Source organism: Balaenoptera borealis (assembly GCF_965194805.1).
Source record: "Balaenoptera borealis genome assembly, chromosome: 20".
NCBI lineage: Eukaryota > Metazoa > Chordata > Mammalia > Artiodactyla > Balaenopteridae > Balaenoptera > Balaenoptera borealis.
Window position 1 is genome coordinate 12,885,466 of NC_138879.1, and position 541,942 is coordinate 13,427,407.

The window sequence follows — 541,942 nt, forward strand, 5'->3', positions numbered from 1 at the left end:
AGGGTCACCTTGTTGAAGTTAAACTGAGTCAAATAAGAGCTATCCTACAGGATAACCTACCTTTACCCAAGAAAAAGATGTTGAAGGCAGGAGGCCTTCAGGTATAGGAAACAATTCAGTAACTCTGATAAGAGGTCTTTCATGTAGCAAAAGCCATGTTAGTTATTGCGGGGAGGCCCACATTTAGGCCACATTTCGTCTGTAAGGAAGACATAGGGGGGAATTCCCTGGTGGTCCAGTGGCTGGGACTCCAAGCTTCCACTGCAGGGGGTACAGGTTTGATCCCTGATCAGGGAACTAAGATCCCGCATGCCATGCGGCACAGCCCAAAAAAGAAGGAAGACATTGGGGCATGTCATGAAGCTATGTGCAGTTGCCATATGGTAAGTTCAGGCCTAAATATGGGAGGTGAAAGAACCCACAGTATGTAGTGATTTCAACTATAGCCTGTTGGCCAGCACTCACTGTAGGTCTCTGTGGAATACTGCCTCTTGTTGTTACCCCTCCATGTTTACATCCATAGCAATACAAAATTAAATTTTAACATGGGTCTCTCAGGTGATCTCTGATGAGATGACTAAACCTGTGGGCACAGAATTTCTGATTTTAGAAATGTCTTTCTGAGGTCTCTGCCCTGTGTCTCACCCATTGGCTGAATAAATAAAGCAACTGTCACAGTCCTCTGAAAAAGAAATAGTAGCAAGGGGGTTAAAACTGGAAGAACAACCAACGTGGTGATTATTTTCCTGAATTTTTCTCCCCTCTTGTATCTCCTGATGTAGACTCCAGGACAGCCTGAATATCAGAACTGCATGTTAGCAATGAACATCAGAATACCCAAGAGAAGCCTTTCCCTCACAGGGGAAGGGGGCCCCTGTGGGACACGTGGAGGGGAATCACAAAACTGTATACCTGTATGCAGGAGCCCTGGAGACACTGAGGACTCAGAGAAGAGGAATTGGGAAAGGGGACATTTCTAGTCCAAAGAAGTTGGGGGCAGGAGGGAGAAATACTTTTCTTTGGCCCCAAGGAGTGCAACGTCACAGGGAGGCTAAAGCCTGAGACTTAGCCAAGGGCCAGGAAAGCGGGTACCTAGGAGACAGGAAGTTAGAGAAAGATTCTCTAGGGCTGTGTATGGCATCCTGGGCTCACCCTCAGCTGCACATGCCTGGAACTGACTGAGGAAGCAGAGCAAAGGCTTTATTAATTGACCTCCCATGAAGAATGGCCCCAAATAGCACTGCAGAGCTTGGGAAACAATTGACCCCCAACAACTTATCCCAAACCACAACCCACAGTGGGCAGGTCAGCACATTTATTCTGAACCTAGCCAGGTTATTTGCCTGCTTAAAAAAAAAAAAAAAAAAAAAAAAGAGATTCTACATTCTCTACAGGATTTAAATAGGACTCAGAGATTCATAAAATGAACAATGTCCAGAATACAGTTCAAAATTACTCAGTGTACAAAGAGCCAGGAAAATCTCTTAAGGGGAAAGAAAAGAGATGTCAACTTAAGCATGTTGGAATAATCAGAAAAGGACATTAGCTTTCTATGGCTTTAATTATTGTACCCAAACTCCATGAAGTAAGGGCAAATGCTCTTGAACCGAAAGCTATAGAACTTAAAATTAACAAATGAAAAATTCGGTGGATCAACAGAAAAATGCTCGGAAACAAACCTTAGCCTCAGGGACCTGTGGGACAATATAAAAAGATCTTATACACCCTCGGTTAATGAATTCACAGCAAGAGGAGAAAGACATTGGTGTTTTAAAAATAATAATAACAATGCCTAAAAATGTCCCAGATATAATTGTAAAGATTCACAAAGCTCCAAATAGGATAAACTCAAAGACCATGTCAAGACACACCACTGGCTACTGAAACTGAAAACATTTTATCTTGAAAGCATCCAAAGAAAAGTGACTTATTGCATACAGAGTAACAATCTGAATACAAATTTCTCATCAGAAACCATGGAGGCCCTATGACTAGAAAATTTTTAAAGGGCTTAAGGTAACTGTCAATCTAGAATACTATATCCATAGAAAATATCAGGAGTGCAGATTAAAAGATATTCTTAGATGAAGGAAAACTAAGAATTCTTAACCAGTAGAACTGCTCAAAAAGAAATGCTAAAGGACATTCTTCAGGCAAAAAGTAAATAAAAGCAGAGAAACTTTGGAACTTCAGGAATGAAGGAAGAGATCAACAGAAATGGTAAATATCTGGGCAACTATAATAACTAGTTTTTCCTCTTAAATTCTTTAAAATATTCTTAACTTTCCAATGTAAAAGTTTTAACATTGTCTATCAGGGTTTTCAGTGTATGTAAACTTAACACATATTGACAAAAGTACCAGTATAAAGGAGGAAGGCAAAGGTTTGTAGGTCTCTACGTTTCTACATTGAAGTGGTAAAACATTCTGAAGTAGACTGAAAAGCTAGCTTTGTCTGTTGTAGTCACTAGTGCAATCACTAATACCAAACAAAGATAAAGGAAAAATCCAAAAGGTAAATTAAAATGGAATGCTAAAATTTTTTTGAAATAACACGAAGGCAGAGAACAGTAAACCAAACGGGAGGGGACAAGCAAAAAAAACAGTAATGTGGTAGGATCTTATCAACAATTACATTAAATATAAATAGTCTAAATAGACCAATTAAGAGTGTGTCAGTTGGATCAAAAAATAAGACCCAACTTACTTTAAATAATATGGATAGGTTAAAAGTAAAAGGATAGAAAAAGTATATCCTGCGAACACTCAAAAGAAAGTTGGAGTGACTATATTAATGTCAAAGTAGACCTCAGAATAAAGAAAATTATCAGACATAAAGACATTACATAATGATACAGGGTCAACTCGCCAAGATGCACAACGGCCTTAGGGTTCCAAGCACCCAACAACAGTGCCTCAAAATAAATGAAGCAGGGACTTCGGTTTCAGGTTCCACGTGTAAGGAGCTGGGAAGTTGCCACTTCCTCCTAACAAATAGTGCAACAGCCCAAAAATCAACAACTCATCTTGGAGCTAAGAGAGGTGAGGGTGCAGGGCAAACCACTATCCCCAAGATTGGAGAGACAGATGGGCGAACACAGGAGTGGAGATTACCATGGGGACCGGTGCCGGGCTACAAAAACCTACACTGTGAGCAGTCAACTGCTGGACAACTCAGAGTTAATGCCCCAGGGGAACCCAGTCTTAGGGGTTCCCCACACTTTTGTACATCTTACTTCCAGAAGCTCAACCAGGTTCTCAGAAAATATTGGAAAAAACCAGGGGAGGGGAAAGGAACCATGTTTGAAATAGACCAGAGCACTGTTCTTTTTTTTTTTTTTTAAGGTTCTTTTTTGATGTGGACCATTTTTAAAGTCTTTATTGAATTTGTTACAATATTGCTTCTGCTTTATGTTTTTTGTTTTGGCCACGAGGCATGTGGGATCCTAGCACTCCGACCAGGTATCAAACCTACACCCCCTGCATTGAAAGGTGAAGTCTTAACCACTGGACCGCCAGGGAAGTCCCTAGAGTACTGCGTTCTTAACAAGGCCTGCCTTCAGGAGAAAAGAGTTAACCAGGGTCTACCTGATCTAGAAGGGAAATTCCCAACCAGCCCACTCTAGCCACCCTGTCCCACCTAAGAGGGAAGAAAACCTGGGAAACTCTTATGCAGTTCATAGCCCAGAAGCACAGGCTCACTAAGACTGAGTGAGACCTGCCCATAGGACTGTGTACACCACTGCCCTGCCCCACCCCCATCCCGCACCTTACCACGTCACTGAAGACCTGTGTACAGCAGCTCCTTTTATCCAGTACATCATGTCCAGTTGTCAAGAAAAAATTACAAGGATTAACTAAAAGGAAAACAATTTGTAGAGACAGAGCAACATCGGAACCAGACGTGGCAGGGGTGTTGGTGTCATCAGACGGGATCTAAAACAACTAGGACTAATATGTTAAGGACTCTAATGGATAAAGTAGACAGCATGCAAGAACAAATAGGCGATGTAAGCGTAGAGATGGAAATCCTTAAAAAGAACTATAAAGAGCATTGTAACAAATGTCTATGATGGGCTTGCTAGTCGACTGGACACAAATGAGGAGAGAATCTCTGCACTTCAGGATGCATCAATAGAAACTTTCAAAAGTAAAAAGCTAAGAGAAGAAAGACTGGGAAGGGCTTCCCTGGTGGCTCAGTGGTTAAGAATCCACCTGCCAATGCAGGGGACGTGGGTTCAAGCCCTGGTCCAGGAAGATCCCACATGCCGCGGAGCAACTAAGCCCGTGTGCCACAACTACTGAGCCTGCGCTCTAGAGCCTGCGAGCCACAGCTGCTGAGCCTGCATGCCACAACTACTGAAGCCTGCACGCCTAGAGCCCGTGCTCCACAACAAGAGAAGCCACCGCAATGTGAAGCCCCCACTCGCCGCAACTAGAGAAAGCCCCGCGTGCAGCAACGGAGACCCAACGAAGCCAGAAACAATAAATAAATAAAATAAAATAATAAAATAAATAAGTAAAAAAAAAAGAAAGACTGGGGAAAAAAAAAAAGAACATCCAAGGACCGTGGGGCAGCTATATAAGGTATAACCTATGTGTTACAGGAGTACCAGAGAAAATGGAAGTACCAGAAAGAAAGGAGCAGAAGAAATGTTTGAAACAAGAATGAATGAGAATTTCCCCCCAGATCCAGGAAGCTCAGAGAATACCAGTCAGGATAAATGCAAAAAACAAACAAAAAAACAACTACCTAGGCATAACATTTTCAAAAAATAAGGACAACAATACAAAACAGTAACAGATGTGGTAGATATTAATCCAACTATATCAATAATCACTTTGAACATCACTAGTCTAAATATACCAATAAAAGACATAGATTGTCAGAGTGGATCAAAAAACAAGACAACTATATATTGTCTACAAGAAACTTTAAATATAAAGACACTTAATATAGATTAAAAGTAAATTAATGGAGAAAAAGATACCATGCTAACACTAATCAAAAGAAAGTAGGAGGGGCTTCCCTGGTGGCACAGTGGTTGAGAATCTGCCTGCCAATGCAGGGGACACGGGATCGAGCCCTGGTCCAGTAAGATCCCACATGCTGTGGAGCAACTAAGCCCGTGCGCCACAACTACTGAGCCTGCACTCTAGAGCCCGCGAGCCACAACTACTGAGCCTGTGTGCCACAACTACTGAGCCTGCGTGCCACAACTACTGAAGCCTGTGCACCTGGAGCCCGTGCTCCACAACGAGAAGCCACCACAATGAGAAGCCCACGCATCGCAATGAAGACCCCAACACAGCCAAAAATAAAAACAAATAAATTGATAAAAAGAAAAAAAAAAGAAAGCAGGAGTAGTTTTTTGTTTTTTGTTTTGACGGTGCTGCACGGCTTGAGGGGTCTTAGTTCCCTGACCAGGACTGAACCCGCGCCTCAGCAGTGAAAACACAGAGTCCTAACCACTGGGCCGCCAGGGAATTCCCAGGAGTAGTTATTTTATTTTCAGACAGAGCAGACTTCAAACCAAGGAAAGTTATCACTGATAAAGAGGAGCATTTCATCATGATAAAAGGAGCAATTCTGCAAGACAATGTAACAAAATAAATGAAGCAAAAGCTGAAAGAACTAAAATAATAGATAAATCCACATTACATTTTGATACTTCAACACTCCTCTCTAGGTAATTGATAAAATAAGTAGAAAGTCAGCAAGGCTATAAAAGCTCTGAGCAACACCAGTCAATGTAATTATCATTGATAGAGCATTCTACTCAACAGAATACACATTCTTTTCAAATGCACATGGAACATTCACCAATATAGACCAAATCTTGGGTCATAAAACAAAACTTAACAAGCTTTAAAGAATTAAAATCATACATAGTATGCTCTTTGACAATTAGGGAATTAAACTAGAAATCAATAATAAAGATATTTTTTAAATCCTCAAATGTTTGGAAATTAGACATATTTTGAAATAATCCATGATTCAAAGAGGAAGTCTTAAAGGGAATTAGAAAATAATTGTAACAGAATGAACATGAAAATATATCTAATTTGTGAAATGCAGCTAAAAGTGTTTATAGGGAATTTTATAGCACAAAGAAAACCTAAAATTCACTCATCTACAATTGTACCTTAAACTAGAAAAGAATGCATATAACCCATAGCAAATAATCAGCAAAAATTGAAAAAATAAAATTAAGGAGAAAAAAAAAATCAATGAAATCAAAGCTGATTCTTTGAAAAAAAAAAAAAAAAATCAACAAATTAACTCTGGCTGGAATGACCGAGGAAAAAGAGAGGATACAAATGACCACTATCAGGAATGAGAGATGGGCTCTCTGTGATGAGCTCCGTTGCTCTACCTACCACCTGTTCGCCCTGTTATGGAGGCAGTATTCCCACCCCGTGTACATGGGGGTGGCTGGACACGACACTATGACACTGGCCAGATGAGATGAACGGTAGTTTATCAGTCACACATACTCACACCCGAGGACACTGCAAGCCAAGTAGGACCACATGGGCATCACTTGGGAACACAGTGAACAACCTAGGGCTACAGGAGGCAGGCTTTGTAGTATCAAGAGTGGGGGACCCCGTTCCCATGGGAGGATGTGATTGTTTGAATAACCCCACGAGCTGGAAGGGAACTGAAAATGCTTACTCAGGGATAAGCAGGAACCGCACCTGTTCTGTTTGATAAGGAGAGTTGTTTGGCTGGGGGGCTTTATCCATGGAAGTAGAGTGGGTAGCGGAACTTGTAGTTAGGCCATTCCAGGCCTTCCCAGCTGAACCAAATGTTAAGGTAGCACGTAATACTGAACCTTAATTTCAGGCTTCATACCACATCCGTATCTGTAAAAAGGATAATAAAGGAATCCTATGAAAAACTGTGCTCATAAATTTGACATCTTAGATGGAACAGACTAATTCCTTGAAATACACAAACTACCAAATTTACTAAAGAAATAGGTAGACTGAATAGACTTGTCAACAAATTGAATTTGTAATTCAAAACCTTCCAACACAGGGCTTCCCTGGTGGCTCAGTGGTTGAGAATCCGCCTGCCAATGCAGGGGACACGGGTTCGAGCCCTGGCTCAGGAAGATCCCACATGCCGCGGAGCAACTAAGCCCGTGCGCCACAACTACTGAAGCCTGCGCGCCTAGAGCCTGTGCTCCACAACAAGAGAAGCCACCACAATGAGAAGCCCGCGCACCGCAACGAAGAATAGCCCCTGCTCGCCACAACTAGAGAAAAGCCCACATGCAGCAACAAAGACCCAACACAGCCAAAACTTAATTTAAAAAAAAATTAAAAAAAAAAAACCTCCCAACATAGATAAGCTCCAGGAATTGTCCCCCCACCAAATCAACTACTGAGCTTGTAAGAACTGTCTGAATTAACTATTTTGGAACTATGGAGTCTACGCAAACACTTGCAATATCCAGGGGAGTGCTCCATAAAGAAAGGCTGGTAAATTTCAGTGAATTTTGGCATTTCACGTAGCAACTACCATCCCCCATCATCCAGCCTTGTGGCAGGCAGCCATGGGGACAGCACCCCACGTTCCTGGTACAGCTTGCTGAAGCCAGGGTGGACAACAGGGACTTTTTCCTCCAAAAATTCGAGTTGTGTATTTTAATCTGCCTGGCGGTTTGCTGAGGGGCTGGTTCAGAATCTGGTCATTATTTCAACACCCACAACCTGAAGTAGCTTCCCTGGCAGCATGGGTCAGGTGATTTAAAAGGGCAGAATAGCTTCTTTTTTTTTTTCATCTTATTGGATCCAGGAATATAAGGAAATCTGTGACAAAACATTAGCTGAACACAAGCTAAAGTAACAGACTTCAGTGATCACGAATGACAAGAAATATAGCCTTAGGACTTCCCTGGTGGTGTAGTGGTTAAGAATCCACCTGCCAATGCAGGGGACACGGGTTCGAGCCCTGGTCCGGGAAGATCCTGCCTGCCACGGAACAGCTAAGCCCGTGCTCCACAACTGCTGAGCCTACACTCTAGAGTCCTCGCATCACAACTACTGAAGCCCGCACACCTAGAGCCCGTGCTCCACAGCAAGAGAAGCCACTGCATGAGAAGCCAGCACACCACAACGAAGAGTAGCCCCTGCTCGCCACAACTAGAGAAAGCCCGTGCAGCAATGATGACCCAATGCAGCCAAAAATAAATACAAATTAATTTTTAAAAAAAGAAATCAATGGAATTCACCACATTAACAGAGTAAGAGACCATCTGACAAAACAACACAACCATTCCCAGTGGCATGAAGCTGAGAGCATGCGCCTCCTTAAACTTGGTGCTCTCAGCACCTCGTCTGCCTCACTCTTGTCTTGACTGTTCAGGTGGGTCCAGAGTGCTTAAATGCTTAAAGCAAAAAACCTCCATTTTCCAGAGAAACATAACAGAATCCATAACAACATACATACCATTTGCAATGTCCAAGGTACAACCCCAAAGTACTAGACACACAGGTTAATGTGACTCGTACACAGAATAAAAGAAAATCAATGGAGACTTGCTCTGAGAAAATCCAAATGTGAGAATTACCAAAGATTTTTACTTGTCTTATAAATATGCACAAGTACGTAAAGATTGTTCATGTGAATGAGCAAATGAAAAAGCTTAGTTAAGAATTAGAAACTAATTTTAGAACTGACAAATTCATCTAAAGTTTAAAGTACATGGTACAGTCGTGAAAGCAGAGTGGGCAGTAATAGGTCATTTAGTGGTATTCAATGATAGTTTAAATTATGCTAATTTTTTTTTAATTTTTAAAATTTTTTGGCTGCGTTGGGTCTTCGTTGCCACGCGCGGGCTTTCTCTAATTGTGGCAAGCGGGGGCTACTCTTTGTTGCGGTGCACGGGGTTCTCATTGCAGTGGCTTCTCTTGTGGAGCACGGGCTCTAGGCGCGTGGGCTTCAGTAGTTGCAGCACGTGAGCTCAGTAGTTGCAGCGTGCAGGCTCAGTAGTTGCAGCGTGCAGGCTCAGTAGTTGCAGTGCGCAGGCTCTAGGGTGCACAGGTTTCAGTAACTGTGGCACGTGGGCTCAGTAGTTGTGGTGCATGGGCTTAGTTGCTCCACAGCATGTGGGATCTTCCTGGACCAGGGATCGAACCCATGTCCTCTGCATCAGCAGGTGGATTCTTAACCACTGCGCCACCAGGGAAGTACCAATGCTATTTTTAAAAACAGGAAAGAATACTGTAAAAACTATATGAACAGCCTCAATGATCAGAGTGGGACAATATAAGGTGTTATACATGTGTACTTGAATCCCAACAGGAAAGAGACAATAGCAGAAGAATTATTTGAGGAAATGGCTGAAATTTCACAAATTTGATGAAAGCCATAAATCTAGTTTCAAGAAGCTCAGTAAGCCCCATGCATGATAAACACAAAGAAAACCAAATATAGACATACCATAGTTTCCAAATTGTAAATTCATAAAATAATTTTTATCATATTGAAACAGGACACAGGAAGAACAAAAGGAAGACTCACAGCTTCTTTCCACACAAGTTGAATAGCTTTGTCATTAAAAACAAACAAATAGGGGCTTCCCTGGTGGCGCAGTGGTTGAGAATCTGCCTGCCAATGCAGGGGACATGGGTTCGAGCCCTGGTCTGGGAAGATGCCGCAGAGCAACTGGGCCCGTGAGCCACAACTACTGAGCCTGCGCGTCTGGAGCCTGTGCTCCGCAACAAGAGAGGCCGCGATAGTGAGACGTCCGCGCACCGCGATGAAGAGTGGCCCCCGCTCGCTGCAACTAAAGAAAGCCCTCGCACAGAAACGAAGACCCAACACAGCCAAAAATAAAAATAAATTAAAAAAAAAAAAGAATACAAAAAATAAGAAAGTAGAGTTAATATATAAAAAACAAACGAACAAACAAATATGAATGACAGTGCACTTACGGTGTCCTCAGTGATGTTACCACGTTACTGTTGGGGAGAAAATATTTATTAAATCCTGATACATTCTGTCCCTCAGCACTTCAGAAACAATCATTTTTGAGTTTTTGGAATTCCAATAAAATTTTATTTTTAGCTATTATTCCATTTAAAGTTCATCTGGGAAAAAAATGCTTAAGGATGCTTAAGATCAGCAGAGCCATGTAACCAGAACATAGTTCTTTGTGAAGTAGTACAGTAAGTCCGTGGGTAACAAATGAATCAGTTGATAGATGGCATTGTAGTAGGGCAACTGCATAATTTTCATCCAAACCAGAAAAGAGCACTAAGGTGGATGAGATACCACAACCCAGGGCGGCAGGAAGAGGACCTGGGGTTGAGTCACCCTTGGCTTGGCTTGGCTTGAGCAATGCCTCACCCACCGGTGCAGGAAGATGAGGCCCTTTCCCCATTACGTGTTTGGAAATCACGGTCAGACTGAATTATGAAAATAAGACCTGTACATCGAACCCAGTGAAAAATGTTTTGTTTTAATCACAAGCCAATACTAGAAACCATAAAGGAAAAAGGCTGATAGATCAGACTATGTAAAAATTTAAGATACATACACAGCAAAGTAAAACCCCTCAAACTGAAATAAACACAAAGTGAAAAAAACGACAAGGGGAGATTATTTTAAAAGTTCTCATAAACAAAAAAGACAAAATACACCAACAGAAATACAGTCGACGGCATGAGTAAGCGATTTACAAAATAATTACGGATGCCCAGCAAAGGTATTCCAAAATGTTCAACCTGGCTAGAAATCAGAGATCTTTTTTCTCCATCAAAGATTAAAAAGCTCGTGCTCAGAGCCTAGTCCTGGTGAGGATGTGAGGTGTTGGCTGTTGAAGCTGACAGAATCATGGCAGGCAAGGTGGCAAACATACTAAATCTTATACGTGCAGATCCTCTGGCTTGGCAATTCCAGTTCTATTCAAAGAAATAGGTGGACAAGTGTGTAAACATGTATGCACAAGGATTTCCATTTCCAAAACGTTTATAAAAGCAAAAAATACAAATAGGCATCTTCGGGCAATTACAGTATGTTTTGACACGTTCACGAGTTGTGAAAAGTTAAAGAATGGTCCCTATAATGCTGCTGAGAATTACAGACTTCACCCCAGAAGGCGTGGGCTTTCCGAGAGTAGTCTTCTCTGGATATGGCAACTCAGGGCGATTTTCATTCCAACTTTACATTCTTCTATATGTTCTTTTCTTACAATGAACATTTTGTATTTTGATAAGTACTTTCTGATCCATTTTGAAGAGGAAAATTTCAGCACAAGTTCCAAAAGTATTGTAATTGCTCAAATGCCTCTTACAGAAAGAAAGGAAAGAGGCCAGGGACAAAGTTGTGTGAAATCATCTAGAAGTTTGGTTTGGTTGCAGAAAAAGAAATGCAAACATGAGAAGCTTTGGTCTCACAAGCAGAGTAAGGAGGGGAGCGGGCCTCGCCCTCCAGGCCGCAGTGAGCAGGGGCACTGCCACTGAGGACTCAAGGGACAGAGGAGCCAGGGGCAGGGGGGAGGGGGTGGAGGCTGCAGGGCGCAGAGAGCTCTGTCCCCACCTGAGACACCAAAGCCCTCCCCGTCCACGGCCTGGAGAGCAGGCAGGAGAGCCCAGTGAGCAGGGCCCCGTGAGGTGGTTCCTGGATGTTCATTCACGTGGACACTTGGGGGAGAAACAAACCAGGCCTGTCCAGCCCAGCCACCAAGTGGGGCTTGTGGAAGCCCTGGACGCAGGACTTTTACATCTGTGTCCCTCTGTACCCACATTCAGGGGCCGGCAGGACTCAGCTGAGGGAGGAATTGTAGGCGGTGCTGGCTTAGAGCAACCCCCTTTCTCTAAATAAGGCGACAAACAGTGGTTATCAATTTGAAAAACCAAGTCTGCTGCTGTCCTAAATAAACCGAGGAAGGTTCACCCGACAGCCTGCTCGCCAGGGATGGCTCTTCCCGCCACGTCCCTGAGGGTAAAGCGAGGCCACGCACACAGGCCTGGGGAGGGCGGATGGTGCCTGGCCGCCTCAGCCTTCCAGACCTCACCCTGCTCTCTGGAAACCTCGTCCAGGGCATTTCCCAGGTGAGACGTGGTGTCTTTACCATCGCGAAGGGAAACCCCGAGAAGACAACCAGAGCCCCTTGGTGGTGGTCATCCACACCACCCAGGATGTCCCTGTTCTGTCATTTTATAAAGCAGGCAAGGTTGTGCCCGGCGTGGCAAGCCAGGACCTGCTCGCACACTGTGGACTCTTAATGGAGGTGCCAGAACATTCCGGGTCGTCCTGGGTACAGCCTCTCCCTGGCTCCTCACTCAGCCCAGCTCTCCTCACCAGCCTGCAGCACCTCCACACACCGTGAGGAGGAACTTTTTTCCTGGTTTAATGTACATTTGGATACACTAAAGGGAGTATATTCGGGGAAAATATAAACTACTAATGATATAAATGTGAAGGACCCCTCCTACTCCTGGGCCCAAAGTTAGGGCTAGTGTTAGACGGACACTGACGGGTGGCCCGACACCACGCTGGTGTCTCCCCCAAAGGGAGTGTCCCCCAAAGGGATTTCAGGCAGAGCTTCCCCACCAGAGACGACGGAAACCGCTAGCGAACATCACTCTCTTCCCCTCTGCTCCCCGAGCCAGGCCACCACCCACACGGGCAGCGGGGCGTCCACCCGGCCCCCACGCAGTCCTGGACAGTTTAGGCACCAAGTGCACTGGGCCACTCCTACAGCCTGCAGTCCAACGAGGTTCTAAAGCTGGGGCTTTGGTTTTGTAACATACAATTCTTTTCCCTTGATGGGTACAGAGTACAACAAAATTAGTCATTTTTATTTAAAAGAAACAATACAAATAAGTGTGCAAAATTAAATTTCATGATTAAACACACATAAAAGTAACATGCATACTTCACATTGAAATCCACAGACAAAGTTAGTTGATTACATGACAGTAAAAGAACTGGCAAAACTGAGAATTTGCTGCTGCAGATTTTAATGTTTGCCACCTGAAATCAAAACATAAAATTAAGTTTTAAGGGAATTTAAGAAAATTAAATATATACCTCAAGTACTACTAATAATATAGAGCCCATAACCTATTTTAGTTACCAAACGTTAAAAAAAGTATGTGCCTCTCATTCTCAGAATGTTAGTGTGCAGCTAGTCTTAAAAATGGGGAGAGAAGATGGTGAGAAAGGGAGGTGGAATCGGCTGGCCGAGACATCCTCTCCAGGCCCACAGAAACCGGGCACTGCTTCGTTGAGACGCCCGTTTCCCTTCGTATCCTCCAAATTAAGTGACGCTTTCTTCTATGACTAAGTTTTAAAGTCTATGCTGTTACTCTGTTACCTACACGTAACAGGGAAACTCCCTTTGACCCAGAGTTTCACCAGGAGGCCACAGGCACTGCTCACAGGGTGGGCGTGGTGCTGCCTCAGTTCCAATAGCTCCAAAAAGACAGGGACGCACGACACGCAGCTCTTGAGGGAGACGCCAGACCTATGCCCTCTTTCTTCAGTTTAGATGGGAGAAGGGCTTCCTTCCTCCTTTCCTAAGGCTGCCGGTATGATTGTTCCACTTAAATCTGGTGAGAACCAACACTTACACGTGTGTTCACCTCCCCGTTAAAGACTCAGTAAAAATGATGAAATCTGTTGCCACAACCAAATTTCACTTTGTCCCTCCTTTTTTCAACGTGACCCCAGTTTGTCCGGAGCCCCAACAGCAGGTGGCGGATGCGGCAGAACCAATGAAGCAAGCGTCACGGCTGAACGAAAGGTGAAGCCAGCAGTTGGGCGTGAGTGTCCATGTGCCCTGAAGATTCTTCCTTTAACACTGGACTCGGGAGGTCTGGCTTCGGAAAACAGACGACACGTATGGCTTCGCAACAAGGTCCCAGGCCATCCCCCCAGCCCATCACCACCAGTCCCAGGAGCTCGAGGGGCCGCTGGGCACCCAGGGCCCGTGGTGCTCGCACTCCTGGTGGAGGGTCACAGCTTGTCGTCGGTCATCTCCAGGAACTGCGCATACACGTCCCGGACGCACTCCCCCTTGGGGTTGAACAGGAACTTGTAGTAGCTGCCGTCCGCACAGATCGCTGGGCAGAGGAGACCATGTCACTCAGGGTGAAAAGCAAGCAGCCCGCACTGAGCTCACTGCACAGGTTGAGCGGAGGCTGAGCAGCCCCGAGGGATCTGTGGGTGGTGGGGGCACTCGACCGAGAACCCCACTGTTCTGGGGGGTCTGCATCTACTCAGCTAGTGTGGCGATGGGGGAACCCTCTTTGGTCGCCGGTTCCAAGACCAAATTATCTGCCCCACTGACTGCCCGGGAAACCCCGGAGGGCAGGTGGCTGCGTGGACCCTGAGAGGGATGCACAGGACCCCCAGGAGAGAGGAAGGGCCACCAGTGGAGCTGGTGGGGCGCTGACCACACCTGGGGGCCACTCTCCTCTGGAAGGACCACTTACCAATGACAGCATTTGGCTCTGTTCCAAAGGCACAAATGCATGGAGAGCCTGAGGGAACCTGAAACTTGGAAAAACTCCACTTGGAACTGAAGTATTTTGGAAGGAAACTGGCTGATGCCAAACTGTGAGGACAGGAAGCAAAGAAAGAAAGTCACGGTCACATAACAAAGTTAGAGACACAGCTCTCTTTAATGTCGGCTTAGCCTTAATGATTTAAATTATATTTTTGCTTTTAATTTTTATTTTTCACATGAAAAAACTAAGTTGTTACAAATGGGTTTATTATAAATCCAGAAACCATCAGCACCAGAAGGGGCACAGGGTTCTACTGCCACCAAATTAATTTTCTGAACAGCTAATACAAGGATGACGGTTGGAGTTCAGGACCAAGTTCTACCTCACTGGAAGGTGCCTGGATCCTCATCAGACGTTTTCTAAGGAGCTAGTGGAAGGGGAAGTCGTGATGCCACTGTCTTAGCATCAAGTAATCTGCACTGGTTTTCAGAGAATCAAATGAACGACCAAAGAAAAGCATCCCGACTGTGACTCAGACTGAGTGGGGCAACACTCAGGCAATGTTCTGTCCTTCTAACTGGAAAACCTACCTTGATTGTTTATTCCTTTTTGGATCTTCAGCTGCAAAAATGTGCACCGTGCCGTGGTCACTGGACACACAGATGAGAGAAGCGTCCTGATTGAAGTTAATGCTGCAGAGAAACCAGACGAAGCTGGGGTCTCATGTGGACGCAGAAGCGAGCCCTGACCTCAGCCCCCCGTGGTCAGGACAGTCATTTTAAGAACCACCCCTCCTGACCAGCTGACGGGGCTCAGCACAGAACCAGATGGTCAAAGCCAGGGCAAGCCCCTCCTCAGGTGCCAGGGAGAGGGAAGGGGCTCCCTGCAGACCACCCTGCCACCCCAGGGGCCCTGAGGCCACCCAAACATGCCACTTGGAGGAGAAAAACTCCCCTCCAACGACCCAGGCCCTGTAGAGGTGGGCGTCACTCAGGCTGGCTGGAGGGGCCCGAGAGCAGACAGATGGGAGAGCGGGCTGCACCAGAGGCCCCAAGGACACTACATCCAGATACTAGCTATGTTTTTATCACTTAGGCCCCAGTGTAGCTCCACACCTGCAAAGGCCACAGACACCAAGAACAAAGTTCCGCCCAAGCAGGGGTGCAGCCCTGTCAGAGCTACAGACACTGTGGACATGGTAACAACCACCACAGAGAGAGCAGGTCAGCCTCGCAGGAGGCTGAAGTGACTACAGACAGGCTAGCTAGGCCTCCAGTGTTTGCCTGAAGATGCTACTGAAAAATAAGTTGGAGGGACAGTGAAGAGATGAAATAAAACAAGCAAATTCTGACAAATGCAGGACAATGGGTTCATGGTAATCATAATATTCTCTCTACTTTTGTGTATATTCCCATAATAAATAAACAGTTAAATTAGTAATAATAAAACAAGCTAATAAAACAGCCCCTACCAGCAGAACAGCCCCCGCCCGCCTCGTGGGGGTAGTCCTGACTCTCTTCCGGATCACATAGGGCCCCTTCTCTAGGGTAAAACAACGTGCTTTCTTACCAATAAATATTAGCTGCTTGAGATCCTCTTCGTAGTTCCTGGATTAAATGCCCTGATGAAGTATCAAATATTCGTATAAGGGTCCCCTTTGAAAAACAGTGAAGTGTTTCATTATCAAAGATTCACAACTTTTTAGTTTTCTTGAAATGATTTATATTCACAAACCCATTAACCCATCCGACCCTTTCCCAAACTCACCCACATCACCTAAAACTCAACTTTCCCTCTGTTGTCACCGAGAACAGACTGGAGTCTCTAGTCCGACGGCAGCGGGCAGGGGCCGAGAGAGGGTCAGGGAGACCCAGGGCCCAGGCCCACAGGCGTGGCCCTCTCGGAGCCCCGTGCACACGCTCCCCTGGCAGAGGCCCCGGGCTGTCTCGCGCCCTGAGAGCCATCAGTTCACTCACTGTCCAGAGAAATGGCATCTTAATTATAATGCCCACAGCCAGTTAGAAAAACACTAATTCTACTGCCAAACAGATGGGGCACAACCAAATAAAATGACTTTTGGACCCTCTATGTCAACTATGACTTGCTTCCTGAGAGAAGGTGGCTAAGAGCCTCTCAGGGGTCGGGATCTTCAGGGAAGGGCTGGTGTCCCGGGAGCCTGCACACTACGGTGGGAGAGGCCACTCTGGGGGCACCTCCGTGGGGCAGGGACACCCACTTACTTTCTCAGACGCGGTCGCAATTCTTGTTCCCTGCAGGTTGAGAGCAATGCAGCTCAAGACGCCCTCATGGGCAGGAATGTCCACTGGCGGCTTCTCGGTGCTGGCCAGGTCCACGAGCTGCACATGGCCCGTGTGCGTGCCCGGGAAGGCCAGGAGTGAGTTGTTACTATTGGGGCACAGGACACAGAGGCCTAAACAGAGACAAGGAAACACGTCAAGGACTCAGGACCGTCTCAAAGCTTCTGCTTTTCCACAACCATACCTGCTCCCTGCCCTCCAGGTCCCATGAAAAAGTAAGAATCATTCACAAAATCTTCCCTGTGAAGGGCAGCAGAGGGCCAAGCAAAGATCCCTCCCATGAGACGGCTTCATAATTGGAAACATTTGCTGAACTTATTATTGAATAAACTTTATCAAATGTCTGTCTTTTGGGGTGTCAGTCACGAGAATGCAAAATTGTAAAATCTAAAAATGAATTCTTAAAAAATAACTAAATAAAATAAAATAAAATAAAAATGAATCCACTAACAGTAACATAAAAAAACCAAAACTGAAGAATAAATTTAACGATAGATGTAAAAGACACTATAACACACTGCAAAGGAAAACCAAAGACCTGGTGGGTGGAGAGCTGTCCTGTGACCACGGCTTGGAACCTACCTTCACCCACCTACAGAGTAAGTGCAATCACAGTTAAAATCTCTGCAGGCTTTTCTGAAGAAACAGACAACCTGTCACTAAGTTATAAGGAAAGTAAAAGGTCCCAGAATAGCCCCCCAATTTCTTATAAAATAGGAACAACATTAGAGGACTTGTACTACCTAATTTTAAGAATTATCTTGAAGTTCCAGGGACTTCCCTGGTGGTGCAGTAGTTAAGAATCCGTCTGCCAATGCAGGGGACACGGGTTCGATCCCTGGTCCGGGAAGATCCCACATGCCACAGAGCAAAACTAAGCCCGTGCACCACAACTACTGAGCCTGCATGCCACAACTACTGAAGCCCACATGCCTAGAGCCTGTGCTCCGCAATGAGAAGCCCGCACACCGCAATAAAGGGTAGCCCCGCTCACCGCAACTAGAGAAAGCCCATGCACAGCAGCGAAGACCCAATGCAGCCAAAAAAAAAAACATCACAAGGGAAGAGAACAAAAGAAGAAGAAAGGAACGAAAAAAGACCTACAAAAGCAACCCAAAACAATTTGTGGCAATAAGTACATAACTATCAATAATTACTTTAAATGTAAATAGACTAAATGCTCCAATCAAAACACAGAGAGTGGATATATACACAATGAAATACTACTCAGCCATAAAAAAGGAATGACATCTTGCCATCTGCAGCAACATGGATGACCTAGAGGGTATTTTGCTAAGTGAAATAAGTCAGACAGAGAAAGACAGATACTGTACGTTACCACTTATACATGGAATCTAAAAAATAATTACAATATGACCCAGCAATTGTACTCCAAGAAATGAAAAAATACATCCACAAAAAAACCTGCATGTGAACATGTACAGCAGCTTCTATTTACAACAGCCAAGAATCTGGTATGGATCAACAGCTGTGGCATATCCATATGATGGTATATTACTCAGCAATAAAAAGGAACAAAATAACAGCACACACACAAAAACATGGAGGAATCTAAAAAATATTAAGCTAAGAGAAAGACACCAAACACATCTGAAAAGGCAAAACCTGAAGGTCAGGTGGGGAAGGGCACAGCCTGGGGAAACTCCTGCATGATGGGACTGTTCTGCCCTGACTGTGGTGGCAGCTACACAACTGTTTACAATGACTAAAGTTTATCAAATGATACACTTAAAATGAGTTTTATGTAAATTATACCTCAATAAAGCTAGAAGAAAAAAAACCAAAAATTTTAAAAGCAAAGCTAAGATGATAAAATGAATAACAAAGTCAGCCACACGTAATCCACCAGCCAGAAGAAAAAGGGAAGGAAATGTCTCAGAACTTTAATAAAAACATGGATTCCAGGGCTCACCATGGAGCTCCTGAATGGCTGACAGTGAAAATCCCAAGAGGGACTCCGATGATTCTGGTAAGATGCAGGGTCTTAGAACCACAGCGAGGAAGCTGGGCTGTGACCGCGGGAAGGTTCAGGGGAGAAGGTAGGGACCGAGGTGGGGGAGCTTGCATCTCCCAGACCCTTCCCCAGAGCCCCAGGACCCACCACTAGGGCGACACCACTCCAAGACCACCTGGAGGAGAGGCGCCCAGCATGGGTCTGCGTCCCACCTGGATTGGACCCAGGAAGCCAGTTTCCATCATCCATCCTCCTCTGGATTCTTACCTTTCGGGTTATAGCAGGTTTCAAAGACGTGCAACTGATGAGGATTGTGTGTGAATGTAAACACCTTAATCATAGAGTCCAAAACAACCACAATTCTGGAAAGAAAACAACACCATCAGAATTTCTCTCCCCCAAAGTGAAATTCAAACATTTTGTGACTTTTGTTCGTATCATCTGGAAACAGAAACACCGCAAAGAGCAAATACAAGAGGGTCATTCCTGGGATTTCCCTGGTGGTCCAGTGGCTAAGACTCCACGCTCCCAATGCAGGGGGCCCGGGTTCAATCCCTGGTCAGGGAACTAGATCCCACATGATGCAACTAGAAGTTCACATGCTGCAAGTAAAGATCCTGCATGCCGCAACTAAGACCCGGCGTGGCCAAATTATTTAATTAATTAATTAATTATTTATTTAAAAAAGAGGGTCATTCCTGAACCCAGGCACTGGGCAGCAAGGTCTGTGGAGCAGGTTGGCAGGGAGCCCCTGGGCGCGAGGCTGGCACTAGAAATGAACGCCTCTCACCCGGCTGGAGGAAGGTACAGCCCAAGGGTTGGGAGGGCATTGTCATCAAATATTCTGTCTAGAGTAAGAACCAAGTAGGACACAAAGGCAGAAATTCTATCTTAACACACTTTTAGACACGTCTTGACAATCCAGAAATTTAAGAAAGTGGAAGATCCTTGATTTGGCTCCAGGATTTGCATTATTACGAGCCCCTAAATGCTGACATTCCTGGAAGAAACAAGCCTACCTACGACTGCAGGGATGACAGACCCCTATTCACACTTGTCTGGTTCAGCATCTGTCCTCCCACAGCCGATCATAACATGTAAATCACACCACAGCCGAGCATAACATGTACATCATCACACCAAAATCCAAAGCGATGAAGCTTTGCTCTACCTCCATCAACATACTAGGAAAAACTTCTGTGTTCTCCTAAACCCCAGGAAGGCAACAGCTGAGAGAGACCTGCTACCTTCAACAGGTGAGATTCAATGACACCTTCTCTGTGAGGAGTTCCTGAATTTTCCTTTACTTTCAGATTGAAACGTTTATGAGGCAGCATTTGGACAAGTGTGGGCTAAGAGGGAGGCAATTCAAGGTTCAAAACTCGAGTCCTCAGTCTGTGCCTGTCGGGTGGGACGGCTCCCCTGAAGGACTGAGAGCTGGGGGGCCGGGCTGGCCGCGGGCTGGGTCCACGGAGGTGCACTTCACCCACGCCCACCAACCACTCACCTGTAAGTGATCCTGGGAGGCAAATAAAACTCACTGCCTTCCTTATGTCCTTGGGTCATAAACTACAGTCTCATGTTTTTATACATCGTTTTCCTGAACACTTCTCTTCCTTCAATATAAAATGATTTCAGCCATCTTCAGAGAAAGTGACTGTTCCACCTCTAAAAATGAGACACCAAACCCACCTATCTCGTCGTAATTTGGCAGCCTTGACTTCGGTAGAAAATTCTATTTCAATCACAGTCTTCTTCTTCAGGTCATCCCAGATCATCACTGAAACAGGAAAGAACGTATGAACATGGTAATGAACAGGCCAGGGGCTGGCTTGCTAAGGCCACTCCTGAAGGGGTCCTCACATCACAAACACCTGACTGGGAGCTGGTGGGGGGCAGGGGGACACGAGGCTCTCCCACTGGCAGGACGGTCCCGCCCCCAGGTCTCAGACCCGCCCCCCCGCCCGCTCACCCCCACCCTTCCGCCCTCCTATTCAGCAACCCCACACCTGCTCACACCTCAGGCAGCCAGTCTCTCTCTACACACACAGGCATTCAAGCGCACTTGAACCTCCTCCCTGCCAACCCTCGCCTAGTTTTTAGGCAAACTTCTCTCCACCTCTCTTTCCCTGGTTCTACTAGACTGAGCCAAAAAGCAAGCCCAACCACAGGTACCGAGTGCTGGAGATAAACCTGGATTAAGCAAAGAACGGGTCTGGCTGCGCTAGGAGGTCGCGCAGGCTGGAGGCCTCGCTCGGAGGGGGGGGCGGCAGCATCCAGGGGACAACGTGCCAACTGCCAGGCCACTAGCCGGCACCGGCTACAAGACCTCCTCCACCTCCACGGTGCTCCTCACTGTTTACGGGGGCTACTCTGCAGTGCCCGAGCCTTCCACTATTTCCAGCGGCGCAGCTCCCAGCGCCAGGCTGCAGAAGAAACGAAGACCTCGGGAGTCCCGTACAACTGGGGGGCTTCTTTCCTTGAGCAGAGAGACCTGAGGCATGCTGCGGGAAGACCTCACCTGCAATCATTTCTGAATCAAGAGGATCAGGGCCCTAATGGTTTTCGAACTCTGCTGGGAAAAAGTGCCCACGTTTTCTCCGGTACAGTCAGTTTGGAGAGGCTACTGAATTGTAACAGGAATGGGAGGGTGAGGCACACCTACAGACATTAAATATTTTACCACGTCAAAAAAAAAAAAGAAAAGAAAGGGTTGTTTCATGGGGAAATCAGACACATAAAAACCAGGGCCAGTGTTCTTCAGCCCTGACTGTTCTCACTCTGCTTCAAGCTCTGGAATATCTTCTGCTCACACTACAATCTTCCATCAGGATGGATTAGCAGTTTATGTCCCAAGGGCTGAGACAATTTACAGACAACCCTGGAGGATGAGGAGCGTGTGTCCAGACCTCTTTTCCACTTGAAAAGCTGGGTACAAAGCGTGTGGGGTGAGGGAAATAAGCTCCCTAAACAGTCAGGTTACGGCTGACTGAGAATGGAAGGAAAGAATGTTTCCCCTAAAGGTCCCAACACCATGACCAACAACAGTCCGGCGGAATTCAGGGGTAAGTTTTGCCAGAATGGGTAAGTATCCTAAGTTTCAAATCAAGAGAGAACTGAATATCAGCCTACCAGAACTGCCAAAATTATTATCAAGTAACGTAAGATGTATTTACTATCGAAGAGTTTAGTTATACTTTATAACCACTCAAAAATGAAGCAAAGAATTGTGTTCTTCTTGCTCCTTTAAACACCATCTTTGATAAACTTCTCCCATCGGCTCTTCCTTAAAGGGCACCAACATGTCAGTGAGTAGACAGTTACCTTATTGAAAATAGTATCTTCCCAAAACCAGATGTTCACGACCTTCTGGGCAAAGGACACTCTACTCTTGAACACGAAAGCAATTCAGTGAACTTCCTCTGGCCCTGCAACCTAACACCAGAAAGCCTACAACTCAACACAAACGCAAACTGGCCCAAACCAGACAGAAGCCCACAGATAAGGATGTCAAGGGTGTCACAAATATGGATGAACTCCATTTTCAGAAATGTCTGGAAACAGTGTGATGAAGCCCCAAAGGCAGCAGCACGAATTCTCATTCACAAAAGAAAAGTGACCAGACACGATGCCTTGGGTAGTGAGAAAAATCCATGGCCTCTGAGGGCTGCGAGCTGCCTTACTGCAGGAAACTGAAAATTTTAAATGTACTGCGCGGGATTCTGTATGTCTGTCTCTTGATACAGTTCCTAATAGCAAAAAATGTATTTCAAAATTCTGGACTTCCTCCTAAATGGAAAGGGCCTCTCTGCTCCCTGAACAGCACTGTCAGGACCCAGTGGGTCACCATGACAAACCAGTTTCCTCCAGTCCTGTTTTATTCTGTTTTCACAAACCAAAGACACTAGATTCTTTACACTGTAACACCATGCATCTTAATTGATAATTATTAAAATATTAAGTAGTAATTTTGACATTGAAAAAATGTATTTTTAATCTTACAAAAGTTTAAACAGACCAAGTTCTTTTTTAAAAATTGCCCTTAGCACACTACAAAAAGCTTAAATTTTACTCAAAATGTTCAGTTAGAAAATTGCTTTCTTCTAAAAAATTTTTTTCTTCTGCAAAATTTCTGAGGCTCTTTCACTTCTCGGAATTTTTTTACTGAGAATAAGATGTTACAGGTGAGAGAGACCCCAGAGATTATCCGGTCCACTGCTCCCTTGGGAGCGGGGAGCAGTGACACCCCCAACAGGGCCACAGGTGGAGCTAGGCTCCTGACTCCTCACCAGTGATCAATGATCAATGAAATTCTTCATATGACAAAGACTGATCCAGCGGCAGAATCTCTGCCCATCCCCAAGGAGCCCAAGCAATTCTTCTTTTTTTTAAAAATTAATTAATTTATTTATTTTTGGCTGCGTTGGGTCTTCATTGCTGTGCGCGGGCTTTCTCTAGTTGCGGCGAGCGGGGGCTACTCTCAGTTGTGGTGCGCAGGCTTCACATTGTTGTGGCTTCTCGTTGCAGAGCACAGACTCTAGGTGCACTGGTTTCAGTAGCTGTGGAGCACGGGCTCTAGAGCACAGGCTCAGTAGTTGTGGCACACGGGCTTAGTTGCTCCGCAGCATGTGGGATCTTCCCAGACCAGGGCTCGAACCTGTGTCCCATGCAATGGCAGGTGGATTCTTAACCACTGTGCCACCAGGGCAGCCCCCAGGTCAAGTAATTCTTGTTCCACTGCAAGACCCACCCCTGCCCCCAGCACAGTTGCTTCCGTGTCACTTCTGGGTGGCCTCTTCCAGGACTCACAGACACAGGCCCTGCCCATCCAGGCCATAGTGGCAATGACCTGGACAGCTGCCAGGCTTCCTGCCCTTCAGCCTCTGTGGTTATCAGGGTGAACCCTCACCTGAAAGTGGATTCCATTCCCTGTATCATGCAACCCCGTCCACACAACCCACCAGGCTCTTCTGAGAACTGCCAGTCAGGCCCCAAGCCTGCCCAGGGCCAAGCAGAACTCTGTGTGTTTCCGTGCGCCCCCTTTCTTTGTTTCATGGTCACAGGCAGACCTCAAGCTCACCCCCATCTTTACTCTTCGTAGGGAAACATCGCTTACTACACTCCTTCCCTTCCCCACCAAGCCTTGAAAGACGGTGGTCCCCACAGCCCCCGGCACAGTGAAGCCTGTCACCAGTGGGCTCCAACTCAACAGTCCCGCAGGGCTGCAGCGGTCACCCAGGCCTCCTCCCATCTGTAGCATCTGCCTCTGATGCCCACACTCACTTCCCTCTCCTGCCTCTTCCTGTGAACATGTCTCCCCTTTCTGCCTCCAACCTCTGAGTCTCCTCAGCCTTACACTTACTTGCTTCTAGACTAGAACGTTCCTGAGACCTGCTGGTACTGCTTTCCAACCACACCCTCACCTGGCATGCAAGACCCCCACATCTTTCCCCACCCCCGCCGCCCCCATCCACCTGCCCCTCTTCCCCTGCTCTACCCTCCTTTCCTGGATTTCTTCCTCGTGCCCCAAATGATACCTAGTTACAGGCACGCGATATTCAGCTGTGGTTGTAAAGTTTCTGTTTCTCCCTTACTTTCTTCTTTTTAAAAAAATTATTTGTTTATTTATTTAGCTGTGTTGGGTCTTTATTGCTGCGCACGGGCTTTCTCTAGTTGCGGCGAGCGGGGGCTACTCTTTGTTGTGGTGCGTGGACTTCTCATTGCGGGGGCTACTCTTTGTTGTGGTGCGTGGACTTCTCATTGCAGTGGCTTCTCTTGTTGTGGAGCATGGGCTCTAGGCGTGCGGGCTTCAGTAGTTGTGGCTCGCGGGCTCTAGAGCGCAGGCTCAGTAGTTGCGGTGCCCGGGCTTAGCTGCTCCGCAGCATGTGGGATCTTCCCAGACCAAGGCTCGAACCCATGTCCCCTGTATTGGCAGGCAGATTCTTAACCACTGCACCACCAGGGAAGTCCCTCTCCTTTACTTTCAAAGAGCCACACTCTTTACAATGCCATCTCTTTGAACACAGACACACACACACACCAGGAACAACACTCCTCAACCCAGAGCCCAGCTGTTCTCTGTTCTATGTGTTTCTGTGAGTCAGTGGCTCTCTGCAGGAGAAGCAGCCTCCCCACATCTGGCTTTAAAAGGAACTCACAGCACAGGACACCAACCGCAGAAGAACATCCAGAACAAAACAGGGCAAAGGCCCCCATCCAGCCAACACAACTGAAAAGCACGTGCTCTATGTCCATGGGGACAAGTGACCCTGGTCACACGTTTCTTCTCCCAGGAGCAGCAGAGAAAAGACACTCTCTTTCTGGATGCTTCTTTCCCAGGGACTAGTCCTTCATGTGTCACAGGGCCACCAGGGAAGATCCAATGTAGCCAGAGACACAAAGATACTCTAAAAAGTTCAAGAGAGGACTACACATGAGGTGCATTATTAAATGCAAGATTACTTTACCTTTGTTCGGAGGGTATTTCGGCTTTTTTCCACCACCAACTAAAGCTAAATAGTTGCAGCGAAATAACATTTCAATATGGCCAACTCCTCCTTCTAGAAATTCTGAAATGATAAAAATAAGTCAGTATGTATATTTTACAATTAAAAAAAAGAAAAAAAGTAAAAACGTAACAGTCAGAATTTGATTTTTAATCAGCAATTTGCATCTGCCATCAGAAATGAGAATAGTGACCGGCTAAGAAAATAATTAGCTTCAGACCTCTCAGCATCCTGTCATCATGAACTGTATTTTCATGTGTAAACACTAAGAGCCTAAGAAGCCAATGTAGCAAAATGTATGAAATACCTGAGTTCGTATTTTAAGGTGCAGCAAAATTTGTAAGCTCTGAGAAAGTTATGCTGTGATGCAAAAGCTGGAATTCCTTTTCACCACTTTAAACACCTCTTCCACTGGAAGTCCGAAATGCTCAAAAATGTTCACAAATTATGTGAAGACGAACATGTCAGCAGATCTTCAGCTGTGCTCCACGACAGAAGGAAGCCCAACACGCTCTCTCAGGGGAGCAACAGGAACCCCCAGGAGGAGTGTGGGGCTCAGGAAAGCACACTGCACTCTGAATGGTTCCTGTCGCAGCAGGGCTGCCCCACCCCATCTCCCCAGCTTCCACTCTGGTCTGTTGTGACCATGAGCTCCTGGGACAGTGAGGGGCAAGCCAAGAAACAAAACCTCTAAAAATCAGAAGTTGGGCTTCCCTGGTGGCGCAGTGGTTGAGAATCTGCCTGCCAATGCAGGGGACACGGGTTCGAGCCCTGGTCTGGGAAGATCCCACATGCCGCGGAGCAGCTGGGCCCGTGAGCCACAACTACTGAGCCTGCGCGTCTGGAGCCTGTGCTCCGCAACAAGAGAGGCCGCGATAGTGAGAGGCCCACGCACCGCGATGAAGAGTGGCCCCCGCTTGCCACAACTAGAGAAAGCCCTCGCACAGAAACGAAGACCCAACACAGCCATAAATAAATAAATTAAAAAAAAAAAATCAGAAGTTAACTTAAGAATTGACTCCTACCTGTCTAGTCAGAGCCACCCAAGATGGACTCAAAGTCCATCAGCTTGCTCAAGGAGAAGTTTCAAATTTGAGGCCTAGTAGAAACCTTAGAAAGGACTCTGTGCTTAACATTATCCACAAGGAACACAGCTCTCCTTATAAACAATTTAATGGTCCTGTGACACACAAGCCACCTCAAGTAATTCTGGCTGTAACAGGATGTGGCCACAGCCCAAACTCAAAGGACTACAATGCTTCAGTCCTTAAACCGCTCTCGGCTCAGTGTGCGGCCTCAGACCCATGACCGCGCAGGAATCCTTCACCCCACAGTGCGGGACATGCCTCCATCACCACAGGCACCACCTGGTTCCCTGGATGCACTCACTAGGCACAGGGAGATTAGCTGCTGGTTAACCTTCAGCCTCGGCCTTTACACTCTTGAAGAGATTAATGGACTCCAACAGACCAAAGCTGAGCAAAACTTGTAATAACCGGCTATTAAACAAATGCTGAGCACCAGTGGGGGAGAAGACGGTCTCTTCAGCAAACGCTGTTGGGAAAACTGACAAAGAAGAATGAAGTTGACCCTTAACTTGTATCATGTACAAAAGCTAACTCAGTGGACTTCCCTGGTGGTGCTGTGGTTAAGAATGCCTGCCAAAAAAAAAAAAAAAAAAAAAAGAATGCCTGCCAATGGAGGGGACGGATCCCTGGTCCGTCGATGGGTTCGATCCCTGGTCCAGGAAGATCCCACATGCTGTGCAGCAGCTAAGCCCGTGTGCCACAACTACTGAACCTGCGCTCTAGAGCCCGCAAGCCACAACTACTGAAGCCCACGTGCCTAGAGCCTGTGCTCCGCAACAAGAGAAGCCACCGCAATGAGAAGCCCGTGCACTGCAATGAAGAGCAGCCCCCGCTCGCCGCGCAACTAGAGAAAGCCCACACACAGCAATGAAGACCCAACACAGCCAAAAATAAATTAATTAATTAAATTACTTAATTAATGTTTTTAAAAAAGCTAACTCAAAATGGGTTAAAGACCTAAATGTAAGATGATCCAAAACTACAAAACTCCTGGAAGAAATCGAAGGCAAAAAGCTTCATGGCACTGGACTTGGCAATGACTTCTTGGACATGACATCAAAAGCACAGACAACAAAAGCAAAAACAGACTGGGACTTCCCTGGTGGTCCAGTGGTTAAGACTCCACGCTCCCAGTGCAGGGGGACCAGGTTCAATCCCTGGTCAGGGAACTAGATCCTGCATGCCGCAACTAAGAGCCCGCATGCTGCAACTAAAAAAAAGATCCTGCATGACACAACTAAAGATCCTGCATGCCGCAACTAAGACCCAGTGCAGGCAAATAATAATTTTTTTTTTAAAAAAAGCAAAAACAGACCAATGGGACTACATGAAACTTTAAAACCTTTTGTGCGTTAAAGAACTTATACTGAAAAGGAAACCTACAAAATGGGAGAAAATGTCTGCAAATCATATACCTGATAAGAGGTTAATATCAAAAATATATAAAGAACTCCTAGAACCCTACAATAATAAAATAAAACAAAAAACAGTCAAATAACTGGATTATAAAAAATGGGTAAAGGACTTGAATAGACATTTCTCCAAAGATGATATATATGTTCAACAATCATGAAAAGATGGACAACATCATTAAATACAGAAATGCAAGTCAAAACCACAATGAGAACACGGTACATCTTTCCATCTGTTTGTGTCATCTTCAATTTCTTTCATCAGCAACTTAGTTTTTGGAGTACAGGTCTTTTTCCTCCTTAGGTAGGTTTATTCCTAAGTATTTTATTATTTTTGATGCAATGGTAAATGGAACTGTTTCCTTAATTTCTCTGATATTCTGTTGTCAGTGTGTTGAAGATGACACAAACATATGGAAAGATATACCGTGTTCTTGGACTGGAAGAATTAATATTGCTAAAATGACCATACTACCCAAGGCAATCTACAGATTCAATGCAATCCCTATAAAATTACCAATGGCATTTTTCACAGAAATAGAACAAAAAAATTTTTTAATTTGTATGGAAACACAAAAGACCCCGAACAGTCAAAACAATCCTGAGAAAGAAGAACAGAGCTGGAAGAATCACACTTCCTGACTTCAGACTATACTACAAAGCTACAGTAATCAAAACACTGTGGTACTGGCCCAAAAACAGACACACAGATCAATGGAACAAGACAGAAAGTCCAGAGATAAACCCACAAACTATGATCAGTTAATCTATGACAAAGGAGACAAGAATATACAAAGGAAAAAAGACAGTCTCTTCAATAAACGGTGCTGGGAAAACTGGACCGCTACACGTAAAAGAATGAAATTAGAACATTCTCTAACACCATATACAAAAATAAACTCAAAATTGATTAAAAACCTAAATGTAGAACTTCCCTGGTGGTCCAATGGTTAAGACTCCACACTTCCATTGCAGGGCACATGGGTTCGATCCCTGGTCGGGGAACTAAGATCCCCCATGCCACATGGCGCTGCCAAAAAAACCCAAAACAACAACAACAACAACAAAAAACCAAACCAAAAGAAAAAAAAAACACCTAAATGTTAGACCAGATACTATAAAACTCCTAGAGGAAAACATAGGCAGAACACTTTTTGAAATAAATCACAGCAATATTGTTTTGGATCCATCTCCTAGAGTAATAGAAATAAAAACAAAAACAAACAAATGGGACCTAATTAAACTTAAAAGCTTTTGCACAGCAAAGGAAACCATGAACAAAACAAAAAGACGACCTACGGACTGGGAGAAAATATTTGCAAATGATGCTACCGAGAAGGCCTTAATTTCCAAAATATACAAACAGCTCATACAACTCAATAACAAAAAAACACAAACAACCCAATCAAAAGATGGGCAGAAGACCTAAACAGACATTTCTCCAAAGACATACAGATGGCTAACAGGCACATGAAAAGATGCTCAATATCGCTAATTATTAGAGAAATGCAGATCAAAACTACAATGAGGTATCACCTCACACCAGTCAGAATGGCCATCATCAAAAAGTCTACAAATAATAAATGCTGGAGAGGTTGTGGAGAAAAGGGACCCTCCCACACTGCGGGTGGGAATGCAAATTGGTGCAGCCATTATGGAGAACAATATGGAGGTTCCTTTAAAAACTAAAAATAGAGTTCACCATATTATACTGCAATCCCACTCCTGGGCATATACCCAGAGAAAACTCTAATTCAAAAAGATACAATGCACCCCAATGTTCACAGCAGCACTATTTACAATAACCAAGACATGGAAGCAACCTAAATGTCCATCGACAGATGAAAGGATAAAGAAGATATGAGAGATATATATATACACATAATGGAATATTACTCAGACTTAAAAAAGAATGAAATAATGCCATTTGCAGCAACATGGATGGACCCAGAGATTATCATACTAAGTGAAGTAAGTCAGAAAGAGAAAGACAAATATCATATATCACTTATATGTGGAATCTAAAAAAATGATACAAATGGGACTTCCCTGGTGGTCCAGTGGTTAAGAATCTGTCTTGCAATGCAGGGAACACCGGTTCGATCCCTGGCTGGGGAACTAAGATCCCACATGTCGCGGGGCAACTAAGCCCACACACCACAATGAAAGACCCCGCGTGCTGCAACTAAGACCCAACACAGCCAAAATAAATAAATAAATATTGTAAAAATAAAAAAATAATTAAAAGCTGATACAAATGAACTCACTTACAAAACAGAAATAGACTCACAGACATAGAGAAAACAAATTTACAGTTACCAAAGGGGATCGGGGGGAGGGGGGGATAAATTAGGAGTTTGGGATTAACATATACACCCTACTATATATAAAATAGGTAGGACTTCCCTGGTGACGCCGTGGTTGGGAATCCACCTGCCAATGCAGGGGACACAGGTTCGAGCTCTGGCCTGGGAAGATCCCACATGCTGTGGAGCAACTAAGCCCATGCGCCACAACCACTGAGCCCACGCTCTAGAGCCTGCAAGCCACAACTATTGAGCCCATGTGCCACAACTACTGAAGCCCGTGTGCCTAGAGCCCACGCTCTGCAACAAGAGAAGCCACCGCAATGAGAAGCCCATGCACTACAACGAAGAGTAGCCCCCGCTCGCCGCGCAACTAGAGAAAGCCCACACACAGCAATGAAGACCCAACACAGCCAAAAATAAATTAATTAATTAAATTACTCGCCGCCGCAACTAGAGAAAGCCTGCGTGCAGCAACGAAGACCCGACACAGCCAAAAATAAATAAATAATTTAATTTTAAAAAATAAAATAAAATAGGTAAACAAGGATCTGCTGTATAGCACAAGGAACTATATATACTCAGTTATCTTGTAATAACCTATGATGGAAAAGAATCTGAAAAAGAAGATATATGTATGGATAATTGAATCACTTTGCCATACACCAGAAACCAACACAACATTGTAAATCAATTATACTTCAATTAAAACAACAACACAATGAGATATCCTGCCACACCATTAAGATGACCACTATCAAAAAAACAAAAAACAAAACACAGAAAATAACAAGTGTTGGCAGGATGTGGAGAAATAGGAATCCCTGTGTACTGCAGCTGCTACTGGAGACTGTATGGTGGTTCCTCAAAAAATTAAAAACAGGGCTTCCCTGGTGGCGCAGTGGTTGAGAATCTGCCTGCCAATGCAGGGGACACGGGTTTGAGCCCTGGTCTGGGAAGATCCCACATGCCGCAGAGCAACTGGGCCCGTGAGCCACAACTACTGAGCCTGCGCCTGTGCTCCGCAACGGGAGAGGCCGCGACAGTGAGAGGCCCGCGCACCGCGATGAAGAGTGGCCCCCGCTTGCCGCAACTAGAGAAAGCCCTCACACAGAAACGAAGACCCAACACAGCCATAAATAAATAAATAAAATTAAAAAAAAATTAAAAACAGACTACCACATGATCCAGCAATCCCACTTGTTGGTATACATTCAAAAGAACTGAAATCAAGGCTGTGAAGAGATATTTTCACACCCATGTTTACAGCAGCATTATTCACAACAGCCAAGAGGTAGAAGTAACCCAAATGTCTATTAAGGGTTATCTTAAAACATGGTCCATCCACATAATACTACTCAGCTTAAAAAGGAAAGAAATTCTGGAACATGGTACAACACTGGTACAACACAGATGAACCTTGAGGATATTACGTTAAATGAAATAAGTCAGTCACAAAAGGACAAATACTGTATGAGTCTACTTATATAAAGTCCCTGGAGTAGACAAATTCATAGAGTCAGAAAGTAGGATGGTGGGGGCTGGGGGAGGAGGAAGGGGAGTCAGTGTCTAATAGGGACAGAGTTTCAGTTTTGCAAGATGAAGAGTGCTGGGGGTCTGTTAGGAGTGTAATTATTTCCTCAGTGCAGGTTCACTAAGTTCTAGAATCAAATTTATTAAGAGAAACCTGTGAATTATGCCAAGAGGTAACCAACATATTTTTTAAATACTATCCAACCAAGGGAGAATATTTAATACTAACACAAACAACACTATGCGAGCACTGAGACTTCAAACTTATTAATGTTGGATTTGTCAGAGTCATGAGTTTTCTCTAGTTCTAAAAGCAGCGAGTCACTCCCTTAGCAAGATGTAACCAAGCTAATGGGAGAATGAAGAAATGCCAGGAGGCGCAGCAGCCTCTGAAATGTGACCCGGACACAGAGAACCAATCAGGTGGGATGGGGAAAAAAACAAAAACTGAAGTACTTCACGTGAAGAAATCACCAAAAATTTGTTAAAAGGATATTACATTCTGTTTCAAAGTTTTTAAAAAGTTTTAATTTAAATGATACAGGCTATGATTTTTCTCTAAGCCTCTTTCTAACAACAACAACAAAAAAACAGTATTATACGAAATCAGAATTATTTTGTTTTACCTTGATGCCTATTTATGGCTGACTCTGATGCAATTAAGAAAAACATCAATGTCAAGATTACAAAGATGTTAAAAGTTAAGGATTAAGACAGCAGTTTTGACCACTGTAAACTGCTATGGCCTCTGGCCTTTGGAAAGGAAAAGAGAAAAGCAGATTTTTCAGCATCAACTGGTGAGGCAGAGAAAGTGGAACGTGAGGCTTTCCTCGGAAGAGCGGAAGCAATCAAAAGCGAGACTCCAAACTCCAGGAGAGTCAGAGGACTTTTAGCGACCCCCACCCAGGGCCACAGCTGCCACCCCAGTGAGTACCTGCCACAGCCCCCAAGGGTGTCTCACCCCCACCTCCTGCAGCTGGAGAGGAGGCAGTCTTCCGAAAGGAAGCCCAAGGTTGCCATCAGAGCCCCCAAGTCCCAGGCCTCAAGGGCTGGTCCTGAAAGATCAACAGGCGTCACTCACTGACAGAACAGCAGAGACACGCACCCAAGGATGCTCATCAATGTCCACATCTCTAAAAGTCCCCAGGCCTAGCGGCTGGCTATGCAGCAGACTAAACTACAGAGAGAGATGGAGGACACAAGACAGGCTCCAAGGACACTTTGACTGATGAAAGCTTCAGGCACAAATCAATACCTGACAGGTCCCACTCTTCCTACAGAACCTGCCTCAAAAAAATGAGAAACTGTACTTGTCAGAGTCTTTTCCATGAAAGACTGGTTTCTGGTACAGGTTTCTGGTAACTGACTGTACTGCTAAACTGAATGAATAAGCATTTTCAGAACTCTAATGAAAAACTGATGAACTCATAAAAGTGCTAACAAAAGATCACGATGAAAAAAAACATTAATTACATGGGACTGAGTGAACTGATGAGGATGAGTATAATTTTTGTGACTTTCTGTTTGAATTAAAAAAAAAAAATCCCCCAAGGACTCAGAGGCAAAGAATATACAAATCAATTTTCACTGCAAAGTAAAGGAGCTGTTACAGTGGAGGATTACTGGACTGAATGTCAATATTATGACATAGTATGAGTGTGTTTCATGTTTGGTAATTGCAATCATTGTTGCTTTTGTTGTGGTCATCCCTTTACAATGCTTGGTGTCAGTCTATTTATCTCTTGTAAAAATAAAATACAGGGTGTGTGTGTGAAAAAAAAAAGAAAAAAAAAAAGAATGTAAAATATCTTAAAAAAAAAAAAAAGAGAGAAACTGGGGGAATTCCCTGGCAGTCCAGTGGTTAGGACCCCACGCTCTCACTGCCGAGAGCTCAGGTTCGATCCCTGGTCAGGGAAATAAGATACCACAAGCAACTTGGCCAAAAAAAAAAAAAAAAAAAGAAACTGAAATAAAATGGGGAAGAAGGACGTCTGAGTGTTGGCTTAACCTCCATTCCGCTGAGAGGCTCTTATACAAAAGGGGAGAACTCAGCCGTCCTGGCACGACAGCAGCCCCCTGCCTTTTCATCTTGCCTCTGCCCTGCAACCCCCAGCTCTTTCTATTTCCGAGGAGTTTTCTTTTAATGTAAATATCTTGTTTCTCGTTATACAAATTATATATATTATCACTATAAAAATAAAACAACACAAAAAAGCATAAAGTAGAAACAGCTGTAAACGAGATCACGCATGTACTTATACTGAACTCAAACCAATGGCACCATCTGGCACCATCACACTATTTTCCAACTTTTCCCTCTAACAGTGTGTCACGACTGTACCTCTGTGTCAGGATGTACCACAGCATCTAGCGTCTTTTTCCCAATTTTTTCCTTCAGATAAAATGCTTTAAGGCCAATACCGGAGAGGAGGAACCAAGATGGCAGAGTAGAAGGACGTGTTCTCACTCCCTCTTGCGAGAACACCAGAATCACAACTAGCTGCTGGACAGTCATCGACAGGAAGACACTGGAACTCACCAAAAAAGATACCCCACATCCAAAGACAAAGGAGAAGCCACAGTGAGACGGTAGGAGGGGCGCAATCACAGTAAAATCAAATCCCATAACTGGTGAGTGGGTGACTCACAGACTGGAGAACACTTGTACCACAGAAGCCCACCCACTGGAGGGAAGGTTCTGACCCCCACATCAGGCTTCCCAACCTGGGGGTCCGGCAACGGGAGGAGGAATTACTAGAGAATCAGACATTTTTTTTTTCTTTTTTTAAAAATTAATTAATTTATTTATGGCTATGTTGGGTCTTCACCTCTGTGCAAGGGCTTTCTCTAGTTGCGGCGAGTGGGGGCCACTCTTCATCGCGGTGCGCGGGCCTCTCACTGTCGCGGCCTCTCTTGTTGCGGAGCACAAGCTCCACACGCACAGGCTCAGTAGTTGTGGCTCACGGGCCTAGCTGCTCCGCGGCATGTGGGATCTTCCCAGACCAGGGCTCGAACCCGTGTCCCCTGCACTGGCAGGCAGATTCTCAACCACTGTGCCATCAGGGAAGCCCGAAAATCAGACTTCGAAGCCTAGTGGGAATTGATTGCAGGACTTCGACAGGACTGGGGGAAACAGAGACTCCACTCTTGGAGGGCACACACAAAGTAGTGTGCGCATCGGGACCGAGGGGAAAGAGCAGTGACCCCAGGGGAGACTGAACCAGACCTATTTGGTAGTGTTGGAGGGTCTCCTGCAGAGGTGGGGGAGGGGGGGCTGTGGCTCACTGTGGGGACAAGGACACTGGCAGAAGTTCTGGGAAGTACTCCTTGGTGTGAGCCCTCCCAGAGTCTGTCATTAGCCCCACCAAAGAGCCCAGGTAGGCTCCAGTGTTGGGTTGCCTCAGGCCAAACAACCAACAGGGAGGGAACCCAGCCCCACCCATCAACAGTCAAGTGGATTAAAGTTTTACTGAGCTCTGCCCACCAGAGCAACAGTCAGCTCTACCCACCACCAGTCCCTCCCATCAAGCCTCTTACACAGCCTCATCCACCAGAGGGCAGACAGCAGAAGCAAGAAGAACTACAATCCTGCAGCCTGTGGAACAAAAACCACATTCACAGAAAGATAGACAAGATGAAAAGGCAGAGGGCTATGTACCAGATGAAGGAACAAGATAAAACCCCAGAAAAACAACTAAATGAAATGGAGATAGGCAACCTTCCAGAAAAAGAATTCAGAATGATAGTGAAGATGATCCAGGACCTTGGAAAGAGAATGGAGGCAAAGATTGAGAAGATGCAAGAAATGTTTAACAAAGACCTAGAAGAATTAAAGAACAAACAAACAGAGATGAACAATACAATAACTGAAATAAAAACTACACTAGGAGGAATCAATAGCAGAATAACTGAGGCAGAAGAACGGATAAGTGACCGGGAAGACAGAATAGTGGAATTCACTGCTGCGGAACAGAATAAAGAAAAAAGAATGAAAAAAAATGAAGACACCCTAAGAGACCTCTGGGACAACATTAAATGCAACAACATTCGCATTATAGGGGTCCCAGAAGGAGAAGAGAGAGAGAAAGGACCAGAGAAAATATTTGAAGAGATTATAGTGGAAAACTTGCCTAACATGGGAAAGGAAATAACCACCCAAGTCCAGGAAGTGCAGCGAGTCCCATACAGGATAAACCCAAGGAGAAACACGCTGAGACACATAGTAATCAAAGTGGCAAAAATTGAAGACAAAGAAAAATCACTGAAAGCAGCAAGGGAAAAATGAAAAATAACATACAAGGGGAACTCCCATAAGGTTAACAGCTGATTTCTCAGCAGAAACTCTACAAGCCAGAAGGGAGTGGCATGATATACTTAAAGTGATGAAAGGGAAGAAACTACAACCAAGATTACTCTACCCGGCAAGGATCTCATTCAGATTCGATGGAGAAATCAAAAGCTTTAGAGACAAGCAAAAGCTAAGAGAATTCAGCACCACCAAACCAGCTCTACAACAAATGCTAAAGGAACTTCTCTAAGTGCGAAACACAAGAGAAGAAAAGGACCTACAAAAACAAACCCAAAACAATTAAGAAAATGGTCATAGGAACATACATATAGATAATTACCTTAAACGTGAATGGATTAAATGCTCCAACCAAAAGACACAGGCTTGCTGAATGGATACAAAAACAAGACCCATATATATGCTGTCTACAAGAGACCCACTTCAGACCTAGGGACACATACAGACTGAAAGTGAGGGGATAGAAAAAGATATTCCATGTAAATGGAAATCAAAAGAAAGCTGGAGTAGCTATACTCATATCAGATAAAATAGACTTTAAAATAAAGGACGTTACAAGAGACAAGGAAGGACACTACATAATAATCAAGGGATCAATCCAAGAAGAAGATATAACAATTATAAATATACATGCACCCAACATAGGAGAACCTCAATACATAAGGCAACTGCTAACAGCTATAAAAAAGGAAATCGACAGTAACACAATAATAGTGGGGGACTTTAACACCTCACTTACACTAATGGACAGATCATCCAAAATGAAAATAAATAAGGAAACAGAAGCTTTAAATGACACAATAGACCAGATAGATTTAATTGATATATATAGGACATTCCATCCAAAAACAGCAGATTACACGTTCTTCTCAAGTGCGCACGGAACATTCTCCAGGATAGATCACATCTTGGGTCACAAATCAAGCCTCAGTAAATTTAAGAAAATTGAAATCATATCAAGCATCTTTTCTGACCACAACGCTATGAGATTAGAAATGAATTACAGGGAAAAAAACGTAAAAAACACAAACACATGGAGGCTAAACAATACGTTACTAAATAACCAAGAGATCACTGAAGAAATCAAAGAGGAAATCAAAAAATACCTAGAGACAAATGACAATGAAAACACGACGACCCAAAACCTATGGGATGCAGCAAAAGCAGTTCTAAGAGGGAAGTTTATAGCTATACAAGCCTATCTCAAGAAACAAGAAAAATCTCAAGTAAACCATCTAACCTTACACCTAAAGAAACTAGAGAAAGAAGAACAAACAAAACCCAAAGTTAGCAGAAGGAAAGAAATCATAAAGATCAGAGCGGAAATAAATGAAATAGAAACAAAGACAACAATAGCAAAGATCAATAAAACTAAAAGCTGGTTCTTTGAGAAGATAAACAAAATTGATAAGCCATTAGCCAGACTCATCAAGAAAAAGAGGGAGAGGACTCAAATCAATAAAATCAGAAATGAAAAAGAAGTTACAACAGACACCGCAGAAATACAAAGCATCCTAAGAGACTACTACAAGCAACTCTATGCCAATAAAATGGACAACCTGGAAGAAATGGACAATTTCTTAGAAAGGTATAACCTTCCAAGACTGAACCAGGAAGAAATAGAAAATATGAACAGACCAATCACAAATAATGAAATTGAAACTGTGATTAAAAATCTTCCAACAAACAAAAGTCCAGGACCAGATGGCTTCACAGGTGAATTCTATCAAACATTTAGAGAAGAGCTAACACCCATCCTTCTCAAACTCTTCCAAAAAATTGCAGAGGAAGGAACACTCCCAAACTCATTCTATGAGGCCACCATCACCCTGATACCAAAACTAGACAAAGACACTACAAAAAAAGAAAATTACAGACCAATATCACTGATGAATATAGATGCAAAAATCCTCAACAAAATACTAGCAAACAGAATCCAACAGCACATTAAAAGGATCATACACCACGATCAAGTGGGATTTATCCCAGGGATACAAGGATTCTTCAGTATATGCAAATCAATCAATGTGATACACCATATTAACAAATTGAAGAATAAAAACCATATGATCATCTCAATAGATGCAGAAAAAGCTTTTGACAAAATTCAACACCCATTTATGATAAAAACTCTCCAGAAAGTGGGCACAGAGGGAACCTACCTCAACATAATAAAGGCCATATATGACAAACCCACAGCAAACATCATTCTCAATGGTGAAAAACTGAAAGCATTTCCTCTAAGATCAGGAACGAGACAAGGATGTCCACTCTCACCACTATTATTCAACATAGTTCTGGAAGTCCTAGCCACGGCAATCAGAGAAGAAAAAGAAATAAAAGGAATACAAATTGGAAAAGAAGAAGTAAAACTGTCACTGTTTGCCGATGACATGATACTATACATAGAGAATCCTAAAACTGCCACCAGAAAACTGCTAGAGCTAATCAATGAATTTGGTAAAGTTGCAGGATACAAAATTAATGCACAGAAATCTCTTGCATTCCTATACACTAATGATGAAAAATCTGAAAGAGAAATTATGGAAACACTCCCATTTACCATTGCAACAAAAAGAATAAAATACCTAGGAATAAACCTGCCTAGGGAGACAAAAGACCTGTATGCAGAAAACTATAAGACACTGATGAAAGAAATTAAAGATGATACCAACAGGTGAAGAGAGATACCATGTTCTTGGATTGGAAGAATCAACATTGTGAATATGACTATACTACCCAAAGCAATCTACAGATTCAATGCAATCCCTATCAAATTACCAATGGCATTTTTTACGGAGCTAGAACAAATCATCTTAAAATTTGTATGGAGACACAAAAGACCCCGAATAGCCAAAGCAGTCTTGAGGGAAAAAAACGGAGCTAGAGGAATCAGACTCCCTGACTTCAGACTATACTACAAAGCTACAGTAATCAAGACAATATGGTACTAGCACAAAAACAGAAACACAGATCAATGGAACAAGATAGAAAGCCCAGAGATTAATCCACGCACCTATGGTCAACTAATCTATGACAATGGAGGCAAGGATATACAATGGAGAAAAGACAGTCTCTTCAATAAGTGGTGCTGGGAAAACTGGACAGCTACATGTAAAAGAATGAAATTAGAATACTCCCTAACACCATACACAAAAATAAACTCAAAATGGATTAGAGACCTAAATGTAAGACTGGACACTATAAAACTCTTAGAGGAAAACATAGGAAGAACACTCTTTGACATAAATCACAGCAAGATCTTTTTTGATCCACCTCCTAGAGTAATGGAAATAAAAACAAAAATAAACAAATGGGACCTAATGAAACTTCAAAGCTTTTGCACAGCAAAGGAAACCATAAACAAGACGAAAAGACAACCCTCAGAATGGGAGAAAATATTTGCAAACGAATCAACAGACAAAGGATTAATCTCCAAAATATATAAACAGCTCATTCAGCTCAATATTAAAGAAACAAACACCCCAATCCAAAAATGGGCAGAAGGCCTAAATAGACATTTCTCCAAAGAAGACATACAGACGGTCACGAAGCACATGAAAAGATACTCAACATCACTAATTATTAGAGAAATGCAAATCAAAACTACCATGAGGTATCACCTCACACCAGTCAGAATGGGCATCATCAGAAAATCTACAAACAACAAATGCTGGAGAGGGTGTGGAGAAAAGGGAACCCTCTTGCACTGTTGGTGGGAGTGTAAATTGATACAGCCACTACAGAGAACAATATGGAGGTTCCTTAAAAAACTAAAAATAGAATTCCCATATGACCCAGCAATCCCACTACTGGGCATATACCCAGAGAAAACCGTAATTCAAAAAGACACATGCACCCGAATGTTCATTGCAGCACTATTTACAATAGCCAGGTCATGGAAGCAACCTAAATGCCCATCGACAGACGAATGGATAAAGAAGTTGTGGTACATATATACAATGTGCTGGGCTGACCAAGCAGGGCGTGGAGCCCACAGGACCTGCTCTTAAACTGGAGGATGTTGGGCCATGGGTAAGGCCCCGACAGACTGTCAGGTCAGGCAGGTGCTGAACCGGGCAATGTCAGGGACTGTGTGTAAACAGGTCACCTCTTATTTCCAGACACTGGGTAGTCTCACCGAGGACCCTGCCCATATTATTCATTACTGCATCCTCAGCCCCCAGGGCAGCACTCAGTGGGCTCAGGAACAAGCAGACTCACCTGCTGCTCCACCTGTCACTCGGCATCCCCTCTAGGCCTCTGTGTCCCCTCTGCTTCCCCACACATGGCTGCCAATGTTACATGTGTGAGCACTGGTCACATGGAGGAAAAGGTGGGCGGCGCTAAAGACAAGGGGACTCCTCTGGACCCTGCTGCCCGCCTTGAGGACCTTGCACGTTCATCCAGTGTAGGCTACAAAAGTTCTAGTCAGCTTTGGAATGTGGGAGGGTTGTGTTTCTAAATGAAGAGTGGAGTGGACTTTTTAGTACTCCTTTTACTTCTATAACCACTTAGATATAATTTTATCCAAAGGCATCACTCTTGACACATCTTTGTTCAAATTATGATTTGAACCTTCCTTCCAGGATATGCTTGGATGTGTACGTGATACACATGAATCGGAGTTCTACACTCTGACCCCACAGCATCCCTGTGAGAACACCACATGGGCTGTGCTCCCAGGGCTCCCACGCCTCCCCTGAGCTGAGCCACGCTGCTCTGTGCACGGGACGCAGGACCTACAACACCTCGGAGAAGAAAGCTGCCTCCACTGGGGTCCCAGGATGCCCACAGCATCCCAGCACTGCCAGCTCCACCCAGTGGTGGGTGTGCCTGCAAGACGCATTCGACTCACGGCCAGTCGTGCAGTCCCCTTACTCAGAGCCACGGTCACAGCAGAGACAAGGCTGAGAGCCCAGATCTGGGAATGACCCTACAATGCAGGCACACTTCGTTCCTCGTTTAGGAAAGTAAATCTCAAAGATAAAAAAGGAATAAGGTCAAGTCTTCTGCCTATTTTCTACTGTTGAGTTAGCTGCCAGAAATGTAGCAGCAGACTAGCCTGCAAGTGCATGTAGAAGTCCTTAAACACATCATTAGTAAGCACCACACAGCCCTACTGGATCCCTCGCAAATTCAAAATTCGCTACAAGCTAAGCTCAGGGACGGCCTGCCCCAGACACAGTGCAGCTGAGCAGGGACAGGGAACAAACACGGCACTGTGACATGACAGCAGCAAATCTTCCTGGCACTTAGGAGGTTTAGACGCTTCTTGTTTAACTTATTTTTATAAGAAATCCTAGATTTACTGGAAACATTTCATTAATTAGGAAGCAGTTTTTAATATGCCTCTAATGATTCAACTTTGAAACTAAAGTTTGTAACTCCAAAGTTTGTAGGTCAACTTAAGTAAAAAGTATCTTGAAATTTTCAAGTTAAGCTGTTTCAAAATATTTTGTAACTATTTTTCTGTATAAAACAGAGTTGTCAGGGCTTCCCTGGTGGCGCAGTGGTTAAGAATCCGCCTGCCAATGCAGCGGACACGGGTTCGAGCCCTGGTCCAGGAAGATCCCACATACCGCAGAGTAACTAAGCCCGTGCGCCACAACTACTGAGCCTGCGCTCTAGAGCCCGCGAGGCACAACTACTGAGCCCACGTGCCACAACTACTGAAGCCCGTATGCCTAGAGCCCGTGCTCCGCAACAAGAGAAGCCACCGCAATGAGAAGCCCGCGCACCGCGATGAAGAGTGGCCCCCACTTGCCGCAACTAGAGAAAGCCCATGTGCAGCAAAGAAGACCCAACGCAGCCAAAAATAAATAAAATAAATTTATTTTTAAAAAAAAAAGAGTTGTCTTAATTCACTACCTAACCAAAACAAAACAAATAGAAGTCAGCAGCATAGAAGACTGATAGAAGACTTCCACTGTCGCCTGTAACACTCATTAATCCCAAAGACCCACTCTTTAAGGGTAACACTGTTGCCACCAATGACAAGGGCACAAGCTTACAAAGCACTTTCTGTGTGTACCGCCACTCAACTGTGTGTCTCACGCGTCCTAATTCACCCATCTTTACGATAACCTTAGGAGGTAGGCACTTATCATCTTCATTTTTCACACATCAAGAAACTGAGGCCAACAGAAGGTGAGGAACTTGCCCAAGGTTACACAGCAACGTGACAAGGGGCAGAGCAGGACTGGGATCTAAATAGTGTGGGCCCGGAGTCTGAGCCCTTTACTAATCAGCTACATGGTCTTTCTCTAATAAATAGAAGTTATAGACCTCAGCTTACAAAATAAACTCCTGAATATAAAGCACCACTTACTGTTTTACATACCAGGGTTGTATGGAAGATTGTACTTGACAAAGAGGTTCCACCACCAAAAAAAAAGATTCTGAAAATCCCTGATGTAGGATATTAGTTGTCAAAATGGAAGGGGGTTGATAAGGAAGCTTAAGAATGCAGTGACTTCCTCTTACAGATGAGAAACAGTTCTTGCATCAGAAAATATAACTTGCACGTTGAATAAAAACCAAAACCACAACTGCAGGAAGAAAAAGGATGTTTCTCATTGTTTACAATTTATCTGAGATTTGTTCACCTGTTGGCAGATAAGGACCAGGAGACACTAAAAGCTTAAGAAAAATACATAGGAGAAGAAGAAAATGGGATGATTCTACCTGTAAATTACACATTTTTCCCGTCAAATGGGAAAAGGACCACCATTATTTTATTTTACCAACAGAATTCCTAATTCCAGTTTTTGAAAACTTGTATTCCATGAAAACATAATTTAAGACACTGAAGTAAGTAAACAGAAGCAACTATATTGCTACACTAGTATTTTCTAAGTGGGTCATTTTAAGAGTGAAAAGTCCCACGTGCTGTAACTAAACCCCTCACTTGAGCTCCCTACAGCTTCACCTTCAACAGGAAGAGTGAAGTGGCCAGCACAACCGCACCTGGTTCTCTCAGCAGGGCTAGCAGGTACTGGATTCACCAGAGTACCCAGAGTCCCCAACACCCGCTGAATCACCACTGCACCCGGCCCACAGAGCCCAGCACTCACAGAAGCTCAACGGAAGAAAGAGGACAGCTGCCTCCAGGCTGACAGGGCCACGAACCCTGTTCACTTCTCAAAACCAGCTCCCCTCTAACCTGCAAGATAAAATCTAGACTCTACGGGCTGGAAAAGGGCAAAACCAAGAAATGTCAGTTACTCTTACCTTGTTTCTCTTTTTCCTTTAGTGGATCGGTGTTATAGACTCGGAATCCATTTTCCATCCCACACGCAAAGCACCCTAAAGTGTGAGACAGACAAATTAATCACCTCACTGGGGTCTCAGCTGAGGACCCCAGGCCTGGACCGGCACAAGCAAGGGGTCCAGAGACAGTGACCTCTCCCAGGAACTCTTGTGGATGCTCAGACCACACGAACGTGGTCTGCAAGTGTCACTACGACTCTCCTCATGAACTGTTATCAGAAGATTTGCACGTCACTCCACTGCCCCCCGCAGGGCCCTTCGGGCATCCCGTGGACCAGGCTCACTTAACTCCAGCACGAGGGGTTCACCGGCTACTGCACCAGCCACTCTGCCACTGCGCACTTCCCTCAACTCCCGCCTCTAATGCTCACCACTGGCCTCCCCATTCCCAACACACCTCTCAAGGACTATATCAGCCAAGAAGTCCTAGAGAGGCAATGACAAACAAGAAAGTCCATGAGGACAGCCACAAAGCGGGCAACCCCAGCAGGTATGGACATGCCCAGTTGGGGAAGGGGGGGAAGGGCTGGTGTGGATGGTCTTCTAAAAGGCAGCTTGAGGTCTCCACGACCTCACTCCCACTTGGAACTAATCCTAACTCCCTAAACCCCTGTCATGGTCACCATCCCCAAGTCACACACCAGATTGTTAATGGTCCAATTAAAGGCACTGTTATGAACTGAATGAAGCACTCAAGTTTCAAGACAATCCTGTGACCTGGACTTCACTTGCCTAAGTGTGATCAAGACCACATTAATCTCCTTCAACACCACCTATGAAGCTTGTGGCCAGAAGGAGAAACGCCAAACCCTCCACTTCTTTTTCCAAGACAAGCTGCAGAGCCTGGACCCTCACTGCGACCGCACTACTGGCCTGAATGCGAAAGCCACCCTCAGGGTCTCTTCCCCTGGTTTTGATCTGCGTTCCAGCGTTGGGAAGACATTATTCTATCCTATCAGCCACCCCTGCCCCCAACATGGAAAGCATGCTTCTATTTTTTGTCCAAGTTATTTATACAACTGCAAGGACCATGACAGCCTCCTCAGGAGTTGGAGGCTGTTCTGCAGTCAAGTCTCAGGCACTTTATCTGGGCCCGGAGCCTGACACTCACTCTAAAGTGCAGTGTTACTTATTATCTCTAACTTATTCTGCGTTGTAACTCCCTCTTTGTGTTATTGGAATCATGTAATCTGGACAGGGGAACCAGAGCTTGGCTTTCTGGAAAATATGAAAATAATACAGAAGTCGAAACTTTTCCCTTTCTTTCTCAACTATTACACCTTCCACAAGTTTTAAGCCTGCACCTATCTTATTTGCCTTCACCAGAACACATATATTTCTGACAAGACTTGTATAAAATAAACAATCCCTACAAATCCACAAGAAAAAGGCAGACAACCCAACAGAAAAATGAGCAAAAGATTTGGACATTTCACAAAAGAGAATATCCAAATGGTCAATAAACACACAGAATCAGGGAAATGCAAATACAATCTCACACATACCACAATGACATCTACTAAACATCCACCAAAAGGGCCAAAATAATGGAAAATACACCAAATGTAAGGAGTGTGTAGAACTCTCACAGGAACTCTCAAAACTGCTGTTGGAGGGCAAACCAGGACAACCACTGCAGAAAACTGTTTGCACGACTACCGCTGTCAATTCTACTCCTAGGTATACAAGCCTCGCAGAAATGACAACATACGTTCACCAAAAGACAGGTATTAGAATGCGCACAGCAGCATCATTATGCTCATAATGGCTCCAAACTGGGAATCTACCCAAAGACCTACGAATGGTTCAATGGATAAATGAACTGTGATATATTCACACAAAGAAACACCGCACCAGTGAGAATGATCTACAATTATACTCAACGGTATGGAAAAAAAAAATCTCACAAACATGATACTGAATAAAAAAGCCAGAAACAAAACACAATACGGCGAGGCAAAATTAACCTATGTCATCGGAAGTCAGAATGGGGGAGTGGCTGGAAGGAGCACAGGGTGGCCAGGTGTTTGGTTTCTTAACCTGGGTGCTGTGGAAGGTGTTTTCAGTTTGGAAAATTCACCAAGCAGAATACTTAGGATACGTGCACTTTTCTGTAAGAATAGTGTGCTTCAATTAAAAGCTAGAAGAAAAGGTACTACAAACACCGCAAGACTGGAAACCACTCACTAAGGAGGCTAGGCATTATCCTTGCTATTTTTGGGGTAGGGGAAATAATTAACGGATTTTACTTGGTTATCATACAAAACTTGGCATTAATCTTCTCATTCTTGCTAACTTAACAAAACTTTTCCCCCCAGAGAAGTGTTCAGGCCAACAGCTGGTGACCAAGCACAGTGCAGACGAAGCCGACTGGCAACAGGGCATCAGAATCACTGAAGGGCATTCTTCTATGCATGAGCCATATGCCGTCCACATGCAGGTGCTCTTCGCCCACACTCCAGAACCACAGCAGAGGGAGCCAGCGAAGTCAGCCTGTGGCCTCAGTCTCGGTCGAGGCAGGACAAGCTAGTCTACAGAGAAGGTGTGTGTACTCAAACCCTGTGTTTCCCACGGGAGGAGAAAGAAAAACGGCAGCCAGATTATAGAAATGTACATATTCACACCTCAGAATCTTGAAAACTGTAATGCAAGTTATCTTTGGGAGAAGACAAGTCAAAAGTTTAAACAATTTAAAATTATAAGCAAATGTTTCTAAAGTTGCAATGGGAGTGCTAAAAAAGCTGAGTAAAAATTAAAAATCAGTAGAAAAACAAAATGTAATGAACTCAACAATCTGGCATAAATTTACACTATAGGGAATTAGGTTAAGGGTAAGCAGAAGCTTAAGTATAAAAGTATTTATTTTTTCCAGCAACACTGTAAGCTTTACTTGTAATTTATTACAATGAAATGACGTGGTTTTACAAAAGTGAGAGTGTATTTTTCAGACAACTGAAATATATCCATCTAAAAGCCAGTGCTGTATTTTCTAAATAATCTTTGATGAAACCTTTATAAAAAAACATTACAAACTTCACTAGTTTCTAAAATAATCAGCATCATCGTGAGCCTCAATTATTATACTGAAACTTAGTACAAGGATGCCTCACCTGGCACTAAGGCAGGTGTAGAAGATCTCGCATTTAAAGGGCCTCAGAGTCAGAAAGCTTTTTGCTTCTGTGTTTGCTTTTCAGGGCTGCCTCTCCCCTCCCCTACTATCAGCCACTCACGTCTTTCCATTGAAAACACATTTGTTAAGGAGTTGTTGTAACCCGGTTAACTCCTTAAAGAGTTCTCAATTATTATCAGAACCTATTTAAAAACCTACTGGCCCTCCTGTGGAAATCAAAACCCCAAGTGTTCTGCCACATACTGCTGGATGCCCAACATGTGGCCCCAAAAGGGCACCCCAACGTGGGGCCACACCACCTGCGGTCCCCAGCCCAGCCGCCCCCATCCCACGTTCTTCCCCACGTCCAGCTCCACCCCTCCAAGAACCCTTCCTGCCCTCAAGGGCTCCTCCTCGAAGGAAAACCCCTGCCTCGCCTCGGTTCCCAGACACACTTAACTCTCCCGGGGCCCCACAATCAGGACCCTGGAGCCATAACCCCACAAGCCCAAGTGCCCACGCGCTGACACAGCGGGGCCACCTCCGCCCGGCCTATTTAACTCTACACTAAACAAGCTCCACAGACACGGGTCCTGCAGTTCCTGCTTCTGGATTCTCTTCAAGCCGGCTTCCAAAGCGAACACTCGGAACCGACGCGGGTCCCCCTCCCCGGGTGAGAGTGGGGCGCAGCCCCGCAGCCCGCCGGACTCGGAAACGCGAAAAATGCCATTTCCCCAAAGCCGTGCTGGACGGTCCGGTTTCTACCCAACAAAAGAAGAAAGTGTGAGTCCGGCGCTTTTTTTCCTATGAAAATCAACAAAAAACACGAGGACCTTCGCGGACGAAGTCCTGAGCCTGGGGGGCCGTCCTCATCTCGGCGCGACCCCGTCCCGGCCGCTGGGGACCCTAAAGCGACAGGAAAGAACCGACGCCGCCCGGAAAATCCCGTCACCGTCCGACCGGGGTGGGGGGTGGGAGTCGGGGCGGTGGGCGAGCGGCTGGGAGGTGGGGCGGCCGGGGGGGAAGGGAGGGACGCCGGGGGAAGGAGAGGGAACGCCGGGGGGAAGGGAAGAGGCGCCGGGGGAGGAAGGGACGAGCGGCCTGGACGCGGTACGGACGCTGCCGCAGGGCGCCGAGGGCCGAGGGCGGGACCCCGCTCGGAGGGGCAGCGGCGGCGGGAGGGCCGGGGCAGCCGACGGGCTTCCCTCACCGTGGTCCTGGTTGAAGCCGGCGTAGAGCAGCCCGTTGCCGTGCGGGTTGCAGGGCAGGAGGTTCATGGCGCAGCGGGGTCCACCGCGCCTCAGCGCCGCATGCCGCTCGGGGAGGCAGGCCGCCGGGGTCCCTCTGGCCAGCTCCGAGGCCGCCGCGGCCGGAAGCGAAAGGCCCACCGCCTGCGCGCGCAGCCAGGGAGCCGCGGAGCGCCGAGCACATCCACCCGGGGCCTGCCGGGCGGGGAGGGAGCTCCGAGAGCGTCACGTCTATGGGGGGCGGGGCCATGCCCGAAGAGGGCTGTTCGGGTCGGTTTGGGAGCTGGGCCTGGTCTGAGGGGCGGGGCCGCGTCTGTGGAGGGCGCATCTGGGGGCGGGAACCACCTGTTCCAGTCGGGAGGAGACCCCCCAGTGCCGCCGAGCCCTCCAGGGGGGCGGCGATTCAAAGGGACAGCCCAGGGACTTCCCTGGTGGCGCAGTGGTTGGGAATCCGCCTGCCAATGCAGGGAACACGGGTTCGAGCCCTGGTCCGGGAAGATCCCACATGCCGCGGAGCAACTAAGCCCGTGTGCCACAACTACTGAGCCTGCGCTCTAGAGCCCGTGAGCCACAATTAGGGAAGCCCGCGCGCCTAGAGTCCGCCCTTAGCAACAAGAGAAGCCGCCGCAATGAAAAGCCTGCGCATGGCAATGAAGAGTAGCCCCCGCTCGCTGCAACTGGAGAAAGCCCAAGCGCAGCAACGAGGACCCAACGCAGTCAAAAATAAATGAATAAATAAATAAATTAAAAAACAAAACAGGGCTTCCCTGGTGGCGCAGTGGTTAAGAATCTGCCTGCCAATGCAAGGGACACAGGTTCGAGCCCTGGCCTGGGAAGATCCCACATGCCGCAGAGCAACTAAGCCCGTGCGCCACAACTACTGAGCCTGAGCTCTAGAGCCCGCGAGCCACAACTACTGAGCCCACGTGCCACAACTACTGAAGCCTGCGCGCCTAGAGCCCGTGCTCCGCAACAAGAGAAGCCACAAAAATGAGAAGCCCGCGCACCACAATGAAGAGTAGCCCCCACTCACCGCAACTAGAGAAAGCCCGTGCACAGCAACGAAGACCCAACGCAGCCAAAAATAAATAAATTTATTTTAAAACAAAACAAAACAAAACAAAGTGACAGCCTTGCCCCGTGACCCTCAGGAGCACTCAGGACCCAGTCCCCCAGAGTAACTCGAGTCTCCCGGAAATCATGTAGATTAAGGTAAGCATAAGAGACTTTTTAATTTTTAATTGATAGAAAGATAAGTATTTCAGTAAAAATAACAATGCATTATGGAGTTTTTAACAAGTATGCTAGTAAAATGTACGCGAAAATAGCAAAATGAATGGAAGTGAGGAAATGGAAGTACAGGTGACCCTTGAGCAACTCAGGGCCACTTACACGAGGATTTTTTTCGATAGTAAATGCCTCAGGGCTACACGACCCTGGTTGGTTAGATCCACAGATGCAGAACCGCAGATACAGAGGATAGGAGGGCCGACTATAAATTACACGTGTATTTTTGACTGCGTGGAGGGCAGGTGCCCTTAATCCCCACGTTGTTTAAGGGTCGACTGTATATGAATGTATAGACCCTCCCACCCCCTACACTCCACCTCCTCATAGAAACCCCCCCCCCCACAGGGACACAGACCCCCCCAAGACCCAGAGCTACCCACGGACACACAGCTGCCCCAGGACACAGAGCCCCCCCCCAGGACACACAGAACCGTCTTCAGGGACACAGAGCTCCCCCCACACAGAGTCCTCCAGATCACAGAGCCCCCCCCTACCACCACCTCCGCCCAGGACACACAGCCCCTGGGACACAGCACATCATCAAGTAAGGCTCTGGGCTTCCCAGCACCACGGAGCCAGCCCATGGTCCTATTCCAACACAGTGGCCATGGAGGCAGGAGCGGCTGGCCCTAGGGTCCCCGCCCAGAGGGCCCTCTGGTCTCGCCTTTCATCTGCAAGAGGTAAGGTTGTTTCGTATGATACAGTGTTTCACTAGTAAAACAATCAGAGAACCTTCAGAAAGCTACCATCCATTACCCCCATTTCTAAAGTGGCCCACAGAGCAATGATAAAATTTTGCAGCAAGGAATCAAGAAACCAACAGACAATGCTGGCCAGCTTTGAGCCACACAAGGAACTGTCCTCCAGCAGAAGTAGAAAGTTAGCCTCTAACGCGGCAGACAGGCATTTTCTAGACCCGAGTGCCAAGTCCACTCCTGGACTAGACAGCCGTCTTCCTGTCATCTCATCAGGCACAGAAAGAGCACTGGAGATTCTGGCACACGCAGCCTGGCCACAGCGAGCTGGGTCGGATATGAAAGCTCCCTGGACGAGGCCCCTCAGGCTGATAGGGGCAGCATAAAGGCAAGACCCTGCATGAACACAGTCCAGAATGGGGCAGCGTCCAAGCCAGCAAAGGCCAGACCGCATGCTGGTGCCTGAGCGGCTGCTGCTTTTACCAGCAACAGCTTTAACCTTGCTCAGTCTTCACCCCTTCTAGATAGGAGTTACTAAGACAGCGATCCTGGAATCACCGCTGCTCCCTGAGAGCATCGAACACAGCAAAGTGCTCTCCTACCACAAGCGCCAGTCTGAATCCTTTCCAACACCCTCGTACAGAAATGTCCCCGTTTCTTGACCGTAGGAGGTCTCCCTCATTGCAGTGAGTCAACTGAGTTCCTGGTGGTCTTTGGCTGACGACAGTGAAAGCACTTCTGGGCTGCCTCACCTAGGAGGGGTAAAGGCTGGAGCAACAGCAACTATGTTGGGGCAAGGTAGACTTTGGAACTCTTCCTTGTTGCCTCTGTCTTCCTCTCCACAGTGACTCAGAGGCCTCTGTACCTGGGCTGGTTCCACTGTTATCATGGGAAAGTAGAGTGAAAGAAGCAGTATTCCACAGTTGAGTTCTAGACTGAGGCAGGGAAGAGAAGGTAGGATTAAAAGCCAAAACTTGATTGGCAGGAGCCAGCCTTTTTTGAGAAGAAAGGTATGTGAGACTCCAGAGATCTGAAGAAGGAGGGCACAGATCCAAGTATTCCACTGAAGCCAGAACAGATGGAGCCAGACCCTGACCCCGAGTTCAGGCTGGTTGGGGAATGAGGGTCGGGGATCAAGGGTCAGAGGTGAGGAGTAGCAGGGCCAGTCTGACCCTTGCCAGGGTAGGGAACCATGTTGGACACCCACTGCCTGTATGGAGAAGTGGCTCCCATTACCTACCATTGATCCATCTGCCCACTGCCAGGCAGAAGCATCTATATCAACAGCTGCCCTGTTCTGAGGCTTTGTCATCCTCATTCACTAGGTCACCATACTGATGACACACCCAGTGGAGGTCGGTGCCACAAGGGAAGCGAGGCCCAAGAGCATGTAGGGAGCGGGGAGTGAACACAGTGAACACAGGGTCCTGCCCTCCTGGCGGGTCGGGGTGCGTCCCCTGCCCCCATGACAGCTCAGCCACCTCCCCCCAGTTCCCCAATACATGCAGCTTCAGGCTTGCTTTTCAAATCCACATTTACTTTGATGACGCAATTCTCCCGCAAAGGGAAGCATCTCCATCTCCATCTCTTTGGCAAAACAAATATTATCAAGCTCATAATTGACATTTTTTCCAGATTCAATATTTGCCCGGATCATTCCTCATCAAAGTTGTAAGCTCTCTGTCTAGGAAATTATTCTGCATTGCAGTAATTTTCACAGGGCAATTGAAGACATAATTGTGCATAATATATTTTGAATCTAGATGCTTGAAAAGAGAATTACAAGCAGCTGGGACACAATTTGGTCTTCTTGTTTATACTTGGGGTGGATTTTGCCAGCAGTGAGGCCATGGAAGAAAATGGCGAAGTTTGAGAGCAGTTTCTCCAAGGTTCAGTTTACATTTCAGTTTTGATTTCGCTATGCTCACCACCAAAACATGCATACTTGTACTTAATATGTTCTGTATTAGGGTTTGTTTTTATTTCACAGAAATGTCACTTTGATAGTACTTTCTACTGTGAAGCATAACTTATTTCCTTGTTGTGTGAGCCCTGGGGTGGCCATAACAAATTGCCACAAACTGGAGGGCTTGAAACAACAGAAATGTGCCTCTCACAGTTCTGGAGGCCAGAGTCTGAATCCAGGTGTGGGCAGGGCTCTTGGGGGCCCCCCTCCTGCCTCTTCCAGCTTCTGGTGGCCCCAGCTGTCCTTCAATTAAACAACGAAAAGGGACCAAATTTAGGCTTGTGACCAGGAGTCTGTCCCCAGCCTCCCCACCTCCACCGGCCTTGGAAACCTGCACCTTCTACTTCCGTGCGCCCTTCAAGGGGCAGGGGAGAGGGGCTCGCATTCAGGGTGGACCCCCCCTCGTTTCTGCTTGTGGCAGTCGAGGAAGTGACACCCCACCGCAGCCATCAGGCTTTGTGGTCAGCAGGTCAGCCCTTCACTCTCCTCTCTCATCCACTGCCTAGCAGAGAGAAGGGTGTGATGGCCCGGCAGCAAGTCCTCCCAGGCCCGCAGCCCCTTGCAGAGGGACCGTCCCCTCAAGGCTTACCTGCTGTGCCCTCTCCTGCTCCCCTGTGCACATCTGTCCCTGTTGTGCCCAGGGGGCTGGGTGACCAGCGGTGGCCGAGCACATTCCTCCTCTCGGGGCCTCGGCTCCACCGTCTCCGAATAAAAGTGTCGCTCCCAATTCTAGGGTCCTTTAAATTTCTAAAAATCTGTAAATAATTAACAGAAACCAAGGACATCTGTGTGTTTTCAAGTTATTTTTTTTTTAATCCATTGTTGCAACCTCCGGCTGCCACAGAGAACCTAGTGGTAGAACCGGGAAGGAGACCCTGCCCAGAGTCTTGGCTGAGTCAGCTCTGATCTTTATGCTGCTGCCGGGAGGTGACAACCCGTCCACTGGGGCCAGAGTACCGCCCACTATTTCCGCAGACAGGCACCTGCTGGACGGCCGGTCCGTCATTCCCCACTGTCTGCCTCTGTGTTCTTTTCAGGAAAAGGCGTCCTTTCAATCAATGGCACAGGGACACAGCCTTGTTGCCAACACCAGGCACTAGCACTGATTGTGGTGCCTGAAACAGGTGATAAAGCAAATGGAATAAAGGGCAATGGAAATACACTTCTCCACTGAATGGAAATACAATTTTCCATTCTTTCGAATGGAAAATTCGAAAGAAGCAGCCAACAATTCTACCAAGAAGCAAGTATACTTTTTATTGTTGAGAAACATTTTCTTAAACAACAGTGTTCACTTCACTCTTAGCTGAAACTTCAGGCTTTGAGTGACATTTTCTTGCCGATCTGGACCTGGTGTAACCGTGCTGTGCTATGTTCGCTGTAACTAGAGATATCTTTGGCATTTTCTTCCCTTAGCTTCATAATTCATGGAACATCTTGTACAAAAAAATGTAGATTTACAGAAAAATATGCATATAAATCACTTATTAATCCCAAAACGTAGTAAATAACATAGCAAAAACTTGATCAAATCCGTTTCATACACAAGCTGGACAGATCTGTTGTGCCTAAACTCTAACTTATCTGTGGCGTTTTATAAATTAGTGCTTTGACATTAAAAAGGAGGTTTACAAAAAGGCCCTGCGTAATGTCAAAGACTCTAATTTCTCTCTCTATCCTTGCTTTTCATTCTCTAGAATTTATACTCATCACACGCATGTCACCATTCTTATAAAAAGCAGTTATTTTAAGAAAAAAATTGCACTGCAATCATGATATAAGTAGCATTCAAAATTCCATGTTACCGAGAGAAGGGCATCCCTTTATAAACACATGTCTGAAACAAGAGCCCCACGCCTGTCCACGCAGACATGTCAGGTAAGCGGGGTACCGGCCGCAGTTTCATTGCTCAGGGCCGCGTGGTCACCGTGACATTGGCGGGTGTCTGCATCCAGAGCGGCCTCCTGCCTCCCACCCGTGCCACTCCTCTGCCTCGCGCCCTCCTCAGGAGACTTTGCAGCTGTTTCTGGTGCAGTGTCTTGGGGGGCTCTGGGGAAGGTGGGCGGCCTTCGCTTTTCGGAGGCTGGTCCTCTTGTGGCCGGAGCTGGTGGTGAGGGAACAGGGGCGGCCGTGCATCACCCTGGCATTCAGGCCGCTGGCCATCGAGAAGGACTTGAGGTGGCTCCTGAGGGCCGTGGGCAGCGGCAGCCTGTCCACCAGGTGCACGGGCGTGCAGGACACCACTGCCCGGCAGCACAGCTCCTGCAAGCTCAGTACTTGGGAAAGAAAAGAAAACCTGTTTCACTTGTGTTGTCCTGGGCACGGGGCCAACGCAGGGGCAGCCACACACCTGTCCGCCCTCCTCTCTGGGACTCTGGGGCAAGATGTCCCACCGTGTGCCCACGTGCAGTGATTGGAGATGGATGGTCCTGCTTTCATCACCTGAAATACAGTTTGTCCCCAAACTTGAGACCCCCACCATCTCTCCCTCTAGGTCTGAGAGGTGAGTGGACTACCCAGCGATGGCCAGTGAGGTCTCCTCAGGACTAATGTGACCAACTTTTGGGGTCGGAGACCAAGGGCTTCAGGAGACGTGCTTCCCCAACTGAGTAGCTGACACCAAAAACGTGTGTTATCAGCTTTATAAACACGTATTGGAGAACACACCAGAAAAGCAAATGCTGTCATTTATGTTTCACCTACATCGTTCGTTCTGTGAGTCAGGGTCCCTGCTCAGATAGAGAGGGGCTCCCAGGGGCCTGCTGGGAGGAGGAACGGCATCTCACCCCTGATGCAGTCGGGACACCCCTCAACCCCTGGAGGATCAGACAGAAGAAACACGACCCAGGGCTTTGGCTCCTTTTGGAATCAAGGTCCTAACAAATAACGTTCAGAACAGTGCTTCTCAACTGGGGGCGATTTTGACTCCCCAGGGCTTTGTCTCCTTTTGGAATCAAGGTCCTAACAAATAACGTTCAGAACAGTGCTTCTCAACTGGGGGCGATGTTGACTCCCCAGGACATTCGGCAAAGTCTGGAGGTATTTGTGGTTTTCACAAATGGGGGCAGGGAGACCAGGGATGCAGCTCACGCACAGCACACACAATGCCCCCACCAGAGGACACTCCACCCAAAATGGCACGAGTGCTGAGGGGCAGAAGCCCTGATTTAGGAGAATGGAGACAGTGGCCCGGGGAATGGGTCCTGGGAGGCTGAGCGCTGGCGGGGCTGCAGGGTGGGCTGGACGGACACCTACCCTTGCTTGGCCTCCAGAGCCGGTCCATCCCATGCCGCAGCAGCACGATCCTGGCCAGCTCCATAAAGGACTCAGTGATGTTGAAATTGCACAGCGGGCTGACCTCGAAGAATGTCACACCCAGGCGCTCCGCATAGGCCTGGGCCTGTTCCGTGGGGACCTGCCGCTTGAAGGCCAGGTGCAGGCGGTTCCCCACCAGGATTTTAGGGACCCCCGGGGCGTGCTAAAGGGTGACAGAAGGGCAAGGAAAGTGGGTCCCGTGCAGGCTTTGTTGTTGGTACCATGGGTGTCCCGGGGTGAATGGTGTCCACCCAGAACCTCAGAATGTGTCCTTTTTTGGAAATAGGGTCTGTGCAGATGTAATTAATTAAGATGAGATCTTGGGGTGGGCCCTAAATCCAGTCACTGTGTCCTTATAAGGAGCGGAGAGGACATAGGACACACAGGGAGGAAGCCACGTGATGGTAGAGCAGAGACAGAGTGACACGTCCACAGGCCAAGGACCAGGGACTGTCGGCAACACCGGAAGAAGGAGGCAGGAAGGATCCTCCTCTCGAGTGTTTGGAGGGATCGCGGCCCTGCCAACACCTCGCTTTTGGACTCTGACCTCCAAAACTGAGAGAATACGTTTCTGTTGTTTTCAGCCACACAGTTTGTGGTGAGTTGTTACGGCCGCGCCAGGACACTCACACAGTGGGTGGGACTGACCGCTTCACGTCTCCACTGGCAGCTGGGCCGGTCAGGGTGCCAGCAGGCAGCAGCCTGGTCACCAGCCGTCAACCTACCTGACTGCATGCAGGGCCCGATCCTGTGCTGGGAGGTGATGCGTCCTCCTCCCTGTGGCTGGAGCCTTGTGCCCTGGCCGCCCCAGCCCGCCCCCCCTCACAGGGCCATGTGGACAGAGCCCTGGCCATGCCATACCTCATTGATCTCCTTAATCCACCGGTCGATGCCATCAAAGGACCAGCGGTTTGCGATGTCGTAGACCAGGATCACCCCCTGGGGGAGGCACAGTCACTTGTGGACAGTCTGGCTGGCATGCAAGCCACTCAGGCACACACTCACAACCAGCTAAATAGCCAGTTTACTTATGTTAACACAAAACATATTATTTTGATTTGTCTGCCAAATGTAGCAGTTGTATGATCACTTCCAGTGATATTTCATAAGCTCATTGATAAACCCTCAAATGTGAATGTGAGTTGGGGACTGGAATTCAATTCCCCACATTCATGAGCTGGTCCAGGGACATGGAATGCGGGGGTACTGCAGAGCCCACCCACCTGGACGGAGGGCTCTCACATACGTACAGACACACACGCACATGAACACGGCGCACACACAGCCCACATGCCTGCATATTTATGTACACACACGTGTAGATACACGTGCCTACACACTGCTCATGCACACGTACATACAAATGTAACACATGCACACACACATCCCTGATGCTGAGGGCTTGGGAGCCACCAAACAGTCCATGGCACACTTTTAGACTCTGGCATCAACTTGTATGTGAGCTAATTGCCTTGTCCTCCAAGTATCCATTAAAGAACATTCCAAAAGTCATTATTCAAAGTCAGTTTGAGGGACTTCCCTGATGGCGCAGTGGATAAGACTCTGCGCTCCCAATGCAGCACCCCGGGTTCGATCCCTGGTCAGGGAACTAGATCCCACATGCATGCCGCAACTAAGAGCCCTCATGCTGCAACTAAGAAGCCTGCATGCCACATCTAAGAAGCCCGCGTGCTGCAACTAAGAGCCAGAGCAGCCAAAATAAATAAATTAATTAAAAAGAAAAAAGAAAAACAAAGTCAGTTTGACCTCCTGGTTCAGGGGTCTTACCTGTGCGCCCCGAGAGTAGGAGCGGAATATGGTACAAAATCTTCCCTGACCCGACGTATCCCTGGAAAAGATGTTGGAGGTCTGTAAGAAGAAATCACTGCTTCCCGACAACAAGGTTTTTGAACTTGGGAGCCAGAGCAAATGCATTTTACAGTTGTCAGTTGGTGGCCATCCCACAGAAAGTCCGAGCCCCCAACAAGACATTGGGCACTTTATCCCTGGAGAGATCTGGACATTGGGATGTCCTTTTGGGCTCATTCTCTTTTCTAATTATTTAAAAAGTCAACTAGAGAAAATAGTGATGGGTTTCAACATAATAATTCTGACATTTCAATAAGTCTAAGTTTTTAAAAAGTTGTTTAATTTGGAGATAAAGCTGTGTAGTAAGGAATGTGTGTCTACACTGGGGGAGAAATAGGCCAAAGGATTTGGTGGGGTCACTCCACTTCCAATTAACTCTAAAAGATCATGGGAATCCCCTGGCCAGTCCAGTGGTTAGGACTACTGGCTTTCACTGCCAAGGGCGTGGCTTCAGTCCCTGGTCAGGGAACTAAGATCCCGCAAGCCATGTGGCACAGCCAAAAAAATAAATAAATAAAAATAGAAGGTCACGTGAAGTCAGCCCTGTGGATGCATCCCTATGTTCATCAATACAAGGAAGTGACCCGGGGGTGCATTAACTAGGATAAAGAAGAATAGCACTTCTGGGATCGACTCTGCCCTGTGTGGGGGAATTTACTAAGATGGACCACCAGGATCAGGCAAGGGGGCCTCGTTTTAGACGCCGAGGAGAAAGGAGCAGCTGTTACAACAGTTTTCTGAGTCCCGTACAAGTTTGGGTTGAGAGGGGAGCCCTCAGGAGGTCTCCCGGGAGGGAGGAAGGGAAAAGAGACTTGAGAGTCAGCAGTGGGAAGGGACAGGGTCATTGAGGGGACATCGTGGAGAGAGGCTTCCTGGCCCAGACTTGGGGGCTGACTGCTCCTGATTAGGGGCAGATGGGGGTGGGAGAAGGGGCTCCCGGCCACTGCAGACACTTGTGGCTTGGGGAGAGGTCTGGCATGGGCAGGCGGGAGAAGGGAACCATGCAAGTGACCATGCAGGTGGTCCAGGAGAGGGGATGACACAGGGGCTAGTGACAGTGGTCAGGAAAGCCACATGGGTTGGGGGCAACTCAGGGATTAGTCACAGCAGGAAAACCCTAGTCCCCCACCCCCAGAACTGGAGGGGCAGCGGTGTGACCAGAGTCTCAGAGCCAGGGCTGCCTGGAGTGGGGACCAAGAAAGAGACCCAGTCCAGAGCTAGGCGACACCCTGACCTCTTGCCCTCCCACCCTCCACCCTCCGTCCTGTTGATCTTGGTCACGACACACAGCCCCTCTGGGCACTAGAGAGGCAGAAGCAGAAGCACGTCCACATGCTCTGGACAGACTCCAAGGCCCACACAGATCTCATCCCCTCGGGGGGCACTGGGTCAGGCTGGGGCTGAAGCAGTGGATATTCCCACAGGTGGTACCAGAGCCCCCGAGGGCCTGGACAGACCCGCCCTGTGCTCAGGGGCCGGGCAGGACCCCTGACTCACCAGAGCTGCAGCTTCACCCGCCGGCCGTCCAGCAGGATGGTGGTGGTCTTGTAGTCGATGCCTGTGAAAGAGGGTCAGGGTGGCTTAATGCAAAGCACTTCCGCAGTTAGGCTCAGGTAAAAGGTGCAGATAAACTCTCTCACGCTGGGGGAGAAAGGACTTCCCGCCGGTGCAGATCCAGGGCTCACAGAGACGGCTGGGCTGGGCCCTGCTCAGACCCTCCCCTCGCCCACCGGCCTTGCCCACTTGCTCTGTGGAGCGGGGCCTCCAACCTCCCTCCACTCCTCCCTCACCACCACTGCCTCCAGCTCAGCGCCCAGGCCCCCGCCGCTGCCCAAAGGGTGGGCAAGCAGGAGCCCCCTGAACCGTTCAGCAGCTGGCCCCACGCATGGCCTGCTGGCCCCGGGTTTGCCGAGTGGCTGTGGGCAGCCCACTCACACACCCTTGTCTCCACTGGACTCAGGGCTAAAACACGGAGATAGTTTCCCTCAAGTTATCACACTAAGAATGTAAAGTAAAAACGTGTAGAATATGAAATTAGGTATGAAGTATTATCTCAGCTATGCAAAGACAAAACGTGTGAACGTGTGTGCACAGGGGTGATGAAATAAAATTCATGTTTTATGGCAAGACAAGAAAAACTTAAACATAATAAGTTTTTCTGCCCTTACGGGCCTCCTCGCTCCCTTTTAATGTGTATTGTGTGTGCATCTGCATTGACCAGACCTCCTTAGGAGACAACATTCCTTCTTAATTTTGTAAACCGTCAGGATGACCTGCTCAGCACTTGATAACTCCTCAGGAGATAACCTTCCTTCCTAATGTTGTAAGGGGTCACGATGACCCAGTTTTGCTTTGGAGGAGCAGACCTGGATGGTATAAACTATCAATATGTCATTTGATCTATATCCTTTTGTCTCAAAAACGTCTATAACTGTACTTTGACCTCTGACAGTTTTCAGAGCTTTCTGAAAGACTGTCTGCCAGGTTATAATCCTCAGGTTGGTGCAAATAAAATTTTCCATTCCTTTCTTAGACCAACTATTGATTAATTTTTTCATCAATATGCATGGCGTAGTCGGCAGGATATCAGAGACGCCCACCAAAGGATACCTGGGGTCTACTCTAAACTGGTGCTCAGTACTAGCCCTTTGAGCCCCACCTGCTTCTTGGAACTCCTCAGGTGTTCCGGTGAGTTCTCCTGATAGCCAGATCTCATTATTTAAGTGATGATCCTACAAATTTTATTCAAGCTTTTTTGTACTTAAGACTTGGAGTCTTAAGGGGCACCAATGCATTTCCTTGGCAGGGTCCTAGGGGGATCTAGGCAGGAGGCCCCGGGAAACATAGGTGGCTGGAGTTTTGTTAAATTTGGCTTAAATTAAAAACAAACAAAACAAAAAAAAACAACAAGTTGATATATGGTCTGAGCAAATGGTTTGCCAGTGAAACAAGAGAGCTTGCTCAGCCTCAAGAACAAGGAACACCTGCTCCTTCCGGCCACAAGGTGTCCTCAGGTGACTGAGAACCTAGTGGAAGTATCTGGGGATCAATCTTCCAGATGTGTAGCAGTACTACAGCAGATCCCACTACAACAATTAAGTAAATGCTGCTCTTCCAGGGACGCAGGAGATAAAGGCTGATCATCTAGTGCTCCAAGCACCCACAGCAGTTTTAGACTGTCAGAGGGAGAAACCAAGACATGTGAAAGAGCCGAACCGACCCTAGCGTAATTCCTTGGAGAGCTTGACTCAGAAGCAGCACCCACAACCATACTGTCCTCAGAAAGTTGTTCAGATCATATCTTTTCTCTGAATTAGGCAACCAAGTTGATAATGGGAAATTGTGCTTCAAAGGTCAAACAGCTCCTGAATGGACAGCCACCTATGGTGATACCAGCTGGGTTTATATAGACCTGATGCTTGCAAGTGCTTACCTAACTGGGAATCAAAGGAAACCACCCCCCCCACCCCAAAAAAGGAAATCCCGCCCTGAAATGACCAAGCTGGATTCTTTTTTGGTATTCCAAACTGATTTTTCCGTGAACAGTCAGAAGAAGCCAGCAGAGGGTAATTTCTTACCATGTCAGTCAATCTCCTGGACCCCTGCCCACAGGGTCTACTGGAAACAAGAGTGGTAAGAGCTTTTCTTTTTTCTAAAATTGGATTAGCAGCAGAAATTATTTGTAGGGCTATCTTCTTGGATCCTTTGAATTGGAAAGACTCCTAAATATTTGTAGGGCTAGCTTCTTGGATCCTTTGAATTGGAAAGACTCCTAAATTGGAAAGCTCTCATCTTAAACTATTGTACCTATTTTAATTGGTATGCAAAAGCCCCAAAAGGCTTCAAAATTCCAAAATAGCCTCATTTAAGGATTTGTTGTTGAAGGCTAATGAAAGATTGATCATATAAAAAGTACCTACAATAAAAGACTATAAAACTGCCATAACTACCATTCCATCCTCCTTTTTTTTCTTTTTTAAATTTTTATTCATTTATGTATTTTTTGGCTGCATTGGGTCTTTGTTGCTGGGCGCGGGCTTTCTCTAGTTGTGGCGAGCTGGGGCTACTCTTTGTTGCGGTGCGTGGGCTTCTCATTGCAGTGGCTTCTCTTGCTGCGGAGCACGGGCTCTAGGCACGCAGGCTTCAGTAGTTGTGGCACACGAGCTTAGTTGCTCCATGGCATGTGGGATCTTCCCGGACCAGGGCTCAAACCCATGTCCCCTGCATTGGCAGGCAGATTCTTAACCACTGTGCCACCAGGGAAGTCCCTAAATGGTTATCTTTAGAAATGGGACCACCTGAGGTTATAGGTGAGCCTCTTGGGGTCAAAGGTTGAACTGAGGGCCATAGTGAAAGAATTTCTTAAACCCAGGGAAGATCCTCAAAAGGTTTTGTAAATGGATTACTAAGATGGGAGGCCACAGGTCTGTCTACACCTGTGACCATAGCTGATATTCAGAGCCTGATAGGAAAAAAAATTTTTTTTTGGCCTTCTCCTCTAAGCTAAATGAAGGAAAGAAAAACATTCCCACATAGGTGGATGAGTATGTCGGTACTTTGATATCCTTTAGGTGGCCACCCAATTATCTGAGGAATTAAAAACAGCTGTCCTTGTTTTAGAACTCTAGTGTTTACAGGACCAAAGGTGTGGCTTCAGAAACAGCCCAAGGCCCACCAATCCTTTTACCACTCCCATAATCTACCCTATTTATCTTAAGAGGCCGTAAGTAAAAAAAAAAAATCTGGCTTTAAGGGAAGAAAGAAAATCCTCCTAGGAGAACTTGCGTTTTTCCTCCTCTGCCTTTGAGATACAAATGTTCTATCCAGTCTTCTCCTGGAGCTCTTATCCAGGCCATCTTCTTTAATGCAGATTTCAGGAAAGTAACTCTTTTGTTTTTTTTTTTAATATTAATTTAATTTAATTTGTTTTTGGCTGCATTGGGTCTTAGTTGCGGCACGTGGGATCTTCACTGGGGCAGGTGGGATCTCGCTGCGGTGCACAGGCTCGTCGTTGTGGCGTGGGCTTCTCTCTAGTTGTGGTGTGTGGGCTTAGTTGCCCCACATCATGTGAGATCTTAGTTCGCCGACCAGGGATTGAACCTGTTTCCCCTGCATTGGAAGGCAGATTTTTTTACCACTGGACCACCAGGTAAGTCCCTCAGGAAGGTAACTCTTATCCAAAGGAAAAAACAAAAGAGGGATAGGTAATTTGGAACTTGATTTGTCAAGGGCAATACACATCTTAAATGTCTTTTCCATAAATATTAGTAAAAAGGATTTAGCCATCTAAACAGGTGACCTTGATTTGTTCCATCTGCAAGAAACCCAATTTGAATCCAACATCTTTTGTAACTTACGTGTTTTACATTATTGTACCTGATTCATGGTTGAAACTCTGGAATGGGAACTGGGGTCTCTGTTTGTGTCTGTGTGTTTGTATGTATCTGTAAATGTGTGTGTTGTAGACGTGTGGCATTGCCAAAATTAATTTATAAAAGAGCTCTATTTAATTGGCTTAAAGGATAATAAGCACTTATACAAATACTCAGAAATATAAAAGAAATGAACCCAAATGAACTTCAGGATCACATGATCTAGGGTTAATTTTTAATGAATGAAAACAAGTTTGAGTTTATTGGTTTAATTATAAAGACATATCTTTTTTTTTTTTTTTGGCCACGCCACGCGACATGCGGGATCTTAGGTCCCCGACAAGGGACTGAACTCGCCCCACTGCAGTGGAAGTGCAAAATCTTAGCCACTGGACCACCAGGGAAGTCCCAATATACACATACCTTTAAAGTCATCAACATTAAGTATATACTACTTTGTATGTAGGTTTACCAGAAATCAAATAAGATCGTATAATTCCTGTCACAAAATTTGTCAACAAGAAAAATAACCTGATGTGATGAAACTTTCAAGCAAATTAAATGTAAACGAGATAAGAGCTTTTAGGTGAACTCTTTAGGAATGATTATGTTTTAGGACTGTCTACTTAAAAATAGTTTCTCCATTTTTTGGCAGTTTTGATTACACTTTATGTAACTTATAAAGTGATAGTTTCTTGCCTTTCACACTGTGTATCACCTACTCCTACTAAGATAATGATATCTAAACAAATTGAAACTATTGATCACATCTACAGTTCTCCATAAATTAATGAACATCCACGATGCACATGCTTCCTCCCCAGGTGGAAATTAACCTTCACACAGAAGAATCAGGGATGGGGCGTACGTGGGGAGCAGCTCTGGGGAGAAGGAACAGTGGAGAGAGTCCAGAATGGCTCATCCTCAGGATCTAGCCTGAAACCAGGCCCACCCCTCAACCTGTCAGTTACATAAGGCCACAAACTCCTTTTTGCTTAAGCTTCTTTGAGTTGACTTTTTTGTTTGCACCAAAAAATGCCCTGACAGAAAACCCATGTAGCACAGTGACTGGAGAGAGGGACAGAGGAAACCTGACACACAAATCCTGGAAAAGCTGCGGAAGATATATTTTAACATCTTCCCAAAGCAGAGCACAATGCCTCCCACACCCCAGAATTTCACTAATAGTGAACATGTATTTAAAAGAAAATCTACAGGAATTCCCTGGTGGTCCAGTGGTTAGGGCTCTGCCCTTTCACTGCCGAGGGCGTGGGTTCAATCCCTGGTCAGGGAACTAAGATTGTGCAAGCCGCGTAGTACGGCCAAAAAATAAAAATAAAAGAAAATCTAACTCAATGATAATGATCTAACTATTAACATTCAGGACCCAAACTGAACTGACTCTGGTGGTTGTTCCCACCAGGACAGCCCTGCCGGGTCACCTGCCCTCGGCACACTGACCCTGACGCCCGGGACCCTGAGGCATCCTCCCAGAGCCGCGTGTGCTTTGGAGACCCAGGCCCACTCCGTCTCCATCAGTGTTAGTATCCTTTAGAGCTGCAACCCGGCCTACTTCCCTCCATCTGTTCAGCTGTGCACTCCCATGGAAGGCACCTCCTTTGAATTGGGGACAGGGCAGAGCAGGGGAGGTCCGGGGGTGGGAGATAAAGCTTGAAAAAACACTGCCCACCCCCACCCCCCATTTGATCTGTAGGGTGGAAAATGGGAACGGAGATGGGCTAGCCCCCTGGGGACCCCACAGGTCCCCCACGTAGCACTGTGAAGACCCTGCAGGGAGAAGCTCTGTGGTGCGTGGGATCAAATCCCAGTCCTGACGACCAGCGGCTTCCTCCCTCTCCCCGTGCCTCAGTTTCCCTGACAGCTCATGTCTGGTACCTGCCGCCAGCAGTGGCCTCAACTCAGCACAAGCTCCATTCTTCCCCAGGCCTTTGGGTCCCAGGACATAAACCCTCTGTCTCACCTGTACCTGCCACAGAGAAGCCCCCAAATTCCACCCATTCACGCCAGGTTCGAAGTCCCATTGGGAGAAGAGTCTCTTTTTTCATACACTTATTTATTGAACTGTTTTCTTTTATGTTCCTCCTGTTATGTGTTTGCTCTGTTCCTATTTACTGTATTTCCTCTTCTCTGTTACTTCATGTTTTTGACAGTACTGGTGTCAGTGTTAGGGTCAAAAGGTGTAACGCACATTCGCTGCACTGAGCTAATTCACCAAGAAGTCTGTCCATCAAAATAAAATAAAAATACACAAAAGCTCCTAGAACAAAGCCTGTCGGAATGTTCACTGAGTGAGTCAGGACAACAGAGACAAGAAGAGAGATAATTTTAGCCTGAAAAACAGCAAATGTCAAATGCCAAGACACTCCCTACACTTTGAGGCTGTGTGATGTGTAAATAATCTATTTCAGCTCATCCAGCACCTGCCGAATTCTATCTCCTCGAGCAAGAGGACGCAAACATGTAAATACTGGTTAAGTATCATTGACAAACATATTCATCATGAGGACCTGACTTTTGAGAATGTGTCTTATGTTGAATTAAAGTATCAGAAAGCAGGGTGCTGGCTGCCAGGGGCGGGGGAGGGTCCAGGTTTCCATTTGGCGGGTGAGAAAAATGTTCTGAAATGAGAAAGTTACAGGGTCGTGAATGTACCAAATACCACTGAATTGTTCACTTTAACGTGATTAATTTTATACTATGTGAATTTCACCTCAAAAGAATGTATATACATATGTCCTATCCAGAGACTGACTCTGGCCTGGCTTCCCCAATCAGAAGGGCACTTTGCTGGGAGATGTTGGGGTGCCTCGCAGGACCGAGGGGGCAGGAGGGCTGCATAATGGGGCTCAGGATGGGAGAAGCAGGGAGACCCCAGGGCTGAGGTACAGGCCCAAGCTTCACCCATGGCCAAGGCCCAGAGCCTGCCCCTTCGGGGCTGCCTCCCGTTTCTAAATGGTTCTAAAAGTGAGTCATGCATTTTTTTTTTTTTTTTTTTTTGTCTGCGTGGCATGTGGAATCTTAGTTCCCTGACCAGGGATGGAAGCGGTGCGAAGCGCAGAATCTTAACGACTGGACCCCCAGGCAAGTCCTGCAAGTCATGTTTTAAATGGGCATTTGAAGTGTGTTCATCATATGAGAATCCCACACAGAGAGCAGTTACTGAAATCAGCACCAGTCCCCCTCCTCTTCAGAATCTACCCCACTCCTTTTTGAAAAGGAAAGTATGTTCCCTGCATGTTTCTCCTTCCTGGTTTTTCTCTGTGAATTAGCAAAGCGGTGTGACCCAGGTGCTTCCAGGCTCCTCGTGGCCTGGCTGCCCCAGGTCACCCACACAGCTCCCAGCTCTTAGCTGCCTGAGCCGCTCACTCCCCACTCTGGGGGCTAAACCCTCCCACACCCTCCCTGGCAGGGACAGGACCACTGTCATGCCTGCCTTGTTCCCTAACGGCCTGTGTCTGTGCTGAGCTGCTGCGTCCAGGTACCCTGTGAAATCCCACAGCAAGGACAAGCCCCACCAACCAGATACCGGCGGGACCCGGCACATCATCCCCCATGAGTGAAACTGGGGAGTAACCCAGAGCCTTCCCTAACCATCGCTCGGGTGTGGCCAGATGATAGTCCCCTCTTTCCAGAGCCCCGACACCTCAGAGGGTCCCAGTCCCTTCAAATTGCAGGGCTGCCCCTGCCAGGTCTCGAGGTCACCCTGAACCTGGACTCAGGCTGAGGCAGGAGATAGATGGGCCCCAGGCTGAACAGTTTCTCCCCTGTGGACAGAAACTCCATAAAAGCAGGATGATGGAGGAGGCTGGGCCCTGCCCAGATAAGAGATAAAAGACCACATATTCCTCATTCTTGAAATCAAGGAGACCTCCCCGACTACACATGCACAGAAAGGCTCCTTGGGGTCAAAAAGGGAGGGGGCGCCACCCCATAGTAAGTGATGTCAACTACCCATAGACCTCTTCACTAGAATCCATGTTGGCTAAGAGATGCGCACACACACGTGCGAGGACCCTGAGATAAACCAAATATAGATTCAGAACCAGGCAAAGCAAGATGATTGCCAAAGGAAACCTGGAAGAAATGCCCCATAAAAGTGATTCAAACTACCACAACGGCGCAACTCTCTCTCTGAGTCCGCCCGTGTGTCTATCCACATGTACCGTACTATTTTTCCTCCTAATGAACACTTTACTTGCCTCACTACTTTCCGTCTCTATGTGGAAACTCATTTCTACACAGCGACGGGTCAGGGCCTTGTCACTGTCCATTGGTCCCTGGTGGTCTGGTCGCCAGGATTCAGGGCTCTCACTGCCACCGCCCGACCTCAATCTCTGGCCGGGAACCGAAATCCTGCTTCAAGCCGTTGCAGGCTGAGGCCACCCGAGATCAAGGCCAGCAATAGGGTTCAGCGGTCAGGCCAGGAGGGGCCTCCCCCCGCCCTACTTTGGACAGCCCAACAGTCTGGGTGACACTGCCAGGGAAAGCATTGCCACCCTCCATGAAAAAAAAAAGGGCGGCGGGACTTCCCTGGTGGCACAGTGGTTAAGACTCTGTGCTCCCAATGCAGGGGGCCCAGGTTCAATCACTGGTCAGGGAAGTAGATCCCACATGCTACAACTAAGAGTTCGCATGCCACAACAAAGGAGCTGGCGAGCCGCAACTAAGGAGCCCACAAGCCACAACTAAGACCCAGCGCAACCAAATTTAAAAAAAAAGTGGGGGTGCATCTTTGATTTTAAAGTGCAGTTTTCTGATATCAGCACCCCTTTTTCCTGCCTGTCCCACAGTGGGGGCCCTGCAGGCTCTGCCATCTACCACCTCCAGTCCAGGCAGCTCTGCTCACTTGGGTGGTCAGCCCCCAGGTGAGCTGTGTCAGGGAAGCAGAGCTTTATTTTCAGTAGCACCCCTGTGCGAATACATCCAACCAAGGAGGTGCCACATGTCTTCAGAAGGAGCCCAAGCCCCTGCTGATTCAATCTCCTACTTTCATCCCTTGGGAGCAGCAGAGGCTGAGACCACCTGCTGTGTGTCAGGGGAAGGAAAGGACCTCACTGGAACCACACACGGAGGCTCTCGTCACTGGTTGTGATCACGACCAGCCGAGCAACTGTCCCAAAGCTGGACGGCAAACCAGGCCACCTGTCCATGCTCTGGAGGACAGTTTCGGATGAGCTGCCCTGAGCTTGGAGAGCCCATGCCACCTTCTCTATTAGCCCGAAAGATGCAGGGACCTCATTTTATATTCAGTAACTGTGGTCTCAGGACACTAAATGTCAGAGAGGGTGAGAGGCTAGACAGACACCTATGCAAGATCTGTATGCTAAAAGCTATAAACCACTAGTAAAATAAATCGAAGAAGATCTAAATAAGTGGAGAGAAATACTGTGTTCATGGATTGATAGACCCAGTATAGTTAAGATGGCAGTTCTCCCCAAATGGATCCACGGATTCAGTCTCAAAGACCCTAGCAGGATTTTTCGGGGCGGGGGGGCTAGAAATGGACAAAGCTAAATTTTATTATTTATTTATTAAAAAAAAATTTTGGGCCCACCTTGCGGCTTGCGGGATCTTAGTTGCTCAACCAGGGATTGAACCCGCACCCTCTGCAGTGAAAGCACAGATTCCTAACCACTGGACTGCCAGGGAATTCCCAAAGCTAAATTTTGCATGGAAAGTTAAAGGAATTAGAATAGTCAAAACAATTTTGAGGGCTTCCCTGGTGGCGCAGTGGTTAAGAATCCGCCTGCCAGTGCAGGGGACACGGGTTCGAGCCCTGGTCCTGAAAGATCCCACATGCCGCAGAGCAACTAAGCCCGCGAGCCACAACTACTGAAGCCCATGCGCCTAGAGCCCATGCTCCGCAACAAGAGAAGCCACCGCAATGAGAAGCCCACGCACCATGACGAAGAGTAGCCCCCGCTCACTGCAACTAGAGAAAGCCTGTGCGCAGCAACGAAGCCAAAAATAAATAAATAAATTAAATAAATTAAAAAAAAAATTTTTGAACAAAAGGAACAAAGTTGGAGGACTCACACTACCCAATTTCAAGACTTACTACATATTTAAAGTAGTCAAGACAGTGTGATTATGGCATAAAAATACACAACAGAAAAATGGAACAGAACTGAGATGAGAAATAAAGCCACACAAATATGGCCAATTGATTTTTGTTGTTGTTTTTTTAAAGATTTATTATTTATTATTTATTTACTTATTTATTTTTGGCTGTGTCGGATCTTAGTTGCGGCACATGGGGTCTTCATTGCGGCATGCAGGATCTTTAGTTGTGGTATGTGGGCTCTTTGTTGCAGCGTGAGGGCTTCTCCCTAGTTGTGGCATGTGGTTTTTCTCTTCTCTAGTTGTGGTGCGCAGGCTCAAGGGCGGGTGGGCTCTGTAGTTGTGGCGCGGGTCCTAGAGAGCGTGGGCTCTGCAGTTTGTGGCACACAGCCTCTCTAGTTGAGGCGCGCGAGCTCAGTAGCTGTGGTGTGCGGGCCTAGTTGCCCTGTGGCATGTGGGATCCTAGTTCCCTGACCAGGGATTGAACCTGCGTCCCCTGCATTGGAAGGCGGATTCTTTACCACTGGACCACCAGGGAAGTCCCTGGCCAAGTGATTTTTGACAAAGGTTACAAATCAGTGCAATAGAGAAAGCATACACTTGTAACAAATGGTGCTGTAACAGCTGGGCATCCCTACGCAAAAGTAGTGAACCTCAGTCCATACCTCATGTTATATAAGAAATTAACTCAGGGACTTCCCTGGTGGTCCAGTGGGTAAAACTCCGTGCTCCCAATGCAGGGGACCCAGGTTCGATCCCTGGTTGGGGAACTAGATCCCTCATGCGTGCCACAACTAAGAGCTCGCATGCTGCAATTAAGAGCCCACATGCCGCAGCAAAGATCCCGCAAGCCGCAACTAAGACCCAGAGCAGCCTAAATAAATAAATAACTAAATAATAAAAAAGAAATTAACTCAAAATGGGTCACAGTCATAAATGTAAAACTAAAACTTCTTTAAGAAAACACAAAAGAAAATCTTTGTAACCTTAGGCAAAGTGTTCGGCAATGATTTCTTATATACAACACCAAAAACATGGTCTATAAAAGAATAAATTGATAAATTGGACTTCTTCAAAATTAAAAACATCTGCTCTTTGAAAGATACTTAATGGAAAGAAAACCCACAGACTGGGAGAAAATATTTGCAAAACACATTTCTAATAAAGGACTTGGATCTAGAGTATATTTAAACATCCTCAAGACTAGATAATAAGAAAACAAACAACTTAAAAAAATTTTAATGGGCAAAAGAGTTGAAAGACACTCACCAAAGAGAATACCACGTAGATGGCAAATGAGCAGGAAAAGATGTTCAACCTCGTTAGTTGTTAGGAAATGCAAATTAAAATTACAATGAGAGATCACTGCACACCTATTAAAACGGCTAATATTGAGAAACACAAAATAAAAAAATACTGACAATACCAAGTGCTGGTGAGGACACAGAACAACTGTACCCCTCATAGGCTGCTGGTGGGAATGAAAAATGGTCGGGTCAATTTGGAAACAGTTTGGCAGCTTCTTTTTTCTTTTTTTTAATATTTATTTATTTATTAATTTAGGCTGCGACAGCTCTTAGCTGCGGCATGCAGGATCTTTAGTTGTGGGATGCGGACATCTTTAGTTGCAGCATGCATGCAGGATCTAGTTCTTGACCAGGTATTGAACCTGGGCCCCCTGCATTGGGAACACAGAGTCTTACCCACTGGACCACCAGGGAAGTCCCCAGTTTGGCAGCTTCTAATAAAGTTAAACATACACGTCATATGACCCAGCAATTCCACTCCTAGATATTTACCAAGTTCACACAAAACGCGTATGCAACTGTTTATATCAGCTTTACTCACAGATTGCCGAAGACTGGGAAGCACCCAGACATCCCTCCAGGGGTGGTTGGACAGCCCGCTGTGGTCTGTCCACGCGCTCAGCAGGAAGAAAAGGTGATATTGTGCACAACACAGAGGGATCTTAGAGGCTCGTGCTGAGTGCAGAAGCCAGCCCACACGCTGTGGGAGCCACTCCACGACCTTCTCAAGGGCAGACCACAGAGTCGAGGACAGATGGGTGGTCTGCAAGGCAGGGGTGCCATTCCTGCCCCAGGGCCCAGCCAATGGGGCGAGGAGCCGACAGGCGCGAGGGGTTCCAGGACTGAGGCTGTGAGAAGAGGGGCTCCCACTGGGGCCTGGGTCCCAGCTCTTCCTCAGGAGAAGGAAACTGCCCATATTGGGAGTGTCACTACCTGTATTGGGTTGAATAGTGTCCCCCGAAATCCATGTCCACCTGGAACCTATGAATGGAAACTTTTGTGGAAATAGAGTCTTTGCAGATGTCATCAAGCTGAGGTCACACTGAATGAGGGTGGCCCCCCATCCAGGACCATCTTGATAAGGATTTGGAGGCAAACAGGGAGAAGCAGAGATTGAGGTGATGCTGCCACAAGCCAAGGGACAGCAAGGGTGCCAGCAACACCTGAGCTGGAAGGCTCAAGGACAGACCTTCCCCGGGAGTCTTGGCGGGGGTGGGGGGAGTGCAGCCCTGCTGACACCTTGATTTCGGACCTCTGACCTCCAGGATGGGGAGAGTGTGCATTTCTGTTGTCTTAGGCCATCCCCCACTGCCGCCCCAGTTTGTGATAGTTGTGAGAGCAGCCCTAGGAAATGATGCACCATCAACAGCAACATACCTCCTCCCCCCACTGCCCCCTCCCACTGCCCTGTGCTCCAGATGGTGCTCCAGACAGAAGCTCAGGGCCCCCGCAGGTCTGACAACGTGGGCTTTTGCCTCTCAGACACCAGGCCAACAGGACACTATTTAAGCCCATGGCCACTCAGCAGTGGTCTACCTTCTAGATTTTACTTCCAGATGGAGTTTCTCCACCTGAGAGAGAATTTAATATTCTTCACACTTATCAATTTATTTTTCCTGTTAAGATAATAACTTTTAACCTTACATATCAGGGTCAACTAGACTTTAATATGTGTAGTTACGATTCTACCTCTGTAAACTTTTCTTGCTTTTATTTTTAATCAAACAAAATGCCAGTCCTGTCACGAGTCACCATAAGATTCAAATTCATGAGTAAACTCAGCTGAGTCACATTTAGGGGAAGGTAATTCATTAATTATTAGCTTCAAGAGGTTGGAATACACAACTCATATAAACAGAAAAACAGCCTGAGTGTCACTTTGGCTGAGGAAACCCCAGGATCAGTTAAATGGCCTGTGTGGTTCTCCACCAACAGCTTTGTCATAAGCTATTTGGCACAGCTATGGCACAATCTCCCAAGAGATGGCCAGCAGCAGGTGGTTTCGGGTGGGAAAGGCCGGCATCCAGAGAAAGATTAAGAAGCCAGGCACAGAGTCCCAGGGCCAGAACTGCTGTGATCGGCTGCCGGGCACAGCACAGATGCCAGGACAGGTATCTTCAAAAACTGGGGGCCCTGATGTTTTCCATCTCTTGATTCTAGAAGCATGCCGATCTCTCTCTCTACCCGCCAAGTCTTAGAAAACAAGTCACGCTGTAAGGCCCCATTAATCAAAATCCCAGGTCTGTCGCACTCAAGTCAGAAGTCCCCACAGCAACCTGAAGGTGACAGGGGCCTGGGTACCAGATTCTAGACTTTGCAACATGTTAAAAAGAGGTTAAGACCTGGAATGCCAAAACCACTTGAGAAAATACAAACCATGGGGCCAAATTCTCAGAAATGTAATTGATTACCATTATAAAGTCCCCAAAAGGCAAAGCATGCTGTGACAAAAATAAGACCACCTAAAAAGACAAGTTGTTCATATTAGCAGACTGATGAAATGCTGGAGGCATCTTAAGCCAGAGTGGTTCAGTCAGACCAGCTTCAGGAGCCCCTGGAGGCCCCGCAAACGGGTGGGTGGACAGGGAATCTTTCTCCTGGAGAGAAGGAGGGGGAAGGCAACCCAGATCAAGTGGGGAATTTGGTTGAGGCCTCCAAGGAGGCAAGCCCACTTCTGAAGAAGGTAAACCCTGAAGATGTCACTGAAGCTATTATCTTATATCAGGACCCCTTTAAATTGTCTTGTTTGTGGATCTGACAAAATCTACATAATGGATATTTTTAGGTCCAAACCCCTCTGGTGCTGCAGCTCTTCTGCTTCTGCTTATACACAATTCACTCTTTGTAGCCAATTAAGCTAAAGAAGCCTGGAAAGTTTGAAACAAAGGTTCAAAACAATCTCTTAATGTGAAGTGAACCCACAGCCTGCAAATGCTTGGTGACACACCAGCCACTTCCCCATGCCTTGCTGCTTCTCTTCACCCCACACAACCGGCCACATCGAACCTGAGCTCCTGGGCCAGCAAGGAGTGAGCAGGTGCGGCTGGCAGGACCCAGGCAGGACCTCGAGGCTGTGTCTGCCCGGCTGTGCTCACCCTGCAGCCACTCAGGTGTCCTGTGCCAGTGACAGAGGACACAAGGGGTGGTGTGTGGGCCTCTGGCCCCAGCAGCTGAGTCTCTGTCTGGGAGGAACCTGGGCTGGCCGGTTCTGAGTCCCTCCCTGCCTGTCACCTGAAATCAGGTTCTCCTTGGGCTGGGGGCTGCGGGGGTTAGAGGTGAGACTAAAGGGGCTGTCATCACCGCAGAAAGGAGACCCCACAGGACACAGGGGAAGTAGGGCTGATTCAAGGGCTTTTAAAGAGAAAATCTGATATAAATGCAATTTTATCATTTTCAAATACATGGAAGTATTTATGACATAATTTTAAAAACCCAATGCATTAAATTTATTGAGTGCTCACAAGTGGTACCGAGGGAGGTGAAGGAGTTACACCAAGAAGAAGTAGGATAAAACACGACTCGACTCTCAGTTCAAACTTGAAAGTGATGACTTTATAAATCGTGTTTTGAATCTTAAAGTGGTTGCCCAGGGAAACTGGCAGAGTAGCTTTAAGCTGCCTACAGCATCTAGAAGGCAGTGGGAGAGTGCGTGAATCTCCTGGTGGAAAGACTGTCAAAGGCAAAGAGAAAGGACAAATAACCTATCTCATGAGATGATTCTTCTATACTCTCAATAAGTGGGAGTTATTATTTTTATCTCTTGGCAAAAATGAAACTGAGAAAGAAAGATGGGATCTTCCTGCTGGGAAAAGGAAGCTGGAGAAATAGCCAAAAGAGAGTAGTCGGAGAAACAGTGAGTCTCCTGCTGGGAAAAAAACTAGGAGGCGAGAGATTGCAGCCTTTGGTGTCAGTTTGATCCACTTCCCTCTCCCATCACTAATGAAATGAGCAAAATGTAGAAACAGCAATCAGGGAAGGAAAGGGTATGGACCTGGTGCCGGGAACACCCCAGCTGGAGCCCAGGGGAGACCCAGGATTAACAGAAGGCAGAGCCCAGCTGCTGAGGCCTTCTTTCCTTCCTTTTTTTTTTTTTCTTTTTTACATCGTAAAGTACCGAGCTGATCTCCCTGTGCTATGCTGCTGCTTCCCACTAGCTAACTATTTTACATTCAGTAGTGTATATACGTCGATGCTACTCTCACTTCACCCTAGCTTCCCCCTCCCACCCCATGTCCTCAAGTCCATTCTCTATGTCTACATCTTTATTCCTGCCCTGCAACTAGGTTCACCAGTACCTTTTTTTTTAGATTCCATATATATATATGCGTTAGCATACGGTATTTGTTTTTCTCTTTCTGACTTACTTCACTCTGTATGACAGACTCTAGGTCCATCCATGACGCCTTCTTTCCACTTCTGCCTGGAGCAGGACTTCCGAGGGGAGAGGAGGCGGGACTGGGCACCAACCCACCGGACAGAAGTGAGGCTCCAGGGCCAGCAGGGGCCCGGCAGGACCAGGAGTGTGCACGTCACCCATGGGAGGGGAGGACAGCTCCCTGGGCAATGGGCCACCCGGCAAGGGGTCTGCGCAGCCCACACTCCCCCTCCTGCTCCTCCCGGAGCTCAGGTTACAGGACAGGGTCAGGAACCCAAGGGCCCCTCCCTCCAACAGTAGGCCGAGAGGAAAACAGAAAGTCCAGCTTGGAGAAGCCAGGCCTCACCAGACTCTGTCAGAGCACAGAATACGTGCAGGCGGATCTGCCTGGGGGTGAGCAAGACACAGGGAAATGCAGCAGCGCCACCTGCAAGCACTGGGCAGACCCACCTGCAAAGGAGAAAGCATGCAGGTGGGAGGCTGTGCGGTCCCTGGGCCGCGACAAGGGTGACAGAGCAATGCCGGGAAAGGGGGTCTCCCACTGCATATCTACTTGGAAAAGAATGTGTCTTGACCCCTCCCCCATCCCTCATCCCAGCGGGATGGCAGCCACCAACGTCAGAGGTAAGACGGTGGAGCCTCAGGGGACAGCCCCACCCTGGGACAGGCAGAGACTTGCTCAACACACCCCGAGTCCCTGCCAGGAACACCCATCATTTATTTTGACTGTGTTAAAATGAAGGGCTTCTGTTCTTAGAAGTACTATTAATGGAGTGAAAGGCAACACAGACGAGCGTAGATACTCACAATACGTATTTCTGACAAGGGATTCACAGCCAGTATACATTTTTCAAACACTCCTACTGACCAGTAAAATAAATTCAACCTAATGAAAAATGGACAAAGGTGTTCAATCTCATTAGTCATCAGAAAAATGCAAATTCAACTACACTATACTTTCCAGAATGGTTAGAATGCAAAACAGCAAGAACCAAATGTTGGTGTGGATGTGGGCAAACAGGACTCCCGATCTTTGCAGTGAGAGTGTAAACTGAAAACAATTTTGGAGTATCTTCTTAAGTTAAACATATGCATACCATAATACTCAGTAACCCCAGGTTTAGGTCTATTCTGACAGAAACGCATATTTTGTACTCTAAAGACGCACAGTGGGAATGTTCACTCCAGGACTAATCACAACAGCCAGAAACTGGAAACCACAGAAATGCCAACCCCAGCATGATGGGTAAATAAACAGATCGCAGTACGTTCACACCAGGGATATCATAAACCTTCCACAGCCATACACAACCCAGAAGAGTCTCACACAACAGGAGCAAGAGAAGCAGTCACATTACAGCTCTCACTTCTACACAGAATGAATGAGACAAAAGTGGCCCATGTTGTCAGAAGCCAGGCCAGCGGTGAAGCTGCGGGGTGTCATGGCTGGGGGAGGGCTGGGGGCCCAGGGGCCTGTTGGTGTTGTGCTTCCTGGGTGCTGGTTGCATGGGCGTGTTAGCTTTGTGAAAATTCACTGAGCTATGCAATTACAATAGGTACACTTACCTATATGTAAATCATACTTCCATAAAAAGTTTAAAAAGGAAGGGAAAAGAAATAGAACCTAACTTAAAAGGAAATATGACCCCAGGAGCAGAAGGAAATTCATCCCAGTTACTTCATGCAATGGAACAACCTAATAAAAACATGCTGTTGGTAAAATAAGAGTTCAAAGGAGAGTTTTTAATCAAATGAATTTTTAAAGAATTCTTTAAAAATTGAAAAAAAGGAAAATTGTAAAAGTAAGGAAAAATTAGACACCAAAAGGACATCAATACTGAATTAACAAATAAGTTAGAACAGCTAGAAAGTTTGCTAAAATAAAAATTACCAATAAATAGGAAAGCCTTGAGAGTACCACAGAAATGCAGAGAGAAAGACAAAAAGAACAAGGCACTTAGAAGACATGAATGGAGGACAGATAAAGGGCTTCCCTGGTGGCACAGTGGCAGAGAATCTGCCTGCCAATGCAGGGGACACGGGTTCGAGCCCTGGTCTGGGAAGATCCCACATGCTGCGGAGCAACTAGGCCCGTGTGCCACAACTACTGAGCCTGCGCGTCTGGAGCCTGTGCTCCACAATAGGAGAGGCCGCGATAGTGAGAGGCCCGAGCACCGCGATGAAGAAACGAAGACCCAACACAGCCAAAATAAATAAATAAATAAATAAATAAAAGTGAAATTCTTTAAAAAAAAAAACAAAAAACAAAACACTAGGAGTCTTTAAAAAAAAAAAAAAAAAAAAAAAAGGAGGACAGATAAAAACAGCCCAACATAAGAATAATCAGTGTAGTAGGCAGAATAATGGCCCACCAAAGAGATCTGTGTCCTAATCCCCAGAATTTGTGGATATGTTAGGTTACATGGCAAAGGGGAATTAAGTTTGCTAGTCAGGGATGAATTGGGAGATTGGGATTGACATATATACACTAATATGTATAAAATAGATAAGTAGTAAGAACCTGCTGTATAAAAAAATAAATAAAATAAAATTCAAAAATTCAAAAAAAACAAAGTTTGCTAGTCAGGTGACCTTAAATGACAGAGATTATCCTGGATCATCCAGCGGCCCCAGTGTGATCGCAAGGGTTCTTAAAAGTGGAGCAGGAGGCAGAGAGTCTACATCAGAATGATGAGATGCGAGAAAGGCCCCCCACCCCCACTGCTGGCTCTGAAGGTGGGGGAGGACCCACAAGCCAAGAGACACAGGCGGATTCTAGAAGCTGGAAAAGGCAGGAAAACAGACTCACTCCTAGCACGTCCAGAAAGGAACGCAGGCCTGCCGACCTTGATTTTAGCCTATGAGACTGTGTTGACAACCGACCCCCAGAACTGGAAGAGAATAAATTTGTGTTGTTTCAAGACATTAAGTTTGTGGCAATTTGTCCAGCAGCCACAGGAAACTAATATAACTGGTGTCCCTGAAATAGAAACACCAATAAATGGAACAGAAGATGTTTTAAGGACATAAAATAAATTTCCCTAAAATTAAAAAAGAAATCTGCAAATAGAAAGAGTACTCAGTGTACCAGGAGTTCAAAATGAAGCATTCAGCTCTGAGACATGGTCTGGTTAAGCTCATGAAATGAAGCAAAAAGAAGGAATCCGTCAGAAATTCATGAAGAAAATGCAAATCACCTACATGGGAAAAAAAATCAGCTGACTTCAGGCTTCCCCACATCCAATGGCAGAGGGTTGTGGAGCAATGCTTACAAAGGGTTGAGGGAAAGAAAACAGAAGCTAAGAATATTACACCCAACCAAGATACTGTTCAAAGATAGAGTCAGTGGACAGACACCGTCAGACATGAAAATGCTCAGGTGATACTCACGAGCCCTTCCTGAAAAATGACTGAAAATGAAATTAGCTAATTAGACAGACAGCAAAATAAAAGGACTACTGGTGAGCACAGAGTTCTCTAAAATGTTGAATTAACACTGAGCAATTGTGGGCACTGTAGCTATGATACAGAATTGGGTGTTAGGAACCTGGGCAACGTGAACATAACAGCACAGGCCGAAAACTCAGGTGGCGGGTAGAGGGGGATGGGTTGTGAGACTGAAATGCCCTCACCTTTCCTGCCAGAAGCACCCACATTGTTTCAAAGTGAAACGTATCTTTAAAAGAATAATGATGATTATTCCAATTTCTTACAATTTTTCATAATCTCTTTTCTTAATCCAAGAAGAATCTTTCCATAAACCAAAAACCCACATAGGGCACATCTATCATATCGGGTCTTTTCTGCAGTGTCTCAAGCCAAGCTGACAACAAAACCTTTCGTGGAAAGTGTCTTTTTAGCCTAAATCCTCCCTCTGTGTCAAGGAAAAACCTTGAGAAGAAAGTGCTAACTAGTTGTTAGCAGTCTTGGTTCAGCACATAGAATGAAAGTAATGAAGCAGAAGCACCAAGCCTCTGTTCCCACCAGCCAGAAGGACCTCCTTTTATAAATATTTGTCCACATTCCTCCTATTTGCCCCCGCACTGTTCACCTACTACAGAACAGAAAACATTCCACAGCCTGTTCCCCCAAACATACACAGGGCTTTATTTGCTGAATGTTTTGTTACTCCACCTCTGGCCCATCCATTCACTGAGTCCCAGGCGCAGAGGACACAGCCGTGAAGGAAACAGACACAGCCCCCACCTCCCACCCCCAGTTGAAACCCAGTACTGCGCTGTCCAGCAGAACTCTGCCGTCTCACAAGTGGCTGTCCAGCACTTAAAATGTGGCTAATGCACACTTTTAGTTGTATTTCATTTTAACTACGTGTGCTTTAAATGTAAAAAGCCACACATGTGGTTAATGGCATCATCTTGGACAACATGGTTCTAGAATCAGAATCTGCATTTTCATAGGACTGGGGATGAATCTTACTGTGCACTGCAGCGTGAGGATGGATCCAGGTTTTCACCATCAGCTCATGCCCCCCATCTCAAACCTTCCCCAACTCAGTTTGCCACCCACTGTCTTCTCAATCCTACCCTGCCTGATCAGGACAGGAAGCACCCCCAGGCTGGCTTGAACATTAAGACTCCAGTCCCTGGGCTGCCCTTTTCGGCTCCCCAGGAACCAGACTGCAAGCCCAGGAGCAGCAGCGTCTGTGTTGGAAATGTGGCTCCCGCCCCTGAGATGACAGCTCAAAGGTCTCCTTACACAGCCACTCATTCTGCACCATCCAAGCAGCCTGTGGTGGGTAAAGACCTGTGGGACCGCAGGACACCTGGCTGTCCTCCCACCTCCTGGCCCAAGTTCCTGCCCACGCACTTTCCTATCCACCCCTCTTCTTTTCCTCCTAATGTCCACCCCCTCTCAGGGGCTGCCGCTTTCAAACCACAAACTTCGGGGACCCCCTGCCAGCTGCCCTCTGGGGGCTCTGGCCTCCCCTCACCCTGGGACCCACTCTCCTGCACTCTCTGTCGGTGCTTCCCTTCCTGCGCCCCAGGTCACGCTCCCTAGGGTCACTTGGGTTCCTTGCCCTCCCAGGCTTGTCTATCAGCGCAAGGAGCCCCTCTACACGTCACCCTGGAGAAGCCTCGAGACTTGTCCTCTGCGCCTTCTCTCCCTCCCCTTCCATCCGACCCACGAGCAGAGCCACCACCTGGGAGCCTGCACCCGCTGCGCTCCGATCCCACGCTCCTGTCCCCTCGCGCCAGCGCCGCACCCTCCACGCGTGCTTTCCAAACTAGTCGCGCACAAGTGCGGCCTCCCTGCGGGGCACCCCGGAGCAGCCCTGCAAACCCTTCTCCCCAAACCCGGGCTGCATGGCGGCACGCTCGCCTCCGCCTAGCCGTCACCCCCAGATCGGGAGGACCCCAGCGCCCTATCCAGCCGCTCGCTCCCGCCGCACGCTCTGCGTGCACCGGTCCCAGCCCCACCCCCATGAGCTGCCTGGGTCCCCCACGTCCGGGGTTGGGGAGGGGGTGCAGCCGGGGCTGCCCGCATAGTGCGGGCGGGATCCAGGCAGAGCCTGGACGTCCCTGAGCCCAGCGCTCCTTTCCCCGGGTCCGCGTCCCCTCTCTTCCCCGGTCCCCGCGCGCTCCACCGCCTCTCCTCCCCGCGCCTCCGCGACCTCGTTTTCCCTCCCAGGCCCCGCGCCCCCCGCTCCCCTGGCCAGCCGAGCGCTCCCCTGGCCCGCCGAGCGCTCCCCTCCGGAACCCCGCGCCTCCCCGGCCTCCCTGGCCTCTCTTGCTCCCCTCTTCGGCTCCGCTCCCCGGGCCCGCGTCCCCTCTCCTCCTCAGCCCCCGCGCGTTCCCCCCCTCTCCTCCACTATCCTCCCCGGCCTCGCTCCCGGACCTGCGCCCCTCTCCTGCCAGGTCCCCGAGCGCTCCACCCCCACTCCTTCCCGGCCCGGTGCTCACCCGCGGGGTGGCCGTACGGGGACTCGGCCGCACCGTCCTGCAGGCTCGCCAGGATCTCGCCCTTGCCCACGTCGCTGTCGCCCACCAGCAGGAACTTGAGCAGGAAATCATAGGCGCGGACCGGGCTGCCCCCGGTGCTCATCGTGCCGCACCGGCGCCTGCGCCCATGCCCAGCCTGCGGGACAGCTCAGATGCGGCGGCAGAGAAGCCCAGCGCCGCGCTGGCCCCGCAGTCCTTGGAGGGCTGCTGGCCCCGCGGCCCCTGATGCCTGACAGCTCTCAGCCCCGCTCCGCCCAGCCATTGGCTGGCCACAGTTGCTAGGGTGGCTGAGCGCGCTCACTGGCTGGCTGCCCGTCCATCTCGCTTTCGTCTCCGCCTCCAGGCCTTTCCCCACCCGCCCCTCCCGGGAATTTACGGCCTCTGCCGCCAATGGTAGACGGAAGGCGGGGCCGGGGCGGGGCAGAGGACGGTGATGCTACTGCCACAGCCAATGGAGGTCCGGAGGCGGGGTGGGGCGGGGCTATCAGGGGCGGGGCCGGTGTTTGCGCTCCCGCGTGGGTCGGCTGACTGGGTGCCGGGGCTCGAGGCCCACCCACCCGGAGACTACGTTGGTCCGGGTGGGGGCGTCGCAAGGGCCGGTTCCGGTCGCAGACGCGTGGCAGGAGACCCGGGCCAGGTCGCCTGGTGTCAAGGACCCGTGTCCCAGGCGAGCCCGGGCTCACGGTCTCTCCCACGGGTACTCCCACGGCACCACGCAGAGTGCTGGGTGCGCGTGCTTGTGTGCGCGCGTGCACGTGTTCGTGTGTGTCTATGTGCGCATCCGTGTGTCTGTGTGCGTGTGTGCATGCGTCTGCGCACCTGTGCCTGTGTACGTTTGCAGGTGCTTGTGTGTGCGTCCGTGCAAGTGTCTGTGCAGGTGCTGGGGGAGAGGACCAGGTGGGGACCCTCCAGCTCCCAGGCTTCTCTCCGGGTCTAGGGAGCAGTGGGCGCCAGGCAGGGGCCTGTCTTCTGCTCTGGGTGTCTGACTAGGTGCGCGTTCGTTTACGCGCGGAATCCAGGCAGCGGCACGCGGCGCGCGCCGGCGTGGTGGCGCTCACTCTCCGGAGACGCCACCCTGGGGGCTTCATCGTGAGGCTCGCTGAAGAACTGGCGTCCAGCGGCTGGGAGGCCCGCGGCCCTAGCCTCTCCCGTGCCATCCCTCCACCCAACGGTGGAGACAAAGCTCTGCTCGTGGGCAGGGAACTGCTTTAGGCCCCACTTGGGGAGTGGGGGCAGAGGAGAGATAAAGGAAGAAGAATTACAAAAGCAATTGTTTAAGATTTTTATCGTTGTCATTTGCACTTCTTTGGACCTAAAAACGGGTTTACTTTGGAATGCTAGTTTAGTTTACAACACCTATTGCTTATTGATTGATTAGTTGGTTTATGTACTGCTGAAGCCACTATTAAAAAAAAAAAAAGAGTAAGATGAAAGGATGGAAAGTGGACACTGGAAAAATATGCAGGAGGTGGAATTTTGTCCCCAATCCTACCCTTGCAAAAACGAAACCAAAAAACTCAGAGGAATTTCTTCCCATCTCCAACTCTTGGCTCCATGGTCCAAATCAGCTGCGAGCCACTTGACCATTACCTAGTTAAGCAGGATACATCCTTCTGCTGCACCTCCCAAATAAAAGTAACCACCTAAGAAGAGGATTATATCCACATATGGATTTCCATATTCCTGCCTTAGGATAAAATAAGGCCCACCCAACAGTGCCTGGAGTGTCTCCACCAGAGGTGTTTATTTCACAAGCCAAAAGGAGAAGGGTTCCCACCACTGGAGCTCCCAGCCTCCTGAGGATGGTTCCATGGTGGGACACTGACCTCTGCCCCCAAAATTTCAATAAAAGTTCAGGCAGAAAGTGGAGGAATCTGGATGCCACTTGCCCATCTGCCAATTCAAGGCCAGGCTTCCAGTCCCATCTACCTCTGACCATTGGAAAATTCCTACCTGTGGCCAGGCTGAAATCTGCTCCCTGAACATCTCCCCATGTCCTGGGGCTGCTCCAGATGTCAGGCCAAAGTAAATGCCCCCAGACCCTGCTAGCACAGGCACTGACTGGGAACAATTCAAGCAAAACAGAAGAGCCGACAGAATCATTTAAAGATGCTTCTCCATGGGCTTCCCTCTTGGTGCAGTGGTTAAGAATCCGCCTGCTAATGAAAGGGACATGGGTTTGAGCTCTGGTCTGGGAAGATCCCACATGCCGCAGAGCAACTAGGCCCGTGAGCCACAACTACTGAGCCTGCGCTCTAGAGCCCATGCTCCACAACAAGAGAAGCTGCTGCAACGAGAAGCCCGCGCACCGCAAAGAAGAGTAGCCCCCACTCGCTGCAACTAAAGCCCGTGTGCAGCAACAAAGATGCAATGCAGCCAAAAAAAAAAAGAGAGATGCTTCTCCATGGATAAGATGTAATCAGAAGGTGAAGAAGTATAGACACACTTTGGAGGACAGGGGAGAGGCCATTGTGCTGTTGTTCAAGGAGGCTGGAGGGGCAGCTGGCCCTTTACTGGATCCTTGACTGTCGTTTGTGCTTTTCTACAACACACCACCCTGGTCAAGGCTCCGGAAATCCTAAAGAATTCATTGAAATCAAACTCCTTACAGTTGGATATTGGCACAACATTGTAAATCAACCATACTTCAATAAAAAATAAAACTAAATTAAAAAATCCCCACAAAACTCCTACAGTTGGTTTTTGTTAAGATAGCACCAGGCCTCCAGCGGCTCTTAAGAAAAACAGTTTTTTGAGGCCATAGTCTTCCTTCTTCAAAAATCAGGAAAAGCCCCCTTCATCAAACACTTGATCTCTTTCAAGTGGAGACAGAATGAACCCTGTAACCACAAGATGTCAAAGATCCACCGGTGGCATAGAGTGGCCAGAATGGCATCAAGCCATGCCATCCCAATTTCATTAACTGCTTCAAGCTTCTTTCTGTATTTCTAAATAACATGCATTATTTATCCTGATGCTAAAAGCTATCCTGCTCAGCCTTGAATGTAATACTGTAGTGGAAAACTGGAGACATATGTTCACCACATACTACATGATGGGGGTTATCCCAAAAAGATGTATTGAAGTCCTGTCCCTGGTACCTGTGAATTTGACCTTATTTGGAAATAGGGTCTTTGCAGATATAATCAAGTTAAGATGACGTCGTTAAGGTGGGCCCTAACCCCATATGACCATGAGGGAGTCCATGGACCACACTTGAACATCGCTGATCTGAGCCTGCCTGTCTCCTGGCTCTAACCAGTGTAGGTGTGGCCTATCATGTGACTTTAGCAAAGGGACATGAGGGGTGTCTGCTGGGGCCTTCAAAAAAGGGGCACCGGGCTTCCCTGGTGGCACAGTGGTTGAGAATCTGCCTGGCAGGGGACACGGGTTTGAGCCCTGGGCTGGGAGGATCCCACATGCCGCGGAGCAACTAGGCCCGTGAGCCACAACTACTGAGCCTGTGCGTCTGGAGCCTGTGCTCCGCAACAAGAGAGGCCACAATAGTGAGAGGCCCATGCACTGCGATGAAGAATGGCCCCCGCTTGCCGCAACTAGAGAAAGCCCTGGCACAGAAAACGAAGACCCAACACAGCCAAAAATAAATAAATAAATAAATAAATAAATAAATAAATGTTAAAACAAAACAAAAAAACCCACGTCGGCTTCCTCTTTAAAAAAAAAAAAAAAAACAGGGGCACCAGGGAGCAAGTCCCTTCTCAACTTCTGGATGTTTTTGTCAGGGGTGTGACAGCCGCAGCTTGTGACCACGAGGGCATCGTGAAGTCTCACCTGTGGCCCACCTGCTATGGACCTCTTGTCATGTGACTGGAGCAGTTTCATGGCCGTAGCCACCTCCAGATGGATGCTCTGTTGCTGGAAGTTAAAATAAGCCTCAGTAATACGCGCAGTATCTAGTTGTAGCGTTTTCCTTTGGGGCAGGGCATCATTTTTCTTTTTCTTCTTCCGGGGTGAGTGGGTGTCCTCCCCGCCCATCCATGCGACCCCCTCACACTCTGACTCCTTGCATCACCTCACCCTCACCCGACCATTATCTGCCCCTGACCCTCATCTAATCCTCCCCTGAACTTCACCCAACCCTGACCTGACCTTGACCTGGCCCTCACCTGACCCCCTCACACCTCCACCCCCACTGCAGTTCCACTGAGCGGGTGCGGTACCACCCACACACCTGACCTCGTCCCTCCTTGAAGAGCTGCGCTCCCTGGCCTGCCCCGCCACCGTGCTCAGGTGGCTGCCTGCAGGCTCAGCTCCGTGTTCTGCTCATCTCTGACGCTTTGCTGGGGGCACCAAATAAAGCATTTCCGGAATACGTGATGCCACTTCAACCCTCTGCTTCACGCGTACTTGTGCCTTCCCACTAGCTCAGCGCCCACGGTGACACCGCCCCCCAGGAAGCCCTCCTGACCTGCACTGGGGCTGCTCCTGCACATCCTGTTTAACTAAAACGATCCATTTGCACACCCGTCATCTCCTCAAGCAGCGCCAACTATCCACAGGACGGGGAAAAGGCCAAGCTTTTTCCAGAGAACTACTCGAGAGTCACCGGTTCTCCTGGAAATGAACTTTGACTCCCTATCCACATTGCCTTGGCACAACACAGAAAGGTGAGAGGTTAACTTGCAGTCTTGTTTTCCTGCCTGGCAGCTAAGTTTTCACCGTCTTATAGGGCATTAACCAGCTTGGTATCTGAGCGGTCCTGTTTTGGCATTCCTTCTCCCACTGACTGCATAAGGCGGGGTTTTAAATGCTTTTGTGGAATTAACTGTGGAAACCTCAGCCACAGCTGGAGTCTGGGCAGGCCTGCCGGGGACCTCTCACGCCTGCCATGCGTGCCCAGGACTCCAAACAGGAAGCACAGCTGCTTCTACTTACTGTCCAGCAGGAGGAAGAAATCTCTCCGCCCAGACAGTCCAGCCAATCAGAGGCCTTTGCACCCCAACCAATGGGAAGCCTTCATACTTTGGACTCCCAGCTCCTCCAATGGACTCTGGTTATCACAGCCTCCTCCCCTCTCCACTCCCCTTCCCCTATAAAAGCGAGTTCCCTTCGTTGTGGTCTGCATTTGCCTCTGGTCCACGGTAGCATCCCATATCTGACTCGGAATTCCTCTGCCTATTCCCAAATAAACTGGCTTTTGCTGGTAAAATAACTGACTATTATTAAAGTTGACACTTTTCAAGCCAGCTTTTGTCTTTCCAGGTCCCTCGTTAATGAGCTAAATGAAACCTTGACGCGTGTTCACCTCCCATTTATGTGAGAATAATGTTTCTAAGGATTTGAAAATGTGATTATACCTAGGGGAGAAGGCAGGTTCCTGACACAGAGTGAGGCCCAAAGTGCTCAGTAAATGAGTTGGAAACAGCATCTTCCATGTCTCCCCAGCCGTTGGGAGCGTGACAGTGGGACCTTCTGGAAGCCAGTTGCCCCAAGCCTGGGTCCTTGGCTGCTCTCACCCTGTCCCAGAGTCCCACCCGTGGTGCTTGTCACCCTGTCCTGGACTGCATGTCGGGGCAGAGCCTTGTGTCCCCCTCCATGCAGAGGGGGCTGCTCTGCATCTCACAAACACTGGGGCTGCATGAGGACTTGGACGTAAGGCAGGTGGTGGGCTCTCTCAGAAGAGGACCCACACCCCTTTGCCCAGCTCTTGGTTGCACGCAGTCTCTCAGTGAGAAGCCTCCCCAGCCAGGCCGGGCTGGTGAGGACGGGAGTATGTGCGTTGGCTGCAGAAAGGGTGTAGTTGGTCTCATGTCCGTTAGACACCTGAAAGAAGTGGTCCCTTCATCCTGACCGCCCTGGGTCATCAGAATCCTGAGATCCAGAGCAGAGGCCGGAGAGGCCGACCTGGGATCCGAGGCAGTGAATGCAGGAGGGACCTGCAGCCGGCCCCCCGCCCCCCACCCATCTCCCCTGTTTTACTCTGAGCACAGAGTCCAAATGAACAGGAGCTGGGGATTACCATGCACCCTTGGCTGCGGTGAGAAGGCCCAGCCTCCCACTGGGCACCAGGGAGCACCGGGGAGCAACCTGGGACGCGCTGTAGCCCAGCTCCTGCAAGAGGCGGGCCAGCCAGGTGCTCTGCAGAAGGAAAGAAAAGTATGCTGTTTATTGAAAAAGAGCATTCTCATCCTGTGCCAAACCCACCACTTCTTCCCCTCTTGAGTTACAGAAAATAACCCTACTCAACCCAAAAGCCTGAAAAACATTTCTTTTCAGAGAAAATCTATTTGTCCAGAATGCCAGAGGAAGAAAACAAACAGCTTCTTTTGTGTGAAACTTCACCCTCAACCTTGGGCTTTTAAGTGAATGCTCACACACATTTGTGCTTCCTGACGTTTCAACGAGTCATCTCCAATTTTTGCGTTAAAATCTCCACATGACACACAAAGGGATTTAGGAAAATATATTTAGAGGTATCAGAGCCAGAGAGATTGTTTCAAAAACTCAGCAGACCCTAAACTTTAGGAGTATTCAATAGGGGACTTCCCTGGTGGTGCAGTGGTTAAGACTCCGCACTCTCAATGCAGGGGGCCAGGGTTCAATCCCTGGTCAGGGAACTAGATCCCGCATGCCGCAACAAAGATCCCACACACAGCAACAAACATCCTGCGTGCCGCAACTAAGACTGGCACAGCCAAATAAATAAAAATAAATAGTAAAAAAAAACCCCAAAACAAATTATCAAAAAATTTAAGCAAAACAAAACAAAAAGAAGTATTTGATAGGATACATCTAGTTTTACAAGTAAACTTGCCTTTTTACGGTACTCAAGACTGAAATATTTGCAAGAAAAGTTAAACATTTTTAAAGATCTTGGGAATTCCCTGGCAGTCCAGTGGTTAGGACTCCCCGCAATCACTGCAGACGGCGCGGGATCCATCCCTGGTCCGGGAACTAAGATCCCGCAAGCCGAATGGCGTGGCCAAAAAAAAAAAGAAAAAATCTTCCCTCTCTATAAACTCCTTTGTGCAAATGCCTGCTTTCTCTTCCATATCATCCCATTTTCCTTCCCAACTGGATAAAAAGTACCAATATAGGGACTTCCCTGGTGGCACAGTGGTTAAGAATCTGCCTGCCAATGCAGGGGACACTGGTTCGAGCCCTGGTCTGGGAAGATCCCACATGCCGCAGAGCAACTAAGCCCGTGCACCACAACTACTGAGCCTGTGCTCTAGAGCCCGTGAGCCACAACTACTGAGCCCACGTGGCACAACTACTGAAGCCTGAGCCCCTAGAACTCGTGCTCCGCAACAAGAGAAGCCACCGCAATGAGGAGCCCGCACACTGCAAGGAAGAGTAGCCCCTGCTTGCCGCAACTAGAGAAAGCCCGTGCGCAGAAATGAAGACCTAATGCAGGCAAAAATAAAATAAATAAATAAATTAATTTTTTTAAAAAAGTACCAACATACAGCAGTATTCATTTGGTTTGAGGAGAACTGTGATGTATATGGGCTGTTTTTATTTTATCAGCCACTCTGTGATCAGCCCCCATTAGAGGATGATGGGGTGGGGCAGAGTTCAAGCCTACAGGGACAGGGGACTTGGGTGAGGTCAGAACACTGACAGCAGCCATGTCCTTTGGGGTTCACACCCACCTCTGTGCTGTACATTGGCGACATCTGCAGCTACTTGCATTTCATGACTATTGAGACACTTGGGCTCAGTTCCACTGGGGACCTGGGGGGGTATGGAGGACATTGGGTTTGCCCACCCCAGTACTCCCCACTGCCGTCCCCAGGCAGAGGGTCCTGGATGCTGCCACCCACATGCACAGGGCAACAACTGTGTCTGCCTAGTTTATTTTAACTTTTTGTCTGCATAACCTGCAATTGTCTCTTTGTGTGAGGGTCTCATGATGTTTTCTCCAGGAAGAAGAAAGATTTTTGTCATGCCATTTTTTTTCTGAAACCACCAGACTCTGTCCAAACATAGGCTGTCAGGTCCCCAGAGGAGACCCAATGGGTTGGGATGTGTGAACACTTGTCTGTAGGACTGCTACAGATGCGCCCCATACACCCAGGCATTCTGATGAGGTCCAAGAGGTACATGGTTCCCATGAGAGACACGCGGTGTTGGTAACCAGATGCTGGTCAGCAAGTGTTCCTTACTGAAGAGGGCTTCCCATTCTCCAGGAGTCTAAGAAAGCCAAGTTATCCCAAGCTGCACCCCCTCAGTGACAGCCCTCACAGACCTGTTTCCCCTTCACACTTCCAGAGTCAAGCCCCCAGCATGTCCTATCAGGGGCCAGCCTGGCCCTGCATCCTCACTTTACCCTGGCAGGTTTAACATGGGGTGGGCATGTTTCCAAGCCAGTCCAGGGCTGGTGGTGACTCCCTCAACCCAGAAGTGACTGAGATCCGCATAAACATCTTCCAGGAAACCCAACTCCCGCCCAAGGGCAGATCCCCCAAACACCCCATGGACACTTCCCCGGCACAAGGAGCAGGTGACAAGACAGTTATTAGAGTAGAAAGCCGTGGTGCTCTCAGCCAGTTGTGGGTAAACGTATATGACTTTTGCAAGTGCACAAACCCATAGGACTACGAGACCCCCAACAGGACCACTTGTGTGCAGAAGGGTATGTATTCACCAGCCGGAGCTGCCATGACAAAACACCACAGGCTGGGGGGCTTAAACGACAGAAATTTATTTCTTGCCATTAAGGAACTAGAAGTCCATAATAAAGGTGCCGGCTGATTTGGTTCCTGGTGAGAATCCTCTTCCTGGCTTGTAGACAGCTGCCTTCTGGCTGTGTCCTCATACAATGGAGAGAGTAGCAAACTCTCAGGTGTCTGTCTTGGAAGGGCACTAATCCCATCAAGAGGCCCCAAACTCATGACCTTATCTAACCCTAATTACCTCCCAAAGACCCCAAATACCTCCAAATACCTTATCTAACCTCCAAATACCTTCACACTGGGGGGTTAGGGCTTCAACATATGGATTTGGGGGAACACAAACATTCCGTCCACAACAGGGCCCATGGTGGTGAGGGTCCCTGGGCCCACCCAGAGCAGGAACGAGTTTCAGAGTGGGGAGCTCTGCCTACCAGACAGCCTGGACTGGGAGGTGTGTGCCTGCCGTCCCTCAGCTGGCCTTTCCCAGGGCCCTCAAATGGTCTTGGGGTCTAGAGCAGGGTGTCTGAACCTAGGCACTCTTGACCCTTGGGTTCGGATTGTCTTTGTGGTGGGACTGTGCTGTGCATTCCCTGATGCTGAGCAGTGACTCCGGGAGGGAGAGGAGGAAGGTCTGCCCATGGCTCTGCATGGGGCAGAGAGGAGGCGCCACAGGTTGGGAGGTCATCAGGACTTGGGAGCGAGGATCCAGAGTGTCCAGGCCTGTGGCCGGTGGACAGTGAGGGAGTCTCAGGGTGTCTGTGATTGGCCCACTTTAACCTCACAGCAACCCTGAGAAGTGGGGGTGTCATTCCTGCTGACACCAAGGAAACAAGGGCTCAGAGAGACCTCCATGGCCAGAGGTCCTGCCTGTGGTTTCCATTGCTGGAGCTGGTCAGTGTGGCAGCATAGACCTGGTTTTGTTTTGTTTTCCTTTTTAAAGTGTGCTAAAATATACAAAACATGCAATTTACCATTTTATCCATTTTTAAGTGTACAGTTCAGTGGCATTAAGCACATTCACATTGTTATGCAGCCATCATCACCATCCATCTCCAGAATTTTGTCATCTTGTAAAACAGAAACTCTCGGACTTCCCTGGTGGCACAGTGGTTAAGAATCTGCCTGCCAATGCAGGGGACACAGGTTCGAGCCCTGGTCCGGGAAGATCCCACATGCCGTGGAGCAACTAAGCCCATGCGCCACAACTACTGAGCTTGCGCTCTAGAGCCCACGAGCCACAACTACTGAAGCCCGTGGGCCTAGGAGCCCATGCTCCGCAACAAGAGAAGCCACCACAGAGAAGCCCGTGCACCACAACGAAAAGTAGCCCCCGCTCGCCACAACTAGAGAAAGCCCGCACGCAGCAACGAAGACCCAACGCGGCCAAAAAGTAAATATGTAAATTAATTAATTAAAAAAAGAAATACAACACATACTTGTAAGATATAAAATATTAAAAAAACAAAACAAAACAGAAACTCTGTCCTCATTAAGCAACATCTTCCCATTCTGCTCCCCCCAGCCCCTGGCACCCACCAATCTACTTTCTGCCTCTATGAATTTGACTACTGTAGGGATCGCATATGGAATCATACAGTATTTGTCCTTTTGTGACTAAATTATTTCACCTAGGGCGTCTTCAATGTTCATCCATGTTGTAGCATGTGTCAGAATTTCCTGCCTCTTTAAAACTGGATAGTATTCCATTGTACCGACGGACCACATATTGTTCATCCATTCCTCAGCTGATGGACATTTGGGTTTTTCCACCTTCTGGCTGTTGTAAATAATGCTGCTGTGAACATTTCTGTACAAGTTTCTGTGTGGACGTGTGTTTTCATTTCTTTTGGGTACACAGGTAGTAGTGGAATTGCTGGGTCATATAGTAACTATCGTGAGTGCTTGAGGAACTGCCAGACACTGGTATCATTTCTGAAGCACAGAGCTCATTATGAAGTTTGTGCTGCATCCGTGTGGCATTGTGCAGTGGCCTCTGGCCCAGAAGACCATTGTGGGGTGTCCCCTACTATGGAAGATGGAGGAGAGAAGGAATGTATGCTGTCGCCGGGTGATATGCAAGGAATCTTTTTAAGCCATTTTATGCCATTGACTATGGAAAAGCATATCTCAAGTTTCTTTCTCTGATGCTGAAATAAAAATAGACTGAGGAACTAAAAAGGGACTGACCATATTTCCCCCAAAGCCAGGCATTTGCACACACCAGTTAACTCTTACTTCTCTCCCCTGCTGTCAGGAAGTAAATAGAAACTAACAGCTGAGCACAAATTCACACTGGGTATATATTTGATGATGACTCACCAAGAATTCACAGCCAAGGTGCCAGTTGTTCTTACGCCGTAGAAAGAAACCCTATTTTAGGTAAAACTGTAACCTCACGGATGCCCCCAGAAAGTTCCAGAGCCACAGAGACAAAATCCATTTAATGTAGGTTTTGAGTCAGAGCTTCGCTCCGCCCACGCACATGTTCGAAGCCCCACCCACTGACCTGCCCCGCCCACTCCCTGATCATACCCCGTGCACCCACTGTTTTGCCCAGGCTTCCGCCCCACCCTGTCCCAGAGCGGACCCGCCCCTCCGCCCGTTGCCATACCTCCAGGCCCAGGTGTGCTTGGGCCTCCAGAGGCTTGCGTCCCTCTCCGGCCGCCTCCGGGCCAGGCTCCTGCTTCTGCACTGCCCCTCTCGGCTCCTACAAGACAATAGCCCGTCGTCATCGTTCTCAGGACTGTTCACATCAGGCCCACCCGGTGGAGGCATGGAGGGGACACTTGGGGCTCCCCTCTGCCCCCTCCCAGTCCTGGCTCTCTGGCCCAGAGCTGCCCCAAGCTCCTACACTCAAACTTGGTGTTTGGAGGACCTGGAACCCTCCTCTGTTGTCAAGGAGAGAGGCTTCGGATAAGAAATATATTGGGGGCCAAGGTGGAAGCTCTTGAAATGTAAGCCAGGTTCTCCTTTACAATAATTACGGAGTTACACCAACCGGAGCAATGCTGGTTCTCCCATGGCAAGTAAGCCCGGCCTTGGGAGGAGGGGACGCTCCCATCTGTCCGCACTCCCTGGAAAAGAGCCTCCACCCTTACCCGGGGAGGTCCGCAGCTGAGCCCCAGAGTAAGGGTCTCTGCGGATACCTGATGGAGGCCTCTGTCTGGAGACAGACAAGGGAACCCGGGGGCTGAAGGAAGGGAGCTGGACACCAGAGTGGGGGAGTGAAGGAGGGGCTGCGTGGGTGGGAGAGCAGGGACGCTCATTCCCCGGCTGGGAAGGAGTCAGTCGTGGGCGCTCTCACCCACTCTGCTCTTGCAGTTAGGACTGCGCTGAGAGCGGCAAAGCAGGAGGCCCTCGGAGGAGAGGGCCCCGCCGTGGGCAGAGGCCTCAAGGGCCTTGAGGTGGGTGGCAGGACCCCTCAGGACAGGTACAACCTGGAGGACAGGGAGGGCTCCTGCTAATGCAGACCCCTGAGGCCCCCCTGAAAACTGACCACCCTCTTGGGAAGTGGGTGGGGCAGAAGGGTTACTGGTGTCTGGCCCCCAGTAGTGTCTCTGATTCGGAGACCCACCTGGGGAGTGGTTTTGCAGACTTTGAGGTGGGAGGGTGTTGAAGACTCCTGAGGTAGAATCCTGACTCATTTCCCAGCTGTGTGACCTTGGGCCAGCAATCACCCTCCTGGGCTTTAGTTTCCCTGCTTCTTCTTCTTCTTCCTTTTTTTTTGGCCGTGGCCCATGGCTTGCAGGATCTTAGTTCCCCCACCAGGGATTGAACCCAGGCCGTTGGCAGTGAAAGCGCTTAGTCCTAACCACTGGACCACCAGGGAAGCCCCATTCCCTGCTTGTGAGACTTCCTCGAGCCTCGCACTTCACAAGTGTTTGGGGAGGTGGCTGGTACACAGCAAACGCCCAGTTATGTCATCGGCTGAGTCCCTGTGGAGTGCTGATGGAGCCTCCACTGGGCACCCTTCACGCTCCCACACACTATGGTCCAACACGGTTTTAACTTTTGATGTTGCAGCAGCTCACCGAACTCATTCTGTGTCAGTAGTGCATCACGTGCATCGCAGGGAGAGGTGAGGTGGAAATATGCTGTCAGTAGTCACCCCTGCCACGCCAGCTACTTCTGCCACCCCAAACCCGGTGCCCCAGGCTCCACGGCAGTGGCCTGCGCTGTGAGGAGTGAGCCTGGGGCTTGCCATAGAGAGACGACAATTGAGTTGGGGTACACATGTGCCCATGTACACAAGCACAAGGCGGGCCACAGACAGAGGAGCAGACAGGGTCTGAGAGAGGGGGGTTGGAGCCCTCCTCAGGAGGATGACCTCAGGACACAGGGAGGAGAAAGCCATTTGCAGAAGAGGAAGAAGCCGGAGGAAACGAACAGCAAGAGATTGCAAGGGCAGGATGTTTGACTCAAAGGTGAGAGTATCTGGAAATGTATGGAAGGGTTGAGTTAGCAAGGCCATGATCCCATCTTCCACCACAGAGCAATGTGGGACATTTTCTCATGGATGAACAAACACATACAAATGATTAGCCTTTTATCTAATAAGTAATATTTCTGTTTCAAATATCAACACAGATTTTTAAAATAACATTGGCTTAAAAAGTACATGATGAAAGTTAGATCTTTATATTTGATTCAGGATAATTAGACTTGGTAGAAATAATGGCTCCAGGACAGCATTCATAACAGTAGGTGCATAGTCAGCAAAATCTTATGTGGACAAAAAAAATGGACTGCAGAGTTAAATTGATGTGATGAAAATAATTTCATTCAAATGAAAATTGAAAAAATAATCTATACACCATCTCAGTGAGGTCAGAAATTAAATTGGCTTGATAAAATTCACTCTTGAAAGTAATTTCTCAGTAAAACCTTAACTAGTGGTGGCATAGTTTTTTTTTTTTTAAATTAATTATTTATTTATTTTTGGCTGTGTTGGGTCTTCATTTCTGCACGAGGGCTTTCTCGTTGTGGTGAGCAGGGGCCACTCTTCATCGCGGTGTGCGGGCCTCTCACTGTCGTGGCCTCTCTTGTTGCGGAGCACAGGCTCCAGACGCGCAGACTCAGTAGTTGTGGCTCACGGGCCTAGTTGCTCCGCGGCACATGGGATCTTCCCAGACCAGGGCTCGAACCCGTGTCCCCTGCATTGGCAGGCAGATTCTCAGCCACTGCGCCACCAGGGAAGCCTGGTGGCATAGTTTTGATGAAAACTTTCCTGTTCATGGCATGAAGTTAAAGTGGCTGAGACCACAGATAAAGATAGGGTATAACAGGCCTTCACCCTGCATGTTACCATGCCAGCTTAGACAGATGTTGTGATTCAGGTGTCCCATGACCTTTAGAAAATTAAAAAATCCTCCTCACTGTCCTCTGAAGTGTTAATTAGTTCATCTGCTACCATTTGTAGATTTTCATCTGCTCATTTTTGCTTTTTAAAATTGTGAAATACAATATACATATGGAAAATTGCAAGAAAACACACACATGTGTACCACTTAATAAATAATTATAAAGTGAACACTTTTGTTGTAAATCACCCCCCAGGTCAAGAAATACAGCATGGCCGGTGCGCCAGAAACCGTGCACTTTCCTTCCTGATACAACACCCTCCCTCCTGTGTGACAGCAACCGCTGTCTCGGGGCTGGGCTCCCTCAGAAGCAGACAAGGTACAAGCGCAAGCAGCTTACATGAGGGTGACACCGGGAAGCTTTTGTGGGGGTGGGGAAATGAGGCAGGAGGTCAGAAAAGGGTGTTTGGGTGACTGGAGTGCATCCCTCTGGGGAACTCCAGCAGCTGGGCAGCCTCAGAGATAGCTGCTCCTGGGGTTCCTGCACTGGGCCAGCATCAGGGGCAGAGGAAACTCTCCCAGAGTCCAGAGAGCTGGGACTCTGGAATCCCTGGGCTGGCCGGCTGGGGATCAGTGAATGCTGAAGGCACATGGGTGGGGTACCAACAACATCTGTTCCAACCATCATCCTGACTTTTGTGAAAGACCTTGGTGGTATGGATTGAATTGTGTGCCCTCCACTACTCCCCCATCTATATGTTGAAGCCCTAATCAAAAATGTGACTGTATTTGGAGATAGGGCCTTTAGCTAGTCAGTTAAGGTTAAATGAGGTCATAGGATGGGGCCCTGATCCAATAGGACTGGAGTCCTTATACAAAGGAGAAGAGACACCAGCGCTCTATGGAATTAGTTGATTTTTTTCTTCTACTAATAGGAAAGTTAAGAACTCTCTTTTTTTAGTGAATACCCTAGAAATTACAATATGCATGTTCAATTTATCAAAGACTGAAAATAATCATTACTTTTACCCTTCTCTGGAGCAACAAAAAGACATTAGAACAATTTACCCCTTTAAAGTACAAAGATAATTTTTTTTGAAGTATAGTTGATTTACAATGTTGTGTTAGTTTCTGGTGTACAGCAAAGTTATTCAGTGATATATATATATATATTCTTTTTCAGATTATTTTCCATTATAGGTTATTATAAGATATTGAATATAGCTCCCATTATTTTTATTTTTTTTTAAATTTATTTATTTATTTTTGGCTGCATTGGGTCTTCATTGCTGTGCATGGGCTTTCTCTAGTTGCGGCGAGCAGGGGATACTCTTTGTTGCGGTGCGCGGGCTTCTCATTGCAGTGGCTTGTCTTTGTTGCGGAGCACAGGCTCTAGGCGTGCGGGCTTCAGTAGTTGTAGCACGTGGGCTCAGTAGTTGTGGCTCGAGGGCTCCAGAGTGCAGGCTCAGTAGTTGTGGCGCACGGGCTTAGTTGCTCTACAGCATGTGGGATCTTCCTGGACCAGGGCTCGAACTCGTGTCCCCTGCATTGGCAGGCGGATTCTTAACCACTGCACCATCAGGGAAGCCCCCAGATATCAATCTTTTCAAAGTAATCTGACTTTTTAAGAAATTTCCTGTTTCTTTGGTATTCTGCAATTTCATTGTTATTAGTCCAGATGTGAACTTCTTTTAATTTATCCAGCTTGGGATGCTGGGGGGACCTTGGATCTGAGGGTTGGTGTATTTCATCAGTGCTAGAAAATTCTCAGTCATTTTCTCTTTAATTGTGGCCTCTGCCCTTCCCCTTTTCGGGAACTCCAGTGAAATGTCTACTAGAACTACTATTTTCCATGTTTCTTAGTCTCACCTGTAATTTCCCTTTAGTCTGTTTGTACCACATTTTGCATCAATTCTCTGACATCCTCCAGTTAACTAATTCTTTCCTGTGTCTAATCTGTTGAACCTGTTCATTAGGCTTTAAAATTTTATTTTATTATTTTTAAAATATTTATTTATTTATTTGGCTGCACCGCATCTTAGCTGCTGCATGAGGGAGCTTTGTTGCTGCATGTGGGATCTTCAGTTGTGGCATTCAGGGTCTTTAGTTGCAGCATGTGAACTCTTAGTTGCAGCATGCAGGTTCTAGCTCCTCGACCAGGGATCAAACCCGGGCCCCCTGCATTGGGAGCGTGGAGTCTTAGCCACTGGACCACCAGGGAAGTCCCTAGGCTTTAAAATTTTAAATATTATATTTTTAATTTCTAAAAGCTCTTTTTGGTTTGTCAACAAAAAAATTAATCAATAGCCAATTTAAAGAGGAAATAGAGAATTCTAATCGAGCCAACCTGAGGATTATAATCCGGGAGACAGTCTTTCAGAAATCTCTGAGGACTGTTCCACCTGTTAGAAGTTGAAGGCACAGTCAGATACATTTTTTTTTTTTCCAGTGTTTTTTTTTTTTTTTTTAGTTTATTTATTTATTTATTTTTGGCTGTGTTGGGTCTTCCTTTCTGTGCGAGGGCTTTCTCTAGTTGCGGCAAGCGGGGGCCACTCTTCATCGTGGTGCGCGGGCCTCTCACTATCGCGGCCTCTTTTGTTGCGGAGCACAGGCTCCAGACACGCAGGCTCAGTAGCTGTGGCTCACGGGCCCAGTTGCGCCGCGGCATGTGGGACCTTCCCAGACCAGGGCTCGAACCCGTGTCCCCTGCATTGGCAGGCGGATTCTCAACCACTGCGCCACCAGGGAAGCCCCCCAGATACATTTTTGAGACAAAGGATCGTACATCAAAATGGCACACTGAAATTTTACATAAACATTACCAAAGATATATAGTCCAGATCTGCATGTACAGGCAAGCAGTAGGTCACTATGATCCCTTACAGAATTAGGAAGGAAAAATTAATCTTCTAAGGAGTTACATTGCTGGCGTCAGAAGTAGAAAAAAATTGATATTTATGGTCAAGCAGGCATTCCCACCTTTGAGAAGGTCTGGTTAATGTGTAATGCAGATGCACATGACGGAAGGCCCAGTATGGGCAGGAAGTATGTTATGCTTAAATTTTCTTGTCCTGGGACTTCCCTGGCCGTCCAGTGGTTAAGACTTCACCTTCCAATGCAGAGGGTGTGGGTTCGCTCTCTTGTAAGGGAGCTAAGATCCCACATGCTCCGTGGCCAAAAAACCAAAACATAGAAGACAGAAGCAGGGACTTCCCCGGTCATCCATCCGCCTTCCAATGCAGGGGATGCGGGTTCCATCCTTCGTCGGAGAACTAAGATCCCACATGCCACAGGGCAACTAAGCCCACGCGCAGCAACTACTGAGCCCACGCGCTCTGGAGCCTGCGTGCCACAACTAGAGAGAGGCTGGCGCCTCAAGGAAAGATCCCACATGCCTCAACTAAGACCTGACACAGCCAAAAATAAATAAATTTTTTAAAAAAGTAAAAAAATAAGAAAAAAAAAAAGAAGCAATATTGTAACAAATTCAATAAAGAATTTAAAAATAGTCCACATCAAAAAAAAATTTTTTTTTCTTGTCCTGTCTTAAAACATAAATGTTATTCCCTCAGGTTCTTTATAGAATCTGCTTAGTCACTTTTTTTAGTTTCTTCTTCCCTGTAGATATTTTCAAGCTTGGCTCTTATTTCCTTGGTCATAGTAGGCACAGTTATATGCCATTAAGTGGGCCTGAAAATGCCAGCACCTGAGTTTATCCACTGTCTGTTGTGTTGACCTCATGGCACCTTGCTCTCTAGTATGCCTGGTGTGTTGGTCCACTTGGGCTGCCAAAACAAAATTCCACAGACTGGGTGCTTAAACAACAGAAATGTATTTTCTCATAGATCTAGAGGCTGGAGGTCAGGGTGCCAGCAGCATTGGTTCAGAGTAGAGCTCTCCTGAGGGTTTGCAGGCAGCCACCTTTCCCCGGTGTGTGCGTGAGGAGAGATTTGGGGCTAATGTTCCTTGCTATGTTGTCAGCTCTCCAATGCTTTTTACATGTACTTAAACTGTTTTAATCAGCATTTCTAGTTATTTTCAGCAGGAAGTTTGGTCCAAACTATCTGCAAACGATCTGCTCTTATTCCTTAAATCTTCAACCTTCAAAGCCTCAATTATTCATTCTTTCATTGTTTTAGCACATTCTTAGTGAATGTCCATGACATGACTGGCATTGTGCATCATGCTAAGTAAGCATTGAGAAACAATGGGGAATGTGATGGTCAGTTTTACGTGTCAGTTTGGCTGGGGCATGGTGCCCAGATATACGGTGTCAAACATTATTCTGGATGTTTCTGTGAGGGTGTTTTCTAGATGAGATTAACATTTAAATCAGTAGACTGGTGGGTGGACCTCATCCACTCAGCTGAAGGCCTGCAGAGAACAAACACTTACCTCCCCTGAGGGAGAGGGAATTCTGCCAACACAACTCTGCCCTGGGCTTCCTGCTGCTGGCCTACCCTGCAGATTTTGGTCTTGCCCCTCCACGACTGTGTGAGCCCTGTTAACCTGAAAAATAAAACACCCTGTAGTTTTACCAGCAAAATGGGTTTATTCAGGAACAGCAAAGAATTGCAATTCAGGACAAGCTGGCTACCACAAAAGCCACAGACAAATCCAACAAAGAAAGGAAAAGAACCTTAGAAGGAAGAAGCTGGAGGAGTTGTTTTGTGTTTTCTTTTTTTAAAAAATTTATTTTGGCTGTGCTGGGTCTTTGTTGCCGCGCACTGGCTTCTCTAGCTGCAGTGTGCGGGCTCTCAGTTCCCACACCAGTGATCAATCCCTGGCCCCCTGCATTGCAGGAGCTGGAGTCTTAACCACTGGACCACCAGGGAAATCCCTGGAGGGGTTGTTTTGAACTAAAGTCCATTGGAGGAAAGCGAGAGTTGAAAGTGATGACTAGTTTTCATTGGCTGAGTAGCTTGGGTAATTGATTTCTTGTGGGAGGTACAAAGAACACCTTTCTTGGTGAGGCCTGTAATTGAGGATTCTTTCCTGTTGATGATTCTTCCTGTTGGGATCTGTAATCAACAGTTTTCCTGTTATTGACCATGAGTGGCCACAGGGCAGAGGCACTTGGTGACACGTCTTTACCTTCAGGCTGTGTCTGGGTGGACAGGGTGAGAGCTCTCCCTTTTGGCTTTCCCACTCCATTTAAAACAGGTTTCCCTTTATTAGTTTCCACAGCCATTTCCCTAAAATAAATCTCACTCTATATACACACACCCTGTTGGTTCGATTTCTCTGGAGAATGCTGACTAACGCGGGGAGCCGTGGACAAAGAATGCTGCCTGCCATATTAGTAAACAAAAGACGTTGAGGCTATCAAGCCCTCAGCCACTGCAGCTATCCCCGACTGTGCACCCTGAGGAATTCAGAATGGAGAACACAGGACACGCCCTAGATAGTTAGGGTGCGTATCAAAGGAATGATTTCACTAAGCCCAGACTGTCGCATTTTCTCATACACAGAAAAGCACTAAATTCATTTACTTGAGATGTCTGTTTTTTTTTAATTAGCAGTAATCTTTTGATGTTTGACTACCTGGTTTTTTTGTTTGTTTGTTTTTGAAAAAAACTCCTGTACATTCTTGCTCTTCCCTTTCCTCTTCTGAACAGTCCCTCAGAGCCATCTGAGAGGCTATCTCACCAGCTTAAGTCCTCAGTAATGCCCCCAATAAAACATAACTCTCAACTTTTAGGTTGGACATTTTTTTTCAGTATACAGAGCAAAGCAGACTTTATTCTACCCTCAAAGCACTAAAGTCTAGTTGGGGAGATTGATGCTAATTGCATAAACAAGTGCAAACAAACAAACAAACAGAAAAGATAGCACCCCGGAGGGTGTTGCAGGAGCCTCCAGGTCGGGAAAGCCCCTGTGAGGGGTGACGCTCTGGAGCCGTGGACGAGGGGCTGGAGCAGGCGGTGTGCCCCAGACCAGGACGGGCCATACAAGGTTAACGGCAGGTCACAGGAAAGGTCGGGGGAAAGGCCAGAGCGACCCCGTGGCGAGGAGAGCCACCAGGGTCTCGAGGCCGTTGGGAGCACAACTCAGACCCAACCCCACCTCCCGTCGACCCTCCCCTCCCCCATCCCCGCGCGCTCCCGCAGCCAGGTCCCGCCCCTTCTTTTCCCTCCCCCAATCCCTCCCGCGCTCCCACGGCCCGGTCCCGCCCTCCCGCCCCTCACCCAATCCCCACGCGCCCCCGCGGCGTCGCGGCGTCTGCGTACGGTCTGAGGCGGGTATGCGGCCCGGGCGCGGGCGACATGGAGGAGCTGCTGAAGCGGGAGTTGGGCTGCGGCTCCGTCAAGGCCACGGGTCACTCGGGGGGTGGGTGCATTAGCCAGGGCCGGAGCTACGACACGGACAGAGGACGAGTGTTTGTGAAAGTGAACCCCAAGGCGGAGGTCAGGGCTGCCGCGGGCGGGGGAAGGGGGCGGGGGCGGGGGACTGTGGTCCCGGGTCCGTGTCCGGGCTCGGCGTCGGGAGCCGGTCCGGGTCCGCGGGCGGGGCCGTCCGAGCCCGGGTCTGCGGGCCGCGGAGGCGCTCGGTCACCCGTCTTTTTGTCAGGCTGGCCTGGCGTTTTGGGGGGGTCCGCGGTTCAGCCCTGCGGCCTCTCGAACCTCAGGGAGGTCGGCGCGGGTCCAGGCCCGTCGGGCGCGTGCCCCACCGCCGCGTGGACGCTGTGGGTGGTTTTCACGCGGCCCAGGTGGCCGCTGCCGTGAGAAAATTCATTGTTTGGCGAGTTTTGAGCAAGGACAGGTAGTAGAAGTCCCTTGTCCCGGGGTTTATTTGAGCTTGCAGAGATCAAAACCCTTTCTGAGTACTGAAAATAATGTAGCCTTGGTCCGCCGGGCTGCTGTAAACACTGGGCGGCTTTAAACACTAACATGTATATTTCTGGGTCTGGAGGTCGGACGTCCAAGATGGTGGTGAGGCTTCCTTCCCTGGTGTGGAGGCCACTTCTGACTGTGTCCTTACGTGGCAGAAGGGGCAGGAGAGCTCTCTGGGGTCTCTTATAGGGGCTCTAATCCCCTCATGAGGGTTCCACTCCTTTGGCCTGGTCACTTCCCAAGGCCCCGCCTCCTAACACCGTCGCCTTGGGGGTTAGGTTTCAACCTCTGAATTTTCGGGGGACACAAACATTCAGTCCCTTGCGGCCGTTTCTCCATTCTGTTTGTATCTGAACGTTTTCTGAAGGGTTCCCATATAAAATAGGTGAGCCTCCCGGCTGAAGTTGACTTATCCCGGTGTGTTGATGTCACTTCTTTGCGCACTTTGGGTGGGTCATGCTTGTAGTGTTAGCTGGGAGGCCCTGGATGGCTCCAGTAGGCAAGGAGCAGGTCTGGACAATGCCTTGTTTCAAATAGGGCTGAAGGTGCTGACCCCAGTACCAAGTCCTACGTGTTACACACCCTCAGCACTTTTATCCTCTCTTTGGAAATCATACTGCAGAATATCCCATCTTCAGTGGTGTGGGATGATCTCTTTCTGAAACGATGCTGTTCTCTCAAGACCAACCTTCAACTCTGTTCTACAGAGGTTGGCTGTGTGTCATCCTGAACATCCCTTCTATAGGAATTTGACAACTAATGGTCCTTGAAGTTGCTCTTTTACATTGGTTTCCCCCAGTCAGTACTAATGTAGTGGAGGTGTCCTTCCTTACTTTCCACCACAGGCCTTCTCTGGGTTCTTTTTCTCTTATGTGGCTCCATCCTTTTCACAGCTGTATTTCCACTTTCATTAGTGTTTGTAATAATTCAGAACTTGGTGTAGATTACAGGGAAGCAAATACTTTCTGATGATTAAAATGGAATCTCTCAGTAGTGCTTTTTAAACATTGTTCTGCTACTGGTATTCTGGTTCTTGCTCTTTATTGTCATCAGAGTCCATTTTCTTTTCGCTAATCTTCACGTAAGTTCCTTCTAATCCTTTGGTAGATAGTTTCAAACATGTCTCTTTCTAGTTTGCTTGGGAATATACTGTGTGAGTTATGCAGATATACTGCCCATAGCGGAAACTTTTGCTGACTGATTGGAAAATAGGACTGTTTTTATGCTTTGCCTTTTAGGAGGTGAAAATGTCTTCTTCCACACTTCTAAGAGAAGACTACATAGCTGCTCTTTTGTTTTCCTTCTCACTCTCTGCTGGAATGACATGGTCGAAGTTTTTCCTCTTGATTATGCTTATCTGTCCTTTGCATGCTTGAGTAATTGGCTTTCTCTCATGCTCCTCCCTTAAGTTCTGGATCTTTTGTAGCCCTGCACCCCAGCTAATGCTTACTTTGCCCTTGTCCCATTCTGGAGGAGCAGTGTTCTTAGGGTTCGACACTGAGGACCACATGGTAGTGGACATTTCTGTGAGGGAGCCTTGCCTCTAGCTGGGTTCACAGATCCTTCTTCACCTCTCCCTACATTTTTTTTTTTTTAATTAAAAAAATTTGGACCTCCCTGGTGGTCCATTAGTTAAGACTCCGCACTTCCAATGCAGGGGGCATGGGTTCAGTCTCTGGGTAGGGAAGTTCCACATGCAGTGTGGCGTGGCCAAAAAAAAAAAAAAAAAAAAAAAAAATTTATCCTTTACTTTACGCTGCACAACCAGTGCTGTAGTACAAAGTATAGCCAGGGCCCAGCTGTGTTCCTTCGTCTTCAGAGAATGCTCTGAAAATTCTCCTTAAGACACAGTTCTTATTTTCCTCCTCAGGAACTTTAGCTCTCCAAAGTAGTATAATAATAATGTTTGTAAAGTGTTTAGAATGGACCGTGAAACTGTTAGCTGCTAACTCAGTTAATTATGGCAGCAAGCCTATGAAATTGGTACTGTTACTAACCCCATTTTACAGATGAGGAAACCAAGGTCACAGAGTTAGTAACTATGCAAAGTAGAGATAGAAGAATGTCCATGGCAGCACTGTTCGTAGTGACCCCAAACTGGAAGCCCAGTGTCCTTCATCATAGACTGGACAAACACGTTTTAGAACATTCGCACAGCAAGCTCTACACAGCAGAGAGAATAAACTCTGACTGTTGATGCACCAGCGTAACAAATGCAGTGTGGAATGAAGAGGCCTGACCATCTGCCTCTGTAGAGATGACAAAGCAGACAGACAGATGTGGGGGTGGGGTGGCAGCGGCTGGGAGGAGAGGAATGCCGGTTGGCCGTCACGTGGATGTGCTGACTTTGGGAAAGTTAGAGGTGGATGCTTCTGAGTTGTGCAGTTTTCTTCATATGCGTCTGTAGAAATTTTACTTTAAAAAAAAAGATACTTTAAAGGGGAGGAATTACTTAGCCTGGTAAGTTAGGGAAGATTTCTCTGAGAAATCAGAACTGGTATTAAGTTGAAATCTGAAGGGGAGGGGGCTGACTTGGCAAAAGAAGGGGGAGGGGTGTTCCAAGCAGAGGTGACATGGCGTGTGGAAGTCTCCAGGCTGAAGGAGGCCAGGGGAACTGTGGGGCTGTCATGTTCCCCACATGTCTGTGGGGAACTTAGAGAAGACTGTAATCCAGGAGCGCAAGGGGTATGTGTGCCCGCCTGTAAGTGTGGAGGTGGAGCCCAGGTCGGGGCCCAGATGAGGGGGGGATGTGGGCAGGGCCAGGCCCTGTGGGGCTGTCATGAGGGAAGTGGGGTGGGTGACAGCTTGGGGTGTGTTCCAGGGTGGGCTTTGCCTTCCAAAAGCAGGAACAAGGACTTTTGGACTGGAAATGGGAAAGGTGGTGGAGATGAGGTGGTTTCCAGTGCCGGGTAGGAGATGCCATAGGACTTGGTGGTCCATTCAGGTGAGAAGTTACGCCAGCTTCCTGGCACACGCAGATGGGGGCCGCCTGTGCCTGAGGGCCCCCTGGGACAGGACTGTGGTTGAGGTACTGTGTACACAGTCCAGCTCTGCACCAGGCATACGTTTCTCTCTTCGGAGAGACTGGGATCAATGACAATAAAAATATACAAAACTAGAAAGTACAATCCCTCTAATTCCTGTGCAGCTTCAGAACGTGTAATCTGCTCTACTGAAAAGTGGAAAAGCTGTCCGTTCTATTGAGTCTGCAGTCAGCCTTGGTTGTGGTGCTCGAGAAAACATGTCTACACAGAGCCTTGCTCTTCCTCCTTCTCCCCTCCCTGGTTATTTCTCTGACAGGCCAAAAGGATGTTTGAAGGTGAGATGGCAAGTTTAACTGCCATCCTAAAGACAGGCACAGTGAAGGTGCCCAAACCCATCAAGGTCCTCGATGCCCCTGGAGGTGGCAGCATGCTGGTGATGGAGCATTTGGACATGCGGTATCTGAGCAGGTTCGTTTGCTTCACCTTCACCTCTGGGTGCCTTTGTTCTTTCTCTGAGTGGGAAGCTTGCATTTGGGGTGTAAGTTTGCGGGATGTGATAGAAGGAACCCATGACCCCGCACATCCTGAGTTCTGCAGAATGAGCAGCATGTACTATGTGGGCCAAAAGCAAACAGGAGAGGAATTTAAGGGTGAGATGCTGACAAAGGACCTGGCTGCAGACTCAGATGAGGCCCTCCATCTCCCGCTTGCTTCACCAGAACAGACTCTTAGCCTCACTGTCTCACCTACTTTGTGTGGCCTGAGACCTTTCAAATGGAGGTGGGTCCCCATTTGTACCATGAGTTTAGTGGCTCTCTTTTGTTTTTACAGTCATGCTGCAAAGCTTGGAACCCAGCTGGCAGATCTACACCTAGACAACAAGAGGCTTGGAGAGACTCTCCAGAAGGAGGCTGGCACAGTGGGTATGGCTGTGGGCCCGAGGGACCCCCCCCCCCCCCCAGAGGAAGACACCTGGCCGGTATGGGTGCGTGGGTGGAGTTGTGCTGCCACTGTGTACAGTCAGACCTGTGTTGCTGCCACAGGAAAGGAATGTAAACCCCAAGGCTGCATGTTTGGGGTGCAGTGAACACAGTGAATACAATTAGTGTATTGTCTCGAAAATGCATTTGAAAGACAGGAAATATTTCCTGAACTCAAAATCCTATCATATTATGGTTCCTTTGACCTGTCACTCCCCAGAAGAAAGCCTATCAAAGTTTCTCTGGCTTACCTTACGGTGCCTTTTCTTCTAGGAACAATCACACATGAGACTCAGAATGATAGCCCTCACGTCTGACCTTTTTAGGGCTTACTGTGGTGGTAGCACTGAGGGTGTCTTCCAGGATTTTCATCCTTTGACGTTTGATAATCCATGTGTAGCCCATATGGTTACTCTGCTAGGCAGAGTAGCAGACACACCAGGGACAGATGACCAAGAAGCTACTGTGTTAGACAGACAGACGGCCTCGTCCCTTCCACCTACATGTAGTTCAGTCCTTCCGGATTTACTTTGAGTGTAGGGAGCTGCAGAGGATGAGATCATTTACAAGTACAGCAGTTTATCTTCCATAAGTGGCAAATGCTAAACTGGCCACTGAAGGCTGTCCTTTCCTGATGGGTTATGGGGTGGATTTTCCCTCCTCTTTTGGAGACAGTGTGGTCGCTCCTCTGAGCATCCTCTGGTGCCCCTCCTGGGAAGGAGTGGGTGTCCTGGCTTGTTGACTCTGATGAGACAGGCTCTGTTCCTGGGTCCCGGAGCCCAGGGCCCTTGTTTGGATGAGGACACGAGGTGGAGAAGGGCACGCTGAGGTCAGGCCTCAGAGCTGCTCTGAGCTCCCAGAGCTGGCCCCGAGGGAGCGAGGGGACTGTCATCTCTCTCGTTTCATTTTGCTTGCAAGGGAAAGGAGGTGGGCAAGTGGAGCGGCCCTTTGTGGACCACTTTGGCTTTGACGTGGTGACGTGCTGCGGGTACCTCCCCCAGGTGAGTGACACCACCATTTTGCCTTCATTTCCCAGTCAGGCCAGCTGTTCAGAAACAGCTGCGGAAAGCACACCCTCTCTCTTTTTTGGCGAAATTTGGTAAAAGGTCTTTGCTCCTTTTTTTTCTTTGCTAATTTTAAGCAGTCGATATGAGGACTATCCACCTCACATGCTAGGTAAGCTCAGAGGAGCAGAGAAGGACCAGCAAGTTAGGATGCTGGATTTCAAGGTGGGTGAAAATTAGAAAGTTAAACTGCGTTTTATTTTAAGTAGGAAACTCTCAAAGGTAGCTTAATGAAAAGGGATTGTAACTTTGAGTTTTATGATTTTGTGGTTGGCTGCCCTGGGGATTTCAGCCTGGGGGGCCATACTTGGGCTGAGTGGGTAAGACGGCGGCCTCGCCCTCTGAGGAAAGGCAGGTAGCTGCTTGGGAGGGGAGCACTGAGTATCCCACGGGGCACAGTCCACACTGTTCAGATCTTGAGATGTTGTGGGAGGTTGTCTGGGAACCTGCCGGTCCCAGCATGTCCTCCAGACCCCAGGCTGCCTGGTCAGCTCCACCCCTTTACACTGGTCCCTGCAGTGGCGCCTCTGGGGACCAGCCTGCTCCACCTTTGCTCTGGCGCTTTCCTCTGAGCTCTGCTGTCAACCACACAGGTGAACGACTGGCAGAGGGACTGGGTCACATTCTATGCCCGGCAGCGCATTCAGCCTCAGATGGACCTGCTGGAACAGGGGTCTGGGGACAGGGAGGCCCGTGAGCTCTGGGCTGCTCTGCAGGTGAGTGTCGCCCCTCCCAGCCTGTGCCCGTCATGCCCTGCAGGCCTGATGGGAAGGCGCTGCAGCTGGTGCGGCCACCTGGGCCTGGGCCTGGACGGGAGGTGGGCATGTCTGTGCACCTGTACACTGACCAGGCCGTGCTTGGGCACTGGGAGCCACACTCAGAAAAGCCTCTGTGTCCCTCCTGTGTGCATCGGTCACTTTGCTAAGGCTGCATTTCCCCCACAGTTAAAAATCCCTGACCTGTTCCATGATCTGGACATCGTCCCAGCCCTGCTCCACGGAGACCTCTGGGGAGGAAACGTGGCGGAGGATTCCTCTGGGCCCATCATTTTTGACCCAGCTTCCTTCTATGGCCACTCGGAGTATGAGCTGGCGATAGCCGGCATGTTCGGGGGCTTTAGTGGCTCCTTTTACTCCGCCTACCACAGCAAAGTCCCCAAGGCCCCAGGCTTCGAGAAGCGCCTTAAGCTGTATCAGCTCTTCCACTACTTGAACCACTGGAATCACTTTGGATCAGGGTACAGAGGGTCCTCCCTCAGCATCATGAGGAATCTCATCAAATGAGCTCTGGAGGGAGGCCTGAGTTCGGGTTACCAGATCCTAACCTGACGCCTGTGGCCAGCCTCTGGTTCCTCCTCAGCCTCTTCTTCAGGGATTCTTCCCATTTCTTCACACCCTGGAGTAGCTTCAGACCAACTTTCCAAGCCTCATAAAGTATGTGACATCTCAGAATAAAGGTTTTATCACCCTAAAGTTAGACTTCACAGCTGGATAAAACTGCACTAGAAATTGGATGTGAACCAAGGGACCAATGGAGGGCGGGCTGTGTCCAACCCGCAGCTGCCCCAAAGGTAAAGAAGGGAGGTAGCCAGAGTGCCAGGTGCTGCCACCGAGGGCACCTTCCCACCGGCTCCCCGTCTCCTCTCCAGGAATGACTGCTGTCCGGGGTAATGCTTCTTGGTGGGTCAGACTTGGGTCTCGACGTGAAGGCATCGTCCTAGGAGCACCTCCTGATGATCAGTCCCAAACCCAGCACATTCCCTTTCCTTTCTGTACCGCCACTGGACCTGCCGCAGGTGGAGTAGGTCTGGACGCATTCTGGGAGTGACCAAACTGCTCGCCTCAGTGTCCCTGGTCGATTTAGGAGCCAGGGACTGCTTCTGTTAGCAGCCCGTCAACTGCCGATTTCATTTGCATCGTAGAAACCAGCGCTAAACCAGTGGTTTCCCTCCTTCAGTCTTGCAGTGGTGAGAAATGTTCATGAATGGCATTGATGCTAACAAATCCCTTTATGTAAAAATTTGAATAAACTTTCAGTGGTTTCAGTGATACGTGAGAGTGTTGATTTCCCTTGTTTAAATCATAATTCAATATTTATTGGAGCTGTTTGCCAGGAAACCTTTGTAATATATTCTGAAAATAAATAGGTACAACTGTTGTTTCTTAAAAGAACACATTTTTTCTTGGCTTTGATCAGTAAGAGGATAGCTCAGAGCTTCCAGATAAGGACAGGTGCAGGTGTGGCCTGAGGACTTGTTGCTAAACGACTCAGGTCCAGTTTAACTGCTGTTCTTCTCACCCTGTGAGATTTGGTTAACAGTAAAGGAAGGTTGAAGATAGCTATCAAATTGCATTTCACGGAGGAAGCCAGTTGGTGGCCCCTACTAGCTCTGGCTCAGGGCTTGGAGGATGTGGGTGTTAGAGAGGACAGTGTCTCATGAGGTGGGTCCGATAGGATGTGTACATGTTTGCCTCTCGTCTTCTTTTTGTTTCTCTTTACAGGTCAGGGCCCCTCCGTGGAATTCAGAAGCAGAACTGATGCCTTCAGAGTTTATTTTTTGTGGGACGGGAGAGAGGACTGTGACTTTTTTTTTATCACTTTAATTATTACCCTTTTTTAACTCTCAGTTATTGATGTTTCTTCATTGCAGTGGCAGCAGTGGCATAAAAAATAAATAAAATTTCTCCATGCACAAAGTGCGTCTGATGGACGGAAGATGACACAGGAAGGACGTATTTCAGTTGGAGGAAATTTCTCACTGTGCTTGGGGGCTGAGGTTGCCCCAGCAGGACACCTGCCGTGAAACTTCCAAGCGAAATCCGGTGCCTGGATCAGGCCCAGCCTGGGCCAGGAGGCATGTTGGGGAGAAACCTGTCCCCCACAAACCTCTCAGCAGGCATCCCTGGTCCCCCCTTCCCCTCCTGGGGCCCCGGCCCTGGGCTGAGGAATCCCACCAGGTGGATGGGGGAGCCTATGCCTGGGGGCTGTGCCAGGTGCAGGGAGCGGCTGCTTCTGCCCCATGGTGGCCCCCCGCCATGTCAGCCCAGCATTACCAGGGACTAGAGCCAAGGCTGGAGCTTTCCTGGAGTGCCGCATCTTAGGCTGCCAGCGAGTGCAGTCAAGGCAGAGATATCGGGGAGTACCTCAGAGGTATGGCAGGCACGCAAGCGACAATTTTATGATGTTTCCCTGCTTTTGTGATGGCACAGTATCTGTCAGCTTTTTTTTTTTTTGGCTGTGCCGCGCAGCATGCAGGATCTTAGTTCCCTGACCAGGGATCAAACCCAAGCCCCCTGCAGTGGAAGCGCAGAGTCTTAACCACTGGACGCCAGGGAAGTCCCCTCTGTCAGCTTTTTAAACTGCAGTTTGCTGCGATTGCTTATTCTAAAATATCTACTTTTGTATATAATTTTGTATTCGTAAGTATATATATTCCTATATAAAGGGTTGCCAAAATTGTATAAACCTCAGGCCCAAAGGCCACTGGACCCCCAAGAGTTGCTGCTTGTGGAGTGTTCTGTTCCCTGAAGGCCCCTCTGTGCATCTGAGGATAAGCTGGCACAAATGGATTGGGGAATATTGTCCCCATGTCCTCTCACATTCCCCTCCTTCAGATCTAACTTGCTGCTTCCGAAACACCAGGAAATCGTATAATTGGTGGCGTCCAGAACAGACTGAGGCAAGGCCTGGAAGGCTATCTTGGGAGTGAAGTGTGTATCTTCAGGGCTTGGGTTTTGAGATCGCTCTCAGGCTCATTGTAGGTTTGTGGCTCACAACACCAGCTGAGACGACAAAGAGGGAACTCTTGTGGAAGAGGGTCTGACCGAGGTGGGTGCCCTGACTGTAAAAAAAAAAAAAAAAGCCGGGGTTCTGACAGGGTTCCGTCTTGCTGTGCAAAGTCCCACTCGAGTGGTTCAGCAGCCGTGGAGACCACAGGCCACCACTGTGCTGTCTTGAGCTTCACGTCTGCAGGGCAGTGTCAGAAAGACACTTGTAAACTGTTGGGACTCTGTTATGGGATGATGTTATGGGCTGGATTCTGTTTGGGATTCAGAGGGAATCTGGGAAATTACAGCCAAAATCAGGGAGGAAAATGCACATTTTGGAAAGTTCAGTTTGCTTCAGAGAGCAGTGCACCCAACCCCTGGAAGAAGGTGCCAGTTTGCTCCAAACAGACATGAATCTAGCAAACCTTTACCCTGCATCACACAGGACTGTGTGTCTATGACATCCTAGTGGAGGGGTCAGGAACCCATCCTAGTGGATGGTCTTAGAAGCCTGGAGACCTTCCACCTCTGGTATAATGGAAACCATGCTGTACTAGGGGCTGGGGGACCAGTACAAGAGGCGAGTCTTAAGTGAGTTACGTGAGTTTTGAATCCATTCCTAAAGTGGGCCCAGCAGAAGACCTAAATACACATTTTTCCAAAGAAGACACACAGATGGACAACATGAAAAGATGCTCACCATGGCTAATTATTAGAGAAATGCCAATCAAAACTACAGTGAAGTACGACCTCACACCAGTCAGAATGGCCATCATTAAAAGTCTACAAATAAATTCCAGAGAGGGTGTGGAGAAAAAGGAACCCTCCTACACCGTTGGTGGGAATGCAAATTGGTGCAGCCAGTATGGAGAACACTATGGAGGTTCCTTAAAAAACTAAAAATAAGACTTCCCTGGTGGTCCAGTGGTTAAGAATCCACCTTCCAATGCAGGGGACGCGGGTTCAATCCCTGGTTGGGGAACTAAGATCCCACATACCACGGGGCAACTAAACCTGAGCCCCGCAACTAGAGAGAAGCCCACAACGAAGAGCCTGTGTGCCGCAACGAAGACCCAGAACAGTCAAAAAAAAAAAGGAAAAAACCCACTGATTTTCAACCAGGAGCAATTTAAAAACAAACTAAAAAACTAAAAATAGAGTTAGCATATGATCTGGCAATCCCATTCCTATCATATATCTGGAAAAGGTGAAAATTCTAATTCGAAAAGATACATGCGGGGCTTCCCTGGTGGTGCAGTGGTTAAGAATCCACCTGCCAAGGCAGGGGACACAGGTTCGTGCCCTGGTCCGGGAAGATCCCACATGCCATGGAGCAACTAAGCCCGTGCGCCACAACTACTGAGCCTGCGCTCTAGAGCCCACGAGCCACAACTACTGAGCCCACGTGCTACAACTACTGAAGCCCACATGCCTAGAGCCTGCGCTCTGCTGCAAGAGAAGCCACTGCAATGAGAAACCCGCACACCGCAATTAAGAGTAGCCCCAGCTCGATGCAACTAGAGAAAGCCCGTGCCACAGCAACGAAGACCCAATGCAGCCATAAATAAATAAATAAATAAAATAAATTTATTAAAAAAAAAAAAGATACATGCACCCCAGTATTCACAGCAGCACTATTTACAATAGCCAAGACATGGAAGCAACCTAAATGTCCATTGACAGATGAATGGATAAAGAAAGATGTCATATATATATACAATGAAATACTACTCTGCCATAAAAAATAATGAAATAATGCCCTTTGCAGCAATATGGATGGACCTAGAGATTATCATACTTAAGTAAATCAGAGAAAGACAAATAACCATATGATATCACTTACATGTGGAATCTAAAATATGACATAAATGAACTTATTTATGAAACAGAAACAGACATAAAAAACAAACTTACGGTTACCAAAGGGGAAAGCGGGTAGGGGAAGTATAAATTAGAAATTTGGGATTACAGATACAAACAACTATATATAAAACAGATAAACAAGGACCTACTGTATAGCACAGGGAACTATATTCAATATCTTGTAATAAACCATAATGGAAAAGAATATGAAAAAATATAAATGTATAACTGAATCACCTTGCTATACAGAAATTAACACAACACTGTAAATCAACTATACTTCAATAAAATAAATTTAAAAAAGTAAAAAATAAAGTGGGCCCAGGTAACAACACCCATGGGGTTGTTGGAGATGAACTAACTCCCTGGCGAGAGCCCTGCCAGTAAACACTGCTCAGCATGTCTAGAGCCTGTCTCTCAGGGCGAGGGGTGGGGGGCAGCTTCCTCTGTGTTCCTCATCTTCTCCCAGTGAAATTGCTTCCAAAAGCTCCTTGTGTGAGAACTTGCCTCCCGGCTGGGGTTTCCTCTTGGGCAGATGTGTGCGGATATCCTGGAAATTGTTCAGAAACAGCGATCAGAGATCAGAGTGGTGGGGGACTGTGGTGGGCATGGAACAGCCGCCCCATCACAGCCGACTCTGAATTCCTAAGAGGCGGCAGAATACCCCTCCCTTTCCCAGAATCTGTGTGAGGGGCATGAACCCAGTATGCTTACGGTGAAGGCCAGGATGGTGGGCTAGCCTTGACACCTGGAACACGTCCACCGGCCCTGCTGGAAGCCAGGCCTTAGGATCCTAACCCCTGCCCCAGCTGCCTGATTTCAGAACGGGCTGTTGTGATGGCCCTGGGGCTGTGCCCACAGCTGCCTTCCTGGTGCCCCTTTTCTGAGCAGCGTTACACCCTCCCCACCCTCCTGAGACTCCCCCCAACACGGAGCAATGGGACACTTTTGGCCATGGGCTGTGTTTCCCTTCTCGGTGCCACCGGACTCGGTATTCACCGTAAGGATCTGAGTGAGCAGGAGAGTCGCTCCTCTGCACAGTGACCCCAGTACCTTGGCTGGTACTACCACCCCAATCCACACCCCCAGATATATTTCCTGAGAACTCCTGCAATAGCTGCCTGAGTTTTAGCTACAGTTGGGGCTGAGAGGTGCCTTCTGCACCTTTGCAGCCATCATTCTGGTTCTTGGGGAACCAGGAGACTGGCCGTAGTGGGGAAGGGGCTGCTTGGATGTGTCTGAGTCACAGCTCCCAGTTGAGCTTCCTACCACAAACCAAAACTCAAATGCAGGCTTGGGAGGAGGGCGGGCTGGTTTGCAAAGTCAGAGTGCTCTCCTAGGCATGTGTCTTCATGCTGAGGATTCTGTCCTTGGACCCAGGGCTACTCAGATGGGAGCTGGGAGGCCTGGGGAGCAGCCCCAAGTGCCTGGGTTCGGGACCAGTAAGATGGTGTGCCCCTGCCTGGCTGCCACCCAGCATGTTCACCCTACTTGGACAAACCGTGGCCACAGCCCAGAATGGGGCTCAGTCAAGACCAGCGTCTCCTGCAAGAAAGGGCAGGAGGGGGCAGAAGGGTGGAGCTCATGGGCACCTGACCCTGGCAGCTTTGGGACTGGGTTTAGACCAAAGATTTGGAATTCTGAGAGAACAGAGAAAACAGGATGGAAATCATAAGGAAAGAGCTGAAGAAGCTGAAGGCAACTTCCCAGGGTTGGGGGACCCAAGTTTCCATCCTGAAATGGCCCACCTGTCCTGCCCAGAGGAGACTCATCTTGGGCACTTCCCTGGGGAATTGTCACATACTGGCAACAAAGAGAGGATCCAAAAGCCTCCAGAGAGAGAATAGTTTCCACACAGAGAATAAGACTCCACAACTGGCTTCCAGCTTCTCAACAGCACAGGAGCTGGAAGGTGAGGCCACAGAGCCATCTCAGTGGTGCAAGAACAGCCTGCATTCCATACCCAGCAGGACTGCTCATCGAGAATAAAGACGTCTGCAGAAGTGCGAGAGCTCATCTTTACTGTCACAGATCCCTTTTCAGGATGCAATAGGAGCTTGGGCTTCGCCAGACTGAGAGGGAGAGCTGGGAGGAGGGAGACTTGCGGGGGTCAGACCCTTCGTACAGATGCCAAACAGTCTCCTGCCCACCTGCTCTCAGCCATGCATGTGTGAGGGCATGTGTACATGCCTTTGTGCACATGGCACGTGTGTGTGTGTGTGTGTGTTTTCTTAATATTTATTTATTTATTTGGCTGCACCGGGTCTTAGTTGCAGCATGCGGGATCTTCATTACGGCATGTGGGATCTTTAGTTGTGGCATGCGGGATCTAGTTCCCTGACCAGGTATGGAACCTGGGCCCCCTGCATTGGGAGAGCAGAGTCTTAACCACTGGACCACCAGGGAAGTCCTGGCACATCTGTGCCAGGAAGCTCCCTTCCTGGGACAGCCAGCCTCTGTAATCAGGAGTCCCACTCCGGGTGTGGTCAGCTGCCTGGTATCAGAACCCCAAGAGCAGACTCTATCTCTGATGGGCACCAGGCGCCCTGACGAGCAAGCCCAGTGCCAGCAACCGGTGTCACCAGGCAGTGCCTGGGGCCTGGCAGGACGTGGTCAAGACCGCCAGCCTTCTGTGGACTGTGTGAGACCTAGCAAGGCCTGTGACCCGCATCCCAGGGACGGCAATCTCCCCTGGACTGTCCTGGGTATTGCTGGGTGGGAGAGCTCTGGGCCGAGGCCCAGAGAGGGTTCAGGGAGCCTCCGTACAAGGAGGTCAGGCCCTACAGGGCCCTGGGCAAGTCCCAGGCGGGTCCAGGCTCACTGACTGTGGACACACGGAAGGGCACCGCCCCCACGTCTGTCCCGCTATCAGAGAGCTCCGCCCTCCTCCCATAGCGCTGGGTCCGCCCGGCTTGGCCTGCGGGGTGGGGGCGGCGAGCGCTTGCCCGGCCTGACTGAACCCCCGCCCTCACCCTCCTGCGAGAGGAAGACCGGGAGGCCGGACACCCGGGCGCTGGGAGCCCTTAGGCCGCACAGACCGGGCGCCTCCACCACGGACAGCTGCCTCGGCAGCGGCGAGCTCGCGTCCGGGTCCGCTGTCTGCGCGGTCCCAGGTCCCCCGTGTCCCCGTGTCTCCCGTCCCCCATCCCTCCCCCGGCCCCATGGAGCAACTGCTGCGCGCGGAGCTGCGCACCGCGACCCTGCGCGCCTTCGGGAGCCCCGGGGCCGGCTGCATCAGCGAGGGACGCGCCTACGACACGGATGCCGGTCCCGTGTTCATCAAGGTCAACCGCAGGACGCTGGTGCGTGCCCCCCACCCCATCCCATCCCACCCCACCCCACCCCACCCCTCCCTGCGGCCTGAGCCTGCCCCGGGAGCTGGAGGGGAGAAGGGGTTGAGGGTGGGGGAGGGCTGGAAGGAAGGGGGGGAGGAGAGGAGGGTGGCGAGGGGGCTCAGACGCTTAGGGGCTCAGGGAGAGGCAGCGCCGTGGTCTGGTCCTGGGCCAGGCCTGGCAGTCACAGCCCCGGGGTCAGCTTGCGGCCTTGCAGAGGCTCAAGCGATTTCTGTGGGATTCCGAGGTTTTGTCTGCTGCGGGATTAATTTACTTCCTTTTGCCTGGATGCACAGGAGTTTTTGGTGTCTGTTTTAATTTCTCAACCATTCAAGCATGGGGGGTGGTGAAGCTTGGGGTCCTGGGCTGCTTCTGCCACTCCCCTGGGGCTCAGCTCTGGGCTCCGCTCCCCACAGCCCCTGGGTCCTCCCCGGCAGATGGAGGGAGGAAGGAAGAACCCTTGCCCGACACAGAGGGCCAGGCTTCTGCTCCTCCTACTCACAGGCCATGCTTGTGTTTGGACCTGGTTTCCATCGCCTGCTTAAAATATTGCTGTTAAATATACATGGAAAATAGTAACACTTTACAGATGGAGAAAACTGACCACAGTGTGTGCACCTCAGATGCTGAGGATGGCGCTCCCTTGGCCCTGGTGGGCAGCTCCAAGGAGGCCCCTGGTGCTCTGTGGGCCAGGCCCCTTTGAGATGCGGCAGTGGGGAGGGGGTGTTGGCTGTGGGCTGGAGAAAATCCCAGAGTGACCCCTCCAGTCCCCCTGCAGCACTGCCATCGTTTAGGATGGACAATGGGTCAGCACTGGTCTGGCATCCCTGCTCTGTTGGCACCAGGAACTGTTAAAGAATCTGGTTTCAGTACCCAAATCCCTCAAAACAATAAGGCCTGCCCACTGGGAAGCAGTATTGGGTTCAGGGTTCACGGTGGCCCTGGAAACTTCGCAGCTGGTTCCTGAAAGCTCTTCCAGGCTGGGATCCCATTTTTCAGCCTTGAAACCTTCAGTGCTGGCACACAGTAGGTGATCAATCAATACACGAGAACAGGTGATAGGTGAGGCCCTCAGGATGTAAGCAATCTGGAGCCCAGGTGTCCTCTTCCCCTGTACGTTTGGGATCTCACCCTGGGAGCATGGCTGGGGGTCACTGGACACCCCGCTCCATGATTCTAGGTGTGTATTGGCAGTTAGGAGGACACCTTGCACGTTCTCCCCTCAGGTCCTTTAATTAAAGGATGGAATTCTTTTCCTGTGTGGAAATATATGCTTTGATCTTGTTCACAAAGGTTAGTTCTATAGCCAGAGGTATTCGCAAACCATATTAACAAACACATTTTTAACCCAGATATCGTGTACCTAAGGTGAGAGTTCACCTAATTTAAAATTGGGATATTTGTACAAAATGTTTTAGAAGTAGGAAGACCCCTGGGTCCCAGTGGAGGCTGTTCCGCTGCCCTGGGGAGTGGCTGTCTTCTTTTTGGGTGGGGTGCATGGCTCCTTCCCAGCCTCCAGGCCCTGGTGGGTGCTTACCTCTGGGGACCGGCCCTGGACCCCCCAGCCCCTGCCTTCCCCCACCCCAAGTGTGTGCCCCAGTCACTTTGGCATGCCCCCCATGCTGCCCCTCATTTGCTGTAAGTGCTCAAGGCATCGTGGGGGCAGGTAACCTGGAAGGGGACCCAGGCGCAGCCCCATACCCTCCACTAACCTGCACTTCAAGGCACCCCACCAGCACCCCCATGGCACCCTGTGGCACCCCACAGCACCCCACTATACCCCCAGCACTCTCATGGTCTACTACAACACCCCATAGCACTCCCACCACCCCACAGTACCTTCATGGCACTCCCAGCACCCCCATGGCACTCCTAGCACCCGAAGGTTTCCCCAGCACCCCCAGAACCCCACCCCACCATGGCTTGTGCTTCCTTACCTCTCAGAGCAAGCGCTTGGTGCAGGCCTCAGTATCCTGTCCACCCTAAGCTCTCGGTGCAGCCCCTTCCTATCCAAAGGGGGCCACATTGCGTCCCACCCTCTGGGGGCGGATGCCTTGCTCCCCAGCCAGTTTTCAGCAACTGGAGGTCCTGGGTACTTGCGATCCTACATGGTGGCTTCTGTCCAGGGCTGTGAGCCTCAGCCTGGCTGCGTAGCCCCTGCTGGCGTCGGAGTTCACGGCCGTGTTCTGGACGCAGGCCCGGCAGATGTTTGAGGGGGAGATGGCGAGCCTGGAGGCTCTTCGGAGCACCGGCCTGGTGCGGGCGCCTCAGCCTATCAAGGTGATTGACCTGCCTGGAGGTGGGGCTGCCTTTGTGATGGAGCATCTGAAGATGAGGGGCCTGAGCAGGTGAGAGAGAGAGAGAGAGAGAGAGAGAGAGAGAGAGAGAATGTGTGTGTGTGTGTGTGTGTGTGTGTGTGTGTGTGTATGTGTGTGTGTGAGAGAGAGAGAGAGAGAGAGAGAGAGAGAGAGAGACAGGGAGACAGAGAGGAAGACAGAGACAGAGAGAGGGAGACGAGAGAGAGGAGAAGCAGCCTCTTGCTGAGCTGCCCATATAACTCCGTGCAGGGAGCAGAGGCAGGGCCAAGAACCACACCTGCCATCCCTGATGGAGACAGGAGCTCTTGCTTTCCATGCAGGGTCAGTTTGAGGTTAGTTTGCCTCCACAAAGCTGTGCCAGATAAGCGTGTTTGAACCATCCATTGCTTTGTGCTCAGAGGGCACCCGTGCCAGCTCAGTTTGGGCAGTGAGGTCTGATCTAGAAATTATCTGAAGTTCCTTAATTTTTTTTCTAATTATTAAAGTTATGTATATTCATTGTTTAAAAAATGGTGGAAGACACAAACTCATGTAAAGAAAACTAAAGGCACCCGTCATCCCAGAAGCAGGGAGCAGTCACTGCTACATTTTGGTGTGTGATTATCACCCCAGTCTTTTTCTTATATGTGATTTACATTTGCTTTTACAAAAATTGGGAGCCTTTTTTTTTTTTTCTACTTAACATTACTTTTTCCCTTGATTTGTCCCTTAATTCCCAGTACCTCCGTGGGCTTCAACAGAAGCCTACCCCTCTTGGTGATTTTATACTATTTTGTTTTTTGGAGGTCATTGCCTACAGTTCATTTTTTTCAGTTTTTAAAGAACAGAGAGTAGTTTTTAAGGTATTTAAAACATTTCTCAAAATGGAACATGCTAGCTGGTTGTTGTTTCTTATTTTAATTGGCTGCATTTCTTCTTTCCTCAGTCAGGCATCAAAACTAGGAGACCAGATGGCAGATTTGCACCTTTACAACCAGAAGCTCAGGGAGAAGTTGAGGGAGGAGGAGAACAGAGTGGGTATGTTCAGACTGCTGTTGTGCACCCTTGACCTGGGTGCATCTACCCTGGGTTGGTGCTCAGGCGGGACATTTCAGTAATGGGTTGGGTTGCACACCACCTGCCTGTAGACCGCAGTGTGAAACAAGAGATTGTTAAATAAGAATTTTGATCATAAGCTGGTAGAATCAGCTCATGGCCCCTTTTATATCCAGCTCTGCTGTCCAGTGTGCTTGAGATAGGCGTGTCCTTGCTGGTCCATGTGTGGACCAATTGCTACCACGTGTAGTACATCCTCAGCCACCCATGTTCCAGCAGTGCAGCCCAGGCCCATCCTGATGCTCTGCTGAGGTCTGACGTTTAAGAGAATGACAAGCGGCACTTTCTGTTGACAGGCCAGAGGGCTGAGGGCGCCGGGCCCCAGTATGTGACCAAGTTCGGCTTCCACACGGTGACGTGCTGCGGCTTCATCCCACAGGTGAGTGCCTGGGGGAGGATGCTTCTGCTTAGTTCCTGACGCCCCAATGCTGGTCACCCCACCCCTTGTGTGTGACAGAGTGCCAGTCTGCTGGGCACCAGCAAGTCTGACTATCTGATTTCTGAAAGCAGAGTGTGAGCTGTGATAAGTGGGCTGGGGAGAGTAGATGTCGAGGTTCACTGAGCAGAGCTCAGAGGAGGTGGGGAGCTGTGGGGCAGGTAGAAGAGCATTCTGAGCAGAGGAAACAGCAGGTGCAAGGGCCATATCACAGGAGGGCATGTGCTAAGTGTGGAGGACGGAAGTGGGTGGGGGTAAGGCAGCATTAGAGGTCAGGGACTAAGTCCTGGTCACTCAGCCCCTCTCCTGGGGCCTTTAAAAATTATTAGTACTATTGAAAAAAAACTATTAGTACTATTGAAATGTAATTCAGTGACATAAATGTCACTTTTAAAGTGTACAGTTTAGTGATTTTTAGTATATTCACAGTGTTATGCAGACATCACCACTGTCTGACTCCAAAACATTTTCATCACCCCAAAGAGAAACCACATACCCATTAGTAGTCACTCCCTATTACCCCGCCCTCAGTCACCGGCAACCATGAATCTCTGTCTTTAGGATTTGCCTATTCTGGACATTTCGTATAAATGGAATCATATTGTACAATAGATATACTTTTATGTCTCCCTGGTGTGGGCAGAGGGCCTGTTCTTCCAGGCGGAGGTCACTAGGGGCAAGATCCTTATGAAGCTGGAGGCAGATTTAGGGATCTTAGTCAAGGGGTAGCCCTCACATCTGGGGTCCCTAGAACTGTACCTGGTGGTTTACCAGGCTTGTTAAGACCCCATGAATCTCTGCTGAAGCCAGCTACCCTGGGGGTTACACACCTATCTGGAGCTAGTGACCAGCACGATAGTGTGGTCCCAGGCCAGTATGGCCAAATGTGGCTTGTTATCCTGCTTCAGATGTTGAGTTTAAGAGCTACGAGTCTACAGAGATTTGGTTGACCTCACACAGTGGCTTTTCAAGAACTGAGGAATGAACTTGTACACAGAACCCTGATGTGTGAAGCAGGTGAGGATGGGGCTGGTCTGTTAGGGACACAGGCAGCCCCCGAGTGTCCCTTCAGAGTCCAGGATCAGTGAACCAACCTAGTTTAGCTGCAGCCCGGCCAGGAAGGGGCAGGAAACCTGGGAGGACACCTGGTCCCCCTCCTTGTGCTGTGACAAGATGGTACTGGATGTAGTGTCCAACGGACATAGCCTGGATGGACCAGCCTGAAGTTTCAGGAGGCTCCCTGCTCCTTGGGAGGACTGAGTGGGCCCTTAGGGGCTGCAGCCGTTCATGGGGCAACCCTGAATGGTGGCACCTAGTGAGCTGAGCCCCGTTGGGGCCATTGGCTCGGTCAGAGGACTGACACAGTTTGTTTGCTGCCGTGTCTGACTCAACTCCCCATTTGCCATCGCAACACCAGGAGGCGGGTTGCCATTGACCCATTTTATAGATGAGGAAAATGATGTGCAGAGAAGCCAGGTGGTGCCTGAGTCATGCAGCTGGTAAGCGCAGGGGCCAGGGTTTGGCCCTGTCTGGCTTCAGAGCATAGGCCCTGACCGCCACACATCCTGACCCACCTGGTCCAGGTGAAAGCTGGGTCCTCCCACCAGCTATGCACCCAGGCGGCCCCGCCTTTGGTAGCTCAGGGGAAGGTCATGTCTTTTCGTGGGTGAGGGGATCACGGCCCATTGGTTCAGGTGGAGGGCTAGCCAGTGCTGGTCTCCAGCTCCAAACACAAAGGCTATGTCTTCATGACCTGGTCATCTAGGAGGTAGACCGAGGCTGGGACACTAGGGGCCTGGGCAGGCGGATGGGGCACGAGGGCATGCCATCCCATACGCCTCAGGCTGTTTGGGGAGGGGGCCTGCCGCCTTCTCTTGAGGTGCACCTAGCACCAAGGGGGTGAACCCAGGGCCTCAGCCACCACAGCCCTCTGCACAGGGAGTCTCCATACTGAGGATGCTGACCAGAGATGCATGCTCTCCAGAAAGTTCCTCCCTTAAGGAATTTCACAAAGTAACCCTTGTATAAAATAAGCTTTGCATCTTTTTTTTTTTTTTAAACAACTCTATTAAGGTATAATTGACATAAAATAAACTGCACCTATTTAAAAAGTACAGTTTGGTAAGTTTTGACATATGTATGCGCCTGTGAACCGCTAACCGCAGTCAGGTCAATGAGTATATCCATCACCAAAAAAAGTGTCCTCCTGTCCTTTTGTAATGTTTTCCTCCTGCCCTTCTCTGCCGCTGGCAACTGCTGATCTGTTTTCTATCACCATAGATAGGTTTGCATTTTGTGTAATTTAATATAAATGGAATCATATGGTGTGTACTCCTTTTTGTCTGGCTTCTTTCACTTAGCACAAACATTTTGATATTCATCCATGTTGTTGCCTGTGTCAAAAGTCCATTCCATTGTATGATAAACCATAGTGTGTTTATCCATTCACCTGTTGATGGACATCTGAGTTGTTTCCGGGTTTTGCTTTCACAAATAAAGCTGCTATGAACCTTCATGTGCAAGAGTTTGTGTGGACAAATGCTTCCATTTATTTTGGGTAAGTACCTAGGAGCCAATGACTAGGTCAAATGTAGGCTTATATTTAACTTTTTAAGAAACTACCAAAATATTTTCCGAAGTGGTTATACCATTTTACATTCACACCATCAGTGTACGAGCGTTCCAGGTCCTCGGCATCCTCGCATACTTGGTATTTTCCTTTTTCTAAAATTGTAGCCATCCTAGTGATTGTGAGGTATCTCAGTGAGGTTCTATTTTCCCTGATGACTAAGGATGTGGAGCATCTATCTATTCATGTGCTTATTTGCCATATATTAGGGACATAATTGTTTAGGATTATTACATCTTCCTCATCAGTTGACTTCCTTTCCATAGTGAGATGACTTTCTTTATACTTGGTGAGATTCTTTGCTCTGAAATTTACTTCCATATTAATATAGCTGCTCCAGCTTTCTTTTGACTAGTGTTAGCATGATTTATCTTTTTTATCCTTTTAACCTGTTTCTGTTTTTATATATAAAGTGCATTTCTTGTACACAGCTTATAATTTGGTTAAAAAATATAATTGGGTTAAAAATAATTGCTTTATTTTTCTAACCTGTTGATCTCTGTCATTTAACTGGGGTGTTTAGACACATTTAATGTACTTATTGATATGGTTAGGTTTGGAACTGTTATTTCTTTTTTATTTGTCTTATCTGTTCTCTGCTCCCCTTTTACTCTTTTTTCTTTATTGTTGTTGTTTTTATAAATTTATTTATTTTTTTGTGCATTGGGTCTTCGTTGTTGGGTCTTCATTGCTAAGCGTGGGCTTTCTCTAGTTGCCGCGAGCGGGGGCTACTCTTCGTTGCGATACGCGGGCTTCTCATTGCGGTGGCTTCTCTTGTTGCAGAGCTTGGGCTCTAGGCACGTGGGCTTCAGTAGTTGTGGCACATGGGCTCAGTAGTTGTGGCTCGTGGGCTCTAGAGCACAGGCTCAGTAGTTGTGGCACATGGGCTTAGTTGCTCCGTGGCATGTGGGATCTTCCCGGACCAGGGCTTGGACCCGTGTTCCCTGCACTGGCAGGCGGATTCTTAACCACTACACCACCAGGGAAGTCCCACCTTTTATTCTATATGCTCTCTTTCGAATTAACTTTTAATGTACTTATTGATATGGTTAGGTTTGGAACTGTTGTCATTTCTTTTTTATTTGTCTTCTCTGTTCTTTGCTCCCCTTTTATTCTTTATCTCTCTTTTGAATTAACTAAGTATTTTTAAAAAATTTATTTACTTATTTATTTTTGGCTGCGTTGGGTCCTCGTTGCTGTGTGCGCAGGTCTTCTCCAGCTGTGGAGAGCGGGGGCCTCTCTTCGTTGCGGCACACAGGCCTCCCACTGCGGCGGCTTCTCCTGTTGGGAAGCACGGGCTCCAGGTGTGTGGGCTTCAGTAGTTGTGGCTCGCGGGCTCTAGAGCGCAGGCTCAGCAGCTGTGGCGCATGGGCCCAGCTGTACCGCGGCACGCGGGATCCTCCCGGACCAGGGCCCGAACCCGTGTCCCCTACATTGGCGGGCAGATTTCTAACCACTGCGCCACCAGGGAAGTCCCTAAGTAAGTATTTTTAATGATTCCATCTTATCTCCCTTGTTGGACACCGATAACATTTGCTGTGCTCTTTTAGTGGTCGCTTTAGGGTTTAGGCGGATGCCATGCATAACTCTGTCCTGTGACCACCAGCTGCAGCACCAGCCCCTCCTTTCCCTTGTTGCTCAGGTGAACGACTGGCAGGATGACTGGCCAACCTTCTTCACCCAGCACCGGCTTCAAGCACAGCTGGACCTCATTGAGAAGGACTATGCTGACCGAGAGGCACGAGAACTGTGGTCACAGCTACAGGTGGGCATAGCAATTATCCTCTGGGAGAGGGGCTGTTCTCTTATGAGCCTCCCACATTTGTGTGGGACCCCCTGCTAGAACAGAGCCAGAGTGGGGACTGCTGAGCCTGGAGCAGAGCTGGCCTAGTCGTGGACCCATAAGTGTCCTGACTATTGGCTTGATGGGGAAACTGAGATGGGGATGGGACCTGAGGGCATACTTGACCCCTGAGTGCACCTCTCACCTGCTTGGTCACCAGGTACTTAACCTCAAACTTTGCTCATGTGAAATGTAGGTGTTTGGCTTGTAAATGGTGGCATTTATTATTACTTTCTTGTCCATTCTTATGCTGTTTTTTTCACCAAGGCACAAAAACGTCTTACCTCTTAGAGCAGGTGTGGGTAGCAGGTATGGGTAGCACTTTGAAACCAGAGTGATTGGTTTCAAAACGTAACTCTCAAAATGTTAAAAACAGAACTTGCATATCAGTCTATCAGCATGCATCAAAGAAATTTTATTTAACTCATTGCTGAAGTAATCAGGCTACAAAAGAGGTGCAGATATATATGTGCTGTGAAATAAAAGAATAGCGCAGAAAGTTTGCTAAGTTACATACAAAAAGACTCCACTCAGGTTATACAGTTCATATTCTACATGACAATAAAACCATAACCTCTGAGGTTCTCTACTCTATTGTATGGAAATCATTAATATTGTAGCGCTTCTGGACCTAAATTAGTAGTAAATACTAAGACAAAATTACATTTCCCTGGAGTCAAGAGGATCCTTATCCCTGGGCTTGGTACAAAGTGGTGGTTGGACCCTGAGCAAACACAAGGTCATTTTTGCCTTATTTCCAAGTACTGGATGAGGAGACGGTGGCTCCCAGGCCTGTGATAACCCTGTGTACAATAATTATTTTCTTAGGTGAAGATCCCAGATTTGTTTTGTGGCCTAGAAATTGTCCCCGCCCTTCTTCATGGGGATCTCTGGTCAGGAAATGTGGCAGAGGACGACACCGGCCCCATTATTTACGACCCGGCCTCCTTCTACGGTCATTCTGAGTTTGAACTGGCGATTGCTTTGATGTTCGGGGGGTTTCCCAGGCCCTTCTTCACCGCCTACCACCGGAAGGTCCCCAAGGCTCCAGGGTTTGACAGGCGGCTGCTGCTCTATCAGCTCTTTAACTACCTGAACCACTGGAACCACTTCGGGAAGCAGTACAGGAGCCCATCCCTGGGCACCATGAGGAAGCTTCTCAAGTAGCAGCCCGCCTGTGTCCCCTGCCCAGCTGCTTGCCAAAGGACCAGGGCGGCAGCACCAGAGGCGGCTTCAGAGATGAATAAAGCCCATGGTGGTTTCAGGGATGGAACTGTGTGTGTCTTAGTTTCACCTGCGTCTCCGTCCTCCATGCAGCTGGGTTAATTTATGGGGGCCCAGACCACCTGAAAGGTCTACGGCAGGCTCATTACCTATTCCAATCTGGGGGGAACTTGGAGTTTGGATACTTCCATGACATTTGTACAGAAATTCACACAGATCTGGGGTTTGCTTAGGTGGAATTTGATGTCATGGCCCCCTGTGGATTCGGGTCTCCTGTTTCTGGCTTAGGCAGAGTTGGGGACCATGAGATGGGCCCACCTCTTGAGCAGTATCTCTGGGGCTGAGCAGGGCTCCAGGTCCACCTTACTGAGGTGGACAGGTGGAAAGAAGACACCCCCCCCCCCATGTGCGGCAGCCACTGCCCAGCCGCTCTCCCGCGCTCCGTTTTGCAGCTGGTGTTTTTTGCTCGATAAGAAGGGTGTGTGTGTGTGTGTGTGTGTGTGTGTGTGTGGCGGTAGCCTTGGGTAGGGGGTGTGCCCTGGAGGGTGCCTGGAGTGGTCAGGGTGTCGGGGTGTCCAGGGGGTCGGCGTGTCGGGCTGCCACCGTGGAAGGGCGGGGATGCCGGGCACCTCGGCCACCCGTGTGTGCATCTCGGAAGACCTGAGCCGCGCTGTTATCACTCCTCCCGAATCACCAATTATTTCGGGGCTTTACGAGCGCCCACTCATCTGTTGTCTGGAAAGTGCCTGTCTAGCGGGCTGGAGCCACTCCCACTGCAGCCCTGGGCGCCTGCAGACGGCTTTGCAGAAAGACGCCCGGGACCTGAACTCAGCGCGCGTGCTCGGGGAAGGCTGCGCAGCCGGCTTGTGGGATCTTGTCGCCCCACCCAGTCCTCTGGCCCCGCCCCCCTCGGGCTCGGCACCACCTCCGCGCGCAGTATTTTGGCGGCCGGCGCGCTCTGTAGCGGGGCCGGCGCGCAAGGTCGGAGGTCGTGGGGCGGGGCCGGCGTCATTGCCGCCTTCTCTGTCTCAGCAGTCTTGAGCGTTCGGTGCCTCGTGTCCCACGCCCCACGCCCCGCGCCCCGCGCGCGTGTGGAGCCGGCTGCGAGTCTGCGGGCACCGTCTGGCCGCCGAGGATGGCCTTGAGCGAGGAGCCGGCCGTGGGTGCCGTGGAGGATCCGGTGGAGGACCGGGCGGAGGATGCGGCGGAGGACGCGGCGCTGGCCTGCGGCGCCTCTCTCGAGTCGTTCGGCGAGAGCGCGGAGACGAAGGAGCTGCTCGGCCGCCTACCGGCGGTGCTCGGAGACCGCGCGGCCCGGGAGGGCGCCCTGGAGCGGTTCCGGGGTGCGCGCGGGCCGGAGGAGGGGAGGGGGGCAGCGCAGGCTGTGCAGGTCTCCTTTCTTGCGGTCCCAGACACGGGCGCGCGTGAGAGGTGGAGGGCAGTGGGCCTCCTGGCCGACCTCCGTCAGGAGGGGGCGGGTGGACCTCCCCTGGGCGGCTCATCTCCCAGTCCTGTCCCCACCCTGCCCTGGGACCACAGCAAAGAGCATTTCGTCCGAGACAGCTGTGTGGACGGGGCAGTGGGAGCAGGAGAGGCGAGAACAGGTTGGAGCGGGCGGGGGCCGGGCTGGCTGTGCGGTTGTGGGGCCCCCACCCAGAGCCTTAGCTGTAGGCAGCGCCCATGGCTCTGCCAAGACTATGCAGGGCGGCGCAGGATATCGGATAGGCGCACCGTAGGGTGCTTAGTTATTAGTCTAGGTTCTCCAAGTTTAGACGGACCCTTGCCGTTGTCTATAACGGGTAACTTCCAAATGACTCCTTAGGATCCCGTGGTTAGATAACTACGTAGGGTTTTGTGATTCAGTAAAACCGTCCTCGTGGACCCTTTTAGCTAAAGAAATTTCTATATAATTTTGTCTTCATGGGTTTGTAATGGCAACGGTGAACTTCAGGAGGGGGCAGTGTGGCCGGCTGAGTGGAAAGAGCACACACTTCGGCAACTCGTCCCTGGGCTTGAATACCCTTCTGCCACTTGGGCTGGTTGCTTGATTGTGCTGTTTCTCTGGCTGTCGGCTGCGGTTAGCACTGAAAATACCTCTGGCGTAGAACTGTACTGAGGGTGAGGTGTATATCCAGGGACCAGTGAAAGCCCACTTTCCCATTCCTAGGGAGTGGTCAGATGTGGAGGTGTGTGGCGCATAAGAACTGCCGTAGCCCAAGTGGTCGTGGGATCTGATAGGAGCAGTTCTAGCTGCTGGTAGGAGTGGAAACCAGGCTGCCTGGGATTAAGGAGGCCGTGGTGTGAGGGCTGGGAGGGCACATGGCTTGGTGTGTGTGGCAGAGGAGAGTGAAGGGTGTGGAAGGTGTGTGTCTAATGAAGGGGAGAACTCAGCTTGGCTGTCAGCAGGCCATGAAGGAAGGAAGAAGCGAGGACCTGAGAGGAAGGTGTGCTGAGCAAGCAGAGAGCAGAGGCCAGGGCACAGTGGCCCTGAGGAAGTGGGTGGGTGGGGCCTCACTCCAGCTGGCCTGTGCTCTTGGGAGCTGCCCTGCAAGTCATTGTGGGAAAACTCGAGTGTTTCCGAGGCTCATGTGCATCTTAATTCTCACATTGTTTTTCTTTTTAGTAATAATGGACAGATATCAGGAGCAGCCTCACCTGTTGGACCCACACCTAGGTAAGAACAGAGGCTGAGGATTTTGATTTTTGATCATTCAGTTACAGATGATCACAGAGGCCTTGGTGCATGGAGTGTGTCTGTGTTTGCGCGCCTGCGCACAAGCAGAGGGTATCAGGATGAAGTGCCCAGGTCTTACTGGTTAGTGGGGCCTACAATAGTAACACCTGCTCCTGGCAGTGAACTTGAGAAGGAGGAAAGTAGCGATAGTAACTTCAGTTGAAGGGCAGCATGGGATGGGGGTTAAGGTCACGAACCCTGGGGCTAGACCGCCTAGATTTACACCCCAGCTCTGCCACTTAGCTGCTCTGTGCCTGAGTTTTCTTGCCTGTGATATGGGGTCATCATCGCTACTTGCCCCCAGGGCTGTGGAGATCTTAGACACATCACCAGGGAGGCACCAAGGGTTAGCCTCAGCGTGCACACAGGTGCCTTTTAAAAAGTGGGCTGGTGCTGTGCATGCTAGTTTTTCTTTTTTAACAGGTTTTGTAGAAGGTAAGTTTTCTGAACTCTCAGCTGTCTCAGGCAGAATAAATACATTTCATGTGTGGTTGGCAGCTTGGCTGGGTGGGGATGGAAGGCATGGGTCCATCATCTTCCTTCATCCAGTTATGCCATGTCCAAGTCTGAGTTTCTTTTTCAGGAGGCTTTTCTAGAACCTGATATTTTAGGAGGGTATGACTCGCTCTAGGCTTTTTTTTTATGCTGGGCATTAGCTGGACAATTTTAGGCTGAAGACTTGCATCCTTTGGTACAGGGAACTTTACTTCTGGTGTGTTTTTGATCGTTTCTCTGCTCTGCCTTCTTCTGGTGTGCCTGTGAATTTCCAAGAGTGATCCTCTGGGTCCCTAAGCTTTTCCCTTATAGTTCTGCTTTTGGATCTTTGTTTTGCATGTAGAAGATGTTCTTGAATTTATTTTGACAGTTGTTTTTACTTTATAAGATTGCTTGTCCTTGGTTTGGTATATTTCAAAGTTGTCTTACAGGTCCGGTTTTCCTCCCTGGGGAGCACACACCCAGCTGCTGGGCCCTGTGGCCCTGTGGGGAGGGTCCTGCTGTGGGCCTCCTAGCCCAGAATTCCCTTTTGAGTCGGGCACCAAGCCTGGCTTCCAGCTCTAAGCCCTTCAGCCTCCCCTCTTCAGGACATCTCTGTCCAGGATAGCTCTGTGCAATGATGGAATGTTCTAGATCTGTGCTGTCTGGTAAGGTCACCACTAGCCACTTGTGACTGTTGAGCACTTGAAATATGGCTCGTATGACTGAGGAACTGAATTTTATTTTATTTTTTGTTTTTTTCTTTGAATCTTAAATTTTATTTGATTTAAATTAAAAAAACCCAAATATGGCCAGTTACTGTGGTATTCTCCACTCTCAAGAGTAAACCTTTAGGGCTTCCCTGGTGGCGCAGTGCTTAAGAATCCGCCTGCCAGTGCAGGGGACACGGGTTTGAGCCTGGGTCCGGGAAGATCCCACATGTTGCGGAGCAGCTAAGCCCGAGTGCCACAACTACTGAGCCTGTGCTCTAGAGCCCAAGAGCCACAACTACTGAAGCCCGCGCACCTAGAGCCCATGCTCCGCAACGAGAGAAGCCACCGCAATGAGAAGCCCGCGCATCGCAACGAAGGGTAGCCCCTGCTTGCTGCAACTAGAGAAAGCCTGTGTGCAGCAAGGAAGACCCAACACAGCCAAAAATAAAATAAATAAATTTATTAAAAAAAAAAAGTAAACCTTTAGTCTTCTGCCTGTATGGGCACGGTGCTGTGGCCTGGAGCCTTGGACCACTCCTGTTTTCAGCCCCACCTTCGTCCTACCCTGGGCTGTCCCCGGCACCTCAGGCCTCTGGCTTCCTGACTGTGACCCATCGCTGGGCTCTGCTTCTGTGCTTCCCCTGTGCGGCTCAGTTACAACTTGGAAGTCACTGCTGAAGTCTCTTAGCTACTGTTTCTTCTGTTCTCTTTTCCTTGTGGATTTGTTTCTCTTTGTTGATTTACTGGGGTTTAGAGGTTGGGGGTTGCTGAGGGAAGCACTGGAATCACCTGCTTTCCTGGTCTCTGTTCTTCCGTGAGGGCTGTGCTGTCTTTCCGAGTCTCTCTGAGCTGAGTTCTGGCTGTTCTCTACTGTTCCTGAGGTTCTCCTCTTTCCCCTGGGGTCAGCTTTTCTTTGTAATTTGGTCTTTTCATCTTGCTGGTTCTGTCCGTGTTTCAGACCAAATGGATGCAGACAAGGGCTCCTCTGCTTCTGTTTTGTAAGTTGGAGCATTTTCTTTTTCTTTTTTTTGGGGGGGGTGTTTTTTTTGTTAATTTAATTTTATTTATTTTTTTATACAGCAGGTTCTTATTAGTTATCTGTTTTATACATATTAGTGTATATATGTCAATCCCAATCTCCCAATTCATCACCCACAACCACCCCCCCCGCCAGTTTCCCCCCTTGGAGTCCATACGTTTGTTCTCTACATCTGTGTCTCTATTTCTGCCCTGCAAACTGGTTCATCTGTACCATTTTTCTAGGTTCCACATGTATGCGTTACTATACGGTATTTGTTTTTCTCTTTCTGACTTACTTCACTCTGTATGACAGTCTCTAGATCCATCCACGTCTCTACAAACGACCCAGTTTTGTTCCTTTCTATGGCTGAGTAATATTGCATTGTATATATGTACCACATCTTCTTTATCCATTTGTCTGTTGATGGGCATTTAGGTTGCTTCCATGACCTGGCTATTGTAAATAGTGCTGCAATGAACATTGGGGTGCATGTGTCTTCTTTTTAAAAATATTTTATTTATTTATTTATTTATTTATGGCTGTGTTGAGTCTTCGTCTCTGCGCGAGGGCCTTCTCCAGTTGCGGCAAGTGGGGGCCACTCTTCATCGCAGTGCGCGGGCCTCTCACCATCGCGGCCTCTCCTGTTGCGGAGCACAGGCTCCAGACGCGCAGGCTCAGCAATTGTGGCTCACGGGCCCAGCCGCTCCGCGGCATGTGGGATCCTCCCAGACCAGTGCCCGAACCCGTGTCCCCCGCATCGGCAGGCAGACTCTCAACCACTGCGCCACCAGGGAAGCCCGCATGTGTCTTTGAATTGTCGTTTTCTCTGGGTATATGCCCAGTAGTGGGATTGCTGGATCATATGGTAATTCTATTTATAGTTTTTTAAGGAACCTCCATACTGTTCTCCATAGTGGCTGTATCAATTTACATTCCCACCAGTAGTGCAAGAGGGTTCCCTTTTCTCCACACCCTCTCCAGCATTTGTTGTTTGTAGATTTTCTGATGATGCCCTTTCTAACTGGTGTGAGGTGATACCTCATTGTAGTTTTGATTTGCATTTCTCTAATAATTAGTGATGTTGAGCAGCTTTTCAAGTGCTTCTTGCCCATCTGTATGTCTTCTTTGGAGAAATGTCTGTTTAGGTCTTCTGCCTATTTTTTGATTGGGTTGATTTTTTAATATTGAGCTGCATGAGCTGTTTATATATTTTGGGGAGTAATCCTTTGTCCTTTGATTCGTTTACAAATATTTTCTCCCATTCTGAGGGTTGTCTTTTCATCTTGTTTGTAGTTTCCTTTGCTTTGCAAAAGCTTTTAAGTTTCATTAAGTTCCATTTGTTTATTTTTTTATTTTTAAAAATTTATTTATTTTATTTATTTATTTTTGGCTGCACTGGGTCTTCATTGCTGCTCGCGGGCCTTCTCTAGTTGCAACAAGCAGGGACCACTCCTCGTTGCGGTGCGCGGGCCTCCCACTGCGGTGGCCTCTCCCGTTGCGGAGCACGGGCTCTAGGCACGCGGGCTTCCGTAGTTGTGGCTTGCAGGCTCCAGAGCGCAGGCTCAACAGCTGTGGCGCACGGGCCCAGCTGCTCTGCGGCATGTGGGATCTTCCCGGACCAGGGCTCGAACCCACATCCCCTGCATTGGCAGGCGGGCTCTTAATCACTGTGCCACCAGGGAAGCCCCATTTGTTTATTTTTGTTTTTATTTCCATTACTTTAGGAGGTGGATCAAAAAAGATCTTGCTGTGATTGATGTCAAAGAGTGTTCTTCCTATGTTTTCCTCTAAGAGTTTTACAGTGTCTGGTCTTATATTTAGGTCTCTAATCCATTTTGAGTTTATTTTTGTGTTTGGTGTTAGGGAGTGTTCTAATTTCATTCTTTTGCATGTAGCTGTCCAGTTTTCCCAGCACCACTTATTGAAGAGACTGTCTTTTCCCCATTGTATATCCTTGCCTCCTTTGTCATAGATTAGTTGACCATAGGTGCGTGGGTTTATCTCTGGGCTTTCTATCTTGTTCCATTGATCTGTATTTCTGTTTTTGTGCTAGTACCATATTGTCTTGATTACTGTAGCTTTGTAGTATAGTCTGAAGTCAGGGAGTCTGATTCCTCTAGCTCCGTTTTTTTCCCTCAAGACTGCTTTGGCTATTCGGGGTCTTTTGTGTCTCCATACCAATTTTAAGATTTTTTCTTCTAGCTCTGTAAAAAACGCCACTGGTAATTTGATAGGGATTGCATTGAATCTGTAGGTTGCTTTGGGTAGTATAGACATTTTCAGAATATTGATTCTTCTAATCCGGGAACATGGTATATCTCTCCATCTGTTTGTGTCATCTTTGATTTCTTTCATCAGTATCTTATAGTTTTCCGAGTACAGGTCTTTTACCTCCTTAGGTAGGTTTATTCCTAGGTATTTTATTCTTTTTGTTGCAGTGGTGAATGGGATTGTTTCCTTAATTTCTCTTTCTGATCTTTTGTTGTCAGTGTATAGTAATGCAAGAGATTTCTGTGCATTAATTTTGTATCCTGCAACTTTACCAAATTCATTGATTAGCTCTAATAGTTTTCTGGTGGCATCTTTAAGATTCTGTATGTATAGTATCATGTCATCTGCAAACAGTGACAGTTTTACTTCTTCTTTTCCAATTTGTATTCCTTTTATTTATTTTTCGCTCTGACTGCCGTGGCTAGGACTTCCAAAACTATGTTGAATAATAGTGGCAAGAGTGGGCATCCTTGTCTCGTTCCTGATCTTAGAGAAAATGCTTTCAGTTTTTCACCATTGAGAATGATGTTTGCTGTGGGTTTGTCATATATGGCTTTTATTATGTTGAGTTAGGTTCCCTCTGTGCCCACTTTCTGGAGAGTTTTTATCATAAATGGGTGTTGAATTTTGTCAAAAGCTTTTTCTGCATCTATTGAGATGATCATATGGTTTTTATTCTTCAATTTGTTAATATCGTGTATCACATTGATTGACTTGCGTATACTGAAGAATCTTTGCATCCCTGGGATAAATCCCACTTGATCGTGGTGTATGATCCTTTTAATGTGTTGTTGTATTCTGTTTGCTAGTATTTTGTTGAGGATTTTTGCATCTATATTCATCAGTGATAATTGGTCTGTAGTTTTCTTTTTTTGTAGTATCTTTGTCTGGTTTTGGTATCAGGGTGATGGTGGCCTCTTAGAATGAGTTTGAGAGTGTTCCTTCCTCTGCAGTTTTTTGGAAGAGTTTGAGAAGGTTGGGTGTTAGCTCTTCTCTAAATGTTTGATAGAATTCACCTGTGAAGCCATCTGGTCCTGGACTTTCGTTTGTTGGAAGATTTTTAATCCCAGTTTCAATTTCATTACTTGTGATTGGTTTGTTCATATTTTCTGTTTCTTCCTGGTTCAGTCTTGGAAGGTTATAACTTTCCAAGAACTTGTCCATTTCTTCCAGGTTGTCCATTTTATTGGCATAGAGTTGCTTGTAGTAGTCTCTTAGGATGCTTTGTATTTCTGTGGTGTCCATTGTAACTTCTCCTTTTTCATTTCTAATTTTATTGATTTGAGTCCTCTCCCTTTTTTTCTTGATGAGTCTGGCTAAGGCTTTATCAATTTTGTTTATCTTCTCAAAGAACCAGCTTTTAGTTTTATTGATCTTTGCTATTGTTTTCTTTGTTTCTATTTCATTTATTTCTGCTCTGATTGTTATGATTTCTTTCCTTCTACTAACTTTGGGTTTTGTTCTTTCTCTTGTTCCTTCAAGTGTAAGGTTAGATTGTTTATATGAGATTTTTCTTGTTTCTTGAGGTAGGCTTGTGTTGCTATAAACTTCCCTCTTAGAACTGCTTTTGCTGCATCCCATATGTTTTGGATTGTTGTGTTTTCATTGTAATTTGTCTCTAGGTATTTTTTGATTTCCTCTTTGATTTCTTCAGTGATCTCCTGGTTATTTAATAATGTATTGTTTAGCCTCCATGTGATTGTGTTTTTTACGTTTTTTTCCCTGTAATTGATTTCTAATCTCATAGCATCTTGGTTGGAAAAGATGCTTGATATAATTTCAATTTTCTTAAATTTACCGAGGCTTGATTTGTGACCCAAGATGTGATCTATCCTGGAGAATGTTCCATGTGCACTTGAGAAGAAAGTGTAATTTGCTGTTTTTGGATGGAATGTCCTATAAATATCAATTAAATGTATCTGGTCTATTGTGTCATTTAAAGCTTCTGTTTCCTTATTTATTTTCATTTTGGATGATCTGTCCATTAGTGTAAGTGAGGTGTTAAAGTCCCCCACTATTATTGTGTTACTGTCGATTTCCTTTTTTATAGCTGTTAGCAGTTGCCTTATGTATTGAGGTTCTCCTATGTTGGGTGCATGTATATTTATAATTGTTATATCTTCTTCTTGGATTGATCCCTTGATTATTATGTAGTGTCCTTCCTTGTCTCTTGTAACGTCCTTTATTTTAAAGTCTATTTTATCTGATATGAGTATAGCTACTCCAGCTTTCTTTTGATTTCCATTTACATGGAATATCTTTTTCTATCCCCTCACTTTCAGTCTGTATGTGTCCCTAGGTCTGAAGTGGGTCTCTTGTAGACAGCATATATATGGGTCTTGTTTTTGTATCCATTCAGCAAGCCTGTGTCTTTTGGTTGGAGCATTTAATCCATTCACGTTTAAGGTAATTATCTATATGTATGTTCCTATGACCATTTTCTTAATTGTTTTGGGTTTGTTTTTGTAGGTCCTTTTCTTCTCTTGTGTTTCGCACTTAGAGAAGTTCCTTTAGCATTTGTTGTAGAGCTGGTTTGGTGGTGCTGAATTCTCTTAGCTTTTGCTTGTCTGTAAAGCTTTTGATTTCTCTGTAGAATCTGAATGAGATCCTTGCCGGGTAGAGTAATCTTGGTTGTAGTTTCTTCCCTTTCATCACTTTAAGTATATCATGCCACTCCCTTCTGGCTTGTAGAGTTTCTGCTGAGAAATCAGCTCTTAACCTTATGGGAGTTCCCTTGTATGTTATTTGTCGTTTTTCCCTTGTTGCTTTCAATAATTTTTCTTTGTCTTTAATTTTTGTCAATTTGATTACTCTGTGTCTTGGCGTGTTTTTCCTTGGTTTTATCCTGACTGCGACTCTCTGCACTTCCTGGACCTGGGTGGCTATTTCCTTTCCCATATTAGGGAAGTTTTTGACTGTAATCTCTAAAGATGTTTTCTCTGGTCCTTTCTCTCTCTCTTCTCCTTCTGGGACCCCTATAATGCGAATATTGTTGCGTTTAATGTTGTCCCAGAGATCTCTCAGGTTGTCTTCATTTCTTTTCATTCTTTTTTCTTTATTCTGTTCCACGGCAGTGAATTCCACCTTTCTGTCTTCCAGGTCACTTATCTGTTCTTCTGTCTCAGTTATTCTGCTATTGATTCCTTCTAGCGTATTTTTCCTTTCAGTTGTTGTATTGTTCATCTCTGTTTGTTTGTTCTTTAATTCTTCTTGGTGTTTGTTCTTTAATTCTTCTAGGCCTTTGTTAAACATTTCTTGCATCTTCTCGATCTTTGCCTCCATTCTTTTTCCGAGGTCCTGGATCATCTTCACTATCATTATTCTGAATTCTTTTTCTGGAAGGTTGCCTATCTCCACTTCATTTGGTTGTCTTTCTGGGGTTTTATCTTGTTCCTTCATCTGGTGCAAAGTCCTCTGCCTTTTCATTTTGTTTTTCTGTGAATGTGGTTTTCCTTCCACAGGCTGCAGAATTGTAGCTCTTCTTCCTTCTGCCTTGGAGCATTTTCATCTAGACTTTTCCTGAACGGGATTCTGATGGGCAGCTCCTTGTGGGGCAGTATGGCGAGTTGATGGACAGATTTTCTCTTAGAACAAGTGAGTTGGTCGAGATTTCTGTCTAACATCAAGGATGTTCCAGATGCCAGAATGAAGGCCTTTACCTGGGGTACTCCTGTCTCCTCCGGAGAATCCTTCATTTACTTAAGTATTTGTTCAGAGTTTGGTCCCCGGTGAGTGATTCTGGGGCTACAGCGATCGCAGACCCCTCCCTGCTTTGGGCCCCACTGCACTTGCTGACTCTGAGCTCTCCTTGGCTGTGCAGGTGGGCATGTATGACGTGGCCTTCTCTGCCTGCTTAATTTGGAGCTGCCTTTCTCCCAGAAGTCTTTTTTTTGATGTGGACCATTTTTAGAGTCTTTATTGAATTTGTTACAATATTGCTTCTGTTTTATGTTTTGGTTTTATTGGCCATGAGGCATGTGGGATCTTAGCTCCCTGACCAGGGATCAAACCCACACCCCCTGCAATGGAAGGCGAAGTCTTAAACACTGGACTGCCAGGGAAGTCCCTCTCCCAGAAGTCTTTATAACCGCTTTCTCCCTATTCTTGCAGCTGGTCAGGACTTTCCATTTTGTGCAGCTGTACTTTTATTTTACTGGGTCTTAGGAGCAGTGAGAGGCAGATGTGTGTGGACTCCTGTTTTGTCCAGTTTTGTACTCTTGCAAGTAGCCCAACAAACATCCTTAACACACCTCTTTGCGCAATTTCCAGATATTTTGTTAGAGTAATTTTCAGGAAGTGGGAGTGGTGGGCTTTTGATACTTCAAATTCACCTTAAGTTTCCATCCACAGTATATGAAAGTGTCCTTTTCTTTTACATTGTTGCCAAGACTGGATTTGAATATTTGAAATCTTTACCAACATAAAGTTATCTATTAAAGGATGAAAAGGGATCATGTGCTTTTATTTTGCATTTTGTTGTTTCCTAGTGAAGGTGAATTTTTTTTTTTATCATTTATTGTTACATTTGCACAGTATTTCTCCCTTTGTGAATTGTCCATTCATATCCATTCACTTGATGTTTTTACCTTGTTCTAAACAATTTTTAAATGAATCAGTTAATTTAATCATCACAGTAATCTCGTAATACCTGTGGAAGATCATCATTATTATTATTTATTTAGTTTTTTGCACACAGTTTATTTATTTAAAAAAATTTTAAAAATTATTATTTTTCAAATTTTCGGCTGTGTTGGGTCTTCGTTGCTGGGCGCAGGCTTTTCTCTGGTTGCTGCGCGCGGGGGCTACTCTTCGTTGTGGTGCGCGGGCGTCTCATTGCGGTGGCTTCTCCTGTTGTGGAGCATGGGCTGTAGGTGCATGGGCTTTAGTATTTGTGGCACGCGGGCTCAGTAATTGTGGCTCGCGGGCTCAGTACTTGTGGCTTGCAGGCTCTAGAACACAGGCTCAGTAGTTGTGGCCCACAGACTTAGTTGCTCCGCAGCATGTGGGATCTTTCCGAAGCAGGGCTTGAACCTGTGTCCCCTGCATTGGCAGGCGGATTCTTAACCGCTGTGCCACCAGGGAAGTCCCAGAAGGTCATTATTATTTATGCTCTATTTTTTTATTATTATTATTATTTTTAAATTGGTGAGTGACTATTTATTTATTTATTTATTTATTTTATTATTTTTTTTTGGCTGTGTTGGGTCTTCGTTTCTGTGCGAGGGCTTTCTCTAGTTGTGGCAAGTGGGGGCCACTCTTCATCGCGGTGCGCGGGCCTCTCACTGTCGCGGCCTCTCTTGTTGCAGAGCACAGGCTCCAGACGCACAGGCTCAGTAGTTGTGGCTCACAGGCTCGGTTGCTCCGTGGCCTGTGGGATCTTCCCAGACCAGGGCCCGAACCCATGTCCCCTGCATTGGCAGGCAGATTCTCAACCACTGCGCCACCAGGGAAGCCCCAGAAGGTCATTATTATTAACCACAGTTTACAGATAAGAAAATGCAGCAGAGTTCTGAGAGGTTAACTTACCCAAGGACACACAGCTAGTTAGTGTTCCAGCCAAGATTTAAATGCAGACAGTCCACTCAGACCCTCAGACTAAAGATGATGAGAAATCTACAAGTCCTCAAGGCTGTTTTAAACAAATGCTTTACAAATCCTCTAAATTCTGGATTCTAGGATTCTTTGGGATCAGCCCTGTCTTCTTTCTTCCTGGGAAAGCTTGCAGGCCTCATGAGTGGTAACTGAAGATTGGTGGGTACTAGGTGAGGGCCAGGTACAGGGAAGATGCTTCTGATGTCTGAGACGTGAGCTTGCCTGAGGCTGGCAGTGCTGCAGGGGAAGGGCAGGGCGGTGGGCTCCCCAGGCCACCTTTTATGGTCGATCTTGGGTTCATGGCAGTTCCCATTAGGAATGCCCATTGCTCAGGAGGTGAAAGGTGGTGTGACACTCGTCTCTCTAAGTCACAACCTTGGACCTGTGGCACTGCCTTTATTCTTGCCCGAAACCTGTCTCCATAGTGGATCACAAAATAGTAACACTTACTGTGAGTTGTTCAGAGTGATCTGAATGAGTTTTGAGAGTTTAGTGTAAAGTGAACTGGAAAAGGTTCCTTTTAGAAAAAGGAAACAATAGTCGTGGATGCTGGTCCTGGACCTACTTCATGATGTTTGCTTTTTCCTTTTAATGTTACATAGTATATTTTGTGTACTCAATTTTAAAATATATGTATATTGTCAAAACTATCAGGCTCTTCTTTTGTGTTTGGCCTTTGATAGTTTGCTTTAGAAGTTTATTTTTCCTATCTCTATTGTGAGCCTCATTTGTTGAATAGTCCAGCAGGCTGCCCCCAACCCTAGTGTGAAATGCCATTGTAAATGTGTATTAAATACTCACATATATTGGCCTTTGTTTCTAGCCTTTCTGTTCTGTTCCCTTAATCTAGCTCTATGCTCTTTTATCCTTGTCGTTTTGGTTTGCATTAATTGCATTGTAATTTGTCAGGATCCGACCTTCTTACTTTTCTCACTGTTGTCTTGCCCTTTCATTAATGCAGGTGCACTTCAGAATTATTTTATCACCCCCGGAAAATTCTTTTGAAATTCTGTTAAATCCACAAATTCATGTAGGGAGATTTGACATCTTTACAAGATTGAGTTTCCCTCTCTAAGAACATAATATTGTGTCTCTAAATTATTCACATCTTTTGTGTCTCTCAGTAAAGTGTGGTAATTTTATTTAGGTGATTCCTGGAAACATGTTTTTAAGTTTATTTCTAAGTATGTTTTTTATCTTTTATTGCGCTTGTGAAACTGTTACGTTTTCTAACTGATTTTTGCTGGTGTACAGCGAAAATATACTTCGTATACTTATTTTGTAAATGGCAACACTGTCATGGAATATATGTATACACACATATTTTAAAAAATAACAGCTTTATTGTGATATAATTTATATACCATAGGGAATTCCCTGGCGGTCCAGTGGTTAGGACTTGATGCTTTCACTGCGGTGGGCCTGGGTTCGATCCCTGGTCAGGGAACTAAAATCCTGCAAGCTGCATGGCACAGCAAAAAAAAAAAAAAAAAAAATTTTTTTTTTACATACCTTAGAGTTTACCCTTTTAAATGTATACTTCATTGTTTTTTAGTATATCACAGAGTTATGCAACCATCACCACTAATTCCTGACCATTTTCATCACTCCAAAAAGAAACTCATACTCATCATCAGCGGTCACTTTCGATTCCCTCTCCATCCAGTCCCTGGTGACCACCATCTGTCTGTGGATTTGTGTATTTTGTGCATTTCATGTAGTGGAATCAGGCAATATACGATCTTCTGTGATTAGTATCTTTAACTCAGCATAATGTTTTCAAGGTTTAGTGTATAATGAAATACTTCACTACTTTTTCAGTTTCTTTTGAGTTTTCTAAAAAGGTAAATAATTATATGGTTTTTAAATAATGTTAACTTGATCTCTTTATCCATGGTATACCTTTTCATTCTTCCTTTAAAAATTTTTTTAAGAGTTAACTTTATTGAGATATAATTTACATACGATAAAACACACCCATTTTAAGTATACAGTTTGAGCTTTGACAGATGTATGCACCTTCCCCACTATTAAGGTGTAAAAAATTTCCAGCACCCCAAGAAGTCACTTCATGTCCCTTTGCAGTCAAGACCCCCACCCTGGCCCTGGGCAACCAGTGTTCTACTTACTCTCTGGTTTCTTCTGTTGAAATAGTATTTCTGAGACTCATCCGTGTTGTTGCATGTGTACCAGCAGTTTGTTCCTTTTCTGTTGAACCATACTTTATTCTTTCACCTGTTGATGGACTTTTGGGTTGTTTCCAGCTTTGGGCTGTTACTAGTGCTACTATGAACATTCACAGACAATTCTTTGGGTGGATGTATGTTTTCATTTCTATGTAAGAGTGGAATTGCTGGGTGTATAGTAAAGGTAGGTTTTATGATAAACTGCCAACATGCCATGTTTTTGTAAAGGTTGTACCATTTTACATTGCCAGCAACAATCTATGAGAATTCCAGTTACCCTACATCCTCATCAGCACTTAGTATTGTCAGTCTTCCTGATTTTAGTCATTTTAGTGGGTGTGTAGTGGTATCTCATTGTAGTTTTACCCTGCATTTCCTAGGTGCAAATTGCAACCTTTTACAGTTATTAAGACTTGCAGCCCAGCATATGGGTCTGTTTTGTTCAGAGTTCCATGTGTACTTGAGAAGAATGTCTTTCTGCTTTTGGTTGGAGTGCCATTTAAGTGTCATTTAAATAAGGTGGTCAATAGTGTTGTTTGGGTCTTTTATGTCCTTACTGATTTTCTTTTCAGTAGTTCTATCAATTCTTGGGAGAGGAGTATTGAAATCTTCAACTCTATAGATTCGTCTCTTCCTCCTTTCAGTTTTCTCAGTTTTTGCTTTATCTTGAAGTTCTTTAATTTCATGTATGCTCTTGTAGGATGGTTAAGTCTTCATGATGAATTGATCCTTATATCATTATAAAATGTCTTCTTTGGGAATTCCCTGGCTGTCCAGTGGTTAGGATTCTGCGCTTACACTGCAGGGCGCCCGGGTTCAATCCCTGGTCTGGGAACTAAGATCCTGAAAACTGAGTGGCCAAAAAAAAAAAAAAGTTCTCTTTTTCTCTGTAATAGTCCTTGTTCTGAGGTCCATTTTGTCTGATATTGATGTGGCCTCTCAAGCTTCCTTATAGTTAGTGATTGCTTGGTGTATCTTTCTTCTCCCTTTTACTTTTTTTTAAAAAAATAAATTTATTTATTTTATTTATTTATTTTTGGCTGCGTGTGGTCTTCGTTGCTATGCGTGGGCTTTCTCTAGTTGTGGCGAGCGGGGTCTACTCTTTGTTACGGTGCGTGGGCTTCTCATTGCAGTGGCTTCTCGTTGTGGAGCATGGGCTCTAGGCGTGGAGGCTTCAGTAGCTGTGACACGTGGGCTCAGTAGTTGTGGCTCGTGGGCTCTAGAGCGCAGGCTCAGTAGTTGTGGCACATGGGCTTAGTTGCTCCACGGCATGTGGATCTTCCTGGACCAGGGCTTGAACCTGTGTCCCCTGCATTGGCAGGTGGATTCTTAACCACTGCGCCACCAGGGAAGTCCATCCCTTTTACATTTAACTAGCTACATTTTTATTTTTAAAGCGCATTTCACGTAGGGAGAATGTAGTCGGGTCTTCCTATTTTTAAAATTCAGTTTGGTAATCCTTACCTTTTAATTGTAGTGTTTAGGTCATTTAATGTAGCTCTCAGTTCTTGCTCTTTGCTTAGTATTTGCCCCATTTATGTTTTTTCTTCTTTACCCTTTCCTACCTTCTTTTGTATTAATTTAGCATTTTTTGGTATTTGATTTTGTTTCCACTGTTGTCTCATTAGCTGTTCCTTTGTTTTATATTTTTAGTGATCACTCTAGGATTTACAATATGTGTCCTCAATATGTATCACAGTCTACCTTCACATGATGTCACACTGTTTCGTGTATAACGTGAGAGCCTCATAGGAGGACTCCCATCTCCCGCCAATTTGTCATACATCTTGCCTCTGTGTATGTTGTAATCTTACAGTGTATTGTTTTCACTTTAAACACAGTTATTTTTCCAAGGAAATTTAAAAATGAGAAAAAAATCTTTAATATTTATCCATGTATTTACTATTTCCACTTTTATTCTTTGCTTTCTGTAAATTGTAGTTTTCTGTCTGGTAGTTATTTTCTGTTTGAGGAATTTACTTTAACATTTCTTCTAGTGTAAATCTACTGGTGTTGAATTCTTTCAGCTTTTGTTTGATAGTTTGCTTCACTTGCATTTTTTAAAAAAAATTATTTATGCTGCGCCAGTTCTTAGTTGTGGCACGTGGACTTCTTAGTTGCGGCATGCGGGGTCTTTAGTTGAGGCATGCAAACTCTTAGTTGCAGCATGTAGGATCTTGTTCCCTGACCAGGGATCAAACCTGGACCCCCTGCTATGGGAGCACGGAGTCTTACCCACTGGACCACCAGGGAAGTCCCTTCACTTGCATTTTTGAAAGATATATTGCTGGTTATAGAATTCTAGGTTGACAGTTTTTTCTTTCTGCATTTTAAAAGATATGGCTTGATTGGTTCTGATGGGAGGTCTGTCTTTTTTTTTCAATATTTATTTATTTGGCTGTGTCAGGTCTTAGTTGTGGCACGTGGGATCTTCGTTGCGGCATGTGGGATCTTTTGTTGCGGCACATGGGCCTCTCTCTAGTTGTGGTGCATGGGCTCAGTAGTTGTGGTGCGTGGGATCTCTAGTTGTGGCATGCAGGCTTAGTTGCCCTGCGGCATGTGGAATCTTAGTTCCCCAGCCAGGGATCGAACCCGCATCCCCTGCATTGGAAGGTAGATTCTTAACCACTGGACCACCAGGGAAGTCCCAGGAAGTCTGTCTTTACTCATCTCTATTTCTCTGTGTAGTGTGTGCTTTTTTCTCTGGCTGCTTTTAGAATTTTCTTTTTACTGCTGGTTTTCAACAATTTGATTATGACAGGCCATGGTGTGGTTTTTTTCCTTTTTATCCTGCTTTGAGTTTGCTGAACCTTTTGGATTGATAGGTTTATAGTTTTTATCAGATTTGAAAATTTTGTGCCTCTTATTTCTTGAGGTATTTCTTTTGCCCTTGCCTCCATCCTCTCCCCTTGGACTCCAGTCACACATCTGCAGATACACTTGATACTGTGGCAGTGTTGCTGAAGCTGTTTAGTTGTTTACTTCCTTTTTCCCCTTAGGGTAGAAGTTTTTATTACTGTGTCTTCAAGTTCTCTGATCTTTTCTTCTGCAGTGTCTAATCTGCTATTAATCCCATTTAATTTTTCATTTTGGATCTTATTTTCCAGCTCTTGAAGTTGTTTGTTTTTTAAATATCTTCTGTTTTTTTAAATATCTATCTTAGTTGCATGCTGCAACTAAGAAGTCTGCGTGCTGTATATTGTTCATGTTTTCTTTTACATCCTTGAGGATATTTTGTAGTATTTAAAGTTTACATCTAGTAATTATATCATCTTTGTCATTTCTGGTCATTTCTTTTTTTTTTATTTTTATAAATTTATTTTTTTACTTATTGTTTTGGCTGCGTTGGGTCTTCTTTGTTGCACGTGGGCTTTCTTTAGTTGCGGCGAGCGGGGGCTACTCTTCGTTGTGGTGCGCAGGCTTCTCATTGTGGTGGCTTCTCTTGTTGCGGAGCATGGGCTCTAGGCACGCGGGCTTCAGTAGTTGTGGCATGGGGGCTCAGTAGTTGTGGCTCACGGGCTATAGAGCACAGGCTCAGTAGTTGTGCACAGGCTTTGTTGCTTCATGGCACGTGGGATCTTCCTGGGCCAGGGATTGAACCCATGTCCCCTGCATTGGCAGGCGGATTCTCAACTGCTGCGCCACCAGGGAAGTCCCTGGTCATTTCTGTTGACTGATTTTCCTTCTGTTAGGGGTCACAGCAGTTTTAGTTATATGTCTAGTAAATTTTTAGTGGATCATGGACATTGTGATGGTTATGTTGTTGGGTTTAAGTTTTTTGTCTTTAAAGTGTTGAAGTTTGGCAAGACAGTTTAGTTAATTGTATATCATGTATATCCTTTAAGGTTTGTTAGGGCAGGTATAGCTTTTTCTCTTGTTTTTCTCTAATTTAGCGTTACTACTAAGGAGAGACATTTCTGGAATGTCTGCTGGTTGCTCTGGGTGCTCAACAAGGACTCTGCACTCTGGCCTTGTGGAATTTGAATGCCAGCCCTATATGAGCTATGGGAACTCTGCCTTAGTGCTTCCTGGCAGTTCTTACCCAGCCTAGTGGACTAACCACCGTGCCTGTGAAGATTCACCCAAAGATTCGAGGGGACCTCTGCAGACTTCCAGAGCTCATTCTCTGCTTAGCTTCCTCTGGCATGCTGCCCTGCAAATTTCAGCTGACTCAGTCTCCTTGAACTCCAGTCTTTGCTATGCTTGAGTCCCCCCCTCTCTGCACTGGGTTCTAAAAATTACCTTCTGGTGGACGGCCTGGGTGGCTGTAGATTGCAGTTGGTTTACCATGTGCTGCCTGTTGTTCCAGTGTCTGACAATATAATTGTCCTGTTCTCTGATTGTTGTTGGTGGTAAGGCAGTTCCATATCAATTATTCCTGTATAATTGGAAGTGGAAATCCTTTTTCTTCTGTCTTATTACATTGGTTAGAACCAGATTGTTATTAGGTCATAGTAGTTGTAGAGGTATTTTCTGTAAAGCATGGTATTAGATATTGATTTGATATAGAATAATAATAAAAAATAAGAATATTTTCCTTACATTTTAAAAGCAGGAATAAATGTTGTATTAACGCTAGTGCCCTTTTAGAAACTGTGAAGATGAAAGTGTTTTTTTTTTTCTTTTGCTCTTTTGATAATTGGATTATATAGATTTACTAATATTAAACCATTCTTATATTTCTAAATAGCCCTTTTTTCTTTTGGCATTTTGTTTTAATGTCATGTTGATGTTTAACAGGAAATATTTTATATATGTTTTTCCCTAGAATGGATGATGAACTTGTTGTTGGAATTTGTGCGAGATAAGAAATCTCCGGCTGACCTCGTACATCTGGCTTTTAAATTTCTTTACATCATCACCAAGGTAATATTTACATAGCACTTTGTAGTTGACAGAACACTTTCTTAATATACTCGGTTCAGAAGTACCTTCCAAAATGGTATCTCTCAGGAAAGATTGTTCTCATACAAAAGTTGTGGGTTTCATGCTTTCTCTTTTTACCACATGCTGGAGATCAGATGTTAGTGATCCAGGGGACCCTTTGGCTGAAACAGTGCTTTTCAGCATTGTTTTCTGCGTCTTGTATTTGAATGGATCAAGCACCAGCTAGCCAGAAAGGGACGGAGAGGATATATATATACATATATACGTATATATATGTGAGTAACTGAGAAAAGTTTCTTACAAGGAAAAAGGAAATAAACTTGGAAGTGGAAGTGCTTCTCAGATATGGATGTGCAGATGGCTTTTCAGGGATCTTGTTATGATGCAGATTCTGAGTAAGTGGGTCTGGTGTGAGGCCTGATATTCTGCATTCTTACAGGCTCCCCGGTGATGTATGTGCTGGTCCATACGTACCATGGGAGAGACTTGGCCATCTCGGCTGGGGTTTTGCTTCTGTGGGGCCTGCTGTGTGGTGGAGGGAGGCCTGTGTGCACACTCCTTGCCCTCGGTTGAATGCAGGGTCTCTCCTGAAGGTGTAGTGCCACCGCGTTTCATGGAAGCCTTAATGAATTTGGGACCTTTTGGGTTCCCGAGGACTTATTCCTCATAATCAAGGTAGAAGCAAAACTTGTTCGTTTGTAACATAGCTATATTTCTGATGAACCAAGATTGGTTGGTCAAATTGGGACAACATATTTATGAAATGATTTAAGAAGTAAAGGTAGCTTTCTTATTGTTTAGTCTTACTAAGTTGTATCACTGTAATGTGATGTAATTCTCTTTGATCATTGGGTGGCATAGGTGGTGATTTTTGGTAATAGAGAAAAAAATAATTTTGCTACTTTATTTTCTAATTATATAATAATTCAATGTCTTTATTTGATAGGTTCGAGGATATAAAACATTTCTTCGTTTATTTCCACATGAAGTAGCTGATGTGAAGCCTGTTTTAGATATGTTTACAGATCAGAATCCTAAAGACCATGAAGTGAGTGTCCCTTTCCTCCTCCTCTTCATTTCCTGTCCCCCCGACTTATTCCCTGGTTTTCCCTGCTCCTGCACTGGCAGCTTCCTTTCCTGTTTCCTTCAGTTTTATCTTGTACTATTTTGTGTCATTCCCTCTCTTTTCATTTATTCCTTTGGCTTTCTCTTTTTATGTATGTTACTTTGAATTATTTTATTTAAAAAAATGCCCTTTATAAAGAAAACAATAAACCTCCATACAGTGTGATGATAACTATATCATCATCCAAATTTTTTTAACTTAAAATAGAACTATGTTGGGGGTCCCCAAGACCACCCCAAGTCCAGTGATTTCCTAGGATCACTACAAGAATTGGCATGTAGTCATCCTTATGGCTATGATTTACTACAGCAAAATCAGCAGAGGGAGAAGGCACATGGGGCGAAGTCCAAAGGAAACCAGGAGTGAGCTTCCGGAATCGTCTCCCTGTTGGGTCACGCAAGGCACTTGTGATTCCGCAGCACCAAGTTGTGAGAACACGTATGAGGTGTTGTCCACCAGGAAGGTCGTAGGGGCCGGCACCCACGATTTCTGTGCGGGCTGGTAATCTGGGTACTCTGCCAGGCACATACTAAAACCCAGAAGGAAAGCAGGTGTTCAGCATAAGCCACATGGTTTGTACAAACGGCCTGGGCACAGAGTGACCCTCATCAGTTAGGGAATGGTGGGAACGTTCCCCGAAAACCAGGTTCCCAGATGCCCGCCAGTGGCCAACCTTGCAGTCCAGCGTGATGGGGAGTGCTCTTGGGCACAGGACGCATTCAGAAGGGCACGCGGGTTGTAACTGCAAACTCAGGGAATTGTCTTGCTCTGCATGTGCCCTGCTCTCCTCTGCTTCTCATGCCTCTGATGGGGAGTCTGGGACCAAAGCAGAATCTTGTTTTATTGACTCCTCTGTGACTGGAAGTTGAGAATTTTTTCTTTATTCTTAAGTCTTATTTTTTTTAATCTTTTTCTCTGTTTTCCATTTTCTTGAAAAGCTGATTACACGCTGAAGGGTGCCAGTGATGAGAAGCCATTAGACTGACATGTTATGATTTTTCTTCGTTCCTTTTGCAGTTTCTCTTGGCTGCACCCCCAGGGCATGTGGTGGGGTGCGGTGCTCTGCAGCCTGGCTCCGAGGCCCTGGCGTTTGGAGGCCTGGGTGGGCGCTGAGCGGGAGGGGGTGGCAGGACTGCGTGGCTGCCCTTGCGCAGGAGTCACGTTGCTTTGACTTGGCCCTGTAGACCTGGGAGACCCGCTACGTGCTCCTCCTGTGGCTCTCCGTGACCTGCCTGATCCCGTTTGATTTTTCACGCCTTGACGGCAACCTCCACAATCAGCCTGGGCAAGAGCGAGTGTCCACCATGGACCGTATCCTCCAGATAGCAGAGGTGAGTATGGCTGTGAAGTAATGAGCCGCTGACCAGTGTCCTTTCTCATGCCATTAGGGCTTAATTAGGTACACTTGTGACATTTGTTTATTTCTTCAGCCATTGTTACTCTTTTTCAGTGAAGTGAAATTCCATTTCATAACTTACCATGAAACTGATAATTCCTAAAGGGGTCAGGATGAATTACTTTAGCAAAACTCATTTCTCTGTAGATAGTGCAGATACTCTGATGATAGCTTAGGATAGGTTTCGGGGGGTAATGGTAAGACAAATTAAAGGTCCATTTAAAATCTAATTTTTAATTTAATTTTTAACATTACATAAATAATACATGATCATTGTAGGAAAATCAGAAAATAAAAAGTAGGAAAAATATTAAGGTGAAATCTCTCAAATACCAAGAGATAACACTTGTGTATTTTTTCAAACTTCTCCTGATACAGATGTTATATGTGTAGACATAGATTATTGTATTATCTTTTGCTGTGGAAAATATTACCCTGAACTTGAATGGTTTAACACAGCACACATTCATCATCTCACAGTTTCTGTGGGTCAGGAATCTGGCTGTGGCTTCGCTGGGCCCTGTCCTTCGAGCTCTCCCCAGGCTGCAGGCAGAGCTCGCCTGGGGGCAGGTCGCTTCCAAGCTCTCATGGTCATCGACAGGAGTCAGATCTCGAGGGTGTTGGCCGAGGGCTTCAGTGCTTTGCTGGCTGTTTGCCACTCGGAACCCACCCTGCGCCCCCCCAACGATGGCAGCTTATTCTGTGAAAGCCAGCAAGGGGCAGGGGCTGTAGCAAGATGCATGTCACACTCACGTGTGACCCAATCATGGAAATGACTTCCTACCCCCGCCGAGTTCTCTTGGTTAGAAGCAAGTCAGCGTGTCCTCCAACTGCGTGGGAGGGATTACACGGGACATGGGCACTGGTGGGCAGGACCAGGGCCCATCTTAGAGCCTGCCCCCGACACTTACTTATACTAAGCTTCTTTGAGCCCCTACTGGGCGCCAGACACTGTTCTAAAGGCTTTTCATACATTAACTCCTTTCATCCTACTTAATGAGGCAGTTCACTGTTTTCATCCTCATTTTACTGAGGAGGCAACAGGTGTAAAAATAAGTGACTTAGCCAGCTCACTTTCTCACGTGTGGCGGATCTAAATTTGAACTTAGGGATTTGGCTCCCTGCCTGTTCTTCACAGTGCTCCTCGCGGCCCCTGTGTACTAGGGCCCCTGGTGTCCTGCTGTTCTGGGACCTGCTTTTCCCCTGAGCAGGACTGTCTGAATGTCTTGTGTCAGTAAGTAGACGTCTCCCTCAGAGTCTTTAAGGGAAAAGGTGCTCCACTGTATCTTCATTTCTAAAATAGTCTTTTCTAGATAGGTGGTTTGTTTCTAGCTGTGTTCCATTAACCCTTTGAGTGCTTGTCTCCTAAGTGGGATTGCCTGGGGAGAGGACCTAATTTCTAACAATTTGTCCTCCAGAAAAAAGATCTTTTAAGTGTATCATTTGGAAAACAGTTGAGATGAGAAGTGGAAACCTCTTAAGGTGTTGTAATTATTGCGTTAAACTTCGGCCCTCCTGCGTCTGAGCGGGGCCTCCTAGCTGTTGTGAATGCCAGAGTGCTGGTGGGTTCCAGGAGTGTTCTGTGCACACTCTTGGTAACAACATACACTCTTCATTTTTCTGCTGCTTTTGCAAATGTGGGTTTCAAGGGGTGTAACCACACACTATATGAGGATTGGGCACTTGCTGAGGGTGAGCACACACGTGGCAGCGGTAGCCCTGAGCTCACGTTATGAGTGGTTTGTGCAGCTTTGGAATCTGGCCTCTGTCCGTGAGCCTGGGCTCTTGTGGAGCTGCTGAGTGTGGGACCAGGTGGCTGAGCGGGTCCCTGAGGTCTACATCGTGTGTTTAACGGTGCCTGTCCTTTACGCTTCCTTGTAGTCCTACCTGGTCGTCAGCGACAAGGCCCAAGACGCAGCTGCTGTCCTCGTGTCCAAGTAAGTGCTTTCTGAGAAGGTTTACTGTCTGTGTCACCTGTGTGTGTCTGTTGTCATCAGAGAGGATGCTGGGATCATAGGCTTGGGGAAGTCTTTGCTGTCCTGAGGACTCTGCTGCTTTCCTTGAGGGAACCCAACGCTGTTTGGGTGCAGGAAACCTCTGAACCTGATGTGACCACTGACAGTGCTGGTTAGGGGCTCAGGGTCACCTGACGCTGGGTTAGGAGTTAGTGTGCCCGTCAAGGGAGCGCAGATTTAGAATAGGTGTAGCAGTTTCGTCGGGGCCAGGCCTCCCCTCTTGGTGGGGGGGGGTGGCAGTTAGAAGAGCCTTTGAAAGTCACTTAGAAAGCAGTCCACACCATGGTTTGTGGGGATCATGGGCTGTGATTGTGTCATTGTGGCTTGGGATAAAAATCCCCAAACATCCTGTGTTAACTAAAAACAACAGGCTGTGCCTGAAACAGGCAAAGATGGGTTTATCTGATGAGCTGGGTAAGATGACCCAGGCAGCAGGGCCTGGAGTCTCCAAAAAAGTGGCAAAGACACATGTGAAAGCTGAGTAGACCTGTTTCATGAAATGTGAGAATGGAAGAAAGCAGTTTTTCTAAATTAATCTTCTTCATGACATGTGATTTAAAGTATGTATATAGCATAAACGAGTTAGAAAATTTGGCTTTTTTTCCCCTCTACATTTGTGAAAGTTAAAAATTGGCTCTAAAAGCTTTTGGATGTTTTGATCGGGAAAACAGGGCAACACCTCCTTCAGGGTCACCTTGTCTTAGGTGTGTAGCCGTGACCTTGCACAAGGCGGGAAGAGACATGCTTGATTTATGGGGCAGTTGGGGGCATTGGTGAGGTATTTGTGAAAGTACTGGCTAAACCAGAGGGCAGAGCCTAAATGCAAGAAGCTGATTTTAGGAGTGAGGGAGGAAACACCTGAGCTCGCCTGCGATGCTTACCCTGGGGGAGGAGAAACTCACTGACAGAGGCTTCTCATGGTTTTGACAAGGAATGAAAAAGCGTGGCTTTCTTTCTAACTGTGAAAGTAATCGTGTGTTCAGGAAAATAAAAGTAAAAAATTACAAAATAAAACTCACATGTACTATCATCCCCAGAGATGTAACTGCTCTGTCCTTTGTCCCCCATTGCCCATGGGCATGTTGGTCTGTGGCCCGTGGGTACACTTGCAGGGTTGTTCCACGTGCCGGCAGGTAGGCCTGGAGCTTTGGTCAGTCTTCCAGATGCGATTATGGTGTGATCTATTCTTCCTCCAACCTCACTGTACGTGGGGACTTTTTGTTAGTAAAATTAGCACCGCCTGGGACACTCTACATGAAACTTTGTACTGTCCTGATCGGCTGTATTTTCCCCTTCCAGTTTTTTTTTTTAAATGTATTTATTTATTTTTGGCTGCGTTGAGTCTTTGTTGCTGCGTGCGGGCTTTTCTCTAGTTTTGCGGCGAGCGGGGGCTACTCTTTGTTGCGGTGCGCGGGCTTCTCATTGTGGTGGCTTCTCTTGCTGCAGAGCACGGGCTCTAGGCCTGTGGGCTTCAGTAGTTGTGGCACACGGGTTTAGTTGCTCCGCGGCATGTGGGATCTTCCCAGACCAGGGCTCGAACCCATGTCCCCTGCATTGGCAGGTGGATTCTTAACCACTGCGCCACCAGGGAAGTCCCCCTTCCAGTTTTATTGAGATATAATTGACATACAGCACTGTACAAGTTTAAGGTGTACAGCATGATGATTTGACTTACATACATCATAAGATGATTATCACAGTAGGCTTAGTGAACATCCATCATCTCTCATATAGATACAGAATTAAAGATACAGAAAAATATTTTTTTCCTTGGGATGACAACCCTTAGGATTTACTCTCCTTTTTTTTAATTGAATGAAAGATTCTTTAAATTCTATACTGCTTTACAATTTTCAGAAGTTTCACACACATGATTTCATATAATCTCATAATAATCCCTTTTCCCCGTACCCCTTTATTGCCTCTCCCCCCAGGATTTACTCTCAACAGCTTTCATGGGTAACATACAGCAGTGTTCATTATATTTATCATGGTGTACGTTACAGACCTAGTACTTATTTATCTTACAGCTGGAAATTGGTACCTTTTTGGCTGCCTTCCTCCAGTTCCCCCTTCCCCACCCCTGCCTCTGGTGACCACAAGTCTGATCTCCTTTTGTATGAGTTGGATTTCTGATTGGTTCTTAGGGATGAATTCCTAGAAGTGGAATGAACATTCTAGGGGTTTTAAATGCAGCTACTGGAAAGGTTGAGCCAGTCGGAAGTCTCCTTTTCCCCGTATTTAGCAACACTGCATGTGATCTTACAAATGTTTAGTAAATTTGTTAAATGAAACATATCTTTATTGTTTATTATCTTTTATTACCAGCAGTACTGAGGGTTTGGTAGAGTTCTGCTGAGCTTGACCTGGTGGAGTATTGCACCTGTGGGGTGGGGGAGGTGAAACCCTAAACGCTTCTTCCCTCCCTGGTGTCTTCCAGAAAGGTGGCAGCTGGGGACCCTGGCTGCCTGTCCACTGCTGGCGGGACGCTCCCCCGCCATCTAGTGGTCGGACGAGCAAGTGTTCTTGAGGTTGAGGCCCGTTTTCCACCCAGCTCCTGCCGGTGTGCCAGGTTGTAGGTGCAGCCAGTTTTCCTCAGTTCTAGAAAGGGCGGATGCCCTCAGGTCCTAGAGCTGTTCTGAGTAACCCACCTCACGGGCAGGTTCTGACTCGCATATTTCTGTCTTTTTTGGTGGATTGTTAACAGTGAGGCCCTGGGTGTGAAGGGTGGTTACATGTGCCCTTTGTCCCCACTGGCATCTGTTTTCTGATATTTCACGAGGGAGCTGCCTGTCTTACTCTCTCTGCCATCAGCTTTGATTGCTTCCTCTTACCATGTGCAGTTCTGGAGCCGCACCTATTTCCTTTCATTAACTGGAACCTTTAAACATCAGCTGCATTTTCTGTAACTTTGATGTTACATTTACGCCAAGACGTGTGGCTATGAGTGTTATTTTACAGAAACTCTTCAATGGAAAGATATGCCTTTATTCTTATCGATTACATTAATTTTAAAAAGCAGATATTTTTAATCTAACTATAAAATCAAGGTATGCTCCAAGTAGAAAAGTTGGAAATTTTGGAACATAGAAAATTAGGAAAACCCCACACATTTATAATAATAATACACAATACATGTGTTGTATTTTTTTGGTGTTTTTCTGTGCTGTTATTGTATGGAGTTTGCATAGCACAATCTCTTTGAGTTAGCACCTGCTTTTTCACTTAATTTCACGTTACCATTGATTAAATGGCTCCTTTAGATTCCACTGTTTTTAGTTACTCTGACCAGCTTTCTCACGTCCTTCCTCTTATAAGCAATGATGTAATAACTAGCTTTGGGTGTAAACCTGTTTTGGTATTTGGGATTATTTTCTTAGGCTAGGCCCTTAGAGGTGGACTTCTGAGTCACAGGACACAAGGACATTGTTGAGTCTGTACACCTGTTGCTGGGTGACTCTTGGGAGTGGGTTTTCAGGACTTCTGCAATCATGGGCAGCCTCAAGAACAACTCTCTTCCCCCAGTTGGATTGTGCATTGTTTTGCTCATTACTGACATTTAGTTTGTATTTCACTGCTCGCTGGTGAGCTTTAACACATGAGTCTTATTTCAGACATTGTATGTCCCATGTAGTGACCTGATTTCTAATATCTGTGGGCTTCTTGGTGCTTTTTCTCCAGTCGTATGAGCTTTCTCGTTGAAGGATGTTAGCTAGAGGAGGGTGTGATACTTCCTCCAGTGGGTTGGTAGCCTTTTACTTTCTTCTTTGGACTAAAGTTTTAATTCTAATGTCAAAATAGTAACTTTTTTCCTTTTATTTATTTAGTTATTTTTACTTTTATGTTTGAAGGCTTACCCTATTAAGAGATTTTACAAAGAATCATTTATATTTTTCTACCTTTTTATTGTTTAATATAGAATTATTAATTCATTTGGAATTTCTTTTGGTATAGGACATATGATAGATTTTTTTCCTTCTTACAGGTAGCTAAATTCTATCACCATTTTGTGAATATTTAACTTTTCCATTAATTAATTTAAAAACACACACAAAGTAAGTTCTTACATAAAATAGGGTTTGTCACTTCACCCGTACTGTTTCACTCTCAGACCAGATGCTCTGTGGTAACAGTACTGACAAGGGTCCAGGGCAGCAGTGTGTCCCACTGGTGTTTTGCCCTTTGTCCCTCTGGTAGGTCTAGTCCTGTAGTTAAGGTTTTGCTGATCACTCTTGTGGAGATCACCTTCCTGAGAGAAAGACAGTGGGGTCTCTAAACACCTGCACATGTTAGCTGAGTTCCACATTGAAAGTAGATGTAGTCTGTGATGTAACTTTTCCTAAAAGGGAAGGAAGTGTAGGATTCAGAGATCTTTCAGTTTGTGTAGAAGGGTCTCGTTCTGTGTGTTACATCTGTGGGATAGGTATTTTCTATTTTTGCTTATCTGTACTTCTGGACCTCTGCTGCGAACATAACATTTTCTTTTTTAGAGAGAAAAATAAAAAAATATAAAATAACCTATTTGCTTAAATCTTTCAAAGGAGCCTTAGGTTTTTACTGTAATTTGGAAACTCACCTTGTGTGATTTTGCCCAGGAATGGAAGTTGGCCGCCACAGGCTGCACACAGAACATCAGCCTCCTGCCTGCTCAGCAGATGAGTGGGTGGAGGAAGCAGGGTGCGTGGCCCCTGAGTGGCTGGCGCGGTGACTCACGTCTCCAAGTTGGACTTTGGGTCCCAGCAGGGCCGCTTACCAGCCCTGTGGGCCGTTCTGTGCCTGTGACCTTGCCTGTCCTGAGGGCCACCCCACTGCAGGCGCTGTGCCTGCCCACGTGCAGGGTGAGAGCCGGCCGGCTGTTGTCTTCAGGCTGAGGATCAGGTCACTGTGGGTGTGACCCTCATCCTGTGGCCCCCTCCAGAATCAAGGGGCTTTAAACAGGGCCAAGGACATTGAGATAGGGTATATATTACCAGTTATCCATTTTAGATGATCACTCTGAGGTGCAGATTTTATGAAATTCCTGGGCCCTCTTCTCAGACCCGCCGTAACACAACTTCTTGGCCGGCGGGGGTGGCACGTGAGTTCGCCTTTGTAACCAGCATCCTAAAGTTTGGTAAGTCCTCGGTGACCGAGTCTCTGGGTGTGTACCCTGAAGGGGGTGGGCGAAGACAGTCGTGGCAGCTTTGTTTTACCGACACGGAGACCTTCTACGTGGCCGCAGTGTAATCCCTGCGCTGGCTGAGCATCTTCTTGCGCGGGGCGGCAGTGGCGGTTTTGAGGGAAGAGGGGCCTGTGGGGGCTTCTGGTCAGGACAGGAGACTCCTGCAGGGGTGCAGAGGACAGAGCCAGGCATGTTGAGTGCTGCTCCCGGGGCGAGTGCCACCTGGCGTGTTTCTGTGGTATTGGTGCTGAGCCCTCTCTGGGTGTGGTTTGTGGGGGCAGCTAGGGGAGCGAGAGGTCCTCACAGGTCACCTCCCGCGACGCTGTCCCTGCGCCTGCCGTCCTCCTCTCACTCAACTGTTTCCTTCTCATTGTTTGCGTGCTTCCTGTGTTTCTGCCCCAAGACTGCAAGTTCCCCCAGGAGGGCAGGGGCTCAGCCTTAGAGAGCTGGGGGATGGGTGTGTGCACTGGTTGGAGAGGAGTGAAGGGGGCCTGGGCTTCGGTGTGGGAGCCCGAGGGTGGCTGCCGGCCCAGACCAGTGTACAGGAGGGTGGGCGAGAGCCAGCACCCCGGGAGTGCAGCACTGAGCAGACGCCTGCGGTGGGGACGATTGGGCCGTGGACACAGCTGGAGCTCTGCATGGCGTGTGCAGCAGGCAGAGAGGACGGGGAAGGAGTCCCATGGCAGATGCAGAGAGGGAGGTCGCAGATGGCAGCATGGGGTCCCAAGGTGAAGGGATACAGAGTTGGGCCGAGGAGTGGGCGTGGGTGGGCTCAGGTGAAGGTGGTCCCATGCTACACAGGGTCTCGGGATGAGGGGGCTCAGGAGGCGGGAAGTGGGGGGCGTGGGGACTGTGTGAGACCCCAGAGAGGTGGTGGTGGGAATTGCCACCTGAGAGCCAGGGTCTTAGGTTGGAGAGTGGCAGTGGGCCAGGAAAGGGTGAGCTCTTGGCAGCTGGGGACTCGGTCGAGCTGTCACCTACCTGTCTGTTCCCTTTTGGCAGGTTTGTCACGCGGCCCGACGTTAAGCAGAAGAAGATGGCGAGTTTCCTGGACTGGAGCCTATGCACTTTGGCTTCCTCCTCCTTCCAGACCATCGAGGGGGTCATCGCCATGGACGGGATGCTGCAGGCCCTGGTAAACACTGTCCCGGTGGTGCGGGGCGGTCAGCGGTCAGCTTGTGGGGCTGTCAGAACCCTGGGGACAAGCCCTGTTTACCTTGGTTTCGTGGGGAAGTGGTTGGAACACAGGAGGAGATGTTGAACCCCGACAGGACAGTGAACACGGTTTCTTTTCTCTGCTGCTTTGCACCGGGCCCTGTGACTGAGGGCTGGCCCTGCATTGTTAGCGATGGGCTTTCTGCTCTGGGGAAGGGGGTGGACTGGTGGCCCTGCGCATCGCCGCCAGGGGGCACCGATGCCTGCAGAGCTGGAGCCAGCAGGCAGGCAGGGGCGTGTCCTCCTCGAGCTTCCTGCTGCTCGGCTGTGTTACAGAGAAAAATGATTGGAGCCAGCTTGAAGGAAATAAGGTGATTTGAAATTTGGTCTTGTTCAGATACTCAGGGTATTTGTAACCACTGTACTGAGCGCAGACCTGGCCCCTGGCCTGAGAGCTCCCACCGTTTCCTGGCTGCCTGCTTTGCTTGTCTGGTGGTGCCTTTTCTAGGAGGAAAGATCAATTGAGTTTAAATTCTGCGGGGGAGGGGAGGCTGCCACACTTGATGCTCTGGGATCAGGGCTCCCCTCCCTGGACCTTGTGGTCCTTGCTTTTTCATTGCAGTGGGTGTGATTTCGTCCTTGCCCTTGTCTCTGAAGCTGGAGAGCCCAGGGCCCACTTTGAGGAGAGCAGGGCATTTGGACTATGTTTAAATGGTGGCGTTTGGGCCGTGACTCAGCGTGATGTCGTATTCTTGGGTGTCATCCCATCTCCTTTCCTTGGCTGTTGCAGGTTCTGACGGGGTGTAGGAGGCGTGAGGGCCTGGGGGAAGTGGGGCTGTTGGTGTGATGTCCTGGGGCGGAGGGACAGGAGGTGGGAGAATCGGAGAGGAGAGTCCTCCGCCCTGCCTGCCCTGCACCTAGAATGTTCTCTCATCTGTGTCTTTTCATTTATGATGCCATTGTCTTCAGGAAGGATTGTCATTTACATGATGAGGGTATCTCAAGATGTTTTAAAAAGAAACCTGGAAAAATAAAACATGTTCCTGTAGTCTGATGAGGTGATCTGTTTACTCATGTGTCCTTTCATTCTGTAAATAAATGATATGTTATACTTACATTGGCTTTTAAAAAGTTGAGATGTAATTCACATAATTCACCTTTTTAAAGTATATAAGTTCAGTGATTATTTTGTATATGCACAGGGTACAACCATCACCACTTGTCTAATTCCAGAATACTCTCATCACCCCTAAAGGAAACCCCACACGCATTAGCAGTCCCTCCCTGTTCCTCCCCTGCCATCCCCCAGCCCCTGGCAACCAGTGATTTACTTTCTGTCTCTCTGGGTTTGCTTATTCTGGACATTTCATACATGTGGAATTGTGTGCAATGTGACCTTTTGAGTCTGGCTTCTTTCCTTTAGCATCATGTGTTCATGGTTCCTCCACATTGCAGCCTGTGTCAGTGCTTTGTTCCTTCTAACGGTCAATACTCCACTGTATGGGAATTCTTCGTTACTCTGAATAATGCTGATCTGAAATTTTGTGTATAAGTTTTTGTTTGAGCATATATTTTCAATTTCCTTGCTACAATAGTAGCAACAGGTTTTTGGTTTTTTTTTTAAGTTTAACAATAATTTATTTAAAATTTATTTATTTATTTTCGGCTGCTTTGGGTCTTCATTGCTGCACGCGGGCTTTCTCTAGTTGCAGCTAGCAGGGGCTACTCCTCGCTGCGGTACGCGGGCTTCTCATTGCGGTGGCTTCTCTTGTTGCGGAGCACGGGCTCTAGGCGCACGGGCCTCAGCAGCTGCAGCACGCGGGCTCAGCAGTTGTGGCTCACGGGCTCTAGAGCGCAGGCTCAGAAGCTGTGGCGCACGGGCTTAGTTGCTCCATGGCATGTGAGATCCTCCTGGTCCAGGGCTCGAACCCGTGTCCCCTGCATTGGCAGGCAGATTCTCAACCACTGCGCCACCAGGGAAGCCCCAGTTTAACAATAATTTAAATATTTTTTTCTGTGTTTCTGAGGTTTTTAAAAAATTTGTCATGGCTTGCACACCTGTAATATTGATGGAACACAGGTATCAGCCTGTGCCTGCAGGTGGCTCTCGTTCCAGCTGCATGTGTGGGGAGGTGCTTAAGGAGAACTCTATTGCTGTGATGGGGGTCAGTGCTGGAGGTGGCTGGCCGGGAATGGTGCTGAGTGTTGACAAGAGGGGAGGGGGTGGTCCTGGTCACCAGGACATCGCCGCAGGGGTCCTGGGTGGGCGGGGGAGGGAGGTGGTGCAGGGCATCCAGCCCTGGTGGATGCAGCTGAGATGGTTTATTTGAAAGTTTGAGTGTAAGTGGATTCTTAGTTTTTTGCATGAGTCACATTGAGAAGTCTTAGGTCACAGAGAAACAAGGGTCTGACGAACACGGCCAAGCCTGTCAGTCCACTTGGTCTTGCAGGGTAGACCCGCCCAGACGCTGGTGCTGCTTCCTGACTCACTTTTGTCCTGCTTTAGACCTCCTTCCCCCAGTCTGGAATCTGTGTCCTTGACAGGCTCCTGGGTTCTCCTGCCAGGCCCCCCTGGCCTGGAAGCTGCCTCTCCAGAGGCCATTGCTGCGTTCAGGTCAGGGTAGCCGAGCCGCACGTGCCTCCACCATGGGGCTGGGGCCGGCAGTGACCACCCCTGGGGCCTGCAGCTGGCGAGGCCTGTGTAACCCCTGCCTGGGCTGGCAGCGGCGGGCCTGTGCGTCAGGCCACCAGCGAGAGTCCTGGGGGGCGCCAGTGCTTTTTTGGCTTGAGAAGGTTGTGGGGCCACTTTTCTGCCCAGTTCTGCCGTGGTTGGGCCCACGGGTCCTTATTTTTTCTTTTTTAACGTTTTTGATCCTTTTACTGCTTGTCACTAGGTTGTTCCCAAGTTCTTTTTTTTTTTTTAATTAATTTATTTTATTTTTGGCTATGTTGGGTTTTGATTGCTGTGTGTGGGCTTTGGTTGCGGCGAGCGGGGTCTACTTTTCATTGCGGTGTGAGGACTTCTCACTGCGGTGGCTTCTCTTGTTGCAGACCACGGACTCTAGGCGCCCGGGCTTCAGTAGTTGTGGCTCACGGGCTCTAGAGTGCAGGCTCAGTAGTTGTGGTGCACAGGCTTAGTTGCTCTGCGGCATGTGGGATCTTCCCGGACCAGGGCTTGAACCTGTGTCCCCTGCATTGGCAGGAGGATTCTTAACCACTGCGCCACCAGGGAAACCCTGTTCCCAAGTTCTGTTCCTTCTTCCCCGAGTGGGGCACAGGCATTGGCAAGCCCGCTGCTGCCCTCCTGCTGGCCCCTTCACTGGCCATGAGTGGGGAAGTGCTTTTTATTGGGATGTCTCCCCGTTTGACACTCAGGAGGAGAGAAGGCCTCCGTTTTCTCTTCCTCCTGAGGAATAAAATGATTTTCCCAAAGGCTTAGCAAAGTCGAACCCTGTGTCCCTGCCCGCTTGTCGGCCCAGAGGAGGAAGCCCTGCGGGGCCGAGGCCCTTTGGCAGCTGCACCCCGGAGCTGTCGGGGAGATGCGCCCTCAGTGAGGGTATCACCTGGTGTAAGAGTCCTGCCAGGGTAGGGGAGGCCTGGCCCTCCCTCAGCTCCCAGTGCAGGCACATCCTTCTGGAGCCTTCAGAAGCCCAGTGCTTCCTCTGGAAAACCCAGGGTCTTTCTGGAATCATGCACGTTCTTTCCTTTCCTTTTTTTGAAGGAGAAATTTGGTTTAATTGCTGCTACTGCCGCCCGGGCAGGAGGAAACAGTGTTGGTGCTGAACTCTCCCGGGCGGGAGCGGTTTCACCATGAGCTTGTCAGACCTGAATGGGGAGGCTGGGTGTCCGCTGTGCATGATGAAACCTGCAGGTGTGCTGCGCTTCAGGATTGCATCTGCCTCCTTCGGTGCACTTGGCTTCATTCTATCCACCTGCTCATTAGTGTGGGTTAGGCGAAACAGGTGGACTCGTAACAAGTACCATCGAAACTGGCGCTTGATTTTTATTTCCCTTGAAGCCTCTTCCTCTTGCAGGGATGATTTTTAACCCTCTGGCAGGGAAATAAGTGTTTGGCAACTTCATTTCATTGGAAGGCCTCTTTACTGTAGATCTTTGAAACACCCTTTGGTTTAGTCCCTCTTTAAGCATTAGGATTAATGGAAATCTAGGAAATTCAAGGAAGGGAAACAATATTAAAAATTGAGGCTGGTGGTCCTTTGAACTTGCTGTGCTCTGCTCACACAGGCAGGCATGCCATCTCCGCTCTGGCTCCTCAGATTGGAGACTGACAGGTGGCTCTGTGTGCTTCCCAAGGGCGGGCAGCGGACGGGGGCGCGCCATTCTGTTTGCCAGCTGCTGGGATTGTCCCCCCTTCACAGTGAGGGTTCTTCTATCCGTTCTGTCACTGTCACAAGTACACCTTGTTAAAGAGTAAAGCAGTCACAAACAAGATTAAAGACCCGGGAAGTGAAGACGGCAGATGCCCACAGTCCCACAGCCTGAGCCCCTTGTGGGGAGGGCGGGGGCCCTGGTTTGGCATGTGGTTTAAGGACGTGGAGGAGCCTCGTGTCCAGGTCAGGGTGGCTGTCGAGCAGGTGGCCCGCACCCTCGGACGGGCAGGTCGCACCCCAGATGCACGCCCCAGACTCCAGACGTGGTTGGCTCTGCCCCCCAGGGAGAAGCGGGTCCTACAGCAGCACCTGAGATCCCAGCGGGAGCAGCCCCTCTCCATGCCCCCGTCTGTGGAAGGGAAGCAGCAGGCCTCTGGCCTCAGAGCGTGGCGTGAGCTCATCTTTGAACCTGAAGAGAAGGCACTTGCTTACCCAGAACATTTCTCATGTGGCTTTGATTCCTGTTCTTTCAGGAGTCTTTGGAAACGGCACCCTGTGGTTTCATTAAAGTTGTTTGGCCAGAGGACAAATTAACCAAACTGGGCTTCTTAGTCATAGCACTTGCCTGGGGCAGGGTGTCCGGTGGAGGAAAACGTGGTAGAACCATTTGAATGTGACCATTTTCAGGGTGTGCATGTTTATGTAATGTTCATGTGCTCCTGTAGGATTCAGGTGAAATAAGGCATCTTCAGTTTCCTTGTGGGTCTAAGATGTGGAGCAGCCAACTCTGAGGCTGCTTTAATCTCACGTGACTGTGTTTTATGCGTGGCGGGCTCCCCAGTGCACGGGTCTTGTTAGAACACGCACGGTGTGAGGCTTGTCTCCGTTCACCGGCGGCCTGGTTTGTACACCTGCTGTGTGAGGGGGTGACGTGTCCTGCTGGACAGGTGTGTGCTTGCAGGCAGCCAGCCTGGGCCCACGCTTGCACGGGAAGGGGCTTGGCCATCGCAGTGCTTTTGCCTCTTGGATGAGAGACGAACACAGAGCGCTGTGCTCTGTGTGACAAATGCAGACTGCTTGGCCACTGTCCCTCCACCGTGGTGCCCCACCTCGTAGCCCCCACTTACCTGGCTGCCTGGCCACCCTCACCTTCCCTCCAGCGCAGGGGTCCCTCAGGCTCTGTCTGTGCCCGATTCTCCACTGACCTTAGTCCTTGGTTTCTGTCCTTGGTCCCAGAGCCCTGGTTCTGTGCACCTGTTGTGCTTCAGGCTCCGCAGGTCAAGGTAGCGTCTTGTGCTGTGACTTTTCCCTCCTCCCGCCTGAGTTCCGAGTGAGACCCAGCCGCAGAGGAGGATGCCGGCCGGCGCTGTCTGCGCTCTCAGAGGCTGAGTCCAGGGCCGAGCCCCAAGGTGGGGAGGTGGCCTGAGGCGTCTCCATGGCCCTGCCCTCCTTTACTGGTCCGGTGCTCGCCGGGCTGTGCTGGCCGCTTCCCTGGCCCATCCTCCACCCTGTCCAGGGTCCTCTCGGCCATCTGCCTGCTGCTGCCCTCCCTCCATTCAGGGGCTGGCCCAGTCTGGAGGGTCCCTCTGGGCAGTGACACCGCCTCTGGGTGTTCTGGGTCCCATGCTCCTTTCTACTGCCCAGGTCGCCTGCCCTGTCAAAGCCCCTCAGTGGGCTCAGCTCTGCCCATCTGGTCCCAGGCGAGGCTCTTCCTCCCTTTCCTCCTTGTGTCTCCTCTTGTCTCACTTCCACACAGAGCCCCCTCCTCCCCCAGGTCTTGGCACCAGAGCACGACCCCTGCCACTTCCTGCGCCCGAGCCAGCTCTTCTCGGGACGTTCCCCTGTGTGTCACAGCCGCCTCCTCAGACCTCTGCTCTGGGAACTGCAAGCTTTATGTTGATTGTTTCTAAGTTTCTGTGGCAGGAATTGTGCCCTTTGCATCCTTTACACGTCACTTTGTTAGGCAAATAGGAGATGTATGATCAGTGTTTCTGGTACTTGTGAATTGACTGAGAATCGATTTTTATCTGAAGAATCATTAGCACTGAGTAAGTGGTCCTAACAAGGCATGTTCGGGAGGGACTGGCGTCGGTTGGTCTGGCTCTCCCTCCAAGATTGTTCCTGCGGGTCTTTGCCATCCTCAGGCTTGCTCTTCCCATAGTGGAGGTCGAGGTGTGGCAGCATCTTTACTGCTCTTCAGACTGATTCTGACCCTTTTAAGGGAAGAGCTTTTAGCTTTTTCTGCTTCATGGTGTTTGAAATTCCTGTATTAGGGGCGGTAGAAAGCCTGCTTGTGCCTGTACCTTTGTGTGGTTGCTCATGGTTTGTAGAGTCTGACCACGCTCTCTTGGGGTGGGTGGGCTGGACGAGGGCCACCCCGAGTGGCTTCCCAGTCATCCGCCCCCTGCCCTGGAAAGCTGGGCCCCTCCGAGTAGTAGGACCACAGGCAGCCCAAACGCTAGGGTCTAGGAGGGGTCATTTAAACGGGAACATCTTAATGCAGCTTGTTATTAGGATCCTGACTTCACGGGGGCTGTTGAGAACATTTGAGGAAGCTGGGTAGATAATGAGGTGGTGGAATACGTCGTTATGAGCAGATTGACATCTGAAAACAGGAGGTCACAGTCGTCAAGTGTCCTCTGGGCTCTTGGGTGTCGTGCAGCCTCATCTTCCAGACAGGACGCAGGAAGCTGCAGTCAGGGACTGGGGTGGGCCGGGCTGTCTCCCCTCCTGTGAAGGTGTGTGTTTATGATTGGGATTTCACTGTTAGGTTAGGAAGAGATTTAACACATAATGGGAAGATAAAACTAATGTGATTATTTTGATCATTTAAACATTTCTCTTTGAAGTTAATTTTTATTTACATATTTGTGTACTTAAAATCCTTTATAGTTTACTTGATATAAATGTATTTTATCAGAATTGTATTTTTTCATTCTGGGTCCTAGCTGATAATAATCAGCTGTTTATCCTAGCCATTGAAAACTCAATTTCAACAACTAAAATTTTTCCACATTTGGAAGCTTTTTGTTTTCCCCTTAATGTATGCAGTCCTGAGGAAGTAAACCAGGCACCTCTCGAGAGAACAGATGTCTTGCTTCTTCTTGAGGTGGCAGGTGCCTCTGGTTGGGCTGGCTTGCCCCCTCCCCTCCCTCAGGCCTGGTCCTGAGCGCAGTCTGGTGGGCACGGCCTTCAGGCCAGTTGTCCTTCTGTATTTCTTAGTGCTCACCTGTACAGTTTCAGGTTACTGTCATTTCTTGGGGTGGTGGTGGCCCTCCCCCTCCCTTTTATTTTTGCAAGCCAGTAGTCGTGTGTGTGTGTGTGTGTGTGTGTGTGTGTGTGTGTCAGGGTGGGCGGGGTGGAGGGTGGTGCAGGTGGTGGGGTTCTTCTCGTCTGACCTGCAGGGAAGGGGGGCCTGGAGTGTGAGTTAAGAGAATTCGTCATAGCGCCCTTGGGTGTTACTCAGAGGGCGCCAAGCTGTTGGGCTTTGTTGCCTTCCATGGAAGGTTTGGTCCTGGCTCGGCTCTGTGGCTCCAGCAAGGACCATCAGTCAAGCTCTGGAGTGGCGTCCAGCCTGAAACTGTGTTTCAGTGCTGATGGTCCTTTCTGTTTATGTTTTGTCCCCTTTGTGTGTGCACATCCAGGAACAGCTGTGATACTGGGGCGTGGTCCCCTCTGTTGCCCTGGGACAGGACTCAGGAGCACAGAATGGGGGAGCTTGCCCTGCCTGAGCCCCATCCTGTCTGCTGGTCGGTGTGTTTGGGATGTCACGTCTTTCTGAGGGACTGGGAGTGGGGCCGTCATGCAGCGAGGTGCCCCGCAGTGCCAGTGCTCATCAGCTCGCAGGGTAGTTCTTGGGTGCTAGTAAGTGGCACCCCTGAGCCGTGTGGTGTGGGCCCCTTTCTCCCAGGGCCTAGGGTGGAGCTGCTTTTCTTGCCCTTGACTCAGTGGTGCCTTCAGGGGCCTCAGACCAGCATCTCCTGCTTGGCAGCCGGGCGGACTTGCTTGCAACAACCTATAGCCTGTGATTTACTGCTGGAGAACATGCCCTGGGGAGGGAAGCTGGTTGCACGGTGCAGAAGAGCTGGCTTGGGTGGGTAGTGATTGGAAGGTGTGGTGGTTTAGAGTGATTACTGAGAAATGCATTTGTTTGCACTTTGTGCTGTGCTAGTATTTAGAACAACAGGAACAGACCTGGCGGTCATCTCTCCTCAGATGGGCGTGCTGTATGGTCTCGTCTCTCTGTGGTGTGATGGCTTGTATGGAGTGTGTGCTTCCAGCTGGTGGTTTTCAGTTGGCTCATGTTTTATGCTTCCATGAAAAATGGGGTACACTCCCCATTTAGTGGCTTGGCTGATGGATCCTCCTGACCATCTGAAGATCAGAGCATTTCTGTCGGCCGCTTCCTCCCGTTGCTGAGGGTCACTGTTCTCTGCACATGCTGGGTTGGACCGTGTGCTCTCAGGAGGGAAGGGCAGTGAAGACGGCCCTACTTTACGTGGAAAAATAGACCAAGAAACAAAATCAAAGCCCTGGCCCTCTGTGATTTTTGTTCCTTTTCATCCCCTTAGCCCTTCTGAGTCTGTTCACGGGAGAGTCCGTAACTCCTGTGACCTTTGCCTTTGTGTGTACAGAGCACCCCCGCCCCTGGGAAATCCTGTGGGCTTCAAGGTCAGGAAAAGTGTAGGGATAAAAAGAACTCACCTTGAACCCATAAAAGATGGGGTATTGGGTCCCCTTTGGTCCAGACAGTGGCCTGCAGCCTGGCCTCGGGGCTGGTCCCCTCTGTGGGGGTGGGGACCATGGGGGCCTGTCACCATCTACCCATGCCCAGTGGCGGGCTGTGTCAGTGACAGTTGTCCTGGGAAGTCTTCACTACTTGTTCTTTTCTCTTACTTAGACTTTGTAAGGAATTTGGCAAATGAAGGATGTTCATGTGTGAGAGCATTTGGGGCCTTTCCTCGTATTTTAAATTCTTATTATTTATTAGTGAATGAGACCAAAGAGCGTTTAAGTGGTCACCAGGTGCTGTCAGTTCTGTTTCCTGCCGTTGCCTGTCTAGCCTCCCTCCCCCTGCAGACCGTCTGCCCTGGTCTAGGTGCCCCCCTCAGCTTCCCGGACGTTGAGAGTGGCCTCCCCGTGTGTCCTGCACACTGCTGCCAGGGTGGTGCCTGCAGGGTGAGATTTCAGTCCCTCACACGGATCCTGAGGAGGGAGTTGTGTCTGTCATGGACAAGCCACCCCCTAAGCCTGTGGCTTCGCACAGCAGCTGTTGTGTGTGGATTCTGTGGGTCCTGACAGGCCAGGGCATGGGCCGGTGCGGGGGCGGGGGGTGCTTGTCTCTGCCCCTTGCTGCCAAGGGCCTTGCCTGAGAAGCCCGCACCGTGTGGGTGACTAGAAGGGTTAGGCTCAGCTGGGCCTGTGGACTGTGGCTGCTGCGTGGCGCCTCTGCACGTGGCTGCTGGGTTTCCAGGGGCAGCGTCCCAGGCAGAGGGTCCTGGGCTTGGCAGTCGCAGTGTTGCTTCCTCCTGGCTCCATTGGTTGAAGCAGCTGGAAGACCCCTGGCCCCAGGGAGGGAGGCATTGACCCCAGAGACCCTGGCTGTGGAGGGGAGGAGGTCAGAGAACTTACCACATAGGGTGACCGTATGATTTTTATCCACACTGTGTATTTGAGAGTAAAAGGAGGCTCTGCTCTATTCATAACAAAGCTGCCAGGAGTGAGGGGGGTGAACAGGCCAAGGTGCCTGTCTGACCCGATGCTCCAGTAGAACAGTGTACCCGTGGCCCGCCTGCATGGGGTGCCCATCGGTAGACCTTGTCCCTGTGCTGAGAGCTGCTGAAGGGAAGCTTCTCGGTGAGGTTTGTTTTTGAGCCGCCACCCCCCCCCCCCCCCCCCCCGCCCCCGGCACTGTTAGGCATCTCATCGCACGTTGTGTGGACCCCATCACTCCACTGGTCTGCAGACTGTAAGTGGGTATTTTGGTGCTTTTGGCTCCCTCCTGGATTCCAAGTCCTCGCATGGAAGGAACCAGGTGTTTCTGCTCAGGAGTAATTGTTCTGAAAATGGATGACTTATGTCTAAAGTATATTAAATTGGATGCATTTGAATTTACATGGAGTAAGTTAACTTTAAATTTTGTAAATGAAACCTAGGGAAGAGTTCTTAAAATAGTTTTCGGACGAACGAAAGGAATATGTCTGTATTTACCAGGTAGGAGACAATTCTGATCTCATTGGTTAATATAATGCGTTTTATGTTCATTTGCATTTTATTCTCTGAGTGGCTCAGCGAACTGGTACCGTCACTGCCGCATGTCGTTTACTGAGGAAACTGAGATTCAGAGAGGGCGCCTTCCTGCCCCGTCACACAGGTGGTCAGGGGTCTGGATGCTTCTCTGTGTGACATTCGTGGAGAATCCTCAGCACATTCAACGGGTAGAGTAGGAGGAGCTCCTTCTTCTTTGAAAAATCATTTTTATTCTACACTTGAAGAGATTAAGCAGTCCAGAGGCTTGGTGATGAAAACACATCAGCCCTTGTCCGCTCTTGTCCGCACAACCCCTTCTCCCGGAGACAGCCCGCTTTGTGCTGAGGGTGATTGCTGCCCCTTCCTCCTGCACGATGTGCTCCAGCCCATCTGCTGGCTTGCTGACGCCCCTCCTGCCATCTCCCAGCTTTGTTGACAATGTCACTGTTTTTAGGTGCTCTGGACCTGTTTCCTCTGCCATCCCCTCTCCACAGGGTCTCCTGATCTCACCCCTCTTTGTAAGAGGATGTCATGGTGCTTTTCCTCCCCTGCCGCCTGCCTCGCTCGTTGCTTCTTCTCAGCCGGTGCCTGCCGCCTGCCTCGCTCGTTGCTTCTTCTCAGCCGGTGCCTGTGTGCGTTCACTTGTACGTGATACCAGTTGGCAGCATTTCCCTTCCGTTCTGTATCCTTCTCTAAGTCTTGGGCTTAGAATTATTGGTTTGTAACTTTTACAGTCAATAACGTTCATGACAGGGGTTCGTTTTCTGCTCTGCAGTCCCAGGGTCCTTATGAAGGAGCGTTGTGCCTGGTGTTAATGTCAGATGGAGTCTACTTTCTAACATTCCCATTGATCAGAATCCTGTCTTATTTTTGTTTCTTTCATATGTGGACCACAACTTGTACCGTTTTGACTTTCTTGTAGTTTGCTTATCTTTTTCTTTTCTTCACTAGCCCTTAATATAGTCTACTTCTAATTTATTTTGTTGATGGCTTAGACCTCCTTCCACCCTTCTGGAAGATTCTGCTCTGTGTTTTTGCTGACTCTGTGGAGCCCCTCTGGGTCATCTGGGACAAGCTGGATCCTCCTCTTGTAGCCCCACTTCTAGTGTGGCGCACCTTCTCACCACTCCATTGAAAATTTGTTGCGATTTCTTGCTATTTATTTAGGGGAAAGTGTTCAGTCTTTTACCATTAAGTATGATACCAGCTGTGGGTTTTCATAGATGCTCTTTATCATATTGAGGAAGTTCCCTTCTATTTGTAGTTGATGGGGAGCTTTTATCATGAATGGGTGTTGGATTTTGTCAGGTGCTTTTTTTGCTTTTACTGAGCTGATTGTATGTTTTTGTTCTCTATTCTGCTAATACGATGTATTATATAAATCAATTTTGAATGTTAAACCAGCCTTGCATTCCTTGCAAATGGGGAATAAATCCCATTTGGTCATGGAGTAAAATCCATTTAATATGTTCCTGGATTCATTTTGCTAGTATTTTGTTAAGGATTTAAAAAAAATTATTTTATTTAATTAATTAATTAATTTTATTTGGTTGCTTCAGGTCTTAGTTGCGGCTCGCCGGCTCCTTAGTTGTGGCATGCAAACTCTTAGTTGCAGCATGCATGTGGGATCTAGTTCCCTGACCAGGGATTGAACCCAGGCCCCCTGCATTGGGAGTGTGGAGTCTTAACCATTGCGCCACCAGGGAAGTCCTAAGGATTTTTATATGTTTGTTCATGAGGGATGTTGATCTGCGGTTTTCTTGTGATGTCTGTGGCTTTTGTATCAGGCGAGGACCGGGAACTGTTCCTCCTCTGTTTTCTTGAAGTTTATGCAGGATGTATTTTTTCCTTAAATGTTTGCTAGAATTCATTAGTGAAGCCATGTGGGCCTGGGGTTTTCTTTATGGAAAGATTCTAAAGTACTAATTTAAATTTCTTTACATGATCCAAGTCTATTCAGATTTTCTATTTCTTAAGTCATTTTTGCTTATTTGGAATTTGTCTTGGAATTTGTCCACTTTGGGTTGTCTAATTTGTTTTTTTTTAAAAAATAATAAATATATATTTATTTATTTTTGGCTGCGTTGGGTCTCGTTGCTGTGTACGAGCTTTCTCTAGTTGCGGCGAGCAGGGACTACTCTTCGTTGCGGTGTGCGGGCTTCTCATTGCGGTGGCTTCTCTTGTTGTGGAGCATGGGCTCTAGGGCGCGTGGGCTTCAGTAGTTGTGGCATGAGGGCTCAGTAGTTGTGGCTTGCGGGCTCTAGAGGGCAGGCTCAGTAGTTGTGGCACACGGGCTTAGTTGCTCTGCGGCATGTGGGATCTTCCTGGACCAGGGCTCAAACCCGTGTCCCCTGCGTTAGCAGGCAGATTCTTAACCACTGCACCACTAGGGAAGTCCTGTCTAATTTGTTGTTGTAAAGTTGTTTATAAAATTCCTTTGTTATCCTTTTAGCTTCTGTAGGCTCTTTTGTGAAGTCCTTGAATCCCTGACTTTATTTTTATGTATACATGTGTGTGTGTGCACATGTGCACACATGTGTGTATATTAAAATAAAATATACAACCACACACTTGTGCTGTTGAACTGTTTTAAATTAAATCACTCCACTGCCTGTAAATACTTCAGTGTGTACTCTACATAATCAGCATACCATTTTGAGGACTTCTTTTTTAAAACAAAAGAAAGTTTTGTTGTTTCCCACATGATAGTAATTCTGATTGTAGTGTCCACTGGAAGAGAACACAGAGTGGGTACTTCGAGTTCAGTGATGCTTAACTGTGCATTCATGTCTGTTAATCTGGCTGTGTCTGCCCGCCATGCAGCTGGGTGTGGCAAGGCCTCCCCTCTTGCCGCCCGGACTCAGCACGGAGCTTGGGGTGGGCAGGGTTCAGAAAGGACAGCAGTGATTCTGGTGTTTCAGCAGCTGAGACGATAAGTCTTCCTGGTGGTATTTTCTACCATAGAGCTGTTGGCGTACTAGAGTGAGCTTCACAGTTTTAGAAAATTTGGCAAAATTTATGTTAGTTATTTTTATACCAAGACATTTATTTGCGTTTTTAAGCGTATAATTACTATAACTTTGAAAGTTGATTGAGACCTGAGTGGTTTTTATAACTTGTGTGCTTGTCGTGTTGTCAGCTGTTTCCTTGTGGCACGGGTTGTCTTTGTGTGCAGTGGCACTGGCCGTGTGGATGGCTTTGTGCCCCAAGAACAGAGGGGAGGTGGTATGTGTCTGCAGGGCACGCTGGCGCTGTGACCTGGGCTGGGCCAGCCCTGAGACGCCCCCTCAGCCCTGCAGGCTGGGCCTCCTGCTTGGAGGAGGAGCTGGACCCTCGGTGAAGCCCCATCCTCGGCCAGGTTCTCTGTCCTGGTTTGTATGTGAGGCAGTTTGGAGCTGAGACCGTTGCATCCAGGTTGTTTATGTGAACCCCCTGACATTTAGTTTTGTTAAAGTTAGAGATATCTAACCACAGTGGTCTGTTCTGTAAGCTTTACTGCTGGGGTCTTGACTGTCTGAGTCCTGTATGAAGGCCTGGCCTGGCTCCTGGGGGAGGCCGCGGTGGAGCTGGAGGGATGCGAGGCAGGTGAGGGACGGCAGTGGCCTGCATGGTGCGGCCCGCCCTTTCCTTACTCCTGGTCCCAGACCAGCTCCATGGCCACCAGCTTGGGTGTCTGTCCTTCTGAGCCAGTCCACTGGTCCTGTTGTGGCAGTCGGGGCAGGAGGCTGATGGCCAGCGTAGATGGGGTTGCTCTCGTGGCCTCTGCTGCAGGAGGAGAGTGGCGGGCGTTGTGCCCAGGGCTGTGGGTGGCTCACCTGGGGTTCGCACGTCCTGCTCAGACTCATCCGGCTGCAGGATGGTTTCCTCCTTCCTATCCACCGAGCCACCTCCCTGACTCCTTTAAAAGTTCACCAGGGGGCTTCCCTGGTGGCGCAGTGGTTAAGAATCCGCCTGCCGATGCGGGGGACATGGATTCGATCTCTGGTCTGGGAAGATCCCACATGCCGCGGAGCAGCTAAGCCCATGCGCCACAACTACTGAGCCTGCGCTCTAGAGCCCATGAGCCACAACTACTGAGCCCACGTGCCACAACAACAGAGCCTGCATGCCTAGAGCCCGTGCTCCGCAACGAGAAGCCACCGCCGTGAGAAGCCCGCGCATCTCAATAAAGAGTAGCCCCCACTCGCCGCAACCAGAGAAAGCCCGTGCGCAGCAACAAAGACCCAGTGCAGCCAAAAATAAAATTAAAAAAAAAAAAAAAAAGTTCACCAGGAAGAAGCTAGGGGATGCAGGTGACTTTTCCCCTCATCATAAACCCAGATTGTAAAGACAAAGATTTCAAGTGTTTTGGGAGTGGTTTACCAGTCATGAAATGGGGATATTTCAGATGTGGCCCGTGGATGTCTGGGGGTCCTTCTCCATTTGTAGTGTGGGTCACAGGAAGGTGTGGGGGAATGAAATGCCCTGAACTTCCTAATCTGATGGCTGGCTCATGGTTTTGGGGTTGAGTTGTTGGGGGGAGAAGAAGGGCAGAAAGCATGAAGGAAAGCATGACTTCTGCCGAGGGGCTTTTGCAGCAGAGGGCCAGAGCAGGGCTGGCGAGGTGAGGCCTTTGTCACGTGTGCTGGGAGAGGCGGTGGAACCATGGGCCACTGGCTGGGAGGTTCCACGGTGCTTTGAGTGTTGGGATGTCCTGGGCCTGTGGGTCTGAGCCCTGTGGACTGTTCTCCTGTGAGCCTGCCTCAGAGTGTCCAGGGCCCCCGGGTGGTTGATCTCCATGTGAAACACCATTGACTAAGTGTCTGGGATGGTGTTCACCCTCTTTACCTCGACTGAGAAGCTCCTTCACCAGCAGGACCTGGTGTCGGGGGACGGGGTCCAGTGCAGTCGGGCCCACGTACCTTCAGACGGTCTAAGACAGAAGCGATCTCACCTTGGCCAGTTAAATAGTATTCTTGAAGGAGAAGAAGTTCCTTAGCTGTTTTCTTAGAGTTGCTTGGCTTTAGGGTTCTTTGTTTAAGGGCTTGGATACCCAAGTCTTGCAGAGTTGAAAGTGGAGGGTAAAATTTCAGGTTGAGGAATCCAGGTTTTTGAGGTTTTGACAGGCTGCCAGCCCCACGTGTGTGAGAAGCAGGAGGGGCCCTTTCTCCTTTGTCGGCTCAGAACGAAGATGAGTATGTGGGTGCCTTACCTTTGTGTGGGATAATTCGACCTGTAACTCTTATCCTTTGGTACCTTCAGTTACACGCTGGTCATGGAAACCCGGTACGATTCTTTACTCTCCTTACGATTCCTTTCTTTGTCGTGTACAGAAACTGTTCTCTTGTTATTTCCTGGCGAGTGTCTAGAATTAAAAATCCTGGAAGATGCAATGAATTGTTTTGATAATTTATGATTTAAATTTGTAAATGTATTTGCAAATTCTAATAGAATTTTTTTTTTCTTTTTTTTAAGGCACAAATATTTAAGCATGGAAAACGTGAAGACTGTTTACCCTACGGTAAGGTTTATTTGTAAGTGAAGGTGTGTTTGTGACATGAGTTTGCCTGAATTATGATCAAATGTGTCTCCTTAACAGTTTATTCACAGGCACAAAAATCTGTGACTTGCTGTATTTGGATACTATCATAGTTCTTTTTTTTTTTTTTTTTTCGGTCTTCTTTGTGTGTGTGTGTGTGTGTGTGTGTGAATAATCTGACTGTTAGGCCTCAGGCCTCTTAGGGAGGAGTTCTGGGTTCCTGATGCCCTGACTGCCTGGTCCTGATCCTGCGGGCCTTGGGATGTAGATGAAGCCCTGAGGTTTCTGGCTCACTTCCTGGGGGCCCAGCTGCATTCTTCCCAGCACCATGGCTACATCGTTTGCCCTTTTTGCCTCATTCTCTTAATTTTAGATTGAACCTCAACTTATGAAAATCAATATAGTGATTTTCGCTGCAGGAAGGCTTACTCCCTGGAACAAAAGAAATTTCTTAGTCTATGTTTTAGAAGATTTATGAATCAGATTTAGGTAGTAGAGTCTATTTCTTGAAGTTTTCATCATGGAACATTTCATACACATACAGGAAGACTGACTGGTATAGTGATCTCTCATATTTCTATCACAAGCTTCAGGTTTTTAATTCATGGGCACTCCTGTTTCATCCATGCTCCCCCTCACCCACCACCTAGACACCCTATCATTCCACTGGCATCTGTTGCCTGTTTTTGGAAACATAACCTTGATGTCATTGTCACACCTGAGAGCATGAGCAGTCGCCATTCAGCATCGTCACACGTTGTCCTCGACGGACTCGCACACACAGACCCCAGGTCCATCTTGATTTACTATCAGTTATACCCACGCTGGTCACTGTGCGCCGTTTGGGTCTTTTGGGAAGTTACCCAGATGCCATTTCAACTTGTCTTGAACGCCCCCTCCTTGTCTCACACGAAACATGGTCCTGTGTGCTCTCCTGGCCTCCGCTTCCCCCGACGCCCTCCTCATTGCCCCAAATAGCCTTGACAGCAGGGGAGCCCGATCACATGGTTTCCCTGCTTGTAGAGACCCCCCCCCCGTTCTTGCAGCCTCATGCTCAAGCCTGTCTGCATGGTCCTCGTGGCCTGCAGCGTGTGCTCCACCCGCCAGGCACGTGCCCGCTCTCCCTGCCCAGGACGCTCTTCCCTCCCTGGGTTCCTCTACGTTCCATCTCCAGATCCGTGGTTCACAGTGAGAGGGTTGGGCAGGTCCGACTCCAGCTGCACTTAGTAAATGACATGGGGTGAAGGGGTCTTGATGAAGCAGAGCTCAAGGGGTCCAGCGTAGATGTAGGCCTTCACACTGACTGGGGTCGGGGGGCCTGTGGAAGTGTCTGGTTTTGGTGTCGTAAGTGTCAGGTGGGGTTGGTGGGTTTGGGAGATGACACAAACCCTTCCCACCAAACTGAGCGGGATGTTCTGTGTTCACAGCTGCCACCGTTCTCCAGTGCCTGGACGACTGCAGGCTCCCCGACAGCAACCAGACCCTGCTCCGGAAGCTTGGGGTGAAGCTCGTGCAGCGGCTGGGCCTGACCTTCCTGAAGCCCCAGGTGGCCAAGTGGAGGTGGGTGGACTGAATGGTGACCGTGCGGCCAGGGTGTGTCAGGAGGCTGGCGCGGGGCCAGGTGTTTCAGGTGGCTGGACACAGCGGGCTGATTGACGTGTCCTCCTGCTTTCATTTTTTTCCCAGTCTCAGGAGTGTTTCTGATTTTGAAAGGAACAGCTTTTCTTTTGGTTATTTTCTGACCCCACATCTTCCACGTAGAATCTTGAAGTGGAACTGACGACAAGGAAGGCTTGTTTCGCACTCACTGAGAGTGCCTGTCATTCAAGTGTAGGGCAGTCTCACCGGCAGGTCGCACCGTAGGGAAAGCTCCATTCTGGTCAACTCAGTCTGGGTCTTGGGCTCCTTCCTCGAGGTTTACTCAGAAAGGAGAGCTGTCTCTGCCTGTGGATGGAAACGATGTCTTAAGGGTTCTTTTGAAGTAGTGGCTCGCACGGAAACAGACTATTTACTGTGCTGGGGGTGGTACTGCATTTTAGCAGTCTTCAGTTTTATTTCAGGTATTCATATGTGTGGTTTGGGAGGAATTATTTGATTAAGTTTGTCTCCAGTTATAGGAAATTCCAGAGAAGTGTGTTATGTTTTAGTGATGTTTTACTGAAATACCTTTTGGGTGTTCTGTATACAGCTTGTTCTGTAAGTTGTTTATGAGACTCAATGTTAGTGGTTACTTTGCAGATGCTGTGGAAAATTAACATTCTGTGCTGTATTAGAGTTCCCCTGAGAAACAGAACCAATTGGTGTGTGTGTGTGTGTATAAAGAGACTTATCATAAGGAATTGGCTTATGCTTGTGGAGCTGGCAAGTCCCCAAATCTGGCAGGCTTGGAGGCCGGGAGGAGCTGATGTTTCAGCTTGAGTCTGAAGGCAGGAAGTACCCCTCTCACTGGGGGAGAGTGAGCCTGTCTGTGACCCTCAGGCCTTCAATGGATTGGGCAAGGCCCACCACACTGGGGAGAGCAACCTGCTTTACTAAGCCCACAGCTTAAATGTTAATCTCACCCAAAATCACTGTCACAGACACAACCAGAATAATGTTTGAGCAAATATCTCGGCACTGTGACCCGGTCAACTGGACACATTAAAATGAACTATCACAGGTACTCCAAGCGTTTACGTGGGAAGTAGAGTAGTTTAGCAGCCCAGTTACTTTGTTCAGTCTGTATCTCTCTGTACACTGAGTGTGACCATTAACGTGGGGGCTTCAAGTCTCCCATCTTGCTCTTTGTTTTCTCTCTCTTCCGTCTTTTTTTCATTTTATCCCCTCTGATACATTTTCTTTTTATCTTTTAGATTCATTCCCTTTTTGATTACCTTCCCCTTAGGGACAGGCAGGTAACTGGCCGCACTGCCCCTCCTGCTGTCTGGGACGCAGGCCTTCTCAGTTCCCCCTACCGGGGTGTGGCCCTTGCTCCTGCAGCAGCTGCTCACGTGTCACACGTGGCCTTTCAGTCCTTCCTGCTGGACCCACACTTCAGTGACTGCCCAGCGTTACTTGCCCTCTGGACTCTGTTTGTCTCTTGGCCTCCCAGCTGCTCTCTGATGGCGCGTCTGGGTCTCACACGCCTCACAGCTGCCTGAGGATCCAGGGAGAATTTGGGATGCCGTCTCAGCTCCCCTTCCTTCAGCGTCTATCCCCACTTAGTAGCCATCTCACTAGTCATGACTTGTTTTTTCTGCCCAGCAGGACGGCGGCTATGCTCGGGCTGTACTTTCCTGTGCTGTGGTTTAGAAAGTGCCTTTGGGAGGAAGCAGAGGGGAAGTTGGGTGCACCTGGGGCTTCCCTGCTCTGAGGGATTGTAGCCCTGCCTTGGTTGTCATCTTGTGCCTGCCAGCGGTTGGTATATACACTTTGTCTAGATTTGTGGTTAAGTCAGGAGGGAAAGTCCAGTGGCAGCCTGTCTGGTCCCTGGTTGCTGGACAATATCGAGAACTTTTCCTGTGTGGTAAAGTCCTTGTGTGTCTTCATTGGAGGAGAACAGTAACCGGGTCGACAGTCGTTGCCAAGTGCCTGCTGCTTTCTGGGAGCTTTATGATCTTGACAACAATCCTGTGGTGCCTGGTGACGTTCTCCCTGGTTCAGTTACCCCTTGCTGCTCTGATTCTGACAACAACTCTGATGTGTGTTTTTTTCCAGACCAGGCAGTTATCGGACACCAGCTGGGTGTCCTACTGTGTAACTCAGTTTTGACTCTGTCTTTGTGGAGACAGCACCAGATCCTACAGGTTAAGGGCTCAGCCCACTAGACTGTCTCCCCCTGCCTCAACACCTCTCCTGCCTCTGTCAACCCCAATTGCAAGTTGAGGTTGTCACCTGTGTTTCTGACAGTCTGGCTACAGGTTGGAGGGTTTGATAATTTGCTAGAGTGGCTCATAGAACTCAGAGAAATATTTTATTTGAGATTACTGGTTTATTATAAAAGACTATAACTCAGGAACGGCTAGGTGGAAGACATGCAGAGGGCAAGGCCTGGGGAGAGGGCACAAGGCTTCCATGCCCTCTGAGTTCACCACCCTTCCTGCTCCTCCCTGTGTTCACCAACCTGGAAGCTCTCCTAACCCACTCCTTTTTTTTTTTTTTGGCCTGGCCATGTGGCATGCGGGATCTTAGTTCCCAGACCAAGGATCAAACCTGCGCCCCCTGCAGTGGAAGCTCGGAGTCTTAACCACTGGACCTCCAGGGAAGTCTTCCTGTTGGGTTTTATTGGAGGCCTCATTGCATAGTCAGGGTTGATTAAGTCACTGGCCATTGGCAGTTGATTGAACCTCCATCTTGGGAACTGCCCACACCGTCCTTGTTTCACGGAATCTGAGGCCTCAAGGCCACAGCTAAACAGTGTCTGAGTTGGCTCTGTCTCCGAAGCCCCAGTTATCTGGAACTGGACTTGGCCTTAGGCTGCGGCCCCCAATAATCATGCTGTAACTCGACCTGTCACCTTTTATGCCCCAGGCCCTGTCCTGAGATGGGGCTGCCCCAGAGTCAGGCCCAAGCGTGCCTGTCCCGCTTCTAGGAGGGGAGGCGTTCCTGGGCCTTTCTCTGCACAGGGCTTGGTCTGAGTGCTTTGTGCACATCCTCCCACCTGGCCTCGTTGCAGCCCTCTGGGTGGGGCCTCATTTTACAGATGGGAAACTGAGGCAAGCAGAGGTTCAGGGGCTGTGCAGTCAGACAGCTGAGCTGGCCTGTGCTGCTGGCCCCTTCGTGGTGCTGTGGGAGATGATGCTGGTGGCCTCAGCAGGTGGGGCGGGGGGTGTGGGCGGCAGGAAGTGGTGAGAGCCTTTCAGGAGGCAGGATCTGTGGGAGCTGGCATGGACCAGCTGTGGCCCCTGGTGTGGAAGGCGGTGTCTGGCCCGGAGGCAGGGGGTGGGGCTCTGCTCAGGTGGGACCTGGAGGCAGAGCCTGTGGAAATAAGGCCAAGGCCATTGGGTTCAAACGCGCCCTCCCTGCCATTTCTGTTGGGTGCATTCTTTTTTTTAAAAAATAATTTTTAAAAAAAAAATTTATTTATTTTTATTTATTTATTTTTGGCTGCGTTGGGTCTTCGTTGCTGCGCGCGGGCTTTCTCTAGTTGCGGCGAGCGGGGGCTGCTCTTTGTTGAGGTGCGCGGGCTTCTCATTGCAGTGGCTTCTCTTGTTGTGGAGCACGGGCCCTAAGCACACAGGCTTTAGTGGTTGTGGCTCACGGGCTCTAGAGCGCAGGCTCCAGTAGTTGTGGCTTACAGGCTCTAGAGCACAGGCTCAGTAGTTGTGGCTCATGGGCTTAGTTGCTCCACGGCATGTGGGATCTTCCCGGACCAGGGCTCGAACCCGTGTCCCCTGCATTGGCAGGCAGATTCTTAACCACTGTGCTACCAGGGAAGCCCTGTTGGGTGCATTCTTGTTGTCACGCTTTGCCACCTGCCTTTCTGCTAAGAAAGCTTTCCGACACGTGAGGGTTTCTGAGTCATCCAGAAGGTGAATCTATGTTCTGTGGCTAAGATGAGGTTGTTGTCTTCCTTGACAATCCATGCTGGTTACAGTTACTGCTCAGTTTCCTTCCTGTCCATCCTGTACCTGTAAAGCACATGGAATTTTCACAGTGACACTAAATTGTTGAATTCAGTCATCAGGATCTTCTAGCTCCAAGTTGTCGCAGCAGGTCTGAGGTGTGTTTGTTTGCTCCTTGCAGGTACCAGCGTGGCTGCCGCTCCTTGATTGCGAGCCTGCAGCTCGGCGTCCAGAGTCCTAGAGATCCAGGGATACAGGCCGAGACCCCTGACAGCGACGGAGAGGACGACGTCCCCGAGGAGGTGGAGAGCGTGATAGGTGAGTGGGGGCCACCTCATCTCGGCCTGCAGGGGACCTGGCCCCACCTCTGGTCTTTGCAGGGTGGGAGGTGAGGCTGGGGCTGTGTGCATCTGCTGTCTCCCCCGCCCCCCGTTGCGGCCCTAGACTGCCCTGGTCGCAGTGCGCCGTGCAGCTCCGCAGGCTCCGTCCTGCCTCCGCCATCAGGCTTCCTGTGCTGCCATGTGCCCTCCACCAGGGCTTCCACTGACCGGCTTGCAAGGCCTGTACTGCTTGGGAGCCCTCTGTGCGGCCTTTCCTAGCGGCTGACCATTTCTAAGACCCTGTCCCTAGGAGGGCTGCTCTCTGCAGCCTCTGGCAGAGGCTGTTTTCTCTGGGAAGCCTCCCTCATCGGCCTCTGGCCTTCCTCGCTGGTGCTCTCTGCCCAGTGACTGTTAGGAGCTAGGACAGAAATTGCCCTTCAGTGATGATTTAAAGACACACAGAAGGAAATGTTCTTTTATTGTGATTAGAATTGAGATTCTTCATTTAATTGCCTTTATGGCACTGTTTTGAGTGATGTGCAGGGTGGATTACCTTAAAGCTGGGAACTGAGAGCTCATCTAGAACTCTGGGTGGTTCCGTGGGGCTCACAGACCGGCCTTCCTGTGCTCTTCCAGAGCAGCTGCTGATTGGGCTGAAGGACAAGGACACGATCGTGCGGTGGTCTGCGGCCAAAGGGTAGGTGACTGCACTTGATTGGGGGGCTGGGCTGGGGGCTCACAGCTTAGGCCCAAGATGCCTGCAGGTCTCCTGAGTCTTCTTAATCATTCCGTACTTCCTGTGGAATTGGAGGGCTGCGAACAGCTCCGAGAGTTTTAAAAGGTAGAATGATTTTTTTCCTAATTTACATTTACTGCTTTTTGTTCTGATTTTCAAGAAAATCACTGAGGTTGGTCAGTGGCTTCTTCATTTTCTTGCCCTTCTGGCTGGAATGAGCACATTTGCCTTTTTTACCTTCAGGTGTTCCTTTCCTTGCTCCTCACGTCCTCGCTGCCACGACCCCCACCTCCTGCCTCCGCAGCCAGGGGCGGCCCCCCATGTAGGCAGCGGATGCTGCACGGCCTCACTGGATTCCAGAGCCCCCAGGAGGGGCTGGCATCCCCCTCTGCTACGCCTGAGGGAACAGCCAACACAGGCGCCCGGGCGCACCCGGTGGGGCCAGGGCGGGTTAGGGGGCAGAGTACAAAGGAGATGTTGTGGAGAAAAGGAAAATGGGTGAAGGTGCCCGTGGGCCCTCCCCACAGAGGTTCCGGGTGTCTGTGCCAATCCACTCACATAGCGAATGCCGGGGTGAGGAGACTCACACGGGGGCTTTGGCCAGCCTCGGAGCCCAAAGTCTTGTCTGCTTGGAGTACGATGGGCTGGGAGGGTGGGCCTTTCTGGGGCGCCGCTGGCCGGGACCCAGCCTGGGCAGTGACCTGATGGGAGCCGGCCCGGTTGGCATGCAGCATGGGATGGACCTTGGTGGCCTGAGCTGGGAGCCGTTGACTGTCTGAGAAGTGCACCTGCCCTGTGGGCTCCCTTTGCCTTGGTCCCCCAGATGCCTGTCCTGCCTCTGTATGTCAGTGTGATGGGCTCCCTGATGGGGCAGGTGGCCTTTATGGAGCAGAATCAGCCTCTTTGCCATCCTCTGGAGAGAAGGACAATCACTCGGGACGTTCCTAGCGTAGCGTGTGCCCTCGACGGGCTGGTGATGCTGACAGCTGCTGACGTTGCTTCTCCTTTTCAGAATCGGTAGGTTGGCTGGAAGACTTCCCAAAGAGCTGGCGGATGATGTGGCCGGGTCTGTGCTGGACTGTTTCAGGTATGTGGGGAGATTAGAGGGGTAGATGTGTTTCTGGGTAAGAGCAGTGGCTTTTCTTTCCTTACTTCCTCCTACGTTTTCTTTCAGTTGAGCTAGTTATCAGATTCTCTGAAGTCATTTCTTTTCCTTTTGAAGTTACATTTGAGGACTCTAGTTATTTCTGATATATTTCTTGTGTGTGTGTGTGTGTGTGTGTGTGTGTGTGTGTGTGTGTGTGTTCCCCTAATACGTCTTTTTTTTTTTTAAATTGGGATATAGTTGTTTCACAATGTTGTGTTAGTTTCTACTGTACAGTGAAGTGGAGCTCCCTGTGCTATACATTAGTTGTCTGTTTTATACATATTAGTATATATGTTAATCCTAATCTCCCAATTCATCCCACCCTGCTATATTTCTTTTGTCAGCTTAGACTCCATTACATTTAAAAACCTTAAGGAGAAAGAAGTCAGTTTTACGCGTGTCCACACACAGAAACGTATCCTTCAAGGAAACTTGTTTTCATTGGAATGAAACCAGGGCTGCCCTGTGCGAGAGAGTTTTCTGTGATGACGGCCTGTTCTGGATCTGGGGCTGTTGAGATCTTAAAAGAGGCTAGTGTGACTGAGGTCTGAATTCCAAATTTTATTTAATTTCATCAGATTTAAATCTAATATCCACATGTGCCAATGGTTGTGCTGCATCTGTCCTCACCTCTCAGGGGATCCTGGGGACCCTCGGCCTGCCCGAGGTGCAGGTGTGGGCCAGGAGGTGCAGGTGGCAGGTGTGGGAGTTTGAGCCTGGGGCCTGCAGGCCAGGGGCAAAGGGCAGAGCCCCGAGCAGTGCAGGTGGGCTGGGGGAGGCCCCGTTAGTGCAGCTGCTCCCCAGGACTCTTGCCCTGCTTGCCCCTTGGTTTCAGAAGCAGGTGATTTGAGAATGGGTGTTGTGTTCGGCCCCCAGTTGTGGTCCCACCCTTGTCAGCCAGTTGCTTCTCTTCTCGGGGCCCCCATGCATGTGAGAGCTGTGCTGTTGGAGTTCATGGGCACTCAGGCCTCGGTCACCAAGCCGGCCCACGGGGTCCCAGGGGCGCGGCTCCTCCTGCCCTGGGCCCTGAGCCTGCTTGGTGAGGTTTAAGGACTGCAGGAGACAGTCTCACACTACTGTTTCAGAGTAATGTTGCGTGTGTGGCCACTATGTCTTCCTGTGGCAGAAGACATGTGCTCCTTCGCGGGACCCTGTAGAACCGTGGGTCTGCATGATGACTCTGCTGGCTTGTTGTAGGGTGTCTTCCTGGAGTTCTTTTTTGGGGGCTTGCTGATGGGCATGAGATGACGCGGGCACCCCACTGGTCCCGGGCGAAGAGGTGTGGGTTCAGGGCAACCAGGGGCGTGGGGGGTTTGGGAGGATGGAGGAGCCAGGGCCTCCAGCCTTTCCTCCCAACCTGTTCCCCTGGGGAGGCTGTCTGCCTCAGGCGCTTCTCTTTCCTCTTTCCTTCCTTGGAGTGTTTCCGCACAGCACTCTAGCTGTTTGAAGCCGTCTTTGTCCAGCCTTCCTTCTTCTGCTCTTTCTGCAGTCTCCCCTCCCACGCGCTCCTCGGTCCTCTCCGTCCAGCTCTCAAACCCCGTCACTTCTCTAGCCGCTGTGCCTCTGCCTCAAGGGCTGTGAGCCCTTCACCCCAACGTGTCTCCCGTGAACGCTAACATCTTTTCTCCCAAAACATGCTTCTCTGGTCAGATGTATGTTCCTTTCTCTCGGCCTGCAACCTTAGTCCAGTTTCACTCGTCCTAGTTAATCTCCAGACGCTGCTTTGCCTTTATTTTGTCGTTTTAATGAATTCCTCTGATCTTTGTGTCTGGGTTGTGGAGAGTAGAAATGGTCTCACTGCTCCAGATTCCCAAGGCCAGAAGACCAACGCAACATTGAGGGAAGGGGCCTGAGTGGGCCCTCGGGGAGGCAGTCTTTCCCTGGACAGGACCGCACACAATGGGCGTGAAACTCCTGATTGCAGAACAGGCCGTAGAAAGGAGTCAGCGCAGATGGGGAGAAGCAGGGACCAACTGGGCTGGGATGTGAGTTTGGCAGGGTGGCCGGGCTGGCTGGCGACGCAGCACAGAGGCCGCTCTGGTCTCCTCCCTCCTTTTGTCTCCTCCTGGGGTATGTGGTGAGCCGCCAGCCATTTCTGCAGTGGGTCAGAAATAGGACATTAATTCCCTCACATGTAAGAACACCCGACTCCTGGGACTGTTACCTCGCTCCCTGCCCTGTTTCTGGGCCAGATTATGTGGCTGGGGCCTCCCACTGAGCCCCACAGGACCTCCTCTGGCCCTCTGCTCCCCTCCCAGGTCCCGCCCCAGAATGTGCAGGTGCCCTTCAGTACCTGCACTCCCCCACCCCTCCCACCACTTAGAAAACCACGCGTTAGCCCCTTGATGGCCTCAGGACAGGATCCCAGAGATGGTGCCCAGACCCACCACCAGTCCAGGGTGGGTGCAAGCAGCCTGCCCCGGGAGGCCTTGCCGGGTCCTCTGTGTCTGCCATCTGCACTAAGCCTGCGGGGGTCCCTAGTCAGCAGACGGGCCTCAGCCCTGCGGCCTGGGTCCTGGGTGTGCCATGGTGGTGCTGCTGTGGCCGCAGGAGCAGCCCTGTCTCAGCAGGAAGTGCTCTTCACGGCTCCTTCCCAGGCTTTTCCTTGAGTTCTAGTGCTGTTTTGCAGTTAAAAGTTCAGAAGGAGATGAAGGTGATGGGGTGTCCCCCTCTGCTCTGCACCCTGCACGCACTGTCCCCCTTTTTCCGTGTCCTTCTAGGGACAGTGGGTATGAGGTGGCTGGAAGGATAAGAACTTCTTCTCCGCTCATCCCACACCCTCCACGCTGCCCCACTCTGCTCTTCCAGGTGGTCCTCATTGGGTGCCCTTGCCGATGTGAGGCCAGTGGCCCCGAGCCCGTCTTGGCTTCTCTCTCTCCCGAACCTGCTGTCTCGGCCCTTCTGTTTGCTGTTGTCTCCACTCCTCTGAGACCCTGGGCCTTCCCATGGTTGTCTGGGGCTTGGCTCTGGGGCAGGAGCTCGCCCTCAGGCACTGGGCGGTCTGGCGGTACTCGGTACTCTGCGTCCATCCCCGCTGTGCAGGTTGGGCCTTGGAGAGGGTCCACGTCCTCCTGGAGCGGGCAGAGCAGAGGCAGCAGTGCGGGCAGGACGCCATGGTCCTCCTCGGTCTCCCTTGGGCCACAGGCATTTTACAGCCTGACACAAGGTCCTGCACTGTCCACAGCTATTGACAAGCGACAGCACACACAACGTTTAGTTGAGAAACAAAGGCGTGACTGGCGATTGTTTTAGTGATAATTGAGTCATCATACTGCTGACCTTTTATCAGGTTCTTCCAAATGTTATTAAATCTTTTATGGAAAGCATAAAGCACTTCTCTCCAACTAAAATCCTGAAGTACACAAAGTACAATATTAAATTGTGGAAACGGTCATATAGTCTTTGGGACAGACATTTAATAAACATCTGGAACTTAAGAAAGTTATAGTTGGAATTGAGTCACTGGTTGCTGGCGAGGTCCAGGGCAGCTTTTGTGTCTGTCTTGGTCAGCGTGTCTCCGCAGAGCCCAGAGCAGGGCCTGGCACGTGGGAGACACTGCTAAGTGTATTTTGAGTGAAAAGATAAGCCTAGTTTCTATCCTATCTGAGTATTCTTGTGTTTGTTGCCAGCCAGTGATGCAATTTATTTGGTTTTCCTAAACATTTCTTTGCCATCAAATTAATTTATTCAGAATTGGAGAGAGTCCTATAATTTCTCTGGTGTTTTGGGTGAAGTATATTTCCATGTTTATTTTGGCAGCCAAGCGTGGAAACTCTCAGAACAGTTATTGATGTAAGAAACAGTTATTGATGTAAGAAAGAGTTATTCTCGCTAGTTATAATGCCAGAGCTGCACCTTTAAACATGAGAGCTTCCAAACCACTTCAGGAAAGTTTTATTAAATACGAAATTTTGCTTATGAGTTGACTGGCTTTTCAATTGTTTATTGAAAGTCTTTTTCAAACAGTACAAAAAAAGTTCTGTATATGCCGTTTTATTCTAATTTACTAATCTCAATATTCATCATTGAAGCCAGCAGGGGATCCATGAAAAGGGGGTCTCCTTGCCCTTCCTGCTAACATTTTCCTAACCTTCATTTGGTGCAGTCACTGTGTTGGGAGCCCAGCATTTCTTGAGCGGCGCAACTGCTTAAACGGCTGAGAGAGCTAGCTGATCTGGCCCAAAGGTGCAGTGGGCACGTGTGTGGGCTGCTCTCCCTGGGGCGTGTGAGGCTGACCCAGGATTTTTACTCATTCTCCAGAGATCTGAACATGGCTGTTATCTTCAGTTGATTTGGAGTACTTTATGTCGTTACCGACCGATATTTTATAAACTCACTCAGGGTTTTAGTGAGGCTTTTGGCCCAGGGGGTGGACTTTCACTCTGGGCTCTGGGGGGCATCGTGCTGGGTCTCAGGTTCTTTGTGCTTTCAGTTTCCAGGAGACAGACAATGCCTGGCATGGCGGGTGTCTGGCGCTGGCGGAACTGAGCAGACGAGGCCTGTTGCTCCCTTCCCGACTCCCGGACGGTGAGTATGAAGCTCAGTTTTGTGTGGTCAAGACCATTTGTGCATGTCGAGGTGCTTCATCCGGCCCCCTCCCCGGTGTGGCCAGCTGTCAGCACACACCACGCCTCTGCCCTCCCTGACCATCATGAGTGTTGCAGGAGAGAGCCCTCCAGACCTGTGCTCTCAGCCTTCTTTCTTATGTTGGCCTTTCTGATTCCCGATGCCTCTTCCCCGCTGTGAAATTTTAATAGCACATGTACACTGTAGGTCTGGATTTGGAGGGCCGCGAGCTGTTGCGATGTCTGAGATTGTCTTGTCCCCCAGAACCAGTTTCACCCTCATGAGGGTGCTATCGCCTGTTAAGAATGTGTGCACTGCCGCCGCGTTTAGCCCCTGGAGTGACATCATGGTTCTTGGGAACAAGGCTCACGCGAGTGAGGGGCTGGGGAGGAAGCTCGGCAGTGGGCCTGAGCAGGGGCACAGTGCGGCTGGTGCAGATGGGCCACCGAACTCCAGGCCTGCGCATGCCAGCTCTCGGGCCCGGCCGCATGGGGGCGCTTGTCTGTGGTGGATGGGGACTGTCCCTGGGAGCGGCCCGCTGTGCCTCTGTGGACAGAAGGGAGGGATGCCTGTGAAGGATGGAGAGGGCCCTGTGCGGGAGTGTGTCACCACAGACACCGTGTACCCCGAGGGCGACTTCTGTCCGGAACAAGGACATCTGTGCAAAGAAGGGTGCAGCTCAGCAGCTGAGCTGTGGGGGTGTTTCAGGTGCTGGCTGTGTGCTTGGCGTTGTGAAGCACAAGCAGGGCAGAGGACCCTCGGTTTCTATGGGCTCTTTCTGCTTATTCTTGTAGCAGCTTTACTGAGATACGATTTTTTAAAAAATGTTTATTTGGTTGTGCTAGGTCTTAGTTGTGGCCCGTGGGCTCCTTAGTTGTGGCTCCAGGGCTCGTTAGTTGTGGCATGTGGGCTCCCCAGTTGTGGCATGCGAACTCTTAGCTGCAGCATGCATGTGGGATCTAGTTCCCTGACCAGGGATTGAACCCGGGCCCCCTGCATTGGGAGCGCGGGGTCTTACCCACTGCGCCGCCAGGGAAGTCCCTGAGATATGATTTATATACCATAAAGTTCACCCATTTAAAGTGTTCAGTTCAGTGGTTTATAGTATATTTACAGAGTTGTGCAACCACCATCTTAATCTAATCTCATTTTCCCTCAAAGAAACCCTATACTCAGGAAAAGTCATTCCCCATTTTCCCTCAACACCACCAGCCCCAGACAACCACTGATCTTTTTCTGTCTCTATAACTTTGCCTTTTCTGGGCACTTTATATAAATGGAATCTCCGGTAGTGGTCTTTCGTGTCTGACCTCTTTCACTTAGTGTAATGTTTTTAACATTCATCCCTACTGCACCACGTAGCAGTAGTACTTCATTCCTTTTTATGGCTGAGTAATATTCCATTGTATGGACACACATTTGTTTTATCCCGTCATCGTTGATGGACATTTGGGTTTTCACCTTTGGTGATTATGAATAATGCTGCCCTGGACATTTGTATACAAGTTTTTGTGTGGACATGTGATTTGAGTTCTCTTGGGTATAGACCTACGAGTGGAATTGCTGGATCACATGCTAAATCTGTCTTGAACTTTTTGAGGAACTGCAAACCCTTTTCCAAAATGGTTGTACCACTTTACATTCCTCCAGCTGCATATGAGGGTTCCAATTTCCGCCCATCCTCTCCAACACTTGTTTTTCTGTTTTTTTTTTTTTTTTTTTGAAAATAACCATCCTAGTGGGTGTAAAGTGGTATCTTACTGTGGTTTTGATTTGCATCTCCCTACCGACTAATGGTGTTGAGCATCTTTTCATGTGCTTCTTGGCCATTTGGATATGTTCATTGGTGAGATGTCTATTCACGTCCTTTGCTAATTTAAAAAATTGGGTTATTTGTCTTTTTATTGTTATGAGTTCTTTACAGATACGTCTGTTATCAGATGTATGATTTGTGGATATTTTCTCTCCTCTGTGGTTGTCTTGTCACTTTCTCAGTGGTATTGTTTGATGCACCGAAGTTGTAAGTTTTAAGTCTGGTTATCAGTCTTCTCTTTTGTTGCTTGTGCCCCTGGTGTCATATCTAAGTCATTGCCTACCCCAAGGCCACGGAGATGTACTACTGTGCTTTTATTTACTCTTGTTCCATCCTAAGTGACTTACACATTTATTTGTGAAAATAGATGTGTGTGGGTGTGTGGGTATGTGAGGGTGTGGTGGGTCAAGATGAAGTCTCCGCCTGTGTGGTGCCGACTCCAGTTTAACTTGAAGGAGACCAAAGCCCTCTCTCTGCTTTTCATGCCTGAGACCCGCTGGCATGTGTGTGTCTGTCGTATCTCATGATGTCAGCAGTGTCCACCGACCACAAGCAGCCAGAATGAGAGTGTTGTTGTAGATGAAAAGTGTCAAGCTGTGGCCAAAAAACTGAGATGTCACATATGATGAGTTGGCCCATGATCTTCACTTGAGTGGCTGGCCGCCTCTTGCCTGTGGTGCCCTCCACATGGGTTGAGCCTCTCTGCAGACCTTTTGCGTGGCCGGTGGGTTGTGGAGCTGCGCTGTCTCCTGCCTGGGAGGGGTCGTGCAGGCGACAGTGGTCTTGTCCTGGAGTAGGCGCCAGAGGTGATGGGTCTAACACTTACCGTTCATTTTTCTTTACTCTCTTTTCTCCTGCTCCTCAGACTGGATAGTTTGGATTGCCCTGTCTTCAGGTTCTCTGGTCCTTCCTTCTGCCTGCTCAGATCTGCTGTTGTTCTCCTTCCTCAGCTGAATTTTTCATTTCAGTTACTCTATTTTCAGTTCTGGAATTTCTTTGTGGTCTCTATTATAGTCTGTCTCTTTATTGACATTCTCTGTTTGTTCAGACATTGTTCTCTTGTTTCCTTTAGCTCTTGGAGCTTATTTGAGATAATTGATTTAGGGTATTTGTCTTGTAAGACACTGTCTAGCCTTCCTCAGGGGTGGTTTCTGTCAATTTCTTTTTCTTCCTGTGAATGGACCATAGTTTTCTGTTTCTTTGTGTGCCTTGTTATTTTTTGGTTGAAAACTGGACATTCTGACATATTATTATGTGATAACTCCAGGAAACCAGGTTCTCCTCCCTTGCCAGCAGTTTGCTGCTGTTGCTGTTGAAGACTGTTAGTCACCTGTTTATTTAGTGACTTTTTCCAGACTTTTTTTTTTTGCAACGACTGTATTCCCTGTTATGTTTGGTCACTGAAGTCTCTGTTCTGTTATCTTAGCATTTAGCCAGTGACCTAACAGAGGTTTCTTTTTCTTTTTTTCCTTTGGCTGCATTGGGTCTTTGTTGCTGTGCGTGGGCTTTCTCTAGTTGCGGCGGGCGGGGGCTACTGTTTATTGTGGTGTGCAGGCTTCTCATTGTGGTGGCTTCTTTCATTGTGGAGCATGGGCTCTAGGTGCGTGGGCTTTGGTAGTTGCGGCACACAGGCTCAGTAGTTGCAGCATGAGGGCCCTAGAGTGCGCAGGCTTCCATAGATGTGGTATGTGGGCTCAGTAGTTGGGGCATGCGGGCTTCAGTCGTTGTGGCACGTGGGCTCAGTAGTTGTGGCTCGTGGGCTTAGTTGCTCTGCGGCATGTGGGATCTTCCCGGACCAGGGATCAAACCTGTGTCACCTGCATTGGCAGGAGGATTCTTAACCACTGTGCCACCAGGGAAGTCCCCAGAGGTTTCTTAAATGCTGAAATTTAGTAGCCTCCTTCTTCACTAAGCACTCCCGGGGTTGCGGCAGGTTTTTGATTAGATTCCGGAGTGCTGAAAAACTTGATTCTCTCTGTTTTTGCCAGCTTACTGGTTGGTTTGGTGGAGGGACCAATTCGTGGCGCTCCCTACTTGGCTGTATTCTGCGACATCATCCAAAAACTAGCATCTGAATAGCATTCTAGTGTTAGTCTGGGTACTGTGAGAAGACACCAAGACAGGATGAACTGTGCAGTTATTAGGGAAATGCTGGTAAGGGTGGCAGAGCCACTGTCTGATCCCGAGAGCTGTGGGGCTGGGGTAGGGGTGGCAGTGTCCTGGTGGGCTGTGTGGTCTAAGGAAGGGCTTCTGGGGGGGTGGTCCTCAAGCCAAAGTCAGCCTCAGAGGCATTCCTGTCTTTCTGGAAGGGGCCGCAAGTTGTGGCTGTCGCACCGCCTCCCTGGTGGAGTGGCCGTGGGGCCTGGGGTCAGCCTGCGCCGGTGGGTGAGTCCTGGCTGTGGCCACAGCCTTCATTTGCAGAGTGCTGACCTCTCTTGTCTCCTGACCAGTCCCTCCCCATGGTCCTTTGTGCCTGGGTTCCCACTCTTCACTGCTCCTGACCCCTCCTGGCACTTTCCCATTCTCCTGATGATTGTGTGCTTTCCTGATTTTTAACCTTTGTGCAGTTTTGAGCTGTTTGGACATTCCAGCCTGTAAGAAAAGTGACAGCCATAATGAGACGTCTGTGGCTTAGTGTGTGGAGTAGGAGTTGTGTTTTTCTATATTAAAATGCTTTTCTCCTTGAGTGAAAGTGTGTGTGTGCTTCATTTCATACTCAGCCCTCTCCCGCCCTTGGGAGCGGAGTATTTTGGTCGAAGATTAAACCACGGGTAGGGGTAGATGGCTGTGGGCTGCTGGTGAGACTGTTGCAAAGGGGCTTGTTAGTACTTTTGTTTTCTTCAATGTGAATTCAAGGATCCGTTTAGAAGTTATTTTCAGCTTTATTGGGATATATAGTTCACCTAACATACAGTTTACCTATTTTAAGTATCTAAGTCAATGGCTTTAGTCTATTACACTGTTAATTTTTAAAAAACATTTTAGAATATATATGACATAGAAATCTGCCATATTAATGATTTTTTAGTGTACGATTCAGTGGCATTAGCTACATTTACGATGTTGTACAACCATTACTGTCACCATCTATTTCCAAAACTTTTCATGTTCCCAAACAGAAACTCTGTCCCCCTTAAACACTAATTCCCCCTTCCCCCTCCCCTCAGCCCCGACACCCATGAATCTATCTGCCTCTGTGAGTTTGCCTGCTCTGGGGAACCTCATATAAGTGGAGTCATGCAAGATTTGTCCTTTGTGCCTGACTTATTTCATTTAGAATTTCTTTTTTTTGAAACTTTTGTATTTATTTTTATTTATTTGTTTATTTACTTATTTGGTTGCACTGGGTCTTAGTTGCGGCAGGTGGGCTCCTTAGTTGCGGCTCGTGGGCTCCTTAGTTGTGGTGTGCGAACTCTTAGTTGCAGCATGCATGTGGGATCTAGTTCCCTGACCGGGGATTGAACCCGGGCCCCCTGCATTGGGAGCGCAGAGTCTTATCCACTGCGCCACCAGGGAAGTCCCTTACTCAGAATTTCAAGATTAAATTCATGTTATAGCTTGTGCCACGACCTCATTCCTTTTTATGGGTGAATAATATTCCTTTGTGTGGATGGACCACCTGTTAGTTATCTGTTCATCTGTCAGTGGACACTTGGGTTATTTCCATTCTTTCACTATTGTGAATAATGCTGCTAATGAACATTGGGTGCACGTATCTGTTTGAATCCCTGTTTTCACTTCTTTTAGGTGTATGCCTAGGAGTGGAATTGCTGGGTTACATGGTAATTCTGTATTTAACTTTTTGAGGGTTTATCGCTTTTTGTATGTAAAGGTTAGAAACTTCCAGCTCTGAAGTTGGGTTATATGTGAATGAAGAAACGTACTGTCATTGAAAAACCACCAAGACTGGTTTTTTTTCTTTTTTTTGTTACAAAGATCTAAGACCCCATGGTGCTTGTAAGGATAGATACAGAGAGCCTGCATGGTTTCTGCGGCTGTGTGTGCGCAGGTGACCTTTTGGAGGAACTGCATTGGGCGGGAGGAGTCCACAGGGCTGAAGGCACACATGGCTCCACCGTGAACATCTGGAGGCAGCGCTGGGCGCCCGGCCTGTGTGGTTGCAGGAGACCGGACAGTCGTTAACCGTCTCTGGTTCCTCTGCTTGTCACTTAAGATGGTGGCGGACAGTTCTGGGTGAGCTATACAACAGTGTCCTCAGAATCTTTGGGCCCCGGAAGGTTTATGTTCTTGTGTGTAAGGCACGAGGCGAGAGCTTGTCTCTAGGGCGTGAGGCTTTGGGCCCCAATCCTGGAGGCTTCTGAGGCCTGGCTCTGCTTCCCACAGGGTATGGACTTGTTGGAAGGCAGGGGTACCCTGTTTTTGGTCTTTGTCAAAGCATATCGGTATATAAAAAAAAGGAGAGCCCAGGCATGCCAGTGAAGACTGCACAGGCGTGCATCGGTTTCTGGTCGTGACAGCGCACGCACTGGGTTAGTGGTTGTGTGGCTGTCTGCAGGCACACCTCGGACGGGCGGCAGGGGCTCGTGGGCCATCCTGGATGGTTTAGGGGCAGTTTGTAACAGCGGCCTCCTATTTGCCTTAAAAGAATATGACAAGCTCTGCATCCCTCTTGTGAGTTGGTATCAGTGGTTTTGTATAGATTTAACTTGCTGCAAGGCAGGTTATTTGCCATCCTGAATAGTGTCATTTTAAAACAAAGCTTCTGCATCACTGTTTTAAATATGTCTGGTGGAATCCAGTCATCATGGTACCTTGGAATCCACCATCCTCCATCTGAAATGCAGGGATTTTATTCTTTGTCTCCTTGAACCTGTATTTCCATTTACTTTTCCTAGAGAATTTTTCCTTAATGTAACATGTTTCTGTGCTTGAGAATCTTTTGCTGATCTCCCTGTCAAGTATCTTCAGCAAGAGGATGTCTGTGAATGCAAACTTTAACTCTTACATTTTGTTCTGCCAAAAGGTAGTAAGTATTTAAGTTTTCTAGATTGAGTTTTTACAGGATTAGTTATTAGTACAAACTCGATCAAAACAACCGAAAATAACATTTTATTGGAATGCAACTATTAACAAGATGGGTTTTTAGTTCAGGCTATCTTTCGGTGAGTAGTGCTTATATCTAGAACAAGGCAAGGTTCCAGATCAACTTTTTATTTAAAAAATTCTAATTTTTAGCTCTGAGCACTGAGAGACCTTGTTGTACGTGCACGTCACTGGGAACGGCAGGTGTTAGCTTTAGCAGTGCTTTTTCTTTGAACGCTCATTGGATGGCTCTATTGGGACCACCTCTGTTTTGGTCAGAGTGTGAGTTGAAACTGCCCATCTTGTGGAGGGAGGGTTCACCCAGTCAGCTCAGCTCGGTGCCACTGTTTCCAGGCCCTTTCTTGACCCCCCGCCCCGCCCCCAGGCAGTGCATTGCTGAGAAACACCCTCTGAACAGTGGGGAAGGGCCCTTGTGAAGCCAGCCAGGCCCTGTACGCTTGGTCTCCAAAGGTGCCCCCGGATGCCTGCGCTCCCCCGGGCTGGATGACTACCGGTGGACAGCAGACACGTGCACACATGCACACGCCCTCACATGCACACACAGATGTACCCTCGTCCTCAGTTTTAATTGCTGCCTCAGCTCTTTTCTCTTTTTCATTGAGTTTATTTATTGTGGCAAAATATTGTATAACACAGAGTTTATGCTTGTCTTCTTTTTATGTATCCTTAAAGTTCACCTATGAGTTTATTGGAAAAGTAGCAACATATACATCATTTTAGGAAGTGGAAAACGAGTCTGAATGAGTTGTGAAGACAGAGCATGTTGAGAATAGCTTCCCCAGCAATGCATTCTCCCCAGTGGAAATAAATTACTTGTATAAATAGCCTCTTGCTGTCTGTGTATTATTCAGTCATAACAAATCACAGTGTTTTTACACACAGAACTTTAATGCTAGTACTGGAAATGTCTTTTCCTGACATTTTTCCCCAGTAATTGTTATTTACTTCAAAACACACAGTAGATTTAATAGAAAAACAGTTAAAAGTTTGTTCTAGTGCTGAGATATTTATAAGAAAAGTGTTTTAAAGAGATTTTCTCTAAGATGCTAACACCTAAAAGTTACCTTTTAGTTCTATGCATTTTTCATCAGGTCCTACAGTGTGAGTCATTCAAATATTTTACAACCAAAAGTAGAAGCGCCTTTTAGTGTTCATGCTTAGTATTTACAAAACTGAATTGAGTTGCAGGTTTAGTTTAATTTTTTTTTGAGAAGAAGAAAACTGCGTTGTAAAAATTTACCAGATGAAAAAGCAAGGGCCAGATGGAGGTTTGCTGCTGTCTCGCCTACACCGGAAGGCGTGCTTGTGGCCGCAGCCTGTGGCTGGCCAGAGGTGGCTCTAAGACACCCGCGCTCTTTTCCGGAGTGTGAACACCCTGGCTGTGTCGCTGGGCTTTGCCTTCTTGGTTCCCTGCTGGGCCTTCCCTGCCTCCCTGGGGCTCGTCCTCTTTTGCCCTTTGGGTCTGAGGTCGCACTGAGCCTCCTGGCTCTCAGGGGCTCTGGGGGTGGGTGCGTCTGGCTGGCAGGCAGGCTCCTGGGCAGCGGGCTCGACGTTCCCTGGGCTGTAGGCCGCCAGCTGGCAGAGGGCCACGGCCGCAGTCTGCTTCTGCTCGTCACTGTCAGCCGAGCGTGCGTCCTGGGCCTTCCCGGCGGGGCTGGGCACAGGGGCCTCCGCAGAGCTGGGGTCGGACCTGCCCCCGGAACTTGCTGTCTCCGACTGCGGAGCAGGAGTTGGGGTGGGGGCAGCCGCGGGTTCGGCCCCTCTCGGGCGGCTGCGGACGGAGGGCCTCGAGGTCAGGGCGTTGCAGGGGTCCTTCACCGAGAGGTTGAGGGGCGCGTCCTGTGGCTCCACAAATTCTCCATAGGCAGTGGTGTGTGTAGTGGCCGGCTCCGCTTCTGGTTTCGTGGAGAGGTTCAGAGGGGCTGCCCTGGAGCCGTCCTCTGGGCTGGAGGGTGCAGCTTCCAGGCTCCCCATCTGAGCCAGAGCGTCTTCGTTCATGGCCTCGAGGCTGGAAGAGACACAGAGAGGGAGTCACAGGGACCTTGCTGAGGGCCATTGCCCGTGGGGGGTTTGGGCAAGTACCAGCTCCTCTGATTAAGCACAACCAGAGACATTACTTCGGAGGTTTTGAAAATGGACTCTCTTACCTTTCTGGAGATGCAGCTCTGTTTTCTGGGGCTTGGGAATGTGGGCGCTCCGTGTTCTTCTTGACAGGCTTGAAGGCTGTGAGGCTCTGTTCTGGTGGATGGAGACTTCCTGGGGCGCCGGAGGCCGACATGTCCAAGAGGCTGTACAGCCCGGCACAGGGCTGGCTTGTCTGCGTGAAATTGGTGGGGCTCGGCCTTCCCGGGGAGCCTGTGGCCGCGCTGCCTGCACGTGGGCTCATTTTGGTCCCTTCCGTGTCCCTCTGCCCATCTTTGGAAAGGTCTTTAGCCTCGGGAGTCGGACTCTCTTTCTCAAACTCTGTGTGTTTTTTGTGGGAGTTGGAAGAGGTTAACTTGGATGGACTCCAGGCCGGGTAGGCCAGGGCAGCTTCTTCCAGTAGGTGTGAGCTTTGATCTTGTGAAATACCAGCAACGGGTGGGGGTCTGAGGCCGTAGGAGGAAAATGCAGACTCTGGTCTATAAAATCCATAAGGAATCGGCAGATTGGAGTGATACTGCTGGAAGAATCTGTAATGGTCGTACGTGGATGGAGCCGGGTTCAGGTGCTTAGGGATCGGCCCTGGGTGAGGCAGGAAATGTCTTTGGTCTTGGGCCCCGTAGACAGACAGCAGGGGGCTGTCACACTCGGGTGAGTTCCCTGCGAGTAGGTACGGTGAGTAGATGGTGGCCATTCCGTGCTCTGTGTAAAAGTGAGGTGGGTACTCTGCGATGGTGGGGTGCACGTACGGGGAAGTGGCACCAAACCCCTTTGTGGATGGGATTTTATGTGGAAACTCAGGTGTGAGGAAAGGTGAGCCAGCTTTCCACGGGTAGCCAGGGGCATGAAAGGCAGACTTGGTGTGGAAGGAGGCAGCTTTGGCAGGGGGCTGGGTCAGGGTCAGCACTTCAGGAGCCTCGGTGAGTTCCTGCCCTTTGAGTCTGTGCTCGCCGACTGGAATGAATGCTGAAGGCCGGGTAGCGCCTTCCAGCACAGGCTGGGTGCCCGCGGTGGCTTCTGGAGCTGGACTCAGGGGTGCTGCTTCCTTGTGGAGAGTGGGCTTCTGTCCGGGGCACCTGTGGGGCCCGCACGCATGCAGGTCCACATTTTCCTTGATGTCATCCTTCGCGAGGCCATGTTGGAGCTTGGCGTCCAGGTGTGAGAGCCCACTTGGGACGGTCTTGGAGGAGGTGGGCTTTGCCATGGGGTCGGACTGATTGGTTGGCTTAGGGTCTGAAGAGTTCGGTTTGGAACACTTGGGAATGCGATCTTGCTCGGACACTAAAGTGATGGAGTTTTTACAGAGACCGTATTTCATGTGATTAAAAAGATGTGACTTTTCGTTGCAAGTAAAGGGACACTGGAAACACTTGTACTTGAAGGGCTTTCCTGGGGGCCTGGGGATGTAATGCGGCTTTTTTGGTTTTCGCTCTTTGAGAAGGCTCATTTTCCCTCTGTGGTTAGGCGTCTGAGCCCTGCCGGCTCCTGCGTAGTTCAGCTTTGGTGATTTTTAAGGAAGCAGGTCAGTGCTTCTCCTTCGCTTTCCTTTCTGAGTGCTTTTACTTGAAGCCGGCTCCACGGGCTGTGGGTGTGACCAGGGAAGTCTCGCTCATTTGGGGACCGGGAGCTGCAATGGAGGAGCAGAGCCTTAGTGTTGGGACGATGGCTAACAGGCTAACGAAGAACCAGCCTGTGCTCCCCGGGGTCACGGAGGGGGTGAAGCAGAGGCCTCTGCAGGTGCAGAGGGCGTAAGTGCTCTTGCGCGGCAGGTACGGGACGGGCATCAGCCACCCCTCCTCACTACCCCGGGCGCCACCCCTACGGCGTTCTCTGTTTTCTCAAGTCTGGTCCCAGGCGAGTGTGGTTGCAGGAGTGTTTAGTGTCATTTCAGAGAAAACCTGTAATTCTTTGAGTTTGGGTAAACTTTAGCCTGTGATCTGAGGCCTCAGGTGCCAGGAAGTTTGTGGACCCACCAGGCTGAGTGACCATTGAGATCCCACCCCCATCCATGTGCCTGGAGTTTCTGGACTGAGTCCCATCACTGTGCTGGCCTGACTGCTCTAACGTGAACCTGAGGAGGTCTGGGCCCATGCGTGTGTGTGACATTCACATTTGTGCTCACTGAGAACAAGGCACGTGTGATTGTAACCTTCAGTCCATCTGCCCTGTTTAATCAGTGTTCTCTTCTATGAGGGAGTATTTAAAAGTGAAGAACATTTAAAAATGCCCACCCCCGCCCCACCCTGTTTCTAAATTCGCAAATGAAAAGTCAGCTTTCTGGGTCGGTAGCATTTGTGTTGGCCCAAATACAAACATAAGTGCTGTGTTTATGTTGATTTGAATGATATTAAGATGCTGTGAGTCAGTGAGTGAGCAGATGTCCTCGTGCACTGCTGCCTTCCACTTGCCCACCTCACAGATGGCGTGGAGTGAGTTCATGCGCTAGCCCATCCCTGCCTGTTCTGGCCTTAACCGAAGGCAGAAAAGCTTAGCAACCCTCCTGGTAAGAGGAAACCAGAGTGGGACTTCCCTGGTGGCGCAGTGGTTAAGATTCTGCGCTCCCAATGCAGGGGGTCTGGGTTCCATCCCTGGTCAGGGAACTAGATCCCACATGCATACTGCAACTAAGAATTTGCACGCCACAACTAAGGAGCCCGCCTGCCGCAACTAAGACCCGGCACAACCAAATAAATAAATAAATAATTTTTTTTAAAAAAAAGAGGAAACCAGAGTGAGCGGTGCCTAATTTTACAGATGGTTGGATCTTGGGAGGAACCCATCCCCAGCCTTTAACCTGTACGAAGGGGCTTCTGGATATCTTCCCCAGGGTCCTCCTGTCCTTGCCTATCCCCCAAGCTTAACCCCCCCCCCCTCCCGGGTTTCCTTCAGAGGCTGCTCTGCACACCCCTGGGCTCTCTCTCTGCCTCATAACCCGAAGCTGAGAACAAAGACGTGAGGTCTGGGAGGATCTCAGCAGGGCCGGGCGCGGCTGCGTGTCCAGGACCAGCCCATGGGGTGACTGTGTCTTAGAGAAAGCCTGTGGGTGGGGAGGGCTGGGGGAGTGGGTGTGAGGAATCAAGGCCTGCACTTTAATTTGCATAAAAAATGTAAAAAAGATTTAGCTTCTGGATATTTTTAAACACTTAAAAAAATAAAGTTAAAAGGAAATAACTTTTCAATTGCAGTTTTGCTTCAAGGAATAAGTAAATATGGACAGTTCTGAGTCTCGTGAAATTGCTTGTGTAAAGCATCGCCTTCTAGACATCAGGTTGGTTAAAACATTGAGCTGGAAAGCAGCCCTTTAAAAATAGAGAAATACACATGGGAAATCTAAGAGACTTGTTTTCACAAAATAAAACATAGCTACTCTCCTTGCCATCTCACGCATCAGATGAGGTAATGGGTAGCTTGTAGGAGGAGGGTATAAGGGGGGAGGGAGTGCGGTTTTAATTTCACTTGGATATCTTAAATTCTAAAAAAGCTATCTGATCTTATTCTCAGCAAACTGGTTCCTCTACTCATTTTTTCATATTTCTTAAAAACACAAGGAACCACTCTCCCCCCAAGAAGCTGCTTCTATTAACCTGTTTCATTGTCCCGTTCCCTCAAAGGCATGTTTCTTTACTAAGAGGTGCTTTGGGTGGCTTGCAGCCTTCTGTTGCGGGGAGAGTTTCTGCAGAGCAGGGGTGCTCAGGCACGTACTTCGGAGGAGAAATGAGATTTTTGGCTGCCCCCTAATTGGAGAGGGCGTCCCCAGGGCCTCTTTGGGGGTGCTCATTGGCAGGGTGTCGGGTGGACAGAAGCCAGGCTGGCGGCACCTGGTGCCTGGCTCTGCGGCTTTGCAGCTTGCTTGCCCTCCTCCTCTCCCACCGTGAGCAGTTGTGAGAGCTGCACGGCAATGTGAAAGCCCAGCACAGGTAAACACGTGGTCACAACTTTGCATCTTCCTAATTTCCCCTCTTAGTAAGGGAGAATACGAAATAATTCTGTATGAGTTCAGTTCATACCTTGTGGGGCAGGTATGCCCTGGGCTATAAAAGCACGATTTCCTGCCTCCCGTCAGGAAGCGATTCCAGCCAGCTCGGGGCCAGCCTGATAAGTCAGGGCGGCCTGTGCTGGCACGTCCCATTATGCTCCCTGGTTCTGAAGGCGTGAGAACCTCTGCAAGTCAGGTTCCCATGATTGTATAGGATATGTTATGGCAAAGATCTGAAAACTGATGATTTCATCACTAGCTGGAAGCATCGTGATCAAAATGATGACAGTTGCAAAAATGTTTATCAAGTGTGAGCCCAGAGTCCTGGTGGTACCAGGAGTGGACGCAGACACACATCTGCTGCACCCAGGACACGCAAGCCCAAACCAGCCGAAAACCCCCTTGGATTTAAGATAATGATGGTGTTAGCTTCAGAAGCAGTATTATTTAATATTGCTCATACTTTTAGGCAAAAGTAGAAATAAACCCACTTTGGTTAAGTTTTCTCAAAGGTTTATAGGAGGCAAGTTGTATGTAAGTTATCATAGCATTACCCCAAATAATAGTTTGGGAAATAATTGCTCTTATGTTAATATATACCTTTTTTCCGTCAAATGATGTTGTGCCCACAGGTTTGGTCTGAACTTCTTGTTCTGTGGTCAGTTAGCTTACAGGGACAGTAAAGAGGTTTTCAGGGGATGGTTTCCTTGGTACTGGTGTTCTGGGAGGTGAGAGTATTCTAGGGTATAATTGTTGCAAGGGAAGCCTGGATGGAGTCACAGGAGCAGTAGTTTTAGTAACTTTGAGTAAACTGACCTGTCAGGGTTACACAATTCGCGAGTTAAAACAAGGGAGCGCAGCTGCTTTGGATGCTGAAGGAGACAGGCTAGTTCACTCGGTTATAAAAATGCAATAATGTCAGAGAAGTAAGCGGGATAAGATTGAGGCTTCTGTAAGCTTCCAAGGGGGACAGCCTCTAGGAAGGTGATGTCAGTCTGTGAGTTCTGTCCTGCCCAGGTGAGGTTCACAAGGATGAGGAGCTAAAGCTGAGTGCCCGGGACTTTGTCGGTCTGGCCATCTGCAGAGATGGGGTTTGCCCGTCTCTGGTCAGTTTATATCTGCCAGGCCTGGTGCAGGCTGGCAGCGGAAAAAGGGTGTTGTTGTCTAAACAATATAATCCAGAATTTAACTGTTTGTAGTAAGTTCGGATTAGCAATCAGAGGTGAAGTTTTTTCTAAAGGTGATAAGATTCGTGTCTCACTGTCCTTGCCCTGGGAAGGCTGGTACAGTCTGGGGGGTTGCACAGGGAGAGGTTAAAAAAGCACAGCCCTGGGTTTGGCTTTCCTCGGAGAACTGCACTGTTAGCATGTTAGCTAAAAATGCAGATGTTAGCCTAGTCCTAGAAGGATGTGTGTGGGACAGTGTTTTTCACCCTTCTTTCACTTCCCGCTGGGTCAGCAGGAGGTGCTGGGAGCCCTGCATGTCAGGTCAGGGTCAGGGTGCTGTCCTCGAATGCAGGAGGGCGTCCCTGCCTGCCTGCCTGCCTTGCGAGCAGCTGTTGGCACGAGCCCTGCCCTCAGAGCTGTGCCCTCAGCAGAGTCGGGTCCCAATGCTGAGGGGAGAGGGTGGGGAGCAGCGCCACAGAGACACCATGGCGTCTGGCCTGAGCCTGCTCCATTTCAGAACACCCTCCTGTGACTCCTCATGCGCTGTCACCCCTGCCTGTGTCCCAGGAGCCTGTCACCCCTGCAGAGGCCCAGGAGCCGGCTCTGGCCTCCCCTCCCACAGGCTTGGGAGGCTGGACGGTGGTGCCCACACGGCGCTCTGAGCAGCCCGTGGTTTTGTGTCCACGGGGCTTTATCTACTTGTTTCTGAATCACTGAGGTGCCAGTGCATGTATCTCAATAGCCTCCTAAGTGTGGACTATGAATGTAGTTGCCAGCTGTTAGGGTGATGGTGAGTGGCTGGCATATTTAATAATTTTCTAAGGGGTTTGAACTCAGAAGTATAGGCAAGAGAAAGATTTTTTTTTGAACTTTGATAGGACACAATAGAGGTAATTATAGCTTAACTTTATAGGGCATTGCTGTGATGTGCCGGCTAGCTATGCATGTCATGTGCACTAACTTCTGCACTGGAATAATCTTCAGCCCTCCCCGGTGGTGTCCAGCTGCCTGGCAGGGAGCCTCACCAGGTAGCGCGTTCTGAAGGGCATGCTATAATTACGATACTGTGATGTGGCATTATTGCATAACTCAGGGACACGCCATTGTCACCTACCCACTGGGGTGTCGCAAGAACGAGATTTGTGAGTTTTACTCCAATTGAGCTTTTCCAGTGATTAACCACCACTCCCTCCCAGACTTTCGGTTCTTTAAAATGAAGGATAAACTTCAGGGCAACCATGACCTAGGGAAAAAGACAGTTTTCTGGCATATAGTTTGGAAGAATGGATCCAGGAAGACCACCAGGGGCTCTTTCTGGTTTCAGCCAGAGATCCTGGGATACAGACAGAGCGCTTAGCAGTGAATGCACAGCTTTAATGTTTGGGGCACCTCCCTAGGGCCAGAACCCCCAACCACCAGCCTGCCTCCTCACCTTAAAGCACCACGTTAAAGCATTGCAAGGACTTGGCTAATACAAAATACAGATCATGATAACAAACGTAGACAGGTTTTGATTGCATTAAGTCTGATGTTGGTTAAATTTGACCAATAATTTGGTCAATAATGGTTTTCATGCAGATTTATGAGAAACTTTATATAGAGTAAGAAAACACCTTTTGTATATACAGGGATCCTCTTTAGTTAAGGTGTTTTTTTTTTTTTTTTTTGGGTAAGCTTATGTCAAAACAGCACTTATTTTAAACCCTAATAAAAGGTTTTAAAATTTAAGAAATTATAAATTAAGATCAGCAATTATATATATGCATATACATGATCCTTTTATGTTTAAATTTGTAGTTTATTTTTAAGGTGAGGAACAGATAAGCAATAACATCAATTTGAGTTTTGGTTTAAAGTTTATGAATTTTGGGACTTCCCTGGTGGTCCAGTGGTTAAGACTTTGCCTTCCAATGCAGAGGGTACAGGTTTGATCCGTGGTCGGGGAGCTAAGATCCCACATGCCTCGCGGCCAAAAAACCAGAACATGAAACAGAAGCAATATTGTAAGAAATTCAATAAGGACTTTAAAAATGGTCCACATCAAAAAAAATAAAGTTTATGAATTTTACGGTAGAAATGAGAACTTCATATATCCACATAAACTTGTTTACACTCTTAGAATAAAGTGTAAGCCTTATTAAAAGTTTTGTAACAATGGTCTCCTTTCCAGCAGTGCACCTGCTGGGTCCTGAGTAATCCGCAGAGAAAAGAGCAGGGCAGAGAAACTCTGGGCAGGTGATTCACTGAGCAGATAGTTTAAGATACATCTGAGAGGAGTACTGAAAGAAAACTCGCATTTGAGAAGAAATAGTAGGTACTTACCAGAGGCGGGGAGGTGGAAGCCGTGGCTGTGGCTGCCTGGCCGGAGCAGGACCTGTTCTCACGCTCGCTCTCGCTGAAACTGGAGCCGGCTGTTCCAGTGGGAGGGATTTAATGTAGGAGTCGAGCCCTCGGGGCGTAGAGATGCACCTGATATTCCTCCCGCCCGCAGCTACGATTCATGTGTTTGCACCCACCCAGCCAGCTGGCCAGTGCCACCTCCGTGCCTCACGGCAGCTCCCTGCCCAGGTTTTGTGAGTGCCATGTTAGTGCCGCCTGGCTCTCCTTGGACGCGGGGGTTGCACGTGTTCGGGTTTAGGATAGAGACCTCCCAGGGGAGCTATAGCCCGTACAGGAGGCAGCAGCAGATGCTGATGTTTAGCCTGAAATGCATCTCCTCTGACAGATGCCGACAGCCCCTGTGTCCTCCCCGTGAGGGTCTGGCGGAGCCTTTGTCACCCTTCACCCCGGGGCCTGGGAGGCCTGCCCGGGTCCTCCTGGAAAGCAGGAGGGGGGCCGCCTCAGCCACCTCCGGGACCTGCCGGTGCACGCCCGGGACAAGCCCTGAGCGCTGCTGCCCCGCCGCGTGGCCGTGTGCTGCCGCGGGAACGGCCCGCATGCCCTCGCTCGGCCCTTTTCTTCTCTTTTCGAATAAGTAAGGCACTTAATTTGTGATCCAGGGCATCCCCCTCCCCTTCAGCTGCTTGCTATTGAGTCTGTGGCTGCCTCCCTGCTCTCGGAGGGGCTGCGTGTGGTGCGGGTGTGTGAGTAGGGAGAGGGGTGTGCGCTGCGTGGGCGCGGGTGCCAGGGTGGGCCTGCCAGGCCAGTTGCTGTTTTAGTTTTTTTTTCTTTTAAGGCTTAAGATTTTACTTGGCTTTTTACCTTCATATTGAATTGAAAAAAAAAGTTTTAATTACTTTTGTCCAAATTAGACATCCACATAATTTAGAGAGTGAAAAAATAGTTCTGAATCTTGTCAGAAAAAACAGCAGTTCCTGCTGCTCCCCTCGCCTCTTGCTGGTAACGAGCCACCCAAAGCAGATGGCTTAAAAAAACTACCATTTTATGATCTCGAGGTTTTGTGGGTCAAGAGTCTGGTTTGTGCTGGGCGAGCCTTGCGTCCTGTGGCGTTAGTGGGCACTCACCTGCCTTGTATCCTGGGGGAGCGACGGGGCCCTCCTCTTCCCTTTAGTTTCACTCCAGAGGCCTCTCCAGGATGGTGATCAGTCTTAACTCCGTGTGGGACTCAGAGCGCAAGGCAGAAACTTCCAGTCTTCCGAGAGGCTAGGCAGAGAACCGTCCCAGCACCGCGGTGTCACACTTGGCTCCCCAGGTTTGAGGGAGGGGATGGGCCCCACCTCTCAGTGGGAGGGTGTCAGCTGGCTGCTCCCCTCCCATCCTTCCTGCCAGGAGCCCCACTTGAACCTTTTCTTAGCTGGGGATTTTGGTATTTACCTCGTTGATTCCAAATAATATTACTCTATTGCCAGTTTTGTTCCCTCCACCCACCTCAGTGCTCCCAGTTTCGGGTGTTGTCTGTTGACTTGCCTTTATGGGAAATGGAATGTAGCTCTTTGGCCCCTCTACCTCCAAGCCTGCCTTCCCCGTCATCCGAGATTTCCTCTACTTCTTTCCTGAATCGGAAGCCAGGCTTCCTGGATCCCATGTTGTCCTCTCTCTTGGGTTGATCTTTTGTTTGGGTATGAGGCACAGCCCTTTTGTAGGCTCCTGGGAAAGAATGCAAGAGAGAGGAATCTTTGGAGACCCTGAATGATTGAAAGGGTCTTTCTTCTACCCTTCTTCCTAGTTGATAGTCTGGCTGGGTATAGAAGCCTAGGCCAGAAAGCATTTACTGTCAGTGTTTTGAAAGTGATCTAGCTTTCAGTGCTGCTGAAAAGTTTGATGTGATTCGGATCCCTGACTCTTTCCCCCCAGCATTTTAATGTGAAAAATTTCAAACATACAGATAAATTGTAAGAATTTGACAGTAAATGCTCAGACACCCAGCACTGGGTCTGCAGTGAACATTTTCCTCTGCCCTACCACTCATGGCTCTCCACGTTCCCTCCCCTTATCCACACATCGGTCCATCTCAAGTATTTGCTGCATTTCAGAGTCAGTGACAGACATCACTCACTTTACCCCTGAACACCTCAGGCTTGTTATTAACTGTTCACACTTCTTCTTTTAAAGGTAGAGTTCACATGTGATGAGGGCACAGATCCCAAGAGTACCATTCCCTGAATCTTGAGCATACCCCCTGCTGGGAAGTGGAGCATTACAGTCACCCCACTCGGAAGCAGCCGCTGGCTGGATTTTCTTCCTTCATAGATTAGTTTTACCTATTGTAGAAATTTTGTATAAATGGTGATTCCCTGATTCTCCACATGCCACTGCTTCTCTCCTGCAGGCCCTTTTCTCTGTCCTCAGTGTTCTCACTTTCCTTAGCTTTCTCTTCGACCCTTCTTTTAAGTATTTCTATTCTGCTATTATTATTTCTGGTTTCCAAGAGTTCGTGCTTGTTCTCTGAGCGTTCCTTTCTTAGTATCTTATTCTTAGGTAGTAGTTGCAGTAGCTTCTCTTATTTCTCTGAGGATTTTAATGATGGTTTTTTGGGCAGGTGGTGTGGTTCTCCCTGTAGTCTCCATTTCTTTCACAAAGGTTTTCTGTTTTCATTGTGACCCCTCCTTCACCTGCTTGCCATCGCCAGAAAGAGTTCACTCTCTTGCGGGGGTGGGCGGGGGGGTGGTTAGGCACTTACTGAGTGTTTACTAGGTATAAGGCCTTGTGCTAAATAAGCATTCTATCTGCGTTAATCCGTTTAATCACTGCCACAACTCTTCAAAATGGGAACTGTCAGGAGCCTGATTTGCAGAGTCAAGCAGCACAGAGAGGTTAAGTAACTTGGCCGAGGTCACCCAGCCTGAAGGACGACAGAGCAGAGTCCTAGAGGCGGTGGAAAGGTTGCACTGGGAGAGGGATGCTTGTGTCTGTGAGTTGGATCGGGGACTTGTGCTCTGTGGCTGCTGCCAAGACACTCGAGTCTTGGCTCTGTTCTTTCGTCCTCCTGTGACTTGGAGCAGTTATCTGACCTGGGCGTCAGCCTTCCCCTCTGTAGAAGGTACCTTGGAGGCCTCTACTCGTGGGTTTTCTTCGGAACCTGATGGGTTAATTACAACATCCCACCGAATTGCATTTGTATGCTGGGAATGGTATGCGTCACAGAACAAAACATCTTTGATGAAGGTAGCAGATTGCTTATACTTTTGACCTTACAAGTAAATACAAGTTAGTTTTAATTTTAATTGTTAGCACTCCTTTTGGGGTGCAGCATCCAGAGGAAAGGAAAAGGAAATGAAAACTTTACAGAAAATTCAAGGCATAATTTCAATTTCTCTAATTTTGGTTGTCGTTAGAGACAGTAAGTCCTAAGCAGCTGCCGAGAGGGCATTTGTTAAGTTCTTGAGATAAACACATGTTCTGAAAGGTTCTGTCCTCATGGCCCCGGGGAGGTCCCCTGAGAAGGGGAGTGGGGGATGGTTCCTGAGGCTGAGGGGCACCTAGCTGCCCAGACCGTCTCTCGGGGTCTCCCCTGAGACGTGAGCTCCACCTTCGTGGGTCACGTGAGATGTGGTGGGGCTCAGGCCAGCAGGCAGGATGCTGCTCCCCTGGGGGGACGTGGGTGGTTGGACTGCTTTAGGGCAGGGCACCTGTGTCTTTCATGGCAGCTTACACTCATGCACGTGCACACGAGTACACACACTTGCTCACTAGGCCTTTGTTCATTGGTTGGAGAACGAGTATGAGGGACGAGGACATACACTGTCCCCTGCTGCCCCCGCCCTGTGCTGACCACCCTGCCCCGCACCCCCTCCTGCTTCGTGCCTCAGGCCCGTGTGCTCATCAGGGTCCCTCGACTATAATTCGTTTCCAGTTGGGGCCCCACAGGGAGCAGCCTGTCCAGGGGGACTGGTCCTGAGGTGGCCCCACTTTGGGCCCCTCCTGCTTGGTTCCTCTCCCTGGGACTTGCGTTGTTTCCACGTCCTCCTTTCTGCCTGCGTCTTGGTGCCGAGCTCTGCTGCTGGCCTTTGGCCTCTGTGTCTTGGTCAAGGCAGGATCTTTCTGAAGGTGGAGGGGAGGCCCTGCCCCGGAGGGTCCTGCCGCTTTCCTGGGCTCTCTTCTGGCCCTGCAGCCTGTCTGCTCGTAGGCTCCTGGCCCCACCCTCGTGCTGCTCAGAGGTGCCGGCCGGGGGTTGGGGGGCAGGTTGCTGCCGTTTGCACACGTGCTCTGGGGCTGTTGTCCTGATATAGCCCACGTGTGCTGGGAGGCTGCCCCCACGGGCCCCGCAGGAGACTGGCGCCTGGGACCTCGCTCGAGCTGAGTTTGGTCTGTGCCGGGGCTGGGCTTGAGCCCACCAGGCCCTCAGGGTCCTCCCCTGTTGCACATGTGAGAGCTGGGCCCATGAGACCAAGTGTGGGGAGCATGGGGCACACGCCAGCTGAGCCGGGAGCTGGAACCATGGTCGTCTTTCTCAGGTGATGTACTTGGTTTCTCATTTTAAAAAAAACCCTGAGGGTATCAGTCGATTTTTGCTTATCAAACAGTTGAAAAATAGAAATGAAAGTAGAGTTTATTTAGCCGTCTGGTGAGGCAGGCCAAGGGGTGTGAGAGTGTTCGGGGAAAGTTTTATTGTTGGACGTTTACCTTCCTTTGATGATGAGGCAGAGGAATTCATTTGTAACTTGAAGTCTGAGATGTGTAATGCATTACTTAAATTTTAATTTGCTTATTATTCTAGTAATGCCACTATTTGAATATTTATGGAACTGGAGCTACTTTATGTTTCGGAGGGGAGCACACCGGCCCCTTTCCCGCCAGGCTGTCCTGTGTCTGGTGCTCAGGGATGGTGGCAGCGGAGCTGCCGGTTTCGGTGTGTGTGGCCTGTGGGCAGCTTTAGTGCCTGCAGCTCCCGCGACTCCTCCCCGATGACGCCTTGCCCCAGGGAGGTGTGGAACCTAGCAGAGCTGAGCTGGACCCGGGGCTCCTCCTGGCTCGGGAAGCCCGCGTGGGGGCCAGGGCGGGGGAGGGGTTCTGCTTTGGACAGGGTCTTGGAGCCCAGTGTGATCTGGGCTGTGGCTTCTGTGTCTGAAGTGAAACTTGAAACCGTGAGCTCTGGCTTGTTTTGTCTTTGGCTGGGAGACTGATTCAGGTTTGTGACCTTGGGCCAAGATTCGAGGGTTCCCACAGCTTTCCTCACCTCTTCCCCTCTGTCTGCCTGACAGTATCATGCCTGTGTTTCAGGGTCCTCACTGGTCCCTCCTTGGGCTGGTTACGGTTTTCCAGGGGCAGGTCATGTGGCACTTTACCTCCTTTTGTTGAATTTGTATGTATGTATGTATTTATTTATTCATTAAATTAAAAACATTTGTTTTTTGGCCATGCCACGTGGCTTGTGGGATCTTAGTTTCCTGACCAGGGATTGAACACGTGCTCTCTGCTTGTAGAAGTGCGGAGTCCTAACCACTGACCGCCATGGAATTCCCTGAATTTGTATTTAAAAGGTGCTTTTTACCTGTCGTCTCGGGATATGTTTACAACCACGTGTAGAAGTTACTTGGTTAAAGTAAACAAGAACAAGGAGAAAAATTAGCACACAGACTTTTTTTTTTTGTCTCATGCTACAAATAACATCAGTGAAAACATAGCAATAAAAGAGCCGTGAACAGACTAAAGACAGTGAGGGCAGGCCCCCTTTCGTTCCCTTGTTCTGCTTGACTCCGGGTGCCGGCCCTCATGTGTGTGGTGTTGCAATGCTCTGCTGGCTGGGCTCGCTTCCCGAGCTTGGCCTCCAAGGTCACCGTCGAAATCCATCCACGGCATGAATCTTTTTCCCTTTTGTTTCCAGACATTGTTTCAGTTCTTTTTCAGATCTTCCTCTTTTCTTCACTATGGTTTCCATTCCTCTTTTTATGTGTTTAATATTCTAGGCCTGTATTTCCGATAGTGTCTTTTAGGTTCTGTTTTTTGTCCAAAGTGCTTGGGCTTCTGATCCTTTTGTGGTGTCTGCAGACTCTCCCTCATGTGTGTGCTTTTCTTGTGTAATTTTACAACGCCTGCCTTTTACTCCACCTGTTTTGTGGCAGCTGGTTACCATGCTTGTCCAGGACCCAGGGGACAGGCTGGAGCAGGCTTCCTGTGAGTCCCTCAGCAGGGGCTCATCCCCCTCAAGGTGGTGTGCACGGCCCAGGGGCTTTGACTCCTCGTGAAACTTGAGGCTGTGAGAAGCAGAAATCAGTAGGGTTGCAGGGATAAATGGACGAATCTGGTGTCCTCCTGAGAGCTCAGAACACCTCTCTTGATTGCTGACAGTTCATTTCTGAAATAGAATAGTGGGATGAAATAGAATAGCAGGGAGCCTTGTATCTAAGACTTAGACAACAGAAAAACAGGCCTGATTCAGTGGGTTTGTGTAGGGCTCTGCAGCTGTGGTTGAGGGGATGCAATCTTAAGACACAGAGGAACATTTACAAATGCTGCACGTTTACTAGTAAGGCCATAAAACAAGTCTCAAGAAATTTCAGAGAACCACTGGTGTACAGACTACATTTTTTTAAAAAAATTAATTAATTAATTAATTAATTAATTTTTGGCTGTGTTGGGTCTTCGTTTCTGTGCGAGGGCTTTCTCCAGTTGTGGCAAGCGGGGGCCACTCTTCATCGCGATGCGCGGGCCTCTCACTATCGCGACCTCTCTTGTTGAGGAGCACAGGCTCCAGAAGTGCAGGCTCAGTAGTTGTGGCTCACAGGCCTAGTTGCTCCGCGGCATGTGGGATCTTCCCAGACCAGGGCTCGAACCCGTGTCCCCTGCATTGGCAGGCAGATTCTCAACCACTGCGCCACCAGGGAAGCCCCAGACTACATTTTTTTGACCACAAAGCAATGAAATTAAAAGTCAGATACAGAAGGATAAAGGTATGACATGAATTTAGTTTGAAAATATATGGATTTCTAAATAACACATGAATCAAAGAAGAAATCCCAATAGAAATTTTATAATAAAAATTTAAAGATAGAAATGAACAGTAACAAAATTATTATGTATCAGAACTCTCAAGATACAGCTAGTAGTGTACTTACAGGGAAATTTAAAACCTTAAGCAGGAGTTGTGAAACTATGGCCTGCGGGCCCAAGCTGGCCTTGGCCTGTTTTTGTACGGCCTTGGAGCCAAGAATGGTTTCTCCTTTTTTCAACATTGTTTTCAAAAAAAGAAAAGGGAAGCAGCCAGTGGTCTGCAAAGCCTGACTTCTTGGGCTCTGGCCCTTTGTAGAAACTGCTGCTGACCCTTCCTCCCCCGCTGCCCCAGAATATTGTAAGAGAAGAAAGACTCAAACTGCCAGGGAAGGAGCGAGGGGAGGGGTGGGGAGACAGTGAGGGGAGCATGAGAAATGAGTGAGGGAGAAGACACAGGTCTACAAGGATCAACAGCCAAAAGGCCTACCAAAGAGAGAGACTGAGAGACTTCCGGCTTATTGACAGAGCAGGACGGGAAGCGTATAAATAATAGTAAGACACCCGGATGGGGGCTGTGAGACAGGTCCTGTGAAGAATAAAAGCCACATGTCCAGAATATCTTTTGCTGATAACTTTGATAGCTCAGACAAAATAGACAGTCCTAGAGAAATATAACTTACCAAAATTGACCCCTATAGAGATAGAAAGGTAACTTACCTGTGCTTTGGTATCCTTATTGATGAATTGGGATAATAACTACCTATCTATGAGGTTTTAAAAATAGGTCTGTTGAGATATAATTTATATTCTGTATGGTTCACCCATTTAAAGCGTACAAATCAATGGCTTTTATTTTATTCACAGAGTTGTGCAACCATCACCACAATCAATTTTAGAACATTTCATTGCCCCAAAAGGAACCCCATGCCCCTTAGCTGTCACCTGAAACCTCCATCCTCCTCAGTGCTGCACAACCACTAATCTACCTTCTATCACTATGGATTTGCCTATTCTAGTTGTTTCTGATAAATAGAATCATATAGCATGTGGTCCTTTGTGACTGGCTTCTCTCACTTGGCATGATGTTTTCAAGGTTCATCCATGTTGTAAGCGCGTGTCAGTATTTCATTTTTTTGCTGAAGAATACTCCACAGTATGGTTTGCTAGGGCTGCCATAACAAAGTACCCAGACTGGGTGGCTTAAACAACAGAAATTTATCCTCACAGTTTTGGAGGCTGGATGTCCTGAGATCAAGGTGCTGGCAGGATTGTTTCTTTCAAGGCCTTTCTCCTTGGCTTGCAGATGGCCACCTTCCTGCTGTGTCTTCGCATGGTCCGCCCTTTGGTCTGTGTCTGTGTCCTGAGCGCCTCTTCTTATAAGGACAGCAGCCCTGTTGGATTTGGGCTCACCCGGGTAGTCTTATTTTACCTTAATTACCTCTTTAAAAGCCCCATCTCCAGATACAGTCCCATTATGAGGTATTAGGACTTGGGACTAAAACATGTGAATTTGGGGTACACAATTCAGCTCATAAGGACGGACCACATTTTGTTTATCCATGTGTCAACTAATGGAGATTTGGCCGCTGTGAGTACGCTGCTGCTTTACGTCCGGCTGGCAGGGCATGGGTTCCAGTTTCCCCACACCCTTACCAGCACCTGTCATTTTCCATTTTTTAAAAAATTATAACCAACCTAGTGGGTATCTGATTATGGCTTTGATTTGCATTTCCATAAGGACTAATAATGTTGAGCATCTTTTCATGTACTTGTTGGCCATTTGTGTATCTCTGGAGAAATGTCTATTCAAGTTCTTTGCCCATTTTTAAATTGGGTTGTTTGTCTTTTTGTTGTTGAGCTGTATGAGCTCTTTGTATATTCTGGATTCTAGACCCTTATCAGGTAGACAATTTGCAAATATTTTCACCAATTCTGTGGCTGTGTATTTTTCTTGATCCTATATGTGTATTGTGTCATTTTTGATGTAAAAATTTCAATTTTTTTTTTTTTTTTTTTTTTTTGCCGCACTGCAAGGTTTGCAGGATCTTAGCTCCCCGACCAGGGATTAAAACCCTGCCCTTGGCAGTGAAAGTGCGGAAGTTCAACTACTGGACATCCAGGGAATTCCCTCACCATTGTTTTTTTTTTGGCTGCACCACAAGGCATGTGGGATCTTAGTTCCCCGATCAGGGATCAAACCTGCGCCCGCTACATTGGAAGCATGGCGTCTTAACCACTGGACTGCCAACGAAGTCCCCCATACCGTTGTTTTAATTCTTTCATTTGAGTTCTTTTTATGTGTGCAGTTTTGGGGTGTGAATGTGTATTTGTATATGTACATATACACACATGAACGTGTATGGGTTTTTAAAGGGTATCTTTAATTTTTTTGTTTTTAAATATTTGGTACTTCTTTAATTAGAATTGAGATTGTTTATGAAAGAATTTATAGTTTGATGAAAGAAGTATTTTGCATTTCTAAGTGGTATGTGTTTAGAATTTATACTTAACACATGTATAGAAGCCACGCAAATTACAAAACATCTTGTATAATGTGGCTTTATCTATGTTATATTTAAGAGTTGAAATTCATAGTTTGGGTCAAAACTAAGATTGTGACATTTATGAATATAAAGTGATTTGGTTGTGTATGTGTTATATACAGTGTGCTCAGAAAGTAATGTCTGTCTACATAGTTCATTATTTTAGACATGTTGATAATATTTATGCTATTATGCTGCCTGGTGCACAGTGGCTCTCGCTCCTAAAGGAACCCCATGGGCGCTTCCCTGCCCGGCCCCCACCGTGAAAGCCGTGGGGCTGCTGCTCTGCCTTCCACGCCGGTGGGGCCCTGGTCCCAGGCTTCAGGATGTGAGCCTGCAGGAGCGCCCTGGGGAGTAGCCCAGCGGTCACTCCAGGAGAAGACGTACCGACCTGATTTCTTGCGTGGCAGGCCAGGCCCTGCTGCAGGGTTCTCTGCTTGCCCTGTGCTTGGGTGCTGTGGGAGTCGAAGTGTAGCCCTGAGGTGGGTCCAGATCTTTGCGGGGGTGCAGCGGGCAGCAGGGAGGCGCTTGGGGGCTGAAGAAGTGAGGACGGAGCTCTGCCTGGGCTCTGTCATCAGGAGGGGCCCGTGGTGGGGGGGACCTGCCATTTTCTGGACAAAGGGAGGATGAGGCCACACTCTGCCCCTACCTGGTGGGACCTCTCCCTGCCGTGCAGGCATAGCCATGCCTGCGGGTCTGCATCACCCTGGGAGGTCAATGTGGGAGGTCACTGGGGCAGGTCCGGCAGCGTGGCTGTGAAAGATCCTCGGCCTGTGGTTAGAAGTCTGCCATCCACACTCCCCTGTCCCAGCTGTCCAGGGCGGTGACCCGGGTGGTGAGATTAGAGAAGAAAACTCTTCAGAGAACTTGGCCCCAGCCAGGCGCGGGCGTGTCATCAATCAAACGCGAGTGGCCTGTTGTCTAACATTCACCCTCCTTCCTCGTCCTGGCCGTCTGACCTTGGGCCGCACGTCTGGTCCAGTGACCCTCAGCTCGGTGAGGTGGGTTCTCCTGCAACATGGTTCTCCAGGCCTGCCAGTCCTGACATTTGTGCCATGGACACTCTTGGGGCCAGTGGAGGTCTGGGCACTGCGGCCAGGAATCCAAGGCTGTGAGTCAGTGGCAGAACTGGTCCCTGACTTCCTGGTTAAGCCTTTAATTCTCCGGAGCGCTTGTTTTTGCTTCTTTCAAGTTGTTGTACTTGGGCCACTCTGTCATCAGCTGTGGGCGTTTCCTGCGCCAGCGGCACAGCCGAGCTCCCCTCCCCCGTCCCGCCCCCTCCCGTGGCCTTGGGCAAAGAGACTGGTCGGACAGGCACTGGTCCCCTGGTGCTGTGTCCTAGGCGGAGGGCAGAGGGAAAGAGCCTTTGTTATCTCTCCCTGAGGAGGGTCGTTCAGAGATCACAAGAGTTTAATTTGACAAGAACCATTACCTAGGTGGCTTGACAAGAAAGTTCTGACGGAGAACGTAGACTAAGGCTGGGCAGGCCCCTTGGGGAGCCAGCACCCAGTGTGACAACTGAGAGCCAGTAGATGCTCCGGCTTTGCCGGGACTGAGAAAGTGGGAAACATTTGTGTCAGCCGAGGGCGGGGCCTCCTCCTGGGGGTTCAGGCTGCCCCCATGAGAGTTCACATCTCACCTCAGCTCTGGGGTGGTGGGAGAGCTTTGTCCCCTCGTCCTGGCCCCTGGGACACAAGGTGGGCACCTGGACCAGGTATGGGCGACATCAGTGGGATGGGTTCGTGCCTGTGTTTTCCCAGTGACAGCTTCCCCTGGGCTCACTTGGCGTCCTCTAGTTCGAATGTAATAAACCACAGCCGGGTGAGGAGAGAGCCCCTGTTCGATGGCGTCGCTCCAGGCGCTGTGGTGCTGCTCGTCACCGCTGCTGACGAGGTGACAGCTGCTCATGCATAGCCCTGACTCAGCGGGAGGTGTGTGCTGTGGCCGCAGGCTCTGCAGGGCGGGTGGCCCCGGGTTGGGTCCAGCGGGGATGAGGCGCGGGGCCGCCCGCTCCCTCCTCCTGGGAGGCTCTTCCTCCTCGCAGATCGGGGGAGGCCTGTTGGGGACTTAGAAGGAGTAGAATGTTTTGATCTTAGAGAAACTGAAAATTTGGGTTTTCAGGGTTGAAAAAATTAAAAGGGAGTCTGTCAGTAGAAGGTTGTATTTTTCTGAGGATTATTTCTAAGCAGTTTTATTTGACTTTTAGCGCAGTGGGGTGATGTTCAGCTTAGGAACTGTTTTCCAGCCGAGAGCTAGATTAAGGCAGTTGGTTCCCACCGTGGCCAAGGAATCAGTTACCTGCGGAGGTTTCTAAACATCCAGGAGGCCACCTGGATGGAGGCCTGGGCGCCCTCCTTAGTAGATCTTCTCAGCAGGCAGCCTCGCCTTGTGCTGCGTCTCTTCTGCTCCTTCTCAGCGTGGCTGGGACGTGGGGGCAGGTCACCCGGATGGAAAGTAGCTGCTTGCTTTCACATGCTCCCTCTTTGGGAGGCTTGTTAATGTGGTTGGAGATGTGAGGATTGGACCTTAGTCTCTTCTGTGACTTCCCAGTAGCCCAGGGGCTGGTGGTGAGAGAACCAGACCGCGGTCCCGCCTGTCCCTGTCCTTGTATCGTCCACACAGTGTCCAGGCACTCACCTTACTCCCAGACCAAATGCGTGGTCACACTTACTTTAGGCTAGGTGACAGGTGGGTGAGGGAGGGAGGAAAGAGGTTTTCCTCCAAAAGCTTTAGACTCTGTTGTTCGTATACATAAAATTTGGAGAAGCTGAAAGATTGCTGATGGTAAGTATATTTCAAAGGCGGTAGAGAGGTATCTATTATCCTTCAGTTATAAAGAAGATTATGCTTGTGTGAAACATTAGGGAAATGTTTCCAGGAGGGATGGCTTAAGCAGTTTAAAAAATTGCAAGGGATGTGTGTCATTGGAGAAAGAAGGAGAGACACTCTGATTCACTCAGAACATTTTTACCTGCTGTGTGCAAGGCAACGTGCTAGATGGTGTGGCTGGGAGGCCGCTCTGGGGGCTGTGCTCCGACTCCTCTCCACATGCTGGCGCTCTGATGCCTGCCTGGACCACCTTGACGGGAGTCGGGGCGTGGTTCGGGGTGGGGGACCCGCACTCAAGGGGAGGTGTGGTCCTCAAGCCTTTCAAATGCCGGTTCACATTCAGGGGCAGGTCAGTGAGCTAACATAGCACCATCAGGATTAAACAGAGAAATGTCTCTGTCATGTACACATCACAGTTCTCAATGCTGGAAATGGTCCATGAGTCTGTTCTTAGGAGCATCTTAAATGAAGTGAATGCTGCACGGTGTCCTTCCTCTTCCCGTGGAGTCTTCTTCGTGGGCTCATTTCTTGGAGAGAAAGACGAGGAACCTTCCATGTGCCTTTTAACTTCACTTGCTCTTCCAGGTCTCTGTGAAGGGGTCCAGCATCTTGATTTCATGGAAAGTGCAGTTTGTCCTCAGAATATAAAACCTGCTATGTCCTCTGCCGACGTCTACCCGGGACATTGTCCTCACTGCTGTTGTCCTCCCGTCTTTGCTCACCTTCTGCGGTGGGTACACTTCCTGCCCTTCTTCAGTAGTTCTTTGAGCCTCTGACTGAGCTGATGGGGCAGATGGCCCTGTGAGTGCTCCCTGACGGAGGTCCAGCTATTGGTTCCTGTTCCGGCCTGCTTGGAACCAGCTGGCCCCGGGAGGGTGGCTGTGGGGAAGGCCTGTCAGTTTGTCCTGTTGTTTGTTTATTACTCAGTTGGGTGGTGGTGGCAGAGGGTGCAGGCTGTCCTGTTTCTGGGCCTGGGGGTAGGGAATTCGGGGACCCCATGATTTCCGTTTCCTCCTTGGAGGCCTCTCGTCCCTCCTGAAGGCTCAGTTGCTCAGTCTCTCATATTTGCCTCATGTTCAGTGTCATCTTCATAGCATGTGGAGGTCGTTTCATTTGACGGGACCGGAAGCTCATTTCCCCTGCGCCAGAGAACTAGTACTGTAGAGGTCATCTCCTTACTCACAGCCTGCCTCACCACGGTCAGAAGTGCCAGCCAGCACTGAGTTGTCTCATGGTGTACAGACCCATCATGCCACTCCTTGGGATGACCACACGTCAGCCGTCCAGGGGGCGAGGCATGGTGGGGACGTGGGCACAGACCTGGACCAGGAGGAGGTCAACTGCCAGGCCACACTGGTTGGCTGGAAAGTCAGCCCCTGACCTCAGCCATGACGAGTTAAAGATCTTAACCCCCTGAAGTCTGTCCTGGGGTGGGGCCTCCGCGGCAGCACACTGGGGGGACCGGGCTCTGGAGGGAGCCACCGCTGTCCGCTTGGACGGTTATTGTACCCAAGAGAGGAGGTGCTTTTGCTTATGTTCTATCTTAACATGTTGGTGTATTTTAATTGACTTTTTTTAAAAAAAGATGTGAGATTGTCTCTTAAAATAGGAAAGATACTTGTTCTGGTTATTTTACAGTACAGTCCAAAAAGTGACATTTAAAAATTAATTATTTAAAGAAAAGCACTCTGCTGACTGAGATCTTTATTTAAAGTTTTGGACACCTGGGATCATGTGAAGTCTGTGTTTTTGGCATTGTGTCCCACGGCAGAAGGTCGAGTAAACTGGCTGAGCACGTTGAGCCCAAGGTTACTCGAAGGGTTACTTGGAACCAGCTGGTTTAGAACGGTTTGTTTCTGTACCATTCAGACACCAGATATTTATTATAAACAGTCTAACCAGGAGTTCCCGTGGAAAGTGTACCTGCTTGTCCAGCCTCGTGGAAACTCACCACAGCAGTCACAGTGACATTTCCTGTACTGGGCACTTGCTTTGACTTTCAGTGCCTTCCTTAAACCTCTTGGGAGCCCAGGGAGCTGAAGGGGAGGAAAGAGAGGTGCCTGATCTCACCTGGGTGGATGCTGTGGTCGCAGTGACAAGGACTCCATGGCCTCAAAGGCTGTCAGCCATCCGGCTTTATTGGCATTCTGTCACGGCCACCCCCAAGGGTGAGGGGGGGACCACTGTGGGCTGGGTGGGGCACCTGCTTGGGGTGGGGTGGGCTGCTGTGGGCTGGAGGAGGACCCCTGTGTGTGTGGTGGGGTACTGCTGTGGGGGGCTTACCTTCTGTCTTTCTGTCACCTCAACTGGTGTCAGATCTTTTTTTTTTTCAATTTTTTTCTTTTTTTTTAAAAATTTATTTTTTGGCTGCATTGGGTCTTTGTTGCTGCACGTGGGCATTCTCTAGTTGCGGCGAGCGGGGGCTACTCTTGGTTGCGGTGCACAGGCTTCTTGTTGTGGTGGCTTCTCTTGTTGCAGAACGCGGGCCCTAGAGCGCGCGGGCTTCGGTAGTTGTGGCTCGCGGGCTCTAGAGCACAGGCTCGGTAGTTGTGGCGCATGGGCTTAGTTGCTCTGTGGCATGTGGGATCTTCCCAGACCAGGGCTTGAACCCGTGTCCCCTGCATTGGCAGGCAGGTTCTTAACCACTGTGCCGCCAGGGAAGTCCTTTTTTTTTTTTTTTTTTGTAGTTCATATTTATTTTTTTATTGAAGTATAGTTGATTTACAATGTTGTGTTAATTTCTGCTGTGCAGCAAAGTGATTTGGTTATACATGTACATACATTCTTTTTTTTTTTAACATTCTTTTCCATTATGGTTTATCATAGGATATTGACTACAGTTCCCTGTGCCATACAGTAGGACCTTGTTTATCCATTCTGTGTATAATAGCTTACATCTGCTAACTGCAACCTCCTACTCCATCCCTCCCCCAACCCCCTCTCCCTTGGTAACCCCAAGTCTGCTCTCTGTGTTTGTGAATCTGTTTCTGTTTTGTAGATAGGTTCATTTGTGTCATATTTTAGATTCCACATATAAGTGATGTCATGCTAATTTTCTCTATCATTCCAGTTTTAGTATATGTACTGCTGAAGTGAGCACACAGGTCATTTTAATGTTTACTCTTCTTTGATTTGTCCTCCTCTCTTCTCTGATCCATGTTCCACGTAGGAATGGTCTCTAAATGGAGTAAATGTGTTTGACTGTGAGAAGGATCCCCACTGCGATCCTGTCTCAGGTGTCAGACTCCTGGGACCCACACTGGCCGGTGGACCCCGAGGAGCAGTTGTCCTGTGTCCCAGGCAGTCCTTCACCTGCTCTTGGCCTTGCGGCCAAGCAGTGCCCCCTGAATAGTGGAAAAGTGCGGAACCACATTTTAAAGTGTTGTGTTGTCTTTTTTTAATGATCATGAGGATCATGTGTGTTCGTCATGGACATTTGGGACAGTGACATAAAGAAGAAGCTAAGGAAACCTGGAATCTTGCTGCCTGGAGATCAGCCCTGTTGATGTTGTGGCAGATGGGGGTCGTGAGCACGAGTGATCTGGGGCTCTGTCATTGTGATGCATGGGCTGGCTATGCAGTCCAAGTCCTGGGCTGTCCCTCTGTGCCTCAGTTCCCGCCTCTCAAGGTCAGTTGGACAAGGGCCTGGCCCAGAGTGAGTACTGATTGTCACTGGTTTCAGCACATGAGCCATTGACTAAGTACAGTGTACTTGGGGGTTCTGAGTGTCCTCCTGTCATTTAATATTATTTTGGGTGGCAGTGTGAGTTGCATTGAATGGTTCTGTTGTATTTAATTACCTCCCATTCCCCCTCCCCGTTATAGCAGGGCTTTATTTCTGCTGTTACAAACCATGGTCGCAGCAGTGTGGCTCTCGTGACAACTTGGGGACACTCCCCGGGAGGCCCAGGCACACAGGATCAGGTCTGTCTGACTGCAGAGCTGCCCTCACCACTTTGTTACCCGCTCCTCCTGAGTCCCATGGTGAGTGGCTTGAGCATAGACCAGCGCCTGCCTGCACCGTCTCCTCAGGACAAGTGCCTGGCAGTGGACTTGCTAGTTCAGGGTCAGCTTGTAGGCGTTCTGCCCACAGCTCTGTGGATGGGTCAAGGTGGGTCATGGCCACATGGCCTGCTGCATCAACATGCACGTCTGGGGATTTCGTTGAAAGTCAGGTTCTGTCCATGTGATCTTCAGAAATGGCTCTCTTGTCCTTATTTTCAACATTCACATTTTTTCAACTTTCTTCATCTGCTGTTTCTCCTCTTTTTAGGTTGGGATGTTCGTATGATATATGTGAACTCCTTACGTGTATTTGCCATCCCATCTTTATCCATTATACCACATTTACGTCGTTTGTTATTTGCTTTAAAAGTTTCTTAAGTGTATTGATCTACTGAGGTTTGAGATGCTTTATGCAGGAATATTTGCTAATCACTTCTTTTGAGCAGGTGATGTGGCAGGAACTGCCCTGTACACCGAGGGGATAGGGCACAATCAGATGGAAGAATAGGTGCTTCTTGTTTGCCTCAGTCTTGCTTTGTGACTGTATCAAGCATTTCAGAAGGTCCTGCCCTCAGGCAAGACTTTGCCGGCTAATACAGTAACTTCATTCTGTCTTGCCGTTGTGTTTCTCTTGTGAGGAGAGTGCTTATCTTGGCTAAATATGCATCACAGTAATGGCTGTACCCACTTAGCCTGGACTGTGGGCTTCACATGTGCTGGGAACTTGTGTTTTCAGAGCATCTGGTGAGAGAGCGTCTGTTCCTGGCTTCTCGACAGCTGAGCCTTGGCTCTCAGCCACAGCACCGTGGGCAGTGGTGGCGGGGATCTTGTTCACAGGGAGGATGCGTGGGAGGGCTCTTGGACCAGCACAGCCATGTGACTTTCTGTGGAAAGGGAGAGGGCTTCATGGGTGCTCCCACTGTGGCAGGTGAGTGTGCTTCAGGCACCTGGGGGAGAGTGTAACCAGGGGCCCATCCCAAACCGCACAGGGTGCTGCTAAGATCCCGTTCCGTTATGCGCTGTGGAGACGAGCCCTGGCTGGGGTCTCCCAGTGTCTGTGGGGCGGGGGTCCCTCACCCTCCAAGGAAGGCCAGCACGCAAGTCTGAGTGGTTGGTGCTGTGGCTGGCAGTGCTGCCCACAGGTCAGCTAAGGGCCTTTGGGACAGTTTTTCAGATGTCCTGTGGGAACCGACAACTACGTGTCTGTGGAACCAGATTTTCTGTCCGTCATTGCCTCTCCCCCAGCAAATTCAACATATTTTTTTCTGAGCAAGTTGGACTGCATTCTTTAGGAAGGTATGATGGCTGTTTGTACTGGTGGATGAAGTAGAAGTTCTGTGGTGATGGCCACACCTGCTCCCGGGAAACTGGTACTTTCCTGGGCTCAGACTCTGGGCAGGCAGGTTCGTGGTCTGAGTGTTGGCTCCCCAGACAGCGCCATCATGTGCCGAGGCTCAGAGGCATCTCGGGAGACTCAGCCAAGTGTATCCCGGGAGATGTTATTCTAGTGCGTGTTGGGAGATTTGGCCCAGTGCATCCTGGGAGATATCATTCTAGTGCATCTCAGGAGACATGGCCCAGTGATCCTGGGAGACTTGGCCCCATGCAGTGATATTCCTTATGTGATGAGTTTGTTTTTAAATTAGTATAATTCATTACTTATCAAAACACATAACTTCTGTGCTGGCTGTGTGATGATTTTTTTGTGGATGCTGAAAAGTACACTGGGTTCCTCCTGACCTCTGGAGATGTGCATCTGTAAGCCTTGCAGTGGGGACTTGGTGCTCTGAGGGTTAAGTCGTTTCTCTCACCTGGAGGCTGCTTTGTCCTTAGGCGATTGTTGGCCTTAGACAAATGACATGCTGTCTAGAGAGAAGGGTATTTAAATTACATTGCTGGGCTCTGGGTTGCCAAAAGGAAGCCCTCTGGGGAATCTTATATATTTGACATGTATTTGCAGTGTGTAATTGGAACCGTGAGAAAGGTCTTTGTTCAGTGCTATTGAAGAGTTTTCCGTATTTTAAACCTGTTGGATCTGGAAAGAGTTGTTAGTTTTTGAATTTTTTTCTCTGATAATGACTTCTTATAAAAGTTTAGGGCAAAGACTATTTCTACTTCATATACCACCTCCTCCCGCAAAGCTCTGTGATTGCTCAGTACCCTGCATGGACTGGAGCTGGTCTGTCTCTTGTCTTCCTGTCCCTGGGTATCAGAGCTGGAACCCCAGAGCATCCTTTCGCGCAGGAGAGGCTGGTGAAGGCCTGAGAGGTCGGGGGCAGCCGTGGGCCTTGCCCAGGAGCAGCAGAAGCAGGCCCGACCCCGTCCTTCTACCCCCGGGGCACGGTACTTACTACCACCTTGGGATGAATTGGAGCCGAGGGCCCCACTTTCCAGTTTTCTTGTTGAAGAAATCCATCATCTTGCTTTCTCTCCTTCCGAGCTATTTTCCTTCATGAAAATCAAATTCCTTTCCAGTGACTGTGAGGCAGGTGTCCCACCGTTGCTGTCAGTGGCTGCGTAGTCCCCTCTCTCAGACCCCAGTCCAGCAGCGAGGCCTGTGTTTGTTGCTGGCAGCACTTCTTCACCTGCACTTGGATGTCAGCCACTGATGTTTGTGGCAGGTGTTATAAATGGGTCACTGGAGCTTTCGAGAGAAAGATTTTGAAACTGCCCGTGCCAAGGACTGGGGTGGGACTTGCCAGGGAGGCTTTGCCAGGCAGCTGCAGCAGCATGGCCACGTGGGTGGGCAGGGCTGGCAGTGAGACCCTGAGGCCCAGGCGGGCTTGGGTCTCTACTTCTCTGACCTAGCTCTGCGGGAGGATGCAGGAGGACACAGGGAAGTCCAGCGCCTTCATGTCGTTGGAGGGCCAGGCAGCTACCCAAGGACATCACATGCATATGTATGGGTGCCAGGGACCAAAGTTGGGGTTTGTGGGGGCCACCTTGCCACACAGAACTCAGAGCCCATGTTTCCCACCGGTCTTTTCTCTCTCAAGTAGGGTTGAGCCCGAGTGCAGCATACGGCTCCCACTGCCCTCTCACAAACTGACCTTCTTCCATTCCTTGAAACAGAGAAGCGGATGGGCCGGGGAGCAGAGCCAAGGAGTCTGCGGAGCGAGTGAAGACTGGCGCCTGGAGCCACACACGGGTGGTGGGTGCGCAGGTCCCGACCCTTGAGACAGAGAAGTGGGCCAGATGAGCCTATGGTTGGACCTCCTAGTCTGCCGATTTTCCCACCAATAAGTGCCAGTCAGCCATGAGGGGGTCTCTTGTGCTGAGGCAGATGTCTGTTAGTGGGTACAGATGACAGTGCGTGTCCTTTTCCTCATGACTGGTCGACCTCACGAGCCATCTCACAATTACCTGGGGTCAGGCTCCCCCAGCCACTCAGGGGCCTCGGAGGCAAGCAGGTCGAGGGCGGGGCCATGTCCCTGTGGAGGTGGACTTCTCCCTGGGGGCCCTGAGCATTTCTCAGTGTAGTAGTTGAGTGCGACGTCCACCTGAAGTAGAAGTGAACAGTACTGACCGCTGTCATTCATAGTTGTCTATTTTGAAATTGATTTTGTCCAATGGACGGATAAATTGGGACTCAGCAGTTAGCATCCAGATTTCCTTCAGGCTATGGAGTTGCTGAACGGTCTTCCCCAGAAGTGTCTGGGCAGCTGGGTAAAGTGGCGGTTTTAGAGAATCTGGGGCGGCAGTGACAGCGAGTTTATGCGATGCTTCCCCTCAAGGTGCCACAGCCTGTTAGTTTTGACATGCATTGGGCCATGAATGGGCTACCCTCTTAACACAGAGAGTGAATATGAACAACACTAGAAAACTAGGAGTAATTCCAGGTAAACTAGAACTTTTCCAGGTAAGACAAATGAAGACCAATTTGAAGCATTACAGATTTGGTTTAGTTCAAGTTTGGATAATAATTTTAAAATCGCTAATTAGATTTAACTACTTTATCTGAAACAGTTGTGGTAGTGTCCTCTGGTTTGGTTTGGCATTTATACATGCTCCGTGAGTCTTTTTATTTTTTATTTTATTTTATTGAAGTATAGTTGATTTACAATGTCATGTTAGTTTCAGGTGTACAGCCCAGTGATTCAGATATATATATATAATATATATATATTCTTTTTCAGATTCTTTTCCCCTAGAGGTTATTACAAAATATTGGGTATAGTTCCCTGTGCTATACGGTAGGACCTTGTTGGTTATCTATTTTATATATAGTAGTGTGTATGTGTTAATCCCAAACTCCTAATTTATCCCTCCCCCCTTTCCCCTTTGGTAACCATAAGTTTGTTTTCTATGTCCGTGGGTCTATTTCTGTTTTGTAAATAAGTTCATTTGTACTGTTTTTCAGATTCCACATATAAGTGATATCATATGATATTTGTCTTTCTATGTCTGACTTACTTCACTTAATATGATAATCTCTAGGTCCATCCATGTTGCTGCCAGTGGCATTATTGCATTATTTTTTATGACTGAGTAATATTCCATTGTGTATATGTACACTACATCTTCTTTATTCATTCATCTGTTGTCAGACATTAAGATGGCTTCTGTGTCCTGGCTGTTACAAATAGTGCTTCAGTGAACATTGGGTATACATGCTCCGTGAGCCTTAACTGTATGCTTCAGTTTTAGGCGGTAGACAAAGAGGGACAGGTACTCTTTCAGAAAGCTGAGCTTAGTTCCTGGTGTGCTGACTGGTGGAGGCAGACCCTTGTTAGCTTCAGTGGCTCCTGCTCAGGGAGGTTTGCCTGGTGCTCCCAGGGTATGATGCCAGGCAGAGAGGGCTCTGGGGGCTTTGCAGGTGGGAGGGGTGGCATGCATCTGGTTGTGGCCAAGAGAGATGCGAGGCCAGTGGGGAGTTGGTGTAGTGGCCCTGGGGCACTCACGAGAGGGAGCCATGGGTAGCTTGGGCTCTGCTCTGCTGAGGTGAGTCACTAGGCTGACCAGAGGCTGAGGCTGGTAGTGGTCCAACAGTGATGGAGGGGCTGGGCAGGGAGATGCTGGACCAGAGTGAAGGGGTCCTCTGCAGAGGTGTGGCTGCTAGGGGCGGGGCAGGCCTTGACTGGACACAGGGAAGCAAGGAGGGGCAGCCCTGGGATGACCACTGTGCCCTGAACTGTGCCCCAGAGGGGCATGGGCCACTGGCTGACATAGGATGTGTGGGCGAGATGGACTTTGTTTCAGACGTTGTGGAATTTGAGGGGCCTTTGCATATCCCATGTGGGGTGTTGTACTTCCATTGGGTTGAAGACATGAGAACTTGGCAAGAGAGTGGCTCTATGTTTGGAATCCTCAGCATGCACAGAGGAGGAATAAGGCCAGCTCCAGGCGTGAGTGACCTTGGTGTCCACAGTGTGGGTGCCCCGCCAGAACTTTGAGTGCAGGTGCCCTTGCGGCGCTGTTAATATTGAGGAAACATGTTCTTGAGTTCCTCAGTCCTGGTTGAGATGCATATAACTGATAACACAATGTCTTTGAGATTTTTATTTTGGAGTACATTTATCTTGTGTAATTTTAAGTAAATTTATGTGAACATTTACAAATCTTATTAAAAGTAATCATCATATGTATACAAAATAAATGGTACAGAATCAAATCTATTTTTTGTTGCTCTCTATGGAGAATCAAAAGTCCTTAGATGCAAAAGGCAGAGGGGACATTTGTATATAATATTCATAGTTCTGCCATTGTTTCTTTTGATTTTTTGCCTAAGACTGTTTCTAGGTACATTTCTTTGGAAGATAATTTCTGTGATGATAGTTGCATGTGCAAATAATTGGTGCTTCATTTTTCTTAAATCCGTACCTTGAGTGTCTTTTCTCAGACTGCAGATTACAGTAGAGAGAGAAGATAGAGAAGAGAGAAGTGAGGTGCCCAGACCCAGGGGAGATCCCAGTCCAGATGTGCCTGAGAGGGTGGGGCTGCCGCAGGGAGGGCTGTCCCCTCTGGCTGTGCCTTTGGTCACTTGGTGCATTTTATGACCCTATCTGTTTCACTGCTGGCTCTCCGGCTTTTCTTTGTTCGCTTTGTTCAGTGGTTGATCTCCTGTGCTGTCTCCTGTGCTGTCTTGTGCGTCGACCTTCACGCTCACACCAGTTCATGCACGTGAGAATCGTGCACGAGTTGTCTGGGCACCACCTGCCCCACATGGGACGCTACCATGTTCCAGTTCTACTCTGGACATCTCTCGCCATGTCTGCAACGTGTGGCCTGAGGGGTGGTGCTGCTGGGACAGGGAGACTCTGGCCGTGTGCACAGATAGAAGAATGTGCTCCCACGCTGGCCTCCCCGGGGGCGTGGGCTCTGTACCTGCCCGTCCACTGTTGTGCTCGGCGGCCCAGTGTTGGATGGTGATCCACGGAAGCGGTTCTGCCCTGGTGCCCGGGAGCTGGGATGTGCGGCCACGCCATCTTCTCAGAACAGATACTCATTTTCACTTTTAATACTTCTCTAAACACTGTGGGAGCTGTTTAGTGTGCTTTATGGCAGCATCGTTGTCTGTTTTGGATCAGTAGATTGAACTGATGTTCAATCTTCAGCATGTTCTTTCAGAGAATTTCATTGAGTGTGATTTAAAAAAATTAATACTCTACCTTTGAATTGTTAGTTAAAATTTTTCTGAAGGTTATTTCTATTACATTTTACTATTATAATCATTTTAAGAGACTTTAAAAAATTGTTCATTTATAAAATTAATTCAGTACCTTTATACTTTCAAAACCCTATGCATGAGTGTTATATATTTTCTTTTTAAGTACATGTCTCTAATAAGCAAACCTTTCCCAAGTACTTGAAATACATGAATCTGAGAAATTTAATAGGTAAATACAGTACAATTTCAGCTCCCTTAAACATTACAGTGCTTTTACCATGTGTCTTAAATTCTCTCCTCTCTTTATATCAAAAATTACATGTGCACTATTAAAAACTCAGTGAGAGGGCTTCCCTGGTGGCGCAGTGGTTGAGAATCTGCCTGCCAATGCAGGGGACACGGGTTCGAGCCCTGGTCTGGGAAGATCCCACATGCCGCGGAGCAACGAGGCCCGTGAGCCACAATTACTGAGCCTGCGTGTCTGGAGCCTGTGCTCCGCGACAAGAGAGGCCGCGACAGTGAGAGGCCCGCGCACTGCGATGAAGAGTGGCCCCCGCTTGCCGCAACTAGAGAAAGCCCTCGCACGGAAACGAAGACCCAACACAGCCATAAATAAATAAATAAATAAATAATAATTAAAAAAACAAAAACAAAACAAAACTCAGTAAGACATTTTAAAATGGAACCAGAAGGACAATCTGTATGTACTTCAAATTACTTTAAATATCACAGGTGTTTTAGATAATTAAATGTATCTGGGTTATTCCTGAAGTTAGCACAGAATGACCATGGGCTTGCTTTACTTTGTCATCCTAGTTCTCAGCCCCAAAGCTCGGTGAGGTCACAGATGCCCTCTGAGCAGAGTTAGGACACCTGTGTAACGGGGTCTCCTCCCTCCGAGCGGGGTCTCCTCCCTCCGAGCTTGCTCACCAGTGACTGCTTTTGGGCAGAACTAGAAGCCCATCTATCGCTCGTGGCCCCCTTGACAGCAAGACTCCGAGGCAGGTGTCCTCTGGGTCAGATGCTCTTTCCTCATCAGGAGGTGTCCCGGGTGATGCTGCTCAGCCTCCTCCTGCTCCCGTGAAATGCCAGCCCCTCCCCTTGCTGCTGGTGGCCTCTGTGTCCCTTTGTGTCTCCTTGGGCCCGGCAGCGTCCCTTTGGTGGGCCCCACAGGCATGTCTGTGCCGTTCTCTAGGAGTTTTGGGGCAACTTTTAAGAAACGTTTTCACCTGAGTTGAGCTGGTAGACTTGTGTTTTCCTTGCAAATGCCCTTTCTGAGCAGGTCGTGAGTTTCAGGGTGACTTTGGGTGGGGGACCATGTGTGTTGCTCACACCTGCCTCTCTGGGGCTGAGGTGCCAGCAGGGTTGTGGTACAGTAGGTGCAGCGTCTGTGGAGCTGAGTGCTGCTGTGGGCCGCCTCACGGTCTCTGTCTCCCACGTGCAGTTGTCACCGTGATCCTGAAGGCGCTGACATACGAGGAGAAGCGGGGCGCCTGCAGCGTGGGCTCCAGCGTCAGGGACGCCGCCTGCTATGTGTGCTGGGCCTTCGCACGGGCCTACGAGCCTCAGGAGTTGAAGCCCTTCGTGGCCGCAATCTCAAGGTAAAGCCCGTTAAATGATTTTCCAATCACTATGGAGGAGTGACAGCATTGGCTCGCCTGCTTCACTGTCTGCACCTGTACAGTGAAAACCAGCTCAGCCTCACAAGGTTGGAAAAATACATTTTCCCTGGTTTCCTGGACAGAGCAGTGAGGGCAGCAGGCTGTGCCACCCGTGTGGGCGTGAGCCCTACTTTTAGGATCCTATGTTTGTGCCCGGGAAAATTCAAAACAGTTGTGTCCTCAGTATAGTGATGTTGTAAGTTAATTTTTTCCCTGTCTCCTGTTGGACGGAGTCCCTTTGACTTGAAAAAGGAGGTCAGGTCTGTACTTCTGGTTGTTGACTAAGGAGCTGGAGGAGGCGGCCAAGCATGGCGGCAGCCTCTGGGTTAGTCATGGTTGTAACACTGACCTGATGGCTTTTACTAGGAGATGGATTGCAACATTATTCTCAGGTCCTGGAGGCCACCTGCCACAAAGGAGGTGCCGTGAAAAGAGCGGGAGACCCCCCAGGTCTCAAAGCATCCACACGGCAACTCTGTCCTGACATCCTCCTCCTCTGGTCCGAGCGTCGGGTCCCTCCCACCTTCTGAGCACCAGCAGGGCCTGGGGGAAAGCCGTGGAGGGCGTGGGCCACTCTAGGGTCAGGAGAGGGTCCTCAGGCCTGTTTACTGCTCCGGACACGTGGCCAGGTTGTATCTCTCAATCTTTACCCTCACGTGAAGGAGGAGCCTGCAGAGCAGCCTGAGGATTCTGATCCCTGCTTAGGGAGATACACTGCTTCCCAGGAAGTTGTAAAGGTGTCTGACTCCTCCTGGTCCTGTCCATCCTTGGGAGGGGAAGGGTGGGGTGGGAGGGCAGTAGGCCTGTGGAGAGACCGTGGCCTGAGGCCTGGCTGCGGAGACCAGGCTGCCTGTGCCTTTGTCCCTTGTTCCTGCCCTCGGGCGTGCGTTCCCCACTCTCCCATTGCTCTGCAAACATGAGATTGTTTGCTGTTTAATGCAGCTTCAGGGAAGGCGCTGCCTACTGCTTTCTTGTTCTGCTCCTCAGCTTTTTGGAGGTTGCTTCTGTAGCTAGAGAATGAAAGCAAAAAAAGTGTGTTTTGCTCATTGTTTACATCAGCAGTCACAGGATGATGAACCCTTAGATGCTGTCTCATTCAGTGTCGCGGCTTCCCACTCCTCCAAGGACGCTTGCCTGGAGCTGAGCCAGGCCTGGCTCTGCAAATGCCACGCTGCCTCTGCCAGAAGCAGATGTGTGACCGCTTTGGGGGAATCTGGCTCCCAATGGTCATTCCCATTTCAGAGTTAAATCATCCCGACAAGGCTTCTTTTTTCAGTTTAACCTTTGCGGCTGAGAGCTTGGAAGGTTGCAGGAACCTGGGCCCCTGCTTTCTCCAGGGACTCTCTTTGGTTCAGCCCAATGGGAGAAGCATTGCCAAGGGCTGAAGGGTCATTAGAGGCATTGGGCACAGAGGTGGGCGGCCACCACTCACCACGTCCTCTGCTTCGGGGAGAAGCTTCTCATTGCCCCGTAGGTGAGAACATCAGAGTCACAAGTCACCAACTTGGAGAGAAATAGTGTGAAGGGTCCTGAGTCCTGCTGTCCCTGCTGGCATACGTGGGCCAGAGAGCAGGGTTCTGTGCAGGCCCTGGGCTTGGGAAGGGAGCCTCTTTCACCCAAAAGCAGATACCATTGCAATGCTAATCTCAGCAGTGGTTTTATAATGCAAAGTACCAGCCGGTGAGCAGAAGTGCTGGTAAGTGTTAAGCCTGGCCCTTGCTCACGTGGTGTGACTGTCAATGTGGATTCCCGGCGGCGTAGGCGGCCCTTCACAGACTCCTGTCCAATTTTCCTGGAAGCTGAAGGGGCACCGGCACATCTTACTTCAGGGTGACGCCCTGTTACTCAGAAAAGGAAAGACCCCCTTTGGTGAGAGGGTTACTTCCTGGACTGGCGCCTGTTGGGAGAGGGCTTTGAAGAGACCAGCGACGCCACTGGCTGGAGGCCTGTGCGGCCCACCTGCTGGATGAGGGTGATGCAGGTCTGCTTGCAGCTGAGGGGTGGGCCGAGCCCTACTGTGGGGCCCCTGGGGGAACTGGAATGTGGGGGGGGATGGAGTGCAGGTGGGTGGTCAGGACACCGAGCTTTCTGAGCTGGGACTCATTTTCAATAATGGTACTCAGCACGAGGGACAGATCACAGCTGCATGTACTGGTGGCAGCGTCCGTCCACAGAAACTCATGTGGTTCTTGGGGCCTTTGATCTCCGTGGAGGCTGAATTTCCCTGACGTCTTGGGTACGCCCAAGCAATCACTGATGAGTTTACATACACTGAAACCACAAGCTTGCAGGGGAGCCCAGAGACTCCTGCTTCACAGCCCTACTAATTTCTCCTAATTGACCCTGGAGTTAGTGCCTCATGGAGTTTCTGCTCAGAAAGGCCCCTCTTGTCCCCTTCCCCTGTGCCCATCCCAGGACTGGATCAGCAAGTGCCTGTTGGAGCCATGCCTGGCAGCTTTCTCAGTCCAGTTTGGCAGGTTCCGAGGGAGCCTGTGCTCCAGCCCTTCCTGGTCCATCTAGGCGGCAGGCCCGGGGGGTGGAGCGGGCAGGCGGGCGGGCGGGGGGGTGAGTCACAGTGCCAGGTGAGTCTGCAGGACGCTGCTGGTGCTCGCTTCCCTGCCCCAGAGTATCGGTTGGGGTGTGTCCTTTGAGATCAGCCTCCCTTGGTTTGTAATAAGTGACCACATTTTAATTGTCAGCTTTTAAGCCCATTCATCGTGGCACATGATAAAATCTTGATATCTTTATACTTCCACAAACTCTTCAGTAGATCCTGCAAAAGTAGACAGTTGAGATCAAACTGTAATTCCGTAAATGAACTAGAAATGTCTGATGAAAAGAATCAGGTGGTGGTGATAATGAGGCCGGACTGGGCTCAGCCCATACAGAGGAAGAGGTCAGAGTGTGGCCGGCCACCGGCTCAGAGAGCCGTGCAGGGAAGGAACGCTCCCCTTCCGAAAGGAACTGCTCCGGCCTGCTCCCCTTCCTAAAGGAACCTGAGGAACTGTTTTTCCACCTCACCTGTGAATATGTGCTTACCCTCTCTGTTTTGTAAATACCAAAAAGGAAGTTTTTAGGTTATTTTAATCATGGTTTGAATTAGTGTTGGTCGATTTTGAAAACCTGTATTTCCTAAGCGTTATATGCAGACACATTAAGAGATGGAATAATTATTTTGTGGATAAGTACATAGAGCTTCCTGAAAAGCCAAGTGTAATTTAGGGAGAAAGAAACACAGAAAGTTAAAATGGTAGAGGATGGTTGTGCATTATCTAGAAAGTACCATCTCACCAGTAATCAAAAGCTAATTTGCAAGAAAAGGAAAAAAGATCCCTGTTGCCAGCATGTGTGTTGGTTGTCACCTTCTAGCGATTTCCTCACCTGAAACTCTTTTGTAAGCCGAGCTCCTGTTGACATCAACCCTGCAGGGCCCCTCCCGCACCAGGGGCAGTGCCCGACTCAGCCTCACGGAGCGAGCTGGGCGAGCAGGGCAGCGTGGGCAGTGCCTGGGGATTGGCTCCCAGATCTCTTCCTCGAGGGCAAGATTGTCCTGAAAAATCAGGAAATGGCAAGCATTGCTCAAAGCTACGTCTTGTTCCCACTCAGCGTTTCTTGATGGCAGACTTCCAGGGGGAAGATAACCTTTCTGTTTTTCGAGAAAAGTTGTGGCAGTTATTGACCAGAGTGTTCCCCCCATCCACCTGTTAGGTCTCCCCTCAGACTCCATTTTAGCTCCGCTGTGAATGAAAAGCACTTTAAAGATGTCTTGTGTTTCACTGTTGTGTCAGCTGGTATGAGCTTTGATTCTTCTGATTTAGGGAAAGAAATTCAGCCACAGGCGCGTCTTGTAATTTATTCCAAAACCAATGTGACTTACAACTTTCAGACAACACGGATGGGTAAGAAATTATTAGTCTGATATTTTAAAAAGTTTTTGACTTTGAAATGACAAGATTACTGTTACTTAAGGTAAAAAGTATATTTTGTATTTTATTGCTACAAAATATTACACAAACTAACAACAGTTGAGTTCCGGGTGAGATCTGCTCTTTGCTGTACCTGCTAAAACCAGGTGCCTGGAGCTCGGAGCAGGTCCAGGCACGCAGCTCCCCTGACTCGGACAAGAAAGCAAGTCCCTTTCTGTTTGACACAGACCATCTTTCTGTGTTGGGAAATCCTGGTGAAGTATTACCTGAACTCTCCCAGTGAAAGCAAACAGCTGAAGATACCTGAGAGTGTTCCAGCCCCAGTGGCTGTGGTCGGTGTGGTCCTTGCTGGCTACAGTCTGGCCCCTGCACCTCTCTCTGAAATTCTGAGTGAAAGCACATGACTCACGCTCAGCCCCATCCTGCTGAGGAAAACTTCACAGCACATGGGACATGGGGGCCCTGGGGGAGCTCTCATGTTTATATTTAACCAATATTGTCATACCTACTTTTATTTGAAACATGCTAGTATTTCTAGATAAGCCAGTTTTGTTCTGAAAGTGTGAAATTGGAGTAATTTTCAAAATTTAGTCCAAATCAGAACAGTATTTAAAACCTGTTGCATTCATAGGTATATACACAGTGGATTTGTTGAATTAACTTGAGTCTATATTTGACTAAGAGCTGTGCTTTTTAAGTGGTTTTGTTATATTTGTCCTACTGTGTTCTGTGAAGTTTGGTAAAATATGGATAAAGCAGCCAATATTTGAAGCCATTTACTTGTGAATGCAGAAGCAACCTGATGGAGGCGGTTGGGCCTGTCTCTAGTGCCCCAGGGTCAGGTTCTCAGGCTGTAGCCAACGCAAGCCCTTCGGAAGCTGGCCTTTGGACGAGCCTCACCCTGTGTGTCTGAGTCGGTGGCCTGGCCCTGTGGCCCTTGTGAGCTCGGGGTCTGTTCCTGTGACCACAGGCAGTGTGTGTTCACCGTGATGGAACAGGAGGCTTGCGCCCAGAGGCAGACCACTGCGTGCCATTCAGGGAGGTTTCTGCCGGGCTCCCACGACACACTGTCTCTCCAGAAACCATTGCTGTGTGGCAGGTGACCACAGGGACCGAGCCAAGTGGGCTGGGCCTTGCCACGGGGGCGCGGGAGGCCCACAGACCCACCTCAGGCCGAACACAGAGAAGGGTCTGCAGGAGAATGTAAGCGGTGTCACCTGTGGTGGGGATGCCCGAGCTTGGCCTGGGCCCCGTCACTGCCAGGTAACTATGGGGAGCGTGTGCCGAAAGAGTGAAGTAGATAGAGCCCCTTCCCTGTGGCTGCCGACTGTGGTTCAGGGGAGGGGCTGGAAGGAGGTAACACACATGACAAAGCTGGCAAGGACCCTTCGGCACAGGAGTTCATTAATGTTTTGGCTCAGTCACAGCGTAAACGGACAGACTTGAAGCCATGCTGTCTCCATTTGGCACCACAGAGCAGGCCCCGCAGGCTGACCTGCACGGCGCGGCGGTGGCACAGAGTGGAACTTGGACTTGGCTCAGTGGTCTCGGCTGCACCAAGGAGCTAGGTTGAAGTTGGCCTCAGCCTGCCCCGGGCAGGGCCAGAGTGTCCACAGCTGGGAGGGCTGGTGGTCAGAGCGGTTCGATGCATAACTTAGTAGTGACCTTACAGGGGTTATGGTGGCCTGTAGGGTTAGGATGGCAGGTGATTTGAAGTTTCTTCTCTATGTTTTTTCTATTCTCTCATTAATCAGTGTTCCATAATTTAAAAATTGTAATTTAGGATAAATAGATTGACAGGAAATTTCAAGAATTCAGTGTAAAATGTGAACTTTTGGTACAGAGGCAGTATAGATACGTCAACATTTTTCTGGTGTCAGATGTTAAAGGAAAGCAGAAATTCTTGGTTAGTATCTTTTCCTAGAATACATATGATGTTATGGAGTTTTTAAAAAGGCTCTTATTGGGACTTCCCTGGTGGCGCAGTGGTTAATAAGACTCTGCGTTCCCAATGCAGGGGGCCTGGGTTCGATCCCTGATTGGGGAGCTAGATTCCACATGCATGCTGCAACTAAGAGTTCGCATGCCACGCAACCTGACAACTAAGGAGCCCGCCTGCCACAGGTAAGACCCAGCACAACCAAATAAATAAATAAATAAATATTAATAAAAAATAAAAAGGCTGTTACTAATATGCAAATATAATACTTAAATTTCCATCAGTGCTGAGAATACATTTAGAATAAAACACCAAACATGTTTTTGTTAAGAACAGTAGTGTGTATATGTTAATCCCAAACTCCTGATTTATCCCTCCCCACCTTTCCCCTTTGGTAACCATAAGTTTGTTTTATATGTCTGTGGGTCTATTTCTCTTGTATGTAAGTTCACTAGTATCATTTTTTTTTAGATTGCACATATAAGCAATATCATATATTTGTTTTTAGCTTACTTTGTATGGTAATCTCTAGGTCCATCCATGTTGCTGCAAATGGCATTATACACACTACTATATATAAAATAAACAGCAAGAACCTACTGTATAGCACAGAGAACTATACTCAATATTTTTTAATAACCTGTAAAGGAAAAGAATCTGGAAAAGAATAGAGACACACACACACACACACATATGTATAACTGAATCACTTCGCTGTACACCTGAAAGTAACACAACATTGTAAATCAACTATATACTTCAATTAAAAAAAAAAAGAACAGTAGTTGTGTAATTTTGGTTATTGAAAGATCACAGTAGTAAATGTCTTGATCAGTTTAATGATTTCTAAGATTTTATTAACAAAAGCAATTATGATGTTGAAATGGAATCAATTAATCTTTAACTGGTCCTGCTAAAGTTGATGAATTTCCTTTAGTGTTAAGCCCAGTATTTTTTAAAAATCTCATTTTGGCTGTAGTTTATAATATAATAAAGAGTTGAGAGAGGAAAAGGGAATAACGTTCTGTTAATAGAGTTTTGCTGAAATTAATTTCAGCTTCAACTAGTAAAAGGACCCCAAATACTGATACTAGATCTTTAAAAATCTTCAGATATTTAGTGGCTTTTCAAAAAAACTTTAAATTTTGAACTAACTTTAGGCTTAACGAACAATTGCAAAAATAATAGACTTTCCCATAAAAGCCCTTCACCAGCTTCCCTGAATGTCGACCTCTTACAAAGGGGACCGAGGAATGAGCGTCGTGTGGGGCCAGTGGTTAAACCGCAGCTGCTCTTTGGTGATGTGCCTGCCCTCTTGGTGTCGCATTTGGGGTGCGTCCCAAACTCACTGTGCCAGTTGAGGTCTTTAAAGTGACTGGTTTTTTTTAATAAATAATAAACATTTTGGGGGTACTTTGAGACTATATAACTATCCAGTTTTCACACCCAGCGCCCATCAGGTACTGCGCTAGGCTAGCCATGGTGGTTCTTTCATAGGAAAACATGTCTGCTCTGCTTTTTGCTCCTTTGTTTACTTATGTCAGTGTGGATCATGGGTTATCCTCTAGCACTGTTTGTTATTTTGTTGCTCAGATTGCTCTGCCTTTGGCTGTTGGGAGCAATTTCAGGTTGGTTTCTGTGCGGTGTGTTCCCTGCCCCCACGCGCCTTTGTTTTTAATGGTTTCTCAATTTCTAGCATGACTGGATGCCCCAGGCTTTTCTTTTTCCCTCACCCCAGCCCTGGAGTCGACCACCTCCAGGAGTCTGTGTTCCTCATAGTGGAGAGTAGTATTTAGAATCCAATACCTGGATTCCACTCCCATTCCCACAGTGTATCCTTTGCATCTCCGGCCTGGCCGACTGCGTGGACACCTGCGATTCCAGCCCAGCGCCGGGTCCCCTGGCCTCTTGTGAGCAGTGCTTCTTCATCCTGGCTCCCTCCTCTGCGGCATCCACATGCAGTTGTTTCAGAACTGCTAACCCTCCCCCGTGAGAAACACACCCGCCCCAGAGGAGAGAGTTCCTGTGTGTCCTCCCCGTCCATCGAGTGTAGTGTCTCTGTGTAACGCAGGCACATTTCCTCTGCTGTTGCAGGACCCCACTTCCTATAGTTTCTTTTTAATTTGCATTCAGGAAAGCTCACTCTTTGTCATGAACAGTTCTGTGGGTTTTGACAGATTTGTAGGGTTGCGTTCCACAACTTCAGTACCAAACAGAATGGCTGTCGGGTGGGAGGGCAGCACCCCTTTCAGGTGATCTCTGTGTGTCTGAATAACCCTTTTTCAAACATTTCCTCTGTGGGCTGATAGGAGATGCAAATTTACAAGTCACACTTAGAAATAGCACTTTGTTCCCACTTTGTTTTCTGTTGTTGCCAAAGCCGACTGGGCACTTGAGTACCTTCTGGTTTGTCCCTGATGGTTGAGGGCGATCACGTAGTGAAGGGAGGTTTCAGTGAAGCTGGGGGACAGTATGAGCCTGGGGGCTTCCTTCTTGCGGAGCTCAGTCGTGGTTTGGCTTAGGGGGGGTAGGACCGTTAGAGCTGCTTTCTGTGCTTGCCCACAGTTTCTGGGGAGATGCAGGGCTCATCGCTCCTGCTGGCCTCCTGGGCCCCGCTGGCTGCCCATGCGTTTCTCTGTTTGTACCTGTCATCCTGCCCCGACCCTGCCGTCCTCGTCCTGCCCCGTGAGGCCCGTACACAAGGCCACCCTCCCTGTGACTTCTGCTGGCTTTCATGAAGTCGGGGTTGGCCACCCTCGCTGTCCTATGAGCGTCTCTTTAGCCAAGGCCCCTGAGCCACAGACGTGCTTGTGGGCATGCGGAGGAGGGAGACTATGGGGTCAGCGTCCCAGGTGTCTGTGCGGATTCCCTTTCATTAATCGCCTTCCCTCTTTCTCACAGCGCACTGGTGATTGCTGCCGTGTTTGACCGAGATGTAAACTGCAGGAGAGCAGCCTCTGTAAGTTTTCCTGTCCTGTTCCTTTTCTTGAGGGTGTGGGTGGTTCTGACCTGTGACCGGCTCCCCCGAGAGGCTGTGGTCACCGGCTTGTGAAGCAGGAGGGACGCCCAGGGGATGGGGGCCCATGGAGGGTGGCTTCCACTCCCTCTGAGTCCCAGCCGAGGAGTGGACTATAGCTCGTGGAGGGTGGGTCAGGACGGGTTGCCCCCGTCCAGGTGGGGATGGAGAGGGGGCCTGGAGGGTCCACAGCTCAGGAGTGGGCAAGTGTGCACAGTGGGTGCTGCTGTCTGTTTGACGAGTGAGTGTCTGGCCAGGGATCAGCATTGCAGCCTCGCCTTCTGGTTGGTGGGGTGACACGGAAGCGCAGCCTCCGTCCTCAGATGCAGGGGCTCCATCAGGTCACAGAGCCCCGTGCTCCCTTGCAGCTCCCGATGGCCTGCCTGCTCTCTGTTCCCTGAAGTACATGGGGTCCTTGAAACTTTCAAGAAAAAGTTTCCCAGGAAAGCTCAGGACCTCATCTGTGTCCTGCAGTTTCTCTTCTTTTGTCTTGAGCATCAGTAGGAAAGCTGGAGATTCTTTGAGAAGTCTTCACGTTTGTGCCCTGATATTTACCCGCAGGCAGTAATTGTAAGACTCATTGAAATACAGTAAGAATCTTTTGTTAAATCTGTACTTAAAAATTACCTTTTGGGGAGTTCCCTGGCAGTCCAGTGGTTAGGACTCCGTGCTTCCACTGTAGGGGGCCCGGGGTTCCGTCCCTGGTCAGGGAACTAAGATCCCGCAAGCAGCGCAGTGTGGCCTAAAAAAAAAATTGCCTTTTATATTTTCTTTTCTGTTTATTGGAACCTAAGAGCTAATTTTGGGAAGCAGTAATAAAATCGAAGCACCGATACTTTTTACCCTGGGGAAGAGGTGGAATAAAACAACAGAAATAATTTTTTTTTCAAGTTAAAATTAAAATCCTTTAAAATCAGCAGAAATTCTTTGCATTAAACACCACCTAAGTGACCCCTGCTTACCTAGTGGTGCAAGGCTAAGGCAGTGAAAGGTGCTTTTGTTTGAAGCTCATTTGAAAATGTCAGGACAAGTCCCTAATTATTGGGGATGAAATTTCTCTCACCGCAAAGCTGCTTCCTCGTGAGGACGTATTTCGTCCTTTTTGGCTCCTGTTTGTGCTCACGTTTTGTGCTCTCCTTGGGAGCCCGCCCAGCAACCTCAGGCCTCTTTGCCCAGCACCCGGAGGTGGGGGCTCAGTGAGGGTGGTGAGCTGTCCTCTCTCTCCATCCTGTGCCCTGGGGGCACCACCTCTCCGGGTTGTCAGGTGCCGGGAGGCTCTCACCACCACCAGCAGCCCTGGGAGGATGGCCTTCCCGTCATACTTGGGTGTCGCGGAGGGTGACAGACTGGAGGCCCACCCGGTTAATCACGGTGAATATATTTATGAATTTGTGAAAAGATGTCTCATTAAGTGGTTGTTCAATGCTAGTTGTTTTACATGTTAGAAAGTGCCCAGCAGGCCCCCAAATGTGTCTCCCCAGCGGCCACCGGTTTCTGGCGGCAGGTTCGGGAGGACGGAATGGGGCCAGGGAGCCACACTTCTCTTGACATCAGATGTCCTTGAAGCCTGGGTGTAGCTACGAGTCCCAGTCTTTCTCATTGGACGTCGAATTGGATGTTTAGTACTAAACCCCGTATTATTTATTGATGTGACATACGTGGACTCACACGGTGTGACCTTCGGGACTGCCTTTCCTGCAGCACGATTCCCGGGGTCCATCCAGGCTGTGGCAGTACTGTCAACCCCTCCTTCCTGCCCTTCCCTGGCCGAGTCACGTCCCCTGGCCAGCTGTGCCACAGCTGCCTGAATTGTTCATGTATTGTAGGGCCTCTCGGTTGTTTCTGGTTTGGGACTATTAAGAATTAGGCTGCTGTAAACATTCATGGACAGGTTTTTGTGTGAACACAATTTCTGTTTCTCTGGGATAAATGCCAAGGGTACAATTTTGGGGTCATATGGTAGTTGCATGGTTAGTTCTGTAAGAAGGGGCCCTGCTGTCTTCCAGAGGGGCTGCACCATTGTACCTTCCCTCCATCATTCTGTCAGTGATCAGTTTTTCTATGGCCTCACCAGCATTTGGTGTTGTCATTATTTTTGCGCTAGTTACTCTGATTAGGTGTGTGGTGATACCTCACTGTGGCTTTAACTTGCATTTCTCTGATGGCGATGCTAGCGATGTTGCGCAAGTTTTCATGTGGTGTTTCCCACCTGTATCCTCTTTGGTGACGTGTCTGCTTAAGTTGTTGGGGAGGGGGAAATTCCTCCCCCCACACCAGTCCTTCTTGGTGGGTTTTGGCTGGTCTAGTAATTAAATTGACACCAGACAGATTAACAGGAGAAAAAGAAACAAGGTAATTCGTATACACGGAGGTCTCATAAAAATAGGACCCACAAAGTGACCAAAGCAGGCTGTTTCTATATCATTTTCAGACAAAGAAACAGTTATTTGTGAAGATTTAACAAAGGGGCTCATGAAGAAGTGACAAGGTTTATTTCCCTAACTGGTGATGAGGACGCTTTCTCTCCTCCTGGAATGGGGAGGGTACCTTCACATGGGAGATTTATTCCTGCTTTTACAGTCAGAGTGTTTTTAATATCATTTTTCTCCTACTGGCCATTTCTCAAGTAACTTTAATTCAAAATATCAATATGGGGCTTGGGTGGCCTGCCCTGAGCCCCAGCAAAGTCTTCTGCCCCTTTTTTCACGGGGTTGTTTGTTTTTATTGTTGAGTTTAGGAGTCTTTTCTTTCTTGGGCGAGTGGTTTGTAGGTTCTTCCTTCCAGTCTGTGGGTTGTCTGTTCATCCTCTTTACAAGGTCTTTCACAAGAACAAGAGTTTTTTAATTCTGATGCGATCCAACCTACCAGGTTTTTCTTTTATGGATCATGTTTCTGGTGTCAGGCCTGAGAATCTGAGAATTCGTTGCTTAGCTCTCGATCCTAAAGATTTTCTCTGTTCTGTCCCATCGATCTGTGTCTGTCCTTTTGTCTGGGTTACCATGGCTCTCTAGTAACCCTAATACTGGGTAGAGCCATTCCTCCCATTTCTTTTTTTTCAACATTGTGTCACCATTTTAGGACTTGTGCTTTTTCATGTAAATCTCGTATTATTTTTTACCTTTTAAATGATGTCACCAGAATAGTAAATGTGTTCCTAAATATTGCATGTTATGTAAATTGGCATTGTATCTTTTTTCCATTGCCTTTTGGTTGGTTTCATTTTTGCTTTTAAATTTTCTTTAATGAATTTATTGCAAAAGGTGCAAAATGGTACATAGCAAAAGTCGAGTCTCCTTGCTCCCAGTGTGAAAGCTGCACGAGGGCCCCTGGGGAAATGCCAGTCCCGCTGTGCCTCCCCAGGGCCACCAAGTGCGAGGTCTTGGAGACGACCAAGTTTCTGGTTTTCTCTGTAACCTGCCAGAGGTGTCGGGTGCACATTTAAACATCACGTGGGGGTCTTTGTGTTCCGTTGTCTTGATTCCTTGTGCACAACTGCATGTGCTCCTCCCAGCGCCCCACAGGGGATGATGAAGTTGTAGCTGAAATGAAAGTCCTAGAGGTTACGACCTCACTTCCAGGAAGCTCCCGCCCCAGGCATTGGGGCTGCGTCTGCAGGCAGGGTCACCCCTCCCAGGTGCTCCCTGAAGCCACCAGCCACCTGACCTCTGCCCTCTGACCTGTCTCTCTGGTGGGTGGCGTGTGGCGATGAGGTTGCATTGTGCGCAGCTGCACGCCTTGGGCATTTGCTAGCTGGTGGCAAGAAGGTCCACCTAAGGATGCCTCATTCTGAGGTAATGTTTTGACCTTCTGAACAGCCCAGATCTGGGCCTGTGAGCAGGACGTGGAGCGTGTCCGTGGCAGGTGCTGGGGGGGAGACCGGCACTCAGCGTCACCATCCTGTGAGCTGTCATCACACATCCCCAGGAAAATGATTTGTGTTTTGGGCTTTTAGTTAACCAAATAGATATGACTCTATTCTTATTTTTGTATCTAAGGCCTTGAATTAGGCTTTGGTGTGAAGCTCAGCATTGGCCGCTAAGCTGATTTTATAAACTTGAATTCTTAAATCATAGTTTTAAAGCACACCAAGATGTAAAAACAGAGAGATAAACCACCCTTGAGGCTCTGAGTGGCCAGCAGTGAGGACCTTTATTTAGAAAACAGTCATGGCTCATTTGTCTTGCACTGGGTTTGCTGTGCGTCCATCACTCACGTCCAGCGAGGACACACCTAACTCACCGCTGTGTTTGTGCTTCTCTTCCTAGGCTGCTTTCCAGGAGAACGTGGGAAGACAGGTATGGCTATTTTCAAAAATCTTCATTCCTAAAACTTCCTGTAGATGTAGAAGTAGAAATAGTAAAGCTACAAATGTGGGTAAAGAACTTACCTAGAATAAGCTAGTACTTCACACTGTGACTTCCGGTCGCAGATTCACTCATAACGTGACTCAGGTGAGTATTGACACAAGTTTTAAACAATTAGTTGTTGTTTTACAGGAAACTTGAATGTGTAAGTAATTTTCACACACGTCAGAAATCAGTGCCTTGTGCATTGCCGGGAGCCTTCTGATGTCAGCAGTTGCCCGTGGGCGCTGGAGGGGTGTGGGCAGAGGAGCCTGGCAGGGCAGGGGCAGAGGTGTGACCCCTGCCTGTCCCACGTGTGGAAGGAGCCAGCTTCCGCCTGCCAGCCGCCCCACGGCCCCTCCTGACTTGACGTCGTGCCCCCGGCCCTGAACCTCTTATTGCGGTCAGCCTGGGCTGGGAGGTGTGACCTTTATCCCCAAGTCATTCATACTGTGTGTGACGATGACCACCCTGGGACACGTGGCCAGTCTGGCAGCAAATGGGCCGTCTCAAGGGTCAGTTTCCCATGGCCAGGGGAGCCCAAGAGAGAGGTCTGAGTTGTGCTCAGAAGGGCGCCAGGAGAGAGATCTGGGCGGTGATCCCCTCCTCCAGCCCAGAGAGGTGAGTGCGTTGTGGGCCTGGGGATCAGCAGGTGATACTGGGGACAAGCGGAGACGGGCCTTGAGGGGCAGAGGTCAAGCTGCAGGACCGAGGGGAGCCCACGCACAGCAGCTGCTCAGCAGGTGGGAGGACGGGAGAGGTGGGCGTGCACAAGAAGGAAGGCTTGGACAAACACGGGATTCCAAGACTCCTGCCTGGACATCTGCGAGAAAGCGTGCGTGCAGGGACTGTCCCCTTGGATGCCCTCGAGTCTGTCAGGGTTCCCACAGCGGGGCCGGCCTTGCTGTTGAACCGGGGCCTGCGTTCCCAGCGCTGGGTCCACTTGCCCTTCCTGGGCCGCCAAAGGCCAGGGAGAGGGGGTGATGCTGCATCTGTGGCTTCCACAGGGGTCACGTTTGGGGCACGGTGGGAAGTTCTCCCGGAAGTGTGGGCTGCTGGGCGAGGCGCCTCCGTCCACGTGGCCTGGGTGTTGGTGAGGGGTCCCCCAGCACTCAGGGTGGAGCAGAGAGAGGAGCCAGCGGGGCTTCAGGCTGGACCAGGTCTGTGGAGGGCGGCCTACCTGCTGACCTTCCATTGAAGGCGATAGAGCAGCCAAGGGGTGGAGAGGAGGGCGGCTTCGCTGGAGGTTCTGCAGCCTGTGCTGTGAGCTGTGAGCATGTGTGTGGAGGGGCCAGGGCCTTGAGGTGAGGTGTCCAGTTCTGAATGCAGCGTTAAGGCTAAACTGATGCCAAGATGGGTCCAAACGAAGTCTTGGATTCCACAGTCATCGCCAAAGACAGAGGGAACCAAATCACTCATCTTGAACTTGAATTCGTGCTACCTTGAAATTGTTGGGATGCTGCCTCATTCTGTGGGTGTGCTTGTCTGTGGAAGGAGCCCAGTAAGGTCACAGCCTTTCTTCCGTGGCTGGGAGGTGACTGAGACCCAGTATCCTTGGGTGTCCCTTAGTCCTGTCTGCCTGGAGCCCTGAAAACTTAGAAGAAAGCTGGTCACTAGACAGAGATGCCAACCTCTAGCGGCGACAGGCTTCGCTGTGTCAGGGCAGCAAGTGCCGCCTGCAGAACGAGGGAGGCTGACAGGGAGAAATGTGGGGTTGTCGAGGGGCCCGCAGGCCAAGATCCGGGCCTGGAGAGGAGGGCGGGGGCCATGATCAAGAAGGGAACTGCTGGAGGCTGAGCCAGGGGAGCCTGGGCACCCTGAAAGTCAGAGCCCAGGAGAAGAGGCTTCTCCCGCCCACCTCCAGCCCCCACGGCACCCCTGTCGGCAGAGCCCCAGGTTCCAGAAGACACCAGGGCGGTCAGGAGCTGGGCAGTACTGCTCCCTGCGCAGTCGGAGCGTGGGGGCCACTCAGGTTGGGGGGTCCGTCAGAGAAGGAAGGTGAGCAGCTAGGGTCCTTGTGCCCTTACCCTCCCTGTCTGCCCGTGCACTGGTGTTTACAGTAAAACCGGCCTGCGCGGTCCAGGGGAAGCCATGCTGATGTTTGAGAGGTGCGTACTGTGGACCTGCACTCGGTGACGTCCTTCTGCAGCTTGGCAGGAACGAGGAGGAGAAGGATGTGAACCTGCCAAAGGAAATGGGGGCGCGGGAGGGGAGCGTGGAGAGGGCACATGCGTTCCCAGACGTGGGGCGAGGCTCTTAGCGGCCGTGTGTGGTGGACTTGCTGAGGGCATGGAGCGCAAGTGAGGGGCAGCAGGGGGCGCGTTTGTCCACGGCCCTGGGGTGGGATGTCCTCCGGGCTCCTGGGTGCGAGCACAGACCCTGTCTTTGGCCACCTTCAGCGACGGGGGAATCTGCAGGAGGATTTGGTGGGGGGCCCACCTCTCCGTCCAGACTCGCCCCTGCCCACTGGGGACTCAGGCCTGAGCGAGGGGTCCTGAGCCTCCACTCCCGGCTCCCAGAGAAACCTCAGGAGGGATTTGCTGGAACACAGCCCCCTCTGTCCGTTCTGTCCCTCCTTGCAGGGATGAGCTGTCTGGACAGAGCTGTGATGCTTGGGTATGCAGTGGCCGGACCAAGAAGATCTTGGGGTGTCAGGAGGCATCTGAACGTTGCCCAGGGGCCGGCAGGCTTGGGTGGTGGAGCAGAGGGCACCACCTCCTCCTGCAGCCACAGTGGCCTTTATCTGACGCGGCCTCAGGCTGGTCTGGGGTGGACTGGAGTCCAGCAGGAGTCAGCCTGGCGCGCGGTGGCCCCTTGGGTGGTGGGGGGCCGTCCCCTGCCCTGAGCTGTGCCTGGAGACTGATTGGCTTTTAGGTTCGCTTGGGAACCAAACCTCTGATCCTGACATTGTGTCCGTGACGAACACGCTGGGGTCCGTTGACAGTTTGGAGTCAGATCCCAAGTTCTTCATGTGCGGGGCTCCCTCGAGACGGTGTGGGAGGTTAGCAGTCTGTGGGTCCCTAGTCTACGGCTTGCTCAGAGTGGGGAAGGGCTCTGGGGACCCAGGCCTCAACATACCCTCCTATGGTTGGTGACAGCAAGGCATTCACTCCTTGGTCGAAAGTTTGTCATTTATGTCCTTTTAGAAAACTATTTGGGGACTTCCCTGGTGGCGCAGAGGTTAAGAATCCACCTGCCAATGCAGGGAACAAGGGTTCGAGTCCTGGTCTGGGAAGACCCCACATGCCGCAGAGCAGCTAAGCCCGTGCGCCACAACTACTGAGCCTGTGCTCTAGAGCCCGCGAGCCACAACTACTGAAGCCCATGAGGCCTATAGCCCACACGCCACAACTGTTGAGCCCACGCACTCTAGGGACCATGCTCTGCAACAAGAGAAGCCACCGCAATGAGAAACCCGTGCACCACAATGAAGAGTAGCCCCTGCTCGCTGCAGCTAGAGAAAGCCCACACGCAGCAACGAAGACCCAACGCAGCCAAAAAAAAAAAACTATTTGTCTTGTTTTCAGATTTTCAAGTATTGTTACCAGAGAGTGGTATCAATAATAACTTGCAGACTTTGGGGCGGGGCCTGGACCTAGGCCGGGAGTGTGTCCCTGGGTGTGTTAAGGGGGGCTGTCCCCAACTCCCCAACTCCCTGTTTCAGAGTCTGGTCCTGGGTGTCGGCTGTCAGGCCCCCAATGGGACCTCCCAGTCGTTGTCTTGTTCATTCTCCTGCCAGCTGTGGGGGGTGGGCTCTTGTCCAGGATTCATAGCCCAGGCAGGTGCCGGCCCTTCAGAGGGGACTCTGGGGTCCTTCTGGCCGCCGGGGCACGGGTTGAATGAAATTGGAAGCTTTAATTCTGCGGAAACCTGATGTGTTTTTATGGTGTGTCGTTTAAAGAAAGGGTTCTTACAACATTTTAAAGTTGAAATGCTTTAATTGTTAGGAAAAAAAATTTTAAGTGGTTCAAATAATTTTAGAACAGTGTCCAGCCTTGGAGAGGCAGTTAGTAAAGTGACCTGACTTGAAAGTCCTTGGTTGAGTTCGGTTAAGTGGCGTGTAGTTTTAGCTTTCAGTTTATATCATGCTTCTTTGTTCATAAAAGTAACATATGTGCATATGATTATCAAACTTTGAAAATGCCTTTACTCAATAAAATTATTTTTGTCTCTTTTTTTTCCATTTTATTTTTTCATTAGGGCACTTTCCCTCATGGGATTGATATTTTGACCACAGCTGACTACTTTACTGTTGGTAACAGATCTAACTGTTTCCTGGTTATAAGGTAAGTTTTAATATTCATCATAAAATATAATGTTTTCGTTGAGTCACAGATCAGTTTCCACCATTTGGTTTCTTCAGCCTGGAAGGTCCACTAAGAGTAAATTTTAATTCATGTTTGAAAAGTTAAAAAAGGAATTGAAAACTGTTTTGAAACTTTTGTTTCAGATTGATTGGACAGAGTGCATAGTGTATGATTCTGTTTACATAAAACTTTGCAAAATGCAAATGAATCCAAAGGGACAGTAGCAGGGCAGGGGTGGCCTGGAGAAGGGGGTGCAGGATCTGGTCCTGAGAAGGGTGCTCATTTTTTAAAGAAGTATGAAGAGTTTCAAGAACAGTGCTGTGGTGATTATTTTTCTCTTAAACTGGCCTGTTTCACTAGCTGTTTCGTTGAGAGCTTGGTCTTCTCCAGAGAACAGCCACAAGCCAAAACTGTGCATTGCTTTCTGTGTGGCCGCTGCTCCACTGGGGAGTTTCTCAGAATGAATTCTTAGATTGGTAGTGACTGTCCTTCTTTTTCTGTTTCAATAAGGTAGTGTTTCCCAAGTTGAAGTTATCTCTAGCTTGTTTATGAGATGAGCAAGAAAGAGGTATTTGAGAAATCAAGTCAAGGAATAAATATTTAACATCCCTAACTGTGGTTTGCAGAAATCACATCAAAACTTAATATAAGTATGTAAGTAGTGGGGCAGTGAGTCCGCGTGTCTTAGTTAACTCATTGCGACACTAATACAAGATGGGCATGATTTTATGAAGTGACTTATTTGCCTTAAATTGGGAGAGGAAACACGCCAGTGCTTTTTAAAATTGTTAACCATTATGGGTCTCAAGGGTAGATTCCCTAATACCCCTGCTGTGCAGACCATACAGAAACTACATTTCTCCGTAACCAGCATGGACAGATTTTTTTTTTTTTTTTTTTTTTTAATGTAGCATTTGGCCTCCTTCCCAGAAACAATCTTTGACCAAACACACTGTATTTTTAGCGTCCTTTCCACCTTTCCTCAACATTTAATGGTCTTCTGTGCCTTATCAGTTCTTTCCTATTTTAATTCTGTTTCCTTTGATTGTTAATATCTGAACATACATTTTACATGGAGAATCTCTTACCTTTGCCCGAGTTTCATGGGTAAAAGAACTCGTAGTTTTTGGCCCTGGCGTCCTTGTCCTGTGGCTGAGGTCTCTGAGCTGGTCTGCGTTTCATAGATGGGCTGGCTCAGGGTCTGTCTGCCACAGAGGGTTCTGCACACTTCCGTGGATGAGAGGCGGTCTGTGAGGAGGGGTCCAGCAGTCATGGGGACCAGGGTCTGTGGCTGTACCCCATCACCACAGGGCGCTTGGGGGAGCTCTTCCCTTGCCCCAAGGCAGGGCCGACACCCAGGGTCCTGCTGTCAGCCTGGACGGCAGGGCAGAGGGAACTGTGCCCAGGGAGCCTGGTGTGGGGTAGGGGACAGTCCTGCAGGGAAGGGTCCAGAGTCAGCCTGGGGTGGTGGGGCTTCTGAGCCAAAGTGGGGCCTTGGGTTGTCCTGAGGTCAGGGAACCAGGTTTGACGGTCACATCTGCATTTTGAATATACCACTATGACTGCGTTTTGGTAACTGGAAGCAAGGAGACAGTCAGGGCCCCCTTACAAGGTGGGGGATGATCGGAGGGTGGTCAGGGCCCCTCACAAGGTGTGAGACATGGTCAGGGGACAGCAAGGGCACAGGGTTGGGTCCTCTGGCGAGAGTGGGTGTGGTCAGGAGAGTGGAGGTGTTGGGGTGCACCAGTGAGGGAGAACACGCCTGTGGGTTTTGGGGAAGGTCCGGAGCTCAGAGTCACTGAACACGCGGGGCTCACGGCACATCTGAGTGGACGTGTGGGCCGATGTGCGGATGATTCTCCTGGAGACGGGAGTGTGTGACACACGGATGGGAATTGAAACACGTGGACGAAGACCATCAGGTGGGGGGGACCAGCATCGTCTTACCTCTACTTTTGACTCAGAGCTTTGTCACGGTGCTGGTGACACACAGGAAATTGCACGTATTTAACGTGTAGGTTCTGATCAGTGTTGACGGGCTCAGATCTTTGTCACCACAATGCAGATAGAGACCCGTCTCCACAGGATTTCTGGGCGCCCCTTCTCCAGGCACCGGTCTGTTCCTGTCACTCTGGGTCGTTGGGTGAATGGAGTCGTGTGGTGTGGGCTCTGGGTGCTGTTCTGGCCGCCTGTGCTCTGCCTGCTCTCTCGGATGTGTCCTCCCTGCGTGAGTGCCCACGCGTTCCTAGTTCCCTCGTGTGATGAACCACGTTTTCCCCTGTGAGGGACGTCTAGGGGTTTCCAGGTTAGGGCTTCGATCACCTTCGTGTGCACGTCTGTCTGTGGGCAGGTGCTTTCCTTTATCTGGTTAAACACCTGGGAGTGAAGTGGCTGGATCCTGATTGTTTTAAGAAACTGCTGGATGGTTTTCCAGAGTGGCTGCATCATTTTACCCTGTCCTTGCTAGCCCTTGGTGTGGTCAGTGTTTTTAATCTTAGCCATTCTAATGGATGTGCAGGAGGAGCTCATTAATTTGTGTTTTCCTAATGACTAATGACATTGAGCATCTTTTCATGGGCTTATTTGACAGATCTTTTGCCTGTTTATCTATTGGGTTGGTTGTTTTCTTCTTACTGAGACTTTGAGAATTCTTCCTATGTTCTGGATACAAATCCTTTCTTAGGTCTATGATCTGCAGATGTTTTCTCCTGGTCCGTGGCTTGTTCTTTCAGCGTCCTGTGTATTCCTAAGACAAAACCCTTTGTTAAAAATCAGCTTTATTTTTGTTCTCCTATTTCATTACATATGATTTACATACAGTAAAATCCACTAATTTAAAATGTGGGTTTTGGCAGATGTGTAACCACTGCTGCAGTCAACACAGGGAATGTTTCTGTCGCTCCAGAAAGTTCCCTCATGCCCTGGCCCTGACAGCCTCTGAGCTGCCTTCTGTCACTGGAGTTGACCTTTTCTAGAACTTGTAGGACAGTCACGTGGTGTGCGGGCTCCTGTCACTGTATGTCATCGTTCATCCATGCTGCCCAGTAGCGGTCCACCGCGTGGGCTGCAGCTTGTCTCCCACTCACCAGCTGGTGGTCGTCCGAGCCCCTTGGCTTTGGATGTGTGCATATGGGTGGTGCTTCCATTTGCCCAGCTGTTTTCTGCTGTGACATAACGAGCAGTCGTGAGCAATTTTTATTGGTTGGTCTTCTTGCAGCTGTAAATTTCCTTAACAGATTGCTGGCACCACAACACTGTGCATCCTTCTAGAGAAGGATTTTGTCACATTTTGCTTTCTAGTAGTTTGCTTTCCAGTCATTTTGCACGTTCCTGTCCCATGAGTTCTTCAAACTAAGGAAACCTCAGAGTGAACTTTCTCTCTTATTTCCTAACTCGATGAACAGCATGCCATCCACATCATCAACTCAGTTTTGCTTCTCCTTCTCTCATTCCCCACGTCCGGTTGGTGACCTAGTTCTGTCACTCTTGCATCCCTAAGAGCCCTCAAACGTTCACTCTGCTTGTCCGGTCAGCTGTCACCGTAGCCCAGCTCTCACTGTCCTGTACACTTGCAGAGCCTCCACGACCCCACCCCCGTCACTTGTCTGAGTGCAGAACGGAGCGCTTTCTCTTTGTCACACCACCACCCTGCCTCCCGGCCCCCAGCAGGCCATGCATCCCCTTGGCTCGCCTCCCACAGTCCTCCGCCCTGTGGTGGACGCCCCTCTTGGTTTGCACTTGGCCGCCGTGCAGCCTGAGTGCTCAGTAAGTGCCGAGCGCTGTCTGGGCCGGCAGTGCCAGCAGTGCGCCTTCTCCAAGGTCAGCCGCTAGTTGGTGTCAAAGCTTGGACTAGAACTTAGGTGGCCGACCTCTGTCTGGTTTTTTCTGAGAGGCCACTGTTGCCTCTGCCTGCGTCTCTGGAAGCTTTGCAGGCTCAGGATGCTGGCCTGGGGTGGGTCTATCTGTTGGGTGGGCCAGGGGCCTGTAGGTTATGTGGGACCAGGAATTGTGTCTTGCCTCCATTTCTGACAGCTTCAGCAGCTTGTCTGCTGTCCTCACTTTTCTGTTTTCTTCTTCTGACTCTCTCCCAAGCGGTTTCATCATCTTTAGGGGGGCTCTCAATCCACCTCGCTGCTGGTGAAGCCTCTGCTTTTCTCCCTGTCACGCCCAGAGCAAAGATTTTCCCTGATTCGACTCTCCCAGACCTCACACCCTGTAGCACACGCATGCCCGCCCAGCGCCCCTGTTCGTGCTGTGCACATGCAGTGTGCCCTCACAGGATTTGGGTGAAATCCTGTTTCTCCCTTCTTGGCCTTCTGTGCCATCCGCTCTGTCTCTCAGCCTCCTTGTAACACGTGGGTGGTGGTGAGGTCCGTGGTGGGGTTATGTGGATGGTGTGGCAGGTTCAGACAATATTTGTAAGCAATTGGGTGTTTTAGAGGCATGAAGTATAAAAGTGCATATTTTGGAATAAGTGATACATGTTCACGGTATAAAATTCAGAAGGTGCAGGGGGTGTTTAGGGAAAAGCAGTGCATCTCACCTCTCCTTCCAGGCACCTGGTTCTACCCTGGGGGTCCCTGTTTTCCCCAGTTCCTTGTGTCTTCTAGAGAGATTGGGTTCATATCATGCCTGTGGGTGTGTCGACTTCCTTCTGTCCACGCTGAGCGGTGGCACACAGTACACAAGGTTGGAACCCCTGAAGTGCTCATCTTCAGAGGCTTGGTCAAGTACAGGCACACCTTGGGGATATTGTGGGTTCGGGGCCAGACCACCGTAATAAAGTGAGTATCACATTAAAGTGAGTTGCACGAATTTTTTGGTTTCCCAGTGCGTATGAGAGTTATCTTAACACTGTACTGTAGTCTGTTAGGTGTGCAATAGCATTATGTCTAAAAAAACAATGTACATGCCTTAATTTAAAAATGCTTTATTGCTCAGCAGTGCTAACCATCATCTGAGCCTTCAGCGAGTCACAGTAGTAACATGAGAGATCACTGTTCACAGATCACCATAACACATACAATAATAATATTGAAAAAGTTTGAAATGTTGCAAAAATTACCAGAATGTGACACAGACACAAAGCGAGCAAATGGTGCTGGAAAATGGTGCCGACGTGCTCGATGCAGTGTTGCCACAAACCTTCAATTTGTAAAATATGCAGCATCTGTGAAGCGCAGTAAAACGAGGTCTGCCTGCAGTAATAATGATGAGCTCTTAGCAGTAAGGAGGCAGCTCTGTGTGTACTGTTACATACAGCAGAACATATACACCGTAGGCTGCCTGTGACGTCCTGCGTCTTGGAGAGCCTTCCATATCTGGACATGGAGTGTGACCTGTAGATCTCCCTTCCTGGCCCTTGGCTTCTGTCCAGTGTTTCACTGTCATAAACGATGTGAAGTGAATATTCTTGTATATATCACTTCTCACCTGTGTGGTTATATCTGAGTGAATTAACAGAAGTGGAATTGCTAGACCAAAGGGCATTACATTTTCAATTTCCTGGGCAGTGCCACTTGCTCTCTCTAGAGGCTGTGCCAAGACGCTGTCCGCAGCAGTGTCTCTGTACGCTTCTAGAGCCTTCCAGCAGCAGCTGTCAGCCCCTCTGACTTTGGCAGTTTGACGGATGGACAGAAGTTTCCTTTCCATTTCCCACTGAATGAGGCTGAATGTTTGAGCTGCATCTTCTTTCTTTTCTATAAACTTTAATGATTTTCTACTAGGTGATGACATTTTCTTATTGATTTGGAAGAACTCCATTATACAGAAGGCTCTTGTTTGTGATAGCAGTTGCAGATACTTTTGATTTTGTTTATGGTGTGTTTTTCCTGATAGTATTTTTCTCTTTTGGTTGAGTGTTTGAATGTACCAGTCTCTTCTTTTTTGGCTTCTGGGTTTCGAGTCATAATTAGAAAGGCCTGTCCCACTTGGAGATTATTTTGTTTTAATTCTCCTATGGTATTTTCAGGAGATGTAACTCTTACTTTTAAGGCATAATCATGCTCCACCAGCTGCCCTCGTATGAAGCGTACAGCTCAGCGAGTGCTGGCAGCACACACACCTGGGTGACCAGCGCCGTCGCTGAGATATGGAGGGCTCAGCACCTCGGCTCCAGGCGCCACCCGTAGCTCGCTGATGCATTTTGTAGAATGTCACACGAGTGGAGTCAGAAAGGATGGCCCCCTGTGCCTGGCTCCTTTCTCAGCACAGTGGTTTCTGAGAGTCATGCTTGCTGTGTGTGTTGGTAGCTTGTTCCTCTTTGTTGCTGAGCTGTTTTGAGTCTGTGGCTGTTCTGCAGTTTATCTGTTAGTCCATCTGTTATAGACATTTAGGTTGTTTTGCGTTTTGGGCTCCGATGAATGAAGCTGCTTAAACATTTGTTTAGAAGTCTTTTTGTGGATGTATATATCTTCATTTCTTTTGGATACATACTTATAAGGGGATTTCTGTATATTTATAAGAAACTGCCGAACTTTTTTGGAAAGTGGTTGTACCATTTTACGTTCTCATAAGCAGTGTGTGAGTTCCTGTTCCTCATTCTCACCATCTCTGAATATTGTTTTTTCCAGCATGTCTATTGCCGGCTTTCCTGAATACACACAACCAATGATAGACCACCTGGTTACCATGAAGATAAACCATTGGGATGGGTAGGTTTTGTGTTTTTGTGTTTGCCTAATTAGCTTATCTGTCAAATAAGAATTCTTATTTTTTCCCAAAGGAGAGATTAAATCGAGCTCGTAAGCCTTGAGTATATTGTCTGATTGTAGATTTCTTTTTTTTTTTCAGTTTATATACATATATATTATATATATGTATATATATATTTTACCATTTAAACTTTTTATTTTATATTGGAGTATAGCTGATGAACAATGTGATAGTGTCAGGTGCACAGCAAAGCGACTCAGCCATGCATAAACATGTATGCATTCTCCTCAGACTCCCCTCCCATCTAGGTAGATTTCATATTTTAAAGTAACTCCTGAGAAGTAACGTAAGTTCCAGTCTTCATGCCTGATGTGTTGGTTAATGGTCTATCTCCCGTTTTACTTCTGGAGACCTCAGTGAAGTCTGCTGGGTGTGGAAACTTTCCCGTGTCATGGAGGGCGGGTGGCCTCCTGAGGGTGAGGACCTTAGGCTGTGGGATCTGCCTCATCTGCTCTGCGGCCAGGGGATCCCAGCTCGAGTCCGATCCACGTGGCCGCTTAGCCGTCTTCTCCATCCTTCCTGGAGCCAGGCAGGCCTGTAGCTTTTTCGTGATTACGAAGCAGCTTCAAGGTGTCTTAGCATTTCCAGCAGTTGAACGTGTCCCTTCAAAGGGGAGGGCCAGTGCATAACCCAGAGCGGGTATCAGTGCTTCTGGCAGCACCTCTGAGAAGACAGCTTATTTTCTCGTGGGAGGCTCGGCGTGGCTGCCGGTGCTCAGGCCGTGGTCTGAGGGACACGAACGCCAAGTAGCTTCTTCAGATTCTACGTCCGGAACCCCAGCTTACAGTGGGTGTTAGTTGCAGTCAATGGGACATTTAAAACCAAAATTGCAACTGTGTCATCCATGGTGTTAGACTAAACTTTTGAGCTATTGAAATCTCCAGCTGTTGTTGAAATGTTTATTTCTTCTTTCAGTTCTGTCAGGTTTCCTTCACATATTTAGGGTGGGACTCTCTGGTTAGGTGCAATTACATTTCCAACTTTTGTATCTTCCAGATGTATTGACCCTTTATTTTTATGAAATGCCCCTTTTTGTTTCACGTTAGATTTCTTGTCCTAAAGTGTAATTTGATATTATTACGGCTGAAGGGTCGGCAAGCTTTTTATTTAAAGGGCCAGAGAGTAAACATTTTAGGTCACTGTCCCATGTATTTTATTGTTTTTTTCTTTTCTAAGATTTATTATTTATTTATTTATTTTTGTCTGTGTCGGGTCTTAGTTGCGGCACGCAGGATCTTCGCTGAGGCATGCGGGATCTTTGCTGAGGCATGCGGGATCTTCCGTTGTGGGGCGCGGGCTCTTCGTTCTGGTGCGCAGGCTTCTCTCTAGTTGTGGTGTGCAGGTTTTCTCTTCTCTAGCTGTGGTGTATGGGCTCCAGGGCGCACGGCCTCTGTAGTTGTGGCATGCGGGTTCCAGGGCGAGTGCTCTGTAGTTTGCGGCATGTGGGCTCTCTAGTTGAGGTGCGCGAGCTCAGTAGTTGTGGCGCATGGGCTTAGTTGCCCCGCTGGCATGTGGGATCTTAGTTCCCTGACCAGGGATCGAACCCGCGTCCCCTGCATGGCAAGGTGGATTCTTTACCACTGGACCACCAGGGAAGTCCCCTTTTCTTTTTAAACCCTTTAAAAATGTGAAAACCATTAGAAGCTGGGGCCTTACAAAAAGAGGCCTCTCACAGCCACTATTGTCCTGCACCCTTGTCTGTGTGTCAGGGGGATGGCAGATGGTCCTGCCTTTACGTCCAGCCTGACAGCGTCTGCCTTTTGTTTGAGGGCTTCAGTCCTTTCACATCTGAAGTGGTTATCAATTTATACCTGTCATTTTGCTATTTGGTTTCTATTTCTTTCTTTTTTTTGTTGTTAATTTTATTTAAAACATTATTTGTGGAAATACTATGTTTAGTATAAGCTCTAAAAACCTGAAGTTTCCAGGATGCATGAATCACAGAATGGAGGGGAAATTGCAGTCAGATTTGAAGGTCCTCACGATAACGCCTGCTCACATTTTCTCAAATGTTGGGATTCACAGAGCATGATTATGACCTAATTTTCTTATGATTCTTCAGAGATGGAGATATTTCTGCCTTTCTCTGTTTTTGGCCTGGATTACATCCATGAGGAGATATCAGCTAAAAGTTCATAAATAGGGTCTATTCAATTTCCTGTGAATACATGGCTTGTGGAAAATGGGGAGCCTTAGAGAATTCTTTACAGACATTCTTTAGTGGTGTATTTATACCTTCACTAGTATAGGTATTCTATTATACTTTTAATAGTATACACTTTTGAGAAGTATTATCCATTGTTTTGGGTTTCTTTTTAAACATTTTCTGATAAACAACAAACTCCTACAGTATAGCACAGGGAACTATATTTAATATCCTGTGATAAACCATAATGGGAAAGAATGTGGAAAAGAATATATATGTATAACTGAATCACTCTGCTGTACAGAAATTAACACAACATTGTAAATCAACTATAATTAAATAAAATTTAAAAAAAAATTTCTGATACTTAGACGTACTCACCCCAAATAATTTATGTATCAAAATAAACATAATTAAAAATTTTTTGACTGTGGTAAAATACATGTAATATTTATCTTAATCATTTTTAGTGTAGAGTTCAGTTAAGTACATTCCCCTTGCTGTACAGCCAACTTTTTCATCTTGCAAAACTGAAACTCTGTCCCGGTTAATCATCGACTCTTCCTCCCCGTGGCAGCCCCCATTCTCCTGTCTGTCTCTATGAATGTAACTCCTCTAGGAATCTCATATGGAATCCTACAGGATTTGTCCTTCTGTGACTGGCTGATTCCACTCAACATACTGTCCTCCAAGGTTCATCCGTGTTGTAGCATGTGTCAGAATTTCCTTCCTTTTTAAGGCTGAACAATATTCGATTGTATATACATGCCACATCTTCTTTATCCATTCATCCGTCCATGGATACTTGGATTGCTTCCACATTTTAGCTATTGTGAGTAATGCTGCTATGAATATGGGTGTATAAATATCTCTTTGAGACCCTGCTTTCAGTTTTTTGGGTATATACCCAGAAGTGGGATTGTGAGCTTAAATAGTAATTCTGTTTTTAATCTTAAAAGCCATACTGTTTTTCATAATGGCTGTACCATTTAACATTCCCACCAGCAATGCACAAGGATTCCAATTTCTGCAAATCCTCACCAGTACTTGTTATTTTCTTTCTTTCTTTCTTTTTTTTTTTTTTTTTAAATAGTGTCGATCTTAATGGGTGTGGGGTGTGAGATGGTATTTCATTGTGGTTTTGATTTGCATTTCCCTAATGATTAGTGACGTTGAGCATCTTTTCATATGCTTGTTGGCTATTTGTATATCATCTTTGGAGAAATAGTTCAAGTCCTTTGCCCATTTTAAAATGCAGTTTCTTAGTTTTCGTTGTTGTTGTTGGGTTGTAAGAGTTCTTTATATATTCTGGATGTTAGTCCCTTATCAGATACATGATTTGCAAATATTTCCTCCCATTCTGTAGGTTGCCTTCTCACTCTGTTGATTGTATCCTTTGATATGCGGAAGTTTAAAATTTTAATGTAGTCCAATTTACCTATTATCAATGTATATAGTTTTACTTTTGCCTGAGCTTTCGGTGTCACATCCAAGAAAACATTACCAAATCTAATGTCATGAAACTTTTCCCCTTTGTTTTCTTCTAAGAGTTTTATAGTTTGAGGTCTGACATTTAGATGGTAAATATAATATTTTTAAATACAGAAGGCTTATCCTCGAAGTGCACTAATTTGAGGGTAAGTGTAACTAAGCCTGTTAGAATAGCTACCTCCTTGGCAACTGTGGGGCTTTCTCTGCTCTGAGACCTGATCATTCAGCCTTCAGAAATGGCTTCCTGAATGGGCTTTTAGCACATGAGACCTCCCTGCCTTGAAGAGCTGGCTGTTTTCTGTTGGAAGCAGACCCCTAAGCTGGTCTGGGGGCGTCGAGAGGCCCGGGCATACACAAGAGGGGAAGGATCTCCTGCCCCAGCATCCACTTTCATCCTCCAAGTGCTTCTCTCTGGTGCTTGTGTACTTGGAACGTATAATGATCAAACTGCAGATGCCCCCTTTTGCGTGTTTCTTCTTTAATGTCGTTATCATGTTCTGTCTTGTTCTGTAGTCCTCCTAATTACTATTTTAAGGAAATGACTACTTCCTGTTCTGTCTGGAGCTCTTGGCAGTGCCCTCCTGACTTTTAGTGCCGGGATGGGGCTAGGGGGGCGTGGGGGAGGGTGTCAGCTTCACAAGTCACCCTCAAGGTTTGATCAGACCTGTCTGGCCCCTGGCAGGTTCAGGAGGGAACTCGGCTTCATTAACCCGTCCTGGGGTCATCCTTCTGTTCTGTGTGTTGAGAATATAACAAATGTGCGTTGATTGGAAATGTTTGCACTGATGTGATGTATGCCTCCTGTTTATTAGCTTGAGCCTCACGAGCTTCCCTCATTTAGCCCTCGATCTTCCCAGTGGTGGTTTCACAGGCTCCCCAGTACTCGCGTACTCTGCATCCCTTGGGGTGCAGGAGGTTGGAGACATACTTTGCCATCCAGCGCCGTGCAGATGGCAGCTGTATCCTGACGGACTTGCATGTAGTGCCTCTTCTTGGTGAAGTCTCTCTCCCTCATTTGTTATGAGCAGAGGTTCTTATTTGCTTGTTAGTTTGTGTTTGTTTTCATAGTGTTTGACTAAGTGGCCAGTTGACAGCTCACGTGCACTGTCCTCTCTGTAATTGAATAAAGCCAGAATCCTAGAAATGAAGGACTAACAGTGTTCTCTGCCCCATCCTCCAGGGCCATCAGGGAGCTGTCAGCCAAGGCACTGCGGAACCTGGCTCAGCGAGCACCGGAGCACAGCGCCCGTCATGGTAGGTGCTCCTCTTCACACTTGCACATGCAAGTGCATGTGCACTCACACTTGCACATGCGTGTGCACCACGGACACATGCACAAACACGCAGCAGGAAGCCCCGGAGGCCCCCTCACTGATTTCAAGGCCTGGGGGTTTCTCTCTTGCTGAGAAGGGCTTGAAGAACTGGTCTCTGCTTCGTCAGGGACAGATCACAAACCAGGTGCCATGGCCTCTGGGAGCGCGGGTGCTGTGAGCACGGAGGTGTGTGTGTCCCCAGGAGCCGCAGGATTCCTGCGCCATCCCAGCAGGAATCGATGGATCTGCTGTACACTGTGTGTTTCAGAACTAGCCTTAAAACAACAAGTGAAGTAACTCATAATATAACATATTAAACAGTGAGCTGCTTCCCTGGGGCTGCAGTGGATTTGCTGACTTCCTGGGCCAGGCCTGAGCGCACTTTACTCAAGAACAGAACAGCCAGTCTGAATTGATGACATGCCCTTATCATTAAGGAAAGAACCCGTATATGTTCCATCATGTTTTTTCTACTTGGAATAAGTGGGCATCTGATTTTAATTTAGGGAACAATACACAAATTTCTCCACATTATACTTATTCCCACTGACATTTATTAGAGAAGTAACTGTTGGTTGGATCATGTTTCTTCATTTGGAGTTACTGGTTTTAATCACACACTCTGGGATTTTAAATGAAGATTTGGGGCCTGTTAGCTCCGAAGGGCCCTTTCAGCTTCGTGGTCTGTTAATTAAGCTTAATGTCAGGAATCTCACCTGGTGTTTACTTTCCTTTTATGATAATCCTGCTGCTTGAATGAAGGGGACACTTTCTTCCCAGTTCAAGAGTGCTGACCACCCCAGGATAAGGGATTTCCCTGATTCTTAAACACTGACCGCTACCAGCTGCCACGTCTGAGCGCCTGTGTGGGCCCTCTCCTGGCAAGGACGCTGTCGGCTTTCATGGCCTCTGCCCGGCTGTGACTGTGGTTCCCCCTGGCTGGTGGGGCTGGTGGGGCAGAGCCGCTGTGGGTGCGGCTCCTTGTCTGCGCTCCCTGCCAGGCTTCAAGGACTCTCTGACTTTGCTTTCTGTCCCCAGAGCACAGGCTTGGGGGCTTCCTCTGCTCTGAGCAGGAGAGGGTGAGCTCCAGGCTGAGGCACCGTGTGTTGGCTGTAGGGTCCTGCAGCCCGGCCTCTGTCCTCCCTGCCCCCCAGGCAGAGCCCTGGCAGCCCCTGAACAGCAGGAAAGACCTGGAAAACAGTCTGTTTTCCTTCTTCCCTGCTGTCTGTTCTCACCCTGGGTCACCACCCTGTGTCCGGAGCCCTGAAGAGCATGTGCTGTTTGGGGGCAAGTGTCATCCTCGTTCACATTCCTGCTCGCTGCCCTTGTGTCTGCTGACGAAGTTTGGCATGTCAGAGACTTTAGTTTAGCCTTGGTTGTGAGGTAATGATCCTGACAGAGATAACTGAGTGGGTTTGTTTCTCCCCTGGATCCTGAATCCTCGCGTCTGTCACCCTGTGTGCATCTCCCATGTGTCCTTTGCAGTTTTCCCACGTCTGCTGTTGATGACACAGAGTCCAGACCTACACACTCGGCACGGGGCTGTGCTCGCCTGCGCAGAGGTCAGCCACAGCCTGTACACACTGGCCGTGCAGCAGGGCAGGTAGGAGCTGGGTCACAGCTGGGGCCCTGTCCACGCGCCCCTTCCTTTGTACCGGCGGCATGGTCTCCAGGGGCCCTGTGCTCCTGATGACGTCTGTCAGTGGTCCCCTGTCCTCTCTGGGGGACCCCACCTCTCTGGGCTTCTCCTGTCACCTCGCTCTTTCTGAGGTAAACAGATTGTAAAAGCAAAGACACGTTTTCAGAGCTTGTGTTGAGTAGCTCGTATATTCAGTATTCTTTGTTCATTTATCACTTTCGATAATTTAAAATACCAGAGAATACAAATTTAAAAGTGTCTACCAGGAGCCTTTTCTGCTGGCTCAGTTGGTATAAATAACAATAGACACGCAGTGTGGGGTTGCTGAGAAGGTCCGAATGTTGAGAATGTTTTGTGAAGCAGCTGCTTCGTCTTCCTACTTGACTTTCCAACTGATTTTTCCTCAAAGGCAAAAGCTCACAGCACACTGTGATGTCTGTGCTGTGGTTCTTGGACTCCAGCTTGGGGAAAACTGTATTTTAAGTCGCTTCCTGTCCTTCGAGGTGATTTCCTGGGGACACAATGATAGCAGGTCCGAGTTGACCCTGCTCCTCTCCCCACAGTCCGTTTGAAGGACATCTGCGAGGGGGTGAAATGGCACCTGTGGGCTTGGCCGAGGACCTGGCGTTTATGGAATCCTCTCCTGGTGCAGCTGTGCAGGACTCACCTAATCCCCTGGCAGTGCGTGTGACAACACGTGTCCCCCCAGGGAAGGCCAGAGAGACCGGCCCCCGGGGGTTTTTTGGGGGCTGGTCGTGTGGGTTCTCTACCTGCCATGAACCCAAATCCCAGACTCCCAGAAGAAATCAGGTTTCAGCATAAGCCACGTGGTTTGTGCAAACAGTCTGGGCAGTTAGGGAATGGGGAGAGCCCTCCCGAAATCCAGGTTTCTGGGTGCCGAGCAGGCCTGTCCAGAGCGGCAGTGAGGCCGCTGGCTGCAGGGCCCTGACCGCAGCCTCAGCCGCTGTAATCTTTTCCAAAGCAAGTCACGGGGCACCTGGGAGCTGGGCTGCTCCCCGTCCCGGGGCCTCAGATGCTTCCCGAGCCTGGGGTCCCCGCTCTCAAGCAGGCGCCTCATCACAGCCCTGTCTCTATTGTCTGCTAACCGCTGACTGAGAAGGTCTTCCGTCTGCCCCCTTGAGTTGGTGGATGTACCTTCAGGGATGCCCCTGCAGGTGCTTGCGGGCTGGGAGCTGGCGGGGCACCAGGCCTGCATGCGTGTCTCCCTGATGCTCTCCCAGGACCTCACACGTTGTGTTTGAACTCCCGCAGGCCCGTCTCAGACTTCCTAGACGAGAAGGCCGTGCAGGGCCTGAAGCAGATCCACCAGCAGGTCAGTGTGCAGCCTCTGGGGCCGCCCCTCTTCTAGGTCTCCTGGTACCTGGCGCCTGCCTGCCCCCAAGCCCTCCCTGCTCCTGAGCCCCAAGTGAAGCCCCGAGGGTCAGTCCTGGGGCTATGGTGCACACCCTTGGGGTGAGCTCGGGCTCTTCTGTGTGGCCAAGCGTCCCCCGCGGGACGTCGCAGAGCGCCCGCCTTTCATCTAGTCCTGCCGCCCGGCCTGGCCACCCTCCTCGCTCGGGCCGCGTCCTCACGCAAGGGCGGGTGGGCAGTGGCACACAGAACAAGCACGAAGGCCTTGCACCCCCAGTTGTGCCTCCACGGTGGGGGAACCCCGAGTCTGAAGTCACACCCAGGGTTTGTGTATGCACTTCTCTGGGTGGGGAGGAGGTGTGTGCATTTTTCTGGGTTTTTGAGATTCTCAAAGGCTTCTGTGAGTCAAAATTGGTGAAGTATGAACTGTAGGTCTTAATGTTATAGGATAACCTGGAAGTCACTCTTGAGATGTTAAATGGCTTTACTGTTTGTTGTTCTGAGTAGAGTTTTGTTTTCTTTAAGATTTAGCTCTTTATGTAATTAATTCACCATTTTGACGTCTTTCCTTCCTCATCCTGTTGGTGCCGTTAACTTTCTTTTCCATTTTGGCAAAACCGTACCATCTGTTTAGGTGCATTTCTCACCTTTAGAGTGGAGTCTGGTGCTCACCTGACACTGTCAAGCCGGGCTGACGCCGTGTGACGCAGGAGGCGGTTCAGTGCGGGGACCGTCCCCCGTCCTCGGCTTCCTTTTTCTGTAGAGCCTGGGTAATAGTGGAACCTACTTGCTTGAGTTTCTATGAGAATTAAAGAATGCGTTCGGAGAGTTGAGTGGAGTTTCTGGCACAGCATGAACATTCAGTGAGTGGTGGCTGGGATGGTAGTTAGTGGTGATGCTGTGAATTGCTTCTCTGAGTTCCTTGCAAGGAGAAGGACCATTAGGATTAGTTTACTGCCTGAGGGGCTGTCAGGGGGGCAGGTCCGGGTATCCAGGTCCCCCTCACTGGCTGGCAACCCTCTTCCTCCCCTCTCTGACCCTTGGTTTCTCTTCCAGGTGAGGGAAGGAGGGATCTGGGCTGTTGTGAGGATTAAATGTGGTAATGCACGGTGGGTCTTAGTGAGGGAGGGGCTTGTTAGTGAGGTGCTCTTGGAGAGTGGAGTGGGCTCCGTCAGCCCCTCCTGGGAAACGCCCACCTGTGTGTTTCTTTTTGTTATCCTTTTGATGCTTGTTATATACCTGCTGTGTTATTTTTTAAATCCTAGTAATTTAAATAACTAAGTAACTTTCAATTCTTTATTTTTAGCTTTACGATCGTCAGTTATACAGGTAAGCTTTACACACCTGAAGTTTTATGTTTTGTGAAGAAAATACTGGGCCCCTAGTCATGGGTGTCTCCCGAGTGGTCCTGGCCAAGTTGTCTGTGCTTATCCTGTTTGAGGGGGTGAAGAGCCGTGAAAGGCCTGGTTGGATTCTGAGCTTCACTGATGACGTGGTGAGAAGCTTGCTCGTTTGACTGTGGAGTCTGACGGGGCTGGTGGCTGTGGACCGTCCACTTGCAGCAGCGGCACCGCCTGGATCTGCCTTCTGCCCTTTGCAGTGGGTCCCCTCCGCCCTGGTGGCTAGGGTCTGCCCTCTGAATGTCATGCGGATAGAACCATTCTGTGGAGCCTTGGGGTCTGGTCTTTGTCACCAAGCGTGCTGTTTCTGAGATTCACCGTGTGGTTGGTGTACAGTGGTGTGTTCTTTTGTAGTGCTGTGTGGTGGTCGGTGGTGTGTGTGCTTGGTGTGGTTATCTGCTCGCCAGGTGATGGGCATCTGGTTGTTCCAGCTTTGGCTCCTTCGGGATAAAGGTTTTGTGAGCATTGGCGTACGAGTCTTGGTGTGGATGTGTTGCTGGGTCATGCGGTGCAGTGTGTCTAAGGTGTCCTCATCAGTGCTGGGCGTGGGCAGCCTTAAGCTGGGGCTGATCCTTGGGTGTGGGGTAGCTCACCACCACTTTAGTTTGCATACCTGGGGCCTGGTGACCTTGACACCTCCTGTGTGGACTGGCTGTCCTCCCTCTTCTGTGAAGTGACTGTTCACATCTTTTGCTCATAAAAAAAAATCTCATGCTCTGCTCTGTCGTCTTCTTACCAAGCTGTCAGCACTCTCGTCATGTTCTGGACATGAGCTCTTTGTAGACAGGTGATTTGCCAGAATTTTCTCCCAGTCTGTGGCTTGCATCTCGTTTTTCTTGTGTTTTAATGTAAAACGGTGCAGGGCAGTGGACGTCAGCCTGTTCTTGTTTGAGCTGTTCTCATTTTGGCCGCTCTCCCTGCCTCCAGCTTTCCTGGCAGCCCAGGGCCTGCTGTGACCTCCCCATCCAGGGTGACTGGGGCCACACGGGGGCTTCTCTCAGAGGTCGCTTAGGTGACCTCACAGTTAGCTGGCGTCACCCTCTGCTGATTTGGAGGCCAGTGAGGCCAGTGTAGGAAGATAATGCACGTGGCCTCTGGTGCAGCAGAGGCCCTCTGGGTGGGACGGGCCTGGGTGCCTCAGCAGTGTTTGTTCATGAAGTGTGACTCCCACACAGGTCTTGGCCAGAGGCCCTGGCAGTGACCACAGAAGGGGGGGTCACATGGCCCTGCAGGACCAGGCCAGAAGGCTCTTGCTGGGGCTTGAATGTGAGGTGTCCAGTCCTTCTGACCTTGTAGATCCAGCTTAGCCCCATTATTTCCTTGGACTGTTTTCTTATTGAGAGTTTGGGGGTCACCAAGACCACCTTCAGGCTCAGTGACTTGCTGGTAGAAGGACTCAGAACTCAGCAGAGCCATTATGCTTGTGGTTATGGCTTATTGCAGCAAAAGGATACAGATTAAAATCAGCAACATAAAAGGCCCACAGGACAGAGTCCAGGATAGACCAGGCACCAGCTTCCTGGGTCCCTTCCCTGTGGAGTCACGCTGAATCCTCCCTGTGGCCACTCGTGACACATGCACAGCTATTGCCACCCAGGGAGGGTTTCCACCACCCCCACCTCCCCCCGCCTCCGGGCCTTGGCGTCCAGGGTTTCCATTGGGTTGAGCTGATTCCCTGTGACCTGAGGCCGCACCATAGATGGCACCAGTGTAGACCTTTCAACAGGACCCCCGGCCCAGGTAAACAGAGGATCCTGTCAGGCAGAACCTTCTAGGGACTGGGAGGTGACCTCCCACATCTGGGACAAAGCGCCAGACCCATCCTTCCTTGGCCCTCACCTCCAGGAAGCGGCCTTGGCTGTGGAAATAAATCCTCTGTCCTTGAAGGGACCCCTTAGGTCTGCCTAGTGCTAGAGCCATGTGTCCCATGTGCCCTGCATATCCCCCCGCACTGGCAAAAGGATCAGAGCATCCCGTAGGTTCTGACAAGCTGACGGGGCTGCGCCGTGACACCCTGGGGTGGTCAGTGCTGGCTGGCTGTGTGGGATTGTGCTGGGAGGACCTCTGCGTGCACTGGGAGCTCTGAGCACTCGCTGTGTCCAGCAGGTTGGAAGGAAAATTCCCTGTTGGGGAGGGGCAGGGGGGTGAGGACTCCTGGCCAGGCCGCCTGGTGCTCCTATCTCACTGGGAATGCCTGAACTCTCAAACCCATCAAGTGCTTCCCGTCAGCAGGCCTGGAGTGCTCTGGGGAGCCCTCGGTGAATATCCTGTGACACTTGAGTTCATGGCAGCCTCATTGCTTGTGATGGCCACCTCCCAGTCCCTGCATGTCACCTGGCAGTGTCAGGCCCTCCTGCAGGAGTGGTGACAGGCCTTCATTTGCAGAACAGAAGCGTGAAAGTCTTAATCTTAAAGAAATGTGAACTGTGGGTAAATGGAAATGGCAGCTCACGTAGTTGAGGGAGATGGATCTTGATCTTGGAGGGATATGTGAGACGCATGTGGGATTTGCACCAGCCCCATGCTCTGGTCCCCTGGAGGGTGTGCTCCTGCCCCTCTGTGAGTGAAGCAGTCAGCCCTTGGGAGGCCACCCGGTGTCCTCGGAGCCGTGGCCGTGCGGCCCCAGGGGTGCCTGGTCCCCTTGGTCTCGTTGGGGCCTCCCGTTGCTTTCTCAGCGATCTGAATGACCTTGGGAACTGTGTTCTCTTTGGCAGACTGTGCTCAGAAGTCTTCCTGGGAGAGGGCATAGCAAGGACTGATTTTCTCTAACCCCCAACAGTTTATCTTGAGGGATTATGGGTCTAAATAAAATTAGTGCAGTGAATACCTGTTCACCTTTCCCCCATTATTAATAACATTTTGACTGTTTGTTTTATCTCAGCTAGTGTGTGTGTCTCTCTCTCTTTATATGTGTATCGTTTCTCTTTATGGAAAGTAAGTTGCGGGCATGTTGCTTCCTCTTTAAAACCTGAGAAAGCATCAGGGAAGAGCAGAGACTGTGTCCTGTGTAACCATGTACAACCAGTGTCCCCACCACACCCAGGAGAGTCGGTGTGACCTCAGTGACCTGTGAGCGCAGGTTCCTTCAGGTCATCTTCAAATGCTCTCCGTAGTCTTTCCCCTTTGAGCTGGGACCTGCTCAAATTCATGTACTGTGTTTGGTGTTATTCAGTCCCCTCCGTTTTTGTTTTTCATGATACAGTGTCTTTTTAAGAGTTCAGGCCTGTTGTGTACCATTCCACATTGTGGGTTTGCTGGGTTGTTCCCTGATGGTTGGACCTGGCTTACCCATGGCATGGCTGGCGTGGCTGGTATGGCTGGTGTGGACACTGGTGTTGCCTGTGAAGGGGCTGTGCCAGTGCACTTGTCCCCTAGTAGAGACGCTGAGTTGATCCCTGGGTTCAGGGATGACCTCCAGAAGGTCAGACGTGCCCGTGAGCGAGGTGTGTCCCCTTGCAGCTAGCGACTGACCTGAGGGGCTGGCTTCGAGATGTGTGGATCCCCGGTGTCCAGTGCCTGCCTGCCTGGCCTGAATCAGTCGTCGCTCTGCGGCCTGCCAGAGGGTGCCTGGCTGATTCCCTCATTCGTTTTCCAGTTTGTCTGGCGAGAGCAATGTTCCTCCCCGCTCCCACCCTGGGCTCTCTCTTTGTAATGTATCACTATAGACTCATGGGTCCTCCCCGCCCCCCAGTGTGTTGTAATCCAGGAACATCATTGTTATTCTTTCTGTTGCTCAAGTTGTTGCTATTTGACCCACAGGAGCCTGTTTAAATGAACTCCTCTGTCATTTTCACATGATTCACTTAGTCTTTGAGCAATATCTTTTTAAACCTCTTTGTTTCTATTATTTTGCTTTCTGTTCCTGTCTTCATTGATTGCATTCAGTGCAGTTTTTATTTTCAGATCTGTGTTCTTTGTTTCTTGAGGTTCCATTCGTGTCTTCCTTATGCCTCAGTCTCTCTCCTCCCCTCCTTGGACATGTGCAGAAACTAAGAGCTATTCTGACCCCGCAAGTTCATTCCATCGTCTTGGGTGCTTCTGGGTCTGGTTGTGTGGATTGGTTTTCTTGGAGCTGTGGGCCGTGTTTTCCTGGTAATTCTGTTGGGTGCCAGGCTTTGTGGTATTTTTGTCGCTGGGCACCGGCTGCTGCTTTCTGGTGGTGTTTGGTTGGTGGGATCGGTTGAATCCTTTCAAGCCCTGTTCTGAAGGCCTGATGGGGCCAGAACAATCTGACCGGCTGCCGAGGTGGCCCTTCTGAGGATTCTGCTGATGCCTCGTGCATGACCAGGCCTGTGCTCTGGCTGATGGGGGCTTCTTCCCGCCCGTATGGGTTCCTGCAAGTGCCCTGCCTTCTCTTCAGGAGCATTTCTCTCCTCTCAGGCTCAGGTAGTTTCTTTTCTCGCATGTGCAGCTCAAGGTCAGTGCTGTCCGTGCTGCTCCCCAGCCCCTCAGATTTCGGCCGCCTCGGCCTCCCCACCTTCCATCTCAACCTCGTGACTCCGCAGGACAGGCAGCTCCGCTGGGCTTCACTACTGTGCCTTGGGCCCTGGGACTTGGCTGCTCCCTCCCTCCTCTCAAGACCTCTGTTTTTCGGCATCTGAACCTTTGTTTATTTCATCCAGTTTTCTGTTTATTTAAGGCAGGGGGGCAAACTCGAATCCTGTTCCTCTACCTGGGCCAGGAGGCAGTCTCATAAATTTCCTACCGTCTCCCTGGAGTGTTTCTTGGATTCACGTCCACCACTTTCCCGTTGTCAGCGTCCGAGGTCAGTCAGGGTCCAGACGGCCAGCGTTTCCTCTCCCCAGTCCTGCTGGATGATGACATCTTTCTAGTGCCTTAAGTTCCTTTAGTTTTTACAAAGTAAGAGTTGAACAGTATTTGGGATTTGTTATGTGTGATTGTGTGATGTGATTAGTACCAGTGATTAGAGTCTCCAGTAAAAACTGAAAATCATCTAGAAGGTGGTCACAGCACATATTTTCATAAAAAGTAGTTCATCCTTCCAACAACAAATGCAACTATTTAACATCATAATACTTTTTGGAGCCTGAAGTTACATTTGTTTCTTGGTGAGGATATTTTATGTTGTTTTGTGTAACAAGAGGTTTAACCTTGAATGTTTTCATTAATTTTCAGGGGTCTGGGAGGAGAACTCATGAGACAAGCAGGTAGGTCTGAGCCACGGAGGCTGCAGATTTTGGGTTGTGGTCCTTTTTTCCCACCATTGAGGGAAGACAAAAAGTCCTAAGGGCATTTACTTCATTGCTTTCAACACTGTGAAGTTCCCTGATGGGTCCCTTTGCAGTGACAAGTGGCGGGGTGGTTTTCTGGTCGGAATTAGCGTGGCGGTGCACCTGGCCTGCACACGGTAACTCCGGGGCTGCCTGCCCAGCCCACTGCTTCTCCTGTGTGTGTTCACTCGAGGCTCTAATTTTCAGCTTCTGTGGGTTTTGATATATTTTAGTAGCCACGGGGCTGCTGGCGGCTGGGGTGGGATGGGTGAGAAGGGGATGATAAAGTTAGGGATGTCGAATGTTGCCATCTTTCCCTCCTCAATACAATATTTAAATGTAACTGTAGAGCAAAGAACAGTTTTTAAGATTATATTTAAATGTTTGCAGGGAACTCAAGAGATGCCAACATGTAAATATCTAGATTTCTTGAAGCCTTTTCAGCGAAACCTACTAGAAAACCCAGGACTCTGTGCTGAATCAGGCGCCGGGTCAGTCCTGGCCCCATGCTGGGCCGGGGTCCAGGAGAGCCCCTCACCCAGGGAGGGGGAGGGCGGGTGGGGTCCGTTGGTGTCGATGTGACAGACGTGCCTTCAGCATTCTGGGGTTGCAGGGGGCGACCGCAGAATACGTCTGCTTGGCCAGGGCCGCGGGCCGCTCGGCACCCCAGAGGGCGGGCGGGGCAGCATCTGCAGCCCTCCCTGCGCCTCGCTGTCCCCCTCCCGCCAGGCTGAAGTCACGTGTTGGGACCAGCCTGAGCTCTTGGGTGCTCGGTGTAGTCCCCTGGCCTTATCTTCTGGACCCTTTGGTGCATGTGGTTGTTTGTTTCCGTCCTGGGACTCTTGTCCCCTTCTGGAGCATTCCACCCTGCCAGTTCCCACTGTTCCTTTTGGATCTTCTTGCCGTGCGCCCCTGCCTGTCCCCCCTGCCCCTCCAAGAGTTCATGTCTGCTAGTAGCCACTTGTCCCTGGGAAGGGGGTTACAGGGTCCCTTACTGCTCTCAGCTGTCCCAAATCCTCTTCCTCACAAAGAACTGCTGGCTTTCTTCTTCTGCCTCAGTCCTTGCTTGACTGGGATTCTCAGTTTTGTTAGGAGGAGAGGTAGTGTGCAGATCCTTGGAGGGGCTGCAGAGACAGCCTTGCTGAGCTTCCAGACACCCCCTGTACTCAGACCTCAGCTGGTCTGCAGGCCAGGAAGGCGATGCCTGGCCAGGCTCTGCTGCAACCCAGCTGCAAGGCCCTCCCCACGGCCCCCCACCACCCGGAGCTCCTGCTCTGATCTTTGTGCCCAGCCTGTGCATATTCAGGGCCCAGTGGCCACGGTGACTTCATGCAGGTCTGGCACGTCACACCTCCGTCCATGGAGGAGCGGCGTGGCGAGTGGAGTCCCGGGGGAAGGGATGGCCCTGGCCGGTGGGAGGGTGTTGGGGTTCAGAGTGGCCACCAAGCTGGAGAGTGCTGGGCCTCTGGGTGGCCAGGTAGTTCCTTTGGCAGGGGGCAGGGCGTGTGTGGGGTGAGGCCTGGGTAGGACTGAGCACGGACGCCAAGGGTGCAGTGAGGGCGTGTGGGCAGGGTCTCCCCCAGCCACAGCTGTCACAGAGCTCCTGACTGTACCGTGGCCTGGCAGCACACTGTCTGCCCAGGACTGCTCCACATGTCTGAGTCAGACCACCTAGGAGACGCATTCCGACCTGAATGTGGGAAGAAGTCCTGGGCTCCTAGGAGCAGCGTGAGAAGCAGTGTCATTAACAGGCCAGTCCACCGTGCACAGGCTCCTTGCCTCTGCCACTGGGGACCGACCGGCATTTGCCACCTGACGGCAGACAGGAGTGGTGCTGCTGGGTCCAGAGCACAAGAGGCCCGACCGGGGCCACGTGTGTGGGTCTGTGTGGAGGTGCACACACCTTCGAGGGGCAAGCCAGGGATGCGGGGTGACCCCAGCGGCGCAGACGACGCGGCCCCTCAGCGAGAAGGGGAAATGAAGCCGGAACGACTTCACGGGAAGCCAGACATCTCAGGAGAGCAGGGTTGACTGAGTCAAGGAGCTTGAGGACTCACTGTGCACTGCCCAGGTTGTGAGCAGAGATACCTGGGGCTGCCCTCCTGGACCCACAGATGTCAGAGCCAAGGCCACCTCGGGTGCGGAGGGAGGAACTGGGACGGGAGGCAGTGGGAGGGGAGCTGAACAGAGGTCCCTTCTAAAAGCGGTCCAGATCTCGATTCTGGATGAGGCCTGCGGGGCCTCGTGTCCTGGTTCATTACTGTCGAGTAAGGCACAGGCTTCCCTAAGGCGTCTTCAAGGGATGTAGTTTGCTTTTGGTGATTCTGTTTATGAATGTGAGGAGGGAAGCACAGACATGTTGTAGACAGTCCACAAAACGGCACTAGGAAAGCCTGATTTCAGTTCCCGAGATGATTCCTAGTGGAACTGGCCGGTCTCAAGGATCTGAGGGGCCTCACATTGTTTACGGATGGACTGCTGGTGACTCTGTGCAGGAACCCCCGTGTGAGCCCCCGACCACATGCACGCCTTGCTGAGGTCTGGGGTGCGAGTGGACGGGAAGGCCCGAGCCTGGTGCACGGGGCCAGCTGACCTCCTGGTGTTCTGGCCACTACACCCACCTGACCCGGAGGGACCTGCCTGAGGCCCGCGTCTCTCGCCTCCTGCCTGCCCTCGGGGACTTCTCTGCTGGGAGGTTCGTTTCCTCCGCATCAGCTCAGTGTTCTCATGGGTTTGACGGGTGTCGCTGGAGCATGGACTCTGGAAGCATGAGCTGGCTTCTGCCGGCTGACACTCAGACTCTGAGTCGCTCCCCTGTGTGTCATCGACAGCTTGTGATATGCAAACCGTTTCTGGGTTTAGGGGCTTGGCTTGGCCTGGGGTGGGGTGCAGGGCGTCTGTTTTTGTGTTGAAGCAGTGACTTTGCACAGAAACCATCGCTCACAGTGAAGAGGAAATTAAAAAATCACCCGTCATCCCAGCAGCTGGGGACAGCCAGTGTTTCAGGGATTCCTTCAAGGTGGTTGTTCCTTCCTTATCGGTTCACGTCTCAGGAAGTTGGGGTCATGTTGCATGCAGCCTCCCACTCCAGCTGGGTGAGCTGCTCATGGCTGCAGAGTGACTGCTGCGGCTGCGTCGCCCCGCCACCCGTCACACACACCGTCAGAGCTCAGGAGAGCTGCCTTCTTAGGAGAGGGAGCGAGTGCCGGAAAGGATGTGCACTCCTGAGCGTTCCTGGGCCGCTGCCGCGTGCTTCCCAGAGTGTGCCGCCAGGCCGGCAGACACATGGAAGGGGAGGAGCAGGGACTGGCCACCTCTCGTTACTTCTTGGGGACGGCACTGGGAAGGTTTGAGGCTGAGTGGCCACTCCCCCCACATCCTCAGCTGTGTCTTATTGGCTGTTGAACCCATCTGTTGAATTCTTAATTCTTGTGTGTCTGTCTTTCATAATTTCTGTTTATCTTTCGTAGTTTCTGTATCCGTGTCATGGCTTTCAGTCATTTCTTTCACCTCTTTGAACACGATAAGCACAGTTTATAATCTGTCTCTAAAAAATACCATCATCTAGTCCTTCTGTGGTTCTGTTTGTAAAGGCCTGGATGTTGGGTATGAAAAATTACAGCAGTACTTTGAGGCCTAGAAACGTCTCCTCTCCCAGAGAACCTTTACCTTTGCTTCTGGCCAGACGTGGGGGATTCAGTGCTGGGCTTCAGCGAGCTGACCCAAACTTTACACTCACTTCTAGGGTGTGGTTCTTTGGATTCAAACCCCCCTAGAAGCCCTGGACTCCCAGATTTGTACCACCACCACCCCTTTGAGGCTCCTAGACGCCGTGGTCGTCTTCCTGGATTTTAGTGCCTCCTCCGGGGTCTCCGATACAGGTCAAGGAGAAGCTGCTCTCCTCGCTGGGCCTTCCCTCCCTTGCTGGCTCAGCAGTGACTCCGAGCACTTACTGTTTGATTTTAATTTTGTCCAGTGTTTTAAAAACGTCTTAGCTGTGGGGTGGTCTGTATTACCTAGTGTGTTAGTTTTTTTAACCTTTTATTTTGAAATAATTGTCAACTCACAGGAAGTTATCAAGTCGGTACATAGAGCTCTTTGCTGCTTTCACCAGCCAACCCCCCGCTCCCCACCCCGGTGACAGCATCTTAGGGTATCATGTCAAAGCCGTGAAGTCAACGTTGGCATCCTCCCCGCTAAACAGACAAAAGACCCCGCTCGACTTTCAGCAGTTTTCACGTGCGTCCGGGTTTCTGCAGCTGCGCTCACAGGAGTCCAGCCAGCACCGGTGGGGGTGCAGGACTGCCCCCTGCGTGGCCTCCCGCTGCCCCTGCTTCGTGCCCTCCCTGTCCCCCGGGCAGCCACTGATCTCTGCTTGCCCCTGTACTTGGCCATTTTGAGCACGTTGTGTAGATGGAGTCTCATGGTGTCCCCTTCTGGAGGCTGACTTCGTCCATAAGCATAATGGCCCTGAGACCCATGCAGACAGTTCATGTGCTCATAGGTTGTCTTTCTTGTCTCCTTGTCTGGTTGCATCAGAGTTTGTTTTAACCCTTTGCCCATGAAAGGACATTTGGGCTGATTCCAGCATTTACTACTGTGAATAAGGCTGCCAAGAACATTTGCATACAGGTTTTTGTGTGAACATAACTTTTCATTTCTTGGGGATAAATGCCCAAGAGTTTCACTGCTGAGTCATATGGTTAAGTATATGTTTCCTTTTGTGAGAGACTGCCAGACTCTTTCCAGAGTGTCTGCACCATTTTACGTTCCCACCAGCGATGTGTGAGAGAGTTCCAGTTTCTCCACATGTCACCAGCACTCGGTGTTGTCACTGTTTTTAACCTTGGCGGTCCTAGTAGGCTTGCGGTGATATTTCATTGTGGGTTTAATTTCATTTTCTTAACGGGTGGTGATGCTGAACATCTTCCCATGTGCTGTTTTTTTTTCTTTTTTTTTAACTTGATAAAATACATTTAAAGTTCATATGCAGGGAGAATATCCAAGAAAATTATTTTTAATAATAATGAGGCTTGGATTCTCCAGTCCTTAAGATGTCCTGTGAACTGCTCTGTTCAAAGCAGAATGGCATTTCTTAGGAGCAGGCGAATAGATTGGCAAAATAGAAGAGAGAATCGGAAGTAAAAACATATGTGGGATTTGACGTGTGACAAAGAAGACGTGTTTCCAGCCTCGGTGAAGAGGGCAGTTTATTGAGTGGATGATGATGTCACAAGGGGCCATGTGGAAGGAAACAAAACTGTGTCCCTACTGCACACGTATACAAAACTAAACTTATAATTAACAGAAACTTAACTGATTAGCTAAAAACTTCAGTATAAAAAAATATAATTTAAAAAACTTCAAAGAAATTTTAGGAGACATTAGAGGATCACGTTGGTCCCTAAAAAAACTTCTTAATGTGGAAGTTTTCAAATTACACAAAGCAAAGAGAAATAGAGTAATGGGTTCCATGTATCGGGCCCCCAGCTTCAGTGAGCATCAGTATTTGCTCCTCTTGTTTTATCTGTTCCCTCAGCATATTCCTACCAGTCCCAACCCCAGAATTATAAAGCAGATGCAGACACTGTGTTGTAGTAACACTGTACTGGTTAGTTCTAACTGGTAAACACTTTCTTTTGTTTTTTAAATTTGTTTCGTTTTGGTTTTGGCTCTTGGCACATAACCACCTAACAGAATTAACAGTAGTTCTGCAGCTAGTAAAGAACAACAGAAAATAGTTTGTTTAAATGAATATTAAAAGCTTTCGTATGGCGGAATAGACCATGTATAAAATTAGTAGACAAAACATAGATTTAGAGGTAATACTTGTACAGCAGTTGAAAGGTGAAGTTGTTATTTATAGGCTGCAAAGACTTTTAAAATTGCCAATAGAAGATAAGCAGTCCATCTGAGAATTGGGCCATGCAGGTAAGTGGACACTTCACCTGAGCGTAGACCCAGGTGGGCTCTGAGTTGGTGATGGGTACCCAGCCTCGTCTGGTCGCTGGGGAGATGCTGATTAGCTCCACGAGGAGGAAGCGTCTCCTCGATCACATTGGCTACGTCAGAGCTTGGTGGCCCTGCTGCCGACGGGGTTCTCGCTCTGGAGTGTGCCTTGTTACAGTCTTGTCTTTTCAGGCTGCTGTGGGCGGTGTCTCTTACGATTAGAAATGTGCAGTCTTCTGCCCTGCAGGGCCACTCCTGGGACTCTGCACCAAAAAACGTGTGTAAGGGTGATGGGCAACCTGATGGGCAGACAGGCAGTCCGTGTGCCGACAGGGATGTGTGTTACCACCTTGTTTGAAGTGACGAAAACTGGAAGGAGAGCTTAGCCTGTCAGGAAATACTGAATAAATTGTTTCACAGCCACAGTGTGGGATGTTACCTGTCTACTAAAGAGCGTGGGCTCTCCAGCGGTTGGTTATGTTGTTAGAGAAGAAGAGCAGTTTGGCGGCAGGAGCCGTGTGCGAGGGTCTGTGTCCGTCCTGATTCTGCTGCAACATCCCGCCTCTGGCCCCCGGGCCCCCTTGTGCTCGGCAGGGCCACGTTTGTGGTCACAGATAGTGTGAGTCAGGAGCTGTGAGGAGGAGGGATGGTGTCACTTTGTCGGGAGCCTTCCATGCTCACGCAGACTCTGCAGAGCTGGCTTCCTTACTAGCCTAGCAGCATTTCAGATGACGGCCGCCACCTGTCACTGGGGTCCCTGGGTGACAGTGACGGGCACCCCTGTTGATGCGTGACAGATGTACAGCGTGAACAGGGGGAGCCTTTGTTGCCGTGGACGCTGAGCTTGAGGCTTTGTTGCTGCGGTGTCACCCAGCCCAGCCTGGCCGTGTGGGGTGTCGGTGGTCTGTGACCCTCTGAGCATGGAGGGGGGTGCAGGAGCCATGCTCCAGCTCAGCTTAGTCTCAGGGTCAAGGTGGGAGCTCAGTGACAAAGAAGGAGTGGGGGCACAGAGCCGACGGGGAGGTGTGCCTGTGCCCTCTCAGCCTGTGAGGGTCCATGGGGGGGATCCCCGAAATGCATGGCCCCCACAATGTCAATGGTAGTTTTCTATTTTATTTTTCTGCAGTGTTAGATGTTTTTCAGCAAATGCAAATTACTTACTCAGTAGGAAGAAACCACTATGCTGTTTCTGTTTTAGTGACAAAGGTGGGAGTGCAGAGGCCGCCCTCTTATTGTGTCGTGAGTGGGCAGCATGAGGAGTTGTGCGGTCACGATGGGCCGGGGCACATGGCCTGTTGGCAGGTGTCGGCGGGTGCCGGGCGATGCGTTGGGCAGGTCAAGTCACTGCAGTGGTCCCCATGGTGGAGCCCCCTTGGTGGCGGGACCATCACGGTGAGGCCGCCAGACGGAAGCTCAGGCATCCTTGCATTCGTGGCCAGTCAGTAGCTATACTGGCCATGTTCCCACCCACGGAAGTGGTAGTTCAGTTATAAACACGGACACTACGTTATTCACAGAGGTGGGGAATTTACCAGAGCTTTGAGTACCGCAGCTCACCTGGGGACCACCCTATGGGGATGATAAATGTTACCTCCTCTGACCCTGTCCTGACCCTGGTGCTGACCTGAGACCGGGGCATCTCCTTTGTCTTTGGAGCCCCCGTGCCCCAGGAGAACCTGCTTCTCTGTGGTCCTCACTGGGCAGGTGCCTGCTGTTCAGCCACAGCTCCTGGTAACCTGTGGGTGTCGATGGCCCAGCAGCCAAGTCCTCTGCATTGAGTCATCCTTGGGGATTCGTATGGGGGTCAAACCTGCAGCCTCCATGTGGCACTCCCTTGACTGGGTGGGGCTCCCCGCGGGCACCCGCTTGATGCTGCTCCTCGTGGGTCCTGGCGCTGCCCCTGAGCCTGGGCCAGGTCTGGTGCTGAGGCCATTCTGGGGGCTTGCTTCCCGACACCAGCACCAAGGCATGGGGAGGGGGTGGGGGGAGGGGAGTTGGTGTTGCAGCTCTGGGCTCAGGTGTAGCAAGGTAGGTGCTGTGATGGGCACTTATAGGGAAGTGACATTGTGTTCATCCTTTTTCTTCCTAGTGTGCATTTTAATAGAAAACTTGTCCCTTTCCAAAATGCCCTTCAGAGGTGACGCCGTGATCGGTAAGTGCCTCTCTTCTCCAGTGATTCACATTGTGGCCTTTTCTTCCAGAACTACTTCAGCTTAAAAAGTGAAGACCAACCTGTTAGGGTGGACGGGAAAGTTCCACCCTGTTAGTATCCTTGTTTTGAAGTTGCTGGAAGAACCCATTGTAAACAGTGAGCGTCCACCAGACTCTCCCCACAAAAACAGAGACTCTCCCTTCTCTTCCAAGGGGTCAAGCTCCTTCCTCAGAGCTGCTGACTGGGGCTCTGCCCGTCACGGCCGTTCCCAGCACCCGGCATTCTCGGCTGTTCCTCCCCCAGATGGGTGGTGCAAGCCTGAGGGGCACTCTCTCGCGGGATGAGGGGAGGGCCAGCAGTTGCCACGGCTCTCCCTGGGGGTGGCGGCCAGGCCCTGTGCGGGTCTGGGAGCCTCTCCACATTCCGTGGCACCTGGCCACAGAGAAGCAGTAAGAAAAGCCTCGGGGTCACCTCCACCACTGGGCTGTCCTGGCTCTTTGGTCTGCAGCCTCAGAAGTTCTGTAACTTGAAAAAAAATTGAATAGATTTAGTGTTTGTTTCCAAGTATTGGATCTAATTGAATTGAATGGGTTTTTATTGGTGGGGGTCTGGGGGGATTGTTCGGGGGAGAGGTACAGGAAAAGACCACCTGAAGCTTGAAGGTGTAATAAAAGAACAAAAACTTCCCCACATGACAGTTTTCAGATTTCAACAGCGGAAAGAAGACTTTCCACCTTTAGGTGGAGAGGGTGAGGGCCTTTAGAATTTTGTTCAATCTGGAGAATGTGTACCTTAGGTTTCCTCCAGGTTCCTCTCAAAGATCACCATCTACTTTGACTTGAGAGGTAGAAGAAGATCTGTGTGTTGTTGTTTTTAATTTCATACAAATGTTCTTTACTGACTGAATGAATTTGTCTCTTTGACAGATGGTTGGCAGTGGCTGATAAACGACACCTTGAGAAACCTTCACCTCATTTCAAGTCACTCTCGACAACAGATAAAGGTGTGGGGAGCGAGGGCTTTCTGGCTGTTGCACTGTGTAGAAATAATTACTTATTTTAGTGTTTATTTCAAAGGGCTGTGTGCATTATGAGTCCCTTTTATAGACCAACATGATTGATAAATGTCATAATTACATTTGGAATTCTGGATGATACTGTCTTTGTAATTTATGATCAAGAACACTAATGCAGCCATTATTTACCAGAATATTTAAATTTTTTATTACTGTTTCTGGCTTTATTAATTATATTTACCTTATAAACATTTCCCCTATACACTCTCTGTCCTATTGAGCAGTAGAATTTTAGGATTGGAAGCTCTGTTCGTGATGCTCATGTACCGATGAGCAAACTGCATCCAGAATCATGTCAGCACGTCAGCGTTAGTCATTTCGAGCGAGCAAGAGTGTGTGTGTGTGTGTGTGTGTGTGTGTGTGTGTGTCCCCGTCCCAGTGGCCACTACTGTCCTGCCCCAGGACAGGTGAACTTTGGACTAGCAGCATTGCAACCCCTAACCCCTTGCAGAGATAACAGTCTTGGGTGTTGTTAATGACCAGGCTTTGATATTGAGGATGAAGGAGTGAAAGTACATATTGGTCTCCTTTACAGTTCTCCAGCCTCCTGTGTGTCTCAGCATTTCTGCTGGGTTAATAGAACAAATCTTCAGTCCCCCTCCCTTTTTTAAAGTAACTTTATCATTCTGTAGAATCCAGGTACAGTTTTACTAGTTGAATTTGAGTTCTTCACAATCAGTGCCTTAGAATTTCCTTTTAAAAACATATTCATAGTTGATTCATACCAGCCGTGACCATGGTTTGGTCTGCTCCTCTGATTTGTACGAGGACATCCCTCCCCCAGCACCTCTGCCAGGGCTCCCTGGTTTGGGGGAGCAGCAGGAAGAGCACATGAACCCCGCATTTGCCCCTGACTGTCTGTACGATCGAGAAAGGCTTAGGTGAGTGACCGTGGAGGCGACAGGAGGGGCCGAGGGTCCTGCGTGCGGTGTGAGCCCCGCAACTGCGCTTTGTCCCTCTCACTGCCCCACCCTCAGATTGGCCCTTCCTCCTCGTCCAGCCCCTCCTGTTCCCAGCACCCATGGATCCCAACTCCTCTCCAAACGAGGTCTGTACATGGCTCGCCTGGGGGCCTTGCCACGTTGCTTCTGGGTGTTTACCACACTTTTCCTTCATTACTTCTGCTGGGAAAGAATAAAATGCCACGTTTTATTGTTACCTGTTCACATTGGAAGACATGGAATTTGCATTGTATGGAGGAAATAATCGTTTTCTCTTCAGTGTATTAGTTGCAGAGAATATTAAAGTTATGACTGTATGTGACCGATGACCAGCAGATGCACCGGAAAGGATGACGTCATTCAGCCTCTGGGTCTTTCAAACCGAGTCACTGGCCTGATCGCAGGGCTGCCCGGCTGCTCCTGGGCCGGGAGCCTGCCGCCCACTCTCATCTGCTTCGTTTCAGGAGGCGGCTGTGTCGGCCCTGGCGGCCCTCTGCAGCGAGTACCTCTCTGGGGAGGCGGACTCCACCGCGCAGGGTGAGTGGGCGCCTGCACTCGGGCGCATCCTCCGCGGCTGGGGTGGTGGGCGGTGCCCTGGGTGCCCCTCCCGCTGCCCCTCCCGCTGTGGTGTGAATGGGGGCGGGGGGGGGGGGGAGAGTGGGCTCCAGGCTGTGGAGACACCGCCTCCTCCTCAGCCCGTCCCACCCTCACCTGGCGCCCCGAGGGGCTCTGCAGGCCACGCGGGCTCCACTTGCCTGGATTTTACCACTTTACGTGTAGAATCAGCTCTTACTTACTCCAGCAGCGTTTGCTTAAATTCTGTCTTTAAGTCAGCTTTCCCCCATTTTGTGCTTTGGAGGCTCCCGTTACCGTGGTGGCGCTCCCTGTCTCTGTGGAGGCCGCTCTTCCATCCCGTCGCTTGGTGCCCGTCCTTCATCATCGGGTGACTGTTTTCCACACTCGTTTCCCAGGCTCTGTCAGCTCAGAGTCGTCTGCTTCTGCTGTCCTGCCACATCCTCCTGATTTCATGCTTTCTCCTTGGAGTCTGTTCATTTAGTGATTACTTCATTGACTTTTCTATTTCACTGTAGTGTGTTTTAGAATTTTTGTATGACCCATGGCAGCGCTTTTCTGGCAAGTGTCCTTCACGTGTTAACACTTTTGCTCTTTTCCTCTTCACTGGAGCAGTGTCGGTGTAGCTGCCTCACTACACGTCATTGCATCAGTTGGGTTTTCCAGAACCACCTCTAAGCTGGAGTTTATCTCACACATCACATGGTCCTGTTTGTAGGGTCTAGTTCAAGAGTGTTAGTTTTGTATGAAGAAGCTTCATATTCACATGTTATGTGGCCCCGTAGCTTTCCTTTATACCATTGTATAGAACATGCACTACAGTTACTTCAAAAGTAAAACACTTTAAAAATTATTGTAAGTGTAGAAGAATCATGAGTGCAGTAGTCTAAATCTACTTTCTGTGAATTTTTTCAAAAATAAGAAAATATTCTGTAATTTGATCTTCTGACAGACTTTCCAAATTAATGATGTTACACTGTGTTCCTTTACCGTAGGCAATTTTACATAAAGAGACAGAAAGGACAGTTGGTCTTCTGTATCTGCAGGTTCCACATCCAGAAAGTTCCAAAAAGTAAAATTTGAATTTTCTGTGCAGGCACCTATTTGCATAACATTGACATTATATTTACAGCGATTGACACAGCACTGGCATTGTGGTCAGTATCACACATCACCAAAGATGATTTAAAGCGTATGGGAAGTGTGCGTGGCTTATATGCAAACACTGTGCCATTTTATAAAAGAGACTTGAGCGTCTGTGGATTTTGGTTTCCTCGGGGGATTCTGGAACCAGTCCCCGTTGGATATTGAGGGACTACTGTAATGTTACTTTATATTAAATTGGGATGATCAAGTCATATTTTACTTTTTGCTTAAGAAAAGGGTAACATGTCATGTCACTCTGACTATAAAAACAAACGACATTCTGAAATTAACATGTTATGTTAAAACTCAAGTGAGTTGTAGAGAAGGATTTTCATGCTGTTGCTGAAGTGTGTTGTTTTAAGTTCCACCAAAGATAACACCTTAGTGTACATACGAGTGGAGTTCCAGCTTTTTTTTCCTATCCTAATATATGAGGATGTAAGGTTTTCACATTCACGTCATAGAAGTCATGCTTCGTTGAAATGTAGGCAGTGATAACAAGAATCTCTTCGGTTGTGGTAGGTAACAGAGTAAGGGTGTCTGGCCTTTCTTGACTTTCTGAGCTGCGTTTTCAGAACAGATCTGGTTTTTCCACTTCACTTCCTAGAATTCTTGAATCACGCCCTGGACTTTCAGGGCCCTCTTTCCCATTTCTCCTTCTCACAACCTCAGTTCCAGGTACTCTTGCAGTTCCCATGACGGGCTTTTTCCCGTGTGGGAAGGTCTGTTTTCCCAGCCCTGTGCTCTCACTCAGCCTGGCTGACGGCTCTGCCTGTTTCTGCCCAACCAGCCATGGGTGTCTTGTGAGGAGCAGTCCCTGCACCCCTGCTGTGTCCGAGCGCTCAGCCCTGGGGACTATGTTTGCTCTCCGTCTTTGAGGAAGTATCCTCATTTCTGAGGAAGGCATTTGTGTTCTCAGTGAATAAAAAATGAAAATTTGACTGTGTTGACTACTGTTAAAACTGTCTTGGCTTTATTTTCCCGGGAGTGAAATCATGTATTAAAATGCTTACGAAAACCTTAAAACCACTCAATAAGTACTCTTTTCTTCAATCTGTTTTGATTTACACCACTTTGAAAATACATCTACTTTAGGAGCCTAAGTAACCCCTCTCTTCTTCCTTCAGCACTGTTTGCTTGTGTTCTGGAACGTATGTGAAGAGTGTGTCTTGTGGATAATGGACAACAGTGGTCACCTTCTGGTTCCATCTTTTCAGAGGAGCTGGTAAAGCAGTATCTCGCCGAACTTCAGAGCCCCGAGGAGATGGCTCGCTGTGGCTTCGCCCTGGCCTTGGGCGCCCTGCCGGCCTTTGTCCTGAAGGGCCGGCTCCGGCAGGTGAGGCTGGCCTGAGCATGGCGGGGTGTCGTGTGAGACGCAAGTGGGGTTTGTGGGCGGAAGGAATTCCTGAAAGCCAGCACGTGTGTGCACAAGAAAGGGTATGGGAGCACCGGGGGCAGCAAGTGGTCTTTGAGAGGCCGGTTAATGTTCTCGCCTGAAGGCGACTCGGGATTGCTGACTCCCAGGCTGGGTAGGGAGCTGCGGCCTCCGTGGAAACACACCTGGCCTTTACTTGTCTGTGGTGCATCACCCAGTGTTTTCTGCGTAAACGAATGTCTCCAGCCTTGTCTGGAAATGCTGGCCTCCCCTGTGGCCGTGGTGAAGGGCGCTGGGTCTCCCACCCCAGGACTCCTCCTTGGGGAGCTGCCCTTTCTCCCCAGCACTGGGCCCTGTGTTTCTGGCATGGCCGGGGGCAGGGGGGTTCTCCCTTGAGCTCCACCGTCCTTGGCCTGTCTCCTTTCAGGGGTGATCTATCAGCTCTCCTGACACCCCGACTTGGGTCCTGAGCTCCCGGGAGAGTGGGTGCCAGAGTCAGACCCTGGAGACCCAGCTGGCCTCAGCCCACCAAACTCTTATGCTTACGCGCCCCTCTCCCTTAACTCAGAGATCAGTCATGGTCCTGCCAGCCCACCTCCCAGATGTCGCTGCTGCCAAGTGCCTGGCGCACACATGCCCCTCACCTGTATCACCTGCCCCTGCCCAGGACACTTTGGGATCTGACGCACTAGACCAACTTACGTACCGAGAGTGGGGACAGACCATCCAAAGCCTGCTCTGGGGCTTATCTATTTGAAACACCTGGCTTTTAGAACTGAACTGTTCCTTGGAGAAGTAACTGGTGGAGATGTGAGAAGCCAGGTGCTTTGTGTGCCCTGTGCTTCAGCTCCAAGCCGGGGGCAGAAGGGGATGCTGGCCGTGAGTGCAGGGTCTTGCCCCGGAGGAGGAGGCAGATCTGCAGAGGCCGCCTGGGCGCCAGGGGGTGGGGTGGGGGTGGGAGCCCAGCAGTGGGAAGGGTTGGGGGCAACCCCCTGTGCCCACACCGTGTGTTCTTTGGGGCGCATGGCCCACCCGGGTGGCCACCAGCCACGCTGTGCTGCATTCTGGGAGCAGCGGGGCACCAGGCCAGGTCTCCACTTGCATGGAAAGTACATTCATCTTGAGGCTGACGGTTCTGTTGATGACTTGTCATTGCTTTTCAGGTTCTAGCAGGCTTGAGGGCTGTTACCCACATTTCTCCCAAGGACGTGAGCTTTGCCGAGTCCAGGCGGGATGCTTTGAAGGCAATCGCTAGGTGAGCCCTGCAGGTTTTCCTCCCCAAAGTCGCTGTTCTCTCGGAAGCCAGCGACCGAGCACGAAGGGATGTTCACGGCAGTTTGTGTGAGAAGCCCAGTCTTGGGGGCTGAATCTACTTTGAGGCAAATGTTATTTTTTATTTTCTAGTTTCTTCTCTCTTCAGAGGATTGTCCAAGAACATTTCAGCTCATAGAGGATCGTTACAGTTTTGTCATAATTATAATGAATATTAAACCCATAGCGCACTTATCTCTGTGCTTTGGGGACACTGGACCTGCTCAGGGACTGGGGCTGAGCTTTCCACTCGAGACCGCGGCCCCCAGGACGGGGAGTGGCACGTGTGGAGGGAACGCTGACGCTAGTCACACACGCACACGTCGGGAGGGGCTGCCCTTTCTCTCCCCACGAGCCTGGGTGGAGCCCCTTCTGCGGGGGGCGGTGGGGTAGGAGGGACCAGCCACAGACCCCCCCCACCCATCCACCCCGTGCACCCTGAAACGGTAGACACTAGAAATGTGGTTTGGAGAAGAGCGTCACTCAGCATTACGTCAGTGGGGATTCTGAGTCTGCCTCTGAGTTATGGGTCTGTTCAGAGGTCATCCTGTCAGGAAAGACACATCAGGCCAAAATGATGAGAGAGACAGGAGAGCTTGCGTGGGATTCGCAGACATTAGCTATGTTTCCCATGTTTTTAATTTCAGGATTTGCCAGACTGTCGGTGTGCAAGCAGAAGGGACTCCAGACGAGGTTGTGTGCAGAGAGGACGTTGCCCAGGTTTACTGCACGTTGCTGGGCTGTCTGAGCGATTACACCACCGACAGCCGCGGGGACGTGGGAGCATGGTGAGACGGACGTGTCACCCTCATTCCCTGCTCCTCTCAGGAATGTCCCGCCGAGGCCAGAGACGGGGCGTTCATGCTGCTGCCCTGGCCCCAGCCCGGACCCTTTATTCCCAGGGCAGCCGGGGTTTCCGTCCCAGCCTCTTGTGTGTGCATCCTCCTCTTTTTTTTTTTTAATATTTATTTATTTATTTAATTTTTTGGCTGCGTTGGGTCTTAGTTGCAGCATGCGGGATCTTTTGTTGCAGCGTGGGCTTCTCTCTAGTTGTGGCTCTCGTGCTCAGTACTTGCGGCGTGCAGGCTTAGTTGCCCCGCGGCAGGTGGGATCTTAGTTCCTTGCCCAGGGATTGAACCCGCGTCCCCTGCGTTGGAAGGTGGGTTCTTAACCACTGGACCACCCGGGAAGTCCCTGTCCTACTCTTCACTGAAAAAAAAAAAAATTAACTTCATAAAATACAAACATTGTTGTGTCTCCCTCATCTAAGCCCCAGTTGTCTGCTCTCCAGTTTTACCTAATAAAGTTCACGCAAATCCCCCACGCAACTGTTTAAAGCAGGGAGGATCTGAAACCATTTTGGGGAAGGGGAGTAGGGAGCACCTGGGTAGTTCTCCAGGGATCCCGTTGTATATCATCATCTTGGCTCCTGCCTGATTGGGGATAAGACTTGAGGTGCACAGATTTCAGTCTTGGGAGGAGCCCTTCAGTTGCTTGTTGACCTGAAGGAGGTCTGTGTCATTGTCAGCCGAGCACGGGGAAGACGCTTACGCCGCTGTGCTCGGATCCCTGCCTGGATTCGCTTGTATTTCCTTTCCAAGGTTGCAAAAGTACTTTTCTGTGTACTAGAAATAAGAGACTAAGTTGCCATTTTGGAGAAGCTGAGAGGTTCTCCTACAGCTTATGTTGGAACCTCTTCTAAGTGTTTTTATTCACATTCTCTCCTTCAAGACCCCCTGTAAACGCGCCTTGTGAGGAGGGGCTCACTGTGGGCTGAGCACCGGGTGAGGTGTCGCTGACACTGAGAGGAAGTGGTTTACTTGTTTATTACAACGATGTGAAAAGAAGTTAGCTTTAATTTCGTCTTGTATTTTCATTAATAACATATCTGGTTGGGTTTTTCCCCCTTCTCTCTGTTTGCTGGCCTTTCCTGCCTCTTCATCCACCAGGAGTGTTCCCTTATCTCACCCGCTGCTTTCCTTTCCTTCTTCTCGTCCTGAGATGGCATTTGGGGCACGGCTCCCGTGGGGGCCTGAGAACTGCGCACGTGTCTGCACAGCATATCTAGAACCCCGGGGTCCTCCCAGACAGTGGGAGCATGGGGGCTCTCAAGGGGGCCACAGCACCTCCCCGGGCCCATGTCCTCTGGGAGGCCCCAGCCCAGCACGGCCACCTGAGCCCTTTGTTTCCCTGTCCTCCGTGGGACGAGGCCGTGGCAGCCGTGCCTTTTAGGGTCTGTGTGGGTGAAGATGCTGTGACCACAGCCGGGGCTCACGTGTCTGCCCTGGACACTGAGCCCCTCTTCCTGGTTCTTTGCGTGGCCTCTGGCTCTAGAGTGGATCCTGGACACTGGTAGGGTTCTGTTGAGGACGCTTTGGTTCTGCTTCATCCTCCCAGAGGGTGCTGAGGGCTTCGCAGCAGGCAGTGGGCCCGCTTTGAGTACAGTGCCGTGGTCTCTGCCTCACCCGATACGGGCGGCCGCTCAGGTTCTGCTGTGTTGGCTGCGTGGTGGAGTTGTGGGCGGTGGTCCTCTGTGAACGTGGGGGCCCCTTCTCAGGCCCCTTTAAGGGGAGCCCTTTACTCTCTGACCCTGGTTGCACAGTTCAAGCCAGAAGGGCAGTGGGTTTTCATTGGTGTTGCAGTTGCCACCGTGGCTGCCCCCAGAGCACGCGGAACATCAGGTGAACAGAGGAGGGCCAGCCAGTGCTGTGCACATGCAGAAGTCCCCTCTGTGAATCTTTAATTCCAGAGGTTTATCTGAGTTCTGCAGTGTTGGGTCCTTTTCCAGAGATCCTAATTCTCTGTAGAAAGTCTTCATCTTTTTCATTTGTTTTCCATCTTTCTTTTTTTTTTTTTCTTCAGCGTGTTCCTCATGGTTACTTTAAAGATTGGCCATTTACTCCAATTATCCGTGTCATCCATGGGTCTATTTCTGTCGTCTTCTCTCTCTCATTATTGTAACACTTGGTCTTTTTTTTTTTTTTTTTTTTTTAACATTCCTTGTAACTTTTAACTAAATCCAGAAGTTGTGAGTTCAAAATTGCAGAGATTTTGGGTTGTGTAATTTCCTTGCAGCAAGATTTAAGTTTCCTTTTGTCAGGCCCCCTATTGTGTGGGTGGGTCACCTGCTGTCCTCAGGGCTGGGGTTGGCTGGCCCTTCTGCCCACACCCGCAGCTCTGACTGAGGGGCTTCCCAGGGCCCTCCTCCTGCACATGTGCACCCCCAGCTGCCGGCTTCTGGGGTTTTGGACCCACACCCTGTGCTTGTCCAGTTAGGAGCTGCTGAGGGCCCCAGGGGCGTGTGCTGCAGGCTTTAGCCGCTCCTGTTTCCTCTCGCCGGCCTTTCCCTGTAGTGCTGTGCCTGTGGGCGCTGGGGGTCCAGGGGGGGTGCTCTTTCCTCCCTCTCTCTACGCCCTGACCCACCCTGGCACCTCCAGAGGGTCGTGCGTGTTGTGTCCCGAGCAGCAGCTGGCTGGCGGCTGTGCCTTGGTGTCTGAGCCTGTCCAGCTCCCTCGGCCCCGGCCTGTGTCCGTCTCATGCCTCTGAGCACCACCACACCTGCACTCAGTGCTTTGGCTGCTGGGCCTCTCCGGGGCCGGGGCCTCTGTCCGTGCAGGTCCGAACAGCACAGGCTATCTCCCGTGTGGTGCGCACTCCTTGGCGGGAGGGTGGGTGCCCCAGGCATATAGGACCTGCCGGCTCTGGCGACGTGGGGCAGTGTCTGTGGTCCCTGTTGACCTGCCGGCTCTGGCGACGTGGGGCAGTGTCTGTGGTCCCTGTTGCCCAGCTGTGTCCGACCTGGGTTGAGTGTTCTTTGTCCCAAGTTTAAAATGATGCTTTCACTCTGGAGTTAGGCCAGCAAACATGAGCTGCTCTACATACGTCTATCCCTCGAAAAGCCAAAAAGCCCTTAAGAGTTTTTCTGCTGGGAAAAAAACTTTGTAGAGTGGGTATATTTTGTGTTTAAAGGTTCGTGAGAAAATCAGCGCTGTTTCTGTGTGTGCGCTTGTGAGAGAGTTTGCTGGGACCTGGCCATTAGTCTTCAGGTGTCAAACAGGTGTCTTTGCTCAAGGTAATGTGTGAGAGAAATATTTCTCGAGGAAAGGCTGCTGGCGGCCTTTGTCGAGCCTCCTGCATGTTTCTTGCCCTGGGTTGAGGGTGTCTGAACCCGACCCCGCAGAGTGGCTGATGGTCACATAGCTCCTGGGGCAGGAAGCCGGCGCCTCACCCCCTCCATGTCTCTGCAGGGTCCGCGAGGCCGCCATGACGAGTCTTATGGACCTGACTCTTCTGCTGGCAAGGGACCAGCCAGAGCTGATCGAGGCCCCAGTGTGAGTGTGTTCTCCCGCTGCGTGGAGAGGGTCTGCCGGGTCCTCCCTCCTGACTCCACAGCCCCTGCTCCTGGCTAGGCCTCCCTCAGGGTCCAGGCCTGTTGCAGGACAGCCAGCTTCCTGGCTCAGGACCCCTGCGCCGAGCGCCTGCTGCTGCTGGGGACTGGCCATCCTGTCCCCCGCTGGTTCCCTGGACACCGGGCTGCCTCCGGGTACCTTGCTGGCCTGGGATCACCGCGCCCCTTCTGTTGCTGAGGCCCCCGAGGAGACCTGGGCGTTGCTTCCTCAGCACCACCACCCCGACTTCCTCCTCTGGCTGCAGGCACCCCGTCCTCCCATTTCTTCCGTCTCTTCTCACACACCACCCATCCGGTAGCCGTATCAGTCTTCACTGCTTCCACTCTAGACCTCCCACTTAGGCTTCTGGGCTGTCAGATCCCGTTCCCACCCGCAGCCACGGTGGCGCGTGTGCCCGCTCTCATGTTCCAGCCGAGCTAACCCTGCGCTCTCGGTTTGCAGCTGCCAGCGGATCATGTGCTGCTTAGCCCAGCAGGCGAGTGAGAAGATCGACCGGTTCCGGGCGCATGCAGCCCGTGTGTTCCTGGCGCTGCTTCACTGGGACGGCCCCGCCATCCCCCACGTGCCCCACCGGGAGGAGCTGGAGAGGCTTTTCCCCAGGTACTGGCGCTGAGTTCCCGGTGGGGCAGCTCTGTTCCCAGCGGGGCGGCCCCTCCAGCTCATGCTTCTGTCTTGCAGGTCCGCTGTGGCCTCTGTGAACTGGGGCGCGCCGTCGCAGGCCTTCCCTCGCGTGGCCCAGCTCCTGGGGCTGCCTGCCTACCGCTACCACGTGCTGCTGGGGCTGGCCGTGTCCGTGGGCGGCCTGACCGAGTCCACGGTGAGCAGGCGCCTCAGTGGGCCTTCCCGAGAGGGAGCGCTGCCTCCTTCCTTCCTTCCATCCTTCCTTCAGGAGCCTCTGCTGGGGCTCAGTGTGCCTGCGGGGCAGGTGGGGGGCGGGCGTTACCCCTGATCCACTGGACAGTGTGTGGGGCATGAGCTCAGCGGCAGGGAGACTGCAGATGCAGATGCATGCAGCTCCTGCGCTCCCTGGCTTTTTTGCCGGTCTCGATTCACCCTCCCTGCACATCAAGCGCCCTATGGTTCCCCAACCTGTCTCTCCAGGTTCCTCTTTCCTGTTTGTGCATTTTCTTGGTGGTTCGTTGTGTTGTCTCCATTCTGTTGTGTTGTCGCCCCTGCGTGGGCCCCTCCCTCTCCCTCTTGCCCCTCATCGCTCCCTGGGCCCTGATTCGGTGTTTCCTGAACCAGTGGATTCCTGGTTGTCGTCACTTCTGGAAAGTCCTCCACCGTCCTCACTCCCGCCCACAGTCAGTCCTCTCCGCCTTCGCGCTTCTTTTCAGATTACTGCAGTTTCTGCAGTTCTGTGTAGCCTGCTCGTTCCCTCCCACTGTTGCATTTCTTGGTGTTTCAGTAATTGTATCTTCATTACCATTCAGTTTGTTTTGAAATCTGTTTCTCGTGCTTTTCCATCGCATGCTTATCTTTGTGACTGCATTTCTCTGTAATAATTAACACACAATATCCTCCTACATTCTGTGTCACGTGATCCAGTGTCTGCTGTCAGAGGGAGGCCTGCATCTGCTTTCTTGCTCTGCAGACTCCTTCGTGAGAACTCACCAGTTGGGTGTTGGTTGTGCGATGGTGTTAGCTGTTGACCTGAGGGGAGGTGCCTTTGCTTTTGCTCCCCAGCAGCGGTGGTCGCCCAGATACCGTGCATCTAAGGGGTCCAAATTTAGCAACAGCATGTGAGGGCTTGGGTTGTGTTGCTGCATCCAGAGCTGCGTTTCCGATTCGGGTGTCTGCACTGTGGCCGTGCTCACGCCCGGCCCGGACAGGCTCTGAGGGATCCTCACTCTCCGTAGCAGATGTTGTGAGTCTGTCACCGCGGCCATCCCTGGGGCAGAGGGTGCCAGGAGTGGCGTGGTCTTGTCCCTCTTACAAGAATGCCGTATTACAGGTCAGGTACTCAACACAGGGCCTCTTTGAGTACATGAAGGGGATTCAGAACGACCCGCAAGCCCTGGAGGACTTCACTGGGACCCTTTTGCAGGTCTTTGAGGACAGCCTTCTGAACGACAGGTGAGTGGTGGTGCTGTTCGCAGTGGTTTCTCAGATCCCCAGGGTCTCATTTCCCAGCAGGGTTTTGAGGGGAGGTAGGGTGGGCCCAGGTGAGGAACGTGGGCACAGCCAGGCAAGGGCGTGACCAGAGTCACCTCCCGGGCCCCTCGCAGCCTGCACTCTGGGCCGGTTGTATATGTTGGAAGTAAGGTGACAGAGGCTGTGAGCCAGGAGAGTTCGTGTGGCTCTGGCCTGTGGTGCTCCCTGGTCACGCACACCAACATGTCAGTGCCACTGCTCAGACACGTGGTTCACACACAACCACGACCATCGAGAAGATGAGATCTCAGCCTGCCAGGATTGGAACGTGACCTGTTTTCTAAATGTTTTTGCTGTAGCATTTTGTTAACTGCTTTTCCAAGAAGATGGAGTGTAGACCCAAAAGCCCTACCTCAGAATTGGGGATGTTTCCTGCACCTTCTGAGAGGGCTGTTCCTGGACTCCGTTCTCAACTGTCCCAGAGCATCTGGGCCCCCGGTTACCACTGCATGGCTGCAGGTCCCCTCGTGCAGGCCCTTGTCCTGTCCCTGGGATGCACAGATAGCTCTCATCAAACAGGAACTCAGGCCATTGCTCTTTGCTGTTTCCGCAAGCAGCTGTCGGGAGGTGTAGAAGACATCTAACAAAACACACGTAAAGTGTACAGTCTGAGAGGTTTTGACTCATGTCAACAACCATAAAAACAATCAAGACACTGAGCACATCTGTCACCCACAGTTGCCTCCTGCCCCTTCTAACCCCACCTCCCCAGGGTCCCCCAGCCCCAAGGCAACCACTGATCTGCTTTCTGTCACTGTAGCTTAGTTGGCATTTTCTAGAACATTACTTAAGTGGGATCATGCAGTGTGTGCCCTTTTAGTGTCTGGCTTCTCGGATGCAGCATGTTTCTTTTAGAGTCACCCTTTTTAGTGCTGAGTTATGTTCTGTTGTGTGGTTACATCACAATTTGTCTGTTTAGCTGTGGACCGGCACTGGGGTTGTTTCCAGGTTGAGGCAGTTGCAGGTGAAGCTGTGATGAACGTTCACGCACAAGCCTTCATGTGGAGCTGTCTTCCCTTTGCTCTTGGGTGAACGCTAAGGAGCGGACTGGCTGGGGTCACAGGGCGGGGGAATATTTAAAGCTGACAGACCGTTTCCTGCTCCTGCTCATGGCCTCTGAGAGTTCTGGGCGCCCACGTCCTCACCACAGCTGGTGTGCTCGGTCCTTTCCTTTTAGCCGATCCAAGGGGGTGTGGTTTCTCGTCGTGGCTGTAATTCGAGTTTCCCTCCTGACTGAGGGTGGCGGGCATCTTCTCGGGTGCTTGCTGGCTGTCTGCATAGCCTCTTTGGTCAGGTATCTGTTAAGATCTTTTGCTCATTTTTAAACTGGGTGCTGCTTTTTTACCTTGCTGCCGGGTTTTGAGATTTTCTTATACATACTGGACAGGTCCTTTGTGAGACGTGATTTGCAGATGTTTCATCCCAGCCTCTAGCTTGTCTTCCACACTCTTAACAGTCTCTCTGTTAAGAACAAATATTTTACATTTTGATAAACTTGTTTGTACTCTTGTTGTTCTATGGATTGTGTTTTCTGTGTCATATCTAAGAAATTTCTGCCTAACTCAAGGCTACAAAGACTTTCTCTTACATTTTCTCCTAGAAGTTTCATAGTTTGAGTGTTCCATTCAGACTTCAGGTCCGTTTGGGGTTGGTTTCTGTGTGATGCAAGCTACAGGTCCAGGTCTGTGTCCTGGTTTTGCCTGTGGACGCCCAGTTGCTCCACGTGTGGGAGAGACTGACCTTCCCGCTGCGTTGCTTTTGCATCATTGTCAGAAATTGTGGATGTGCAGCCCAGTTTGGGACTTTTCTCTTCGTTGATGCTTGTCTTCACACCAGGATCACACGGTTTTGATCACTTGAGCTTTGCCACAATAATTACTATTTTTTAAAAATATTTATTTATTTAGGCTGTGCCGGGTCTTTAGTTGTGGCCCCGTGGGATCTGTGTTGCCGCGTGCGGACTTCTCAGTTGCGGCATGCAAACTCTTAGTTGTGGCATGCATGCGGGATCTAGTTCCCCGACCAGGGACCGAACCCACGTTCCTGTACTGGGAACACGGAATCTTACCCACTGGACCACCAGGGAAGTCCCCGCCACAATTATTTAAATTGAGCAGTGTTGGCCCTCCAGCTTCGTCCTTTCTTCCCGTAGCTGTTTGGGCTCTCCTTCATCCTTTGTGTTTCCATATAAACTTTAGAATTGGCTTGTCATTTTCCGCACACGTCCTGCCAGGATTTTGGTTGGGGTTGAGTTGACGGCCGTCCAGGGAGAGCCCTCATCTCAGCAGCACTGAGTTTCCCCCGTGCCCAGGTCTTCCCTTCTGCTGGGTTCTGGTACCTGGCGTCTCACACATGTCTTCTCTCCCAGGGTGTCTGTGCCGCTGCTAAAGATGCTGGATCAGATGCTAGCCAACGGCTGCTTCGCCATCTTCACCGCCGAGGAGAAGTAAGTGTTCAGAGAACGGCTGGTGAGATCCAGAAATCCGGCTTCTAGGAGATAGCTTTCTAGTACGTTCAGGGTCAGTTTTTATACACCGTGTAAGTGCCACCAAGAAGCATTGGCTGCTCCCACATGGGGGTGGGGGCCCCTGCTGCAGCCCTGCTGTCCAGGCAGGAAACAGCAGGTGAGGTGTCCCCTCTGACGGGGGCCTGCAGTCAGGGCAGTTACGGACGGCAGACAGGACGGTGAATGGGGATCGCAGAGGGCCGTGATGGTCGCGGTGCTGGGATCTGGTCCAGGTGGAGAGCCCACCTCAGACAGGCCGGGTGGGTGTGGGCGCAGGGAGCGGGTCTGAGAGGCCGCTCCCCTCCTCTGCTGTGCTCGGGGCTCCTCAGCTGCCGAGCACAGGTACGCTGCAGACGCTTCATCGGCCTCCCTGTCTGAGGCTCTGGTGCCTTGGGGTTAATTTTCTCCCACTTCTGAGGTCTCTGCTGCTTGATCGGCTGCTTGATCTCAGAGCTTCCTGCTCGGCTGGTGGTGACAGTCGTTGTGTGTCATCTTTCTGGGGGTCCTTCCCCAGTCTGGGGCAGTGTCCTTGCACTGATCAGGGCTTGGGTGAATCCTTGGGGGCCCTGTGCCCTGCACACCGAAAACTCAGGGTGGCACCAGGTTCTGCCCAGGTCCCCTCCGTGTCCCCTCCGCAGGCAGGAAGCTGGGCAGTTGCAGGCTCACCTCCTTTGCCTCCCAGGCCTCAGTGGTCACCGTCCTTTGCAGCCTGCTGTCTAGTGAGTTTTGTTCACTTTTAGTTCTTCCAGGTGGGAGTGGATCTGGTCCCTGTTGTTACGTCTTTGCTGAGACGCTCAAGTGCTCTTTTAACTGAATAACATCAAAGGGTTTCCCCTTTAATTTGCTGATGGTACATCACAAATTACATTTGTGATGTACATGGTACATTTCTTATACCTACTGTCAGAGCAACTTGTGCATTCACGGGATACGCCCCGTGGTTGTGGGATGTGATCCTTTTATACATTGTATGACTGCTTACTAAATATTCTGTTTCAGATCTTAACCTATTTTCCTGGTTTGAAAATTTCAAAATGAAATGGTAGGAGAAAATAGTACCCCAAGTGTCAGGCTCACCTCCCGCAGCGGGGGGTCATGGGCACTCCAGCTGCTGCTGCTGGAGGGGAGTCTCGGGGTCCAGGGAAGGGGCTGCTGCCGTGCAGGAGACGTGGGAGCCGGGGAGCTGGAGAGAGCAGTGGCCCGTGCGTCTTGCCAGAAGCCACCGGTTGCAGATCAGTGTGGGTATGAGGGGACGAGGCAGCCAAGGGTGACTGTGGGCTTCCTGGACTGGCCACTGGAAGGGGGCAGTGGTTCTCAGACAGGAAGGCTGGATGGAGTCGGTGTGGACCAGAGAGGCCTGGAGGTCCAGTTGGAAGGCTGTCCTAGCAGGTCAGGCTGCTGTAACAGAAGTACCACAGCCCGGGCAGTTAAACACCAGAAACTCATTCCTCCCGGTGCTGGAGGCTGAATATCCGAGATCAGCAGAGGGACGCAGTCTCGCTGTGTCTTCCCATGGCAGAAAGACCACCTCTTGTGTCTCCTCTTTGCAGGGCACTGATCCCACCGTGGGCTCCGTGTCATGTTCTAATCGCCTCCCAAGGCCCCACCTCCTAACACTCTCATGTTCCAGATTAGAGCGTCAACGTAGGAATCTCGGGGACACAAACATTCAGTTCATAGCAGAGATGTTTGGCTTAAGATGCTTGTTAGATCTCGTCCAGAGGAGATGGATCTTCCGGGCTGGAACTCGGTGGAATGTCCTCAGAAAATGGGTGGTATGTGGTCCCATGAGGCCACCAGGGGGGCAGGTGTAGACAGGTGGCCAGGGGAGGTGTGTAGACAGAAGCGCCGTGACAGAGCTGTAGGGGTGCCCCATTGTTAGGGAGACGGGGAGCAGAGGGGAAGCAGATCTACCAGGAAGAAGGTGAGGCGGAGGGGCAGTCACAGGGGGCGTCAATGATGTGTGCTGAGTGGTCACGTAGGCTGAGGACAGGAGTGACCGCGGCCCTCAGCGACCTGGTGGTCACTTGGTCCCTGACAGGCATTTCAGCGAGCTGTGGGGAGAAGCCGGAGGGATCAGGGAGGGGTGGGGCTGGAGGGCGGGCCGGCCGAGAGGATAGTGGTGCCACGTGGATGGCAGGTGGCGGCGGTGCCCGTGGGGGGCTGAGGTCTCCTTTAGCCTGAGAAGACGGGAGAGTCTCCCTGGGACCACTTCTGGTCAGGGGAGCTGCTGTCACAGGCTGACCCTGAAGTGGCCACCACGGGCGGCTGCTTGCTGCCTGCCTAGGGCGGGAGGTCTGTCCTGCGCCCTCGCCCGGGAGTCTGGTGACATAAGGCTCTGCCCCCAGCCATATCCCAGGTTATCTGGCCAGTGGACGGGAAGAGGGAGTGTGGGGCCACTCAGACCACTGTGCCTCAGCCCTCGTCGTATGGCCAGAATTGGCCTGGGGCTGCGGCTCCGCAGGAGAGGAGCATTCATCTCATGGGGACTCACGCTGGTCGTGGCCACCGTGGCCCCATGTTCTCCTCGGCCAAGCAGAGCCGGGGAGGGTGCCTCCAGTCCCTCCCTGACCCTCCAAGGACCTGGACCTGGAAGTGAGTGAGTGGGGCCTGGTCACGATTCGGTCGTCCTGCTTTGATCCTGGGTTGAGCCTGGCGCTGACACGGCACACGTTGGCTGGGCTTGCAGCGGGGCCGAGTTCTAGGTGTTCCTGTTACGTCGAGGCCCCACCAGGGGTCAGCCTGCCCTCCTGTTGAGGGTCTGTGAGGCCGGGGAGGTGCTGCGGGGAAGGTGGTTTGTTGAGTGCACGAGACAGCAGGTGTCTGTCCCCTGCTGCACTTGCAAAGGAGCCAGTTACATGCCCTGGTGTTGACGTGCCCTGGTGCATGTCCCCAGGGGCGAGGCTTCTCCTCTTCGGGGGCGGCCACCATCATCAGATGTTCCCTGGAAGCCCCCCTCTGGGTCCTGTGCTTTCCTTCCAGCCACCCCTTCTGTGTGAAGCTGCTCGCGCTTTGTAAGGAAGAGATCAAGAAGTCCAAAGACGTCCAGAAACTGAGGGCCAGCATCGCGGTGTGAGTTCCAAGTAACTCACTGAGGCGGTAAAGGGAGGGGCCGGCCCAGCAGCTGAGAGCCCGGGGTCGGGGGCGTTCTGATGTCAGAGTGAGAGGCGGGTGGCCCTGGTCACGCCGGCCGGTGTTCCTGGTGGAGCAGGTGGGCCCGGCCACAGCCTGCCCACCCTTGGACCAGCCTCCCAGACAGGTGGGCGTTGGGTCAGGGAGTGTTGTCATAGAAAAAGCCCCGATTCCCCGACACTCTGGAGATCTGGGTACCCCCACCTGCGGGGAGAGAGTGTACGTGAACCCAGGGCTGCCTCCCTAGCGGAACAGCCGAGGCCTGGGGGTCACCACGGGCAGCACCTGGGGGGCCTCCCGTCCCACGCAGACTGGCAGGCCCCCCAGTGAAGTGAAGGCGTGGGGTATCCAGGCAGCAGGCTTGGGCGGGGGTCAGCTCACCAGAGTGCGGGGTCCCTGCAGGTTCTGTGGGCTGGTGCAGTTCCCCGGCGACGTGAGGAGGAAGGTCCTCCTGCAGCTGTTCCTCCTGCTCTGCCACCCTTTCCCCGTGGTGAGTGTCTGCGGCTCCAGGCCCCACTCGGGGCCAGCGTCCCGGCCTGCACATTGGTGCCGGGGTCTGATGCTTCCTGGTGTTGGTGCAAGCGGACCTTGATGGAGGGTGGGCCCTCATCAGGGTGGGCGGGGCATGCTGTGCCTGTGGATGCAGCAGCTGCAGTGTGCTGGTTGAGCCTGGCCCCTGGGGGCGAAGGGCCTGGGGCCAGATGTGCCCCTGGAGCCCCAGGGAGTGAGCCCAGGAGCCAGGGAAACACCCGACGCTGGCTGGGACCCCTGCCCCCTGGGATCCTGGCCGCAGGTGCACCCAGGTGCCCTGCCATGGGGTCGGGGGGTGGGGAGTTTCAGCCCATCGGGGTCCTGCAGGCTCTGGTTCAGGGGCTCCTGGAAGGCGCCTACCTCACAGCCCCCACCCTGGGGTCAGGTTTCTCAGGAAGTCTCTTCTTTCCCTTTGGCAGAAGAAATGCTCTTCAGATAACTCAAATGTGACACCTTCCTTAACAGCTAAAGTAACTTTAACTCTCATCTGGCACAGCTGTTTTCAAAGTGGGGTCACTGGACGCCCCTTCCCCCATTATCAGAAATGCAGATTCTCAGGCCTTGACCTGCCAAACCAGGAGCTCTGGGGGAGGCCTTGGGATTCCGAGAGCACCTGTTCCATTAAATAAGTCCCCCCCAGGGACAGCTAGAAAAGAAAGCAGGTGAGAAGACTTCTCTGATAAGGTGCAGGTTTTTAATGAAGCATTTCAATAAGAATGACGTTCCTCCTGATAAGGGCCTCTGGGGGACCACAGGGGAACGGGGCGGCCCTGGCGGAGCGCGCCTCGTGGTCACTCATCAGCTGTGGCCCCAGTCTCCTGAGCGGCGGTCCAAGGTCATCTCCTCTTAACCGTCTGCCTGGCGAGCCTTTCCTGTTTTACTTGGACTCTGGGCCCCCGGGAGGTGCCTGGGCCCTCGTCCCTGCTTCCGGGCAGGGTCCCGTCAGCTCTGCTCTCTGTCACGGGCCTTCCCTTCCCACCAACTCGCTCTGTCCCTCCAGATCCGGAAGAGCACGGCCAGCCAGGTGTACGAGATGGTGCTGACCTACGATGTGGTGGCCGCGGACGTCCTAGATGAGGTCATGGCTGTGCTCAACGGCACGGCCTGGTGAGCGTGGGCCCTTGCCCTCCCCGAGAGTGTGGCGGGTGCAGCGCCAAAGTGAGCGGGACGCCCAGAGCCTGTTCGTGGTCTCTCCCCAAACCCTCCAGAGCAAAGAGGGAAGACGGGCTCCAGCCCTCCGCCTCAGCTCTGGGTTTACGAGGCGGCAGTGGTGTCTGTAACCAATCTCTCCTCACCCACGTGTCCGTGTTTCTGTAGCACAGGCTCACTCCTTACACCCAAGAGGGGCTGGGCGGCCAGACGAGGGAGGAGGGGGATCTTCCTGGGGTGTTCAGGCTGGAAGATTTTCAAAGTGAAATTATTTTTCCCCGAATACAATTTTTGTAAGTGAAAAGGTGGGTTGTTCTGAGCACTGATTGGTTAGAGGCTGACTTCCTATTCTCTGTGGTCGCTTTTCTATTGATCACATCATGGCTCTGGGTGCCGGTGGGCGCTGGTGCACCTGTTTCTGCAGTTTATTGGGGTTGAAATCACTCGAGAATGGCAGCTCCTGCCCCCTGAACTGTGGCGTCAGAAATGCAGGGGAGTGTGTGGCGTGGCAGGCAGTTTCTCCCTCCTCGGGGACGTGCCACGTGTGTCAGTTGTGGCCCCCAAGGAGCGGAAGGGTGTTGAGTGGCTGCAGCAGGAGCCCCCAGGCCCAGACTCGCCGCAGAGGAGAGCCGTCCACTGGCCTTTGCTCACTCTTGGTGGAAAAGGCCACGTGTGGACACGTTCAAAAATCAAACAGACGGAGGGAATCAGGAAGCATAAGTTTTCCTCCCTCCCACCCCAGACACCCACTTCCCTCCCAGCCAGCCAGGGTCACCCCTTGTTCGAGATCGGGTCTCCAGGTTCGTTTTAGGCACAATTTCCTGCCATCTCTGTTGGCTCCTCAACTCTCAGTGAGTTTGGACGGCAGGTTTGAAAGAGGGGTGTTGAATGGGGGTGGAGAGGGCTGATGGGGAAGCAGGGAAAGGGGTAGCCCGTGAGCATGGGTCCAGCGGGCAACACCGAATGATGACAAACACGGGAGTGATGCTTGTCCCATTCCAGGCACTGCACACACTCACGCGCACACACACACGTGCATGTGCACATTCAGGCGCTTGCACACGCCCCTACAGGGTGACCACTCTCCTCAGCCCTGTTTTGGACACAGGACCAAAGTTCAGAGGTTATTTAGGCAGCGGCCTGCTCAGGCACCAGTGATGAGGGTCCCCCAGGACTGGGTTCTGCCGTTGGGGTCAGTGCACTCTGCTTACGCGGGAAAGGATGTGCATAACCTACTCACATGCACTACCCTCAAAACAGTGACGTTCCTACAAGGGCTGAGCTCCGCACAGACCTCACATTGATGCAGCTTCCGTTCCTGGCCTGATGGCCCAGCTCCCCTGTTCGGATGTGAGCCACTGTGGCCTGAAGGACAGAAAAGGGCCTCTGGTTTTAGGGCTGCGTTAAGGTTTTCTAGGGAGATACTTGGCCTCAAGCAGGAGGGCATTCTGGTGAACATCTTGCGGGCGCCTCGGTGAAAATTCCAGAGCAGAAAACGTGGCCTCAGGAGACGTGGATGCCTCCGCTCTGTGAGCAGCTGGGACGGGACACATTTTTCTGTTACGTTGTCAGCTTTAAAAGCACGGAGGCACGTTCTACATCACACTCAGAACTCTTCAGCTTGAAAAGGACAGTGAAGGGAGCATGACATGAAAGCACCAACACCCAGTGGATCCCAGAGTTCCCCTGAGTTCCCCACGCCTGCCTTTCTCCTCTCACAGTTCAGGGCGGGGTTAACCTTCCAGGGGATTTAAAGATAGCTCATTTTTTCTTATTATAAAAGAAAAACATGCCCAGTTTTCTTTATGGTATTGCTAAATTTAATTTTTGTTTTTAATGAAAGTTGTAAGTAAACAGCTTTCCAAGTCAAATAACACTTAAAACCCATGGGCTAAAATCTGTGCCGCTGTCTTAGCATTTCCTGTCGCCGGCCCCTGGGTTGGGCTGTTTGGGGGCCGAGTGCCCCTCACGGGGCTCCCTGTTTGGTGGGGCTCGTCCTCTGCAGTTTCCCAAGAAGGGGCTCAGGAGCAAAGCCTTGTGCAGGTGTCCTGCCCGAGCTAGGCTCGCCGGGGTGTAGGTTCTGGAGTGAGGCGTCCTTTTTCCCTGATTCCTACCTAATCTAAGGTGCCTTGGGTTTTCTGCACACCCGACAGGAAGTGTAGTGAGAGCTGAAAGATCTTGGCAGGTTTGGCTGCACAGACTGTTCCTGTGGCTGATGCTGCCCCCCTCTCCTCCTCCCCAGGGATGCAGAGCTCCCGGTCGTGAGAGCCCAGCGGAACCGCCTGTGTGACCTCCTGGGCGTGCCCAGACCTCAGCTCGTCCCCAAGGTAACCACCTGTCCCCTCAGGCCACATGGGGGACCTGGGGCCCCTTCTTTTTCTTTTTTTTATAATTTAAAATAGATGTTATTTTAAAATATTTTTCTAGCTTTTTCAATATTTATTAATCAATAGAATTTTTACTATAACATCTGAAGTGTTTACTAATCATTATCCAAACAGTAGACCAAACTGAGTATTTAAGTTCTCCCACATCCTAGCTGCTGTAAGTTGGTTTTTTAAATTTTTTTAATTTAATTTTTAAATTGAAGTATAGTTGATTTACAATGTTGTGCCAATCTCTGCTGTACAGCAAAGTGACTCAATTACACACATACAGACATTCTTTTCATATTCTTTTCCATTATGGTTTATCACAGGATATTGATTATAGTTCCCTGTGCTATACAGTAGGACCTTGTTGTTTATCCATCCTATATATAATAGTTTGCATCTCTAATCCCAACGTCCCTTCCCACCCCACAACCACAAGACTGTTCTCTATGTCTGTGAGTCTGTTTCTGTTTTGTAGATAGGTTCATTTGTGCCATATTTTAGATTCCACATATAAGTGATATCATATGGTATTTGTTTTCCTCTTTCTTACTTCACTTAGTATGATAATCTCTAGTTGCATCCATGTTGCTGCAGATAGCATTATTTCATTCTTTTTTATGGCTGAGTAGTATTCCATTGTATATACGTACCACATCTTCTTTATCCATTCATGTCACTGGACATTTTGGTTGTTTCCATGACTTGGCTATTGTGAACAGTGCTACTCTGAACATAGGGGTGCATGTATCTTTTTGAATTATAGTTTTGTCTGGGTACATGCCCAGGAGTGGGATTGCTGGATCATACGGTAATTCTGTTTTTAGTTTTCTGAGGGACCTCCACACTGTTTTCTATAGTGGCTGCACCAACTTACATTCCCACCAACAGTGTAAAAGGGTTCCCTTTTCTCCACACCCTCTCCAGCATTTGTTATTTGTAGACTTTTTAATAATGGCCATTCTGACTGGTGTGAGGTGGTACCTCATTGTAGGTTTGATTTGCAGTTCTCTAACAATTAGTGATGTTGAGCATTTTTTCATGTGCCTACTGGCCATCTGTATGTCTTCTTTGGAGAAATGTCTGTTAAGATTTTCTGCCCATTTTTGATTGGGTTGTTTTTTTGTTGTTGAGTTGTATGAGCTGTTTGTATTTTGGAGATTAAGCCCTTGTCTGTTGCATCATTTACAAATATTTTCTCCCATTCCATAGGTTGTCTTTTCAGTTTTTTTTTATGGTTTCCTTTGCTGTCCAAAAGCTTGTAAGTTTGATTAGGTACCATTTGTTTTTTTTTTTTTATAAATTTATTTATTTATTTTTGGCTGTGTTGGGTCTTTGTTTCTGTGCGAGGGCTTTCTCTAGTTGCGGCGAGCGGGGGCCACTCTTCATCGTGGTGTGCGGGCCTCTCACCATCGCGGCCTCTCTCGTTGCGGAGCACAGGCTCCAGATGCGCAGGCTCAGTAGTTGTGGCTCACGGGCCCAGTTGCTCTGTGGCATGTGGGATCTTCCCAGACCAGGGCTCGAACCCGTGCCTCCTGCATTGGCAGGCAGATTCTCAACCACTGTGCCACCAGGGAAGCCCCATTTGTTTATTTTTGTTTTTATTTCTATTGCCTTGGGAGACTGACCTAAGAAAACATTGGTACAATTTATGTCAGAATGTTTTACCTGTCCTCTCTTCTAGCAGTTTTACAGTGTCGTGTCTTATGTTTAAGTCTTTAAACCATTTTGAGTTTATTTTTGTGTATGGTGTGAGGGTGTGTTCCAACTTCATTGATTTACCCGGGGCCCCTTCTTTGTGAGGCCTCCAAATGCAGCTCCAACAAGCTCCTTTCCTGAATTCCAGGGTCTAGAACGTTCCAGGCCATGCTGCCTGCCTCGCTTTCCATGTCGCGGTCCCCATAGGGCTTTCAGGACCCCAGGGAGGCGGCCCTGGCAGGGCCGTGGGTTGGGAGCAGAGCTGAGGCCCCCACTCTCCTCTCCCACCTGCCCCCAGCCTCACCCTGCAAGCCAGAGCCTGTGCCCGTTGCCAGCTCCTCCCCGTGGGCTGAGCCGGGGGCCCCCCAAGCGATGGGGCAGCGTTTCCGCTGCCGCTCCCACTCGCCCCGTCCCCTGGCCCAACCCCGCCAGCACGCTCTCTCCAGCCAGGCGCGTCTCACGTGTGTCCTGGGGAGCACGGCACCCAGGACCAGCCCTCTGCCGAGCGCCCTGGCCTCTCTCGCCCTCAGAGCAGCATAGCAGCCTTCCGCCGTGTCGGTTGCCCCCGGGACACCCATCCCACTTGGGACTTTGTCACCTCCAGGGCCTCCCAGGGCCTGCTGGTGTCTGCTGAAGTTGCCATCCTCCACGGCAAGTGTGGTGTGTGCGTTGTAGCTGAGGTTTTCTGAGATCGAGGGCCACAGGCTGTTCTTCCAGGTTGTGTCATTGGGAGACTTGAGACTGTTTTATGTGTCCTTGGCAGAGAATCAGAATTCGGTTTCTCTTCAGTCTGTGGGTCCTGCAGGAGCGGGAGTGGGTCGCAGCAGCACGGACTGTGGTCCTGGGGAGGGGGCGTGCCCTCCTCCTGTTCCCATCGGCTGTGTCCCTCTGGCCTTGGGTTTGAACCCTGGCTCTGGAGAGGCTGCTCCTGAGCTTCCTGTTGAGGAAGGACGTCCGTGCAGAAGTGCGTGGCGGTTGTAGTGCGTGGTCCCAGGTCTCCACGCACCCGGGTGTCTGCCCTGAACACCCCCCGACGTGAGCCTCAGGCTGCAGGGGTCACCGGTTCCCATTTCCGGTGGACTCGCCTGGCCGAGGACTCACGGTGGGAAATGCTGACCAGCAGATTCCAAAGCGACCGGGGCTCCCTGGCAGCGTGTGTGCTCAGGGCCACCGTGGCAGCTCCAGGATGTGGGCCCGCTGGTTTCCCTGGTGACGGGAGTGTGACCACCTTTTCTGAGATCTGAGCCATTCGGACATCGTCTTTCATCATGTGTCAGATCTCTCATGTTCTCTCCAGGTTGTCTGTCTTTTTATACTGTCTTCAGGGACCTTGTTCTGGATGCACGTCCTGCAAATGTCCCCTCCTCCAGGGATGGCCTTCTTGTCCTTAGACCTAATGTGGTCCTGTTTGGGGTATCTTGATCTCCTCCAGGGTTGACATTCTCTGTTTTTTTCTAAAAGCTTTACTGTTTTACCTTTTACGTTTGGACTCACGATCTAGCTGACCCAGCTCCCTTCTCGCTACGTCATGTCGTCAGGCCACACATGTGGCTCTACTCTTGGACTGTCTGTCCTCTGGGTCTCTTTGTCCATCCGTGAGCCAGCGCAGCCTGTCCTACAGATACAGATGTAGGTCTCAGTCCTAGAGATGCAGGGATGGGTTTAGGTCTCACAGTGGGTCACAGTGCCCAGTCGTCTCAATCCTGTGGTCCTTTTTTCTTCCTGATTGTCTTCTCTTCCTGGCTGTTGGGTTCCCACCCCACCTGTAGAATCAACTTGTCAGTTTGTGCTTCAGGAGTTTGGCCAAGGTTGCCTGCAGCCTGAAGGTCGATTTGGTGAGAAGTGACGTCTCTGCTCTGAGTCTTCTGACCATGAACATGGTGTGTCCATGCATGGACCCCCTCAGTGTTTTATGGTTTTTGGAGCAGAGATGTTGCACATCTTTCTGTAATTGTCCCACAGTTCTTCGATATTCTTTTTTTTTTCATTTTTGTTTCTCTTTGCCTTTCATTTTGGGAAGTTTCTGTTGACCTGTCTTCAAGTTCACTGATTGCTTCCTTGGCCACGTCTGGTCTTAGGACAAGCCCGTCGGAGGCATCCGTTTCAGTTACCGTGTTTGTGGTCTCCAGCCCTTCCACCGCTGCTTACATTGTCTGTCCCTGCGTGGTGCCACTTTGTCCACTAGGGTCCTCGGCGTATTAATCACAGCTGTTTCAAATTCCTGGTCTGATAGTTCCAACGTCTCTGCCATTTCTGAGTCTGGTTCTTACATTTGCACTGTCTCTTCAGACTGCTTTTTCTTGCCTTTTGTTGTATTTTGTACTTTTTTGTTGGAGGCCAGCCTTGTTGGGGGAACAGGAGCTAATAAGTAACCAGAGCACAAGGTGTTTGTTGCAGCAGCAGGTCCAGGGCAGAGTTCCTCCTGGTTCGTGTTCTCGTCCTCAGGGAAACCACAGGAGGGGTTGAAGTCTCCTTTGTCTGGTGTTAATAGAGCCACAGCGGAGTTTTTGATTAGTGTTTATGTAGTTTATCTTTTTTAATTATTTCACTTTCAATTTCTGTGTTCCTACATTTAAATGTGTTTCTTATGAACAGTAGATAGGTCTCATCTCTTTTTAATCCAGTTTAACCGTTTTTGGTAATTGGAGTGTTTCCACTTACATTTAATGTGTGATTTTGGATTTACTGGGTTAGTTTGCCATCTTTCCATTTTCTATTCAACCCTGTTTCTTTGCTCCTTTCTTGTCTTTGTTTGGATTGGTTAATGACATTTTTACCATTTCACTTCCCCTTCTGCTAACTTCCTGCAGTTTTCCTGCTGTTTGTTAGTGACCGCCCATCAGGACAGCATTCCTTCCTGACGTACAGCAGTCAGGACGGGCGGCACCGGGCAGGGGGCTCTGGCTGGGGCGCCCCTCGCTTCCCAGGGCCCAGGTGATTGTGGCCTGCCTTCCGTTCAGCTGCCTCTCTCTTCATTGTCCTTCAGTTCTTCACTGGGCTCTTAACTCTGTTCTCCTTGTGGCTAAGTTATTTCTGAGGTGACGTCTTTTTCCCCCTTTCCTCCCCCCGACCGTGCTGTTCTAGTGTCCACCTTGCCTGGCCCTTCTCTGGGGCCCCTACAGGACCCCCTCAGATGCAGGGTGAGGGCAGCTCTGGTTGGCCCCCAGGTGACACTGTGGGTGACGGGGATGGCAGGCTGAGTGTCAACTCTCCCCTCTCCTCGTGTGACGGCCAAACACAACACTGGCTTCCTGAGGAAACGTGCTTTCTGCATTTTTATTAGGAAAATGTCGCACAGGTGGATGAAGCTGGGGGACAGTATAGTCACCCTCCCCCCCTGCTTGCTGCCCAGAGGCTGTGTTGGCCACGGGGCTCCTGGCACGTTCGGGGAAACGGCACAGATGCAGTTTCCTGCAGGAAGCGCGACCCAGGGAGGGCTGGGGAGACAGCGCTGACCGGCCTGACCCTGCCATGTGTCCTCCGCAGCCCAGTGTCCGCTGAGGCCGGTCCGGGAAGCTGAGTCCTTGCCTCTGCCTGCCTGGCTGGGAGGAGGAGCCCGGGCATGGCCGGCATGGAGGACCTGGATGGACGGCGGCGGTCTGGCTGGTGCGTGTGAGGGACCCGGAGTTCGTCCCCTGGAGGTGGCATTTCCTTCCGTGCATCCTGTGCCACAGTGACCTGGGCTGTTGGTGCATTTGTCCTAATCTCTAACCTGTGTCTTACTTATAAAATCATCACATGCTGAGCAGTTCTGTATCTGCCTGTGCCTGACACTGGTGCCGGTGGGGGAGCTGGAACCAGAGGGGGTTGTAGGCTCTCCCGGCTCCTGCACCGAGACCCGCTGGGAGAGGTGGCCCCAGGGGGGACAGGCCCGGGACAGGCCGGTTGCAGCCTCCCGTGGGCTGTCCTGTCGCCACGTCCACCATGGCCTTGTTGGGCTTGCTCGTAGCCGCTGACAAGCTCTGAGCGACTCACGTTACATGTCAGATGCTGCGGGGGCAGAGAAGGCGCCATGCCTCGGGGTGGGGGTGGGTGCCGTCAAGCACTGCCTCTGGGTTGCTTTTGCAGCGTGGGTGGGGGCCGTCTTCCCTCCTCACCCCATTCTAGTGCCCAGCGTGCGTGGCCGTCACATGCACGTCACCCGCCCTCGTGCGGTTTCATTCAGTCAGAAAGAGCTGACCCGTGTTCTCAGAATCCCACCAGGACCAGTTCCAGCCACACAGGGGACTTGTGACGGCAGCTTAAACCCTCGACGGAAGCAGGGCACGGTCAGTGGCTTCACAGATCTGCCGACGTGTGGCCTCCAGGAAGCGGTTTTCTGGTGACGGGAGAAGAACCACATTGTCTGAACCTTTTTTTCATTTGTCCAGAATGGGGTACACACTCAGGGTTTCTGAAGCAAAGACAGGCTGCTTTTGTCCACATGGGCCTGTCCAGGGGCCAGTGAGGCCGATGTGTGTAAAGGTCCCCCACTTGAGCACCTGCGTGGCCAGTCTCAGTGCTGAGGGGTCAGGCCGCCTACTGCGGGAGCCTTTGTGTGGCAGGTTCCTGGGCCATCCCCACCCTTCCACCTGCTGCTTCACGGGCTGAGGTCTGGCTGCAGGACAGATGTGGACGGGCAGGTAGAACATCTGAGGTGAAGTCGTCCGGCCATGGGCCCAGGACAGTGCTCCTGCACCTGGGCCACGGGGCAGACTGCCCCTCCTGGGACGTGTGCGCCCACGGGTCCATGGCTGGAGGCCATGGTGGGTGTTGTTGTTGGTGCAATCCTGAGACGTGTTTTCCTGCTGCCTTTGCCAAGTGAGTTTCTCCTGCTCCAGTTGAGCCACTGGACATGCCAGCATCGCTGACCTTCCCTGAGAGTGGAAGCCCATGTTAGTCTTGCGTGAGGTTTTAACTTTAATTTCATTTAAGCCTTAAAACATGTCTCCTCTTGAAAATAAGTAGAGAGTTTTCCATTTTCAATGGAAGAATAGCCAGAGGCCCCATAGCTGGTGGACGTTGTCATGTGGTGAGGGGTCCTGGATGGCCGGGTGGCCTCAGGCCACGTGAGGCCACGCTGGTTGGAAGGCTCTCCTGCAGGGCGGCCACAGGAGGCCCCACTTGTATCCTTGCAGCAGACGGGGTCCACAGAGCAGCACCTAGACCTTGGCTGAGAAAACCAAGCAAGGAGCTTTTGAGAAGGAATAAAAAGAACTGTTTTTAGCATAATTTTAAAAACCACCAAGATTCCAGAGATAGGGTCTCTGAGACATGGAGACAGGCCAGTTTACCACGTTGATTGATGATACTGTATCATGAAGCAATTCTTCTTTCATTGCTGGTCTAACTTTGCAACCCGAGGAAAACCAACAAAGCCGGCAGTGTCCAGCCGCCCCTGCGCACCTTCAGCCGTGTCAGATCCTGCTGGTCACCACCTGCTCTCATCAGGCGCCTGGTGGCTGGGAACCTCCTCCTTCATTTGGAGCCCACCTGGGTCCAGGTGACGGATTTGTGGGGAGTCCCCCCTCAGGACTGACGACGTGGCCAGAAGCAGACAACAGCAGAGGTGGACATCGTGGAAAGCAGTGGTCTGAAGCAAGTCGGGCTGGGCTGCGACCTGGTAGAGGGAGTGGTCAGGAGTCCCCCCCGAAAGGGGCAGAGAAGGGCACCTGTGGCCCCAGTGGGAGTGAGGTGGGTGGGTCTGAAGAGCAGCAAGAAGCCTCGTGCCTGGAACAGGATATGTGAGGGGAGCGGTGCGGCCGTGAGCATACGGCCATGTCCCGGACACAGAGTGAACCATCCCAGTGAGCAGGTCCCTGGTGTCCCCAGGATCCATGTCTGCTAAGCCCTGGAGGCTGGTTGGGAAGGGTGGATGTGACAGCGTAAGGCCCAGGGCCACATCTAGTTGGAAGACCCCACACACAGCTGGGGCCCTAAATAGCTGTACCCTCAGCAGCAAGGAGAGTGAGAAGTAGGTACCCACAGGAGCACACCTGTCTCGGTCTCTGCCTGGTGCTGGTGGAGGGAAATGCAGTCACACTGGCCCCCGACCAGCGGTGCTGACAGACACTGGGCAGAGGAGGCAAACAAAACCCTCTCTGGAAGGATGCAGGCTGAGCCCCACAGAGAGAAGAACATAAGCTCACATCCCCAAATTGCACAAAATGCACAAAGAAACAAGGCACCATTAGCAAGACCTTAATAAAATCAGACCCCAGAAGACACAAAATATAAAATGAATTCAGTTTTGAAAAGGGTTAGAAATTATCAAGAGGAAATCAGGGGAAAAAAGGCTCAATGGATGAATTAAACAACCACCTAGACATGGCTGAAGAGAGAACTGGGGAACTGGAAGATCTGAAGGAATTTTATCCAGAAAAACAACTGGAAAATATGAAAACAAAGTCAAGAGACACCAGAGAACCTGCCCTGTGTGCACCTGGGGTCTCGGGAGACGGTGCCACATACTTGGTGATAGAAGCAAGATCCCAAACAGGACAAGCTCACGTCTGGACATGTTGCAGCGGAACTGCTGGGAGACTGGGTGCTCCGGGCAGCTGCCCCTCTTGAACGGCAACAGTGGACTTAACACTGGAATGAGATCCTCATCGAGCTGAGAGAAAACAATTCGCCTCGGCTGGACTGAAGCTAGTACAGCTGTCATTCAGGGAAGAACAAAATAGGTCATTACAGATAAAACAAATCTCATTAATGCCACTGCTGGTTTCCAATCTTGACACTGTTGACATTTGAGGTCGAACATTTCTTAGTTGTGGGGACCGTCCTGTGTGTTGCAGAATGTTTAGCAACAACCTAGATGCCAGTAGCAAACCCCCTTCCCAGCTGTGATGACAGAAATATCTTCAGGCAGATTCTGGGGGCAGATTCTAGTGGATAAAGCTTAAGAGATCATTTTCCTGCTGCCAGGTGAATGCAGGTGCAAGAGAGAATGTTGGGCAGAGAAAACGATAAACAACGACCATGTAACAAAAAGAATAATGGCTAATGTGTAGATTTTTAAAAGCACGTAGAATTTTTTTTTAATGGACAATAGTAGCATACAGTATAAAAATAAACATGCATTTTTAGAAGGTCCTGGAGTCCTGTGGCCAGAACACTGATCCTCTTGCCTCTGACCAACACCTCGTGTGCTTTGGGAAGGGTCTTCCGAGACTCTACATGCAGAGACCCCGATGCTTTTAAATCACCAAGACGGGGAATTCTGACTCAGACGTGACTCCACAATGAGGCCACTCCTGATTGTTCAAGGGCCCCGACCCTCCTCGGACCCAGGAGTTACTGCCTTGTTCACATGAACTGTTAGGGCAGGGCTCCCATCAGTGGGAATCATCACTCAACTCCAGCATTGATGGCACTAATGATTCAACACATCGATGATTTGTTCTTGGATCAAGGAGACAGGCCCCCGGGGGTAGCAGCTGTGTGTCACCTTTAGGGAAAAGCCATTGGCCTCCTGGGACCGAGAGACCAAACGCACAAAGGGACGATTCCAGACCATGTCTCAACATAGAACTCTGTAGCCACTGGTCCCCAATGGCCAGGGCGTGGTCACAATTGCCAGCTTCCCCAGTTCTAGCCATACATCCAACTTAGGACCAGTCGGAGAAGGAGACTCGCTCCCCTGACAGCTCACGCCCACGGGCCCCCGCCAGGCACAGCGGGGCCTCCCCCTCCACCCGCCGCAGGTCTCTGCTGCGCTCGGTGAGGGGTCAGCTCCCCGCCCGACAAGCCGTGAGCACGCAGCCCCCGTCCGCGGGCTGGGCCTTGTCTAGGTCCGTGTCTCTCACACGTGCGGCCCCCACACGGGTGGAGCCAGCCACCGGCCCAGACACGGACCAGACTTCCCACAGTGGCCGGAGCTGGGAACGAGGCAGGCGCTGGGGAGCCGAGCAGTGACCAGAACGTCTGCCACAGACGCCAGGGAGGCTCTCGGGGGAGGGTGCACTGTGCGGCCACGCGCTTCCCGAGGGCAGAGGAGCTGCTCACGGCTTGTGCTCACGACTGTGTGCTTTACCACACGTAAACCACACCTGATAAGAACACTAAGACGCGCCCTCCTGGTGAAGGGGATTTGAGGGGCATCTGGGTGCCACCCTCCACCGGGCACGTCCCCCACTGGGGGCCACGGGGCCATCCTTCCCTACTTGCTCTCGACCCTGGGCTGCGGCTGCTGGGGGCCTCGTACGTACCTGGGAGCAGCTGCCATGGGTCCGTCAGCTGAAGTGAAGGAAATCCCGGCCCTCCTGCAGGTGCAGCGACCTCAGATTGTCTTCAAATGCGCCCCCTGTGAGGTCCTGGGGGAGGAGCGACAGGTCTAGCTCTATCCAGGCCTCCCCTGGCCTGCACTGGGGACCCCAGGAGCCTCCGTTGGGGGCCTGGGGTTTGGGGTTGCCTGTGGCCGCCAGTCAGGTGGTCCACTATGAACTTCTGCTCCACTGCTAGAAGGAGAAAAGTGCCAGAAGGGAACCTGTTGGCAGTTGGCCACAATGTCCCATAGGTCACCAGGGAGGCTGGGGGCAGGGGGTCCTCTGAGGTGCCTCCACCCAGCCTGGCCTCGGCCCCTCCCCACAGGAGGCAGCTGGCCCCCGACAGGGACTCGGGGGAGGAGGTGAGGCTCTCATGGGCAGTCCCTTCCGCTCATCTCTTGGTCCAGGGCAGAGCCAGCTTGCCCTGTCCTGACTGATCCTGGGGTCTCCGTAGTGGCCCCCCCGCCCCACCCCCATGGTCTCTCCAAGGCCACAGGTGGGAGGCGGCCCTGGGGACAGAAACTGCGACCCAACAGCCAGCTGCTGGCGGAGCCCCTCCTGCCTCCTGCTCCAATACCCACCCCCACGGCCGAGACAGGAGGCAGGCCCCGCCCACGTCTTCCCTGTACCCTTGTCGGTGCGAGACTTGGGGGCGGGTCCTCAAACTCTTCAGATGGGCCCGTGCACTGGTGCTTTGGCCGCCCTCCCGTGCGGGGCCACAGCGGGGTTTTGGGAAACATCTGCAGGCTCCTGTCCCTCGTCCCAGCGCCACCTGCCAGGTCCCCTCCTGCCTCCATAACCAGCAAAGCGGGGGCCTCTCTGCCAGGACGTGGGAGGGGCTGCCTGACCACCATACTCCTTCCTGTTGGGTGTTATCCGTCTGTCCTTGGACCCAACACGGGGAATCACCCTTGTCCTGGGCTGTTTCTGCTCCTCTTACTGCTGTTACCTGGGCTTTGCCTGAAGTATTTAAATGAAAACCATTCTACCTGGAAAACACCTGAAATTTCCACATTCTGTCCTCTACCTGCTGTCCGTTCTCAGCCCCCCTTTTCTCCTCCCATTATCTCTCTGCTTCTAAGTTTTCAAAGGAAATACACGTGGGTTCAGGGCCAGGCCAGCCACAGACCTGGGCTTGTAGAAGGGCCACTGGGAAGGTACTCACGTGTCCATGAGTGGACACACCCCCTTAAGAGAATTAAAAAGGTCAGACATGAAACCAACAAGGACTAGAACCCAGAGGGCACAGAGGACTCCTCAGGTCAGGAGAAGACACACGGTCCCATGGACGAGAAGCTGATGAGAAACACCAGGAGACAGGAAGTCCACACGCCCGACAGAGGCCGGAAAGGTCTTGGCCTCAGCAGGGATCAGACGGAAATGAACCCCGCCGTCCAGTCACGAGGCCTAGAGGTACCCCTCCCTCCCTGCCTCTGGGCGTGTCCCCTGGCCTGGCCTCCTGGGCGCTGTCCAGCGAAGCAGAAGACATGGCCACCCCACGACCCGTGAAGAGCGTCAGGACCCTCCATGAGAAGCTCTGGTGTGATGCCCAGAGCTGGGTCCCGAAGCGCCAACGGGAAGAGGAGAGCAGGCCTCAAGCATGACGTGGAGGAGACCAGACCCCCAGAAACACAGCCGACTCTGTCACATGGACCACAGACATGCACTCTGCGCCAAACGGATTAGCGGAGAAAGTACAGAATCGGGCGGCGCTGGGGGAGGGCATGTCGCCCGTTAAATTGTGCGGCAGGTTCTGGAACAGAGGCCGCAGAGTTTTCTTACAGGGCAGATGGTTAGCATTTACGGCTTTGTGGCCATACGTCCTCTGTGTTCTGGTAAAACTTTATTTACAGAAGCAGCTGGTGGGCCACACTTAGGCCATTTTCCGAAGGTGTTAAGAATTCACAATAAAGTTTATTCAAAGAAGAAAAACGTGAGAAAAGTTCTAAAAAGAATAATGAAGGAAGACTAGCCTTACTCAGTGGTGAACATCATAAAGCTATAGTCAGTAATGGTGCATGACAGCTGAGTAGAAAAAGGCCAGGACTCCAGAAACAGCTCCAAATCCACATGCATACCCAACACACAAAGATGCCATTTCCTGACTGGAAAAGATGTGGGTTTCTCACCTAATGATGTTGGGACCACTGAGGATCCAAATGGAAAGAAAAAAGTCTGGATCCCTACTATAATCTTTATAACAAAATAAATTCCAGTTGTACCAAAAATATAAGGAAAAAACACGAGTCTGAGGACCAGACTTGGATCATGTTTTTTTAAATATCACAGTGAGAAATCATGGTCTTAGAAGGAATAAAACCCCCAAAAGCCATAAAAGGAAAAATTAATTTGATTATATCCAAATAACAAACTTCTAAATGGCAAAAGATATAAATTCAGTTAAATGACACAGAAAAATTTGCAACACATCACAGACAGTAGTTTGTGTCTGTTACTGTATAAAGAAAAATACTGAGAGACCAACAGAGAAATGGGCCAATGAAAATGATAAGGTACCAAAAGGGAAATAAAGATGAATACAAATATGTGAAAAGATGCCCTCCTTACTCACAATATGACAATGCCAACTGGAACCATAAACTTACTGTTTTTCACCTGTGGTTTGCAAAGGTGGAAGGTTTGGTCACACCGCTGGAGAAGGGTCATGGTGGGGGCAGGGTGTGTGAACTGGCTCAGCCTCCAGGGACAGAATGGCTGGTCTCACGACCGATAGCGGGCACACTTGACCAGCACCTTTCAGACATTTATCCCATATGTGTAGCCACTTGAGCAAAATTATGCACATATAAAGATATCCACGGCAGCATTATTCTTAATGGTGAACACTAAAACTGGCCTAAAGGTACATCGATAAGTAACTGGTTAATAAATGTATGACACATCCATGTAATCGAGTGGGATGCAGATATTTTTAAAGTGAGGTACATGAATCCCTCAGAAGCTCCTGCAGCCAGCGATGAAGGTGTTCCTGCCAGCAGAACAGACCCTGGACCTGAGCCTTGGGAAACACGTTAAATAAACCACAAGCCGGTTTCGTCAACAAACATTGTAAGAAAGTGAGGGAGACAAAGGTCACACTGGGTCTGCATTCCAACAGGCAAGTGTGAAAAGATAGAACACATCTACAAGGCAGTTAGATTTCAACACTGATGGGATATCTGGAAATTTGGGGTGACATAGTGGTATTATGGTAGTTTTTTTTAGCTTTTAATCTTTTCAGGAAACAAGAAATGAGGCTAGAATTTGCCTCGCTCCCAGGTTGGGGGAGTTGGGGCTTGGGGCTGGCTGCTTTGGCTGAAACGTGCTGGAAAGTTTCCTTCATAAAAAGATAACAACACAGTTGGGTGGCACGAGCAGATTTATATGGAATTAACTCCAAGATATACTATTATGTGAAAAAAGCGAAATAAAGAAGTATGTATAACATCCTGCTGTTTGTTAAAAAAAAAAATCACATACACCTTTGTGTTTCTACCTCTAGACCCTCCAAGGAAACAAAGTGGGTGACAGGGATGGGTTCCTTCCCACCCAAAGTCTGCTCTCTGGGAAGGGTTTGCATGGGTGGGGGTGTTCCCTTCGTGGCAACTTCAGGTCCCTGAGAAGTAGACCCTTAAGAGAGCCTATCTCTGAAAAGCTAGGTATCACTTGTGTAGAATTAAAACTTTCATTTTACAACTGCTCCTTGCAGCCCCGTAATCATTCATCCAATTCTCCTGGCAACTTGGAACATTGTTTGTCTTGGCCTCTCAGGAAACTGCTTTCAAACCAAGAAACCCAAAGCCAGGTGGGTCTGTCCCTGTGGCAGGCAGGCCCCAGATGGCCATGAGCCTGCCTCATAGCACCCACATCCCGTGGAACCCCCTTCCCTGGTATGTCACTTCTCTGATTAGGTCACACGTTAGTGTGACGTGTGTCTTGCTACTGACCCTGCCCCTTGCTGGCTTTCACAGAATAAGCTGCCATGGTTGGGGGGCCTGCATAGCAAACAGCTGGCAAACCACTGAGGCCCTCGGCCAACATCCTGGAGATCTGACTTCTGCCAACGCCCATGAGAGCTTGGAAGCAGATCTGCCCCAGGCGGGCCTCCTGATGAGACATCATCAGTGGCAGACTCCACCACGCTCACCTGAAGCTGAAACCCACCTGTGGTGCCTGGACTTCTGACCCACAGAAATGTGAGGTAGTAAACGTGCTGTTTGAGGCTAAGTTTGTAGTCTGTTAGGTAGTGATAGTTAAATAATGCAGGTTCAAGCTGGCAAACAGTCAAACAGAAGAAAACCTCAAGGTGACACACTGGGACTGGAGCCACCCGGCTGCCTGGCCCTGGGACACTCAGCGTACAGCCACCTGCAAAAGCACAAAGCTGGCCCCTACCTGACCCCACACACAAACATCAACTCAAAATGGGTCCAAGACCTACATGAAGGAGCTGAAACCATAAAACTCTTAAGAAAAAAGCACAGGGGTAAATCTTCATGACCCTAGATTGGGTGGTGGTTTCTTAGCCATGACACCCAATACAGGAGAAATCAAATTAAAAATAGATAAAATGGACTTTGTCGAAGTTAAGCACTTTCTGTGCATCAAAGGACACCATCAAGAGAATGAAAAGACAGCCCACAGGATGGGAGAAAACATTTGCCAATGCATCCAATTGGGGACTTGAGTCTAGAAATATAGAGAACTCTCAGGACTCAACAAAAAGACAAACAACCCGATTAGAAAATGGGTGAAGGACTTGAACAGACACTTCTCCAAAGGAGGCAGACAAATGGCTAACAAGCCCATGAAAAGATGCTCCACGTCCTCAGTTGTCAGGGAGACGCAAATGGAAACCGCCGTGAGAGCCACTCATCCACCAGGATGGCCGTGACGAACAAACACACGTCACGAGGTGGGCGAGGATACGAGAAACTGGAACCTTTGGGCGGCAGGGGGGGGGGCCATAAGTCGCCCTAAGACCAGTGGTTCCACCCCAGCTCCGCGTCCGAGAGAACTGAAAACACTTCCACGTGGAAATCTGACCTGAATTTTCACACGGCCTCATTCTTCAAACTGACAAAGCCTGTTGTGCCCATGAGATTGTGTTCTGGTCCAAGTGTTCAGCTCACCCGTGGCCGTGCAAAGTCTCCACCAACTGAGCAGAGGAAACCACACCTTTACTGCCTCAGCTTCTGTGAGGCTGGAGCTCAGGGCTGGGCCTGGCCACGCAGGGACCAGCTGGGACCCTGAGGCCACTCCTGGCGCCAGGCTCCTGGGGTCAGCCTGTTCTCACGCCCGCTTTCCCGACAGTTGGGTGACTTCTCCAAAGTGGCACCTCGAGGGGCAGAATCGGGACATCCAGCCTGTGCTCCGGTCCTGCATGGGACCCCACCTGACCAACACGCTACAACGCCCGCTGTCCCCTGTGTCTGAGCTCGGGCCCCATGGGAGCACAGCCTCAGGGAAGTGACGTTCCCCATCAGGATGCGCCGGCCTGGTGGGGCCCCTGTGGAGGCGCCTGGACCACACGGTAAACCGCAATTGGAAGCTGTGAGTAACGTCAGTCAGTGCAGAAGGGGGTCTGGGATCTTAAAACGAGCCACCAGCGAAGGGCTCTCCCCTTCTCTGGCGCCCTCCACATACACGTGGAGCAGGCCACCTACGCTATGAAAGTGTGTAGGGGCCGCAGGCTCCTTGAGCCCAAGGCTTGGTGAGAGTCTGCACTTGATGTGGGGTGAGAGGCACGTCCTGCTTGGTTCCCCACTGCTATTGGTGAACGCTGGCAAATGAACATGCACCTGCTTCCCTTCTGCTAAAGCCACCACCTCCAGGAAGGCCTCTGGCCGGGCACCCTGGTTACCAAGGTTTCAACCTCAGAGGCTGGAAACTGCTGGAAGCAGTGGCCTGTGTCCCCAACTGTGCGTCATCCCACGTCCCCAGTGACACAGCACAGGTACCTGCTCACCCATCCACTACTGTTGCCTCTTGAGGACCCTTTGGGGCAGCCCCGCCCCACATGAGCTGACCTGGGCCCTGTAGTCCTGGTGGATTAAGGACACTTTATATTTGCATTTGTGACAATCTATCTTTCTGACCACGGGGAGGAGTTTCCAAAACAGGAGGACACTAAAAGTGTTCATCACAAGAGAAAAGTTGATAAATGTACTGTGTTAAAAATAAGTTTTTCACGGGACTTCCCTGGTGGTCCAGCGGATAAGACTCCACTCTCCCAATGCAGGGGGCCTGGTCGGGGAACTAGATCCCACAGGCATGCCGCAACTAAGAGTTCGCATGCCACACCTAAAAGATCCCACATGCCGCACCTAAAAGATCCCACATGCCGCACCTAAAAGATCCCACATGCCGCACCTAAAAGATCCCACATGCCGCAACCAAGATTCGGCGCTGCAGGCATGCATGCATAAATAAATAAAATTAAGTTTTTCTGGGAAGAACCTGTGAAAAGACAAGTCACAACTGGGAGAAAACATCTGCTAAACACTAGTCGACCAAGGGCCAGCACCACTCAATGCAGAGCTCCCAGAAACCAAGGAGAAGAGATGGACAGGCCAGCAGGGCGGGGGTGAGGGCTCCAAAATCAGGAGGACGTCCCCATCACCAGAGCCCACCAGCAGGCTTCGTGGTGGGAACTTGCACGCCAGGAAATGGGACCCACTCAGGGAAGGAGGGAGTTCAAGCACACAGGCCTTGCTGCAGGACCCCAGCGTCGGGCCTAGAGCCGAGAAACGAGCACCTGTCGTGCGCGGCTGCGAAGAGGCAGAAAAGGCAAGGGGGTGACGGAGAAAACCGTTGGGACGGCAGTCACTTGGCGGGGGTCGGGGGATGCAGGGCCGGCGCAGGTGCTTCTGGGCGGCCTTGTCCCCTGCAGCTCTCATGGGAAATGCAACCTGCCTCATGGGGCACCATCGCCGCCACCTCCCCCGACACCCCAGGCCTGGCTGGAGGTGGCCCTGTTGTCTCCTGTCCCCGCCCCCATGCGGATCACTCTCCTGGCCCCCCAGAGCGGCGGTCATCACTTCCCGTCCTAGCCCGCAGCCTCCTGGTGGACACGACATACCACCTCCTGACCCTGGGACTGTCCCAGCCACACATGCCCCAGCCTGACACTCACCAGCTTCACGCAGATGACAAAGGGTGGCTGTGCGGCTCGGAAGTGCAGGACCGGGACCCGGGGCTTGGGCCTTTCCTGAGAGGAGAGAAGGGCCACAGGCTGCTCCACCTTGCTCCCCAGTCCCCCACCTCTGCCCCGCTCACAGCTCGATGCCCTCAGACAGGCGCCCAGGCCACGGCCAGACCCAGGGCCGGACCTGGTCTCCAGCACCTCCACCCACCACCTATGGCTGCCGCAGGACTTACCTGAGGTGGGCAGTGGACAGACCCAAGCCTGCAAGGAGCACCTTCCAGCAGGGACAGGGGCAGGTGGGGGCAGGCACAGGTGCCCTTTGGGGTCCTGGAGACCCCAGGAGCCTGAGGGCTGCATCTGCCAGGCCTGGCAGCTGTCTGGGCCCAGCTGGCCTTTCCCAAGGAGGAAGGTTCTGGGCAGCGTCTACTCAAAAGGCCCAGGACGGCGCCCCAGAGTGCGGTGTGGGTGGCCCCTGTGCATGACCGTGGGGCTCGGTGGGGAGGGGGCGCACCTGAGAGTCCTCGTAGCAGTAGAAGCCCTTCTTGATCTTGTTCTCGTCCACGTCACAGAAAGCGACCACCTGGGGAGGACCCAGGACGCCAGCCTCAGGGGCAGTGGGGGCAGTGCTGCTGGATGGGGGAGGGGTGGGACAAGGGGTGGGCCCCACCTTGCACCGTGACCCTGCCGTCAGGCTGCGGTAGAGTCGGCGGCCCTGCCGGCCCGCGTTCCAGATGGTGAAGGTTGCCCAGTGGGGCAGGGCCCACTCTTCCAGGAAGCGGACGCGGTGGGTCCAGATGGTGGTCCTGTGGGGGATGGGGGGTGGGAGGTCGTGACCCTGGAGGGCAGGGCCTTCAAGCGCCCAAGGCCTTCCTCCCGCCACCCCTGAGCCTGCCCACAAGTCCCCCTGGTCTGGGGCCCCTGGGGCAGTGCTGCAGCTGTTGGCTGAGTGACTGAACCAAGGAGTCCAGGACCAGAAGGTCGCACCCCTCGCCCGCCCTCACGGCACTCAAGAAGCGTGCGGGACACCAGGCACAGAGCTTGGGGAGCCCAAGAGAAACCCAGCCACGCTGATGTCCGGCACCTGCAACCATGGTAAACATGACCAGAGAGGCCTGGACGTGACTGCCCACCTCGAGCGGCCACATGGAAGGGGCCACAGTGTCCTGTGGAAGCTGTGCAGATGGCGGGGTCACCTTCCCCAGGTGGGACCCCCTCCCTTGGCCCCTTGCCACATGCAGACCTGAGGTCCAGGCCGGCCCTTGGGGTCTGCAGCTGCCCGAGCCCCAGTGCCCGGGGAGAACAGCATGTCAGCTGTCTCCAGGTTAAAGTGGTTGGACACAGGGACAGGACCCAAGGTGCAGGTGTGAAACCATCACTTAGAATCGGGGAGGTTAAGGGGGAGCTTCTGCAGGTACACAGTGGACCAAACTTGACCCGAGTCTTCCTTCCCAGAGAAACCTCTGATGTAAGGAAGGGTGGCACACCCTTGTATAAAATCATAGTTTACACCTGGAAGTGCCCTCCGTGGACCCTCTCACGGAGCCCCAAGACCTACTGTTCTAGGCCAGGCGCAGACCTGCTGCAGCTCCCCCGCATTCTACAGTGTGGGTTCAGCTCCTCCCTGGTGCCTGGCCCGGGGCTCTGTGTGGCAAGTGTTGAACCCGTGGTTCAGCAGCCACAGCCCCGCCGCCTTCTCCGTGGCGACCTGCTTTGAGGGTCCCACAAGGTACCTCAGGGGAGCAGCTCCTCCAGGTGAGAGCGTGGGGTCCACGGACACAACACAGTGATGCCCACTCTAATGCAACTGGGCACCGGTGTCCGCCTGCCCAGGGGTGGGCTCTGACTGCTGGGCTCCTCCGTGGTTGGTCCACCCACGTCCCACTCTAATGCAACTGGGCACCGGTGTCCGCCTGCCCAGGGGTGGGCTCTGACTGCTGGGCTCCTCCGTGGTTGGTCCACCCACGTCCCACTTGAAATGTCTCAGTTAGGGTTGTGCTGAGCAGCCATAATTTCAGTGGTCGGGGGGTACTGGGGCTTGTGAAGGTGAATAAGGTGAGTAACTCCCCAGTCTGGGCCGTTTAGCACAAGCTAGACACACTCCAGCCCAAATAAGACACCAATAGGTACAGCACTCAACATGCAGCTTTGGCAGCATCCAAGGAACGAAGGACGATTCTGAGAACAAAACAACTGAACTTTCTGCAAATGAGCTCTGACAAACCCATGAGACCCTGACAGCAAGGAAGAGATGGGGTGGGCCCCGGGTCCCCACCAGCAGCAGGACCTGCGCCACGCTCCAGGCCGTGCCTGGGACCCCAGGGGGCGTGCCTACCACCACAGGGGCAGCAGGAGATAAGGGACCACAGACATCTGGGCAGGTCTCGCCCTCTGCTCCACGGTTTCCTCTCTGGCTCCTACTTTTTAAATTACTTTTGTTGGCAAAAGGTCTGGCTGCTTCTGTGACTTAATTGCTTCTCTTCTTATCCAGTCAACTCTCTTCAATTTGATAAATAATTCAATGAAAACTGCCAAAAAAATGCCCAAAGGTTTTAGGGACACAAGGAAATGAAATGGCCCAACCAGGACTCCACTTAATGCTCAGGGACCAGGACAGTGTGGGGCCCGCACCAGCGTGACCACCAGACGCAGGGGTGACGGGCCGGGTCTGAGCAGCGCAGGGTGCCTCACCTGGAAACGGCGCCTGTGGGAGGGACAGCTGACCCCCACCTCCCACCGCCCGCGGAGTGGATTCGGAGGGACTGTGGGTCCTGAGGGTACAGCCCCTGCCTTGCGCCCTCCCTGTGCCTCCGGAGTCTGGTCTCTGGTCTGAGGACACACCACACAACTCAGAAACTGCCACCAATACCTCCGCATTGTGGACAGTGAGACCCTTCCTGCTGCCGCTGTCCTGCAGGCCCCCTTCTCCACCGTGCTGCTCAGTTCTTATTTATTCGGGAGAACAGCCCAGGTGTGTCCTTCCTGCCACTCTTAGCCCTGCGAGGAGGCTCCACCGTGTGTGGGCTGGGTGTGTGGGAGCTGCTCACAGGTTTCCTCAGACCCACAGGTCGGCATTTCCAGAACCTTCTGGAAAGCAGGGCAGTGTCAGGGATGCGCACCGCACCAGGAGGCAGCGGGCTGGAGGTGGGGGCGGGGAGCAGCGGCGTGTGTGGACCCTCAGCAGCAGGACGGCAGGAAGGTCCACGCGGTGACGAAGACGGAGGAGCGACGTCACCACACAGAGCTCAGCCCTGAGGGTGAGCAGCATGGTGACTTTGGAAGAATGAGGCAGAGCGTTGCCACCGACATCACACTTTTAAAGAGGGAAAGCACACTGTTTAGAGGACATCACATGTGGTAAAAGTATAGAGAAATGGATCTCATGGCAAATAAACATCCCACTCAAGACACCACGAAATGGAACCTGGGAGATGCAGGAGGTTTGGGGAAATGGGTAACTTTTTGTTTTAAAGATGATTCCTTATGCCTTTTGGCTGTCAGAAGTGTTTCATAGTGAAGATTGTTAAATGATATAAATGCTGATCATTCTCAATTTAAAATGCAAAGGCCACGATTCAGGGAGCCTCTCAAACAGAGGGCTTTTTGAGGGAGAGTTTGAAGGAATTCAATTATTGACAAGCCTGAGGGTGTAATTAGCGCTAGTTGCTCTGTGAGGTTTTGCTGCTCAAAGACTTTAATCCAACACAGAAACTAACATGAGATCACCTCGTTTATGTTGTGGGTGGCAAAGCCTCACGCTGCAAAAAGAGGGAAAAAAAGTCTCAACGTAAAAGAATTATCGCATGAAAACAGAATGAGGGTGTGTGTGGCGCAAGCCGTCTGGCTGGCTGCCTGGCCCCCCAGATACATGAGCACCCGCCACACCACGGGTGGGGAGCAGGAGGTCAGCACCAGGGTCATCGCAGACATGCCTTCCCGTTACCTTGCTTCACAGGAGCTCAAGGTGACGACACATGTACGTGAACCTTCAGGAACAATGGAAGAGATCCTAGATGTCCAGGCACTTCTCAGCTCTGCAGAGGATCCCAGGTGTCCCAGCGCTTCTCAGCTCTGCAGAGGATCCCAGGTGTCCAGGCATTTCTCAGCTCTGCACAGGATCCCAGGTGTCCAGGCATTTCTCAGCTCTGCAGAGGATCCCAGGTGTCCAGGCATTTCTCAGCTCTGCACAGGATCCCAGGTGTCCAGGCATTTCTCAGCTCTGCAGAGGATCCCAGGTGTCCAGGCATTTCTCAGCTTTGCAGAGGATCCCAGGTGTCCCGGCACTTCTCGGCTCTGCAGAGGATCCCAGATGTCCTGGCACTTCTTGGCTCTGCAGAGGATCCCAGGTGTCCAGGCATTTCTCAGCTCTGCAGAGGATCCCAGGTGTCCCGGCACTTCTCGGCTCTGCAGAGGATCCCAGATGTCCTGGCACTTCTTGGCTCTGCAGAGGATCCCAGGTGTCCTGGCACTTCTCAGCTCTGCAGAAGTTACCAGATGTCCTGGCACTTCTCAGCTCTGCACAGGATCCCAGGTGTCCCGGCGCTTCTCAGCTCTGCAGAAGCTACCAGATGTCTTGGCACTTCTCAGCTCTGCAGAGGATCCCAGGTGTCCCGGCGCTTCTCAGCTCTGCAGAAGTTACCAGATGTCCTGGCATTTCTCAGCTCTGCAGAGGATCCCAGGTGTCCAGGCATTTCTCAGCTCTGCACAGGATCCCAGGTGTCCAGGCATTTCTCAGCTCTGCAGAGGATCCCAGGTGTCCAGGCATTTCTCAGCTCTGCAGAGGATCCCAGGTGTCCAGGAGCTTCTCAGCTCTGCAGAGGATCCCAGGTGTCCAGGCATTTCTCAGCTCTGCACAGGATCCCAGGTGTCCCAGCACTTCTCAGCTCTGCAGAAGTTACCAGGTGTCCAGGCACTTCTCAGCTCTGCACAGGATCCCAGGTGTCCCGGCACTTCTCAGCTCTGCAGAGGATCCCAGATGTCCCGGCATTTCTGAGCTCTACAGAAGATTCGTACCCAGAAAACCATCTTTGTACTTTATTCACCCAGAGTTTCCAACTCCGTTTATGGATTGTGGGAAAGTGGTTACTTCCTTGAAGAAACACTTGCCAGATATTTTAAAAATTTTAATGAAATTCACATACAGTAAGAGCAAGGATCTTAAGTGTGCATACAAGTCAGACGGTTATGACAAACATGCACATCCGTGTAACCCACACACCTATCAAGAGGTGGGACACTTCCACCACCCCAGAAAGCTCCCTTGTACCTCCTTTCCCCTGAGAATACCACAGTCTCGTTTCTATCACTGTGGACTAGTTCTGCCTGTTGGAGAACTCTGTACAAGTGGAAGCCACAGTATGCATGCTTTTGTATCTGATTTCTTTTACTAACCATATTTTTTTTTGACATTAATCCCCGTTCTTGCAGGTATCAGTCATTTGTTTTCTTCTAGTGCTGAGGAGGGCTCCGTTACAGCAGTGTTTATCCATCACCTGCTGATGGGCATCTGGGTTGTTCCCATTCTTGGCTACTAATAGAGAAATGTTGAGCAATGTATTCATTTCTCTTGGAGAAACACCTAGACATGGAATTGCTGGGGCATAGGGCAGGTAGCAATTAAATTAATAAAATAAGGCCCAACAGTTTTCCAAAGAGAATGTACTGTGTTTACACTCCTGAGAACAATGTATACGTGTCCTCAGCATGATTTGGAATTGCAGACATTAATTTTAACCCTTCTAGTGGGTGTGCAGAGTTTAATTTGCATTCTCTGATAATGATGAAACCGTTTTCATGAACTAATTGACCTTATATATTATTTCTTTGTGAAGTGTCGTGTCTGTTCAACTATTTTGCCTACTTTTATTAGATTTTCTTTTTATTTGGGGGTAATAGGGGTTCTTAATATCTCCCCCATACTAGCCCTCTGTGAGATATATAGATTATCAATATTTTCTCCCAGTCTGTGGTTTGTCTACTCATTTTCCTAATGGTGTCTTTTTATGAGCAAAAGTTTTTAATTTTGATGAAGTCCAATCTATCAATTTTAAAGCACTAAAGAGGGACCTCCCTGGTGGTCCAGTGGTTAAGAATCTGCCTTCCAATGCAGGGGATGCAGGTTCGATCCCTGGTCGGGGAACTAAGATTCCACATGCCGGGGCAACTAAGCCCCCGGGCCTCAACTACTGAGTTTGCGCACCTCAACTAGCGAGAAGCCCGCATGCCGCAACGAAGAGCCTATGTGCTGCAACTAAGACCCTACACAGCCAAAAAAAAAAAAGGGGGGCTAAAGATTCTGGTGTCCTCTCTAATAAATTTTTTCCTATCCCCAGGTTGTGAAGATATTCCCTGATGTTTTCTTCTAGAAGCTTTATATTTTAGCTGCTTCTATGTTTATATCTAAGCCATCTAGAATGAATTTTTCTATAGGACATGAGATTTTTTTTCCATATGGATATCCATTTGCTCCATTTGTTAAAAATATTTTTCTTTTTCCATTGAATGCCTTTGGAGACTGTTGAAAATCAATTGTGAGTCTATTTCTGGACTCTCTGCTGTTTCATTGATGTGTATGTCTGTCTTCATTCTATTAATACATTTTCTTGATTGCTGTAGCTTCAGAGTGAGTCTTAAAATCAGGCACAATAAATCCTCAAATTTTGTTCTTTTCAAGATTGTTTAGGACACTCTGGGCCCTTTGATTTTCATGCGAATTTTAAGATCAGATTATCAATTTCTACAAAGAAGCCACCTGGGACTTTTACTGGGATTGCATTGAATTTACAGATCAATTTGGAGAGAACTGACGTTAACAATACTGAGTCTTCCAATCCATGAATGTGGTATATCTCTCCATCTATTTTATAGGTTTTCTTTAATTTCCCTCAGCCTTTTTTGGAGTAGGTTTTAGCGGACATAGACATACCTTACTAAACTTACTCAAAAGTATTTTATTATTGATGCCGTTGTACATTTTTTCAACTGCATTTTTTCAGTTGTTCATTGCAATTCTATAAACTTGTATTCTGGAAAATTAGCTAAGTTATTGGTTTTGATTTCCTATGAAACACAATCATGCCATCTACAAATGATGCTAGTTTTACTTCCACTTTCTAATACTTATATATTTTCTTTTTCCTGTCTCATTGCACTGACCTCCATTACAATGTGGAATAGAAGTAGTGAGAGGAGCGATCAGATCGCTTCCTCCTGATCTTAGAAGGGAAACCTTTCAGTCTTTAATGATTAAGTATGAGGTTAGTTATAGGTTTGAGTAGATGCTATCAGACTGAGAAAGTTTCCTTCTATTTCTAGTTTGCTGAGTTTTTAAAAAAATCATGAATGGGTATTCAATTTTGCCCAGTGCTTTTTCTGCATCTATTGCGCTTGATTGTGTGATTCTTATCCTTTATTCTGTTACTGTATTAAATCATACTAATTGATTTCTGAATGTTAAACCAGACTTGTATTCATGATGTATTATCCTTTCATATATATTTCTGAATTTGACTTGGTAATATTTTGTGAATGATTTTTGCATCTATTTTCATAAGGGATATTTGTCTGTAATTTTATTTTCTTGCAATATTCTTGTAGCATTTTTTACTTCAGAGTCATGCTGGTCTCACAGAGTGAGTGTGAAGCTCCTCCCTCCCAACACCCAATAGATCTTTCTCCTCTTCTATTTCCTGAAAGAATTTATGTTAGACTGGTATTATTTCTTCCTTACATTTTTGATAGAATATATCAGTAAAGCCATCTGGCTTGGCTTTTCTTTATGAAAAGTTTTTAAATTACTAATCTAATTTTTAATTATTATTTATACCTTTCTTTTTTTTTTTTGGCCGTGTGCAGGGCATGCAGGATATATTAGTTCCCCAGCCAGGGATTGAACCTAAACCCCCTGCAGTGGAAGCACGGAGTCCCAACCACTATACTGCCAGGGAATTCTCTATTATTTATACTTTAAATATCTATTGGATCTGTAATGATGTCCCCTCTTTAATTGCCAGTATATTGGTAACCTGTGTTTTCTTTTAAAAATAAATCTTGTTAGAGGTTTGTCAATTGATTTTATTTCAAGCCAGTTCTTGGTTTTGCTGATTTTTTTTCTACTGACTGTCCATTTTCAATTTTACCTTCTTCATACCTTTCCTTCTATTTACTTTGAGTTTACTTTGCTATTACTTTTGAAACCTTTAAAGGTGGAGACTTAGATAATTCTTTAGTTTCTTCTTTTATAATATAAGCTTTTAAAGCTATAAAAACTTACTATAAACTCTGCTTTAGCTAAATTCCACAAATTTTGACATACTGTTTTGTCATCAAGTTAAATTTTTTCCCTAATATCCTCTGTGATTTTTTCCCTTGGTTGCTTAATTTCCAAATATTTTGTATATTCAAGATGTCTTAGGACTTCCCTGGTGGTGCAGTGATTAAGAATCTGCCTGCCAATGCAGGGGACGCAGGTTTGAGCCCTGGTCTGGGAAGATCCCCCATGCCATGAAGCAACTAAGCCCATGTGCCACAACTACTGAGCCTGCGCTCTAGAGCCCGCAAGCCGCAACTACTAAAGCCTATGCACCTAGAGCCCGTGCTCCACAACAAGAGAAGCCACCGCAACGAGAAGCCTGTGCACCGCAACAAAGAGTAGCTCACGCTTGCCGCAAAACTAGAGAAAGCCGGCACACAGCCACAAAGACCCAATGCAGCCAAAAAAAAGAAAAAAAGATGCCTTAATGATTTCTAATTTATAAAACATAACCAGTATGATTTCAATCATTTGAAATTTATTCAGATTTGTTTATTGGTCCAAAGTAATGTCTATCTTGTACTTTAAAAGAATGCGTATTCTGCAGTTGACTATAGTGTTCCTTAAATGTCTCCTGTCATGTTGGTTAATAGTGTTGCTCAAATCTTCTGATCCTCACAGACTTCCCCACCCACAGCTTCTATCAATTACTGAGGTAGGAGTATTAAAATCTCCAACTCCAATCTCAGTTTTTGCCTCATGTATTTTGAAACTCTGTGATTAGGGATATACACATTTAGGATTGTTATGTCCCCCTAGAAAATGACCTTTACCCCATGTGTGCAAATCACACTTGCATTGAGTCAAATTCATGGCAACAAACTCCCAATGATGCTCCACTAAATCTACTGTATGAGAATTCAGACTTAACAAAAGAGAAATCAAGCTCTTTTGCTTAAAGCTGGAAAACAAAGAAGCTAAGTTTTAGTGTTGGATAGCACGTGCGCAAAAGTTCAAGGATCTCCCAAGTCAGTATGGACGCTGGGGGCTTCCCTGGTGGCGCAGTGGTTGAGAATCCGCCTGCCAGTGCAGGGGACACGGGTTCGAGCCCTGGTCTGGGAAGATCCCACATGCCACGGAGCAACTAAGTCCGTGCACTACAACTACTGAGCCTGCGCTGTACAGCCTGCGAGCCACAACTACTGAGCCCGTGTGCCACAACTACTGAAGCCTGCATGCCTAGAGCCCGTGCTCTGCAACAAGAGAAGCCACCGCAATGAGAAGCCCGCACCCCGCAATGAAGAGTAGCCCCCGCTCACCGCAACTAGAGAAAGCCCGCGCACAGCAACGAAGATGCAAGGCAGCCAAAAATAAATAAATAAATAAATAAACTATATGGATGCTGCAATCTGGGACACCCCCCCACCACTGACGACACATGCCCAAATCAGCATCACACCCACTGTGACAGTGCACATCACACCCACTGTGACAGTGGACAGGAGACCTCCCAGGACAGAAACTGAGAAGCCACACCTTCCAACGAGTCTCACACCCTCCAGGGGAAGAACAGAGTCTCTTCTATTTCCAGAAACACAAATGCATGTCCCTGCATCACGCTCTTTACAATCAAAAGATCCCCTGATCGTAGACCTGTTTCAGAGCCCCATTCCTCCCTGTCCCCAAGAGAGCAGCATTACGGTAGCACCAAGGGGGATACGTACTTGTAGTTGTTTGAAATGTAACACCCACACACGTGCACAAACGTGCACACACAGGCACACATGCGCACACACACACAGTTCAAACTAAAGAAAGAAAAACACACCCTCCCTTGCCTTCACCCTGCCTGTACTTTCGGCACCATCCCTGCCCTGTCCCTGGTAGTGGGCCTCTAGCCTTGGGGCCTGGGGGACGTGTGGGCCATGAGAGGGAGGGGGCTAGTGCCCTTGTGATGCCCCACAGAGGGAGCGGCCCAACCTCGGTCCCAGCAGCCCTCCCCTGGTGGGCGGAGAAGGAAGAGGGTGCCCCCAGCCCGCCTGTAATCCCGTTAGCGGGGGGCTGGGCTCACTCTGAGAATCCCGTCAACTCAAAGCAAGTGAGAACAAAACCCCAAGAGGACAACTACACGTGAATCCTACCTCACTTCAAAAAAGTGAGAACAGACATTTGCCCTCGATCCCAGGGAAATGCTGGTCCGTGGACCTAGGACAACGTCCCTCCCGGGAGGCCGCATGCCCCGTGCCGGCCACGCTCCCAGGTTTCCTGCCTTGCGACCTGACTGGGTCACCTGTGTCTGCCCCACTGACCCCGCCCGGTCTGGACCCGGGACCTGCGTACTCGAGGACGGAGTGTGTGGCCGCGCCGGGGTGGTAGCGGTAGAGGAGGAGGCTCTGGTCCACGCGGACGAGCCCGCCGCCCTTCCTCAGGTGTTCGTGGAAGAACAGCAGGTCCTCGGGGACACCCTGCGGGACGAAAGAAACGTGTATCCGCTCACGACAGAGCCTCATTCAGGCGACGGGAGACGCGGATCCGCCCGGCGCCCCAGCCACTTGAGCCTGGCCTGACCCGTGAGGCCTCAGCGGGAGAACAACATATCCAGCTCCCCGACCTTGTGGCCGGCACTGGGCAAGCGTGACCACAAGAGGCGTCTTCAGGACAAGAAGGTGCCCGAGGGGTGGACCCAAGCCCCAGTGTCACCCCCACTCACAGCCTCAAACTTGACCCCTGGCCCGCACTGCTGGCCCGCTGACCCGCCCCCTCCCTGTTGATGGCATGCTGCTCCGAGGGTCTGCAGTGTCCCACTGGGTGTTCCCGTCCTGTGAGAACCCAGGCCTCCTGCCCCCTCCTGGAGAAGCGCAGACCAGGGCTGGCCGTTGGGGTCACAGCCACGCTGCTGGCCAGTCTGGGGGATCTCAGTCCTGGTGGGGACACCAAGTTGGCTCCCCTCACTTTCTTAAATTCAAGGTGAAAACCAAGTGAGCAGGGGGTCAGGACAGGAGATCACCCAGGGTGTGTCTGGTGAGCAGAGCCCGGCAACGGCTGGGGACACTGCCAGGACCCCTGCTCCGGGCAGAGGCTGGTTTCCTGACAGCCCAGAGGCTGCTGCTCTCCAGCCCCAGCCTGTCCTCCTCCGCCGGCTCTCCAGCCCGAGCTCGGTTTCACCGAGGCAATGCCAGCGCCACGGCCGGGCCCACTGCTTCCAGTAAAGCCACGGCTGCCCCCCAGCTCATCCACCCCGAGAGGAAGGCGGCACAGCTGGCCTCTGAGGTCTCGACGTCCTGATGGAGCCTGGTGGCCATCATCCTCGGGGGAGATGGGACCCCTGGCCCCTCTTGGCCAGCCTCTTGGCCCGAGCGTACCCCCTGACTGGGCCCTATGCACCTGGCCTCTGGGGTCTGTGATGAACTGACGCTCTTTGTCTGTGGCCGCCCCGGCGCGAGTTCCGCTGCCTCCTGGCTCGGGCCTGAGCGCCATCCCCGGAAGCAGCCCACTCAGCTCTCACTCCTGAGCTGCCACACTGGGCGCCAGCCTGCCCGCCTCTGTCCCTGAACAAAGCCACCACTGCCCAGGGAATCGCCGCCCGGGGTCCCTGACACACCGCAAGGCCGTCAGGGCATCGCGATGGAAGCCAGCCGAATAGGAAATCGGCGCATTCTCGTTAGTGACGCGGAAACATGCGAACCACTTCACTTGCAGCGTCGGGCGGTTGAGTCAATCAGTGACTCGATGGACCACTGTGTGTTGACTGTAGTGTTTTCACAAAGGCCACAAGGACATGAAAAGATTTATAACAAAATGTTAAGTTAAAAATCAAGTTTCAAAATTGTGTTTGCAGCTTGGCTAAAAGCTGTCCACAGTAAAAGGAAGACAAAAGGACCCCACACAAAAGTTCAGAGCAGATGTGTGGTGATGGGGTCACGGGTCATTTGCGTAGTTTTTCCTTTTTCTAATTTTCTGCATTTTCAGAGGCACCTTTCAAGAGCACGTTGTGACTCTGCGCTTTATAGATTTAGGAAGGAGAGAAAATGTCCTCTCTTCTCATGACCAAGAGGACCTCAACCGCAGAGACAAGTGAGAATTTAGCCAGAGGCGGGTGGCTGGGGCGTGGAGGGCACCCCCACCCCCGATTCACAGAGCCTGGGCACCGCCAACCGGCTGCAAACAGCGACAGAGGCCGCGATGGGGTGCAGAGGTGACGTCGAGGAAGACGGGGTGCTGAGCCCCAGTCCCCCGTGGAGATGGGGGCCTGGGCAGACCGGGGGGGTCACCCCAAGCCCTGGGGCCTCTGGGGTGTGAGAACGCGGTTGGATGGGTAGGCGCCCTCAGAGATGTGGTGAAAGGGGATTAGGACCCTGTGGGACAAAAGGAAACAAAGAAGGAGAGACACACCCTCCTCCCCTCCCTGCCCTCAACACCCGCTGCACTTCCCTGGGGTGACAGAGGGGGCGACCCTGAGGTAGGAATCCCATGAACCGCGGCTATACAAAGCCCGTGTGAGAAGAAACAGAAAACAAACACTTCCGTGGACAGAAATTCACCCCAAATAACAACAACAACAAAAACCATGAAGGAGAAAAAAACCCTGTGAATAACCCTCCAAGTGAAATCACACGTCCTCCACAAGGCTTGAGAATGAGGAGACCCGTCTTGAATCAGAAATTCAATAACTAACAAAGCTGGACCCCTGCAAAAAGGAGGACAGACATGAGAAGGGGAGGAGGAGGAGGATTAGCCTGGGCTGGGGAGGCCAGGGCGGCGTGACTGCACGTGGGCTTCCCTGGGGGGTGAAACTGTTGTGTAACATCAGATGGTGGTGATGGTTGTGCATCCCTGTGAATTTGCTAAAATTCACTGAACTGCACATTTTAGTAGTTGAATCGTATGTATGTGAATTATACCCCAATAAACCTTTTAAATAGAAGAGGGTTGACTGAACTCAAAAAAGAAATAGAAGAAAAAGACAAAAATTATATGAGAAACGAAGACTAAATTAAAAAGTCCTCCAGGGAAAACAGATCTGAATAAAAATTTAATAAGGGACACTGAAGAAATGTAGGAAAATAAACAAGAAAATGAAAATTAAATAACAAAATAAGTAACGAGGGTTAAGAGAAAGTTGTTGAAATGGAAGACAGTCAAAGAAAATCTAGCCAATGTATAATGAGTCTTTGAAACAGAAAATCACAACAATGGCAGACAGCTGAAACTTAAAACTATAACCCAAACAAGAGATAAAAGCAGACCTGGTTCCACACATCGGAACCAGGTCCCCATTAAGACCAATCCCAGTGAAACCATGAGTCTTTTAACAAGGGAGGAATTCTCAGAGCCTCCAGGAAAAGGTCAAGCACCTTACAAAGCCGAGCGAATCGAAGGAGCGTCGGGCAAAGCAAGGCAACAGGGAGCTGTGTTGTCAAGACATGCAAGGGAAGGTGTGACTCAGGGTTTTATGTCCAGCCCATACCTCCTTCACATGTCCAGAACCACAGTCTGAATGTGCAGGAACTCAAGGAACGCGGAGGCCCGGACAGCCTGACGTGTGAGGCTGAGTCCAGGGACACAGACGGGCGGCTGGGGACTCAGCACGCGGGGCTGCCTTCTGACAAGAGCGGAAATCACGCAACAAAATAGGAGGAGAAAGGAATGAGGGAACAGGGTGATCTCCTGGCTGCTGTTCAGGCAACAGGTGGGAGTCAGAATACTTCCAAAAACCGAAAAAAAAAAGCCAACCAGGAAAGGTTTAAGCAGAGCACTTGGGACCAAGGGCATTTAAAGAGAGATAAATACAGAGATGACAAAATACAAACCTTCTTTGATACCAAGAGAGGTTTTTAATGCACAAGAGAAGGTGCCGATTTCTGGCTCTGGGTGGCTGAGTGGCCAACCTCTACGGCATCTGTGAGCCCCATGCCCAGAGTGGGAAGCCCCGGGGCGGGGAGATAAAACGCACAAAACAGGGGTGGAAGCCCCAGCCTCGCTGCTCTAACGTCCTCAGGATAGAATCTGGGACGAACACAAGTGGGAGCGAGAGGAAATCCCAGAACGCTGAGACCCAGGGTGGGAGAAAATGCCCACAAGCAAGTATCTGACCAAGCGCACCAACGACTCAACAGTAAGAAGACACCCCACTGAAAACTGGGCAAAAGATTTGGACGCTTCATAAAATAACATACAAGTAGCCAATCGGCGCATGAAAAATTGCTCAACGTCATAAGTCATCTCAGAAATGCAAATTAAAATACAACAAGAAACTACAGAACTGCAATCAGAATGGCTAAAATGCAAAGGAGCCTGGGGTACACCCTCTGGAGAGGGGGGGACAGCTCATAACTCCCACAGCGACTCCGAGCCTGGGGATCCTTCCAACAGATGCAAAAGCACTTCTGCCAAGTGTCTGCTGTGCTGGGTGGCAGCTCTTCTGAGCAACCACGACCCCCCTCCAGGCCGTTCCCCCCTCCAGGACTTTCTCACCCAGGCCAGACCGGCCCTCAGAAGAGCCCTGTTCTGAACCAACAAACACCATTTTTGTCAAGTTCCTTTTTGTTTAAGGGCCTGAAACGGTTGCCTCCTGGGGACATCCAGACCCCTCAGCTGGATGCTGAGGGCGCCAGATGGCGCCTTCCTCCAAATCTCCGACTCCCCTCCCCCACCTTGCCTCTGCGAGTGCATTTTCCCAATTTAAAGCCTGTGCACCTTGCAGGTTCCAGCTCATGGCCGCCGTGTCCACGACCGCTCAGCCACCCTCACCCCCGAGTCTCGCCACCCTCCTGCTCTGCGTCCTTTAGCACCTCGACTGTCCCGGCTGCTTCGGTTCCCTGCCCTTCTCTCCATGGGCAACAACTGCAGCCTCTTGGACATGGAGAATCAGCTGAGGACCAGTCCCCAAACCTCAGTCCAGCCCTCAGGGCACTATGCTCCCCTCGAGCCCCTGGTCTGTAAATGTGAGACCAGCACTGCTCCTGGAGGGCACGTCTGGGCGGCCATGAGGGACCGTCCGGCCAGGGTCCAGGGCAGGGGGCAGTGGGGGAGCCAGCCTCTCCCTCCAAAATGAGACTGTGTGCGTGACGGGCAGGGGGGCGGGCAAGGAATGCCGGGTAGGGTCAGGGAGGGGGTTGGCTCCAAGCCAAGGCTCCACGTGGCCCCTGTGCAGTCAGTGAAGGTCCCCCCCGAAGCGGAGAGGAGAGTCAGAGCAGGCAGGACCGTGGCCAAGGTCCTGGGGCAGACGGTGAGCCTGGGCCTGAGTTATCCCCACCTTCCGGCCTGATGGGCCTTAACATGCCTGGCCCACCCCTTCCACCACGAGTACCAAAACTCGCGATCTCAAAGCCAATTTAAGGGGAGGGGGGGGTAAGGGAAAATAAACTAACCCTAAGATTTACCTTCTGGTCGGTGTCGGAGCGCTTACTCTTAAGACTGTCGGGGTGGGAGGGGAGCAGGTCAGCGTCGCGTCCCCATTTCTGGGCCGGAGCCCAGAGACTAGCGTGCCGGGCGGGTGTGAGCCAGGAGCGGACGCCCAGCGCCCACAGCCTTCACACAGAAATCCCCTGCTTCCCGCACAACACAGGCCGAGCGGTGCCCCGGCCGCGCCCTGGGAGGCTCAGCACGCGAGGCTCGGGAAGCAGGAAGTGCTGCGAAGGCCCTCATAGGGGGACGGCGGCCCGGCCCAGCCCAGCCCGGCCCAGCCCGGCCCAGCCCGGCCCGGCCCAGCCCAGCCCAGCCCGGCCCAGAGGAGGAATCCACGGGGCCCGCACTTACCCGCCCGCCCTCGTCAAATGGGCCCACGTGCGAGAACCAGGCTCGGGAGCAGAACCAGGTGGGCATGATCACGGTGGGGCCATTGGAGGTGAACACCTGGAAGCAATCAGTGTGGACACAGTTAACAGAGAAGAACGGCTCACCACACAGCCCACAGGTTATTTCCCACAAAGTCGCTCAGAAAGTGACAAGCAAACGTGCACAGCCCTTCCCTGTCGGGACAAAGGTTCAAGGGGCTTTAGAGCCAGGTCAGTGGTGTCCAGCTCCCAAGGCTGACAGACGGGCTCAAGCTCCCCCACCAGGTCCCGTTCTGCGGCTGACGCTCACCACCCAGGTTCTCGGGGGGCGTGCTCTAATCACTGGTTGAGCGAGCCGACGAAAACAAGCATCTAAAATGAAGAGGGGTGACAAGGCATTGCACGGCCACCACGTGGGGGTCTGTTCACCACGTCCAGCACGATTGGTGGACAGCTGGGCTTGAGGGCTCTGCAGTCTTACTTTATTTCTACTATGTTATAAAATCTGTGCTTGCACCATTGACTCTGTGAGAACCTGGCGGACGTTCGGTCCGTCCTGGACCCGAATCACTGACAGTGAGAGGCTGTGAGCGCGCTGCGGGGACAGGGAGCCAGAGGCCGGAAGCTGAGCTGGAACAGAGCAGGATGGACAGACCCACATCCCTCTGTGCCTGGGATGTTTCTTCCATATTTGGACGTGGCTTGTGAACGTCCAGCAGCAAACGGTCACTCAGGACAGGTCGCCCCTCGCATGCAGCCCACACCCGCCAAGCTCGCTCAGCCCTGAGCAAGCATCTCTTCAGCACTTTTGCTTCAAGATGATTCCACCACCAGCTCACTCAGCGCCCCAAGTGGCTTCTGCGTCTGAGCCACAGGTGTGACCTGAGCTGGAGTTTTGCTGTGAGCGGTGCAAACTCGATCACACCGGTCACTGGGCTTTTTTGAAGCCGGGGAACATTAATGAGGGTGAGGTCCAAACATTTATCACCATTTTACACAAAACAAAGCTGGGCTGTAGTGGTTACACAAATATGTACACATGTGCTAAAACTCACAAAACTGTACACCAAAAAGGAAAAGAGTTCGTTTTACTTTAATTTTTCTTAAACATTTTTTATTTAAATGGTTTTTCCAGGCTTAATGATGCCTCGGAGGGGACGTCTGTGTAAAAAAAATCAGAGGCACACACATTCCTAACCACACAGATACATATAGACACACGCACAGACACACACAGAGACACATGGACACACAGACACACACACACAGAGCAGCCGGCCACCTCTCCAGGCCGTCACACTGTCCAACGTGAAGACTGACCAGAGGAGACAGGGCTGCCAAGGGGATACCAGCTTTGCAGCTGCCTCTATGCGCCAGGGCCTCCAGAGCAGTGAGCCCCGAAGGGCCCCCCAGAAGTCCCCGCCTCTCGACTTCTCTGCTCGCTCTAGAGCCTCACTGACCACAAATGTGGGGAAACACATTTGTGGAATTTTCTCTCTGGCAATACAGGGAAGAAACGAGGCTGGAGTGGTGACGAGGACGTTGGTGATTGACGTGGGTGCTGCTCGAAGGCACAATGGGGTCCCTCACACCCCTCCGTGAGGTTAGGAAGTGGAGCAGCTACTTATGTGCGGGTTCCGAGTTTTCAATGTGGTTTCCAGCAAGACAGAACTTGTGAGGGTCTTAACAACCCTTCTAGAAGTTTGCCAGTCATCAGTTCTAGTCACCATTTAAACTGAATTATGTGCACGTGAACGAATCCCATGTTTTAACCTGGTGTGTGAAGTGTAGCGTGTAGGGGGCCCAGCGGGCAGTGAGTCCCTCGGCCGCCCTCTGTACACAGGTGCTGCTGTCTGTCCCCTCGAGGCTGCCACTGGGTCCCCCTTCCTCATCCTGTGGCAGAGCAGGGGGCCCAGGTCCTGTCCAGACTGGCCACCGACTAGCTGGCCGGGGGACGCCGTGGGGCCCTCGGGAGAAAGTGGCCTAGGCTTAATGAGCGTATCCCGCCTCTAAAATCCCAGAGACTCATTACAAGAAATCTTGACCAAAACTGTCTTAGAAGAAAACCAACCTTTCTTCCACGAATGGCCCGTTTGGGTCGCTCACTGCACTCACATCACGTGTCCAAGTGGCCAGGGCAGACCTCCTGTCCCCCACATGTGAAACATGGCCAGGCCCCAGCGTCGGGCAGGTCAGCAGGACTCCAGGGCCAGTTCCCTGGCATGGTCACGATTCTGCCTCCACTGCCCCACAGGCTCAGGCCAGTCCAGGCAGCCCACCGAGGGGCCGAGAGTGGCTCCTGGCTTCTCTGGGATTTGCCCTGCCGGCAGCCACTACCCCTGGCCTGGGCCACGGAGGTTCTGCCAACAACAACTAGAGACCAGAACACAGGGCTCTCTCCCTTGACACTCGGGGGGCATGAAGGATCTGGGCACCAGGCTCCCTTTCCTCCCCTCGGCTGCACTGCCCACGCTGACGTCTGGGTCAGGGTCCGAGGCAGGGAGGGAGAAGGACGGCAGCCCCCAGGAGGGAAGGGGTCCCCAGGGAGCTCCAAACACCCTGCCTCTCTTGGCCCCAGGCTCCGGGCACAGAGCCTTCAACCCCGACAAGCCCCTTGCACACGCATACACACAGACACACACACCCCACTCCCACTGCCCTGGGCAGGCGGCCCTGAGGGCTAGCCCACCACCTGCTAGAGGGACGTGCGGGAATTGATGACCCCGGGTACTTAAGTCGGCTCACTTCCACTCTGATCAGGGGCACAGGGCAGGGGATGCCCACACCCTCCTCAGCCCAGCACACGAGCTCCCACACCCAGCGGCGCTGCAGCCTCAGAGGGCGGGGGCGGCTCGGGCAAAGCCCCCGGAGGAGGTCTGAGGTCCCCACGCGGGGCTGGCTACAGCCACCCCCACCCCCACCCACACCTGCGAGCACGGGCACCACGTCTGGCCGCGTTGACTTTGTCACGTGACCACCGTGTGCTCCTACCACCCACTGATTCTAACGACCGACACACACTCTCAGCCCCCAGGCCTCCGAGCAGACTGTTTGGTTAATACACACGGGCTCGGCTCACCTGTGAGGCTTCATTCTGCCGGCGCTGCTGAGATGGACACCACGGATGGTGGCTCACGCCACAGCTCAGGGTCTGGTCTGGTGGGGCCTCTTCCTAGCCTGCAGGCGGCCTTCTTCCCATGTCCCCACGCGGCAGCGAGAGCTCCAGCGTCTGTGCTACTCAGCTCATCACGGGGCCCCACCCTCACGGCCTCAGCTGACCCTAGTGACTCTCAAAGGCCCCGCCTCCCAATCCCATCACATTGTGGGGTCAGGGCTTCGATACAGGAATGGGGGACACAGACACTCAGCGACTTCCAGCTTTGCTCCGCCCTGACCCCCAGCGTTAGGTGCTCCAGAGCCCTGCTCCAGGGACCCTCCCACCCAGCAGCCCATCAGCACTGACCACTCATTCCTAATTGCCCCCAAGCTCCAGACCACAGAACTGGCTGCCCACTGACATCTCCTCTTGGCTGTGTAGAGGGCGACTCAAATGACTTTCTTACAGCTTTGTTGACTATGATTGACATGCAATACACGGTACATATTTAAAGTTTGATGAACGTGACCAGCGTACAAACCCCTGAACCAGCCCCCTCCCCGCTTCCTCGTGCCCCTGTCCGTCCCCCTTGGCGAGCTCCCTGTCTCCCTCCCCAGGCAATTGCTGATTTGCTTTTTTTTTTTTTTTTGGCCGAGTGGCTTGCAGGATCTTAGTTCCCCAACCAGGGATCGAACCCAGGCCCTTGGCAGTGAGAGTGCGCAGTCCTAACCGCTGGACCACCAGGAAATTCCCTGATTTGCTTTCTATCACCAATAAGTTAGCTTGCATTTTCCAGAATTTCACATAAATAGAGTCGCGCGGTAGTGCCCTCTTCTGGTTTCTCACACAGTACCACCTGTTCGCTCAAAACTACAGCTGTTTTTCCATTCGCCTATTAGTGGATGCAGGCTGCTCCCAGTTTGTGCTGTGGGCATCTGTGTGTAAGTCTCTGGGTGGAGAGGCTTCCATTTCTCTCAGGTAGACACCCAGGAGGGGGTGGCTGGATGATAAGGCAGTTGTATGGTGAGCTTTAAAAAAAAATTGCTAAATTGTTCTCCATAGTGGTTGGATCATTTGCATTCCCACCAGCAGTGTGTGAGATCCCATTGCTCCACTTCCTCACAAACACTTGGGATGGCCAGCCTTTACACTCTAGACGTGCTAATAGGTGTGCTGTGGTATCTCATTGTGGACTTAACATTTTTCTAATGGTTAATGATGCTGAACTAATTTACCATCCAAATACCTTATTTGATGAAGCATCTATTCAAATCATTGGCCCATTTTTTATTGGGATGTTTGTTTTCTTATCACTGAGTCTTGAGAGTCCTACAGAGGTCTGGGCACAAGTCCTTTATCAGATATTATTTGTAAATATTTTCTCCCATTCCCCTGGCCTGTCTTTTCATTTTCTTAACAATGTCTTTCGGGACTTCCCTGGTGGCACAGTGGTTAAGAATCCGCCTGCCAACACAGGGGACATAGGTTCAAGCCCTGCTCCGGGAAGATCCCACATGCCATGGAGCAACTAAGCCCATGTGCCACAACTACTGAGCGTGCGCTCTAGAGCCCACGAGCCACAACTACTGAGCCCGCATGCCACAACTACTGAAGCCTGTGCACCTAGAGCCCGTGCTCCGCAACAAGAGAAGCCACCGCAATGAGAAGCCCACACACTGCAACAAAGAGTAGGCCCTGCTCTCCACAACTAGAGAAAGCTTGCGTGCAGCAGCAAAGACCCAATGCAGCCAAAAATAAATAATTAATTAAAAAACAAAACAAAACAAAAAAATGTCTTTCAAAGAAGTTTGTAATTTTTTTTTGATAGGTAAGAAGTGAATTTAGAGAGAAACACACTCCACAGACAGAGTGTGGGCCACCTCAGAAGGTGAGAAAGGCACCAGGGTGTGGGGTTGTCAGTTTTTATAGGGGTGGGTAATTTCCTAGGCTAATGAGTGGGAGGAGTATTCCAGCTTTTTTGGGAAGGGGCGGGGATTTCCAGGAATTGGGCCACTGCCCACTTTTTGATCCTTATGGTCCGTCTTGGAACTGTCATGGCCCCTGTGGGTGTGTCATTTACCTGGCTGATGTGTTACAGTGAGTGTATACTGAGGTTCAAGGTCTAGTGGAAGTCAACTTCTTGGCCATCTTGGACCCATTTGGTTCTAATCAGTTTATGTCATGTCCTTGGGCTATGTCATTATTTCAAAGGTTGTGTCCTGCCCCCTTCTCTCCTGTTTCATTCCCCACTCAGAGATTTTACTCCCATATTCTTTATGGAAAGCAGAAGGGTGATGGTAAGAAGTTTGTAATGTTGATGAAGTCCAATTTATCCATTTTTTTCTCTTATGAATTGTGATTTTGGTATCTTATCTGAGAACTTTTTTGCCTAACCCAAGGTTGCAAAGATATTTTTCTGTCTCCTTCTAGAAGTTTTATAGTTTTAAGTTCTACATTTAGTTCTAGGATCCATTTTGAGTTAACTTTCATGTATGGTGTGAGGTTTTAAGGTTCAATTTTATTGCATAAAGGTATCCAAGTTTTTCATCTGTTCAGAGATTATGCTCTTTCTCCACTGAACTGCATTTGCACTTTTATAAAAAAATCGGTTGTCTGTGTCCACACGGGTCAGTTCTGGACTCTAGTCTGTTTCTTTGATCTATTTGTCTATCTTTACGCCAACACATATTGTCTGGATTAGCCCTGAAGTCAGGCAGTGTTGGTCCTCTAGCTTTGTTCTTTTTCAGATGAACTTTGGCTATTCTAAAGCCTTTGTATGTCCAACAAATTTTAGAATGAGTCTGTCAATTTCTATTTAAAAAAAACCCTGCTGTGATATCGACTGGGACCATGATGAACATAGAGAGCAGCCTGGGAGGATGGACATCTCAACACTGAGTCCTCTAACCCATGAGCACCGTGTATCTCCCATTCACTTAGGTTTTATTTCATTTCTTGCAGTAATTGTACTAGTTTTCTGTGGTTGCTGTCACAAACTACCACAAACTCAGTGACTTAAAACAATAGTAGTTTATTTTCGTACAGTCTGGAGGGCAGAAGTTCTAAATGAGTCTCGCAGTGTGAAACTGGGGTGTCAGCAGGCCCTCCTCCATTCAGAGGCAGGGGGACCATCGTTCCTCGCCTGGTCCAGCTTCTGGAGGCTGCCAGCATCCCTCGCCCTCCCTGGTTCACAGTCCCTCTCCTGTCTTCACAGCCAGCAGCTTGGTGCCTCCTCGTCTTTCTGGGTCAAATCTCCTTTGCCCCCTCTTATAAGGACACTTAGGACAGCATTTAGGTCCCACCTGGATAACCCAGGACAATCTCCCTGTCTCAAAGTCCTCAATCACATCTGCAAAGACCCTTTTTCCATTTAAGGTAACATTTCCAGTGCGCCCACCCCCACCCCCGATGTTTGCAAATGTTTTTGGTGGTTACACCTGGGTGGGGTGGGGGGATGGGAGGAGTACGCCTGGTATCTAATTGGGAAGAGAAATGAAATTTTAACTGTGATGAAACACACTACATCCTCAAGACGCTACAATTAAAAAGACTGACAACACCAAGTGAAAATCGTACACACTGCAGGAGGGACGGCGAGACAGAACCACTTTGCAAAGCAGCTGAGCAGATGCTCAGACCCTCCGCACGACCAGCCACTCCGCTCCTGGGCACACGCCGCACAAAACTTGTCCACAAATGTTCCAAGCAGCTTTTTGCGCAACAGACAAAAACTGTTTGAACCCAAACGTTCATCAACAACGCGTGGCCGGACACTGAGGTGCAGCCGCAGTGGACGTGCCCCAGCAAGTAGATAAGCTGCTGATATGCGCCCCAGCAAATAGATAAGCTGCTGATATGCACGCAACTCAGGTGAGCGTCAGGCAAGAGCAGCCACCACAATTGCATTTGCGTGGAATCCTAAAAATGTGAATTCTAGTCACTGGCGACAGAGATCAGGTCAGTGGTGCCTGCGGCTGAGGTGCAAAGACACAAACTTTAATAATCTTTAACAAAATCTTTGCTGCCGCCAAGGAAGCTGCCAGCACGAGTGTCCCGAAGCCATCAGTGCAGTTCTGAGACGCGTGACTCCCAGCATCCCAGCATCTGGGTGCTTGGGGGGCGGCGCGGGGCGTCCTGGAGGGTCCAGGCCTATCGCCGACAAATGCCACAGAAGGGCCCCTGAGGCCCTCTGAACCCAGCATTTTCTAGCAAATACAAAACATCAGTCCCAAGAAACGTGCTCCATAACTTCCCCTGACTGTCAGAAAAAAGCTGATTTCACACTGTTATTTGGAAACCATTACAAAGCAAAACTGAGCTTCCTGTTTTCAATGCTTACTTGCCAAAACTCCAGATGTGTTTTCTGGCGAGTGACTCTGCAGCTGCACACCTGATTTCCAGCTGTTTCCCCCGGTTGTGGGACTGACCAGAGAAAACAGACCCAGTCCCCAGGCACACAGGCGCATGAAATGAGGCTGTGAGTGTAAAATGCACATCAGATTTTGAAGACTTAGTATGAAAAAAAGAACGTAAAATATCTCGTTGATATTTTCACATTGATCACATGTTGAAAGGATAATAGTCTGTATATATTAGATTAAATAAAATATTATTATAATTAAATTCATCTGCTTTTTTTACTTTTATAGTGTTAACTATTAAAAATTTTAAAATTATATTTTGGCTTGCATTTGTGGCTCGTGTCATATTTCTTTTTTTTTTTAATTCAAGTATAGTTGATCCACAATGTTGTGTCAATTTCTGCTGTATCACGTCATATTTCTAAGTATCTGTCCCCAAACAATTCAATCTGTTCTTTAGTGGTACAGACCCATGAAGCAGGAGGAAATGCACAGAAATGGCAAAGGCTAGTTCAGACAACAGGCGGCTCCGGCGAGAAGGAAGGGGTTTAGTCAGCGAAGAGCCAGGCCTTCACCAGAACTGGCTGAGGGTCAGGCCTTGGGTGGGTGTGGACTCCGTGAGCACAAGCCCTCCCTCCTGCGCTGCTTACTGCTTTGTCAGGACCGCCAATACTTGGAAATTAAAACAACGTACTTCTAAATTCCCATGGGTCGAAGAGAAAAAAACACAAGAAACTTAGAAAAGATTTTAGGCCAAAAAGAAAGGAACAACACATCAAAATCGTGGAATGCAGCCAGAACAATATTTAGAGAAAATTTTATAGTTTGAAATGCTTATATTAGAAAAGAAGGTCTCAAACCAATGATCTAAGCTTCCACCTTAAAAGAGGAAAAGAGCAAAGTAAACTCAAAGTAAACAGAAGAAAGGACATAATAGATACAAGAGCAGAAATCCATGAAATCGAAAATGAACAATCAAGAATAACCAAAAGCTTATTCTTCAAAAAAAAAAAAAACACCCAATAATATTGACAAATCTCTAACTTACATATGATCAAAATAAAAGATAAAAGACACAAATGATCAGTATGAGGAATGAAAGAACCTAAGTCACTGTAAAACCTACAGACATTAATAGCATAGTAAAGGAACAGCATTAAGTTTATGCCAATAAATTCAATGACCAGATAAAACAGACAAATTCTCAGCTGCTCCAGCCAAGCAGACCAGGTGCCAGATCTGGGGGAAAGGCACCACAGATACCCCCAGCCCTGGTCCCCAGCCCACCGCAAGCCCAAGAGACTCACCTTCCCACTTAATCCACAAACCGTGACAAGTTGTTCTAAGCCGTAAGTTTGGAGTCGCTCGTTAAGCAGCAGTACATAAGTAGAACCAACGTAAGTGTGTGTTGGGTGGCCTAAGTGGTGGAAATACCACGACCAGAAGGTAAGAGAAGTTAGAAATGCCACAGGCAGCCCTGCCCTGTCTGGGGCTGGTGTGGAGGGAGGGGAGGAAGAGGGTCACCCCCAGAGCTGGGTAGTGGGGCAGAGCACTCAGGGCCGGAGTCCTCTGTAGCTGCCGTTGGGCACCCCCTACGTCCCCAGAAAGGACACGGGGCTGGAGGTGCCTAAGGCCCCACGAACCCCACATCCAGAACAAGGGCTCCCGCGGAGCAGCTGTCAGCCGAGCAGCAAAGGTTTGGGCCTGTTTCCTCCAGTTCTGTGGCTGAGCCATCATAGCAGCGGGACCTGGAGAGCCCTCCACGGGTCAGGCGTGTTGTTCGCAGGCTGCACGCTGGCCCCAAAGGGACAGTCCCCGAGGCCCAGAGCAGGCCTCCCCCGTCCTGCCAGCTCCGGCGCCCGCGTGCTCATCGGTCACTTTGCTGTTTTCTCCGTAGCGTCTCTCCCCACAAGGAGGGGCCTGTGCACCTTCTCATCTGACCTTCAGACTGAACCCAGGGGAACCTCCACGTCCTGGAAACGTTTTCCACTTTCAGTTCCAGCGTTGGGCTGATGGAAGGAATCATTCGAAGTTCCAGAGAGATTTGCCAGCAGCTCTTTCAGAAAAGGCACCAAGGCTTCCAGCATGTGAATATTCAACAGCTGTTGAGGACGCTGTCGGGAAGTGTTCTCACGTGTGGTTAGTTCAAGGAACCCAAGTGTCAGGCCTACACAGATGCACACTTGGTAAAATAAATGTTTGTTACGAGACAGCACGCTGGCCTGCGATGGTCCACCATCCCGTAGGCCCTGGCAGGAAAGGCCCCAGAAGGGCACTCAGGGTGTCTGAATCACTGAACTTTCTGGAAGTATTGCAGGACAGAGGATCACGGGCTCGGGCACCCCTTTACTCACAAGCCATCACACGAGAACTGGTTACACATGGCCCAGGGAAGCTGTCGGATTCATCAACCCTTCTCGCCCACGCTTATGCATCATCATTTTATTTCACTGAGTCGTTCCAGCACCAGGAACCAGGCCCCCCTGCTCTTTCTGAATCTATGGAGGAAATGGACGGAGGGTAGATTTAATGCTTTAGTATGATACTCTTCTCTGGAAGAAAAAGATGACTGCCAGGATTTGGAATCTTGCTCCCAAATGAATTGAATAATACACATTAATAATATTTCAGATAGACCTTAAAATCCCAAATCCTAATCAGAGAGAACAGGAAGAGAAGGCCCACGACCATTCCCGGATATGCAGTCAGTGTGTCCCCCGGGGACTAAAGCACTAAAAAGTAACTTACTAAGTGGGATTAAGCAAGAAAACACTACAGCCTACAACGGGCAGGCTACAGCATTGGGCACAATTTTTAAAATACTTTGGGGACTTCCCTGGTGGCACAGTGGTTAAGACTCTCAATGCAGGGGGCCCGGGTTCAATCCCTGGTCAGGGAAATAGATGCCACACGCATGCTGCAACTAAGAGTTCACATGCCACAACTAAGGAGTCAGCGAGCCGCAACTAAGGAGCTGGAGAGCCACAATTAAAGAGCCCACGAGCCACAACTAAGGAGCCCGCCTGCCGCAACTAAGACCTGGTGCAACCAAATAAAGAAAGAAAAGAAGAAAAATAAAACAAAATAGAATACTTTGAGTAGAAAATCAATACTGGCTTGACATAAAAGTCAAGTCTGAGAACGAAATGCAGAACACTCAGGCTCCCCCCTAAAATGAGAGAGAAACCAAGGGTTTACAGCAGGTTTAGAAGCAGCTTCACGTCCCGAGAACCGCACATGGTGCCGTGTCGACCACGACACCCCACGTGTCCTCACACCTCTCCGCGCTCCGCAGCCTCTCGGCCTCATGATGTCCCCCCAAGGGGTGAGGGCTCTGCCAGCACCCACCTGGGGGCTGCATGTCATCCATCCTGCATGGATGGCACAGAGCACAGGCGTGCCAGCCACACAGGCGATGCAGGACGGGGACGCCTTGGCCAAGAGCTCCACGCGGGCAGTTCTGCCCACAGGACGCTGGGCTGCAGGGCCAGCGTTTTAGTTCACACGCATCCACACTCATCCCATGTGGATGGAGCCCGATTTACATTTGGTAAATGTAAAATCCTGGTTCCAGAAGCATCTGCTGAGCCACTTATGACGTTGACGCAGCCGGTGGTGGAGGAAAGGTTTTGGCGGCTTGACTGGTTTTCACTGGCAGGTGAGGGTCTGGCCTGGCGACCTGCAGGCACACACCGCCCAGGCCAGCTGCTGACCTGCCCAGGTGGTGGGACCTGAGGGGGTGCTCACAGCTGGTTCAAGCTGCTGCAGAACAACCCCTTCATTTTGCTCCCAACTTGGGGGCGGGTTTGGGACGGGCAGCACCCACGTGGCTCCCTCGCCTGCGGAGCGGCCGGTGTCGGCCCTGAGAACCGCCTCTCGGGTCTCCTGGGGCCCAGTGCTGCTGTCCAGGCCTGGCGGTCCAGCCCACGTCTGGGCCAGGCGGCGCCTCTGGCCTAGGGCCCATCCCTTCTTCGTGTCGGAAGCTCCAAGTCACCCCACGAGGCGGCTGGTGTGCCCAGCACCACCCGAACTCCTAGCTGTTTGCACTTCCATGGCTGGGTGGGGCGTGTCTGTCTTGTTTTCCCCTCTGACCACGGTGCCCAGCGGTGTCCCACTCGCCACAGGGCTCAGCAAGTGTCCAGTGGGTGATCGGGTGAGCGCCAGGAGCGGGACCCACCCGAGGGAATCAGGCCTGTGCATGTGCTCTGCTCACACGCGTGTAGGTACACATGGCCGCGAGCGTCCACCGTGATGCGAAAGCAGTGGGTGGACACTCTGTGAGGGGCTGACTGCACCAAGAGAGCCCCGAGTGCACGGGCAGAGGTGGACGCAGTGTCCTGGGCAGGATGCACACACTCGTTTCAACTGGAGTCCCCAGGGAGGGGCAGCCCGGTGCCTCTCAGTTGTGCCTCGCCATCCCACCCTTGGCTCCGCGGGCCCTTGGCCCCCAGAGACCACGTGACGAGGCCACGAGGAGTCAAGAGGTCCCACAGACCTCTCCAGGTCAGACTCAGCTGTGGGATGCTAGAGGTCAGAGGTCAGAGCATCGCACACCGACCCACCCGTAGGGGTGGGAGGCCTGGGAGAGTCTCCGGGCCAGCCAGAGGGGCAGGGTCCGCAGGGGGACGTGGCCTGCACCAAGGCTGTGAAAAGGCCCTAAATCGGGGGACGACGGGCAGCAGCTGAGTAAGAGGGCGGCAGCCAGGACCCCCAGGCGCCCGTTGCCCGTGTGTATGAGAGGAAGGAGGGGCCCGGCGAGGGGACGGCAGCACTGCCACACCTCCTGCCTCTCCCGGCTCTGCCTGTAGGGGCCCCACTTGTGCCGGCCGGGCCCTCAGCGGGAGGATGCTGGGGGACGTGGGCCATGGGGCAGCAGCAGGCCTCCGCTGCCCTGCAGACCACAGGCTGTCGCCACCCTACACCGGCACCACCAGGAGGTTCCGCGCTGCTCTGACGGCCGCCCCTCCTCAGCCTGATGGCTCACGTGTCGACCGCATTCTTGGGTGGACTTGACGTGGGCACAACCCAGCACCTGAAACAGCTCTTTAACTTGGCCGACACCAGGGATCCTGCGGCAGCAGTAGGCGCACTGAGCCCGGTGGACCCCGACTCCCAGCCTCCTCGTAACGGGTGCCAAGGGCGCTGCTCTCCCTGAAGGCGGCTCAGTGCTTAGCGCCCCTGTGGCCCAGCTGGCTGCCAGCCACCCAACACTGAGTCAATGATAACGATTAAAAGACAATGTCAGGAAAAGCCCTCCTGTCATTATTTGTGCAAATTATTAAACTAACTCCAGGGAAAAATTATCCTTTTCATTACACTAAGCTCAAGCTGCACCCACCCTTGGGGAACTGCCCTCAGGGGGACAGGAGCCCCTCCTCTAGAAATGCCAGGGTTACACCATGTCCCTGGGGGCGGCAAAGCTGGCGAACCTCTGACATGGGGGAACAGAAGTGCCATCCCTCCAGCTGGGTGTGTGGGTCATGGTCCAGCATCCCCGTGGAGCCGCCTGGGGCTGGCCTTGGGCCGGCTCCTTCCCTGCCCTGTCTGCTTCCCCCACCTCCTTCCGGTCTTGAGCTCTGCTTTGGGGAACCCAACCCAAGTCATCCCTGTGTGTTACAGGCAGGAGAGGATGGGCGGGGGCACAGGGGGCTTAGCAATGACCAGGAGCGGTGGAGGGAGGATAGAGAGACGTGTCTGTTCCAGGGGTGCTGCTGGCAGAGGTGGGGCACCCACACCCTGGGCGCTGGGGCCGCAGAGGGTGGTGGGTGTCAAAGATGGTGACTTTGCCCTGGACATGGTGAGCTTGAGGGGGAGGTCACCCCCAGCAAGGACCTGGACAGTGGGCTCCACCCCGAGTCCTGGGCAATCTCCTTAACTTCCCCCGCTGTTTCCTCATAACAGTACTGACCTCAGGGAGGTCGGGGGCTGCACAGTCAATAGGCGTGAGGCATCTGGAAAAATCACGGGCTCACGCTGCTTGATGGGCATGACCCGGACCTCCCCAATCACAGAATCGAGGTGGGCAGTCCCATGGCCCCCATCTGCCCTCTCCGACGGTCCACACCCACCCTCCGCTCACCTCCCACCATCCTCAGAACAAGAAGTGCCCAGGCTGGGGCCGCTGCCCCTGCCCGCACCACCTCACCCCACGTCCAGGTTTCATCTGTCGGGTCAGCTGTGGCCCTCCTCCCAACCTTTAGGAGCAGTTGGGCTGCGTGGTTACAAACAGGCCACATCCCGCTGCCCTCTCTGCGGTCCTGGTGGTCCTGCCCCGCCACCTCCCATCTGTCCTCCAACCACACTACAGGCTTTTGGGAGAAGAGGAGGGAGAGGGTGATGGGCTGCGTCAGGACTCCTCCTCTGGGACCCCTCCTCTGGGACCCCTCCTCTAGGACTTGTTGTTGCATAAGGATCTTCTTGGCTCTGTGCTTTGATCTCCAAATTCCCTCTTCAACCTCCCTTTGGGGGAGGGGAGGTGGGTGGGGGGAGGAGGAAGGTTTTTTCTGAACGTGCAACAAAGCCTCCCTTGGAGCCAGCTTCGCAGGGCAGTCTCCCCCGCAGTGACATGGAGAGTTCCTTAACCCCCAATTTACACAGAATCATTTCAGATTATACATAGTTGCCGAGAGCAGAACACCTATAATTTTTCGGAGCTGCTCCTTCCCAGACATTTGTTAAAGCTTCATACTTTCTCGGTCTTACTGACTCCCCACCTCACCCCACCTCCCACCCCAATCCTATTTGAACAAGACAGAACAGTTTCCAAAGCATTTCGTAATGTTTTTCTCACTCTAAAAAGAACAAAGAGAGGGGCCTCCGTCCCCACCCGCCACTCCCAGGGCACCTCTCGGCCTTCACGCCTCTTGCTGAGCTTCGCTGGGGCTGCACACCCCGAGGGGCTCACTGTTTCTCAGGCTGCACTTGCCTCCCCTCACTCTCACCTCCTTCCCATGAACTGGCATCTCCTCCAATACACATCTCACCCCGAATGATCCTTAACCACACCTGGGGACATTTTGGCTCCAATCACAGCTCCAACAGAAAGGGCCCCAGACCTCCTCACCCTGGCCTGGCTGTGCCCTTGGTCCTGCTGAAGGTCATCTGACTCAGAGCCCCAGCACCCTGTGCGGAGACAGTCACCGTGCCGGGGACTCAGACCCATTCGTGCTCCAGCAGGGGCAGCAGGAGGCCTCTCCAGCTCTCCGCTTCCTCTCTTCCTTCTCCGGTCAAGACTCAGAGAAATCAAATGCAATTCTTAAGCAAGAAGTTTTTATGATGAACTCCCCAGGACTGGAGGTTTTTAAAAAATCAATTAAATGTAGAATTAAACCAGAAAAGCAATATTAAAAAACCTTCCCTAATGAGAGAATGTCCAGAAGACACATTCATGATTGTTTTCTTTAAAATATTTACCCTAAATCATTAAACATTTTTTCTTTTAAAGAAATACATATTTGATTCAAGTAGTATAAAATATAACGAACGATCCCCCAGAAGTTAGTTACTGAGAAAAAGAAATACATGGGGTTTTGCACATCAGGGATAGGAGAAGGGAAGTGAACATTCTGGACCCCGCACACTTGGACTTGAATACACATTTTCCCAAAGAAGATATACAAATGGCCAATAAGCACACAAAAAGATGCTCAACATCACTAATCATTAGGGAAATGCCAACCAAAACCATGAAATACCACCTCACACCTGTGAGAATGGCTACTATCAAAAATAAACAAACAAAACCAAAAGCAAAACCAGAAAACAGTAAGTATTGACAAGGATGTAGAGAAATTAGAATCCTCTTACATTGCTGGTAGGAATGTAAAACAGTGTAGCTGCCATTCCTCAAAATGTTAAACATAAAATGATCCTGCAATTCCATTCCTGGGTATATACCCCAAAGAATCAGAGACAGGGACTCAAACAGACAATGTAGGGCAATATTCACAGCAGCACTAGCCACAACAGCCAAAAGGTGGAAATGACCCAGTGGCCATCAAAATGTGAAGGGACAAACAAAATGTGGTATAAACAGTACATACACACGATGGAATATTATTCAGCCATGAAGAGGAATGAAATTGTGACACACACCAGGCACTGCCACAACCCTGCATTATCTGAAAGGATAACGGGAACAAAAGAATAAAAATGGAACAAGAAAGAGCAAAGAAAGTACAAGTTCGGTGGTCACTTCTTTTGGCCCCGTCAGAACAATGCAATTATTTTCAAAATCCAAAGAGAAGTTGGCTCATCATGATGGTTTCTTTCAAGCTTTCCTTTGCTCCTGCTTCCAACAGTCACCCATGACTTAAGACACCAGCAGCCTCCTGCCGCCTATGGCTGAGGGGCTGCATTCTACCTTTGCCTTAATACTCACATGAACGCCCAGACACACCCGAGAATACAGGACGCTGGCTTCCACTGGATTGGGGCCGCCAGATGAACTACAGCAAACAAACTATGATGAGAATGTCCCCGTTTGCTTCAAGGGTCCCTGCCTGCGTGATTCTCCAGACCAGACTACATCTGACTCCAACGAGCAGTTTACGTTCATTCATTTTTTTTTTTTTAAATAAATTTTTATTTATTTTTTTGGCTGCATTGGGTCTTGCTGTATGCAGGCTTTCTCTAGTTGTGGCGAGCGGGGGCTACTCTTTGTTGCGGTGTGCAGGCTTCTCATTGCAGTGGCTTCTCTTGTTGCAGAGCACAGGCTCTAGGTGCACGGGCTTCCGTAGTTGCAGCACATGGGCTCAGCAGTTGCAGAACATGGGCTCAGTAGTTGTGGCACATGGGCTTAGTGGCTCCACAGCATGTGAGACCTTCCTGGACCAGGGATCGAAGCCATGTCCCCTGCATTGGCAGAAGGATTCTTAACCACTGCGCCACCAGGGAAGTCCCTATGCTCGTTCTTTACCTCCAGTAAATTGCACATGGGAAATGGCCACTCAACACACAGCTGACACCTAAGACAGCTTCCTTCTTAGCGAGGAGGCCAGGATAAGAATGAATCACAGATTCATGGGACCGGGACTTTCGCCAGCACATTCTAGCAGGTACCACGGTGGGCCTGGCTCCCTCCAGCACCTTCGTACGTGCCGGTGGGAGCTGGCTTGCTCCAGGTTATCCCCTTTAATCAGTTAAATGACTCAGACATGAGCTGTGATCTTTCTTTTCCCCAGGACTGTCCTTTCCACGACTGAAGTTCAATTGTATCAGCTACAGTTACTGTAGCATCAGAACCAGAGGCCGGATGGCATTTATCTGCTTCCTGCTCACCTCACATGGGCTGGGCCAGCCACATGAACAATTTAAGCTAAAGCACATGAAGAAAGAGAAACACGTCTGCTGAGTAAACTCTTGTGTTTCTTTAAACGGTGTGTGTGTGGCAAGTTGAGGGGTGGGAGGAACTTATACACTTTTTAAATTTCAAAGAAAAGGGTTTTCTTAGGAAATATTTCCATCTACCTCTGCCATACAACTTGCATGCAAGTCACAGATCACTGCACAGGTGTTCAGTGATTCCAAATGCCAGTGACCAGACAGCAGGCCTCCAGGAGAGACCCTGTGTGGGGCTGGGACTGCATCTGACCCTCCCTCCCTCTTGTCCTCAAGGTAAGGCCCCTGAGCACCTGTTGGACACGCACACCCTGGCCCACCTGAGCTGCTGACCCCGGCCATGATCTGCGTGAGAGGCTCTGAGGGTGAGAAGAAACAGAACTAAACCCTGATCTAATCTGCTGCATCTTCTTTCTTGTGAAAGAGAGAGAGAGAGAGCCACGCAAAAACAGCACATGTCTAAGACGTTCAAGATGAATGCAAGAGATAAATGCCAAGGTGGTGAAAATAAGCAAATGGGAAGAGCAAACGCCTTCAGGCCCAGCAATGCCCTTCGCCGCCAGCCCTCAATCTCCCCGCAAGGAAAACGGTGTGGATAATACCATCTCCCTGAGAGCTTTCTGGGAAAGACAGAATGATCCCATAGTGACCGCAGACCACTTCCTGGCCCAGAGAACACACCTACTAAGGACATTACAGTCTGGTGCTGGCAAATTAGCCGCACCACTGCCTCACTTGGAGTCGGCACACTTTTTCTGTAAAGGTCCAGATGCTAACATTTTAGGGTCTGTGTCACAGGTACTCAGCTCTACTACTGCAGTGCAAAAGCAGCCCCAGACAACACGACGTTAACAAATGGGCATGGCTGTGTGCCAATAAAACTTTATTTACAAAAACAGGCAGCAGAAGAGATTTGGCCCTCCAGCCAGTCTGCCAACCCCCGGTTTAAGTGGTAAGCAGTGGAGCATTGACTTTAATTTAAACAAAAATTGCTTCTTTGATTACTTAAACCTGGAATAGGCTAGTATCTCCCCTTCACCTCTCCTCCAACTGTAAGGTCTGTGATTAAATGCAGTACAGAGAGTTGCAGAAACAGTCCCCCAGAAGTCAGAATTCCTGGAACCTAAATAAATAGATCCAAGAGGTGTAAAATGCTTTCATTGCTTTTTTCTGTATTATCATATGTTTAGGTAAGTTACGGGTCATTTAGTCTTATTCAGATGACAGCACAGTGAGGGTGTGCAGGCCCCAGCAGAGGGCGCTCAGGTCGCAAGGAGGGAAGCTGCCCGCGGCCACGGGGGTGGGAAGACCTGGCCCATGGACAGCAGCGTCAAACCTTGCAGCTGACCACACAGCACCTGGGAACACAAACGCACCTCGCCAGCAAACTGCTCTGGGAGCTCCTTTTCCCCAGAAACGCCCGGCAAGGCTGCACAATGGCAGGATGTGGATGGAGCTGCGTCCTGGGCTGCCTCTGGAAGGCTGAAGGCACAGCGAGCAGGTCCCACTTCCCACCCCATCCCTCTGTCCCTCCAAGGAAGGGCCGCAGCTGGCTCCGCCCCGCTGGTGTCCCAGCTCCCCCACCCCCCAAGTCTGGTCCTGGGACCAGCCCAGCCCAGCTGGCTGGCCCCTCTCTGCCCTCCTTACCCACAAGGAGGGGCCCAGCCCTCCCACCACCCTCTGTCCAGGAGTCCCAGCAAGTGGCCTTTGTTTCCAGCATATGGGAAGTCATTTAGTTGGTTTTCAGTGATATTTTTTACAAATACTGTCTTCACCTCACTAATACTTTGTATTTCTACGGGAATTGCATCTCTCCCTCTGGACCATAAAGCGTGTCTTCAGGAAAGAGCTCTTTTTACTTGAGGAGGGGTGAGTATGTAAAAGAAGAGTTTTTCTAAAATGGTCAGAAGCTGTTATGTGAACAGATCAGGCCAGTACCCTCTGCAGCACAGGACCTATTTGGGATGACAGGTCCTATGTGCAGCATCAGGACACATCCCAGTGATTTTTCTCGGACCGCCTGTGATGACGCTCACGCAGAATGCAGACACCTGATGCCCCCGAACTCCTGCGGCACCTGAAGTGAGGGTGGCAGCTGGACATCAGGGCCGAACAGCATCTCTACTCTGATATCCAATTATGAGTCAGACATCTGTTCCCAGACACTGCAGATGTACAACCAACCAGAGGATCAAACCTCTTCACAGTGGAGCCAAACAGCCCCCCAAGATGCACGAAGGCCACCTGTCTGTGGTGAGGCAGCGGCTGTGGCCCTGGTTCCCAGAGGACCGAGGTGAGCTCCTCTGGCTCATGTTTGGGTGAGAAAAGGCAAGTTCTGAAGGGGCAGAAGGACCCTGGTTGGTGGGCAAGGTGACACAATGCTTCAGGTCACGAGGCCACTACTGGTGTCCTGCTGTGAACAGAGGTCATGGGTTTGGGTGGGGGGCGGTTCCAGCTGAAGAGAAACAGAATGGCCCATTAGTTCATTAGGACAGATAAGGAACACACACAGGTGAGGGGGAGGAGTGCACACAGGTGAGGGGAGGCGTGCACACAGGTGAGAGTGCAGGTGGGCTGAGGAGACCTCCCCAGGATCACCAAGCTTGCAGTTGCTAATGATTCCTTTTCATCGATTTTTGTCTCCTCTCACTCTTGAGGTGTCACTCCCTCTTCTGGTTCTGATATGTCACCAAGTGAATAATCAGATAATCTAGTTTCTTAGAACTTTGTTGAAAAGAAGGGGCTCCCAGGCAAGGCTCAGGGGCCATGCTGCTGTTCCGGGACCTGGGAGTTGGCTTTTGGGCTCTCCCCTTATTTTGCCACCAACAGAAAGGGCACTTTGCAAAAATAAATTCTATGGAGCTCATACAAGTTAAAAATCTTCCAGTGTGCCTTGGGGAGTATACAGCAGAAACTGAAACATTCCATAAGCTACTGGCCATACTCTGTCCTGAAGAGAGTGCACCTTGGTTCTCAAGAAACGCGCGTGAAAACATATGGATTCGGATGGATATGTTTTAATGCTTTTGGTGCTTTAAAAACACAAAAGTAAGGATAATGGACTTAAAATGGGCTCAGTTTTTTATTTAGAAAGGAGAAGCCCTTGAGTTAAAGAAAGAAAATGAACCATTTAATGAAATTTATAGACCTCATTAGCTATATCTTACCAGGAAGTGATATGAATTCTTCTTAGAGAAAAAGAGCAAAGTTTGTATGACTCATTTCCAGATTCCTGTGGTTTATTATCCTCATTTCTGAATTCTAATTTGTTGCAAGACTATCTTTAGACAGATAACAAATTTTCCAGGATTCTGACATTTTAACACCCACATAGCAACAAAAAGAAACTTTGATATGAAATCCAAAACCTATGGCTTCTGGATTTAATAAAGACACAGACATCAATACAAAGTTTCTTTACTCAATAGTACTTTTTGGAGAAAGTTGGTAAGTAACCACTTTTTCAACTAAAAGTTGCTAGTGTACCATGGCTCTATAATGCAGATACTCCTTTTAAATGAGAAAGTGAAGAAAAACAGTACAGGTTAATCCACTTAAAAATATGTACTTTTAAAATTTTATGCATGTTAACTGATTAGAATTAGGTAAAAACCATTGAGCTGTGAAGGACAAATTTTTAAGGGAAAGACACACCGAGCTGAATGAACACGTGAAATGTAATTGTCTGGTAGACCCAGGTGGGTTCTAACCGCCTGGCTGTAGAGACTCCACTTGGATGACAGGAAAGGTCTTTCAAAGCAGCTACGACAGAGTAGACACAAGATTGCGGTCAGGGGCACGTGGGAGGCCCAGTCCCACGGGCAGGAAAGAACCCCTGTGATTCCACCTCACGCCCTGCCTTCTCAACTGGCCGAAGTTACCTTCACTTAGTTTTGCTAAATATCTTCAAATGCGTGGGTCACACAGATGGTTGGCCCTGGAGTCTGGGTGTAGCTGCTAAACCCCTGCATTTTACCAACAGTGAAACTGAGCGCTGGCTGGAGGGGAGACAGAGGCCAGGGCCTCCGGGACAGCAACCTGAGGCGGGGTGGGAGGGGGGCGCCCACTCCAGCAGGGAGCCGGGGAGCAGGACACCGGCGCTTTTTTACCAGGGCCGCTGTTGACCTGCAGTGTGGCCTGAGCCCTGGACCTCATGAGAGCCTCCTGGGCCAGCTGGCCCCTGCCCCCCTGTGGCTCCGACCCCACAGGGTGAGCCTCTGCCCTGTTGCCCCCAGGGGTGGGTGGGGGACACCCGCCTCCCTGCCCTGGCTCTCAGCCACTCAAGAGCATCCTATCAAACTCTCCTGCCTCTCCTGGGTCCTTGTCAACAGAGAAGGATCGTGTGGCTCCCCACGCAGATCACCAAGGTCGGCACTTCTGTCAGCCCGCTTTGGGGAGGCCGCGGGCGGGTCAGGAAGCAGGGAGGTGGTGCGGCTGACCAAGACTGATGTCCCAGAGTGGAGCTGCTGGCTGTGGGGGTGACTGCCTCAGGGTATAAGCTGAGGAACGTTCAGCAGTGGAGAGGCTGCAGCTGCCCTGAGGGCCCTGGGGTCTCACGTGAGACCGGAGGAGCATCGCGCAGCCTCCGGACCCAGCCCTCACAGCGGGGAACTTCACGGGCTCGAGCAGCAGCACCTGAAGCGGGGGTCTTGGGTACACTGTCCAGGAAGGGACGAGGGGCCGGGTTGCGCACGAGACCGAGCAGCGAGGGGGTCATCCAAGGGCACACACTGCAGCAAAGGGGGAGGCGTATTCTCTGCATTTCTGGAGCCCTGAAATGTTTCAACTTTTAAAAAAGTTTTCCTTTTTCTATTTTTTAAAGAAAATGTATGTGGAATGGCAAGTACAGAGGAGATGGTCAGGGGGTACTCTTGTTAGGGGAGGGGTGACCAGAGTAAAGGGTGGCTTGGTCCCCTCCGTGAACAACTAGAACATCAAACACACACACGAGTGTCCTTCAGCTGGGCTGGACATGACCCTCTCGGTACCCAGGGCGAGCCCAGTGGCCTCGGGAGACGGAGACAAGGGGATGAAGCATGCAGTCAGGAAGTCAGGGCCGTTGGAAGGTCACAGGTACTGGATTAGAATAAAAACATGAGCGTCTGGTATTTCCCGCTGCTGCACTTCTCTGTCTTCTCATTTTGAGCGGTTATCTGCCCAGAACTTCCTCTGTCTCAGCTATGTGAGCTTCTATATCTCTGTTCTTCTTGGTGCCTTTCTGCTCCTCTGCTGTTGCGGCTTCATTCAAGCACTAGGAGCTGGCTGAGTGTGGTCACCCTTGTCACATCCCATTGTACACAAAGGCCTCTCCGTTGTTTTCCTTGCTGCCTAATTGAGTGTTTCTATAATTTAAGAAAAAGGAGGCCTGTGCTGCTTGTGTGCAAAGCACTTATTCTACCTCCCCACTCCCTCCTGGGCTGCTTCTGGCCTCCCTCCCAGGTTGGAGACCTGCTTCCTAGATCTCATATCTTCCTCCTCTTCAATTTGCTTCTTAATTTTATGGAATGTCTTCCAGTAAATTTCTGAGAAAGCTTTTGTAAGAGACAAATATTTTGAATCCTTATATGAAAAAGTCCTTGTTATATTTTCACACGATTGACAATTTCGTTAGGCATAGAATTCAACATTCAAAACCATTTCTGTGAGAATTTTGAAACTTGTGCCCCAGTGTCTTACAGATTCCACTGCAATTGTTGAGAAATCCAAGACCACATTTGTTCCTGCTGTTCTTCTCTCTGAACTGCCCAAGGGCTTTAAATCCTGGGCAGGGTCTTCTCTCGTACCCTGGGCAAGATACCCAAGGGCCCTTTTCATCTGGCAGCCCACATCTTTGGTTCTAGCAAATTTTTCCGAATTATTCTTAGCTAATTTACTCTCCTCCACGTAAAAAGAAATCTCACTATGCTGGACTGTGCTGTGTCAAATCAGCAAGAGCTGGGCACCGGTTTCTCAGGGGCCCCTTCTCAGTGTGAATCCAGGTTAGAGCTAGACCCGAGCGGAACCTGCCTCAGGTTGGGCAACAGAATGAAGGAGGAACACTGTCCCAGAAAGTCACGGTGGTCAGGTAGGGGTGATGGGGGTGACACAGGCAAGGTCCCCCCGCCTCAGAGGCCACCATTCATGAAATGTGGGTGGATCTTCATGTTCTTTGGGGACAGAAGCTCTTGTTCTCAGGATGCTTCTGGACCCCACTCTATGTACCTGTTCACCTGTATTCTTCATCATATCCACAACAGTAAACTGTAAACATAAGTGAATGTTTCTCTGAGTCCTGTGAATGGTTCAAGCAATTAATTGACAGAGGAGGGGGTTGTGGGAACCCTGATTTATAGCCAGTCAGGTGAAAGCACAGGTGACGACCTGGACTTGTGATTGGGCTGAAGTGAGGCAGTCTTGTAGGACTGAGCCCTTAATCTGTGGGATCTGATGCCGTCTCCAGGCAGGTGGAGTCAGAACTGAGTCTTTTAGGACACCCAGTCCGTGTCTGCTCATAACTGAAGAACTGCTCAGTATTTGAAAAGGCAAAGGAACTAGAATAGCAAAAATAATTTTGAAAAAGAAGAATGAAGTTGGAGGAACCACACTAACTGATTTCAAACTTCCTCCACAGCTACAGTGACCAGGAGAGTGTAGCCATGGAGTGACGCACAGATCAATGCAACAGAATGGCCCAGAAACACACCCACACGAGCACGGCCGACTGATTTTTGACAAAGGCCAAAAGCAATAAAGGAAGGTAGTATTCTCAGCAAAAATGGTGTGGAAACACTTGGACATTTGTAAGCAAAAGAAGAAGAAAAAAAAAAAAAGAGCCTTGATCCAAACCTCACTCCTTATGCAAAAATCAACTTAAAATGAATCATAGCTCTAAATGTAAAACGTAAAACTATAAAACTTTAGGAGAAAATCTGTGTGACCTATAGTTACATAAAGCATCCTTAGACATTGATACCCAAAGTACAATCTATTTAAAAAATAGATGAGTTGGACTTCACCAAAATTAAAAACTTTGGCTCTGTGAAAGACTCTTGTTAAGTAGATGAAAGAAAAGCCATAGATAAGGAGAAAAGACTTGCAAACGCACCTAACAAGGGACTTCTGTCCAAAAGGAAACTCAAACTCAATAGCAAGAAAACAAACAATCCAATAAGAAAATGGGCAAAAGATCAGAACAGACGCTTAGTGGATGGTGAATAAGCACATAAAAAACTGCCGTTAGGAAAATGCAAGGCAGAGCAGTGATGAGACACCACGGAACGACTGGCATGAAAGGTCTGACACCACCAAGTGCCGAGGGGGGAAATGGTGCGGCCACTCCGGGAGCCTTGCATGGACTTCAACTTGAACACCGATGCACAGTCTCAACCCCGGTGCTCATCCCAGGAAGTGAAGCCTGTCCGTCAGGGTCTCGGCGGCCCTACTTGTCACAGCCCCACAATGACGGGCACGTCCCTGCAACTGGACTCTCTCGGCAACAGGAGGAACAAACTATCATCTCAAAGGCACAATGCGGAATGAAAAAGGCATGGTTCCACTGATATAACTGCCTCAAATGACAAAACTCCAGCGAAGGGGACAGAGAGGTTGTTGCCAGGGGCAGGGGCAGGAGGAAGTGTGACTAGGACGCAGTTTCTCTGGGGTGCAGGAGAGCCCCGTACCCTGACTGTGGCAGGGGCTGTGCCGCCTGTGCTGGTGCGGACGCGTGATGAAATCCCATAAACCCCCCACCCCTCCCCAGCAAGAACGTGTGAGCCCCGAGCAGGGTTGCACCAGTGTGCGTCTTCTGGTTTGAACATTGTGCTGTGGGTATGTTACGAATGGGGAGCTGGGTGAAGGGCACACAGGAACTCTACTATTTTTGCAACTTCTATGTGAGTCTGGAGTTATTTCAAAATACAAAATTTTTAATTGGTTAGGCTTTGTAAAATGACTCTACGATCTGGTGGGGAAGCAGTTTCTCTGTGCAGGCACTAGGAGCCTGGCCTCCAGATTAGAGGCAGGAATGACATTCTCAAAGAGTTTCATCAAAAATGTTCAGGCACGTGTTAAAAATGCACACTTCCAGAGCCACTAAATCAGAAGCTCCACGGGAGTAGATGAGGGATCTGCACTGTTTTCAAGTTTTTGAGCTATTTTATGATCAAACAAGTCTGGGGAGTGCTGGTTTAGGTAAAGAGTCTGTACTTAACAGAGGTAAACTTTAATTATCTAGAAATTTTGCTTGTCTAGAGTCCTTGGATACTGGATAAAGTGAGAGTTTGTGCATTAGTGCTGGCAGGTGGGTTGTAAATTTTTCCCATTTACGTTCATGCCAAGCTGTTCAGACGCTGCGGGCAGATGAAAGCTGGGTGACACCCTGCCTGTGGAACGCATGGGGCCACGAAGGAGAGGCTGTACAGGAAGGGGGGCTGTTCTCTTCGCTGCAGCCCTGTCCACATACCACTGCGTCCTGTGGGCCCAGGGGCAGGGGGCACAGACCAGGGGGGACCACCAGGGTCTGTGGAGGAGCCAAAGAGGGTGTCCAAATGCTATGGACCAAATTGTGTCCCCCAAAGCCCACTGCAGCCCTAATCCCCCATGCGACTGCATTTGGAGATGAAGCCTTTAAAGAGGTAATTAAGGTTAAATGAGGTCATAAGGGTGGAGCCCTGATCCACGAGTCACTGGGAGTGAGCGAGCTCATAGAGGAAAGGCCCTGTGAGGACTCGGGGAGGAGACGACCGTCTACTCGCCCAATAGAGAGGCCTCAGGAGGAACCACCTGCTGGCACCTTGATCTCGAACTTCCAACCCCCAGACTGCGAGGAATAGCTGTCTGTTGTATTTGTTATGGCAGCCCGAGCAGGCTAAGACACCAAGGAAGCACGGATCCTGGAGAGAGGTGCAAGGGCAGCTGGGAGCAGGCGTGGAGGACAAGGGCCAGGTGGGGCTGGGCTAAAGGGGGCGCCTCACCCACTCCTGCTGTCTTCCTTCCGCTGTGAACCTGAGCACGTACTCCAGGCAGCCAGGGCTGGGCTCATTGGCCTCCGTAAGGACCCAGCTACCCATGCAAGCTGCCAGGGCCCCCAACCCCTCCTTGGAGCTGCCAGGACCCCCCCCCAGGGGCAGCCTCTGAGGCGGGGGTGGGGTCTGGCCCTGCCTCCCCTTGCCCCCCATCCCCATCCAAGAGATGCAGGTCCCTTGGGAACAGCCCCTCACTGAAGGTGTAAAGTGGGCACTGCCTAAAACAGGTGCATTTTCAGGCCGGCACAGGCTCCAGGCCATTTGTCCAGACAAGTTGCCACCCCTTGATTTATTTGGAATTAGCAGAGTGTTAATTTTACAGTACTCTGATTCAACTTTGTGCATGGTGGGTATCTAATCAGACATTCAAGTAGACACACAAATATCAAACCAAATTACGCTGCTCTCCACCTCACAAACGTGACTCAGTTTAGACTATGAACAAAGACCCCGCAGAGTGCTGGTGATTTCTGTGACTGTAACAGTTGAGAAATGGCTTAAATAAGAGAGATCTTCTTTCACTTTATTTTGAGAAACTTTATACTTTAATTTCCCGTAACTTGCTAAAGAAAAACACTGTTTAGGAAGACCCTACCTTAATTATTTCTATGATGCTTAACAGTAAACAGTTAAGTCTGCCCTCGGCTCAGAACTTGTATTTCTGGCTGAGAATGTGCTGCATGTAGATTATACCGTCAGTGTTCAGTCACACAGTTTCTGCGTGACTCACGTTCTCCCAGAAAATCCAGCACATGGCAGAAGCCAACCCAGCAGTTTCTCTCACGCAGCCACCTCTACACTTACTCACAGACCCTCTAATACTCGGGACTGAGGTGAGCGTTTCCAGAGCCCCCTTGCAGGTGCAGAGCTGAGCATCTGAGGGGGACCCAGGGCTGACCGCAGGCCAGGGGATTCACACTCAATGGGATATTTTAATTTCCCAGTTAGGATATGAAAGCTCTTACTAGCTCTTCACTGAGGCGGCTGTGATTCTTTGTTCTGAAACCATCAGTGCACGTCCTGGGAGGGCATCTGTAAACAGGTGGTACATCCCAGAACCGTGACCCGCGGCTTGGACCTGCTCCACGGAGGGAAGGACCAGGAGAGGGATGGCAACAGGAGTCACAGACCCAGTGCTTATTCTCCATGCGCCAATGATGGTTTGCAGACTCGTATCCAAATGCCAACTGAGATGCAAGGGGTACGCAGAGCTTGTGTACCCAGAACCCTCAGTCCTCTTCCCAACTCGGGATGCTAAGGTCGAAGGTTTGTCCTTCAGGTACCTTCACAACCTGGAGAGAAGACTCCCTTCTGTTCAGAGACCTGAAGCTGTTGTGGACTCACAGCTCCACCACCTCACATACCCCTCTGCGTGGAAGGATGCCCTCCCGACAGCTCTGCAGCAACCAGACGCTCAGTGGCCGTCGGTGATCCAGGGCCGCTTGGTGCAGACGGGACAGAGCCGCAACCATCCCGCGTGACCGTCAGCATCAACCCGTGAGCTCCCGCCACCAACACCAGAGACCCTGCCAGCTCCGAGGAGGCCACGTGGGCCACATACACCGGCCCTTCTCCTTTCTTCACGGCTGGGGGAGCAGCAGTGACTGAGCCTCCCCAGTGCCCTCGCTGCCCTCACTTGTTACTAGTGCACCTATTATTATTACCTGTTATTAGTGCACCACCTGTAGCTATTAGGCCATTACTGGAATATTCATCTCAAAATGGGAAAAGTAAATCCAAATGCAAAAGTGCTTTTTGTGTGTGTGGACCAGCATGAACGGCATAGAACTTAAAAGCTGGTGAAGTCATTTTGATAACAGAAGCAACTGGCAAACCCAACACTGAAGAGGAAAGGGTAAATAATCTTGGATTATCCAAAGAAGCATGTGAAACAGCCCCACAAGAGGAAACTCTCAGGGTTTCTGCCGCGTCACTTTGAGTTCAGTGAACAGAACACCTGATGCCATAATCACAAGCAGCTCTAATTTCAGAAGCTGATTATCATTATAAATCATTCCATTGTACCAAGATTTCAGTTTTCAAAATTCAGAGTTTAGAAAAAAGCACTTCATTATATGGCAGGATCACAGGAAATCGCAACATGGGACAGACCCCAGCACCTCATTGGGGGGAGAATGTTTCCAGGCCTTCTAGAGCTACTTCCTGGTTGGGCTTTGGGGGGCTGCTCCCCACTCCTCCCCCCCTGACTGGGGCCCCCACCCTGAGGAGCACATTTCTCCGGTCTTGGGTGGGGAGGCAGGGGGTGAGTCCTAGGAGCAGCTCGTCCAGCAGGAGGAAGAGTCTGGAGCATCTGCCCTCGACGGGGCAGCCCGGGCTGGGCCAGGAGGCAAATGGAACAGGCCTGGGCCCACCCCCAAGAGCCGGGGCTGTTTTAAGTCTCTGTTTTGGGGTGACTTGCTACGGAGCATTAAGTGGCTGCTGGCGCGCTGAGGCAGCGGCTTGTTTTCAAAGGTGGATGAACAGAGAATCTTTGGTTCTTGTCCTCACTCAACACGTCATCAGCACACGGTCGTGGACCCGCCCGAAGTCCCGTGGGTTTCGGGACCCCACAGCTGAGACCGAGAACCTCTTCCTGGCCTCCTCCTCCAGGCCAGGGCCCCGCTCGTGGCGGCTTCTAGTCTGATTTCAGCCCACGCCCTCTTCTAGCTCCGAGGGCGCCTGATGTCTGCTGACCAGCTCCACCCAGACGGTGCATCTCAGCTCATTCCCCCAGACCCGGCCCCCCTCCAGCTGCCCTGCTCGGGGCTGGCCTCGCCCCGCCAGACACTCAGGCCTTTCCTGGACACCTCACCCCTGCAGCAGCTCGGCGCTGCCCGAGCCCCCGCCTCCTGCCCTCTGAATCCATCCACCTCAGCCTACGCGGCTGGCCTGTAGGTGCCCTGCTCCCAGGTCTCCAGCAGGGCCCTCCACACCTGCCCTCTGGCTCCGGCTCCTCTGAAACGCCGTCCCCCTTCTCCAGGGAGCGCCTACCGGACTGTGCCTGGCACCCAGGAGGCAGGCAGACACAGGTGCTAAGAGCATGAAAAGTCCCTCTTGGGGAGGCCGGGGCCAACCGCAGACGGCAGGCGTACCTGGGTGAGCAGCTGGTCGGGCGCCAGCTGGTTGATCCACCGCGTGTATCGCTCGGTGGAGTTGGGGGGCTCCCTCCTCACTTGGCAACCGATAATCTGTGAAACAATAACAAACGGGACTTAAAAGAAATCCACTGCAGCCGCTGAACAGCCCCGTTTCTCAATAACTTTCTCCTTCCAGGCTCTAAATAAACAAGAGTCACAGCCCTAAGAGCTCACTCCCCTGGCCGCCTCCCTCTGTCTAGGCTGCCACAGCGGCCCCCCGCCCCACGACGCCACCAGACGGGCACACCCCATCCCAGGAAGAATCTGCGCTAGCTGTCCTCTAAATCCTCTTCCGTACCCTGCATCACCACCTCCTTCCGCCCTTGGTCCTGGAACCCGGGCCTGCCTCCTCCTGGCCGTGGACACGGTCCCCTCTCCGCATACCCAGCTCTGCACGCTGACCCCCGGCAGCCCTGTCCTGCTGTCCGACAGTGCCCAGCACCTAGGGAAGCCCCCCTGCACGTTCTGCTGGGGTATCTGCTTGCAGCGCGTTTACACATCTCTAAGACTGCTCAGAGGTAAAAGGTCCGGCCCTTTGGTCGGTGAGGCAGGTTTGGAGAGAGGCTGGTTCCTGCCGCAGATATCAGGGGTCCTGATGCTCAGACACCAGCAGCCCCAGGGCTCAGAGGCAGGGAACGGGCTGGTTTCTGAGGGAGGGACCCCCTCGCAGCAGCAGGAGGGGGTCTTTCTCCTCCTTTCTGGCTGGGGGAGGGCAGCCAGGGTGCCCGTGGCAGCAGAGAGCCTGCCCCTTGGTGAGGGTCCTGATAGGCTCTCACAGGCTGGCTGGCCTCGGGGAAACGACACTAACCTCCAATCCCCTGGCTGTGCCTTCTCCACCTCCCTGACTGCCGAGGAACACGGTGAGGAAGGTCAGAGTGGTCGGCAAACCTACATCACTGCCCAAGTCTCCTTACTGAGAAACTATCAAAAGTCACCCCACGATATTTGAGTTTCTTAAATCTTGCTCTAATATACACAGCACGTACACATGATGATTAATTTATATTAATGCAGTTATGCTACTGAAGAGTTTTGAGAAGGTTTTTGCTTGCTTTGCTTGAATTTTGTTGTGTGGTTGTTTTTTGTTTGTTTTGTTTTTAGTGATTCAGTTATACATATACATGTATCCATTCTTTTTTAGATCCTTTTCCCATATAGGTTATTACAGAATATTGAGTAGAGTTCCCTGTGCTATACAGTAGGTCCTTGTTTGTTGTGTTTTTTTTTAATTAAGCTTTTTTTTTTTTTTTTTGAGAAATGGTAGATTCACATGTAGTGTTAAGAAATAATACACAGAGATCCCATGTAGCCTTTACACGGTTTCCTCTAATGGTAACATCTTGAAAAGCCAACACGTGGCCTCCACTGGGCTCAGGGACCCTGGGCGTTTCCACGGCCACAGGGACCCCTCATGGTGCCTTTATAGCTGCGCCTCCCCCCCACCCTCCCACCCAGCTCACAGCCGTGAACCTGCTACTGCAGTGCTGTAGCACTCCTCCCCCCCTGACTGGGGCCCCCACCCTGAGGAGCACATTTCTCCGGTCTTGGGTGGGGAGGTGGGGGGTGAGGACAAGAACATTGCATAAATGCGATCACACTGTGTGTTGCCTTTCAAGATTGGCTTTTTTCACTCGGTGATTCCCTGGAGATTTGCTCCTTTTTTGGCTGAAAAATACTCCACAGCTTAACCCTCTACAGGACACCTGGGCTGCTTCCAGTTTGAAGCTATTACTATTAGTCTGCTGCAAACACTCACACAGGGGTTTTTGTGTGAATGTTAAGTCTTCGTTTCTCTGGGATAAACACCCAGGAGCGTGACTGTGGGTCGTATGGTAGTTTCATGTTAATTTTTAAAGAAACTGCTGTTTTCCCGAGCAGCTGCCCCACTTCCATCCCCACGGCAGCCTGTGTGACCAGTTTCCCCGCATCCTTGCCGTGTGTTTTATTCTGGCTTTTCCGACAGGTGTGTGTGGTACCTTGTCGTGGTTGTAACATGCACCCCCGATGGCTCAAAAGGCTGAATCTCCTTCCAGGGGCTAATTTCTCATCTGCCTGACCTTCCAGGGAAGCGTCTTTCATGTCTTTCATCCATTTCATGATTGGGATAAAACACACTTGGCCATAGGTCTGTATTCTTTTTACATACTGCTGAATTCTATGTGTGAACTTTTCATATATTTCTCCTAAAAACACATACTAAATTCAGCTGTAAATCAGAACAGCCCTTGAATGATCACCTTGCCCAGTTGCGAGGTACCACACCTGATCTGACCAAAGTGTATTTTTTTTAAACTGTCTATTCCATCTGTTTTCTGGTCTTGTTGACACTGTCTTGCATTCGATTGCTGAACAGGAAAGATTTTGAGTCAAAAAACAAAAATGTGGGTCAAAGCTGTGAGGTAGAAATCCTGTTTCAAAAGTATTCCCAAACATGAAGATGAAGAGGCTTAACTTCTATACAGACACCCAGGCCCCGGCCCCATGACTGCTGCGTCATGAACAGCTGCTGGGGGCGGCAGACCAGCAGAGTGCCGCCCAGTCCAGCCCACGCTGAAAGCCACACTTCCAGCCAGACCGTGAGGGGCGGCAGACGTGGTCTTTCTGGGACATGAGCTGACTTGTGCAATTTCCACGGTGAGTGCCTGAGCCCCCTCCCCAAGCCTCCTCTTCCATTCTCTGCCTCTGATGAAGGCTGAACCACGCTGGGTGGGGTCTCACATGGAGAAGGAGGATTAGGTGAACAAGAAATGAAGCTGGAGCTTCGGGGGCTGGCTGTTCTTTGAGGCTTTGAACACCGTGAGTGCTGGTCTACAAAGAACAAAAGTGAGGATATTTTGTTTGCCTTAACATTTTTTAAAAGAATGCTGGCCTGGACCACAGGGCAGACAAAGGTAAACCATCAAAAGAGGCACCTGCAGTGGGATGCCAAGCTCCTCTCCTGTGCTGTCTGCCCTGCCCTCACGCCAGACCACTGGTGCTGGGCACCAGGCCAGCACGGTACCTTGTACACAGTTGGTGCTCAATAGACACAGGCTGAATGAACCCAAAGAGTGGGAGACTGAAAAAATTCTTGAAGAAATAATGGTCAAAATTTTTCCAAATTTGATGTAGGCTATAAAACCACAGATCCCAGAACTTCAACAAAGCCCCAGCAGAGCCAACCTTTAAAAAAAAAGCAACTCATGCTTGTACATCATAATCAAATTGCTGAAAAACAGTATTAAACAGAAGATCTTAAAAAGAGTCAGAGAAAAACACCTATTACACACAGAGAACCGGACATAAGGATGACAGCAGACTTCTCCGCAGAAGCAATGGAAACCAGACAAGGGAGAGACGTCTTTAAAGAAAGAATGACTTCAACTTAGAATTCATTAGCCAAGTACTATAGTTTTCAAAAATTAAAGCAAAAGAAATACTTTTTCAGAAAAACAAAAGCCAAAACTATTCATCACAAGAAGACTTAAATTACAAAAAAAGATGAAGGGAGCTCTCCGGGGAGAAGGAAACAACCTGATCTATACCAAGGAATGGCAAGTGGCAATGATGGTAAACAGATGTGTAAAAGCAGAAGACATTTTCCCACGTGCAACCTCTTTATAAGATAATTGACTGGGCTTCCCTGGTGGCGCAGTGGTTGAGAATCTGCCTGCCAATGCAGGGGACACAGGTTCAAGCCCTGGTCTGGGAAGATCCCACATGCCACGGAGCAACTAGGCCCGTGAGCCACAACTACTGAGCCTGCGCGTCTGGAGCCTGTGCTCTGCAACAAGAGAGGCCGCGACAGTGAGAGGCCTGCGCACCGCGATGAAGAGTGGCCCCCACTTGCCGCGACTAGAGAAAGCCCTCGCACAGAAACGAAGACCCAACACAGCCAAAAATAAATAAATAAATAAATAAATAAATAAAACAAACAAACAACAAAAAACCCCCAAAACTCACAGCTCACACAGTGTGCGTTAAAAAAAAAAAAAAAAGATAATTGACTTTGGTAAAAATAAAAGCAAACTCTGTGGAGTTTACAGCATAAGCTGTGTGACAGGATGTAATTTTGTAATCTTCTTATGCTCCATGTGAGATGGTGCCATTTTAAGTGCCATTTATTTATTAATAAAAATGCCATTAATTTAAAGTAGCGTGTGAGGGGTAAGATGCACATTGCAGACCCTAGGCCAACCACTGAAAAATAATGAAACAAAGAGGGATAGCTGATAAAGCAATAGTACAGATAAAATGGAATCATAAAACAAAACAAAACCAAAAGGTAGGAAAGAGGAAACCAGGAGGAAAGAGGTTTGAGGCAAAACACAAGCCGGGAGATGAAAACCAATTACATGCAATGCAGAAGGAACAAAGTAACAAAAAGCAAAAGTCAATAAAATAGAAAAGACAACAGAGGAAACCAGCGGGGCAGGGAAGGAACAAGAGTGTGGCCGTGTTAGGAGGTGTGCCATTCCGGGACGGCTTGGCTTGGACGTTGCTGGGATCAGCACCCATTCGCAAGATCTTATTCAGAAACTGAATTTTGTAAACTTCACTAACCTCAGTTCTTAATGGAAATGAGAACTGTTACCACAGACCCACACAGCAAACTCACGTAGGGAAGTTATAAAATGAACCCGGGACCTGGCAACACAAAGTCTGAGAGGAAGGCAGCCCATCCTCCCCTCCCACCATCCTCATGGTGTTGCTAGAGGGTTCCTCTAAGCAGGGCTTTCAGAAACATGGTCTGAAGATGAAAAAAAAAAGGGGGGGGAAAGAGAAATGTAAGGCTATAATTTTATCAATTAGCTATACTTATGAAATTAGTTCCTAATTTATATTTATGCATAAAGATTACTAAAATGTAAAATATAAATTAAAATTAGATTTCATTAAGAACTCCTAATTGTCGTATGGACCCAATCCTTAAAATACTTTAAGTGGATACATTTAGGAATGGAAGCAATGTTTTAATATTTTAAGTTAGATTAACTATTTTCCTTATTTCATACTCCCAAATGCTCCTTGTCATCAAAAATCTTTTCTAAAAAATGACTTTACTTATCGATCAACTTCTACTTACCTGGACAACAGTTGCCACTAGGAAATAGGGCCATTCAAACACCTTCTAGCTCCTGAGAGGCTCACCTGTGCTTACTCGTCTGGAACGGTACCTATCAGATGTGGCTGGGGTGTGTGGAGGCCACGCTCCACAAAACCTAAATGCACAGACGTGTGTTTTTCACGTGTGGCGGTCACATCAACGTGGGGCAGATGTGGAGGAACACGAGCTCTGTCGCTGTGATTTTTAACCTGAGAGACTTCTCCAGACGGCAGGACAGGAGCTGCCCTCATCGGCTCATATCTCCCGGGCATCCTGCTGCAGCACGTTTCTCTGGACCGGGTCCGTCTTCAGCAGGGCCCTTGCAGTCTCCCCGCAGCCCCCCAGTCACCCTCTCCTCCTCCTGCCTCACGCCCACCTTCCAAATATCAAGCATTCCCAGAGACCCGTACCTGGCCTGCAGCACGTCCCACCCCCCAGGCTCCGTCAGGGCCAACCGTGGACGCAGAGCCCACCCCCGCCCCCGCCACCTGCAAACCCACCCCTGGGCACCGCGGGCCAGGGGCCTCCCCAGCCGGTCTCTTGCGCCGTGTGGCAGAGTTGGACCACAGGGCCCAGCACCAGGTTCCGTCCTGAGTGACTGAGCAAGGCCCCCATCTGCGCCCCACTTCTCCCGGCCTCCGCTGGGCACACGGATGGTGCTCGCTCCAAGGTGCGGTGAGGACGGAGCTGGAAGTGGCGCAGCGTCCGCCGGGCTTTCGATGCTGATAGCAGACCCACCGGCCTCCCAACCTCATGCCAGTGTGAGCCCCTCACCGGCCCCTCAAACAGCTGTGCCCTCTCTGCAGCGCCTGTGCCACTCCCAGGGCACACGCTCAGCCTGACCAATTCAGTGCCGCTCAGTGGACAGAGGCCGCAGCAGCTGCACTCACAGGGCAGGAAGAGGCTGCGCTGAGCGGAGATGAGGTGACAGCCCTGGCGCCACCTGAAGGCAGAAACGGGTCCACAGCTCCTGCTTCCCGCCTTGCATTCCCACAGGGCGTGGTAGGCATGAGCCTGTCGCCGACTCCGAGCCAGGCCAGGTCACTGAGGACCCCTCCCGAGCCCCCTGGAGACTCACATCGGGGACGTAGGGAAGTCCTGTCATCGGACTGTCCTGAGGCCACGGGGAAGGACACGCCCACGTGTGCTGGAAAAGCTCTGGGGTGCCCTGTACCTCTGCAAGGTGCTCCCCGCCTCCTTCCCACCTTCATCCTCAACACCTCCATATTCCTGAGAATGCAGAGCTTCTCACCTCCGCCCGTGCGCAGGTGAACCCCCAGGGAGGGGCCCAGACCAAACACAGCGGCTTCCCTGACCCCACCCAACTCCTGTCCCAGAGCGGATCCTTGCTCCAAAATGCTCAATAAGTGGGTGGAGAAATTCTACACCGGTGACGCCTGACATGTAACATCTCAGAAGTTCTGCAGAGAATATGCAGCGGCGCAATTTATGGAAGCTGCCACCCTCATAATTAAATGGCTTTCTTATAAATGGCCTTAAAGAAGTAATGACCAAGGACAAACATATACTTAGCATTCATTTCATTCTTTCCAAACAATGTGATATAATCAACAAAACCACCAACCAGCAACTGCAAATCAAGATTTTTGAGGGTCATGACTTTTAAAAAACCCAGCACTACAGTAACAACCCTTCTAAAGCTGATTTTGTTCTGGTGCAACAGGACTGTTCTGAACCCCTGGTCTCGCTGCAAACCTGTGATGCTGGAGGGGGCACAGGTGCTCCAGCGCTGGGAGCAGAGTATCAAGTGCACTTAATACAAGGTTAGCAAGAAAAGCTGTAACCTAGAACTTTATAAAGGCACAAGCCAATGTGTTTTAATTAAGATTAACTGACACTGTCTACATTTTTTCCAAATTCCTTATATATCCCTAGATTTCGAGGTCTTTGAACTTACACGTGGAGAACAACCAAAAGTAACTTCACATGTGAACCAATCACACACAAAAAAAGGGGGGGCAGACAATGTATCTGAAAGTATCTCACTCTCTACAATGTATACACTGGTTACAAAATTCTTCAGACAAAATTCTTTTTTCAATGTAGAATATATTCTAAGTGCTTGGAAACTGTGAAAATCACCCCTGACCATTTCCAGATCTGGGCCAGTTCTCAGACTCAGACCCACCAGCTGAAGGAGAGGCCCCACCCACGAGGATGGACCTGTGACGGCAGGGGAGATGCACCGAAGAGGCAGGATCTAAGGCCGGGAGGGGACACTGACCACGTGAGGCAGCTGGACACAAGGGCCCAGGGGACACCAGACCCATCACGCCCATTGGAGTAAGGGTCCACAAGTCAGGTAATAAACTGGGCTCATGGGCACACAGGTCCCACCAGTGACCACTTCCAGGTTCCTGAACGTGTAACCAGAAAGCACAGGCTTAGCACCCAGCCGAGCCTCACACGGGTTCCTTGGGGTGTGATTAGGGGCTAGTGTAAGAGAAGGGCCAGGTGGAGGCCATCCCAGCCTCGAGCGTAAATCGAATACAATATCACATCCTCGGGAAAAAGCAGAGACTGGGCCACCTTGGAGGCTTGATGGAAGGGGGGTGCTGGTCCCACACACCCCTGCAGAAGCAGACGTCCTGCTCACATGCTGCATCGGCGAGCCAGCACTTGGGACCCTTTCTGCTGTCTTCACATCGCTCAGTGGTCTGCACGCTGGACATTCTCGTCGTGCTGGCCACCGTGTTGAGGACATCCTGTGGCGTCTGATGAGCAAGACTTTTGGGTCCAGAGGTCTGGGCACCGCAACACTACCTCTGAGGTGAGGGACCATGAAGAGAGAGGCACAGGACTTGGCAGGTCTCCTTGGGCCACTTGGGGTCCTGTTCACCCTTGACCATAGTTAAGAGTGAGGTCCGAAGAAGCACGGGCCTGCCATCTGGCCCTGAGGCTGCAGAGTCCTGGAGGAAGCTGGTGGCAGTCGACGACGTGGAGAACTGCAGCCCCAGTGGGGCCGTCACAGCACAGACCCCAGGACCCTGTGACATGGAGCTGTGGGCCATTCAAGGTGGCGTGGCCAGGGCACCACGTGGCCACACTGCCCACCAGGAGCTGGGTACTGTCAGACCACCAAGGCATGAGCTTGAGTGGCCTCACGGCCATGGAGACCACTCCACGGGTCACCCACCCACGGCTCTGACCTCTCCCTCAGCTGTACCCAAGGCCTCATGGGGGTGGTCCCCAGGACCCAGTGACAGAGCAGGTTCACAGGCAGGCTGGCGTGGTGCACTGGCACAACCCCAAAAGGGACTGATACCGCAGCCCAGCCCCATTCAGGGCAAGAACACACACAAACCCCCAGGCCCCGGTCAGTGAGCAGGGGAGTCTGCTGGGAGGAGCAGACCTGTGAGACGCTGTGGGTGGACCTGGGGGCGCTGGGGGCGGGCGCTGAGGGCGGGCGCTGAGGTAGGCAGTGCTGGCTTGTTGGGCCAGAGAAGAGGCTGTGGGCCCCTCCCCGAAGGCTGGTCTAGTTACTACCACTCCTGACCTTCTGGTCAAAGAACGGACTCTGGGCCCTAGGGGACCGGCCCAAGGATTCCAGCAGTCCTGGTGAGTCAGGTGACACCAGCCCCCTGCCATCAGACCCCAGGGCGTGCATTGGCCCCCATGATGCTACCTCGGCCAAAGGGCCACTTCTCAATAAAGAGGCGGCTGGGCACTTCTGAACCTCCCTCACATCTAGCCTTCTGGAAGCTCCAGCCTGAGGAGCAGTGGCATGGCCTCTCAAGAAGTAGCTGAAGGCCATTTTTATCTTCTTACAGGCGTATTCCAAGGACATGTTAACATTAACAATGTTTAAATTTAAGCAATGTAAGGGCAATTACAATTCTGAGAATAAGAATCCTCAGCATCAAACTCAAGGCTGTAAAACATCACCTATTCCATGAAAAGACAACAATAGCCCTCAGGCGGAGTGCGTAGGTTTGTTTACATGACAGCCAAGTCCCGAGTCACTGTCAGGTGTGCAGGGGCTGGGCAGCTGGAAACAGAGCATGAGGGGCTACATTTCCTAGAAGCAGAAAATCAGTGGGCTAAATTCAGAGCTCCAAAATAAGGGGCTATTGGAAGAGAAAGAATTCATCTTGGGTGAACAAACGTCCGTCAAGCTCCTTGAGAAATTGTATCTGAAGGAAGTGTATATTTGAGCCTTTGTCTTAACTCAGTACACGTTTCATAGGGTCCACTCTCTGAGCCCTGAGCCCTGTGCCATGAACAGGCTCTTTCCTTCGTGAAGGCCCAGTGGCCAGGCAGTCGGACCCCAAACACAGCGCCCAGGAGCCCATGAGAAATGCAGAGTCTCAGGCCCCACCAACACCTGGGATCAGATCCCAGGGGCTCGTGTGCACGTGGCCTGGAGATGCTTTAGTGTGTGGACATGGGTGGACATGGCACTGCAGCAGAAGTGAGCAAAACCCGGAGGCTGTTCCCAGGCAATCAGACACCATGTATCTTAAGACAGTTCCAGACCTTTCTCCTTCCCACTTTCAAAACCAGTGATCATCACAGTAATTCAAAGATGTTGTTACTAAAATTTCAGCATAGAGATCTGAGCAGTGGGCTCTGTGGTCAGATACCAGCTCTGGGGATCAACGCCTGGGCCACCCCTGACCCTGAGTCACACGGGAGCGAGTAATCCATGGGCCCGAGATGTCCCCCCCAGGTCCAAGTGGGTGGGAGACGCTCCCTGAAATGGGGCTCCTGCGGGGGGAAGTGAGCTCTCACCCAGCGAGTGCCAAGGAGGACGGGTCCTGGAGAGCCTGGCTCATGGGGGCCAAAGGGGAGGCCATTCTAAAGATGAGAACGTAGTCTGAGGTCATGTAGCTAATAGAATTTTTTTTTTTTTTTAACTGATACACCCTACAGCTCTCAACCTGTGTTTTCATGTCCAAGGTACACAGCTTCTGAAATGCTGATAAAACCAAACTAAACTAAACCAAACCAAAAAACTACTTTGGACCCATTTGAAAGTAACCAGTGCTACCCAAAACAAGAAGCACATTTTCCTTCAAAGGAAAACACCCTTGAGGGCGCAGACACACCAGGCACACATCATTCTCCAAGGGGGCAGTCTGATTACAAACTGACTCTTCCTATCCTAAGCAAGAATCTTAATCTAAAAAGCTGTAATGGCAGTTCTGCCAAAAGGTGTAACAATGCAGCAGAAACACGCAGAAACATCCGTACTCACACTTGTTGGGTGTCGCACAGCAGCTGCGTGTTGCAGCCTCACCCTCTGAGGCATCATCACGTCGTCCTGCAGGAGAGAACACATGTTAAACTCCCTGGAAGCAACTCTGACAAACAAGCAAGAAGACAGACAGCCCGACAGCAAAGTAGGCAGGAGACCAGAACAGGCAGTTCGGATGCTGCCCAGCAGCCCATGACCCTGTCAGTCGGCCGGGAAACGTGAGCACCCAGGCTGCAGAGTAGGACACGCGGGACATTGGACAATTCCAGCCAGGACTCACACGGCTGGCAGGGATGCGGACCCAGGGAAGAGAGCGGGGCACGTCCAGAAAGGTGGAGACTCAGATCCCCAAGACCCAGTAACTTCACCACATGGGCAGAAAAAGTCTTACACGTATGTACCAGAAGAGATGTAGAGAACGTTCACCACAGCGTCATTCAAATCGGGGAACAGCCCGACGTTCACAGATACCAGCAAAGGTAAATAAATTGTGCGCATTTCTACAGTCAAATACCATTCAAGTGTGAAATTAAACAACAGCTACACACAACATAAATGAATTTCACAGACACAATGCTGAGTGAAAGAGGCAAGACAAAAGAATATACATAGTATTATTCCGTTTATTTAAAACTCAAAATCAAGCAAAACTAACCTGATTATTTAAGAAATATACACTTAATGCGAACTATCACAAAGAAAAGCAAGAAAATTATAATCCCAAGGTCAGAATAGTGATGACTTTGTGGGGAGGGAGTCAGGGTGTACCTCTAAGGTATTAGCAATGCAGTACTTCCTGACTCAGTGGTAGTTACATGTGTATTTACTTCCTAATTAATCTTTAAAGTGTACATGTATGTTCTGTGTATTTTTCTATAGGTATGTTCCATCTCACAATTTTAAAAAATGCTTTAAATTGATAAAAAATCAAAAAGATTTCAGTGTTTTATTTAAACGTACAAATATGCCCACTATGTCATTGGGAGGATATTTATCTTTAAACTGAGCAATAAGATAAACTAAAAGAGCTGTATTTGTATCTCTTATTTCTGCAAAATGGCCTCATGAGCATTGTGCTAATCAAATGAGCTGTGGATGAAGTAAGCTGGGAGGAAGCCTGTGGCTAATGTGAGGAGGTGGGGAGGGAGGTGCTGAAAGAGGAGGAGGGGGAGGAGGGGGAGGAGGGGGAGGAGGAGGAGGGGGAGGAGGAGGAGGGGGAGGAGGAGGAGGGGGAGGAGGAGGAGGGGGAGGAAGAGGAGGGGGAGGAGGAGGGGGAGGGGGAGGAGGAGGGGGAGGAGGAGGGGGAGGAGGAGGGGGAGGAGGGGGAGGGGGAGGGGGAGGAGGGGGAGGAGGAGGGGGAGGAGGAGGGGGAGGAGGAGGGGGAGGAGGAGGGGGAGGAGGAGGAGGGGAGGAGGAGGAGGAGGGGAGGAGGAGGGGGAGGAGGAGGAGGGGGAGGAGGAGGAGGGGGAGGAGGGGGAGGGGGAGGAGGGGGAAGGGAGGAGGGGGAGGGGAGGAGGGGGAGGAGGGGGAGGAGGGGAAGGAGGAGGAGAGGTAGGAGGAGGAGGGGTAGGAGGAGGAGGGGGAGGAGGAGGAGGGGGAGGAGGAGGGGGAGGGGGAGGAGGGGGAGGAGGAGGAGGGGAGGAGGAGGAGGGGGAGGAGGGGTAGGAGGAGGAGGGGGAGGAGGAGGGGTAGGAGGAGGGGTAGGAGGAGGGGGAGGGGGAGGGGGAGGAGGAGGGGGAGGGGGAGGGGGAGGAGGAGGAGGGGGAGGAGGAGGGGGAGGAGGAGGAGGGGGAGGGGGAGGGGGAGGAGGAGGAGGGGGAGGAGGAGGGGGAGGAGGAGGGGGGAGGGGGAGGAGGGGGAGGAGGAGGGGGAGGAGGGGGAGGAGGAGGGGGAGGAGGAGGGGGAGGAGGAGGGGGAGGAGGAGGAGGGGGAGGAGGAGGGGTAGGAGGAGGGGGAGGAGGGGGAGGGGGAGGGGGAGGAGGGGGAGGAGGAGGGGGAAGGAGGGGGCAAGGCAGGGAGAAGGAGGCGGACAGGCAGGGCAGGGGCCCCTCCAGGCACAGCAGCGCCCTCAGCAGGCAGGAAGCAGGTGTGAAGGCGGGAACAGAAATGCAGGGAGGAAGCTGTCAGAACAGGAGCGGAGAAGTTGGCTATTCCAGGCCTGAATCCTTCCCTGGCTCCCATCAGGAACACGCTTGCAGGCATGTGCATGGTCAACCACAGCTGGGAATCTTAAAAAGGAAAACAAGGAAAACTGAAGCAGAAAAGGGTGGGTGATGTGAGGAGGATAAAAAGAAGTTATGCTAGAGTTTAGCCTATTTCTCTCCCACAAAGGGTATAGCAAGGCAGCAGGGCAGAGACAAAAGCAGGGAAATTTCCCCGAAAGGGAAGGTCTGTTGATCAAACTCTTGAAAAGTGGCCCTGTGTCTGGTAGCCTCACGCAGAATCCTACAAATTTCTGAGGTTTCCTAAACCAGTCCCGACTCCTGGTTACGTGTGGGAAGGTGCACAAGTCAGCACAGGACCAGGCCAGTATTTCAAAGAGAAAGTGGGGAGGGTAGAGGAAGCCACGGTCGGGGTCAGGGTTAGGGTTAGTCTCTGCTCACAGCGTGACCTCCTCTGGGACCCTGTGCAGTGGCACCACCACACATGCAAGCCCCAATTCCTCCAAACCCAGGCGAGCGCCCCAGGAACCACACCACAAGCCTTCTGGCCTCTAGTTCCCACACTTACTCAATGGCACCAAGATGCACTGAGATGGGGCATCTTGTGTGGACCAGCTCAGCTCCTGTATTTGGCTGAACTTAAAAAATATTTGTAGAACAAATGAAGCGTCTTCTCAGGACTGAATTGTATTTTCAATCCACCTCACCATTTACAAAACACAACACTCTTTTTTTGATATTTATCACAATCTTCTATAGTTGGGAGACAGAGCAGCTAATATTATCCCCATTTTGTAGCCAATGAAACCAAGGTTTGGAATCGCTACGGAACTCATCCAAAATCTCATAGCAATTACACGTCAGGGTTAAAATTTGAACACAGGATCAACGGAGGGTCCAGTGTTACAGTTCAAGGATCTACGCAAAAAGCAAAATTGTCCAGAAAGTCTTAGCTCTCAAGAACATTCTAATATAGTCTTCCATCACCTCTTTTACTGGAATCACCTCTGCTGCCGGGTGTCTGAATAAAGTGAACATCTGCAAGTATGAGGAGAATACGGAAGACATTTAACACACCCCTGACTATCAGCTGAGAAGGTCAAGGACGAACACACTGAGTGATAGCGTAACAGAGTAACAGACTGTCTCAGCTGCAGGGTGACTCTGCAGATTATAGATAAGCTCCTTGTTCTCCCAAGACCATTCTGAAAGAGGAAAAAGTTGCTGAAAGATGGAAGCATGAAAAGATCCTTATTATACATGAAAAGTGATGTGATATTTTAATAACAAGTCCAGATGTGTTTCTGCTCGTGGGCTGTGATCCCACCACCTTTCATTGGAGGCCATGCCTATCAGCACCCATCCCAGGGAGGGGCCTGCCCTGGTCAAGGTCACTGTGCTCACAGCTGGTACCCCATACCAGGAGCTGGTTTTAATAAAAGTCAGCTGGTATCTGAAATGCAAATAGGAGGGGGGCCTAAAGGATGGATACAAAGGGTCATCAAGCACGAACTGCAAAAGCCGAGTCTGCATGTCCTGATCCCAAGGTGTATCTGCAGATGGACTTTCCTTACTACAGGAGGGAGGGTTCAAAACCTCCATGCTTATTTGCCTAAAGTGTGCAGGATTCCACCATGATAACCAGGTAAGAAATGTTCTTGGCAGCCAAGGGAAAAGAATTTTAATGTATTATAAAAATAACACTAATTCAAGATGAAACACTGTTTCCTTTCTGACCATAAAAATATTGGGTAGAGAAAAACTAATCCAACCAAAGAATTTCAGAGTTGAAAGAAACCTGCATCTTTGAGTTCTGCAGCTTCTGAGTGGAGGGTGGTCCTGAGGGAGCGAGGCTGTGGACTCCCAGGGATGACCAACGCCCAGGATGGGTGAGGGGCAGGACGGACCACTTGCAAATGAAGGAAATAATAGTCTACAGCCAAGATCTTCTGTGGAAGAAAGCAAAGTTGATTTTTTTGTTTTTGTTAAGTCTTCTTATGCTTGAGTTTTAGACAAATAGTATTTGAAGACACAGATAGAAATTCCCTGGTCAAACCTCAACCTTAGGACCCACACTCCAAACAGAGGATCCTGAAGGACAGGGAAGAGAAGAGAGCAAACCCAACCCACACACTGAGAGCCTATTTCCAAAGCACGGTGTCAAGGGACTCACACATGTGACCTACCTACGTTTTCCCAAACTCCGAGATACTGAGGGGAAGTAAGTAAGCGCGAGAGAAGTTGTCTGCCCATGATTTTGCTACTTAGCTTGTACAGGGCAGGGCAGGACCCACAGGCAGGTCAAAATGCCCCCAAATCCACTTGCAGAAATGACAGGCTAATGGCACACAAACAATCCTGCTCTGTTCAACTAAGAAAGTTGTAAAAGATATTGAAAGAGTCTTAAACAGAGAGTTAACAAGATTGTGGGGAACTACTGGGCCCAAATCTCTGAGAAGCATTAGCCGAGAGAGGAAACAAGCCACTTGTACCCTCAAGTCCTCACTGATCTACAAGAAATAGCTGAAATTCCGACCGATGGTTCTGGTAACCCTGTGAGGCTGCAGGGAATGGAAATCAGAGCCAAGTGTCTGCTCAAGACTCGGCGGGGTGGGGGTGGGACTGCTATTCAATGACAACATTTCCTAGCTCAGGCCATGGCAGGTTGGTTACCTCCTCAAGGTAAGAGGTGTGTGAGATACATAGCCTAACAGGGCCTGGGAGCCTCAAAACTGGATAACAAGGGTCCCAGGATGGTGGTTCTCCCAGGCACCTGGAAGAAGCAAAGGAAAATCTCTGAGGGAAAGAACTTTCACTCAAGGCCTCAAATTCACTCCACAGAGAAGTATTCAAATACAATGACCAGTACACAAAGATAACTGGGCACATAAGTAAAAACACACGAAAGAACAGATAATAAAAGACTTCCCAGAGCAACCATTAAGAAAATAATTCAAAAAGAGTTAAAAATCAATAATTTATTATAAAAAGTACACTAGAAAACATCTATTTAATTTTTTAAAAAGGGAAGCAGTAAACAAAGAACAGAGGAACAAAAATAATATGAGTCATAGAAAATAAATAGCAAAATGGCAGGCATAAATCCAATCGTAAAAAACTGAAATATGTGAATAAATTCAAAATTCTGATCAAAGATGAAAGTTGTCAAACTGCAATTAAAAAAAACAAACACAAAAACAAAACAAGTTCTACCTATATGCTATTTATAAGAGACAAAATTCAGGTTCAAAGACACAAATACACTGAAAGTGAAAGGATGGAAAAAGATACACCAAGCAAACTATAACCATAAGGGAGATGAAGTAGTTATACTAATACGGGGCAAAACAGACTTTTATTTTATTTTATTTTTTAACATCTTTATTAGAGTATAATTGCTTTACAATGTTGTGTTAGTTTCTGCTATATAACAAAGTGAATCAGCTATATGTATACATATATCCCCATATCCCCTCCCTCTTGCGCCTCCCTCCCACCCTCTCTATCCTACCCTTCTAGGTGGTCACAAAGCACTGAGCTGATTTCCCTGTGCTATGCAGCTGCTTCCCACTAGCTATCTATTTTCCATTTGGTAGTGTATATATGTCCATGCCACTCTCCCACTTCGCCCCAGCTTACCCTTCCCCCCTCCCCGTGTCCTCAAGTCCATTCTCTACGCCTGCGTCTTTATTCCTTTCCCTAGGTTCATCAGAACCTTTTTTTTTTTTTTTAGATTCCATATATATGTGTTAGCATACAGTATTTGTTTTTCTCTTTCTGACTTACTTCACTCTGTATGACAGACTCTAGGTCTATCCACCCCACTATAGATAACTCAATTTCGCAAAACAGACTTTAAAACAAAGAACTTTAATAGAAACAAAGAGGGACATTGAACATTGACAGAATGGTCAATCCATCAGAAAGATACAACAATTATAAATATTCATGTACCTAACAGCAGTGAAAAAACAGAAACAAAAATGAACAGAATTGAAGAGAGAAATAGACAATTCAACAATAAGAGTTGGAGACTTCAATACCCCACCATCAAGAATGGATAGAATAACTTGACAAAGTACTGCACCATCAACCAACAATACCAACCTGCTGACTTCTCTCTATGCACATGTTCCCAACAACATCAACCTGCTGACTTCTCTCTATGGACACCTACCCAACAACATCAACCTGCTGACATCTAACTATGCAACACCCACCCAATAACAACAGACTGCATACTAGACCACAAAACAGGGATCAGAAAATGTTAAAGATCTAAAAGCATATAAAGTGTGTTCTCTCACCACAACAAAATTGTTAGAATTCAAAAATAGCAGGATTTGGGGAAATCTACCACCAATATATGGCTATAAACAATGTACTTCTACATAGCCAATGGGTTAAAGAAGAAATCACAAGGAAAATTAGAAAATACTATGAGGTGAATGAAAATGAAAACATGACATGACGCAAAATAGCTATAGCAATTCTTGGAGAAAATTTTATAGCTGTTAATGCCTCTATTAACAAAGAAAGATCTTAGGAACCAACTATCAAAAAAAAAAAAAAAAAAAGGAGCAAACTCAACCAAAAGTAAGCAGAAGGAAGATAAAGATTAGAGCAGAAATCAATGAAGTAGAAAAAAAGAAAATCAATTAAAATAATGGTTGGTTTTTTTGAAAACACCAAGAAATTTAACAAATCTTTAGCTAGACTGGAGATGAATAAACTTTTTCTATAAAGGGCCAGATAGTAAATATTTTAGCTTTTGCTGCCACATACGGTTTCTGTCAATATTCTTGGTATTTTTTTGTTTTGTTTTGTTTTTACGACACTTTAAAAATAAAAAGACCATTTTTAGCTTAGAGGCTATACAAAAACAGTGGCTGCCAGTGGGTTTGGCCCATGAGCTGTCATCTGTGGACTCCTGAGCTAGACAGATCAAGAAAAAGAGAAGACACAAATAACTAAATTCAGGAGTGAAAAAGGAGACAGCAGTTCTTACCTCATAGAAGTTAAAAAGGACTATAAGTAACTGCATGCCAACATTTAGATAATTTAGATGAAATGAATGAATTCCTAGAAAGACATGAATTACTAAAATTGATTGAAGAAATATAAAATCGAAATAGATCTATAAAAAGCCAAAAAAAAAAAAAAAATTGAACTAGTAATTTTAAACCTCCAAACAAAAAAGTCCAAGCTCAGATGGTGAATTCTACCAAACATTCAAAGAATAAAGAACATCCCACCTTTACAAAGTCTCCCAGAAAAAGGAAGAGGCAGCCAACTCATTCTTTGAGGCTCATATTACCCGATACCAAAGCCAGAAAATGACATTACAAGGAAAGAAAACTAAAGAACAATATCCCACATGGATATAGATGAAAAAGTCCTTGACAAAATAAGCAAACCAAATCCAGCAATGTATAAAAAGGATTATATACTATAACCAGGTGGGATTTATCCCAGAAATACAAGGTTGCTTTACCATCTGAAAGCCAATTAATGTCATAGATCATACTGAAAGAAAGAAGAACAATCACTACATGATGATCTCTCAGTAAGTGCAGAAAAAGCATGTCACAAAATCTAATGGTCATTCATGATAAAAATTCTCAACAAAGTAGGAACAGAAAGGAACTTCCCCAACCCAATGAAAAGCATCTACAAAACCCCTACAGCTAAATCTTAATGGTGGGTGATGGAATGCTTTCCCTGAGGTTGGAAACAGGGACGATATCTGCTCTTGTGACTTCTGTAGAGCACTGCAGTTCTGGTCAATGCAATCAGGCAAGAAAGGGAAATAAAAGGCATCCAGATCAGAAAGGAAGAAACTGCCTCAATTTGCAGACAACATGATCTTGTATTTAGAAAACCCTAAGGAATCCACCAAAAAACTACTAGAATTAATTTCAGCAAGGTCACATAATATAAGATCAAGATACAAAAATCAATGGTATTTCTATATACTGGCATTGAAGAATCTGAAATAAAATTCAGAAAATTTTACATTCACAATAACATCAAAAGAACGAAATATCGAGGTATAAATTTAACAAAGGAACTACAAGACTTGTGTGGTGAAAATTACAAAACATTGCTGAAAGAAGTTAAAGACCTAAATAAACAGATAGACATCCCATGGTGAAGGACTGGAAGACTCAATTCTTCAGCAAAGCAATTCTCCCCAAATTGACCTACAGGTTCAATACAACAGAAATCTAAATCTCAACTTGCTTCTTTGTAGAAATGACAAGCTGATCCTAAAATCTATTTGGAGATACAAAAGATCCAGAATGGCTAAAACAATGTTGAAAAAGGAAGAAATATTATAGCTGGAGGACTTACACTTTCTGACTTCAAAACTCACTACTGGGGGCTTCCCTGGTGGCGCAGTGGTTGAGAATCTGCCTGCCAATGCAGGGGACACGGGTTCGAGCCCTGGTCTGGGAAGATCCCACATGCCGCGGAGCAACTAAGCCCGTGAGCCACAACTACTGAGCCTGTGCGTCTGGAGCCTGTGCTCCGCAACAAGAGAGGCCGCGATGGTGAGAGGCCCGCGCACCGCGATGAAGAGTGGCCCCTACTTGCCGCAACTAGAGAAAGCCCTCGCACAGAAACGAAGACCCAACACAACCATAAATTAAAAAAAAAAAAAAAAAAAAAAAAAAAGTGGTGTTCTAAAATTAAAAAAAAAAAACAAAAAAACAAAAAACTCACTACTGGAAAGCTACAGCAGTGGCTTAAAGATAAATATAGAGATCAGTAGAACATAACTGAGAATAGAGAAATAACCTTTGCAATTACGGTTGATTCAAGGCAGTTCAATGGGAAAAGGATAGTCTTTTCAACAAACTGCTAGGACAAGTGGATCACCACAGGGAAAAGGTAAATGCAGACCCTCATCACACACAAAAATTAACTCAAAATAGATCACAGACCTAAATATAAGAGCTAAAATTTAAAAATCTTAGGTAACAAAACTTGGAGCAAATATTGGTTACTTTGAATTAAGCAAAGAATTCTTAAATATGACAACAAAGGCACAAATGATGAAAAGAAAAATTTGACAAATTGGGCTTCTTCAAAAGTTAAAAATTTTGTGTTTTAATTTAGGTATAAATTTATCAAGAAAGTAAAAAGACCACCATAGACTGGGAGAAAATATTTGCAAGTTCTATATCTAGCAGTAACCAGTGCCACCCTGAAGACACAACATCCTTCCTGACATTGAAGATCTTTCAGTCTATTGCAGAGGTGAGTGTTACTGGCATTCAATCGAAGGAGAGATCCTAAATGGAAGTCCTGTGAGTGACAACTGCAGAGGGATGGAGCTCACAGCAGAGGGAGAGCAGTTAAAATGGAGGGGAACAGAAATGACACTTTTCTGAAGCATTTCCACCCAATCCCAGTACCCTTTCTCTGTCTCAGGGCATCCTATATTTCTTCAGCTTTTGGAGAGAACTTATTAAGGCTATATATGAAAAAAATCTACAGTAAACAACATATTGTACTTAACAGTGAAAGGTTTCAACGCTCTCTTTGAGACTGCAAAGGAAACAAGAATGCCCATTATCATGATTTCTATTTAACAATTCACTGGAGACTTGAGTCCAAAAAAAGAAATAAAAGATACAACGCTTACTAGAAAGAGAAAAAATGATTGCTTACATAAAGAACCCAAAATAATCAACAGAGAAATATTAGAATTAAAAATAAATTTAATAAGGTTTCTGGGGGCTTCCCTGGTGGCGCAGTGGTTAAGAATCCTCCTGCCAATGCAGGGGACACGGGTTCAAGCCCTGGTCTGGGAAGATCCCACATGCTGCTGAGCAACTAAGCCCATGCGCCACAGCTACTGAGCCTGCGCTCTAGAGCCCGTGAGTCACAACTACTGAAGCCCGCGCACCTAGAGCCGGTGCTCCGCAACAAGAGAAGCCACCACAATGAGAAGCCCGTGCACCACAACGAAGAGGAGCTCCCGCTTGCCGCAACTAGAGAAAGCCCATGCGCAGCAACAAAGACCCAACGCAGCCAAAAAAAAAGATTAATAAAGAGAATAGATGGTATTTATAAAAAAAAAAATAATAGTAGGTTTCTGGATACAAGATCAATAAATAATTTCTTCATATGTACAAAATTTTTAAAAATGATGCCTCTTACAATAGTACCAAAAAAGATCAAATAACTCTTTGGTGAGAATGTAAAATGGTATAGTCACTCTGGAAAACATTTTGGCAGTTCCTCAAAATGTTAAAATTAGAGTTACCATGTGACCCAGCAATTCCACTCCTAGGTGGAACTGAAAACATCTATCCGCACAAAAACTTGTACAGGAATGTTTATAGCAGCATTATTTATAATAGTCAAAAAGTGGAAATAACCCAAATGTTCATCAACTAGTAAATAGACAAAAAAAAATGTATATTCATAAAATGGACTATTATGCAACAGTAAAGAGAAATGAAGTCCTGACACATGCTACAACATGATGAACTTTGAAAACATCATGCTAAGTAAAAGAAGCCAGTCACAGAGACCACATAGTGTAGACTCCATTTATATGAAATGTCCAGAACAGGCAAATCCATACAGACAGAAAAGAGGTTAGTGGCTGCCCATGGCTAGGAGTTGGGGGAATGAGGGGGTCATTACTAATAGGTATGGGGTTTAATTTTGTGGTGATGGAAAAGGTCTAAAATTAGATTGTGGTGATGGTTGCACAACATTATGAATATACTGAAAACCATTGGATTGTACACTTTAAATGGGTGGATTTTTATGTGAATTACATCTCAGTAGAGCTGATAAAAATGTTTTTAAAAAAATCAAATACCAAGGTATTAATTTAACAAAGGCCTTGTAAGCCCTCTGCTATGAAAACTACTCATGGCTATTGAGGTAAATTAAAGAAGACCTAAATAAATCAACGAACATATATTCATTGTTAGGAAGACTCAATATCATAAAGAAGTTAGTTCTCACCTAATTGATCTATAGATTCAATATAATTCCAGTCAAAATCCTCAGAGGGGATTTTGTGAAAATTAACAAAATTACTCTGACATTTATATAAAAATGCAAAAAGATTTTAAAAAAACAGCCCAAAATATTAGGTAGATGAACAAGAAAACATATAGCATCAAATTACAGTATGCTCTCTAAAGCTACACTGTGGTATCGGCAGACAAAAGGACAGATCAGTAACCCAACTGGACAGAACACAGAGGCCAGAAGCAGGCCACACACATGTTCACGCTGGGCTAAAGACACATGCAGAGCTGTGAGGAAGGATACAAATCAGCCAGGATGCCTGTACACTGGAGGGAGCGCAAACTGACCAGCCACTGTGGGAACCCGGCAGCATCCACCGAACACGGGTACACAGAGACATCCCAGTTCCACCCCTACGTGTGCATCTGTGTGTGTGCACCCAGATACATGCACAAGGATTTCTTGGCAGCATTGCTCAAACACCCAAATGTCCAAACGGCAGAATGGATAAACTGGGCATATTCATATCGTGGAATATTAAACAGCAATGAAAAGGAGCGACTTCTGCTCCACACAATTTAATTTACTGTAAATTTTATGGTAAATTTAATTTACTGTAAATGATGAAACAAATAAAAATCTGAACATGACAAGGACTGTCACCAGAACCACTTCTATTCAGTGTTGCCTGGGGTTGGGGGGAGGGCAGTGGTCCCAGCCAGGATAATGGGCCAAGAACAAGGAATAAAGGCACACGGACCAGAGAGAAAGAGGCAGTCTTCACTCACAGGTGCCGTGGTCACTTCATAGTGAGTTCTTACCCCAAAAAACAAAAACAAGACAAAACAAAACTAGAACTAATAAGGTAATTTAGTATATTTATAGTAATACAACTATAAAACTGGGAGATGAATTGTTAATACCATTTTCAATAACATCAAAACCCATAAAATACTTGGGAAGTATTTTGTTAAATTTATGTAAGACCTGTATACTGAAAACTACAAAACATTTCCGAGAGAAATTTAAGAAGGCCCAAATAAATTGAGAGATACACCATGTTTATGTATTAGAAGATTCAATATTAAGATTCCCAAACAGAACTATAAATTCAATTCAATTCCAATAAAAATCCAAGCAGGCTTGACAAGCTGATTCTAAAATTTTGCAGAAATCCAAAAGACCTAAACAGATGTGAACACAACTTTGAAAAGGAAGAACAAAGTTGGAGGACTTACAAATACCTGATTTTTTCAATAAAACGACATTGTAGCTTTATCACTACAGCTGCCACAGTAATCAAGACAGTATGGATTTGGTATAAAGATAGATACAAAGAACAATGGAACAGAACAGAGAGTCCAGAAATGAAATGGATCTATATTTCTTTCAGTCATTTGATTTTCAACAAAGGTGCCAAGGTAACTCAATAGGGAAAGGATAGTAACAACCAGTTATCATAGGGGAAAAAATGATCCTCAAACCCTACTTTACATCATACCCTCAAATTAACTTAAAAATAGATAACAGATCTAAATGTATAAGATAAAACTATAAAACTTCTAGGAGAAAATAGAGAAGAAAGTCTTGGGGTAGAAAACAATTTCTTAGGTTCTTAGATGGGACACAGAAAGTCTAATTCTTAAAAGGAAAAACGGGTAAAATGGACTTTGTAACAATTAACAACTTCTGTTCATCAAAAGGTGGTTTTAGGAAATTAAGAAGATAAACAGGGGGTTTCCCTGGTGGCGCAGTGGTTGAGAATCTGCCTGCTAATGCAGGGGACACGGGTTCGAGCCCTGGTCTGGGAGGATCCCACATGCCGTGGAGCAACTGGGCCCGTGAGCCACAACTACTGAGTCTGCGCGTCTGGAGCCTGTGCTCTGCAACAAGAGAGGCCACGATAGTGAGAGGCCCGCGCACCGCGATGAAGAGTGGCCCCCACTTGCTGCAGCTAGAGAAAGCCCTCGCACAGAAACTAAGACCCAACGTAGCAATCAATCAATCAATCAATCAATAAATCTTTAAAAAAAAAAAAAAAAAAAAAAGAAGAAGATAAACAGGCAAACTAAACCCGGAGGAAGAACTTACATAAAGAATTCAGTTTTTATATCTAAAAACTCAATACTAAGACAAAGAACTTAATAAAAACAATAGTCAAAAGATTTGAACTGACACTTCACACGGGAAGATATAGGCATGATCACTGAGCACCCGAATAAATGTTCAACATATTTAGTCATCAGGGAAATGCAAGCCAAAACAATGAGATAGAACTACATGCACACTACAAAGGCTCAAATTTAAAAGACAATTCCAAGTGCTGTAACAATATGAAACTACTGGAACTCTCGCAAATTGCTGGGGGGAGTGTAAAATGGCTCAGTCTCTTTGCAAGATAGTTTTGAAGTTTCTCACAAAGTTAAATGTACATGTATTATATCACCCAGCAGTTCTATCTCTAGATATTTACCCATGAGAAACGAACACAAATGTCCATGGTAAGACTTGTACACAAATTTTCACAGCATCTTTACTCATCATAGCCAAATCCTGGAAAGCAATCCAAATGTCCATCAATGGATGGCTATATAAATAAACAATGTGTGGTTTATCCATGCATTGGAATACACTACTCAGCAATAAAATACCTGAATTATTGGTATAAGCAACAACACGGATAAATCTCAAAAACATATGATGAGCAAAAGAAGTCAACCACAAGAATATATACTGTATGATTCCATTTATATGAAGTTCTAGAACAGGGGGGGGGAAATCTAATCTGTCGAAAGAACAGATAATTAGATTACTAACCTAAAGAAATCACATGTGTAGTTGCTTCAAGGAGTGGGGGGATGACTGTAAAGAGGCATGTGGAAACTTTCTGGGGCAATGGAAACGTTCTGAACTTGACTGAGGTGGTTTTTATATGTGTGTATACATTTGTCAAACTCATTGAATGTACACTTAAATGAGTGTACTTTATTATATGTAAGTAATATCCCAGTCAAGTGGAAAAAGTATAATGTCTCTAATAAAGTAAACTCAGTATTTAGAAAAAACTTAATCTGACTTCACTCCATGATGCTTTCTGAAAATATTATAATTCTGGGTTTACTGCACAAGCGCCATAGCAGCAATACCAGGAACGTTCAGGTTTATACACGACACCCTCATCCTCAGAACGTACTGTTCTCACCGTTCTAAGTTCCCTTCTAGTCCCTATCTATACGCATATACAATTTTTCTACAGCTATAATTATAGCATAAGAAGAACACAAAAATAACTTAGACTCAAACGCACAATTTTACCATACACGCACAAATTCAAGTTGTGCATTTTCCTCTGCTGACAGCGCTTCCAACAGAACCCAGAACCCAAGTGCTGCCAACGTCCCACCCCTGCTTCTTGCTCTGCCCCAGCTCCGCCCCTTTCTTCCTGGAGCCCCACCCCTGCCACTTGCTCTGTCCTGGAGGAGTGGAGGAAGGAATTACCTTCAGTTAGGAGAGAAGACAAGAATTCCCTCCCACCAGCAAGAGATTGGCAGGAAGGGGGGCGGAGGGAGTCTCGGTGGGAGGACACGCCCGGCACTGGCCCTGGCCCTGGTCCTGGTTCTGGTCCTGAGCCGGACTGGGGTCCACCCGGAGCACATGCGTGCAGAGCGAACCGCGCCCTCTCCGGGGTGGAATCCACACCATCTTTCCTTACAACTCTGCCTCCTCTTCTCTGCAAGCCCACCCTGGCTGTGGGCTCTGCAGGGCAGGCAGCTCCGACGTAGTGCCCACCGGGGCCCAGGACACCCCGTGCAGGACACAGAGAGACCTCTGCTCTCACAGCCCCCGCAGTTCGGTAAGACAGAGAGGGACAGCAAAACGAGCAGCAAGAGCCAGACTCCGCGATGGACAAGATGACCGCTCGGACCTCGGGAACACCATGGATGGAGCACCTGGGACAACACGGTCCGGCACTGACCTACCTGAGAACCAGAACGTGGGAAAATGCAAGTTCTTAGGCGGAGGCCACCCAAGGCCCACGCAGCCCATGCTGGCCGCCAAAGAACCACTTTGGAGCTCATTAAAGCCGAGTCTGTCGGGGAGCCCGGGAGCGTGAGTGCCTGCAGCAGCGGGCCCCAAATCCCCGTCTCCAGCAAGCTCTCTCCCTGGCCGGCGGTTTCGGAACCAGCGCTGTGAAGGAGCAGCTGAGCAAACACCCGGGTCATCCCCCTTTCCTAAGCCTTAAAATGAAAACACTCTGTACAAACAAAAAATATCTCAAAAGCTCACTACTGTCTGAGGCATCATTTCTTCTTAAAAATCAAGTTTAGTGGCACTTAGCAAGAGCAGAGCTTTCCAGGCACAACAGGTTATGGTGCTGACAAAAACAAGAGTGTGTGGCGTGCCGAGGGACGGGCCTCGAGGGAGTGCGAGTAGCTACGGTGCCGAGACGTCTCAGGTCTGTCTTCAACTATTTTCTGTCTTTCCTCTGTTCAAGGAAAATCTTTCTGAACATGAGTGTTAAGAATAAGGACTATTTCTTCTTTCAAAGAACAGGAGTAGAAGAGTCTACACACATGGATATTTACCGATTGGCAGCTGCCATCAAGTAAGGGGTCGCCCATTCCTCCACCGCATTAAATTAAGGTCAACACCTGTTTCTTGAGCCTCCTTGGGAACGGCCACCACTAAAATCACATGGCCCTGCTCTTGAGCCAGCTGATACCCTCCAGGTCTTGGGTCTGAAACACAACCCCATAATTTTTTTCTCAGGAAAGAAAAGGTGGGGGAGAGCAGAAAGGAAAGTGAGTGGTGTGTTTGGAGAAGGAGAGGCGGGCAGGGCTGGCCATCCTGACTGCTGCTCCCAGCGTGGCCCCTGCAGGCAACAAACCGCGCGGGCTTTCAGGACCGGAAGTCTGCAACCCAGCTTCTTAGTGAATCCAGCTAAAAGCACCATGCCACCTACTGACCCCGCGTACCACACAGCGGCATCAACACACTCAAATTAGTTGATAAAGCCTGTAAAAGAATTTCTACAGAAAACTTTGATTTTCCTGTCGATTATTTATTTTAATGGAGGGGGAATGTTTGTTTACTATGTTACACTGTTGAAGACAGAAGGAAAAGTATAACTTTAAAACGTGCCAAAATTGCCTTTGATTTTAAAACAACTGAAGTTCAGCTCAATTATAAATATATTCACATGAAAATGCACAACCTCCTGCCCACCAGCAGCTATAAGACAGGCGTGAGGACTCAGGGACAGAGAGGCTGGCAGGGAGAAGGGACCTGGAGAGTCCCCAGTGCCCCAGGCTCTGGTTCCTCCCAGCCTGGTTGCACCTCTCCTGGGGCTTCCAAGCAACTTGTCTCCTGCTCGGGGGGGCCACAGTGCTTACCTGCAGAGCTGAAATTTCTAGGTGACACACCTGGAAAAGCAGCAGCCTCCACCTGTTTCAGACCTGAACGCACAACATTTCTCAACTGTTTTCTAAAGTTGTAGCAGATTATCTCTAGCTGATGCCAATATTCTTTTCTGAATGAGCCCATGCTAAAATTGACAAGTCAAACATAAAAATCAGGTGGCCACAGGGAACGATATTCAATATGCTGTGATAAACCATACTGGAAAAGAATATGGAAAAGAATATATATATGTATAACTGAGTCACTTTGTTGTTCTGCAGAAATTAACACAACATCGTAAATCAACTATACGTTAGTAAAGTTTTAAAAAATTAGGTGGCATGTGATGCAGAGACAGGAGAAACAAACTTCCTCACTCGGCTGGCAACATCTGCATTTAATAAGTTACTGGCCCATACACCATTCCAAATATAGTGAAAATAACACTATTCAGTAGCCTCGTGGTAACCACCATGCCCTGTGGTCAAATGCTTTGCTCTCAAAAACCCTCAAAGTAAAGCGCGTGGTCTTGTGTTCCACTCCCAGGAGGGACGTGGCGGGAGGCACTCAATCCTCTTCCTGCTGTCTCAACATTCCACCCCCTCCCCACACGCGCAGGGAAGAATTGGAGGGGAAATAGAAACACAAACCGCTAATATCTACATCAGTCAATGCTTCAACTTACCAGTAGTTTGGAAAAAATGGTTAATAGCAAAAGAGGCTGAAATCACTTTTTCAGTCACCTGCAAATCAGTTATTTAAAAGATTCCCCCCCCCCCAGGCCCACCACCCAGATTCTGTGCCGGTTCCTTCTCTGATCTCACAGAGAAAAAAAGCCAGACTGCGGCGGGCACGGCATGGGGAGGACTCAGGCCTGACCCAGGCAGGACCCTGCTCTGTCCCATGCTTCCTTTTAAACCCAAAGGTGAACGGGGTCAGGGCAGGGTATACAAGAGCCAAGAACACAAAGGTCCAGGACAGTCCCTCCTGAGAGCGGGACCTCCCTCCGCGTGTCCAGGCGGCCGAGCAGCTCTCCCAGTTGTCAGGAAGGAGACTCCCCTGGGGCTGGGCAGGCAGCCTGCGGGCACCCAGCAAGGGCAGCCTCCTCCGTTCCCCTAGCACCGCATCCTCCACTAGCCCCGACAGCTGGAAGCTGGGAAACTCAAGAGAAAAGCGCAGTGGATTCAACAGATCCCTGCTAGCATGCAGCGCCGTATCTTAGAGAGATCACCCTTCACGTGGACCTTCCTGCAGCCAGCTTAGGAACTGCCGCCGTGCCAGGCTATCTTCCAGGCGGGCACCCCCGTTTCTAACTTGAACACAGACGCCATCGGAGGTGCTGTGCTGCTTCTCTGCACTGTAGCAGAACACTGTTCCAGGACCCAAGACGAACAGCAGGCGTGGATGGGCGGGCGAGCTCACAGCCTCCATGGCCTCAGTGGAGCACACTTCACGGGATGACTAAACCTACTGGGTATAAAACGCCTGCTTGGAGGGGAAAGTGGGGACAGTCCAGGAAGCTGACCCCACCATGAAACGAAGATGACTTTGGCAAATCTAAGTGGGTTGGTAACACTCCTGGAACACGGAAGACCCGGGCTGAGCCTCATGGAAGCCTCCTGTCCTGGATGTGGTGAGGGAGGCCCCTGCTGCCCTCTGACAGTCAGCGTGGCCTAAGCCACCTTCTGCAGCCAGGCAAGCAGATGCCGTGCTGCTGAGAGAGGGAGTGGGGAGGTGACCACAGTGCTGCAAACACCGGCCGAGACCTCGTGCTTGATACCCTCCAACACTGAACACATCGGCCAGCCCAGAGGGCAGCAAAAGGCCACAACTGCACAGGAGCTTGAGGGGAGAGCAGCCAGCAGCCCCAAGACCGACTGCGTGCTCCAGGAGCCTACAGATCTGCAGACACCCTGGGGAGGGCTGGGGTGCCCAGGCTCACCAGGAAGGTCAGCAGATCTGCCGGGAGGACTGGGGAAAGGGGTAGCCAGACGATTAAGTTTCTCTTCACCCCTGAGGCTGGGAAAGAACTGGGTTTTGAACTGGCCAGAAACCCAGGACACCTGGAAGCAGGTCTCTCCCAGACCCAGCAGAGGCCACCCACCTGTGGATAAAAGGGCTCAGTCCCAGGAGTGGAGACCCCACACCTCCTGGCACACCTGCTGCCACAGCCCCCGGACGGTGTGGCCTGGCCTCCAAGGGTGCAGAGAGCCATAAACAAACAAAATCAACCATTAATGCGCCTACGAGGACCCAGGACACAGAGCGAAGTGGCAGCTCTCTAGAGCTGCTGGAGGAGAGGACAAAAAAGAGGAGCTCTCAAAGGTGTCCTAGAACACGGAGGAATGGAAAGCATAACATCTAACTTCTAACAGCAATGGCGAAGATGAAAGGGGTGGTCACAGCCCACAACTGAGTAAATGAACTGGAAGGTCGAACTATAATATTCAAAGTTACAGAGAAACAGAAATCAAAAGGGAAGTGAGCAAACTGTAAGACCCAACATTCAAACACAAGAACCCAAAAGAAGAAAACAAGCTAAGAGGAAGAAATTAAGAGCCAATATAGAAAAATTCATCTCATTTGAAAAAACCTTAAGTCTGTACTTTGAAAGAGCTCGCCACATTCCAGAAATGATTCCTGACACACACAGAAAAACTCCCAAATTCCAGGAAGATGGAAAAAATCTTATAAATCTTCAGTAAAAAACATATTTTAAAAACCAATAAGTTCCAACTGACACAGAAAAAGCATGCAACAAAATCCAACACCTGTCCACATGATAAAAATTCTCAGCAAGTTAGGAACAGAGGATGACACACAACGTGAAAAGCTACTGCTTCCTCCCAGGTCAGGAGAAAGTGAAGATGTCTGCTCCACGTGCATGGAAGTTCCAGCCAGAGCAATAAGGCAAGAAAGGCAAATAAAAGGCCTCCAGATCAGAGAAGAAGAAATAAAACTGCTCCCATTTGCAGATGATGTGATTGTCCACCTAGAAAATCCTCAGGAATCTAATCTAAAAACCTAGAACCAGTGAGTTCTACAAGATCAACACATAAAATAATCACATATCTATATACTAACAACGAACATAGAAATTAGAGATATTATGTCCACAAACAACTGCTCCAAAGAAAATGAAGTGTGTTGGTGCAAACTTAACAAAATATGTACGTGATCTGTATCCGAAAACCACAAAATGCTGATGAAAGAAATCAAAGACGACATAAGGAAATGCAAAACACATTTTTAGGAAAGGCCACAGACACCCCCTTCTAAGTAGGAATTTATTTCCTGATGATGGTGCCCAGATCACACAGCGTGGGTCCTCTGTCTGAAGGCCATAGGCCAGAGCCCCGCAGGCCCTCGTGGGAGGCGCCAGCCCCACTCTGCATGGGTTTCTTCTGGGGGCAAATCCCTGTGTCCCTGAGCTTTGTGCTTTGCCTCCTGGGCTTGGAGGGACTGTCTCTGCGGACTTCAACTTCCCACAAGGGGATGGGTGTCGACCTCCTGCTCACCCGAAACACTGCTGACAGACACCTTCTGAGATAATCGGGATCTTTGTGTGACTCGCTTTCTCTCCAAAACAAATATCCTTGGACACATCTGGGACTAGGAGTGACACCGAGGTCACCCTGGGAGGCCCTTCCAACACTTGGGAAAGGCACTATTGGCCCCCAGGCAGCAGCCTGCAGGACAGCTACTAAGAGCACACTCTCTGAAGGGCTGCACTACAGTGACGGGCTCTGAAAGTCAATCTGTAAACAGACTCAGAAACTCAGAACATCGCTCTCCACGGAAATGACAGCCAACAGGATGGCTGGGTTCCAAGATAAGTATACAGAAGTATCTAATTCAATCTAACTGAACCATTTAAATTGAACACATAAACCCAAACTCCACTCATTCATTTAACAAGTATCTATTAATACCTACTATTTGCCAAGTTCCAGGTGCTTCAGAAACATCAGTGATAAAACAGGGCCTATTCCCTCCTGTGTGCAGCTGGCATTCTATCAGGGAAGGCCGACAATGACGATAATAAAGAACGCAGTACTGAAGGTGATAAATGCCGTGTGCGGATCTGAAGTGCTGGGGGTGGGAAATCCCAGGCGCAGGCAGGCCCTGCCACTGCACAGAGGGGTGAGAGCGCCACTGAGAAGCCGGAGGGGATGGTGTGGTGGGTAAGGCAGGTGCATGAGAGAGAGAAAGGGCAGGGCCCGGGGGCGTGGGCTGCAGGAGGTGAAGCGGCCGCTCTCAGGGGAGGCTAGGGAGGCAGCAGAGGCACGGGGCCTGATGTAGCCTGAGTTCTGGCTTCGCTGTCTCCGTCTGTCTGTTCGCTGCTGTATCCCCTGCACCCGCTGCTGCACCTGGCACATCCAGGTACCGATTTGCTGAATGAATGAACTCCAGTCCCAGGAGCAGCATGGGAGCTGGTCTCCCCCGATGTTATCACTCCTAGTGAAATATGTTCTGAATCCAAACACGGGCACCAGACTGCATCCCAGGTGGCTAACAAGTCAAAATGCAACCTCGATGCCCCAGCAAAGGGGCCTCATGAACCCATTCTTCATGCAGAAATGGTCCATTTTGACGCGCCATCTGTGCAGCGCTGGCATCACTCCCATGCTGAGACCGAACACAGCGGGAACACTCGCACCCAGCCTTCACTGGAGACCACAGCCATCTTCTTCCCACAAGCACACACTCAGGGGCCAAGGCCTGTTCCCCGCAGACCCCGCCACCATCCTCACACCCCCTGCCCGAGGAAGGCTGGGCCAAAGGAGAAGTCTCTACGGGAGCCCCCAGATGGGGAACGCCTCCTTCGTCAAGTGACCAGAGGGCATCGTCAGGGTTGGGGCAAATCAAAATCACAGGCACCCAAGGGGACAGTGAGACGAAGGCAGCGCCCCTCCTGAGATTTCTGGACAGAGACACCTGGCCCAACACCGTTACTCAGTTTTAAGGGCATTCTACAAAAGTGCCTGGGAATCTTCGAAAACATCAAGATGAAGAAAGTCAGGGAGGTGCTGTGGAAAGCTCCAGAGGAGGAGATGAAAGACTCCCAGGTAAAGGCAACATGGGTTCTGGGGCCCTTGGGTGAAACGTGAATGAGGTGGGCACTAGTATCAGCCACCTGTCGGCGAGACATTCCTGCTCTGGGTCGGAGGAGACGTTCTTCTTTACAGGAAACACACACGGAAGTGCTCCGGGCTGATGGGTGCAATGCTGGCCTTCAAAACAGAGTTTTTGGTACTATCCCTGCCACTCTTCTCAAAGTTGGAAAAAGGAAAATGGGCAAAAAGATGTCAACACGTGTCACAAAAAGAGGAAACTCACATGGCCAACTGACATGGAGTGAGGCTGACCACAGCTCGAGATCAGGGGGCACAAATCAAAGCACAGAGGGGCTCCACTCTGCTCCCACCTGCTGGACAAGATTTAAGAGCCTGAGGACAGCCAGTGCTGGGGAGGCTCGGGACCCGCAGTGACCTGCCAGGAGGGACGGACGTCTTCAGCCACATGACAGCATCAAGCTCCTCCCCCACAGACGAACCCGCCCATCCCCTGAGTCCTGGACACTCACTCCTGGGTGTGAACCCAAGAGGAAGTCTCATACGTGTACAACAGGGGGTGCGTGCAAGGACATCCACAGCAGCTATTCACAAGGGCAAGAGCGTGGAAACGGCCCGGGTGCCCGTCAGTAGGAGCATGGGTGAATACACGCAGTGTGTTTGCCCAGTGGAATGTTGTACAGCAGACGAATGAATGAGCTGCAGACAATAGAGAAACAGAATGGAACAGAAAGTCTGGAAATAAACCTACACTGACATGGCCAATTGATTCTCCACAAAGCACAGGGGCAATTCAACTGAGAATAGAAAGTCTCTTCAACATTGGTGCAACTTAATATTCATATGAAAAAATTAACGCCTGCTTCCTACCACATGAGACACAGAAATGAACACAAGGTGGATAATGGGTCTAAACATAAAAGTAAGAAAACAAGAGAATAACTTTTTTAGGGCAAGCAGAGACTTCTCAGAAAAAAAAAATTAATTATAAAAGAGAAAAATCAATAATTTGAACTTCATCAAGACTTAAAACTTCTGCTCATCAAAAGACACCATTAAAAAATGAAAAGACAAGCCACAGACAGGGAGCAAATACTCAGAACACATATCTGACAAAGGACTTGTATCCAGAATACACAACAAACATCCACAACTCACGAATAAGACAAACAACCCATTTTTTAAAAAATAGGCAAAGATTTGGACATCTCACAAAAGAGGATTTGTGAATTGCGCATAAACCGATGAGAAGGTGCTCAACATCACTAGCCATCAGGGAATGTAAATGAAAACAAATGAGACGCACTTCACATCTGCTAGAACGGTTGAAACCAAGGCTGACCCATCAATGTTGGGAGAAGGTGGAGTGACACAGAGCGGCCCTACTGCGCCCGGCAGGTCCCTTCACCTGCGATTCCTCAACTCCGCCCCTCGGTATCTTCCCAAGAGAAAGGGAAACACACACCCACAGAAAGACTTACATCAGGATGTTTATGGCACTTTTATTGAAATAACAGGGGACTTCCCTGGTGGTCTAGTGATTAAGAATCTGCCTTCCAATGCAGGGGAAGCGGGTCCAATCCCTGGTCAGGGAACTAAGATCTCACATGCCACGGGGCAACCAAGCCTGCGCGCTCTAGAGCCTGCGCGCCACAACTAGAGAGCCTGCGTACCACTACTGAGCCCGCGCGCCACAGCTAGAGAGAGAAGCCCGTGTGCCGCAACTAGAGAGCCCGCATGCCGCAACTAAGACCCGATGCAGCCAAATAAATTAATTAATTAAAAATAAAATAAAATAACCCAAACTGGCAACTGCTCGAACGTCGACCAGCAGTAGCACAGAAACTAACTGTGGTAGCTTCACACCACGGGTTAAAGCACAGAGCGACCCACCGCCCCTCACGGTCACGGGTGACCACGACGTGGCGTGGAAGCTAAACGCAGGTGCTCACACCACGTGGCGTCACTCACGCTGTCTGGAAGCAGCTCTGGGTGACGGAAACATCCTCCGCCCTGACTGGGCTGTTAGTTATAGGGGTGTATACAAGTGTCAAAACCCTCATATTGCTCACTTTGTACACAGTTTTCACACTGAAATCTTGCATTTCACTGTATATAAATTTTACCTCAATTTAAAACAATGGAATGAACTATAATGACGTGCAACGATATGGATGGACCTTAACAATTTAAGTTTAAAAAGTTCAAAAATATTATATACAACCTGGTACTCTTTTTATAAAGTTAAACACAACTAAGAATTTTTAATTGATTTTTCTCAGATTTGCATAGATACCAAAAAGTTCAGCAGGGGGTGAGGACAAGGCGTTGTGTGGTGGTTGCCAGGAGCAGAAGTCAGCATAACGAGGTCGGAGCAGGGAGCTCACGTTAGCCTCGGACAGCAGGCTCACAGGTGCCGAGCATTATCAAAATAAACATAGAGGCACAGTCGCGGACACAGAAGCAAACAACAAGACGGATGCATGGACCAGTGACGAGGAGGCGTCCTGAACCCAGGGTCAGGGTTCATCCAGTTTTGTGCCCCTGAGACCCTGGGACCTAAATTCACAAAGAGGAAAAGAAATCACCCTGGAAACTGGAAAACAATGACGATAACTAAAATTTCTGCTCAGAACTTATGGGACACCCCACAGCTGTCATGAGAAGAAAACGATTGCCTTACACTGCACTTCAGAGAAGGGAGGGGCTGCAAGCAAGGAGCTCGGGGTCCAATTTAAGGTCAGAGGTCGAGCACCAGGATGAGCCCGGACACAGCAGAAGAAACAAAACCACAAAGATGGAAAATCAAAGAAACAAAACAAATAAATGTAGAGGAAAAGGAGCCCAAAGGGCAGTGGTCAGACAAAAGGAGTGTAACCCGACCCTGGAGGAGCCCTGCACCCCCCCCCACCCCACCCCCCCCCCCCGACCTGGAGGAGCCCAAGGGAAGACTGCATACAGATAAATGTTCTCAGAGTGCCTTAAAGTCACTAAAAAGAAAATCTAAAGTTGAGTATACACTACACATACAATTATGTTCTTTTTTCACCCATCATAATCATTTGTCATGTTATTAAAAATTCTTTATGAACATTACAGTAATTCTCTCATACAGATTGACCACAATTCACTTCACTGCTAATCTACTATCCAGTATTAACTTGTTTCCATTAACTAATTTTCCATCATTATAAATATAACACTAAAGCCTCTTTGTACATAAATCTTTTTCAGAATTTCAAGGATACCTAGAAGTGAAATTCAGGGTCAAGGGCACAAGCATTTTTAAAGTTCTTAATACAAAATGCAAAATTATGCTGTCAATGCTACCAGTTCACATTGCATTTCCAAACACTGAGTATCTACATTTGTAGAGAACTTTGTTAATTTGATTTTTAAAAGTAGTATCTCAGTTAATTTAATTTGTGTTTGATTACAAACGATGTAACATTTTTCAAAGGTCATTGTTTGCATGTCTACCTCTGAGAGTACCCACTCCTGTCCTTCCCTATTTATCTACCACTCACTTTTCTTTGTGTTTTCTCACCAACTTGCATGAATTACTTCTATTTAAGGCTATTAATCTTTTAAGCATTGTATTTGTCAACACCTTCCTAGCTTATCTTCACTTTGTTTATATGTTTCTCTGCTGTGCAATTTTGTGTTTATATGTAACCCTATTTATCAAAAATCAATTCCCTCATTAGGTAGTACAGCAATTAAACAGCAACAACTTATCAACCTTAAAGGCTGATTGTAACATATTAGAACAATGATTTTCAAGAACCACACTAAAATGTAATACCTCTTAATTATTCAACCAACATGTAGTCACACATTTTAAATAAAACAAAGAGTTACTTACCGAATCCAAAAAGCAAAGGTAAGACCCTGAGCTCTGTGCTATTGCTTGATTTTTAGAATATCCGACTGTTTAAAAAAGAAAAGGAAAAGCTCTTTTAGAATTCAATTTTCAATGGATTCTCTTTCATAAAATTCAGTGTGATGCACACAGTAGGAAAGCTAGGAACATTCTGCACCACCAACTAAAAAATCGGGCCGCTTTAGAAGAAACTGATGGAGTAAGTATAATGATAAGAGACGACAGTCCATCCAGTACCACTGTTAAAGCAGGATGTGCTCACAGGAGGAAAATAAAGCCGGCAAACATTTATCCAGTACAGCACTAAGCTAAACCCTGGGGAATACTTTTAAAAAACACAATTACAATGTCCCTGAATGGAAGGACTTGAGTAGAACCGGCAGGAACACTTTCTATAAAGTCTCTGCTGATAAAAGTCACGATACGGTTACCCGGCAGTTGGGGCCACATACACACGTGCGATTGGCTGGTAGAAGCTCACTGGACTGGACACTTCGTGGGCAGTTTCCTGAACACATATTTCAGTGATGAGTTACAGGCCCTTTCAGTGTCCACTGTTCCTGCACATACTGGGACCCCCAGCTCTTCCGGGAGGTACAGACCCTACTTCACCAAGACATGACCGGCCCAAGAACCCCTCTTGGGATGGAAAGTACACCATGCATATGAAAATACACAGGAGGATGGACAATCCTGGTCGCACGCGGCGTGAGTGCCCCTTGCACTGCCAAGCGCAGGGAGCAGACACCATGCGGGGACAGCACATGGAGCACAAAGGCAGCAGATTCACCTGCGCACCCGGAAATCAGGGAAGCGGTTTCCCCTGGGGAGGGGGGCTTCTGGGGCCGGTGATGCCGCTCTTCATCAGGGTGCTGGCTGCACGGTGTGTTCAGTTTGTGAAAATTAACTGAGCTGTACAACGGTGATAGGCGTACTTTCCTGTACGGATATTACATCTTAAGAAATGTTTTAGAATCCTTGCCTTCAGAGATTGCAACTGAGTTGGAAGGAGAGGTAACCGACAACCTATATTAAATGCCAAATGAACGGTGGGAAGCTCTAGGGAGGCTTATGGAGAGAAGACGAGACCACAGCAGAGGGGGCCAGAGAGATGACGTGAGTTTACATCGAGAGAATGGGGTCCCGAGGGATGAGCTGGGCAGTGACCAGCATGGGAGCACTGGCAGCTTCCAAGGGAGGGCAGCCGGGATAAGGCTTCCGAACAAGGAACAGAGCGCAGCAATGAACACGCAGCAAGCTTGGTCTGCATGCTGAGGGTGGGGCAGGTTAGAGGAGGCACTTAGCGCAAAAGAGGGGGCCAAGGGGCCTTAGAGGGGCACAATTCCCACCTTCCCTAGAAAGGAAATTCTGGTGCCTGAATCGTATTACAGAGACACTTAGATTTGGTGCCACCGAGGAAAGTGGCACAAAGCAGAACAGGTGTGGGCAGAGTTAAAACAATAAATCCCTCTTACTCAGAGCTGAGACAACCTAAAAAATGTTGGTCCCAGGGGATACCAGCAAAGTGTCTACCCCAGGCCTCACCCCAGGTGCTCCCCAGTTTTCTGCTGTAAGGGGAACAGAGGGAGAAGGCAGGTCCCTCCTGTTACTCAGCCACATTCTGGAACAAACCACACTGCAACCAGCAGTAAGGACCTTGGCCCTCATGCAGGGCGTCAAAGGGTGTGACCCAGAGCAGTGCCTCTGGCTGTTTTCACATGAGGTAGCACCTTAATTTCCAGCATTAATCCTAGAACTTGGCCAACCCAAACCAGTTAGCAGGACAGTCACAGATTTCAAAGAACCACAGGTATAACAAGCAAGAGAAGGAAATGCACACAAGGGGAGACAGAGGCCTGGCTCCTGACCCCTGGGGATGGATTAGCAACTATAGGTAAATCTCCATCATCACCACAAAGCAAGGCAGGCCCAGAGAAAGAGCTCATGGAATCAAAACGAAAAATGGGAAAAGACACATTGAAATTAACAGGAGCTGTGTTTAAAAAGTGGTTTTATTAGCGTTGGGTTTTAGAAGGGGAAAAATCAAACCCAAGAATTTGGGTAATGAAGGAAAATGCATCTACTAAGGAAGCTGAAAGTTTCTCACGATGAATCTTGTGTTTGGCAAAGATAAGGAATTTGCTTTAATATTATTGCCTTGAAAAGTCAAATGTTTGTGCCAGGGCCTGATGTTTGGGGAGGTCTGTCCCTTTGTGAGGGGAGTCGGTTGTCATGGCCACAGCAGGAAAAACTCCCGCCTCGGTGCGATATTAACATTCCTTACTCTTGGAGAGAAGAGGGTGGGATTGTGTTTTATTTCAATTTTAGCAAGTGACCACATTATTAAGAAATGTTTTGCTCTATTATGATATGAAATAATAGTAAATGAATCTTAACCCAATTTAAATACCCAACACTCCTGAAAATAGACACTTTGGATCTACATTATCCAATAGTCGATATAACATTTCCTATTTAAGAAAATGTTGTTATAGGAAAATATGTCCTTTCTGACATAATCCAAATTAACTGTTTTATTAATGTGTAACACAGGATTCCCATGAATTCGCTTGCTTTATCCAACTTCAATGAGACAGCAGAATCATTTCTTCACAACGTTAAAATTTACTTTTTTATTATTTATAGAATACATACAAATATGATATGGCTCAAGTTATATCTACTCTATAAAAAGTGTTTTATGAATGATAAAACTTGCTTTTAAAGTGGAGATTACACAAGCAATCACAATAGTCATCAAAATGCCTTTAATTTACTTTTGTTCAACTATGGAAGATGTGAAACATCTTAATTAAAGAATACTTTGAAAGGTTGCTCATAGTAGTTTCAAAAACCACAATTTGTTTACACACATTTCAGAAGCAGGTTGAAATGGATGTTGCACAATAACTGATTTATAAAAAATTTTCTATTTCAAACAGAGTAAAGATAATGAAAACAAGAAATAATTTGGGGGAAAATACTAAAAATATGCATGAGATGAGGAGGAGGAGGAGGAGGAAGACAATAACAGAACAGCTGCTAAGACTTCTCAAGGGCCCACCGTGTGTGGCCTCCTCTGGAACCCGGCACACATCAGCTTGCCTTACGCCCTCCCAACACCCACATGGGCACCTAATGCTACAGCCTGTTCACAAAGAAGGAAACAGAGGCACGGGGTGGGGGCAGTGGACCCAACCCCGCAGCGGCTCCAGAGCCCCCTCACTCAAGCACCTGCCCCGCCGCCCACCCTCGGCATCTCAGATGCTGCACCAGAAGGCAGGACCATGTGCTGCCCTCACCCACCACAAGCTCTGTGCGATGGGTCACTGTGCGATGTCAGAGAACACGGTCTTTCCATAGGAACCTTCTAAGATAGCAGGGAAAAGGCTTTCTTCTTTTAAAAGACCAAGATTTTAAAATTATTTCTGATTTAAAATTTTTTTCTAAAATATTTTATACAATTTTCTGCTTTCCTAAGTAGAGTGCACTGGCTGCTATTTGTGAGGAACGCAAGGCAGGGCAGGGGAGCACTTTCTGGGAGAGAAGTCTCTGCTTCATTCTCTGAAGCCCAACTATTTCTTAGCTCATTTTCACCAACATCCACCCTCTACTTGCCCCCCTTCCAAAAAAACAAAAACAAAATGCTGGCAGGAAGCTGCAAAAGGTAAAGTGAAGGGTACCTGCCCTGGCTGCCCTCAGTGGAAGGAGATGCATTTAAGCCCCTCGTGGAGAAGCACACTATCTTACTTGACAGCCAGTGTTCAGAGATGCTTAAATCTGTTTGAGGGTGGGCCCCAGAGAGCTCCGATCCCAGCTGTGCCATCAACGGGGGCAGTGTGAACTCTGAGTAAATCAGGACTCAGGCGAGACCCACGTGAGCTTGCAAGGTGCACAAGCAAGAATCAGCAAGTGAGACCCACTGAGTCCCCTGACCACCCAACACCAGCAGAAAAGAGCAGAGAGAAAGCGGGAAGATGAGAAGGGGTCTTGGAGGACAAGAGGCATCTAGAAAGAGCAGAACTGTCTCTCCCGCTCACGCCTCTCCCCTGAGAGCTACCCCGAATGCTTCAATCCTATGCCACAACCCTACTGACTCACCCACCCACCTGGAAAGGATCTGAGTAGCTGCGAGTCTTTGTTTTGGCAAGTCACCCGCTGGGTCCGAACAGGATCTCGTAGCCGAGCTAACACACCCCTGGATCTCATCTGAGGGGTATTCCAGAGGGATCCCAAACCTTCAGCTGTGTCAGGAGCTACAAGGTTCCCTTAAGACCAAGCCCACTATGGAGGTGAAGCTACACCATTCCTGAGGATTTTAAAGGAGTGGTTCTCAACCCTGGATGTGCCTCAGTATGTTTTGGGAAGCTTTTACAACCCGCATGCCAGGGTTGCACCCCAGACCAATTACACGAGAACATCTTAGGGTAGGACTCAGGCATCAGGATTCTTAAAGCCTCTCCAGGCAATTCTAACATGCAACCAAAGTTTCTTTTTAAAGAAAGACATGACTCCTAAAACCTACAGGAACCTGTCCACCAGCCAGTCTTATCATCTGCCCTGCCTCCACCTTCAACCCCACCAGCCACAGTCTGTCTCATCATCTGTCCTGCCTCCACTTTCAGCTCTAGCAATGTGTGCAGGCATACTGTTTTCAAGTCTCATATGAAAACTGTAAAGTCAAACTACTGGAAGCACGCTAGATTACAATTAAAGCTAAAAATGCAAAGCGAACCATTTTTACAGAAACAGAGGATGAATGTTTCAAACAACCACAACTTGACCCAGCATCGTGAAATTTCAAAACTCAAAACATAAAGAGAAAAATCTTAGACACTTGCAGAAAAGATACCTTTAAAATAACAAGAATCAGACTTACGTAAGATTTCTTACTAGAATCAGGGGATACCAGAAGATAATGAAGCAACTCCTCCAAAATTCTAAGGAAAATTATTTTGCACCTAGAATTCTATACCCAGATGAACTGTCAATTGAGTATAAGTACAAAATAAAGACATTTTCAGACATGTTAATACTCTAAATATTTTACCATCCACATACCAGATACGGAAAAATTACTTGAAGAAGTACTTCGGAGAACTTAAAAAGGAACATAATTAAAAAGAAAATTAAATAAAATAAAAAGAGAAGAAAAAAAAAAAAAGCCAAACAATGGTGCATGCGTATACAGTAGAAGGGAATAAAGCAGAAGATTTTTTAAAGGCTCCATAGATTTTGACACCTGGGAATCCCCTCAGTGTGCCTCATGGGGTTAGCAGCAGATTTATTTCAGTTCCTCCTCCAAGTCTAATCCACTAGGTGGTCTGCAGTGAATAACAGTTACTTAAAAAACCATTAGTGCTGTTTTTGCAAGGTTTAAACTGTCGGAATCAACTAAGTCAAGTACATAAAACAACAAGAGTTACAGAACAGAATGTAAAGATTATAAGCCCTGACAATATAGATATATTATGACAAACCAAAACTCTGAGGGGGGAAAACAGAGAAAGGGAAGTGTGAAGTACCTACAGTGGGCTAAATGTTTCCTCTTTCATAGCAAGTATCAACTGACACTGTGAGTTAAATAAATCCAGTAGGAACTAAAAAACACTGGTTGCTCCTAGGGCGTGGAGCTTTTACATTTCATTGCAGACCTTTCTGTATGCCTGAATTTCCTCTTTTTTTTTTTTAACCACCAACTGGTATTAAAAAAAAAATCTGTAATTAGTCAAAGTAGACACTTATTCGTGAAAATAAGTAAATGGTTTTCCTGCCATCTAAATGCAGGCTGTGAGGCTAGTTTACATGGGAGGTTGAGACAAAAGTGGGCTGAATTGTTCTACACAGTTATTGCTCTCATGAAGCTACATCAGCAAGTCCGAGACCTTCTACTCTCAACCCTGAGCCAGACATGTAACCCACACAAAAAACTACAGACCAATGTTCCATATGTATATAGATATAAAAATCCTTAAGAAAACCGAATAATTGCATTGTATGAAATTCTATAGTGTTACGGCTGGTTAGTTCTGGCACTGCAAGAGTGGTTCACTGTGAAGAAAAATACTAATGTAATTTATTACAATAAAAATGTTAGGAGAAAAAAATAGGCAATCACCTTAACAGATACCTAAAAGACATCTAATAAATTCTACACTGACGCCTCTTTTTTTTTTTTTCTGGCGGCACCGTGCAGCACATGGGATCTTAGATCTCCATCAGGGATCAAACCCACGTCCCCAGCATTGGAAGTATAGAGTCTTAACCACTGGACCAACAGGGAAGTCCCTGGTGCCTCATTTTATGAAGGCTTACTAAATTAGACATATCAAGTTACCTTGATAAAGGTATCTATCAGAAAGCAATAGTAAATGTCATACTTTTAACACTGAAACACTACAAACATTCCCACTAAGGCAGCACAATAAAAGGATTCATTAATGTGATTCCACATTGTTCTTCTACCCCACCCCCAAAATATATGAAAAATAAAGAATAAATTAGAAATAAAGAAACAAAATTATAATATTTATTCAGGATCAGATTACCTAAATAGAAAATCTGAGATAATGTGAAAAAGTATTAGCATTGGACAAGACAGGGAACCAGTGAAACTGGTAGTCTACCCTCTCTACCCAAGTCCAACACTAGAAACAAAAGGAGATCATAGACTCTGAACTTCCGATTTAAAGACTGCAAGAACCTCGAGAGGAGACAGAAGGAGGTTGTACCCTGACGTGGAAGGAAACCCAAACACCACAGTCCAGAGGCTCGCTTGGCAAGAACTTTTGGATTGTGTTCTTTCCTCCACCCACCACTGTGTGGGGAGCTGGTTGCCCACGCCTCCCTCCATCGCTGTGAAGCAAAAGAACAGCAGGTTCAGGAGGCAGCAGCAGGATTGGGAGAAGCTGTTCCCACAAATACAGAAGACAGCCATTTCAGGCCTCCTCCTTCTCTTCTCCCCTGTCCACTCCAAAAAGGAAAGGAATTGCACGGAACAGAGGAAGATGGAAGGATGAACAGAAGGAAGGGAAGCAAGGGGGTGGGGGGGGGGCAAAAGCCGTACAGGCAGGTTACCTAAGGGGCAAGCTCACCTGTGGGGGGAAGCACAGGCAGGTTACCTAAGGGGCAAGCTCACCTGTATGGGGAGGTGCTCTGGGGGCAGCAAGTAGGGACTAAAGGAAGGATAATAAAGCTTGTGATGAAATTTCTTCATCACAGGATCCACCAGCCAACACTCAAACATGCCAGATAAGGACATACAAAAGGTAAAAGAATTCATCGCCAGTAGACCACCACTGCAAGAAATGTTTTAAAAAGTCCAGGCAGAAGGAAAATCATAGAAGATGGAAATCTGGCTCTACACAAAGAAATGAAGAGCACTGAAAACTAACTATATGAGTAAATGAGTAATTTTCTTTCTTATTATTTAAATCTCTTAAAAAGATGATTGACTGTTTAAACTAAGTTAATACCAACGTTTGTGGGGTTTATGGTACATGTAAAAGTAGAATGCATGACAACAACAGCAAAAAAGGCAAGAGGGGAGAGAAGGATATGCACTGTCATGAGGTTCTCACACTATACGTGAAGTTGTACACACATTTGAGGGGCTGAACTTGGTAAGCTGACAGTATATTCTGTAAACTCCAAATCAACCACTAACAAGGCAAAAAAGGAATTATAGCTAATAAGCCAACAAAGGAGATAAAATAGAACCAAAAGAAATTTTGATTGGAGCTGGCCTGACAGCACAAGTTCCACAGACTGCTTGCCAGCAAAACTGGTAAAAATTATTTTTTAAATAATTTAATTTTTAAAAATTATTTTTTAAATAATTTTTTAAAAATTATGTTTTAAAAACCCAACCATTTACAGTCTCTGGAAATGGCCCTAACACACAGCAAATGAAAAAAATGTTTATTCAAGAAAATCTACTGAAACTCAGTAATAGTGAGGGTCTAGGTATCTGAGCCAAGACCTGCTCCTTCCCTCCCCCAAGGAGGAAACCCCACCCCAGACAGGTACAGCCTAAAATACAGGGTTCCCTCTTCTGCTAGGCCCATCAGAAAGCTATTTTCCTGGGAGAGATACGGCATCAGCATTTCTTATCCTGACTCCAGGTACCTGTTGCTGAGGCTGAGTCCCAGGCAAGTGCAGTTGAAAAGTGGGGCTCCCTTCTCCCACTCAGCCCCCATGCTGGGATGGACTCTCTGTCTACACTGGGAGTGGTATCACCAAGAATACTGGGGATCCAAATGCCCTTGCCCTAGTTTGTGGGGTAGGGGTTCCATATTGAGAGAGACATGGGGTTACTGCCCACCACCTGCTTCATCTGCAACAGGGTGTGAAGTTCAAGCCCTAGGGCACACCCAAAACAGTGGTGAGAGGCAGCTGGTAAAGGAGATTGGTAGATTAATTGGCAATATAGGCTAAACTGTGGGACGACCAGTTTGCTAGACATAAACAGGTAAGAGACAGCTGCGAAGAGCCCTCCTGGTGTCAGAACAAACTTTAAACACTGACCTCAAGAACTATTCCTTTGAAAGAATCTGAATTCACTTGAATTATTCTTATATAGCAATTTATGCTCCTAGGTATTGTGGAAAACAGTAAAGCAGTCAGCAATAAGTGGAGCTTGACAGCTGGGTGTGGTCAGGGAAAGAGAGGCCAGCCCACACCACTGCCACCTCAGGGTGACTGTGGGTACACCCAGCGCTGTATTCCTGAGAGAGATCATTAGAGGTTTCACACTGCAAGGGCAGAGGAGTAGACTTTACTAAAATTATCCAACCAGTCACTATACAAGCAAACAAGTCAATAATAATAACAAGCCTAGTTGGGGTGGGGGGGGACCAGTACCCAGAGTTACTATAATATATTATCTAATATGTCCAGTTTCCAACAAAAATTAGGACACATGGAAAGAAACAAGAAAGCATTACCCAGACACCGAATAAAAAGAAGGCCCAGAAACTTTTAGTGAGAACATCACAGTGTCTGATTTAACAAAGACCTCAAAGTAACCATTATAAATATGTTCAAAGACCTAAAGGAAACCATAATTAAAGAAGCAAAGAAAGGTATGAAGACAATGTCATATCAAATCAAGAGTATCAATAAAGAGACAGAAATTATTAAAAAGGACCAACTGGAAATTCTAGAGCTGAAAAGTATAACAACCTAACTAAAAAATTCCCTAGAGGAACTCAACAGTATATTTGAATTGGCAGAAAAATTAGCAAACTTGATGGATAAAAATAATGCAATCTGAAGAACAGAGAGAAAAAAGAATGAAGAAAAATAAACACGACCTCAGAGAAATCTGAAATACTATTAAAGACACTAATATATGCATAATAGTAGTACCAAAAGAAAAGGAGAGAGCAATAAGCACAAAAAATATTCAAAGATATAATGGCTAAAATCTTTCCAAATGCAGTGAAAAACATTAATCTACGCATTCAAGGAGCTCAACAAACTCCAAGCAGGATAAACTCAATAGATTCACAACTAGATATGTCATAGTAAAAACACTGAAAGCCAAAAACAGGGAGAAAATCTTAAAAGAGACAAGGGAAAAGAAAGGAAATCTCAACAAGATTAACAGTTGACTTCTCAGCACAAATAGTGAAGGCCAGAAGGCAGTAGGATAACATATTCAAAGAACTCAAAGAAAAAACTGTTAACCAAGAATCCTATATCCAGTAAAACTATCTTTCAAAAATAAAGGAGAAATTAAGACATTCCAAATAAACAAACACTGAGAGAAACTGTTGTTGATTCACCTTACAAGAGATAAAAGGAAGTTCTTTAAATTAAAAAGACTGACCCCAAGTGATTCCAGGGAGTATTTCAAATCCATGAAAGAAAAAAAGAGAGCACCAGTAAAGTAATTGTTAATTATAAAAGACAATATAAATGCATATTTCTTCTCCTTTCTTCTGCTAACTGAAGTAGCAGTAGTAAAAAAAAAAAAAAAATGTATAAAACAATATGTAACAACCCAATCAAAAAATGGGTGGAAGATCTAAACAGACACTTCTCCAAAGAAGACATACAGATAGCCAAGAGGCATATGAAAAGATGTTCAACATCACTAATTATTAGAGAAATGCAAATGAAAACTCACCTCACACCAGTTAGAATGGCCATCATCAAAAAATCTACAAACAATAAATGCTGGAGAGGGTGTGGAAGAAAGGGAACCCTCCTACACTGTTGGTGGGAATGTAAATTGATACAGCCACTATGGAGAACAGTATGGTAATTTCTTTACAAACTAAAAATAGAGCTACCATATGATCCAGCAATCCCACTCCTGGGCATATATCTGGAGAAAACCATAATTCGAAAGGATACACGCACCCCAGTGTTCACTGCAGCACTATTTACAACAGCCAGGACATGGAAACAACCTATATGTCCATCGACAGAGGAATGGATAAAGAAGATATGGTACATATATACCATGGAATATTACTCAGTCATAAAAAAGAATGAAATAATGCCATTTGCAGCAGCATGGATGGACCTAGAGACTGTCATACAGAGTGAAGTAAGTCAGAAAGAGAAAAACCAATATCGTATATTAATGCATATATGTGGAATCTAGAAAAATGGTACAGATGAACCAGTTTGCAAGGCAGAAATAGAGACACAGATGTAGAGAACAAATGTATGGACACCAAGGAGGGAAAGCAGGGGATGGGGGGGTGGGATGAATTGGGAGACTGGGATTGACATATATACAAAAATATGTATAAAGTAGATAACTAATAAGAACCTACTGTATAGCACAGGGAACTCCACTTCACTGTACAGCAGAAACTAACACAACATTGTAAAAGAACTATACCCCAATTAAAAAAAAAAAGGGGGCTTCCCTGGTGGCACAGTGGTTGGGAGTCTGCCTGCCAATGCGGGGGACACAGGTTCGAGCCCTGGTCTGGGAAGATCCCACATGCCTCAGAGCAACTGGGCCCGTGAGCCACAACTACTGAGCCTGCGCATCTGGAGCCTGTGCTCCGCAACAGGAGAGGCCGCGATAGTGAGAGGCCCGCGCACCGCAATGAAGAGTGGCCCCCGCTCGCCGCAACTGGAGAAAGCCCTCGCACAGAAACGAAGACCCAACACAGCCAAAAATAAATAAATAAATAAATAAATAAAAAAGAAGCAAAGCTCCAATCTTTAAAAAAAAAACAAAAAAACAAAAACAAAAACATTTTGCTACATGAAAGAAGCCAGTCACAAAAGAACACATATTATATGATTCCATCTATATGAAATGTCCAAAATAGGCAAATCTACAGACAGAAAGTAAATCAGTGGTTGCGTAGGGCTGGGGGGGATGGGGTATGGAGGGTGATAACTAAAGGATACAGGGTTCCTTTTTGAGGTGATGAAAATGTTCTAAAATTGACTGTGGTGGTGGCCGCACACATCTGTGAACATACTACAAAACACTTGATTGTATACATTGATGGGTGGATTGTATGGTATATAAATTGTATTTCAATAAAGCTGTTATAAAAGATATTTAATTAATCCAAAAGAAGGCAGAAAAAGAGGAAAATGGAATGAAGAATAGATGCGACTAATATAATAGCAAGAAGAGAGACTCAAACCTAACCACATCAATAATCACATTACATGTAACTAATGTAAACATCCCAGTTAAAAGGCAGAGATTGTCAGACTGGATTTAAAAAGCACCATCATATGTTGTCTACAAGAATCTATAAGGGAGGGGGCATCCTTTAAATATAAAGACAGGAATGGGTTAAAAGAAAAAATGATGGAAAAGATACACTATGCTGACACTAGTCAAAATAAAGCCAGAGCAGTTATATTAATATCAAACAATATATATTACCAGAGGTCAGGAGGGTTATTCATAATGATGAAGGGGTCAATTCTTCACAACAATCTCAAATATTAACAGAATTTCAAAATACACAAAGCCAAAAATGATAGAACTATAAGGAAGAATAATAAATCTACAATTAGAGTTGGAGATTTCAATACCCCCCCTCAGTAACTGAGAACAAGTAGACCTTGTATCAGCAAGGATGCAGTAGATTTAAACAAGACTGTGCCCAACTGGACTTGATTTACGTTTACAGAAAACTCCACCAACACCAGCAGATACACAACCTTCTCAAGTGCACACGGAACATTTGCCAAGTCAGGCCTTATCCTGGGCTATAAAGTAAATCTTACTAAATTTAAAAGAGTCAAGTCAAAAAAGTATGTTCTCTTACTTCAGAGGAATTAAATCAGAAATGAATAATAGAAAGATGTCTGGGAAATCCCTCAAATATTTGGAAACTAAATACTACACTTCAAATAATCCATAAATCAAATAAGAAATCAAAGGGGAAATTAGAAGGTATTTTGAAGCTGAGTGAAAATTAAAACATAACATATCCGAATTTGTGGGATGTTGCTAATGCAATAGTTAGAGGGGAATTTATATCACTAAATGCCTATGTTAGAAAATGAGAAAGGTCTCAAACCAATGACCTCAGCTTTCACCTTAAGAATTACAAAAAGAGGGGCTTCCCTGGTGGCGCAGTGGTTAAGAATCTGCCTGCCAACGCAGGGGACACGGGCTTGAGCCCTGGTACGGGAAGATCCCACAGGCCACGGAGCAACTAAGCCCGTGCGCCACAACTACTGAGCCTGCGCTCTAGAGCATGCGAGCCACAACTACTGAGCCTGCGTGCCTAGAGCCCGTGCTCCACAACAAGAGAAGCCACTGCAATGAGAAGCCCGCGCACCACAACGAAGAGTAGCCCCCACTCGCTGCAACTAGAAAAAGCCTGCGCGCAGCAACAAAGACCCAACACATCCAAAAATAAATAAATTAATTAATTAATTAAAAAAAAAAGAATTACAAAAAGAACCAATTAAACCCAAAGTGAGCAGAAAGAAAATAATACAATTCAGAGTCAAAATAGAAAACAGACAAAATAGGAAAAAGAAAAACAATATAGAAAATCAATGAAACCAAAAGCTGCTTCTTTAAGAAGATTTTTTTCTTAATGGACAAAAACAAATCTAATGTCACAAGAAAAGAGTTTTTAAACTTAGAGGTGACCAATAATGACCAATCACACCAGGAATAAAAACACCCAGTGGCTTTCTGTTGGGCTGAATAAGTAAAGAATGAGCAGTGGATGTACACAAATCCTTACTGAAGCATAAGAAAGCCAGGCTTACCGTGTCCTTAATAAGTGATATACTCAAGTATTACTCAGGATAATTTTCACCAGGATTTGAACAACAGGAAACTATTTAAGTACATAAGTCGATAAGAATAATAAACTAAACACGGTTACTGACCTCCTCGGGGAGAAGGAGAATCGTGCCCTCCAATGACCACGAGGATGCCGGAACCTTCCAGCTTCTCTTTCCATTTTTCAATGATAGTCATGGACTTGTCCTGAAAGCACAAGGACGTTGGCAGGTCAGGAAACTTTCCTCCAAACAGTCAGAGGTGACTTACACTAGGGCTAAATCACCAACAGGAAGTTCATAAATACCTTACTGGCATCATTAAAAATGGAAAGCTCCATGGAGCCTTCGAAGTCCTGCTGCAAAACAGACCCCAAGCACTCGTCCAGCCACAGTTCAGCGTCATGGACCGGGAGGATAACAGACTGGAATTCAAAACAAACTGATTGAGAAACAAGCGTGGAAACTGAATACTCTTTCCATGGCTCTAATTTACTTCCCCATTACCATCCGCACAATGCTTATTTCCAAAGGGCAAGAACTGACTTACAGAGTAACCCAGAATAAGGCTTCCAGGGAAAGAATATGTCCTGACAAAAAAAAAGGTGTATATGCCTCCTCTCAAGATTTATTGTCTTAGATTTCCCAGAATTGGTCTTTTGGATGCTTTTGAAAAGGAAACAAAAATCTGAAAGGCATCAAAAATGTTCCCAATTCAACGGCAAATTCATGTGTTTCCCAATCAGTGGTCAGAAACATCATCATTTTGGTTGAAACAAGCATCTGTGTATCTTGAACCCACTCATGAAATAAGCATTTTCAGTAAACCATGATGTTAGAGAAACTGCAACAAAGAAACCCTTTTAAGTACCCCCTATACTTGCTTTAACAAAGTATGGGGGTGGGGCTGGGAAAAGGGGAGGTGACCTCCCTCCAGCTGTCTCTTCCTTTGCTCTACTCAGTTTAGGATAGTTTGGCACTGTCCTCTTCTCATAGGGCCCACATAAAACAAAAATTTATGAAGTGTATGGAGTAAAACCAGTGAACCTTGACTGCCAACAAAACAACGGATTACAGGATTTGTCTTAATTCTGTATATTACCACATTAAGCAATACAGAATACCCAAAGATAGAAGTTACAGTCGGTCCTCACCCTTGACTTTATACCCTAACGAAGAGTGGACACATTCCTAAGTAAGAAAACAGAAACACAGGTCATCCAGGTGTGAGCGTGTGTCTACATATGCATACACGTGCAAACATACATACATGCATATATGTACGAATTCTATATCTATACAGAATATAGATATTTTAAATGCTAAATCTGAATATGGTTATGAAAAGCTCACAGATATAAGCACTGAAAATACAGTTCTGTCAAGTTCTTTACTCTGAGGATCTGATTCAACAGTGGTATCCTTTCCTGCATTTATGTTATCCACATAAATAGTTCCCTAATTTACTTACATATTTACTTTACTTTGGAATTATTTTTTAAAGGAAAGAATATTTTTACTGTTTTCAAGATCTACAATACAAAACATAATGTGAATTTCTGCCAGAGATGAGCCTTGATTAATCTCTGTTCGCACTCTTGCTGGTGCTTTAACGTTGATTTGGGCAGAGACCCTCATAGGCTGCCCAAGAGAAGAGGCGGTGGTGGTGTGGGAAATGGAGACCCAGGATGGGGAGGAGAAAGGAGGGAGGGAGGGATGGAGGGGAGCGGGGCGGAGAGGAGGAGGACGGAGGGGAGAGGGACGGAGTGGAGAGAAGACGAGAGGAGGGGACAGGAGACGACCAGAGAGTCGGGGAGTCAGAGAGTCAGGGAGGGGTACTGGAGCTGAGGGGCGGGGAGGGGCGGGGAGAGGCGGGGCGCCACCCCCATCCCCACCTCCCACCCCCGCCAGCCCAGCACCTACCACTTGGACTGGGGCGCTGGCCTGGCCGAGGGCGGCGGCGGCCGGGTACCCGCTAGCCTGCATGGCGCGCGCTCCTCGGGCCGCCCCGCCCACTTCGGCCTATGGCGCGTGCGCGGGCGGCTCGCCTGGAGGCGGAGCCGAGGCCGGGCGCCTCCGATTGGTGCAGAGGGACGTCGATCCAGCGGGGACCTGCAGGCAGTGGAGAGGCGCGGCCTAGAGCGGCGGAAGGACAGTCCAGCAACAGCCACAGGGACAGACCCCCACCACCCTCCCCCCCGCCACAGCCACACGCACACCCCCCCCCCCCGCCCGGAGGGAGCTTATGTGATCTGCTCAGAGGTCCGCAGTGAAGCAAGTGTTACAGGAGTTCCTGGGTTGTGCAGAAGGTGGTGTTTGTGGAAAGACGCTGCGCTGTCCCGGTGGCTACGCCTTCCCACGTGTGTCCCTTCTCTGACCAGGAAAGGTTCTGTGTGAAGAGCAGGTGATGGTCCCCTGCACTGGCGACGGAACGCCTGAGCGACCCCCTGTGGAGCACCTGGCCCCGGGGTCCCGCGCCGCCCGGGGGCCGAGGGGACCGCCTGTCACGCGGGTGCCCCGACCCATCTGGGTCAGTGAGCGCGTTCATAGCCTTTACCGCTCCAAACGAATGTTAAATGCAAATCATTCTACAAAGTAGCAATTATGATAAAGCCGAACTTCTGTTTCATGTCTTGTAAGCATCACTTCAAATGTCATTTTTCCTTAAACTGCATCAATATTTTCAAAGCCTATTGCACACATTGAAACGCTTAGGTCAGATGAGTAAAAATGCATCCTTATCTACAAAGGATAAGGGACAAAAACAATCTGAGAATTTGTTTCCAAGGACTTGATGTGCTCCAGGGGTTGGTGTATTAGGAATAGTTTCATTTTAAGGGACTAGGTAAAAAGTCGCATGATAGCTTCCAGAATGTGCTGTGGGCTTTGGAGCTGGACTGCCTCAGTAATCAGTGGGAGGAAGAGATAAGGGGTCCCCACGGCGTCTGGCACCTCCACAGCACATGCTATCGGAATTGGGCTTGGCTGCTCCTGTCTTGCTTCCTGTACATCTCCTGCTGCCAGAAGTTTGCTTTTCACTGCCTTCCCCCTAATAAAAATTTGGCTAGAGTCTGCTTTTTGCAAACATTCAGAGTGCCAAGAGGCACTTCAGAAGTGCAGGGTTTGGGGGATGTGCTGCTGAGATTCTTCTCTTCATGGTAGGAACATTCTCAACAGAGGAACCAGATTATGGGGCCTGACACCACCACTCCAGAGGGACACGGACATAGGGAGGATGTGGGGTAGGATGAAGAGGTGACAAAGTCATGGGCCCCTGGAGAGGAAGTGATGCAGGTCTCCCACAGCTCTTGGCTCACCCAGTGACTGACATTTTTCTTTATTTTTAAATGTTGTTTCTGCAGACTGTTGGCGAATCCTGGTTGTATTCAGAAAACTCAGTGCCAACTGCCAGGGCCTCCAAATTTTAAAATGCCAACAGCCCTCTTACAATGTGGGTATAGGAAGCAAAGATGGGCATAGGTCTGGACTCAGCCACACTGGGCCCAAAGTCAGAATGAGTCTGCCCTGGGTGCACCCGTGAAGGGTGTGGTCAAGCCTGAATGCCAGCAGCTGGATGTTCCCCTACAGCCCACACTGCAAGACCTCCAAGCAAGTGTCCTGTCCAAGTTTCCTGATGGGATGAACCCCAACAAAGCTCCAGCTGGACCTCCACTGGGCAGTGATGCTGCTGGGCGGTCAGGAGCCACCCAGCACCGTGGACAACAGTGCACTTGGACTGTCGGAGATGGGCTGCCTGTGGTGGCCATAGTGCCCTGATAGTAAATCCATTCATGAGGGAGCAACCAGCTATGTGACTGTGTGATGTGCACCAGTGTCCTCTTTTCTACGTTCTCATTTTTGTAAAGGCTAGTTGAGACTCACTGTGTTGAGAAGAAACTGGAGCTGGACTTCTTACCAGCCTTGGGAAATAATGAGGTTCCCATCACAGGAAGCATTCAGTTAACAGCTGGGCAAACGTTTGGTGTGGATTTGATGGGAGCATTCAGGTATCACATAGAATGTTTATCCTGGCCTGGGTGCCCACCCCCGTAGCCCAGAAAGCAGAGACTGAGTCGGGGTCTTTGCAGTGAGGGTTTTTGCTCCCAGGAAGCTGGGGCAGGGGAGTGAGACAGGGGAGGAGTGAGTCCGGGACCAGCATGATGCCTTGTGGGGGCCTCCATCATGGGCAATTTGGAGCTGAGCCCTTGGACCTTCCCAGAGCCCTGGAGAGTTGTCCACCTGAGTGTGAGGGACAGAAGCCTTACCTCCCCTGCACTTCAGGGTGGTAACTTCAGGATCTCACAGGTGACCCCCAGCATGGGGGTGCACAGCACATTGCAGGCCAGGTGTGCAGCGGCCCTGGCTGGACTCAGAGTCAGGGCCAAGAGGGTGGGAAGGGCTGATCAAAGGGCCAGAGGAGCCTGATGTGTGATCAGGAAGGCAAATGGAAACTCAAAATAGCATCACCTCCAGCCACCACATTGTACACTTAGCACATGTGGATCATTCTGAAGTGATTTAAGCAACTGCTCTTCAAATTCGGGGTGACTCACAGGTGGGTGCCAGGTGCCTGTGGGAGCCGCGTGCACAGCACAGGCTGTTAGCGCCTGAGCCCCTGTCCGTGAGTCGGACGGTGTCTGGTGAAAGGCCAGGAGAGGCCAGTCAGACATCTTCCTCCGAGATATTAACAGGAAAATGTCATCTGTGGGAGAAACGGCTTGGATAAATTCACATCTGATAGAACTTGGAGGAGGGGTGGGGACACCAGAGGTTTCAGGGGCCACCAGCCAGTGCTGCTGGTGTCACTGTCAAAGCCGGGGCCACTGGGGCCTGGCCAGACGGTTAGTGAGGAGGCTACCTCAGGCTGCCTTAGAAGCGGGGTGCGTCGTGGGGCTGGGTCCAGCACCGGGTTTCCCCTTTTATGGGGCAGAGTGAGAGTTTGGCAGATGCAAGGAGGGAAACGCCAGCCATCCCTCCCTGTGAGGAGCCATCCATTCCCTCAGCCCGTGGCCGTGCCTTCCGCCTCCTAGGACTGGCCCACACGGGGGTGCTGCCCACTCACAGGTCCCCAGGCCCGAGAGGCAGACTGGACCCTGACCCACTGGTGAGGGAACGGCATCCAGCAGCCACCAAGGAATCGGTGGCCTGTATGTGAATTGGGGACAGCCATTGCCTGGCCCTCAGCACTGCCTCCCTGACCCTGAGACCTGAGGCTGGATCACAAAGCTTCCTTAACTGGACTTTGTTGCGAGACACTCCTGCGTGGGTCTGCCATGCTCCTCCCCACCCAGCTGGGCACGCTGCTTACCTGGGCTGTTTTGTGAGCAGCCTTGAGGAATGAGGTCATGGTGCCCTCCAGGAGGAAGGGCGGACGTGCAGCACCTGTCTGGGCCCTGTCGTGTCACCCCCGGGGAATGGGGACTCTGGGAACCCACGCACACACGCTGATCCTGACCCTCTGGCCACTGCTTGTACTGTGAGTTATAAACTGCTTCACTCTACCCCAGGAGCCTGTGTTTTCGGTCAGCACCTGGAGAATGTGGCCGGCCAGCCATCCTGTTAGCTTGAGATGAAGGGAAACCTCTGACCCCTTCATGGTTCTGGGCAGCGTCCTGCCCTCACAACCCCCCCTCCCCTCCAAGGACCTGGCCCTGGATCCACCAGCTTGAGGAGTCGCAGGCTATGAAAGGCAGTGAGGAAAATCAATGCATAAAGCCCCAGCGTGAGGGGGCGAGTACAAACGCTGACACACTTTTATCTTTTCACATTCTAGGCCCTTCCCCACGGCTCACTTCCTCAGAGACCCCACTGCCCCGCTGGCCCCATCTGCACGGGATCCTCCCGCTAAGTGCTCACGGCACTGCCTCCCCCTAAGCTGCCGCCTCAGTGGGGGCAGGGACGTCTTTTTGTCCACTGCCAACTCCCCGCGGCTGGCAGAGTCCAGAGGCCACGTGAGCCGGCTGCCGATGCAGGGCCAGGACGCGGAGGCTGAGAAGTGAGGGAGCTGGTTCCCAAGAGGGCCCAAGTGGGGGCCTGAGGGAGGCCCCGGCTGGCTCTGCACACCTGCACCCAGGGCATGTCGGCCCTCAGCCCAGTGCGGAAGCAGAATGCCCATCCCGGGCGGAGCGCACAGCCCTGCGCCCCTCTCACCAGCATCCCTGAAATCCCCGTGTTGCTTCGCTCACTCTGGGAAGGTAGGTCCATGAAGACACTGCTCAGCTGTTCCCTGGAGCCTCTGACCCAGAATAGCACAGCGTAGGGTACATGCTCAGGAACGAAGGAAGGAAGGAAAGAATGAATGAATGCGTGCGGGACAGACTACCCGTAATGAAATCTAGAACAGGAGACGGTGTCTACACTGGATCTAGTTAGAGTCTTAATGATATTATCAAAAAACTCAAAATTTCACATGGTCAGTGTAGAAATTGCCAAACACCAGGTATATTCTGTCTGGATAAACGGCTGGTTATTTTGATCAGGATGGACAGTAAAGTCAGGTGATAATTCAGGTTCTCCCGGAATTCACGTGGTGCAGTTCCAAGTCTGTGGACGCGGCTGCAACTCTACCCCCCCCACCACCACCCAGCCACATCCAGCTTCTCAGGAGTCCCACAGTGTCTGGATTCCAGCTCCTCTTAGAACTGGACTATGTGACAACTCTGGGCTCACACGGTCCCCTCCTGGGACCCATGTTGGCAGCTGGGTGGGGGCTCTTCTCTCACATCCCTGCCATGGTTCCACTGCCCAGGACAAGTGAGCAGAACGTCATCAAAGCCACAGTTTGTGAGGACTCCCTCCCCGAGCTGAGCCCTCTCACTGGTTACCAATGTCCGTGACTCTTGCTTTTCCCGAGCGGGGAGATCTCTCTGTAAGGGGACTTGGCATAGCTTTGGTACATCCTGCAAAGTTTAAAAAATCTATTAAAATGGATGGATCCCTAAGCAAATAGGAGCGTGTTTAATTTTTTTAAAACAAACATTCAAATGCAAGAGTATTTTAGGGCAAATCTTGTCTTTTGAGGACACGTCTGGTGTTTTTATACTGCCCATTGTGCTTGTTGGCATGACTGTTGAGTTCCTGAACTAATGATACAGAAAAACAAGAAATAATAACCAGCAACACTGAGTATTGCCAGACGTGGGAGGAAAGGAGAATTGGCCCTGAAACACTGGCTCTTGCCAGTCTGTCCCAGTCTAACGATTGGTGCTCCAACCAGTGATTCAACAAATCGCAAGTTTGCAACCAGCCCGCTGAGGGATCTCCGTCTGTCCTCTGCTTGCCCACAGCAGATTGGCTGAAAGACAAGTCAGAGTTTTCTCCTGAGAAGATCCACAAATGTGTGGAGATCTATTAAACAGAATTAGAGGCACTGCTGATAAACTCTGTGCTGGTGCCAGGAAACCTGAGTTTCAGGTTTCCTGGCACTGGGATCTGGCTGTTGGCTGTTGGCTGGGCTGGTGAGACTTGGTGATTTGCAGAGGGCCAAGCGAAGGAAGCTGCATGGGGTCTTTATGGAGCTGTGCAAGGCCCAAACCACAAAGCCTTGAACAGGTGAAGGGTTTTTGGCCTCACCTCTCAGCCAGTGGGCCCTTCACTCCCCCTGGAGCCGAGGGACGCACCGGCAGCCACTGCAGTGCCTGTGAGATGCCTTTGGCTGCCCCCTGGTGAGCTGGGAGCTGGCCGGCTTCTGCATGGCCTGCTAGGTCCTGCCTCAGACCTACCACCCTGGAGAAGCCTGGAGTGGCCTGGCTGTGGAGAAAGGCCTTCTCTGACCGCCGGGCACCCCTGAATCATCTCGCCCCAGGGCAGCGGCAGCCAGTTCCTGGCCCACGTGGAGTCCTGTGGGGACACCAGGGTGGAATGCAGATCCCAGCTCAGCACAGCCTCCCTTCAGCTTCATGTCCTCACCTTCAAAACAGACTAATAATGGCTGCCTGCTTGAGTGGTGTGGAGGCCCTGAGGGAGGGGCTGGGGTGGGGAGACTGAGGGAGCTGCTGGGGCAGCCGGGGAGAAAAGCTGCCTGCCTGGAGTCCACGTGGGGCCCTTGCTGGAGCCATCACAGGGGAGGGTCAGCTGGATGGAGCGGGCCTGAGCCGGGACGCGCAAGGTGACAAGGGGAAACGTCCAGATGGGATCTGGTCCACGAAGCCTCGAGGAACATTCTCACAAAGCCCAAATCTGGCTTTCAGATTTGGTGCTGACCTCCCTCTGTGCCATTGCCCAACACGTGCATTTGGAGAGCGTGTGAATCAGAACTCCTGGCTGAACTGGTTTAAACTGGCTTTGAAAACATGGGGTTGGCTGGTTGTCAATGTCCTGGTAAGACCGATGTCAGGTGCAGCTGAGTCCAGGCCCTGCCAATACTGTCGGTGGATGTAGCCCCTCTCTGCTCATGGGTCCCACTGTCCCCTGGAGGCCTGAGTGGCCAGGAGTGGCAGAGCTTCCTGCCAGCGTGGCACCCACGTCAGAGGCCTCCTCCCTCCGGTGTCAGCAGAACTGGCCTTGACCAACTCATTCCAGTTTGCCTGGAACTTTTCTGGTTTTAGCTCTGAGAATCCCACATCCCAGAAACCCGTCAGTCCCAGAAAATCAGGACTGTTGGTCACCAAGCGCCAGCAAGAACCAGTGACTGACCGACAGGGCCTGGGCACGGCCAGGGCTCAGGGGACGTGAAGCTGTTTGACGGCGTCACGGAGAGGTAGGGGCACCTAGTCCCAGGCAGACAGGACTAAGCCTGCCCGACCCCTCAGCAGGTGGGGGCAAGGATGCTCTCATGCCCCAGGTGTGGGGCCTAGTCACCCCTCCCCAGTCAGCTCACCCTGGGAGAGTTTCCCAGCCCAGAATGTTTCAGGGTGACTCTGGGACGTAACAAGGCTCGGACTCCTGACCTTCTGGGCCGTCACCACCCCTGCAGGGCCAGCCCTGCCTGTCGACGCCCCAAATGGTCTGCATTACCAGCCACACCATCAGGGACAGATGCGATGTCCACCCTGGGGGACCACAGCCTGGGCTTCGTGGGCCACGTCCAGCATGAGGAGCCCCCGAGTCCAGGCTCAGGGACTCCCCCGTGGTCCCTCCATCTCCACTCTGGTGAGGACACCCCGAAATGTCACCAGGTTGCCATTTCCTGTGGGATTCCTCCTCTGCATTATCTCTGTTTCTACCAGGAAAGTGCAAGAATATCTTCAACAGCGGTGATGGTTGTTTCCCAGACTCAGCTCTGCCCTCCTCTCTGTCTGGCCACTGCCTGGCCCAGGTCCTGCCCCATGACCGTGCACACATGTCCTGGCTGTCAGGGTCCGGGCCACATGTGACCACGAGGTGAGGCCAGCGGTCAGGTCAGGAGGACCCCTTGGAGCTACCTGGGGAACCAGCTTCCCCATGACTAGCCTGTGGGATGCAGAGCCTGCTTCCTGACTGGAAAGGGAGGGGATGGTGAGGGCACAAACCCGTGGGCTGCCTGGTGAGAAGGGTGACACCGAGTTACCTGTCACCCTTACTGGATTATCCCTTGGCTTCTTGTCTGCCCTAATTTGGAGAAACATTACAGAAAGCAGCAGCGTGCCGTGTCGGCCAGGGTAGAGTCACCATGAGGCCCCAGGCCAGGCCCCTCTCAGATTCCCCTCCTCTCCCAGTGATGGCTGTTTCACCCCGCGGACACTCTGAGCCCGGGCATTGCATCCGGCTGACCACGCTGGCCAGTCCTGGTCCCAGGTCTGGAGGGCATGGGGGACGTGGAGGGCCCGCACTGACCAGGCCTGACCCGCCCACTCACCTCGTTCCCTCTGCTCACGTATCTGAGGTTGTGTTTTGTCTTGTTGCCCTGCAGGGACTCATGGGGACCTCACTGAGACAGGCCATAGATAAAGGCCTCTGAGCCAGCTAAGAAAAGCAAATTTTAGTCTTTTTGGGAATGGGGTGGGGTTAGGTTAGGTTGGCTCAGCTCAGATTTAAAATTATAAGAAATGGTAACCCAGGACCTAGGAGTGTGGGCAGCACAGATGGCGCTCTGTGGCTGAGGGCCATCTGAGGGGAGACACAGTTATTTTTGCTTTTTGAGGTTTAGTTCTTCCTGCTTGGACATTTTGGGAAGTACAGGAAACACATGGCGTTTAACTAAGGGAAAGTGCCTCCAAAACCTTCCTCTTCTGTAGGGAGTATGCCCGGCGGGGACGAGGCACTTTACATGTGGGCGACGGAGAGTAAAGGCCCAGATGGGACTTGGAAGGGGTATCACTGTTTTGTTAGAAAGCTCGATGATCCTTCCTAACTTTACCTTTCTCAGAAGGAAAAATCCTTGCAGTTTACCTAAAATAGTGATTTTTCAGGAAATGATTAAAGCTGCTTATGATACACAGAAACCACCCTTGCAAGCAGGAGAATGGAAAGAACAAAACAAAACAAGACAGCCTGGAAGTGTGTCATCAAGAACAGCTCTGCACACCAGCCTGATCCTGGGGGTGCAGTTCCTGGGGTCACCCCAAGGGGCCGCCATCGTCAGTCCCATGACGTGGGCAGGGGCACAGGGTCACGGACCCCACAGTGGAGCTGGGAACCAGGAACCAGGCTCTCGGCAACAGGCCCTCAGTGGTGAGTACTGGTGATGGGGTCTGGCCCTGGGACCCTCAGACAGCCAGAGAAGGCCCTTCTGGAAAGTGCTGCCTTTCCCTCCCCGACAGCTAGTGTGGGTGCCTGCAGGAGCCTTGGGGCATCGACCATGACCTGAGGCCGCAGCCAGGGCCCGTCCCTCCTCCCACCTCATGGCCCTCGCTCACAGGCACACAAGCCATGCCAGTTAGTCCAGTGGCTTCTCGCCTCTCTTCCGAGTCAGGGAAGGAGGTATTGGAGGCTGGAGTTGGCCTCCCAAGTTGGGCTACGTGAAGGGTGTGGCTGGAGTTCATGACCTCGGGGAGACAGTGCAGAGGACGAGGGAGATGGGCGACGTCCAGAACATGGCCCCACGTGGCCGGAGCGATGGGCTGTGAGGAGAAGACACCCAACGACCATGGCATGCTGCGCAGGACACCCTTCCCCCAGGACGTGTTGGAGACTGGCCACGCCGGGCCTTTCAGGTACACATCTGCTGAGGTCAGAACCTGTCGCCGGTTCAGAGTCCTGTTGAGCACCTACTGTGCACAGGGTTGAGCAAGACATGGGTGCCTCAGGGAGCTGGACCTGGGGGCTCCCACCTGCTCACCTGGTAGCAGCGCCCTGACCACCACCCTGGATGGCAGTCTGACTCCTTCCTGGGGAGGGCCCAGTCTAGACCTTCGCTGGGTGAGGGGTGGGCGGGAGGGACCGGGCTCAGCGGGCCGGCACCCCAGGAGCCATGTCGCATCCCTGCCTATGGCTGCGGCCTCGGGGGGCCTGAGACCCTAGAAAGAATCAGGGGGGACCGCGGGGTGGGCGGGCTGGGCAGTCGCCAGGAAAGGAGACTGTGGACATTCAGAGGCTGGTCACCCAGGGAGATGGCAGCCGGTCTGCCCGCCCTCGGCCGGACTTGAAAGAAGTGAGAACAGACAGAATTCAAAGACGCCAACAAAAGGGCTTCCTGTTGACACCAACAGGCTTAAGTCTTTTCTCCTTGCACCCTAATGCCAGCGCCCCGGCTGGTGCTGCGTCCCCCGGGCGACACCACGACCACGAGAAGGAAAGTCATGCCGCCAGCCCCCAGCTTGGCAATTTGTTCTCTAAAATTGGGCTTGAAATCCAGAACCTGTCCCACAGGCACCCACGCCGGCCTCCTAGTCCACATAGCACCCTGCAGATTTCCTGCTGGGGCCGAGGGTGCAATGGGGCCACCGTGGACGCTCCTTACTTAGTTTGCCGAATCCCTGCAGAACTCTCCACATGCACACACGTGTGCACACGCACACTCGCACACCTGCAGCACCCAGAGGACACTGGGAAACACACTGACTGTGCGGCATGGCCGGGAGGACCAAGGAGAAATTCCTCCTTTTTCCTCTCAGCACCTCCAGAAGAATTGACCTTTTTTCAATAAGTATTTACTTTTAAAATTAAGAAGGATGACTTTAAACATTTCAATGAGCTCTCTAGACTCAATCATAATCTTTCACCTCGTTTTCTCCATCACACGTGAGGCTGGCCGGCAGAGTTGAGGGGTGGTGGGAAGGCGCCTCCCCACCAGGAATCAGCGAGGGGCCCAGGGTACCTGGAGTCAGATGGCCCCTCCACGCTCCAGGGTAAAACCGACACCAGTGCTTTCCAGTGGCTGCCGCTGCTGCTCTGGGCTAAGGGGGTTCAGTACTGGGCAGTGGGGAGGATGGAGGGAGAGGAGGGTCCATGCTCCTGAATCACAAAGGAAAGCAGGACCCTCACCCACCCTGGAGCCTAGGCACGCACCACCTGGGCCCCAACAGCCCCTGCAGGGTCCACACCGTGATTTCATCAGGTCCATTTACAGATGGGGAACGGTAAATCCAAGTGAAGATGGTTTTCCCCAAATAACATGCAGAGAATGTGTCAGCGCAGCTGCAGGGCAGCCGGACCTGCTGCAGGGCCTTCTTCTGCTCGGGGCCCCACTCACACCAGCAGCTTTTCAGGTCACTCAGAAAATGGGCCGGAGTAACACACCCAAGTGAGGGATAGGTTGCCCCCAAATCCCAAGAGGCCCACGAGGCTTGTGCCTCTGCCGTGGTTCTGGGAGGGGCTGATGCAGAAGCTCATCCTTCACCTTAGGAGGGATGTCTCAGCACGTCCCACGCAGAGAAGGCCCCTGAATTTTAGTTGAATTTAGTTTCCACCGTCTGACATGCGAATGTCTGACTAGTAAGTCTAGAGTAGTTGCTCCTTACTGCTCACTACTTCCCATCGGCATGATGTCATCAAGGCAGGGGACCAACGTGCCACCTCGTGGAAGGGAATGGCTCAGACTCCCCGAGAACTAGATTGTGACATAGGCCTACAGAGGAGGTGTACCCCTGAGCTAAGACAGTGAAGGTGTATCGCCGGCCTTGCCAGCTGAAGGCAAACTGCTTCTGGTGGGCGTTATGGACTAGGATGGATTAAAAGGCATTTTCCAGATCACTAGCTGCATACCAGGTACCAAGGGATGTGTTAATTTGCTCAGTCAATGGAACCGCAGCTGTTACAGCAGCTGCAATTGGAGTCACCGCCTGGTTAAGTTTATGATAATCCACTGTCACTCTCCAAGACCCACTCTCTTCTGCCAGATAAGACAGTTGAATGGGGATGTGGTGGGAATCGCCAGCCCCGCCATCTTTCAAGCCCCCGATGGTGGCACTAATCGCTGCCGCCCCTCCAGGAATGCAGTGTCACTTTGGTTCACTAGGTGGAGGCTATTCTAGTGGCTTCACCTGGCCTTTCCCACCAGAATAGCCCTCACTCTGCAGGTCAGGGAAGCAATGTGGGATTCTGCCAGCTGCTGAGGGTGCCTATTCCAATCAAGCCTGGATCTGGGGAAATAGACACAGGATGGGTTCTGGGACCCACTGGACTCACTGGGTGGCGGACCTGAGCTAAGATTCCACTGACCACCTGACCTCCATGAGCCCCACTCTGACCGCAACACCAGTGATGTTTCGGGTCTTGGAATCAGGGTCAGTTCAGAGGCAGCAGCGTGCAGTCATCCCCGAAATTTCTGAGAATTTCCTTTTCCCTGAGGCACAGTTACGCTGGTGAAAGGCCGCTGGTCCCTTGGAGAAGGGGGGGGGGCGGCGGAGAAAGAGTAATAATATGAATTGCTGGCAGTGTATGGGGGTCCTTCCTTGAGGGCACCTGGCCTCCCCTTCATTTGGGGGCTTCTGGGCCTGTAAACTGGCCCTAGTCTGGGAACTGATGTCAAAGCCATGACTCTGTTTTCATGATTCGGGTTAGACTTTTGTTCACCTGACCTAGAACTTCTCTGCTTACACAGATGGAGTAAGAATCCAGCAGGCTTCCCATCTGTCTCACTTCTAGGAACACCAAGGCCACAGTCTGTGCCAGGTGACCTGCTTCCTTGCTGTCCATCGTGGTGAACACACCCACCTTGATCCTGGCGGCCGAGAGCCCCCGCGGGGCCCGGCCACCCCAGGAGCCAATCACTCTCACTGCACCTAGGGTTCCCGACCGAGCGGCCGTGCCTCCCACTCTAAGCTCTGACCCACAGAGAAGGGGATCGGAGCCCTTCAGGGGTGCCAGGGCTCCCCTCGCGGGTTTATTCCTCACTGTTGTGGGGAATAAGCTGTGTCTGGATGCTCCCAGGTGGGTGAGCGGGTCTCACCTGATGCTGTCTCCTCAGCCTCTGAGCCCCTCCCCTCTGCAGGAAACCGAGGCAGGTCCGGCATTTCCCATTCACTCGCAGGGGGGTCGTCTCTTGGACCGTGTTTCAGCCGAACAGCCAGCCAACCAATCAGAGCCCTTCCTGCCCCCGCACTGCGACCTCAGCTGCAGTCTCTGCTCGTGGGCCCCTGTCAACACCTTGATCTTCCCTCCACTGCACCCCACACCCTCCTCTATCCCCTCGCGTGTGCTCCCATAAATCTGAGGACTCAAGTCACTCTTCCGGAGTGTAGCCCACCTCCTCATGGGTCACACCTCGTACCCACCTTCAGCGGCCTCAGGGGAGGCTGTCACCCTTTCCCCAGGAACCACAGGGTTGACCCCTTCAGACGTGGATGTCGGGGGAGAGGCTGACACCACTGCGGGAGGGGGAAATGCCGCTTTGGGCACATTGCCACGGGGCTGGGGGCTGAGTGGCCCCACCCACATCTTCTCATTAACTTGGGGCAAACCGTCGCCTGGGCCCTGCTCCCAGCTCCCACCCAGTATTTTCTTGAATAAATGTTTCCTCTGCCTTCTTTAAGGAGAGCACACATCACACTATGACTTCAGAGGCCAGAAGAACGAGTTTGTAATGAAACCAACTCACTGTCTGGTGAGCTCATCTACGTCCTCCTTAGGGGGCCGCACCCGTGACCTGACCTGACACTCCTCATGCCGTCGGCCCCACCTGCACAATCCCGCCCCGGGTCCCAGCACCTGTCCCTCCCCCAGCCCCTGCCTGTGTCCCCTCGACACTGTCTCCTGGTCTGCCCAGCCCACGTGATCACCCCCTGGACCCTCCCCAGACCCCCAGGGCCCGCACTCCACACCCATCCTCCACGGGGTTCTGGGGCCCAGGGAAGGTGAGGACCACACGGCACGTGGGATCTCACACGACCATGTCCGCACGGGCCACCAACTCAGCAAGGGGACCCCCAGCCGTCCTCCAAGGCTACCTTCCCTACTTCTCCTGGTTCATCTGCACCGTCCATCCAGATGGAACCCTCGGGGCAACTGGACGATGGCCTATGGCCGCAGTGACACCTCCGGCCTCCTGCATTAACTGGGGCGTCCCCCTCTCTCCCTCCCAGCCCCATGGCAGGGCCCACAGGCCTGCCCTCAGCCGCTCCAGTGGAGGTAGCCCTGAGCTGCCCGGCCTGCTGTGGCCTCTCCCCAGGGCTGGGCGAGTGAGAGGGAAGCTAATTGCACGAGGGGGATGAGGCCCCACCCCACAGACTCCAGACAAGCGTGTTTTATAGCCACCCCCGCCTGCTTCCCTGGGCTGAGTCACCGAGGTGCGGGTGACCCAGAGCTGACTCAGGGAGGGCCTGTCCCTGGGGCTCCCAGCTGGGGCCGCAAAGGGGGGAGCCCAGTCCAGTCGGTCAGTTCCCGGGTGGCGACAGCACTGTGCACTGTCCACTCCACCCCCCACCCCTGTCCCCAGCATGTGTCCCTTCCCCTGGGGCCAAGGTGTGCCTGCACCGGGGGACCTGGGCGGGGAGAGCTCGGGTGGGCCTGGGCTGGTCCAGCGTGTGCACAGACCCTCTGCTGAACCTGCCTTCTCTTTTTCTTGGGCAGGAAGGGGATTTCATACCTGGTTTCCTTGAAGGCCAGAGTTCCCCTGGTCACTTTCTCTATGCCAGATGCCCAGATTCCTGGGCGTACAGAACAGGCCACCATGTGCAAGCGCAGGGGTGCAGGGCCACAGGGGGCTGGACAGGGTCCCCTTCACCCTGTGTCCAGCTGTCAGCAGGTGTGGCTGGGAGTTCATATACGAATGGGACTTCTGGCTTGGCACCTCCAGGGCCGCCTGCCCTGGGCTGGTGGGTCCCGGGGCAGGGCTGCGGGCTGGGGGAGGGGCAGAGAGAGGCTGTGTTCCTCATACGGGAGGTTTTGGGAACAACTGAGAAAACAGGAACTCGGACCTCTCTGCAGAGGGATCTCATCTCCCTGTGAGCTCCTCACCTGCTATTGGAACCACAGTGGTGTTGGCACGATCCTGGGGGCAGGCGACTCTTCCTCAAGAATTTAAAGGCGAAGGGTCATGACTTCTGCAACTTATAAATGGCCCAGTGGAAAATGAACAAATGTGCACACACAAGACACATAAAGGTGTGCCCGCGCTGACAGTGGGTGGATGGATCGGAGGGTGTGTGATGCTGGGTGCACGGTACCTGATTTGTGCAGCTTCAGACTTTTGAAAATGCACAACTGGGACGTAAATTGGTAATTGCTGTGTCGGAAACTCCCCTCCTCAGGGAGGCAGCGTGGTTCTGAGTCCTTCATCAGAAGCTGGTTCAACCGGCAGCTGAATAGGGAGCAGCCCATGTGAGCACCTACTGGGAGACAGAGGAGCATCTACTCCCATTCTCCCATATGGGAACATATGGGAGCTGCAGTTGAGCGGTGGGCCTGGCACGCGATGAGGATGTGGGCAGTGAGGCTGGCACCCATGCACAGAAGCGGGATCTCTGGGCCTGGCCCCTGGCACGCCACCCCCAGCAGCCAGGACCCTGCCCTCTCAATATTACCACCCTGGAGTCTCCAGGCGCAGGGGTGATCCCAGCCCAGCTTAGGAGCCTTGATGACAGGGCGGGTGCAACTGCAGGGTTGTAGAAACGTGCACACGCTGAGGGCACTGCCAGGCCTGGCCTGTAGCTGCCAGGGACAGTTGCTGGGATGGAGCCCAGCAGGCTTCCCAGGAGAAGTGACGCGTGAGCTGAGTGAGGAGGAGGGTTGTTAAACCATGAGCAGCACGTTCTCACCAGATATGTGGTGCAGGGTTGGGGTCCTTCTCCCCTGAGGGGCGCTGCCTCAAGGGACTCCGAGTACAGAGACATTCCTGCTGGTGTGACGGCTGTGGGGTCACCACAGCTCACCACGTGGCAGCGTGGGATGCCGCTAAGGCCAGGCTGGACGAGGTGGCCGCAGCAAACAACGGCGATGAGGGCGCAGGGATAATCATACCCCCGGCGCCGTCCTTCACTGCTCACCCAGTGCACACACCTGGCTGACTGGCAGCAGCCCCTCACTTCTCCCTCCCACCTTTCGCTGCCGCACAGACGGCAAACGCGCCAGCAGATTAGGTTAAGGAGGTGATCGCGTGAAGGTGTTTGGGTCGGGGCCAGCCAGCACTCTCCGGGCTGTTTCACGTCGTAATTACATGTTGCTGGCTGCAGTTGCTAAATGTCAAATTACAAACATTTGCTCGTGATCCATCATTTCACCACAATTACAATAATTACGTCCCTATGAGAAGGTCAGCAAAAATGACCTTGGAGGAGGAAACAGAGCGGCAGAAATGATGGAGGCCCGGGGGGGCTGAGCAGGGAAGGTGCTGGGTCCACGTGCGAACTTCCCTCAGCAGGTGGGGGTCTGGGTGTTTTCACGTGACCCACATACGTGATTGGCAAGTACTCTAAAATATTTTTTGAATGCCAAAGAGAGAATTTCCTGGACGTGTTTGGGAAAACTTTTAACGTTTTTCTGGAAGTGTCCAGTTTCTAGGGGAGGAAGTTGATTCTTCAATGAGCAGATTCAGGTGACTGGACATTTTGAATAATAGAATGACCATCAATACACATTTGAAGACCTCAAGACTGGGCAAAAAATGAAAGCGTTTACAGAGACTGGGCCGTGTTAGTGGCTCAAAGAACTCATGCTCTAGGGAGAGTGGTGGGGAGGGGGCTGGGAAGAAGGTGCCCCCCACAAGGTCCCGAGTCCTGCTGAGAGTCAGATGGCACCTTGACCCCCGAATCAACACCTGTGACCTGATATGAGGCTTTGTGCGATGATGTCACACACCCTACATCTCCCTGAGAATCGAGACCCCACCCACTTTCCAGGTAATGAGACTCAGACACAGACCCTGACCCCACTGCCCGTGTGAACCAGACCAGGAAGAGGGCCACGTCAGAGCCCAGGTCCATCCATCACCCACAGGGCCTGCCACACCTTGACGTTCAGAGGCTGGGAAAGGGTGTCCAGCCCCACAGACCCCACCCCAGCGAGCCTCCTTCCTCAGGTGGTGGGTCCCTGCCACACTTAAAAGAACGACTGGACTGTCATACAGAGTGAAGTAAGTCCACAAAAGAAAAACAAATACCATATACTAACACATATATATGGAATCTAAAAAAAAAAAATGGTTCTGATGAACCTAGGGGCAGGACAGGAATAAAGACGCAGAGGTAGAGAATGGACTTGAGGACACAGGGAGGGGGAAGGGTAAGCTGGGACGAAGTGAGAGAGTAGCATTGACATATATACACTACCAAATGGAAAACAGATAGCTAGTGGGAAGCAGCTGCATAGCACAGGGAGATCAGCTGATCAGCTCCGTGCTTTGTGACCACCTAGAGGGGTGTGATAGGGAGGGTGGGAGGGAGATGCAAGAGGGAGGGGATATGGGGATGTATGTATACATATAACTGATTCACTTTGTTATACAGCAGAAACTAACAACATTGTAAAGCAATCATACTCCAATAAAGATGTTAAAAGAAAAAAAAAAAAAAAGAACGACTGGAGAGAGGGCAGCAGTGTCACCTGCAGGTCAGGTGCACACTTGGGAGCTGCAGTTGTCCGGCCGTAACCATGGGTCATGGTCTCACTGAAGGCCACCACTGCTGCCTCTCGGGCTGGCCCCAGTCAGGGGCTGCAGCCCTGGAACTCCCCACAGAGATGTGCCCAGGAGGCATCAGGGAAACATTTCTTGAGTGAATGAACAGATCACAAGTGAAGGTTGATACTGACCTGAGTTTGGGCCACAGACTCCCTCACTACGTGCTCTGCATGGACCTATGGGGTGTGGCAGGCAGCTCTGTGGGCAAGCGCCCGCATCACCGCCCCGCCATACGCAGCAGAGGCGAGGCCCAGAGTGTGAACCTCAAGGGTACGCTGAGCTGTGCTGTGTGGCCTCTGTCATCGCTGAGCCCCGTCCCTCTGCCGCCTGTGCCGCATTCCTCTGGCTTCCTGGGGCTGTGGAAGGTACTCGGGCAGGACGATGGGGCTGTCACCCAGGTGTGGGGACAGGCGGCTTTGCCGTCTGACCCCAGTGGGTCTGGTCCTGCACTCTGCCTTCCAGCGGGCATTCTGGTGTTGGGGGGACTGTGAATGCAGGGAGGTGTCCAGCTTCTCTCGGACACCATGACGCCCGTCTCCTTTACCACTATGGGTGGGGGTGGGGGCACTGCTGTGGTCCCTTCCTGGGTTTAACTGACAGAAAGGCTCACTGGGAAGTGCCCCCCCAGCCATCCATGGACTAACACACCCCAAGGTTCTCTGACTGCCTGGGATCCTGCAGGGTTTATCTGTCCCTGCCAGGCCCTAGGGCGTGAAGCGGGGCAGGTGGTCACTGGGTGGCCTCAGACAGACATGACCCACCTCATCCTGCTGCCTCAGCCCCAAACATCATATGCCCCCCCCCCCAAGAGCTGACACCATGAGCACCAGGAAGTGGCTTTGCACGGCCAGGAGGGCTCATCAGCCCCACCTTGCTGGGTGAAGAGGTGCCCAGGAGGCCCAGAGCTGAGCACAGATATGAGGAACCAGTTCTGCTGCTGCGGCCCCACCCTGAGGCTGGTGCTTGTCAGGAGGAGGGAAATCTGGAAATTCCTGCTTCAGGGACCCTCCAGGAATCCAGGGGCACCTGTGTCTCCAGAAGTGAGGGCCTGTCACAGAGACTTAGGTCTGATGGTCCCAAGATCCTATCAGATTCTTCCAAGAAGACTGCCGGAACTTTTGTGTTTTAATTAATAGTCTTAAATTTTTAGGTTTACAGAAAACTGAGCAGGTAGTAGAGAGGGTTCCCATGTAGCCCCTCCCCTGCCCCCGATTCCTCTCTTACTGGCATCTCCAATTAGTGTGCCCAGGTGCTATAATCAATGAGCCAATACCGACATATTATTAACTGAAGACTGCAGCATTTGCTCCTGTGTCATTGCTCTGTCAGTCCTGCATGCACCATCGTGCTGAGCTTGTTTTAGGGAAATGGACCTGGGCAGAGGTGGTTTGGCAGCCTTCTAGGTCACAGCCCTGAGCCTGGGATGGGAACCAGCTCCGTGTCTCCCCAGAGACGGCTCTCCCCTTTGGTCCAGCGGTCACTAGAGGATTCTAAAACGCTGAGCAGGTCACTCAGGCTGGCAGCACTGACTCCGCATTTGTAATATGAAAGGGCCCTAAAGCTGCCCCGCCTCTTCCTCTGTGTGAAGACCTGGACCCTGACCAGCCACAGGGCCCTTCTGGGGTGGATGGGCCCGGCCAGGCTGCTTATAAAGCGTTTCTTTACCACCTGCAGTGCCCTGGGTGAGAAGTGCTGCTGTGCAGACGTACTCGGCGGGCGCAGAGGTGGTTGCAGCTTCCAGATTCCAACGAGTAGACCCCTCGCCCCAGCGGCCTGGGTGGCAGTTTCACTTGGCTCACTTCTCAAAGCAGTTCCGCACCCTGGTACCTGCAGCAACAGGGGTGTGGTGAGGGGTGCAGCACGCCCCCGAGCCCAGAATGCACGTGTGTAGTCCTCCAGCCTCAAAGCTGACTTTGGGTCTTGGGATGGCATCACTGATTTTGACCAGGCAGGGTCTTTGCTCCGGGATTTGGCTGGGTGGGTTGACCTGCTCAGTTCCAGGGCTGCCCTAATAGATTCTTCAACTGTAACCCCCTTCAAGGGGGAACGACGCCCCCACTCTTGCCCCAGCACTCCTGAGGGCGGCTGTCCCTCAGCCCCATCTGTTTTGGACCTGCAGGCTCTGGCTTCTCCAGAGGGTGATGATTCCATCCCTACAACCAAATTAGACTTCCAAACCTCTAACCAGACGAAAGGGTGCAACGTGAAAATAATAGGCACAGGAAGTCACTCCCCTCCCCCGCAGGTCACTCGAAATTCCTCCTGAAATATATCTTGCCTGGAAAAGAAATGCTAAAACAAGGTCAGATTTCTCCACCATTTGATGTTGTTTCAGGCTCCGGAGCTCACTCAGACCAACACCAGAGTCTGAGGAAGCAGAAAAACCTGCTTTTGTTATCCCAGCGGTGGCTGCCTGGAGTGCCACGGCTCCCTCCCTCCGCCTGGCAGACCCTTATCATCCTTCCAGAGGCCAGTGTCCCCTGGGCTGCCTATGTCCCCCCCCCCCGCCTGTCTCCCCCACTGGATGTCAGGTACCTGGGGGCCCCAGTGACCACCTGGTGAAGGCAGCTGCTCTCATCACGCTGCACTCACCAGGCTGGGTCCCACTAGAACAGGGACCTCAGAGGGAAATTCGGCACCCAGGGGGCATCTGGCAGTATCTGGGGACAGTTCAGGTTGCCAAGCCTGGGGCTGGGGGGACGGCCACTGCCAAAATGCTGCTAAAATCCTACAATGCACAAGAGGGTCCCCACCACGAAGAATCAAGAGCAAAGCTGGTGAATCGGGTACTAGACGAACTCTGGAGCAGGTACGGTGGGGACCAGCAGGGAGCACAGCAGTGGTGGCCTGACAGGCAAATTCAGAGCCTTTCTGTGGAACGGGTGTTCCAGGGTCCCCCGCACACTCAACAGTGAGTCAGCCGCATCACCAGCCACAGTTGGTCCTCCCCTCCCCCGTGGGCCGCAGAACGGGACAGAGTCTGAACTTCCGCAAAGCACACTCAAATCCTGTGCAGGGTGGGTGCCAGGAACATCTCTGACGGCCTCAGGCTGGTCACACAGCAGTGGCACGGCCAGGTGCCCCTGCTATAGCCCAGAGGCCATTCCAGACTCAGTCTGCACGATGGGGCCACAGCACCACCACTGCTGGACGGACCTGCTGGCCAGGCGCCCGGCCTGGGTCTGCACGTACTTGGGGCCTCGGGTTTCTACCCCGCCCCCGCATCTTACAGGCTGGGGACGCATTGCTGCCCGTCCCCCTCCCGCTCGAAACTCCACTTTCCAACCTGGCTCTTCTCTCCCGGACCCTTCTCCCAGTCCCTCACGCGGCCCTCTCCTCTCCGCGGCGTCCTAGCCTGGCCCACCCCCGGGCCACACGCCCCCCGGCGCTTAGTGTCCCCGCCACGCCGCTGACTCCGGTATCCGCCGCGTCCAGCCGGGCTCCCTGGGCGCGGGGCTCAGGCGCACTGGGCGGAGTTCCGGCGCGCGGGGGCGGAGCGGCCGGGCGGGCGCCGCCCCCCAGCTGAGCAGACCGGGACCGCGGACTCGCAGACTTCAGAGGCTCAGGCGGCGGCGGCGGGGGCGGAGGTCCGCGCCCGGCTCCAGCGGCTCCAGCGGCTCGGGCGGCCCCGGCTCCGGCGGGGATGGGCGGACAGCCGCCCTGGGGGCGCGGGGGGCGCGCGACCTGACCGCCTGGACTCGAAGCCCGGCCGCTTGGCAGCGCCGGGTCGAGGGTCTGCTCGGTGGGCGCGGACGCGGGGCCGGCGGCCGAGCCGGAGCCAGAGCATGCGGGGCGCGGCGCGGGCGGCCGGGGGGCGCACGGGGCAGCTGTGGCCGAGGCCCCCCGCCCCGGGCCCTGGGCCGCCGCCGCTGCTGCTGCTGCTGGCCGTGCTGCTGGGCGGCGCGGGCGCGCAGTACTCGAGCGACTTGTGCAGCTGGAAGGGGAGGTGAGTTCGCGCGGCGCGACCCCAGCCCTTGGGTCCACTCCCCTCCCCGCGGGCCGAGCGCGCGGGGGCTCGGGGGCCCGCTCTCCAGGCTGAGTGCCGTCCCCGCCCTCCCCCGCCCCCGGTTTTAGAACAAAAGAGCCCGCGGCGTCCCGGTCCCCTGGCCCGGCGGACGCCCAGGGGGAGGCGCGCCTGCAGCGCAGTGGTGTCAGTCGGGTCCAGCAGCCCGCTCGCCCCGCGCCGGACCGCGCCGCTCCCCACTTGATTCCCCGAGAGCCGCAGCCCGGATCCCGCGACCCCTCACTGGGGGCAGGCGGGGGTCGGCCTTCTGGCCCTTCCCGGGCTCTGCCCTCGGCGAGGAGTTGCGCGCCCCGGGCCGGGAGGAGCCGGGCCTGCGCTCAGGGCCGAGCGGGAAGGGACGGACGGGTCCGCAGGAGGGAGCCGCGGCTCCGGTGGTCGGAGCGGGGGCCCTGGCGCTAACCGCACACTGACCACGTCGGTGCGGGCGGAGACCCGCGGGCGGGCACCTTGCGCGGGGCGAGTTCGGGGCCTGGCGGAGCCCCCCGCCCCGCCCCGTGAAGGTCAGGCCGCCCTTGGCAGCGCGCGCTGGGCTCTGCGACCCCCCTTCACGCCCTCTGCCAAGGCAGGCAGCCGAGGACTTTTTAAAAAAAACTGCAGTGTGACAGGCAAGTCACAAGCGTGGGCGGGGGTGGGGGTAAGGGCGCAGAGAACCTCCGTCCGCCAGGGCGCCGGCCCCGAGCCAGGCACCTCGCTGTCGGAGAAGACTGCTCGGGCTTCGGCAGTTGCGGCGGATTCAGGAGTTTGCAGAGGGAGACGCTAGCGTCTTCTTCTCCGAAAACGCTATGGGCCGGGGCTGCCCTTAGGTCTGGGTGTGTCCCGGTGTCCCACCGTGCAGGGCCCCTAAGTCCCTGCCTTCTGATGGGAAGACTCCCGCTGGCAGACACCTCATGCTGTGGGGTGTCACGGGGTTATTTTGAGTGAAGACAGTTTTTTCCGAGAAGGTAAGTGTTGTGCCACTCTGCTGGGTTCTGCGTCAGCAGGGCAGTTGCTGGTCCTCTTGGATACGTACAGACCCAGTTCTCTGTGGAAACTGGCAATTACCCTGCTCCCTTCTCTCCGCTTCCCAGCCTCCTAGAGTGAAGGTCCTGGGCTCCTGAGCTTGGGCTGGTGTTGCCCACCCTCCCTGCTGCAGAAGTTCTCCCAGCTCACACCACAGCAGGGGTGGTAGAGCTGAGACTGGAGCCCTGAGTGGCAGATCGGAGCTCTGGGGGAGGGTTGGCCCGGAGAATGCTGGCGCCAGCACAGAGCTGGCGGGGAGCCTCTGACTCTGACACACTCTTCTGGGGCTGCCCTCTCCCCCTCGCTGGTAATTAAACTCCCTGCTTTGCAGCCTCTGCTGGATGAATCAGTGCATCCCCAAACTGAGGCCTTGGGGTGTCCTCCTTCAGCAGATCAAAAACAGAAACCCAGTCCCACCCTGTGAGCTTGAGTTTCCAGAGGAGGAGCTGACATCCTTTTCACATTCTTGGAGGACCATGTGCCTGGAAGAGGATACCTCCCCTGGAGCCCAGAGGGAGCTGTGAGCGAGGACTGGTCAGGGGGCCAACCTGCTCCTGCACCACGCAGGTGTTTGCAGGGGGTAGAGGAATCCCTTCACCTTCCTGTTCCTGTGCATCCTCTTATCTACCTGGAGAAGAAGGGCCCCTCTCCCTCCGTCATTGCCAATGGACCCCTGGACTTGGACACCCTCCAGTGTCCTCCACTCAACCCAAAGGCAGAACCCGGCCAAGGGCGGCTGCAGTGGCTGTAGGAGCTGTGGGCGGGATCTGAAGCAGAGACAGGGCCAGGTCACATTCCTGGAGCATAAGCCCCCTTTGCATTGTAATTGCTGCCCCCAGTTATCATTTTTTTTTCACAAATCAGCTGACAGATTCTTACTCTGGTGTGCTGGTTTGCCTGCTGACTCTATAGCATTTACGACTTTTTATGAGCCGTTCTAAAGACAGCACAGGGTGGTGCAAGCCCTGATGTGCCGGGTGGATTCTGATCCCCTGATAGGAAGGGGGTTGTTTTTTATGACACTGGCCACTCACATTTGACAGGCCTAATGTGTTTCTGGGTGTTTCCAAGCAATTAAGTAGAAGGTTTTGAAATCCCTCTCCCTGTGCAGGGGCAGGACGTGCCCTATCTTTATTAGGCCCTGGTCGTAAAGGTGGACCATGAACTTTCCTACTGCAATGGGCTGGGCATTGCCGGTTATGTCACACCTGGGCTATCTCTCCTGCAAGGTGGGGAAATGAAAAGTAACTCCAGGCAGGAGAGCCTTTTGGTTTCACCCTTGATCAGAAGCTCTTCCTGACTTTAGTCAAAAAGAGACCATCACTTCCTTCTGGTGACTCAGGGTTTGAGCCAGGCTATGGGTGTGAGTGGTGTGGGCTCTGCTGCCACCACACTGACCCTGTCAGACAGTCCCCATAGCGACTTGGAATTTGCCATCTTTCCCATAAAGGTACTCCACAGGTGTGTCCTCCTGGGGGGTGACACTTGCCGACTCTTTTTTTTAATGCATTAATTCAGTTTAAATAATCCAAGATCAAATCAGTCTTCTCGGTTTCCTAAGGTTGAATAGAACCACAGTTTTTTTTCTGCATCCTGTAGCTTTGTCATAACATCAGAAAGCAGTTATTTCATTTTTCTTAGTTAGGATGTCACTTGCATGTCATGTGAAAATTGTAACATACCATCATCAGTGACCATTACTGACGTGGTGTGTTTTTGCGTCTCCAGCACTTTTGCTGAGCAGGTGTCTGTCTGAATGGAGCTCTTGCTCTGATGAGAGTGTGGACACTCCTGTGTTGGGTGCTTAGTGAGAGTCTTGTTGGTCCCGATGTTTTAGCAGAACGAGAGAGAAGAGGCAGAGCAGGGCCCATGCAGGCTCCGGGGACGGGCTGGACCTGTTAGAGGGTGAAGTGATGGGCGCTTTATTTCTCATGTGTCCACTGTCGTTTCGTTCCTAGTCCTCTTTTAGGCGAGTGACTTGTGAGTAAATGGATGCACGTGGTCATGTACTCAGGCTGGTGGATGGCAGCCCCCAGCCTCAGGTCCGCCTCCCCCTGGGCAGCATGGGCTGGCCATCTGTCCCCACGAGGGCCCCTTCTGCCCCTGCCAAGACGCGGGTGGAGGGTGGGCCTCCCCATTTCACCCTCCACTGTTGGGGTTAAGGCAACCTCGTGAGAGGTACCCACAGCCTCTGGTGTGAGTTCTCCACTCCCTCAACCCCTAGGTCCCCCTCCTCCCACCAAGAGGGAAGCGAAGCCTTGGATGGGGTGGTTTTTTTGGGAGAGAGAGTTGAAGATTGGTGCCTGGGCATGGCGCAAGTGTCCAGCTGCCCCTCAAGGCTGGAGCCAGGAGAGAAGGGACACTGTGATAAAGTTTGTTTGGCTGCATAAGAGCAGAGTTGATTATAGTCATCTGTGGCAACCACACACCATTTAGTCTAATTTTGTCACCCAGCACTATAATTATGCCCATCCCCTCCTATGTGTCAGATGAGCTTGTGTGAGTTTTATGTGACTGTAATTTGTTAAGTCTGTTCTGTGTGTGCGGCCCTGCTAGCTGTCTGAGGCCAGGCTGCTCATGACCCAGGGCCTTGGGGGTGGGGAGTGGAGTGAGGAGGGAATCCACCTCCTTGACACCTCCTTCTGATGTGGTCTGCAGGGTGACTGTGCAGCCCTAGCCTGCAGCTGGCCGTTGTATGAAAAGTGAGGCTTTTCGGGGCCTGGAGCGTGAGTCACCAACAGTAAATGCAAACCATATGTTATGTGTTTTCTCCTCCGCGGAAAAGGTTTCTGGTAACTCACTCAGGCCAGGGCTCTGAATATAGTATTGTTTATTTCACATAAAAATCCTAAGAATGTGGGTGAACCTGTCTGAGATCTGATCAGAACCAAATTTCATGTAATAAAACACTTAGTTGAAGTCACCGTTGAGTTCCCGGGCTGCTTGGTGTTTATGACGTAACCGTTACCACAAGCTGACATTTACATTACAGTTTTGAGTAGGGGAAACTTGAACGTTTTTGATGGTTTCAATTTCTCGAAAACATAATGTTATGACTTACTCAAGACCTGCCTCCCCAAGAGCATAGCACACTTCATGTTTTCCTGTTTGGCATTTATTAGGAGTGAAACCCACTGGGTTCCCCAGCAGTCCCCATCGGGAAGACAGGTTATCTGCGGACCTTTTGTGTCCCCCTCCCTTTGCTTTTCCACAATTCCTTCCCGTGTCTCCCTGTGGAGAACCTTTACTTTACTTTTGCATCTTGCTTTGATGATATTTGTGTTTGTTTTGAAAAAAATATGATTGGCAACGCAGGGTCTTCAGGTTTGCAAATGAATGAAAAAGCAGTCAAATCATCACCGTAAGGAAAATATGAACACTGTGCCTAACGGGGATCCTGAAGACAAAACTCACCAACAACCTACACAACCCCCCCCCCCAAATTGCTAACATTCCCAGTTCGTTTAAAAGCTGCTCCCTGGAGTGCATTATTTATTATATGTGCATTGCATTCCAGCGTGCCTCCTGTAACTTGAATCTGCTCCTTGGTTTTCACACTCAGTGGGAATCTACCAACATTTCCTGGCCTTCATTTGGTTATCTGGAACTTGGGCTGGTGCCGAAGTCCCACTGGTGTTTCCCTGTTTATTTTTTGGAAGAGCCATCTTTTCCTTGGTTTTCACCTCCACTGCACCCATCACTGCCCCTGTTCAGGGGTTTCCCAAGGACACGGGCTCAGAGGCCAACAGAGTGTCCAGGTGGTGAGAGCGTCTGGGAGCCAGAAGCTCCCACACTTACCAGAGCGCTCGGAGCCGGTGCGCTGGAAGGAACTGGGCGGGGGAGGCCGTGTGGCCACCCCTGCCTGGAGATGGGCCCTGAGCTGCAGGGTGGAGACGGTGCCAGTCTGCCTGTGGGTGAGGGGTGCTCGGACGCCCGAGCAGGCGTCTCCCGGCTGACGAGTCTCCCCGTCCACAGCGGACTGACGCACGAGGCCCACAGGAAGGAGGTGGAGCAGGTGTACCTGCGCTGCTCCGCGGGCACTGTCGAGTGGATGTACCCGACCGGTGCGCTCATCGTGAACCTGCGGCCCAACACCTTCTCGCCCTCCCGGCACCTGACTCTGTGCATCAAGCCCCTCAGGGGCTCGTCGGGGGCCAATATTTATTTGGAAAAGACTGGAGAACTGAAACTGCTGGTGCGGGACGGGGACCTCGGGCCCGGCCAGGCCCCGTGCTTCAGCTTCGAGCAGGGTGGCCTGTTCGTGGAGGCGACGCCCCAGCAGGACATCAGCAGGAGGACCACGGGCTTCCAGTACGAGCTGACCAGCCGGCATGCGGGGCCGGACCTGCACACCCTGTCAGGTGAGTGTGGTGCCCAGGGTGGGGTGGTGGCCTCAGGGGTCCTCTCCCGTCTCCCAGACCCCCCGATCATCTCCCGCCCACACCTCAGCACAGCCTCTGAACATGCTGCTCGAGTCCGTGCTTCAGGCCTGGCAGGTCTGCCTGAAGGTGGCCGAGGGGCCCTCCCGGGAGCAGGTGCCCCGTTAGTGCTGTGGGCAGTTTGGACTTGGGACGATGGCCACGGGTCAGAGCAGAGCTGTGACACGGTCCTGGCCCGTAATATGCTCTTCTCCCCTGGACCAATTTTGACTGTGATTTGAAATGGGTGCTGTCACCATCCAAACTGCCCCAGAATTTCTTCTGACACACGAGTTGGCCGAGTGTTTTTGGCGTCGGCTGCAGTCCCTGAAACATTGAGTTTTGGGTGGAAGTTGAGGCTGATTCACGTTCCAGAGCCATGCAGAGCTGGGATGTCCTGAATTGTGAGCCATTCCCAGGTTCACAAGCCGTTTTATCTGTGGGTGTCAGTGAGGGCACCAGCACCGTGCCATGCAGGGCGCTGAGTGGCTGTGATGATCTGGGAACCTCAGGTGAGGTCCCGGAGGGAGTCTCTGGGTGGCCGAGGGCTGGTGAGTTGGCTTTAGATTTTCCTTCCTTTTTTTTTTTGAGGCCAGCAGACAGCTTTGTGGGGCCCTGTGTGGAAGGCAGTGTTGGTCTCTGGAAACTTCTGTGGGCAGAGAGGAGTGTGTGGCCCCAAGAGCTCTCACACAGGGAAAACTCAGGGTCCTGTCTTTTAGTTAGGGACAACCAGGCCAGGTGCAACCCTTGCTGCAAGGCACAGATGACCTCGTGGGGTCCGAGCGCATGGGGCGGGGGGAGGCGGGGCTCAGGTGCACCATCTGCTTCAATTCCAAAGCTAGTTGGTAGGAAGATGCCTCCCAAGGGGAAGGTGTGAGCTTGGGTAATCGTGGGGGCAGGTTCCAGGAAGGCTGTTTCTGCGGTGACCAGCCAGGATGATGGTCAGTGGGGGGCGCTATGGCATCGAGTGTTGGAGGCGAGGCAGGGATGCTGTTTACACCCCATAGTCTGTAGGGCAGCCCCACCACGGAGAATGACCTGGCCCCAGGCATCAGCACAGGACACCCCAACGTGGTAATGACCCGTCCCCAGGTGTCAGCACAGGACACCCCAACACGAAGAATGCCTTATCCCCAAGTGTCAGCACTGCTGAGGTGGAAACACCTGGTTTGAGGGCTCGGCCAGCCCCCCAAAATAGTATAATTTCCACATTTTAGTGAATAAAATCTTCCATTGGAAAAAACCAGACCTACTAGGATTTGAAATGCAGACTTTCTCCTGAGTGGTTATCTACATTTTATTGTTCTGTGTTCTTGGCTCAGATGAGTTTTCAAAACCTTAAATCTCTCTCAAACTAAACTGGTCTGTTATAGAGCTTCAATGTATTACTGCCCAGGTAGGACCCCTCCCCGCCAGGGCCTGACTGTCCAGGTAGGACCCCTCCCCCCTGCCCCTGTGCCTGCCTGGGTAGGACCCCATCAGGAATGCTGAAAGCTGCTATAAACCCCAGGACTTGAATAAAACTTTAACCACAACAGCCTTTATCTTGATGACCAGCGAGTGATCACCAGGCTCGTTGGCAGGGGTTGGGGGGGGACGCTAGAGATAAACTCGCAATAAAACCAAAATCTGGAAAAACCCAGTCACCAAATTCGATGTTTCTGGCCATGGTGATAGTTGGCTGATGGGGCAGATATTAGGAACTTGCTAACATTCCTTTTACCGATTAAAATGTTGATGGGTTGAGGCCATTCGGCTGCTGGTCACATGTTCTGTCCGGCTGGAGCTTTGTTCCACTTTGATGTGAGGCTCCCACCAGATTCTTGGAGGCCACGGCATAAGGTGCTTTCCGTGCTGCCACCTGAGTGCTCCCGTTGGCACAGACCAGAGTCTCTGGTGGAAAATCCACAGTGGGGTCACCACCCGGGGTGACTCAGAGCCTGTGGCTCAGCCCTAGGGACCTGAGACTTTGTTTCGTTCCCCCTCCCTAGGGGCACGGTCTGTGCTCCCAGACCCCAGGTCTACGTTTCCAGGCTAGGGCAGTGAGTGGGTTTGGGAGAGGCCCGTGGGGTTGCAGGGAGAAGGCCCCGTGTGATGGGGTAGGTCGTCTGGCTGGGGCACCACACAGGACACGTGGCTGTGGCTGGACGTTGGGCTGCTGGGGTGCCCTTGATCCCCCAGACATACGCCTGCCTGGCCCTGGGGTGCCTCTTTAAATCTGGGGCTCACAGGGATCCCGGAGACCCTGAGGATGGTGGGGTGTGATTGTCCATCTGCCCAGTGGCCGGGGCGCTGGCCTGGGGCAGCACAGATACAGTGACTGTCAGAACTTGAGATGGAGATACAAAAGGCTCCTGGGGTCTGGGAGCTGCAGACCTAGCACCTCTCTGTCCTGAAGGAGGCAAGGGCAGCAGGGATCAGGGAGTCTGGTGCGTCCCTTCTCCCCGGGGATGGGCCCCTAAGCTTTTAATGCCAAAGGAATGGGTACGTAATGTGGAATGCTGGTGCCGGCCATCTGGCAGCAGTGACCTCCCCCTGACCAGGCGGGCTCTCAGATGGCAGCGCTCTCCTGTCTGGCCCTGGCTGCAGTGGGGAGACCCCAGTGAAGCCGAAGCCCCGGTGTGTGTGCCGTGGAGGTGAGCACATGTCCGTGACCCGACCTGCTGGGGAGGTGGATGAGCCTTCTCCCTCACTGATGAATCACGAGTTCCAGTTTGTGTTGATATGAAATTAAAGAGGCACCGTGGGCTCGGATCCCGAAGGAGAGGTGTGCGTGAGACTTGCTCACCTGCCGCAGCTCTGGGTGGTTCCACAGGGAGTGTTTATGGTGAGCATGTCAGCCTCGTGTCCATCGTGTTGCATAATCAGCTTCCTCATATGGAGTGGGACTCACCAACAGGCAAGAAGAGGCCAGGACGGAGAGGCAGGCAGAGACAGAGGGGCAGGCGGGTGGCAGTGGGACTTCAGCCCCCTGGGGACTCGGGATTTGGCTGCCACGTGGCAGGAAGGGGAGGACCTGCTCCCCCGCCCTCCCCCTCCTCCGAGGGCCTCGCCAGACACCTGAGTAACACGGCACTTCTTCCTCTGGCGCTGGAAAAATCTGGCAGGATACAAAAGGCAGGCAAGTGGCCAGATGCAACTCACTAATGGAAGAAGCTCCAGGCCACACCTGCACTGTGTGCTGAAGCCTCACTGTGGACCTGGCCAGGCTGTCTGGACCATCCTCCCCAGGGTTCCAGCACACCTGGGGAAACAGGCACCACCAGGACCCCCATTGCCCAGTGGGCTGGGGGATGCGTTAGGGTGGCCAAAGAGGGAGGGCGGGGGTGTTACTCGGTCTGGTTCTAGGGGACAGATGCAGACCCCGTCTCTGTGGTTCTCCTGAGGCAGCTCAGGGGGGCCCTGGATTCCAGCATGTTCTTTTACTACTTAGGGGCTGAGAAGCAGGGGCTCACAGGCTTGGCCACATCCACGCTCTGGGGTTTGGGCTCTGTGTGATGTCCACCCAGAGCAGGCCCCCGGTGTGCAGGTGAGGTGGTGGGGGGGGTGGACAGGGGTGTTTTAGGCCCACAGCCAGAGGGGAGTGGGGGCAAGAGGACCTGCCCCTGTGCCGGCCATGAAGGCCCAGAAGTGACTCCCATCGCTGCTCATGGGCGCTGGGTGGGGTGGCCTGGGTTCCACAGTTTCTGATGTGCTTCATCTCCCCATCCCCTTTGAAACCACTCTGTTGATGAGCCAGGGGTGAATGATCCCTTTGGGGGGCCTGGGAGGTGCAGACCCCAGCTGGGATCCCACTTGGACACCTTAGAGTTTAGGGGTGGCCTTGATGGGCCGTGGGACATAAACAGCAACGTTCAGAAGTGACAAGAAACTTCGTTATTTCCTGGAAACAGTAAAGGAGAGAACTTAATTAATTGTTTCCCTAAGGTTCGTTTAGATTCCTGCACCAGTGCTTTTCCAGCCCCTGTAATCATTGTAAAATTACTTTTCATCTTACCCAGCTCAGGACTCTGGGGGTGGAAGGTGTGACTCCTCTGGCTTCCTCACCAGGAAGAGGGAGGGAGGGGAGTGGGTGCGGGGGAGATAGCTGGTGAGGCTAAGCGTTCCCTGTGCCCGCACGTGGGAGATGGGGTTTCGCAGGGGGCGACCAGCCCCGGCCAGGTCCCACAGGGTCCCCTGGGGCGATGTCAGCCTGTGGCCTGGAGTTGGGGTGAGTGCAGGGTTGTCATGATGATCAGAGGAGGCTCTCTGCTCAGCGAATACCGCTCACATTCTGGCAACGTTGCTCCCTTTCCTCCCCTCCCTGTTAAAATGCTTCGTTCACCGCCTGTCGCGGCTGCACTGAAGACCCCAGAGGGTGTCTCACACATCGTGTCCACTCCAGTCATCCTTACCTGGGCAGTCTCACCCACCAGACCAGCATCCCACCATCTACAAACTTCTCCTGGGCATCGGGCTACCCAGGGCCTGACAGAGGGGTGCCGCCCTCCCCACCTGTACCTGCCGCTCTCACCTGCATCCCTGCTGCAGCCCCCGGCTGGTCTCCCTGACCCTCTTTTTTCCTACTTCATTCAGTTCATTTTATGCATATTCCAGAGTAATCTTCCCGACATCCACATCCCAGCCCTCCCCTTTCCAAGAACCACAGGCCAGAATTCCACCCAGCCCCTGGGCTGCCCCCTCCCCATCTTCCCCACAAGGAAACAAGATTCGATGTGTCAGAAACCAGCGCATTCCACTCAGCCTCCACGAGCCTAACTCCGATTAATAATTGTTTCCAGATTGCTTCTCTTGGCGTCCACAGCCTGGGTTCTCCACAAAGGTGCCTACACTTCATAAAGCTCAGAGTCATAAGAGAGTCTCGCGGGGGGCTTTGTTAACTCAGCTGTCAATGGCACCGGCTCGCTGAAGCTTTGGGCGGGAGGGTCTGCAGGCTGCTGACCGCCTGCCCCCAGGCCCACCGGGGTCCTCGTACATCCTGCGTGGGACTGGGCGCGAGTCAGGGCAGGGAGCCCAGGACAAGCTCACGCCACCTTTCTCCCCAGTGGTCAGCTGAGGTCCGGGGCCGACAACGCACAGAGAGCTCGAGGCTCCAGGGCTTGGTGATCATACGCACCCAGGCCTGGGTTTCGACCACGGTTTGTGGCCTGGGCCTGTCTCAGCTTCTAAAGAGCTTGTGCGGACCTTGCCTCCCGTTCACCCACGCTTGGAGCTCGCGTGGCCTGGTTCCGAGGCCCCAGGCGGGGGCCTCTGACCCGGTGGGCACTGGGGGAGCCGCCAGGACGGGAAGTCTCCCCACTGCCGTGGGCCCCTCGGCACACAGGCCGGAATAAAACACCGCCTCTTGTGGGATGTGAGCCTCCCCGATGTCTGCAGGGCTGTGCTCCCCCTTTTCCTCACTCTGGGGTCTCTGTCAGGCCCAGCGTGGGCAGCAGGCCCCCAGCGGGTTAGAAGTAGGGGACCCCCAGTTGGCCACCCTCTTTTTTAAGAAAGGCCTTGAGGCTGGGGGTCCACACTCGTGACAGAAAGCCACAGGTGGGTAGAAGGCTCCGGATTTGGAGCTGGGGAGGGAGGCGCTCGGTGCTCTCAGGTGCTTCAGATGCATCCGACAGGCTGTTCTTGTTCTGCGGCTTCTCCTTTTTCCTGATAACTTAACAGAAGCGCCCGTGAGTCATGGGCTCGCTGGACTAGCCTGGGACATGCACATCTACCCCCGCCTGGGGGCAGGAGTCATGGGCTCGCTGGACTAGCCTGGGACGTGCACATCTACCCCCGCCTGGGGGCAGGAGTCATGGGCTCGCTGGACTAGCCTGGGACGTGCACATCTACCCCCGCCTGGGGGCAGGACGGGAGGGCTGCTGCTCTGGATGCTTGTGTCCATCCGCAAGGGGTCCCAGGACACCAGAGACTCCAGGGTCTCTGTTGCCCCCCCACATATTCCAGGTCCCGGAGGCCCCTCCTGTTCCCCTGTGCATCTCCCTGTCTCCTCGAGGGCCCCCGAGTCACTGCAGCCCCTGGGCAGGTGACAACTCAACCCGGCTCAGGGGCTTCGAGGGCAGCTGGCCAGGTGAGCTGACAGTTGTAGCTTCATCCAGGCCCAGTGAGTGCCAATCCTGGGGACTTTGTGGGGCCTTCAGAACATGAAAAGGCAGAGGGCAACTTGTCCTAGTGAGAGTTCACGCCTAACATTTCTGTTGTTAGGGAATTTGGGCCCAACCCTAGAAACTAGAAATAGGTGAGGAAACGTGCAACGTCAGAGCCAAATAATAAACTTGTGTCTCCCCAAATCCACCGCTGAGTTAGGAGTGCCATGGTCCTGGGGAGTCCCCAGAGCCTCGAGGTTTCTGTCTCCCCCCAGCCTTTCTGGAGGCCTTACGCCAGTCTGAGGCAGTAGGTGAAGGGTGGGGTGAGAGCTGTACTGGGGGGGCAGAGGTCCACCAAGAAGGACTGGTTTGTCTGGAGTAATCAGCCCCCGCCCAGGTCTGGGGAGTCTCAGAGGGGACCCTGTGAACTGGGCTTGCTGTGAAAGGTGTCTGGAGGTGTTTGGAGGTGACCACCTGGTCCTGTCGGTTAGACGAGGACCCCATGGCTGAAGCAGGTGGACATGTCCCTCATGCCCACCAGTGCCTTTAGCAGGGTCACCTGGTCCTTCTGGGCAGTGCCTTGACCCCTGTGGAATCCTGGTGGCAGATGGGACCGTGGGGGCAGGCAATGTGAGTGGGAGGCCCTGGCATTTTGGGGCCTGGCCACAGAGGCTGTGTGAGGCTCTCGGCCAGGCTGGTGCCAGGGACGTGGCCTCAGATCGGCTCGGGTTGGTTTTGGCGCCAAAGAGCCATTTACACATGAGCCCAGGGGTTGTTTACCCGGCACGACTACAGTAATGAGCTAAGTGTGATAGAACACAAAACCGCACTTTCCCTCCGTTTTCACGCCATTGCAGGTGGCCCAGGTGAGCCTGGGGCCCCTGGAGACGTCTCCCCATCTGTGCAGCCGAGGTCGAGGTCCCACCTGCTCTTGGCACCCTGGTTTCAGAGGTGCGGGGCCTGGACAGTTGCTCCCGATGTCAGAGGACTTATGTTGTGTGGTCTACATGCGGTGGGCGGGAGGGTCCCATGTTCATGCACTGGCCCCGCCTGACCCTGTTCCTGACCCTGTTCTCTCCCCACAGCCCCGTGCCGCCCTTGCAGCCACACTGAGGTGCTCTTGGCTGTCTGTACCAGTGACTTCGGTGAGTGTGCTGGCGGTTCCCGCCACGTGGGGGAACTAAACCCTCTGGGGGGAGGAGACTCTGCTGAAGACCCTGGGCTTGGCCCCACTTCCATCACTGATTGCAGTCACAGGAAAATGCCTTCCTTTCTGCTCTTTAGAGTGACCCCAGCCTGAGAAGGGACCTGTGTGCAGGGCGGGGAGAGAGCTGGGAATTCCTATTTAAGGTGGGAATTCCTATTCGAGGTGATACTGAGCATTTTCCTACTTGGTGCGTGAGTCTAAGTCCTGGCTCTAGCCTCTCCTCCGTGCCCTGCCTGCCTCCAGGTCCCCTGCAGGCAGCACAGCAGGCGTTGGAGGCCCTGGTGGGGCCAGGGTTGGGATCAGGGACTTAGCCGCCTGCTTGTGATATTGGCACAAACGCTCTCGAGTTAAGGGTGGCAGCATTCAGGGTGAGTTCGATGGAGCCGGCCCAGCGGGACCTGGCTCTGAGCCCCCCAGGCTCCCAGGGCAGTTGGGTGGTGGAAGTACAACCCCTTTCTTCTCGCTGGCCCTGCACAGAGGGGATCTGGGGCCGGGCAGTGTCCCCGAACTTGTGCCTGCTCTGCCCTTCTCCGCCCTTCTCCTTCCCATCACCTTCCTCCCCTGTAAGCTTCACCATTTCTGTCTGATCTTGATACGGAACCGCGGCACATCTTGAGTATTAACTGCAGTGACTTTTCTTGTTTTAACTTGAAAACTTGGTGCACAACGTGATTCGTATCTTCTATTTTTCTCCACTTCTGTGGCTGGCCCTTGGTAGAAAAGCATCTCTGCCCACGACGGTGTGTGTGACGGGGACGACCCCCAGGCAACATCTTGCGTGTGGATTGTGGTTTTTAATGAAAATGTCTGGAAGGCCGAGTTCAGGGTCAGCTCCCGGTTCTGCTGCTGGGGGTGGGAGGTTGGCGCGTGCTGTCTGCTTGGTCAGCACCCCGCTGACCACTGACCACCCCCGCCCCCCCGCCCCGTCTCCTTCCTCTGCAGTCGTCCGAGGCTCCATCCAGGATGTCACCCACGAGCCGGAACAGCAGGAGTCAGCCATCCACCTGAACGTGAGCCGGCTGTACCGGCAGAAGAGCAGGGTCTTCCGGCCGGCCCCAGAGGGCGAGGGTGGCGGCTGGCGGGGGCGCGTCTCCACGCTGCTGGAGTGCGGCGTCCGGCCTGGGCGCGGCGAGTTTCTCTTCACCGGCCACATGCACTTTGGGGAGGCCTGGCTCGGCTGCGCCCCGCGCTTCAAGGATTTCCAAAGGATGTACAGGGACGCTGAGGAGAGGGGGCTGAACCCCTGCGAGATAGGCACAGAGTGACTGCTGGGTGACCGCTGCCGCAGCGATGGATACTCACACTGGGGTGGGTGCCTGGTGCTCCGGCTGGGGAGGTACACGCTGGTTCTGGCCAAGGACTCCCTGATGGATTGATTGGAGATGCTGTAACATGCCAACTAAGTTATTATATTTTTTTTAAAAAAGAAATGTTCATAGGAAGCAAACTCCTGTGTCGTAAAATGCCTTCGTGTGCCGTTTCGTACTGTTTTCTGAGCATCAGCAGTCACTGCATTTGGCTGGTGTGTTGGGTGAAGTGTGGGGGCCGAGGCCCACAGCCGATACCTGACACCAGGCTTGGGTACCATTCAAAGTTGTTTCTTATGATGGAAATTTATGGAGCCAAATGCCTATGGGTTTTCATTTTGTTTTTGCTTTTTAAAGAATGAACTTTGCCAGCCATGGTCATTTTGGGGCTGCAGGCTGTTTCCATTCCAGGGAATAAAGACCAGCCTCTGACGGATCAGTGGCGCGTCTGTCTTCGGCCCTGGTCAGGGGTGTGTGGCACTTACCTGGGGGCCCACGTCAGGGCTTCTCTGAGGGAGTCCCACGGCCCTGGTGTCAGGGACCTTTCACACTGGGCCCAACTATAAGTGAGACTGTTACTCCCACGCTCGGCCTCTACCAGATGTACCCCCTGCCTTCCTGGTGGACCACCCCCATCCCCTTCAGCATCTGCCCTCCTCCTTCCTGTTAACCCAGATCCAGCTTCCCCCAAATGCCTGAGCTCAGGTCAAGTGTCTAGATACCCAGGGCCTGATCTGGGCCCCATATCCTCAAGGATGAGTCAGTGTCCTGCAGCTGCTGAAACAAATGACCACAACCCAGGAGCTTAAACAACAGACACTTATTCTCTCATGGTTCTGGAGACCAGAAATCCAAAATCAAGGGCCGCGTTCCCTCCAAAAGCTCCAGGTGGAGACCCTTCCTTGTCTCTTCCAGGTTGTGGTGTTGCCAACAGTCCTTGGTCCTCAGCCTGTGGACACATCACAGTCTCTGCTCTGCCGTCCTTTGGCCTCCTTCTCTCTGAGTGTCTCTGTCCACATTTCCCTCCTCTCTCACACATCCACCAATCACTGGATTGAGGCCCACCGTGATCCAGTAAGACCTCATCTTGATCACATCTGCAAAGACCCCGTTTCCAAATAAGTTCACATTCACAGGTCCTGGATAGATAGGAGTTTTGGGAGACACTGTTCATCCCAGTACAGGCGTAGCTGGGGTGTCATGTAATCAGACCTGAGCCTGCAATTCCTCCCAAGCAGCTGCTGAGATGAACAGACCTGGGAGAGGCTGACACCGGTCAGGGAACACCGAGCCAACTGCACCGAAAACTCAGGCACACCATGGGGAGGGGCTGTATGCTGGCTCAGCTGTGCCCTGGCTCAGGTGTGAGCTGACATAGATGTGCCCTGGCTCAGGCATGTACCAGCTCAGGTGTGCACCAACTCTGGCATGCCCTGCCTCAGGTGTGCGCTGGCTCAGGTCTGTGGGCTCCTGCAGGTCACAACAGGAAGCAGGTGCTCAATACCTGCACAACAAGAAGCAGGGTGATGACCTGAAGCAACAGGGTTGGTGACAGGCACAGGTCCTACTGTGGCTAATGATTGTGACGCTTTATGCCAAAAGGATGCCTCTGACAGCAGCAGACGTGCCAGGCCTGCGGTGGGGGAGGAGCTGACCCGCTCCTGGGTTTGTGCTTTGGGTTTTCTGGGCTGGTTGGGCACGCGGGTGCTGCAGAACCAGATTGTCGGGTTTCGGGGCTGGTGTTCCTCCTCGTGTCGGTACAGGGACGCGGGGATTTGCCCCAGGAGGATCCGGGACCTTGACCCCACGTGCTGATGTCCGGTGGACAGCAGCGTTCCCTCCATGTGAGGCTGAAGCTTTGTAGGAAGCGCCTGGGGGTGGAGGTCTCTTGGTGAGAGTCTGGAGGAAGAGCAGGGCTTGTCGGACACGGTGGGGAGAGGGTGGGGTCTGGCGCTGAGAGTCCGGCCCTGCAGGTGGGTGCCTGGTGCCGGCACACGGAGCTCCCTCTCCTTGGCCGAGCAGAGCACCGGCAGCAGTCCAGGGCCGCTGGGTGTTGGGGAGGAGCTGGAAAGGTCACCATTTCTGAGGGGGCACAGAACCCCTACCTCCCTCCGACCCGTGCCTTCCTGCTGCCTAGAGCCCCCTTTGGGGTCTGAGACCCCTACATACCCCAGCCCACTCTCTGACACACCGTGGAGCCCTGAGGGGCCACACCAGGCACTCGGAGGGTCTCCGGAGGGTCCTGGCTGAGTGGCAGCTCTGCCGTGCGGTCTCGGCCCACTGCCTCTGTCTTGGCTCCGGGCAGCCCCGGCCACTCTGTGGATGGAGCTGCCGGCCCTCCTCTGTGGCTCCATCCAGAGGTCGAAGGGGAGGCGTGTAGGAGCCCTGAGTCCCGGCCAGTGTGCCCCGGATCCCACCTTCTTCCTGCTAAGCTGTGCCCCGCACCCGCACCCTCTGTGTCCGCTCCCTCCCATCCTGAACAACCTGCACATGTTGGCCAAGGCCCTGGAACCACCCCAGAAACACCTCCTCCTGGCAAACCCCAAGGGGTGTCCTTATTCTCTTGGCCTCTGCAGCATTGGACATGCTCGTTCAGGCCTGTCCAACGACATCAAGATCAGTAAACACTTTCTGAGCCATTTGGCTGTCATGGCGTCTGTGGGCAGCTCTTCTGCTTCCTGACGACTGCCCTGTGCTGAGGGTGCTTTCTTCTCCTCTCTATCCCGTGCCATCCCAGAGACATACGTGGGACGCCGGCCCTGGCCCTCTCCTCCTGCTCATCTGGGCTCCCTGAGGGCTCAGGCCCCTGCACCCCCATACAAGGGGGCCACTCACCTCTCCCCCATCCCGACTGCCTGGGGAGTCAGGCTGACCCTGCCGCCTCCAGCTGGGGGCTGCTCATCATGCCCCAGACCTCATTTCCAGCACCACGGTACCTGTCCGGAGGAGCTGGGGTAGGATGGACCACAGGTGTAGGGGTCATGTGCCACCAGGGGCTGGCCATGACCCACACCCGCTCATGTGACCCACTGAGACCCAGGGGAACCTCAAGACTGCTGCATGTAGGTGTCCCTGTCCCGGCCTCTGGTGGCCAGCTGGCCCCAGGCAAGGGCCCCGGTGGATGTCCCAGGCTGGACTGGCTGGCCTGACACGCGCCCTGTCTCTGTGAGCCTCCTCTTTGCTGGGCAAGAAAGGGGCCCTGAGTCAGATGTACCTGCAGGTCTTTCCCTCCAGCTCCAGCACCAGGACCCTGCCCTGGGGGGGAGCTGGGCGACTGTCAGTATGTAAACCCACGGATGCTGAATCACACTGAGGTGGCGACTAGTCCAAAGGGAAAAGAAGGGCAGAGATGGGTCTGGGGTGCAGAATGTGGGCAGGTGGGGGTGGCTGAACTGCAGTTTTAACCATGGTGTTCGAGGTGGGGTTTGAGCCAGCCCTTGAGGAAAGCAGGAGTTGGTGTGTGGGAGGAGAAAACAGGCTGTGCAAAGGCCCTGGGGTGGAGGGGTGGGGGACAGGGACAGGGATGGTGCACCAAGTGACCTTTCCCCTTGCTTTCTGCCTCCTGTCAGCACTGAGAAAACAACAAAGGAACAATTCGCATTCGACTCCCTGATGTCTGGGCCATGTTTCCACGTATGTGGTCCATATCCTGTCTGTCATCTTCACCCACTGTGGACGGCAGACTAATGGCTCCCAAAGATGTCCTCATCCGAATCCCTGGAGCCTGTGAATGTGTTACCTTACATGGCAAAGGGGAGTTAAAGCCACAGATGGAACTAAGATTGCTAATCAGATGGGGAGGTTATTCTGGTGGGCCTAATGTCATCACAGGGGTCCTTAAAAGAACCCTTGTAAGGAAGACGAGGCAGAAGAGAGAGAACCAGAGAGGCGCAGTGTGGGGACTCGACAGTGGGTGCTGGCCGTGGAGGCAGAGGAAGGGCCTCCAGAGGGAACCAGCCCCGCCGACACTCGAGAACCAGGCGATGATAAACTTGTGTTGTTTTTAAGCCACAATCAGTTTGTGGGAATTTGTTACAACATCTACAGGAGACAGACCACCCAGGTACCTTCTTACCTGGGGTCAAGGGGACTTGGTAGGGTGCCTGGGCAGCCTGGGTGCTTGTGAATTCCCCCTAAAGTTGTGTGTAGAATGCTGTGTTATGTGTCTACCTGCAGTTTTAGAAAACTGGTTCTTAACTTTTATCTGAATCTCAGAGTTAAGTGATTCTGTACAGGTGGAGACCACAGGGCAGTTGTGGTTTTTCTCACTGATGTACGAGGGATCATGCTCTCTCCCCACCCTCGCCCCCTCTGTCTCTCCCTCTGTCTCTGTCTCTCTCTGTGCTCGCCACCCCTGACTCAGGTGTTTTCCCTCTTCTCTCTGCCACCTGACACTACACTGTAACCTGCTGCCTTTGAGCTCACTGCCAGGAGAGTCCAGTGTGGTTCCAGCACTGCCGGAATGCACCGCCCACACCTGGGCTCACATGTCCTGAGTCACCCTGACATCGAGGCTGGGGTCCTCTGGCGTTCACCAATCAGGATGGGCCCCCCTGGCCCCAGGGACCTCCTACAAGTCCTGCCTGCGGCCCCCTGTCTGCCCAGCACCCTGGGACCCTCTTCCTTGTGGGCGGCCCCTCGTGGGTCCTGCCCGTGCTGAAGTGCTGGGCCTTTTCCCCATTGCTCTCTCCTGTCTGCCGGATACACCCCAGGTCTGTGGACCCCCCACCTTCCCCAGATTCTCTTCTTTTGTGGCTGGAATTCGGTATCTCCCCTGTCACCCCCAAGATGCTCCACCTGCCCTGTGTTTGGGCTCCACTCACCTGCACAGCTGAGACAGACGTGGCATGACAGAGTGGGCTCAGAAGGGCTGGGACTGCCACACTGGGGCAGCTGCAGGTGCAGCTGTGGTGGGAGCCGGGCCTGGACTCACCAGGTCCTCGCTGGCCCACGGGGGTCCTGTCGTGGCCTCAACTGGCTTTGCCCCTGGGGTGGCCCCTCACCGAGATGGGGACTCCGGAGCTTGGGGTCAGTAATGCCCTGAAAGCTCTAGTGGGAACGTACGGTAGGGAGCCCGGCTTGGGGCTTTGCCCACCGAACACTGCATCCTGCCCCCAGAAATGGATGGACGGCCTTTTCTCACTCTCCAAGGTGACCCCCCAACGTGCTACAAGTGCTGCCAAGGCACATCCCGGCACCCCCTCGGTCCTCTGCCCTCCCCACAGCATTAGGGGAAGAAGGGCAGGGTGGGAAGGCACCTCCCTGCCCTGAGAGGGCCCCCTCGCTCCTCTGTCCAGCATGCTCGCACCCCAGGAGGCTGGCGGAGGGCTCTCACTGCAGGGTCTGCCCCCAGCTCCTGGAGGCCGAGGAAGCCTGCACCCTGGCCCCCACGGCCCTCAGTGCTTTTGAGCATGACGTGGGTATGTCAGTGCCGGACCCCCAGTTGGGACCACCAGTTCAGACCGCCGTTCAGACCAGACAAGACCTCGGTGGATGAAGGGCAGTGTGTGGAGGCGGGCGGTCCTGGGGGGGGTCGGGGTGTGGAGTCCACAGCCGGCACGTGTGAGCTTGGGCTCCCGTGTCCTTCTGTGGGAGGCTTACCGTGGAGAGTGGAGATCGTCCTGCATGTTAAAGCCACCTCCTTTGCCACCTCAGGGCCTGGTGGCCGTGGACCATGGTGTGGGTGAGGGTCTCCCTGCCGGGTGGGCACACAGCCCTGACCCCCCGCTTGTGGGCCCCCATGGCAGGCTTCCATCCCAGGACGTGTCGGCACCCAGAGAAGAGAAGAGATTTACACCAGCGACACATGGCCCCTTGTCTTTTTAGAAAGGAAGTCAGAGGACATCAGGCTGGGCTGAGGTTTGCTTTATTTCCCGCTGGCCTTTCCCGCTCACTGAAGCCAGGCGTTGAAACATCCAGCCCCGCCCTCCATTGTAAATACATGAGCAACTTTCTAATTGTCACGAGGGGGTGGGCAGCTTTATCTCCAAACAGCTGGGAAAAGTCCAGTCTGATTGTCAGAAGGACACACACAGCTGGTGTGATCAGTGCCCAGAGCCACTCATGCTGCGGACGCCAGGGAAGGAGTGGGAAGCAGAGACAGAGAGACGCGCCCCACACACACACGTACACGTGCTCACACACGTGCCCTCACACTGACCCTGACCCTGGGCCTTGACCTGGACAGATCAGGGGGAGGCTCCAGGCCTGAGTCTCTGCAGGGTGGTGCTGTGCTTGGTCCTGTGCTGACACTCTGGGAAGGAAACTGCAAGGAGATTGCAGCCTGGGGGTCTGTGCGTGCGGTTGCATGTGTGTCTACACGTGTGTCTGTGCATCTGTCCGTGGTGTGCATGTGTTCAAGGCTGAGGAACTCTGGGGAGGGAGTGCTGGCTTCCCCACCCGTTGTCCCTGTGACCTCAGTCCCACTGGGCCACGTCCAGGGTCCCCAGGGGTTTTGTGTCCTCATCCACAAATGGAGACGGTTGCATAAGCCCCTCCACCCACCCACCCCCGCCCCCGGCCCTTCCTGTCTCTGCCACTTGGGTTCTGGAAGGAAAGCTGGCTGCGGGGAGGGCCTGGCCCTGTGTGGCCGAGTGTCTAGCTGGTGCTGCAGGGCCAGGTTCCCAGACCCGCTCCTGGGGCTGCATCCGCCTGGGGAGGACAAGGGCTGAGTCCGGCCCTGTTGAGGGGCCCAGGGAGAAGGCCAGTGCGTCCCACGGGTGGGGGCGGGGAGCCCCTCATTAGAGCTGCAGCTGACACAGAGGCGTCCATCTTACTAATTGATTAAACTGTTTAATTCAGGCCGGCGTGGTGGGAACTGGCCTGGCCAGGCTGTCAGCATTCCCTTCTGCAGAGTAAGATTTGGGGCAGCTTTCTGCATAAGCAGTGGTTCTGGGCGTCATGTGACAGGGAATCAGTGGGATCGGTCATGCAGGTCTGGGTGCTGTCACCTCCCCCAGGGCCTCCCTTCTGTGAGGCTGCTTTGTGTGGTCATAACTGGTGGGGCCCCAGGGGAGCTGGTGAGACCCCAGAAGTGTGAGCTGACATTCATTCCACAAGTGCTGAGTAGGGCCTACTGTGTGCAGGCACAATCCTGGGGCCCTGCCTGCCTGGAGATTCCACCCCAGATGGCAGGTGGTTAAGTGCTGTGACAAGCAGTCAATGGGAGGGGGGAGTGTCTGGGGGGCTGGCTGCTGGGGCGGAGGCCAAGGGAAGCAGCCCTGAGGGGTCCTGGAGGGTCCTCTGGGGGAGGGACACGCAGCCAAAGCCCTGGGCACCTTGAACACTCCCTTCCTCCATCTCTCCTCCCCCAGACCCATCAGGACAAAGTCAGCCTGGGATGCAGCGTGCAGGTCTGGTCTCCCAGGGAGGCTTTGAGCCCTGGGAGGAGGGCGGGGCCTCGGTTCCCAGTGCCGCGCATGGGGCCTGGCACACAGGGGGTCCTGTCCCTCCTGAGGAGCCTGCTGGGCCGTGGCCAGCGCTGCTGGAGCTGCACCTGGCCCCGGGGTGCAGCCTGTCCTTCCACAGTCAGTCACAGGTGAATGTCCACCCAAGGGCAGATTGGGCTCCGGGGTTGGGGACAGACGCAGAGCCACACGGGGGGCGCACCCCAAGCAGCGGCACGTGGGGTGGAGGCCTCGGGAACAATGAGGAATCCAGTGTCAACACTGGCCATTGTGTGCTGCCCCCAGGCGGGTGGCGATTTATGAAAAACAGCATGATTCTGTGCGTATCCGTGCGGGGAGGTCACGGCTGCCGAGGGCTTTGGAATTTCGTTTTCACAAGAATTTTGCTTACCAAGCCGCATACTTTCCTAGTCATCAATTTGATTGGGGTAAGAAGAAAAAAGTGCTTAAAAAAAAAAAAAAACACCAAAAAAACAAAAGCCCCTATGGATTCTGTGTGAGGGTTTGGGAGGGAGGGGAAGGCAGAAAACTAAGATCTCTCTGTTCCAGAAAGGCAGGGGGACGTCTGTGTGTCTGTGTGTGTGTGCGGTGTCGTCCCCACACCTGAACCCACAGGGGCCACCTGGTTCCCAGCCAGACACCTGCAGTGTCAGAGCTGGGGACCCCACGGCCCCTCTGCAGCTCCCCTGCCTGAGTCCTCGGTGGTCCTGTGGACCAGGGCTGGGGGGCAGTGCGGAAGAGCTTTCTCGCGGCCCCCATGCCACCACCCTACCCTGGCGAGGAGCACAGGGGCCTCCACCCCTCTTTCCCTTTTAGCTCTAATGAGCTGGACCAAATGTCCAAAAGGAGCTCTACCAGAAGAGGAGGAAAATAAAGAAAATACAGATGGCATAAAAATAGTCCAGGGCACATTCTTGATCGTAGATAACTGGTGTCAGGCAGGCCCACCCACCTCTCTCCAATCATATCTTTTCCATTTCCACCTGGGCCTCTGCCTGGTCCACCTCAGTGTAACTTGGACGCAGATAGAAGGAGACATAGCCCGGGGCCAGGTGTCCTTGATGTGACCATGCCATCCATAACAAAAACCGTGTGACTTCTGCCCCTGCCCCCTCCCCGGCGCCGGCCCTGCCACCAAACACCCACCTACACCAGCATTTGACACCGAATCAAAGCGAAAAGTCAGGACACACGCTGACCACACATGTGCAAGTCGTTACCATCCCAGGGTTATGAGCTTATAAATCCCACTCAGCAAGAGGAGAGCTCCTGAGGCTGAAGGAAGGTCAGCCAAGCCCACGCGGCTCCTCCACCCCAAGTCCCCAGGTGGAAGCGCTTTCCTTCCAGGGCCCCAGCTTCTGCGAGAGGCCTTTCTGCCTCTACCACGTAGAAGAGGCTGAACCTGGCTGGCCCGCGTTTCCTGATGAGATAGCGGGCACGTTCCGGTGAGATGTGAGTGAGCCGGTCCAGCCGTCAGACTCACTGCTTCCTGTCCTATGTGAACTTGCCTGGCCTTCTGGGGGAGGTTGGGGGTGGAGAGCTGGGGATGTAAATCCCGCCGTCTTTCTTGTTTTTCTTGGCAGCCGGGCGCTGGCAGCTACCCTCCACCCTCCAGAGGGGCCTCCACATGCGCTGGCTGCAGTTACCGGGGCGTATGCGCTGGTCCAGGTGGGGCAGACCCTGAAGGTCCAGTCGTGGGGGGGTCATAGGAGATGGGGACATCCCCCAGATGCCCCAGGCCCGCTGGTCAGAGGGAAGTGCAGCCTCCTCCATGTCCCTCGTCTGAGTGGTGACACCTGAGCCCAGCACGAGGCACTTTGGGGACCAGGCCCCTGGCCCTCATGGGGGACCTGGCAAACTGTCATGCATGGGGAGGGGGCGGGGCCCACGCCGGGGGAATATTGACCGAAATGCAAGGACTGAAGGATGACCCTTAGCCCAGAAAGTCTGCAGCTCAGGGAGCCAGGAGGGGGCTCGGTGGCCACAACCTCTCTCCCCGCATCCTTGCTGCTCCCAGGGTCCTCTGCGTTCTCCCACTCCATCTCATGGACTCACAAGTGTACATATTAGTGGGCCTGGGGCTGGAGCCCCCTCTCTCTGCCCACCCCACCTGGACAGCCATCCAGCTCCCTGGCCCATCCCGGGGCAATGGGGCTGCCTGGCCTGAGCAGCGAGCGTGAACAGATGGAAACAGGTGGAACTGAGTTCATGGTTACTCCTTACCTTCCCTCCCGGCTCTGGGACACGTGGGCATCTCCTCTCAACGACGCCTTTCCTGGCAAAGGGAATTGGCTCAAGTGGACAAAGGGGATGCAGTGTGCAAACTGCCTCTGTCCTGGCTTGCTGGGCCCCTTCCCTGGGATCACTTCCATGTCCTCAAACACTGAAGATGCGTGTGGACCAACAGTTCAGCTCACAGCAGGTTGCGTCTCTGAGTGGTCAGCTCTGGCTCATGGATCTGGCCATGAGATGAGGCCAAGCATGACACACCCGTGAGGATGCCCCCCAGGCCCCCCATCCACACTCCTGCCCAAGACCCCTGCCCCCTGGCTCCAGGAACAGAGGATGACCTGAACCTGACAATGAGAGTCTCTCACCAGGATTCAAACCCAGCTTTGTTGAGGCCTCAGTGCCATGCCATGGACAACACCTCTGCCTGCGGGGGACTAGACTGGTCCTGGGTGGAGACCCTCAGCCCACAGGACGCCCACTTCAGGCCCTGTCTCCGTTTGCTCTTGGCGATTGTCGGGATGACAGACGTTGGAGTGCTTTTAAAATCTGGATTTTAAGGGCCTCGTGAAGAAAATGAAAATCGGAGCAATTGAAACAAACTTCCTGGGTCCTTTGGAGAGACACTTGCTGGACCGAGGGCCACTGTGGGTGGTCTTGGCTGTCGTGACCCTGGCCTCACCAGGCCGGAACTGTTGGTCCAGGACACGGGTGGAAGCAGGAGGGAATTTGGTCATTGGGCTGAGCGAATCAGCAACTCCAGGGGGTCTGGGGGCAGGGGAGGAAGATGAGGATGGTCTGTGTGGGGTGGATGCGGGGAACAGGGGAGCCTGTGTAAAATGCGCCTCTGGAGAACCTGGAGTAGACTCGGGGGCCGTTTTGTTGAACCGAATCCCTTCACCGCAGTTTTGTGGAGCATGAACGGAAGCCCAGGCTCCCCGCTCGTCAGGACGGAGAGGGTCAGGGAGGGGAGGTCACGGTGGGCTGGGGACGGGTGTGGACGGCCGCTGAGGCTGCTGAGGCAGAGGAGATCTAAGGAGGTGGGTCGGATACTGCACACTCCATGTCCCTGGGCTGGTCAGCCTGGTACAGTTCAGGGGTCCATGGGGGGCAGACAGTGGGCCCCCACCTCCTATCCCCCAGCACGGTGCCTGGGAGCTCCAGGCAGCTCAGAGCCCGAAGGCAGCACCCCTAGACTCCAGAACAACTCTGAGAGGCCAAGGTCACCCCAGAAACTGTGCACAGGGCATGATGAAGGGGCCACCTCTGAGATTCTGCCAGACCTAGGACCAAAGATGAGGGTGCCTTGAGTCCTCTGGCTGGGGACCCCAGAACCTCATTGGGTGTGTGGCCAACCGGGGGCTCTGGGGACACTGTGGGAGCACAAGGAGGTGGGAGGCCGCCTGCTGGGAGCAGGAGGTCCTCTGTCTCCATCTCCCCTCACAGGGGCCACATGGGCTGGTGTGAGGCTGTTTGGGACACAGGCCTGCACCTCAGACAGCCCCTCTCCCCACTCCTTCTACCCAGCCAGAGGGCTCCTCCCCAGTCCTCCTCCTGGGGCTCCCCTCGGGTGCAGGGCCCAGAAGACTCAAGTCCCATGACCAGTGATGGATGTCCATGTCACAAAGGAGGGGAGGCGTGGGAATGGATGAAGTTTCTCACAGGCCCAGTTTCCCTCTTTTGCCATCACCTGTTGTCCCTTCCAGGGGGCCCTGTGGAAAATGAGGACCGTCCAGGTGGGCTCAGCTGTGTGTGAGAAGCCCCCAGACGGAGGGTGAGAGGTGGACGTGGGCACGTCAGGCACTAAGATGGAAGGCAGGCGGCGGGCAGCCCGGGCAGAGGTGGGGACGGCTCAAGCATGGGGGTGGGCCTGGGTCAGGTTGACCAGAGCAGGGAAGATGTGCTAAGGAGAGGGACGGTGCTGAGGATTTAAAAATAGGGCTTTATAATCTCAAACAACACATGAAAAACATGCTATGAAAGAAAAATGGAAAAGTCAGAACGGTAAAAATAAGAAGAAAGAGAAACGAGCCATCATCCAGTCACCCATCACACTGACGACATTAAATTTCACCCAGTTAAACGATGGCTCCGGGCACCATAGTCCCCGTGGCCCATGTGCTTCCCGGTTAAGACTTCTGAACAGGGGATTTAGTGAAAAGGCTGGGGTTTCGGAAGGAGGATGAGGCCAGTGTAGGAGCTGGTGGCAGATGTGGGCCTGGGCTGTATGTCTGGGAAGCAGGGGGGTCAGGAGGCTGTGAGGTTCCCGGTCGAGGTGGGCAGCACCCCCCTCCCCCAACTGGATGGACCAGACCCCTCAATCGCCCGAGCTTCATTTGTGCAGTGGAAACGCCGAGCGCTGGGCGCACACCGGGACCCACATTCTGTTTGTGGCGCAACTGCCTGGTGAGATATGCACTATCACCAACTTCATTTATGAGGATGTGAAGAAACCACAGCACAGAGAGGGTGAGCCACTAGTCCAAGGCCACACAGCTGAGGGAGCAACTCAGAATTCTCGTCCAGCATTTGGATCAAGAACACATAACGGGTGTGATGGATCCTGAGCGACTCTAATAACTGAGGTCCATGTTGCCCTCAGTGAATTTGAGGTGAGGGGTCTCCCCTCTCCCAGACGCCTCAGCAGCTCAGAGGAAGATGATCTCGGCCTGCCAGGCCCCAGGGCTGGGCTGTTCCAGGTGGCTCCTGGGGTCATCTCTGACTGGGTGGGGGTTGTCCTGGCCTGTGGGCACCCCCCCATGTGCTTGTTGGGTCAAGTTGTCCCTTCCAAGCTGGCCCACTAGCCTCTCAGCCCAGAGGTCCTGGTCCACCCTCCTGGAGCAGCCTTAAGGGTGTTTTGATCCTCTGGCTTCATTTTACAGCGTCCCTGGCTGGCCGCTCACAGCAGAGCTCAGGGCCAGGAGGAAGGGTCCTCCCCAGTCCTGCTGACTGCCCTTGGACCTCAGACCTAGTGGGCTCTCTCCTCTGCAGAACAGGAAACAGGGCAGTCAACCCAGGACTCGGGACAATGACCTCCAGGGGTCCAGGTCCTGCAGCAGGCAGGAAGTGTCAAGGCCGGGATCAGGGGACTCCTGACTGGTGGTGGACTTGGGCAGCCCCCTCACCCCAGCGGCCGCCATGCCCGCCTGCAGCGTCCATCTGCCCCAAGCCGGGCCGGCGTGGCGGACTGATCCGCACACATCTGGCCAAGCACAGCAGGCCGTGGCGTGGTGGTGTCATGGCCCAGGAATGCAGGAAGGCAGTCTGGGGTTCTGGCACAGAGGCATGGCAATGCACCAAGAATGTGCCTTGTAGAAAGATAATTATGCGTTTGGGGAATATGCGTAATAAACCCGGTAGATGCCACCGATTCTGTTTATTTTACTGAGCCGAGGCGACAGCAAAGTGGTGCAGCTGGGAAAGCGTCTCTCTCTTCAGGAGATGAAAGATGCTGGCTGGTACCCAGCACTGCCTTGATGTGGGTCACTGTCCTCCAGGGGCTGTGTGTGGGCAGCCCGGGCCTGGGGGTGCGTGGGAAGGAGGTGGGCGTCACACGGGGCCCTGTCGCAGCCCCAGAGGAGGCAGGAGCGAGGCCTAGGGGGTGCAGGCGGCGCTCAGCGTCAGGCTGATTTATGGCCGAGTGCGCGGGCAGTGGGCAGAGCGGCTGAATGACCCATTGTGTGGAGGCTGAAAGGCCAGCAGAGCGGGCTCAGTTGGGGAAAGATGTGCATTTTATAACTTCTATTCCATTGTGCAAATGCTGCTGCCCCTTTTAGAAAACTTGGAAATCACAGCAAGGATCAGGCAGAGAAAGAAGCATTATCTCACCACCAGAGCTGACAACCGTCAGCCTTGTGGTGCATTTCTTTCAGAATTGCTTACCATATGTCTGTGTGTGTGTTTATGCATACGTGTGTGTGCTCCCATGACAGGGGTTATGTATATATTTGAACATTTATTTTATTGTGGTAAAATACACACAACCTAAAATTTACCATTTTAACCATGTTTAAGTGTACATTTCAGTGACATTAAGTACATTCACATTGCAGCTCAGCCATCACCACCATCCATCTCCAGAGCTTTCTCATCTTCCCAAACTGAAACTCTGTCTCCATTAAACACCAACTCCCCTTCCCTCCCCCATCCTATTTTCTCTCTCTGTGAATTCGCCTACTCTAGGGACCTCATGTGAGTGGAATCATACAGAATTTGTCTTTCATTGAGCTTCCTTCTCTGAGCTCAGTGCCCTCAAGTTTCATCCATGCTGTAGCCTGTGCCAGAATTTCCTTCCTTTTTAAGGCTGAATAATATTTCATTGTCCACATTTTGTTTATCCATCGATGGACACTTGGGCTGTTTCTACATTTTGGCTACTGTGAATTATGCTATGAACATGGGTGTGCAAATACAGTATGTTTTGTTCAAAACCAAACACACATTTCCTCTCTTCCAAAATGTCCTCGTTTCCTGTTGCATCCCACGGACTCAGGAGTTGGCAGAGCTGATGCACTTGGAACCCAAGTTGTCCTGGGTCCTTAGGGTTTCACCTTTGGAGGGTCAGGATCTCTCCAGCCTCGCTGTCCTGAGTCTGTTTCTTCTTTCTTTTCCTGACAACAAACTCATGTGTCAGTCAACGCTCTCTCAGCGCAGATGGCTGGGATTGCAAACCCCACTCCTTGGTGGGAGACACCACTTCTGTCCTCAGGCGCCACCGGACAGAGTGCCGGGGTTCCCTTCTTCATTCAACATTTTCTCTGTTGTCTGAGAGGGAGGGGGGTGAAGGGCAAGGGCTCCATGTTCTGCCGGGACCCTTGGTGGAAGAGGGGCGCAGGATTCCCGAGCCTGACTTGCAGGGAAGGGACCTCAGTTGGTCGCTCAGGGTTGGGGCTGCCCAGTTCCGGAGCCTGCCGGTCCAGGGCCTGGAGCCCGCAGTGTGGCTGGTCCCTGTGCCATTTTTGTTTCTCCAGTGTCTGGAGAAATCTATCCTCATGAAGAACTCGCGGGGCAGCGAGTTCTTTATGAGGATAGATTGTGTGTTGAGGGATTAATTTCCTTTTTTCTCCGTATTGAAAGGAGTGTGGTCAGGCAGAACGTTGAAATAGAAGTAGACAGACAGTAGCAGAAGTTTCCCAAAGTGTAACCAACAGGAGAACTTACAAGATGTGCTGCAAAGATGGACAGGAGAAGGTTTGCAGAAGGGCTTGGTGAGAGGCCCAAGGGGTCTGCACTGGGGGTGGTGCTTGGCGAGGATGGGGTGAGGAATCCTGCGAGTCCCTGGGAGCCGCCAGAGCCAGAGGCGCCCTGGAGGAACCTGTGTGGACCCTCAGAGGGGGTCCTCTTCCCTCCCCCAAGCTTCAGCCTCCTAGGAGATGCTGAACCCTGGCTCTGGCGTGCGTGCACGGGCTGGTGCAAATGTGCACGCAGGTGGGTGTGTGCGAATCTCCAGCAACGACTGATGCTGTGTCTCCAGATGTGGCTTGGCCTTCCCTGGGTCGGGGGATATGGGACACTTCCTTCAACACTTTTGAGAACAGATTTTGAGGGGCTTGTTTTTTAAAAATCACAAAATGACTATTGTTCTCCTACTTTCAAAATAAGTGAAAAGTATCCATTGGTCGTGGCCCAGGATCATCTATTGTAATCTTTGGTGTAGATCCTTTTCTCCACTTGTAAACACACCTTGATATGTTTTCAGGCTTTTCAAAATTAGGATTACATTATATGACTGTTTTCTGGCTTGATTTTTAAAATATAATGTCCTGCAGACAGATTTCCATGACCATAAATGAAAGCTAATGGTTGCATCAGATTTTATTTTGCGAATACAATTGACAGACACTTAGGGTTTAAATCTCCTTTTCCCCCTCAAACGATAAGCAACACCATGGTGACCATCTTGCTCTTCTCTCGTTCCGTCTTTCACACAAACTTACAGAAGCGTCAGCCCGGGGTGTAGAGAGGCAGCCTGGTGCCTGAGTGAGAGGGAACTGGACCCACCTCCTGGGCCCTAGCTGCTGGCTCACAGGGCAGGGGGCTCCTGAGGCCCTCCTGCTCCAGGCACCCTGGGGTAACAGGCTGGCATTGGGGGCAGGGAGTTCGTTGCTGTGGTAGCTTCTACTGGACTCTTAGCTACATTTCTAAGATACCAAGCCCTTTCCTGGTGCAGAGAAGGATCTAGAGAGGGAGAGGAGGGGAGACTTCACCTCACAGTAGGCCTCACAGTAGGCCAGGCCCTGGTCTCCCCAGCCCCGCTCTCTCCTGCAAAGTCTCCTCCCCTCCCTGAGCACAGCCTGTGTCTGAATGTGGACACCAGCCTATCCCCAAGCACCCCCAAGGAGGCTAGGATCAGGGATCGTACACACTGGCCAGCCTGAGAGGCCATGGTGGCTGATCTTTGTGACCTCGGGGCTGAGGGCTGAGGTGGGAGTACGGTGTGCAGGGCCCCGGGACCGCGGGGGTGAGGACAGCGGCCGTAGCCAGGCTGAGGGCATCGCACTGGCCACCACCATCCGTGCAGACCCTGAGGCCTGCTCCACGTTGTGGGGACTTCCCCCCTGTCCTGGCCACTCAGTCCCGGGCATCCTGGTCCCAAGACTTCTCAGGCCCCATCAGGCCCTTCTTGGAGGCCAATCCACCCACTGTTTCATGTCGGCTGCTCACTTTGAAACCCAAGAAGTCTGATGATAATATCACCAGGGACAGAGCCGGGTCTGCTGCTAATTACCATTTGACATTCAGGCTGAGTCCAGCATGGGGGGACCATAAAAAGCTTATTCATCTGGCTCAGGGCAACTTCAAATGCAGCTCCCCTCCGTGGGCAGTGCGTCCCCCCAAGAAGACCGCCTGCTGGGTGTCCGAGGCTGGCTGGGAGGGAGAGGCTGGTTAGAGGTGAAACAGATGGAGACTCATTCTCTGTGAGAAGGAGCCGCCTGTGTTCCTGAGAGGGGGCTGGTCTGGACCGGCATTCGCTGCTTTCAGACCCAGAAACCTCACAGGGCTTTCAGGGAGTGGGTGAAGGCCCCAGAGCTGAGGTGTGTGCCTCTCGCAAGGGGCTCCTGGGGCAGGTAGCCGGGAAGCGTGTGGAGGCCCGGTGTGTGTGGTCACCGCCAGGGCGCCAAGCACCTTTTCCAGCCCCCTCCTCCCATGCAGCTGGAGACACACCGACAGGCGTGGGACCCAGGAATCTCACTTAGAGACCACTGACTGGTCTACAAGGGCCTCCTAAGTGGTTTTCTCTTGAAGGTGTTAGTGGTCATGGGTGTATTTTAGGAAGGTTTTGCTCTGATGTTTTTCCTGCATAGACAAACTAAACGTACAATTTTCTTTTTTAATAAATTTATTTATTTACTTATTTATTTTTGGCTGCATTGGGTCTTTGCTGCTGAGCGCGGGCTTTCTCTAGTTGTGGTGAGCGGGGGCTACTCTTCGTTGCGGTGTGTGGGCTTCTCATTGCGGTGGCTTCTCTTTGTTGTGGAGCACGGGCTCTAGGCGCGCGGGCTTCAGTAGTTGTGGCACGTGAGCTCAGTAGTTGTGGCTCGTGGGCTCTAGAGCGCAGGCTCAGTAGTTGTGGCCCACTGGCTTAGTTGCTCCACGGCATGTGGGATCTTCCCAGACCAGGGCTCAAACCTGTGTCCCCTGCATTGGCAGGCGGATTCTTAACCGCTGTGCCACCAGGGAAGTCCCATAAATGTACAATTTTTGCCCTTTATTCACCCACAGGCCACGGGCAGAGCTGAGCAAGGACAGATTCTGGTCCTTTCTCCTGACGAGTGCTGGTCCTTCCCATAACGTCAGTCCTAGGAACTGGATACCAGCTCTCCTTTCTCCAGATGGATCACGTTCCTCCAGAATGGTCAATGGCCACACAGGAAAACGATTAAACATCCAATGCCTTGACGCTGATGGTCAGACACTCCCTGCTTGCCCAGCTCCCACAGGCCCCCTCTGGACACTCCTTAATTGGGACAGTCCACCCGCCTGTGGGCCGGAAGCTCAGGAAGGGCCAAGTGGGTGGGCCGTGCCCACACCCCAGGGTGAAACCGGCTGCTCCCATAAACAAAACATGGTGCTTCCACACGACAGAACACTGCTCAGCACTGAGAAGGAAGGATGCACCAGTATGTGCTACCGCACGAGGAACCTGGGAAACATGCTGCTGACACCTGGCCACGTGCTGTATGTTGTATGATCCCATTGATACGAAGTGTCCAGAGCAGGCAGACTTACAGACAGAAAGCGGATTGGTGGCTGCATGGGGCTGGGGACGGAGGATGCGGAATGACTGCTAATGGGTACAGGATGTCCTTTTGGGATGATGATAATATTCCAGAACTAGATGGAGGTGATGAACACTGTGAATGGACTAAATGCCAGTGAATTGTACACTCTGAAAGGGTTAAAACAGTTAATTTTCTATGTGGATTTTACCTCAATTGAAAAAAAAAGCTGTTTGAGAATTCCCTGAGGCCAGAGGCCCAAAGCCCTCCAGGGCTGCACACCTTCCCTTTTGTTTATTGGAAACTAGAGAGAACCTCAGATTTAGGGTGTAACATTGGAATGTGCCCCTTCCCCTCTAGCACTGACCCTCCCAGTGGTGCTTGGGTGCTTGGGAAGAGGTGGGGCCAGGATAAGAGGAGGTGGGGCCAGGATGGGAGGAGGTGGGGCCAGGATGGGAGGAGGAGGAGCCAGGATGGGAGGAGGTGGGGCCAGGATGGGAGGAGGAGGGGCCAGGCTGGGAGGAGGAGGGGCCAGGCTGGGAGGAGGTGGGGCCAGGATGGGAGGAGGAGGGGCCAGGATGGGAGGAGGTGGAGCCAGGATGGGAGGAGGAGGAGCCAAGACAGTGAAAAAGGTATAGAACTGGTGTCTCCTTGTAAAATATACTAGGTTTAAAATGATCGATCTTATTTCTTAAAGTTTACACTATATTGTTTTCATAAATAACTATATTTAAGAATAACTAAAGTCATGTTCATTCATCTGCATTCATTTTCTGAGCTCCTACCGTGCCAGTGCTGTGTCTCATGCACGGCCCTCACACTTAGAGCTGACTGGTTGTGAGAGGCACATGCAGAGTTAAAAGTTCTAGGAGTCAAATGGCAGTCCAGGGAAATCATTCAGAATGCGTCCCCTGATAGGACATGATTAAGTCTCAAGGGTGTGGAGTGGGGTTCATGGGAGAGCCAGGTGGACCAGAGCTTGCAGCCAAGGTCTTCGGAAGAGATGGGGATGTAGTCAGTCTTGGAAAGGGGAGGGGATCCTGTGGGTAAGGGCTGGGGGGTGGGCCTGAGTCACTTCCAAAACCCAGGGTCAGCTCAGGGCATGACAGCCCCCTGTTGCCCAACATCCCAAAGGGAGGAGTTCTCCTCTGGGAGACTGGACAAGGCTTGGCTCCCTTTTAGGGGGTGGGTCACCACACGCCCCTACCTTTGGGAGCCCTGGCTGTTTGAACTCAAAAGCCAGGCTCTGCAGCCCCATCCACCTGATGGCCCCCTGCTCTGTTGCAGGCCAGGAACACAGGAGGAATCAGGGCTTTTGCTCTGAGCTTGCAAAGCACAGCCAGAACCATTTCCCTGCCCTATAATTAGCTGTGACATGACAAGGACCTGCGCACGACCTGAAAGATAAGCTCAAGGTGGTAATCAACGCCTGTCTGGTCTGTATGGAGCCTTCTGCAGAGTTCTAGAAGAGTCTGGGGGGCCCCAGTCATGTCCAATGGCGTGAAAAATACTGCAACTTGAGGACCAGATGTTCCTCCAGCTCCCTCTTCTCCTCAGGGTTGCACAGCCCTTCCTGAGAATGGGGTTTCACTTCTGAAATGGGCAGCAAGGTGCAGCTTAACCAAACTGCAAGCCGGTCAGTTGACACACCATTGTGGTGTTGTCCCGTGGCCACTGACCCGAGCCTGAGCAGGTTGGGCATGTGTCCTGGCTAAGCCGGAGGCTGGAGACTCGGGGTCCAAACACCACTGGTCTTTAACACCCGGCAGACTGCTTTTTAGACTTTTAACAACCAATCAACTGTATTATTTACAGGACAAGACTCACGAAACCCCCATAGTTCTTGTAAAGAACGCACCCGTCTGTGCACGGCAACACCAATGATCCCATCTGTGTTTTGTGGCCCGACACTCCACGCTGTCCCTGGGGCTGAGGACCTGGTGGCTCTGAGAGGACACGGGACTTTTCTCATCCTCTCCAGACGTTGCTCATGAGGAGGCCAGGGGTCTCCGTGACGTCATGGGAAGAGAGTCCCTTCCATCTGGAAAGGAGAAGGTGGTGAGGGTCAGGGAAAGTGGCATCACACTCCTGCAGCGTTGAGTGACAAGTGTTGACGACGTGAGCTGTGAAGGGCTCCCAGCAGCAACCAGCGCCCCTGTCCCGAGCGCCAGGCTGTGCCTTCAGCCCACTGTCGCCCCAGAAATGCACACGCTGGCCAAGGGTTGGCTTCGGCAGGAAGCTTCGAAAGGGCCTTGTAGGCGATCCTGCATGCTCTTGTGAATTCTGTTCTTCTGAAAAATCCCATTCCTTTTGTATCGTGATTCACAAAGGAGACTAGGGGAAGGAAGAGATAGCAAAAGAGATCTCCCTCAAATCAATGCCTCCCGCAAAACCAAAAGCCTCGCAGGAATTCTCTCTAGATATTTCCACTGTTTTCTCCCAAAGAAATCTGAGATGGGCAGGAAGGGAGGAGAGGGCTGTGCTCACCAAGAAACGGCCTCTTATTGAGAGGACGGACGGCATTAGTCTGTCCTCCTATCAATCTTCCTCAAGCCCTTTCATGTTGGGGGCTTGAGGCAAAGCTGGCTTTCCGGGGTCTGGAGCCAGGTCAGTTGCCGTTTGAGTCTGAGCAGCCTAGGTTTGAGTACAGGAAGGAGCCTGGATTGCTTAGGCAAACTCAAGGGTCTGTATTTTCTGAGTTTTTCCAAGTCTTGTTCAGGGCTGAGTGGTCCTGGACCTGAGTCCCAGTCCGGTATTTGCACGGTGACGTTAAACATCACAAAGTGTGTGAAAGTGGTGGAGATAGTCTTTTCAGCTTTGGAAGTTCCATTCTACCCCGGGGTCACGAGCTGTGTTATGAACTTGCTGGAAGTTCAAGGGTGAGCAGGCCTGGCGTGGCTCCCATGCTCCACCCTCAACAGCAAACCCTGGACACAGCTCCACCGGGTCATAGAAGGACCCTGGAAGCTTTGCACCCAAACCCTGCCATCCTGTGGGGTGCCCCCTGAGATGCAGCTCTCTGATTCTCAACGGCATCTTGGCCGGGTGGGGCCGTCTCCAATCCCTAGCAGAGCTGAGCCACCGCACCGTGGAGGCTGCTGGCGCCTGTCCTGGTGCACCTCGGGGAATTGGCCTCACCTCATGTATAGATGGGGCGGCAAGGGCAGCTGGCAGGTGCCCATGCTCTAGTGGGTGGCTGCCCTCTGTTTCGTCCCTTTAAGGCGAGTGTCTGGCCTCCTTAAACGCTCTCCTTGGGGAGAGTGAGTCGGAAGGCTGGTTCTCAGCTCACATCAGGGCTGCCATTCAGGGCTGTTCAACTTTGGACAAGTTGCTTGGCCTCTCTGGGCTCCTCAGGGAGCCAAGAAGGTGGGCACAGAGTGGGCTTTCATCACACAGCTCCCTTTGCTGTGCAGCAAACTTTGCATCCTTGTTTCCACTCCTTCCTGTGTGAAGGTGTCTTTGCTGGGGGTAGGGTGCTGAGGGGTCTTGAGGTGGACAGAGGGGTGCCATCCTCGGGGGCACTGTGGCCCAGGCCTGGGGGCAGCCAAGTTGGCGAGGGGTGGCCACGGGGCTCTCCGTGGTGGGGTCTGAGGAAAGGTGTGTTGGGGACAGGGGATGTGGTGTGGGGTGATAGGACTTGGCAGGCTCCTGTCCCAGCCCTCGGGACACCACCCTGCCATCCAGGGTCCATGCTGCCCTGAGCCCTCCCCTGCCCGAAGCTCCACGGGTCCCCCTGAGCTCAGGGCACGTCCACGGGGTAGACAGGAGCTGGGAGGCGCCTGCCCTGGAGGCCTTCTGGCTGCGGAGTCGGGCAAGGGGCTCAGTCCAGAACTTCTGTGTGCGGCTGTGGAGGTACAACGCAGAGGTAGAGCATTTGACTGCAGAATTTCTGTGCGAGCAAAGACGGTTTAGCGAGCAGGATATTTCCAGATGACTCCCTCTGCCGACCCAGGGCTCTGCCTGGCGCCGTGGTAACTGGGTGACCGCAGGCTGTCTCCACGGCAGCGGCCCCTCCCGATGCCACTCCAGAGCTCTCATTAGCTCGGGAACCCGTGTGGGGTTACCGTGGAGCTGGACCTGCAGGGCGGCTGGGGCCGGAGACTTCAGGGCCCCCGGTGTCAGAAGTAAATTAAAGGCAGGTGAAGAATGTGTACGGGGGCAGCTGGGGCCCCGGGACCACTGTGGCCTCACAGGGCCAGGCGGCTTTGTGGGCCCTCTTATAGCTGACAGGCAGCCCTGGTGGGCAAACACTGAGAAAATTGTGATGGGAGCGGAGGACCGTTGACCAAATATGAAAAAGGAGGCCAAGCATGGGAAAAGGCCAAGAAGGGCAAACACAGCGAACACTCTCCCCAGCTCTCGCTGGGCCCTGTGCTGACTGGGGGCCAGGGAGCAGCACCCACTCATCCTCTGGGGTGGGGGCTGTCTTCCATGTAGGCTGGGGGCCCCCACCCCAGTCCCAGATGTCCTTCCTCAGAGACCTGTGTTCCCTTTCCCCAGCCTCCAATCCCACCATTCACCACGCCTCAGGTAGGACAGCATCGAGTGGGCACACTCTCTGGGGGCCACAGTTTATTCTGCGGTGTCCCCCTGAGCAGAATTGAGGGCTTAGGCCAGCAGGAATGGAGATAGGCTGGGAGAATGTCAATGCAGATGAATAATAAAGGCACTGACAAGGCCTGCACAGACATGGAGTGCTGTCTGGAAAAATGCAGGGTCTGATGAGGAATGGGTCTTCTGGAAGGATGGCTTAGACTTGGAAGATTGAACCCAAAGCATTTGAAGGTCACAAGGTGATGCTGGAGGAGTGGCAAAGAGAAACTTAGGACACACAGACCGGAAATGAGCTCACCGTGCAGAGAGGCCAGCAAGCTTGGCTGCCCCTCGGCAAGGTGGTGTCAGAACCAAGCTTCTGCACATTTTTTCCTAGTGCACAAGGTCTAGGGGCTGGTTTAAAATAGCAGATCTGATGTGGTACATATATACAATGGAATATTACTCAGCCAAAGAGAAGAATGAAATAATGCCATTTGCAGCGACATGGATGGACCCAGAGATTGTCATACTGAGTGAAGTAAGTCAGACAGAGAAAGACAAATATCATATGACATCACTTGTATGTGGAATCTTAAAAAATGATACAGATGAACTTATTTACAAAACAGAAATTGAGTCACAGATACAGAAAACAAACTTATGGTTACCAAAAGGGGGGTGGGGAGGGAAAAATTGGGAGATTGGGATTAACATATATACACTACTATATATAAAATAGATAACTAATAAGAACCTACCGTATAGCACAGGGAACTCTACTCAATACTCTGTAACGACCTATATGGAAAAAGAATCTAAAAAAGAGTGGATATATGTATAACTGATTCACTTTGCTGTGCAGCAGAAACTAACACAACATTGTAAATCAACTATACTCCAATAAAAATCAATTTAAAAAGTAATAAATATATAAATAGCAGATCTGATTCTGTAAGCTGCACAGATGAATTGTTTTACAGCCTCGACCTGAAGGTGGAAGGCTCCTTCAATGAACCTGGATGACAAAGGACACCAACAGCAGAGAAAAGGAGTCGGGAGGCCTGTGCGTGGGTGTTCCCTGCCTTCATGGAAGCTGCATGTAATACCTGGCTCAGAGTTTACTCCACAGCATGTGACCTGGTGTAAGGGAGGCCTGGAAATCTCTGTCACACGGACACTTCCCATCTTAGAATTTGATCTGGGTGTTTGAACATCTTGTCAAGGTATCGTTTACTTGATCAACATTGGTGGAGAGCCTCTTTGTGTGCGGCATGGGCTCTGCCCCCAAAGAGCTTGCCTTTGCTCTGCTCCCTCAATCACTGGTCACCAGATGCTGGCCTTCAACGTGTTGCTATATGTCTTCTCTGTGCTCATCAACTTGGAATTGAACAAAATCAAACAGGTTTCCTACCTGCAGGACTTGTCAGAACCTTTAACCTGCGTTTCTTGTGAATCTCCTTAAGCAGTGAGACAGGCTGTGGGGCCTTGGATGCCGGCATGATGGTTGTGGAAACATCTGCAGGTTCTTTGACGTCACTCTGTCCAGAAGGTGGGGCCCAGTCCCTCTCCCCTGGGTGTGGGCTAGACTTCGTGCTCTGCTACCAGTCAGCGGAAGGTGGAGGGTGGGCTGCTGTGTGCTCTCTGGGGCTGGGCCAGAGGAAGGGCCACTCCCCCTGGGAACACTCACTCTGGGGGAAGCCATTGTCAGAGGACGTTCTAGCAGCCTGGGAGAGGCTTATCCTGGGGCAATGGGTTTCCACCAACAACCAGCACCAGCCCCCAGCTGCATGAAGGGCCGCCCTAGCAGAGGAGCCACCGGTCCCACTCAAACCTTCAGGTGAGACGTGCTGAGACCCCAACCCTGCACAGCTACGTGGCTTCCAAATTCCTGACCCATAGAATCTATGAGGCTAGTAAACGCTCCTTATTAAGTCACAAATTCTTGTTCTGCAGCAACAGCGCCAGGCGAGCAGGCCTGGCATGGAGGTTGGGGTTTTGTCCTGGTGGAAATGGGGAGGTGTGGGAGGTGCAGGGAACAGACAAGACGAAGAACCAGGAAAGAGCGGGAGAAGCCGTCGGGACAGCAAGGGTGTGAGGGCAGGATGGGGAGAATGTTCTGGATCCAGGGCGATCCTTCCCAAGCCCATCCTCACTCCCAACTGTGCTGGGAGACGGGGTCTGTGAAGCTCGGGATTCAGAGGAGCGCTAAGCTGTCCCTCCCGTAAACTGTTCACGTCTCTGCCCACCTGCGTTGCGAGGTGTCATGCCGTACCCACGGTGAAACACTAACCTTTGTCCGCACTTGGGCATTTGTAATGACAAATGTCATTACAGTGCATTTGACATAAAAGCGTGTTCTTAATATTCATGCTTAATTATTTTAACAAAGAAATGTGGAAAAGTTTGTTGTGTGGGTGCGAGGCCACAGGACAGGCAGCAGGGAGGAGCATCCTGGGGCCCCAGTGGAAGCAGAGGGGCAGGTCAGTGGGGAGTCAGGGAGGCAAGGAGGCTCCTGGCTCCCTGGGGTGGAGGCCCAGGCTCGGGAGGCCGAGCACAGCTGGGCAGCGCGGAGGGAGCCGCTGAGAGCCGAGAGGCGCGGCCGCGGGTCCTCAGCAGTCTGCCAGCTACAACGAAAGACAGACGTAACAAGTGCTGACGAGGGAGGAGCCGGGGAAATGGGAGCCCTGATCACTGTCATGGGAGAAAGTCTGGCAACTCCTCAAGGTGTTCGACAGAGTGACCATAGGACCAGAAATTCCACTCCTAGATGTAAACCTGAGAGAAGCGAAAACATACATCCACACAAATCCCTGGACACGGCATGATTCATAATAACCCCAAAGTGTTATTATGACTAATAACATAATCCAAACGTCCATAATCGACAAACAGGTAAACAAAACATGGTCCTTCCACACAGTGGAAAATTATTCAGCCACACAAAGGAATAAAATGCCGACCAGGCTGCTATGTGCTTGACCCTTGACAACATAATGCTCAGTGAAAAAGAGCCACAATTCCATTTATGGGAAATGTCCGGAAAAGGCAAATCCACAGAAAGAAATAGATTAGTGGTTGCCAGGGGCTGGGGGACAGGACTGGGGGTGACCACTGGTGGTGTGGGGTCTCCTTTCGTGTGATGAAAATGCGCTGAGATTAGGTGGTGGTGATGGTTGCACAACCTTGTGAATGTGCTAAAGACCATTGAATTGTACACTTCAGATGGTGGATTTTACGGTGTGTGAGTTCTCTCTCAATGAAGCTGTTTGACAGAGAAGAGAGAGAGAGAGAGAGAAGCAGATGTCAGGGGGAAGGAAAAGGGGAAGAGGAACGTGCAGAACCAGAGTCCAGGCAGACCTGCAGCTGCCAACAGGAAGGTGGGATCTAAAGGGCACGAAAGCCACGCTGAGGACCGAGTGGGGCCTGTGCTGCAGGTGAACGCCCTCACCTGAGTGGTGCTCATGTCTGCAGGTAAATGACCTCACCTGCAGGCCGAGTGGGGCCGGTGTCTGTAGGTGAACGGCCTCACCTGACACAGCCTCACTTTGGGGGAGGGGAGAGCCTGCTTCGGTACAAAGGAGTTTGGGGCTTTTCTCACCAGTCAGCAGGTAAGGGAGCACGCGTGTGTGTGCATGTGTGTTGGAGCATTTTGTTTAACCAAAATGATGAGGGTGCTAGAAAACTATACAATATAGCCCAGATCTTAGATTATTTTGGATTTAAAAGAGGCAGAAAGTTCTGCTTTCTGAATGTGTACGTCCTTCCCACAAATGAAATGGGGGAAACTGCTTGAGGTCGGCAGCGTGTCCTCCTGTCAAAGGTGGCGTTGGCAGGCAATGCAAATTATTTTTGCTTTATTTGGGGAGAGGGGACTGGAGTGGGACTGAGGGACCAGAAGTCTGAGAACTGATGGAGTGAAGAGCATTGCTTGGGGACTTCCCTGGTGGTGCAGTGGTTAAGAATCCACCTGCCAATGCAGGGGACATGGGTTCAAGCCCGGGTGCAGGAAGATCCCACATGCCGCGGAGCAACTAAGCCCGTGAGCCACAACGACTGAGCCTGCGCTCTAGAGCCTGTGAGCCATAACCCCTGAGCCCACGTGCCGCAACTACTGAAGCCCACGCGCGTAGAGCCTGTGCTCCGCCACAAGAGAAGCCACCGCAGTGAAAAGCCCGCGTACCACAACAAAGAGTAGCCCCTGCTCACTGCAACTAGAGAAAGCCTGCGCATGGCAACAAAGACCCAACGCAGCCAAAAATAAATAAATAAATAAATTTATTAAAAAAAAAAAAAAGCATTGCTTGGATCATGCGATGGTGGCGACGGTGGTGACCAAGGCAACTTCCAAACCAGGAAAACACAGTGGAGGAGTTGATGGAGGAGCATGCACAGACAGGAGGCAAGGGGTCCTCCAAGACGCATGAGCAACACACCCGTGGACGAGGGTCCCAGGGAAAGAACTCAGAGGCTGACAGAGTGGCGGGAAGCTTGCAGGGGAATGAGGTGGAGGAGGGCAGGAGCCCCCGTTGCCGAAACTTTGGCACCTGTAGGAGGAATGAACGTCATGGAATTAACACGTCACGACGGCATCAAGGGAGCAGCACCAGTGCCGTTGTCTGGTTTGGTTTGGTTTTTAGAAACATTTTAGAAGCTCAGAAGCACTGAGCGTGGAGCGTGCGGCCTGGGGCAGGCGTCAGGGCTGGCGTGGGGGCCTCTGGATCCAGGTTTGGAAGCCACGAAGCCCTCGGAGCCGAAAACCCTGTAACAATCAGGAAAACAGGGCAGGAGCTGTCAGTGCAGGTTGAAAAGGGAGAGAGGAGGTATTGAGGGGCTGAGAACACGCATTATTACATCCAGAGGAAAGAGTGTTGCAGGAGCCCCACGGAAGCTCATGGAGAAGCACAGGAAGCAGGGCTTTGACTGGAGACGAGGTTCTCCATGTGTGTGCTCGTCCCCTCGGGGCCACGGCACAGGCTCGCCTTGGCTCTTCCTCGGGGCCTGGGCTGCCAGGGCTGGGCATCCATGTGAGCCTGGACCGTCCTGACTTACCTCCAAGGTCTTGGTCGTCCAAGGACATGCAGCTGATGGGAAGGGGCCCCACTGGTCACAGACAGGACAGCGGAGCATCAGGAAGAATAATGACTGAAATGGGTTGAAACGTGTTAAATAAATTACAATTCATGAGTCCATGACTATCCAGAAAACAAAGCAAAAGCAAAAAAAAAAAAAAAAAAAAGGTAGGGGGCTCTCAGTCACCTTTGAGGGATGCTGGAAACCAACTTGTTTCTCTGAAAATGGATAGAGGAAAGAAGCAGGCATTTATCCTGCTTTTCCTGAATGAATAGTAACCACACAGTCAACAAGAAGATTCTTAGAGAAACACCCAGCTGACAGATGCAGGGAGGTGGGGAAGGTAAAATCAGCCTTGGGCAGCCCTGGGGGACATGCCTGGAAGCCCACAACCCAGCGAGGACATGGTCCTGCTGAAAAGCAAACCTGACTCAGGCCAACCTCTGTGTCCATCACGGGCTTGCAGGAAATACAGGCACAGAGGGACAGTCAAGCAACCCCGGGGACGCAGCCCGCTGGGGCCAGTATGTGGAACATTCTACGGGGCAAACAACTCAGTTCCTTCAACAAGACATTAAAAGGAAGGAGAGTGTTATTCATATAGCTTGGGGCATATTAACAAATTGCCTTTTTAAGACCTTGTTTGGATTCTGATTTTAAAAAAAAAAACAGCTATATGAAATGAGACAGTTGGGCAATTCTGGGCATTGGCTCTTTATTTGGTTTTAAGGCTACTAAATTTTTAGGTGACAATGTTAGTGTGGTTAAGTTCTTTAAAGGTTCTTGTATTTTGGCAGCATTTACAGGCAAATGTGGTATGTGTGAAGGTGGAGCAGAGACAGAATAAGACAGGCCGAGAGTTGATCGTTCCTGAAACTGGGTTACGGGAAGGTTGGGTTCATGATACTGTTTTCTCTACTTTTGCATTTACATTTGAAATTTTCCGTAGTAAAAACATTAAAAGTCGATGCCCCCATGGAGCTTACATTCTGGTTTTGCCATGCGTGTTTGTGAGGCAGATGAGTAAGACACCGCATAGTATATTAATTCAAGGTGGAGGGCGTGTGTGTGCAGGGGGTGTTACGACTCTAGGTTGGGGTGGGTCTCACTGAGAAAGCGACAGGAGTCGTGCAGGGCGGGGGCAAAGAGCAGTCTAGCCAAGGAGCTGCATGTCCGAAGCCAAGGCTGCAACAGGAGCAGCCCGCAGCCCGAGGGGAGGGGTGGGATCCCGGAGAGACCTCGGTCGTCAGGTGTGGGGGATGGGAGCCCCTGGCAGGCTTGGCAGGTGTAACACCACCTGCGGGTTTGATCAAGGCCAGGGGTGCAGACCAGCTGACCGGAGTCCAGCCAGTGAACGAGGAAGAGCTGCTGGGGGCTGGCCCAGGGCTGGTGGTGGCAGGCTTGCATGTGGAGCTAATTTGGAGAAGCCCAAGGAAGAAGGGCGTCACCCGGATGCTGCCCTCGGGGTCAGACTCAGGGGAACCTGCCCGCCCGGGCCCCGCCTGCCTCTTGGCAGCCCCGCCTGCCCCCGTGGTGGCAGCTTCCTCCTCCGGGCCTGCACTCCATTCCACAGGCTCTCACCTCCTGTAATACCCAGGGGGCGACTGCTGCCACCTTACAAGTCTTCAGGAGGAAGCAGCAGGTAGGGAGCTCTCAGACGGGTCCTGCAACTGCTCCCCACCTGTGTGGGGACCGCGGCCCGGGCAGGGCCAGCAGCGCTCGCCTTCCTGCGCAGGCGCAGGGCTACTTCAGTGCCCTCGCGTCTCACATCCTCGCATCCCAACTGCTGTGGTCGGATGGCTCCCCTGGCCCAAGATGCGTCACCCCCAGCCGCCTTTCCTGCCGCGCCCTGGGTTCCAGGCAGCCCAGGTCCTTGGAGAACTGAGATTCTAGCTCAGCCTCGGGGCCTCTGGAGGCATCAGCTGGAACTTTGCCCCGAGAGAATGAATTGCGACACACAGAGATAAATGGCTGTGTCGGCACATTTCCACCACGTGCTCAGTGCTGGGCAGGCATCGCATTAAAGCAGAAATGTGCAACATTAGCAGGAAACATCTGCGTGGGGAGGGGACAGGCCACGCCAGGAGGGCCAGTTCTGTGCCCTGGGATGGACGTGGCTCCCAAAGCAGGGGGAGCCCGGCCTGACCCGGCCCGGGGAGGGGTCCCTGCAGTGGAGCCTGAGCGGGAAGGGCGGGGAACACCGGGTGGGCTGCGCAGGTCTGGTCTCCGTCCTTCCACTTGGGCAGGGGGTCCCAGGTGCCTGCAGGAAGCTCTGTTTCCCTGTGAGTTTGGGTGGGGGGATCAGCCCCCAGTGGGTGGTGAGTGAGGCTTCCTTTCAAGGCAGCAGTTTGGGGCTCACCCCTAAGTTGTCTCATCCATCGACTCCGCGGAAGCACCCCTTAGGCTCCTGATCTGGGCCCCAGGCACTGCTGGACGCTGGTGGCAACTGAGACAGCTCCGTTGACAGTGTGACAGCCACATGGCGGTGGGGACAGCCAGGCCTGGGTGGCGTGGCCAGGTGGGGTCTGCTCCTCGAAACAGCTCCTTGTCCGCGTTTCACAGATGAGAAACTGGGGGAAGATGGTGAAGCCACTGGCGAGGCTGGGGCCGCTCAGGCCTCCAAGGTTCAGCTGGACTAGCCACCACGTCTGAGCCCAGGTCTCTGGGCTAAGCTGACGGCCCTCAGACCCCGTGCATGTCCCTTTATCCACACCCTCTGCCGTGGACAGTCACTGAGAACTCATGTTGCCTCCCGGAGCTCAGAGCAGGTGGCAGTGTGGGTCGGAGGTCAGGACCAGGCACAACTGCAGACACCCACACCAGCTGGCTTGAGTTAATAGTTCCCACAGGAGGTTGCAGCTCATCCCATTTCGTCTCTGGGGGCACATCACAGTGAGATTTACTGTTTGGGGTGTTTGTGAAGAAAGTGGAGGGTTCTGGCCTCATTGGAGGTGGCCAGCTTCCCAGGGCCTGTTCTCCTCTGAGTGACACTGCCCTGTGTGTTCTGATGGATGCCTGGACATCTAGGGAAATAGCCCGTTTGTGGTTTTTGGACACTTAGGTTGTATGATTTATAACTTGGTCTGCGTCCCAGCTGCACAAGATCTGACTCCTCGAGGAGAACAAGCTTCAACCAGAATCCAGAATACCGGCACTTTGGCTCTGAATTTCAGGGACCAGTTAAGTATCCCCCCAAGTCTGAGGACTGATTCAAACGGACTTAGTTTTGCCCGATCCCCCCCAAAATTAAAAATAAAGCAACTGCAGGGCTTCCCTGGTGGCACAGTGCTTAAGAATCCGCCTGCCAATGTGGAAGACACGGGTTCGAGCCCTGGTCCAGGAAGATCCCACATGCCGCGGAGTAACTAAGTTGTGGCGTGCGCCACAACTACTGAGCCCATGTGCCACAACTACTGAAGCCCGCACGCCTAGAGCCCGTGCTCCGCAACAAGAGAAGCCACCGCAATGAGAAGCCCGGGCACCGCAACAAAGAGTGGCCCCCACTCATGACAACTAGAGAAAGCCCGCACGCAGCAATGAAGACCCAATGCAGCCAAAAATAAATAAATAAATAAATTTTAAAAATAAAAAAAATAAAAATAAAGCAACTGCAAACGTCACCACTATCATCACTTAAGAGAAGTGAATGAAATGGGGAAGGAGGAAATCTCAGATAAAGAACACTGCTCACTGCAGTGGCGGTCAGTCCTCACCAGCACAGACGTCTGAGACCCTGCCCTGCTCCCCTGGCCAGGCTGTTGGCCTGTCGAGGCCCCTTGAGACCTCAGAGCACCAAGAGGTGTGAGGAAAGGACTCTCGGCAGGTGCTGTGCCCTTCGAGAGGCCGCTTGCAATGACTCGGGTTGTCTGATCTCTCCTGGGCAGAACCGTGATCACTCCCGTCACTCCCTTTGCTGCCCACTCAGGGGCCCGCTCCCCAAAGCCACTCCACGATGTGTCCTCCTCTGGGCTGGGTGGAGGCCCAGCCTCTCTCTCTGGTGGAGAAAGGCACAACCATTCTTGGAGGGTCACTGTGGCCATGGCAAAGGTCCCCCTTCCCCTCAGAGGGAGACCTTCCCCCTGCAGCCCATCTGGGGCAAGGGGTCCTGCTCAACAACACCTCTACCTCCACCCCAGCTCCCCTGGGAGGGCAGGGGCTGGGGGTGTCCTTCCCAAGGGTGGTCCCACAGCCGGCCACCACAGGACCATTCTGTGACACACGTATGCACGTGACCCGTGTTTGTGGAGCTTAAGAAGGTGATTGAACACGTGTGCTGGGCAGCAGACACCCCAACGACTACCTTCGTTTACTCGTCTCATGACAGTAACGTCACACTGCGTGGTGACCACGTTTGCATCAGAATATACCGATGGGTCTGAGATTCTTCCAAGGACGCTTTGCTGTGGGTTTTACAGTGAAAGGATCCCTGGAAGATGCACGGTGGTGCCCGTGTGCTGGGCCTGTTACCATCCATTCTGCTCACTGCTCTTGTCCAGCTCCCCAGACACTGGGCTCTCGGACCCAGGTCATCACAGAGGAACTCGGGCAATGGCACAGTGTTGCCAGCGTTTCCGATGATCGCCCAGCCTGACCCTGGGGGCCCTGCCTGCCCCCTGGGATTCCTGAACATGTGGGAGACAGGTACCTCTTTCTCTCCTTTTCCATCCTGTTCTCCTTGGAAGGAAATTCCTACCACAGCCCACACTTAAGGGATGCACAATTCTTTTTAATTTAACGCTGTTTCTTTTTTTTTTTTTTTGGCCACTCCATGCAGCATGCAGGATCCTAGTTCTCTGACTGGGGATTGAACCTGTGCCCCCTGCAGTGGAAGCACGGAGTCCCAACCACTGGACCCCCAGGGAAGTCTCTGAATGCTGTTTCTTGGAGAGCTTTTCCTATTGGTACAGCTTTGTATTCTTTTCCTCACCTGCATAGTATGTACCTGCCATAACTAATTTGACCAGTTTTCTCCTTAATATGCATTTAGGATGTAAAGAACATTGAACATGCATAATATTTTTTAAACTAATAGGTAGAAGTTTTATGAGAAACAGTATATTTACATAGTCTCAAAGTATGTCTCACAAAATACTTGTTAATTAAGTGGGGAAACCAAGCAGATACCACCTTCAGCAAGTGATCCAAGCTGACATTATCTGTAATGCGACAAAAAGATATCATGTACCTCTTGATATTGTTACCGACCAGGGTCCTTGGGCTCTTCAATCAATAAAAATTAAGAGGCCAGACAAGGAATTCAGACAAAGCTTTACTGGGGCTTGTGCAGCACGATGGAGTGAAAACAAGTATCAGGTGCCCTTTGCTCACTCTCCAAGGAGGGGAGGCTGGTTTCTTAGATGGGGTGAGGGTGGGGGCTGATGGGTAGGTTGGATGGAGGGGTGGCTTAGGTGGTCAGTCCACCCCCTTGGTGGTGCTGTGTGGAGGGATCCTGCAGGGGACCCAGCTTTTGCTCCCGGCACCTCAGAAATGGCAGTTGGTTTATGGCCTTTTTGTATCTTGTTCATGATTTGCCCCAACTGAGCATGTATGCAGTGATTTTTAGTTCCTTGTAGTTTCTTTGTATTCTGTTGCTCAAGGAGATGTTTGTCTAGATGCAAGTGCAAGCACTGCAGCAAAGGATCCCAGGTCCCAGCCTATCTCAATATGATACACTGTGAGGGACACAGCATACAAATAAATATGTGGTTATATATGTTACATGTATATGAGAGAGAGAGAGGAAGAGAGAAAAAAAGCAAATGTGTTAAAATGTTAACGGTTTAGGGAATCTGGGTAAAGCGTATACAGGAATTCTTTATATTATGTTTGTAACATCTCTAAATCTTAAATTATTTCTTTTTAAATTTTATTTATTTTATTTTTTGGCTGTGTTGGGTCTTCATTACTGCGCGTGGGCTTTTTCTAGTTGTGGCGAGCGGGGGCTACTCTTCGTTGTGGTGCATGGGCTTCTCATTGCTGTGGCTTATCTAGTTGCAGAGTACAGGCTCTAGGCGCAAGGGCTTCAGTAGTTGTGGCGTGCAGGCTCAGTAGTTGTGGTGCACGGGCTTAGTTGCTCCGCGGCATGTGGGATCTTCCCGGACCAGGGCTCGAACCCACGTCCCCTGCATTGGCAGGCGGATTCTTAACCACTGTGCCACCAGGGAAGCCCCTTAAATTATTTCAAAATAAAAATTTTTTTAATTAAAGACATAAAAAGCCTGCCTATTCCAGGATTATAGAAATATTATCCTATATTTTTAGCTAATACTTCATCTTGTTTTGTTAATTTGGCTTTTAAAACACCCAGATTTTTATTTTGGAGTATAGTCCAATGTGGAGTCTAACTTATGTTTTCCAAATGTGAACATGCATGTAAAAACATTACTTTTTACACTGATTTGATAAACTCTTAGAAGTGGAATTGCTGAGCAAGAGCCTTCCCTCCAGCGGGGTTTGTACCATTTCACCCCCCTCCCCAGGAGGGTCCGAGGTGTCCCTGTGCTGCCCGCCAGTGTAGGGTTAAACTCTAGGCTTTTGCTAAGCAGATACATGAAACATGGTTTCTCGATGTCGTCTTGAAATTTATTCCTCTTATTGTGAATGAGTTTGAGCATCTCATGTGTTCAAGGGCCATTTGTATTTCTTTTTTTTGGTGAACTATTTGTTCACTGATCTGTAAGAGCTCTTTGTATATAAAGATTAGCCCTTCCTACATGGTATGAATAGCCTGGTATCGTTGATCTTTCCACTTCGTGTTTAGTTGTTTTGGCCATTAAAAAAGTTTTTTTAGTTAAAACATTTTCATCTTTTCTTTTATGGCTTCTGGATTTTTTTAGGTAACGAAAAGCTTTTTTTCTATGTTTTCCTCTAGTACTCTTAGGATCTTCCTCCTTAACATTTACATTTCTGATCCTTTTGGAACGATGCTGGTGTCTGGTGAGAGGTGTGTGTCTAACCTAAGTTGGTCACCTCATTGTTTGATGAGCGTCTATTCATAACGTCTCATTGGCACCACATTTGCACACAGCAGCATCCCGTGTTCCGGCCTCTATTCCGTTCCATGTACTGGCTAGGTGAGTCCCAGGAGGTAGCTTGTGTCATGTCCCTTTTTGCCGGTTGGAGAATCAAGGCACAGGGAGTAGTATCTTTCGGAAGGTCCCGTGGGTGGGTGGCTCTGCCTGCGGCTGCCCGTGCCCTGCTCTGCCCGCCTGCTTCCTCACTAGCATTTCTTCTTAACCCCCTGCCCCCCACCCCCTGGCAGGGTGAGTTAAGCAGGAATGACTAGAAGACAAAGTGTCCGGGTTCCTTATCTATGTGCTCAGATCTCAGAAGCTGCCACGTTATCTGGGGCTCACAGAGGTGCCGGGCAGCCCGCTGGCCACGATACCCATCTTGGAGAGGAACAAGGCTCTGTTAGGGTCTCACGAGATCACTCTTTGACCTGAGGGTGAAGTTCAAATGGTGCCGGCTGCCGTCCTAACTCCCTCCACCCCAGCTACAAGGGCTCTGCGTGGGCATGGGCGAGGCTGCCCATACAAGGCTGGGGGGCCTCCTATCCCTCATCTGTGAGCGTGTGTTACCTGCTCAGGTGTTGCTCCGTTTGAGGTCTTCCTGACCCCTCCCCCCTAACCCGGGCAGAGTGATTGCATCCTGCTTGGACCACTCTGCCTCCCAGGTGTCTGTCCCTGAACTGCAATGAAGTGTTGGCCTGTCTTCATCTGCCCGCTGAGCTCCAAGAGCCTGGAAGGCAGGACTGGGTGTTGCTTCTTGGTCCCCAGGGCTCAGGAAGTGAATCGAGGGGCGTCGAGGGTTTTAGGATAGTTCATGAATTGCTAATATTCATTTTGGCTTAGGACGAGCTGCGTGCATGTACAGCTGTTTACGTCCTAAACCCGGCAGCGTATGGCTTGGGGCTCAGCAGTACCTGGCCTTGGTTCTCTAACTTCTGTGCGGCCATGGAACAAAGATGCTCGGTCATAGCACTGTGGTTGCCGGCACTGGGGAAGTCTGTGTGGCCCTCCTGCGCCCCCACCCCACATCGTCCCTGTGCCCCTGTGTGCCCACACCCCACTCACCAAGGCCCCTCCTGGGCGACTTACAAAACAGGTAAATTGGTCATTCTCTCCAAAGCCTCTCTTTCTCCTCCTGGTAACTCTCAGATGAGATTTCCTTCCCTTCCGCCAACTCGTGGTCAGCAAATCCCTTGGATGTGTTAGGACTCATAGCTTAGAGCTTAGAGGCTTTTCCTTCCTGGGGATATGGGTCTTCTGCTAGGAGACTCTATAAAATCAGTAAGTGCCCCCACTGGACCCCGTTTGCCCAGGTAGCTTCTGACACGTGTTAAGCTGAAATGAGCACATACACGGCCCTCTGGGAGCTGTGGGGGTCACGCAGTCCTCTGCACCCCCAACTTCCATCTCAACCGGCTGTGATGAAGCCACAGGTCCAGACAGGGCAGAGCAAACCTACATCCCCACTGGACCCATGTGTGCCATGGTGGCTGCAATCACCATCTCCTCGAGGGGTAACCCAGGCAAACTGCCCACCCTGGTGTCTGAAGTTTGCCCCTGGTCTTCGGTCGGGGCTGTGGAATGTCCCCTATGAGGCCTGGAGGCCTGGATCATACGGGGTCAGTGAGAGTAATGCTGTAAGTCAATAGAGGCCGTCCTCACCTACCTATTCCCAAAGCCCTCACAGAAACCCTGATGTCCATGGCTCACCGATCTAGTGCACAGACCAGGAGATGCCGGGGCTGAAGTCTGCGGCCTCGGAGCCTTGGACAGAGCCACCTTCCAGCGCATGTGGGGTCTCTCTCCAGAGACACGCTCACTCGAGTAAGTTACTTCCATGGTGTACGCCTGACAAGCACAGTGAGACGGTCCTGCTGGTCTAGGCAGCCTGCGATCTCGCTGTCAGGACAGGAACGCCCACACACTGTCTCCCAGCTGCACTGGAGCACCGTGAAAGAAGGCAACGGTGACGGGAAATCTACACAGAAGCTGTAGTGTTATTTGCTTTATTTAATAAGATAATTGATTTTGTGTTCGTTTTATCTTACTAGGGAGTTATATGTTAGTCATATGCAAAATACCAAGCAGCATGGTGTAATGAGTGATGACAAATTCCGAAGTTTCCACCTGTGGTGCTGGGGTTTTGGCCGTGATGAAAGAGTGGGGATTTGTCCTGGGCAGGGGGAGGTCCCCCAGGGTTGCTCAGATCACAGGCAGGAAGCCCCACCCTGGTCCTGTTCCCTCACTCTCACTTCCCGTTCTGTTATTTGCGTGGTGAGATGTCAGGGAGTGAAAGGGAAGTTGGAGGGGAGATGTAGTTACACACGAACGAAGATGCACTTTTCCTGGTGAATGATACTCTGTTGGGTGACTTATCTCCAAAGAATGTCTGAGTCGGATACAGGCAAATGGAAGAGATTAGTCTGGGTTGTTCAAGGGTCCTTAATGCCTCACCCGCAGAATCACTTGGAGCTTATCCTGGATTCACTTTCTCCTCCTCCTCTGATGTGACTTGAGAGCTTCACTCCCTCCTGGTTGGACCTCACAGCTCCTCCTAGGAGCTGGCTGCCTGTGGTGGCCTTGTCCACTCGAATCGATGGACACGATTACCTGAGAGAGGCCTGGGCTTAAAATAAACCCACAGGACAGAGCGAGGCCCCGAGAGGTGGCTGGAGCTCTGGGGTGGAGCGAGGGACCCGCACGACGGCTGGAGTTGGGACCAGCAGAGCAGGACAAGGACGTGAGCCTGGAGCGCAGGTCTGTGCAAGGCAGTAATGTTCCATCCTTCAGCCCCTGAGGAGTCACTGATCACCCACAGCCCCCAACCCGCATCCCCCCGGCCCCCGTCAAAATCCCTGGGCTCCACGCTACCGGCTTAATGTCTCATAAACTGTTTTCTATTAATTTTATAAATTGATTATAATAACTTATAAAAAAGGAAAAGCCTTTATAGTCTGTAGGTAAGTTCACTGATCACCAGGTTCGTGTAAGCACTGGACAGAGACCATGTAGGTGAAGATCAAGCTCACGTCCGACTTCTAGAGGAGGGAGTTGATACTCAGACGATCCTCGCGTCAGGGGAAGGAAGAACAGGACCAGAGCGCGTGCTCCAGGGCCCCTACTCTTCACCTTTTAAAGTACAGTTTCATCTTAAAGAACCTACCTGCATTCAGCTCTGTGCTGGTAGCAACCTCCAAACCCTGCCATTTTCACTGAATAACCTGGGGAAACACTGCATGGGTTATGATGAGAAAAACAAGGAAGAAAAGGAAAGGAGGGAAGAAACCAGGCAAGGGAAACTCGAGCTGCTGAAACGAGGCTCTCGTGGGCACGGAAGGTGCAAACAGCCTCCAAGAGTGGGCCCAGTCTGCAGAAACTGAGACACAGATGGAGAGAACAAACGTATGGACACCAAGGGGGGGAAAGCGGCAAGGGTGTGGTGGTGGTGGTGTTGTGATGAAGTGGGAGATCGGGATTGACATATATATACTAATATGTATAAAATGGATAACTAATAAGAACCTGCTGTATAAAAAAATAAATTAAATTAAATTAAATTTAAAAATTAAAAAAAAAAAAAAAGAGTGGGCCCAGTCCCGATTTTCCTGTTTAGTCCAGTCATGTTTCAGCTCATGGAGAGAACAGGCATGAGATGTATTCGGACCCCACAGCCTCTGGGGGAGGATGGGGTGGTGGCAGCTTGTGGCCTGTGTCTCTTCTGAAATTCCCATTTCAGTTATTTTTCAAAGGGATGTTCAACCTTTCTTTTCCGGCCAACCTTAGCACGACACACTTCACCTTGGGACGAGATGGGTGACCCATCATGGAGGGATGGGATGTCGGTGGGAGATTTTCAGTCGCTTTGAGTTGGGGAGTAGGGGAGGGACAGGCATCCCATCTCTGCTTGGAACACACACTGTTCTTTTTTTTTTTTTTTTTTTAAGTATAATTGCTTTACAGTGTTGTGTTAGTTTCTGCTGTACAATGAAGTGAATCAGCTATATGTATACATAAGTTTCCTATGCAGGCTCATCGTTTTAAGAATAATAGGTGAAAAGATGTGAAAAGGGGGAGTTAACTAAAACCCTTCCCTGATAAAAATCTGCAGGCTCTCAAAGTTTAAGGGTGAGGCTCAGAGATAAGTGGTTTCTTCAGAGGCTTTAAAGGCTGCGGGCATCCTGGGTCTGTGATCTCGGAGCTGGAGGTGAGGGGAACAACAGAGCATCCCTGGGTCAGTCTTCCAAGGACTGAGGATCCAGTGGGGGGTGCCTGCTCTGAGAAACAGGGAGAAAGAGAAAAGAGTCTTCAAGAATGAAGACACAATAAAAACTATAAGCAATATGAATCCCATCAGTGGGGAAATGGTTGAGAAATAATAGCTCATCTATAACATGTACTGTTATGCACACAGTAAAAAACATGAATTAGAACTATGTTGAGGACTTCCCTGGTGGCACAGTAGTTAAGAATCCGCCTGCCAATGCCGTGGACATGGGTTCGAGCCCTGGTCCGGGAAGATCTCACATGATGCAGAGCAACTAAGCCCATGCGCCACAACTACTGAGCCTGCACTCTAGAGCCCACGTGCCACAACTACTGAGCCCACGTGCCACAACTCCTGAGCCCACATGCCACAACTACTGAAGCCCACGCTCTCTAGAGCCTGTGCTCCTCAACAAGAGAAGCCACCGCAATGAGAAGCCCGCGCACCGCAACGAAGAGTAGCTCCCACTCGCCGCAACTAGAGAAAGCCCGCGTGCAGCAATGAATACCCAACACAGCCAAAAATATATAAATTAAAAAAAAAAAAGAACTATGTTGACATGGAAGGGGTGACAGTTTTACAAAAATGGAATGACAAACTCCTATATATTTGTCTACGTTTGTGTGTGTATTTCCAGTGCTATACCAATGTGGGAAGATGATGCAGTTTGTCCCGGGTGTAAACCATAATTGGGTACCGTGTCTGTAGAGAATGTTAAAACAGTAATACAAGTGCCTAGAAGTTTGTCTCCTTTTTATTATCACCATGCATCAGCAATTCTAAACACTGTTGGTGATAAAACGCTTCTCCCTGCCAGGGGGTACGGCTGCCTCTGCTTCATGTCTTGCTCAGCCACTGTCGATTTGCATACCGTGTATATAAACATGAAGTCAAACATGGGGTGGGGGGCACACAGTTGGTTTTTGACCTGGGTTACCTGGGAAGGGCTTGGGGTTGGTGTGGTGGTGGGGGAAGAAGGATCAGCAAAGCAAAAATACAGGAGGAAACAAAACAGACTTCACTCAAGAATCATGATGTGGGCTTCCCTGGTGGCGCAGTGGTTGAGAGTCTGCCTGCCAATGCAGGGGACACGGGTTCGAGCCCTGGTCCGGGAAGATCCCACATGCCGCGGAGCAACTAGGCCCGTGAGCCACAATTACTGAGCCTGCGCGTCTGGAGCCTGTGCTCCGCAACAGGAGAGGCTGCGGAAGTGAGAGGACCGCGCACCGCGATGAAGAGTGGCCCCCGCTTGCCGCAACTAGAGAAAGCCCTAGCACAGAAACAAAGACCCAACATAGCCATAAATAAATAAATAAATAAAATAATTTAAAAAAAAAATTTAAAGTGTTATTAGAGAAAAACACCTTTAAAAAAAAAAAGAATCATGATGTGATGACATCTGTGCTTTTATTGAAAATTACACGTATGTACGTTTAAGTAAAGGGAAATTTTAAAAAGAAAAAAAGGAAAAGGTCTTCAAAGGTCTAGATCCTCTTCCCAGAAAACCGCACACTTTCACACTGGACTCAGAAGGTTTAGACACCCTAAAAGCTGTCCATGGGTCTTCTCTTCCGAGGTGAGAATCTGATGCAGACTTTGGGCTGGTCTGGGCTACAGTACGATCCCTTCTGCTCCTCATACGGAGCAGCTGAAATCCCTGAACTTGGTCAGATGACCTGGATTGGAATCTTGTCCTTACAGCCCACTGTCTGTGACCTTGGTCAGGACCCTTACACTAAGGAGCGGTTTCCTCACCTGTAGGAAGGGCCCCCACCTCCAAGCTGAGTGGACGGCACATGTGAGCTTCCGGCCAGCTGGGTCTCGGTCTCCACGGGTCACAGTCAACCACGGGACTTCTAAGAACAAAGTGTGTCTCCCATCATCCCCTCCAGGCCCTCTCAGTCAGAATCTGCCCAGGCAGAACTACATGTTCAAAGCTTTACATATTCGGTGCTTGATCAAAGCTAGTTGGATGTGAATTCGGCCACAGCTCATATAGTTGGAGAACTGGAGTGGCTATTAGGGATCCAGGAACAACCCTTGTTGTAAACCCTTCAAAGACGGGGAGCCCAGAGCACAGCCAGACGCGGGTGGGATGGACTGGTTTGTGAACACTCACTGACTTGCCCTGGTCCCTGCAACTGCTTCTCATTCTCTGCCAGTTTCCTCCTTTCCCCATCCTGCCAATTTTCTCTCTTTCTGCCTCCATTTTTTTCTTTACTTTTCCCCTTTCCTTTGCTCTCTCCACCTCAAATGGTCCTAGAGTGTTTGTTGTATGTACTTTTAAAGTTTTCTCTGTTTTTAATTAGAAGAAGAGTTTAATCCCCTCTCCAGATCCCCCACGTAACGCTCAGGAAGTGGTGCTCGTGCTGAGCTTACTACATGCAGCCGCATCTGCCCTTTACACCCCCGCTTCCAGGCATGGGCCACCTACGGGAAGGTTCCTGTTGGCCTCGCTGCCTCCAGTCCTACTCCGTGGCAGAGGCTGGGGAGGCTGACGGCTCTCGGTGACCTCACAGCGGGCTGGAGGGTCAGCTGGGAGGCAGGAGCTGTCCATGCTCCCAGGCGTTTGGGGTTTAGCCTCTCCCTTTCAGCTCAGAAGGGGCCTGGGAGCCTCAGCTGGTGGTGACTCTGTGTTCTGCCTCTGGCTCTCAGCAAACACCGCTTGGAGGCTCTTCTGCGAGCCCCGGGATCTGCACGGTTTGACACAGGTCATGCCTGCCTCTTTCCTGGGTGGCTGGCCCCAGCAACACAAAGCGAAGAAGCAGAGGCCACCAGCAGATGAGGCTGTGGTTGCCTAGGAGGGCTGGCCACTGCCAGGCCACGTGGGCAGGCACCCTCGTGGGGCTTGCTGGCTGGCGGTCAGTCCACGTGGCCACACCCAGCTCCCAGAGGTGCCACCGCGGTGCTCACAAGCCTCAGACCGAAAGGGCTCCAAGAGCTCTGGGCCCCATCACACAGGAAGCCCGGCTCCAGCACATCAGCGGCCCTGGCAGTGGAGGAGCTGACCACCCGTCCCTGCAGCTGCACCGAGAGAACAGCACAGGGACCGTTACCCACCACTCAGCACACCAGCCCAAGGCTCCACCAGCCAGTTACCCTGACTCTGGGGTTTTCCTGTTTGGGCCACTTGCTTGGGCCACATCCTCCGTCCATCACAGAAGCCCCGTTTAGCACTCCTGCTGTAGAAGCGAGCAGAGCGATCTGGGTGTGGAGGCTGGACGTCGTTCACTCTCTGCAGGGTCTTTAACCCTTTGTGTGTGTACAGGGGTCTGGGGGAGGATTGGGCATGGGGCCTGGTGTGTTTTAGCTCACTTGACACCACAGGGTCCCTGAGAGCTTTGAGGACTAGCCTTATGGCTGAGCTATCACATAGCAGTTTCCTTGGCACTGTCAGCTCACCGGTTGGAGAAACTCCGATGGAGAAATGCTGGGTCCTTGAGCAGCCCAGCCCAGGCCAGGGAGAGCGACGCTTGAGCAGGGATGCTGACCCAGATTGGCACTTAATGCTCCCAAGGTAAAGTAAAAAATGAGGTTAAGGAGAATCCAAATGTAAGAGATGAGCCATTTGGGAAATGGCCTAACAGATTGGCTCTGACTGTGAGGTGTTTGCTGGCCAGGCTGATACAGAAGTGCTTCTCTAAGGCACTTTATTGCTCCTCCTGAAAAGATGTATAAATGGTTGGGTGTGGTCGGCATGGCACCTAGAAAGGGGAGCCCAGGGAGACAGATCTGGCTTTGTTCTCCAGCATTGCTTGGAAGGAGGGTGCTTTGGCCCTGAATATGGGATTCTGACCTTCGTGGGAGGCATAGTCCTGTGGTGGAGGTGGGGGTCCCCACTACATATTAACAATTCCCCTCTTAGGCTCATTTATCTATTCCTCTAGCACTGATTCCCTGTTAATTTTCTGATCATAACTTGGCTTCCTTTGAATAGTTACCTATTGAATGAGGACATACTGATGGGCAGATGAGTGGTAAATTGACGTGTTGGCATTTTGGTTTGTACATCAGTCTCTAGGAGTTTGGTTATTGTTGAGTCAGTCCCCTAAGAGGGGGGAGCCCTTCTAGCCTACTCCTCTCCTCCCTGTGTGCTCTTCTTTCAAACTGCAGCAACACCAGTCTGTAGTATTCCTGATGTTGCTTTTTATAAATAGCTTTACTGAGGTATAATGTGCATAAAACTCATTCATTTTAAGTGTAAAATGCACTCTTTTTAGTTAATTTATAAATTGCTCAGTGATCACCATAACACTGAAAGTTTTAGAAAAATTTTCATTACCTCCAGAACATCCCTCATGCCCATTAGCAGTCAATCCCTCAAACCTCTCTCAACTCCAGGCAACCACTAATCTGTTTGCTGTCCCTATAAATGTGTCCTTTAGGGACCTTTCCTGTAAATGGAATGGTAAAATAGGTAGTCTTTTGTATAATGTTTTGAGATTCATCCATGTTGTAGCATGCATCAGTAGTTTGTTCCTTTATATTGCTGAATTGAATCCCATTGTATGGATAGACCACATCTTGTTTATTCATTCACCAGTTAATGAACATTGAATTGTTTCCAGGTTTTGGCCATTATAAATAATTCTGCTGTGAACATTCACATTCAAGTCTTTGTGCGGACATGTTTTCACTTCTCTTAAGTCGATACCTAGGAGTGGAATCATTTGGTTAAATAGTAAGTTTATATTTAACTTTCAAAGAAACTGCCAAATTATTTTCTGACATGGCTCTTCCGTTTTTGCTTTCCCACCAGAAATGTATGAGTGCTCCAGTTCCTCTACGTCCTGGCCAACACTTGTTATTGTGTCTTTTTGATAATAGTCATTTTAGTGGGTGTGAGTAGTATCTCATTGTGGGCTTTAATTTGCAGTTCCCTAATGACTAATGATGTTGAGCATCTTTTCATGCTTAAAAACATTGTGTGCTTAAAGACATTGATTTATTATTATTTTTAATTTTTATTAAATGACAGAATACGTGAGGTACTTAGTCCAGTTTTTCATATATATTTAGATACACTTAACTTCTTTATTGAAGTATAGTTAAGGTACAATATTATATAAGTTACAGGTGTACTATATAGTGATACACAATTTTTAAAGATTATATTCCATTTATAGTTATTATAAAATATTAGCTATATTACCCATGTTGTATAATATATTCTTGTAGCTTATTTTATACATAATAGTTTGTACCTCTTAATCCCCTACTCCTATATTGCCCTTCCACCATTTCCTCTCCCCACTGGTAACCACTAGTTTGTACTCTATTTTATTTTATTTTTTTATTGAAGTATAGTTGATTTACAATGTTGTGTCAGTCTCTGCTATACAGCAAGGTGACTCAGTTATACACATATATACGTTCTTTTTTTATATTCTTTTCCATTATGGTTTATCCCAGGAGATTGGATATAGTTCACTTTGCTATACAGTAGGACCTCATTGTTTATCCATTCTAAATGTGATAGTTTGCATCTACCAACCCCAAACTCCCAGTCCACTCCATATCTATATCTATGAGTTTGTTCTCTATATCTGTGGTCTGCTTCTTTTTTGTTATATTCACTAGTTTGCTGTATTCTTTAGATTCCATGTATAGGTGATGTCATACAGTATTTGTCTTTCTCTGTGCTACTTATTTCACTTAGCACAATGCCCTCCTGGTCCATCCATGTTGCTGCAAATGGCAGTATTTCATTCTTTTTTATGGATGAGTAGTATTCCACTGTGTATATACCGCATCTTCTTTATCCATTCATCTGTTGATGGACACAAGCCATTCATTTATTATATCTACTCAAACCTCTTGTCCATTTTTAAACTGAGTTTTTTGTCTTCATATTATAGTTTTAAGAATTCTTTATATATTCTAGATACAAATCCTTTGTAAAATACATAATTTGTATTTTCTAGTCTCTGTCTTATCTCTTCACTTTTTCAATGATGTCTTTTGAAGTGCAAATGTTTTTAATTTTGATGAAGTCCCATTTATCAGTTTGTCCTTTTAAGGATTATGCTTTTGAAGTTGTATGTAAGAACGCTTTGCCTAACCCTAGGTCACAGAGCTTTTTCTCCTACATTTTCTTCTAGAAGTTTTATAGATTTAGCTATTACATTTAGGTTTGTGATCCCTTTTGAGTGGTTGTGTGTGTGTGTGTGTGTGTGTGAGGAAACGGTGTACATTCACTTTTTTGGCATATGGATATACAATTGTTCCAGCGTCACTTGTTGAAAAGACTATCCCTTCCCCTCTGCATTACCTTTGTTGAAAATCCACTGAACAAAAATGTGACAGTTTACTTCTGGGCCTCAATTCTGTTCCATTGATCTATATGTCTGTCCTTAAGGCCAGTTCCACGCTATCTTGATTACTGTCACTTTGTAGTAAGTGTTGAAATTAGGAAATGTAAGTCCTACAATTTTGTTCTTCTGTTTAAAATTGTTCTGGTATTCTGTGTCCTTTGTAGTTTCATATACATTTTAGGATTAGCTTGTTATTTTCTGCAAAAAGAGAATGAAAGAATTTCAGTAGGGGTCATGTGGAGTTTACAGATCCATTTGGGGAGAATTGCTACCTTAAAATACATAGTCTTTCAGTCCATGAACATGAAATGCCTCTCCATGTAGTTAGATCTTCCTTAATGTCTTTCAACAATGCTTTGTAATAGTTTTCAGTGTACATGTTTTGGACTTCTTTTGTTATTGACTAAATTTATTCTTTTTTAAAAAAATTTATTTATTTTTGGCTGCGTTGGGTCTTCTTTGCTGCGCGCAAGCTTTCTCTACTTGCGGTGAGCGAGGGCTACTATTCATTGCGGTGCATGGGCTTCTCATTGTGGAGGCTTCTCTTGTTGCCAAGCACGGGCTCTAGGCACGCGGGCTTCAGCAGTTGTGGCACGCGGGCTCTAGAGCGCAGGCTCTGTAGTTGTGGCATACAGGCTTAGTTGCTCCGCGGCATGTGGGACCTTCCCGGACCAGGGCTCGAACCTGTGTCCCCTGCATTGGCAGGTGGATTCCTAACCACTGCACCACCAGGGAAGCCCTAAATTTATTCTTAAGTTTAAAAGAAATGGATGCTATTGTGAATGGAATTTTCTTCTTAATTTTATTATTTGTTGCCACTGTATAGAATTGTAATTGCTGTTACATAGAAATATTATTGATTTTTGAATACTGATCTTGTGTCCTGTGATCTTGCTGAACTTTAGTAGCATATAGTTTTAGTATTTTTGATGAATTTCTTAGGATTGTACATAGGATCATCTGCAAATAATGACAGTTTTACTTCTTCCTTTCCAACACAGATACTTTTACTTTGTTTTGCCTTATTGCATTGGCTAAAACTCCTGTGCAATGTTGAATAGAAGTGGCAAGAGTGGACGTTCTTGCCTTAGTCCTGATCTTAGAGGGAAAGCATTTCATCAATCTTTCATTATTAAGTTTGACTTAGCTATAGGTTTTACATAGATGCCCTTTGTCAAGGGGAGGAATTTCCGTTTCTGTTCCTCATTTGGGAAAATGTTTTAGCATGAACAAGTATTGGATTTTGCCAAATGCTTTTTTTTTTTTGAGTCTGTTGAGATGATCATGTGGGTTTTGTTCTTTATTATATAAACAGTGTATTCCATTAACTAAATGTTGAATATTAAACCAACATTTGGGTGTTACACCCTCTTGCAAGGGGAGTAATTTTAAACGTTGCTGGATTTGGTTTGCTAATGTTCTGCTAAAGATTTTTGTGTCTATATTCATGAAGGTTATTGGGATATGGGTTTTTTCTTGTTATGTCTTTGGCTAGAATATCAAGATAATACTGACCTCATCGAATGAATTGGGATGTATTCCCCCCTCTTTTATTTTTTTTGAATAGTTTGTGAATGATTGCTGTCATTTCTTCTTTCAGTATTTGCTAGAATTCACCAATGGAGTCATCTGGTTTTTCCTTGTGGGCTGATGTTAATTATTAATTCAGTATCTTTATGTGTTATACATCTCTTCAGATTCTATTTCTTCTTGAGTCAGCTTTGGTAATTTGTGTCTTTCTAGGAATTTGTCCATTTCATCTAAGCTGTCTAATTATTGACATAAAGTTGTTCATAGTGTTGTTTTATACTCCTTTTAATGTCTGTAGAGTCAGTAGTGATGACTCCTCTTTTATTCCTGATTTTGGTATTTTCTGTCCTTTTTCCCCCCTCATGTTTCTTCTGCTTCATAGCATCTGCTCCTGGCCTTGGACCCTGCCTCTTAAGCTGATCCCCAGTGGCACTCTTTGGTTTGTCATCTAACTTGGGCTTTTTGGTCATGTGAGATGACACAGTTATGCACCTAGCAGGTGGCTGGCATTAGAAAGGGCTCAGTAAATGTTAGCATCTCCCATTTTTGTTTTCCTTGACCCTGGGCCTACCTGGACCTACCTGGACTTTGGTGAACTCCCACATGGCCTGGATACAAAAGCCCCAACCTCTTTTCTCCGATGATGACTGGAGGGCAGCCAGTCTGACTCTAGAGGTACCCTCCTTCCCCACCGGAAAGACAAACACCCAGCCTGCTGGAGTCCAGACTCCTCAGCATATGGCATCTCTCCACCTTGTCTCCTGCACAGTGATGCTTGGAATGGGGCTGGGGCTGGAGTGCGGTCAGCATAGAATACTTGGTGGGTTCTCACCTCTGGGGGCACAGCTGGGTGTTGCTGTCAGGTGGGGCAGGGCGGACACTGGAGGATGGGCTTGGCCAGTTACCACCACAGTATCTGCATGCTCTTCCTCCCTGTGCTGGTCCCGGGCCGCACTGAACTCGGGCCCCAACTCATTCCTGCTGACCCCAGCTTCTAGGATGGGGAGCGGCCACAGTGAGGACCCCAGTCAGACCTGGGAGAAGTACTTTGCAAATAAGGGCCACCAGACTAACCCTCCCATCTTGGCTTTTCTATTTTCCTCTCCCTTAAGGAGCCATAATGAAAAATGTTATTTGAGTCAAATGTAATCTAGTTACAGATGCTAGTTATAGATGGAAACAGGCCTATAAACTCTTGTTGATTGGTTGGAACCACATTGGTTTTGGCTTTTGCACTCCTTGTTAATATTTTTATTCCTGTCTAAACTAATTAGGCATAAACAGTGGGACAGGAACTCCCCAAATGAGGGGATGCTGATGGCCTGTTAGGAGGCCTTGCCTGGGGAGCTCATGTGATCTCTTTAGCAAGAGCAGAGAAGTACTTCGATTTTAAAAACAAAGGATGTGTGTCCTGCCTGGGTGTTGTTTTCAGGGACCCCCCCTCCAACATTTGAGAGCTGCATGTGAAGATTTCGGGGAGTCTTACTGGCTCCTGTCCAGAATCTCACTCAGAGCCCTGCCAGCTAAAGTGATACACCCAAAGGGGCCAGTGTCGCCAGGCCTGTCCACGTCCTGTCACCACGAAGACCAGGCCATGAGCGCTCTGAATTGCAGCCTGGGGCACCTTCCTGGCTGAGCTCCCAGCAGCATCACCAGCAAGCAGAGGCTCTTCTGGCTTCCTTACCCTCTCAGGGCCCCCTGCTCCGTGCCCAGCGACGCCAGAAGGGCAGGCATATTATTCTGCGGGGGCCACATCAACTGCGCAGTGAATCCCCGTCTCAGCTCCTCGTCGCAGCTGCTGTCTGTGATCTCTGGGGGATGAGGCAGGGCTTCCATGTGGCCCTCGTGTGGTGGCAGCTGTGACAGGCCCCGTGGCTTTCCGGGCACCCACAGCTTGGCCACCTGCCCGTTCCTCCCTCTTCCTGGTAGAGCAGCTGGAACATTCTGGGTCCATCTCAGGATCGTTCTCTCCCCACTGGTGGCCCAGCTCCAGGTACACCCACCTCCCTGTTCCAGAGACTCAGAGTAACTCAGACGCAGGGCGCTGGGGGCTCATCAGGCCTCTGATCTGCCCAGGAAAGTCCAGGTGTGTGCGGTCAGAGCCCCAGGACTGTCCCAAAGGACAGGGCTGAGTCCCCCATGGTGCCTTTCCATCCTCCACAGACAGCGTGGAATCCAAACGCTTGAGCAGGGTTGGGGTTCAGCTTTTCATCCCCTAAGCCATGTTACAGAAACATGACTTTCGTTCTAGAATCCACTTTACTCCCTTTCTTCTCTCGTGTCAAACTCTAATTCTGTGATTTAGGACAACTTCTCCTCTTGGGATCGAGGTGACTAATCCTCAGACAGGTTGATACTGCGAGTCTCCCAGCCCTCCCACGGGAGGCAGCGGTGGGGAGGGCCGGTGGGCGCAGCTGTAGCTCCAGAGCCTTCGGATTCTCGGGGACTAAGGAGATGACCCCAGTGATCGCTGTGCCGTCCACCCACAGCCTGGGAGGTGGTGTCTGGGGCAGGGCCCTGGGTCTGCGGAGACGACAAGCAGCTCTGCTCACCCAGCGTCCACGCAGCCTCAGTCCTTCCCAAATCGCTTCCTTCATATCAGTTTTTTCTACGAATAACGCCCAAGCAAGCTAAGAAAATGGAAACAGTATGAAAGTTCCTGACGTGAGTCCTGCTTCCCCACCACTGCCACCCACCCACCCCACCCCCTGCCTCGGCGAGCCCTTGTGTATATATTTTCCTATCACAGCTTCTGTTTCTTATAGCAGAATCATCAGATCTCGAATAATCCCTGCTTTCTTCCTGGGGAATGTCTTCCTACAAAACCCGCTTCTTTCCCTCCCCCTTGACATTTGCATGCTGCCGTTTCTCCACTGTGACCCTGTCCTCAGAGGAGCCCCTTTCAGACTTGTCCCTCTGCCTCTGGGGCCGAGGCCGGCCATCGAGGTCTCTCGGGGACAGATACTGGTCCTGTCCTGGCCCTTGAGCTGACGTCTGGGCTGACCCTCATGCGACCAAGGCGGCAGTACCGAGATGGTCCATATTGGGGCTGCTTACCCACGCCACACGCCTAAGAAGAGAAAGAACACACTGAGAAAAATAACAGGTAGGCAACTTTTCTGGAACTTGAAAGCTGTTAGCTTAAGATGTGAACTTCATATTTGTAAGAGACGACCTGTTGTGTTTTCACGAGACTGAAGGCACAAATGGTCCTCTGAGGCGTCAGGAACACCCTGCAGTTCACAGCAAGGTCACTGCCCCCGCTGATGCTGTGCCGATGCCTTGTTTACATTCTGACCCCAGACCTCTGACATTCCTTAAATTGTTGGTAACTTGGGAGCAGAGACCAGCATGAAGTTTCAAAACCCACCCCCACTGTCCATCCTGCTACCACGTCAATGCTGGGACATCATGCAGGGCCGTGGACAGAACGGACCATAGTGCGGACAGACGTCAATTGACCTTGGAAGTGACGGTGTCCTGCCGTCCCACGCGCAGCAGGAAATCTGGACCCGGGAGGGTCGAGGGGAGGGTGTCTGCAGGGCTGACCTGCGGGGTTGACAGGCCTGGCCGCAGGCCTAAGATGGTCAGCACACTCTCCCTCTAGTCGGGGTGAAGACGTGGGTGGAGAAGGCTCCTCCGCCTCTCCTGGTCTGGGCAAGAGCCAGGAACACACCCTGTCCTGGTCTTGGGTGTCTCCCCTGCCCACTCTGGGTGAAGGGGCCTCAGAAGAAGGGACCTGGGCAGCTCTGCTGGGAAAACACCTGAGAAAGCGACTGTGCTTTCGGCTGTTTGACGCAGCTGGGAAACCTCAGCGAGGCGCGTGGCTGAGAAAGCATGAAGGGTCAGAGCGGCCAGGCGGGAAAGCGAGTGGGATGGAGGCAAACGCAGGAGGAGCAGACCCGGGGGCGATAGTGGACGCTGGCTGGAGGGTGGGGAGCTTGGGGTGAGGAGGAGACGGTCCCGGGTCCCCAGGCCTTTACAAATGGCAGGAAGGAGCGAGGCTGGGGTGCTGGGCTTTCCTCACATCTAGGCAAGTCTGACCTAATTCGTTTGCACTGAACTCCAGACAGGTCCCTGGAAAGGGAACTCGGGTCGGAGCCAGAGAGGAGACCCATCTGTGCACAGCAGGGAGGGGCAGGCAGGTGGGAGGCCCGCGCTAGAAGGAGCTCGGGCACATGATGGGAGTGCAGTTGGGGCACAGAGCTCAGGGCAAGGCCAGCGGGGTCAACCCGCAAGGCTGTGTGACTCAGGGCCCCCAGACAGGGACAGGGTCAGAGCGAGGAAAACTTCCCACCTTGGGCAGGTTTGGCTCAGGAAATGGGCCTCGTGGCTGTGTCCTGGGAAGCGGGCACGTGAACAGGGAGGGCGTCTGTGGGCTCAGCAGAGGGATCTGGGTGAGGCCGAGGGAGGTACCTGTGGGCTGGCAACACCGCCAAACGAGGAGACACCCAGCATCTGGAAAAGGAAAGTCCCAGCTGGGCAGCTGCCCTCCTACCACGAGAGCCGTGAGCTAAGAGGCAGGGACCCGGAAGCAGCACACGAGGCTCCGCTGCCTGTCTTCCGGGGGTCAGCCCAGAGCAGGGGGCTGCCAGGGGCTGCACCCCAGGGACCCCCGTCACTCAAAGGCCACAGGACGTGCGGGAGCGAGCTTGGTGTCAGGGTCAGACTGAGGCCTAATCAGGACGTGTACCATGGGGACAGCCTGACAGCCCACCCAAGTGGAGGTTGAGGTCCCTGTGCAGGGAGGGGACAGACGCCCTCAGGCCCAGGTGGCTGACTTAACTGTCAGGCTCTCTGAGCTGTCCTGCGTCCCCAGTGCCATCAGACAGGCCACTATCCTAGACTTTTCCCTTGTGACCTGAAATGAGAGATGTTTTACATGTGAAAGCCAACCACTGCATCTGGGAGACACATCTTGCTCACTTCCCTGCCTGCTCCTTTCCCAGCCACGTTTTGCTAATTGTCACCAGCACTTTCCCCAAAGAGTCACCACAATAGGCTAACTGGAAACACAAATGTCCAGTCCCATCCCCACTTTCTCTGTTCCCCGTTTTCTCACCACTTCTTGTTAAGTTTGGGTTTACTTCTTCCTTTTACTTTCTTTGCATGTCTTGGATCCGACTGTGTCCTGGCACTTTTTTTTTATTATTAAATACCTCATTTCAAAAGTATGTATAAGAGTGGCTGGCCCCTGGTACCTGCGTCACATCTGCACCCTTGTCCTCACCCCTCGGGGCAGGAGGGAGGGTGTGAGGGTCCTGAGGTCACAGCCGGTCACCTTCCAGCAGGTGCTACTCCTGGGAGCTCAGTGGGGACCTGGGTTGGGGGATATGCTGCCCTGGGTCTTCCCCCCGTGGCCCTCCCCAGGGCACCAGTGACTGCCCTGCTTAGCCCGTCTTCTTTCCTGGACATCTGGCCTGGACAGGGTTTGTGGCTATGGGGGCCGCTGCCCGCTGAGGTCCTGGGCGAGGAGAGGCCCAGGGGAGGCAAAGCTGGATGCGGCCGGGGCCTGTCGGGTCCTCCGGGCACAGCCCAGCACCTTCCACTGCTCCAGTGGGGAGGGGGACAGGGGGCATCGCTGGATCTGGCAGGGCCCAACACCCATCCCATCCCTCTGTTGACTCCCCTCACACCTGCTCCAAAGGGACACACCCCCCCCCCATTTCTACACCTGCAACAGGTCCACCTCGGGCCGCACACTGGGAGTCCCCGGAGTTAGGGAGCCTGAAGGGGCCTCCCAGGGCCTTTGGGACCCAATCCAAAGAATCACCTGGATTATGTTAGCCCCTGGATTTTGCCAGCCCTCTCCCAGGGAGTAATGGGACCCACGGGGCCCAGGTGATGCCCTCTGCCCTGGCGAGGGGGCGGGCAGGTTTTAAATCCCACCTCCCTCCGTTTGCTCCTCACCCTCCCCGCACGTCCCTCGGTCAACCCTCCAGTTCTTCACGAGAAACACCTTTCTGACCCCAAGAACCCCTCAGTCCCCAGGAACCGCCCACATTGCAGGGGATCCAGGTGCCCAGATCTGCCCACCAATTAGAGACCCCTGAGCTACCAGGTGACACTGGGGTCCCTGCCTCTACTCCCCACGTACCCTCAGCCCCCTCAAGGCCAGGTGAGGCCGTCTGGGTGGTCTTTGGTGTGTGGGCCCCTGTTTTAGCCCGGATCTGTTGTGATCATTCGGGGCTGTGCATCAGCTCAGACCTGAGTCCAGTCCCTGGGGTGCCCCTGGTTGCTCGTTGGGGACCCCGTCTCCATCCAAGGACTCTCACAGGGCAACTGGGCCTTCTCCTGGGGCAAATTTTACCTCAGATTCAGATAAGCATGATTCTTATTAAATATATACACTAAACTCTTCCATAGAATAGATAAGTATAACTAATAAGAAAACTTTGTAATAAGAGGTGATGTGTATTGGGAAGTGTTTTAAAAAGAGCATCCAAGGACTTCCCTGGTGGCGCAGTAGTTAAGAATCTGCCTGCCAATGCAGGGGACACGTGTTCGAGCCCTGGTCTGGGAAGATACCACATGCCACGGAGCAACTAAGCTCGTGCAGCACAACTACTGAGCCTCTGCTCTAGAGCCCACGAGCCACAACTACTGAGACCGCATGCCACAACTACTGAAGCCCACGCACCTAGAGCCCGTGCTCCGCAACAAGAGAAGCCACCGCAATGAGAAGAGAAGCCCACGCACCGCAACAAAGACCCAACGCATCCAAAAATAAATTAATTAACTAATTAATTTTTTTAAAAAGTTGCTCCCACTAATGGGTCACCACCCAGTTTAAAAAAAAAAAGAGCATCTGTATAAAGATTAGCATCATTCTTACTAATTCTTTAGTCACAGCTTAATTCAACCCTGGACTTACTTCCCTTGAACCCCCTGGAATTCTCTAGAGTCACAGGGTTCCTGGGGACACAGCCTTTTGGGGAACTTATTCTCCATTCTTTTCAAGACATCTAATTGTTTATTTAGCACCTATTATGCAGCAAGTACTGAGAATAAAAGTATAAATAAGACATAATCCTCATCTTTAAGGAAAAGCAAAACATAAAGTATGTAAAATCTACAGAGATCGGAGCTCTGAATCCTATTTTTCAAATCATTTTTCTCTGACCAGAAGGATGGAATCTTCTATTTCCTTAAAAAGTTGTCATACATGCAAAAAGATAGTATATTCCAAAATACATGTAGAGTTTAAAGAAAAACAAAACTCAGTCGCACTGAGCTCCCAGGAGAAGCACCTGCTGAAAGGTGACCGGCTGTGACCTCAGGACACTCACACCATCCCTCCTGCCCTGAAGGGTGAGGACAGAGATGCAGATGTAACCCAAGTACCAGGGGCCAGCCACTCTTACACATCTGCGGTAACTTTTAATGGAGTATAAACTGTAAAAATGCTGTACGCCTGAAACTAATTTCAACTGAATCCACTATACTTCGATAAAAAATAAAAATAAAAAACTAAGAAAGGAAACCAGAACACCCACTGCACTGCCCCCACTTGCCTGGTGAGGGGGGCAGCGTGGACGGCAAGAGTGACCGCTCAGGTCCACCACGCTTGGCTGTTCCTATTTGGGAAACTGGTGGGTATGGAGTGGTCTCTCACTGGGGTTTATTGAGATTTCGCTGATTATTAATGAGATAATGAGACTGGCATCTGCCCGTAGCGTCTGCCCGTAGCTTCCTCTGCGAGTGGGCTCCCTGCTCTGTCCCTGCACAGACCCTTCCTCACCTCCGCCCTCTGCCCCTCTGCCTTTGTTTGGCTGCACCTCGAGGCATGCGGGGTCTTAGTTCCAGGACCAGGGATGGAACCCGTACCCCCTGCAGTGGAAGCCCAGGTTCTTAACCACAGGACCGCCAAGGAAGCCCCTGCCTTTTGTCTTTTGATGCAGTTCCTGATTGGGATGTGGGGGAATTTGTCTGCCTTTTCCTTTGTGATTTTCCCCTTTCCTATCTTAACAAACCTTTCCCAGTCTCGAGTGCATATTCTCCTGTAGCTTTTACTTTCACAGTTTTGATTTTCACATACAAGTGCTTACCCATCTGGAAGCGATCTTTTGTGTTTGGTTCAAGATAGGGATCCAATTTCACTTTTTTTTAATATGCATAACCAGCTCCTGGCACCGTTTACTGGTCTGCGCTGGAGCTTCCATCTGCTTCTGGGCTCTGCCCCCTTGGCCAACACCATCCTGACCCTATAACTCCATCACAGGTCTAGATACCCTACAGGGCAAGCGTTTCTGCCTTGTTCTTCACTCACTCACCCAGTAAATGTTTATTGAGCACCTTGTATATGTCAGCAAGTTTCTAGGTGCTGGAAAAAATGTCACTGACAAAAACATCTGCTTTCTTTAAGCCTACATTCGAGTGAGAGATAGTCTATAAATTTAGTGATAGGTTTTTTGGAAAAAAAGAACGAGGAGAATATAGGGTGATGGTGGGGTAAGGGCTGCACTTTAAACAGAATGGTCAGGACAGAGCTAAAAAAAAGGACTTCTTCCCACAGCATCCCTCCTGACTGCTATAGATCTCTTTGTGCCCTCGGTCACCCTCCCCTCTCCCTGTGTCCCCTCTGTCCCTGACACTTCTCCCTGGCCTTGCTTACAGCAACTGCCCCACTCCTGTGTGCTCACCTCCTCTCTCAGCCTCCGGAAGAGCTCAGATCCACCCAGCCCAGCGATGGCCCTTCCCTCCCTCACCCCTCTGGCCAACTTCCCATCTTTCCTATGTGCTGTGAACGGGCATCCTCACCTCCACCCCAACCGGCCACTACGTCCGGCTCCAGTTGCATCTCTTTGCGCTGGCTCTGCTCCTCGGGGCCCAGCACCCCTCTGCGGCCCTTCAGTTATGATATGTGGACCCCTCTTCCCTCGCCCTGCTTCTTGGGATCATCAGTTGTCACCTTCGCTGGGGCCTTCCCTCCTCAGTGCACCATGAAGTCTGCAGGTCACGTGGAGCGCCACCTAGACGGAGGTGGGACGGGTGGTCCTGAGGGTGGCCCCGCCTGGGTTCCTGCTTCCCATTCTGGCCCCAGTGACCACTGACCCCCTCCTGTATGCTAATGTTTATTAAGCACCACTGTGTGCAGGGGCTGGTCTAGCCCTCTCCTTCTCAGGGCCAACTGTGCATTTATCCTGGTGTCCCTAAAACCCCCTGCTCTCTGTGATTTTGGCCTCTGTCAGAGGGGGCTGCCCACATCCACATCGTTTTGGGAGGGATTGCAACTTCGAGCCTGGGAACTGCTGTGCAAGCAGGGTGTCTGGTGTCCTGAACCCAAGGGCAAGAATCAGGCCCAGCCTCAGCCGGCCGCCTCCGCCAGCTCAGCTCTGGATCCAAGGGGCAGCACTCATGTCTCTTGTCTTTTTTCCATTCACATTCTGAATCATCATCTGTTTATTAAACATGTGGATTTTTTGATTTGCAGTTCTTTGAGCAGCAAAGGCGTGATCCCGCCAGCTGTTTACAATCCATCATCCAGCAGTTACCATGAGTTTGTTATGCTGCTTGTGACTGGGAAGGAGAGTCTTGGTATCCAAATACTGGACTTGCAGTTTTTGTTTTTTGTTTTTTTTTTAATTTATTTATTTATTTTTGGCTGTGTTGGTTCTTCGTTTCTGTGCGAGGCCTTTCTCCAGTTGTGGCGAGCAGGGGCCACTCTTCATCGCGGTGTGCGGGCCTCTCACTGTCGCGGCCTCTCGTTACGGAGCACAGGCTCCAGACGCGCAGGCTCAGTATTTGTGGCTCACGGGCCTAGTTGCTCCGCGGCATGTGGGATCTTCCCGGACCAGGGCTCGAACCATTGTCCCCTGCATCAGCAGGCAGACTCTCAACCACTGCGCCACCAGGGAAGCCCTGGACTTGCAGCTTAATTAAGCAGTGAGGCTCTCAGCATTCAAGTCATCATATTGACAGCAAATTTGCATAATTCTCCTTGTTTGCTTTGCGCTCAAGGTCAGGTCTCTCCTGTTCTCAGTGGATGCCCCTGGGAAGTAGCCAAGTGGTGGTACCTCCACCTTAAATTGGAGGAGCCAATCAGAGGTGTGTGGAGGGGTGAGGGAAGCCCAGGCTGATGTCTGGGACCAGGTCTAGCAGGGGAGCAGCTTCCCAGGCCTCGGTGACAATGTGGGTAGAGTCAAGGGGAGAGTTTCCTTTCCTGGGGAATTGAAGTTACCTTCCCCTAGAGCACAATCTTGTGCCAATAGATAAATGGGCAAAGGTCAAAAACCGGTATTTCAGAGCTGTGAAATTCAAATGGCTAATAAGCATATAAAAAATAATTTTCACACCAGTCATTAAAGAAACACAGAACAAAATAATAAGGTTCTTGCATTTTACCCACTGTGCTGGTGGGCGTGACTGCTGAGAATCTTGTTCAGCTCCACCTTCTGGGAAGAAATCTGCCAGTGTCCTTAAGAAAGTGCACACCTTTGGGCCTGTTCATTCTACTCTTGATAAGCTGTCCCGAGGACAATGGAAATGGACAAAGGTGAGGCACCAACACGTTCTCACAGCATTGTTTATAATCAGAAAGAATAAGACACAGCTTAGATGCCCAACATCAGAGCCATGATCAAGCCAGTTCCCCTGGTGCCTTGTGATGCAAGAAGAGACCCGGAGGAGGGGGCCGTGTAAACACAGAGGCAGACATGGAAGGGATGTGGCCACAACCAAGGACTCCTGGAGCCCCCAGCAGCTGGAAGAGGCAGGAAGGATCCTCTGCGGAGCCTCTAGAGGAGGCTGGATTTTAGGCTTCTAGTCTCCAAAACTGTGAGAGGGTAAATTTCAGTTGTTCTAAGCCCCGCAGGTCGTGATAATTTGTTACAGCAGCCCTAGGCAACAAATAAGGCATGTAAAACCTCTATACCCAGAAAAAAAAAAAAGTTTAATAGAAAAATAAAAGGTAGAAAAATCTACAGAGGATAAGCCAGGCCCTGTTCCAGAGATGCATGGAGCTGAGGCATAGCCCAGCTGAGTGGGTGGGCACAGCCCCTCCCCCAGCTGCCCCCCCTCCCTCGTGCCTGGTCCCCCACACACACAGGCTTGCGGGCTCCTGCTGTGCTGTACCTCCTGGTCATCGGATTCTCTTTCTAACCTCTGTGGTCTCTTTCGTAACTGACTCTAATACAGAATAAAGTTACAATTTTAATGTAAAATTGTCCTTATTGAATCAAGTTTTATGTTTATGTAAAGTTATGTAAAGTTGCTCTGGCCTCTCCCTTCCCCTCACAGACCTATGAGACCTGTCCAAACCCTTGACCACACCTTCCTGCAGGCCTCCACCGCTGCCTGGGCTCCTCCAGCCTGAATTGCTGCTCCCACCACCCCCCGCCCCAGCCTCCTCCAGCACGGCCTCCACCCCTGCACCAAAGGCCCACTGGCTTGCACCTGCCCTGCCCCAAGATCTCTGACTTCTCCTACCAGTGGAACTGAAGTCTGGCTCCACATCCTGGTAATCACAGTGCATTCCCAAACTCCCCAGATCCCTAATTTTGACTTCTTGCCTGCCCCAGCTGGCTGCACCCCAACCCGGCTCCAAGTGAAATTTGGTGGCTTTAATGAAAGGGTCTCCATTCAAAAATATCTCCTCTCACCAGCTGGTATTTCACCATTAGAGATTCATTCCTTTGGCTGAGATGTGTCACTAACATTTCCCCCCTACCACCCCCAAAGCCACACTCCCTTCTTTCCTGGCCCCACCAGCATGTCAGCCTCGAGTCTGGTCTCACCTGCCTCTCCCGTGCCCACCCATCCCTATGCCGAGGTGGGGCCCAGGGCCCCCTTCTCCCACGCTCCCCCAGACAAGGAGGGAAGCACCTGGCATACTCAGCTCTCACCGCACGTGGGGAGTTACTGTTTTGTTTTCTCACACCCTAAGTACTTAATGTTTGCTGAATAAATGTTTGCTCTTTGGCTTTGAATGGAGTAACATCAGTTTCTTTGTGAATGCTGTAAACGACAGGAGTGAAGAGATATTTTGCCACCATCAGAACAAAGGGTTAGAAGGGGCTGGACCGTGGAGGGAAGGGATGGCCGGGGCCCATTTAGGCCATTCCCCCCTTGGCCACCCCATGGTCACCTCCCGGCCTTCCTGTCAGGACCTTGCTCTCTGCTGGGCCAGCCCAGGACACACTCAGGTGAGACGGTGTCTCTGCCTCGGTCCCTCCAGCCATGAAACTCGGGTGGGCGGGTGTCATCAGGAGTGGGGGTCTCATTCCTCCACAAAGTTTCGCTCCAAGACGGTAATGCCTGCTGATCAGGCCCAGGGCAGGCGCCAGCGGCCATGGTTCTCTGAGTCAGAAGCAGAGAAGGTGCTGTTTGGTTTCTTTGTCTGCATGGGAACCAGTTCAAAGAAGACTCGGGGCCTCCGAGAAGATGCGCTGGCCCACGGTCAGCCTGTGGGCCCTGAAGGTTATGCCAGGGCTGGGGTCTTCATTCAAGTGCTTCCTTGTATCTACTTACAGACTAGTTTAGGGGACACCAAACTAGCATACACTCTCAAATAATACGCTCATGCCCTCCTGGAACAGAACAGTCTGGAGTGGATGGTGGGCCAGGCTGGGGATGCAAAAGCCTAGAGAGGGCCGGGCTGGGGCTGAGGTGGACATATATACCCCAGTGGGACGGGGTCCCCCAAACACCCCGCATGGCTGTGCCTAGTCAGGCTTGCGGGGAAGAGGGCTGGTGTTGCAGGTCTGCTTCTTCCCCTCTGCCCACTGTCCAGATGTCGCCCAGCGTGCATCACCTGGAGGTTCAGAAATACTCACAGAAAGAACGAGTGGAGAAGGAAGAGTTCAGTGGCTGCTAGAGCCTCCCACGGCGGTGGGAAGGGTCCTGATCCTTGGCATAAGGGCTGGACCCCTCCCTGCTAGGCGAGAGCTCTGAGGAGGGGCTGAGAGGGGCTGAGGAAGGGCTGGGAGGTCTAGGAGGGGCTGGGAGGGGCAGAGGGGCAGGACGGGGGTGCGGGGAGGTGTATCCTTCATCACACATGTCTCCCAGTGCCAGGCTGTCCCTCTGTCCCTCGGGGGTTGAGGTGGACGGCGTCAGGGAGTAGAGTCTGTGAACCCCCTCTCGTTCCGGGTCTGGTGCAGCCAGTGGGGGTCGGAGCTGCAATGAGGAGGCAGGAAGGACCCCAAATGCCTCCTTTGTGAGTCCAGAACTCCGACCCCCCCGAACTGAAAAGCCCTTTAGACCAGTGGGTTGGGACAGCTCTGGGCTGGTTAGGGCTCTCCCTCCCCCCCAACCTGTGTCTCTCTCCGTCTGTGTCTGCGCGCTCTCACGCGTGTGTGATTGCCCGCAGGCCTCGCTCAGTCTGTAAAGGACGGCGGGGTGTGCGAGTGGGACATCTGGGGCTCTGCTGGCTGGCACGGGTCCTGGCCCCCAGTGCTGGCCGCTCAGCCCCGCACCCGGGTTTCCTGACAAGTCAGCTTCCCCCTGGAAATGACTGCGGGCTTTTGCCTGGATGTAGCATTTCCTATCTCCAGATGCCCAGGGACCCCACAGCCTTGGTATTCATGCACTGAACCCAGAGAAGGACCTGAGGCCCCCTCACCCGCCCACCGGGGGAAGGTGCAGGTGCAGGTGCCCAGGTCCAGGCTCTTGCTGTCATGGGGCAAGGGCGGGAGGGCGTTTCAGGCTGGCTGAGCAGTTTATGTAACTGCACACACGTGGGTTTACTTTGGCAGCCTTCAATAGCCCTATACACTGTAAATGCCTGCCCTCCTCCAGTCATTGGAACCCCCATCCCCCCACCCTGTGCTGGCTCAGCAAGTGTGCTCAGCTGATGCCTCCACCTTGGCTGTGACCTCCTGTCAGCTGAGCGAGGATCCCTGGGGAGTCTTGGCAGCCTTGACCATGCAGATGCCTTGCAGTGAAGGCTGAGGACTGGGGTACATGGAGCTCCCTCAGCTCTGCTGGTCTTCCCTGTCTGGCGCAACCACAGCTGACTTGCGCCTCTCTCCTACCTGGTGGGGGGTCTCTCTATTGACCTCAAAGATGTCTACTGCTCTCACTATTCTCCTCCAATTGCGCTGACCATTGGGCATCCTCTCAACCACTGTGCCATTCCTTCAATCTCTGAATTTGGCTTCCTTCTCCATGGTATGGTGTCAGCCAAACAAAGCCCACAGAGGGGCTGGTGCTTGATAATATACTGGTGTCCTCCACATCCAGATACCTGCATTTCATAGGAAATGTTAGTGACACATCTCAGCCAAAGGAATGAATGATGGTGAAATACCAGCTGGCGAGAGGAGATATTTTTGAATGGAGACCCTTTCGTCAAAGCCATCAAATTTCACATGGAGCCAGGCTGGGGTCCACATCCAGGGATAATTTATTTACGGAGCAGCTGGTCTTGCAATGCAAGTGGCTTGTTAATAAAGTCTCCACTGGCTGGACAGTGATATGAAGGCTGAGGATACTCCTGCCAAACAGCATCTGTTTCTGTGTTTAGAAGAGATCTCACCTGATGCAGCCTGTACTCCTCTATCAAGACTGGAAAATATGCAGCAACCTTGGTGAGGAAATCCTATGCAGAGGTGATGTAACCACAAATATCTATGTCAGTGGCCCCCCACCCCTCCCCAGGTTTAGCGAAAACATGTCTGAGGACTGTGGACAGATCAGTGTGAACGCAGAGGGTCCTGTCCAGTCTCGCCTGGGCCAGCAGTGGACACTCCCTGTTGCTTCTAACTAGTGAGGCAACAGCTCCATGAGCTCAGGTCTGAGGCAAAGCCATAGGTCTTGATTTTTCTAAATCACTCTGGATGCCACAGTTGGAGGGGGCCTGGCCTGGCCTCTGGGGGGGGGGTCTCTGGGAACCCCCAGGGACATTGTTTCCCCCACCCTCTGTGGCTCCCGGCCCTTCAGACAATCTAGCCCATCCCTTGGTGTACCTACTTTGGAGAACAAAGGGCTGTGGTATGCACAGGACAATACAGACTTCCAGGACACAAGGGGCTCTCTGTGGCGGAAGTGGGGACTGTCCCCTTTGGGGATCTGAGTCTGAGCCTCAGGAGGCAGGACACCTCGAGTCCCCAGTGCTGGGACTTCCATGAAGGGGGGGGTCCTGCATCAGTCCCGGTGCCCCAGGCTTCAGGGGCACAGACGAGGAAACTGGGGCTTCTCAGGGTCACTAGGTAGGGGGGGTGGGGTGTGACTTGGCAGGCGTCAGACCCAGCTTATTTTCCACTTGGTCACTTTTTTAATGTATGTGATTTATTTATAATAACAGTTTGCATAATTCCAAATGTGGTGCACGGTATGTAGACTCTGAGTGGAATAAAGATTTCTGGACTTTGTTAAAGATTTCTGGACATTGTTAAACCCCCAGATGAGCTCCGAACCTCCCGGGTGTCAGGACGCTGGGCACTGGTGGGGCCTGAGAGACTGAGACCGTGCTGGCCCTGGCCCCTCCCCGGGAAGACCTCACAGTCACCCTTGGGCAGCCTGCCTCCAAGAGGAAGGGACCCCCTCCCACTCCCCCGCCCCCATCCCCACGCTCAGGGCTCTGGCCATGCTGAGCTGTGTCCAATCCTCCCGGGGCCTGCGATGGCCAAGGTGCTGCCCCGACCCTGCCTCTTTGGGTTCCAGCTGTGACGTCACCAGGCTTGCTGGAGTCCACGGTGGAGGGGGCTGAGGTCGGGTGAAGGTTCCAGTTGGCCCAGAATTCCTTGTGCCTGACCCAGCACTCAGGGGTCAAGACCATAGGGGTCAAGACCATGACCTCCTGGGCATCGCAGCTGCCCGGGGCCTGCCTGGGGAATCAACAGATGAAGTGTGTACAGAAGACAAGTTCACTTTATACTTGACCACAGAGAAGTACGGGGTGGGGGGTTGTCACAACTCTTTGTGGGGGGCAGTTTCCTCTGGGCGCAGCATGTGGCCTCACCCTAGGTCACCCACCATCCCCTGAGCGAGCTCTGTGGGTTCTGGACACCCAGGCCCCGTGACCATCAGACTTAGGACCTTCTCCCCTCAGCTCCGCTGGAGCCTTTCTAGAAGCTGGCAGAATGTCTCTTGGCCAATGGGAACTTCCTGTCACTCAGGGGAGGCTGGGCAAGGCTGGCAGGGATGCTCGGAAGGCGTCTCTGGGGACAAAACCCGACCGCTTCTTGCTCTTCCTCCGGATGATTTAAGGAGAAATGATTCAGAAACACGTGGATTTCATTTCTTAGAAGCACATGGTTTGACATTGGAGGAGGTGAGGATGGTTTGGGCCAAAGAAATTTGGGTTTGGCCCGAGTCAAACATGTGAGAGATAAATTGGGACAAGTTTTCCAAGCCCATTCGGGTCTATGCACGGGTCTCCTCAAGGGGGGTGAGGAAGGGGCGCCCCTTCTGCAATCAACAGCAGTCAGGGCAGTTGTACAAAATGATGTCCCAGCATTGTCTCTTTCACCCCCAAAGAGCTCTGTGGGTTCAGCTTCAGAAACCGAGTTTCTGAGAGATGGGGACCTGCCCGTAGTCTCCAGGAGTCTGGAGTGAAGCTGGGGAAACAGTCTCTAGGCCCAACATCTGCCCACTTTCTGCACCTCTCCTCCAGCCTTCCTCTCTGTGCTGGAGGACATGTTGTCCAGGGGGTGATGTTTGGGTCCCAGGGACCCTGGCAGGCACCCAGGTGCACGTCCAGCAGCCCTATGGGTCTGCTCAGCCCCTCAGGCCCTGAGAAAGCCGTTCTCCTGGACCCATCGGGATCCGCTGCGGGAGCAGGCCCATCCTGACTGCTCCACGTGGGGCAGCAGAACCAGCCTGACTGGTGGGGAATCAGGGGACCACCTCCGGGACTGTTGATTTAGGCCAATGTGAGACACGGGCGTAAGAGGGCTGCTGCCCCCGGCGGCTCTGGAGTCAGGCAGCAAAAACGCACGCAGTGCCCCCAGTCACGACATCCACAAAGCTGCATTGGATGCCAGACCCTGAGCAGGGAGATCCAAGGCTGGAAAATGTGCCCAACAGCAGGACGATGGCCTCCGAGTCACCTGCCGCTGCAGTACCTGCGAGTCAGAGTGAGAAGGTGCGTGAGGTTCCTAGGCTGCAAGGGCTGGTGCACAGGCCTCCTCCAAGAAGGTGACAGCTGGCCCCAGGTCCCCGTGCGGTGCCCCTCTGGGGTCTTCGTTCCTCCTCTCAAGGCCCTGTTCCCTTTCCTTTTTGCTCCTGGAACCCTCATCAGCAGCACCTGCCGGCCCCACCCCCTTTCTCTCACAGGTGTTTCTTCCAACAAATCCTGGCACCATTCACCTGCCTCGGGGCTGCTTCTCGGAGGGCCAACTACCACATGCCCTCTGGAGGCATCACCTCAAGGCACTCAGGGAGCCAGTTCCCCACAGGCTGCCTTTCGGGGTGCGCCATGGTCTCTGTGGCACAGGGGCCTGTCCCCGCAGTCCTGGGAAAGCACGAGAGGGTCTGCGAGGGAGCAGATGCCGAGTGCCCCCTTCCCGAGACCTGCCCTGCCCCTCAGGCCCTGGAGCAGGAAGGGGGAGGCACAGATGACCTCTCAGGACGGACAGGCCCACAACCCACTCAAGGACAGGCTCGGGATCAACCCACAGGCCTGGGACCCTGCGGCCGGTGGCGGGCCGAGCCCTGGCCCAGTGACACTGCGGCTCTGCAGCTGCCCTGCGGGTCCCAGGGCTGAGGGGGTGCAGACCTTGGGTCCGCCGCTCCACCTGGCCGTGCCTGGCAGCTTTGCTGGGATGACGTGAGCATATGAACTCGAAGTGCCCGAAGCAGCGCCTGGCACAGTGAGTAGCCTTACGTTAGTGTTTGCCGTTCCTCCGTTTTCACTGGTGCTTCCAGGTCAGATTATCTCTGGAATGACAACAACCCTAGGGATGGGGGAGGCCGGGGAGGGGGGGAGATGTGGAGCGTGCAGAACGCGAGAGGGCCCGGTGGGTTGCCCAGGGCCCGAGCCGGACACCCGGGGCTGGTTACCCGACAGCACTCAGCCTCGGGCTCCCCTAAGCCTCCGACCCCATTTAATAGCTGAAGGTGGCGCCGACTCAGCCCAGGACTCCGGCTCTGGCCTTCTCTCCACTCTACCACCGCTTCCCGGCTGGGCGGCGGGAGAGAAGGGTGACGGGCCTCGGGCTGTGGCCGCGCTGCGTGGCCTCTGGCCCTCTGGTCAGGAAGGTTGGGGGAGGAGGGGGGTCCGAGGCAGAGGTGCCCTGGGGAGGCCCCGTATGCCAGCCCTACCCGCGCCCCTCCGCCCCCCGTCTTCTCACAGAATGGAGCTTGGAAGGCAGAAACGCTAGCACAGCTAGGCTGGCTCCCAAGTGCTGTTATTTTCAGTTTCCCCCACTTCTGATTTCTTTTTCTCTGAATGGATAAGGATGGATGCGGTAGAGTCTTCCCAGCTTCCTCTCTTCTCCTTGGAGGGCTTTTTATTTTTTATTGGAAAAGAATTTTTGACAACAGTCTGAGAAGCGCCCGCCACAAGCTCTGCCGGGCGCCGGTGCTGTGCTTTGCAGCCCCCTTCCGTGCCAATGCTCAGCCTGGTTCCTCAGTTGACCTCGGTTCCGGGGCCAGCGACTCGGGCTGGGAGCATCGCGGGCCTGAGTGCCAGACTCATTATTTCTTTTCGTCAGCATGGTGGAAAACATTTGCTTTCTGGGAGGTGACCCTGTTTTCAAGAGCCAGCCTTTGGAGAACACAGGACGTGAAAGCTGGCTTTGGTTCTGAGGCCCGACAGGCCCGAGTCCTTGCCCGCAGCCTGAGGCTCCATCTGGGTCAGAAGCCCCGAGGGGCTAGACTTGGTCCAGAAGGTTCCCTCTCTCCTGTGAGAGCCGTGCCCAGCTGTCCACTGCTGGTAAAGTGGCACGTCTGAGCCGACTGCCCCCCCCACACACACACTGCAGGCCGCTGCCTGGCGTGGCTTCCTCCCTGGGCATGGGATCAGGGCATGGGATCAGGACCCGCTTTGGTGGCCAAGCTGCGGAGGAGGGGACAGAGGGAAGCGACATTCCAGTGCAACACTGGCTTTCCCGGTGGCGTTCGCTCGGAGCAGCTTGCTCCAGAGCCTGGCCCGAACGCTGGAGGTCGGACTGTGTGTGCCCTGGCCTTCTGCCCAGGAGGGTTCCTTGGCACTCGGCTCTGCCCAGACTCTCCAGGGAAGGTGGGGGCACAGACCCTTGTGTAGGCCACTAGGTGGCCTTAGCCTGCTGGGCAGGTCACCGAGGCTGCAGCATCAGAATGAAAAATGGACTGCTTGATTCAGCTGGTCTCATGACATCAGGTGGAACGTTTTAAAGTGGTTTCGCTGAAATTAACCTTTTGAGCATTTCAAAGAAAACAAAAGCCCCTTTCATGATACCTCAAATTGAATTCAACAAACACTGACATCTCCTACAGACACCTCACACCAAGTGGCCGGCGTGGCCCTGGTGTGGTAGATCCACACCTGGCCTGGTAGATCCACACCTGGCCTGGTAGATCCTGGCACTCGCTGTTAGTTTGGGAGACCAGCGCGTAGTTGAGTCCCATAGAGAAAGGACAGAGTCAGGACCAGCAGAGCCGCAGCAGAGAGCCTGAGTCTGAACCCTGTCTCCCTCGCTGACTGAGGAACCTGGAGCAGGGGCTTAGCCCCTCTGAGCCTCCGTCCCTTCACGGCAGAGTGGGCTTAGGGATGGCGCCGGCTTCATCTACTCATGGGGATCGAACAGAATGCTTGTGCAAGTGTTGCCACAAAACCCACTGACAAAGACAGATCGGGACAAGGTATTTACAAGTTCTAAAATCAATTAAGGACTAATACCTCGAATGTACAAGAAATCCCTTACTATCTACAAGAAAAAGACAAGAGCCACAATGGAAAATGGGCAAATGATATAAACAGGTAATTTGCAGAAGGGCCAACAAGCCAAAGAAGAGATCCTCAGACACAGTGTCGATCAGAGGGACTTAGAGCAACGAAGAGAGAGGCATCTACACCTCCTCGGTGGATGAAGTTGGGAAGCTGAGTGACGCCTGGGGCTGTGGGCCAATCTGACGGGACTTTGCTGAACTCGGAGTCTGCACGGTCCAGAGCCCCAGCTTCCGTTTCTGCCCAAGGTGAGGAGCAGGGGCTAGATTTACTCTCCTTCCTGAAACAACAGCAACAACGCAGGTGAGCCCTATGACTCCTCAGCCCAGGGGGGGCCCTGCGTGGAGGGTCCAGACAAACCGGGGTGGAGTTTGCAGTAGCAGGGTGGCCGTCCAGGCTTCCCACGGCACCTGGGGAAGGTAGGAACTAGCACGAGAATACATAACACAAGTCTCCTGTTTGTTTATAGCAGCTGGTCACATTTTGCAGGCAGTATAAAGCATTAAACGTGTCGGAACAATTGCTCTTGTGCGGGAGAGGAGAGTGGGTGTGGGGAGTGGGACTGAAACGCATACAAGGTGGAGGGACCAACGTGGGTCACCTTGATCTAGAACCGTCGACAAGGAGCTCAGACCCCTTTGCTGGAGGCTCCTGCCCGCATGGAGAGAAAAGAAAAGGAAGACGCCCTTGTCCTAGCGCTCACAGCAGAGGAGCCGATCCACACACCTTACGGGTGGTTAATAGTAACCGCTTGTCTCTGTGAGCCTGGAACTTAGATGGGGACGTGGAAAGGGGCCAGAGTTGGTGTTTACAGAGGAAATTGGGTGGGACGGTTAAAGGAGGCTCATTGGTAGATGTGGCCTTGTCTCTGAGCAGAGGACAGAGGAGCTTCAGGGTCACTGCTGGCCGTGGCGAAGTGAGTGCCAGTGCCCTGGTAAGAGGGGGTGTAGCCTGAGCTCCGCCTGGGGATGTGGAGAAACGGATCACCTCCAAGAGAGAGCCGGGTAGGACTGGCTCAGGGTGAGGAGAGGAGGGGCTGGGAGCAGCCCTCGGTCTCTGAAGTTCAGGTTCATGTAACTGGATGACCCTGGGGGCGGGGGGCGGGTTTGAGGGGACAGAGGTAGGTTCAGTTTTATGCCATCTTGAGTGTGCGGTTTCTGTGGGACCTCCAACGAGAGACATTTGTGTGCAGGAAGCGACCTCTGAGGCCAGCGCACATCCTAAGACTCTGGGACCTGGTGACCTCCGCCTTGGCGTGCAGCCTCCTGCCCCCACGTCACGCCGAGGCTCGAGGCTTTGCCGAGACTCCCCAGCCGAGATGCCAAGGGTCTGCTTTCCCAGGTCCACGTGCAGCTCTCCCCAGAGGGCAGACGCACGCCCACCCAGGCCCCAAACGCCAGCCCAGTTGGGCCACTCGTTCCTTGATGAGCTAACCTTCCAGACAGGGCACCGACACGAAGAGGGCCCCTACCCCCTTCTTGAATCAAAGGCCAGGCTCTCGCCCTGCAGGGTCCCCCAGATGCCTCAAAAACTGGCTGGTGCTGAGAGGTTTATCCTGGGCAGAGGAAGTGGGCCAGGCTTTCCACTCCTGTTGAATGATCTGACACCAAGATGCACCTCTGTGACATCCCTGGAAGACACTTGAAGGTCATGCAAAGATGTGGAAGTCTCCCTGACGTGACATCATCATGTGCTCTGGGTCCTGGGGGCCGGTCGGCGCGGCGTTCAGGCCTCTCCTGCACTGGGATGTGGATTCCTCCGGGAAGGCGCTGCTGAGGGTGCCATGTGCTGGGACTGGTGAGGGGCAGGAGAGAGGAGGACGCAGAGCCATGAGAACGGATGCTTGTCAGCGACCTCTAGGAGAGCTTGCATGACCCTCCACACGGCTCAGAGCCCAGCACCAGGGTGAGGCAACGGCATCCCACATTGTTGCCCTGGGACTTGTGGCATCGGGCGCAAGAGGGGAAATAAGTGCGACCGAACCTTCCAGAAGTTAGGGCCTGGTGTCCATAGTCTCCAACGGCCCAGAGAGCCAAGGGCTGAGGCGGGACAGAGGACTCTGGACCATGCAGCTCACCAGGCAGCTGGCCAGAGGCGGTCAGGCCGCCAGAGCAGATGTCTGGAGTGCCAGGGTCCTGGAGGTATCGATCACCTTTGTTTTACTTGAAGACATTGGGCTTCCCGGGGAAGACAGACGCCCTGGCCGATGTTGTTCAGCTGATGGCTGGGTGACACCAGGAAGGAGTTCACAAGGCCTGTGTGGCCCAAACAGGGGTCCAGTCAGATGAGGTCCATCCAGACAGAGATGAGCCATCCCAGGCTGCAGGGAGAGTGTGTCTGGGAGCCCGTGGGAATGGCTTTGCGCTTCCAGTGGGGGCTGGGACAGCCAGCAGCCGGGCGAGCCTCAGAGCCTGTCTCCTTGAGGTCCAGCCTTGTCCGCAGACAGGAAGTGATGAGACTGGCTCAGGACAGCACCGGCTGGCCTCTGTGTTTGCTGAAGTTTCCAGCTTCACACCCTCTGAAGAGGCCCTCAGCTGAGCCCTGAGGGAGGGTGTGAGTCCAAAGGGAAGCCGTAGGGGGAGTGGAGGTGAGGGGTATTTGTCCTCCACCTGGAGAAGTGAACCTGGGAAAAGGACAATCCTATTAATGTAAAGCCTATTTGCTTCTACTTCAATTTGTGATAATTTGGACGAAAGTGGATTGGAATTTATCTTTTGCCACAAGAAGCAGAGGGACAAATTTGCTACACTAAATGCAAATGTTAAGAAACTTGTGTTGCTGGCATCCAAACTGATTTAAAACTCTGTCTTCCAAGCAAAGAGAAGTGTTGTCTCTACCATGAGCACAGTGATGCTTGGAAAAAGCAGGTTTTGTGTTTCTTCACCTATTGATGCTGCCGTTGTCATGTGAGGGACAGAACTGGGCTTCTTCAAATACATCCCGACAGTTGGCCTCTTTCACCATTTCAGCCCCATGTATCTCCCAGGTTCAGTTCCTGGACCTGCCTGTGCTTTGTCTCCCGTCTGGTTTCCACGGTCTCCCCTCTTTTCTGGCAAAGCCCCTTGCTGTGAACATGCCAGTGTTGTGTCAGGATTTCCCAGAACTTTGCCCGGCTCCAGCCAGGGTCCCACCCACACAGTCATGCACAAGGACAAGCTGAGGCTCTGTGGGCACTGGTCTCACTTCCCTGATAATACTGTTATCATCTTCGTCACCACCTCTGCTTCCACCATCGCCACCAGGGAGGCTTTTAAGGCACTTCTGTTGTTCAGGCCGGCTTCTAGGGAATGCACCCTCTCCATCGCATTCCGAGATTGGTTGTGGTAGTGGTTCTGGTTCACATACGTGGATGTCGAGACTCAGAGAGGTTAAGTAACTTGCTCAGGGCCACACAGCTGTGAAGCGACAGAACCACGATTTGAACCAGATCTGGCACCAAATCTCAGACTTACTTTTGCTTGTCATGCAGCCTTTCTCAGACTAAAGGCAGGGACCACAGCTTCCAAAAGTGCCTCCCTTCCCAGAAGGAGCCCTGTTCATGAGGCCGGTCAAGCAAATGTGTGGACGCCAGTTTCCGGGCAGAGGTCCTAGGGGCTGAGGCCACAGGAGGTCTCCGAACAAGAGTAGGCAGCAAAGGGCCCCAGGATCAGGGTGAACACCCTTCTGCCCCATCCTGCTTTGTGACAACTTGGCTAAGGTGGGTTTGAAGTCAAAACCCTCACTGGCAGAGAACAGAGAGGGTTAGCTCAGGGCAGGGATGGTGGTGTCTGCGGGCAGCGCCGGAGCCACGCTGACCACCAGGCTTCCCTCCTGGCACACCTCTGTTTCTTGTCTTTGTTCAAGGTCCCACTCCCTTTCCCTCGGCGTGTTTCCTTCATAACAGGATGGCAGCCACCTCGGCTGCTACGGGCTGTTCCAGTGACTGAAAACACCAAGATAAGCACCGTGACGGCAAAAGTCCCCAAGGCTGCGTCTTTGGAGCTCAGAGAGCAGGTCTCCCTGTTTTCAGTCGCCTTGGACGGTGGCCGGCAGCAGCTCAGGGATCACGTCCTCAGTAGACTGACATGGGGGCCTGGGTCTGTGCTTGGATGCCCGACCTCCGGGGCTGAGTCTTCAGTCTTAAAGGCTTTTCTAGCTCAAGGTGCGCTTCAATTTTATTCATCATTGGTTGAAGGAACAGGCTCAATTCTTAATCCCACAAGTGCTAGAATTTCTGGGCTCCCTGTATTTCCTCTCAATTCTCCTGCAAGTTTGTCCATTCTTTTCCGAGCTCATCTTTTTTCTTGAGGTACTTTATCAAACGCAGCAATAACAACTGATTCACTCTAGAGATATTTTGCTTGGAAAGCTCTTCACCCAAAGCCAGAATTGCATTAGGTATGTTTCCTGTTTTCTAGCTTATTGCAGGAATCAGTTTTAGTGACTTTTTTTTTCACCATTACATAACATAGGTTGCCATTTTCCAACTTTCTTTTTATTTTATTTTATTATTACTGTTTTTTATTTTTTGGCCTCACCTCGCAGCATGTGGGATCTTAGTTCCCCGACCAGGGATCGGACCTTCTCTATTGGAAGCACAGAGTCTTAACCACTGGACCGCCAGGGAAGTCCCCCAACTTTCTAAAACAGTTTCTTCACCACCCGGTCTACCAGTCATATATATTAGGTTTTATTATGGCAGCACTCCACCGTCAGCATCGAATTCTCCACTAGTCAGCTATTGCTGCAATAATGCCGTGTGACAAGAGACCCTGCCAGTCCCAGTGGTTTAGGAACAAATGTGTGTTCCTCACTCACACGTTTGTGTGTTGACAGCAGAATCCACTTCAGGCTGAGGTGGGGTCAGGTCTGCCTCTCAGCTCTCATCCCGGGACCCAGATGGAAGAGGGGAACAAAGCAAGGGTGCAGCGGGGGAGGCAGAAGCATGTCCGGCCTCTGAGACCTCTGGGCAGTACTGCCCACGTTCCACTATTCACAGCCGGTCAAGCTGCCAGGCCATGACACGGGGGCAGGGAGGGAAGGAAGAATTGTGAACAGACAAATGCCGTCTGCTACAGGACTGGCCGAAGGACTAAGGCAAAGTTAACACAAGACATGGCCTCAAAGTTGCCCCCGGCTCTCTGCTCCTGAAGCCCTTGGTCTCACAGAGCCGACACGACGAGGTAGGAAGGACAGAGCACAGGGTAGGCCAGCCTGGCGCTGCCACCTACGTGCTCTCACAACGTGACCCGGCAGGCCACTCCCCGGTGTCCCTGGAGCTGCAGCTCCCTGCTGTGAATGTGATGAGGGGCGCCCCACCCCGGTAACCCAGAGTAAACAGTTGTCTGTTTGCAAAGTGCCTGCTTTGTGAGAGGTGCTGACAGACACCACTTCTCAAGCCTTTGTCCTCTCCGTCTGGGTGGGTGGAGGGGCACCAAATCCAGCGTGGTCCCCTGTGCTGAGCACCAGCCGAGGGCCTCACTGTTGTGTAGCTCACATCTCAAGGGAGACGCCGACGCGGGGAGCAGAGGAGCAGAGGGAGGGCTGGGGCCTGGCCACCCAATCCAGGGAGCCAGACTGAACCCCCCCCCCGAGAGCAGAGAAGCTTCTTGCTGGCCACCCCCGGTCAGATCGGGGTCTGGGGTTTTGGTGATGGCAGAGGAGGAAACGTCCCTGCCCCGTGGAGTTGCAGGCTCTAGAGACAACCCCACAACAGCCATAATAACACCTGCAGCTGCCTTCCCAAGTCCTTGCTTTGTGCTGGACATTTCCATAAGGAACATTTAACGTACTGTCTGTGGTAGGCTGATTGCGGCCCCCAAAATACATGTCCACATCCTAGCTCCCACAAACTGTGAATAGGCCCTTACTTGGAAAATGGTCTTTGCAGATGTAATGAGGATAAGGGTCTCAAGGTGAGATCACCCTGGATTATTGGGGGAAAGGGGAGCCCTGAATCCAATGACAAGTGTCCCCCCCTTTTTTTAAGGGTATAACTCTTTTTTTTTAATTAATTTTATTTATTTTTATTTTTGGCTGTGTTAGGTCTTCATTGCTGCACGCGGGCTTTCTCTAGTTGTGGCGAGCGGGGGCTACTCTTTGTTGCGGTGCGCGGGCTTCTCATTGTTGTGGCTTCTCTTGTTGCGGAGCACAGGCCCTAGGCATATGGGCTTCAGTAGTTGTGACACGCAGGCTCAGGAGTTGTGGCTCACGGGCTCTAGAGCGCAGGCTCAGTAGTTGTGGCGCACGGGCTTAGTTGCTCCGCGGCATGTGGGATCTTCCTGGACCAGGGCTCGAACCCGTGTCCCCTGCATTGGCAGGCAGACTCTCAACCACTGCACCACCAGGGAAGCCCAACAAGTGTCCTTTTAAGAGAAAGGCAGGAGATTGGAGACAGAAGAGGAGAAGCCACAGGTTGAAGAGGAGAAGCCACTTGAAGATGACAAGCTACAGCTACAAGCCAGGGACACCCGGAGCCCCCAGACGCTGGAAGGATTCCCCACCCTAGAGCCATCGGGGGAGCATGGTCCTGCCAACACCTTGGACTTCTGGCCTCCAGAACTATGAGAGAATACATTTATGTTGTTTTAAGCCCCCAGTTTTTGGTAATTTGTTACAGCAGCTGCAGGACACTAATACGCCTTCTTATTTATCTTACAAAGCCCGTGGTAGGTAGGATGTCCATTTTACAGGTGGAGAAACTGAGGCCCAGAGTTTAGAAAATGTGCCTATTGGTGGTTGCTGAGTGGCAAAAGCCGAATCCAGCCTTCTCCCAATGCCTGTGCCTCTGCCCTGAAACAGTCTACGGTCAAAGTGAAGTTCAGCTGACAGAGATGGGATGTGCGACCCCATAATGAAGAAGGGAGGGCAGAAGAGCCTGCCGCACAAGGCGCTGCTGGAACAAAGTGACTGGAAAACACTGATGGGACAGCCCCGGAGAAGGCCTACCCCGGAGCATCGCTGGGTCACGGCCAACAGACCTCAGAGGAAGCAAGACAAGGGTCAGGTGTCCATGTGCAGGCTCTACACAGGGCTTGGGTAGGGACTTCCCTGCTGGGGGCGTCTCTGAGTTAGAGTTGGTTGGAAATGCCCACCCCACCTCTCATTTACCAGGAGGCTGGGCCTCTCCGTGCAGCCTGCTTCTGACCAGGGAGACCCAAGTTCCCGTCCTTCTTGGTGACTTGAGAGGGACGCAGCAGAAGTGCAGTGTGGCCTTGCTGGGGAGCCCAGGGGATCAGCCCAGGGGGCTGACGGCCTCCCAGAGACTCTCTGTGCCTGGCGCATGGCAGGAACTCAACAAAGGGTAGTTCCTGTTCCTTTTCCACAGGAGAAAGTCTGGGGATAAAGGAGGGGAGAGAAGGGACGTTTACCCACAGAGATTCTCTTCTTCTGGCATTTAATCCTCACAACAGCTTCCTGAGGTGGGTCCCCTCACCTCCTCCTTGGTGGGGGGCACGCAGCTGTCACTGGGATAGTCACACTACCCTGTCCAGACCTCTGGGTGGTGTTCTGCCTGGACCTCCTGTGTTCCAGCCCCTGCTTCAGAGCACCTGGTCCTGGGTGTGTTTTGATTTGGGGTCTTTCAATTCCTCTTCTGTCAGGCATCCACCCTGCTCCTGGCCTCCCATCCCAGCTCCCCCTTCTCAGGCCCTGCCTGGGCAGCTACTCTAATCTGATCAGGTGACACCCCGGAGCAAAGACAAGTGTTCATCTGGGTGTGCACACACCATGTGGTGCGTGTGGCCATTTCTCTGTGGGCAGAGAATGTGTGTGTTTCCGTGTGTTCTGTGTGGGCACAGTGCATGTATAGCATAGTTGGTGTGTATACAGGGTGTCTATAAGGTGTGTGTGGTGTATGTGCATATTGTATACGTGTGTTTGCAGGACTGTGTGGCAACTTGTGTGCTTGCAATGCAGTGTGTTTATATGTGCTGTGGGGTTTGTGTGTGCACACGCACTGTTGTGTATGTGAGTGCTGCAGTGTGCATGTGTGTACATGTCCATTCATGTGCTGTGGGTACGAATATGTGCATGCACTCAGTGGTGTATGCAGTATGTGAGTATATGTGTGTGTGCACACATGCATATGTGCTCTAAAAAGAAAGCCAAGGGTGTGGCTGGACAACCTTTTCGCTAATACCTTGGAGGATGGAAAGGCCAGAGTATTCAATCACATAGACTGCTCTTTGAAGAGGTTGGTATGTGATGCAAAGATCCCCTCAGCAATCTCAGCAGAAGCCAACAACAGATAGAGGATTGTCTAGGGAAGACCTGTAGAGGACCCTCTTGTCAAATGGAATGAACCCCCCCTGTGACATACACAGGAGGCCCACAAAGTTCTTGAGAATATGATATCAGCAGAAACACTGTGATTTCAGCTTGAACGGAAAGGGACAGAGAGAGGATGAAATGAAAGATGAAAGAAGACTGTTGGACCTCCCAAAATTCTACTGGCAGGAAACAGGCTGATAAAACTGCTTATCTGCAAACACATGCTACCCTTCATGAAAAAGGAAGGATAATTCAAAGAATGGAGCCATGAGCCCAGAGGACAGAACTGGGGACCACAGAGGATTATGCTCAGACCTTGAAACTTAATACTGTTTGCCCAGCTGGATTTTGAAATTGTGTGGAACTGGTGACTCCTCTTTTCTTTCCATTTTCTCCCTTTTTGAATGGAAATGTCTAACACTGTCAACATAGGCCTGTCCCAACATTGTATCTTGGGAGAAGATAACTTGTTTCTTGAGTTCCACATGTTCACAGATGAAGAGGAACTATACATCAGGAGGATGGTACCTGGAGCTTCACCCATCCCTAATTTAGATTATTTAGATGATGAGATTTGGGACTTTTGGACTGATTGTATTTAAATGAGATTTTTTTTGGATTTCGATTTGATATTGTAATGCATAAGACTTTTGGAGATTTTGGGGTGAGGTGAAAGCATTCTGCACATGGGATTTTGCATGTGAATCTTTGGAGGCCAGAGGGCAGACCAGGGTCGGCAGAATAAGGGCCCCTAAAGATGTCCACATCTTAATTCCCAAAACCTGTGAATATGCTACCTCATAGGTCAAAGACGATTTTGCAGGTGTGATTAAGTTAAGGACTTTGAGATGCAGAGATTATCCTGGATTACCCAGGTGGACCCAATGCAATCGCAAGTCATTATAAGAGAGAGGCAGGGACGTCAGAGTCAGAGAAGGAGATGTGACAAAGAAGTGAGATCAGAATGATGAGATTGTTGGTTTGAAGATGGAGGAAGAGACTAGCCTCTAGAAGCTGGAAAAGGCAAGGAAGTAAATTCTCCCTGGAGTCTCCAGAAGGAAAGAACTCTTTTTGACAACGTTGATTTAGCCCAAAGAAATCCATTTTGGACTTCTGACCCCCAGAACTGTAAGATAATAAAATTGTGTTGTTTTAAAACACTAAAATTGTGGTAATTTATTATAGCAGCAGTAGGAAACTATTGATAACACACGGGCCATGGTGACAAGGAGGAATCCGTAAAGGAGACAGTGAAGTGATGGAGGAGGAGGACCAGGAGACGGGGGTCCTAGGAACCCCAGGAAGAAGGATTTTTCCCGAAGGGGAGAAGTGCTCTGTACTAGGTGTTGTGGATCCTCCCAGATGAGAGCTGAGAATTAACCCTGGATTCAGCAAAGTGGAGGTCAGCCAAAGCATTTTTGGTGAACCAGGGGAGAGAAAAGCCTGCTTGAGGGGATTTAGGAGAGACTAGGAGGAGAGGAGATGGAGATGGCGAGACTCTTTTCCGAGGGGGCTCGTGGTGAAGAGAAGAAAGGTAGTGAGCAGTCAGGATGCCCCTGGCCCACAGGGGTGGGGCAGCACGAGCGCTGTGGAGAGTGACCTGGTCACGGGGAGACTCGCCGGGGGGGCCGCGTCCTCGAGTGGCAGGACGGGCTGGATCCAGTGCACCCAGCAGAGTCGGCTGTGGGTGGGAGCTTGCCGTGGTGGGAGCACGTGGAAGTGCTTTAATGATTGCTTCAATTTTCTCGGCGAAATAGGAAACAATCTTCTCTTTTTCACTCGCTAAATGTGCTGAGCAGGCTTGAAAATGCGTGCACTTCACCCGGAGCCCTGGAGCCGGCAGGAAGCAATAGTAATGCATCGCACATGCAGCTTCAATATTGTTTGGTTGGAGAAATAATATACCGCCCAACTAGTTTGTTTTAATTAGACAAACACCCCGGAGGCTGCCTGCTGCTAGAGAGGACAGCGCTGAGGTCAGCTCTGTTTGACATTCCTGACGTGCGAAGGGCGGCTTAGAACAGCAGAGCGGGCCCTGGGCTGAGCTCCCTGGAGCTGCTCCAGGGCCCTGCTTGAGAAATGTTCAGTCCTGGAGATTCCACCCCAATTTTAAACATCTGTTGGTGCTTGTGGAAAATGAGGTTGGGATTGTTTTGGTCACAGCCCGCGAAAGCTGCCATCGCGCAGTGTTTTTGAAGCCTTGGTGATGGATGTTTCACACTCCGACTCAAGTGGGGCCGCGCTGGCCTGACTGATGTAAACAGGGCACCACCTGCCCCGCGTGTCGGGCCCCCGCTCTCCTCAGAGACCAGCCGTGAGAACCCGGGGGCCCGGGCATCCGGGGGGCTGGCCGGCAGCTCCACGCCACGCTGTCAGGTCCCCAGGGAAGCTGCGTGGGGTTCTGTGTTCTCCAAGGCTTCCCACCTCTTGGGGCCAGAGGCCCTGGCCTTCCTTTGAGAGGCCCTGTTCACCGCCTCCGGGAGCCTTGAGGGTGGTCCCTCTCCTTGTCTCCACACTCCCCAAGTGCCTCCTCGGAGCAGCTCCACACACACCGCCAGCCAGCCGGCCATGCGTGTCACAGATTTTTGTTTTATTTTGTTTTGTTTTTTCAGTCAAGCTGAGGCCAACTTGGAGTCCCATTTCCCCTGGGATGGTGGAAACGTGAGTCTCGGGCCCTGGAGGGCCACCCCCTGCCCCCTGCCTGGTCTTGAGAAGTATCTGGACCCTGTGCTTCCCCCCATCACCCACCCGGCCTCCTTGTTTCTCCTCCTCAGGTGGGCCCCTTGCTCACTAGGGCTGGGAAATGGGAACGCTCTTCTCTGGTCTCCTTCCAGGCCCTTCTGGCCGAGGCCACCTGGCACCTGCTGACCCTTGCCTGCCCTGGCCCGAGCTCCTTACCTGCACCTGTAAACACCTCGTGACCGTGTTGTCAGCCTTTCTGCTGGAGACCGGGGTGCAGGGGTCTGAGTCCATCTCTTATGGACTTGTCCCAGGCCCTAGAGCCATGCCCGGCCCACCATCAGATCAGAGTAAGAAGCCAGATAGCAAACCTCAGGCCCTCGCTGTGCTGTACGCAGGCCGTTTCACGCTCACACTGACTCTCTGCACGTGGGTCCTGGTGCTACACAAATATCCACATACAGCATACAATGGGTCACTTAGGATGAGTGTTCATAGGCCTGATGCTGGACTCGGGTCTGTGGGTTCCAATCACTATGGACACTGCCTTCTCTGAGCCTACAGACTCCTAACACACACAACACGTTTCCACACACACCCACCTCTCCCCATCTGTCCTTCTGCCTATGCATCCATTTATCTAGCCATCCACGATTTCTATACCTATACTTAAACCTCTGCACATCTATCTGTCGGACCTATCATCTTTCTATCCATCCATCCATCCACCACACAACCAGATACACACACACACACCCCTCAGTCCCTGAATGTACTTGCATCTGCCTTGCCAGGCCAGCCTACCCCCTGCACCTGCTCGAGCCCTCGGATGGGCCGCCCCAGGTCCATCCTGCTGCCCTGGGGAGAGCTCCCTGCCCGGCTACCCTGGCTGTGTTCCCTCTTTGCTGGCCCCAGTGCCTTCCAGCGGGAGTAGGCTTCCTTCTCAAAGAGTTTCTCCTCAGTGCCCGTCTCTTGCCTGTCAACATCACAGAGACCATCAACCCCAAGCCATGTAACATGGCCAACCCGAAGGTCCCCTCTGCCCCCCGCTGGAGGTGGTTATTTAGCTGCAGGAGGTGGAGTTACAGAAACTGAAAGGATAAGGCCCTTTACTTCCCATTTCACACCTGCAGCAAGGTTGAAGGTGGCAGTGAAGGAAGAGCATGGAGGCTGAGAGAGGGGCCTCCACCCCGGCCTGCCTGTGATGGACACGGTCCTGCTCCCGGTCCCCGCTCAGCCAGCACAGCACCCACCGGCCTGGGTCCTGGACCATAGGTGACCGACGTGATGGCACCTGGGGGACGGGGGCTTCTGAGGGTGGCCACAGGTGGGGGCCTCCTTTGGATGGATTAAAATATCAACATGTGACTTCAGTCACATCTTTAGGTTATAATAAACTTCTAAAGTCAACCTCATTCCTGGGAGGGAGGCACCTCCACTTTTCTGGTGCAGAAACTGTCTTGTGAAAAACAAAAGTAAGGCCATTTTTTTTTTTAAATTTTATTTATTTATTCATTTATGGCTGTGTTGGGTCTTCGTTTCTGTGCGAGGGCTTTCTCTAGTTGCGGCGAGCGGGGGCCACTCTTCATCGCAGTGCGCGGGCCCCTCACTATCGCGGCCTCTCTTGTTGCGGAGCACAGGCTCCAGACGCGCAGGCTCAGCAGTTGTGGCTCACGGGCCTAGTCGCTCCGCGGCATGTGGGATCTTCCCAGACCAGGGCTCGAACCCGTGTCCCCTGCATTAACAGGCAGAGTCTCCACCACTGCGCCACCGGGGAAGCCCCAAGCCATTTTGTTTGTTTGATGTTAAGGCCTTGAAGGTTGTTTCTGGTTTGGGTGCTCCCTCCTCCTGACTCCAGCCCGCCTGGACCAGGCATCTGTGGGGCACATTCTCTCCATGGGGCCTCAACACTGGGCTCCAAACGCCTCCCCTTCACAAGTGCACAGCGTGGGCCACCTGACAGAGCTGCTGAGCCCAGCCCTGTGCCTGTGTACTAGCATGTACACGTGTGCATGCATGCACGTGTGTGCTCACACACACATGCACACGCCAAAATGCTTCAGAGAAGCAGCAGCCAGGAATGCAGGGGTTGGACGGGATGTGGGCTGTGCCTGGGGGTCCCTCCCGGGCCTGTGTAGGAACTGGTGGGGCTGAGGCCACAGGAAGAGCCTGCTACCCAGGACAGTGTGGGAGACACTGCTTCTCACCTACTTTATTTCCTGTTTTAACACATGTGAAATAAAAACTGTTAGGTCCCCATGAGGTTGAGCAGGTTTCCTGGAGTTGAAACCCTCCCAAACTGCCTGTCCTGGAGATGTGGGTGCTTCCTTGGCTGTGAGCCCCATCTTTCCCCAGTCGACCCCTGCACAGAGTGGGTCCGCATGCCCAGGACCGACACCCCTGTCTTCTGTCTGCCCTGCTTCATGGGTGGAGCTCCTGAGGAGGGTGGTCTTTCCTTCATGGGCCCCCAGGCCCACCTGGCCTCCTCACTGTCCCTGGGTTCCCTGAACCCCCTCTTGGGATCTCTGGAGGGGAGGGGCTGCCCTGGGAGCCAGGGGACCTGATGCCGCCCAAGTCAGAGGGTGGAAGGTGTCAACAGAGGTCCTCCTGCTTTAGGACTGGATTTCTCAACCCACATCACCCCTGGGGGGTCCTGAGAACGGACACTCTCCCTTGTGGTCAGCCAGGCCTTGCTCTGTGCCCTGGGGATTGGTGTCCAGTCCCTGGCTCCTGCCACAGGGAAGGACTCGAGGGCCCTATGGCTCAGCCCGTGCATGTCCCCAAACCACCCTGCAAACCCCCGGCTGAGTCAGTTTCTGCCTGGAGAGGGCTCTTGGTGGGAGCTGGGGGCTTCAGAGTTCATGACAGAGCAGAGGCTGAGCAATGAGGAGGCTGGGGCTACACAGGGACCTCAAGGGGGTCTCGGAGCGGGGCCGGCAAAGTGAGTCCACAGACTGGGGCAGGGCTGCAGCTGCGAGGCTAGGGGTGCGGCTGGGGGCCGGGTTGTGCCTGGTCCCCAAGAGCGCTCATGGAATCTCAGCGCACTCTTCATGGGGCTGCCGTGATGAGAAAGGGCACCGTTCCCGGGCCCTGGGTGGGCCTTTCAGGGCTCATGAGCAGGGCCCGAGGACCCCATGGCCCCAACAAAGTCCCAGTACCTGTCCCGCCCAACCTGGGGGATGGGCGCAAGGTGTCATCAGGTCCACCGGGCCCAGGGAGACACCTGTTTCTTTTGGGGAGAGCTTGAAAGCCACTCTCCGGGGATCCTATCCGCCTATGAGCCTGGGCACCTTCAGTGAGCCAGCCCCGCTGGGTGAGGCCGGCCACTCCCTGACGTGTCAGGAGGGAGCTCTGGGGGCTCCACCTGGGTGACGGGCCGGGCAGGGCTCAGGAGAGGAGGAGGTTTTCCAGGTTGGGGTGGGAGGAGATTCGAGGTCAAGGAACAGGCAGGGCCATGACCCGGAAGGACCCCCAAAATTACAGGGGGTCGTTCACCTTCGGCGGGAGGAGCAAGGTGTGCAGGAAAGGGGAGGCACGTCAGGGAAGCCCTGCTTCCTGGGGCAGGCTGTGTTGGGAGTGCTGAGAAACGTGTGGGTCACAACGAGGGAGGATGGTGAGGCCCACACGAGGGGCAGGAGGGGCCTGGGTGGGGACAGAGTGTGGCCTTGGGGGTGGGACCCTGACAGCCCTGGATCTGTGTTCCTGCACCAAAGCCTGTTGAAGCCACTGCAGGGCAGGCACCTTCCTCTAGGGACAGGGAACCTGAGATGGGCTCCAGGGTGGGAACTTAGGCTGGTTGGATTCAGCTGGAATGTCAGTTTGTTGTTCTTTGATGGAATTCAGGACCACACCACAGCCCGGCCCGGGCAGGGCTGCCAGCGTGGGCTCCTCCTGCAGGGCAGGGCTGGCCTGATCCCGCCGCCCACCTGGAGCCTGTGAGGAAGGAAAGATGAGCACCAGAGAGGCCCCTAGCTGCTGGTGAACACGGGGAGATCTACAGGGACTCAGGACAGGATCTCAGCTCCGGGGTCCTCAGAGACCCAGACCCTGCCCAGTCCCAACAGACCCCCTGCTGTGGTTGCCCTGGAGCCCGTGTTGTGCCCCATGCTCTGCTCCCAGCCTGGGCTGTGCCCCTGGACCTCACCCCTTGGGCCTCCCCAAGTCCTCCCGGCCCCTCCCTCAGGCCCTGGAGGACACTGGAGCGTGTGTCATTTGGACGCAACTCTAGTGTGTGGTTGCTCTTTGCAGACACACCCATAGCTGGGGATGAGAGGTCCCCCTGGACCTTGGTTTGGGGCGGGAAATAGGCTCTGGTCCATGGTAACCTAACTAGTATTTTGCTCTTAAAATTCCAGAGTCATATTTGAAGCCAGGCCAAGTCCTTCCTGCCGTTGGTGGCTCTGAGATTCAGGGCGCATCTGAGAATACCCAAGTGAGGTGGCCTGTGGTGCCCTGACTTGGGGGTGGGCAGGAGGCCGGGCAGCCCCCACCCACGGAGGCTGCTTGGCAGAGGGGCTGCGACCCGGTGTCGCCCAGTGGGGAGGAGCGTGCCTTCTGCTGGACAGCGCCAGAATGTGGGGCGGCGAATCCCCCACTCGGTGCCCCTACCCCCTGGATCGCCCCTCCTGACTCCCTGGCCCCCGAGGGGATCTGCACTCGGCCTCGGGTTGGGCTGTGTGTGCAGGCACCCTTGTTCTGGCCAGGTATGAGCACACAGCGGGCCTTCAGGGGCTTGTCCAGAGATTCACCCCAAGAGTCGGCGATCCCGGCCGTGGCGGCATCATTCGAGCACTAGGAACGCTTCGCTACGACACGGCTCTTTGTGAGGAAGGGGCAGGTCCAATCTGCAGGGTGAGCTGGGCAGACGTTGGGAGGAAGGAGGGAGGCATCCAGGGTAGGTGGGAACGAGGCTTCAGCGGGCGACTGGGGCCCTGGGCCTCCTTGGGGCCTCTGACCCCCGGCTGGCCGATGTGCACAAGGGGAGGGTCCCCCGCGGTGGTTGGGGTCGGCTTCTGGGACAACAAGAGCGAGCGGCCCTCAGCCTGTCCTTCCTGACCTGGCTGCGCAGTGAAGGCCGGGCTCAGTCAGTGTGGTGGGAGAGGGTCGTGCAGGCCCCTGGGGAGGCAGCCAGAAGAGGAGATGCCACCTGGCCGGGTACCCACCGTGTCCCTGCAGCTGCCCCATGGAGAAGACCCCATGGGGCAGCCAGGAGGAGATGATGGGATGGGGCCGCGGGTGGGGTGACTTCCAGAAGAGTCCCAAGGTCCAGGTTGGAGATGGAGGGGGGAGCAGGAGTGGCAGGTGGCCTCACAGCATCACATCATGCCCCATGGGTCCCACACAAGAAGCCTCAGCAGCCAAGGGGCAGGAGGGCCTGAGGCAGCCGAACCCCCCAGGTACCCTCAGGGTCGCCCCACGTCTGGCCACCGCTGAGCACTTGGCCTGTGGGGAATGAGGGCTCTGCTGGCCCCTGGCCTCATGGCCCCTAGGTGAGCAGAGGGGCCCTTGTGGGTGATCCCCATCCTCACCGCACTTGGAGGAGGGCGGAAGGTTGGGGAGGCGTCCCAGCACCCCCCCCGCCACGCCTCAGCTCCCACCGCAGCCCAGAGCCCCTCCCGTGTGCCTCCCCCAGGCCCCAAGGCGCGGGGGTGGGAAAAGCACCTGGAACAAGTCCCAGGTTGTTCCCAGGAAAGGGGGGTGCGCCCCTCCCTGATTCATGAGACGGGAACCCTGCCCAGGACACCCACCCCCGTCCAGGACGTTCCCACCACACAGCGCACTTCACAGGCATCTGGCTCAAATAACTGGCTGATAGCGTGAATAAATTAGAGACGGAACTCTCGGGAAGGCAGGGCCACCGCAGTCCATTCCAATGCAGTGTACATGGCGGGGGCTGTGGTTCCCTGGGATTCAAAGTCATCCAGAGGGAAGGGCTGCAGGGCCGCCCACGCCAGCGCTGCCTCAGTGGCCACACAGCCCACCAGTGGCGCTCACGCCGGGCTGGTAAGCCACACGGTGCTGGGCATGGTGGGGCGACAGGCCTGCCTGAAGAGCACAGCTCAGCCAGTGCCCCAGGCCAGCCCCTGAGTGTCCCCCGCTGCCTCCTCGCTGTGTGACCTCGTTGAGTCTCTTACCCCATCTGGGCCTCCATTTCCTCCTCCGGTTCTTGTGAGAACTGAGCAGAGACCGGCCCTGGTGGTGTTGGGAGGATGGCTTACCAGGAAGGTCCAGGACATGGGGGTGGGGGACACTCAGTGGTCCAGTGGGTGGCCACAGGAAGGCTGGAGAGAGGACACAATGGGGAGACCATTGGTGAAGGAGCAGGATGGGAGCCAGTCCTGGAGGAGCCAGCATGGGGTAGGGGACCCTGAAACAAAGCAGGGAGGGCTGGGGTGGGGAGCCTGAACGCCTGTCCCGGTAGTGGAGTGCTGCAGAGGGACACGTACCTCCCCGAGACCAGGAGAGTCAGGCCCTACTGCCCCGTCCTCAGGACCCCATCGCTGCTGCCCAGTCTATGTCTCCACCAGAGTTGATGGTGGCCCCTCAGAGTCCAAGACAGGCCACAGTCCCAGCCACATGTCCACAGCCCCTCAGACACAGCCAGACACAGGGTCTGCAGGCAGGGATGGCCTCCCTGCCTCCAGACCCCCCACCGGCCTCCCTGCCAGACTCCCAGCCCGCTGGCCTTCAAGGGTCTCAGACCCCACGGCCACCGCTCAGAGCTCTGAGTTCTCCATGACAACTGGCCTCCCTAGAAGGTGAAACTCAGGGCTTGGGCCTCTCAGGGTCTGTTTCCAGACGTGGCCTCAAACATCCCAGCACAGACGTCTTTCCACAGGGCAGGGGTCACAGGGTAGGTGCATTTAAATTTCTGGTAGAGGCGCCAAGTCGCCTTACAAAAGGCTGTTCTGATTCACGCCCCTGCGTATGGTTTGTGAGTGACCCCCTTTTCCTCACCTAACCAGCACTGATTCTTGTCATTAAGTAGTTTTCAACTTCTCACGTCTATGATTAATACGGAGAATGAATATTTTGTGGTATTCATTAAGGTGTTTTTATATCTTTTTTGTTCTCCTTTGCCACTTTTCTGTTGGGTTGTTGGTTTTCTTCTTACTGCTTTGCAGGAATTCTTTATACATGATGAATATCAGCCCTTGTATTTTCCCTGCAGATATTTGTTCCTAATCTGTTGCTTAATATTTTACCTTACTAATGGTGGGTTTTTTTCTTCCATCACATAGCTGTCCTCAAATTTTATGTTGTCAGATTTGTCAGTGGTTTCCTTTAAAGGCTTTGGATTTTGCATCTTGCCTGCCTTCCCGAGAATGTGCACATATGCTCTTGTATTTTCTTCCAGTGCTTTTGTAATTATGCCTTTAATCTATCTTAGTTTATTTTGGGGTATGGGGTAAGACAGAGTGGAACCGTTCTTCCACATTAAATCTTAGATATCACGAGCCCTGGAGGACACAAATTATAGCATGGGGGCTCGGAGCACAGGCTCTGGAGCAGGGCTTCCTGGGCTGGAATCCATGCCCTGCCCTTCACGGCTGGCGGGGCTGGGGGCGGGTATTGCTGAGCCTGCCTGAGCCTCAGTTTCCTCTTCTCCAGATGGTTCTCATGCGGATTAAGTGAGCACCTGTGTGTGAATGACTCAGGAGTGAGCCAGGTGGTCTGAGGGAGACTGCATCGCGTCCTGGGAGAATCCACAGCCTTCACGTGGTTCCCCAGCCTGGGGTCCCCACCTCTTCCTGCTGCTTCTAGAAGAGAGGGGGTTGAGGGTAGGATCAGGAGGGGGAAGAAAAACCAGAGCCTCTCACTCTACCGGAGTGAGACCAGCACCTACGCTCTGCAGGAACCCCCTCACCCTGGTGACCTCAGGACGGAGACAGCCCAACCAGGCTGCTGGAGGCCTCTAGGGACAAAACAGTCACAATGTTGTCATGTCCAGCCAGACTTTGACAAAGCCCACGGAGGCCCCGAAAGCTGGAACTGGACATGAGGGGAGAGGCTAAGAAAGGTGAGAAGTAGAGGGGCCTGGCCAAGAGTGGGAGGTGAGGGTGTGAGTCATGGGGATTGAGTCAGGACCCTCCCCAGACCACCACTGCCGAGAGCATCACCTGGGCGGCCTGGACCACTGAGGGATGGAGCTTGGCCAGGAGCCCCAGGCCCAAACCGCCCCGCTGACCATGGTGGGACTTCTCTCCCGAGCTCTCCTTGTCTGACGGAGGAGGGGCTGTGCGGGGTGCCCACGGCGCCCTCCCAAGGCCCACCGCCTCAAGGATGGGCACGGAGGGGGCGGAGGGACGGGGCTCCCCAACCAGACAGCAGCTCGGGGAGGTCAGTCTGGGAGCGCTGGCAGCAACAGCGGAGGCCCCAAGAACCTGCTGCAAGAATGTAAAGAAACAGCGTGCTCTTTTCAAAACGGGCTTGTTGAATTCTACACGAGGAGAAAACGATTGAGTTTCCTCCTTTACATTCGAGCCTGCCTCGCATTTGCAACTTTATTAATTTTTGCGAGACTTGGGAGGCGAGACGGGCTTCCCCTGCTGCTCCGTGGCTATGAATGTTGCTGAGCTGAGCACCGTTGCAACACTTTCCTGTAAAATGGACTAAGACAGAAGTTGATGTGTTCCGCGTATAAGAAATACATAAATCAGTTAAAAATAGTTCTCAGAGCGGATGTGATGATGTAGTGGCTGTCACAGGAAACACATGAATCAGGCTCATCCCCAGTAACAGGAAAGTGGAGGCCGACTCCACAGTCTTTGGGCCGCTCTTGGGGGGCTTCAGGAAGGCAGATCCCTCAGGCTGCACCCCACACCCAGCCAGGCAGAGGTTCCCAGCTGCCCTGAGCTGCCTGCACTTTTGCACACGTAGCTAATTGCTAGGTGTTTGTTCCTGGTTCGGATCTTCTTACCAACCACAGGACCTTACCAACGAGTGACACACATGCAAGTGCTTCACAGGTCATCCCTGCCAGGGACCCTGGTCCCTGGGGACAGAGCACAGCACACAGGTAGATTTTCAGGCTGGTTGGCTTGGTGGGCAGAGCCCATGTCCACCTGTGCCTTCACCCTGGTGGGGAATGGTGAGCATTGCCCCAAGAGCCTGGGCACAAGGCCTCTGGTTTCTTGTGAGATCTCCAGATCTATGTGGACACATGAATAAGCAGAAATTTCACCCCCGTGCTATACAGTTGCCTGAGACCCAGGATGTCAGCATGGGCCCAGCTGCAGTGACAGTAGCAGCTGTGGTTCTGCCAGTCAGGGGAGCAGGTGCTGAGGCCACTGCAGCCCCATGAGGCCTGCCGACTGAGGCCGTGGACCTTAGTTTTCGTGCAGTCATTACAGAGAAAGGCTCTGACTCTGGATGCGCGGTGCAGGTTAGAGGAGTGGACCAGTGTCCTCGAGTGACTTTTGGGGTTGAAGTCCTCTGAGTGTTTTCACAGTATTAGCCTGAGGGCCCTTGGCACTACCCGGCCACAGGCTTCTCGCTTACAGGGTAGGGGGTGGAGGGGGAAGAGCCCAGGGAGGATAAGGACCACCCAGCGCCAGCCCGTGAGCTGCAGAGCCAGCAGGCAAATCATTTGCCTCGTGAGCCTAAGTCAATGTTGAATGTGAACTTGAGAAAAACTCAGCTCAGAGTTGACGGAAAGGCCAGCAAGCGCTGAGGAAGTCCCACATGCCTTTCACCCCCGTTCCCGGGGGCAGGGACACCTCCCTGGGGGCCTGCACTGGGCTGGACCTCCTCCCCGAGCCCCAGGCCGGAGGCACGTGGCCGTGGAGGCGGGTGGGGTTCCAGCTCATCACAGGCAGCGCTCTGGACATCCGGGTCAGCTCGGCGGGAAGGCAGCAGAGGAGGTGAGCTGGCCCAGCTCTGCCTGAGTCAGGGCCTCTCTCTGCCTCCTGGCTGGGTGGGGTCCTGGGGAGTACGGGGGCTGAGGGGAGAAGGGAAGCCACGTTGGCTGGGGAGGAGGCATGTTCGGGAACACGCCCTTCCCAGGAAATCCCCAAAACACACACCTGTGGCGTGTCCCCAGATAGTGGCTGCAAAACTCAAAAGCAGTTTTCATATTTTCGAGCCAGTAAAAGTGGTCTCCCCGAGCCTCAACAGTTTCATAGGTCCTCAAAAGCTTGTGGACTCTGTGCCCTGAGATTTAGGGTCTGAAAACTAAAGGAATCAGGAGGTTCTAGACCCCCCCTCCTGGGGAGAGGCCCCCAGAGGGAGAAAGAAGAGTTTATTCGCTCAGCTCAGCCTGAAAGTGAACCAGGAAAAACAGCAGCCCAGCCCCTGCCCAGTCATCACAAATGCGTGAGTGCTCACACTTGTGTGTGTGTGCACATATGCACACACACACACTCACCCCCATGTGCTCACACGTGCACATGCTCGTATACCCTCCTGGGCTTCCACGGGTGTCCACATGCACGCGCACACATGCACACGCCTTCATGCACACGTGCACATGGTTTGGCGTGAGGAGGCCAGGGGGGCGGGGGGCCTGTTCTCTGCCTTCCAGCCGCTCTCGTCTTGCCGGGACCTAGCAGGTACTCACTGGCTACTAGCAACCCAGGCGGAGAGAGGGGGGAGCCAGATGGCTGGGGCTGAAGGGGGTGCTAAATGGGGCTTGGGCTTGCCCATGGCTCCTGATGCCTTCACCATTCCAAGCAAGGCTGAGGGGTGGACGTTACCATTCGCAAAGGGCTGGCGAGATTCAGAGATTCCCCAGGACGTGGAGGTACAGCTGTGATCTCCCTGGGAGGGGGTGACAGCTGTGCTCTCCAAATCCTCGTGTGCTCCTGTGGCCCCCACCCATCCCACTCCTGCCCCTCCCGTGTGGTTCAAGGGCGGCGCTCCTGAGTGAATCAGACCCTTCTCCTCTCCCCCCACCTACAGGTGCGGACTTGGTTTCTGACCTCTTACCCTAGCACCCAGGGTTGTTGACTGTCTCCACTGGCTGGGATGCTGGTGTCTCATTTCTCACCCTTGACCTCCTCTCATGCTCTTCCTGGGTTTCTGAATCCAAACATCTCGAATGGCCTGAGCTCAGGGAAGGCACCTCTTCCGAGACCAGGGGTATGATTTCTCTTCAATACTCCAAGCCCAGGTACCTGGATCCAGGCTAGAGACACTGGGTGGGGAAGTGCTTTTGGGGTCAGTCCCTGGTTGGCCAGCGTTTGGGTGATACTGGGACCCTCGCATCTGTGTCTGGCTGCAGAACCATTGCCAAGGGGTCACTGTCTCCTCCAGTCCCTCCTGCTGAGCAGTGCCAGGCGGGGCAGATGCCGGGATCTGTTCCCGGCCAGCTCTCCCCTGTCCACACCTGTAACGGCCCATCCTGGGCTCAGCAAAGAACCAGCCCTGCCCTCACTGACCCAGCAATGGAATGTGTGTTTGAGCTTTACAGAACATCTTACTGTTTCCAAGCCTGTGACTAAGCAGCAGGTGGATATGGAGCTTCACGGCATGGACGGAGTTAAGCATCACTGACTCTGGCCTGGAAGCCTCCCAGCTCAGCCTCGGACCTCTTGTGTCGCAGGCCCAGTCCCTGCTTGTCCACACTGCCCTGTCTGGCCATGGACTTTACCGTATGGTAAATATTGGGATGGCTGGCTTTCTTTTTAAAATGTTTAAATGGCAAAGCACAGCACCTGAACACAGTTATCAACTGTGAAAACCTTCCCCAGGCTCCTAGCTCCCCATGAGGCCAGCGCACTGGTCAGGGCCTGTCTCTGTGAACCTGAATCTTAATCGCACGTGGCCGGGTCCGCACTGTTCAGGACCCTGTTCCTGGTACTGCCTGAAGAGGATCTTTGAGCAACACAACTTTGATAAGATCAGACTCCAAGCTGGGCAGCCACAGAGGCGAGACCTGGGAGTGGTCTCAGCCTTCCCTCCAGGTTTTGGTGACAACCTTAGCCAGGGGCACTGAGTGTCCATCCAGCCTGTCCCCACCCCTTTCTTCCCTTGTCATCTATTTCTCCACTGTTTCTAGACTGCCGAGTCCTTGATTGCCTGCCCCAGGCACTCACCGTGTGGGAGCTCATCCTCGAACCTCAGGGACTGCTCAATCGCCACCCCAAAGCCCATCATTTAAGGTCCAGAACCTTCATCACGTAGATCTACGAAGCGCCGGCTATTTCTGTGCCAACTTGCTAATGCACAAAAGGAAGAAAATTCAGGACATGGAGGGAGCGCTCCCCAAAGGCTTCTTCTGTGAGATGTACCTCTGCCGCGGCTGGCCACCACCTCCTCATCTTCCTGGGCTCACACCGCAGAGTTCACAGACCAGTCTGGCTCCGGGAAGGAAGAGCCCACCCTGGGCTCTGCTCCAAGCATTTGACAGGTCCTGGGCATCTTGTCGTCCAATCACACCCAATTTACCGATGAAGAAGAAATAGGCACAGAGAGGTTGGGGAACTTGCCCAATGCCACACAGCAGGGACTGAGATGGCACAGAAACCATCAGAGCAGGACAGGCCTAGGGCAAGCTTGGCATCCTGAAAGGACAGGCTGCTTGGCTCCTGGCCAGGGGCTATGAGGTCACATGAGGGCAGCCCAGCCCACCCAGAGTGGCCATGAGCATCACATTAGGTGCTCTGGGTGGGTGAGGCTGAGATGACGTTGATAAGACCCTGCTCATGACCCCTCCCTGACTATCACTGCCCACCCCCTCCACCTGTGCCTCCAGAAGCTACAACTCCACTGAAAAGCCAGTTTTCCAGCTGGAGGAAACCCTCTCCTGGCAAGCTGGGAGAACCCCTCCAAGTCCCCCTCACCTAGATGCAGAGGCTGCCCTCCTCCTGACCCCCCGGCCGGTGCGACCTGACCCTCCTCCATCTTCAGCCTCCCTCACTCCTTCCATTCTCTTCTCTCTGGCTGTGGAGGGGGTGCTGAGGCTGCAGAGGTGCCCCTTGGGCACTCTGGCTTCTGTATGGAGTGGCCACAGCTCTCAAAGCCACATTCCGCAAACCGAGGAAGGGCCCCTGTGCTAGGCCAGCGGGCCAGCGGGTGAGCACGCCTTCAGGCTCTGCCACCAGCCAGGCCATTCAGTCAAAGCACATGTTCTCCCTCTAATTGGAGCTGGATTAGGGCTGGGGCAAGGGAACGGCTGCTTGTCAACAAAGAGGTCTTAGACTCAGGGCAGCAGTGGGTCAAGGCAACAGCCAGCGGTGGGGAGGTCGGAGCAGGGCGGCGGGCCCCTCCCCAAGCAGCTCCCTTGTCAGTGGCCCTTCCTCTGCCGTCTCAGCTCTCACGGACCCAGCACAGCCCCAGAGCAGCAGGGCTCGCAGGGTTGATCCCAGCCTCCTCTGCTGAGCCTTTGACCCCTCGTGGGCTGAGGCCCATCAGACATGCCAGGGACCCCCAAAATCAGAACAGCCTGGGTGCAGGGGTACGAACTGCTTCCGGGCAGGTGGATGGAAGCTCTGGGGGTGGGGTCTGCAGAATGCCCCGGCATCCCGTTCTGTGCTTTCGGCAAGAATGCCTCCTGTTCCTGGTGAGTTTATGGGGACCAATGGCACCGAATGGAAACCAGAGGGGGCACTGCTCACAAGTACTCCCACCCATCCTTCTGCAAGAGGGCACAGGCCCTCCACACCGACTTCTGACTTCCGTCAGTCTGATGGAGATGGTGTTGATACTGAGCATCCCTTTGGGCTCCCCCGAGCAGACGTTGGCTGGCGGCAGGGTTGGGGGTGGGGTCGGGGTAGGGAAGACCTTCCCAGAGGCCAGCGGAGGACAACTGGGGCAACCAGGGTCACAGGAGCCTTCCTCGGTCCGAGGACCACAGAACACTGCACCCACGGGGCCGCATTCTCGTCTGTACAGAGGAGGGCATGTACTCTGGGCTCAGACACCCCTTCCTGCATTCCCTGGAGAGCAGCCTGCCCAACACCACCTGGTTGGGACGCATCCAAGCTGGGCTGGAACACAGGACATGCAGCCAGAGGCACTGTCGAGAATCCCCCTGGGAGCATGTAGGTAGGGGTCTGGGCAGTGAGGGGTGTGAGTGACGGGAATCTGGACTGGGGTGGGCATTCTGGGCAGGCCCTGGGCCCCCACTGACATGCTGCCTGCAGGAGCTCTAAACCCTCTCCTGAGATGACCAGAGCAGACAGGTTCGGGCTCAGCCCTGCCCTGAGAGCAGGTGAAGTCCAAAGTCTGGAAAGACGGCCCCGCAGCAGGTGCGCAGGGAACGCGAGGCTGGGGACCTGATTGCTGCCCACCGGGCACATTCAGGGCAGTGCAACTGGGCACAGACTGGGCAGTCTCAGGTGCGCTTCCAGAGTGTCACTTTCTGGGCAGGCTGGTGGGACCCATGGGCCTGCCCAAGTTTCTGCTTATGGCCTCTTGTCCCCTCTGAGCCTCTTTCCGTTAGCAAAATGCACACACCCGGGGTCCTCTCTCTAGGCAGGGTCTACCCGGAACTTCTCTCTCACGTTGCATATTTTAAAACGTCTCTCATTACAGGCTGACCAAGCGCCTGTGACTCAGCCCTCCTGCTCCCACACAGGTTTGCTGGGGCACCAACTGATGTTGGAAATCCCAGGAGAGACCAGTAGCTGGCCAGGCCCCATGGCCCCTCATTCCCGGCTCTGCAGCCGTCCAGCCCCTCCTCTCTCACCCCTTGACCTGCCAGTGCCCAGCTTGTCCTAATCACCTACGGGGCTGGGGGGCTTGTAGAGCCCACCCTCCGCGCCCCATGTACCCCCCCAGGATAGGGTGGCGGCAGGTGAGGTGTTCCCGAGGAGGTTGGGTGAGGGCGGCAGGGAGCAGGACCCGCGTGCTGGGCCCGCAGAGGCGCGATGTGGCCAGCCTCCGAGGGCTGTGGGTGGATGGAGTGCAGCCCGGAGCCTTCGCGAGCTGAGTCACGCTCGAGCTCCAGGAAGCCCAGCCACATGACTTCCAAACTGAGGCAACTTGGACTTGCCGAATGTGAGTAAAGTTACTGCTGCTCCTGGAAGCAAAGGGGACTTGATGAGTTTCACCGAGCATCCCCTTCCAAGAATTGTCGTCATCCCTGGGGCACCTCCAGGGTCAGCAGGGATGGTGTCAAGTGAAGTCACATGAATTGTCGTCATCCCTGGGGCACCGCCAGGGTTAGCAGGGATGGTGTCAAGTGAAGTCACATGAAGGGTGGGGACATCTCCACCTGCAGACGCTGGTGCCCCCTTTGAGCAGAGGAAATGGCTTGGACCCGTCTTGCGGAAGCTTTTGTGAGACAACTTGTCTGAGTATCTTAGACTGAGGAAGAGATGAAGCGTACAGGCTCAGATAGACCCAGGAACTACATGCACACTTGGATACACAGACACGCACGCCTGGCGCACACACTGTGAGATACACACACCGTGAGATACACTCAGAACACTCACACTCACCCACAAGAAACACACCCCCACCTCACACCCCGACACGCTCACAGACACCCACCCATGCCGGCACTGTACACACCCTCAGCCTGGTGGACGGGCTGGAGACCGAGGGCCCCAGGCCGACCTGAGACCCAGGGGCTTGGGACAGAAATGGTGGGAACATGCTGACTCTCTGCCTCGGACGCAGCAGGGCCGTGACATGTGCACCCTGGGTCCTGCCCCTGACCTGAGCCTCTACCTTCTTATCCATGAAACGGGCATCAAGGGCTGACCAGGTTGCCTAAGTGGAACCACACCGGAAGCATCGGACACAGAGGGCAGAAAACATGGGAAAGTGGCGGAGGGCTTCCCAGAGCTCCGGCCTCTACGTTGGGACACCCTCTGACGTCGCAGCCCTCTCTGCACTGCGGCCCGACCCCTCACCCTGAGCCCACACTCCCCAGCCAGCAGGGGAGCCTCAGGCACCACCTGGGGCTCCAGCCAGGGCTGCAGGACGTGGGCCCAGCCCGCTGCCCCGCCAGTGCTCCTGCAGCGCCACCTGCTGGCCACAGGGAGCCTCAGTGTGCGCTGGGCACCAGCCCTGGGCATGCATCTATCTGCCCAAACCCAAGGTTCCCAGAGCCCCAGGACAGGTTCAGACAGCGGGTAGGGGTGCAGACTGGTAAGGCCAGGGACCTGGACCCCAATTTCTAGAGTCAGGAAGGGCAGAAGCAAAGCTTTGGCGCCAGGAGCTGGGCTCCGTTCCCAGACTTCCTCTTGGAGTGGGCGAGTGCAGGAGGGCTGGACGCTGAGCCACGGTGACCGGCTAAGCCTTCCAACCCTGCTCCCTGCCCGGCCCATTCCCTTTGCAGGCCCCAGAGTCGAGGCTTCCTCCTTGATAAAGCAAGGTCCAGGTAAGGACACAGGCTCCCATGGGACGGGCCAGCTGATCCCATGGACGCACCAGGAAATCCAAGGACGTGGCCTGAGCTCTAGTCTACGAGGTGACCCTTGGCAGGACACCCCAAGAGAGTGAACAGGCTGCAGAGGGTGGAAAAGAATATTTGGGGGAACCAGATGCAAGTTTTGCGTGGCTTATTAGTGTGTACCTTGGATTCCACTCGAGATAGTGCATGGCTTTTTCACCCAGCTGCACAGTCTCTCTGACTCTGGGCTTCTGCATTTCCACTGCCTGAACGCGCATCCCCAGCCTGCTTAGCCCCACAAGCCCTTCCGGACCCAGGCAGCAGCGCCCTCCACACTGGGGGCATTCCTGGGCCTTGCTCCTTCTTTAATCAGGAGCATGCTGTCATTCTCTGTAAAAGCTCGCTCTAACTGAAGACAACACTGTAACAGTTCACCTAAAAATACGTAAAAGTTTGAACCAGACCTCCAGTCTCCAGGACACTCAGCTACAACTTGGCACTTGGTCGAGTCTATTTCAACTCATTACTTCACCCAATTAGTTTCTCAACCCAGCCCCAGAGAGAGAATTTTTCCCTTACCTGGATTGTCCCCTTGGAGTTGAAAAATCCCAGATTTCACCCCCTGGTGCTGACATTGGCTCCCGTAACTTTCCACCTGCTGCTTTGTTCTAATCAAGATTTGCTGGTTACTCAGTTACGGAGTTGGTGGTTAATCCTCTCCCCCTCTGGTCCCCCAGAGAGAACCATCTTGCTTGCCTCACAGAAGGCTAGGACGTGCTTTACCGCTCACTCGCATCTTGGAGGTGCTGGAAGTGCTACCATCTGCTTTATAGGTGAGGAGACTGAGGCCCTTAGAGCAGGAAGACCCGTTTAACACAGTTCCTTTGTCCTTTCTCTCCGGCCCCCGATCCCCTCTCTCTCTCTGTCACACACACACACACACACACACACACACACACACACACACACACTGGAGCAGAAAACATGTGATGTGATAATGTACTTTAAAGCCTGTTGACTTGACCTTGTTCATGCAGATTGATGATAGATGATAGATGATTGATAGATAGATAGATGGAGACAGATCACTGGGGACTGAGAGCAGGGTGGGAATGGGGACAGAGATGAGGAACCCTCAGGTCCCCGCACTCACCCCCAGTAACCAGGGTGTTGGGCCCAAGCTCTGACAGCACCCCCTTTCCCTGAGATGGGGGCCCAGGATGAGGAAGAGGAGATGCTGTAGGTGCCTCCTATGTGGCTGATGGCTTCTGGGGCTGTCTGAACTAGACAAACATCATCCCGACGGTTCTGTGGACACCCCACGCTGCCCAGACGCAGATGCCCACTTGTAAGGAAGTGTCTTCTCCTGCCCCTTCCGCCACCCATTCTCACTCGCCTCCTCTTTATGGGGTTAACTCCCCTTCATCAGCATCTCCCTGCTCGGCTCACCTCCCAAAACTCTTCCCCATCCCTTCTCAGCCTGCAAGAGTAACAAAATAAAGACTGCGGTAAAGTAATTGGACACCAGTTCTGACACCACATGCTCCTAGGAACTCTTGAGGAGCTAATGTCCACAGAATTATCATTGGGTTGGAGGGAGATTTGCCTCATCTTGGTTCCGTCTTCCTGCGATTCAAGAGTTGCTGGCTCTGGTTTGGGTCTCCTGCCCAGTGCGAGGCCCTGGCCTGTTCACTCTTCTCTGAGTGTTGGTCACAGGCCACCCCAAGGGGTCTCACCTGGCCGTGGGTTGCTGGCACAGTTGGTCGTGGTCTCTGAGGGGGTGCAAGGCTGCCCTAGGCTCCTGTCAGGGTCCTCTTGTCTCCCCTGGGGCTAGATGTCCTCCGAGGGGGTCCAGAACCACTGATGCCTAAAGCAGATCTGGGGGACCCCACCCCCTTCCCTTCTGCGCTCACAAGAGCTGGGAGGTTCCAAGGATGCAGACGTCCCCCTGTGGTTTTCATCCCTTTTTCTGGTGAGCATCTGACATCCCTGAAACCCTCATTTCCCACTTTTCTCTGATTTTGATTCCTCTCCTCCCAACCCCTGTTCACTTTGTTCCTTCCAGGCTCCAACCATTTGTCCTCCTGTAATTTCACCCAGATGCCTCCCTCCTCACCCTGCCTATCACCAGCAGTAGTCTCCAAGGCCATATGAAGGGTCGATCCCACCAGAAGCTGGTCCTGAACCAAGGCTGCTCCCCTGATGCCCAGGAGAGTCTGACCTGGGCAGCTCTGATTCCAGGAGAGTCTGATTCTGGGAGAGTCTGATCCTGGGCATCTCTGATCCTGGGAGGGTCTGACCCCGGGAAGATCTGATCTTGGGAGGGTCTGACCCTGAGAGAGTCTGATCCTGGGACAGTCATCCTGGGCATCTCTGCTCCTGGGAGAGTCTGACCTGGGCAGCTCTGCTCAGGGCCGCCTGCCTGGCATAACACAAGCAACCGTGGCTCCAGCTGACCTCCTCCTGTGGGAATCACCGAGTCAGGGGCCAGGATCTTCCACAAATGGGCTCTGTGACTTGGTCTCTGCTGAAGGGAGGGATGAGAATCTGTAACCTGCCCTTCAGGCCTCTGACACAGGACTTTTCTACCCGAAGCCTTGGCCTTCTTTACCCTCCATCAAGAGCAAGGCAGGGCAGAATTTAACCGGAAAAAATCTGAAGTCAGTCCAAGTGCAAACGAAGCGCACGCTGGGCAGGTCAGAGGAGGCCACGCCCACAGGAGCAGCCAGCCTGGGCTCAGTAGTCTGAGGGAGCCCACTCGGCGGGGCTGGCCCCGGGTCCAGAACAGACTCCGGGAGCCTGACAGGTCCACCTGGTGCAGACCTGCAGCCCGCTCCCCTGCTTCTGGGCAAAATCTGACAGGCTCCATGCCCCCCACCCCCGGGCTCACAGGGGGCTCAGTGGGGAATGATGTTGGGGTTTTACTTGTAAAGTTGCTCATTATTAAGTTTAGACATTAATTCTTTAAATTAGCATTCAGTAAAATTATAGTTCTTCGGTGTACTGTCCTATGAATTGAACACATTTATAGATTCATGTAATAACTTCATGGGTACAGGACAGCTACATTGTCCCCAAACCATTTTATAGTCACACGCTCTGCCACGCAACCCTTGGCAACCATCCCTATAGTTTTGTTTCTTACGAATGGAATCACGCAAAATGTCACCTTTGAGCCCAGCTCCTTTCACTCCTGTAATGACCTGAGATGGACCCCGGCCGCCGGCTGTATCACAGCTCCTTCCTTTCACTGGAGGGTCGTGCTCCACTGTGGGGTGTGCCATCCTATGTGAACCCACTTACTCCACTGAAGGGTATTTGGGTTGTTTCCAGGTTTGTGTGGTTATTGAACAGAGTTGCCATGTGCATCTGTGTACAGGTTTTTGTGTGAATGTAAGATTTAATTTCTTTGGGGCTTCCCTGGTTGTGCAGTGGTTAAGAATCCACCTGCCAGTGCAGGGGACATGGGTTCGAGCCCTGCTCTGGGAAGATCCCACATACCGCGGAGCAACTAAGCCCGTGCGCCACAACTACTGAGCCTGCGCTCTAGAGCCCGCGAGCCACAACTACTGAGCCTGCGTGCCACAACTACTGAAGCCTGCGTGCCTAGAGCTCGTGCTCCGCAACAAGAGAAGCCACTGCAGTGAGAAGCCCGTGCACCAAAATGAAGAGTAGCCCCTGCTCGCCGCAACTAGATAAAGGCCGCGTGCAGCAACAAAGAAGACCCAATGCAGCCAAAAATTAATTAATTAATTATTTTTAAAAAGATTTACTTCTTTTGGGTAAATGCCCACAAGTGCAATTGCTGAGTGATATCATAAATATACGTCCAACTTTATAAGAAGTGCTAAACTGTGCTTGAGGGTGACCATACCATTTTGCATTCTTCCCAGTCATGAATGAGAGTTCCTATTGTTCCGTGTTCTTATCAGCACTCAATATTGTCAGTAATTTAACTCCATCCATTTGGTATGTAGTGGTATCTCACCATGGTTTTAATTTGCATTTCCCTAATGGCTAATGATGTTAAACATATTTTCACGGGTTTAGTTGCCATCCATGTATTTTATTGTGGTGAAGCATCTGTTCAAGTCCTTTCCCAGCTTGTAACTGGATTATTTGCTTTTCTACTGTTGTATTTTGAGCGTTCTTTCTCTATTCTGGATAGTGTCTTTGTCAGATATGTGATTTGAAAATATTTTCTCCTAGTTCATGTCTTGTTTTCATTCTCTTAACATCGTCTTTTGCCAAGCAAAAGTTTTTAATTTTGATGAAGTCCAGTTTGTCACTGTTTGTCACAGTTTGTCCCGGGGCTTTTGATGTCAAGTCTAGGAACTCTTCCCTAACCCCGAGTTCATGAAGATTTTCTCTATGTTTTCTTCTAAAAGTTTTATAGTTTTGTATTTAAATCTATGATCCATTTTGAGTTCATTCTTGTGTAAGGTGTGTGGTTTAAGTCAAGGCTCATCGTTTGCATACTGTCCTGTTGTTCCCACATCATTTATAGGTACAGACATTTCGTCAAGGCATCCCCCTTTTTAAAAATCTCCAATGTTGGGCTTCCCTGGTGGCGCAGTGGTTGAGAATCCGCCTGTCAATGCAGGGGACGCGGGTTCAAGCCCTGGTTTGGGAAGATCCCACATGCCGCAGAGCAACTGGGCCTGTGAGCCACAACTACTGAGCCTGCGCGTCTGGAGCCTGTGCTCCGCAACAAGAGAGGCCGCGATAGTGAGAGGCCCACGCACCGCAATGAAGAGTGGCCCCCGCTCGCCGCAACTAGAGAAAGCCCTCGCACAGAAACGAAGACCCAACACAGCCAAAAATAAATTAAAAAAAAAAAAAAAATCTCCAATGTCTTTCCATTGGAGACAAAAGTCTTTACCTGCAGAGTCAGGTTTCCCCTCCTCTCTGAGCTTCCTTCCCCTCTGTTCTCACCAGCCTCAGGCTCTCCTCCAGGGACCCACCCTCTACAAACTGTGGCTTCTGTATTGACTGGCCTTGTGCCCACCTGCCCTCTCCCTAGGATCTAAGCCCATAAGACAAGGGACACGCCTGCCTCGCCCGCCCTCTCACAAATATGCTGTGGGAAGGTGTCCAAGGCTCTTTCCAGAGGAGCCACACCAGCCCAGCATCTAAGTGTGGCGTGTGCTGGGTGGACCGAGGGGCTCCTGAGGCCCCTCCTCTGGGTGTGTCCTGCCTGGGTAGTGAAGGGGGAGCAGGCGGGCTGGGCAGGGCTGGGCTAGGAATCCATCCACATTTTAGGCAGGTCATTTTTGCCAGAGTTGGTGTGAGATTGTAGGGACTAGGTGGAGAGAGAGGGGTCTGTCAGAAGGTGATTTCACTCATGCAAGTACAGAGGACAAGGGAACAGAAGGGAGACAGGAGAAGAATGGAGGGCAGTACTCAGTGATAAGGGGATGACCTGATGGGGCTGGGGGCAGCCAGTGACCCTCTGCCAGAGGGACCAGGTGGGTGTCACATGTTGGAGGGTCTGTAGACAACCAGGATAGGGAAGCTGCAGTTTGGATGCAGCAGAACCAAGAGTCTGGGAAGCTGGTCTGCAGAAGAAGGATGGAGCAGCTGGGGGGAGAGGGAGAGAGGAGGAGACGGGGGTGGAGAGTGAGAGAGACAGAGACAGACAGACAGCTAGAAAAGAAAGAGAGGAGGGTGGCAGAGAGAGACAGAAATAGAGACCAGCTTTGTCTACAAGGTCCCAAAACCCAGGGGAAAACACCTAAGGCCACATCAGTGAAAAGCAGTGTGTGTCGGTGACTTTCTGAGCGACATGAGGCACACATTTCCTGCATCCGCCTTGAAAGTCAAGAACCTGACTCCGAATGATCCTAGCAAAGGATGAGGATGTCAAATCCCTGTTATGCCAGTGAAAGGGGAAGAAGCAGGAAGGAGGGAGAGGCGGAGGGGAGAGAGGCTGCGAACACTGCCCTCCTGCTGCCAGCGACACAACGCCTCTGGGAACTGGGGCCAGTGATGTTTCCCAAGGGACCCCAGGGTCACCTCACCAGCCACCCTGCCTGGGACGCCACTCCTTCTGTCCAAATGGACCTAGTGGTGCCTCTTGCTGTTCCCACAGTGGCTGTTCAGCCAGGGCCACTTCTGGATGTCCCCTGGTGCTCCAGTGTGGTGCCTGGCTTTGGGGTTCATACCCTGGGGCTAGCCCTGACCTGTCCCACCATGTCTCGGCTGTGTGGGTGGTGTGGATCTTTGTCCACTGAGGCCCCCCCATGTGCCACTCTCAGGGTCAATAGGGAAGTGTACCTCACCACCAGACGTTATTTAATTATTTATTC

General features: G+C 50.7%; 8 protein-coding genes and 3 long non-coding RNA genes across 27 annotated transcripts; 5 read left to right on the forward strand and 6 right to left on the reverse strand.

The window, feature by feature from the left end:
- Window positions 1-12,797: 12,797 nt before the first annotated feature.
- WDR45B (WD repeat domain 45B) lies at window positions 12,798-47,720 on the reverse strand. 5 transcript variants are annotated; one of them, XM_082374277.1, is made up of 10 exons: window positions 47,507-47,719; window positions 43,149-43,223; window positions 25,232-25,333; window positions 20,457-20,544; window positions 19,032-19,126; window positions 16,712-16,902; window positions 16,041-16,126; window positions 15,062-15,163; window positions 14,457-14,578; window positions 12,798-12,993 (listed from the first exon to the last, which is right to left on the reverse strand). In XM_082374277.1, exons 1-10 carry the CDS (start codon window positions 47,571-47,573, stop codon window positions 12,980-12,982), a joined length of 942 nt encoding a protein of 313 aa, XP_082230403.1. In that variant the 5' UTR covers window positions 47,574-47,719; the 3' UTR covers window positions 12,798-12,979. The 5 variants fall into 5 exon arrangements, with proteins under 5 accessions (XP_082230403.1, XP_082230406.1, XP_082230402.1 ...); XM_082374280.1 differs by having other exon boundaries at window positions 12,798-14,084; window positions 47,507-47,717; XM_082374276.1 differs by lacking the exon at window positions 43,149-43,223 and having other exon boundaries at window positions 12,798-14,084.
- Window positions 47,721-52,731: 5,011 nt separating this feature from the next.
- On the reverse strand, window positions 52,732-80,112 carry RAB40B (RAB40B, member RAS oncogene family). Of its 2 annotated transcripts, XM_082374274.1 has the most exons (7): window positions 79,735-80,112; window positions 58,176-58,236; window positions 56,598-56,658; window positions 55,671-55,748; window positions 54,750-54,972; window positions 53,888-53,936; window positions 52,732-53,770 (listed from the first exon to the last, which is right to left on the reverse strand). In XM_082374274.1, the coding sequence occupies exons 1-7, from the start codon at window positions 79,874-79,876 to the stop codon at window positions 53,404-53,406; spliced, it is 981 nt and encodes a 326-aa protein (XP_082230400.1). In that variant the 5' UTR covers window positions 79,877-80,112; the 3' UTR covers window positions 52,732-53,403. The 2 variants fall into 2 exon arrangements, with proteins under 2 accessions (XP_082230400.1, XP_082230401.1); XM_082374275.1 differs by lacking the exon at window positions 53,888-53,936 and having other exon boundaries at window positions 79,735-80,108.
- Window positions 80,113-99,932: 19,820 nt separating this feature from the next.
- On the forward strand, window positions 99,933-107,621 carry FN3KRP (fructosamine 3 kinase related protein). Its single transcript, XM_082374283.1, has 6 exons — window positions 99,933-100,119; window positions 103,846-103,997; window positions 104,361-104,452; window positions 105,428-105,510; window positions 106,167-106,289; window positions 106,518-107,621. Exons 1-6 carry the CDS (start codon window positions 99,979-99,981, stop codon window positions 106,854-106,856), a joined length of 930 nt encoding a protein of 309 aa, XP_082230409.1. The 5' UTR covers window positions 99,933-99,978; the 3' UTR covers window positions 106,857-107,621.
- A 6,462-nt stretch (window positions 107,622-114,083) lies between these two features.
- Window positions 114,084-124,129, forward strand: FN3K (fructosamine 3 kinase). The gene is made up of 6 exons (XM_082374284.1): window positions 114,084-114,505; window positions 116,732-116,883; window positions 117,779-117,870; window positions 118,245-118,327; window positions 122,656-122,778; window positions 123,685-124,129. Exons 1-6 carry the CDS (start codon window positions 114,365-114,367, stop codon window positions 124,021-124,023), a joined length of 930 nt encoding a protein of 309 aa, XP_082230410.1. The 5' UTR covers window positions 114,084-114,364; the 3' UTR covers window positions 124,024-124,129.
- A 947-nt stretch (window positions 124,130-125,076) lies between these two features.
- On the forward strand, window positions 125,077-299,411 carry TBCD (tubulin folding cofactor D). Its single transcript, XM_082374178.1, has 39 exons — window positions 125,077-125,423; window positions 126,704-126,754; window positions 143,840-143,937; window positions 144,905-145,006; window positions 146,269-146,415; window positions 148,362-148,417; window positions 154,659-154,791; window positions 170,846-170,891; window positions 172,337-172,469; window positions 176,634-176,770; window positions 177,409-177,469; window positions 178,521-178,595; window positions 183,088-183,182; window positions 224,141-224,297; window positions 233,124-233,181; window positions 237,504-237,533; window positions 241,782-241,867; window positions 248,461-248,541; window positions 253,420-253,493; window positions 255,038-255,155; window positions 256,464-256,524; window positions 257,869-257,891; window positions 263,099-263,130; window positions 271,232-271,294; window positions 272,221-272,297; window positions 273,775-273,847; window positions 276,247-276,365; window positions 277,568-277,659; window positions 278,363-278,503; window positions 281,963-282,046; window positions 282,566-282,724; window positions 282,803-282,941; window positions 284,079-284,200; window positions 286,647-286,724; window positions 289,767-289,856; window positions 290,319-290,406; window positions 291,448-291,554; window positions 293,839-293,923; window positions 299,153-299,411. Exons 1-39 carry the CDS (start codon window positions 125,216-125,218, stop codon window positions 299,165-299,167), a joined length of 3,594 nt encoding a protein of 1,197 aa, XP_082230304.1. The 5' UTR covers window positions 125,077-125,215; the 3' UTR covers window positions 299,168-299,411.
- Window positions 178,813-183,081, reverse strand: LOC309619253. The gene is made up of 2 exons (XR_014238832.1): window positions 181,043-183,081; window positions 178,813-180,750 (listed from the first exon to the last, which is right to left on the reverse strand). It is a non-coding gene; the product is annotated as an uncharacterized lncRNA (long non-coding RNA).
- ZNF750 (zinc finger protein 750) lies at window positions 190,682-199,856 on the reverse strand. The gene is made up of 3 exons (XM_082374201.1): window positions 199,705-199,856; window positions 192,246-193,867; window positions 190,682-192,106 (listed from the first exon to the last, which is right to left on the reverse strand). Exons 2-3 carry the CDS (start codon window positions 193,685-193,687, stop codon window positions 191,437-191,439), a joined length of 2,112 nt encoding a protein of 703 aa, XP_082230327.1. The 5' UTR covers window positions 193,688-193,867; window positions 199,705-199,856; the 3' UTR covers window positions 190,682-191,436.
- Window positions 278,664-281,955, reverse strand: LOC309619252. Its single transcript, XR_014238831.1, has 2 exons — window positions 281,454-281,955; window positions 278,664-281,407 (listed from the first exon to the last, which is right to left on the reverse strand). It is a non-coding gene; the product is annotated as an uncharacterized lncRNA (long non-coding RNA).
- A 156-nt stretch (window positions 299,412-299,567) lies between the features above and the next one.
- B3GNTL1 (UDP-GlcNAc:betaGal beta-1,3-N-acetylglucosaminyltransferase like 1) lies at window positions 299,568-407,163 on the reverse strand. 11 transcript variants are annotated; one of them, XM_082374255.1, is made up of 14 exons: window positions 407,008-407,163; window positions 405,393-405,509; window positions 405,193-405,292; window positions 391,828-391,892; window positions 370,290-370,436; window positions 366,326-366,391; window positions 355,977-356,072; window positions 327,069-327,164; window positions 321,651-321,775; window positions 311,730-311,865; window positions 311,574-311,642; window positions 311,051-311,125; window positions 303,859-303,963; window positions 299,568-302,305 (listed from the first exon to the last, which is right to left on the reverse strand). In XM_082374255.1, exons 1-13 carry the CDS (start codon window positions 407,068-407,070, stop codon window positions 303,883-303,885), a joined length of 1,236 nt encoding a protein of 411 aa, XP_082230381.1. In that variant the 5' UTR covers window positions 407,071-407,163; the 3' UTR covers window positions 299,568-302,305; window positions 303,859-303,882. The 11 variants fall into 11 exon arrangements, 10 of the variants coding, with proteins under 10 accessions (XP_082230381.1, XP_082230380.1, XP_082230379.1 ...); XM_082374254.1 differs by lacking the exon at window positions 299,568-302,305 and adding an exon at window positions 302,659-302,823; XM_082374253.1 differs by lacking the exon at window positions 299,568-302,305 and adding an exon at window positions 302,659-302,844.
- A 20,380-nt stretch (window positions 407,164-427,543) lies between these two features.
- On the forward strand, window positions 427,544-442,175 carry METRNL (meteorin like, glial cell differentiation regulator). 2 transcript variants are annotated; one of them, XM_082374281.1, is made up of 4 exons: window positions 427,547-427,943; window positions 432,996-433,381; window positions 440,607-440,666; window positions 441,671-442,175. In XM_082374281.1, the coding sequence occupies exons 1-4, from the start codon at window positions 427,783-427,785 to the stop codon at window positions 441,991-441,993; spliced, it is 930 nt and encodes a 309-aa protein (XP_082230407.1). In that variant the 5' UTR covers window positions 427,547-427,782; the 3' UTR covers window positions 441,994-442,175. The 2 variants fall into 2 exon arrangements, with proteins under 2 accessions (XP_082230408.1, XP_082230407.1); XM_082374282.1 differs by lacking the exon at window positions 440,607-440,666 and having other exon boundaries at window positions 427,544-427,943.
- Window positions 442,176-448,563: 6,388 nt separating this feature from the next.
- LOC309619251 lies at window positions 448,564-480,062 on the forward strand. Its single transcript, XR_014238830.1, has 2 exons — window positions 448,564-459,525; window positions 461,705-480,062. It is a non-coding gene; the product is annotated as an uncharacterized lncRNA (long non-coding RNA).
- Window positions 480,063-541,942: the final 61,880 nt, after the last annotated feature.

What these genes read in the sequence shown, in the direction of transcription:
- WDR45B (XM_082374280.1), bottom strand. Translation starts at nt 47,573, where the DNA reads ATGAACCTCCTGCCCTGCAACCCGCACGGCAACGGGCTGCTCTACGCC. An exon ending in AACCTGCTATAACCCGAAAG is followed by an intron (nt 16,903 to 19,031) that starts GTAAGAATCCAG and finishes GTCTCTGTTTAG; the next exon opens with GCCTCTGTGTCCTGTGCCCC. An exon ending in AAAAGGAATAAACAATCAAG is followed by an intron (nt 14,579 to 15,061) that starts GTAGGTTTTCCA and finishes CTGTCCTCACAG; the next exon opens with TTTGGCATCAGCCAGTTTCC.
- RAB40B (XM_082374274.1), bottom strand. Translation starts at nt 79,876, where the DNA reads ATGAGCACCGGGGGCAGCCCGGTCCGCGCCTATGATTTCCTGCTCAAG. An exon ending in CCCGTACGGCCACCCCGCGG is followed by an intron (nt 58,237 to 79,734) that starts GTGAGCACCGGG and finishes CCTCTTTCACAG; the next exon opens with GCATCGACTACAAGACCACC. An exon ending in GGATTAAGGAGATCAATGAG is followed by an intron (nt 54,973 to 55,670) that starts GTATGGCATGGC and finishes GTCACCCTTTAG; the next exon opens with CACGCCCCGGGGGTCCCTAA.
- FN3KRP (XM_082374283.1), top strand. Translation starts at nt 99,979, where the DNA reads ATGGAGGAGCTGCTGAAGCGGGAGTTGGGCTGCGGCTCCGTCAAGGCC. An exon ending in AAGTGAACCCCAAGGCGGAG is followed by an intron (nt 100,120 to 103,845) that starts GTCAGGGCTGCC and finishes TTTCTCTGACAG; the next exon opens with GCCAAAAGGATGTTTGAAGG. An exon ending in GACATGCGGTATCTGAGCAG is followed by an intron (nt 103,998 to 104,360) that starts GTTCGTTTGCTT and finishes TTGTTTTTACAG; the next exon opens with TCATGCTGCAAAGCTTGGAA.
- FN3K (XM_082374284.1), top strand. Translation starts at nt 114,365, where the DNA reads ATGGAGCAACTGCTGCGCGCGGAGCTGCGCACCGCGACCCTGCGCGCC. An exon ending in AAGATGAGGGGCCTGAGCAG is followed by an intron (nt 116,884 to 117,778) that starts GTGAGAGAGAGA and finishes TTCTTTCCTCAG; the next exon opens with TCAGGCATCAAAACTAGGAG. An exon ending in GCTGCGGCTTCATCCCACAG is followed by an intron (nt 118,328 to 122,655) that starts GTGAGTGCCTGG and finishes CTTGTTGCTCAG; the next exon opens with GTGAACGACTGGCAGGATGA.
- TBCD (XM_082374178.1), top strand. Translation starts at nt 125,216, where the DNA reads ATGGCCTTGAGCGAGGAGCCGGCCGTGGGTGCCGTGGAGGATCCGGTG. An exon ending in GCTGCTGTCCTCGTGTCCAA is followed by an intron (nt 148,418 to 154,658) that starts GTAAGTGCTTTC and finishes CCCTTTTGGCAG; the next exon opens with GTTTGTCACGCGGCCCGACG. An exon ending in AGAACTCATGAGACAAGCAG is followed by an intron (nt 263,131 to 271,231) that starts GTAGGTCTGAGC and finishes TTTTCTTCCTAG; the next exon opens with TGTGCATTTTAATAGAAAAC.
- ZNF750 (XM_082374201.1), bottom strand. Translation starts at nt 193,687, where the DNA reads ATGAGCCTTCTCAAAGAGCGAAAACCAAAAAAGCCGCATTACATCCCC. An exon ending in AGAGCTGCATCTCCAGAAAG is followed by an intron (nt 192,107 to 192,245) that starts GTAAGAGAGTCC and finishes TGTCTCTTCCAG; the next exon opens with CCTCGAGGCCATGAACGAAG.
- B3GNTL1 (XM_082374255.1), bottom strand. Translation starts at nt 407,070, where the DNA reads ATGCAGGCTAGCGGGTACCCGGCCGCCGCCGCCCTCGGCCAGGCCAGC. An exon ending in ACCTTTGCTTTTTGGATTCG is followed by an intron (nt 370,437 to 391,827) that starts GTAAGTAACTCT and finishes TTTCTTCCACAG; the next exon opens with AAGATCTTGGCTGTAGACTA. An exon ending in CATTTGACGAGGGCGGGCGG is followed by an intron (nt 321,776 to 327,068) that starts GTAAGTGCGGGC and finishes TTCGTCCCGCAG; the next exon opens with GGTGTCCCCGAGGACCTGCT.
- METRNL (XM_082374281.1), top strand. Translation starts at nt 427,783, where the DNA reads ATGCGGGGCGCGGCGCGGGCGGCCGGGGGGCGCACGGGGCAGCTGTGG. An exon ending in TTGTGCAGCTGGAAGGGGAG is followed by an intron (nt 427,944 to 432,995) that starts GTGAGTTCGCGC and finishes CCCCGTCCACAG; the next exon opens with CGGACTGACGCACGAGGCCC. An exon ending in GGACCTGCACACCCTGTCAG is followed by an intron (nt 433,382 to 440,606) that starts GTGAGTGTGGTG and finishes CTCTCCCCACAG; the next exon opens with CCCCGTGCCGCCCTTGCAGC.